Raw genomic sequence first — 483,854 nt, forward strand, 5'->3', positions numbered from 1 at the left:
CTCCCATAAGCCGGTCTCAGGGTTCAAGGACCACAGCTTCATCTTCTGCAGGTGCTCCGGCATCCTGATCTGCCCTGCGTCGATCCGCACCTCCACCGGGCCCGTCTGCAGCACCTCGTTGGACTCCCCTTCCCGAAAGTCCACCGCAAACATGCCGTAGGTCCGCAGCGGGACGATTTCCCCCTCGGCGTTGGCGAAACTGAGGTCACTGGAGGCGGCACCAGCTGTTGCGATGTCCCTTGGGTCCAGGAAGGTGACGCTGGCTTTGACAGTCCCCTTGAAGACCTCCCCAGAGGCGCGGAGGAAGGCGCCGGCGGGAATGACCAGCTCCGCAATGGGCTCCTGGCCGCTCACCTCCCCCAGCGGGATGGTGTTGGTCCGGCTGGCGTCCAAGGCCACCGGCTCCTTCCTCCGCATCATCTTGACGTCCTGGTAGACGGCACCGCCCCGGCCGTTGAAGGGCAGGACTTTGACGGTGTCCACGAGCCTCTGCTGCCGGTCCACGAAACGGGCCACCAGCCGCTGCGTCTCCGGCGGCACCTCGATGGTGAAGGAGCCCTTGTAGCCGGTGAAGCCGATCTTCTTCTTGCCCAGGAAGATCTGGCCGAAGCGCAGCGGCTCCCCGGTGTCGGCTGCCGTCACGCGGCCCTGCACCAGGACGCGGGGCCGGGCGCAGGGCCCGCAGCCGCACTTGGCCACCACCTTGACGGGCAGGAGGTAGCCGGAGCACCGGATCTCCCGCATCTCCATGCGCCGGACGCCGCAGCAGCGCCGGGCGCCCTCCTTGCACCGCGGCTCCTCGGCCGGGCTGCCGGCGCACCGCGTCGGGGGGCAGTGGCCCACGTCGTAGTACTGGGAGCCCACGGCGTCCCGGCGGCACTCGCCGGGCAGCTTGATGAGGTTCGGCTCGGGCTCGGCCTTGCAGCTCTGCTGCCCCGGGGCTGGCGGCGACGGTGGGAGACGCGGCGTCAGGAGGGAGCATCCTCACCACGTGCAGCACCGTGCGCCCAGCCCAACCCGCCGCTCACGCACCCGTCCCTCTCCCCAAGGCAAGGTGCAGTGACCCCGGCCGCCTTGCAGAGCCCCCCGCTCTCGCCTGCCCGCCGCCGCGCCGGCCCCGCTCACCCAGCACGGTGAGCTGCGCCGCGGCGGAGCGGATGGCGCCCGCCTCGTTGCTGGCCTTGCAGTGGTAGGTGCCGGCCTGCGCCGGGCCCAGTGCCCGCAGCGCCAGGCGGCTGCTGTACTTGTAGACCTTCCTGTCCAGCAGCGTCCCGTTGTGGTACCTGCGGGATGCCGGGGCTCAGCGGGGGACCCCCGTGCGGCCCCCCGCCCCGCGTCCCGGGGGACCCCGGCACCGAGCCCGCAGGGGCCGAGGCGCCGGCCCCGCGCTCACCAGTGGTACTTGGTGGGCACGGGGGTGCCGGCGGCTTTGCAGCAGAAGGTGGCCCGCTGCCCGGCCAGGCGGACCTTGTCCTCGGGGTGCGTCACCATGTAGGGCTTCTCTGCAAGGGAGGGAGCAGAGGTGCGGCGAGGGGCGGCGGGGGGACGCGCCGTGCCACCACCCGCCACCCCGCCGTGCCCGTGCCGGGGATGCACCCGCCGTCCCCGCGCCGCCGCGCTCACCCAGCCGCTGCAGCACCAGCCGCGCCACCGACAGCCCGGAGCCGTTGGAGACGACGGGCGCCAGCGCCGGGGCGAAGCGCTCCAGGTGGGCGCTGACGTTGGCGGCGGCGCCGGGGCAGAGCCCGGCCGCGTGGAAGCGGCCCCGGGCGTCGCTCCGGGCCAGCAGCGCCGGCGGGCGGCCCTCGAGGAAGACGCGGGCTCCGGGCAGCGCCGCGCCGTCGGCGGAGACCACGGTGCCGCGCAGCACGTGCTCCGGGCAGGCTGCGAGGGGGCAGAGCGGTGAGACGCCGGCGGGCAGCCCGGCAGGGCGGGGGGGGTGCGTGGCCCCCCCCCGGGGATGGGGGCGGCGGGTACCTGGGCAGGGCGAGGGGGGGCATCGCTGCAGCTCGGCGGCGCGGCCTGCGCACGGCGACTTCTTGCCGTTCTTGCAGCTGCGGCGGCGGAGGCGCGTGGCGGCACGGCCGCAGCTGCGGGAACACGGCCCCCAGGCGCCCCACTCGGCCCACGCCGCCTCCCGGGGCGCCGCGGCCCCCCGAGCCCGCCCGGCATGGCGGGGGGCCGCGGGGGGCCGGCTGGGCTGGGGGCAGGGGCCGGCGTCGCACGGCCGCCGCTCCACGGCTTTGCCCTTGCACTTGAGCTCCTTGAGCGCGGCGGGGAGCTGGGAGCTGCTGCAGCGGCGCCGGCGGCTCTGGGTGCCGCGGCCGCCGCAGGCGCTCCGCGAGCAGGGGCTCCACGCGGACCAGTGCGACCAGTAGACGTGCTCTGGGGAGGGCAGGGGCCGTCGCTGCCGGGGTGGGTCACGGGCTCCCGGTGCTTCCCGGCGCCCCGGGGCTCTCCGGAGAGCCGCTCCGGAGCCGCCGCGGGGCCGGGGCGGGAGGCGGCGGGGCCGGGCACTCACCCAGCGGGCAGAGGAAGCGGATGTGGTAGTTGGAGCAGGTCTTGCCCGGCGGCTGCTCCTTGTTGACGCAGCGGAAGCCCTTTTTGGGGCTGACGTGCACGATCTCGCCCACCTCCTCGGGCAGCTCCCACTCGGTGGTGCGGGCCTGGACGGCCACGGGCCGCTCGCACACCCGCCCGCGGTAGTAGAAGCGGATGGCCTCCAGGCTCTCGTAGTCCCCGTCCCCGTCGGGGTGGTCGATGTTGAACCAGGACGTCCACTCGGCACCGCCGCCTGGGACGGAGCCGGCCGTGAGCGGGACCCGGGCGCATCCCGAGCCCGGGCTCTGCCCCGCGGCGGTGGCCGTACCTGCCGTGGCCAGGTCGAGGTCGGCTACATCGGCGGCCGCTTTCCAGGGCTTGCCCGGGGCGCTGCTCTTGGCCGGCTCCGAGTCATTCTCCAGGGACTCTGGCGGGGGAGCGGAGGGCGAGAGCGTCTGTCACCGGCCCCCGCGGTCCCGTCAGCGCCCGGCCGCTGCCGTGCTGAGCTGCTGCAAAGAGCATCGCCGGCCCCGAACCGGGAGCCCCCGGCGCAGGGAATCCGGGGCTCTCGCGGGCGTCACAGAGGCGCGTGGCTGGCCGAGGAGAGCGGAGGATGCCGAATCTCCGCGGCACAGCGGGGTCGGCTCCCGGGCGAATGGGGCCGGAGTGAGCAGCAGCAAGCGCTCGTGCTGCAGAGCCGGTGCCAGCGCCACGTTTGCAGGCTGCGCGCCTGGAAACGCCGCCTGCGAGTGCCCGGCCGCCGCCGGGAAAGGGCAAGAAGACAGCTCGGTATGGGAGCAGAGCCGCGGCGCCGACCCCCAGCTCCCGAGCCGGGAAGCGGCAGGACATTGGGCTGGAAAAATCACAGCCCGGGGGGTCGAGGGTGCTGCAGGGTTTGCCACGACGGGGATCTCGGGGCGCAGAGCGGGGAGCATCTCCTTGGAAAAACCACCGTGCCGGGACGTGCGGCGGGAGATGCCCCGGGGCTGCCGGCATGTGAACCCTCCCCTGCAGCGGCCGCGCCAGCCCCGGGGCGCCCGCGGGAAGCAGCCGCTCGCTCCCGCCGTCCCATGCCGCGGCAGCGGGTCCCTGCTCGGGGCGGCCGAGCAGCCCTGCGCCTCCCAACCGCATCCTCCAAAAAATGCACCTTGCGCAGGGGCCGGGCTCCGGCCGCCGTCGCGGTCCCGGCGAACATCTGGCCGGGGAGCGGGGCCGCGGGGGGAGGATTCCCCCGGCGAGCGGCGAGGCGGGAGCCCGGCGCCGCCGCCGCCGACCCCGTAAATCAGCCTTACCTGGGGCGGCGGCGCAGCGGACGGCGGCGAGAGCCAGGAGGGCCAGCGTCGGCCGGAGCATGGCTGCCGTCGGGGCTGCGCGCGCGACTGCGAGCCCGCCGGCCCCGCGCGGCTATATAGGAGGCCTTTCCCGCTCGCGCCAGGAGACGGCAGAAATCGGATCCTGGCACGCGGGGCTCGGCCGGGGCTGGCGCCGTGACAGGCGGGAAGAGGGAAGGAGCCCTCCCCGCGAGCCGGCCGCGCGCTGCCACTCGCCGCTCCAGCCCGGGAAACTTGAGGGTTTGTTTTGCAAAGCTGCTAAAATTGGATGCGCTGGGGAATGCGGCTGGGAGGGAAGGGAAAAAGCCCTTCCTCTGAGCTCATGCGGTCGAGGCCGGCAGCGCCGGGCCAGCGGGTCGGGGTGCCAGCGCTGCCCTGGCCCCGGTGCCGCCGGGCAAGGCCGGGCTGCCGGTGCCGCACGGGGCCGGTGGGCGCCCGGGCCGTGACCGGGGCCGCGTGTGCGCCGAGCTGGGGGGCTGAGGCCGTGCAGGGCTCGTTGCACCCATGGACCGGCCGCCCCCACGTGCATGAGGTGCTGCCACGAGGGGAGGGACGGGGGCACCCGGCATCGCCCAGCCGGGGCGGCAGCAAGCGATGGGGGCAGGCAGCCTCTCCCGCGGCACGGCCGACGCAACCCCCCCCCCGCCCCAGCGGCAGGACGGCCCCGGCCGCGGGGCTTGGCAGAGCCGCCACCAATTGCTGGGATACCAGGGAAATTAAACGCCGGGGGCCACCGGCCTCCGCGTCCCAGCCTGTCACGCAGGGGAGGCACGGGGGGGGTCAGGGGGGCTGCGGCACTGGCCGAGGATGCCCTGGGCCGGCTGAGCCCAAAATCCCGCCCCGCGGCCCCCCGGCCCCCCGGAGCGCTTTTCCGGGTGGGAATCCTGCGGCGGCGCCGAGGGCTCCTGTTTGCTCTTCCCGGCGGGACGTGTGGACACACCGGGGGGGGGGGGGGGGAAGGTGATGGCAATTCCAGGCCTGGCCACCAGACACCCGGGTGTTTTCAAATTACATCATGTCTCATTTCGGGGAGTTTGTTATTTATTGTGAATGCCCTGAATGCATCCTCAGAGCCGCTGCCGGGCCGGGGGGGATCCCTGGGGGCCACATCCTGCCCGGGGGGGGGGGCACGCACACGCGGGGCACGTCCAGGCTGACGGTGGGGACGCGGCCACGTGCCGGGGTGCCGAGGACACCGATGCGGGGCTCCCCCGGCTCCCTCGACTCCCGCGCCGTGGATGAGCTGCACCTGCACGGGGGGGGCACCGAGCCCTGCCGCCCCCCCACGGACGCGGCCACCGTTAAATCGGTAGCGCCCGGGTGCAATTGTGCAGCAGATCTTGCAAGAAGAAAGAAAAACACCCAGAGCCGGGGCGGGGGGGGGGGCGGTGGCATTGCAGGCGGCGGGTTTGCAGCCCTCTCCCCCCGCGGCGGGGCCGAGCCCGGCGCACGGGGAGGGTGCAGGCACGGGGCGCGGGGAGCCGGCCAGCGCGGCGGTTCGAGGTCACATTCCTCCGAGGGAGGCCAAGGTTTCCAACAACAACAGAGCCGGTGGCGGTGGCTGGGCGAGCGCAGCCGCCGGCAGGATTTCGTGGCATCCCCGGGCTCCCGGCAGAGCCTGGAGGGAAGCGAAGCCCCGCCGTAACCTGCCCGGCGGCGGCGGCGGCCCCAGCTCACCTCTGCGAACGGGCAGCGGTAGGAGACGGGGCTCAAAGCCCAGCGCTGCGGGGAGCGTGGACGGGCCGCTGAGCCTGGTGCCTGCCCCGGAGGAGGAGGAGGAGGAGGACAGGGAGGAAGATACCTAGGAAGGTGTGCAGGTGCCACGTGCACGCCAGCCCGATGGCCCCGAGCTGCGCCGGGCCGCGCACCACCAGCACCACGGGCTGCTCCCGTGGGATCGGGCGCCCGCGGAGGGGCCTCCGTAGGCCCATGGATGGATTTTTCCCGGTTCTTGGAGCCCGGCTCCATCCGAGCACCGCGAGAGCCACCAGCGCCGGCTGTGTGCCGCCTCCGGCACGCGCGGGACAAAACCTCCTTGCGGCTCCTGGGAACGTCCCGGGCAGGGATAGGGGCACCCGGGAAGGGAGGATGCCGGGAGACCCTGCCTGATGCCCAAGCCGGGGTGCAAGGGTGCTCTCCCACACGGCACCCGGGGCACCCGCGGGATCGGCGCTGCTGGAGGAGGATGCTCGGCCCCACGGGAGGAGGATGCTCGGCCCCACGGGAGGAGGACGCTCGCCCTGCTGGGTGCTCCTGGGGCACTGGGGTATCCGGGTGCCCCGAGGATGGTGGAGGGGAGAGGCCAGTGGCCGCGGGATCTGCCGAGGCTCCAACACCGGAACGCTTCTCCGCCTCAGGCGAACCCTGCGCCCTGGAGAAGGGGAGGGCAGAGAGCGGCCCAGACGCCTCGAACGGAAAAGCTGAGCCAGGCCGGCGCTCGCGGCCCTCCCGGAGCACAAAGCTGCCTTGATGCCTGCGCCTCTGCTCGCTGCCCCGCTCCCCATCCTCCTCCTCGCGCCAGCAGGAGCCTTTGGGGCTCCGGGCAGTGGGAGCAGGGCCGGGACCCCCCCGGCCACCCCGGGCTCCCTCCTCCCCGCACGGACGCCAGCTGGGGCCGCGGGCAGCAGCCTCCCGTGGGGCAGCCTCGCTCTGCGGGCCCAGCCTCCGACCGGCCGTGCCCACGTCAGCCGGGGAAAGCATGAAAGGTGCCTGAGGAATGCAAAAACCAACAAGGAGAGGAACAGGCCTGGGGAAAGGCTGGCACGTCCCCGGCATCGCCTTCCCAGCGCCTGGCCGAACCGGCCCCGGCGCTGCCCTCGCCTCGGTGCCCGCGGATCTCCATCGGCTGCTGCCCCCCAACCCGCGATCCTCCGGCAGCTCCCCCCGATGACCTCCGCCTCCGCTCCGCCGCCGCGAGGAGCACCCGCCGGCCGCCTCCCCGGCCCAGCCAGCGCCGGGCACCCGGGGCCAGCAGGGTCAGGGCCAGGCGAGCACACGGCTGGCAGCCTCGGGACGTGCACGACCAGAGCGCTCGGGGCTGGGGACGTATGCGGCCGGCAGCCGCAGGGCTTGCAGCACGTGTGGCCGGCGGTTCGGGGCTCGGGGCGCGCGCGGCCAGCAGCGGTGCACCGTGGGGTCGCGGCAGCGGTTCGTGCGAGGCACGGCGCTGGCAGGGGAGCCGCGCTCGCAGGGAGCGGGGCGTTACATAAAGCCGAACAATGCCGCGGTTGTTCATCCGCCGCCGCGTCCAGAAGCTGGCAGCGACGGGGAGCTTCGGAATTGGACAATAATTGCTCACATCTGTTGGCTCACCTGCGCCGCGGATGGGAACAGCGTGTGCCATTTCCAGCGCGCTGCCGCGCGGGTTGTTGTTGGAGGCACGGTGAAATCCAAGGCCTGGGAGACGCTGCTGTGCCGGGCTCCCCGGAGGGGGCCCCGCGGTGAGGAGCCCCCGCCCGCGGAGCAGCCGGGCTCCCGGCCTCCCTCCCGGCGAGGTGCCTGAGCCGACTCACGCAGGCGTTAGGGGGGGCGCCACTTGGCCCCCCATAGATCCCATAGAACCCCCCATAGATCCCACAGACCCCCCATCCCCAGGCTGTCCTGCCAGGCCCTATGGCCCCCCCGTTCCCTGGCCAGCCTGCAGACCCTATAGACCCCCCCATCTCCTGGCTGTCCTGCAGACCCTATAAACCCTGTCGCCCCCCCCCGGGCTGTTCCGCAGACCCCCCGGCCCAGCCCCAGCCCCGTTCCCAATCCTTTGGTGCCCTCTAGTGAGTCCCGGCCCGGCCCCACGGCAGGGACCTGCGGGCAAAGGGGGTGAGGAGGCCGGGGGGTGCCCCACCGCCGCCCCCCGACCACGATCCCAGGGGAGCCGAGGAGCAAATGTCTCCCTAACCCTGTCCTGTCCCATCCCGTCCCGTCCCGTCCCACAGATGCTGCTGGAGGTAACGCGGGGGACGCGGTCCCCAGGCAGGGAGGTTCCCCAGCGCAGCTGTGTCGTTGGTCACCCAACAAATGGCGCGTTTCAGCTCTGACAGGAGTTACCTACAATTTCCCTTAATTGCTGCTGGTGAGAACCCGGCCCCCCTCCCTGGGGCCGCTCCGCTCCCGGGTCCTCTGCCGGGAGACGTCCCTGCTGCAGCCGCGGGGACCCGGGATGCAGCTGCCCTGGCAACGGCAGCTACTCGGGTACCAGCCCCCTCTGCCCCCGCAGTGCCACGGGGGGAGCAGCTGGTCCTGGGGACATGTGTGGGGGCAGCTGGGGGGCCGGGGGACACCATGGCTCAATCCAGAGTGGCATCACTGGAGGCTGAAGCCAGGCCTGATGGGGGTGGTGGACTAGCTGGGGGTGCTGCCCCCCACCTGGGAGCCCCCCAGCACCCTCCCCTGTGGCCCCCCCAGCATCACCCCCCCAGCATCCCCGCTGGGATCAGCCATCCCTGCTCAGGGCCCGGCCGGCAGGGACCAGAGTGAGCCGGGGGGGGGGGGGGACAGGCTGGGGGTCCAGGCTGTGCCAGGGCTCAAAACTGCCCCAGCAGCCCGGGGAGCTCCTGCTTGCAGAGCCCCTTCCCTGCTGGGGAAAGCCCAGGACGGGCTCAGGGACAGCCCAGGTGCAGGCGCATGGTGATGGGCACACAGCAGCAGCCCCCTACCCTGCTCCCCGTGCTCCCAGTTCCCCCCCTCCACAGCTCCCAGTGCCCCCGGGGGCCAGACCAGACTCACCTGAGGTAGCAGGGCAGCATCGACCAGGCGGTGATGCCGAGGCCCCGCGTGGGGCTTGGAGGGCAGAGCCTGGAGCGGGGGGGGAGAGCTGAGCTCCCCCGCAGTCACCCCAAAGCACCCGGGTGCTTGCGGCAGATGGAGCTCGGCCCAGCTCAGCCCTGAGCCAACAGCGAGGGCCCCAGCGAGGCAACCGCCCGCCTGCCCCCCGTGGAGCCCTGGGGGACAAGGGACAGGGCACCGAGGTCCCCCGCGGCAGAGCACCGAGCTCTGCTCCACCCCGGGAGCTCTCCCTGCCCCGGTCCTGCGTTTGGGACAGCACAAACAGGGACAGGAGCAGCGACACGTCTCCCAGAGGATTGAGAGAGCTCTTCAGGAACACGGGACATCTCGTATCGGCGCGGTTTTAATAGCAGACGCCCAAACACAGTCAGCAACGAACGCATCCGACAGACACCACCCCCCGCGCGGCGTCTGGGGAAACCAAAGCCCACGAAGAGCCGGGCTCCGCCGGGCTTCAGACGTAGTACTGCAAGCCAAACTTCTCGTTGTCCAGCTCGCTGGTGGGCCGCAGGTAGTAGAGCTCATCCAGCGTCGGGGGCACCCAGCGGTCGGTGTGAAACACGGACTCTCCGACCTGCAGAGCGGGAGCTGCCGAACGCGCTGCACCAACGCTGCGGTTTCCTCCGCAGGCCGCGAGCCCCCCCGTTCCCCGCTCCGAGCGGCAGAAGCGCCGTCGCCCCATGCTAGTGCGGCCCCGCGCCACTGCTTGGTTTGGCCTCCCCGACTCTCGTTACTGCCCGATTAACCCGGCAAGGCCCCAGGTCCTGCGAGACGTCTCCAAGCACAGACGTCCTGAGCTTGCAGAGGAAGCACAAGACGGACCAAAACCCACGCAAGCGGCTTTGGGGAACCTGCTCTGGCCCTTTTCATGGAGCCGCTGCAAGTTACGAACCTGCCACCCAGGAACGTCCTTCATGATTTTAGCTTCCTCGTCCAGGTTCTGCCGCAGCAGTCGCAGGGTCCTGTAACGGAGGGAAAGGTTGTCCCCGACGGCGAGGCCGCGGCACGCCACGCGGGGAGCTGAGCCTCCCCCAGGCCTCGGCCTTGAGGCCTGTTCTGCAGGGCCCACGCAACAGCCCCAGGCTGGGGAAGGCAGCGCCGCTTCCCACCCAGCGACCGACGGCGAGACCCGCACTGGGAGCCCGCGGCAAGCCCAGCTCCCCCACCAGCGGGAACGCTCGGCTTCGCACAGGCGACAAACGCAGACCCACAGGGGCGAACAGCCCACCCAAGAGCGCGGAGACGTCGGGAAGGGCTCGGGATCGTCCCATGGCCTCCTCGCCCGCTCCAGCGGGGCGGCGCAGCCCCCCGGGCCAGGATCAGCCCCCTAGGAGAGCCCCGGCCGGCGCCCGCGCGGCAGACCAAGCCCAGAGACCCCGCCGGCATCACCCCCCGCCGCCCCCGGCACCTGCGGTCCGACTCCGCCTGCAGCAGCGGCATCAGGGCGATCCGAGCCTCCAGGTCCTCGATGAGCAGCCGCCTGCAGCGGGACACGGCAGGGTCAGAGCGGCCACCACCGCCTCCCCGCGGGGACGGGGCTGGGAGGGGGACGAAGCACCCCGGAGGGGGGCCGAGGGGTCCCAGGGAGGGGGAAACCAGGGAGAGGAGCCGGGGGGAGGCGGGCAGGGCCCCGGGGAGGGGAGCGCGAGCTCCCGGGGGCGGAGAGGAGCCGGGGGGGGAGTCAGGGCCGCCGGGGGGGTGTGTGTGGGGCCCCCGGGCTGGTTCCCGAGCCACCTGCGCTCCCGGTTCCACTTGATGATGGTGTAGTAGCCCAGCAGGAGGCTGCCGATGCCCAGCGCGAAGAGGCTGTAACCTGCGGAGAGCGGCGGCTGCAGCGGCGGCTCCAGGGGCCCCGGCGTCCGAGGGGCCCCGGCGTCCGAGCCCCCCCCATCCAAACCCGCCAGGACCCGGCCCACACCCCCACCCCAGCGCCGCGGGACGCGGCTCCCCCGCGCCCGGCCCGCCCCGGCCGCCGGCCCCGCACCTGAGAGGCCGCGGCGCGGCAGGTGCCGCTTGTAGTCGACGGGCCCGTACCCGCCCGGCGGCGGCATGTCCTGCTTCACCTTCGGCGCCGCCATCTTGCCGCCGCCTCCTCCTCCTCCCCGCGCGCGCCGCTTACGTCACATCCGCCGGCGCGCTCACATGGACGCGCTCAGCGTGGCCACGTGACCCCTCCCCGCCGGTCTTAAAGCGGCGACGCCTCGCGGAGCCAGGAGGTGGGGCCCGCCCTGTTAACGGCGGGCGCCCGGTGCCCGGAGCCCGCGGGAGGCGGCCGCGAGGGCTCGCGGTGAGCCCGGACCCTGCACCCGGGCGCGCCCGGTACCGCGGACCCTGCAAGACCCTCGCCCGTGCAGGCCCGGTGCCTGTGCACGGCCAGTACCGGTGCGTGCATGCAGCCTGCACGCCCGGTAACGGGTGCACGCATCCTGCGGGCAGCCAGCACCGGGCACCGACCCTGCATGCTGCCCGTGCAAGGCTGGAGCCGGTGCACGAATCCTGCATGCAGCCCCCGTGCACGCCCAGCCCTGGTGCACGCACCGCGCACCCGGTACCGGTGCACACGGGCACCGACCCTGCACGCTGCCCGGTACCGGTGCAGCGCGGGCCCGCACCGGGTGCTCCCTCGGTACCGGTGCACGCACCCCGGGCACCCTCGGTGCTGGTGCACAGAGCCTGCACGCTGCTGCGTGTCCCCGGACGCCTGGGCCCGCTGCCAGGCCCGGTGCTGCGGCACGGCGCGTGCGGGCAAGGGGCACGTGAAACCCCCACAACGGGCCGACGTGAAAGCACGCGAAGCCGGGGCTTCCCGCCTCCCCCGGCGGCTCGACGCCTCCACCAGCCCGGCCCAGCGCCGGCAGCCGCCGGGGCCCCAGCGTCCCCCCTCGCTCACGGGGCCTCGGTGCGGGACCGGCACCCCCGCCGCGCGGGCGGGATCGGCGCCGCGTGCTCGAGGGGGCGGCGGATCTAGGTCGCTCCCAGCTTAGCTGTAATCGGGGTCTCTAATCCCTCGGCTGCCCGGACGCAGCTCTGCGGATGGCCGTGGCTGCCGGGGCCTCCGCAGGCAGGGAGCCACCACGGGAACGGCCGCGGCCGCGGGCGCATGGCGATGCGCTGGTGTCTGCCCCGGGAAACGCCAGCGGCGAGAGCCGGCCCTGCCAACAGCGGGTCCCTGCTTTCCAAATGCCTCTGATTTGCCCCAAAACGCAGCTTCTCCTTCTGCCGCAGCGGCACCGGAGCCCGGCGAGCACGGGCAGAGCCTCCTGCGAGCGCAGCCCTCGCGCACAGCCGCAGCCCGCGTCTCGGGAAGCTCCTTGGCCCGTTGCATAAAAACATTGGGGGAAAATAAAGCCTTGCCCCGCTCCCCGGCTGTCAGGCGCTTTGACGCTTCGATTGCAGCAGGAACGAACGCGTTTAATGAGGTTCCCATCTACCACCTGAGCCCCGAAGCCTGATTTGCTGCTTTCTAGGTCCGTCCAATCCCTTTTTTCCCCTAGAAACTTTGGAAATCCCGTGGAGCAGCCGCGTGCAGCCGTTGGGGAGCACGGGCGAGGCGGGTTCCCGCAGCTTACAGACCGGCTTCGCCGCTGGTAAAGCAGTGCGTCAGACACAACACTCGTATAAATATTTAGGTAGAAGTTGTTACTTTGGATTTGTTTTTTCCTGCCTTTAGTGAAATCCTTCCTGAGGAAAGAGGCCGGGGGAAGGGCCTGGGCAGGCGGACGGGATCTGCGCGGCCCCTGGGACCGCTCAGCCCCTTGCTGCCCCCAAATCCCCACTTTCGGCACAGACCCCAGCGAGGTGGCCTTGTCCCTTCGGGGTGACCACCACCAGCGAGAGTGTCTGACATGTTGGTGCTTTCCTACTTTTAAGCCCAACTTAAAAGCAAGGCTGTATTACTGCAAGAAGGGAGCAGAAGCAGAAGCTGGTTTGTTCCCAGCAGCAGCTGTTTCACAGACCCCGGAGCCCCCGGCAGCAGGGCCGCGCTGCGGGTCCGGGACCCGCGTCGGCCTCACGCCCCCGGGCAGGGGGGCAGCCACCCCCCCGAGCATCTCCTCTCTGCCCGGCACTTTACAGCCGACGGGAATCTTGGATGGCTCAAAACACATCAGCCGCCTCTTTTCTGCGTCACATCCAAAGCCCGGAGAGGAGACTGGGGAAATGGCACAAAAAACGGCTTTTTAAGCTCCTGCTTGTATTTAGAAGGTGATGTGCTTCTTTCCTAGCGCACCCCGGGAGGTGTCGCGGTGAAGAGCAGCAGCTCCCAGAGTATCTTAGAGCCAAGTTTCACCGTCTCCTACTGTATCGATCACAGTTTAAGGTCTGGGGATTTTTCCCCTCCGGGCTGAGGACGAGGCAGCGGGACGCAGAGCACCGCGGAGCAGCTCCCCCTCTCTCAGCACCGCGGAGGGACGGAGGCAGCGGCAGCGCGGGAATTGAGCCGGTCGCAGCCCCTGCGGGACCGCGGACCCCCCGCAGCCGCCAGCACGGCGAGGTGCCGCCCGGCGCAGCTGATGCAATCCCGCCCCGGCGTTACGCGGCGGCCGCAGCGCGCCGGAGCTTTGGGACCGAGCCAAGCGTCTGCGAGGTGGAAACGAACGCCGAAGCCTCTGTGTCTCCGAACAGGAGCCGGTGGCGGCCCTCGCTTCGGAGGGGAAGGGGAGATGTCCCGCATCAGCGCCTGGGCGAGGAGGAGAGACCGCGCTGGGATCTCAGACCGCTTGGCCGAGCGGTCGAACAGTCGGGTTCACACGCAGAGGAAGCCTCTCTCGGGTCTCGCGGGGAGGAAACAAGTCGCCCTGGGGAGGGAGAAGGAAGGTACAACAAGGATTGAGTCTGCCACACGCAGGTTATCCCGACACAGCAACCCCCAAATAGAGACTGAGCAAACCCCTACAAAAGTTTACCGGCTAAAAATAAAAATAAAATTATTCTTTTTAAATTATTTATTTAAAATATTAAAAATAAAGCTGGGTGCAGGCAGTATTTCCCAAGTTATCAGGACGAACGACTCAAGGCTTCGCGGCTCCCCATCAGCGCTCCGAAGGCGCCGTCCGCTCATAAGTGACGGGGCCGGGGCCCAGCCGGCGCCTGCTCTGCCGTCGCACGGGGGCTGCAAGGAGATGGTCCCCCCCCGCCGCCCCTGCGACGGCCGCCGGAGCCGCTCGGCCTCGGGGGCTGCCGGGGCTGCCCGTGCCGTGGCCGTGGCCCTGCAATTTCCACCGGCTGAATTTCGTAACCCAGGGGAGCCACATCCCCGCGGCCCACGAATTCCCACGAATTCGGCGTTTTGCAGGGTGGATTGCAGTGGACTTAACCCTTCGGCGCCAGCGGTTTGTGAATGAGCACACACAGCACCACATAATCACCTCGCCGGCTTTCAAATTGCTAACCTGCCCGGTACAGGACCTTTACAGACAATCTCTGGTGGGAAACTGGTCCAGCTGCCCCCTGAGCATGCCAGGTTTTGATATTACAGCCTTCTGCCGCTTTAATCCACATTAGCTTGATGTTTCTTGCACCAAAATAGCCTAGCAGTAAGAGCCTGCGCTTCAGCAGTTTTGCATAGAGACTTCCTCCGTGAGAACCTTTCCTAGCACGGCGGTTAAAGAGCTTTGGAAAAAACCAAGTAGCTTGGATTAAACTGGTTCCTTAACTCGTATATTCAGAAATCTGGAGATTTCCCTGTTCTAGAAGGTCAGAAGCAACTTGTAAAAGACCCAAAAGCCCAAACCCCAGACAAACACCACCACCCACAGAGCTGAACGTCTCGGCCACCTGTGAACACGAAGGAGGGTTCGGGTCAGACACGGCCCAGCACGGTCCATCGGAGAGCTCTTCTCGGAATAGGATCTTCCTAGGAAGATGTGCACGTTGTGGGGGCCGCACACAGCTGATTTCTGCAGCAGTGACCTCTTTCTCGCTAGAGCTTTGCCACCGCAGACTTTCAGCATGACTCGCACGATGCTCCCATCTCGTCAGCTCTCGCAGTCCCGAAATGCGGTGTTACGACGCCAAAACAAGTTATTCCTGCTTTTACTGAGAACAAAACGCTTTCCTTCGGTGATTCCCAGCATCTGCACCACGATGGCTAGCAAGAGCTTTGTCAAACAGCAAACGTCGCTTCTTGAAATGACGTCTTCCTATTTCGCGTAAGGCGATTGCTAAGTTTGCATCAGAGGGCTGCGGTTCAGCCAGACTCCTCCGTTGCTATGCTGTATAAGCGCATAGCTCTTACCGGGCTCCAAGACATCTGCGATGGAAATGACAACCAAAACATTGCGGGCGGGAGGAGACTGGGATGTCTGATCGGAGGCAGAGGCTTTCCAGCACTAACGTTGCCCAGACTGTGCTGTGCGGGAAGGGTTTGATGCTGCCTTGTGCACACACAGCGAGTCGCGAAGGCTGCGGGAGCAGCAAAGCCAAGCTTGGCGGCTCTGCAGAAGGGCCCAGCGGCTCAGCCTAAGTCCAACGTGCACCCGACAGGCCACTGCGACCAACAGTCAGTATTAAAAATAAAAAATGCCCCAGACTCGATCCACCGGATGAATGAAGCCCAAGTTGTCCATTATATAGACAGGGGAAAGACCAAAAACGCACATGTGCATACAGCAAGCTGAACTGCCAAGGCTGAACTGAGAATTTTTTTTTCTCTTTCTCAAATTGGTCTTAATTACAGAGCAGGAGCAGAGTCTCATCCCTCTTTCCAATCATCTCGCCTTCCAAACAAGCGACCCTGGCACACGTGTCCTTTCGGGAGAAGCTGCAGGGCTCGCAGAGCTGGCGCGGGGCAGAGCTGTGTGGATGAGCGGGTGAGACCGTGGCCGCTTACCGCGGGGCATTTCCGCACCCGGTGCTCCCTTAGGAGCTCGGGCGGATCAGAGATCCTGCAAAACCACCCCCCTCCTGCTCCCAACCTACTGCCCAGTGCCGGTGATCCAGAATCAGGGCCAAAAACCTCCCGGGAACATTCTCCCCTTCCCCTCGAGAGGCCAGCGATCCCCTGGCTTCCTCCACAGGTTGGCTGATTTGTCCTGGAGTATATTTAAATAAACATACTTCCCCCGCTTGCTAACACAAAACAGCAATTCCAGGATAAACGAGGTCCACCGGAGATGCATTTGTGTCTCATTTCTAAAATTGCAAACTTTGTGGGGGAAGCACACGTGCCTCTCACACCCAGAGACTGTATCTGCAAGGGAGTTTAATCAATTTGGGGCTTTTAATTTAAGCTCTTAAAATTCCACCTAGATTTTAATCTCCTCCCCTTCCTTGCATCCCCATTCTCCTGTCATCAGCGCTGGTCGGAGGGGAGAAGTTGCACACACACTCCCCGCCCGCGAGGAAAGGCACAAATCACGACCTCGGGGTTCCTACCCAGAGAGCTTTTGAATAACGAAGCATCACTGACATACGAAGACTTCTACAAAATAAGTATTTCAAGACAGGAACCCTTTCCACACGCTGGCTTTGCCATGAGATGCCGACTGTCGCGACCAGACTGGCGGGGTGACGTGGTTTAGGTCTGAGGTCTGCAGCCACCGCCGCGCACAGCCAGAGACGCACGGCCGCTCCGCCAGGAACAGCCACCGAGCACGGAGAAGCTGCAGCCGCGTCTCCTGCCTGGCAGAAGGAAATCTTCCGAGATTTCCCCGAAGCATCCACATACTTGAAATGAGAGACAGACGCCACAGTTTGTCCATTTGTTTATTGTCATTCAAATACTAAAAATCCCTCACAATACAATATACAGTTACCGATTTCCGATTCTTCCGCCATGGAAACTGACTATCAGGTTTTAGTGGGAATTTTTTTTTTAATTTTTGTTTTATTATCAAAGATTTAGAGTCACAATAAATACGAGTGACAAAAACATACCCTGCGCTGGCGTAACGTTACTCTGTTACACTTCTGTTAGATGATTATAAATTTTTTTCTTTTTTTAAAAAAAGCACAATGCAAGTTATTTCGCTAAATGCAATATACAGCGTAACTCTGCCTTAAGCAGACAAACACTACTGCGGTTCCTTGAGGTCTTTTTGCATTATATATATAGATATATATATAAAAATATAGATTTATATATATATCTATATATATTTATATATTTATTATTAAAAAATGCCTTCTGTGCCCCCTCCTTCCAAAAGGAGAAAGTGACAAATGAGCCGAATAGGGTTTCCGATGAGACCTGTCAAAGCCTCCTCTGCTCTACCAGGTTCTACAGCCTAAGTCCCCCAGTTTCAATTCTTAACTGTACTTTGGTAAAATTGTTTTCTTAGTAAGCAAAAACGTGGTAACTACGTCTGATAAGTCAGAGGTAAATGAATGGTTCCTAAAACAACAATAAAAATATCTATAGAAAAAAAAAACCCCAAACTATCTTGAATTTAAGATTAACCAAAAGTCTTCCTCAATATTACAGCTGGAATGCCATTTACAGGAATCCCTAGAATACAAAAATTAGCAAAGTCACACTTTACATGAACTGGAAAAGCTGTCAAAGTTGACTGCACTATAAAAATAAAAGGTTCAACCAGGCCACTTTTTCATGTTTCTGAGCAGAGAACTGTAATCCAGCCCATGCTCAAAAATCAAACAGACAATAAATTAGGTTATAAAAAAATAAAATTAAAAAACCACACAGCTCCCAAATTGCAACACTGGTTCAAATGAAAATCAGGGGTTTATTTCACAAGTTGCTAAAATCTAAGTACAATAGTCATTTTCATTATTACTGTATTATAAAATCTTGTAGTTGCAACGTCTCAAAGAAAGGTTATATGGCTTGCAAGAACCAACGCTGCTCTAACCCTCTCCCCAGGAGAGGGGGAAGCAAGCAGCCTCTGAGCAACGTCAAACCAGCTCATGCAGCAGTTTGCAGCAAAGCAGTGGAGGGTCGGGGAAAGGGGACGTGGGGCATGTCGCAGTATATTCCACCTGAAGGATACCAATTTACAGGTCACACTGTCAAGCAGCACGTTCAGTCTCTTGCTCTGAGGGAGCTTTAAGGAAAATGGTCTTTTCCAGGAGAGGGCGGATGATGTTACTTCCTTCGAGGCCCAAGCGAGTGCGTCCGCAGTCTGCACTGTCCTGGACAGCTCGGCAGCAGCAACTAGTAGCCCTTGAGGTGGCAGGAATCCCAAACATGACAGTAGTACAAATAAACCAAAGATTTGTTCTTGAGAGTGTGTCTAGAACTCCCCTCCTCCACAATTCCCAAACAATTTAACCTTTAGGCCATAACGTCACTATCTGAGGACTCAATCTAATTGAGCTTTTCTGTTTGTTGTTGTTCATTGTTGGTGGTTTTGTGTTTTTTTGTTTTTTTGTTTTTTGCAAAAAGGGGAACATATGAATGGGGAAGAGAAGATTTGGAAAGACTGTAGCAAGTGTTTTAACAACTATTCTAAACCTAACATATGATACTTTAACTAGCCCAGTAAAACACTACTCAACTGAATACGCAGTTTTGACTATAAAGGAAGAAGCAATTCTTCTGGCTTTTAACACATGTATACCACTTAAGTCTTTTCCTGGTGCATTTATCTAAAACTTTGCAGAAACGCATATGCAATAAATATATACTCTAAGTTACCTGCAGCACTCCAAGAAGCATAGATTAAAAACAATGTCAAAACTGTTTTGGGCCCCGACAGCATAATATCCACATAATATTTTACGTTCCTTTACAAAGCCTCCGAAACAATTCTGCCCCAAAACATTTGGATTATATTTGTGGGGTTTTATTATGTATTGAATGAAAACGATTCCAGGCTAGCGTGGCTGAGGGAGCAAACTTTTTAAGAGTATGCGCAAACTCATTTTTATTTACACTTCTGGATCTTAAAATAAGTCTCCCCATCCACCGAGCTGAAATTCAAATTTACATGCTGCTGTACTGAACTAGCAGTTTCCAAAAAGGTTTTGACATAGCTTTTAAAACAGGTGATTTTAATACTTCTGCCCCTCCTTCCAGTCCCCTCTTTCCAGCATCAGCTGAAGCCAAAGCTACTCCAGTACTGGAAGGAAATTGTTAAATTGCCCAGGTTTCCCATAAAAGGAGTTTGAATTTTAATTGAGAAGTTAGGGTTTTTTTTTGTTTTTAAACAAATGCACTTTTCCCAGATCATTTAATAGTACTAGACATTTGTATCAGTGATGCGATAATGCAGGCATTTGTCAGAAGAGAGAAAAAAAAAAACAAAAAAACTCTACACATTTAAGGAACTGAAACACTTTCATAATATTTTTCAAAGTGCAAAAATAAAATGCACTCAACTTCTCTCTCCACATCTCCCAGTCCAAAATATCTTGGAATGAAAAGAAAAATTAAAAACTCAAACTAATTCCTCTCATCCCCATTTAGCTCTTAATATACATTTGTAAAACAAACAAAAAACAGTCAGATTGAAATTCTAGGGCTTTATACAGCAACAAATACCATTTTGTAAAACTAGGTTTTCTATGCTACTGAACAGTTTTCAAGAGTCTCTAAATACTGAAATTCACACAACAGAACAGGGGCTAAAACGAATGTGAGTTTTCTTTTTCACTATGCAATAGTTAGATCGTAAGAGGGACAACCCTATACAGTAGTTGGTTTAAAGTGAGATCTAACTGCAACTGCTAAGAAAATAGATTCAGCATAGACTGAATAGTAACCCCTCCCCCCCTTTTCTTTTATATATAGATATATAGATATATATATATTTTTTTGCAAATAATTCTTATCAGCACTACTTCTAGTACTGATATGCAACCTAAGTAGTAAGGCATGTATTTCTGCCACTTGAATTCAACTTTAATTTGGGAGAAGCACAGGGAAGAAGGAGAGAAGATGATGATAAGAAAAACTGGACCTGATGAATTTGAATTCAATCTGTGGAATCCCCAAAATATATTAAAACCACACAGAAACCTGTCCTTAAAGCAGGGTTACCTAAAGCTCTATCAAAAATGAAATACTGAAGTGATGGGACAGAGGAGCATGCTTGGTGCGCTTGGAAGAACGGAATTTTAGAGGGATCAAGGTAGGCAGTCCTGCCCGAAACATGCCCAACACGTGCTGGTAGGGCCATCGCACCACTAAAGCACGGAGCGTGAAAGACTGCTTCTCAGTGGATAACGGCAGAGGAAAGGACCTGTTACCTGACTGCGGCCTCCCAGTCCTCTGCTCCCTCCACTCACCCTTTCTGATTGCGTGCAGCTTCTGGAATTCCTAGTTTTTGAATAAAATTTCTCAAAACAACAAAAAAACTCAAAAGAAGATCAAAAACAGTTTCACTTTTAAGTCTCTGGGAACATATGAAAGGCCCAACTGCTCTTCGCTGAATTAGAAAGACTGAACAAAGGTGTTTGTCTATTCAGTAAATTAGATTTTAGACTACCAAAAGTTCAAAGTCTATTCAAAACAGAATCCAACAAAAGTGAGAGACTCCTGCACTGGTTCCCACCTACCAGACAAGTTTTGGTGGCAGCCAGTCCCTTAGAAAAACATACTCAACTGGAATTTGAGTGTGCACTTATTTATCATTAGCTCATCATCAGACGATTTTGAAACATTATAATCTGTAGACTGCCTTCCTGGTTTGAGGAGGGGCAGGGAAGAAAAGCAAACACGAATTCGGCTCACTAAATGCATCTGCAATATCAGGCTGAAATTCCTCTTTCCTTGAACTGACATCCATGCTTGATTGCGAATGAACACCATGTTCTTGGTGAATGGGTAGTTATTAATAAAGAAACCGAAGGCAGAGAGTCATTAGTCCTCCTTTTGTGCTGGTGACAAAAAAAATCCAAACTAAATACATAAAGCCAAAAAAATAAGAATTCTTCCCCTTCCCTGACAGCCTTCATCATCAGTCAATCACAAGAATCTGATAACCAAATGAGCTCAAGTCTTTCCCACCCACGTGGTGTCATTTTCTCATAGCAGGGACAGCAGCACTCGATGGGATGAGGAGTGGTCTTCTTGCATCCTATGAAGCCTGGGGCATATCCAGCTGGGATTAAAGCAGATTCCACTGTAATGTGGTATAAAAAGGATGGCAGAAACAGGTTAAGTCTTCCTCTTGGGCATTCCTCTGCATTATTTCCACGTGGCAGACTGTGGGATGGACCGTGGGGGAATCATATCCAGGAGATATTCACGCTGGCGGTCTACTGCTGAAGACGACTTGTGCACAGCTAAACTAGGATTAACAAAAGGTAAAGCCCCACCTGATAAAATATAAAAGAGAGAGGAGAACAAGCATCACAATACAGTAAAAGCATTAGGGAAAAAAAAAAAACAGTGGAAAAACCCTGCTACATCTGCATTTTACCCACACGAAAATGGATGCTTTTGACATCTAAGCAAGCATTGGACCCTACTGGTCACATAAGGTCAGACACCTTCAGAAACGGAAAGCTTCCAAAATCATCTGAACAAACAGTAGCAAGACTTTGTATGAGGAATTAGATTTGAGCAACTCTCTGCAACAAAATTATGTTTAAATGCTAGATTAACCTCAAGAAAAGAAATACCCACTCAATACTGGGCAAGAAAGGACATCACAAAAGAGCTAGCTGCTACAGTGTTTCCTTCCTAGGCATTCTGATTATCACTTAAGGAAACAAAATTACTCTTCCCAAGTCAGATCTTTATAGCCAAAACCAAAGTAAAATTAGAAATTAAAATTCCAGTTTGTATCAGAGCAACAGCTTAGTTAGCAGTCCAAATCATGAGGAATTCTAGGAGTACGTACTGTAGCTTTACCTAAAGCAACAAGATCTATTGTATGTTGCTTACAGCAAAGAGCAAACAACAATCAAAATTAGACAACTGAATTAAATTCCCATAATTAACTGACAAACTCCTGCAGTGCAGTACTGACTGTGCATACAGAGTCCGTGCTGAACAGTTTGGTATCACATTAAATCTATACGTAACAGTGTAAAGCAGCACTGTTTTTATATGGTAGCATTTGATCACTTCTGATGAGCATAAACTACACCAAGAGCAAGTGCAAAGAACCACACTAAGAGCAAAGCCTTGGTATCGTCAGGTCTTCATGCAGGAAGTGTCAAAGAGAAGCATTCTTACCCAAAGAACTATGATTGTTGGACAGAGTGCAGCTAGTAAGTACAAAGAAAAGAAACTTTAGAGAAAAATCTACCTGTATTGATGGGAGTCTTCTTCCAGGTGGCAGCGCTGCCCTTGCTGACAGGTCTCTCAGCATGCTTACCTGGCCTACTCCCAAGTGCTGCTGCAGACGATGCATTCTGCAACTTGGGTGACTGGCTAAATGCATGCAACACTCCTCGTGGAGCTCCAGGAGGACCTCGAGACATCTGGCTAGCAGTCTGGCAAGACAGCAAAGAGTAAGCCAGGCACAGCAGTTTTTTCCTCTTTTAGGTACAATAGCTCTGACCAATTGCTACTGCATTCCTCTCTCTCCTTCCCTCCCTCCCTCTCTCTCTCTGTAGATCTGGAATGGACTATTAGTCTCAGGGCTAACAATTTCAAGTGATCTCTACATCTAAATAAGAATCAGCTTTGTACTTCTGATTCCCCATTCTTACAGATGCTTTCAATCAACTGCAAAGCAGCAAGCGTGCTGTGTAAGCATCTCCATACACAGACAACACTTCTCCCCTGTCATCATCAGCACACCTTGATTATTTCAACTCAAAGCAGCACTTAAGCAGTTTCCATCTTCCTCCAATTCAAACATGGTTTTACAAAGTGAAAAAGATCCAGTCTCTGCCATGGATATTACCGATTACTTTGAAACTTCACAAAAACTGTTAGTTGTTCCTGGCTCAAGTCAGATTTTTTTCTGTATTAGGTAAATCTATTCTTGGGTATTTGCACTGGAGCAAAATTTCCCATTTAGTACATCCTAAAAAAATTCAGGAACACACTTTGTGAGATACGAGCTAAAAACCCTAGATAATTACAATGACCCTGCAGGAAGGACATCACCAACTTCCGCTCTTCAGGTACAGAGAAGGTAGTTTAGGTATCATCACGATATGACGGAACAACATTTTAAACAGCACAGTTTTAAGCTTAAACTCAAGCACACACTGTGGAGCTCAAACAGAACAAGAAGTTCATGCCGCTGCTTCACATCTGCACGCCAAACACCACAGTGCCCATGCTGCATGCCTGGAAGACCAGGCGCTGTGGGACCTTTGCCCCATCATCACCGAGATGTGGCTTCCTACAGCCAGATCCTTACCTGCTTGAGCGAGTGGTGCTGCACTATAGGCTCCGACTTGCTCTGTACAGGAGACGCAGTCTGTTGCAGTATCCTTTGCTCAATCTCCTGTTCTTGCTGCAGTGCTTTTACAAAAGCAGCCTTCAGTCGGTTAGTGTGCTCAGCTTTCAAGGCCTTTTTCTGATTTGATGTCATACAGGTTTCACACATAATGGTTCCATTCTTCTCCTCCCTCCAGCGGCAGGTGAAGTCAGTCTTACACTGTGCACACATGTAGGGCTCGCGAGATGATACAGCAACTGAAACTTTACCTGAAGAACACAATCACATTAGCTCAGCTCCACCTGCAGATTCTATGAAATGAAAGTGAAAGCTATCTCCTCCTAACGTGTGGGAACAGGGAATTCTACACGTTTGCTCCATCTACGTAAACTAGGCTAGATTTGGATTTTTCCTTTGTTTGGAGGCAATTTCTCTAGGATATCTATCTCATTCCTGCCTGTGAACATCTTGGTAAGCAATCTGCTGAAAATATATCATTGGAGAATTCTGCGTTGATGGACAAACAAGTGGATGATAGGAAGTCAACGGCCCTAGGGAAAACTGGATGCATTTTAGAGAAATCTTTATAATTAATGTCTAGCATACAAGAAATCAGACCATTGTGAAATTTTAGAATTATGCAGTAAAATAAAGCAATTTGAAAACTGTCAGAGAAAGTGAATCTGAGATTAGACAGACTATGAAAATTTAATCATGCAAGGTCTGAAACTGCTTGCTGCCTGTTATTTAACTAGGGTCTAAATGGGAAAGGTTCTCTCTTCACCTACGAGGAAGATTTTTAATGCTGTCTCACCTTGAGTCTCCAGCAAATTCTGCACAACTTCTTCCAATCCAACTAAGTAAATAAACTCATTATTAGCTGCACTTGGCAGGAAGTTCATCTCTGGTGCAGGTGGCTTCGGAGGAGGGATCTCCAGCAGCGTTTTCTCCAGCTGCTTCCGCAAGGCAAGCTTGGCAGCAGCTTGCCGGCTGGCTGGCGAGTCGTTGGAGTTCACGATAGAAGCAGCGCTGGTAGTAGTAGCATTAGCCTGAGCTGACGTCACAGTTGTACCTTTTATTGAAGTTGGTGAAGCCTTGAAGGAAATGTGACACATCTTGGTCAGTGACAAGCGCCAGATTGTTCAGCCCTTTTGAAATACATGCTCCTTTCTACTGAGACAGTCAAAAGGAAGGGCAACCAGTGTTTGATGTAATAGTGTATGTGTGCACGCAACGAAGACCATCTCCCGCTAAATCTTATTTTACGCGGGCTACCAAACAGATCGCAATACATATCTAAGCTTAGATATTGCAATATTGCATCTTCTATTACAAATAATATGTTATCTAATCCTTTTATCCTTTTTCTAAGTAACTCCATTTTCCTTTCTGATCATTTTTAGATATTGGAAATTTGTGGGGGGGGGGGGGGGAAGAGTACTTTTCCTTATGACTTTGGCAAAGTCATGACTTATAATTATAAAACAAAAACCTGTGCTTCTTTTATCTATACTACTTGCATGCCAATATCAGTAATAGATGTTAAGTTGCTGCTTCAGTATCCTTTGGTGCTTCAAAATAGGAGTGCTAATCCATTTTGAGTTCTGTTTACTAGAGCACTCATTTTATTTATGCTTCTTAAAGAAGAGGAGAGAATATTCTAAAGGACAGTTTCATAATGAAATACCAAATGGGAAAACTCAGGCCCAACATTCAGATCACTAAAATGTATACTTCTTCCCAATTATCTGTATTTTGTTTTTCATTTCTGTACACAGAAGGTGAATATAAACACAGAAGCGGCTTGCATAGGAAGAAGGAGCAGGATAACTGCAGTAATAAGCAACCACGTCACTTAGAGGACAGCAGGCAACACCAGTTAGATACAGTAACCAGACAAGCGGTAATTGCAGCTGCTCACCTGTATTCTCGAGAGTAACGTTATGCCTGGCGCAAAGCTCTGGAACTCACCTGTGGGATATTGACAAGCAGGCTGGTGTTGGGGACATTGGCGACACGGATCAGACCCTGTTGTATAATTCTCTGCCCCTGAATTTGCACGCTGGGGACCGATGCCCGGGGTGCCAGCAGCAGCGGAGGCGGCCCTGTGCTGGAGTGCTGTCGGATGTTGTGGATTTGCTGGGAAGACACAGAAATGGGCTGATGTGATGGTTCCATGAAGGATGGGGAGGATTAGATAGTGAGAAATAAGTGGTGGAAGCCAAATGGGATGACATGATACAATGGAAATGAGGCAAGGCAGGGAACGCAAAAAAGCGTGATGATTAACATTCTTGTCAAAACGTGGTATTTTTCCCTTTCCCTCTGTCAAAATGAAACTAGAAGAACGTAACATCAAAAGAGATGCTTGTGTCTGAGGCTATCATATCAAGGCCAAAACAGTTGCACCAAAAATCTAGTTTTCAAGTCTAACCTCTTTCAGTAGCACAGTCGTTAAGCCTGCTTCATTTTAAAGGCATTAGAAAAGCTATTTCACAGAATGAGCAGGTTTTCTCAATCATCGTAACAAAGAAAATGAAACACCAAATGCTATACCTTCTTCCTTAGTGCTGGCTATGCAACATATAAAAGTAGACCTTTTTACTGAAAAATAAATCCTCATTTAACAAGAAAACATTTTTTTTTCCTGGTATCTCTCAGAAGTCTTAACTCTGGAAGAACATATCAAATTGAATACTGTGTCCCTACTCCTTTAGTGACACCACTATTTTCTCTCGTAGGTGATAACAACCTCACAAATCAGCACCTTCAGATTTCCAACTCACTATCTCATTTCAGCAGCTCTTTTTCAATCTGAAGACAGACACAATGAGGGAAAAAAGTGAATTTTAGCATTTTAAAAGGTGAAATTGATAAGACAGGAAGAATAACAAGGAAAAAAGTGAAAGAACAATGAGTTTCATTTCCTCTGCTGCTGCTTTCCTAAACAGCAGGTAAAGCTGGAAGCCTGTAAAGTACCTTTCATAAAAAAGACAATTTTTTTTTGGTGCAGCTAAAGGAAGAATCATATCCCGTATCATCACAAAGTTTTCTCGTGGTTCACTGGAAGCGTTATGGAGCAGCAGAATGTATAAGCATGAACTGGAATGACGTGGGAACTTTGAGCAGCAATATATCTAGCCCTATTAAAATCCTGCAAGAACTACACAGAATCCTTCTGGACAAGAAGGATGACTAAAAAAAAACAGAGTAGATCTACCACGAGGCAAATACTTACCTGTGCACCTCTGACAAGAGGTGGCATTACTATCTGTGTGTTTTGCTGAGTTCCTAACTTTGAAGAAGTCTGCTGCCCACCACGGACCAATGGAGGAGGAATAACAGTGCCTGGTATACGTGTAGAAGAGGTCTGCAAAACAGAAGATAATTCACTTGTTCTTTTTTATTCTGGCATATTTATATGCATGCTTTCTTCTGTCGGTTAGTGTGCTGCTAAAGCGGTATCTGAAATCTTAGGTAGCAATACAGACATACGTAAGGATGGGATAGCAGTCTGGCTACATGCTCAGAGGTTGTTCTCTCACATCCTGCAGGGAATTCAAAAGGTAAAAAGCAGTTCTGAGTAACATTTTCAACCAAAAAAATCCATGAAATTCAATAGCTCCAGAACTGCTGTACTGCAAACACTGAAGAGGTGAGCCATAACTGGAGTGAGAGAGAATGGGGCACATGAAAGCAGCCCCAGGAATATTCATCTGCTTTTTGTCTCTCCTCTCTGGCTGATGTGATGAATGCAATATCTATTTTGAGCCAATGGAAGTCAGGATCAAAAAGATCCAGGAGAAGACTGGGCCAGGCTGGCTTGGGTTCAAAGACAAGTTCATTTTTTCTGGGAGTAAGAGAACAGGGAATTACAACATGCTGCCTTCAAGGAGAACCATGGGCCAGACAGAAGCTGGAGATGCAGGAACCTGGGAAGGTGAGAGGACTGGACACACGCATGTATGTGGGAAGGAAAGAAGCGTGGAAAGGGGACAAGCTTAAAGAAAAAAAAAAAAAGAGAGAGATAAGAAAAGGAGTCAGGCTAAAGACATTTGAAAAACTGCTGTCCATGCTTTCTGGGCTGCAGCCTATTAAATTCTCAAAGTTCCTCATAACGTTACAAAAGGTGATACGGTTTCATGCACTTACATTCCAGCAGACTGCTAATGCTATGCGATCTAGTTTGAGAAGCGCTGCTCAAGGGCACTAAACCCCTCCGTCCTATTAACATGGATTTGCACATCTTGCCACTTCCCTCACTCAAGCCCAAACTGACCATCATCCATGAATTGAGACTTCTAAAAATACCAAAGATCCTACTTTCACTACTTATCATATGTATGCACACACGTGCATATTTAGTCAGGGGAGAAGTTTTATCCACTTCTGTTATGCCTTTTAACTCTTACACACAGGAATTAATGCAGTTTTTACAGTCAAGCAAAAAGCAGATGGAGATTAGGTTAATTTGCCCAAACACTGCAAATTAGACAGAATAACCAGGACTCTGGATTCTTAGCTCCCAGCTCTCTGCCCTGACCACTGCCACGTACAACCAAAGTTTCACTGCCTATTTGCTGAAGACTTAACCTATGGTCCAGTTCCTCTGAAAGTGCTGTCTTTAGCGAAGGCAACTCGCCTCAAGGAAGAGATTAAACTGAGTGAGAACATCCAGCTGCAACTTTGATTTTTCTGTTGTTGCTGAAAGACCAACATTTTCAAATGAAGTGTTGGCATTTCTCAAGTGAAAAAGTTTTGAGCTGAATCAACTTTGAAGTTTGTTTGAAATGAGCCCAAGGTAAATAATCAAAAAAGTTTTAAACCCCAAAGTGAAAAAAAAATATTATAGCTCAAAAGGAAGATTAGGTGGACAGGTGTCAATTTGTTTTGTGGTTTTTTTCCAACCCCCAAAGCTTTCCAGTATTTCATTTAATTTAGTCTAAACTAATACCTTTCCTACTATCAATTGCAAGTCAACTCAAGAAAAAAAAATCCTACAATTCTCTCAGCTCTTGCAGTTAATCATGCTGAGGGTAGAGTTAAGCATCTTGAGGGTACAACAATAGGTTGCCACAGTATTTTTATGTCGAAACTCCACAACATCCTTGTTGGCCAAGGTCCTTGGTACTAGTATCCTACATGCATTTATCAGCAGAACGGATTAGGCCCTTCAGGATGATCAGCCACTGAACAATAAGCTTATGAGAGTTACCTGTGGGTGACATCTTACTTCCATCTCCCACCCCATCAGTTCTTAAAAAGCTTATAGTGGGGTTTGTGGGAGTTAGCATTGGATCCGTTAAAAATAAAAATTAAAAAATTAAATAAAGAGAAAAAAAAAAGTTTCCACCTGGATCCACGTTATTTATGTGGAAGAACTGTCTTTCCTGTTACTCTGTCTTCTCTAGTGCCCAGCCTAAGCCTGGCAGCCTAGCCCACCCCACTGACCTGGAGGGACGGCTTGCCCGCAGGAACACTCTGCGTTCCCCGCACCAAGGGCGGAGGGGTGGCCACAGCACTCCCAGAGGAACCAGCAGGCTGGAAGAGGAAAAACCAGAAAGAAAGCAGACGAGTGTAAGGGTGTAAGCAGAATTACAGAAGCTAAGGGAATAAAAGCGTTTACCTCCTTGCGCCTTAGTAAGAGATTCTTCAAAGACTGCGGTTTTCCCCCACCCCCATCCCTTTCTTCCTCCAAGCATCTATACATGCGTATTTAAATGAAGAAGTTATTAGGCAAGTATAGATAAGATTATACTAAAAAAATAAAAGCACCTATACACCAAAAGCACAGCAAAGTAGAAATTCATTTTAATAGTCCCAGCTTATAGCCTAATTCAGTCTTATCCATCATTCCTACTGGTCGCAACTAGCTAAATTCAAGTGTAATATAAAGTGAACAATATTTAAGGAAAAGATTTCAGATATTAAAAAGTTTAGAATATGCCTTTTCACCCTAATTAATTCAAACATCGAAAGTTCACTCGCTCAGTATGCAGCGATGAACTGTGAGGCAGGTACTTGCACTGCTTTTAATTCCATCTACTGAAACATGCGAAAGTCCAGAAGAAAGACACCAATAAAACCACCAGAACCAAGAGGTACTAATATCCATCTGCAGAGGGAAGCACACTTAAATCTATACCTTGCCCCCCATCACAAAATCCATCAAGTCAGCAACACACACTGTAAAATAAAATAGTTGCCATTGTTACAGACACTTGAAATTTATCCTAGTCTTGGCAGCAGTGCGTGGGGTGCTCACACCCTCTCCTGCTCCCAACCACCTCTGCTCTTTTCCTACCACCCTCCACCTCTACCCTTTGCGCCAGCATGAACAGCACAAGTAGAGAGCCAGATCAGACAACTAATCTGACAGAAAGGTCATCTTTCTTGCTGGGTTAGTTTCTGAGAGATCAGTTCTCTCCCCAGCACTGTGTGTGATGGGGGAGGGAGAAGGGAATTCAGGGTGGGAGGGCTGGACCATTCCTTCCAGAGGCTGCCTTGATTTCTGACTGATTAAAGCGTACATCCAACCACAGACTTACTTCACCTGGTAAGACGTGGAATCCAGATCTGGAGTTCTGCCACGCACTTTAAAGAATACAGTGATCAACTGCCAGGTCCCAGTGGTTAGGATTCAAATGCTTTAATAAATGTGCTGACAGGTAAAGTTATTTGCAAGAATCTCCTCCATATGTGTTTTAGTACTCTCTATGCTGCATTAAGGACTGCATGGAGTGTTTAATACTTTGAAGTATATCACATTCATAAATGCAGCTAAGTTTCAATAAAAAGGCGTTCGGCTTTTGGATATGGTTGATAGGATAACTGTCTTGTCATTTGGTCCTGACAAAACAAAACCAAAAAAACCCAGGAAGAATCCCTCAAAAGTGAATCATTAACAGGATAAGACCCCACAAACTTCACAAAGATTTTATGAAAAGTGAGATGTGTTTTATCTGGAAGCTATGATATACTCTGTAGGTTGGTTATGGCAACTGCCATCGCTGTTCTCCTTTTTTTCCCCATTCCAAAAGATAAGATGATAAATATCTGTAGGAAAATAAATACCTTCTGAGTAGTGGTCTCCTTCTGGATTTGACTTTGCCGTAACTTTTTCAATAAAACAAGCTTCGCTTCTTCTAACCGTAACTCTTCTTTTAGTTGTTTAATCATTCTCTCACGCTCCTCTGGACTACTTTTCTGCAGGGCCAGTTAAGGCAGTAAAGGGTGGGAAAAAGGGAGGGGGGAGAGGCAAAAAAAATAGATACCATACAAGTTATGACAAGAACTTACAGCAGTGTAATTGTCATGTATGTCTTAATATCACTGATACGCCTGCAATATGTGGGCATAAAAACTAAGTACAAAGAAAGAACTCAAAGGTAAAAGAGACTTTCAAGATTTCTTCACTAGTAAAGTAAGAGTAAAAAGTAGTCTCAGACAACAAATCTGCATTGGGCCACGCTGCATAAGGAGTACTGCATCCATAATATAAACTTCACTAAAAAGGCAATTCTGGAAAAGGTGCACTTTAGAAACATGCAAAAATTAAGAACGTAGGAGCTTAAAAATAAAAAATAAAAAATAAATGCATTGGTCTTTAGTACAGCTTCAAGATTCCCCGCTTGCAAATCAATCTTTATGAAGCCATATATCCACCTGGCACTGCTCGCAGATATTCCTGCGGGAACAACTGGTATGTCTTCTTATCTCTAGATGGCACAATCTAAAGTTGTATCATGCCACGCAGACTCACCATGAGTGCCTCTGTGTTGGTCTCTTTTAATGCTATTTTTGTTAAACCATTCATTCTAGGGCTAGAAGGTTCATTGTCCGATAACACTATAACATCCGGGGAGGGTACTCTCTTTTCTCTCTTTATTTCACTGTAAATCAGAAGAAAAAACAGAGAGAATGAGTTAATAAACAAACAGACAAACTACTTCACACTGCATTGGAAATACTGTTATTTACAAACTCCTGATAGATTAATCTTGAATCTCTTAAATGCTGCACATTTGACATGAATGAAGTTGGTCAATGTTCACTTTTGTTGTGAATATTAAGCTTACAATTACAAAAGCATGTCATTAGTCAAGATGCAGCTACAATAAATAGGAATGGTGATTCTCTCAGATTAGAAGCTTTTGCATCAGCTGCTCCACTTCACAGCGGCAGGCACGATCTTCTGGCAGCAGCAGCTTTGCTTGTAGCGGGGGAAGCCCACCCACTCATCTGTATTCCACTTATTGCTGCTTCTCCTTATGTGCTCAAAGCCGAAAAGCTACTCCCAGTCTCTTTTTCTTTTCCTAATGGAAATGTTTGTAAGTTGTGACCTTCTCCCACACAAGTTATTTATCAGAATCTTAAGGAAACACAAGCAATTCACGTGTGCTACACTTACCTAACTTTAAGTGCTTAATGACATAATCTTCTTTCTACACCAACACTAACATTCTTTTCTTTTCTGTTACTTACCAGTAGAAACCCATTACAGCCTCAACACACAGACACATCTGTGAAATTTTACTGAAAACTGCTGAAACACTTCCAGATGGATATTGATTTTGACCTTTTATTTGGCTTTAATGCTTAGTGTCTTGAGAGATGGCTGCATCTTGCACATGATTTCTGGACAGTGAATCACCTCTCAAGTCCTTTGTGCATGATTATCATACCAGAACGATATTTTGAACTACACGAACCAGCAGGGACAGAGACAACGTGATGTGACAGACTACAGCACCATTCTTTCTGCTGGACAGTTTTGCTGGACATTTGGTAGCTGTCCTTCTGGCTTCAGACGTTCAGCACAGGTCAGCTTCTGAGAAAATTATGAATGGAAGCTGAAGTGAAGAGAAGATGATCCTCAAGCCTTTGATGCTAAGACTTGGGATTTCAAACTACAGAGCGTAAGTATTTCAGAACAAGGTTGGTGGCACATGAGAACCAAGAGACTTAACAGGTATTTTACAGAAACAGGACAGCATGGCCTTCTGCGCTGCCCGGGAAACAGTAAAAGGGCCTGTTAAATATTCAACACCCAGAAATTAGAGGAGAATATATTGCATATAATTACTTTTCCTTGCAACCCAAAAACAGAAGTAACAAAGTTAATAGCGAGAAACTTTTAAATGAAAAAAAAACTTTCAGCAGGTTATACATTAGATTAAATTCTTAAAAAAATTCCTACAAGCAAGATTCAGCAGATATGTAACCATGTATTAGCACTCATATAGAAAAGAAAGGAATGAGCTAATGCATAACTAAGAGTGTCTTATATTATTCATGAAGGGGAGATGTGGCATGTGTTTTATTTTTAAATATCAGGCAATTGCTTCTTAACTCTAGAAACTGTTTTTTAATCTGAGACCCCATGTTTATTAAGAATGCAATAATAAGAAAGTTAGAGAGAGATTGTCTTTTTTACTGATGCAAACAACAGTCACGCTGAGTAACATCACTGAAAAGCTGCGAACCCTGATAAACCTTGCAAAACATACACTTTCAGTAAAACTCATGCCAGGTCAATCAGTATTCTGGATACTGCAAAAACAGTACTAGATATTGCAGCAATTAGCTTTTTTAGTACCATTCCCCTGCTAGTGAAAAATAAAGGAAAAGGTAGAGAAGTGTCCTCTAGAGGGCACAATGAGCCAGTAAACTCGAGTCATTTAAACTCTAAAGAGGTTTCAAAAATAACAGTGGCACAGGTGAAATCTTTCAAGCTTTTACTCCATCTGAATGCACCAAACTGGCCCAAGTAGTTCTCAACAGAGGCCTAACTGGGTCGGACCAAGCTCCAGCTAACTTGGTATTCTCTTCCTGACAGCAGCCAGCAGCAGGGGTTCAGGGGAAGCGTTCAGGTATCGAGCTGGTCACTTCTGAATCCCTTTCAGACAACAGCTGGAGGTTCTCAAGATGAAGGACTGAGATACAACCAGAGTAACTTCACTTGCCTTTCTTCCTCCCACTTTTGTTGAAAAGTGAGTTACATCACCTGAACACCTGAGAATCACGTAACTGCGGGGATTTGAGCAGACAGCGCTTGGAACCCAAAGCAACGCATTTCTGAAATACAAAGGATCTTTTCATCAGCTCCACCCTTCAAATAGCTTCTGCAGGGAGTAAAACTGCAAAGAGCTATGGAGTCGATACACCATAACTGGATTATATCCACAAATACAATGCTAGCTGGTACTATGAAGACTTTATTCAGCTGCAGACTACGAGGCTAAACGATGCAATTTGGAAATTCTCTGTGCCCACCCCACAAAGCCACAAGCTGCAGCCACGAGGCCCTGTAAAACAACAGCAGTCGCTACATCCTCCGTGTCTGCAGTTGTGTAAGAGGCTGGTGAAATTCTGGAGATGCTAACCGGGCCTCTACAAATTCGCTGCGGGAGCGCATCAGCCAGCTCTTGCAACGAGCCCCGGCTCCGGGACGGCTGAAGCCGCAGGAGCTGCCCCAGGGCTCGGCTGCGCTGCCCTGCGGCCACGGGACCATCCTGCCCCGGCCTCGCCGCGAGGGCCCGACCCGGCTGCTCCTTCCAAACTTTGCAGGGGCGGGAGACAGCGGCCGCCTGGGAGAACCAGGGGTTTTTAGACTGCTAGCGGAGGCGAGCAGCAGCAGTCGCGCTCTCCGGCAGCGGAGGCCGGGGAGGGGGTGCCGGGTGGCCCCCAGCACCACGCTCGCTTCCTCTGGGCTCCCCAGCCCGGCGCCGGGTCACGTGGCACGCCGCTCACGTGACCCGCCACGGCGAAAACCATGGCAACGGCCAGTCCCAGCCGGTGGTGCCCGGCCTTCATTTTGTGAGGTGAGGTCAGGCTCAGGTGCCGCGAGAAAATGGAGCGGGCCGGGCCCGGGGGGCCGCCGCTGCCCTGGGGCCGCCGCCCGCCTCGAGCGCCCCGGGCCCGGGCCCGCGCCAAGGGGCCGCTGGGCGCTTGTCCAAAACCGCCGAGAAACGGCACCGAAAGCCACGAGAGCCGCTGCTTTGCTGCGGGGATTCCTCCGCAGCTCTCGCATCTGTTTCCTTTTTTTTTTTGGCTAAAGGAGGAAGGCGACCTTGAAAGAAGACACTTGGCGACTCTCAGCCTCTGCCTCCTGCTTTTTCAAGATACTACAAGGAGGGGAGAAAAAAAAATCCGTACAGCTTAATCGTGGACTAGTCAAACAACGTATGCAGGCAGAGTGATGAAACACCTGGAGCAAAGTGTAATCAGCAAGGGCTTGTGTTCACCGGCGATTTGGATGCTGCATCTTTGGGAGGGGAAGAAAATCTGAGGACAAGATTAAGGCAGCACAAGGAGCACCCACCAGAGCCCCCGAGCTGCTGAGGAAACCTGGGACTTCAGGGTTGAAGACCCAGGCTGAGCAGGCAGACGCCGCAGGAAAGCCCCCGCTCCCGCTCTCCAGGCGCTTCTGCCGGCCCCGGCCCCCGAGCGCTTCCAAGGCGTCCGTCCCGCGGGCGCCCGAACGAACCCGAAAGCGGGGGACCACGCCGCAGGCCTGCCCCACGCGAGCAGCATTCGGAGGCCTCCCGGGACCCATCCCGTTTCTGTTTTCCAAGATACATTACACTGTTCCTGACAGTTACATTGTAAAGTGCTGGTGTAATAGAAGTTGCACTAGAAACCACTTCAATCAGAGTTTTTATATAAATTTATATAATACATGCATGTACAAGACTATCGCTCTCAAACTTTTCTACAAAGCACAAAATGCAGCTAAGAGTGGAGCGCGTCTGCTTGGACTCTCCAAGTTCTCCCACCAAATCCATGAAACCATCGCTATTTACCCACACCCTGACAGAAACACAGACAAGCTGCTCACGTTTCACAGCTTACCACGTAGCCTACCACCTTTTCCATAAAAGCATTAAGCAGTCAAACCTGTGTTTAGGTCCATCTACCACCTACACCAAGGAGTGATTTGAGTCTGTTGACATGGGACCTCACAGGGAAAATCCTTCCTGCAGCAGGGGAGATTGCTTTAAAAATAAATAAATAACAACACGTATTGACCACAGCAACAAAGCCAATTCACCCTCAATACCCCGCAGCATGACCCACTGCACAGCAGCTGCGGCGGCGGCATAAGACTGAGCTACAGAAACATTGACTAGATCTCTGCAAGAGTATTCCTTCAAAAAGCAGCTTGCTATATTCTTTTGTCACCCTGTGTGTAAAGCAAGAAATTTAAAACAGATGTTTCAAAATAAGGCAGACAATGGAAGTATCATCATTTTCAGAAAAACACTGCCACCAGCAGTTAACAATTTGGGATAGCTGCCCTGATGCTACGACCTTTGTCCCCTGAAGCCATCAGGCATATCCTTTAGCTAAATAAAGACATAGTTTTATTACGCGCCCTTCAGCTTTTGTAAGTGTTACTGTCTCAATCACTTGGACTCGATGCTAGAGGACGAAAGCAGAGTTGCTACCTAGCTACATACGTATTTAAGCATTCATGACAGTAAAATACAATTTAACAGAGACCTTGAAGAAAGAATCCAACGCAGACCTCCTAAGTCACTAAGGACCCTCAGAAAAAGTTCATGCTTCCTCTAAGACCCTATTTAAAACCTTAGAGCACAGAACAGATGTATCATGCTATTTGGTAATCTTCCCTGGTATCTTGGGGCATCCTCACTCCTCTAGCAATTTAGAGCAGAACAACTATTCCAAGGAAACCTCCAAAGCAAAAAAAAGAGCCCCCATTCTCCCATAAGGACACTATACATTATTTTTTGATTTGAAGGAAAGAGGGTCATCCAGTTCAAGAGACCTCAGGTGGCTGAACCCATCCTTGGAGGTTTGCGTCCATTTAGCTGGGACAGCAGATGACTAATTAAACTTTTGTCTTGAGGATGATGCATCTGAGGCCTAAGTATCTCGGGATGGACTCAGCTGTTGTAACAGATTCACCATCCTATGAGGTGGAAGTCTAGATGAAGTATGAATAAGAAAGCTACAGACTTGCACTAAAAAGAAAAAAAAAAAAAAAAGGTGAGAAAATCCAGGAACTACTGGCTCTGGTAGAAAGTTTCATTTCAGAGGACATCCCATACTGCCCAGCTGACAGCATCAGAGATACTTAGCGACATTAGCAGAAGAACTCGAGTATTTCAACAAGCAGCCTTTCCATCCCTTTGTGCCAATCCTGAAACATGACCCCAAAATAAGCTTCCTTTTACAGACCAGATCTTCTCCATGCTCTAAAATGCCCTTAAGATCAGTGATGCTCATTTGATGAAAGCTACAAAACAATTCCACGTTTCGGTACAAGATGCCCACAGAGCCTCATCTTGTGACATCCCAACACATGCTGTCTGTCCATCCACAGGTAACTGAAGGAAGCACCACGACAGTCATTCACACTAAAGCTTAATCTACATAAACAAATAAGGAAGAGTTTTCCTTCAGACCATTCAACAGTCTCTTGCATACTGTCATCCAAAAACTTTTGACAAGGAAAGAGGACAAACGAGGGAAGAAAAAGCAACGGTGGGGTGGATTTTCTGGAGATGTTTTATCTACATGAATCAAAGAAGTTGTGATGGATCTAGAGACTGTGTTTGTGATGGATCTAGGGACTGTGGTATGACACTGAAGCAAACCAGAGTCCTTTCCTTTCCTGTCCTTCCTCTGCACCTAACGGAAGGAGATTTTATTAAGCCATATCTGCGTTTACAATAAAATATCAGAACTCCCCAAGAAACTTTGGCATCAAGTTTGCCATAACATCCCTTAACAGAACACACACCATGAGGTATTAGATAAAACATACATAAGCTGAAAAGGAGATCTAAAACATGGGGCTGTACCATATTCCCAGTTTCATTCATGGGTGAGGAAGATCCTATTGCTCTTCCCTGGCACTGAGGGAATGCCGATCACAGGTAATTCCAGTAAACTGGAGAGTTTGGTTAGCCAGAGACTGCACCATGATGTATTTAAGAACATGTTAGAATTCCAGAGTTCAAATCCATCCACTTATAAAGTTTTAAATATGATTTTTCCAGAGTAAAAAAAAAAAAAAAAGCATCCTCAGAATCCCTCAAAGCACCAAAATTTAGCATCCAGACCCTAACAAGAAAATTCAGAGCACAGCCACTAGCCAATGTTTAATACAAATTGTTTTGAAATTGTAAGGAAGTTATTTTTAATTGCATCGTACAATGAAAGGACAACATGATTACTCTGAGCTTCCACAGCAATGCAACATTCCCCAAGCACACAAATCATAACCAGCCAAGACTAAAATTAAAGGGAAAAAAAGAGTTCAGATTATTTGTCTGAAAGCCCTGACTGTAAGGACAGCCTACAAATTCTCCACTCATCTTTCCTGGCCAGTTTTCATTTAAGCAAACAAGCAGTGGCTTAAGTCAAACCAGCTCACATATAATTTCAAGAAGCAGGAGCTTAAAGCCGTGGGTATAGTTCACATGTGCATGTAGCAGACAGGAGACAATAGATGGGTGCAAGCATTCTTTGTGGAAAACAAACCAAATATATGCAGACTTTCTGACTTATCATACTTCTATTTTTAACTGGAAGAATGAATATTCTACAAGAAAATCCAGACTCTGTAGCTTAATGTGAGAAGAACGCATAATCCATAGACTGGCCTGGGGTGAGTTATTGCTATTATTGTTGTTTTTAAATAAGATCCCACCTGATACAAAATCTTAGGAATCATTTCTGTTAACCAACCAACCTTAAATTGTTTTAGATCAAGCTACAATTGACATAGATAAGGTAGTTTATGTGATAACTTACTACTCTTGGCAAGGAGAGAAAATACAGGAATAATAGCAAGATGTTCAACTGCTTAACAAGTTCTCAGTTCACTTTATGGGGGACACGTTCAGCCTAAGACTGTTAACAATATAGAGCAAAAACTGGGGACAGCTATATAACAACACTGTGCAAACTGTGGATACCCAAAGCTAACAGTCCAAACAGCCTCACATCCACCTTAACAGAAGCACTGCTCACAGCTGTCAGGTAGCAATAGTCAACTTTTATACTTAAATTTTATTAAAAATATCACCATTACTATTGTCATCAAGGCCTGTGTGCTACAACAAAACCATTTTGTTATTCACACTCCCTTTTCTTGCATCACTGAGAAGTCTTGGTTTTTAATACTATAAAATGAAGTTTTAATCATTAAGACAGCCCAGTGCAACAAGCAAGTGCAACACAGCTACCCACAGGGTCAGCTAGCACCCTTCTCTGCAACCCCTTCCACCCCCCCCCCCCCCACTAAATTATAAACAAGGTTTTCCTAGAATTGGGATAACCTCACACTGCCCCTGAAGGATCCTGACACTTGAGCTCCAGAACAGGGGACAATTTGTCCTCACAGGCAAGTTAGGAGACAGCAGCTCCTGTTCAGATAATCATTTATATCATTGCGACCAGACATCATTTGTGGTCTCTACCAAAACTTACTGCTAGGCTCTTGAGTTCTGGTGTACTCACAGTATCACATACACCACTAGTTTGTCTGATTCAGGAAATACTATAAAAAAAGAATCTTAAAAAATTGTCAGAACACATATTATATGCCTACAAGAGATGAGGAGAGCTGAATCTGAAGTGCAATAAATGCAATGCGATAGAGAAGGTAGCACAATCCAAGAAAGGCTTCATCAGAAGCATCACCCTCAGACTGGTATTACATTTGCCCAGCGTTGAGCCCCTACCTTTAAAGGCAAGGAAAGAGAAAAGGTGAGCTAAAGAACAGAAGAAAGAAAACAGAACTTGAGAGAGTTAGAAGATGGCAGGATTCAACCAAGTTTTGCCAGATGTTCTTCCTTCTAGCATCCATACTGATGTAAAACAGTATATTCACAAGCAAGATGATTTATATTACACTCTTCCACCATTCCACTACAAGCGATGCATGTTCTTATCAAGAGAGGACTCCCCCCTCCTTCCTCCCATCCCTCCTCGGCAGTAGCTCCAGTATAATTGCACACCAGTGTAGCTAGTTCCGAGTGTTGCAAAAATGCCATGTAGAGGAGCAAGACTTTAGTTTGGCCTCGTGTGACCTCTCCAAGACTTCTACCACTACAGGCTTTCTTCTGTTTCTTCTGGCATCAGAAAATGCGCTCAAACCAAATACTATTTTTAACTTTAATTTGAAGGTCTAGAAAAAGAATTGAAAGAAACTTTTCTCTGGTAAGTTTAATACAGAGATATTGCCAAGTTCATATTTCAAATCTTCAAAATTCAACTGATTTCAAAGAGATTATCCATTCGACCAGCTTTATGTCAGCTAAACTGTGATTATTGCTGGGCTCCCTTTTCCAAGGAAAATATTATGTTTCCAGTTCCAAAAAGCATTAAGGAAGTTTAAAAGCCAAAACACCATACATCACTAAGCATGAATTTATCCAACCAAGAAGTTTGTAGCAATTCAGGCACTTTAAGCAACAGATCTTTTTCATCTCTTCAGAAAATCAGTTCAACTGCTTTAAAGACACAGTCTTATGAAAGCTGCAAGCCAAATTCCTCTAAAGATCAAAGGTTTGGAAAGGTAAGTCCCACACTTGAAAAGGAAAATAAATCCTTATGAAATTAAGATTCTCCTTCCTTACAATGCCAACTTTATTCTTATATATGCAAGAGATCAGATTCATTCAGAGACAAGTTTCTTCTGTATCACTGGCATCTTGGGAGTCAGATTTCCTGCGCTTGGAGATGTTTGCATCTTAAGGTCGGGAAGCAGCGCGGTGCCACAGTTATGCTCCAGGAATGGAGCCACACACTGAAAAACCAGTGGCATCCTCAGCAAGCGGGAGCAGAGCCCCGGAGCCTGGGAATCGGCCTCGTTACTTCCAGAAATGGGCAGAATTACTCAGGTTTGTTCTTTGTCATTTGAGAAGACCCACAATTCAATTCCTCAATATTAAGAGCTTTATACACATATACACTATTAAAGGTGTTCCAACTTATAAACAGTAAACAAAGAGAGGATCCAAAGCCTCATGAAATTCTTAATTAAATTTAGTTTGGTTAACTTCAGCGGACATGGGATCAGACTGCCTCTTACACAAGAAGATTTTTTGTGTAGGGAAACATTCTTCTCCCCTCTTGTAGAAACTAAATACAACAATATCCTATTACCACCTGAAATAAGAACACTGTACAGACAGAGGATGTTCTCTCTTCTAATCTAAATAGATGTTTTTGCTCCAGATGCTTTCCGGGAAGTTGAGTATATATCCTTTTGTTCATCATCGCATTTGTGTATCTTACAATACAACAACAGAGAAGAAACACTTGCACACATTGCAAGAATATTATAAATGTACCCTTATGAATTCCCAAAGAGAATATGCATGCAGGGGCAGGAACTGTAACAAGAATGTTAGACTACAGTAGTCTAATTTATTAGATTTCTGGTATGATTTTTTTTTTTTTAAGATATTCTTCAAAAAAAGGAGTATGCATACCTGTGTTAATTAGCAAGCAGTGATTATGCCAAAAGACACCTTAAGAGATTTACTTGCAGCCATGCAACTCTGACATGGAAGTCAACCTCCTGTTACCCCAATTAACTAATTCTGTATAAGACAGATAAGTACATCTTAAATATCTCCTTGAGCAACTTCTTTAATTGCCCCTTTGGCAGAAGGTTTATGAAGAAAGCTGAAAACTATCACCTTCCCTCAATCAAATTGATGGAAAACGTCTTGTTTTACACGTATTGAAGCAATAGTTGGATAAAGTAATATGGCTCTTGCAGTCTTAAATTATTTTTTAAAAAGAGCAATGGAAAAGTTTAGAGATTAATTGCCATTAAACAGCAATAATCCCTACACAGTTGATAAGAAAACTCACATTTTCAGCTTTACACCTCCAATCTGTACTTTTGTAATACTTTGCATTCAAGCAAATATAGATTTACTGCTTTGAGAACTTTAACTCAAACTACGTAACCCATTTTGGACAGAAAGGCAAGTCTCAGATCTTATGTATTACTCTAACATCAGTTGGTGTCAAAACCAGGAATAAACCAGACTTCTAGACTTTGTTCAATACTGCAACCACTAGAGCTTAGTGCACTGTAAATTAGAAGTTAAGACCTTGAAGAGTCAACATCACGTTGACAAGTTTTTTTTTTTTAATCTTGGTACAGATAGAATCTGGGTTAGAAATATGGAGGAAGATCTGGAATCTGGCTTTTAAATGACACTCTTATCTGTAAACCAGAAGGACCCGATTCACTTGTGTATTTCAAATAAAAGTCAAAGGAAAAGCCTTACATTTTTGTAGAAATAAGATTTTCCCAAACTGATCACCAATTTTGAGTGTTCATGCTTCCAGATGTCAAAATTCAGAGATCTTAAGGAGGCTTGACTTTCAAAGAGGTAGGAAGAGCTTGTCTTATAAAAGTTGGACTTATTTATACACACTGCTCTGTCAGGTGTTAGATGATCATAACCTGTTATTTTTCTTATATGAAGCCTCAAATTTTTTTAAAGTCTTCCTAAAGCGCATCCACTTTGTAACTACGTTTTTCTGTTCAAGACCATATTTCTTTACTCAACTGCTCATCACAGCTGCTACTGCTGCCAAAGCTTGTGAGAAGAAAAATGAGTAACAAAGTTATAGAGAGCAAGTTGTTGAATGTCAAACAAAGAGCCAAAGCTGCAACATACACCTAAACTTTTAATTCTACTTTTAAGATGCAGAGAACTTATTTCTAGTGCCACTTCACCGCATTTACTGTGCGGGTATCCCAAACATTATAATGCAACTGCAGTATCTAGGTTCTAACTCACCTTTTTGAGGTACTCATGTCCACAGGTTCATCGCCCGTCTGAACCTCCACTTTAATGGTTGCTTTCACTTCTCCACCTTTTAATAATCCTTGCACTTTTCCAGCTCCAGGATCTGTTTTTATCTTCATGTCGCCTTCAGCATTTATATCTGTTCCTAATAGTCCTTTCTCCATTTTTATTTTTTTACTGTCCACATCGTTATGCGTTATCTCACGTTCTAACGCTCGTTTCTGACTTCGTGTCCTGCATGCTTCCTCTGTCATTGTGAGGCTCTGGAGAAAGAGGAGACACAAATGAGTTAAGAGCATTGAAAAAAGTAAGTTGGACAAAACACCTTAATTTCAAAACAGGGCAAAGTACAGCGGTTACTGCACAAGAAGCTCAGAAAGAGCAGTAACAGTTTTGCCAGTACGCTCACTTACCCTGTCTCCAAAATACATCTCAGCCTGAAGTTATTAAGCACCGAGCATCCACTGTACCTACGCTTTTCATGTTAGGCAAAAAACAAACAACAAAAAAGCAAAACAAACCAAAAACACACACATGCACACAAACCCCACTAAGTAAAACCAGAAGCACGAAGAAAACCTGTATTAGAGTACAGGAGAACATACAAACCCACACGATTAAAAAGTTTGGCTCTTTACCAAAAAGCAGGAAGAATGTATGTATTTGTCTCACATGCAAATAAAAGTAATTACAAAATCCTAGATCAGAATCTCTCTGGGAGTTCTGCCATGTATTTCCTAGGACTGTGCTGATTGCAAGTTTCAGAAATCAGACGTTACGGGGGAAAGGACCACCACACCCTGCGTGAAGAGACTCTTCCACATTTCTTTACAGCCTGCCACTAGACATTAAGGCACTGCCATTGTAATATCCAAGTTGATACTTTCTTCCCTCCTAATGAATGAGCCAGGCTTTTCCAGGGCTGCACAGGAAGTGCTCAACTCCTGGGGGATCACGGTTAACTCCCTGCGTGCCAGCGGCGCGCAAAGTTTGGCTGCCGGCGCGCCGGGCCGTCGCCGCTGCCCTCCTCTACCTGCGGACACGGACACGCACCGGAGCGGGAGCTGAGTCAGGCTTTGATCCCATGACATCACTGGGCTCCACATGACCCTTCCCAGGATGCAGCCTGCGAGACAAAGCACTTTCCAGAAACCAGTCTGAGCCGGCTGCCGGCAACCCGGCGCGGGGTTAACCCTGCCGCCACGCCAGCCGCCGCCGGGCCGGGCCGGGCCAGCGCAGCCCCGCAGGGAGCAGCACCCGGGGAGCAGCGCCCGGGGAGCAGCCGGGGTGCTCGGACCACGCGCTTCCCCCCACTTGGGGGGGGCAACATCACCCCCCCCAAAAAGTTTCTCCCATCCCACATTCCCCCCCCCTTTTTACATAAAGGGGTGTCGAGAGCAAGGCCAACGCACAGGAGTTGGACGAAGTCTTGGGAACGTTTTTAGCGGCGCGAGGCTAACGTAATTACGCAGCGTCGTTAACCTCCGCTTCGCCCTCCCCGCCCCCCGCCGCGAACGGCGTCGCACGCACAGGACGCGGAGCCGCGGCGTGGACAGCGGGAGCCTGGCGCAGGCGGGAGCGGGCTCCCCGCACCGGCGCTGGGGGAGCGCTTCGGGAGAAGTCGCAGTCGATGCACCGAGTGCCTCCGCTCAGCTGATGTGCATTACAGCGTGACCACGCGTGAACTTCACGTAATGAGAAAAAGGTGTGCTCTGCAGAAGGGCGAAGTTAATTTGGGTATTTATGAGAGGGAGCAAACAGCGCACAACCCAGGCCAGGCGCCAGGAGCGCCGAGGCTCCGGCAGCCTCCCTCGGCGGACACGCAGCGGCCTCCGCGAAGCCCCGCGCAGCCTCAGCGTGCTCGGAAACACAGAGCGCTTCGCTGCGAAACCTGCCTCACTTCGAGCATCTCCGCTGACAGCGAGGCAGCACAACAACCGCTTCTCCCTGAATAAGCGATCGGACAAGCTGGCCAGCAGTCACAAGCCTTATTACTATTAACTCGACGCAAATCAGTCTGAAGCCAGGACCGAAACAAAGGCCTGCCCAGCATGCTACTGCTCTGCTCACTGATACGGAGATTTGGCATTAATCACGGTGGCTTTCCTGGTCAGGGCTGGGAAGCAAGCCTGCTTGTTTGGTAGGCAACTTGCATAAAAAGCAAACAAACAAAAATCCCCACCTGATTCGGGCTCCTTTTCAGCATCTTCATATCCTCCAACCCAGCAGAGAGGAGAAGCAACAACTCCCCGAGTCAGCGCTGATCGCATGGCAACGGCGGCCTGTGGCCACTGCACTTCAAAAACTTAGGCTCCAAGTTTTGCGAACATTTACTAGACGCTTTCTTTTTTCCCTGGTTTTGTTTGGGATAGGGAAAGAGCTGTATTCTGAGCTATACCCAGGTTATTTTGTAATGCATCCTACAGAGCGGCCAGGAGGTCCTGGAGCTGTGCACACTCCTGCTCAATCTTTCTAACACACAGCAACATCACAAGCCACAGAGATAATCTGCATCTTGTACCTGCAGTATGTTTTATTTAAAAATTAATATGGAGTCAAAATCCTACTAGTAATGTAAAAGCAGTTAATGAATAAAGATCTGAACACTTTAACAGGCATCTCTGTTTCCTAACTAACCCGACAGCTAATCTCAGAAAATGATGGAGAGGCAGATGTTAAGCACTACACTCAGACCTCTTCCAGGGGCAAACCCTTCTTGTGCAACTCCTTACAAAGGTCAGACTAAACAGATTAACAGCCCTTGTGAAAACGCAAGATGTACCTCTCAATAAAACCCTTCACCATTACGTATTCTGCTGGACAGCAAGAGCCTAAGAGCAAACAGCTTTTTTGATAATCAAACCTCGCAGCTTCTACTTGCCTGGAAAGGAACCTGCTTAGGTTCCTTCATCTCTAGGTTTAGACCACTGAGCCGACACAAGGCCACGAATCTGAAGTTCTGCATCACCTATGAGCAGCTAATAAACTTTAAATCCTTCTATTTTTACAGCACTATCTTGCACCCTGCAATTCCTTCACCAAGTAGAAGCAGCCGTTTGTTCTTGTAATGTCACGATCGCTCTCTTATCAGATACTGACAACTTAAACTTTTACTTGGAAACAGCTTCACCTTCCTTGTGCATTCAGTACTCGCGCAGTCAAAAGGTGACACCTCACAAGGTCAGTTTTCTTTCCAGTAATAATGCTGCTGCTATGACAACTTTTTGCGGACTAAAATTCAATCCAAGTTTTTGTTAACAATTTGCAGTATTTTGCCACAACAATGCAGTCTGGAAAGCGTGTGGGGACAGCAACTGCTAGATAGAAGACCATTATTTGTAGCACAAGTGAAACAGTACGTTCTCAAGATCTATGTTACCAGAAAGACCTTGGGACTAGATTGTGCTAAGATTTTACAGCTAAACCTCAAGATTATCGCAAGTGCAGGCTCAAGGTTTATATATACACTAATACAGAGATCTGGTTGCACAGTTCTCCTGCCACCACAATGTTAAGTCGTATTTATTATAGATGAGCCTTAAATGACGCCCCGTAGAATAGCTGTTTTAACTCTTTCAGGAAATAGTACTGGAAAACAATTTGTTAACATGCCTGCATATACAGAGCAGCCTAAAAGAAAATTTAATGCAGTATAATAGTATGGAGGGAAAGGGAGGAGAAGATGGACAAAATAAGTAGGATTTCTTAAAAGACTACTCTGCCTCTTTTCAGGAAAAGAGATGAAAACTGGTAACATCAGAAATTTTTATGGGAATGGCGAGTTACTGGGCCCCATCTCCTACAAGCCGGAGTGCATCATGAAGCAGATGCACAGTTCAGACAAGTCCCCGCAGGGTCTGCTTCACTTAGTGTTACCCACAGTGGGCTACAGAACACATCCCAAACCAGCTCAAACTCCAGACCTGTAGGAAAAGACTAAACCCCAAAGCTTCCCAAACATGCCATGGGAAGACAGGAGGAGGAGGGCACCTGCAGCGTCCAGCACCAGCAGTGACAGTGTCTCTATTTATGGAGCTTCTAGAAGGAAGTGAGCTGCTGTTTGCACAACCGGAGGGGAAAAAAGGAACCCCAAACTGACCTGGGAAGAAAATTCCCTCCTGATGGCAAACCCTGCAATTTGCTTAGCCCTCAGCATGTGAGGAGAACGTGCCAGACAGTCACACGAGACTACCACCACTGTTAAATAGCACCTTACCGGTACATTGTGATCCGTCCCTAGTGCTCACAAAGACTCCTCCCTCCACGGGCAACCACACTAATAATCCCTGAAGCAGAGCAGTGCTTATACTTGGATTTCACAGGTAAAAGAAAAAGGGAATGTGTCCATATGCTCAAAGCCTGGATTCTCTACTATGCTTGAATGCCTGTTGGATGTATTGAGATCACACATCTTCAACCATTTGATTCCACTAGACGAGAATAAATCATCTGGATGTTTCAAAATACCTAGGTTAGGTATTCATCAGATAACTTCAAAAAAGTGTTATGTTATCCTTATGTTATTTCCCAAACCCTCACTACTTCTCCTCAAACATTTATAACCCAAAGCACAGACTCTGGACAAACGTTAGTGACAACAGAAACTGATCAACGTGAACAGCAAATGGGTTTGCTTCAACACACTCTGCACAATACCTTTTGTTTTACAGATGGAAGAGAAAGTAAGGATTACACAGTAAATTTTAAATTTTATGGAAGGTTCTGCTTTTTATTACGAGGAATGACATAGCTCAGGGTGAAGTGCCTGGGATCCAAATGGCCAATATCCTGTTTAAAGTGCTATCACTGTAACAGATTAACTACTATGATCAATTCAAAAGGGAGTTTAGTATATGATATAAAACGCAGTAAACTGCTTGGACTGCAGGCCACAGGGTTATGCTATCACTCAGCTACTTTAAAGTCTTGTCAAAAATCACCCAGACTGATTCACTGCCCTTTAAGTATATGGACAACAAAAGAAAACCCAAAATCTTCTGAGAGTTCATAACCTATTTATGCTACCCTGTTAAGTATTACGGACACCTATGATTTCACCTATATGCTTTCCATTTGGAAAAGCGTCAAAGGAGATCTCTTGCTGTCTTCCAAACGTGCCTTTGCAAACCCCTCCTCCCTCAAAAGAGCAGAGCAGCGAGAACAAAAAGACAAACCTGGTTTGACTCAGCCAGTGTCTTTTCCAACATGGACGTGTATGACAGACTGCTGTCACATACTGCCCAGGACGCCTCCCACTTGCAAAGATGGCAAAGGATTGGGAGATCCTGGAACAATTATCTGCTTGCTTTCTTTTGCCACTGTAGGGAAAAGTTACAGAACAGGAAAAATTCAGTAAGTTCCAGTTTAAGACTTGGGAATTTAATTACTTTCTGATGATTTTCCAGATGTGTAGTCCAGGCTGGAATAAACCAGAACAACTGCAGGAGTCACATCTGGCTTACCTACTACTATCTGTTCAGAGCACACAACCTGGTAACTGCGGCAGCACCGAAATGTCCTCGGAATACCACTGAACACACATAGAAAACACGGACACAGTACACGAAGACAAAAACACAGTTAAAAAAAGAGTACGTTTTGCTTGCAATTTGTAACGAGCACTTCCACTTTTCCTTACATCACACATTCAAAATAGTTCACATCACCGCCTCTCTCCTCTCCCATTTATGAATTATGGCTTCTTTACACAAACTGCAAGTGATTCCAGCACAGAAAAGGAGTTAGGTATACTTGTCTAGGGCAACTTAGTAGCTTCAAACAAAATGGATTAGAGTTAAAATTATACTCCGACTCTGCTAGAATCCACTAACATTGCTGGTGAGCACTAGCAGCAGATACTGGTTCAGTACAGACCATCTGCAGAAGGTTTTGAATCCAACTACAGCCGCACACTAAACAATCCAGCAACATCCTATTTGCTTTTTTTGGTAGCCAAAAACAGAGATCAACACCACACTTCCCCAGCCTAATCTGGAAAGTTTTACAGTGAAAGGGAAAAAAAAAAAAAAAAAAGGGAGGGGGAAAGCAAGTTTATGGAGGAGATGTGGAGGTTAAGACATGTTCAAGTTAATGCCTCACAGTGAAAAGTATTAATAGACCACTTCAGATATTTTCTAAGTGCAATTGATCGAAATTAACCCACTGACTTCGGACAGTCAGACCACGTGCAGAGTACCCAGCTACCCCGGACCCGCCGCACACCCCCTGCGCACACCCCCTCCCCACGGTGCCTAGGAATTCGCCTCTCTTAGCAGGATGTAAGAAGTTGCAATGACAAGACATGGTTTCAACCCAGCCTAATTTTTTGTTCTGCCCCAAGTATCTTTCTCTTTTCATATGCTCGTTGTTACGTAAGCCAGAAGTGAGATGTGCTGGAAAAGGTCACATTAAAGTTTTATATATAAACATGTGTGTGTGTGTGTACAGTGCACACACATGTGTGTGTACATATTAATATGCGCATACACACAGAGTTCCTGTCCTTGCCATGCAGATTTTTAGGAGAAACTTTGTCTTTCTAAAGTAAGAACTGGCTCTTCTTTAAAGAATAAATTAACCCAACTGTAGTAGGATAAGAACACTGGTTATTTTGTGGGTTGAAAAAAATCCCACAACTGAATTCAACTGGACAACCAAAAATCCATCCCTTCTGCTATTAATGCTGTGAGGAGAATGACAGCAGCCAGAGGTCGGTTGATTAGTTTTCTACGTTAGCCATCATTTCCATACCATGAGACTTAAATAGGAAGAATTAAAATGCTGAAGTTTTCCTTCAATTGAAATGACAAGGACAGAATAATTGCTTAGCAGCCAATTTGCTGCTTTCACCAAAAATCCCTGGGAAAGCAGTCCCCAGCAGGCAGGAGGCACTTCCCAGCCCTGGGTGGCTGAGAGGCACCGCAGCCCACGAAGGGTTAAGCCCTGCCATTTTGGTGCCATTCACTGATATGTCCATTAAGGGTGTTACATAACAAAATGGCAGACCTTAACCCTTCCCGTGCCGCACTCCCACGGTGCTGAGCTGGATGTGATCACACCAGCCCCGCCAGGAAACCACAGCACCTTCTGGGCTGTGGATTTCTTGTTGTTTTTGTCTTTTCCCCCTTAGGCTCTGAGGGAAGAACAAGGCATCTTGTTTAGGATTGCTAAATACTTGCAATTAAAAGCAGAAAGAGCCCACAAAAGTTTCATCTTTGTCATCTATGATACATATTTAAAGACAGCAGGGGAGAAAGTTCTCTGCTAGTGAGGTGCCAGCAGTGAGCACACTTGCAGGCAGCACATGCACGATCCACCAGCAGATCTCAGCAGAAAAACGTTACAGGGATAGCAGCCCAATGAATTTCTAAAGGAAAACACTGAAAATTTGGGGTCTCAGAGTAGCCATCTGCCCTAAAAACAGCTGCAGTAGCCCCACTCCTATTCCTATTGCTTAGCTTTTGATGCAAGGACCTCCAGCCACCCGTTCTATACCTTGGTCTGCATCTTGTAGAAGCTGCTTTTATTTTCATCTGAGCGACCAGGCAACAGGAGGCAGCCTTAATATAAACACTGTGCCCACAACGCAACTGCTCGCAGTCGGTAGTGCGGGAGGAAGCAATTCAGCCTCAGCTCGCCTAAATATTTACGAAAATTAGCAGACAAACAGTTGTAGAAGCATCTTCAAGTCAAGTTCAGAACACCGCGGACGTCAAGTTCTGTATTTGGACAGAAACGAGACTTTGCTAGCCGAAGTCCCACTGCCTTAAGGGAGTCACCAGGCTGCTCCCTCCACGATGCTGGTATGCACTCCTCTCAAAAACCACTAGTATGACAAAGACAGTTCAGCTCCATTTACTAAAGCAGCCTATGGTCTCACCGCTGTAAAAGCAGCCTGCGTGTCAAGAAAAGAACTCACAGTTCTTAACAGAAAACTGTGTGCCACACAGATTATATTTAACCTGTAGCTGTGCAAATGCAAAGCAGCTATTAACTGCAAAAGCCAATCTACAAATTTTCTGTAATTTTGTAATAACTTCAAAAGTGTTCAATGTCACAGTGATCTTAGAGTAAGAATTATTAAGAAGTAATTTAGGAAAAAAAGACTTGCACAAAAATAACAGGTTTTTCTCCTAAACATCTTTTACTAGTGTTGCTATTCTCTCATCAGCATATCCAGCCTCAAATTTCAAAACAAAACAAAACCCACTTCCCAGTTCTGCCACGATGACACAGATTCCTCAGTTTGCCCTGCAAAGTGACACCAGTTTTTTCATGTTCTGCAATAGTGATTCATAACTACAGTTTTCAGGAATGAACTAGGCTGTTCGCCGTCATCCCTGAGCCGGCCAGGGGAATCCCACCAACCTCACATACAAGGCAGCTAAAGAAGAATAACGAAGTCAAAATTATTTTATTTAAAAAAAAAAAGCAACCTTTTAATAAGGTCACCATCTTTACACTTATTTAAGCTAAACTCTTCATCATGTAGTAGCTCACAGCAAAGGGACTTTTTCGAGAGAAGTGAGAAAAGAGACCAGCCCTAATCAGACGCGTATGGCCTGACTTCAGCCCAGCAATAAGGATTGTGGCCCTTCCTAAGGTATGGATTCTCTAGTCACATCAGCCCTCTGAGAGATCAACTAGTGATTAAAACCTGTTTATCCAGTGTTTATTTTGACTCAAAAATAAAACCTTTCACTTATAAATCACTATAATTTTATTTAAACTTTTATTTGATGTGGGCAGATTTAAATATTAAATAACAGCACTGCAGACTGCGATCAAATCCTTCCCCCCTCCTCCCAGTAAATGTATGCTTCTTCTTAGAAAAGGGATCTAGGTTGGTTCATTTATTTTAATGCAAGAACAGCAAAATTAACATCTTTAGATACTCAGTCACAACAACAATCAGCTTTTCTAGCACCACATGCTGTGTATATTATAATACCGGCGATCCCTTGTTTTTGTGTTTTACAAAGCATAAGAGAAGGCAGGCTTTCTGCGCACACCGGCTACCTGAACTGGGTTAGCATCACTTCCCTACAAGAAGTACCATACTTAGGATTCATGTTCACACGCATATATATTCTTTACAGCCTTGGAAAGTTCATTGAGGGTAGTAGTGTCAGTAGATACAAAGTACAAGGTACCCAAAGAAAGAGTCTGAACAACCAAGCAATTTTCTTGTTTATCAACTAACATTCTAATTCTCGTAAAAACTTTTAAGATTGTATTAATTCTAAGGTCCACTTCTTTGGGTTTGAAGAGGTGTACGTAGAGGGTACTACTTACAGCCACTAAGTGAGGAATTTGTTTGACCTGAATTCTCCCCCAAGTTTTATAGATCTATTTTTGTCTAGAAACTACTGGGCAGGAAGTCTGCTAATGACTTATGTCTGGGCTTTGTATTACCAAAAAAATCACGGAGATTCCTCAGTGTAGAATATCAGTTAAATGCCAGTTTCAATTATGGCCCATAAGAGCAGCATTTGGATAAAAAATGAATTGGAAAGATAAGATAGTATTTATACACATCCCTACAACTTCACAGAGCTATATTTTCCCAAGTATTTTATGGTGATAACTCACTGAACAAGAAAGCAGATCAAGAAACTTCCATGAGTGTGTTCAAGACATCTAAGTGTGAAAGTGATACAACTCACTGTTATTCTCATTCCTTCATCTCTGACTGATTTCATTAACGAGGCTGGTTTTTTTTACAGTTCCATTTAATCTTTTGGTCTCATGAAAGACGGCAAAAGTCACTGCACATTTAACCTTTGGAATTTGCATCTCCAAAGACCATTCTTCCCCTCCAAACTCCAAAGCACCACTTTGCACAGACTTGGGAACGTATGCAAGAAATAGTCATACCAAAAAAAGCAGCAGTGCTTAAGGCTTGCACCACAACATTAGTTCTAAAGTTGACTCTGGTAAATCACAGTAAATCAAATTTGTAAATTTATGAGCAGACACATCAACATTTACACCAGAAAAATGGAGATTGAAAGACAAGACCAGAAATCCTTAAACTAAATCACCTGAGCCTTGGCAACACATATTTTGCGGAACAATTGTTGGATAAACCCTTAAACTCCTATAACATGCTTCATTTGATACTACAGTGAGGTAGGCAAGTATCACTACACACAGAATAACTGATCATGACTGTTTTCCACTGCATTACTTGTAGCTGCACCACTATATCATTGTCAGAGCTAAAAAAGTATCTGCAGAAATTTCATTTTCATTCACAATTTTTCTTTTGGGGGTTGTACAAATGATCAAAATCTATAGAATTCTCAAGGGAAGAATTTTTGTGCACTTGCTTTGTACTTCTCATCTTATTCAAGACTGAAAATATTGTGCAGCTGTTGCAAATGCCTGGTTAAAAGGAAGTGAAACTTCTCTGTTTGTCCATTTGTAAGCTAGGGAGATTTACCTACTTTGGAGTGTTGATTAACTGCTAAGTGAAAGGCGACTTTTGATTAAGACACAGGAAGTGAATCCAGATCTGAGTTCAACCTCTGAGCTCTGCTACAGACCTTCCTCATCGTCCTGCACAAGACGGGAGCAGAGGTGCGAAAACAACAAGATGATTCCACCTCTCCTACCCACCTCCCCATTTTTTATTAACAAATCTGTGATGGGGTTGAAAATATCTATGCCACATTAGAGGTTACTACGTCAGACACACTTATCCATTAAGAGCTCCCTACCTGTCAGTGAAGTTCATGGGTTCCAAGTGGAATCCTGTCCAGTCCTGGCCGCCGAAAGTGATTGCAACTGAGATCCTGAGGGGAAAGACAAGTAGTTCAGTACACTTTGGTTAGACTACAAGCAAGATTGATGATAGCCCCAAAACCAGAAAATGAGACTAAATGCATTGGATTTTTTTTTCTTTCTGAAAAATATTATTCAAGTAATCATTCAATTTTCACTTTTGCAAGCTTGCAAGAAAAGTAGCAGTGTTACCCATTGCCAACTTGTATCTGAGTGGAGAGAGAGCAATCAAACACTGTAAGAATGTCAATGTTGGGGAATAAATCCACACTAACTGCTCTGATATGGGAATTCTTGACATCTTCATCTGAAAAATGCTCACGCACGGTACAGTAATCCTTAAACTTAGCTACTGTTTGAAAGATCACAAGACCACTTCCTATTATTTGGAAAGGAATTACAGATTAGGCCTGTGTTCAAATGCTTTCAGATAAAAAAACAAAAGCAAACACAAGAATATTTGAAAGTTACTGTATTTCTTACTCCATGTTGCTTATTTTTTGCATCTTACATTAACATTCTAGGAAGAAACCAATTGCTTGTGGATGAACCATGGTTTGATCCAAATACTTGCTGGAACTAATATTCCGATTTCTAACTGATCGTTTCCCTTGAGGTAGAAGGGACCCAACACCTGCGTTTCTCATTATAATGGCTAGTACCACGGGAGCTTGCTCTGCCCAAGTCTTGGAACAGCCACTCTCCAACCTCCCCGTTTTACTTAGCTGGACAAGAGCAGTATCGGGTCATACGGGCACGTAGGAGAGCACTAATTGAAGACATCTTTAGAAACAAACTTGGTCACTCCTCCCCAAATTGATTGTAACACTAGCTAAAAAGGCATGCTGTTTTAAAGACAAACACTAATAAAAGTAAGTGTCTTGCTTCATAAAGGTTTTCAGCTGCTTTCAGCTTTTCCTGTGCCCAGCAAACCAGCAGACCCACTGCAGTAGCATTTTAATAGCCGAGACAAGTTAGTGAGATGCAGCAAACAAGGCAGGATTTGTCCAGTAAGCTAAACTCGGGCAGTTTAGTCTGCGAGGGCCTAATGACATGAAACTGTTAACGGCAGAAAAGACCTGTAGCTTGAACAATTTCTTGAGGACAAAAATCAAATTAAGAAGCCTTTGTACGCAGCTATATCGCTCAAGGTCTTTCTTGTTGCCCCATGAGACAGTCTGTTCTTAGGCTGCTTTCCTCGCTACCGCTTCTGTGCAACACATGTGCTCCAGCAAATCTTAGTTTTCACTACGTAGCATCACATAGCTAACAGGCTCACACTGAGAAGTTACTATATGAACGTAACCTAGACCTTAATACCTATTTCATCAGTAACAATAACGCTCAGAGATGCAAATGCAGAGAGCTGGCTTTGGGACCGGCACCGCAGCCACGTGCCTGCTCACACACTCACTTCAGCTGCTCCGTGACAGCTTCGTGTTTTCACTTAAAGGCCATCAGAGCAAGTGTTAAAGCCAACCTGAAAATACTGGCTAGAAACGGCTGCAGGTTTTGGTGGGATACCACCACCCTCCACGCTCCACAACATGGATGAAATTAATTGTCCCCGTGTTACTGGTCACATCTGAGACCACACCAGAGTTCAGTGGAAGTTTCCATGAAGTCACAGATAAAGCCGGGGGGGAAGGGGGGGGGATGGATGACTTCTTAGGGAAGTTTTTTTCCAATAGCAGAGCATATAAAAGCAGATAAACACACGAGCGTGCTCTTTGAGAATGGCTCACTTCTGCTGCAGTTAAAGGGCTCACGTTAGCAGGGCTTGACTCAGGCCGGGAGAAAATACACGGAGATGAAGACAATATCAGTTATCTCTAAATTAACAGAAAACAAAACAGGAAGATTCTTTGGTTTTATTGTTCTGTCACAGGATCCCACTCCTTTCTGCTTGTTATTTTGAAGGGAAAGGAGGAGGTGGGTAAGGGCAGGATGCAGAAGAAAAGTCCGTAATAAAGAGCACGGATTCCAGAACAACTTCTGTTTGCCCACACTTGTTTTTGCTTTACAGAAATTATTTTGTAATCCTGCACATACAACATTTGAGACTCAAACACTCCTTTTTCCTCTCTTTGAAAACACTGAGGGAAGAACCTGAACCTGCCCGTGAGTGTTCACCGGTCAGTTAGAAAACACAGTAAGAATCAGCTACTTTTGCCATACTACTGAATCGGCAATTACCTGCGTCAGCAGCACAAACTTGGTCAGACTCCTCCCCCCGCTTATCACACAGCCCGCTTTTATATAGCACAAAGTGAACGCCAAGATAACCATAATTTTAGCTGCAAGTCTTCCACGGCGCTGTGCACGCGGACACGAAGCTGGTATCAGCGTTTGGGGCAGACTCACCAACGCCGGGCTGGAGGTGGAGCGCAGTAATTGATGCACGCTGGCTGCCAAGGCAGCTCCTTGGAAGCTTGGCCTCTTATTTCTGCTAAGCCACCAAGAATTCTGAGTCATTTCCCTCCTCGAAAAGTTTCAGAACTATTTTCTTTTGTCCAGAAGGCAGGACAACTGCTCAGCAGCACCGAGTCCTCCTCTCCGAGGACGGGGAAAGGCTGCTGAGGTACCGCGCTTCTCCTAACGCGTCCCGCCGGCGGGTCGGACTGTCAGCCTATCGACCAAATCAACTCCAGCGAGCTCGGAGGTCATCTTGCTCCAAAAGCTGCAAGACTGTGCCCGGTACATCCCGTCTGTTTGGCTATTTTAAGTAATCTAAAAGGTTCCGACAGGTTAAACAAATTGCTACAAAAGTGCAGATATAGGAACTTAACAAATGGATATGCAACTGCGTTCTGGGCCCCGATTAGCCATCCAGAGGGTAGGCCTTACTAATTATAGCTCATCCTATTAGTCCAATGCCTTTCTAATTAGAAGCCAATTGTAAACCATTGCTACTGCTACTTCAAGGCCTTCACAAGGATTCACAGAGCTGCAAAAGTGACAGAAAACAAGACACCTAGAGATACTGCAGCGTTCCCACACTGCTTCTCAAGACACAACCAAACGTTTCTTTACCATTAAAAGACTACGAAAAGTAATGCACATAACATACGAGGGACCAGATTATTAACAAGAACTGCTACACAACCTTATTAATTGGTAGTTACAACACTATTGCAATGAGCAGGAAGCCACAAGTTGTAACACGGCAGGAAAAAAATGAATTATTCTGCCTCGTGCAAAGGCATTGCTGAATTGCCCTAGTAAAAGTAGCAGTCGGGGGGGGAGGATCATGGAGGCACCGGCTCTGCGCTGGATCCCACCGCACCGTGGGCGGCCGCCCCTGGTCCCTGCACGAAACCCATTCGGTTTTCCCTTGGGGATGAACACGAGGTAGCTCTCCAGCTCCGAGGCAGCCTGCGTTTTTTGAAGCCTGCCCCGATAGACAGAATATAGTTATTCAAACTGGCTCAGCAGCAACTTCACGGCAGAATTTTTCAGGCTTTTGAACAAGCTCAGCACAAGTAAAATCATTCCTTCCAATTTGCTGTGAACATGGCAAGTCTAAGCTCCTGAATCATGTTGCTGAGGTTCTAGCCAGCCTCCATTTTTAATGAACTGTAGCATTAAACTCCCATAGTGCTAGTGTCATGGGACTAAAATAGTTTTCATCTTGCAAGGACACTAGAACAGCAGTTTAACCGCTTCACTGCTGCGAGATGTTCACTGCGAGGGACTCGGGCCATGTCCACGGCGCTGACCCACATTCGGCGTGTGGAAGTTTCCACTCCAGTCCAACAGACTGCTGGCAGCGAGCTGTCCGGGGAGGCAACACGCACCGCGGGGCGAGATCCAGGTCTGGCCCTCGCACAGGTTCCCTCTGCGGTCCTGAGCAAGACGCTAAGCTCACGCTGTGGCTCGGCTTTCTCCTGAGCAAGACGCTAAGCTCACGCTGTGGCTCGGCTTTCTCCTGCTCCCACATCTGCGAGACGGGAAGTTCATTTTCCCAGCAAACATCGCTGAGGAAAAGCGGTTCGAAGGCTTGTAATCCTTAAGCATCTATTCAAGGAACCTCATACGAAGAGGCAGGCAACTAAACAGTTAAAACTCGGAAGTGAAACTCTAAACAGCAGCTAGTAGGTTTTAACACTACTTCTATTAGAAAAAGAGTCACTACAGAAGAATATGAGCGGAGGGCTTGACAAGCAGGCTGTGCTCCTCAGCGCGCTTTGGTTTGACGCTGCTTCAGCCAGGAGCACCGCAGGCAGGCCGAGCGGCAGCCCGCGCGATCCAGGCACGGCTCTGCTTGCGGATCCCCTATCAGCTCCTCGGCAGTTCGAGAAAATTAAGCCTTTAGTTACTATTTTTAAAGTTAGCCTTCCAATTTAAATAATGCAATACTCTTTCGATTTCAGATGATAACCTCCTGCCCGCCTCTCCCCAAACCTCCGAAAGACGGCAGGTAAATCGCACTCACGCAGCCCCGCAAACGTTTCACTGCTAAACCAGCAAGTAAAGAGGGGGCAGGTGGCAGTGCCGCAGTACTCACCGTTCAGTTAAACCCAACTCACTGCTTTGGAATTGCTTTCAAAGCTTTAACATTTCATTTAAAAGGAATCTTGGTTCTCGTTCTGAGAAATCAAATTTTTAAAATAAGCAAAACATTCAAGAAATTCAACAGGCATTGGATGGAACATTATCTTTTTCTAACTCACCAGATCTCACTGGCGGAACAGAAATCAGATCTGTTTTTTTGAGCGCCTACTTTGTCACTTAATGAAGTTTCACAACCATTATATAGAAAAAAAAATCATAGATCAGAACACTAGGGACTGCATTTTTAGGAACATTACTGAAACCTATCAACACTATCTAAAAAAAAAATTATGATCCAGTAAAAATAAATAAATAAAAAAGATTTTACATGCAAAACAACAAATTGTATTTTAAAAATATAATATTTTCAGAATGCAACAGGCTATGGATTCTGCAAGTTTCCTGGCATGGCAACTGTGACACAGGTACCACAGTTTGGGATTAGTGCTGTACATACCTCCTCAAACAACTAAGATAAGAAGAAAACTTCTGTACTTTTTGGAAAGCTGAGTGAATTGGTCAGCAGAAAAAGGAGTCACATTTCAATTTAAATATTGACACATGAGGGGCTAGCTTCTGACACGCTTGCTCAGGCCTTACTTCCACGAACATTTCTGAATACAGGAGTGAAATGTGCAAAATGCATCAAACTGGCTTTTCAAGCACATGCAATATATCAAAATATCACTTGAAAACATTTTTCTATGCTCCAAAAATACAGATCCTCCCCCGTTAAGGGAATAGTAGGAAGTGTCATTAGAGGGAAGCGACAGAGACGGTGCATGCATTCATACAGCGTAAGTGATCATCGTGGCATGGAAGGGCACTCCTCTAGCTTTTTATGAATGTCCTGACCCATTTTGCACCTGACATACGTTGGTACAGCAAATATTCAAAAAATTGCTTTCTAACTTCTTCCACGTGCCCAAAGACTCAGGCTCAAAGCATCCGAAGCATCCTGCATCCGCAGGATCCCGTTTTGGCCGCTCCACAGCGAGCTGCCCCACCTTGCAGCTTTAGGAAGGGAAAAGCTCCTTGCAGATGCACGTTAATACTGCTGCTACCGGTTTATCGTACACAAGTCAGATTCCAAATAAACCCTTTTACAAATTAAGAGTCTCACCGCTGACTCCAGAATCCTCCCACCGGGGAGGACACACACCTCCCCCTCCAAGGCATCCACAGTATTTACACTCACAACCCTCAGATCAGCGGCTGCATTTGCCGGGCTAGAAAACCAATAGTAACCCTTTATTTAAGCCAACCCATAGTAGGGGGATGATATGCTTTGCCAGTAGGCCAGGGAATCATTTGAGACAACAGCAGAAATTCAGATATAGCAAGATTATTTACTGGCAACAGCTGTTCTTCAGGCATGTCACCTCAGCACATTCATTCTTTGGAGAACGCTTATTTTCCAGCATTTACTCTCTATTGGATGCCAAGTGACAAGGGCTGCCAAATCATGTGGAAACGCACACAGGCCTTCGAGGAGAAACGCTGTCTTTGCTTTGGAGCTGGGAGAGAGTATAGTCTACTATCGACCACCTACACTACCCGTAAAGCGCTCCATACGGATCTCTGACTTACCGAGCTGGAGTTCAGCTCCGGTCCGCCCTCTCAAATCCTACTCCTCGCATGCTCCAGCACACGAAAATGAAGTCACAGAATATGTTTTCTCCACAAAATCCAAGCTGAGCCTTTTAAAATCACTGCTATAATCTAATCTGTTGAAATCAAAACATTATTGTTTTGAGACCAAAGTGCAAATGCATTTTGATTTCTCCCATTTGTAGTCTGGAGTATCTCAGCGGTAATTACATTATCAGACTCCTTCCTCCCTCTCCAAACAAGCAACCGCTTGAATCAATCTACCTAGCTTTTACTGAGATTAGCCAGGATTCAGTCAAGTGGGGATACCTGAAAGATTCAGAGATAGAGGTTCCAGGAGCGCAGTTGCAGGGGGACAGGATGGGATGGACATTAACTGGAAGGGTTTTCTTCCAGGAGGATTGCTACTCAAGACCTTGCAGATCTGGCTTTCTGTAACCAGAGCCTGGAACACCCAATTACTACCGTCCTGGTCAGCCGCTTACGAAGCTGAAGCATACACAGCAAATGCAACAGAGTTTACAGATGCTACATGGAAAAATGCAACACTGACTAACGCTGCGTGGAGTCCCAAGTCAGCACAAAAGGGAATGCACTTCTTTGCAGGTTGATTCAGAAGATCAGGCAGGCTCAAAATACCCAGATCACGATTTGGTTGGCTACTCATGAATAGAAACACCCATGATTGTCTAGGGTTGCACCACTACAGGCTCTGGCAGGGGCAAGCATGCAGCTTGCTTTTCACTCGTAGTACAATATATGTCTTGAAATGGGAGGGAAACAGGGGACACCCCAAGCCTATGAAAGAGCAATCCCCCCAAAAGTCCAGAGGAAACTGCTCTACAACACTTAAGTTTCATAAAATGAAGAAAAATGTTATGAAATGAGTAACAAAAGCTGATATTTTTAGACAAAGTTAACCTCAACACAACTCTCTTTGGGTAAACCAATTTTGTTTGAACTATTCAGCTAATTTACTCTGGCTTTGACAGGTGTATTCCCTGGTATAGAAGCAGCTAAGCAATTTTATGTTCTCACTCAAAGGAACAAAGAGGTATGATGAAGAATTAGGAAAGTCCTTGACTAAAGGAAGTACGGACTTGTGTACTAGCAAGAAAACATTTGCATCATTAATTTTACAATTAGAATTTCAAATAGTGATACAGTTACAGAAGTATCTCTTTTCATTATTATTTTAAGCAAATAAGAGAATAGGAAGTCAGAGAAATGAAGAAACTACTGAGTAAGCTGCACTGGATCTTCAAAAGAGCCAGGTCTAAGTCCAAACAGTTTTATACATCTGTTTCACATCTATCCAAATGAATCTTCATAATTACTGTATGGGTAGACTTGACTCATTAAATCAAAATCTTAGCAGGAGGCTGACTTGCAGTAACAACAACACCACCCTGCATGTTAGAGACAATAACTAAGCAGCAGACGTGAACAAAATAGTGTCTATTTTAAGAAGAGGAACTACAGTATCTACTGTTAAGCGAAAGGAGAGAACACCAAGAACTAAAAATAGATTTAAGATTTTTGGTTTGGAGGTTCTTTTTTTGTACAAAGCACAGTTCAGTTATTCAGTGTTCATGGACAGCTATATTGATCCTCACCCAGGGCCATGTTCTACTGGGCGTGCACGAACGGGTCCTATCAGCAAAGGACGCACTATGTAGGCCAGCGTTGACACTGCTTTCGTGACTTCTGACACCGCAGAACAGACAAGTTCCACCTCCCGTTCAAGGTGACTGGACCCGTCCAACTATTCTCGACGCCGAGTAGTTGCAGTGAGCTGGTGTTAACGAGAGAATAATCTCAACAGCCTAACAGTGCAGGTCTCTATAGATAATTGCATAAACATGTTTTTCAAGAACATGAATTACTATCTTCTATTTTCAGAAGTATTTAATAATTTTGAGAGAAGAGGTAGGAGGTAGCATTAGGAAATGCATTTGCAGAACTGTTTGGCCGAGTATTAAACATGGGAAGAGAGCTGTGTGCAAGTTTATCACCTCTTTCACAGGGCGCCCAACAAGTCCAAGGCAAAGAAACGGAAAGCTCTGTATCTCCCCTAAGGAGAGATGTAGGCTAAAATGAGTGGCAGCATCCCAAGCAAGGGTGGGGGGAAGAAAAGCCGGTGGTAAATTGTTATTTCTAGCTCTGGTGGAAAAATACATCTTCCTTTCATCAAGTACGATGTGCCTTTGTATTTGTCATGGTTTTGGGGGGCTTCCTCTCACCTCCTCCAGCAAGGCGCACGGCTGCAGCGAGCCTCTGCCCGCGTTCTGCAGGTAGCTTGTGCCTACGCAGTGCCAGTGACTTTAACTGGGCGACCTGGTATCAACCAAAACATGTAACGTTTTGCCTTCTTTCTCCATTTAACAGAAGAAGTGTTTGATTCCTTCTGGATAATTTGGTTTGTGCCCACCTGGCTTCAGCATCAGGTACTTGAAACATAAGATTTTTTTTTTTTAATTGAAGATACCCTCTTGCACTAATGACACGTTCTTAATCTCAGCTGTAGGAGTACATTAACAACCCATAAGCTAATAACTTTGCAGTAGCAATTTTAGTTTCCCCAACTATATTATTTAAAAACATAACTGAGGGTGTGTTTAGAGACTGACACTGCTCAGAAATCCAAATAAGGGAATGAAATGGCAGCTTGGCAGGGACCCAGCAGCCACACCTATTTACAGGGGAAGCCGAGCACAGCCACCATCATTACTTCAGAGGCCTCAGAACACAAAACTTGATCTAGACGCACAGTGCATCCCCCCACCCGAGATCAAAAGGGAGTACTACACACCGAACATCGCAAGCCACACTTGCACGTAACCATTTCTGTATTAAAAACAAGGGAGGCTGCAGGTCAAGATGTTTAGCCCTTGGTCCTGCAGTCAGGAGGCAAAAGAAAACAAAGGTGTCATTGTCACCCATGGGATCGGGTGCGGATTTCGTCTTGAGCAAGCCTAACCACTGGTAACAAACCTGCAAGGGTCCCTTGACCCAGAACAAGCAGAAAGTAAACAGATTTAGAAGATGAGTAACATAAAAATGTAAGTAACTGAGCATCTGAATTTCATGTAAAACAACATCTAACTTCCACAAAAAGGTAGGAGTATCCTGGGTAGAAAGCAGCCAGAGGTGTCACCACATCTTGGGGAGGAGATATTCTCATGAAGTTTGTATAGTTAGAAGTCCTAAGGGTTCGTTAACACGTGCACTATTAAACTGAGTCTTATTCAATTACTTCCATGGTCTTCCCCATCACAGTTCTCGGGCACCTCACAGAAATATATCCTTCTGCAAGCTCACCAGTCAGTACTGTAACCGATAGGATTCGCACGCTTCTGTTCTCTTCTGTCAACTAAAGCCCTGGCTGCTTGTTGAGCCATTATCTTCAGGTTTAAAAAACAATTTTTGGTCCAACAAAAGAAATTAATACATCCCTCTATGGATAGCTTTGCTAAAGGAAAGAGAAAAAGCAGAAGAATCCGAAATGCCTTCAGCACTTACTAATGGAACAAAGACTACATGCAACAAGTTTGGAAGTGAACCGTGCCTCCCGGACGCCAGCTTTCCCATTGCGCAGAGGAACCCGCGATCAGTCTCGCAATATCCATTTGGAGATGTCAAGCAAGACGTTTACCTCCTTCAGAATCTGCCAAAGCCTCCAGCTTTTCCAGCCACAAAGCACTTTACACGTTCACGTGTGCTATATAGCAGACCATCCCCAAAGACACTGTGCTTTCCGCCTGTTATTCTAAGTTGCTGATTAATATGGTTTCTTTCTTGACTATTCATCAGCTTTCCCACAAAGGGTATTTGCAAAATACAATACGACCTGTTGATAAAACAATCAAGAAGCTTCTCTTGGTGATCTTCCTGCCTGACCTTTTTAAAGCATACCTGCCATCTGCACACAGATCAGTCACAGCCCCGTGCACAAGCAACCTTCCATGATTGCAAGACACACGAATTTAGTGTCATCCTTAATGATAAGTGCTACCTACTGTCTTGGAGCATAAACTTAATGAAAATGAGAACCTGGATTATTCTAGAGCTAAGCTACTTGAAGTTATGCCAGGATTATTCTTCAAGTTTATTCAGTACGTCACCTATCTTCCCTTTCGGAAAAAGCTACACCGTATAAGCCAATGAAGACTCTTTGCAGTATCATCTATTTTCAAGAATAGGTACAGAAAAGCTGTTATGAATGTCATCTTTTTCTCCACATCTATAGAAGTAAATCTGAATTTAAAAAAGGCTTAAGACATAAATCTATGTCACATTCATAGAGTTAATGAAGGCACTGAAGGTGCACTTTTTCCTGTTGCAGGTATGGCCCACAGAACATCCTCAACTGTTCACAAGTGCAGCCCATGTTCAAGCAGCAGCCTGAGGGAACCTTTCCTGTACGCCCTCCACATATAGGAGACAAACAAAGGCAAGAGGTTTTACTATCAAGCACCTAAAATACCACGTTCTTCCAACACTTACGAGATTTTGTCATCTGAAACAACCAGACGCTTGCTTTTAAAGAGTATATCTATTGCAGTCTGTATCTGTAAGGATTTTTTTTAAAAAAAAAGCAGAAAGCAAAATTGAAAGTCCATACTCAACAGAATCCTACAGAGCGTCACACGTCTGCCATTGGCAGATAGGCGATTATCGTACAGTGAAAAACAGAAAATTGTAGATATTGTATATGAAACTGCATGTGGTTCACATTTGTACATACTGTAACATTAGAGACACACACAATCGCGGTACCTAACTTTTCTGAAGACAGGATTTTCTAAGATCCTATTAAATATGAATGCTTTCGGTTTACTTCCTCTAATTCTTGCAAGCATCTCAAAGCTCGCAATCACATGGCTAGAGCAGCAAATGAACGTACTGGTCATTACTAACAGACTACAGCAAGGAAGTTGTTCCTACTTACAGCACTATGTAAATAAGTATTAGCATGAAACCTAATGATGCAACTTTCTGACTAGTTTTAATATCTGGAAAGTCTTCAATATTTGTAGCATAAATCAAACTAAGAAAAACTCACTACTGATGATCTTCAGCAATCCTTCCCCTCCAAAGCAGTCACAAGAGCGACTGCTGTGCCGCAGTTCGGACTCCCTGTGCTCAGCGGCGTTCCGTAACGTTGCTGGGCATGGTCTGTTCCAACAACATTCTGGGCATTTCCAATACCGCTTTAAGGAAAGCTGCTGCTATTGACCGTTTTCAGCCGCAGGGTAACTGCCTAGCGCGCCTGGGATGTCATTTAAGCAGCTAACATTCACGAGAATCTCTGTATCTAGACTGAGTTAGGAAAGGATAAACAAGTTAACCAAACATCCCTCGATTAGAAGTGTTTTACTGGATTAAAAAAAATGGTTTTCTGGAATGCCAACTTGTATGGTCCGACAGGTACTAAACCCACCTATCTGCACCCCAAAGGGAACAAGAGAGATCACACCCCAATCAATTTCCATACTAACTGAAAACATGATCAAAGCTTCCTTTTTTTCTACTGAAAGATACGAAATAGCCCTTTATTCTTTCCACTCCAGCAACTGACATTCTCACCTACAGAGCCCTCATCTTAAACCTCTTGTTTATTTTGGATATTTAACAGAGCAGGGGAAAAGTAGGCTGCCTAGAGATAGCTCACTCTTACTTACATAACCTCTCACTGCCTTCTTCATCTGCTCTCCCACTCAAGCTCAACTTGAAAACAAAACAAAAATCAGAACCTTTTCATTTGAGGTGCCACCTACCATCCTGAGAAGTTGTCATTACCCACTTTCGCGGCTAATTTACTTTGAGTAACAAAATTTACTGTTAAGGAATTAGTAAATATGACAAGAGACAGTTGAACCTTTTTCTGGGAGGTAAGGTAGAATATGTATTTCGATACCCCCTGCTAGAGTTATCCACATTATTTCTACAGTTAAACACTGATGACTGATTTTCACCTGAGGGGTTCCAAAAAAGAAGAATATACAGCCTTACTTGTTACTGGATATCTCAAACATTTCTTCAGGTATCTGATTTGACTTTTTAAATATCCATTTATATTCAGCTGAAAATACTGGAAGTGGGGGGGGAGGGGGAGGAACAGTGTTTACTTCATATCAGGGCTTATCTCCTGCCTTGTGGGAGTGCTCTTTTATAGGCCTCGGGTTTTTGTTCCCATTCCTCCGGCTCCCATTCACACTGCTGGAGCCAGAGCAACAAAAAGCACATATCGTCATGGATGACTGGAAGCGCCAGGGACCGCTGCCCCGCACAGGCCGTGGCGACACTGAATCCGCAAGCGCGCGGCTACCAGGACCAAGCCGAATGAGGCCGGGTACAAGCCTGAATTCATCTTGGTTCAAGTTTACACAGGAATAAACCCAAATCAGAAGGCGATGCATAAGGCACTAAAACCGAAAGATCTCCATCCAGATGCCCCATGCATCGCCTTCTGATTTGGCCGGTTACACACTGATGCCTCTCACTCTACAGCAGAGTTCACTACAGGGCACAGTAAATTAGCAAGAAAACTGTATTCAAGTTATTACTCACTTCATAATTGTCAAAGGAATTGGAGACCAACCCCTCTTCCAAACACGGCAGAAGTAAAGCCTTTCAGGTAGAGCTTTTTTTAATGCAAAATCATCCGGAATGTCAAACTTGCAGTTTCACTAAAGAGACAAGTTCCAAAATCCTGCCCCCAAAGTACCTTACCTGGAAGGGCACCCGGAAACAGTGACAAGAACTCCTTCACTTCTGGGAAAGACAGCTAGTTTTGTTTGTCTTTTGGGCAAGAAAAAGGGGAAAGCAAAGAGAGAGAGGGGGAAAGGAAACGGAGGTAGTGGAATGAATACAGTCTGAAATGCTTAGCTCACTCACAGGAATAAAAAAGTCACAAACCTAATTTAGCAAGAAGGAATACAAACAGGACAGACTGAGATGAACTCAGAGATGTGTGCTTTAAATGCTTCTTTGATACCAAATTGAGATTGGCTTACTTGAATCCCACAGAGTATTTCAAGACTCTCAACGTTTTTTAGGCGCAGAATTACCCCATACATGTTGCTTAACGCGAGCATCACCTGACCAAGCGTCAGGAGAACTCCACATCGGCAAGCGACACCTGCCAGGTCCAGATCAGGGTGTCCGTGTGTTTCGTACGCAAAACAGGAGCCGAAGGGAGGGGCTGGCAAGCAACCCTGCGCTCGAGGGCTAGCGCAGAAACCCAGCACTCCACCAGCCGGCCGGGAAGTTGCGTCACGCTTCCGAAGGCCTCTCTGGATCTTTTTTTTTTTTCAGAAAGGACATTGGTGGGAGGAGAAACAGCCTCCTGAAATTGTGACTTCTTAAAAATAAAGCACAAAATAAACACACTTGATCACAAGCTTCCTGAAGTCTTGGTTAAAACCATACTACAGATTCATACCCTCAACCTGCCAGCTAGAAGAGACCATCTATCCCCACCAATCGATTGGACAGTAATTCCCTGGAGCTCAAAAATTCATCTGACTAAAGGACATCAACTACCAAGACGTGACGTCTTGAATTAATGAATGTAAGAGACAGACCTGGTCTAGGGATATGCAAAACTCAGTGTTAAGCATGGGATACTCCTAACCCATATTTGTCTGGCCTTCAGTGTGTGACTGGCTGTTACAGCTTACTGTGCTGGATCTTTTAAGTATCTGTGTTTCCTAATATAACAAACTAGCCATTACAGTCAGTGAGGTAAATCCACTGATCTTCTCCTCTACCAGCAGCTCTCGTTTGGAAAGTGACACGAGCAGAGGTTAAGCCATTTCACAGTTATAAGCTAAGGAAGACCATAATTAAAATAAGACTAAAGGGAATTGGTACAAGCCACATTTTGTGTGCTTCCTTTGTAACACACGATTATAGTCATTTTGCAGATGGGGTAACCCATGCACGGAGAGGTTTCAGTGACTTATCCAAGGCAATATAAACTTGTCCTTCAGGAAAAGCAAAGGGAGAAAGCGAGAAGGAGTTGCCCTGGCACACAGGACATTCGCTGGTCCGGAGCAGCACGCTTTTCAAGACGCAATAACAGGAAGGAATAGCCTCGAACCCAGCTACCATACCGCCAAGCTGCACTAGACCTAAAAGCACCAGTTTTACACAGATGCGCTGCCAACCAGAACCATCCTGAGCTCAGGCTGCAATGCTGAAGTGCTTGTGTACCAATGCCCTTTTCTTTCCTCTCTGTCTTTATTATTGGTAGGATTTGAACAGTTACACATAGTAAGGTTTTCCATTTTCTGCCTTATTTCAACATGCTGATACAACACCAACTAACGTTTTTGCTGAAGAGTCAATGCATCAGAAGTTAGATAGAGGTGGACATGGTTTTCTTGTTAAACCTTGGTTTTGTCCCACATATATACACTAAGCCTTTGTATCACAAGCAGACTAACCACATTTCCTTTTCTCAACGGACCTCCTCATCACTCGTGAAAAGAACAAGCTGTGCCCGTGAAGTGAGAGTCATGATGCTGCTCTCCTGCCTCTTTTGCTCTAGAAATCGAGAGAGGAGCAAGCGTTGCGGCACAGTGGACAGCAGGCTGGGAGCCTCCAAGGCAGTAAGAGGTGGCCTGTCACCGAGACACACAAAAGCTTCGTGGGAGAAGTGCTTTTGGCCCGTCTCAGCCACAGTCTCCTGAGTGATGCTGAACAAGTCACACGGGTGTGTGTGCACACACGCACACACACACGTGTCTGTAAGGAAACACCAGCTGTTTACTGGGTGCTCTGCTGAAGACTCCCAAAGACCTGACTCACCAAGAAGTCAAATACCAAAAAATGCAATTAAAGGCAATGAGAGCTAGAAATGCCGGCACCTGTAGCAGTCTATGCGGTCTGGAAGAGGGTGGGGGGAAGGAGGAGGAGAAATGCTGAACAACAAAAAGCCAACATAGGAAACTGCATATTAATAAACATTAACCTTTGTTCTGCCCCTGTCCTATAATGCTTCCTTCGGGCAATTCACTCTCAGTTTCCCCACCTGAAAATGGACATATGATTCATCTCACAACAAAGTTCACTAGCGCACACAGGGCATCCAGACTAAATAGCACCAAGTGGCTAGAAAGTATCAAAAATAAATTAATAAGTTCATAAATTCCAGGTGCTGGGTTGTGCATTAGAAATAAAACAGGAATTACTAACTGAATGAGGGTCAAAATGTTCGACAGCTGTCCTATCCCCATGCAAAGTGATGCCACAGAAAGAGAGAAGCAAGGGGAGGGGGAAGAAGGGGAGAAGTGCCTTAAAAAAAAAACCTCAAAGGATCTGAAGGGAGTCTTTAAACCAATCAATCATAATATGAATGCATAAATAAGCAGAATTAAGATGACCTATATATAAAATGCCAAACCCTAGTTTATAAGTTTTAACAGCTCGAATTTAAAGCAAGCAACATGTGTAGTAGCGGGCAAGCAGGGACAGCCCGATCGAGCAATCAAGAACAGGCTTTCAAAGAAGAATATGCTTGAATGGCAGTCCTGGTATTTTCTGGTCCACCAAGGGTATGTTCTTCTCCCAGTGCGTATTTTCTATAGTGATGGGCGAAGCGCAAGGAGTGCTCATCTATCATTTCTTTCAATCAAGAAGATGTGCTAACTACATTACACTTCACATACTGGTCTACAGACAGTATTCTGTAATACCTCAAACATGAACAGCGTTACACAAAAGCAAATGTTACTTTCCCAAGTCTAAAAATAAGTCTACCATATTTTCAGATACCACAGTCTCCAGGAACATTTGGAGAGAAAGGAGGAAAAAAAACAAAAAAAAGAAAACGTTGATCATTCTACATTACTTAGATTATTACTGAAAAGGAAATAAATGAGAAGTCAGCAAGTGCCTATACCTGGGCTCTGTAATTGCTGGTCATTCTATGAAGAGGGATAAAACCCCATAGCAGCAAGCTAAAGAAACAGCTCATGAGCGCTCTTCATTTTTCTTTTACTTTGTAATGAAAGCTCAGCATACATACTTTAGTTCAAAAGGGAAATGCACAGGCTAAAGGTTTTCTTTCTAACTTTTTTGTTCGGCGAACTACATGGCTGGTATCTATACTCGAGAACAAAAACCGCTACCTGCACAGGTAGATTAGCACACACGTGAACTCTGTAAGAACACACAACTTTCTGCCTCCAAATTACATGAATCTGTGAAACATGAGCAAAAGCACATAACTATTCTCCCCTCAAAGCACTGCAGTAAGAAACAGCAAGCATCAAAGGTAACTTAAGCCTGAGAAAGCGCTTATAGTTTGTATGTGCATAAGTATTAATAAAAACAAACAAAGCTCTGATGCCCAAAGATTTGAATTCTTAAATTCATAATAACCTTTTGCAACTACTATCAGTGAATAGTATCTACGTATCACATCTAGAAGTTTGTGATTCAAAACATGAGTGAAAACATTCTGAATTTATATTCCACAAAAGAGCATTTTCCACTCAGGACTTATACCCAAAATAAGTGCTCTTCTGTCCAAGCAGAAATCCTGAACTTTGCTGACCATCACAGCCACCTTGTCAGCCCTGTCCTTCCAAATTTCCCATACGGGATACCATGACTTTTGGTTGCTTGGCAACTGGCCAGGGACTTCACAACATGGATTCCATTTCAAGAGGTACAGCTAAAAACCTAAGATGATCTCAAATGTGGCCTCGTCACACCTGGATGAATTTTAAGCTTTATTTTAAAAATGCTTTCAGTGCTATCCAGATGTGCAGAGTTGACTTTCTTTAATTTTACCCAAGCATCTTTGCCATATTCCCCTTCTCCTCCTAAAAAGGGGCATAGCACCGTTACTGCTGTCGGACAAGAAGAATGCTTACAGCCTATACGAATCAGTAGGGCTAACGAAGAGCACACCCAGAAATAGAAGTGTAAGACCATAAGACAGTAAGCCAGCAGTTCCTTCCACAATTACAGCTCCTTTGACAGCAAAGGGATAATTCCTGTTCAAATCTTAGTCCATACAGAGAGATCTCTAGAAGGAGCAAATGTTACATACACATGTAGTCTGTCTGAAAAAGCAGTCCAAATCCATCATCGTGCCTTACCTAAGTCTCAGAAACATTATATGACATATTAGGACTATCTGAATTTAAACCAACAATTTTCAACAGCTCCGTATATGACTGCTGGCCTGTAATTACTACAAGAAGGTTGTAATGCAGCTCCACTAAGCTACAGCATTAGCATACTGGCCCAGCACGGTACGCCAGCACTGTTGCATCACCACCGATTGATGTAACCTCGTGAGAGGACTGTGCAACATTGCTGGGAATGGTATTAGCTGCTCTCCCGTGCTTCCGCCTCCAAGGAAGGAGGAATATTTCCAGCTGCCTCCATCCCCCTTCACCGGCAGTTACCAAGTGATCACAGAGATACAACTCTTTCCTGCAATGAAACTCAGCAAGGTGGTTAGGTTTTTACTTCAGACGCAGAACATGGTCCTTCACACCGACACGCAGTTCCACCAGGGCACACTACTGCAATACGTTCACTCTTTTTCCAAGAAAGAGTGAGAAAAAGATCAGTCTATTGCTTACCCGCAGATAAAAGCTAACCCTCATATACGTTACAACCTGAATACCGCAGGCCAAGCCGTGCAGTCCTCCCAATTTTCAAAACCTAGGAAAAAATAGAAAAAGAAGAAAAAGCAATTCCCAGTCCTGAAACTTATTTTGTGATCCTGTTTGAGACACTTAACCTTAGAGCCTTGCTGCCTCCAGGATATAACACCCCCTTTTTGTTTTACGCTTCACCATGCAGACACACAGGACGCTGTGCAAACAGCGAGTAATGAAGCGTGATGTGCAGGAATACTCAGTTCCGTAAGTGTCACAGCCTGCAAGCGCTGCGAGGAGGCACCCGGGTTTAAACGCCGCCTTCTCGCCCACGAGCGGGTTTTCTCGGCGAGCTCGCGGCGCAGTCCCCGCGCACAGCGCGGAGCTCGCGGGCCGCTCTGCATCCGCGCGGTCCCACACCAGCAGGTGTCACTGCGATCTCGCTGCCCGGGGATCCCAGCAGGTACCTTCCCACGGGCCGGTGGGACAGACCGCTCCTCGACAGAGCCAGCTCCGGGGACCTCGCCCGGGTGGCACCGCAGCACCGGGCGGCCACCGCACAACTCACGTGCGCAGAGAAACAGCACCCTTCATCACTTCCACGTGTTCTTTTATTCCTCACTTGCTTCGTTAATCTCCTGCTTCTGGTCCTCTACCATCTGGTCCTCTTCTCTAACTGCATGTCTCACGCTCCTGCTTCTTCCTACCCACTTGAAACTCTGGTCAATAGTTCGTCTAGAAAGAAAGAGGCTCGCATCCTCCTCTCTTGCTGATGTATGGCAGCTTCCAACCTACTGGCACGTCACTTATTCCCAAAGGCCCCTCTTCTTTTTCTCACTTCCTGTGCAACAGCCTCTAGCAGGCAGCGCTGCCACCTCTGCTGACTTCCAGCCGCGCTTACAGACAGGCGAGCAAGGGAGAAACCTGAAAGCCGGACACCTGTAAGAGAAGCTGGAAGTGAGAATGAGTGCCACGTCTGCCAGCCGGTCCCCTGCGCCGGTCAGGACTGCGCTCATCGCCTGAGGAACCCCCGGCCTGGGGAACAGGAGTTTACTGTACAAAGTACAAAAATGGAAGAGCGGGGGGTAGCTAGAAGAAGACAAGTGAAAGCAAAACCTAAGACACAGAGAGTCCAAAAGAGGAAAAAAAGCAAGCAGATGTTCTAGAGAAGCAAGTATGCGCATTCGAACTTACGTGCCTGCCCTGCTTGGCTGTTCAAAACAAATAAGGAATGCCGAGTAGTTTTAAGTCGCTGCCTCAGTTTCTCCACAAATAATGCAGGAACAGTAATCCTCGGACGCTCAGGAGTTTAACACACGTATGCACTTGGAGAGCGTAACTTCTCGCGGACTGCCACAAACACGGCTCGGCTTCGCCCAGCCCCAGAGCCCTTCCCGCACGCTTGCACGCGCAAGGAGCGTGCAAACATGGAGAGCTCGGGCACAGCGCAGGGAGACGCCGGGAGGGCGCGGGGCTGAGCCCCGGCCGAGGCCGGCTCGGCGATAATCCCACCGCACGCGCAGAACCGGGAGGGGGGCGGCAGCCGCGCGTCCCCCCGCGGGCAGCCCCGGGGGCGGGCGGGGGGGCAGCGCCGGGGCGCCCCGAGCCGCGGGGAGGCCGGCGGGACTCTTATTGTGACACGGGCCCGGCCTGGCCGCCAGCCGGGCCGGTGCCACGGCGGGGGCTGCCGCGGCGGCCGCTCACCCCCCGGCGCGGGGCCCGGGCAGCGCCGAGCCGGGGCGCTCCCACCCCACGCCCTCGCCCCGAGCCGGCCCCGGGAGCGACGGTGGCGGAGGAGGAGGAGGAGGAGGAAGAGGAAGGAGGCACGGCGCAAAGCCCGTAACAACTTTCCGAAACGAACGCGTCGCAGGCTCCCTTCCCCGCGCGGAACAAAAGCCGGCAGCAATTCACCTCCGAGCGAGACCTGCCTCCCCCCGGCCCCACGCGCCTCCGGGCTCGCTCCGTACCGGGAAAACTTTTCCTTTACGGCGGAGGATGGAGCCGGGAGACGCGGCTCCCCGGCGCCCCTCTCCTGCCCCCCGCCGCACGCAGCGGCGCAAAACTCCTTCCCCCGCGGGGATTAATAAATAAATCAGCCTCAAGGCTGAAGCCCGGCGCGATTCCAGCGGCCGGACAGCGGGACTTTGCACTTTTCCCAGGTTAGCAAGGGCTGCCCTGGCTCGCCGCACGCTCGGGGGCATTCCCGGAACTTCCCGCGGAGCGGAGGCGCATCCCCGGCGGCTTCCTCTTACAAATAACCCGCACCTCCTCCTCCTCCTCCTCCTCCCTCCCCCAAGACAATAAGCCCCGACGAGAACTTTTAGTCTGCGAACTTACCCCGCGGGGCACCTCCCCGCCGGCCCCCGCGCATCCGGGCGCCCCCGCCGCCGCCCCGCCGCCCCCGCGCCGCTCGGCCCCGCTCCCGCGCCGCCGGGATCCCGGCTCCGCCGCTCCGCCGCGGCGCCCCGTGCCCGATAATGCGCTCCGCACACATGGAGTCGCGGCGTCACTCGCGGAGCATGCGCGCCGCGGCGCCAGGCGCAGGGCGGCCCGGGTTGCGCCGCAGCCGCGGCGGGGGGACACGGGCGGCGGCAGCGGAGCCGCGGGGCCGCCGCTTCCGGGCGCCGGGGGGGGGGGGGGGGCGGGAGCGGCGCCTCGGGGCAGCGCCGGCCGCGGGGGGCGCCGCGCGCCCCGGGGCCACGTGGAGGCGCCGCCGCCGCCGCGGTGCCCGGCAGCCCCCGCGCCCCGGTGTTGTCGCGGCGCGGCGGGGCCTCGGGCGGCGCTGCGGCCCGGCGGCACCGAGGGCCGCCGCCGACACGGCTTGTTCTCGGGTCGCCTTATCTTTTTCCTTCCCGAGCGCCTGCAGGCCCCGAGGAAGGAAACGGGTACGGCGCGCTCTGCTCTCCCCGCCGCTTCCCCGGCTCCGCGGCGGAGGGGACCGGGCGCACAGCCGCGCCGCGGCCGCCGAAGCGGCTCCCGAGACGGGTCTCGCGGCCTGGACGAGCGTCCAGCGCCACCACGGCTCAGAGGCCTTGCCGGCTCGGTGACGGGGGCAGGAGGACCCAGCCGCACCTCATTTCTCAGCTCCGTCTCGGAGGCAGTAAGGGGTCCGACAGAGGTGGTCGGAGCTCGCTAGAGCCGCACGGCGCGGCGTCCTACAGCCCGAGCTCAGCAACGGGCGAGCAGATACGGGACCGAGACACTGCACTGTGCAAGCCCGCCGCACCGAAAACCGCCGGTTCTGGACAAGAAGAACTACGTTTCCCGCAGACTGCTTCCTGAAAGTTATCACCACTGGGAAATGCACTCACAGGCATCTCCAAACACCTACCTACATATTTGTTTTATATATAGGCTTTATGCATATTTACGTACCTATAGAAGATTTAGAAGAGATAGGTTGTTACACTGTAAGCAGCCAACGCTAGAAATAGCTATTTTCTTCTACCTAAGAAGCTGAACATAGCTTATACTGCTGCTATCTACAATTAACAGTGGGTTAGCAAGTAGCAGAAAGCAGCCTGCAAGTGCCCTCGAGTATTCAGGAAGAAACCTTAGTCGTGGCGGACACGATGAGCGTGACTCGGGACACGCTGATCACATACAAAGAGCACTGAGCAGTGCGCCGGCATACTGGGATTCCCACTGCCGTCCCCGCGCTAAAGGTATAGCTATAGGTATTTCTGTGGGACGTGGAAGCGAAGCAGTGTTTATGGATTACTGCTATTTTCTCCCTGTCGTCTTTAACAGAAATTCTTTAGAAGGGCTTTCTCAGACTCTGCTCCCCAGATCACAAGTCTAGCAGGTGAATTACTGTAGATCAAGTTAGTAACAGAAGAAATTCCAAACTGTTTTTATTACTGGTCCCTTTAACACACTAACGTAGCTTTGGTTTGGTACTCCAACCAAGTGCCATTCTTCCCATGTCCTTCATCAGGGACAGCTCACGGGAGGACACTTCTCCCCCTGTATTCCTCTGGGCTGCTAAGTATCCTGACCAGGCTGCAATCATGTAAGTCTACACGTGGGCTGCGGTGTCCGAATGACCAGGTCAACCTTTACAAAGTTACCAAATTATCAAAGTGACGTTGATTCATCTAGCTTTTCCATGAATATTTTTTCTGTAACAGGCAAATGCCAATGAGCGCGTCTTCTGTAGCCCTTAAGATCCCCGGTTTTCCACTCTTCTAGAGAAACATTATTTTTCAGATGCGGTCTACTGGCTCCTAAGACACCAGTCTGATTACATCTTATTCACTAAATCAAGTAAGTTAGTTTCAAGCTGAGTAATTTTCACTAGGCTTATATACCGAGCTTTAGGGTCCTCCTTTCCCTCTAAAAGGATGAAGCTTCTGGCTCTGCAGTCATATTTCTGACACATTTTCCAAAATCTAGTTCAAGCATGAATTTAAAAATGGGAGGGATGTCATGGGAAGTTAGGAAAGAAAGTTACCCCAAAAGCAATATTCTGCCAGACTTAGTGTGTGAATGTTCCCTGCCAACACATTTCCCAATGTGAAATTCATCGAAAGCGATTTAGAAGTAGAATGATTAGGAGTGTTTTTTCAGAATTCTGACGAATTAATTTTGAGGATGAAAGTTAATTTACAGGTCCTGTGAAAAGATGGGGACCCTGCTCTGCCTCTGTGGGTTATATCCACTTTTTTCTATCCAACTTTCAAACACAAAGGATCTCACTCTCACAACAGCATCTCCCTTGTCTGCAGCATTTTTTTGTCACCCAGTTAGCACAACATCCAGAATCTTGCCTTCCCCCCCCCTCCTCCTTTTTTAAACATAAAAAATGGACAATCACCTTTCAAAAGGCTGTAGGTGCCTTCTCAAAGACATGCAGAGAGAGGAGATGGATGGCATGAGAAAGGGAAGCCACACCATAAGAAACGGAGCTATCTTGTGCTCTGCCGCCACAGCTGTGGGACCAAGCGGAGAACTCCTCAGAATCCGTCCTGTCGGGGACCCCGCTACAGCTGTACCTTCCCGCTTTTCACAAGACTAACAAGGACATTTTTTCCCATTGCAAACCAAGATGCCTCATGTTCTATTTTCTGGGAGATGTTGTAGTTTACTTTGAGCAAAAATTATTTTCAAATCAAACAGTAGAGCCCTAATTCATAGCTGGCTTTCCTTAATCCGTAGCTGTTCTATGTCTATTAAAAGTAAACTTAGAATACCAAACCAATCATCTGTCAGAAAGCTAGAGAGTTTTTGCTGGAACAGTCCTTCAAACATGATGCGTAGAAATATTACTACAGGCTGAAGAGAATTCCTTTTATTTTCTTCCACCAGCATACTCAAAACAGCAAAGTAAGTGATTATTTAGTAAATAACTTGGAATAAGTGAGTGCAGTTTAAGACGGGCTGCTGAACCGGAGTGAAGAGATTATAAAGACTGGCTTCTCTTTGGGGGCAAAGTTCGAATTTTAGCTACTAGACGTCGCTGGGGGAAGGTAAGGGTGCAGCATCTGAAGGGATTGCTAATTATGAAGTCACCTTGAAGGTGTATTAGTATTATAATTGCTTAACAAAGTCACAGGCTGATGTTTTTTCAATGACAAATCAAGTGTGGCAAATTGGTGGCTCTACCAGCAAGAGAGACACTGATACCAGAGTTGTGTATTCCTGGAAATACATGTGTAAGGTGAAGTAACTTATTTGCAACACATTTATGTAAACTGCTGAAATGAAACTAGCCCTAAGCTGCTTCCAGGAGGAAAGTTCTAGGGAGTCACAACAGATTAAGGGGGAGGGGAGCTAATTAAATTACTCTACCTGTATGTATCAGGCTGCAAAAGTTGTTAAGATTTTAGGAGGAATTCTGTAAATACGTATCTTGTTTTCAGAAAAAATAAAGCTGGAACTACTTAACTCCAAACAATGCAAACCAGACATCTGAAACAGTAGTTAAAAAAGGGTATCTTACTCCTATTTTAAATAGATTGTATATATGTCTTTTCTAGATAAAGAGTGTTACTGAAATGTTATTAAAACAGTCCCTTTTCCTATTTAAAACAACACTTAAAACCTTCACAGTCAAGTGTGAGTGTAACTGTAATTTGAATGTATTCCTTTGGGGGGATATATAACTTTTAAATAGTGGGCAATATGCAGCATTATCTTATAATTTTATTAAAATAGTAGACGACATTATATTTTGGTGTTGTGCCTAATTATCTATTTGCTGAACTGAGAGAAATGGGATTTCTGTAAAAATTGCAAGAATTCCTTCAATTACACCACCATCTTTGCCTCTATCAAAGCTGTTTATATGGACATTTAAAAAATGTGTGTATTAACTTTTCATGCTGGAAGCCCTGCTGCCTTGCTCGTAGAACAGTAAGCAGTAGTGATCTCAGTCAGGATGGGGAGAGACCACCTCCTGTATCACTCACGTGTTTTATTCGATGGTATTTATCTTTGTCAGTACTGAACCAAGAATCAACATAAATTACCAGCTTAATTTTTAAGGATTTGAAGCTGAAATGTATAATATGAAGCTCACGTTCTAGTCAGGCTTCAGCTTGGCTCTAAATGTTACAGCTTCTTGTCAAGAAATACCACTTTATTTAAAATCATTGCTCTTTGCTGTTAAAGTATCAAAATAGTTTGGTATATAGCAGCTGTGAATTGAAACTACTGACACATGGCTTTTTAACGTACAAAATAGCAAAAATATTTTGAAAATATTCTTGCTTTTGCCTAAGCCAAGCCAGGAGAGGAATGCAAGGGCCTTGGGTTATTTCCACAGGAGGATGCTTCGAGAGGAGTGATGCTATTGAAGTAGCTTTGGTTCTATTTACTATCACATATTCTAGACGTTTTTGAGCTACATATTATCTAATTATATGAAACAGCCACCTTTAAGTAGTGAAATAAAATGGATTTCCTTTTTTATAGTCATAGCAATTTAGAGATATCTGGCATGGGCCTACACACCACAAATTGTGTGAAAAACAGTCCTAAAGCAGGAATAGCACTAGTGTCTAATTTGTGTGCTAAACTCTTATACAGTATGTCCAGCATCACTTGTCAATAAAATCAAGAACCTAAGAAATATCTTTGTATATCAAGCTTTATAGATCACGCTCTTGACACTGTTTCAAGAACAAGGTATTTTAGAGTAAACGAAACATCAGCTTCTATCTCAGAACCTTACGGATTTTCTGTAAACCTTAGCTAAACACTATTTTGCATACTCAAATATATGTATAGCTTGCCATCTAAAGTAAATATTACATTTTAATTAAAACCCAATAGTTCAAAATTAGAGAAGCCATTTATGTAAGCAAACAGCTATACTTTTGCAAATCTTTTCCTTGTTATGAATCGGATGATGTATAGTAAAGCAATAACAGAAAAATATTACCTCACCACTTCTCACCTGGGCCTTGATTAAACGCACTCAATTAAGTATAAAACGGCGCACCGAGTGTGCGGTCAAATGGGAGAAGGAAATCTGAAATTCAGACTCAGTCTAAGTTGGCGAGTCCTGGGTGTGTCACTAAGGTGACACTGCTTTGCGGAGGGCATCAGCTGCGCTACGTTAATGACACTCCCTTGTGCGTTGGTGCACGGATTGGCAATAGGTGGGTGGATCCAGAGGGAAGCTTTATCTGTCAGCCTTTCCAGCCCGGCCAGTGCAACAGAGCAGCCACAGAGCTTGTTTGTTTATACGACTCTGTTCAGCTCTTATAAAGATGCCGGTAAGAATCCAACATAGCAAATCGCCTTGAATACTTACTTGAGCATGATTTTCATTTACGAAAGTGGCATATACCCAGAAAGTAGCATAAGTATTAGTTCTGATCATCAAAACTAATGTTATATAACCTAATTCTACTTCAAAGCTGAACACCTAATCAAGAACGCAAAATCTTGCTGGAGCCACAAAGTTCTACTGTTAAGTTGTTCCTCCAAAGGTATGTCCCTCACTCCAAATGTGAAGTCCATAGATGATACTGATCAAATATTTCCTGTATATTTTAATAGTACACTATTTACACTCTTCATACCTCCAAATATAATATACACCAGGCAGCCAATCTTGTCATAACAATAGCAGAATTTCATATTGGGATGTGAGAAAAAAAAAGATGCACAACTCAGACAAAATTCACAAATGTCACTAAAGGAAGAATGAAAAATGAGATTAAGCCTCTTCTCAACTTCAAGGTCTTGCTGCATATCAGAATGCAGTTCAAAGAAAAACATGAAGTAAAACTCAAGCCAGATGAATGCACCTTTCTTAGACTTGGTCAGCTTCCTACAACTAGCAACACATGCAAGAAGCATGGGAACATGCTAATATTGGCATACAGAACAGGCTGAACAAGTTCTTTAAACCCAATAGCCAATATATATTTTAGTAAAGGTAGAGAACACCGCTCTAAAGATGTTTGATGGTCTAGAGGATCAAGAAATCAGTATAGCTACTTCTTAATGTTGCCTCGGATCTGCTTCAGTGTCTGCTATGCTCACCTGACTCCACCATTCAGAAGACAAATTAAGCACTACTGCTTAGTGTTTGTTGACTGGGAGTCTGACACTAGAAAAGAGAGACTGCAAGTCTTTTTTTTTTAAAAAAAAAAAGCAAACCAAAACACCCTGTAATGAACTTAAAAGTTTTTTTTTTTATCTTTTATATTGCTGGTTAGAATTCTGAAATTAATCTTTAAACAGTTAAAGGAAAAAAAAGGATAAAACTGTAAGCATGTTGCAACAGCATCAGAAATCGTAACAATACAATTTTAAGATGGCTTATGCTAAGAATGAAAGGAATTCGATAGACTTGAGATCAAGAGACCTTCCATTACTTATTTTCTCATGAAACTATATTCAGGCTATAAACTGCAGTGCAAGTTGCAACTTCCACAAGCTGCTCAAGACATAATTTCTGATAAGTAGTTTAGGAATATGATGAGATAGTAAACAGGTGCATTTTGACAAGAAGAATCTGAGACACTTCAAAGTCAATATATAATCTGTACCACTGCGTCTATTTGCCCTTCTCCCATCCAAAGAGAGTAACACTTAAATGTCAAATGTTTTCTGCAGCAAAGCAGGACGTGACACTGGAAACAGTCAAAATTCCATAATCTACGCAGTGAGGTGAATGACCCTAAACAGAAATGAAAATTAATCTTTCTGGAACTGAAGAAATTAAAGATCAGTAACGTACGGCTTTTGAGGAAAGGAGGAAAACAGTAGCTATATACGCAAATATTGCTTTGCCCAAGATGGTGTCTTCAGTGCGGTATTATCTAACCTTCTAATAAGAGCTTTTATGAGTGGAGGAGGATACAGCTTTGCACCAATTCAACAAGCGCTTCATGGACTATCGATTTTACTCTGAAGTGGGAGAGAACAAAGTTCACATAGCATTGCTTTTATATTTAAAGATCTGCCAAAGAACATCTCAACCTCCTGAAAACTGGTCCACCACGGACTTTCTCAGATCACTTAAGTGAGCCTTGTGATCTGCAACTTTGGACACAAACATTATGCCTGCAAACAGTGAGTCAGACCATTACTTTGAGGGAATGGCTGTAAACAAGCACCTCTTGCTTGTTTACTGATCATTGTCATGTGGCTCATCAGTACTTGACCCTCATTAAAAGAAGAATGAACTACTGGCAGAAAGCTCTGAAGAGTTCCCATGTAATTTGACTTTCTGTAAATTCTAACTAGTAGAGTCCTACCAGAAGCAGGACCCCCAAATCAGTGGTTGCAAACTTATAGCAATGAGGGCTAAAATAGATCTTAGCCTCTCTTCCTGCTAATTGTATCGGTCGTTGAATATTCACAAGTTTCATCTCAACCTGCCAGCTTATTTTTAACTGTCTCATGTGCAGCCTGTAAATGCTGTACATGAATGGAAAACCACAGGCCCCCGAGACGACCCTTATTATTTCATCATTTTTTGCACAGGAGTGATATGGCTTGCTGAGTGTCCATGAGTCTCTTCTCTAGCAGGGAAGCCTTTTTCAGGATAGAATATGGAATATTCTGAATTTGAAGGAATCTGCATACAAGAAACCTTCCAACCAGAAATTGCTTGCTGTGCATCAGCTGGACTGCTAAGCATTTAAGACTCTTTTTTAATGAAAAGTCAAAGTTCTGCCACAGTCAAAATATACAATCAGATGATTTTGTTATTTTTATCTGCTGATTTCCTTTCATCTTACACAAACACTGCATTTTGCCTCATCTAACTGGTAAGCTCTTCAGCGTGGGGGGCAGTCTCTGAATGCAACAGGACCTCCGTGCTATTAAACTGCAAGTAATTTTAAGTATGAATTGCTTCCATTCTGAGCACAATAATGAATACTTCCAGTTGCATATAATTTGCTCACTCCTTATTCAAAAATATTTAAATTAATAATTCACACTAGTCTCCACATACATATACTCTGGAACCCTGAACAGTGAAGGCAGAAGAAAAGAGTATTGAAGTACGCACTGTTAATAGGAGTAGTCTTAGAATAAAAACATATATGACATTTCCTCCAGCTTGGATAACATTTGGTCCTTGGGCTTTGGTCTTTACTGCCCTCCAAGTAATACATAACGGGGGAAATATAAAATAGGATCTCAAGGACTCGAAGTTTTTACCAGTTCTGGAACAGAACTGACCAAACTTTGTATTCTCAAAGGTCTGGTCACAGAGCTGGTCACTGGTTACCCCATTTTCTAGAAAACCAACTCTTATCCTTGAGGGATCAGTTAGGCTGATTAGTATATTTTGGGCTGAAATGGATCATTTTTCAAGAAGATTAAGCAGCTGAGCTGAAAGTTTTACAGTATTGTAGATCCATTAATTAGAACTTTTCTCTCCATGCCTCTGACACATAGGAGATGTTCCCGCACAGGGCTATGGTGGTGCTTTTAGGAACAGTACCAAAGATATTCCTGACTTGATAGATTATGAAAGCCAGACTGTGCTACTCAGTCGAGTTGTGAAGTTTCGGGATATCAAACTTAAACCCGAAATGGTTCAAACTTATTTTCAAGTTGGATGAGCATTTGTCTGCCAAAGTGTCTTGGAAAAGCAGGACATGGTTGTCACTAACTCCAGCTTGCCACTGCTAATAATACTTCGTTATTAATCAGATTGGAATAACCCCCTCCCCCCCCCCCCCCCCCCCGTCACTGTTTACCGATCAGCAAGCTGGCCACAGAAAAGCCTGTTTTGGGAAAGAACTGTTTTTACGATTCATATCCCACAAACTAAGAATTTTAGAATATCTAGGGAATCCCTTTCTCATGAGGTAAATGTGCTTGTAGTTACAGCATAAAGAACTCCACCTAAATTCCACAAAACGTATTTGAGTAATTCTCCGTAATTCATTCTCTCAATCCAGCATCAGACTAGATTCCTAATAGAGATTAATACAAGCACAATCAGATATTTGTCCACATGGGTGCCGTGACATCTACAGCTGTTTAACAGCCAGGCTCTCTCTAAAGATCCTTTAGGAAGAGGTACTGGGAAATAAAGAGTTGATAGAAAGTATTCTGAATTTATTAAAAGTTTTGGCTACGCAAGACCAGTGATACAGCAGATTTGATGAAAATGGATGTGAGAGCCTCCAAAACAAATTACTCTTACTTTAGATTTCTTTAAATACACAGACAGGCAAATGATTCATGCTCTCTTTGTTGTAAAACCCATACTGTGTACGAACAGTAAAGCTGGTTGTATATAAAATCATAACTGAATTAGCTTCAGTCTTAACAACTTTAAAACAAAAACAAACAGAAAATAAAGCCCTTACCACAAAGAATGGAAGTACTGGTTGGTTACAGGCAAAAGTATCAGGCAGGGTGGTCATTATTAGAGGTTAAGGTTCACACTGTGATTAACCAGAGCATATTAATCCCCAGAACCAATACAGTCTTGGAGCAAGCTAGGCAGAGAACTGAAATCAAATCTAGAAATCTAGCAACAGATAAGAGATAAACCTAGTACAATTCTGCTTTAAAAGTGACTAAAATAAAAGTTAGATAAAGAGCAAAAAGTAGGAATTTGGAGCAAAAAATTCAGAATACCGTCTCTTTAATAAAGCCGAGTATTTTCATTAATGTTGTGAAAGGGACTGCTCAGCATTTCAACTGCTACTGGTTTCTCAAGGTATCTGTCCAGAGATCAACACAGCATTGTAACTTCATCCAAAGACAGTTGTGCCCTTTTTGTTACAAAATTCTCTCCTTGATTATAATTGACTTTATTAAAATTTTTATCATGTCAAAGCCAAACAAGCAAGTTATCTGTATGTCTCAAACCATTTTCTTTTAACCTTTCATAGGCGAATGGGAGTTTGACAGTTCAACATGGTTTCAGTTTGCTATAACTTGCATTGTTAATTTTTTAAAGATGAATACTCCAAGTCCTTTGCTACTTATAACTCTCAAAGAGTTGACTGGAAAAGTATTTTCAGTGCATTTTTGAGATGTCAGCAGAGCCTTATAAGTATGTTACAGACAATGATGGACAGATTGATGTAAAGCCAAAGGTCTAAGACAGCATAACTAGGTTTTATTGATCTAAACAAAGTTGACTGGATAAGACAGATTGTTATTGAAGTATGTTGCATATGGAAAACCTCTGTATTTTTAGGAGGATTATCTGAGTCTTACACTCTGTTTAACGTAGGCATTTACTAACACCATTCTATCTGGTAATAGGACACATACTATCAGCATATAAAAAATGCCAGTTCTTAAGTTCTAAGAAGTCGCTTCCTCCCTCTCCCCCCCAACAGAATTGTATTAGGTCAGTTCCTTAACCTGCTTTCCTTCTGAAAAGCAAGGATTATAAATAAGACTCATTTCTAAATTTAGGATGGATGGGATCAGTCATTACTGATCTTATTTTTTTAGGCAGATTTCAAAGGAAAGGCATTCATAAAGCCACTACTACTTCCAGTGCTTGCTTAAAGTTTACAGAAGCTCTAAACCAGAAACCTCAGTGCACTTGTTTGCTTTAGTCGCTGTGATTACCTTCACAGAAATTAACACACAGCTTGTATTGGAAGAGCTAGATTCATTTTTTCCATCTTCCAAAATAATCTTAAATGTGTTCTCAACAATGAAGCCAAGTACTTCTACTGAAGAAAGATAGTGTCTGTGTGTGTGGGGGGGGGATCACTCACAGCCATCAGATAATACTACCGATTACATGCAATTCCCAGTGCATTGCCAAGAGATGGCTCTCAGAAAAAAACATCGCATCTACTATTTCACCAAAACCTGAAGTACCCTTTGTTTTCCTCTGAAGAGGAGGCTTGTCCTCCACCACGCGCTTACCAAGCCTTGCACTGAATCTGCGTGGTGCAGAAGTACATATGACCAAGTGGGAGAAGAGGGAGAACAACAGAATCATATTCCACAATTTCAGTGCTCGAATGAATAATCATATACTTGTTTAATAACTCCAAAAAAGGACAGCCCAATTCTTATCATCAGAGTCTCTAGAGATTTAACATCCTTGGCATTGTATCCTAAAAGGAAGGAAATTTCTCACTTCCCTAGCTATTTCAGTTATATAAATCAATTGTTGAAGGATAGTTTAACTGGTCTACGTATAGGAACCAAGGCAACTATATTTGGGCTCAGCTGATATTTGGAGATGCTTATTTATAAATTAAAAATAAAATGGTTTATAATTTATCTGTAATTACATGCATGTACTTTCAAAAGAATTGTGAAATCTATTAGCTAGAAAAAAACCTACTTGATTTTATACTGGCTCTCATGATGCCAAGTCTGTTATGTACTAGTAATAACAGGCTAAACGAAGAAAATGTAATTAACCATGAAGCTATTTGACTGGAGTCCTTTTGACCCAAAGCCTAAAACGTGATCACCAAATACCTACAGCCCTGTCATTTTCTCCAACCTACTTGAATGTCATATCAGTTGGATAAGTGGGTTCAGTTTCATATAAATTACAGAATTTATAAGAGATTATAAATAAGGACTCATGCTGTGTGCTGTAAAAAGAACAATAAAAAGATGGAAAAATCCTGAAAATACACCTGGTAGCTCCATTAGCATAAAGCCACTGGTTTACCGTGTCAGGTAACCAAAAAGCAAATACTGTAGATACCATTCCAATATTTCAGCTTGTCAGTAAGACCCCAGTTATTCACTTAGAGCAAAGAACAGATCTGCTGTAAGCAAGAGAGTTCTAAAGGATGAACTGATGCCACAGCTGACATAACATACCTGTTTAAAATGAAACAATAATAAAGACAGACTAGATCACGCATGGCAATAGCACTTCCGTGTATCTATTTCTAGGGAAATGGTATGTTCCACAAGAACTTGTTTCACAAGTAATATTCATGTGCTTATTTTGCTAATCTGGAAACCTATTTGACTAAAATTAACGAGTCAAGTGAAAAGGCAGGAAGCATTCAGCCGAACAACAGTAATTTTTATCTTTCCATGGTGACTTTTAAGCTTTCTCCTGCAGCTTTACTGAAGAACCCAAGAATAGTACTTTCTCCTCTGATTATGATGGGCTCATGGATTTAGTTGATGTTATTTATTTTACTTTATTATTAATTACATTTATTATCCAATTCTGAAAGTAAGCATATGGCAGCACTATCTACAGCCAACGGAAAGGTAAGACCTTTGGCATCTGAAGATATGCTCAGCTGCTCTTCTACGGTCAACCCACCTTTACCTACATAGTACAACAGCTCAAGTGCTTTCAGTTTTCAAACCTGGGTAAGAAGCAGCACCGATAAGGTTTTCAAAAAACTGCATGCTATCTTGCTCTGAAGAACAGGGAATTAGTCAGCAAAGGGGTATGCTTACAATGTGTCTTCTCTCATTGTTCTTTGGCTGCAGTATTCATTGATATTTTTGGTTGCACACCAAAACTGTGAAACTAGATACTCTGAGTCAGCCCAGAAACGTTGATGAGACTGAATCCTAGTGTTCTGTAAGGAACGGAGAACACTATCAGCAAGCCAGCCTAGGTAAATATTTTTCATACATCTTCATGAATAACTTTTTTTTCCTCAAATTTTCTCTCACCTTTCTTGTACTACCCAACAATGCCATACAGAGATATTTCAAAGTGGCAGTAGCCCATTGATGCTGCTCAGGTCCTCAAGTAGAAATGCCTTGTCAAAAGATGCGAGTGAAACAGGACATTTATTCACTGTTCACGACCATACTGGCCCTAGCAGCCAAAAGCTCTGAATTCTGATTCTACAGCGTTGTGCCACTACTAGAAATGTTTAAGGATTGGCTCCCCTATTCCCTCGGTTGCTGCTTAAAACACACGTGACCCATTGAGTAAGTCTCCACTATTACTTTTAAATTCCCTATCTGCCTTCGGAAAATTGTGACAACACACAAGCCAGTTTATCACTCAGATTATCATTCTATGGTTGTGCCTCTTATGTACGATCCTTGAAACATTCAGTCTGTCACGTTGGGAACTGGATTATTAACTTGGGATGAAAGCTAACTCACATTCTTCAAGAGGTTTCAAATGCAAGGGAACCACGTTTGTACACTGATTTAAAACAAAATTTTGTTTTGTTAGAGGTAGTCCCCAACTCATTGTTTACAGACAAGTTTCTTCATGCAAGACCCTCTAAAATTGCCCATGGCAACAAGAAATTAAGATGTTCAAAATGAAGCCAACCAGGAGACACAAAACAGCCTGCAGCATTCTGCTTCCTTCATCTAGTAGCCCACTGGACAGCAGAGTACAGGGACCACTGGTACACAAGTAATTTCAGTTACATTTGTGTGATACCATAATCTCTTTTACCTTTTGGAAGATTTACTTATTTACTGTTTGGACAGCATGTGTATTCAGTTTGGTTAAGAAGTGTCCTTAAACTCTTGAAAAAAATCTGAAAAAAACAAGTCATCTGTAGCAGTCATACTGAGATTAGAAGAAAAGCTGAAGTTTACCTAAAGTTTAAAAGAAGGCTGCCCACTAGAAAGATCATGTTTTCTTTCTTAAAACTTTGTGCTTAGTATACAGTCATGAAAAACATTCAAGTATTTCACACAATTTTCCCTGCATTTAGTAGTATTCACTAATCCAACTAAATATTTGTATCACCAATTTCTAAGTTGCTCTATAATTATTTTCAAGGGACTTTTTCAATTTAAGGCAAAGAGAAGAATCCCCATCTTTTTCCTCGCCTATACTTTTTAGTTGTTTGGAACGTCCTGCTAAAATGCTTCGAAGAATCAAAATTTCTAAAGTTAGTTACTTCTAAATACTTAAATGGACAATATTCTTTTACCTATAGCAACTGCCACAGCACATGTGGCTCATACATACACTCCTTTTTTCTCTCTAGCTTTTGACCACGCTTATCACAAAGACAGAAAAAAAGAAAAAGCGGGAAAAAGATAGAAAATTAATAATGAATTAGATTTTTAAAAAGCCATCTATATACATTCTGTGAAACATGGCAGATAGCTGGGGGTGAGGAGAAGGTGGTAGACCACAGACAGGATATAACTTTATTTTGAATAGAGCTTGTCTTGCGTACAAACTAAATCCCCCCCCCAAAGTAGTACAGAGATAAACACTGCCAGAAAAAGAAAGTAATTGAGTTATAGAGGCAAAAACAAGGGTGATGTTTTCACGTTAGGGAAAATGAGCCTAGCTCTCAATCTTCGCACACATAACCTCTAGCGTGTCTACAGACACGGGTGTAAGTGCTCATCTTTGGCACCAGCCCCACAGAACACCTCCATCTTGGGCCCTGTCGTGAATTCAACCCATCTGGCCCTCTCCAGCGAGCAACCAGTTTTTTGTTCCTGCTCAGCAGGTCCCCTCCGAGCGTGGCCTCACCCTGCCTGCACCCACCCTTTCTTCCCGGGGCGCCTCCTCCACGGAGGACCCTCGCTCCGGGCGCCCCACCACAGAACTTTGTCCATTCCTGAAGTGCCACTCGCGCGGCGGACGTCTGCCGCACGCACCGCCGCAGCTTGTCAGGAGTCCCGGCACCTTCCTTCACCGCACAACCGCCCTCCGCTGCCCGCAGCCCCTCTCCCCGCGCCCCCCAGCTCCGCGCCCGCAGGGCCCCCCGGGCCGGCGGGGCCCGGGCGCCCCAAGTTCCCTCCCTGTTGCCCCCTCTCCCGCATCTGGGCTCCCTCCCTCCCTCCCCTCCCCTCCCCCACCGCCCCTCCCCCGCCCTCCCAAGTCTCTGGGACTAATAACCGGGCTTTGCTGACATGCTCCGGTGGCTGTGCCTGTCGGGCAGCTCCCAGGATGCACTCTCGCTCCTCCCTGGCACCCCCTCGGCCTTGCCCACCCTCTCCTGCTACTTCCCCCCCCCCCCGTTTTTTTCTTTTTTCTTTTTTTTGGAGCGCCCCTCCCAGGCCCGCTCTGCCCTCCGGGCCTGCCCCTCCCCCGCCATGCCCGCCCCCCCCCCCCCGCCGCCCTCGGGGCGCCCGCAGCCTGGCCCCCGAGGGCGCCCGCGCCTCGCCGCCCCCCTCCGCGTCCCCGCGGACCCCCCCCCGGCCACACAGCGCCCCGCTCCCCTGCGCCCCGCTTCCCTCCCCCCCCGGCTCCTCCCCGCTCCCCCCCCCGACCTCCTTCCTCGGCTCCTCGCTCACCCCCTTTTCCTCAGCCCCGGCGCCCCCTTGCCCTCGCCCCCCTCGGGGCGCTGCCCCCCCTCCCCGGGCGCCCCCGCCCCGCTCCCCACGGGCTGCTGGGGGTGGCGGTGTCACTCACTCTCCTCAGCCCCCTCAGAGCCGCCTCCTCCTCCTCAGCGGGGCCCGGGCCGGACTGGGGCCGTGGGGGGAGGGGAGGCGGCTCCCTCAGGTGGCCACTGACAGGAGGAGGGAGGGAGGGAGGGAGGAGGGGGCTGCGCGCGCAGGGAGACCCGCCTCGCGCCGGGCTCCCTCCCTCTCTCCCTCCCCCCCCCCCGCGCGCCGCGCCGCCCCGCGCCGCGCGCCGCCGGCGGCGCGGGACTCCCAGGGTGGCGCGCGCGCCACCAACCGTCACCTCCTCGGGACGCTTTTCCCGCCCACCCCGGTTGCTAGGCAGATTTTGACAAACTCGCGTCTCCACCCGCCTCGCTCCGCCTCCCGATCGGCCTTTTTTTTTTTTTTTTTTTTGAAACGAGGTTTTGACTCCGGCGGCAACCAATGAAAACCTAGGGTTACCGAGCCCGCCAGCCAATGGGAGCCGAAACCAGCCTTTGGCCCGCCCCCGAGCTAAGCCCTAAGGAGAAAGGGGCGGTGCCTCGCTTTGACGGACGGGCGGGCAGACCAGTAAAAACCACGGAGTGCGCGGTGGGTGGGGGAACGGAAGCCAATGCGCGCCGCAGGCGCACAGGAAAGGGGCGGGGCCAGCGACCGGGTGGCCGCGCGGGGCTCGGCGGTGCTGCCCGCCCCCGCCGCCCGCGACCCGGGCACCGCGGCGGGGAGGGGGCGGCCGCCGCCCGGCGCCGCGCCGAGGCCGCCTGAGGTGACGCGCGGCCGCGGGGAGGGGCCGCGGCCCTTATCCGCCTGCGCAGGCCGCCCTGGGGCCCCCGACAGGGGCCGGCGGGGGAGGGGGGGTCGCTTCCCCCGGCCGTGAGGGGAGGCCCGACCCCCCCCCCCCCCCAGCAGCCGGCGGGGCGGGGCGGGGCGGGGCGGGAGCGGGCGGCCCCGGGGCGGGCGGGGGGGGGGGGGGCGCAGGCGTGGGCGGTCGCGGCAGGCCCCGGCAGGCCGGCGGGGGCCGCGCCGTCCGCGGGGGCCGTGACTCATCGCCGCTTCCTCCTCCGATGTAGGCCAGGGGTGCTCCGACATTTCCCTGCCACCGGCCACACCTCCGGCGGGGCCGCGATACCATCTCCTGCGAGGCGGGCGGGGGGGGCGGAGGGGGGCTGTTAACCCTTCACCGCTCGCAGAGCCTGTGTGGGGCCCTGGCCACCGCCGCAGGTAAGAGGACCCCGGGGTCCACCCGAGCCGGCCCGCAGGGAGGACACGGGAACGGACGATTTAATAAATTACCTTCCTTCAGCCCCCGCGACAGCTGGAACAACGGCCTTCGGACAAGAAAAAACATCTTCTGAGCGACCGGCTTGCGACCCACCTTCGGTGTCCACGACCCGCGTCTCAGGACTGCTTATTCAGTGTTTTCAGACACCTGCCTTTGAGCTTGTTCTTTTTAGAAAATTACTTAGGTGAGGACAAGTTTATAGAAGTAAAGTGACAAGAACAGCACTTTATTTTTAATGCTCATACCAGTCTTTCGTCAGTTAATTTACACATACAACTGACGTGGCTCGTTACAGGATTAGATGCGTCTTTATATCAGGTTATTTGGGTGTTTGTTTCAAATGAGGAGAAATGAGATAATGCTTAAATTATTTTCATTCATAATCTTCACATTTAATAAGCATAAATCAGTATCCTTCCCATTTTACTGAGGCAGGGCAATAAAAGCAGAAGGCATCTAACAGGCTTTCGGAAGATGAGTAGCAGAACCAGAACTGGAATCCAGGTCTCATCGCTTCCCATCCAGAGAGCACTTGCTCCAGGACAGAACAGTGCCCCTGGAGTGCGTTCTGCCTACGATCAGGAAAAGTCCAATGCATCCAACTTTTTCCTAGGTATTTTCCACTCCAGATTAAACACTTTTTTTTCCCCCCAATACAGTTTTAAAGTACCTTCCTCCCCCCTTTGTACAAACCAGTTTTAGCTACAACTGATCAAGGGTTAATAGCATAATTCACTTATAACTAGTTATTATTCTGGTTAATGCACTAAGCATGAAAAGCCAATGGCTTCACCTCAGGCCACTCGAAACTTTGTGGTTAACTACTAAGGATGAGAGATCCTTCTGAAGCGATGCTTTAATCCACATGGTAGCACACACAAACGTGTGCATTTTGGCTTTGAACTTACTTCACTGTGTTACTAGAAGAGTTTCAAAGCAGATTTAGCATAAGATACATTTTATTACCTAGCAGTTAGGTAAATTTATCTCCAGATCTTTGTAAAGAATTTTTTCCTTGTCCTAGTTTATCAGAATTTTGCCAAAGTGATAGTAAGAAGTAGCAGTTCCAATGGTTCTAGCAAACTTTGGAAGACCTGCTGTCCGTTTTACTCTGGAAGCATGCTAAGGGGTTAAGTGTAATAAGCTAAACTATGGCAAAAATACTTAACTGATAAAGAGAACTTCCAGTAGCCTGTGTGTGCAGCTGGCTGGTATCTTACAAAGCTAGCTATGTCATGTCACAAACCTCTATACAGTCAGAAACAAAGTGTGCACTAAGGTGAAAAATCAGGTGGACATTTCAATCAGGAAATTCTGGTTCTTGTTCCAAGGCAGGAGCCCTCAGCCACGGCACAGAAATGCCAACTGCAGGCACATCGGTGGCCAAATCCGGCTCCACGCGTGTCCCCCCACCCCCACCCCCCGCAGGTAGCCTCAATGCTTTTCATGCACCGACTTGCACGTGTCGCCCGTGGCTTCCTGCCCTTCTGTCCCAAGGCCAGGAGTGCCTTAAACAACTTTTAACACAGGTCTGGGCGATGGGGTAAGTCCCTGTTGCCACATAAAATATATCCCTAAGTAGGCAGCATTACCTGCAGATTAACTAAAGGAATTAGTATTCTACAAACTGCTAGAAGTAAAATTAAACTTTATTTAAAAATTCTTCTAATATAGAAAACGAGAGGAAACAAAGGCAACAAACTAATGCCCACGTTTCCATCTCATTACATGAGTTACTGTATTTACAGCTTCAGAAAGGAGCACTGGCAGAAGGTACACGTCCTGCTACTTATGGAGAACTACAAACAACAATACATTGTACAAACCTGACATAACATTTAAGGTTCATTGCAGGAAACAATTAAATACACTTGCTAAGACAGACAGCAGAAGAGCACAGACAGGTGTTAATTCATCCTGACTTCACCAAGTGTTCTGTACAGCCCAAACTACCGATTTGATTTCCTTCTCACTCAAGAATTCTCATAACTGTGGCAAGAACTGCCATACATTATGTTAACAGGTTCGTTTAGCATGATTTGGAGATGTCAGCAAGCTGCAAGGTAAAATGTGACATTACTGAACCATTTCTATCATAACTTTACTTTCTGGAGAGTTTGGAGAAACTGAATAAAATCAAAGCAGTGAAACAACATGGAATATATTGTGCTGAACTCCATGTGTCTATAGGCAGCATAACAACTTAAGGCCCTAATATTTTGTCAGTGTTAATTTTTGCTCGTGGCTTCACAGTGAGTGCACATATGGAATGACAGGGGATGAAGGTTTTCTTTTAACTCCCCTGCCCCAAAATTGAGCTAGATTTCCTGTGGATGTGGGCCTTTCTGATGTTCATACTGTAGGAAATGAAATACAACAGGCAAACACTGTTCTTCAGACTGTGTTCTCTATACATACATAAGTTTTTACACTATCTACAAAACAGTGATTAGATGCTTCTGTTTAAGTTCTTGCTACTCATTTAAAAATACTAGAGGAAAAAACTGTACAGTTTTCTAAATTACATCTTTAGAAGAATAATTTTTTTAGAAGTTCATAAAAGACTTCATGTTTGTTTCTATAGAGAATTAAGTGATAGGACAAGGAAGATTAGAAATATGTTGTTCAAATCAAGTTAGACAGACCAAGCACTTAACAGAACATTATTTGTAAACGGTAAACTTCTAGTTTTCTTTTCAACTTTACATACGCATTTGAAAATTAGGAAGAACTTCAGTTATGAGGTCCTTGTTTTAATCTCTGCTACATACAAAAGATATTGAAAAGCAAAAACTATTAAATAATTTAATATACAAGTGTAGTTAAAAAGCACTGTACATTGTAACAAATGTACATTGAATTTTAGAGATAGAAAATCACCAAGTTATTTTCAAATTTACATGATCTGTGAAATTCTGTAATGGCAAGAGGACGCGGGAAGCAGAACAGAGTTCTGAACTGCACAGGGCTGTGGGATAGTTAATGCCTCAACTCAACAACTGCAACCGAGTGCCATCTACACAGAAGGAAAAAAACCCTCCAGGTGAAGCTGGCTTGTTACAGAAACTGGGAATCCCCAGGTTGTTCTTCGCGATTTTACAAGTTCAGCCACCATATTTAGCGAGTGGTTCCTATTAAGAACCTGAGAGCACTTACATCAGAAGCAAGCAGGCAGCCTTTCCCTTAAGTACTTCCTTCCCTCCCGAGAACAGACTGGCGAGGGATCTGAACTACAAAGCAGCCGAGTTCGCACAGAAGTATTGACAGCGAGAGGCCAGCAACTTGCCACAGCAAACCATTTTCCTGTAACACACAGTCTTAACTCCGCAAGTCCCTGAGCTGAAAGAAAAGGTCAGGGAGATGCACCCACCTGAACGAGCACTAGTAAACATCTTGCTTGCTGCAAAATGTTTTTCTTAAACTAAGCCCAAAAAAACACAGCTCTCTAGATTTTTTTTTAAACATTGCCTTATAGAAGCAGCACTTTTTGGCTAACATTTAAATGAATTTATTATAGTTGCCATGGACATTTGAACACTTAAATAGACTCAGATTGGACAAAGACAAAAAAAGTGCTTGGATTATCAGAATAGGACTCCAGCAAATTTTGAAGTACATTCGTACTATCTTTTTCAGTTACTAGACATTCCCCAGCTGCTCCCACTAAAAGCTTAAGAGCACCATCAAGAAAATGGCCATTATATTTAGATGCTTAAGAACAGGAACTGAATTCTTGCAACTACTCAGTGACTTACTGAGGGTCTTCAAGGAAAGGGAAGAGCCAAACAGAAATAGTTTCCCACGCCAAAGTGAGGTTGGTGGGTGCTCAAAAGGGAAAGGGAGAACTTAAAAATAACCCATGTGGTATCAGCATTCCTAAGGGGGGGATTTACCTGATCATTCCTGATCAAAATCCAAGCAAGCAACAGCTGTTTAGACAACAAAATTGTTCTCTCTCTAATGGGCAGATGCCTGCAGCACAATGCAGCGGTCTCAGAGAGCAGCAGCGGAACGAGCATGAAGCGACCCTCTCTTGGCTGCAGGCAAGAGTGGCAGTACGCTGCCACCAAGGCTGCTGGCGTGGAGACGGGCTCCCGCCCCGCGCTGCGAGCCCGGCAGCTTCCACGGGAAGGCCGCAGCACGCCGACCACCAGTTCTGCAATCCAAAGAAACAAGCTGTCCAGGGTACAAGAGCCGTATTCAGGACAGATCGTAAGAGCCAGGTGGCACACGAGAAACACTTTATCTCAAAGAATGACACTGGCAAGTGATACAGAACAGTTTCCATCTGCACGAGTCTGTCAGAAGCATGGATTCTCCCTATATTTGATATATCAAAATACCCTGCCAGCTAACAGACCTCACAGATTTCTTTCCTATTCTTGGAGTTCCTTAAGGAACACACGGGACCTTAAACTGTATTGGTGTTTGTGTCTTGCAAACTCAGTAATAAAACTCTCTCCTTATACCAATGCTGAGGCCATGTTTTCCCTGTTGGAGATTCAACAAGGCTTAAAATTCACATGGCTTCTGCAAGAATAAGTTTCTGAGAACAAGAGCTAAATAAGCATTTCATGTTCAGTAGAGGAAGCATAAAATCCTATTTTGGTACTTGGACAAGTACTTGTCTCTAATATCATTCAACGGTCCAAACTGAGGGGTTTGGATTATAAAAAGCAAGTGTCTATGTGACCTATTGCTAGACAGGGACAAGATTTTGAGAAAGAATGGCCATTAAAGACAGATTTCACAGTATTCCTTCTAGAATAAATTCTAAAGGCTTGAGGGGTCAAATATTTCCTCTTAAATATTCTCTTCCTCTCTCTCAAAAAAGAAGCAATTACAGAAAGCCCTACTTCATCTAGCAGATTCCTTTTCCCTCCCCCTTTTAAGTTGGGAGATAAATATGCAGAGCTACCAACAGAGAAAAACAGCTTTATTTGACCCCATGAACCTCGCAAGCTTTACATCACACTACAACGGACTGGCACAAATCCTTGCTATAAAGCTGCTGATACTTCAAGGAATTAGCAATTCCCATACTGTTTTCTGTAAAACAAACTTGGGCCATGTCTCTCCTGTTTTGAGACAGCTGCAGAGGCACAGACAAATGCAGTGAGACTTCACAGCTGGAGAGTTCAAAAAACTGAGATAAAACAAGAAAACTAACATAGAAAGTTTGAAAACTTAAGATTTTGCCAAATGCAAGACTATGGCTTAATTTTTATCATAAGCCTCTCACTCATATCAGATCTGGGTTGTAATGACACAGTTTAACACTCACTTGAATAATCTGTAAAAATCAGTAAGGCACAGACGCTGCCTTGCCTTGGTGAGGCTGCAGTGAAGATGCAAAACGCGGTTTCCCGCTTGCTTGGACTAGATGGGAGGACAAGGAATTTCCTCCTCGGGTACACATCACCACGTAGTAGCAGGGATGGAGAGAGCTGTGGTTCTGCCTTACCCTGTCGGGGACTGGGCATCAATGCAGGGAGGTAGAGGGAAGACCCACACAGGGATGAAGTGGTGGCTCACATTACCACAGATTCATGGGCCTGGGTGAATCCAGGGCATGGAATCTGCTCCTCTAACAACAGCGCGAGTCTGCTCCGCTCAGCCTGGAGGCAACCCAGAAGAACCGAACACGTTCCCATGCCTGCAAATACCCCACCTGTCCAAACTCAAATCTCACTGATCTCGTTGTTTCCCTCATTGCGAGGCTACAAACAGCACTGGCAATGACTTACGGACAATGAGAAGGAAAGAATATTACCTCAGAAAACAAATTTTGAATTTTTTGGGCACCCTACGATCAATCATGATTTAATCCAATTGTTCCCAGGAGTGGAAGGGCACAGAAAATATTAAAAATGGCATGCATCATACTTCAGCAAAGGTTTAAATACTAGAGTACAACTAGTATGCCAAAGTCCTCTTAATTTTCTGTGACAATTTTTAAAAAGCAGTTATCTAACCAATTTAAGGAACAAGTGTCCTTTGGACTAAACCTTAATTCTCAATAAGAGGAAAGCAGATTAAAACCAGAAGGTATATACACACTAGCTGTATATTCACACACATTATGTAAAAGCAGCTTAAAATGCCCTTCTCACTTTGCAAGTCTATGAAATGTACGTTTTCTTTATGCAATCTGTTTCCTACAAGGCCCTCGCTAGAAGAGGAATATGCTGGCTTTTCTTTGAAGAAAAGATTTTGCATGGATTTTTCTCTTTTTTGGCTTTTTTTTCTTTTTTTTAAAACACACTGTCCTGATAGTTATTCTGTTTCACAGGAGACTGGCCAGGCTGGTGGTGGGTCCATTCTGTGCCTGGAACTGTACAGGAGGTGGTCCATCTGTCCACTGAAAGATAACAAACAACATGAAAATCCTACAGCCACTACCTGGGGAGGGGAGGAATCGCAGCAAGGCCAGAGGAAGGAGCTCACCATACAGATATTTACTACACTGAGATAATTAAAGATTTCACCATGGGAAGTTGAGTATCAGGTCTGACTTTGTTTTACATGCCTGCAGTTCACATCCCTTGAAGAGTATTTCGCTCAAGCTGCAGCTACTCCACATGCCCATCATTCCAAACCTAGCTGACTAGTCTGCTGAATCCAGGATGAATAGTAATCAAGTGAAAACATTTCCTGTTCTTACAGGTAAAAGTTTGCTTCCCCAAACAAGGGAAATGATGACTTGCACAAATGATGTTATGAAAGACAGGGTCAAAATTTAGATGAGCATTTTTGAACCCATTATAAACTAGAGCTATAGTGTTTCACATAGGAAGTATAGCCTCTGGTCCTCAACCATTTTACTACTAAAATATTTTCCTTTTACATTTGTCAAAAGTCTTCTGAAATTGGCAGATTTAATATTTGTTTCTTAAGCCTCTTCCCCCACCCTCATTTTTAACTTAGTTTGCGTAAGGCAGCAATGGAAAGTAAGAGAGCGGCTCAGGTCTCTGACTGATGCCTGCCCGCGGACTCATTTAGAGACAGGTGCCTGGCTGCAGGCACCTCTCAACACACGCCACATCTCAAACATTTTTCATTCTCACAAGTTTCTCAAGATCGCTTTGCAAGCAAAGCAAACTAGCAGCTTCTTCCTTTTGGCCTCCGCTCACCCTCCCACCCCTTTCTTTCCTCCAAAGGAAAATGTTTTGAAAAGGACATTAAGTTCCTCACACCTCAAATTCACACATCGTAACATTTGGACATTATCTCAGGCTAAATAGCAAATTATCTTAAACCTTTGCTCCGAATTCCAGCTTAGGAGAGCATTCTATATTTTTAGAATATCAGAAATGTTTCTGACATCAATATTTGAGGTCCTAAGAATACTGTACCTTAAGGCAATGGCTATACAGGTGTAAAATGGGATTTTAACTGGAAATTCAGAGGCATACAAAAAGATTTATATGTAAACAGAGGAAAACTTAAAACCTATTTTTAGCAGCATTCCCCAGATCAAGGTGGACTGCATGACCTAACCATGAAAATTAAACCCAAATACCTAGAAAGTTTCTTACTTTCAAAAGCAACAGTTATCACCTAAATGAACTGGCTACTTGCTACAAAAACCATTAAAAAAATAAACTCTGGAGTACCAAGAAAAGAAAGCAGGTTTAAGAAACAAAGACCTTACTCACCAAATAACCTTTATAAAAGTTAACTAATTAATTGAGTCACACTTCCTTTTCCTGTTATCAGTCCAGTTTAAATACTAGGAAGTAGACTGAATTTTGGCAACTCACTGAGAAGTGTGCTTGGCAGATGAAAGTAATAGTAAAGGAAAGCAAAGCACACTATTTTGCCTCAAAAATGCTGCATAACTGCAGGACGAAGACTGCTTACCGTGATTAGGTTGTGTTCTGGAAGACTGCATGCTTCAATGTGGTCTTGAAGGAGCTGTTGTGAGAAGTTCTGATGCATCTGTGCCGCTTCGTGTGCATCCATAGCATTTCCACAGGCTTTGTTCAGATCTGAAAGATGAGAACATCGTCTGCTCATAAGGAAACACTATATTGGTTTTTAACTGACTGGCTAGTTTACCTGAAGAGACAGTTTCACTGTATATTTGGTGACACAACCACTTAAACAGCCAAGACGCCAAAGTCACCTCACTTTGGAAGAATCAACCTCCTTAAAAAAATAAGGGGCACGTGGAGAACCTAAGCTCTTCCCTTTTCCAATACAAGCAGTGCATGCTGCAGGACTTGTTATTTCAGCTTCCGACCACTAAAACCAGTCGTTCCGAAAGGAGGCGGCCAGCTCCGCTCCGGGAAGAGCCCCGCGCGCTTCAGGCTTTGGTTTCCAGCACCATCTAGCGGGACAGGAAAGACTGGCGGATTCCTCACCGCCGCTCCACGGTTTGGCACGAGGGTTTCCAGGGGTCAAGCAACACTTTTGTCGCGAGTCCTCGCTTTTGTGGGGCTTCAGAAACCTGCCGCTTCACATAAGCTGAATGCTGGTCCTCGTGTTTTGTTTTCTGAGAGATTTACTCACAAGGTATTAGCTCAATCAGTGATAAGACTGGTAACTAATTAAGCATCACAATTTCAGCTAAAAATTCTCAGCAGCAGCGTGGTAGGGGCTGAGACACTGCACCTTCTGTCGATGGGTGGATGTTTGCACAGCTGCCCCAGCGCCTTGGCTCCTGCCAGTCCTGTGCTTTCCTCGCAAGAAACTTCAGAAAGAGGCTGCTGATGCCAAACCACCATCACAGGCACTTTCTTTTTGCATCATCCTAAGTTTGTCTCCCTTAAGATCAAGATCCAGCTTCTGCCTTGGATGCCCACCATCCTGTGCAGCATACGCACAACCTATTCCGTCACTCCAGGTGAAGCATCTTTTCTTCAAGAGTAAGTAGTTCTATACAGAAAGCTCTTGAATCCAGAGCAGAATGGAAACCAGCACCTCTCGCTGTTAGTGGGCCACTGGATACTGAACAGAAGATGGTATTTCATCTACAACAGATTCATCGCTGTCTGCTACCAGCACATATTGTTTGTGAACTACCAGGTCGAAATGAATGAGAAGAGTATTTCAATTGCCTGGAAGCAGTTTTGTTGCAAAGGCAGCAGCAAAGCAGAACATAAGCCTGGCCCACAGTGCTCAATGAATAGCACAGTGCTTATAGTAAACATGACAATTTAATATAAATTGAAGCTGCGGGGTAAGTTCTTGGAAAAAGGGTAGAGTTACAGCTTTATTTTCTAGTGAAAGCAAATCAATTGCAGCATTAATGTTGACTGTCTGCCAAGCAGCTAGTCAATATTTGAACAAAGCATCCAGGGGCCTATGCAAGTCAGATTAAACAATATTTATGTATGATGTGATATAATAGTTGTCTTGTTATTTATTAAAGCTCATACACAGAAGCAAAGCTTAAGTGAAACTTAATCAAATGTTTACTACAACAGGAATCGCAGTCAAAGCAAAGCAGAGCAATAGCAGAATAGATGCTGCACGCGTGTGAAGCCTTTCCAAGCAGTGACCAGCTGAGCCCCGTGTTTCCCAACCTGTCTTCCAGCCAGGGCAAGGGGAACGCGACTGCCACCCCAGCACCAGCCACACGGGGATGCTGGAGCTCTGCACGGCGCTCCCCACCCAAGGCGCTTTACAGCCTGCTCGAACAAGTGGCTACAGTAGCTGACAGGGATGCTAGAGATGCAGCCAAAACGGGATGCTGACAGGATTGAAGATCAATAAATGCAAAGAACCGTCTTGCACATCTATTGGTATTTTGTAAATCCATGGATTCTTTTGTTTTGTCTTCTTGGTGAGTACTACCATTGACAAACATCCCCCACCCAGTTCCCACCTATTATGAACAGGCTCTTTGCTGCTTGCTTTAAATACAACACCTTTTCCTAACTTACCTCTCAACAGAGCTGAAGACCACAGCTGCACAGACATATCTGGTATCTTGCTTGCAAGCTGCATGGCTGGTACTACCATATTATTACTTTCCTGGTGAAGAGCAGATATCAAGATGAGATGGATATTTTCTTTTTCCTTTGTGATTATATATTATATATAGGAAATGTGATATTTGTGAACTTAAGTTTGTCTACTTAAATTGGAATTGCTGACATGTTCTAGCTAACAAGGGGAAGTGTTTAAAAGGACAATAACACAAACATAATCCAAAGCTGTCTGGAATTCTGCTATGTCCTAGGAATTAGGGTGTCTATGTTGTGCAAGATCATAGAAATATTTCATGCATATTGGTATATGGTGAGAATTTAAAAGAGCTTGTATACACAATTCCTTCCAAAGCAATCCAGTTGAATGATGTTATTTCTCCTTTATTCTGCTCCTTTTTTCAAGTGATTTCAGGCATTATAGAAATACACACTTCTAGAATAGACTCCGAATACTACAACTTTGTTAGTGTTACTAAATGTGGAAACTGTAACAAGAGAATTATGCAAGTCAGTGAGTTACCAGCTTTCAGTGGGATATCAATAAACAAGCATTCTTAAATAAAATTAACTTAACAAAACCTCCTCATTTTCTTTGGCAAATGACAAATCAAACATTTACAGTAGTAATACCAGAGACAGTAAAGGCTTACCCTGTGATTCCCTAATACATAGAATATATGACCCAGGAGTACAAGAGAACATGCTGTTAATCGATTCAAGTCTTCTGCATTTGACATTTTCAGTGTCTCTCGCAAAAATCGTCTACCAAAACAGAACAAAAATAGTGTCCTTTTAAAAAAATCTACTGTCCTTCCAATATGTAAGAAACGTTATTTATAACAGAAACAATCCAGTCAGCAAATATTAGGACTCAGGAATAAATATATCCTGTAGGTGACCTTAAACAAAACACTTCATTCCCATATCTCAGCTTTCTTGTAACTAAAATGACTATGATACAGATCCCTCCTTTGAGGGAGGGATTCTCCTCCTTTTGTTTCAGATGTACCACTGGAAAACACTGCACGAATATTACTATTTATGTTCAAAACTGTAAAGAGATTTAAAACGAACAGTTGCATGGTATTTGCCCTAAGTAAAACAGCAGACTGACTAAATCTATATGGAGAAGATCTGGGAGGTTTGAAAACAAGGCCTTTGGGTTTCCTTTTTTATTTTAAAAAGCTTGATTTATTCTCTCCTTTCTTCTCCCACCTTCCAAGTGCACTGATTTATACTCACTTTGCCTCATTGTATCTTCCTTGAAAGAAGGAGAACAGACCTCGGATGTAGAAAGCTGCTGCTCGAAGACAGTGAGAGCTATGGACGGACAAAGCAATGCATTTAAATCTATGCATTGTACAGTGATATAATGGATTACAGACAGACAGATTTCTAGGAATTTGCCTAGCAATCAAATCCCCAAACAAAACATTTTATTTAATGCATGGTCAGAACTTCTTCCTTGAAAAGAAGTTATTTGTTTTGTTTTCTGTTCTTTTAAAAAAGCATGCTACAAATCCAGTGTTACCATCACCAATGCAACATCGGCATGTAGAAAGTTTCTGGAACTCTCACCTCACAGGAAAATTATGGTCTGGATTTATCCTTTCCAATAAGCTGTAAAGCTATGAAGTGGGGGGGAAAAACATAAATCAGTGTTTCTCACATATATAAGCTTACAGTACTGATAGCAAGTGTTTTTACAGGAAATGCACATAAAATCAAAATGGTGCAGCTCACTACAAACACTAAGTTTACTTGCACTGGTTAGATCATAGCACAAACATTCCAACATTAGGAGTTATTTCCATTTAGCCCTAAAAAAAAAAAGTTTTATACAAAAATACTTCCTTTGACATTAAAAAGTTACTATAAAATGTTAATATTTCTGCAGAAAGCTTTTCACTAGTCAGTCAGCTGCAGTGTTCAGGACCCAAATGTCATACCAGAAATCAACTAAGCAAAAAATGATTAACTTTGCCATCAATTTACAGCCTATTCACAAAGAATTTGCAAGCACATCTCTAAAAAGTTACTATAGAAGTATCAGACATGTCATATAAAGAATGCACACAACTCTATTTTTGTATTAACATTTGCTTCAAATGAACTGCTGAATAAAAAATGAGCACACAATTGCATATATCTATTCCTGGATAAACATTTAGTTACATCTTGCTAAATTCTAATGTAATCTAATAAAACTCTAAATAGATGGTAACTGAAGTGAACAGGTTAACTGAATAAGTCAAGATGACAGAGTTAATGACACACTGCATTAAGAATTCGGTTTTCATACCCATTGTTGTAGAAAATTCTCTGTATAATCCAGAATACTCTACTCTGGTGGTTTTCAGCTAAGCCAACTGATACTACTGGCATCTTCAATGTTATTTGACACTAACGTGATTAACAAGCTAGCTGGCTGGCCAGACAAGACACCACTATTGCAAAATTGCACAAAAAAGAATCATCCAAGCACTGCAGTCTGCTTCTTTCTAAAAAAGTTCTGACTTTTAAAGCTACAGACAGAAACCAGCAAGCAGCTTACCTCTTGATGCCGGTTGCCTTCCCTGATGTACACACTGGCTAAGTTTGTCACAATAAATGCCCACAGTTCTTGGTGTGTAGTGAGCTAAAATAAACAATATACCAAAAGCACAGAATAAATATTTTTGCATCTAACCCTGAATTGGTTCACCCTATCTTTTTCCTCTAATATAGGACAAATGGAAAAAAAATCACAGATCTGGTGTGATATGAGCTATTAACAGATCCCCAACTAGAACCATCTTCAGTGTAGAGAAAACCGAAATGATACAAGCCATTTGCTCTGATTCCTTTTACTTAACATTGAGGGCTACACAAACACCCATATAGAAAGTGGCAACATTAGGGCAGTTTGGGTGTTTATAAGAGTCCTCTTCCTGAATCTGCATTTCCACTTCCCAAAAAAGCTCTGTGGTGATCTATTCAGGTCAGTACATCAGACAACATTCCTGACTTCTCAGCGTGTATAAATACCTGGAGGGAGGGTGTAAAGAAGATGGAGTCAGACTCTTCTCTGTAGTGCCCAGTGAAAGGACAAGAGGCAATGGGCATAAATTGAAATGCAGAAAATCCCATTTAAACATTAGAAAAAGCTTTTTTACTTATGTTCACCCTTTACTAATGATCACCCTTATCTAAGGATGATCAAATGCTGGAACAGGTTGTCCAGGCAGGTTGTGGAGTCTCCATCCTTGGAAATATTCAAAATCCGACTGGACACAGTCCTGAGCAAACTGCTCTAGCTACCCCTTTGAGCGGTGGGGCTGAACTAGATGGTCTCCAAGGTCCCCTCCAACCTCAACCATTCTGTGACTGCGACTCAAAAAATTATTTGGAGGTAGCTCACACAGCACTTGCAGCAAGTCCATTTCCACACTGAACAGCCAGAGTAAATAGCTTAGGAATCAAATCTTACCCTCAATGCTGTAGTAAACTGTGCTTCTGCATTGTCCATGCAATTAACAGAAATGCAGTAGAGTCCCTGTAGAAGACAAGATAATTTTAAAGTTTAATGTTTTAGTACAACTATAGCAAGCCTAGAATGCAAGGAAGAAAGGCATCCAGATAAACAGATATCTTAGAACATTAGTAGAAAAAAAAAAAGTTAACCAACAAGTCCTATTTTGTTTGGTTGTGGGAAAAACAAAAAAGTTTTATACAAACAGCTTCAAAATAGTATACTCAAGTAAAGGCCAATTGCTTGAAAAAAATAACTTAACTACTTATAACATCCAAATATCAATGCTAAATAAAATAAAATAAAATCTTCCCCTTCCCCACTTCCCACATTATATTGTCTCGAACATGCACAGTCTAAGTTGCGTGCATTTTTCTTACATATTAGTTACTACTATGCTAGAGGCTTTTTTTAAAAGGAGATTTAAGTATTTAACAGTTAATGCTAGGTGCTAGTCCCCATAGGATAAGCAAGCATTGAACTAGACCCCATTGCTCAGCAGGAAATCAGCTTGAGATCTGCATCATGATGTTCTCATTAGTTACTGGCAATTGTTCAGTATGAATCTTAGGTATAGCTCTCCAAAGAGTCACAGTTTACTACTAATCATATACACTTACTAATAGAGTGTGCAGTTGGGCAGCATGATTAGAAAACAGTCTGGGAGACTGCTGGCAGAGCTGACAGACTTGTGAAATCTGTTAGAAAAAAAATATTTCGTTTAAAATACTTTTTCTTCATTTTATTTAATGCCCTATATCCTTCTACATGCATCATAGCAGTCACTCAAAACGTTTCAATGATTGGTTCAAAAATTCATTAAGTTATGCTTCTTGGGTAAGACCAGAGGCTATCCTTGCCTCAGGCTGAGGCACACACACTGCTCCACACATACTTTCCCAGACAGACACACATGCTCAGCTATCTGCTTTGTAGCAGTTCCACCATACGGTGGCACCACCTGCAAACAAAGTCACAGATCTCTTCAAAAACACTCCAAATCCGAGCTGGCATGAAATAGAAAAACCGGAATCAAAATCTTCCAAAGGACTTTGGGTATTTGTTTGTAAAGAGTATTACAAGCCATAACCAATGACAGGCTAATTTTTCCTTCGAGAACATTGATGAGAAGGTTTAAAACAATACAGCAATTCTAAAGTACATCCTATAAATAAAGGGCAGGCAAACAGGAACTAAAAGATGACTGGGAGGACGGAACATTAGAGAATGCTGTCCCCCTTCTTTCTTCCCCCAAATTAAATAAGGCTGCACAAAGCTGGAAGGCTTTGGGAGTAGGGACATAAAAGAAGGGAACTGCAAAAATGGAGAAATAATTGGATGAGATAGGAACACTAAGAGGAAGTAAAAGAAAGGGGAAGAGCTAAGGGCCACTCCCTGTCATGAATGTGAGGGACAGGGAGAAGACACCAGTGTCAGAACATGAAGCAGGATCAGGAAGAAGGTGTTAGCTTTAGCTGCTGATGAATTACTGCTGACTCCATGAGCAGATCTGGTGTTCTCAAATGAAACATGGGAGGAAGCTAATTCCACGGCTTCAGAACTGCAGCATCCTGAGCACCGTATTGGTTAGTAGTTTAGCACTGCTGGAATTATCATCTGAGCCCCAGTATCTTCCTCACACATGCAATTCCCGTATTTTAGAAGTTATTTTCACACATATTCATGAACAGGGAGATTATCAAAACACTTACCTCTTGCAACGCTGTGGCTTTGTGTCCTGTGACAAGCCGACACATGATAATATGTTCCAACAAAATAACTTGGAAAGATGACAAGATAGGACTGCAGTCCAACACTGAAGAGGGGAAACAAAGGTAATTCAAGAAGTAAAGTTAAGACGACATCAACCTCCTAACCAGACAGCTTTTACTGTACCTAGCTAGCTTCTTGAACTGCAGGTGGTTCAGCACAAGAACTCCTGCGTAGAAATTTAGTGATGTCTTTTGCTGAATTATCTGGTGTCAAAAGAGTCAGCAAACTGCCCAGCTCCTTCTCCATATGCCATGGGAAGGATGGCACAGGTTTTAAAAGAACTGATTCCCAAACTAAGAGTTTGAGTCTGAGCACCAGTGGAGGAAGAACTCTTTGGAAACACGCTTGTTTTAGAGAAGCAGACACTTGGATAACCAAATACATGGAAAGTCAGATACACGGCAAGAAAATGCATGCATTTACTGCCTAATTTACGAAGTTACAAAAATAAACCCCCTACATCTCCATTTCTGGATTCAAAATTAAAACAACAATCTAGTTTTAAAACAGAGCAAAATTCTTAGCTACAGCAGAAATAGGCTACAGACAAGGCTTTCTTTTTTTTCCTCTTTTCCTTTACATCAGCACCACGTAATGGAATCTTGCAGCATCAGCTAAACTGTAATCCTTATCCTTACTTTTTAGCTTCTCTAGCTGCATGAGTGCTTTGTCTGTGTACTTCTGAGCCTTCTCCAGGTACCCTGCTTGCATGGAATGCATCACTGTCACCTGCCGGAGCACAAGGAAAGATTACAAAAAATTATCTTTGCAAAAAGGCAAGTTTTGGGAGTCCACACAGCTCCTCAATTAGCAGCTTTTTAAACTGAATTTTGACATTAATTAGGAGCATAACCATATTCAAGATACAGGGCAACTAGTTTCAGAAATGTAAAGTCAGAATTGTTCCTCTTTTGGTAAAAATAAGCCAACATTGCTCTAATTTATAAGAGTTGATTTGACTCTATTTGGCTTAGATATTAATAGGGTAACATTCCAGTTTCCAGGCTTCTTGCACAGTTTCTTCAAACACCGATACCATTGAAAGCGATAGTCTCACAGATGCCACGGTAGCATTAAGTTATCTGTGTAAGCGTAACATAAAGCAGCATATGGTCTGCAGAATTGCCATCACTGCTGGTAATAAGCAATTTTTAACCAATTCCTCATTGATTAGCAGTACACAAGTAAAACAAAAGTGCTCACCAGGTATACAAGTACACACATGTGTTCCTTGGGCAGCCAGTGAAAGAGATCAGCAGGGTTGCTGGGTAGAATTTCATCATCGTGCAGAGTGGATATGGTCTGAATACACTGCTGAAGCTGTTTTAGACATGGCTTCACGCTTTTCACCTGTGAAAGATGATTCACAGACATAACTACTGTATCCCCGACGGCAAATGGCTGAACATTTATTTAGCTCAGCAAACATGCCAGACAACACACAATCCCCACATTCAAGAACTTAGTTAATACATAAATCACTACACTAGCATCACAAAACAGCGACCACTAAGCCTGTTACAGGATTAACAACAATCGAACCTTAATATTTGCAAATATGGCCAATGAACACTCAAAACAGTTTTCAAAGTCATACAGAGAGCCTGTTGTCTCCACAGGAATCGCGTGCAAAGGAAGAGTGGCTGCCGTAATTATGTGTGTACCAAACTAAGCCTTTGCTTGGGGAAGAAGAAATGAATGCCCTATTGTAGCATGTTTTCATTTCTCACTCCCCATTTTGTTTGTGATTAAAATCACAGAGAAATTAAGTTCACTAATAAAAGGCAAGGCTTAGCAAAAGAAAATCCCCAGAAATTACCTTGGTGTAATAATTAGCTACTTTCAAGGCAGTAATCTTTAACCAGTTCTCACGACATGGGAACCACGAAGAGGCACAACTCTCACGTACCTGCCCAGCATCCAGGTAATGCGTCACCTGTAGAACTAAAAAGAATACGCGTAACGACTCTTTCTGGATGGGGTTTCCTTGCCAGTTTTCAACTATCTGCCCACAGAGGGTAAGGAGAGGGTGCACTTCCTGCAGCTTCCGTTCCATTAGAAGAAGCTATAATTTAAAATAAAAATTCATTATATTTTGTGCTAAAGAAACAATTTTAACACTTGGAGAACCACAGTAGAACCCCAGGTAAGTTGATCTATTATTTAAATAAAAATGGACTTAAAGGCACTAATTTGAAAGAGCATCAGGCTTTTGACATGACCGATTTTTCATCCTTAAGTAAAAAGGCTCCAATGACAATTTGCAGTTATCCTTCTTCCTTCCAGAAACCACGTTTGTCATAATTAATAAAGGAAATAAGCCTATGTTCACAAGAATTTCGCATAGCAAAGGAATTCTGCTGTCTTCTGGCTTATTTCATATGTATTTTAATACTGTGCTTGCTTACATGAACAAAGCAGAGCTTATAAAGCATAGATAAGCATGCAAAAAAACTTAAACAAATAACCTACGATTGGGCTGGTTATATTCTATTGCTCTGTAACCTGTTTTATACTAGTTAAGCAAGTAAATATTTTATTAGAAAAGTATATCCAACTTACCATCCCTTTGCTTAGCAGAAACAGTGCCCTGAAATAAAACAAAACTGTGTCATATACACACACAAAGTTACCCAAAACCATGACTGTACACAAAACCCCTGAGGAAAAATGCGTGCCATTCTCCATTTCAAAGGCATTAGTCAAAACAGATTAAGGAACCTGTCACAGAAAGCAAATTTAAAAGCTAGATGGAACAGTCCAATCATTGTGCCAGGAATTAAAATCTGAGCCTCAGGTTTGTATCTAAGATTTGGACAATATCAATTACTATAGTTTCTAAGGCCAAAGCCAGGCTATCAGGAAAACTTTTGCTGATCAAGAGAGTAAACAAAGCTTAGTTTGGCAAAAAAAGGACTCTGGAGAGTCTTAATGAACATTACTGAGTTTAACAGAAAAATGGAAAAGCTGTGTATAGGAGAAATGCTCAGATCTATGAGCAGACTCAGAAACAGTGGTCTGCCTGCAAAGCCCATGTAGCAATCACAGGCCATATCTCTAAATAAAATTAGAACAAACCAAAATATTTTCTGTGGGAGGGAGAAAAAAGTATAGGGAACTTACCTGGTGTATTCTGACCCCACCACCCGAGCATATTCTGCTCCAACTCCTAGAAGGTCACATGCAGATACTAAGTCTTTTTCAAGCGTATGTAGTTGCTGAAAGAAAAAAAGGGCCATAATAGGTTGGCATTTTCTTAGCAAACTTGCTTAACAGTTGTTTTTTTTTTATTTAATTACTCCTGTGCTTTGCATGAGATACAAGTATCCAACTGAAACATGTAAAAATGTATCATCTGAACTTAGACCCATTTTCCAGGAACATTTGGCATTCTAAAAAAAAGCCTTTAACCTTTCAAAGAAAATATCTCAACCCAGACTCATATCATACAGAGTTGTTGTAATTCATTTAGAGCATGTGCAGATCAGACCCAAAACAGCTCAAATTCAACCATGGGCGTTTACAGGATAGAGCCTGTTCTCTAGCAGAAACACCAGAGAAAGCCTGCAGGATACAATGTCACAGGAAAAGGATGACGCAACCTCCAGACCACCTCTCAACCCCCCCAGCCTCCCAACTTTTTGTACCTTTTCCAAACTCAAGTAGAAAGCCAAACAAGTGCAGACCATACAGTGCGGCTGTGAGAAATATAGGCCCCTCTGCTCAAGCAAAAGCCAAAAAGGAAATACCACACAGAAAAGAAATCAGCAAAAAATGTCAAGCTTTGAGGAAGGACCTATTCAGAGGCACTGAGAAAAAAAAACGTTTAAGCTTCTTGTGAGTACTCAGGCATTAACTCGTTGCAGAGCAAACATTTGTCCTTTAATCGATAGGAAAGTAAGGCTCTCCACATTTCAGCATTCCTAAACTATACAAAGGAGCTCAGCAATTCCTTTTCAAGGAGGTTAGCCAGCTTGTTTAATCTCATCAGGAAGGGAGAGGAAGACAAGTACAGGCGACCATTAAGACAATCTTCAAAGATAAAATTGCTTGCCAGCTATCTCTCTGATGGAAAGTACTTCTACAGAGCAATTAACTCCCTGAACTCCTGTGTCAAACAGCTTAAGGCTCCTTAGGAACCTTCCCTGTCTTCTACAAAAGCAGCAGAGAAATGGCATAACCTGAAAAAACAGGGAACAGTTTATCAGCAATAATCTGCTCCTCCTACTGATCAGTCAGTTTTCTGGATATGGTCTCCATCCTAACAATTTGGATCACTCAGGAAAAGTAGCACTTTAAGAACACTCTAGCAATATATCAATATTTCACAACGTGAATTCTTCTTCTTTTGCTTCTCCATTAATACCAGTAATTGCAAGAGACATCCAAGCTCTTTTTCCTTCAAAGTAGCACAAAAGCAATCACTTTTAAAGAACTATACAGACATTTTCCCAGACAGTGTTACAGTAATATGACTATCAGCATAAGTTACTTACTGCAAGTTGAAAAAGTAGTCTACAGTGCCAGTACGGAGTCTGCTGTGAGATCTGAATGGCTTTGCGTAACAGAGGCTTTGCTGTATCCACTGAATTCTGAAACAGAAACACACATCCTGCTCAACATAAAAAACAGGCTTCCAGGAACTTTCATCACAAAGAATAATAACATTTAAACAAGATGTATTCTGTGCTGATCCCCATTTAAAGTCCGATAGGCAAAAAAAAACTTAAAACAAGAAAAATAACAAAAACAAATATTTAATATGCAGAACCATACACCTACAATTGACTCAAAGTTTGCTTAAAAGTATTAGCTGATCGACTCCTTTGTTCGCTACTCTCTCACATACAGGAAAAAAATGCATACTAGAAAAGGCAAACATTTGTTTTATAGAAAGCAAAGATCAATTAAAGCTTTTCTAGAGAAAAAAAACAGAAATAACCAAGGAATGCAACAAAAGCCTCAGAAAGTCTTTCTATCCCCCCCCCCCCCCCCCCCCGCTTCCCTAAATTAGCCTGTCAAAGACTAATTAGCCTAACAAGGGCTAAAGAAATACTCTGGCCAAGTAAACCTCCTCTGCCATGGGATACCAACATTGAAAGTGCAGCGAGTGGCAACTGCAGTAACGAAAAAGTAAGTCTTTCAGGCTTACATTGTAGCACTCTATAGTTACATTGCATCCGACCTCTAAAAATTTGGTAAATCCTACCGTTAATAGCTACATATTACTCTAAGATCAAAGCCGCTAAGATTGCAAGCAGCCCTTCAGCCCCAAGATCGGATGGCCCACGACTGACAATTTCTGGCCTCGCCGCAGCGCACTCACCTCCTGACAATACAGTTCGGACAGAAGGCTCGCTGCCTCAAACTTAACATCTTCAAACTGGGGAATCTAGCAGCAGAGTTAAGCAAATATTAAGCACCAGCTGCAACATAGCAACACTCCAACATACCCAAAATCCTTACTAAGGAAACAAGCACTCAGAAAGTAACCCACAACCACGGAAGCAAATTAGAAATGCCGGCCAAATCCCCAACCCCAGGGCCAGACTGATATTTGCAGAGGTGTTTTGTATCGGCGCCCGCACTGCGGAAGCGAGCCGGCCGCGCAGCGACGCTCTCCTTCCAGGCGGCCGGGAAAAGGATACTTGCTGGGATATCAACCACTGCAAGAGAAGACAGCGGGTTAGTGTGGGCGCAGCACAGGCCGGCCCTGCTGACAGGGCCCCCAGCCCCCCGCGGCGAGCCCCGCGCGGGCCCGCGGCCGCTCACCGCCTTCTCCAGGTGCCCGCGGGCCTGGTCGCCGTTGCGGGTGTGGTGGTAGAGGACGGAGCCGAGCTGGAGGTGGGTGCGGGCCTCCATGCGGGCCGGGGGCTTGCGGGGCAGCACGGCCTGCAGGCAGTGCACGCACAGCCGCACCTTGGGCGGGCTCGACGTGCGGAAGTGCTCGGCCAGGCCCAGCAGCGCCAGGTACCACGACTCGCCCCCGGCCGCGCCGCCGCCGCCGCCGCCCGACCCCGACCCCGGGCCGGGCCCTGCGCCGCCGCCGCCACCGCCTCCTCCGGCGCCGCCGCCGCCGCCGCCGCCCCCCCCGTCGCCCCTGCCGCCGCCGCCCGCCTCCCCGGAGCCCGCCGCGCCGCCCGCCGCCTGCTGCGGCTGCTGCTGAGGCGGCGGCTGCTGCTGAGGGGCCGCGCCGGCCGCCGAGCCCGCGGCGCCCGCCGCCACCGCCGCCATCTCAGGGCCGCCGCGACAACACGGGCGAGGGGGGGAAGGGGGCGGGGCGCCGCGCGAGGGCGGCCGGGATATGGAGTCCGCCGCGCCGCCGCCCGCGCGGGGGCGCCTGGGAGATGGAGTCCTCCCGCGAGACGTGGGGCGGGCGTCCCCGCGCGACGCTCGCGCAGGGGCTGACGGGAAATGCTGTCCCACCCTCCTCCCCAGCAACGCGAGACCTCCACGCGCGGGGCCTCATGGGAGTTGTAGTCCCCACTCCGCAGGCTGTGTGAGGGGCCGGCGGGGGAGGGTGATGGGGGAAAGCGCTCAGGGAGCGGGTTCTACCCCCTTCCCAGCCTCTTTTTCCCCGGAGACAGCGCAGGGGAGGCGGAGAGAGCCTTCGGACTACAGCTCCCAGAAGCCTTTGCGGCACGGCTCTTCCGCACCTCCCCGCCCGCGGAGCCGCGGTGCACTGTGGGACGGGAGCTCCAAAATGGACAACCACAGAGATGCTCCAGGTATGGCCGCCCCGGGGGCGCCGCTCGGCCCCTGCCCCGCCGTGCCCGGCCCTCCCCGGCCTGCGCGGTCCCCGCCTGCGGAGGGGGGAGGCGGCGTGCCGCGCCCGCCCGGCGTGGGGGTGGCAGCGGGGCCCGACCCCCCCGAGGCGGCCGCCACTAGCAGCCCGGGCCGGGGGAGCCCGGGGGGCCCCGGGGCAGCGCGACGGCGCCGTGCGAGAGCCGCGTCCGCCCGGGGCGGCCTCCGGCGCTGATTTTGCTAATCCCGTCCTTTCTCTGCAGGGAAGGCCAGCAGGTGGTTTGGGGTCGCGCAGCCTAAATCGGCAAAGACGAACGCGAACATCCTTCTTCAAGAAGAGCTGATAGCGCAGAAAAAGAGGGAGATCGAGGCTAGGCTGGAGCAGCAGGCAAGGCAGAACTACCTGAGCATACAGCAGCTGCCTCTGTTTGGAGAGTACGTGCGAGTAATGGCACTTTTGGGTTTGAGCTTAACTGGCAGAAAACATGTCAGATGAAAGTGGATAGGCAAGTTTTACACAGCTCTTGCACTTAGAGGCAAACGCTGAGAAGGCTGAAACTAATAATTGAATAATTACGTGTCAGATTTGGCAACACTGGGGTACTTGTAGTTTAATCGATCTACCTAGACTTGTAGTTTCTCAGATATTAGTGAGAACAGCTGTGTGCAAACGAGGATCATATTTTTAGCACAGTACTGTTACGTTTTCCTCCTGCTTCCTATTTGTTATCTGTCTTATAACCATTGTCATTGTAGAAGCTCCTAAGGGCTAGCACAGGTTAAAAGGATTAGCTCTGGTTAAATGCTTACCTAGAATTCTCAGAAGCATCACAGCACAAGTAGAAATCCTGTTCAGTGTGGTAGCAAACAAGCCAGATGGAGAGCATGGGTAAATGTGATAAGCAGCAAGCTGAATGATTCTTGTGCTTTCAAAAAGCTAGATGTATTTTCAGCATTAAATGAGAGAGATTAGTAATCACTCGTGTTTATCTTCTTTTCTGTCCAAGATAAGTGCATATGAGGGGACTGGGGAAGATGTCGAGTACCATCACCTGCTTTTCTTTTTCTGTTTAGAGATGAAGGTACTGAAAATGAAGCCTCTGTTTCCAACAAGTTTGTTAATGATGGCAGTTTCCTCCAGCAGTTTCTCAAGCTGCAGAAGGAAAAGTCAAGTACTGGTAGGTCAACTTCTGAGCAACAGGAGGCCTTCTTCTCTTGATGATACTGGCCTTGTATGAGCTGCTTCCATGTATGTTGGCATTAGGAACTTAGCTGTGAGCTGTTACTAGTATGAGTAAATTCTAAAACAGTGATGATCCCATTTAAATTTGGATTGAAATCTTTCTTCAAGATGGTATGTGCTAGGGAGGTTCGCACTTTTGCCATCAATAGGTGCTATAAAGAGAAGCATCTCTTTTCTAGCCTGAATTTCACCTTGGAAAAATCACCATAAATTTCACTTAGTTACACAGCTTTTACCAGTCAGTGTCGTTAACTTACTCTTAAAATAGCTGCCTATTGCAGCTGTATTACTGCGTGTTGTTATTTGTAACCTTCTGAGATGAAAACAGGAAGGATGCACAGGAATTATTTTCCCCTCCTTTTTTTCTAAGAACCTCCCCCAAGTTCTACTAATAACTCGGCAAACACTTCTGCATCAAACGTTGGGAAGAAACCTTTGCTGTTTGGGAAGCGCCCTGGTCAGGTCCTGAACAGCATGCTGCACCAAGCGAAGAACTACTCCCATTCCAAACAGACCCCGGTCGTTAACCGCCTCAGTGTGTTTCAGTCACCAGATGAAGATGAGGAGGAGGATTATGAGCAGTGGTTGGAAATTAAAGGTAAATGACATCTTGTGCTATGCTGTTTATACAGGTTCACTTACCCTGGTGATAGGGGTTCACTGTGGGAACAGGGTTCCCTCAATGCTTTCTCATTAGCAGTTGATTTGGGGAGGAGGGGGGGAAAGGGAAGGGAACGGAGGAGTGTCTCGTGCCCTGGATTGGTGTTCCTAGCGCATTTCCTATGTGCAGAGTTATGCATCGTGAAGTATAAATGACACCATTAATGCTAGTGGACTCCTCCACAGCCAGCTTCAGCAGAAAAAGCTAAGGGCTGAGTGGACTATGAGGCGAGAGCTCCCTGCCAGATGTTAGGTGTTATTCATCCAGCCTGTGCCCAGTATGGGAGATGGGTCACTCGCTGTAGTTAGGCCAAGCCTATTTTGTGTGTAGGGGATTCCAAGGGGGGGGGGGAATGCCTCTGAGCTGTCAAGACAAGCACTTCACCAGTGAGTGATCCCTGAAAGCAATGAGAGAGAAGGAATGTATTCTGCTGTTAAAGGAGCCTGATTGCTTGCTAATTGTAGGAATTCTGCCTCCCCCTCCTTCCCTGCAATTGAAATCTATTCTGACTAGTGAACAGTTGTCTTTAAAAAGCTATTTGTCTATGTATGTATAAAATCCCTATATTTGAAGTGGAATTTTAATTTTTAAATGATAGAAAATGAAATATCCCCACTTGGGAGTGGCCATGTAGAAAAATATGTATATGTATGTACACAGTCACACGAAGGCATGAAATAATGACCAGGTAAAATCAAAGTTCTTATCTATTTCCAAAGTTTTATTGGAAAATCTCACCTTAGAGGTCCTGGCTGCTTTAAAAGGGATAGAAAAGCAACGAAGAATATTGCAGCATTTAGATAACCGAGTTTCTTTGAATATGATAGACTAGGGAGACAGAAAGCACATTTGCTTCATGATCTAAATTTTCTTGTATGTGTCTTAATCAGGTATAAAATTAGATTGGAGTTGCTAAATAAGTCATACTAAGCCTTGTGTCGTAGTTCATTTCATCATATCTTTTTTAAAAAGTCTAGCTATTTCTGATGGGAATTTATAAAAGCATAATCTTAGCAAGTCTGAACGTAAGTGTGAAACACATTGCAATATAGCCTATGGCTGCAGAGAACGAAGACAGACTGTGGGTCCTTAATTTACAGGTCCTGGGTTCAAACTTAGTCTGGGTTGGTGTGGACAGCTCTGCTCCTGTGTGCTCTTTGTTCAGCACCTTATCCAAAACATTGTTGTCTAGGCAAACGTCTGTTTAGTTTCCGTTGAATGTGTGCTACATCAGATCTGCAGTCGTGATCAGTGTTAGTGGGTTCCTTTCTTGGCACAGAAAGCAAAGTGCAGTTTCCTGGAGACTGAGCTCTCCTCTCATCTCTGGGATTCGCTCCAAGTGAGAGCTGAGCCATGGGCAGGTGTCAGGAGGAAGAACTGTATGCTCCAGCTACACCAGCTGTCTCTGGTGTCTGGATACAGAATGATGTCTTAGGACCTGGAATCTGTAATTTTTCATGAGTAATGTGGCTATTAAAAAACAGTCCAAATTCCTGTTCCCACCTCCTCATGTGTTTTGTGTGGAGTAAAATTGTCAGAAGCAAACTGCGTGGCAAATTGGAGTTTTGGTGATCCAAATCTTAGGCTTTTCCATGTGGGGAAAAACCTAGTCAGACCCCTTAGTTTCTAGAAGGGGAGTGCAGAGACTGATGGTAACCGAGGAATTGTAATTTGTACAGCTGTGTAAGATTGGATCCCCCATTTCATCCTCTTTCTTCCCATTCCCGTTCTACTTTTGTCTGCCTCTGTGGTTCGTAGAAGTAATGTACCTGTTGCCTGTTTGGTGTGTGAGTTGAACCCCAGTACTGACAGCCTGCTTAAAGTTTTACCCCCAGAGGATGCGGAGACCCGACAAGTGGTGGAAAAGCTGGCTAGGTTCGTGGCTGAAGGGGGACCAGAATTAGAGAAGGTCGCTATGGAAGATTACAAGGATAACCCTGCTTTTTCGTAAGTGTGGAATAACTCTTGTCTTCCAAAGCAGCACGCTGCCTCTTTGTAGGAGAAAAATATCAGCCTTGTATATGCACATCTCATGGATGTTTTTGGTTTATCCTTCACTGGATTTGAGATCTGTTGTGAATACTTGTCTTAAAGTTGGGGAAACTGAGACAAAGTGGTACTGTGATGTTGCTGAGGATACAGATCAGTTAGTAGGATTAGGAGTAAACTTGGAGATCTGGCTGTGTATACAGCATCATCTAGCATTTGATACTGGACTGGATCTCCAGACTGTGTTCTCTCCTCTGCCATTGATGTGCTGCATGGCTGTGGACATGCAATTCTCTCTTATATGGGAAGGAGAGACAGATATATATATTTTTTTTCCTCAGTCAAGTGGCACAAACATTTGGATATGAGACCTTAGATTAGAGCTAAGTGCATTTATATCTGCTAAAGATCTTATAATTTGAAGTGCATTCTGAGTAATTTATCTTCTATTTAGTCTTTTGAGCTATTTACATCCCAGAGTATCAATGTTTGTGTATAGCTGTTGCTGATGCATATTTTCTGCCCTTTTTCCTTCATTTCCCCCAACCCCTGCCCTTAGGTTTTTACATGATAAGAACAGCAGAGAATTCCTTTACTACAGAAAGAAAGTGGCAGAGATAAGAAAAGAGAATCAAAGTTCTCAGGCATCCTCTTCTGAGAAAGGTAATTAAGACTGGGGTCTGGAGAATAGTCTATGAATTACAGAAACTACCTATGCCTTCTTCACTGTCCCTGTAACTGCTTGTTAGATCTGTTTTGGAAACAGTCAAGGTGGATATTTGGCTGTCAGTCTACTACCTGTAAATAAAATTTCAAAAAGTCACAAGTGGAAGGAGATAGTGACACTATGGCATCAAACTCTTGTGCCAAAATGATTATTTTCCATGCCCACAGCATACTATGTCATACTCTATATACAGGCTCATGAAAGAGGTTTCTCTGGTGTTCTTCAAAATCCTTAACAAAGTGAACTAAAAGGAAAATGATTCTCCGTTGTCTGTGTTCTGGAAAATATGTTTCAGTCCTGAAAGTACATTGAGTAAAAGTGCTTTTTCTCAGATGTTCTTATTTGATTCATTATCAATGAAAACGGTTTCTTTGAAAAATCCCCATTTCTGCTGCCATTTCCCTATCCGAAGCTTTTATCTTCTGTTTGGGACGTAAATCCTTGCAAATAGGGGGCTGTGGCTTCAGGTGGAGAAACAGCAGAAGTGGATGATTTGCCAGCAAATAGGTATTGTGGGCGCAGAACCTGGTTAACTGTGTTAGGAGACAGAAGGTGTTTCGTGGGTGAGGTGTGGTCTGTGGGCCAGGCGTTGTCACTTCTAGCCCGGCCTCTGCTATAGGCCTGTTGCGTGGCCCTAGCAAAAGACTTAGCCTCTCCGTGTCAGATTCCTTTTCTGTGAAAAGGAGCATTAATGCAATTTAGCTGTCATGCTGATAAGTTAACAGCGCAAACAAATCATGATTTAATAGACTGTAGGCTGAAAGAGCTTGTTACCAATATCAACTAACTGTTACAGCAGTTTGGAAGCTAAGCAGTATTATCCATACTTTACAGGTGTGGAATATTGAAGCAAGGAAAGGTTATGACTTGTCCATGGCTTATAATCATGTCTTCTGCCTCCTGGTCCTGTGCCAGGACACTGGAGTACTGGCACTGGTACTGTCCAGGTAGCAAATGTCATATAAGGCTGTCTTGGCTAAATAACGTATTTGCCTGGCTCCTTATAAACATCAAATATGCTTGAAATATTAATGATCTGAGCCTTCTCTGTGCCTTTGGACTAAGGCTGCAGTAACCACCTCTTCCAGGTGAGGATTGGGACTATTCCATGGAGAGTTTCTTCTGTCTTACAACCCTCCCCTAAAATGGCGAGGAGATGCATAGTGACAGTAGGTACAAGTGGGATTACTGTGCATTATTAGTTTGCCACTTTTTGTAGGGCCTTCCCATTTTGCCTCTGTTAACTTCAGTGGCAAATGCTTTAAACTAGAGATGATTGAAAGTACTGAGGTGTAATGCTATGGAAAACAGCCTAACACAGGAGGAAGAAACAGACTTCCTCTGCAGTAGAGAGAAACAAATGTCCATCCTTGAAGACAAAAGCTGGTTTGTTTGTTAATCTGCTCTCGTCTAGCTCCTGGCATAGAGGAAATTGATGTGTGAATGGGCACTCCTCTGATTACAAAGTTGTTTTACCACTTTATGCAATATCATGTTCTTATGATTATAAACTCTTTGACTGTTTATGTGTAATATTTCTAAAAAATAAACTCGACCTTTTGCCCTTATTCTGCTCTTGGGGTTCTTAGAACAGATAGGCTTTGACTGTTGCTTGTGTGAGTTGGGCCCAGTACTGACAGCCTGCTTAAAGTTTCACCCCCAGAGGATGAAGAGACAAAGAACTTTGCTGAGAAACTGGCCAGGTTCATAGCAGACGGGGGTCCTGAGGTGGAAGCTATTGCCTTGCAGAACAACCGAGAGAACCATGCTTTCAGGTAAGGAAGAAACCTGCAGCTGAGTGTATTGTGAGAGGGAGGAAGGGAGGGCAGAGAGCTTGGCTGGGCCTTTTATTTTCCTTTTTAAAAAAAAAAATAAAAGCAAACTTGTGGTAAGTCTGAAGTTATAAGTGACAGTGCAATTATAGCACTGATACTCTTGTATTTCCAAGCTGTTTCTGAAATAGCTTTGAAAACATTAATTAAGCTTCACAGTTTGAACCAAGGCACAAGGATAGGAAGCTATTTGCCCAGAGCCACAAAGAGAATCAGTGTCAAAGCTAGGAAGAGAACAAAGAAATCCGTAGTTAACCCTGCTTGAACTAACTTGTAAGCATATGCAGTGTGTGTTTGTAGCTCAGTTCTTTTGGATTATGTTCCGTGCTTGTCCAACTCTCGCCATTGTTACTTTCTCCTACAGCTGTTTGCATGCTACGTTTTTATGCTGCTTCTCACATAAAAGGTTCTTCCTGATCTTGTTACCCTTTCTTCGCCATCCTGCTATAGGCCTTCCTTTTTATTTTCAAAGAATGAATACATGTTTACTTAAACTTGTACTAGAAATCATGAAACTGGAGGCCTGTCCTGTGATCAGCTGATCAGTTTGTTACCTATGCATTACCTCTTCCTCTACTTCTTTTCATCTGTTTTTGTCTATTCGTTTTTGCTGTCTTAAGCCCAAGTCCTGCCTGAAAGTCTGTATGAGCTCAGAACAGGTTCAGGGGCTTTCTTCCATGTATCTGTTTAGCATCCAACTATGTTGTTGTTCGTTATTCATAGCAGACGCTGGTTTGTGCCAGGAATGTTGTTCACTCCACAGAACAACCGCTTTTGCAAAGCGGTAGAGCTGCCATTCTGTTTGCTCTTTACTGCAAGATGCTCCTTTTGGCTAGTCAAGCCCAAAGCGTCGTGAAAGGGTGGTGGTTTTTAAAACGGGCTGTCTGGTGTTTCTCCTCCAATGACAGCTTTCCCTAAAATTAATTTGCAATTTCCTTCTCTCCCCACCTCCTTTCTGTTGCAATGTACTAGTATAATTCTTACCTTTATACTGTTCCCTGCAGCTGATTTTTGCTGTGGGCCCCCAGCCACCACTCATTCTCACTGCCGCTGTCTGATTAATTCCCTGGGTTGCTCTTTACCCGGCATCTTCACTAACCTGCAGGTAGCACTCCTTCACCGTTAGGTCCCCCTTTGGAAAAATCTTTCTCAGCCTATCAGATGTGAATTGTTCTCTTTAGTGTTCACTGACAGCTGTTTAATGTCTCCCTTTGGTCTCATGCATGTTTCATTTTTCTGCCCTTACAAACAATTTGGTGCGTTCTCTGGGAGTGAAGTGAGACTCAGTAAGCTTTATTTTTTTGCTGAAATGTTGGCATTTTATTGGCTGCCTTCTGACCTCTGGGGCAGAGCCCTTGTGTTGTGAATAATATTAGACAGACGTGCCAATATCTGAGCTGTTTTGTTATTTATTTTCCTTTAAAAAATGATTTCCTTAAAACCGGCCTGGTGGTCCCACCTGAGCACAGTCAAGTTAAACACCACCTCCTCTGTTCGGATTTCATCAGGCTCTCCTTCGGGAGTGTCCAGTCTTGCCCTGTGTTCAGTCTTGAAGCAATTTACCAGTGCAATTAATCAAATTGAGGGGCACAAGACAACATTTAGTGAATTTTAAAATGCATCAGAGGTGTGTTTGTGTTTGCCTGTGTGTTGTGTGGGATCAGAGCAGCAATAGATGTAACAGGCAAGAGGCCTTTTCCATTTTCCTTGGGAGAGTGTCTGCTCTCACAGAATAGATTGTAGCAAGTATTAAACTGATCTTTCTAAAAAGGGAAGATTGTAGAGAAGTTATGAAGAGACAAAGTTTCTGCTTAAAGTATTTAAATCGGAGGGGGGAGCCCCCCAAAATAACACATTTGTAACAAACGTGAGTGTATTTATTTTATGTAGCTGCTAGACTGGGGGCCGCTCATGTTCTTCCCACAGAGACTAAGGAGTTTTATTTCAACGAAAAGGTCAGAGATGCTTATTTCTGGAAGGGGTAGCAACTGAAACAGTGTTTTTTGTGTATGAGGCATCAGGAGGAATCATGGCAAAATTAAACAGGCTGCTAGTGTCTCGGCTTCTAGGTTGAGTAGAGGGTGGAAGCAGTTTCTTTAGGCAGTGGTTTGGCATTTCCATTGGTAAGACTTGAACAGGGGGGTTGTTTCTGTTTTTCTTCTGTGAACTGGAAGCTGATGTGTTGTGGAGCCCTTGCAGTCTTTCCAAACGTTCTGGAAGGCAAGTGTATTTTGTGGGTGGATCCTGCGTTTCTACAGATGTAACATGATCCTTTTTAGTACCATGTGTTTATTTGGCACCATAAATAGTTGTGGTTCACTTATGAATGGGAAATGTGCTTCCTGATCCCAGTGGCTTGCAGTCTACTTTGTGCAAGCACGCGGAGTCCTGCATTGCACAGACGTATACACAGGATGGTGCTGGAGAGCAAGGAAGTGTGTGGGAAGGCTGGTTTTGCAAGCACAAGTTGTAGGAAAGGGAAGCCTTGACCAATCTGTGGTATAGGTCAACCCCTGGAGATGACTTGCATACAAAACCTTTTTCTCTTTTTTTATTAGGTTTTTATATGAGCCAAACAGCAAAGGCTACAAGTATTACCGGCAGAAGCTGGAGGAGTTCCGTAAGGCCAAAACCAGCTCCACATGTGCCCCCTTGCATGTAGAATCTAGTCTGAAAAGGAAGACCGTTCCAGAGGCCTCACCGTCACCGTCATGCTTATCGTCCTTGCCACCGTCCTTGCCCTCACCCTTGCCCTCACCGTCACCATCATCCTCTTTGACTCCATCTGATCAGACAGCTACAACTACTGCTACAACAACAACAGCAGCAGCAGCAGCAACCACAGCCACAGCTACTGCCACTGCAACAGCTACTGCCACAGGCACTACTAAAAAGAAGCGGAAGAGCAGGTGGGGGCCGGAGGAAGACAAGGTTGAACTGCCTCTCCCACAGCTTGTCCAGCATCAGTTGGATTCTTCTCCTTCCCCGCTTTCAGGTTAGTAGGTCTGTATATTGTGTTGATTAGCTATTTTTCTTTGGGAGTGTGTTCTGCCTCGGCCCAGCTGGCTGTGTAAACAGGAAACCCAAGAAGTCTATCTCCCGTTGTAATCTCCTCAGTCACCAGCCCCCTGTCTTTAAGCCCGGTCTAGTAGCTAACTCTCCCTCTGTGGAAACCCCGATAAACTACTTTATCTTGCTGACACCAGGGACTGGATCTTATCATTCTTCAGCTATCTCTAAAACCCTGCTGGGCTATAGCTCATTACAGCCTCAGCCTGTATGCTATTTAGGGCTATTTCACTTCAGGAAGAGAGACTGTCAGAAAACAAATATCAAAGGCTGACTGTGCTTATTCCCCATGGTAGATTAAAATCCCTGGGCCACGCTTCCATCTTTATTTTTACTGATCAGAATGCTGAATAGGAATAGCTGTTTCCCAGGTGCTGGGGGACACAAGTATAACTTCCAGATCAAATTTACTCCCATTTCAGTTCATTTGATTACGGTCAGGGTTCACAGTGCTCATTCACTCTTGAGGCTGATGCCCCTATTACTTCACCTGCCAAGTTCATCCAGAGTGTTCAGCTCAATTTGAGTATCGGAAGATTTTTCTATTTCTATCGGAAATTTTTCTATTCTAGGTGTTTCTAGTTGAGGTTGAACTCTTGTGGCCCATCAGTGCATGTGCAGATAGGTAATTAGGTAGACAGAGATGCATACAAAAAACTAAGTCATTCAGTGACAACAGATGAGTGCAGATATTTAAGCGGGCATATTTGAATCCTTTGCCCAATTAGTGTGGTATGGGGAAAGGATGTGAAAGGGAGAAAGAACAGGCACAAGATACGGTAGTTGGTGTTGGCAAGCTGAGAGAATTAATGGTATGAGGCTAGAGTCGCAGGAAAAGTAATAAATACCTGTCTCAGTAAGGACTTCTTTCAAAAAGCAATAGCAGAACAGACGAAGTGGGATGAGTAATATAAAACAAGGTATAATTTTCTGAGCTGCAGGGTGAGATCACAGATAATTCTCAATATGTGGTCGGCCTGTAGAATTCCTTGCTCCGAGTCAGCAGGTCTTTAGCTCTGGTTGGATTGTAGAGGAGATAATTGCTCAAATGTTGATAGCTTTGTTAAGCTTGGATAAGATGCAGGGTTGCCTGTATATGCTGTGGTGTCTGATTGCTGCAGAGGTCGGGAAGGAAGGACTCTGTCTCCTCATGCAGCACTTCAAATGTAGATGAAGAGAAGTGTCTATGTAATTTTGATGCTCTATTTACTGATTGCACCCCTATATGGAAGTCTTGTCCATACATCTCGCTTGTATGTACAAGACAGGGTGCCAACCTGGATGCCCCATTCATTTGACCCTGAACTGCTGCTCCTAGTAAGCTAGAAATTGGATGCAAAGGTCTTCCCTCATTTTGTACATCTAGAGGGTTTTTTGGTTTTTTTTTCCCCCCTTCCCTGCTTGCAGACAGTGATGAAGCTTAGATGCTGAAGCTGGGCAGACACTATTAAAACAAATATAGAATTTCATCTTAATGCCTCCTGCGGCAGTGGGGGGTTGCAAGGCTATCCATGTGCTCATTGCAGTATGCTTCCTGCTGAAATCTCCCCTGGCTCTTCCTTTTAGCCTCCCCTTAATTAGACAGGGACATGCTAGCAGTGTTCATGCTCACTTTCTACAGGGCTTTGTGTCAAGTAGAAGAAAAGGACAGCAAACAATTTGCCAGGCATAACAGATCAACTATTAATGTGCTGTTAATACTCTGCAGGGAGAAGGTTTCTTTTATTGGTTCAGATCAACTAATCCCTTTCTAGAATTAACATCTTTAACCTGACAGGTGAACAGAATACCAAATTACACCCCTGGTCCTGTGGAAGGTTAGAGTTGCACGTTGTGCTTTGGTTCCTAAATATTCATATCTTATCCCTGTATTCTTAGCAATTTTGGGGGGTTTAGGGGAGGACTGTTCTCATTCTTTTCCTGTCTACTCATAGTAATAAATCGGTATCATACAGAGGAGAAAGTGTAGCCCTTTCGGACATAAACAAGACTCTTCTTAAATTTATTGAGGTTGTCTGAAAAGCTGAATAGAACAGGGATATTGTGATTAGTGAACTCTGGGGACTAATGGAAAATTAAGAGATATCATTAGAATATTCTGAAACCTAATACTGGGTTGGGTTGGGTCTGATTTATTTTGATTGAATATGATCTTCAGACTATAAAGCAAAAAATCAGACTCTTCTGTACTGTAATTTCTCCTGTTGTCCTTAAAGGACATTCGCTCCTGTTGTAAGAAGCTCCTCTTTGGGCATGTGGGTAAGGGATAAACCTTCAGATAGTCTTCTGCCAATGCTGCAGATAGACTGCACCATTAACCCTGTAAGCAAAACTGATGTCATTCAAGAAAAAATATATATTGCAAAAAAAGCTCTTTTTCCCAGGCCTGCTGAACACGAGACTGAGAAGCAAATGCTTATCTTTTGCATAGTGTTTGCCTGGTGCTACCCTGTTGTAATGAACTTAAATCTTATTATCCATTTTTATGTAAATACATTGACTGGTCTTATTTGTGAATAGACTTTTCTAACTCCAGATGTGGCTCGAGGTGGAGTTTTGCTCTTTCCGTCAACTTTTCCTGGATGTATTATTGTACGTTTGGCCAGGACTACAAAATGCCCCCCCCAGAGCTAAATTTCTACAGCAACTGTTCCAACATTATCTCATCATAAAGTCTGCAGGTACCATACCAGTCAGACAACCCAGATGTAGTTTTAGCGCAAGGAGGAGCAGTGGCGTATATTTTCTGGGATGTAAAAGATGATGCCACAGCTTTACCTTTCTCCTTTAAGGTTGTTATATATGCTGGCAAGCCACCAGCTAGTGGGGCCTCTTGAGCCATGCCTGGCTCTTAGCCTGAGTGTTTATGCAATTCAGAACTAAGCCAAAGAGCTGCTGACCTCTGTGAAGGGCAGAGAGTCTTCCTCAGTGCATTCAAAGAAAGCTTTCCCATGCCCTGAGAAAGGAGGTGAATCTGTGACTAGGGCTGGTGCTCGAGTGCCCCAGTCCCGCGTAGCTTTTGGGGCAAGATTATTTGCTGCAAGTTTTACACGGAATGGCTCTAGCGTATTCATTAAAACTGTCTCCAAGTCTCACTGCTGTCTGTGAGAGAGAAATCAGTCTTTTTATCAATAATGGATAGATTTATTTTTCTATTTGCTGTTACTTCCTGGGAGCTGAAGTGTGTTTCCTAGCACCGGGCCTAGTGTAACACTGCTCATTGCTTCCCTTCTCTCAGGAAACCTCTTGCAGTGTTTTACATAACTCTTCCTGCAGAGCTGACTCCTGGCGCTGGTGTGAATGTGCTGAGGCTCTAGCTGTGTGAGGGAGGGATGATGCACTGTTTTATGTTCTCCTTGGGAGGCTGGAGTTTAAGGAAGCCACTCTCCAATCATGACATGCTTGGCCAAAAGCATACTGGAAAGGAGGGGAGATATGAGCGCTCAGATCAATTGCCCTGAGGGAGAGTAAGACGAAGGGAGAAGACAACCCCTGGGGTCTAATTAGCATGCTGCGTAGACATTTGGTGTCATGAACAATGATCCTATTATTATTGGGCTTCATAATTAATAGATGATGAATAATTAATGAAGCATCATTTAGCCATAGTCTGGACTTGCATTCAAACTGAGGCTTTTGCAGTCATTAGGAAGCAATCCTTTTCTTTGTATTGAAAAATGCAACACACTTTAAAGTGCGGTTGTGTGTCTTCTTTTAATCCTTTAAATATTTAACTGTTGGGATGCTGACCCTGAGGTGCTTTAGAGGGGAACTGCCATCCTGCTAGATATATATGAAACAGGTTTGCAAGGCATTCTTCATGGCAACAGCTCCAGCAATGTTTCTATTGCTCTTTTTCATGGTGTACCAATTAAAATTAGGCTTTTTGTTGTTTTCTTTTTTTAATTTGACCCCTGAATGCAAAGTGCTATCATTTTAAACCAGCAGGTTCCCTGCCCAGGTAATCTTAATATCTAATTTCAGGCCTTATCTGGTACAGCAGCAAAATCATTCCAAAGCAGGAGCTTCCAAATGGGCCTCTGCAGAAAAAGGAGGATACAGCAATGGGATTCTCAAGCTGGGACTTAGAATTTTCCCACTTTGAAAGTAGGGGTCAACATCCCTGGCAATGTTGTTCTTTCTTAAGCCTGTAGACTAGAAACTAAAATCTCCTTCGGGAATGAAAACTTCCAAAGCAGCATAATGCTCATGTCTTTATTCTAATGTGGTCATTTGCTTTTCATTTTGAATGAAGTTGCTGTTTATATAGTAATCAGCATACACTTACGTGCGCAGATTGGACAATATGCTGACAGGCTCAGATAAGCTTCTGACTCAATTCTGAATAATTAAGTATCACTCTTTGCAATGACTGGGGTCCATAAAGAAGCCTCGTGAGGAGAATTAAGATGAAAGGAGAAATGATTTTTAAAGCATGGATGGTGTAGCAGATTGTCCTGCAGCCTGACCTCGAAGGACGTGAGATAGAAGTTGTGAGTCCACTAACAGCATATGAGCAGAATCTTGGACCAGAATGAGGGAATGCTCTGAGCTAGCTGGCAGGGGAATTGAGCCCTACTGGCTCTCCTGCTCCTGTGATTCCCTAAATTTTACCAAGTCACTATTTTTCAGTTAAATGTCTTAATGCTGGACCTATGAAATGAGTGTGAAACTTCATGAGGGGATCTTGAGATACTGTTTCTCTGGTGTCAACAGCTGTCTCAGATTTTTGAAAATCTTTTAATATGTGCTTATTTCAGTTCAGGACCTCAAGGGTCTTGGTTATGAAAAAGGGAAACCAGTTGGTTTAGTGGGTGTGACGGAGCTCTCTGAAGCCCAGAAGAAGCAGCTGAAGGAGCAGCAGGAGGTAATGTCCTGAAGTGATTTCCAAGTTTGTTTGTATAGTAGCATATTACAGGGCAGCGTGGCTGAGTTAGATGGGAAAATAGAGGTGGAGATACCAAAGAAATTTTCCCAGTGGCCCAACAAATCTCTAGGATTTGTGCTGAATGCCTAAGAATCATGTGATGCTGCAGTCAGCAGAAATATCTTACAGGACTTTGGGGGATATGAATTAAGCCAGCCAATTGCTGTCCTACCAAACTAAAACCTAAAATCTATAAGGTGTGTTGTCACATCTGCAGCTGGTTATGTTTTGCTTTAGAAGTGGGGAGAAGGTGGGTGGATACATGCAAGCTTTGGTGGAAAGAGAGCAGAACTGGCTTTTGCTGGGATGTGAGGGCAGTTTTAAGCTATGTAGGCTAAACGATGGTCAGATGGCAGCTGTCCTCAGCGCTAATCTCGGGATGCCTCTCTCAGAGGAACCGGTGCATCATGCTCCTGTTTGATCTGAGAAGAGAGCTGGCTGGATCAAGCAGCAGCACTGCCTGCAGGGATTTGTGGTTGTCGTACCTGCAAAACAGATACAGGTTAAGGCAGGTGTGGGCTGTACTGGAGAACTCTACAGGCCTCTGTGGCAGACCCTGCTGCCTATAGACTGGCTCTCTTATTGAGTGGGCTGTTGCTTCTTTTCCCTTAGATGCAGCAGATGTATGATATGATCATGAAACACAAGCGAGCCATGCAGGAGATGCAGATGATGTGGGAAAAGGCAATTCAGCAGCACCAGCATGGCTATGACAGCGATGAAGAGGTGGACAGTGAGCTGGGGACGTGGGAGCATCAGCTTCGACGCATGGAGATGGACAAGACGCGAGGTGTGTGGAGACCTGCCATGCAAACGTCTCACTTGCTCTGCTGTTGTACAAAGGCCTCCGGAGGGAGGCATCTGAGATCATGTTGTCACGGTGGGAGTTACAGGGTCACCTTTTCATTGGTCTATGCCTTGGTTTCCCTGCTTGTAAGTGGAGATAATATCCATCCGTTCCTGTGAGGCTTTAAGCCTCACAGAGCCCTCTGAAATTTCAAGTCGAAGAACGTTGCAGTATTGCTGTTTTCTCTCCTTCATGTCTTGGGCAGAGTGGGCTGAGCAGCTGACCCAGATGGGCAGAGGGAAACATTTCATCGGAGACTTTCTTCCACCTGATGAGCTGGAGAAATTCATGGAGACGTTCAAGGCATTAAAGGTGAAATAGCAGAGATTTCTTAGGGCACAGAGGCAGTGCTTCAGACTCGTCCAGTAGCAATGAGGGAAAGACCTCAAGCGTGTTCAGCCCCTTCCACAGTAGTTAGTCACCTTGGAGCTTTGAGCTACTTCTGGATGTTTTGACAGTGGGAGCTCTGTTACCTCTTCTGTAGGAAGTAAAGGGTTAGTTTTCTGCTCTCTGCAGAGAAACAGTTGTAGCAAATTAGAGAGCAGACTATTGGGACAGGATTTTGAAATTGTAGACAAACCTCTCAGACTACCTGCCATGTGTCTGCTGTTGTGGTTTAGGATAAGTGGTTGTTGCTGCCAAGCAAGGGAAATTTGAATTTTTATCCAGACAGTTGCAGTTAAGTATAAAGCCTACAAAAAGCTTATGCAAAGCTCTTCATACCTGCCAGCTCTTCCTAAACTGTAGAATTTCTTGATGCTGGCATCCCTGATAATGTTTTCTTGTAACCAGCATGGGGTCCAAGGTTCCCTGGAGATCTTGGTTTAAATAAGAACTGTGTCTGAAGCTTGAGCAACTTTAAATTCAGGAGCTGAATATTTCTTAGCTTAATCTCATGGTAGCATTCCCTGCTTCTTGCAGATTACGTTACAGGGCTCGTGTGGCTGTGCAGTGCCTTATCACTTACCTGTTTTCTTCTCTATGGTGGTGCAGAAATGGAATCCCAAGAAATCGTGCTAGTTATTAACTCTGCCAGAACCTTCCAGCCACCTCCAGTAGCTGAAGCTGACTTTTTTTTCCCCTTCTCTGACCCACAGAGATACATGTGTATATACATATACAAATTAATCAACATTACCTTTTGTCTCTGTGCAGGAAGGCCGTGAGCCAGATTATTCTGAATATAAAGAGTTCAAACTGACCGTGGAAAACATAGGTTATCAAATGCTGATGAAAATGGGCTGGAAGGAAGGCGAGGGACTTGGCTCAGATGGACAGGGGATTAAAAATCCAGTCAGCAAGTAAGTAGAGATCTTCCACTATTGATCTGTTCCTTTGCTCTTAGGCCAATAATTGATGCTCCTTGGAAAGAACTGAAATGAATGTGACTGCAGTTCATCACTTGAACAGAATATAGAATATTTTCAGTAAAGGAGAAAAATAATCTCTCTTTTTTGTTCCCTCCCCCTACTCCCCAAAAGAACCGGGTTTGTTACTTTACTCCAGGCAGGTATGATCGGAGCCAAGAGTATTTTAGTTCTACTTTCAATTTGCATAGTATATTCTTCTGAGAGGTGCCTTCTGTGCCTCACTTCCCCCATTTGTAAAATGAAGATGATACTTGTCTGCACCTCACACAGGGAATGTAAGCACTAAGTTGTGTCTTTAAAATGATAGATTTATTTAAATATTGAAGAACATGCCTTTTGCAGCTGGAGTGCTCTTAATGCCTGCTCATTAGTTCCTGGTATACTGTGTATGTAAAGGCATTTACTGGTATATGATATTGCGAGACCCCTGTTTGAAAGATATTTTACCCCATATCCAAGAGCTCTGAGTGTGATCATGCAACTCTTTCGACATCACCCTGTTATACAGAAGTTTTCTCATTTGATCACACTTTGTATATAATAAAACTTTAGGTACAGGAGTTCTATAAAAATTGATTAGCATTTTCTTAGATGGATCATCTGTTGGTAGCATATGCTGAACTTCAAAACCAAATATTGGTGGTAGGATATACTCTGAATTGTTTTTAGCGTTAGATCCTTTTATATATAATACCCTGTATTGTGCAGTAAACAAACAACTATCTCTACAGAGCACTTCTCTTCCTCTTTCTCAGGAAGATTTCTCTGGTGATGTGCTTATTCGCTCAAATGTGACCTGTGATAAAAGATTGCTGTGATCAAAAAAAGTGAGGCTTGCAAACAGGAGAAGGAAGGCAGTTCCTGCCCATCACAGGATTGAGGAAGGGTTGTGGTTTGCTAGGCTCTGCCGTCTCTAAAGAGTTGATAGGAAGGTGCCGAGTGCGCACAGAAACGAGATGTTTCCACTTCCAGACTCTTCTGGAGTGAAGGCATGGGAAGAGGCGCTTTGTTTAAAGTTCTGTCTACCTCCAATCAGCGAGATACAAATCAGTGCGTTTGGCTGCCAAAGGTTAATCCACCAGGCAGAACGTGGTTCAGCAGGGAGGCTTCCAAAGCCTAGGCTGTGTTCCTGTACCAGAGCTAAAAGATTAAGCAAATATATGTTGACACTACTGCTTCCATCTAACAATGGCGAGTATCATTGATTCAGAAGGGCCAGGTAGAAACGTGGCAACTGCAATAAGCCGCTTGCTGTTAGCTGTCTCTGCCGATGCAGTGCTCTCCATGTGACGACGATGCCCCGTGCTCCCCAGTTCTTGTTCTCTAAGCTCGAATACAGAAGGCAGCAAGTATTTCTGGTGAGCGGGAAGCTGATCTGTCGCATTTGTTTACCATGGAGGCTTTGTTCCCCCTTTTCCAACAGGGGAACTACTGCTGTGGATGGAGCTGGTTTCGGCATTGATCGTCCAGCCGAGCTAACCAAGGAGGATGATGAGTATGAGGCATTCCGTAAAAGAATGATGCTGGCCTACCGGTTCCGACCAAATCCACTGGTATGATGGTCCCTAAACCAGGCTAAATTCATTAATGCTTTTGTGCCTATAAGGGGTGGGAGTGTTTCTTAGCGCTTAGCCAAGAAAGCAAATGCTCTGAAAGTTTCTCTTTAATTCTGTGTTCATGTTGAATCAAATCTTCATTACCAAAACATCCTTGGATGCTCAGTTTTCCTTGCTGTTTCTTTTTTTTTTTTTTACTGAAGTTTGTGCTTTTAGTTTGATCTGGTACTTGCCAAGTATAAACGCTGCCCATAAAGGAAGCTGATGGGTTGTCCTTGAATCCTAGCATGGTTTATTTTGAATAACTGTTTTCCTGATTGCAAAAGGTTTGCAAGTTTGCAGTAGCCTATGTTATATTCGGCATGCTAGCAGGCCTAGAAAGCTACATTTGTAATTTTTGACAGGAAATCTCAGGTTTCACTGTCAGAAATGTTGCATTTCAGTGGTGTTCTCAGATAGTTATTAAGCTGAAATGCTCATTGTTCTGTGAAGATAGCAATTTTGATTATTTTCTCTTGTTATTCCCCCACAGAACAATCCACGGCGACCTTACTACTGATAGCATTTTTGGGACACCGTATTTTCAAAACAGTTGTAATTTTACTGTGAAATGTTATGAAATTGCATTATCATTCTCTTATTTACTAATATTGTAAAACTTGCTGAAGTCACAGTACCATCTTTCACCCAGAAGAAAGGCCTGCGAGCCCACTCACTGCACACTTGAGTGTCATGACAACCGTGTCGTAACGAGGCCTGGATGGTATTCAGAAAAGAGAAAAGAGCAGGTGACAATGAAGATTTTTATTCGGTGCCCTGCTGAGTGGAAGGGTAGCACCAAAGATACCAATAGAAATAGTTCAGGGACTCCGTTCATTTATAGCTCAGTGCCATGTTACTTATCAAGGAATGCATTTTTTTGCATAATGGTGGATCCATCTGTTGTTCAGATATGCAGCTTCTGCTGCCCTGGCTTTGTTTTTTATTGCAAATATAACGAGGGACTGTCTCCAGCCTGACTTTTGGGGCTATCGTTTAGTCTTTATTCCTTGAAGAACTGGGTTCTGATGCTGTCGTGAAGTCAGAAGTCTCGAGTCTGACCTCCAGCCGACATTGCAAAACCAGTGCCTAGTTGTTATACCTCTGCCCTGGGGAAGTCGAGGCGCGGATCAGCGCGTGGAGCGTGGCTGCAAGGACCGAGGTGCACAGGGGAAGCTCATTCAGCCTCGGGGCACCGGCCTCTTGCTTTCTTGAACACTAAGTTCACCCACAGCTTCCTGGCAAAATGAGAGACTTGCTAACGCTTTCTGTGGATGCAGGTGATGAAGAACCAGGCCTTCGAACACAGTCTATCAAAGGCAATTTGAACTATGTTGTCGTATTAAACACCTCTCCAAATACAAATTTTCTTCATTCAGTCTGTAAATAAAATAAAATTCATTTGTTCCTTAATTTTTTAATCACTGAATCATTGGAAAATGTGATCTTGCCATAGGATTCATAGGCCAGGAGACTGCTCTAGTTCTCTTTCCTTCCCAATGTCTTGGAGAAAACAAAGTCCTTTTTTTTTTTTTTTTCTTTTTTTTCTTAACATTTGTTTTTCCTCAGTTCACATACCAAAATCTTGCCACTTAGCATGTGTTTCTCTTTTGTGAGCTTTTCTTAACAACGTAGAGTAAATGGCTTGGCTTTCAATAAAAATGTTCAAAACAGTAAATTCAGTAGGGGGTCATTTGGGGAAAATCGTAATGTGTAAGCACCTTGCAAAGGTGGAGCTCAGCTGGCCTGGGGGAATACGAGGTACTGCGGTGCAGCGCACGCACTCAGGACAGCTCGTACATGGGGGTACTGCGTGGGCTGTGGCTAGTCAGTGCGTGGGGGATAATCATAAAATATGGGGAAATAAAGACAGGAAACCTAGCAGGACTTCAGTATGGTCAAGCTTCCTGCTGAATTAAGGTCACTTATGGCGCTTTCCTGGTAAGGTAGGAAAGTTGGTTTCTGCCTGGAGTGGATCGTGCTGCTCTGCTCTCGGCTCCGGTTTGCCTTGCAGGTTACTCGGCTGAAACAAAGTGGAGCTACTTAGCTGCTTTTCCTTGAATTACCAGTGACTGAAGGACTCCAGGGCTAAAGCTGAGCTGTTCGTTCCACCCAACGCGGTTTTGCCAAGGTAGGGCTCGCAGGCAAGGCTGCTGGAGAGCAGGAGGCGTTTGCAGAATCACTTTTTATTCCAAGCATGTGTAGTAATACATCCTATCGGAGCAGGCAGTGACCTGGCCGCAGCACAGCCCAAAAGATGGTAAGTGCTACTGGGCAGGTTTTCTGTTATTACCGGTTGGGTCTTTAAGGGTAAATCTGATAGTACGGCGATTGCCATGTACTTGGTTGGTGTCATGTTGGCGAAAGTTGTTTTATTCCTTTGTCTCGACACAGTGGCCTGAGCCCCTTCTGTTTCGATAACGTGTGCGGACCATGTGCATCAATATGTGCTTTTCTGTACTGTTTTTGCTATGAGGTCACTGTAAATAATGCGATATTCTGCATACCCTGCCGCTAGCCGAGGGAGCCGGAGGTCAGCCCTGCGGAAACTTGGCAAGCCACCTGCAACGAGCCGCCTTCTTTCCTTCATCATCTACAAAGCAGGGATTTAGTCTTCAGAAACCGTATCAAACAACGGGCCGCTGCAGCATGCCCAGAAGGTCCCCGAATTTGGACTGTTTTGGATCAAAGAGCAAATGCCAGGTTCCTGGCGCCCGCCGTGAGCGCAGCTTGCCAGCTGCCCGGCGTGGTGAGCGCAGCGGTGCCGGAGCACGAGCGTCCTTGCTGACCGCCGCTGCGGGGAGAGCGCGGGAAGCGCCGGCTGGGGAGAGGTGCAGGGTTGGGGACTGTTTGTTTTGAGCGGCTGTTGCAAGAGCAGGAAACGTTCCTCACTCGGGTGTAGTGGCAGGGTGTTTCTGCACAGGGTGTTTCTGCAGGACTCATCTATCCGCCTCTGCTTTAATGCAGCAGTGCTGCAGCCAGGACTGAAACCCTCTTGCTGCAGAAGCTGTGCAGGGGGAGAGCACCCGACCCGGAGCGCTCATTAACAGAACAGAAGCCGCCGCGGGGGGACGCTGAGGGTGGGCGTTTCGGAAGATTTGAGGGTTATTGCTTCAAATCAGCCCGCGTCACCCTGTTTCATCCCTTTGCTGGATGGGTTTGGTGCCGCGTCTCACGCCAGCCGGCTCCCTGGGCGAGCAGGGCTGCGTTTCTCAGCCCCAGCCGCGCTGTCAGCCCGCGTCGCTGAGCCCCGGAGACCAGACGCCCTTGGTCCGCGTCGCTGAGCCCCGGAGACCGGACGCCCCTGGTCCCGACGCGCTCCCTCCTTCTCTTGGGGCCGCGGCAGCGTTGCCCAGCGGCAGGAGAGCTGCCGGCCGCGCGGGGCAGAGGCGGGCGCGAAGCTCCGGGGCGGTTAGCGTGCTGACGCGGCGCGCGGGGTGAGCTCGGCCTTACTCCCGCACGGAGGAATGACGAACCAGCCCGGGGCAAAGTGCAGGGCTGCCGAGTGTCCGCGGACTCTGAAGCAACAGGGCAAAAGAGTGCCACAGTGGCTCGTTTGCGGAGGCTTTGTGAGTGGGGTGAAAGGTTGAGCAGCGGCGTTTTGGGTCTGCTGCGCACAGCTTCGCTTCTGCAGAGGTTTTGAGCGAGTGCCCAGCGCTTTACCGCTGAGCCAGGTCTTTCCCCGGCCGGCACGGGGGTAAACGTTTCTGTCGGAGGAGAGTTCAGGTGGAGGAGGTCAGGCTAAGGCCGGGTTCCCCGCTGGACGTGGAGCCCTTGAACCTCCTGCTCTCTGCCCAGCTCAGTCCTTTATTAAAGGCAGGGATGAAGCGTTGCCTTCCACCAGCTTCCTCCCTTCTCTGCTCCTCTTACTGCTCCGGAGTGTTGGGGCCTCCTGGCTCTTTCAGGCACTTAAAATTTCCGGAGGGAGCTGGGGGGGGGCAGTCCCCATGCACTCAGAGCCTCTGGAGGGGTTTTATCCTTCCCCCCCCAGCAGCTACTGCTGTTTCTCAAGGCAGCGCTTGGTGCATCCGCCGGCTCGGTCCCGTGCAGCGGGGACGCTGTGTGCAGCAACATGCTGCCCGTTTCTGCACGTAACTGTGGGCACGAGGGTGGCCCGTGGGGGGGCTCGGCCGGCCCTTCCCACCCCGGGGCCTGCAGGACCCCCAGCTCCAGCCTCCCCGGGGCTGGGGACCGGGGCTGGGGACCGGGGCGGCTCCGGCACTTTAAGGCGCTGCCTGTTTGCTCGGCTGCGGGGCCGAAGTCCGCCGGCTCCAGCGGCAGCGGCAGCGGCGGCAGCTCCGGGCTCCGGGCATGCAGCTCCCCGCCGTGCCGGGCGCCCTCGCCCTCGCCCTGCTCGCCTTCCCCGTGGCCTTCGGCATGAACGGCGTGGCCACCCTGGCCGAGTGAGTGCGGGCGCGGGACGGGACGGGATGGCACGGGACGGGACAGGACGGGACACGGTGCTCGGTCCGGCCTGGCTTCGCGGGAGCGCTTTGGTCCGGGGCCGGGCAGCGGGTCCCGCCGGGAGCAGTCCCACCGGCTCCGCGGGAAGGGGCAGCGCTGGGGCCGGCGGGGGCCCGGCGGAGGCGGTGGGGTCCGGTGCAGCGGGGCGCTGGGAGCAGGGCTGGGTGGTGATCCGGGGACGTCTGCCCCGGCCGGCTGCTCCGGGCCAGGACAACGCAGACGGGGTTCGTGGCTGCATTTGCAACTTCTAAATCCTGCTATCGCTGAGCAATCGTGCGCCGGGGCTGCCTGGGCTCGCTGCACAACACGGAGCTGAAGGGGGCTTGTGACAGCCCCAGCTTTCCGGGGATGAAGGCGCTCGGCACCTCCCTGATTTACCAGCATCCTCTCCAGCCGGCTGGCACCAGCGTGGCTCCCGGGGCGGAGACAGGGAGCCCCGGCACCGTCCCGGCCCTGGCTGTGCCTCCCCGGGGCACCGGGCTGGGCCCCGTCTCCAGGCTCCCGAGCGATGCCCAGCTCCTGCCGGGAGCTTGGCCGGCTGACGTGGAGCCTTCCTGCCCCTCTGCGCGGCCCCTCATCCTCGCCGCCACCACGTACTGCTGCTGCTTTCGGTTTTGCGGCCCTGCAAAACCTTGCTGCTGCCCGACGAGGCCGCAGCGCAGCGCGCGAGGGTTTGGTACCCGGCCGGCCGCCCCGCCGGTGCGTGATGCACCAGATGGGCACGGCTGTGGTCGGCTTGCTGTCAGCTCGCGGGGCCTAACACCACCCTCAGCTACTACTTTTATTTCTCGTACGCGTAGCAGCACACGTTGTTTGGCTGCTCCCGTCGTCGTCTTAGTCCGGCTCTCCAGAACACACCGGCTCTGGGCTTTTCCCTTATGTCCTTTCGGCATCCCTTCTGTTCCTCGTATCCTTTAATTTCTGCCAGGCACCCTTATCCTCTTTTTTCCCATTTGTTACGTATTCCTTTTTATAGCTAACTTCTGCCGTTGCTTTACCGCCGGAGCGGGGAGGCATTTTCGCCAAGCTTTTCCTCTGCCTCGATTGCAGAATCAGCGCTTTTTTGATTGCCCGATTAGCTTTGCTTAGAGAACTCCTGATTTTCCTTCCCGTCTTCCCGTCGAGTCCCTTCCTCCAGCCCATGCTGCTCAGCCCGTCCCCTGCCTCCCCCGTCCCCGCGCGGCCGCGGCTCCCTTCCAGCCCCGCCACCGATGCACAACGCAACGCGGAGCCCTCCGCTCGCCCGGTGCCACACGAAAATCATCCGTAACATGTCACCCGAATCGGAGCCTCCCCTGCCCCGGCCGCGGGGGAACCTGCCGGTCCCGAACGCGGCCCCAGACGCTGCTCCGGGCTCCACCTCTCCCGGGTGCCCGGGGCCGGGCCGTGCCCCGCGGGATTTTAAACCATCTCATACGAACGGGGGCATCTGACGGCCCCGGCTCGTGTTCAGCACCCAACAGCGAGCGCTGTGTTTGCATTCTGAATTAATCATTCTTGGAGTAATTAGTCATGGCAATTAATTATACAGTAGTAATAATGCACTTCTACTGTGGCAGTTCAGGATTTGATTGATTTTTTGTGTATATATGATCTCTCTTCTGTTTCTGAGTGCTCGGGGCGAGCTGCCGGGGTGAGGACGGGTCTCAGCCCCATCCTGCCCCACGTGCTGGGTCCCGCACGGCCCCGGCCCGGGCGACTCGCCCCGGCCCCGGGAAAGCAACCGGTGCACGAGGCAAACACGGGCCGGGAGGTTTTGCAGCCCCCGAAGCAAGGCGTGAACCGTCCTCAGACTTTAATTCTGGGGCAAAAAGGACGGTTTGCACCTCTGCTCCGTGTCTGCGCACGGGTCGGTGGTGCACGGAGGACCTCTTGGGCTGGTAATGACGTCCTTCTCCGGGATAAGCCGTTAACACCGGTGTCTTTAGTCAGCCGTGACTTTACCTTTTTTTTTTTTTGGTAACAGGGTTAAAGGCTTGAGTGAAAAATACCTTAGTGTTTCCAGCTTTATAGGCTGAGAAGCAGAAGTATTAGCTAGACCAGACCTGCCGCTATTACAACTAATGCAATTGCTTCTTGGAGGAGCAGCAGCCAGCTCGGGATAGATTTCCCCGCAACTTATTCACACTCTCAGGACGAATTTGCAGTATCTATCTGCTCATTACAGATTCGCTTTATAATCGGTTTAGACGGTCTCTTATAATAGTGCATCAGTTAATAGCCATCTGCATTCAAGTGGGGTTGGCAGCTCTGCTCCTCGGAAGGGAGATGAAAATCTTAATGATTCCAACTAAAAATACGTCTCGGATGAGGCCGCGGCTTGCGACACCTGCCCGGATCAGCGCCTCGGCGCTCTGCCCGCCGCAGCGACGGCCCGGCCGGCCGGCGGGGCTGGGCACGGGGGTCTGCACGGCGGGGGGGGCTCTGCAAAGCGGTTCCCTCCCAGGTGCAGCAGCTCGTGGCCGTTTCGCCTCTGCTCCCCCTCGCCTGGGCTCATCGCGGGGGGGTGGGCACAGAGGGACCCCGGAGCAGGCGAAACGGGCGTCGCGGGGCTCCATCCCCTCCCGGGGGGTTCAGCCCGTCCCGCCCCTCCTGCAGCAGCCCAGGGGCGCTGGTGCTGACGGTGACGCTGGTGCTCGTGGGCCTCTTCTGCATCGTCTACTTCATGAGCGGAGGCAGCCACTTCCAGGACCCCCTTTTCTGCGGTGAGTCCGCCCCGGGCGCCCGGCTCCCTCTGGGACATCTGGGCGTCCCCCCCCCCCCGGGGACACGGGACCGGCTGGGGGCTGAGCGGCTCCCCGGCGCTCTCGGCCCGCAGTGTTCGTGGTGTTCGCCTTCACCTCCGCCGTCGACCTGGTCATCTCGCTGGAGGAGGACGGCTACGTCTCGGGCTTCGTGGAGCTCTACGTGTGGGAGGTACCGTCCCCGCGGCCCCCGGCTCCCGCAGCATCACCCCAGCCGCTGCCCCCGGCCGCGGTCCTGCGGGGCGGCGGTGGGGGAGGCGCTGGGCCCCCGGCAGCCCCGCGACTCGGTGCCTCCCCGGCGGGCAGGGCGAGCCGTACCTGCGCACGGCGCACGGCATCATGATCTGCTACTGGGATGGCGTCGTCCACCACGGCCTCTACCTCGCCATGATCGCCGCCATGAGCCGCCGGTGAGGGCCGCTGCCCCCTCCCCGCGTCCCCGGGGCCGCAGCATCCCCGCGGGGCCGGCGCTGGGAGCGGGGTGGGCCGGAGGGGGCACGGGGGGAGCTGGGAGGGGAGGGCAGGGTGGCGCGGGGTCCGATCGCCGCCGCCTCTGCAGGAAGAGCTACCGGAACCTGGGTCTCTTCTGGCTGGGCTCCCTGATGATGAGCATCGTCGTCTTCCTCCTCGGCAACCTGATAGGTACGGGGACGCGGGGGGGCTGCTGCCAGCGCGCGGGGGGCTCTGCTCCGGCAGCCGCCCCGGCAGGGGAGCTCGAGCCTCTGCGGAGCCCCCCAGCCTGCCCAAGCCCCCCAGCCCGGCCGGAGCTCCCGGAGCTCCCGGTCCTTTCCCAGCCGGCCGCGCCGTGGGCAGGGGAAGGCGGGAGGCCAGCGGGTCCGTGCCCGGGCGCTGCGCGGGGCGGGGGGCAGTGCCCTGCCTCGGGGGCAGCCCGTGGGGCCCGTCCCGGCGCTGGCTGCCCTCGGCGCCCAGCCCGCGCTCCTCCTGCTCCGCAGGGAAGTACAGCTCCGACGTCGGCCCGGCGCTCCTGCTCCAGGCGCCCTACGTGCTGCTGCCCGTCTGGGCCGGGGAGAGGCTCCTCCGGCAGCCCAGGGCCCTGCCGAGCCTCGCCGCCGACGCGGTGAGGGGGCCACGGGACGGGGTGGGACGGGACGGGATGGGACAGGAGCATCGTGCCGGAGCAGCTGGGGGGCCGCGGCAGTCGCCCCGGTGGCACCGGCCGCGGGAACCGCAGCCAACGCCGCCTTCCCCGGCCCCCAGGTCGCCGAGGAGCAGCGCAAGGGGCTGCACCGGCGGCCCCAGGACCTGGCTCTCGTCCTCTTCTTGATCCTGGCCGCGGCGTTCACCTTCTTCCGAGGGCTGGTGAGCACGGGGGCCGGCGCGGGGGGCCGGCGGGGGCCCGGGGGCCGTGGCGGGCGCCGGCGGCTCAGCACGGCGCGTCGTCCCACGGCATCGCCGCGCTGCCCGCAGGTGGTTCTGGACTGTCCGGCCGAGTCATGCTTCGAGTACAGCTACCAGCACGAGCCCTACCTGCGCGACCCCGTCGCCTACCCCAAGGTGCAGGTGAGCGCGGCGCCGGGGCTGCCCCACGGCGAGGGGAAGGGCTGCCCCACGGAGCCCCACAGCGATGGAGCCCAGCTGCAGGCTCAGGGTGCTCATCCCCGGGCTGGCGGCGGGTGATGCTGGGCCCCGTCCCGGCAGGACCCCCTTCCCCAGCCCCACGGTCCGAGCGGCCCCTTCCCCGGCCGCCCCGCTGCGGTGGGGGCCCGGTGGGGCCCGGCGTGACCCGCTGCCCCCCAGATGCTGGTGTACCTCTTCTACGCCCTGCCCTTCCTCTGCCTCTGCGTCTACGGGCTGCTGCAGCCCGGCTGCGCCTGGATGCTCGACGGGAGCCTGGTGTTCGCCGGCGCCGTGGCCCAGGTGAGGCGGCGGGGGGGACCGGGGGGGCCGCGGCGGGACCGTGCCCAGCCTCGCCGCAGCCTCCACGGCGGGGTCCCGGGCGGCACGATGCAGGGGACCCCGCACGCTCCCGCTCCCCATCCCGGCTGCGTCCCCATGGCAACGGCCGGAGCCTCCTAATTACTTTTTCCTCGGTGGATCTTAGCGGAGCCGGGATTAGCAGCACGGAAATAGGCCGGCGCCAGCGGCCCGCGCGGCTCGAGCTGGGACGCGGGGCGGGGGGGGGCCCCGGCGAGCCGGGCGCGTGTCACGAGCTGCCGCGTGCTCTGCAGGCGCAGTTCGCCCACGTGGGCTCCTCGCTGCACGCCCGCACCCCCTTCCCCTACCAGACCCCCGAGGACGGCTGCTGGCGCTTCCTCCTCGCCAACGGCCTCTACGCGCTGGGCCCCCAGCTGCTGGCCCTCCGCTGCCTCCGCCGGCCCCAGTTCTTCGCCCCCGCCGCCCCCCCCGGCCTGCACCAGGGCAAAAAGCAGCAGTGACCGGGCCGGCCCGGCGCCGGGGGACCCGGGGGGGGCACCGAGGACACCGCCGCATCCCGCCCGCGCCGGGGGTCCCGCGATGCTGCACGGACCTGAGGACCAGGGACCTCGGGGGGGGGGGGGGACAACGACACACTGTTTACAGAATAAATGACTTGAGGGGTGGCTTTTTAACCCCCGCGGGCCTGCGCTGCTGCTGCGGCCGCTGCCCCGCTGCCCCCTCCCGCCGCCCCCCGCCCGCGGCCGCCCTTGCCCTGCCCTTGGCACTGCCGCTCGCTCGCTCGGGGCCTGGGGCAGCATCGCCCCGCTGCACGGGGGGGGCGAGGGCAGCATCGTCCCTGGTGCGTGGGGGGGCCAGCAAGTGGATGGGGGGGCGAGTGAGTGCATAGGGGGGCAAACATGTGCCTGGGGGGCAAACGAGTGCCTAGGGGTGCACGCGTGTGCAGGGGGGTGAGTGTGTGCACAGGGGTGCACGGGGGTGCGGGGGGGCCACGCCGAGGGGCGCACGCGTGGGTGCATGCACAGACGTGTGCGTGCACGGTGGCAGTGGCGCGGGGGGGGCACACGCGTGTCCCGGCCGTGCAGAGGGGCTGGTCCATGCACCCCCGCCCCCCCGTCCCCCCCCCCCGCCCCCCCGAGCATCCTTGTCGGGGGGGCGGCGCACGAGTTTGTGGTTCATCCCGCAAAGCCCCGGCGGGCGGGCGGGGGGGGCCGGTGGGGGGGCCGGGGCCGGTGCGGGCCGGTGACCTTGGCGAGCCGGCGGCCCTGCGCAGCGCCGGAGCCGGGGCCGGGCCGCGCTGCCGGTGCCGCCCCCTGCGCGGAGCCGCCGCGGAAGCACCGGCACCGGCACCGGCACCTGCAGCGGCACCGGCAGCGGCAGCGGCCGCGCGGGACACGGTGAGTGCGCGGCTGCGGCGGAGCCCGCGGGGGTCGGGCCGGGCCCCGGGCCGGGGGCTGCTCCCGTCCCCCCCCCCCCCCCCCCCCCCGCCGGCGTCCCGCAGCCCCGGGGCGGCCGCCGCAGTGCCCCGCACTGCAACACTGCACCGGCCCCGCCGCGCCGGCACCCGGGGGGCGGCCCCGGGCCGCAGCCGGGCACCGGGCCCCCCCGGCGGGGCAGCGCGGCCCCCCCATCCCCGAGCGGGCACCGGGACCCCCGGGGGGGCAGCCTGACCCCTTTGCCTCTAACCTGGCACCGGGACCCCGGGGGGGGCAGCCCGGCCCCCCCCCACCCCCCAGCCGGGCACTGGCGCTGCGGTGCCCTGGGCTCTCCTCCCCTGAGCCCCCCCTGCGCTCGGGGGGGGGGCATTGCCGGGGGGGGCTCCGGGCCCGGATCTGGGGCACCTCGGAGGACGCGGGGCCCGGAGCGCTGCTGGGCCGCGCACGGTGGGGGCTCGCAGCCCCCCGGGGTCCCGGGGGGGGGGTCTGGTACACGTTTCCCAGCAGGGCAGGGGGGTGCAGCCGGGGGGGTGGCCGACGCGGGGGGGCCCGGGCAGCCGCAGCCCGCCCCAGCGCCAGCGGCTCAGCTTCCAGCTGTGCGGCGCTGACACCGTAACAGCAGATCCCGCCGGGAGCTCGGGCCATGAAATATTCATCCGGCTGTAACCGAGCGGGTGAAGCCGAGTTCAGCGGCGCGGCCCTGCGGGGCCGGCTGTGCCGCGGTGCCGGGCCGGGCCCCCAGCCCCCGAACCCCCCCAGCCCCCCGCCGCGGCATCCCGGGGTGGCCGGCGCAGCACTTCTCCCCTGCAGCAGCGCAACGCGCTCCCGAAATCACGCTGGGGCCGGTTCCATCCCCGGCTCCCGGTGCAGTCTGCTCCGATCCGTGCGCGTAGCGGGGTGCACGGCCGCGCAGCAGCGGGAGACGGCGGGTCCCTCCCGGCGGCCTCGGCGGCTCCCGGCCGCGTGCCATCGCCCTCGTGTGCCATCGCCATCGCCATCGCCATCGCCGTCGCCGGCCTCACCCGGGGCTCCTCTTCCTCCCGCAGATGCGGCCCTGGGCCGGCGGCACCGCCGCGCTGCTCGTCCTCGCCGGCGTCCTCTCCTCCGCGGCGCTGCCCGGCGCCGGGGGACGCAAGAAGGTGGTGCACGTCCTGGGTGAGTGGGGGGCCGCGCCGGGAGCCCCCCGGCCGCGTCCGAGGGGGAACCCCCCCTCCATGCACGTTTTCCCCGCTGCATTTTGAGCAGCTCTCGCGGGCGTGCAGCCCCCCCGGCCCCGCCGTTTGCAGCCGCCCGGCCGCGCGGGAGGGGGGCAGAGCCGGGCTCCGCGGCGGGACGGGGGCCCTGACCGCCGGGTCCCTTGCAGAAGGTGACAGCGGCGCCGTGGTGGTGCAGACGGCCCCGGGCAAGGTGGTGACGCACCGCGGCGGCACCATCATCCTGCCCTGCCGCTACCACTACGACGTGGCGGCCCACGACCCCGACGAGATCCGCCTCAAGTGGACCAAGGTGACGGAGCCCATGGCCTTCGAGGACGTCTTCGTGGCGCTGGGGGCGGCGCGGCGGGCCTTCGGCAGCTACCGCGGGCGCACGGCCCTGCAGGAGGACGGCTTCGGCGACGCCTCGCTCGTCATCCGCAACGTCACCCTGCAGGACTACGGCCGCTACGAGTGCGAGGTCACCGACGAGCTCGAGGACGACACCGGCATGGTCAAGCTGGACCTCGAAGGTAGCGGCGCGGGGGCGGCGGCGGCCCCGAGCGCGGTGCGGCCCCGCGCTCCGCCGGCGGTTTCTCCCGGCGTGTGCCGTGTTTTATTGCATCTGTTATTGGCTTTTATTGTTGCTCCAGGTTTACGTGCTGGCAGCTAATAAACGCTGGAGATAGATAGCGGCGCGGCCTCGTAAAGCACCGGGGGGGCGCGGCGGCAGCGTGGCCCAGCCGAACGCCGGCGTCCCCGTCCCGGGGAGCGGGACCCCCCCGCGGTGCTGCCCGCCGGGCGGAGGGGCAAAGCGCTGGCAGGGAGCGGCTGTGCCCGGGCTGCCGCGCGGCGTGGCCGGTGCCTGCTCCCGGGGACGCCGGTGCCACCGCTGCGCCCCGTCTCGCGGTGCATGGGGGGGGGTTGCAGAGCACCCACCCCTGCAGCTGGGGGACCCTGGGCCCCCCGAGCCGAACCCCCACGAACCCCCGTGGCTTTGCAGTGCCCCATCCGCGGGAGCTCCCGGGCTGGCACCGCTGCAGCGAGCCGGCGCCCCGGGCACAGCCGGGGGGGGGCCGTGCCGCCCCCCCCAGCGCCGCTGTCCCTCCTCGCAGGGGTGATCTTCCCCTACCACCCGCGCCTGGGCCGCTACACGCTCAACTTCCGCGAGGCGCAGCAGGCGTGCCGGGAGCAGGACGGCATCCTGGCCTCGCACGACCAGCTGCACCAGGCCTGGCTGGAGGGGCTGGACTGGTGCAACGCCGGCTGGCTGCAGGACGGCTCCGTGCAGTACCCCATCTCCCGGCCGCGGGAGCAGTGCGGCCGCAAGGACACCCCCGTGGGCGTGCGCAACTACGGCTACCGGCACAAGGACAGCGAGCACTACGACGCCTTCTGCTTCACCTCCAACCTCAACGGTACCGGCGGGGCGGGCGCCTCGGCCGGGGGGGGACGGGGAACCGCAGCAGCGCACGGGTGATGGATGAGGCCGGGGCCGGGCGAGACAGGGCTGAGCCGGGAGGGCTCTCCCGCTGCGTAAATCCCTGCCGGCTGGCGGGGCGGCGCGGGGGGGCTCTGCGGAGGTTTGCTTAACGGTGGCAGGCAGGATAAATAGCGGGCGCAGTCGCCGCGGGGAGCCATCGCCGGCTGCCGCCTCGCAGCCCCTATAAATCTGCCTGTGCCGAGGCGGCGGTTCCCGGGAGCGCGGTGCCCGTGTCGCCGGCCGTGCCGCCTCCGGCCCCTTCCCGCGGCTCCCGGCTGGGATCCCGGACCCCCGCAGCGAGGCGGCCGGGCTCGGCCATGCCGGGGTGATGCCGGGGTGATGCTGGGGTGATACCGGGGCTCATGGAGGCTCAGCAATGCTGGGGTGATGCCAGGGCTCAGCAATGCCAGGGCAATGCCAGGGCGATGCTGGGGCAATGCTGGGGCTCGGCAGTGCCAGGGCAATGCCAGGGCGATGCTGGGGCTCAGCGATGCTGGGGCAATGCCGGGGCAATGTCAGGGCTCAGCCATGCCAGGGCAATGCCAGGGCAATGCCGGGGCGACGCTGGGGCTCGTGGCGGCCAGGCGATGCTGGGGCGATGCCGGGATGAGGCCGGGGCTGGCGGCCGGGTGATGCCGGAGCTCGCGGCCGGGCGCTGAGGCCCCGCTCTGCCCCCAGGCAAGGTGTACTTCCTCAAGACCTTCCGCAAGCTGAGCTACGCCGAGGCGGTGCAGGCCTGCAAGGACAACGGGGCGGCCGTGGCCAAGGTGGGCCAGCTCTACGCCGCCTGGAAGATCCAGCTGCTGGACCGCTGCGAGGCCGGCTGGGTGGAGGACGGCAGCATCCGCTACCCCATCGTCAACCCGCGGGCCCGCTGCGGCGGCCGCGAGCCCGGCGTGCGCAACCTCGGCTTCCCGGACAAGAAGTACAAGCTCTTCGGCGTCTACTGCTTCAAGAAGGCCGGCGAGGCCGCCCCGGCGCGGGCGCCGAGCCCGGGGCACCCCAACCGCGTGTGAGGCGGCCCCGGGCCCCCGGCACCGGCTGCAGAGCGTCGCCCGCGCGGCCCCGAGCTGGAGGAGCCGCCGGCGCGGCGTGCGCCGTGGAGAAGGACGGGTGCTGCCGGGGGAAACTGAGGCACGGCGCAGAAGCAGCGCATCCCCGCCCCGCGCCGCTGCAGCTGCTGCTCTGTAAATCAGCGCGTTGCATGCGCCAACGGCCCTGCCGGAGCAGGGCTGAGCCCCGCCGCCGGGCCCCCCCTCCGCGGGCTTTCGCCGGCCCCCCCGTCCCGCCGGGGCGAGGGGCCCGCTCGGCTTCGGCTTAGCGCGGGAGCAGCCGCGGGGGCCGGGAGCCGCTGCTGGGCACCGGCTCCGGGTCGTTCACAGCGCTATGGAGCTGCTCCTCGATGCAATAAAAGCTTCGGCAGCTTTTGGGACCCGCGCCAGGCTCGCAGCGCATCTCCTTCGGCCGTCGCCCACCGCAGTGGGGGGCCCGTTCCCGCGTTCCCCCCCCCCAGACCCCCCCACACACCGTGGAAGCACCATGCTGGGCCCGACAACTGTTAAAAAAATTTATTAAAATGTCCAGCAGTACAGAAACGCGGAGAGTCGGGGTGGCAGGGCGGAGGGGGCCGGGGGGGGACACGGCAGTCACGTCGCAAACAGCAGAGGTGGGGAAGCGCCACACACACACACGCCACCTCCGAGGGGACCGACAACGAAGGGGAAGGGGGGGAAACCCACCCCGAAACCGCCCGGGCGGCTCGTGCCCACCTGCCGCGGGGCCGGGAGCCGGGAGGCCGGTGCAGCCCAGCTCCGGGAAAGGCCCCGGGAAGCACCGGGGAGCGCGGGAACCGGGGGGCCGGGGCACCGCGCGGGGCTGCGAGAGGCGCCGGGGGGGTGTTAAAAACCCAGAGCTGCCCTCGGCGGTGGCCGGCGCGGCACGGCGGGGACGGGGGGGCCGAGGCCGGGGGGGGGTCCCGCCGCCTGCCGCGGCCCCTTGGGGCTGGGGGCGGCCGCGGGCTGAGCGTGGGGCATGCAGGAGGGCCGGGGAGGGGCGCAGCCGCCCCCCGCTCCTATGGCCGACGGGGCCGGGCGTCCTAGGAGCTAAAGCGGGGGGTATAAAAGAGGGGTGGGGAGGGGACGGGGCGGGGGGGGGCGCCGCCGCGGCGGGGGGGCCCTTGTGCTTGCCGGCGGCCGGGCTCTAGAAGTAGTGGCCTTCCCGCATCCAGTCCAGGCGGAGGTGCCGGCGGCGTTTCCGCCGCTCCTTGCGGGGCGGGTGGTGGTGGTGCTGGTGGTGGGGGTGGCTGTGGCGGTGGCGGCGGTGGCGCCGGGCCCGGTGCGACCGCCTGGCTAACGGAGGCAAGGGGGGGGGGCGGGCGGGGTGGTGAGGGGGGGCCCGCCGCCCCCAGCCCCCCCCCGATCCCAGGGGACCCCCCCCCCCCCAAGGCATCCGCGGCCCCCGCTCACGTTTTGTGCAGAGGATTTGGGGCCGGTCCCACTCGCCGTCGCTGCGGCACTTGATGGTGGGCAGGCGCCGCTGGGCGAAGCCCTCCTGGCACTGGTAGCGCACGCTGGCGTCGACGCTGTACCGCTCCCTCCTCCTGCCCACGGCGACGGCGTTGGCCACCGCGGGCGGGGGCCCGCACAGCACTGCGGGGACGAGCGCGCTCAGCCCCCGCCGCGCCCGGCCCCCTCGGCCGCAGCCCCCCCCCCCTCCGCCGACGGCTTCGCGCCGAGGTGTTCGCCGAGGATTTGCATATTTAATTAATGGCCTTATCGGGACAAATGTATCACTGCACGTGGCCGGCGGGAGGGGGAGGCGTGCTCCTCTGGCTCGGCACGAACAGCTGGAGGTTAATATAACTTTCAAGATAAGGAATGAGAACTTAATAGTTTTAATAGTGGCAAATTAAGCAAATTAAACTGGAGAGGGAAGAATTAAGCTGTGGGGGAAAAAAAATGGAGATTAAGGGAAGCTGTTTGAGTTTCCCTTGTCAAAGGGCTGCGAGGGCAGCGGAGGGGAAAGGTTTCCCGAGGACGAGGAGGCGCCAGGAGCCGCGGGGAGGGATGCTGGGGACGGGGACGGGGATGGTACCCGGGGAGGGATGCCGGGGCCACGGGATGGGGATGGTACCCAGGCGGGATGCAGGGGATGGGGACGAGGATGGTACCCAGGCGGGATGCTGGGATTGCAGGATGGGGATGGTACCCAGGCGGGATGCTGGGATTGCGGGATGGGGATGGTACCCAGACGGGATGCCGGGATTGTGGGATGGTACCCAGGCGGGATGCTGGGATTGCAGGATGGGGATGGTACCCAGACGGGATGCTGGGATTGTGGGATGGGGATGGTACCCAGGCGGGATGCTGGGATTGCGGGATGGGGATGGTACCCAGGCGGGATGCCGGGATTGTGGGATGGTACCCAGGCGGGATGCTGCGGCCATGGGACGGGGATGGTACGCGGGGAGGGATGCCGGGGCCAGGCGGTACCTGTGCCTTTTTTGCAGATGTAGGGCAGGTTGTAGTTGCAGGGCACGTCGTTCCACTTGCCGATCTCATGGGACACCAGCACCACGCAGTCCTCGCCGCCCGCAAAGAAGTTGTCGGGCTGGTTCTCCCGCCAGTTCTCGTATTGCTGGGGGGGGACGGCAGAGGGTGAGCACCCCAGCGCCCCGCGTCCCCCGCCTCCGCCCCCGCCACGGCCGGCCTCACCAAGCCGGTGTTGTCCGTCCACTGGAAGTCCTGCTCCACGATCCTGTCGTTGAGCCCGATCCAGGTGTTCTCATGCCCAAAGCCTGCGGGGAAACACGAGAGGCTCCGAGAGACGCCTGCATCTCTCGCGGCACGAGCGCAAAGAGCACCCGGAGGTGCCGGAAAGGCACCCGAACGAGGGGCCCGCAACCCCCCCCCCCGTACTGTTGATGAAGCCGTGCTCCTCGTGGGAGTGGATGCTGGTCAAGTGGCCGGCGCGGCGGCGGCAGTCGCGCTCGGCGTCCTCCCAGGAGCGCCGGTGGGCGAAGTAGCGGTAGCAGTGGCCCTGGAACTTGTGCCAGTTGCGGTCGCAGCCCTCCGTGTCTGCCGGGAGACGGGGCCGCCGGTGGGACGGGGTCCCCGTGCCGCGCAGGAGGGCGCCGGGACGCCCGGCTCCTCTCCCCACGGCGGGATGCTTTCGCCGGCACGGGGACGCGGGCAGATGGGGGGGGTCCCGGCCCGGCGCCCACCTCTCTCGCAGCGGCTGCCGCCGTAGCTGGGCAGGCAGAGGCAGACGAAGGCGTCGACCTCGTCGATGCAGGTGCCCCCGTTCTGGCAGGGGCTCGAGAGGCAGTCGTCGATGTCTGCGGGGAGACGCCGGAGCTGCGGCCGTGCCGGGGCGGCGCAGCGAGCCCGCTCGGGCACGGCACCGCGGGGCACGGCCCGGGGACGCCCCGCGGCAGGGACTCACCGATCTCGCAGTTCTCGCCGGTGAAGCCCGGGGCGCAGCTGCAGCCGCAGACGGTGCCGTTGGCCCGGCCGGTCCCGCCGTGCAGGCAGGGGTTGGTCTCGCAGGGCTCGGCCGGAGCTGCGGGGCAGGAGCCGCCGCCGTGAGCCGCCGCCGGGGCCGTGCGCCGCCACCACCGCCGCACGCATGGCCCCGGCTCCGCTCCCAGCGCTGACACCAATTTCGGCAGCTCCGCTCGCAGCCGCCTCAAACCGCTGCGTATTAACGGTGTTGACTTTTCTGCCTCTCAACGCATTTGTTGCCTTTTTCCCAGACACTCAAAGGCTCCGTATGCTAAACACCCGCTGCCAGGAGCTGCCTCTCTAGCTATTATTATTAGCAACTGCAAATATTAAATATTTAAGAGGAAGGTTTTGCACCGCTTCAACAGCACGGTTCGCTTTGGGAAACCTGGGATGCGCTCCGTGGCCAAGGACCACCGTGAGCCAGCAGGTCTGGATAAAACGCAGAAGCCCCTAAAGCTCTGCCTTTGGGCTGAATCCAGCTGCCTGCACGTGCTGGGGCGGGATGGCACGCGGTGGGCAGGGTCCCTGTCCCGTCCCGTCCCCGTCCCCGTCCCCGCGCGGGGCGGCCGCACTCACCGGGCAGGCTGCCGTTGCTCTCGCCCAGCCAGGCTGCCGGCTGCTCCGGCGAGGGCTCCTCTCCGCTGCCGCTGCCGGCCTCCATCAGCGGGGAGCCCCGCGGCGCCGTGGCCGTGGCGGGCTCCGGGAGCGGCCCCGTGCCCGGCCCCCCGCGCTGCCCCCCGGGCTGGGGGGCGGTGGGTGCCGCGGCCGGGCGGCTGCCGGTGGGGGCCGGGGCCGCGGGGGGCTCGTCCCACCTCGCCCCCTCCCCGGGGCTGGCGGCGGGGGGCCGCGTGGCTGCCGGCTCCGGCGTGGCCGTGGGCTGGGGGCTGCCGCGGTCAGCGCCCCACGGGGCAGCGGGCACCGAGCCGGCGGTGGCATCGCCCAGCCCTGCCCGGGGGGCCGCGGGGCGCTCGGTGCTGGACCACGGGACCGGGGTGCTGCCAGTCACCCCGAGCGGCTCCCGGCGGGGGGGCGCAGGCGAGGATGTGTCCCACGCTGGGGGGGAACCGGCCTCAGCCCCCGCTCGGCTCGGCCCCCACGGAGCCCCCGGGGCGGCCGCCGCTGTGGGCGGTCCGGCAGAGGGGACGGGTGGGACGGGCACCGCTTTCCGCTGCCTCTCCAGTGAGCCGGCGTCCCGGGACTGCGGGGCCGGCGGCGTCCCGGGGCCCTCGGCCAGCAGCGGCACCAGGGACGGCACGGAGCCACCGTGCTCCTGGCCCGGGGCGTCCCCGGAGAAGTCCTCGGCGGCGGTGGTGGCAGCGGGTGGCCGGGGGGCATCTCCGCGGGCGCCAGAGGCAGATGGGGATGGGGACGGCGGAGGGGACGGGGACAGCGGAGGGGATGGGGACGGCGCGGGCACCCCGGGGTCCCGGGGGGCCACCCGGGGGCTCCAGCGCGGTGAATCCCTGCGGGCGGGCGGCTGCGGCGAGGGGGGCACCGGGGCTGTCACCGTCGCCATGGGGCCCCGGCGTCCGGGTCCCGTCGGCTCTGCAAGAGAGGGCGCAGCCCGTCGGGGCCGGCTCCGCGCGGGGACGTCCCGGGGGCACCGCGGCACCACTTACCCCTGCGGTGCTGCTCCACCGCGTTGGAGAGCGGCCGGGGGCCGTCGCCGCGGGGGCTCCCGGCGTGGGCCAGGCTCTGCTCCTCCGCGGTGTCGCCAGCGGCCTCCTGCGCCCGCGGGGCCACCGCGGGGGCCGGGGGGACCGTGCCCGTGCCCGGGGCGTCCCCGGCCCCCGCGGGCTCCCGGCCCTGGCGCTGCAGCTGGAAGTGGCGCCCGTTCAGCCCGGCCGAGCTGCTCCTCGCCGGGGCGCCGGTGGCCTCTGCGGTGCTGGTGGCCTCTGCGGTGCTGGTGGCCTCCAAGGCACTGGTGGCCTCCGCGGCTCCAGTGGCCTCTGCGGTGCCGGTGGCCTCCGTGGTGCCAGTGGCCTCCGCGGCGCTGTCCACCCACTCGGGGCGCGGGGAGCCCACCGGCCCCTGCTCCACCGCGTCGAGGGCCTCGTCCTCGCGGGGCCAGGCCGGGGGGGCCACGCTGGTGGCCACCCGCAGCGGCTCGTCCTCGCCCGGCGCCGGGCTGCCCGGCTGCGGGGGGGGCTCCCCGGACGCCCCCGGCTCCTCCGCCCGCTCCAGCAGCACGTTGCCCATCGCATCGGGCTCCTCCGCCGCCGTCGGCCCCGCGGCCGGGTGTGCTGCGGCGAGACCGTGGCACCGTGGCACCGTGGCCATGGCGCTGCGGGGATGCCCCGGGGCCCCCCACAGCCAGCACAGCCACCCCCCCTTTGCAAAGCGGTGGGTTTTTGCATGCGGCGATCAGCGCCGTGCACCCTCCCGGCGCGGTGCCCCCCGCTCATCGCAGTAATCCCCAGGGAAAGGTCCCCGCGCGGTGCTTTCCCACGGTGGCACCAGCGCCAGGACCGGGGTGGGGGTCCCCGCCGGGGCCCCCGCTGCCCGTGCAGCGGAGCATCCCCTCTCCCGCGGCGGTTACCTCTGTAGCAATAGGCGTCGTACTTGGCGGCGGGCCGGGGGAAGCCGGTGCGGTTGGGGAACTGGTAGAGGGTGCGCACGCCGGGCGCCTCGCCGCCGCACTTGCGCCGCGGCAAGCGGATGGGGTAGCGCACGCTGCCGTCGGCCAGCCAGCCCGGGTCGCAGCGGTCCAGGCCGGCCCGCCACGCCAGGTGCAGCTGGCCCGCGGTGGCCAACGCCGCGCCGCGGCTGCGGCAGTGCCGCCGGGCCCCCTGCCACGTGAGCCGCCCCGGCGCCGCGGCGTGGAACACCGTCCCTGCGGGGCAGAGCGGGGCCGTCGGCGGGGTGGCAGAGCCCATCGGCGGCCCCCGCCGGGGCGCGGGGACGGGGGGACCGCGGTCGTCACCGCCCCCGCCGCCGCTTGCCTTGCAGCTCGCTGGCGTAGCAGTAGACGTCGTACAGCTCGCCGGGCTCCCGCTGCCCGTAGCTGCGCACGCCGGGGAGGCTGTCGCGGTCGCCGTAGCAGCCGGGCCGGGACTGCGTGATGGGGTACCTGGGGGACCGGCACGGCGGCGCTCAGCTCCCGCGGCCGCGCCATGCCGCACCGTGCCGCCCGGGCCGCGCCGGTGCCGCGCGCTCACCGCACGGTGCGGTCGGCCAGCCAGCCGGCGTCGCAGTTGTCGTAGCCGTCCTCGAAGGCGGCCTGCAGGTGCCGGGGCGAGGCGATGACGGCCGAGTTGTCCAGGCAGGCGCGGCGGGCGGCGGCGAAGGTCAGCGCGTAGCGCTCGCCGCCGGGGCGGTAGTGGAAGACGACGCCTGGGCGGGGAGCGGGGGGCACGGCTTGCACGGGGGGCACGGCTTGCACGGGGGGCTTGCATGGGGGGCTTGCATGGGGGGCTTGCATGGGGGGCTTGGCTTTCATGGGGGGCACAGCTTGCACAGGGGACATGGGGGGCTTGCATGGGGGGCATGGCTTTCATGGGGGGCTTGCACAGGGTGCATGGTTGGCATGGGGGGCTTGCAGGGGGGCATGGCTTGCAAGGAGTGCATGGGGTGCACGGGGTGCACGGCTTGCACGGGGGGCTTGCACGGGGTGAATGGCTTTCATGGGTTGCACGGGGGGCTTGCATGGGGAACGTGGCTCACACAGGGGCTTGCAAGGAGTGCAGGGGTTGCACAGGGGACTCGCACGCACCCCCAGCTTGCACGGGCCCCCCGCGGCAGTGCCACCCCGCAGCGGCGCGGCGCCCGTCCCCGCTCACCCGTCACCTCCAGGGGCAGCAGGTCCTGCTCATCGTCGATGCCGGCCACCACCTCGCAGCGGTAGAGCCCGGCGTCGCTGGCCCGCGCGGCGCTCAGCAGCAGCGTGGCGTTGTAGCGGTCGCGGGGGTAGCCGGGCAGCGACGCCCGGCCCTCGTAGGCCTTCACCACCTTCACCGCGTTGTCCCTGGCCACCAGCACGGGCACGTCCTCCCGCCGGCCGCCGGCCGAGCGCACCTTGCTCCATTTGACGCGGGGCGGCTCGGGGGGGGCGCTGGGCCCCCGGGCGGCGGGGGGCTGCAGCAGGAAGAGGCAGGGCAGGGCCACGGGCTCCCCCAGCCCCGCGCGTGCCGCCCGGTGCTGCACCTTGCGGATGCGGACCGCCTTCCCGCCGTCCTGCGAGCCTGCGGCAGAGGCGCCCAGATGCCAGGGGGACGGGCAGGCGGCGAGGGGCCGCGGAGCTCCTCGGGGCACCGCGGGGCGGGGAGGATCCGGCTCCGCACCGGGCTCCCCCAACCCCCCCGGGCAGGAGCAGGAAGCGGGACCCGGTGCCGGCGATTTGGTGGCACCGAACGTGTCACGCGTTTCAGCGTTATTTATCGCGGCCGACAGCTCGTTTGCTGCCGCTCGCCGTTATGGCTAATTAGCCCCAGCTCCGCAGCGCCGGCGGCTGCGGTGCCCCGGGCTCCTCGGCCGCCAGCTGCGGCCCCGGAGCCCCCCCGGGGGCTGCGAAGGGCCGGGAGGAGCCCCCAGCGCGGGGCTGCCGCGGAGGGGCCGTGTGGCAGCTGCGGGGGGGGTCCCAGGCTGGGGCGGCTGTGGGGGGGTCCCGGCCCGCGGCAGCACTTACCCAGCACGGCGGGGAGCAGCGAGAGCCCGAGCAGGAGCCAGCAGCCGGCATCCCCCATCCCATGGACCATCCTCGGCCTGCAACGAGAGCGGGGCGCTGCGGCCGGCACTCCCCCGAGCCCCGTTCGCTCGGCGGCCGCCCGTAAATCAGCCCCGGCAGCCCCGAGGCCCCGTGATGGGCTCGCGCCCCGCGCTGCCCCCTCCCTGCTGCGCCGCTTCCCAGCCCTTGATCCCTCGCTTTGTCTCTTGTGCTTTTATGGGACAAAAATAGGAAGAAAGAGGGGAACGGCGAGGAGAGGAGCAACCCGGGAGCTCGGCACTAGAAACGGCCCTTTCGGGGGGGGGGCAAACGCGGCCTCTGTTTTCTCTCCTCTAAGGCAGAAGGTGCTGGAGCCACCGCTGGCTCCCCCTTCCCCCTCGCTCCGGCTCTGCGGCACTTCCCGCATCCCAGAACTGCTGCAAAGGGAGGATGAAGAGGCGGCCGGGTGCCCCGGCGCGAGCTCAGGGAGGGTCCCGGGCCGGCAGCCGCGGGAGAGCCGGGGCCGGGGATGGGGATGGGGCCTCGTGCCGAGGACACGGGGCCCCCGGCTGCCGCTTCCCGGCCGGGGCGGAGAGCGCGGCAGCGGGAGGATCTGGGGGCCCCGGGCGCCGCGTGGGGCCCAGCACCGCGCTCGCGCATCTCCTGGGGCAGCGCTCAAAGTCACCCACGTTTCCCTTTTTTTTTTTCCCTTTTCACCCACGTTTTCCCTTTTCGCATCTCCCAGCGCTTTCCCCTCGCAGCTTTCAGGCGATTCTTTTGCTTCTGAAGTGCAAACGAGGCGTTTCCCGCGTGGGAGGCGGCGGTGGACGGACGGAGCAGCGCGGACGGATGGACGGAGCAGCGCGGACGGCTCCCGCTGCCACGCCGTGCCGGGCCGCCCCGATGCCTCCCCGGCGCCGCGAGACCTTCGTCTTCGCCATCCTCCTCCTCCAGGGCCCGGCACACGGCCCGACACCCTCCCGGCTGCCCCTTGGGGCTGCTCCCGCGCCGGCGGCCCCATCCCGGTGCCGGGCCACATCGGGGGGCCGGAGACCCCCACGCGCCGCCGCGGCTGGCGCGAGCGCTCGGCTCGGCCCTGCGCTGTTTACCCAGCGCCGCGGAGGGCCCCGCGCCGAGCACACGCCGGCCAGCGCCGCTGGGTAAACAGTCGATATTGTATTTAAATGTTAAACACCAAAGTTGCTCTTTGGATCCGTAAGCGGCTCCGGAGCGGCGGCCGGGCGCCGGGCGGGTGGTGCACGGAGGGGTGTCGGGCCGGGGGGGGCCGGGGGGGCTGCGGAGCCGCCCGGCTCCTGCTGCGCGGCCGCTCGCCTTCCCTGACATCAGCATTTCTGCAGGTTTTGCTTTCGCAGCAGGAAGGCGCAGCGAGGGGGGGGGGGGGGGGGCGTCTCCCACCCCGATGGGCCCCGCTCCAGGCCCCGAGACAGAAACGGCCCCGCGGCGCGCTGCTCCCGCCGGCCGCCCCCGAAGCCGGCCCGCCCGCGAGCCTGGCCAGTGCCAGCCGCCCGCCGCCCGGAAAAGTTTATCCCAAGGTCAGGGGGAAGCGGCACGGCTGCCTCCATCCCTGAGGATCGCTGGCGGTCCCTGCACCTGCCCGGCCCCCCACCAGCACGATTTTGTCCCGTATCGGCATCCCTCGCTCGAGGGCCTGTGCGGATGTGGCCGGGAGCCGAGCGGCATCCCTGCGTCGCGGCCACCTTCCTGGCGGAGCTCGGCTCTGGCTCCGCTAACCCGGCCGGCCTGGAGCTGAGCCGGCTTCGAGCGGCAGCTGCCCGGCGCCAGGCACGCGGCCTCTCTCCGCCAGCCCTCGGGGCCGAGGTACCAGTTTCTGTGCCAGAGCATCCCATGCCGGAGCATCCCGCGCCGGAGCATCCCACACAGGTCCCCATGCTGGAGCATCCCGCGCCAGTCCCCGCGCCGGAGCATCCTGCGCTGGAGCATCCCGCACAGGTCCCCATGCCGGAGCATCCCGCGCCAGTCCCCGTGCCAGAGCATCCCGCGCCAGAGCATCCCGCGCCAGAGCATCCCGCGCCTGTCCCCGCGCCGGAGCATCCCGCGCCCCGGCCGCAGGGAAGCCGGAGCAATGCCGAGCCGGAGCGATTCGAACCAGCGCTGGTGCAAAGCCGCCCCCCCCCAGCCAGGGTGAACATTTTCACATCTGTCACTAGCTGTCACACCATGAATAATTCATCGGCCTCATGAATATGCAAAGCCGGGGCCGGTGATTAGCTTCAGATGAAACATAGCTTAATGCCTCCCCGGCCGCCGGGACGACCCCGGGAGTTTGGGGGCCGTTTCCCCCGCGGCGGCTGGGCGCCCCTGCCCCGGCCCCCCCCAGCCCTGGCGCTGCGGCCTGTGACCTTTGCTGTCCCCACGGGTCACTCCGGTCCCCAGCGCAGGACACGCGCAGCAGCACGGGGCATCTCGGAGCCCGGCCACCCGGGGTCGGGCCCCCCCACGGGGACCCCCCCGGGGCCGATCCTGCCTAGGCGGGTGGTCCAGAGCCCCCCCGCCCCACGCCGCGGCCCAACACGCCCCGCCAGCATCCCCGGCACCCACCTCCGCGGCGGCGCCTCGGCCGGCCCGGGACGGGCGCGGGGGGCGGCACGGCCCCCCCGGGGGCCCGCGGGGCTGCGGCGGCGGCGGCGGGAGCCGGCAGCGCGGGGCTGCCTCCGCGTCGCCTCCTCTCTGCCCACAACAAAGGAATTCTGCGAGCGAGCGGCTGCCGTCACCGTCACCGCTCGCAGGCGGCGTGACGCTTCCCGCGCCCCCCAGCCGCCGGCATAAATTAGCACCTCGGGAAGCTGCGATCCTGCCCAATATGGGCCCTTCGCCGGGTGCGATTTTTATTAGGCAGACAGTCTGCAGCCTTTATTTTAGAATCCTCTCTTTTTTGCCTTTTTTTTTTTTTTTTTGCCTTTTTTTTCCTCGCTCTGTCTCTCCGGGGAGGCTGGGAGAGCGGTGCGGGAGGCACAGGGGCACCGCGCGGGCCCTGCTCCGGGCTGCCGGCTCGCTCGGCCCCTGGGAGGGTGGATCGCGCCGGCAAACACCGGTGAACGGCGCGCGGTGCCGGCTGCGGCCCGCGGGAGCAGGCCTGGCACAGAGCCGCGCGGCGCCCGGCCCTCCGGCACGTTTTCCGCCGGGAAATGCTCGCGCCAACTTTGCCAAGCCACCGGGCCGGCACCTGGGGGGCCCGGGGAGCCCCCGGCTCCGTCCATCCGTCCCGGCCTCGCCGCGCTCAGCATCCCCACGCCGGGGACGCGGGCCGGGACTTGTCCCGCCCGGGGGGCTGAGCCCCCACGGCCCCCGCCGCCGCGCCAGCCCGGCTGCTCCCGGCGCTGCCGCCCACCGCCCCGGCCCAGGCTGCGAAACTTGCCGGCTTCCTCCCGCCAGGGCAACGCGATCCCGCCGGCACCGCCGGGAACCGGGCAGTGGCACCGGGAAGGGGCAGAGGGAGGCGGAAAGCCGCGGCGGGGACACGGCCACCAGCCCCCCGGTGCCTCCCACCCCCAGCACCCCCAGCCCCTGCTGCCCCCCAGCCCCAGCACTGGTGCCCCCCCAGTCCCAGTGACCCCCAGCCCTAACAACGCCGCCCCCCCCGGTGTCCCCCAGGCCCTGTCCTGTGTCCCCAAGGCCTGGCGTCCCCCAGCTCCAGCCCTGGCAGCCCCGAGCCCCAGCCCCGCTCCCCGGTCCCCCCCCCCAGCGCCCGGGCCCCAGCCGCAGCCCCGGCGCCCCCCGCCCGGCAGCCCCCACGTCCCCGATGTCCCCCGGCCCCGCATCCCCCCGCTCCCGCCGGAGCGCTGCCGCCCCCTCCCCGAGCGCTGCCACCGCCCGGCCCGGCCCGGCCCCACCGGCACCGGCACCGGCACCGGCACCGGCACCGGCACCGCAGCGGGGGCGCGGCGGGGGCGCGGCGCGGCGGGGCGGGGCGGGCGCAGCCGGGGCCGGTGCCGGTGCCGGTGCCGCTGCACGTACCTGGGGCCGGGCTCAGAGCGCGCAGAGGGTCATCGCCGCCGCCGGAGCCGCGCACCGAGCGCCCCGCCGGCACCGGCGGCTTCAGAGCGGGGCGCGGAGCTGGGGGGAGCGGGGAGGGGGGGGGCGGCGGGCCGGGCCCCCCCGAGGGGCCGAGCCGGGCCGGGCCGGGCCGGGGCAATCGCGGCTGGGGCAGCGCGGCCCCCCCGCCGCCGCCCGCCCGCACCTGCCCGCACCGGCGGCGAACGCGCGCCCGCTCCGCGCCCCGCCGCGCTGCCCGGCGCAGGGCGAGGGGCGGCCGCGCATGCGCCGCCCCCCCGAGCCGCCGCCGCCTCCCCCCGAACCGGGGCCGCCCCCCTCCCCCGGGGCCGCGCCTCCCCCCCCCCCCGCCGCCGCGCACCGGCTGGGGCCCTGCACGGTGCTTCGGGGGGTCCCAAAAAGGGGGGGGGGTCTTCCAGCCCCCCGCCCCCACCGTGCACCACGGTCCCCGCGTCCCGGTCCGGAGCCGGCTCTGGGCGTGCTGGGGGGGGGGCAAGGTGCTGGGGGGGGCCAAGGAAAGGGAAAACACCCGCACAGAGCATCCCTCCTGCATCCCTGCCCCGGCTCCCGCCCGGCTGCAACTGTGGTTCCGGGGGGGGCAAAAAGTGGGGCATTTTCCGGTGTTTGTCCCTTGCTCCCCCCCCCGAATCAGCGCCCGAGACATTTCCAACAGCAGAAATCAGCTTCCAGGGCGGGGGGGCGGCTGGTGCCCCCTCCCCGGGCCGTGCTGCTGCAGGGCTGCAGCTGTGACCAGCAGCCCCGCGGACACGTCGGGCCCCGGCAGGGTTTTCGGGCGGGGGGTACATCCAGCATCTCCCACCCTTGGGAAGCGGGGGAGGATGCCGCGGGGGGGGTCAAGGCCCGAGCCGGCCCCACGGAAGGGCTGGGAGCCGGCGGGAGCGGCGATGCCGGAGCAGCGATGCTGGGGGCGGCGATGCCGGAGCGGTACCCGCCGTGGGGGACGCGGTGCCGGGCCGGGCGCGGGACCCCGCCGATGCTGCCGGCCGCGGTGGAGGATGCCCGCCCATCTCCGGTGCCTTGGCAGCGGCCGGCGACGGGCCGCGGCGGCGATGTCGCCCCTTTCCCCCCTATAGGATGGGCCCGCGGAAACCCGAGAGAAAAGTTCTCATTTCCTATTCTATTGTACGGGACGCTGCCGCCCCGGCGCCGCTTCCTGCCTTTTGTGCGGCGCTGCCAAGGCCGGCGCTGCGCCCGCACAGAGCCCCTCTGTTCCCCTCCTCTGCGCCGCTGCAGCTGGCCTCCCCCAGAGGTGCCCAGGCGCGGGAGAGGGGCCCAGGCGTCCTGCCCCAGCCGCTTCCCGGCCCCTCGCGCTGCTCGCCGTCCCGCTCGGCCGTGGGCTCAGGTGCGAGCACGGGGCGAGGATGCTCGCGGCCGCTCCACCCCGGCAGCGTGGGCCGAGGCCACGGCAAGTCCCCGGTCTGACGCCGGGCCCCAGCGCTTGTCCCCACAGCCCCTGCTTCGACCCGTTTCCCTCCTCTTTATTTCCCTAAGCTTCGGCTGAAAAGCCGGCGGCGCTGATCCGGGGCCTGATCCGCACGGCGGATCGGACACAAGCGGGGGATGAGGTTAGGGGATCCGCCAGCCCGGCTCCTTCCCGCTGCCCGGGCGTCGCGGCATTCCCGCTGCCGGCAGCCCCGGCCCCGCGGGGAGAGCGGCGGCGGCGGCACCGCGGCTGATCTGCTCCCGGCTGTTTGTCTTGCTGCGCAGTGAGTTATCGGCGCTCTCCTCTCGAGTGCAGATAAATGTCATAACAGACACCAGGCAGCGGCTTATGGATGAGGATTTAATAGCGGCCTCCCCCCGCCCCGCGGGTCCCCGCGCCGGCAGCTGCTCCGCGGCCGGCGAGCAGGCGGCAGCCGGGAGCCACGGCGGGATGCGGGTGGGTGCCGGCTCCATCGCTGCCCCCGGCCCGCCCGTGTCCCCTTTGCACCCGGGGATGGGACAGGAGCACCCATCCCCGTCCCCATCCCCGTCCCCGTGCCCGGGGCGCCGGGAGCTTGGCGACTTCCCTCCCGGTTTTGCCGGGGCAGCAGGGCTGATGCCTCCTTTTGCGTCCCCGCCGCAGCTTTCCGGTGAAATCCCGCAGCAGCGTTGCCGTGACGACCCTCCCTCCCGTTTTCCACCCCCTTTTCCCTTTGTTGTGCCAGGGCCGAGCGGCCGGGGTGGTCCCGGGGGCTGGCGGGGGCGCAGGGTGGGCACCGGGGTCTGCTGCGGCACGGGGAGGCCTGGCAGCGCCGGGGCGGAGGCCGCGCGGCCCCGGGGAGGCCCACGAGGGCGGCTGCGGGTCCCGGGCCCTGCAGCCGGGAGCCACACGTGACACGAGTTTGGCAGGTCTCTGCCGGTTCCCCCCCCCCTGCAGAAGGCCACGAGCGGGGGTGACGCCGTGGGGTCCCGCTCCGAGCTGCCGCGTGCCCCGGTGGGGGGAGCCGGGGGGGCCGCGGTGCCGAGCGGCGGCAGGCGGCGGAGGCGGAGGCGGCGTGGGGACCCCGTCCCGTGCCCCGCGGCCGCGCTTGTTATTCCGCTCAGGTCTCCCGCCGGCTAATGAAGCCGGCTCCGGGAGAGCTGCCGCATTCATCCGGGGCCCGGCTCCGTAATGAGGCCTCTGCTCCCGCAGCTGGGGCCGGCGCTCGGGGCGCTGGTGGGGGGGGGCCCCGCGGTGGGACAGATGGACGGACGGACGGACGGAGCCACGGCCGCCGGACGGGGACGAGCCGGGCAGCCGGTGCCCGGCGTTGCCGCTTGCGGGTGCCGGAGCTCCCGTGCCCTCGAGCTGCTTCTGCTTCATCGCTCCCTGTTCACGCCCTGGTGATCTGCAGGGTCCGTCCGTCCGTCCGTCCGTCCTGCGTCCGCGGGGCCGAGGGGAGCCCGCGGGGCACCGCGGCGGTTGGCATGTCCCCCGTCTGCGATGGCCCTGGGGGCAGCGGTGCCCGGCCCCCCCCCCCGGGCACAGCTTCCTCCAAACCCGCCGGCAGCACGAATTGATTTTATTTTCTGTTTCCATGGCAACTGCCTCCCTCCCTTCCCCCTTCCGCTTCCCGGCAGCCGGACCGGCTCCCTCGCCCTCCGCCGGGACCCTGCCACCTCCGCGGGGACCCGGGGCGCAGCGCGGTCCCTTCCCGCCAGCGGGTCCCCAGGGAGCGACGGCACCGGCTCAGCGCCCTCGGCAGCAGGGTCAGAGCTGCCGGGAAGGTCAAGGTGATGCCGCAGCCTGATCCCAGGAATCCCGCCGCAGCCCGGTCCCAGGAATCCTACCATAGCCCATTCCCAGGAATCCCACCGCAGCCCGGTCCTGGGAATCCCACTGCAGCCCATTCCCAGGAATCCCGCTGCAGCCCTTTCCCAGGAATCCCACTGCAGCCCATTCCCGGGAATCCCGCCGCAGCCCTTTCCCAGGAATCCCACCGCAGCCCATTCCTGGGAATCCCGCCGCAGCCCTTTCCCAGGAATCCTACCGCAGCCCATTCCTGGGAATCCCGCTGCAGCCCGGTCCTGGCCATGCAGCTCTGCCCCACAGCTGGGCGCAGCCCCGCTCCCGGCACCGGGCACGCTGCCCTCGCAGCCCGGCCTCTGCCACCCCGCTACGAGGAGACGCCGCTTTGCGCCCTTAACGACACGCTCGTAATAAGATAATTATAATGATCTCCTTTCATCTGTCGCTTTCCACAGGGAGGAATCGGCCCCTGCGCTGCCCAGCTCCTTCCCAGTATGACGAGCTGCTGGGAGCCGCTGCATTTGGCGCGGAGCAGAGGGACGAGGCAGGGCCCGTGCCGGGGAGCGGGGCCGCGGTGCCGAGCCACATCCCATGGTGCTCCCGCGGGAAGCGGGAAGCGGCCGCTGCAAGGGCTCAGCTGCGCGGAGCATCCCGGCGGCCGGCGGGTGCAGGGGGAGCCACGCGGGCAGCTCCCGTGCAGGCCCCCGCCAGACATGGCTTTCCTCGGGAGCACGGCAGGGAGAGGAGCCCCGCGCGGGCTGAGGAAGACGTGGAGGCCGAAGAGCGCTGTGCCAGGGCCGGAGCGGCCTTTTGCACCAGCACGGCAGCATCGGGGCGTGGGGGGCCCAAATTGCTGCAGCCGCCCTCGCCGGGCTGCGGCCTGGGAGGAGACGGGGCGGCGGGAGCCGGAGGAGCCGCGGTCGCGGCGGCGGTGGGCAATGCCCCGGCGGCCCCGCGGCACCAGCGACAGCCCTGCCCCGAGGAGCCCAGCGACAACCGAGGCTCCTGCGGTTTTGACCCAATTTCCAAGGCAAAGTGTCGCTGCGTGCGTGCACGTGCGTGTGTGTCATTGCACACGCCGTGTGTCACTGCGTGCATGCACGTGCATGTCATCGTGTGCATGCACCGTGTGCAGCTGTGTGTTGCTCCGTGCATGCACCTGTGTGTCCCTGCGTGCACACAGGGCTGTGTCACCGTGTGTTTGCACGTGCAGTGTGTGTCACCGCGTGCGCGCCGTGGCCGCGTGTGCGTGCACAGCCCCAGCCGGGGGTCCACGGCCCGGACCCCGAGGCCGGCGGGGGTGCGAGCCCTGCAGCCCACGGGCAGCCGCCGCCGGAGCCGCGCTGCGAGGGGGAGGCGAAGGCTGTGCGGCCTCGGCTGGCTTGATTTCTGCTCTCGCCCGAGCGCGGGCAGCGCGGCGCGGCCGGCGTGACTCACGCAGGCAGGCGAGGGCGGGGAGGCGTGCGGCGCTGCACACCGTGCCGGCCGGCCTCCGGGTCGGCTTCTGCCGCCCCCCCAGGGAGGCAGTGGGCGGGGGGGCCGGAGACGCGGGACCAGGGCAGAGCTGCCGCGCGGAGCACGGGGGGGGCACGTCCCCAAAAGCACAGGGACCGCGGGCAAGCACAAAGGCACCAGCTGCCCAGGAAGGCTCATTTTAAGCAGCCGCTGCGTGCACACGGGTGTGTACCCCTCCTTGCACAGCTGCTCAGCCCCCCCGCCACCCGTTCCCCCCCCCCGGGGAGCTGCGGCACCCAGCACAGCACGGCGCAGTAGCCGGGCTGCCCAAGCGCTGCCCGGGTTCGCCTGGGCCCCGCGGCCGCGCTGCCTCTGCCGAGAAGCGGCGGCACAAAGGCAGCGCTGGGGAAGCAGAGGTTTCTTGGACTTTCTCGCGCTTTGTGCTGGTGCCTTGCACCAGGGCAGGTGTGCAGGGACGCCCAGATGTGCAGGGATGCCCAGATGTGCAGGGATGCTCGTGTGTCCAGGGACGCCCAGATGTGCAGGGATGCCCAGATGTGCGGGGATGCTCGTGTGTCCAGGGATGCCCAGATGTGCAGGGATGCCCAGGTGTGCGGGGATGCTCGTGTGTCCAGGGATGCCCAGGTGTGCAGGGGTGCTCGTGTGTCCAGGGACGCCCAGATGTGCAGGGACGCCCAGATGTGCGGTGCCCCGGCACATGCAGGCCGTGGGCGGCCGGGCTGCGCACACCCCCGCACGGTGCCCCGCGCCGGGCGAGCCGCGCTCCGCCAGCGCCATCTGGAGCGTCGCTGCGGGAGGGCGCCGGGCCGAACCGGGTCCGGTTCGGGGGCACCGAGCCGGCGCTGCCCCCCCCGCGCTGCCCGCGGCTGCGCTCGGGCCGCGGCGCGGAGCTCAGGGCCGCCCCCCCGGGGCGGGAGCGGGAACAGGGCGCTCCCGGACGCCTGGGCCCCTGGAGCGGGGGGGGCGGGGCGCTGTGCGGGGAGGGCGTTCCCGGACGCCTGGGCCCCGAGGAAGCAGTTCCGCCGCTTCCTGCGCGCTGCCGGGTGGTGAGTGCGCGGCGGCGGCGGCGGCTCCGGTCCGAAGCCGCGGGGATGGGCGCGGGCCGGGGCCGGGATCGCGGGGGCGGCCGCCGGGTGCCCCGACCCCACCTGGGTGCCCCCAGCCCTGCCCGGGTCTCCCCGTCCTGCCCAGGTGCCCTAATCCTTCCCGGATTCCCTAGCCCTGCCCAGGTGCTCCCAGCCCTACCTAGGCGAGCCCACCCTGCCCGGGTGTCCTAACCCCATCCCGGTGTCCCCAGCCCTGCCCAGGTGCCCCAACCCCACCTGCGTCCCCAGCCCAGGCCCCCCCCACGCTCCGTGGCCCGGTCCCCGACCCGCGTCTCTCCGCAGGCAGCGGGGTCGCGCGCAGCGATGCCCGAGGTGCCCTTGATCTGCGCCGACACTGCCACACGGTGAGTCGAGGGGACCGTGTCACCCACGCGGGTCCCTCCTGGGCGCCACGCGCTGCCCCCGGTGCCCCCGGCCCCCTGCGTCGCTGGCCCCGGGATGTGACGCGTGGCCTCGCAGGGTGAGCTCCGTGCTCAACCGGGACGTGAAGCAGTTCGGGAAGAAGCACATGTTCGACGCGAACGAGGAGACGTGCTGGAACTCGGACCAGGTCGGGGGACGAGGACGGGGGGGGCCGGAGGGCGCCCTGTGCCCGCGCGCGGGCCGGGATGTGCCGAGGGGGCTCCGGGCTCCCAGCCCGGCGGGGACCGGGGGACTGAGCCCTGGTGCCGTTCCTGCCTTTAGGGCCCGTCCCAGTGGGTCACCCTGGATTTCCCCCGCACCGTCAAGGTCTCGCGGCTCCACATCCAGTTCCAGGGGGGATTCTCCAGCCGGCTGTGCACGCTGGAAGGTGAGGAGCTGCCTGGGGACGGGCGGCGCCTTCCCCTCCTCTTACCCACACCGGGATCCTGCAGCTTTTCATTGCGGAGCCTGGAGGTATTTGGGAACTGTTCCCAAAGCGCTGGAGGGGCTGAGGCTGGAGCAGAGGGGGGTGAATGGGGAGGCCCTGTGGTCCTCCAGGACCCTCGTTTGCAGGCTGGAAAACGCCTTGCCAGCTGCCCATCCCGATCCGTTAGCTATCAAACCCGCTACAATGCCTGCGGGTTTCCGCAGGCCCAAATTCAGGATGCGGGAGCCGGGCCAGACAAGGGGGCTGCGCCCTGGGTTGGACCCAGCAGGTCCCTGTGTCAGGACGGGGCACTTTGCTCCCGCGTTGCACCCGAAAGCCTGGTGAGGGGAGGCGGGAGGCAGGGAAGTGGGTGCCGGCGCCGCTCGCACCCGGCTCCCTGCACGGGGGGTTCGTTGGGGCGGCTGAGACGCAGCAGCCGGGCCCCAGCGTGGCCGGCAGAGGCTCCCCCGCCACGCGGCTGCCTCCACCTTTGCCCTCCGCAGGCTGCAGGACGGGCGAAGAACTGGTGAAAATATCCGATGTGTACCCCGAGGACAGCAATGCCCTGCAGATATCCTTTGGCTTGCCGCGGGCTGGGACGGGTGGCTTGGCGGGGGGGGTTCAAAGCCACCCGCAGCCGCGGAGGGACGGGGGCTGGCGTCTGAGCCGCGGTTTAGAGGCCCTCGCTACAGCTAAAGCAGCTCAGTGGGGCAGGAGCGAATCTGGGAGCGGCGGCATGCCGTGTGCGAGCCCTGCGGGCTCGGAGCGGGTCTCCCGCGTGCCGCTGCATCCCTCTGCCCGTTTCCTCCTTGACGCGCTCCGCACAGCTTCCAGGTGGAAGAGACGGTGCTGGATAAGCTGAAAATCACCTTTGAGAACAGCACTGACTTCTTTGGGAGGCTGGTCGTGTACCACCTCGGGGTGCTGGGGCAGCGGCTCTAGGGCGGCGGCGAGGCACCGTGGGCTGGGTCGCTCCCCGGCCGCCGGGGCCCCCGCAGAGCCCGTCACCAGGGGCTCTGCCCTGCGCGGGGACGTGGGGCGGTGAGCCCTGCCGGGGGGACATGCTGGCCCCACGTGTGCCCCAAGGTGCTGGCGGAGGGGGACCCTGCTGCCCCGCGGGATGGCCAGCTGTGACAGAGGGAGGCCAGTGCACAAAGCCACGTGCCTGGACTCGCAAGCCAGCCTGGGGCCTCTGCTACAGGACAGAGCCCGTATGAGCGGCTGAATAAATGGTTGTGGCCTCCTGCACCCTCCTGACTGCTCCTTGGGTGAGTGGCATCCCTGGACGGGTGAGCTCTAGGCTCTGGGCTCAGTTCTGCTGCTTCACGATGCAATCACGTGGCTGGAGCAGAGAAGAGGAGGAGAAACTGCCTCCCGCTGCGTGCTGCGGGGCTCTGCCTGTCTCTCGCCTACTCTAATAACCCCCCAAATCCCCTCCCGGAGCAGCTGCTCGCCAGCTTGGCAGGGCTCGGCCGTGGGTTGCAGCGTGCCGGCCGCGCGGCCTGGGCCGTGCTTTGTTCGTGGCTGGCAGGGCGATGCTTCCCGCCGGTGCTTGCTGGGTTTTGCTCCTGCCTACGGATATTTCCCCGGCTCACTAGCAGCGCGGCGTGCAGGGAGGGCTTGGCAAGTTCACAGGCATTAAGATGGAGCCTCGCTCTTCAAAGAGAGCTCCAGAGAGGAGCAGCAGGGCACCGGGAAGGCCCAGCCCTTGAAGAGCTCGGTTGGCCCAGTTCCCCTTGCGGTTCCCTAGTAGCTGGTGCTGGGATCAGGGACCGGCTGCTGTGGCCAGCGGGTGGGATGCTGCCAAGGCAACAGACAGGGTTTCACACAGCTGCTTCAGAGTTTACTTCCAAAAATGCAATACCTGAATACCTGCGCGCACAAAGCAACGGAGCCTGGACAGAGCAGAAATGCAGCTGCCCCAAGGAACTCGTGCCTCCGGGTGCGAGGCGCTGCGGCCGTGCCGCCCTCCGGGAGAGGCGTCAATCCGCCCAGGGCAGGCGGTTCCCTGCCTCCTCCACATGCTCCTTGCTAGAAGCATCACTCCTCTGCCCATTTTGGGACCGCTGGGTCAGGCCGCTGTCCTCGTAGAGGAGAGCCTTCGCATCGGCCAAGAGAAGCGCTGGCGTCGCAGCGATGCAGCGCAAACCGCGTCACTCCAGCTCCTTGTTCTGAAATAGCTTGAGGATGTGATTTTCAATAACCTGTTGGACTAAGGCAGGGAAGAGAAGGGAGAGAAATGAAACCCAGGGAAGCCAAGCCTTAAAGAAGCCAACATCGCCACGGGTAGGACATCCCCTGGTTGGTCACCATTTTGCTCCTGTTTTCCAGTGGAAGGTAGGGAAACTGCTTTCTCCAGGGGCCTGTCGCCAGCTCCCCTGCCCCAGCCCCCTCTGCAGCACACCTCTGGTTTGGGAGGGGGAGCAGGACCCACACTGATTTCTCTGGCTCAGCTTCTCTGGGTGGCAGAGCAGGGAGCTGTGGCAGAAGGTCAGGGAAAGCCCCAGGCAGAGCTGGGAGCTGGGAATTGCCTGGAGCCTTTTCCAGGGAGGGAAAACCGGGCTCTTTGCCATGCACGCAGCGGACACTTGCCTTTCTTGTGTCCCAGGGCCACAGCCAGATCCATGGGGGTGTAGCCAGAATCTGCCTCCGTTGTCAGGTCGGCGCCACGAGCTGCAAGCAGGCAGTGGAGATCAGGGCTCCGCTGCCGATGTGACGTCCCCTCCGGGGCAGGCACGGGGCAAGAGGACCCCCGAAAGGGGCCGGTGCCCCATGACGTCCCCAGCTGCTCAGTTTCTCCCCCCGGGTGTGTTGCGCTCTCTCCGCCCGAGGCGGTTACCCACAAGCAGCAATTTGAGGCCAAGGACTAAGCGTGGATCTTCCCCGTTACCTAGGAGGGCCTCGACACACTTCACGTGGTTGCCGCGCACGGCGTAGAGCAGAGGGGTGCCGCCGTTCTGCAGGGAAAGGGAAGGCGCCGTCAGCGCTGGCTTCGCGGGGCTGCGCTCACCCAGCCCTCGAATTCGCAGGGCGAGCACGTGGGAGCCACGTATCGATCGAGCTTGGCTCGGCTCAGCCAGCCCTCTCCGCTGTCCTGCCCCGTTTCTCCCAGGGTGGTAGGTCCCAGAGCTGCTTGCTCCCCTTTCCCCCCCCTCCCGGCTCCAGGCTGGGTGTTTTCTTGCAGAGTGGCTCTGTGCACGTTTTATCCCCTGATTCTCTGTATGTAATACAATAACTCTGTATTATTTTAAGGACAACCTGAATTTATGAGCACGGTTTCCTTGCGGCTGGTAAAATCACCAGCATGAGCAACTGAGGAAACCATTTAAAATTATTATCCAGATTAATTTCTTTAAACAACCATGTGAGTGTGCAAATGAGCACAGCAAGCCTGGGCAGCAGCAGCTAGGAGAGAGGCACTGCTCAGAGCAGGAGGCAGAGCAGCAGCAATCTGGACTCGCTGCTGTTTTTTAAAATGAGCTCTGCGGAGCCCCGTGCTGGGCTTGGTGTCACTCCCAGGGCTGGCGCGGTCCCCGTGGCAGCCTGGGCCCAGCGGCACTCACCCAGTCGTAGATGTTGATGTCCACGTTCCTCTCCAGCAGCATGATGACGATGTCCGTGTAGCCGCCCATGCTGGCCAGGGACAGGGCGCTCTCCCGCTCCTTCGCCAGCGCGTGGGGGTCAGCGCCCTGGGGACAGCACAGTGAATTAAGTCCGATGGTTCCTGTCACTGAGCCCTCTTCCCCCTCACTAGTAACAGCGTTAGCAGCCCTGTCTAGTTAGAGGCTTGTACAATGGCCTGGGTCTCTTTGTTGCTGATTTATCTAGAAAAACTACCCAGCCCTCTGAGCCCTGCTAGCCATGGACCTCTCCTGGCCTTCGTTATATCCTTTATCAATGCATCACCTTGCCTATTTTGGCTTCTACTTGTCTCTCTGGTGATGAATTGCAGTCTTGCTGCTAACACAGCAATGAAGCCAGTGTTTGGGCAGCGCTTACGTGGCGTGAGCACTCGCTGATCCACGGACACGTGGACGGGTGTGGGACTGAGCTTTGGGAAGCATCTGGATCCAGGATGGGGGGGGGGGGGATCTGGTTCCTGCCCAGCCCTGGGACAGCCCCCGGCTGCCAGCCCGGCACTCAAGGACGATGCAGCAGTGAGTACATTAACTGCGACAGCACCTCAGCAAGCACATTTGCTGGCGGATTACAGGGCCCAAGTGATAAGCCTGATCTCAAATTACCAAAAAGCAGATATTTAATTACAAACAGTTATTGCTAGCTATGAGATAAGGCTCGTTCATGCTCCTGAATTAGCCCACAGCCCGATGGGGAGTTGCGTCCGACAGCAACCGTCTGAGCCATTAGCTCTGCAAATGTGTCTTCCTGTTCAGTGCCACGGGAAGAGGTCGGCTGAGATGGCGCCAGGACGTTACTGGACTTCTCGGGCAGGAGCTGGGGGCTGGGAGGTCTCCTCTGACCCCGATGCCGCGCTAGCGCGTGCCCTTACCCATTCCAGCAGGTGACGGACCGTTTCGATCTCTCCGAAGGCAGCAGCCCAGATCAGCGGGGTGAAGCCTCTCTCGTCAGGTTTATTTACGAAGTTCTCGCCTGCACAAACACAGGCAAAGCATCTTATGTGGGTAGGACAAAGCCCCCTTGCTCCCTGTCTCCCAGTAAACCCAGCAAAAACTGTAAAACTAAACCAAGGGTTTATCAAAGGCTGCGTTACGACCTGGCAGGACTCTACGTGATCTGGGGTGGAAACCCAACCCATTGCTACTCCCCCACATCCCCTTTTGCTGCAGCAGAGAGCGGCTGTGCACGGTGGCCGCCTGCACGGGGAGACTAACACCGGGGAAAGTCTAGGCAAGGCCGAAGGAGACGCGTACCTTTCCGAAGATGCTCCTTCAGCTGGCTGAGCTCACCTTGGGCAGCCAACTGGTGAATGGACAGCGCTGGGGGATGGAAGGAGTCAAACCATCAGGACAAAGTGTTTCCCCAGCCCAGCACCCTGTCTGCGGGCAGCCCCCCTGCTCCATCCTGCCACGGTCGGACCTTTCCTGCGCCCGGCAGGACTCAGGGCACCTGCGAGTCCCTCCAAGTCTGGGGCAGAGGTAAATGCAGCCCCCAAAAAGCCCAGTGGGTAACTAGCACCCCCCCACCATTCATTGGTGGGACCAGCCACCCATGGCGAGAGACCGTCCCGTGGGTGCTGCAAAACGCCAGGGCGTCAGGAGACAATGAGGCTCCCACCCCGCTCTCCCGCGGCCGCTTCCACCGCATCCCTGCGCAGCCCCCAATACTCACTGTCCAGCGTGGCAGGAAGGGCCGAGACCTCGTTGCCCCGCTGCCGGTTCGTCAGCGTGTTCGAGTGCCGCAGGGGGAAGCCTGTCCCAGAGAGAGGGAAAGTCAGAGCGCGTCTCCTTGCTACGCAGGTAGGAAGGAAACTATCTTGAGGCTGAGAGCTTCAAAAGTGGCCAATGGCCCCTGTCAGCCTAATGCACCTTATCTGGAGCTGTTTCCTCCTGTCCCTAGCAAAAATTGAGCCCTCTAAAAACGGGATTGTTCCCTTGCAAGCAAAGAGGCTGGAGAGCCAGGTTTGACCAGTGGGCAGGGAACAACAGCTGAACAGGGAGGATAAAACACAGCCTGAACGGCTGCCTGTGGAGGGGCCTGGCAGGAGGCATGGGTCTTGCATTAGTGGCATGATCACACGTGACAGCGTACTGCAGGGCACAGGCTGGGACGTGCTGAGGTTCCTCCTTGTTTTTCCTACCCTTAAAGAGCTCCACTTGGAAATCTCGATGTGTTTCCAAAAAGAATGTTACAGTTTAGTCCAGAAAGCACATGAAAAGCGTTTGTAATCCACAGTTCCACTGCGCGGAGCTGCAGCGACCTCTCACTGCTGACACGAGTCAGCAGCAAGGTCTGGATCTGGACTCGGCCTTGCCACCTTACCGCAGGGACCGGCAGCAGCGAAAGGCTTTTTTTCCAGCCGCCTTGGTGGGACACAAGACCCCTTTCCGGGCGGGCGAGCTCTCCCATGCCAGCCTCGCCCCTGGGCCGCCCCAGAGCCTCGGGCTCCCCAACACTCACTGTCGAGGGCCGCGGCCGCGCTGCTCCTCTGCCCGTCTGTCGAGGCGGCCGTGGGCTTCGGGAGGGCAACTGCTCCACCTGCAAAACAAGGCTGGCGGTTAGGGGCTGGGGGCACCGGCGGGGGGAGAGGCAACGGACCAAACCTCGGGGGAGCCAGACCCCCCCCCCCCGCCCCGGTCTCCGGGGCACCCCGGGCTTTTCACCCGCCGGTTTCCAGAGGCGGCAGCTCGGTGCCTCCCCCCTCGCCTGCCGCCCCGTCTCCCCCTGCACTCACCCTCGGCGCGGCCCGAGCCCCCCGGGGGGGCGCCGCCGTCCCCGGTGCCCCCCGTGTCCCCGGTGCCCCCGGTGCCGGGCAGCTCCTCGGGAGACGCTTTTCCCTCCGCGCCGCCTCCTGCCGCTCCCGGGAGCCCCCCGGTGTCCCCGCCGACGGCGGGGGCCCGCCGGAGCCGAGCGGCCGCTGCTTCCCCTTCCATGGGGCGGCTGCTGCACGGAAAACGCGTTAGAAACGGGGCAGAAACGGCGACATCGCCGGGCCGGGCCGGGCCCCGGGGCAGGCCGCGACACCCCCCCCGCTCCCCGGCGCGGGGCCTGGGCTCACCCCAGCGCCCTCCGCAGCCGCCGGGCCCCAGCACTTCCCCTTCCTCCGGCCTCCAGCCCCGCTAGGGCCGCGGGGGCGGGCAGCGGGGACCGGCCGGGGGAGGCCGCCCCGGGGGAGGCCGCTCCGTCCCAGCCCGGCGCGGGCCGCGGCCCAGCGGGGTCCTGGGGGCGCCCCGGGCCCCCCCGCGGCGGGGCCGCGCGGCGGAACGGCGGGGCCGGGCGGCGGTTTCTGGCCGGGGCGGTTTGGAGCGGGGGCCGCGCGGGGCGGTGAGGGGCTGCGAGGGGCGGGGCCGCGCGGTGGTTTCCGGCCGGGGCTGTTTGCAGCGGGCGCCGGCGGAAGCGGAAGTAGCGGCGGCGGGGCGGGCGGCCGGTGGCGGCGGCGGGATGGAGGAGCCCGAGATGCAGCTGAAGGTGAAGAAAGGTGAGCGCGGGCCCGGCGCCGCCGAGGCGAGTCGCGACAGGGCTGTGCGGGCCGTGACGGGGCAGGGCGGGTCCCTGCTGTGATAGGGAGAGTCGCGACAGGGCGCTGCGGGCCGTGACAGAGCTAGTCGCAACAGAGCAGGGCACGACAGGGAGCTGCAGCGACAGGCCGAGTCGCGACAGGGCTCTGCGGGCCGCACAGGGCGAGTCATCACAGGACAGGACGCTGTAGTGGCAGGGCTAGTCGCGACAGGGCTCCGCGGGTCGTGACGCGACCGGGCTAGTCGCAACAGGGCTCTGCGGCTTGTGACACGGCAGGACAATGCAGTGACAGCACCATGCACAACAGGACCCTGCAGGTCGCGACAGGCTGAGGCACGAGCGGGTGTTGTGGTGCCAGCGCGAGGCAGGGTGCGAAAGGCTGCTGCAGGTCGTGATAGGGGGCAGCAGGCCGCAATATGGCCGGTCCCCATGGGGCCACCAGGCTGGGGCTGTCCGTGCGGTGGCTGACTGTCACCGTTGTGGGTGCTTCCCTTTCACGTGTGGTCTCACACGCTAGACAGCAAAGGAGCATGTTCCCCTCTGCCGGGTAACCAGGTATGTGGCTTCCTCCTCCCCGGCTCCCTTCTTTGCCTGCCCAGCCGCAGGATTCGCTCCTACTGCAGGAGCTCGCATCTGGAAGGGAGATGGACGTCGGCTGTATTGGCCCTTTTGGGAATGTGAGCTTGGCAGGTGGATATAATTATTCTCCTAGAGTTTTGCATTTAGTCACATTTGCATTCAGAAGGGGTGGCGTGTCTGCCAGCATAACAAAACTGTGGTATCTGAACAGTTGTCACTGAAACAAAAGCTCTGGGAGAAGAAGAGAATCGTTTTCCTTAAAATAGAAAGCTACGCAGAAGCCAGAAGGTGTTCCACTTCGGTGCGATGAAAATACCCCCCAGTTTTGTTGTGATTAAAGGAAACCCACACCCACTATAAAAATGAAATGGTCTTTGCATCTCTCTTAGTCGTTAGGCGTTACGAGCCCTGAGTGTGTGTCTTGCAAACACAGAGAAAGAGAGATCAAAGCTGCAGTGTAAAACTCGGCCTGTGAAGGCTGTGCCGAAACGCAGAGCTCCGGTGTTGCCCTCCGGAGGGTGTCAGGCGGACTGGCCCAGCGCAGCGTACGGTGTAAACGGGAGGGAGGCCGGAGCGAGGCAGGCTTGGAGGGTGCAGAGAGGGAAAGCGGCGTCCTCAGGGCGAGGCGGCTGGTTCGCAGCGGGTCCCGGACAGCACCCCGCTGCTCAGCCCTGCTGCGTGGCCGCCCCATCTCTTCGGTGACGCTGTCACCTGGGGGAGGTTCCTGAGGGGAGCAGCAGAACGAGCCCCCCACGGGGCGCAGCTGGGACGCAGAGAGCGAGAGGCTCTGGGCCGGGCTGAACCCCAAAGGCCGGTACCTAGACAGGGAGCCTCCGAACCGGCGCTCTGGGAGGTGTCGGGGCTGCTGGCAGCCCTCAGCCGGACGGGGCAGCTGTGCGTCGTGGGGACGGGGGCCAACCTCCCCCATCGGAGCGCGGTGGGGCTCGTCCCATCTCCTGGCCACCTCTAGATTGGTCAGGAAGGGCCCAACGATGGGCCAAGTGCAGGCGGTCCATGAGACCAGCACAACCAGAGCTTCCGTGGGACTGTTGGGATCAGTGACAGCCCGGGGTGGTTTGTCTCCGGCTGTTGCTGAGCTCATTGCTGGTTGCACATCCCATCACGGGGAGGCTGGAATGCAAACTGCCTGTTTGACAGGATTTTCCTTTCATGCTAACAGACTAGTTATCCAAAATATTTGGGGCTTTGTTTTGGTCTCTCCTCTTTTTCTCCGGCATGTTGTAGCTTTTGAAACTTTGGGCCTTCTGTCACAAAAGCCCTGCAGGGCATTGAAGCGGCTGTGGCGTGGGAGGTGTGCGGCAGGCGGTCTCTGAACCTTTCCAGCTCAGACACCTACGGCAGGTTTCGCAGACTGCATGGGGGCGGCACCAGCGCTTCAAGGGAGCCACTGCAATCCCGTGTTTCTCCCCACTTCCTGTAACTCGGTTGTTTCTCTCGTTGCAGTTACGGACAAGTTCACAGAGAGCATGTACGTCCTGGCCAACGAGCCGTCCGTGGCACTGTACCGGCTGCAGGAGCACGTGAGGAGATCGCTCCCAGAGCTCGCACAGCACAAGGTGAGTCCCGCCTCGGCTGCGTTTGAGAGCTGGACGCAGGCTGCTTTCCTGAGCTGGCCGTTGTGCCTGTTTTGCCCGTCTCCGGGCGGGGGATTGATCGCCCATCGGGGCACGGGCGCTGCGGGCAGGAAAGCGAGGTGTGCTGTGGGGCCCGCGGTCCGCCTGAGCTGCAGGAATGAGGTGACTCTGCAAGTTCACCTGCAGCCCCGAGAAAAGAATCGGAGAGTCCGACTGCCCTCTGGGCTCCCGCCGCTGGACTTGAGCACAGAGACAAAGAGAAATCAGTAGTGTCTTGTGTGGGGGAAGGAGGGAGATGTTAAATCTTATTACCCTTAGCTACACTGTGAGGTTTTTATTTCCTACATAAAACAAGGAGGAGGATGAGACAGGGAGTGTGAAGAAACAAGTAAAAAGAGCCCACAAGAGGCAAAGCAGGATAATGAATTGCATCTCGCAGCTGTGTTCCTGCTTTCCTCCAGAGCACAGAGCACAGGCACTTTAATGCCAGCCTTGTTGTCCTTCTCCCTTTCCTGCCAGTCATGATTCATTAGGAGTGATGTCTCATGAATAGATTACTGCTTCATGTCTATGCTAATGCACTGTCAGGCCCCATTTTTCACCTTTGCTTTACAGCCCTAGTTTCCAAATTAACCTGGATTGTGACACTTTATTATTCAATTATTTATTAACATTTTATATACGTGTCTGTGTGCAGTGGTAGGTGTATAGAGATGTATGTGTATGTATAGCACGTGCTGATATGATTGCATCACTGGGATATGGGAGGTTTGTGATATTATTCCAGAGCTGTCACTTGCTTTGATTTAATCAGAATAGTCCCAATTTCAGGGAATGTGTCCAGGACAAAAGGAAATTGAGCAAATTGTATGACAAGTCATGCAGAGGGAAGAGATCAGTTTCCATCGTGGAAGAGTGTGTAGCGGGGAAGGGGGCGAGGGGCAGCACAGAAGCGCTGATGGAAACAACAGCTCAGTGGATGCACCGGACACGGAGCGTATTGCTAGGCGGTGGGCGTGTGCTGGGCAGGAGCTCTCAAAATCTCTGATTCCCTCCTTTCTCCTGCTAGGCAGGCTCGTCTTCCCAGTTATTTGCAGTGCTTTGTGACCTCTCTGAGTCAGCTAAGTTCGTTTCCTGGCTGCTGCCATCCCAGAGAATCATCCTTTTTTAGCCAAAATTGCTGCTGTTTTTTGCTTTCTTCCTGTGAGAAAGGAGGTCACGTCTTCCTGTGGATTCCCGCAGCAAGTGCAAGGGCCCTATCTGTCCCTGTGTGACTGCAGCCGTCACGAGCATCAGATGCCATCGGTCCTGGCCTTCCTGTTCAAGCCCGTACCTGCTGCTGTTTAAGTCTGTTTCTTTTTGCCCAGACCGTGGGCACCTTCAGCTGCTTAAACAGTTTTCTGGTTCCTGCTTGTTTGTTTAATGGTGCACTGATGTGGCAAGAGCTGGGAGAAAATGAAAAGAAAACTACTTGTTGCAGCTGAAACAGCAGATCCAGAGCTGCTGCTAGTGACTTTTCTCCCAGCTTCATCAGCTCTAAAGCTCAGTTCTTCCAAGGCTGCAGGATCGTGTTTGGGAGCGTGCTCTCCTCCCTGCCAGGCTCCGGTCATAACCGTGAGGGTTAAACTTCTCTCAGCTAGGTGGGCGTCCTGAGTGCGCTGCCAGGCTGCTGATAACCCGACCACAAGCCCCCGTTATCTCTGTTGTCCTTGATCCCGCTCTCATTCTATCAGTTTCACGCGTTGCTGTTTGCGATGAACAGGCTGGGCCTGTCAAGCTCTTGCGCCCAGGCAGCCAAACCCCCAGGAGAGGGATGCGCTCGGGGCCCTGACAAGGCCATCGTCACTGCACAGTGTTCAGTTACATGGGGATGGACATTTTGGGTTGCTCTGCCAGAGCCCGTCGGCTTTGTGGCAAGACACTGGAACAGGAGGGTGTCAGCAGGGCTGTGCACCATGAAAGTGCTGTCAGGTTTTATCTAGATCAGAACAAAGGCATTAAACAGAGGTGGTTTTAATTCTTCAGAACGGAAAAGAAGAAACAGGAACGTTCTGTGTGGATCCATTCTCATGTAATTTAGTCCCAAGATGAAGGTGATGTATAAAAGGAAACAAGATTTATTGATGGTTTCCAGCTTTCCTTGGCCCATGCAGCAGGCTGGCAGAGTTCTACTAAGACGCAATCTTTGAAATTCCCAAAGGGCTTAAACCTAGGAAAAACTGGGAGGGAGGGGGAGAAAAAGTTTATGCAAGGAGAAGGTCATCTCTGTGCCCTTACAGCAAGCAACTTTCTTCAATTTGATTAAAAATAATCTTAATACCTTCTTCACCATCTCGAACTCTCCAGGCAGATTTACCACCTCACTGATAAGATACAGCACGATGCAAGGCCCTGGCTGCCTCCATGTGTCTTAGCAGCGCTGCTAAGCCCTGCTCCTGCTCTGCACGGAGCCGCCTTTTTGTATTTCCTCTGATCTTTGGAGAACTTATATCTCCCCATTAATTTACTGCCGAGCAACAGTAATACATCATTAGTGCTATTGTGTATTAATAGCTGGCTTTAGCTCTTAAATGGCATCCAAGGACATGTCCTGGGAATTTGAAGAAAGGACATCATGAAAAGATTAAGAAGTCAGGAGCTCTAGGGAAAGACTTTTGTTCCTAATTAAGGGCATGAAAATCCCAGGAAGTGGTGGAAGTGCTGGGAATGGCCATCACTGGCTCTGACACAGGGCAATGATTAAAATCCACCGGTGTTCAACTCCAGGGCCAAAGGAAAACCACTCTTGTACCAGACTGGCTTTATCATCTCCACCACTTTTTCACAGGAACTTTGCGGTCATTTGCCTCCAGCTTTCCAGCTCTGCCTCCGTGCCCTGATCCTGTGCTGGGTCGCAAGCTGCCGATCAGTGCTTCGAACTGTCCAGAGACTGCCTTGCTGGAGGAAATGGGGTGGATAATTCATTAGCAGGGATCTCCTTCCTTCGTGGGTCAAATCCTTCTTTCACCACAGCAGTAGGACAGTGCTGCACTGGTGACACGTGTGACTGAGTGTGATGCCGGGCCCCTAAAGATCACCAGAGATCTGTGGCACATCTGGGAGAGAACAGGGTGAGAAGCTGCAGGAAGATCCCTGCTTCTTTTGCAGCTCCCTCCAGTAGCAAAGTGTGTTCTCAGCAACCGACGTGGTCCTGTGAAACGTGGTTGGACTTTGAGATGAGTGTGGACCTGGAGGCCAGTGTGTGGGGATGAGAGTGCTGGACCCTCTGCTGCAGAGAGCTGCCAGACAGCTGCATGCAAAGACTTGTTTCTTTTGTAGTTTAAAGCTATGTGGTCAAGTGTCCCGATGCAGGACAGGCTTTGAACAGAAGGGATTTTGGATGCAGTCCAAGCTCCTACCCGACCTCCTTCAGTCACAAAAAGAGGCCCTTGGATTTCCTCTGGCCTGTAACTAGAGTCGGCAAAATAGACTTGAGAATTAGCTCCCATGAGAACGTATTTTAAAGAGTGCCTGAACTACTTGAGGACTCTCTCAAAAGTTATCTATTGAGCTACGCCTCTGAGTTCAGCTGCGTTTTCATTGTGATTTGTGCATTCGTTTGGTTTTCCCTTTCCGTGGAGCTGCCGTGTATGGTTATCTCCCATGCCAGAATTGGCTGCATGTAGTTCTGCTAGAGTCTCTGTGAAGTTTACAGGGCTCCTTCTAATCCCTTGAAAGGAGAGGCACTCTGGATGCTCTCATTAAATGCTGACTCTTACTTGGGATCGGACAGCCAGAGTTTCAGAGCAGACTGGAGGACGGGGAAGCCTGTGGCTGTGAAAATGTGTATGAGGGACCTTCCAGTGCTGTGAAAGAAGCTGTTCTACCTGGTTTTGCATGTGAGACTGAGGACTGGACTCGCCAGGAGCTGCGTTAGTTCTGATCGGCCGCCTTGCCAGGCCCGACGCGCCAGGCGAGCTGAATGCTTTGAAATTTCCAGCCGGTTCGTTACACTCAGTTTAGCTGCTGGTTGCTAGGAGCCTGTCGGGCCTTCGCTCTCGGCTGGCTCATGGGCACATTCACAACCAAGGGGAATTTTGCTGGAGCATCCAAGGCGTTGGCCAGAGCAGTAGCGCTTCCAGAAATAAACACAATGAATGTTTCTTTTAAATCCTAGTGCGCGGCACTCAGAGTCCGGAGCATGTCACAAGCTGTCAGGTGGGAGACAGAGTCCAAACGCAATTTCCAGTGAAAAGCAGCCGCAGCCCTTGTTTGGGCAGGGCCGGCAGAGCGTATCTCGAGGGCCATGCCGCTGAAGACGGCGTCTGTCTGGTGAGCACCTAAAAACGCCTTGTTCTCATTGCCTGTTCTGTGGTCTGCTTTCAGTCTGACATGCAGAGCTGGGAGGAGCAAAGCCAAGGAGCCATCTACACCGTGGAGTACGCCTGCAGGTACAGAGACCCTTCCAAGGGGGAGGGTTGTGCTCGCGGGCACAGGCTTTGCAAGTGTGGTGGAAGCACAGCGGAGGCCGTCCGTGCTTCCCCGCTGCTTTGCCTGGTGTTGGCCGGGGAGAGAGCGTGGTCGGCGTGCAAGTGTGTCAGTCTGAGGCGGTTCTCTCCGAACTGTTACTGTGAAACTTGGCTGCTTCACTCCGGTTAGCATGCCAGCTCTGTGCTGCTTCTGTGTGCGGCGCAGACCTGCCAATCTCCTGCAGTAAATCAACCCACTAGCTAGTGTCTGAAGATGTAAACACCGTATAAAGCTGAGGCTTCTTATTAACAGTACCCTCATGTCGGGGTGTGTGTGTACGCTAAAAGTGATGCCCATGAAAGCATTAACCAGTCCTCCTTCTCCCTCCCTCCCTCCCCCTCTCTGTTTCAGTGCCATAAAGAACATGACTGACAGCAGCGTGTATTTCAAGAGCATTGACAGTCTGCTCAAACACGCCATAGCCATGAAGGACCAGCTGAATTCTGTGCAGGGCCGCAGGTAGCGAGGGATGCGTGACGCTGACTTTCCGTTACTGCTCTACCTGTTTATCTGAGTGACCGTTCTGGCTGACGGAGGCTTTGGTGGTGTAACACAGCCCAGTACAAATAAGCCAAGCAGCTATCTCAGTAGTGCAGTTCATACTTATTTAAAGAATATGCTGCTTGCCTTCCAGCGACTCTCTGGTTTTGTTTACCTTGGGAAGCAAATAATCTTGTTTACAAAAGGATAACTGCAAAATAATTTATTTCCTTGTTTAAAAAGGGATGTTTGTTTTTGTAATACATTAGATGTTTGCCGTGTCATTTGGAGTGTGGTGATGCCACTGAGATGGAGCAGGACAGGCTGCATTTGGTGCTGTTCTGTCGTGTATGTGGCTCTCTGTGGGGAGAGTCCCAGAAAGATCTGGAGAGAGAAGTGGTGCTGACAGATGTAGCAGAAAGATGATGCATTTTCATATGTCTGCAGTTGAGCTACAGCTACTAAAACATCTTCTAGCAGATGGTCTGAGTCTAGTGTATTTGTCTCTCCTGAGAGCTTTCCTGGTACTGGAGCCTGACTGTGTGGGAGTGAGAAACTTCGAAATGCCCGTGCTCCCTGCTAACAGTTTTGAATGTCCATCCCTGAAAAAGCACCACAGCAAACAGGGTGCCTCCGTCTCTGCAGAATGACTCTGTTTTAGACATTCATGGTAGAGGTTCCATATTTTCCGAATCCCTCGTGTGGCAGGGTCACACTCGGTTCAGCCCAGCAGGGAATTCCTGTTGTGTTTGCGTGCGGTGTGGCTGTGAAGACTGCTGTCTCGACACCCCGGAGGCCGGCGTATGCTGCTTTGCAGTCTGCACGCCCGTGGCTGTCCATAAGCTGCGCTTGTCTAAGCTGCTCTCGTGCTGCAAGCAGTGAGGTTTTATTTGAGGGAGCCCCTGGTTCTTCACGTTACCACGGCTGCTGGTGTCCTTCCTGCCTGCCGGACGTGACTGTCTCTTTCTTTTTACAGTGCTGTTGCCCAACAAGCCAAGACTCCTCCAGCCAGTTCCTGATTTCAGCCAAGACTGGCCATGCTCTGCCTTGTCCTCAGCCCAGCTCCACGTTCTCCGACCGCCTGGAGGAGGGAGAAACCTGCTCAATCTGTGAAACTGCACAGATGCCTCTGCCTGCCTCTCCGTTTCCGATGCCAAGGTGCTGTACCTGAGCAGGCAAATCCTGCTGCTGAGGTCAGGCCTGCCTTTGGGGATGTTTCAGGGAGCAGTTGTGTCCCTCTCTAGAGCACTTTGCAAAAGGGAGATGAGATTGTTCTGCATTTGTCCTGCCCTCTTCTTTTTTTCATGGCAGACTGCTATGAGGCATTTTTCTGTCTACCTCTTGGTTACAGAAACATCTCAGAAAAACTAGGTCTTGCTTTCAGTATTTTGTTGAGGACTATGTAAAAAGACTTGAAGTAGGCACACTTCAGCCTTGTTCAGGAGGCATTCTGCAAGGAGAGTTTTTCATGTGTTTGCCAGAGAGTTGCTGAGTTTGGTTTTAGTGAGAACAATAATAAAAAGAAAAAACAAGAAAGTCCCGTCTAAAGCTTTCCCCTCTCGCTCGCTCGGGCTGGGGGGGTCTTGGAGCCTGCTGCCTGTGTGTGTTTCAAAGGGCCGGGAGTGAAACAAAGACATGCAGATTTAGAGCTTTTCAAGAGAAAAAGAAATTGTCCTGCTCTTCAAAAAAAAAGATTGGACTTTCTTCATCCCCTGTCAAACAGTGGGGAGCAGAGCCGTACACATAGCTTTGGAGATCACTTTAAAAGGGATGTAACTTCCATGTTAACCTTCCCTTGGAGCCAACAGCTCTGCTCTGCTGAAGAATTTAATAAGGATGCATTTTCCTTGGGCTGTGGAGGAAAATGGAGAGAAGACCTCCATTTGCTCCCTGAAATGCTTTACTGATTGCCGAATGACCAGAAACTGTTGCCTGACTGGGGTTGTGAGTCACCAGTGAAATGTCACATCAGAGCAGGGCTGCAGAAGGAGTTAACCCTGCTCGTGTTTCACAAAGCAAGCGCTGCCTTTAGCACTTGCGCTTTCTGGCAGGAGGAGCTGGGGGCTCAGGACAGGTGATCAAGCACTCTGTGGTTTCAGGGGAGGTTGCATCTTCTCAGTAAGGAAGTGAAGAACATCAGGCCATGGCTGCACGGGCTCGTCCTCCACGGCTCTGCCCACTCTCCGAGCTCAGTGGGCAGGTTAATGTAGCCAGGCTGGGGAGAGAACCAAAGTCTTCCTCCACGCGGGAGGGCGGAGGGTGGAAAAGCAGCCACCCGCCCCGTCTGATGAGGCTCCTCGACATGTGCGTTCTGACGTGACCTATGTTAAGCTCTAAATAGAAATGCAGATCTTGGCCCTGCTGCCTACAGCTGCCCTGCGATGAGCAGGGCAAAATGGTCCCGCTTTCACTCACACCAGAGTTGAATCCTTCCCCGAGGCTCCGGGTTTCCGTGACAGTACGTTCCTCATCTCCTGGGTGACGCCGTGCCAGGGCTTGCCCTGTGCCTGCAGCAGGCCGGACTCGGCCGACAGCGTCCTGTGCGTTCGGGGCAGGTTGTAGCTCTCCTTCTCGGAGTGAGGCCCGGGGCTCCCCGAGGAGGTCAGGTTGCTGCTGGCCGCAGAGTCCATCTGGGATTTGCGCTCCAGGAAAGGTGGGAAGGAAAATTCCCGGTGGATCTCGGGCCGGGGCCGGGATGCAGCCACGTTCTTGTTGTTCGGATCGCTGGCGGAGGCTTCGCCACGTTGGGCAGAGTCGTTCTCGTAGAGGGTGTGAGAGACCTGGGAGCGGCTGCGACGCGAGGCTTGGGAGGCCCGTACCAGGGCGTGCGTCACCGTGATCAGCAGCACGACGACGCCAGAAGAGAGAATACAGGCGCTGGCGATGCCAGCTTCGAGTTCGAACAGCAGCAGCATGTAGATGGCGAGAGCTGGAAGGAAGGGAGAGTGTAATATAGCTTGGGAAACCTGAAGGACTGAAGTGATGCATCTGTCCTGCAAAATTCAGGCCAGAGAAGTTGTCTAGCAAGGGCTGGTTGTGGGAAACAGAAAGCGGAGATGTCCTCTGCTCTGGGACCGTTCTCAGCGCGAAGGCTTGTGCTGGGGTGTGCTTGTGCCTGGAGCTCCCTCCCCACAGCCCACAGGAAGTTCACAGCAATGAAGCCTATTTCTAGACCACCTCGCGGGTTTGCTTTGCTCCCCCGACCTTTGCAAATGCTGCCTGCTACCAGGGCCCTCTGCCCTTCGCTGACCTCGGGGACGGGGTCTGCCTGCTTCGGGGCCGGCAGGCTCGCGCCTTGCACCCCACAGCAGAGCGAGGGGCTTTGCACTGCTGCGGTGAGTTGGTGAAAACCATTTGTAGAACAAACTCGACCGTAAGTAGAAACTCGGCAGCGAGCGTGGGACGTGTGTCCCGGGGTGACAGCGCTGTCCCTGCTGGGCCAAGCTCGGGCTGGGCTGGGCTGGGCTGGGCTGGGCTGGCGGAAGCGGCACTTGCCTGTTAGGTAGACGGAGACCCCGCAGCAGAACAAGCCGATGGCGGCGTGGCGAACTGTCCGGCTGTCCAGGAGGAACCAGTCCGCTCTGCAAAACAGGTGAGAGAAGCGCTTTGCTGGCCGGCTCTGGTGGGTGAGACACCTCGAGGTGGTCTCCTGGCCTCAGCACACGGATGCGTGTGATGCCTGGTCCCTGCTGAGGAACCAGAACTCTTCAGCCCTGCATCGCTAAGGGGTTCACGAGCCCGCGGACCTCTGCTGACCTGGATCCCCCGGCTGCTGGTTTGCACACCCCTGGGACGCTCAACTTTCTGTCCCACTCCGGAGTAGAAGACTTTAAGATCACTTGAATTTTGAAACCTTTCCTGCCTGGTTCTAGCTCTGTTTTGGAAACCAGATGCTGGGGAGAGGGAGGGATGGCTCAGGGCTTTTCGCAGGTGATTATCGCAGGCACTGAAGAGCAAGCAAGGAACAAAACAGGCACATCAAGTCCTCTCCGCTTTTAAGAAAAGAATGGAAGTAAAGTGCTGGTGCGCTGGACTAAGCAAGGCCCAGTTGTCTTTTCAGCGTTGGGATTGGATTTCTTTGCTCAGCTCGGATTCCAGGCCTTTTGTTCGGGTGTGGTTTGGTGTTTGAATTGTGCATAAAACGCCTCAAAAGGCCGGTCCCTTCCAGCGGGGCCTCGTCTCCTCACAGCACCGCGGTGCTGACCCCGTGCCCGGCCCGCGATGCCGCGCTCTTCCTGCGGGCACGGTGTCGGCGCGGAGGCCAAGAAGCGCCGGTGGCTCTGCTCGTCCGGCTGCTCGAGCACGTTCCCACCTTCCGAGCCGAGCTGGCCAGGCGAACCTCCGGGCTCTGGAGGCCGTTGCCACCAAAGGCCACTGCGGGCTGCGGACAAGCAGCCTGAGAGATGCTGGCGGGACTGCGATGGTGGGAAGCTGCGAACTGTCCCTGGAAAGGTGCCAGGGAGGAAGGTGGAAGTGGAGGGGTTGGAAACAGCTGCCCGGGCAGCAGCACGGACAGTCCCCGGGCAGGACCGGCCCTCGCGTTGCTGCTCTGCAGCGGTGGCTCTCTCCAGCCCCGGGATGAATTAAACGACCCCAGGACGCCCGTCCCTGCCTGCCCCCGGCCCCCATCCCCTCCTGCCAGGCTCGTCGAAGCTGCCCGCGCGGGGACCCTGCCGCCGGCAGCCGTTAACAGGCCCTGGCCCCGCTCCCGTCCCTCGCTGGCTGGCGGCGAAGAGCAGCCACTTTGTTTTAGTAATTACCTGAGCTGGTGGGGGGAAGCGGGGAGGAGAAGGACTTTGTTCGGCGCTGGCTTGCGCCGCAGAGCGCAGTGCTGAGGAGCAGGGCAGTAATTCGGTGTGACAGGCCCAACGTGGGAAAGGTCCCGGGGACGTGAGCGGGTCCCTAATGACACGGGTGCCCGGTGGGGCCGCGCGGGGACGGCGGCGAGGCGCTGGGCAGCCCCCCATCCCTCCGCGCCGCAGGGCTGTAGCACATGTATCCCGCCGGCTCCTCCTGCCAAGCGCAGCCTGCAAGCGAAGTTTCCCATCTTCCAAGAACCTGCGCTTTTCCTGCCGAACGCGAGGGCAGCCCTCAGGTCGCAGCTGGGGAAACTGAGGCACGGCGCGAGCGCGATGCTGGGGCGGGAAGCCAAGCCTGCTGCAGCCTCTCGCTCTGCAGGGCCGCACGGAAAAAACATCTCAAATCAGATCCCTTGGGAACGCTGCTCCCGCCCGGCGAGAGGCGCTTGCGGGGCTTCGCTGACCCGCGAGTCCTTGAGCGCGTCGCCGCTCGCCGAAGCGCGGCCCGTCCCGCGGCGGCACGCGGAGCTCGGGCTCCACGCGTGTGACCCGGCATTCGGCTGCCTAATTAGTTGCTCGTCCTGCTCCGTGCTTGGGGATTTCAAAGATGAACTTCGCAACCTTACAAATGACCGTTTTACAGCCCAAATCGATACCAGCTCTAGGACAAGCTTACAGCTGATTGGGAATTTTCTGCTATCGTGGTCTTCCAGCAGAAGCTCGGCTCCCATAAAAAGCAAAATTTAGTACAGGAATTTGGGGGTTTTCAAAAATATTTTGCTCTCCTTTGTTAATGAGCACACTAAGCACCGTCTTCGCTTGGAAGATGCTGAGATGAGACATTTCTCATTTGCTGGAGTGCCTCCAGATGTTGTATCCATACGGAGCATTATGCATTAGAGGTTTTGTCTGATTAGGGGCAAAACCAAGTGCTGAAACACTGTAATTTCCTCTAAATGAGCTCTGACTTGCTGAAGTCAGAGTGGTCCCAAAATGGTCCCATGGGGGCCATCACGAGTTACATCGCGGGACCTCCACGTACAGACCCGTTTCCCCACTTAAATCCATTCCTTTGCAAGTCGCTTTTCTCCTAACGCAGGTGAGGAGCCGGCGCGGGGCCCGGGTGGCCCCGGCAGAGGAGCCACCAGCCCGGTCCGGGGCTCGGCAGAGGAAGGATGGAGGGATGGCGTCAGAAACATTTTTGCAAGTGTAAATGTGCTCGTAATGATTAAGTCAACACATGTCTCACGGTTAATGATTTCAGGCCTACAGTCGTTTTGTGCTGCACGAGTCGCCTTTGCAACCGCCCCGGCAGCGACCCGAGGCGCCCGGCTTGCCCGCTGCCAAGGGAGAGGGCTGGGACGGGAGAGGGCTCGCACAGGAGAGGGCTGGGATGGGAGAGGGCTCGCACGGCTCCTGGGTGCCGCGACGCCTCGCCGGGGTCTTCTCGTGCTTCCAGGGAGCTCACTAGCAAGGGGCCCTGCCACGGCGAGTGTCCCCTCGAGGCCGGGACCTCTGCAGCAGGAGCGTGCGTGGGGCTGGCGGGGCCGTGCGTGACCCCACGGCGGGGACAGCACCCTGCGGGGGGGTGCGGCACCCTGTGACACCCTGCGCCCCGGTCCTCAACCCCCTGCGCCCCTCCAGGCCCTTCTGCGCCCCTCCGGGCCCCGACACCCTCCCTCCCCGCAGCCCCCCCGAGAGCCCCGGGCGTCCGCAGCTCCCCGCGACCCCTCGGATGCTCCCTGCACCCCCCGGTGCCCCAGAGCACCCCGCACCCCCGGCCCCCCCCGGCCCCCGGTGCCGCCCAGCCGCGGGAGCCCGCCGCCCCCCCCCGCGCCGCCCCCGGCTCTCACCGCTCGGGCCCGGGCTGCCCCCGGCACAGCTCGGTGCTGAAGTAGCCGTGGAGGAGGCAGAGCAGGAGGCAGCTCACGTTGAGCACCAGGCAGAGCGCGGCCAGCACGGCCGAGACCGGCAGCAGCACGGCGGCGGCCGGCGGCGGCAGCGCCCCGCTCCCGGGACCGGGGCCGGTACCGGGGCCGGCCCGGCCCGCCGGCAGCTGGAAGATGAGGCTGGAGGCGAGCAGGGCCATGGCGGCGGCCAGCGTGCCGAAGAGCAGCAGCACCGTGAGGGCCCGCTGCGGGTAACGGCCGGGCATGGCGGGGCCGCACCGGGCACCGGGGGCACCGGGGGCACCGGGGCACCGCGCCGGGCGCCTCTCTCGGTGCGCCCCGCGGCCGGGCCGGGACCGGGGCCGGGAGACTCGCTCCGGGCGGCGAAAGTTGCTGCCGCTCGGCGGGCGCTTCCCTCCGGGCCCCGCAGCCCGGCCGGGGCGGGCCGGTCCTGCCCCCGGGACCGGTCCTGCCTCCCGGTCCTGCCTCCCCGGGACCGGTCCTGCCTCCCGGGACCGTCCTGCCTCCCGGTCCTGCCCCCCGGGACCGGTCCTGCCTCCCGGGACCGTCCTGCCTCCCGGTCCTGCCTCCCGGGACCGGTCCTGCCCCCCGGGACCGGTCCTGCCTCCCGGTCCTGCCTCCCCGGGACCAGTCCTGCCCCCGTGGGCCGGTCCTCCCTCCCGGTCCAGCCCCTCGCCGCGGGGGGCTGGAGCCGAGCAGCCCCCCCCAGCCCGGTTCCCCCTCCGGGACGCCGGGGCCGGGGGTTTCACCTGCCCCGACGGGGTCCCCCGGCCCTGGAGCCTCTCTGCGGCGCTGCCGGGGCTGCAGGGAAGCAGCAGGGCTGGGGGGGCTCCAGGGAGCCCCCGGGCGCTGGGGGGGCAGCGTGGCTGCTCGGGGGCCGCGCGGGTGGGCAGGAGGGTACGTGGCTGCGCCCAGCAGCGCGTCCCACCAGCTCCCCTGTGCTCGCAGCCGCGGCCCGCGGCTCTTTCCGGCCCGCTCCGCTTCCCTCGGGCCGTCGCCCCGTCCCTGCGCTTTTCCCACGCTGCCGCCGCCAGCCCAGGCTTCCCGCTCGGTGGGAAAGTGCCGGAGTTGGCCGGGAGCTGGGATCGGCCCCGCTAGCGCAATCCCGCGCCGGGCTTGACGTTTCTGCCCGGGTAGAGACGGCCGCGACGGGGCACAGGGGACCCTCGGGGCCGGGCCAGGGCCGCTGCGATGGCCGAATCCGGCTTCCCCTGGGAGAGGGGCCTTCAGCCTCTCCCTGTGCCCCGGCCCCCCGCCCTCCCCCGGGAATCCTGGCTGCAGCCTGGGAAACAGCCGGTGACTCCCCTGCCGTCCCGGGAAGGCCACCGCGCCCGGGAGCAGCGGGGAAACTGAGGCACGGGGCTGGGCCGGAGCCCGGCGGACTCTCGCCCACTCGGACACCCGCTCTGCAAGGGGAAGAGCTCCAGCCCTCCAGCTCCGGAGCGGCGATTCCCCCCGCGTGGGAGCTGCGGGGGCCTCGGGGCTGGCCCTTCCCGCACACATCCGGGCCGCGAGCCAGGGCCGGGCAGCCGGGGCCGGGGGCAACGCCGCCTCCCCCAGCCTGCGACCGCCGGGGCTGCGGCCGTGCCAAGCCCCGGGCTGGGATCTGGCCCGGTGACCCCTGAGCCTGGCGGAGCAGCGCTGCCCTGCTGCCACCCCGTCCCCTCCCGTCCCCTCCCGTCCCGTCCCGCGTGGGTGGCCCCGCTGGCACCCTCCATCCAGCCGGAGCGAAGCCGGACGCAGGCTATTTTGGAAGCCGGCGTGTTGCCCTTGGCCGGCGGCTCCGGCTTGGCTCCCGCTCGTTTCCAGCCCCGCTCACGTTTTTTTTGGCTGGGGGGGGATTTTCAGCCCCCGTCGCTGGCACTTGGCCCGCGGTGACAGCCCCGGCGCTGGCATCTCCTCCGTGGGCCGAGCCGCGGGCCGGGCCGGCAGGGAGGGGTCCGGCGGGTCCGGCCGGCAGCGGAGGGGCTTCGCGTGCCGCCGCGGCTGCCCGAGGCCCTGGGCCTGTGCGCGCGGCTCCGGGTCCCCAAACCCCGGGGATTCGGGACGGGACCCGGCCGGGCGTCCCAGAGCACCCGCTGCCCGGGGAGCCCCGCTCGCAGGGTGCTGCGCTGCGGATGCTGCCGCACCTTCCCCTCTGCCTCCTGCCTCCTCCTCAGGATCAATTAAGATTATGAGCAGGACTAATTAACAGCCTGCTAATTGCACTCCGAAGCCCTCTATAAATCATGAGATTTCGAGGTGGCTCTAGGGAAGGTGCCGTGTCCTTTCCGCCAGCGCAGCCTGCGAGGGAAGCCGCATCCCCGGCATCCCGCTCCATCCTCACCCCCGACTCCGTTCCCCGGCACGGCCGGGGGGGCCGGACCAGCACCTGGGCGACCCGGCAGGGCAGGCTGGAGCCCCCCGCTCCGCCGCCGCCCCGAGGGTCCCGGGGGGCCGGGGGGGAGCCGAGCAGCCCCTCCGCCGGCCCTTGGCAGCTGCCGCCCCGCTCACGCAACGCGAGCCCGGCGCTTGCATCAGGTGCCCGGCGCGGCGGTAAACACGTGCGCGCCCCGCGGGAGCCCCCGCTGCCAGCGCCGCCGGGGGGGAGCCCCGCTCGGCCGCCCCCGGCCCCCGGCACGCGGGCGGGGGCCACGCGCTCTGCCCGGCGCCCGGACCCCCAGCCCTCGCCCCGAGCGGGCCCTGGGGCTGCAGCGGGTCCCTGCCGCGTGCCCGGGGCAGGCGCTTCCCGCCGGCTCCCTCTGTTCGAGGTTTCAGGGCAGCGCCGGGGGGGTCGGGGTGCGGGAGGGAAGGAGCCCCCGGCCCAGCGGAGGGCTCGGGGGGGCCCAGACGTCTCCGCGGGGTCAATCACGCCGTTTGCACAAGTAAAAGATAAAAGAAGGAAAGAGCGAGTGAATTAGCCGTCCCCTTTGGGAGCTGCACGTCAGCCCCGCGGCCGGGCTCGCCGGTGGGTGCGCAGGGAGCCGGCGGTGCCGGGGAGCAGGAGACCCCCCCCAAAATGCAGGGGTGGGTCCGGGGTGCTGTGGTGCAGACTCAAGGCCCAGACCCCCTCCCCGCAGCCTGGGCCTGGGCCCCCCGATGAGGGCACCGACCCTGGGCCCTGGCCCCCCCCAGACCTCACCCCCAGCCCAGGCTGCAGCTCCCCAGCCTGCCCCCCCCGACCCCCCACCCCTGACCCCAGTCCCCCTCAGCCCTCACTCCCACCCCTGCCTGCAGCCCCCCAGGCTAGGCCCCCACATGCCACCCCCATCTCAGCCCCCCAAGTCCCCCAGTTCTCGTCCACATTTCAGGCTGTAGCCCCCCCATGGACCCCCAAACCTCCCCCCCAGCCCAGACCCCCCCAGGCCCCCCAAATCTGCCCCCCAGCTGCCCCCAGCCCCCCAAATCTGTCCCCCAGCCGCCCCCAGCCCCTCAAGCCTCCCCCCTGCCCAGACTCCCCAAATCCGCCCCCAGCCCCCCAATTCGGCCCCCCCAAACCTCCCCCCAGCGCAGCCCCCCCAGCCCCCCGCACACCTCACTCCGCCCCCTTCCCGGAGGGGGCGGGGCTATGCAAACCAGCCCCGCGGCGGCCGCCAATGGCGAGCCAGCCCGGCAGCGCTATGCAAATCTCTCCCGGCGGCGGGCGGGGCTATGCAAATGCAGCCGGCGCGGCTGGGGCAGGCGGTGGCGACGGGCAGCTCCCGGGACTTGCACCGGGACCGGGACCAGGATCGGGACCAGGATCGGGACCAGGACCAGGACCCGACCCCGACCCCGACCCGACCGGGGCCGGGCCGGCTCCGCTGCAGCGCCGGACACCCGCGGCCGTGCCGGCGGGGACTTGCCAAGGAGGAAGAGCCGGTGTCCAGGTGTGCGTCCCGCACGGGGAGGGGGGTCTCCGGTGCACCGGGGGGTCCCGGGCGCACCGGGGCGCGGAGCTGCCCCAGCCCCGGAGAGGGGGGACCGGGCACGGCCTCCGGGACCGGCCCATGCGCCAGCAGCTTGCCCCGGGGCGGCAGCGTCCTGCGGGTGCCGTCGGGCCGCGCTCCGCCGCGGGGTGCCGGTGGGTGCCGGTACCGGCGGGGTCCGGGCCGCTCCGGCCCGACGGAGCCCCTCACCCGCGGCCAGCGGCCCCGCATGCGGCCGGCGCGGCCGCGCCGTCGGGGCGCAGGGCTGGGGGAGCGGTGCCGGCGCGGCCCGGTGCGGCCCGGCCCGGTGCGGCGCGGCGCGGCCCGGCGGGGGTGCCGGTGCGGCGGGGCCGGCGCCCGGCGGCTGCCCGGGGCCCGGCGAGGCCCTGTCCCCGCGCCCCGCCGTCTCGGGATGGCGCGCTATAAAAAGCCTGTGGTTTGTGCTGTGCTCGGGGCGGTTATTTTTACTCGTGTCTGCGCAGAGAGGAACGCCTGAGTTTAACCCAAAAGTGCAGCCTGCCAGGCGGCCGCGGGGCCCCGGCCCGGCCTCGGCCTCCCCCCGCTTCCCCGCCGCACCGGGCCCCCCCAGGCCTCCGGGCGCGGGGCCGAGCCCTCCCGCCGCCGGGGGAAACTGAGGCACGGGGCAGCGGGGCTGCCTGCGCGGCGGCACGTCAGGCCCCGGCTCCGCGGCGCAGGGCCCTCGCAGCATGTCCCAGTGCGGGTGCCCCAGTGTCACAGCGCGATGCCGCGCCGCGGGCTGGCAGGCCGCACCGTGGCCCAGCACCCCCGGAAAACGCCCAGGACGGTGGTTATTGACTGGGTTTGGTGTGATTTCCACCCGCCGCAGAGGACGCGTCCAGCAGACGCTGACACGCTTGCTGGGAGCACTGAAACCGTCACCCAGCGCGGCTGTGTCCCCTCCCGACTTTCCCAGGTGTCCCCTCCTCGCCCCTTCCCCTCCGCCGCCCCGCTGAGCTCGGCAGGACCCGGTGCCCAATCTCCCGCTCGCTCTGCTGGGCCGTTGCACTTGTCCAGGGTTTATAGCAGGCGCCGAGCCGCCGAGACCCGGCGCGGTGCCCGGCTGCTCCCGAGCGGGACCCGACCCCGCCGCGGCTCTTCCTTCCCAGCGCGTGACGTTCCCAAGCTGTCCCAGTGCGGGGAGGCTCGCTGCGTTGCACGGCCCTCCGGGGAGAGGGCGGCGGATCCGCCGCCGGATCCTCCTGCCCGCTGCGACCGATTGCCAGCGAGTGCCTGTCCCCAGGGCTTCACGCTTTTAATGAGGGACAGTTTCCCAGAGCTGCTGGTTCGGGAGACGGGTTTTACGGTGATGGATTCAGCTTGCGGCAGGCAGGTGAGAACCGCGCGGGCACCGGAGCCGCCGCCGTGGGACGGGGAGCCGGGGCGACCCAGGAGCTGGGTCCGGCTGCCTGGCTGCCGGCGGGACAACGCACGCGGCTCCCGCGCAAGGAGAGCGGGAATTGAAGCAGAGCGGGATCGAAGCCGTCACGGAGCAGGGATCGCTGTGCCGGCAGGACGGGCAGCAGCGGCGGGCGCGTGGGCCGAGGGCTGGAGCGCGGCGGAGAGGCCGAGTTGCGTTTGGGCCTGATTTACACCCGGAAGGCGGCGGTGGCGGTGGAATTACTGTATTTGAGACCCTTGAGTTTCCCTCCTCTTCGCAAGACTAATTACGGCATTCTCAGGAAGAGCCCTGCGTGGGTTTGCAACCCGTGCAGCCCAAACGCCACGCCGATGGGCTGAGGCCAGCGGGCACAGCTCAGGGCTGCCCCGGCAGCAAACATGCACCATTTCCCAAAGTGCAGCCGGCTCTAGCGCGGGCCAGCGCAGCGCGGGCAGGAGCAGCCCCTTCCCCACGCCGGCCGCCGGGTCCCCGTGGGCCGCGAGCGCTGGACGGAGCATCACGGCTGGCAGGGCTCGCGCGCGCACCGGCCTTTCCAAGCGAAGGGGAAAAGCTGTCTCGCTTTGCGGGTCCGCGAGCAGCCGTCCTCCTTCCGCACAGTCATTTGGGAACCGAAAAGCCTCCGCCCATGGCGGCAGTTTCGCCAGCAGCGCCCTGGGCAGCGGCGGTGCCTGCAGGGGAAGGGACTTTCGCTCTGCATCACCCGCGCGGGGCCAGGGCCAGGGCCGGGGCCGGGGCCGGGGCCGGCCGGGCTGCCGGCTGCCTCCCTCCCCGCTTCCCGGCGGCTCCTCCCGGCTTTCCCGCTCGCCTGCCCTCCGGTTTATACTGGGCGCTTGTTTAAACAAGCTATAAAAAGCAGCCGGGCCCGCCGAGCCCCCGCAGCAGCGCTGGCGAACGTGGCCTTTCCCCCGCGCCGGCCTCGGGACGCTGTTCGCGCCGTGCGGCTCCCCGGGAGCGCCGGGCCGGGGGGCACCGGACGCCGACGGCGGGCACTTGCCGGCCCCTCGCTTCGCCGCCCCTTCTCCCCAGGCGTCCTCGGCTGTCCGGTTTCACGTTTGCAGCAAAATCTCAGTTGCTTGGCAAAAAATGATGGACTTTTTCCCCGTTTTGCCCCCAAATGCCCCGGGGGGGGGGGGGGAAGCGGAGGTGGGGAGATGCAGCGAGCTCCGGGGGAGGCTGTGCCCAGCCTTGGCAAGGAGCAGTGGCTGTTTCAGTGCGAGCACGTGGGGAGGGCGAGGACGGCACGAGTCCAGCTCCGAGCGCCCGGCCGCGCTGGCAGGGCGGGGGGGAACTGCCCTTCCCATCCTCCTTTCCCCCCGGAGACGAGCGGGAAGCAGGCAGCCCCTTTCCCCGGCGGCCCGGGACCCGGCTCAGACACTGCACGTGGATTTAGGGTGAATTTCTCAAATTCATCGACTCCAGCTGCGTTTCTGGGGCCGCTCAGCACCCGACGGGGCTGCACGGCCCTGGCAGCCGGTGCTGCCGCGTCCCTGGCACCCGGCACGCCGGATCTGCCGCCGGTCCCTGCTGCCGCCCAGGGCTGTGCCGCAGCGCTCGGGAAAACACGCCGCTCCGGCGCGGCCGACGCAGCGACAGCTCGTAAAGCCGCCGCGCGCCGGGGTGGAAACGCGGCCGGTGCGTGCGAGAGCGCAGCGAGCCCGGGCTAAAGATACGCGCGCGTGGGAGGGCGCGAGGCCGCGGGCGCCAGGCACCGCAGGGCCGAGCGTTGCCTCCCTCGGACGCGGCGCGGGGGGGACAAGCCGGCTTCCACCCGGGCCTGACGCGGGCAGGAGCCCTCGAAGCTGCCTCGGAGGCTCTGCTTGTGCCGGCACGGGGGTTTGCCGGGCTCGTGCACGGTGACGGTGCCGTCGCGTCCCCCCGGCAGGGGATGGGGCTTGGTCGGCGAGGCCTCGCCGCGGGCTGCAGTAATCGCCTGCAGCCGTAATGCTGCTTATCGCCTTATTGCACGGGCGAAGCAATTAAAATCTAGAGTGAAACCCTCCCCCTTCCCTCCCAGACCTTTAATACCTGGCAGGGAAGCCCCCGCGCTGCAACCGCCTTGGCCGGGGTCCCGGGAGCCCCCGGGGGCCTCGGCACCGCCGCGGCCGGGCAGAGCCCTGGCGAACACCCGCCGTGCGGGGCGACGCGGGGGCCGGGGCCGGGCGATGCCCCAGGGACCGGAGCCGCCCCGCTCGCCGGCGCGGTAACGAGCTGCTCGGGGAGGCGGCTGACGAAACGGCCCCGCGGGTTGCAGGAGGCCGCGGCGGCGGGCGGCCGCTCCAGCCCGGCACGTGGGGCCGGGGCCCATCCTGGCAGCGCCGCTCTGCCGCTTCCCCTTCTCTCCTTCGCGCCTCCCTCCTCCGGCCGCTATTCCGGGCCGGGAGCGGGGGCAGCTCACCCGGGTGCCGTTGGCGTGCAGCGTGCGGGGCCGCGCGGCAGCGTCTCGCCTGCAAGGGCCAAACCGGCCTCGAGCCAGGGCCTTTCCGGGGGAAAAACTCCCTTTTCCACACCTGGAAGGAAAGAGCGTGGGATGGGGCAGGGGGGCGAGTCCAGAGCCCCTGCGGCCGGGGGCACCTACCTGCGCCAGCCCCGGCCGCGCGCCCCCGCCGCAGGTGTCCGCGCCGAGCCAGCGGGAACGGTTGGGAAAACCTCCGGGTTTTCCCGGGGGAATAGCTGGCTCTTCCGGCCATGCCGTGCCGTGCCGGGCCGCCCGGCCGTACCTTCGCGCCCTGCGTGGGCCCGGGCCGGGGGTGGCAGCAGGGCCGTGGGAACCGCAGCACAATTTCCTTCCATAAATTAAAATTAGTTTTGATCCGCTAAATATAGCAGCGGAGCAAGACGGTAAATGGCAGCACGCTCGAGAGAGGGGAGCGGGCTGTGCCGGGGCCCGTGGGGCGGCGGGGGGCCACGAGCCGGCTGCGGGGCGGTGCCGATGCCCGCGGGTAGTGGGGGCACCCAGGACCGCATCCGTCCCCGCATCGGCCGGGACGGTGATGGAGGGGGGTCCGGGGAGCGGGAGGAGCAGTGGCAGGTGGCAGCGGGGGGGGACAGGGGTCCGCGGCCCCCCGCCCGGCCGCCCCCGGCTCACGTGGCCCGAGGAGGTGGGTGGTTTCGCTTTGCCGTCGTCTCGTGGAGCCACTTCCTGGCCCGCGAACGCCGGAGGGCAAATTTAGCCTATTCGTGATACCAAAAAAAAAAAAAAAAAAGTATTAAAAAAATACCCTCGAGCCTAAAAACGCCCCCTTTGTTTCAGGGAGACCCCTCCCTGCCGCCAGCCCGGCCTCCATATAACCGGCCTCCCCGTCGGGCAGAGCCGGCGGTGGAAATCGGCAGCACGAGCGCGGGGCGGCCTCGGCACAGCCCCGCGCCTTCGCACCGCGCCGCGGGCCGCCGGCATCGGCCGGGTGCCGGGCACCGGGGGTCCTGCCTGTGCCGGGGGTCCTGCCCGTGCCGGGGCCGCTGCCCGCCGAGCTCAGAGGGGCTGCGGGGGCCGCTGGGGTGGTGCAGCCGCTCAGCGGAGCCCAGGGGATTTTTTCCCCCGCCCTCCGCAACAGAATTTCCCAATCTTTTCTTTTTTCTTTTTTTGGGTCGCTTTTCGACCAACCTGCGCTGAAAAGCTGGGAAATGCCACTGAAAGCGAAACTTCCTCCGAAAACTTATTTTTCAGCCCAGCTTATTTTTGGCCGCCGGCTGCCGCCTGCGGAGGGCTGAGGAGGCACGTGCCGACGGCGGAGGGCAGGTCTCCGCGGGCGCTCGGCGGCTCCTCGCTCCCTCGCAGCCCCCCCGGCGCGCACGGGCGGCAGAGATGGGCCGGAAAAAAATACAGATCAGCCGGATCCTGGATCAGCGGAACCGGCAGGTGAGAGCCGCGGCGCGGCGGGCGCGGGGAGCCGGCCGGCGGTGCTGCCGGGGCCGCGGGAGAGGCCGTGGAAGAGGCGCAGCAGCTTTTCCCGCGCCTTGCCGGAGAGCCGCCGCCAGGCCTGAGGCCACGGGCGATGGGCTCCCTCGGTGGTGGCTCCCGGCGTTGGGGGGGGGGGGTGCCCGGTCGGTGGCCCCAGGGCAGCGCCGAGTCCCCCCCCCGCGCTGCAGGTGACCTTCACCAAGCGGAAGTTCGGGCTGATGAAGAAGGCGTACGAGCTGAGCGTGCTGTGCGACTGCGAGATCGCCCTCATCATCTTCAACAGCACCAACCGCCTCTTCCAGTACGCCAGCACCGACATGGACAAGGTGCTGCTCAAGTACACCGAGTACAGCGAGCCGCACGAGAGCCGCACCAACTCCGACATCCTCGAGGTAGCCGGGGCGGCGCGGCGGGCGGCGCGGGGCCGGGGGGGCGCGGGGGCCCCGCTCAGCGCCCCGCCGCCCCGCAGACGCTCAAGCGCAAGGGGCTGGGGCTGGAGGGCCCCGAGCTGGAGCTGGACGAGGCGCCCGACGCCGGGGACAGGACGCGGCGGCCGAGCGAGGGCGTGGACCTGACGGTGGTGCGGCCCCGCTTCTACGTGAGTCGGGGGGGCGGAGGGGCCCCCACCGCGACCCGGCCGTGCCGGCGGCTCCCCGGCCCTGACGCCGGCCCCCCGCTTCGCCCCGCAGCCCCCGGCGCCGCTGCCGGGCCACGAAGCAGCCTACGGCGGCTCCCCGCCGGACGGGGCCCTCGGCGGCTCCCCGCAGAGCCACGGCCGCCCGCCCGCCTTCAAGCCGGCCGTGCCGAAGCCCGGGCAGCCGTCGGGACGCTCGCCGGGGCCGCTGCCGCCAGGTAGGATTGCAGCCGCCGCTGGCATCGCCGGCTCGCCGCCCGCCGTGCCTCAGTTTCCCCGCGCGGGGAAGGGTTTGGGGGTCTTTGCCAGCCGGGTGCGGCACGCCGGGGCTCGTTGGCAGCCCCCACGCCTGCACCGCATCCCGTGTCCCGCGCGGGTTTTCCCCGGCCGCGGCATGCAAAGCTGGGCCGCCGGCGGCTGCCGGGGACTTGCCGGGCCCGGGGCCGGCGCGTGGGCGAGGGCAGGTAGCGCCGGCGGCAGCTGCGGCACCGCCAGCCCCGGCCGCCCTCCAGCTGCTTCCCGCGCGGTGCTGAGTCACGGCCACCGCCGCGCGCCCGGGGGGCCCCGAGCACCCCGAGCCCCCGCTGCCCTCGGGGCCGGGCGACCGCGCTGCCCGGGGGGGCCTTGGCATCGCCCCCCGCCCGGCCCAGCCGCCCCGGTGCCACCCGGTGCAAAAGCGGCTGGAAAAAGTGACGCCGGGGCTTGACCAGCGGAAACCCCCGGGGCCGCAGGGGGGGTTTGCAGCCGCCCCCCGTGGAGGCGGCGGCGGGGGCTGGCGGCGGGGGCCCGGCCGGGGCGGGGGGGTCGCATGCTGCTCGCCCCGGGCCCGGCGGGTTTGCAGGCGCAGCGGTGCCGTGTCCAGCCCCGCGACGCCCGGGCATGGCCGCGGGGGCCGGACCCCCCCCCCCCCCCGCATCCGCCTCTCGCCCTGCAGGTCTCGGCTACCCCCTCTTCTCTCCCGGCAACCTCGGCCGAGCCCTGGCCACCAAGACGCCGCCCCCCCTTTACCTGGGGGCCGAAGGGCGTCGCGGCGAAGCCCAGGGCAGCCTGGCGAGCGGCCGGAGCGGTGCCAGCGCCGCGGTGAGTCCCCCGGGGGGGCCCGGTGCCCGCAGGATGCCCACGGCCGCGGGAGCCGGGCGGGCGGCCGCAGTGCTTCCCCCAGCCCCTGCCTGGCTGCACCCCCGGGGCTTCCCAAATCCCCCGTCCCCACGCGGGCATCCCCCCCCCCCCCCGGCCGTGCTCCCGCGAGGATCCCCACCACTCCCGTCTTGCTGCATCGCCCCCAGCGCCCCGGCTCTGCTGGGGGGGCACGGGAACGCCGCGGGGGGGGGACCCCCCAGGCCGTCCCCGTCAGGTCCGGAGCATCGCCGTGTCCCCGCAGCGGCCGCTCTACCCCGGCCTGCAGACGCTGAGCCCCGTGCTCGCCCCGGGCAGCGCGACCCACGGCCTCGCCGGCTTCCCCTTCCTCGCCTCGGCCCAAGCAGGTGAGCGCTGCCCCCCCCGGCCCCGGCCCCCCCCCCCCCGGCCCGGCTCCTGCTCACTCTCGGCCTCCTGCTCGGCAGAGTTCGGGGCTGGCGAGGCCCCGGCCCCCCCCGGCTTCCTGCAGCCCGGCACCGCGGCGGCCTGGCAGCACCCGCGGGACGTGGCGGCACTGGGGTAAGGACCGGCGGGGACAGGGACGGGGACGGGGACGGCCGCGGGCGGGGGGACGGGGTGGGGGTCGGAGCTGCTGCCCCCGCGGGACCACGGTCCCAGCGCTGGGACCCCGCTGCCCCTGGGAATCCTCCCACCCGCCGGGTCCCAGCCCGGCCGCTGCCGCCGGAGCCTATTTAAAGCCGGGTTTGCCCCCGGGAGCTGCCCCCACCTCCGCGCGCCGGCGCACGGCAGGCTCCCAGCGGCCGTGCCAGCGTGGGGGTGGGAGCCGCCTGGGAAGCGGGTGCCCCCCGGGCTGGGAGCCTCACAGCCCCCCCCGGGTCCCGGGCTCCGGGCTGGAGCAGGGCGGGAGCGAGGAGCTGGTACAGGAGGTGAGTTTGGCGGGTCTCAGCCCCGCTCGGGAGGAGCGGCGGCACGAGGTCCCGCCTGTCCCCACCCCGGGCTCCTCCGCGAGGGATGCTGCACGGGGGGGGGGCCCAGCCTCACCCCCTCTCCCGTCTCTCCCCAGGGTCGGCGGCAGGATCGTCGCCGCCGAAGAGCCGGCCCCGGCCCCCAGCAGCCCCCCGCAGCCGCAAGCCATCAGCATCAAGTCGGAGCGGGTCTCCCCGGGGCTCAGCTGCCCCGCGGGGCCCCCCCAGCCCCCCCTGGGCGGCCTGTCCTCCCTGGGCGAAGCCCCCCGCGGCCCCGGCGACCTCCAGCCGCGGGAGGACTACGCCAAGGGCTACGCCTACGCGCTGGGCCCGGCGCGGCTGCTGGCGGAGGAGCAGCGGGCCGGGGGCCCCGGGCGCCGGGCGCAGGCGGCGGACGCCTGGCAGAGATAGCGAGGCCGCGGCGCCCGGCTGCCTGCACGTACCGGGGCGGGGGGGGGCAGCCCCCCGCTTTCCCCGCGGCCGCGTCCCCGGGAAGCCCCCGCACACGCCGCCCGTCCCCCCCCCCCCGCCCTTCGCAGCGCTTCCCCGCCGGTGGCACGCGGTCCCCTGCGTCCCGCCGTCCCCGGGACGTGGCCGGGAGATGCCGCGGGGTGGCAGCAGGGCTGAGCGCCAGCGTCGCGCCGCAGCCGGCCTCCCCCTGCGCGGGTGGTGGGCGGGGGGCTGCCTGCGGCCCCCAGCCCCGCGCGGGAGGGCAGAGGGTCTGCGCCCGCCCCGCCACGCCGTGCCGCGCCGCCCGCCCGGGGACTCTTTTTCTATTTATTATGTTCTCACCAATAAAGCCGTGGGGGTGTCCGGGCGCGTGGCGTGAGCTGCTTGGGGGGGCCGCGCTGGGCAGCCCCCTCCGTGTCCGGAGGCTCGGGATTGAAACGTGGGAGGAGACTGATCCTGGGGAGAGGTCGTGCGGTTTGGCAGAGCCCGGAGAGGGAGGCGGACGCGCAGCCTGGACTGGGGCTGCCCCCTTGCTCGCGAGGCGCCACGACGGCACGGTGATGGGTGCTGCCTCGAGGGGCTCCTCGCCCGGGGGGGGGCCGTGCAGCGGCCACTGAGGAGGGGGGAACCGGGTCACCCCGAGGCCTGGGGGCACCGGGGGGCTGCGGGCACAGCCTCAAGGCCGCTGGGTCCCCGGCTGAGGAGGGAGGCCCGGGCGATGGAGGCCCAGGCCACCCATGGGTGACTGCGGCCCAGGCCCTCGCCGGGCAGCGGGGACGGGTCCCACCCGGCTGGCAGCCCCCATCCCGGGCCGTTCGCTGCCGGAGGGGCCCCGGGCCGCCCAGGGCGGCTCTGCAGCTGGGAGCGGGTGTCTGAGCGCGAAGAGGCCCGGAGACACGCGGGAGAGCGTGGGGGCCGGGGCTGGAGACGCCGACTGAATAGCAACGGCTGCGTGATTTATGGTTTGCATTATCGCGTGGTTCATTTGAATATATGCTAATCAGGCTTCTCTCCTCGTCTTGTTGGTAAGATTTAGATTTGCTATGGCAACCCGCCGGCATGGAGTGAGCGCCAGGAAATGTCGGGGCGAGGTGAGCCCCGGGGAGGGGCCGGGGCTGCTGGGGAGCCTCCGCGTCCCACAGCGGGGACCCGGAGCGTCCGCGGGATGTGGCGGGAGACCGGGAGCAGACCGGAGCCACGCGTCACCCCGGCTCCCTGCAGGTCCAGCAACGCCCTGCTGTGACAGTCCTGGCTGCAAACCCCGTGGGACGGTGTGGGGGGGTCCCCGGGCCTGCTCTGGCCTTGCATCAAGGTGGCCGCACGTCCCTGCCCGCCTCCCACCCCCGGCACGGCGCTGACCTGCTGGCAGGACCCGCCACCGAGCACCACCAAGAGCTGCAGCGAGGGGCCTCCGGCTCCGCGCAGCCCTGGATCGCTCCAGATTGAGGGGACAGGGCTCGGGACAGTGCTGGGACAAGACGGGGTGCCCGAGTCCGCTCCATGTCCCCCACCCATCCGTGCTGCAGGGCCCTGGCGTCACCTCGCTCCACGGTGGCATGTCCCCACCTCCGTCGCTGCCTGCCCCGCGGCCCGGCGTGCCCCTTCCCCGCTGGCCGGCGAGCTGTGCCGGTGCAGCCCCGTTACCTGCGGGGGCGGGGGGGGGGGGGGCTGCGGCCGCACCCTCCTCGGTGCCGGATCCTTCCCGGGCGCCTCCGCAGCGCTGGCAGGGAGAGGACGCGCCGTCGGGGCTCCGGGCGGACATCGCGATCCCGTCGCTCCCTCGCTGGGGGAATGAGGATGGGCCTAGTCTGGGGGGGGGGGGGGGGGGACCGTCCCCTCCCCGGATCCCAGGGCGAGCTGTGCCGCATCCCAGCCAGCCGGGCTCTGGGAAAGGCGCCGTGGGCTGATGCTCCCGTCCCTGGGGGTGGTGGCACTGCCGGGGACGCCCCGGGAGGGGACGGCGCAGGGTCCGGGGCCAGGCGGCCCTGCCCCCCCCCGGCCCCCCCATCGCCGTGCTCCGCACCGGGCGCTGCGCGTCCCCGCGGTGGGGCCGCTCCGGAGCGCCCAGCTCCGGCCCGACGGGGAGGACCGGGCCCCTCCCGGTGCCGCGGCCGCTCCCGGCTCCAGGGTTTTGCGGAGTCGTTTAACGATCCCTCGTGCGGGGCGGGCGCCGAGCCGGGGCGGGGGCTCCCGGGCCCTCTCCCCCCCCCCCCCCCCCCCCACGAACACCCACTTTGCTGTTTTGCAAAAGCACTGAAATATTCATGGCACAGCGCGGCGTGCGCCTCTAAATGCATTTTTGATCAAAACGTTATCGGGAAGCCAAAAACCGCCGCCCCCCCCGCCGGGAGGGCCCGGGCCGCCCTGTGCTCGGTACCGCGGGGCTGGAGGGGCCGGTGAGCGAGGCGCTTCACCGGGACCAGGCCCGGGGGCCTCGGGAGCCGGCGGGGGGGTGATGGGCGGCCGGACACGGGGCAGCCGCCCCGCCGGGCCCGTGCGAAGCCCCGGTTAGACGGGGCGGGAGGCGGGAGAACGGGACAGGGCGACCCGCCGGCCCCCAGCCCCGCCGGGAGAAATATTCGTTGAGGGGGAAATGCATAAGCGCGGCTCATTGCGGGGAGCACGGAGCCCGGCAAAGCCCCCCCGCAGCGCCGGGCCCCGCGGCGGCAGAGCCGGGGAGGCCGCTTCGCCCGCACCGGGGCCGTCGGGCCGGGGAGGGAGCAGCGCCCCGGGCTCGCTGCCGGCTCCGCAGCGGCTGGAGCGGCGGGGCCGGGGGCGGGGGGGGGGGGGAGCACCCCCACGGCCCCGGGCTCCCTGGTGTCGTTAGCTGCAGCGGGGCCCCCGACGCTTGCGGGTCGCGTCCCCCGCGCCTCCCCGCTCCGCAGCCTGGCCGACCCCCGCGCCGCTCCCCGGCTCCTTTGCGGCAGGGCTTCCCCCCCCGCCCCCGCTGCCCCGCTCCCCAGGCCGGATTTCGGGAGCCGACCCCCCCTCCCGCCCCCCGCCTCGGCTCTGCGCCGCGTCCCGTTTGCGGACACCGATTTTCAAAGCGCTACGAAAATCGCGGTGCGCCGGAGGGAGCGATCGCCCTCTGCTCCCGGCCCCTCCGCAGCGGAGAGGCACTGACAGCACAGGGCTTTGCGGTGCTTCTATTATTATTATTATTATTATTATTATTATTATTATTAATAATAATTACGAAATAGCCAATTTCTGCTGAATTTCCATGAATAGAGGAAAAATCCGGCCCGGGCTCGGGAGCCGGCCCCGGGAACCGCTCCTGGCCCGGCTCTCCCGGTGCGCCGGGGTGGACCGGGCGCGGCGGAGCCTCTTCCCGGCGCTGCCGGCGGCCTCCCGCCGCGGGGGGGTGAAGGCAGCAGGAGCACCGAGCGCCCGGCTCCGCTCCGGATCCGGCCCCGGGGGTGCCCGAGCCCTGGGGGACCCGCAGTGCTCGGGGCCCGGCGGATCCGGATCCGGCCCCCCCGCCTGCCTCCCGCTGCCCTTGCGGGGCTGCACCCGGCGGGGTCACCGGGATTTTTTTTTTTAATATATATATATAAAATCCCCGTTATTTTTAGCTCTTGCTGCCGGAGTCGCCCCCGCCTCCCGCGCCCCCCAGCCCCGTGCATCACCACAAGCGCAGGGCTAACCTATCCCGCTCCCGACGTGAGGACGTCATGCCTTACGTAGCAAAATATGGAGAAAGCGAGGAAAAAAAAAAAAAAAAAAAGGGCGCATTTTCCCTCCTCTCTCGCATCTCCATTTCCAAAAGGGACAAAATGGATGTGTGGTGGGCAGCACCGCCGCCCCGAGGGGCCCGGCCCGGTCCCCCCGGGGGAGCCGCACGTTGCAGCCCCGGGCAGACGTGTCCGCTTCCCCCAGCCCCCGCCCCCGACGGCGCCGGTCCCCCAGCCCGGCGGCTCTCGGCGCACGCTGCCGCTAAGTCATTAAGGATGCAGCTGTGCGGAGGGAGGTAAATACCCCCCACCCCCCTCCCCGCCTCCGCTCCCCTCTCCCTGCCCCGCTGCGAACTCCCCGCCCAGGGCACCGGCGCTCCTCGCCGGGGCGGCCGGGCTGCGCGGGCACCGGCAGCCGCCCCCTCCCCGGGCGCCCCCCCTCCCGCCCCGGTCCTCCCGAGTTGGAGGAAGTCCGCGAGGGGGGACCGCGAGCCTCCCCCCACCTGGGCCCTTCGGCGGGGGGGGGGGTTGTTTTATTTTATTTTTTATTTTTTTCCGGATTAAAGGCTGCGCTCCGGCCGGCCCGGTGCGAGTGGCGGGGTGGGGGCGAGGAGGGGCCCGAGGCGTGGAAAGCTGCCCTCCCTCCGGCTCCCGCAGCGCCGGGAACAATGGCCACGGGCTCCGTGGGGACAATGCCCGGCGGGGCCCAGCTGCTTGGGTTGCAGGACACGTCCACCACCGCCTCGGCCACCCCGGGCCCCGGCCCCCGCTGCCCGGCCCGGGGACCCCGCTCCCCGGGGGCTGTGGGAAAACGCGTGGCGGCAGGGGGGAGGCACCAAACTTGGGCGAAGTCCCGTCCCCCCCCCGACCCGGCTCCGTCCCCTCCTGCCCCGCGGAAAGTCCCCGCTTCGGGGGGGGATAAAACCCCCGGGCCCGGGCGGCTCTGCCGGGCTGGGCTCGGCGGCCTCCCGCCCCGCTCCGCCACCGGCCCTGCCCGGCCCGGGGCTCCCACTGGGGCTCAACAGGTCGGTGCCGGGGCCGCGCAGCCCGGTGCGTCCCGGTGCCCCCGGGCCGCTTTATATCTCCCCCCCCCCCTTTTTTTTTTTCCCCCTGCTTTCCCCTCTCTCCCGCCCCAAGTGCTTCACCCCCCCCCCCGGCTCTTACCAGCCCCCCTTCCCCAGCCCTCTTCATTATTTCTGTTATCGTAAGGCAGCCTCCATGCCCAAACGTTGGCATCTGTAAGACAAACAGTGCGCGATTGTTCGGGAGCCTGGGAAAGCGCGGGCGGCTGTGTGCGCAGGGGCTGCCGCCGGCCCCTCGCCGCGGGCACTTCTGCTCGCTCAGACGCGATTGTTATGGAAATCGCCTCCCGCATGCTGTTGAACTTGATGTTGACTCCTTTTCTTTGGGGCTACATGTCTTCCCGGCCACTTGTTTGTGGGAAAATTTTCTCCGGGGCTGCAGTGTGAAATTAATTAATCAGGGCCTCTAGATGGCAATGGGACACAAAAGGGGAGAGCCGGGGGAAACGCTGGCAAACTCACAAAAGCGACCGCGGTTTATAGCGCGGGTGCCCGGGCGGGCGGCCCTGCCCGGCGCCGCGGCCGGAGGTAAGGGGCTCCCGAGGCGCCGAGCCGGCTTCCAGCGCCGCTTCTGCCGGGCCGGTATTTCCCTTCATTTCGGGGGGGAAGGGGCAGGAGCCCGGAGGCGAGGGGAGCCGGGGCTGCGCGGGGCCGGGGGGGGGTCGCCGGCTCGGTGTTTTGCGTGCGCGGCTTTTCCAGCCCGCTCCGCTGCTCGCGTAGGTGCCGTCCGTGCTCCGAGGCTGCAGTCCCAGCCGCGGAAATCTGGGGCATTTTCCCGGTCACAAAGGGGCTGATTTGGGTGCAGAGAAAAAAAGAAAGAAAAGAAAATATTTTTTTCCCCTAAAGAAGTCGCGCGGGTCGTTCCTGCGCCGAAGCTCCTGCTCTGCCGGGCGGGCGCGGCGGGGCTTCCGCGCCGCTGTCACCGAGCGGGGAAATATCCGCGGCGCGGCGAGGACCGCGCTTGGCCCCCGCTCCGGCCGGGGCGGGTTTGCCGTTGCTTTGCAGCCCCCCCGCTCGGTGCTGGCTGCGGGAAGGGCTGTGCCTGCCCCCGACGGGCTTGGGAGCGGCATGCCAGGCGGAGAAATAGAAAATCAGATTTTCTTTTTAAGCGTCTTCCAGGGCAGGATATTATTGCTTTTAGAGAGCTCGGTCTTTGCGACGCGTGTGTAGGGATTAGCAAGAATATTTCTGCAGGGGAACAGGCCAAAAATAAAAACCTCAAACACCCTCCCAGTCTTTGTTGCCACAGCATCTTCGGGTGACAGCAACTGCAGAAATGAAACAAATCCGAGCGTCCGTTAAATCTTCAGTTTTCGTACACATCGATATTTCCAATCCGGCAGCAATTCGGGCAAATTTGGCTCGCGGTTCGAGCCCCCTTTTCCTCGGGATCTAGCCCCCCCTTCCCGCTGCTCTCTCAATCCGCCGGTGCTGATTGAATTGATCTGCGAAGCGATGTGCAGGGAACGAGTCGTTTTATCTTAAATGCAAATAATTCCCGGCGACAATATTGGAATCAACCCGGAAAAATGGGGAGGGGGAAAAAAAAGGAAAAGAAAAAGAAAGGGAAAAAATTAGAGAAATCTCTCCTGGAAAAAGCGTGCCGAAAATCCGCTTCCGAAGGGTGCGCGGCCGGGCGGGGAGCCCCCGGGGAGGCGGCGGCTGCCCGGCTCGCTCGGGGGCCGCGGCCGCGGCAGCTCCGGTTCCCGGTTCCCGGTTGCCGGGGCGCGGGGGCGGGCGGACGCCCGGAGCGGCGGCGGGAGGGCGGCTCGGTGCCGGGCCCCGGCTGCCCACCGCCCCGGGAGCCGGGCGAGAGCGGGGAGCCCGGTCGCCCCGGGGGCTGCAGGCCCCGCGCTCGCGTCCCCCCCCCCAAGGCGCACACACACAACCCCCCCGGGATGTGGGGCTGCCCCTGCGCCGGGACTGCCGGGGCCGCCTCCATTTCCCCGCCGCGTCCCCCGTTTGCCCTCTGGGAAGGGCCGCGGCCCGGCTCTGCCCTCTCGGCTGCGCGGGGGCTGCTTTGGGGGGCGGCCGCGCTGCCCGGTGCGGGGAGGCGGCTGCGGCCCGGATCGCCGGGGGGGCGGCTGCGACCCTTCCCCGGGCGCCGCCCGCCCCCTCCAGCGCTGCCGGCCCGGCCGCCAAAGTTGCGCCAAGTTGGCGCGGCTGCCGTCGCGGGGGCTGGCTCGCGTTACACCGCTTCCCTCTCCTTCCCCGCAGGTGAGCTCGGGCGAGGAGCGCTTCCGAGGGAGCCGCCGCTCCGACGAGCAGGTAACGGCGGAATTTTATTTCTCGTATCCAGCGCGGCCCCGAGACGCGCCCGGGGCCGCTTCCCGGCGCGGTTGCTGGCGGCGGCGGGGAAGGACGCGGCGCGGCCGCGGTGCAGGCGCCGGGCTGCGAGACCTGCCGGCGGCTGCGGCTTCTGGCGGCAGCGGGAGCGGTGGGAAGTTGCGGGGCGGGCGGAGAGCCGCGCTGGCAGCTCCCCCCCGGAGCCCCGGAGCCCCCGGAGCCCCCGGAGCCCCGCGGCGCGACGGGCCAGGGGTGGCGGCCCGGGCGGCGCGGGCGCTGCGGCGGGGAGCGGCGGCGGGGAGCGGCGGCGGCCGGGGCACCCCCGGGAGCCCCCCGCCCGGCACCCGGGGCCCCGAGCCCGGGCGGCGGCTCCCGGCGCTGCCGCCCCCGCCGAGGCGGCCGGCGGCTCCTGCGGCGAGCGCGGTGCTCGCACCGGAGCCCAACATGGCTGCTGTAGTGAAGGTATTTGATTCACACGAGGGTGAAGGCGAGGGAAGGAGCGGGGGAGCGAGGCGCCGGGGCCGGAGCGGGGCCTCCGAGCGAGGGACGGAGGCGGGCGACGGCTCGGGTAAGTGCCGGGGAGCAGGGGGGCCGGGCGGGCCCCGCGAGGCCCCCGCCGCGGACACGCGTGGGGCGGCCTGCCCTTCCGTGCCAGCACCGCCGAGCCTCCCCCCGCCGCCGCCGCCGCCGCCGCGGGGCTCCGGGGGCTCGGGGAGCCGTTTGCCGAGGGCAGCGGGGCTGGGCTGCCGCCGGCTGCCGGCGCCGAGGCGGCGGGGGACCCGGCGGGGCCGAACCGGGCCGCAGCGGCCCGCCCGGGCCCTGCGCGGCGGCTCCCGGGGCCGGCGAGCGGGGAAGGAGCGAGGCCAGCGCGGACGCTGCGCCCAGGCGCTGCACGGGGACCCTTCGAGCGGGTCCCCAGGGCGCTGCCGGGCCGCGGGGCCGCTCCGCGGGTCCCCTTGGTTCCCCCGGCGCGTCTCTCGGGCGAAGGCCGTTGCGGGGGTTTGCCGTTGCGGGGGGCACCGCGCCGTGCCCGCCTGGCGAAGGAGCCTGTCGCAAAGGAAACCCGGCGGGACGGCGAGAGGCCGCGGGAGGCGGCGGCCCCCCCGGGCCCGCCCGGCCTCGCCGCCGCCGGGCAGTGTGGACGGGAGAGCGGCCGAGGGGGGGGTCCCGGCCGCCGCCCCGTCCTTTCGCCCCGTCTCCCGGGGCCGGACACCGCCGCGTCCCCCGCCGCTCCCAGCGGGGACCTTTCGGAGCCCGGCGTTGACCGCGGAGGCGGCGGCAGCGGCGCGGGGTGTCCGCGGGCACAGGCCGTGCCCGACCCCGGGGCACCGCTCGGCGGCAGCGGCTCTGCGGGGGGGGCGTGTGGGGGGGACATTCGTGGGGGGATAATCTGCTAATTGGATAAACCGCTGCCTCGACACCAAAACCTCCGCGTTCCCAACTGTTTGCCCCGTCGGCCTACACCTGGGCGACAGGAATCGCAATAATGTTAATACTAATAATGATAATAATAATGATAATAATGATGGTAGTGATTGCTGGCGGCTTGCAGAGGGCCCCGGGGGGGGGGGGGGGGGCACAGGCGCGGCCGGGCCGGGGCGCCCGTCGGGTCGGGCCGGGCCGGGCCGGGCCGGGGCGCGGCGGCCGCTGGCGGTTCAGCACCACGGAGAGCGCCGGGTCCGGCCGGGCGGCGGCTCGTCCCGCCCCCCCGGGGGTCCCCGCTGCCCCCCGGGGTCTCCGGTTGGCACCTCCGGTCGCAGCGCCCTGCATGACCCCCCCCCCTTTAAACGTTATATCCGTATTTATAAAGGCGGGTGGGGGCCGGGACGGCTCCGTGCCCGGTTGCCTCTCTCGTCCCTCCCCGAAACACCGAGCGCCGTAACCGGTAACCGGGCGCCGCCGCCCGCAGCGACCGCCCCAGCGCTGCCCCAGCCGTCTGGGGTCGCCGGGGGAGGGGGGGGCCGGCAGGCCGGGCGGGTGCCCGCAGCCAGGGTGACGGTCTGCCCCGGGTCCCGAGGCCGGGGGAGCCCGGGGGCCGCGGCAGGAAGCTCCCCCGACCCCGGGTAGGGGGATGAGCCCGGGGAAGGCGGAGGCCGGAGCGGGGACCGGCGGCTGTCGGTGTCGGTGAGGGCGGCCGGGGCCGGCGCGGTGCCCGGGCCGCTTGTTGGTTTCGTTTTCCGTAGACCCAAAACGCGGCCGGGGTTTCTGCGGAGCGAGGTGCGACCCGGCGGTCACCGGGGGGGGGGTCCCCGCCGTCAGCTGGCCCGGCGGGGCCGGGGAGGGCGCAGAGCTGCGGGGCCGGGGGGACGCGGGAGGCTGGGGAGAGCCGAATTGTATTGCAGTGTGTGTGTGTGCGTGTGTGTGTGTGTGTGTGTGCACCAGTGTGTGTGTGCACGGTGCGTGTGCAGCGCTGGGCGTGCACCAGCATGTGTGTGTGCACCAGTGTGCACGCCCAGCACGTGCACACGCGTGTGTGTGCGTGTACCCCGCTGTGAGGGGGCTCCAGGACGAGCACACGAGCGTGCACACGCGTGTGTGTGTGTGTGTGTGTGTGCGTGTGTCCCTGGGCACCGCAGCGCGTGTGCGCACGGCCGTTGCGTTGTCACCCCGCACCGTTTCCAGCGCACGGCGTTTCGGGGTGCCGGGGAGAGGCCGTTCCCCGCCCCCCGGCACGTCCCCAGGCCGGTGCCCCCGGGGCTGCGCCGCCGCACCGGGAGAGGCGAGCGGGTCGCGGAGCGCCGGGCCGCGGCGGCCGCACGGGGGGGACGTGGAGCCGGGAGCCTCGCCGCTGCGGCCCGGCCCGGCCCCCGGCCCCCGGCCCCCTCCGAGCCCCCGGCCCCCGCCGAGCCCCTGGCCCCCGCCGAGCCCCGGGCGTCCCTCCTCGACCGGAGGGCAGAGACGAGGCCGGGCCGTCGGGGGACCCCGCGCCCTCCGGCCCCGGCCCCGCTGCTCTCCGAGGGGAGGGTCGTGCCCGGTTTTACTAATGAGCTGGTGCAAATTTTCCCTTTTGCAAACGGAGCCCGTGAGCGGGGGGGGCTCGGCAACCGGGCAGCCTCGACGGGAGGGTCCGGCCGCCCCCGGCCCACCTCCCCCTTCCCCCCCGCCCCAGCCGGGCCGCCCTTCCCCGCCTCAAGCCCGTCGGGCTGAAGCCCCAACCCCCCCGGCGGAGACCCGGGGGGGCGGCTCCGCCACAGCCCTGCCCGCCGGGGTTAGCCCCGGAGCGCCGCCGCCTCCCCGACGGGGCGGGCCGGCTGCGGCGGGGCGGGGGGGCAGCGGGGCCGGCGAGCCGCGAGGCTCCGGCCCTGGGAAAGGGGCCGCGGCCGGGGCGGCCCCCGGGGGCGGCGGCGGCGGCCGTGGCGAATGGCGCTGCCCGGGGGGGGGGGGGGTGACCCCTGCCCCGGCCCCGCCGCCGGGCCCGGGCCGTCCCAGCGCCGCGGCTGGGGCTTTGTCCGCCCCGGCCCTGCCCCCGCCCGCCCCGCCCGCCCTCCGCCGCCGGCTCTGCCCAACTTTAGCGGCGGGTCGCGGCGGCGCCGGGAGCGGGGCCGGGAGCGGGGCCGGGGGCTCCCTCCGCCGCCCCGGCCCAGCCCCTCCCCGCGGCGGGCGCGGAAGGACGCGGCGACCCGGAGCCCGCGGCGACGCGGGCAGCACCGGAGCGAGCAGGTACCGCCGCCCCGGGCCCCCCCCCCCCGCCCCTCCCCGCTCCCCCCCCCCCGGGGGCGCCGCTCTGCCCCGCGCACGGCCGGAGCCCCCCCGGCCCGGCGAGCTGCCCCCGAGCCCGGGACGGTCCCCGTGGTGCGGGGGCCCCTTCGAGCGGCCGCTGCCAGGGCGGGAGGCGGCGGGGGCCCCGATCCCCCGGGGTGCGGGTCCCCCCCCGGCTATAGGGGTCCCTGCCGGGGGCACGGGTTTCCCTGCGTATCGGTGTCCCCCCCTCGGGGGTGCGGGTCCCCCCGGGTTAGGGGGTCCCCGAGATGATGCAGGGTCGGGGTCCCCCCTGGGTTTAGGGCCCCCCCCCGCTGCCCCCCGGGGTGCGGGGCTGGAGCCGGCGAGCAGGGCCCGGCTCGGCTCTCGGGGCTCCGCGGAGCGGGGCTGCGGGAGGAAGGCGAGGAAGAGGAGGGCAGAGCGGAGGCGCCTCGGAAACCCCGCGGGGCCCTTTCCGCCGAGCCCTTCCCTTCGTCAGCGGGTCTCATGAGTCAGCGTTTCCGTGCCAGTAAATTACAGTAATTACCAAAGTGGGAGCAGGGTCCGGGGGTGACGGTGGGGCTGGGAGGGAGGCAGGTGGCCGGGCCGCAGCGCGGCTCCCGCGGAGCATCCTGCCCCCGGAGCATCCCGCCCCGGCGCTCGGGCCCGCGTGCCGGCGTCGGAAAGAGCGGCTGCCGGCTCTCCCCGAAAACGCTGGGGCTTCTTGATTATCGCCGAAAGGCGGCCGGCGCTGGGTTTGCGCCGGGCGAACGCGGCGAGGACGGTGCCTGGGCGCGGGGTGGCCGCGGCCCTGTTTTAAGGACCCCTTTTGGGCTGGTTTTTCTCTTTGGTTATCTAGCTGTATGAGTGTATGTGATATCATAAAGCTAGAGAACCGAATGTAAAAACCGGCTCGCTATTCTCCGGGACTTCCCACCATCAGGGAGCTCTGCCCTGCCGGCGGGGAGGGGGCCTCGGCGGCCACCGGCCTCCCGAAATTGCCGGCCGCTGTGCAGCGGAGGTGCGTGCACCTTTGCGGAGGGAGAGCGGCCGAAAGCGCAACGCGCCGCGTCTGTCGAGTGGAAATTTCAGTGGGGTTTTGTCTTTAATCATTTTTATTGAGGCCCAGAGCTAGTGTCTGTGCTTAGGTGATTATTTCTATTCAAAGCCGGGCTTCCTCAGGCTAGCTACAAACCCAGCACCTTTTATTTTATTTTTTTTTTTATTTTTCTGCTGTGGTTTTAATTTTCGCGTTGACAATTAAGCGTGGCTCTACCGGCTGCGCTAGGGATAAATAAAACGAGGCCGGCTTAAAAATAACCCCCAGAAACACCGTTTATAACGAAGTAGAAGGAAAGTTGCTTAAATATATTACCACATGCAAATTATAATTTAGCGCAAACCCATTTCTGGGGCTGGTTTATCTGCTGGGGAGAGGAATAAATCGCCGTTGCCGGTCGGTTGTTCCGCATCTGCAGAGCTGTCGCAGCATTGTTCTCGGGAGAGGCGGATTTGGGAGCCTGGCTCCGGCGGCGCCGTCCTTCCCCGCTCCCGGCCCCGGTCCGCCCGCTCCCCTGCACGGCGGGCGCTGCGCTTCGTCCCGCTTCGCCCTCGCAGCCGCCGGGTCCTTGCCCGGCTCCCCGGCCGCCTCCTCCGGCCCCGGCGGAGCCGAGCGCTGGCTGGCTGTTTCTGGCGGATGGCGATATTCACCCGTGTGTTTTGGGGTGAGGTTTTTCGGGAGCGGTGAGGGGGCCGGCTCTGAGCGAGGCCGCGCTGGAGCCCCCGGCCCTGCCGGCAGCCGGGAAGGGGGGAGGCTCTGCCGAGTCCCGCGGCCCCCGGCGCCGTGCTGGATGGGCCTGCCGGGCCCGGCACGTGCTTAAATCATTTGACGATGGGGCCCCGACCGAGCAGAAACGTGGATCCCTCTCCCAGGGGAGGCAGGCGGGGGGCAAGGGGCTCGGCACCCTCCCTCGCGCTCCGCAGCCCTTGCAGGGCGGTTGCACCCAGGCGCTTTTGCTCTCCCCGTTCGCCGCTCGGTTGTTTGATGCATCTATTTCCGAGCTGGTTTGTTGCCAAGCGGAGAGCAGGCAAAAAGCAGCCGCTCCAGACGTGAGCCGGAGGAGCAGCCCGGCCCGACCCGGCGCCCCGCGCGCCCTCCCTGCCCCGCGCGTCCTGCCCGAGCCGAGCTCGGCGTGCGGCTGCTCCTCCCATCGCAACCGGCCGCCGGGGCTCGCCGAGCCGGAGGAGCGCGGTGCATCTGGGGCCGGGAGAGGAAGGGCTGCACCTTCCTCACGCGCTGCGGTGCCTTGGTCCCTTCAGGCAGCGAGCGGCAGATCCCGCGTCCCGGGAGCCCGGAGCCCCGGCACCGATCCTGCACCCGGGCTGGACGTCGCGCTGCGCAGGCAGGACTCGCACCCGGCGCGTCGCGGCGGCGTCCAGCTTTCTGGCTTCCTCCTGAAACACGGATGTCTGGGGACGACCACCGGCTCCGTCGGTGCTGGAGGCTCCCCGTGTCCGGGAGCTGCTTCTCCCCTCGCCACCCCCATTAACGAGCCCCCGAGGTGGGGTGAGAGCCTGCGCTGCCGAGCCCCGTGCCGCAGAGCCCTTCGTCCGGCACCAACGCGGGCCGGCGGCGAGCCGTGCCATCAGCCGCGCGAATCGGCCCCTGCCAAGGCCGCGGATGCCTCCGGCGGGACGAGCCCGGCGGGCGCGCGGGAGAGGGGTGCTGCGCCTGGCCCCGCAGGCAAAGCCTCCGCTGGAGCTCCCGGTTTCTTTATCTATCGCCACGGGTCAGGCTGGGAGCTTCGGAGAGAGGAAAACCTTCCCCTGCTGCCTCAGCTGCCCTGAGCCTCTCCAAGGGGCTCTGTGTTGAGGGGTTCCCGTGCCGAAGCCTCTCCTGTCCCTCGGGAAGTCTCAGCCTTGGTAAATCCTGCAGCCCCGGGTGCCGGGCGAGCCGGCCCGCGGCCTCGGCGAGGGCTGGGGCACGACTTGCCGTGGCCTCGGCGGTGGAAGCTGCTCTAGTGCAGGAGCAGCGTTTTGTCCCCGGGCTCTTCCGACCCTCCCGGGAAGCTGGGGAAGGACGGGGGACGCGGGCAGCATCCGCGCCATCGGCTCCGGTGACGCCTTGCAGGAGCAACAAAACATGGGTGCAGGTAGCCGGTGCCAGGGACCAAACCCTGCCCTCTGCTCGGGGTCCCGGACCAAGGGTCCATCCTGAAATTAAAAAAATAACCCCGCGGTCCCGACGCCCCGGCTTCCAGGAGAGGGAGACCTGGGGCAGGGCTCGGGGGCTGCCGCGCTCAGGGAGCTTTCGCTTCCCTCCCGACTGCTCGTAAACCATTCAGGAAGAATTTCTTAAAATAGGTTCCACTTTAAGGACTTATCTTCTGAATGCCATTAATTTTCTGGGGTTCGTTAAAAGCAAACTTGGTATCATAGCAACTGAATCTATTCCAGGAACCCGGCCAATTGGGAAGCGCGTGTGAGCAACCCAAGGCGAGAGAAGGGAGCCGGTCAGGTTTATTCCTGGGCTTGTGCTTCTGCAAGTGAAGTTTTAATTTCCAGTGTTTTATTCCTTTCAGAACATTTTATAATTTCTCCCGGCGAATGTGCAGGGCGAGGGGAATAGCCGCGATGGCAAATATTTGCAAAATCTCCGTCGTTTCTCGTGTTCCCGCGCTGGGATGGAGGCAGCTGGAGATGGCCGCGGCGGCGCGGGGCTCATCCCGCGTCCCGGCCCGGCAGCCCCGGCTGGGATTGGGGTCTGGGAGCAAAGAGGACGTTAATCCCCGTCTCATTTCCCCGCTCTGCCGAAAGAAACAGTCATTATTTTCCTTTTAATCCCAGCTCTTGCCTCTTTTCCATTAGGCCTTAAGCCGCAATCTCGGTCCCGGGGGATGTCAGGCTGAGGATAATCCCGGGCCCTGCCGGCTCGCCGGGCGCCCGTCCCGGCCGGTTTGGGGGCAGCGGGAGGCTCCTCCCGGCCCCGGCCGTCATCCCCGCATCCCCCGGCGCCGGCGGGAGCGGGAAGGGCCGCGCGAGCCGCTGGGCCGAGCATCCCGGCACCGGCACACCGAGCCGGCAGCCGGCAACGCCGGGGCCACCGCCCTGCCCCGAAACCCCGGCTCGGCTTTCCGGAGCAGCCGGAGACAGGAGCAGCCAGCAGCAGTCCCGGCAGCGGGGGCCGGGCGGGATCCTTTCCCACGCGGGATCCTTTCCCACGCGGGATCCTTTCCCGCGCGGCCTCTTCCCGCCGTGCTCCCTGCCGGATCCCGGCGCTGCTCCCCCTCCTGCTCGCCAGCCGGAGAGTGAAAAACTAGGTGATTTTCCGACTCGGCTTTGTGCTTGATAGCAGGGAGAAGAAAAACTCATTTATGATAAAAAGTATCACTTAAATAGACAGGAAGGGTAAAAGCCCGGGACACAAACATATCCCTGAGCCAGAGAAAATGGAAAACACTGATGTGTTCAACTTCAGGCCATTTAAAAACAGCCGCTGAAGAGGCAGCAGTAAATAACAATTCCTTCCAATCAGGCAGGTGTCAGCGCCGCCGCCAAGCCCCCGCTTACCCCCAGCCGGCCGGGGGTGCCCGGCCTCCTCCTCGGCTGCGGATTTTATGGATGTCGGGCTGAAGGCGCCTGCTCGGATAAATCGGCCGCTGGAGGCGGCGGGAGCGCGACGAGCATCGCTCAGCCGTCCTCCGTCACCGGGGACGCTGGGGACCCGGCAGGGGCGCCCGGACGCCTGGGCCCCTCGCCCAGCCCCGCTGGCCGCGCGGTCCCGGAGCAGCGGCCAAGGGCAGCGGCGTCCCGACGGCCGGGGCTCGGCCCCGCTCGGGCTCTCTGTGACGGTGCGCGAGGCTGCCGGCCCGATGCAGCGCCCCGAAGCCGCCTTTATTTTATTTTATTTTTTCATGGAGAAATTATTATTTACAGTTTAATATCTTCATGTTTCTATGGAAACTCCATGGCTGCGCTGGGCGGAGAAGCCGGAACCGGCTGGGGAAATGGCAGTATCTGGCAGCGAGGGAGGCGGCGAGCGGAGCGGGGGGCACACCTGGCACGGGCGGCGCTGGCGACGCTTTTCCCTTCCCCACGGCCCCGAAATCCCCCCGACGCGGACGCCCTGCACGGGAAACTCCCCGGGGCGTCGGCGGTGGGCGAATTGGGGCAGGGGCATACGGGCGCGTAGGGGCTCAGTTGGCTTCAAAGACGTGTTGGGTCTCTCCGCTCCCAGCCCCGCCGTCTGTCCGTCCGTCCGTCCGTCCGCCAACACCAGCCCTCCCTCCGCCCAAAATAGCAGGCTATTAGCTTAAAAAAAATCCCAGGCTCCTCCAAAAATACTAACTGCGGCTTTCCCTGCATTTGCCTTCCGGTTTTTGAGCCTTTGGGGGATGACGGGTTTTTTTACACCCTTCTCCAAGCATGAGAAGCATATTTATATATTTTTAATGACAGGCAGGCTCCGGTGCTGCTCCGGGGCTCGGCGGGGTACGGCGGGGCTCGCGGCCAAGCCGGCGGGGCTGCGCGTGCGGCTGCGAGGAGGAGGAGGCCGGGCACTGCTTCACTCCACGGCCCCGTCGCTCCGCTCAGAGCCGGAGCACCGACGGCCTCTGCCTGAAATCTGGGAAACCAGCAAGGGCTGCTCCGAGCAAGGCTGCTTCTTGCGCTCTATAAATCCTGGATTTCTACTGCATCGGAGGCAATTTGCTGGAAACGCACGGGTTCGATGTTAGGGGAAAGGGGAGACATGGGGGGGCAGGAACTGGGGTTTGGCCTCGCCGGGGGAGCGGAGCAGGAAGGGGCCGCGGCCGCTGCGGGTGTCCCATCGCCCTGGCAGAGCCCTTCGCAGCGCCAGCCGCTCGGCGGGGGCCTGGGGGGGGGAATCCTGGGGAGCCGCGGCGTGCAAACCTACGAACGGCCATGCACACATGCATGCACGCACACACACGCATGCACACGCGTGCACACGCATGCACACGCCTGCACACGCATGCACACGCGTGCAGACGCAGGCTCGCGCTCGGCCTGCCCGCGGCGTCCTCGGTGCCCGCGGCCGGGAGCGGGGCCGGCTGCTCCGGGAGACAGCGAGCTCCCGGCATTTCAATGGAAACCAGGCGGGAACAATGCGGTGTGTTTTTCAGGGCCTGTGAAAGGGGGGTTTCGCGGCGGCGCTGAAAGGGCGCCGGGGGAGGAGGGGAGCCCGCAGCCCCTCCATTAGCTCAGTGCAGCCGCGAGAACAGCTGTGAAAAGCGCCCGGGCCTTTTTCCCACGCCCAGAGGAGCGGAGCGAGGGAAGGAGCCCTCCCAGCGAGGTCACAGCCCGGCGCTAATATATACACAGGCTGTGCCCCCGTCCGCGGCACCCCGGAGCAGGTTTGCTTAAGGCGCGCACACTGTCACGGATTTCGCGCCCCGCCGGCCCAGCCGGCCCCATCGGGGGCCCAGCACCCCCCCCCCCCCCGCACCCCGATCCCGTTCGTGCGTGTGAACCGGCCTGATTTACACCCGGCTCCTTATGGGGCCAAATCAAACCTCTGCTGCAGAGCTGCAGTTTGCAGAGCACCGGCCCGTGTCCCCCCCGGCAGGACGAGGTGGCTCGAGGCCCTGCAAGCTGCCAAGACGGGACCGTTGCAAGTGGGGAAACCGAGGCACGGAGCGGGGACGCGCTGGAAGGGGCGTCCCGGGCGAGCCGCTGCAGGGCTGAGGGGCTGCTCCTCTCCCCGCTCCCGGCCCTTCCTGAGCCGCAGTCTCTCGGAGCCGAGGTTTCCGGCTGGAAAACCCGCCCCGAGCGGCCCCACGTGCCGCTGGCCCCGCAGCCGGGACAGGCGTCTGCCCAGGGCCAGGCAGCGGATCAATCAGGCGGTGTTTATCCCCCTGCCCGGGCTCGGTGTGCGAGCTCATTTCGGCGCGTTCTGCCTTAAATTACAGCCTAATAAACCAAGACCCTCTTAGCGATGCAAGCGAGCGGGAGCAGTTCGCTCAAGGAAGGCAAGTTGCTGCCACAGCACCCAGGATGAGCACCCCAAAGCTGCTGCCGGCCCTCGGTGCATCCATCCCATCCCATCCCATCCCATCCCATCCCATCCCATCCCATTTCCTTATTCCCATTATTTTGCCCCCTGGCCCTCCCCGCCATCGTGTTTGGACCCGTTTTACCCCCGCCGTCTCCTCCTGCCGCCCCGACGGGCGGTGGCAGCCCATTCGAAATGCATGGGCTCCCTTCCCGCGCGCCCCGCTCCTTTTGAACCAGAAGGATTTTCTCAGAGGCGAAGTTCAAATGTGCGGCCGTTATTTATTTATCACCCCGCGATGTATTATTCATTTATTTAAAAATGTATGGCAGCTGGGAGCCCCGTGTTTAATCACCCCTCGGCCGGCCGGGCCAGGTGGGGACGGCCCCTCGCGCCCGACTTGGCACCGACGGCACCAAAATTCACCCCCGCGGCCGGGGGGGGAGCGGGGGGGTGGGCGGCGGAGGGGCCACTGGGGCGAAGGACCACGAAGCAGCACGAGGGCTTAAGGATGCTCTCGGTCCCCGCGGCCCGGTGCTAAACCATGTCCCCCTCGTGCCACCCCCCTTCCTCACTGGGACAGCAGCTAATTGAGACGGATTCGCCCCCGGCCGAGCTGCCCCTTCCTGGGGGAGGGGGCTGCTGCCATCCCCGCACCCCCAACCCCCCCGGGGCTGTTACCTGCCCCAGGGCACCGGTACGCGCAGGGCCCGGGGTCACCAAGCCCCAGCACCGCCGGCTCGCGCGGGACGGGCACCGCTGTCCCCAACCGTCCCGCCTGCCGGGCCCGGGACGCTGGCGCTCGACGACACCCCAACGCTGCGGCCGCCGCTCCCGCCGCGTCTCGCCCGGCCCGTCTCCCCCGGCAGACAAACACGCTCTTCCTCCCAAACACGGTCCCGGCGCACAAAGCGGCTCCATTATCCGATGGGATAGGGAAAGGAGGGGTGGGGGGGGCCGGCGGGGCCGACAATGGGGGCGAGCGGTGCCCGGGCCGCCGCTATTGTGCGCGGGCAGGAAGGGCCAGGACCCGCGGCACGGCCCCCCCCGAGGTGCTTCGTGCCCCGGCCCCCCGGCTCCGTGGGCGTCCCGGCCTCCCCCCGGCTCCCCCCGGCCCGGCCTCTCCGTGCGGGCGCCCGACGGATGCCGGGACCGGGGAGGCTGCGGCGCTGGCGGCGACGGTGCTGCAAAGCCCCCGTGTCCCAAACCGCGTTGCAACCCCCCCGCCACGGTATTTTAGGAGGATAAAGGCGGCTGAAGGGTGAGGCGCGAGGCTGCCCCGCGGCTGGCACGCTGCAAAGCTTTGCCTCGTTTTCCCTGCTTTTTTGCCCCCGGTTCCCCAGCTGCAGAACGGGCCGCGGGAGCCGCCGGCGGTGCCACCTCCGTGGGGCGGCCGCAGTCGGCAGCCTCTGCCCGAGCCCGGCGAGCGGGACCGAGGGCCCCGGCCCCACGCGGGCACGGCAGTGGGTCAAGACGGGGCCCACGGCGGCCCTCGGGGCTCGCTCCTGCCGTCGGCTCAGGGGGATGAGCCAGGGATGGGGCTGCTCCCGCACACGAGCATCCTGCGCCGCGGGAAACCCACGCTCCGAATAGCAGAGGCGGATCGGTGACTGCCCAAAACAGCCATTTCCAAACAGGTTTTCCTCCTCTAAGCTACGTTCTGGGAAATAAAGGGCTGTTTTCGCCCCACACCTCCTGCTCACCGCGGTTTTCCCCCACCCCGCCTGGCCGCGGCGCGTTCAGGGCCGTGCACCCGCAGACCGCGCGGTGCGACGGGGGCGAGAGGCTGCGCGGTGCTGGGTACGGGGGCTCCGGGCATCGCGTGCCGGCGGGCGGCACCCGGGCTCTCCGGATCCGAGGGCAGCCGGCGCCTTTCCCGCGGGTCCGTGGGGCGGCAGCGACGTGGCCCCTCTTTCCAGGCTCGCTCTCGTTTTCCTTGTGCAAAAAGCACCTAAAAAAGCGCCGTTTCGAGTTCCTATGGAAACACAGCAACCGTCCGGCCCAGCACCCCACGCCCTGCTCCATTTCCCCCTTCGCAGCCTATTGCTCCGTAACCACCTGATTTTATTTCTTCTTCAGTCTTTTGCAGAGGGGAAGCCCCCACCCAGCTCCGATCCTGGCGTTCGGCTGCCGCCGCGGCCCGGGAAGCGGGATGGCGGGACGTCGGCACGCGCGGCCCTTCGGCACGGGGGGAGACGAGAGCCCGGAGCAGAGCCGTGGCCCCGCACCGCCAGCACGCCGGCATCGCCCGCCGCGGCCGCAGGGGTAAGCTGGGGCGCGGGGCCCCGGGACGATGGCTCCCACCATCGCCCCGCGCCGAGATGCCGCGGCCCCGAAACGGCGCTGAGCATGAGACGCCGTCTGCCAGGCCGGTCCCACGCCCGGCCTGGCCTTTCTATGCAAAAGCAGAATTAATTAGATTTGAATATGGTAATTCAGCCATTCCCCCCCCCACACCCCCCCAGCCGGTGCTGTGAGGTTGGCTCTTTTCTTCGGGCTTTCTTCTCGCCCGCGCCCCCGCCGCCCCCCCGGCACCGCCGCTGCATCCCAACGCAGCGCCCCGGCGCAGGGCTCCCTCGCTTCCCGTGGCCCCGCAGCCCCCACGGCCGGGGATGCGGCGAGCCCTGCTTGGTGGCACGTGGCTGCGCTGGGAAATCCATTAATCCCCCCCAAAACTCGGGCTGCGCTTTGAACCTCCACCGCGTTTCCCGGCAGCTTCCCTGCCGTCCTGCCACCCCGCGCTGCGAGCGCTGAGGCTGCGCTCACGCTGGCCGGGTTATGGCCACAGAGACCGGGAAATTCCTATAAACTGGGATCTGAGCTGGAAAAAGTATATATATTCCCTGGAATATCCATATACATATACACACACATGTCTATACACACATATACATATATACATATATTTTCTTTTCAGTAACCTCACAGAGCAACAGAAAGCAACGTGAGATACCTGCGGGAGCCGAAACACCCCCCGGGACTGTCTGAAGAGGCTGCTGAAAGCGCGGCTGAGTTTCTGCTAAGACACTTGCAATAGGGTCGCTTTAAGGTACAATTTTTAATTGCATGGGCAGCTGCTTTCCATCTTAAACAGGAAAACCCTGGATTTTATTTATTTTTTACATACATATACATACATACATACATACATATATGTACATAGATATATATGTACATACATACAGATATATATATACACACACACATATATATAAATATATATATAGTGTTTGCGCAGGGAGCGGGAAGCCCCAGTGCGGAGGAGCCAGGCCCCAGCCCCTGCTCTCCCCCCGGGGCTCCGGTGCCCGCGAAAGGCCTCGGTGGTTTAATGCAAGCTGGCACCTGCGCCGAGGGGGGGGCCGCCCCCCGGGCGAGCGCCGGAGCTGACCTACATAGCCGGGCCCCCGCCGCTGCCGCCCGCCCCCGGCAGCCGGGGCTGGTGCGCGGCGCGACAAGGAGCCCCGGTGGGAATTTGCAGCCTCCCTCCGTGCAGCCTCCCTCCCTGCAACCTCCCTCCCTGCAACCTCCCTCCCTGCAACCTCCCTCTTAATTTTCTCCCCTCAGATACAGTTAAGGGCAATTGCAACTCCAAATCGGCCGCGCGGATCCAGCACGGCCCCGGCACAGGCGGCCACGGAGCCACACGGCGCCTTCCAGCTCCGGCATCGAACGGCCCCAAAGGAGGTTTTTCTGCGCGGGTTTGCTCCCAAACGCAGCATCCCGGGGCGTTTCTGCCCCTCGTCTCCCGCTCGGATTAACTGGAAGCACCGAAGCAGCACGAAGCCGCCGTCGGCGCTGGCGGATCCCCCAGACTCCCGGCGTTATCGGAGGATCGCACCGAAGCCGCAGACGGACCCGTTCATCCCCGGCCCGGGCAGACCTGCTCCCTGCGGCGCTTCCCAACAGGCTCCACCAGGTCCAGAGAAGCCGCCGTGAAATGCAGCTTCTGCGGGGATTTCGGGCAGCCGAAGACGTGTTTTTCCACTAGAGAAGCAGCTGGTGCCAGGCCTGGGGCTGGAGCAGCCGTTTTGGGGGCGTTTGGTGGATTTTTCGCCCCCTCGAGAAGGAAGCGAGCCACCGTGCCGGGCTCCGGGTTGCTTCGTGTCTAATTCACGCCGGAGGTATCCCTGGATCCACGAGCCCCGCGAGCTCGTGCTCTTGCCCGGTCGGGAATGGCTTCGGACTCCGCTGGGCGCCGGGCGCTGCAGGGATCTCGCCGCACGGCGCAGGCCAGGCCAGGCCTCCCCCTTCGACACCTGCTCACGCGGTGGGCAACGCTCGCGACGGAGCTTGGATCCAGCCCGGTGCCGCCCCGGAGCCGCCTCTTCTCCCTCCCTGTTTCAGCTCCCCGGTCGCTCCCTTTCCGAACGAGGACGTTCCCAGCTCAAAGCGCCGGCGCCGGCTTTCCCGGGACTCGCGGGGCTCCGGGCAGCCCCCGGCCGAGGGCAGCCAGGCCAGGCCGCATCCACGGCGGCTCCGGCAGAACGAGCTTAAAAGACTCTTTGCCAGCGCGTCGCTGAGGAGCTGGTGGTTCAATTGCTGGGGGAGTTTGGCCTCAGACAGACATGAAATAAAATAAATCAGCACCGTCTTCCCCTCCGCCTTTCCCCTCCATGTCGGTTTGGGGGCAGACTGCCATCGCCAGCGCCGGGAAAAGCAAAGAGAAATCCTGCATTTATTTGTCGCTGCTTTGAAAATGCGTGTTTTTTTAGGGACAGAAAGCTCGGAGCGCTGCAGGCGGCACCGGGAGCTGGCGCGGGCAGGTCACTGCGGGGCGCAAGGCAGAGCCACCGCTCCGGACCCGGCAGGAGCGACTCTCCGGGCAGTAAATTCCCGAATCCCCTGGATTTGCAGGCAGGCTGGGGCCAGCGCGGCTCCTCGCCTGAGCCGGGAGCAGAGCATCCCGCGGGGCCCGTGCGGGAGCCCTCCCAGCCGGACCCCGGCCCCGCTCCCACCAGCCTCAGCCCGCCCAGGGCTCCGGTGCTGCGGAATCGCCCACGGTCCCGGTTTTCCACCCCGGAGCGGGCTGAAGACCCCGACGCCTGCGCTGCTGCGGGCCCGGCAGAGCCGTTTGGGGGTTTGCGGGTGCGTGGAGCCGTGTGAGCTGCCGCTGACACCTGTGTGCAGCCGACGGACCCGGTTCCACCCGACGAGCCGCTTCGGGTGCCCCGGAAAGCAAAATAAAGGGAAAAGCGGCTGAAAGCAGCTGCTCTCCGCAGCTCCGCTCGGCGACTTCGGAAATCACCGGCTGCTGAGACCGGGGGTTGCAGGTGCTGGTGCCGGGAGCCGAGTTCGTCCCTGCGGCCCCGCTGAGCACCGAGGAAACGCGCCGAGCGGGTCCGACCCGGGGCTGAGTGGTGCCGGGGATGTCTGAGCGGATAAGGGAGGAGAAACGGGAAAAAACAGCCCAGAAACGACCCGCGGGGCGGGAGCGGGAAGCCGCGGCACTGAGCACCCCGGGCTGCACCCGCACCGCTGCCGGGCTGGGGCAACATCCGTCCCCGGGAGATGCGTTTAGGTGGGTTCCCTGGAGCTGCTCCCAGCTGCTCTGCGTGAGCCTGGTGCTGGAGGAGGGACACGGCCGAGCCGCGGGGAGGAGGGGGAACCCCGGGCGGAAAGCCGGGATTAGGCGAGGGATGTTCCCACCGAGGGCAGCGGGTGGGAGCGGCAGCCCCGTGCAGCCGCAGCTCGTGCGCTGCGTTCGGCTGCAGGTCCCGTGGGATCTGCCAGCCGCATCCCGCGGATGGGGAGCCGGGAGCCCCAGGCAGCCGCTCCACAGGGCTCAGCTCCGGGTGAGGATTTTCCGGAGAAGCCAAGGGAAAGCGGCGTCCTGCCGGCCATGGCGGGAGCCGAGCACGCCGGGGCCCCGTGAGCCCGACGCCCGGCCATCCCGTTCCCCCCCAGGCGCTGCTTCTCCTGCCCCCTCATCCCCTGGCCCTCTTTCTCCCGAGGTTTTCCAGGGAATCGCCAGCATGTGCTGACCCCAAATTCCCATCCGCGCACTTCCAGAGGTGCCCAAACCCCCCCGTGCCTGGCGGATAAATGGCCCCAGCCGAGCAGGGTCCGGCGAGATCGGCAGCCCCCGGCCGGGGCCGCACCAGTTTCTCTGCTCGGCAGCGGCATCGAGCCGAATGCAGCCGGATCCAGCGTCTCTCCCGCGGGAACGGTGGCGCGGCCGGAGCCGGCACGGGAGGCCGGAGCAGCAGCACAGCGCGGCAGCCCTGGCGTTTAAATAAAGTGTGGAGCTTCCCTCCTGCAAAGTGTGATGAGCACGAAACTCCGAGTCTGCCGAGACGTTTGGGGTGTCCCGGGTCCCCCCCGAACCCCAGGGACCCGCAGAGCTTCTTCGGGCTGCTTTGCGGCGGGGGCTGCTCCGGCGGGAGCGGGGCAGTTTGTTATGCTAACCGAGGGGGGCTGCATTCAGGGGACATGTCGGAGAGGTCTGAAGAGCAAGGAGTTCACAGGCCCTCTCCCTTTGTCATGCTAAAAGTGCAACGCAGAAAATATATACAGGCAGCTGCTCAATGGGCTGTGAAATACGAGCGATGGCTCCGGCGGCCCCGGGTGATGCAACGCGGCCGCACAATGCCGGGCGCAGCCCCGCCGCCTTTGTGCAAGTCGGGGACGCTCCGCCGGGGGGGACCGGGCCCTGGCTGCCGGGGGGGGACCGGGCCCTGGCTGCCGGGGGGGGGACCGGGCCGCCAGGTGCAGGCAATGCGGCCGCGAGGGCCCGGCAGCCCGTCCGCATGCCGCCAGCTCGGCCGGGCCTCGGCACGCTGCATCGCTGCACCAGGCACTGCCGGGCTGCAGCCCGTTGCCGCAGCTCCCTTTGCTGATGCTAATTCAGGAAAAGGAGCGGGGGGGTGGTGTAAAATCCGCCCTCAAAGGGGCTTTTGTGCCCCCGGGGAGGCAGCCGGGCTCAGGGTGCTCCCAGCATCCGTCTTTTGTCTTTTTCTCCTTTTTTTTTTGTCTCGCGGGAGCTGAAACCGGCCGCCGGCGCGGGCTGAGCGGCTCCCCAGGCCCTGGCGCTCGTCCCCAGGTGCTCGGCCGCCCTTTCGTGCTGGCCACGGAAATGGGGCTGGGGGCACCCGCCTGCCACGAGGCCCCGGCGGAGGCAGCAGCGGGATCGGGGTGTCCTGGCTGCCACCCACTGCCTTCGCCAAAACCTCAGCTCCCTCCCCAAAAGGCTGCCAGCAGCGTGGGCAGCGCCCGGCCCGAAGCAGCCCCCGAGCGTGGGGGCATCCGCCGCAGCCCTGCGTATGTCCCGTCGCGGCATCACCCAAATCGCCCGCATCCCACTGCCCTTGGGCCGGCGGAGATGGGAATCCTCCGGGACCCGGGATCTGGCGGCCGGGGCCAGTGGGCGCGCAGGACCGGGGCATTCGGAGGCACCGGGCGGATTTGGGCCCCGTCCGGAGGAGCGAGAGGCTGCGGCGCTGGGCGAGGTCCGGCCTGTGCTGGGGCGAAGCAGGGCTCAGCCCTCGCCCCCCGCCCGGGAGGACGGCGGTGCCCGGAGCCCGGCGGGTGCCCCGGGAGGAGGCACCGGGCCGGGGTCACGGCATCCCGGGGTGCCACCGTGACCCCCGACCCCGGGGCATCCCGGCCCGCCGGGGCGCGGGCGGAAGCGACATCTAGCGGGAAGCATCCCGTTGCCAGGGAGCGACATCCATGGCAACGCCTCCGGGCTGGACCGGACGGGGGAGGCTGGCAGCACCCGGGACCCCCCGGGACCCCCGGCGGGGGCTTTTCTGCACTGTTGAGCGGGGGCTGCCCTTTCCCTGGAGCCCGAAGCCCCTAAAAGCAGGTGTTTTGCTAAATCCCAGCCCCCAGGCAGCCCCAGCAGCGGGCAGGGAGAGGACCCAGGCATCCGGGCCCAGGATGCCCCCAGTCGCCGCTCCGGTCCCTCCCGGTCTGCACGAAACCCCCTTCCCCGCTGCCGCCCGCACGAGCCGCTTCAGGCAGATCCTATGTGTATATAAAAATGTATGGCTGTGTCTATGCATATATATACATGCTGCTGTTTAGGGTTGTCCCCACGTGCCCCGCAATGGACGCGTGTCCCCCCCAGCGGCACGGTAAGGCCGCGCCGGCCTGGCGGCGCCCACGGGGCTCGAACCGGCGACCCCGGGGCCGCGGGGGGACTACAGCTCCCAGGGGGCAGCGCGCGCGGAACCAGGGGGCCGCCGGCCGGCCCGCCCCCCTTCCCGATTCCGCTTCTCCATTGGTTATGTAGTTGTCAATCACTCGCAGAGCGGCGGCGGATTGGCCAGCGGTGGGGGCGCTCGGGCGGGCGGTGGCGGGCAGGCCTCCTGCGGCCGCCTTTGCGCTGACCCCGGCATGGTGAGCGCGGGCGCCGAGGCCGGGGCTGCCGGGGCCGGGGTGTCCCCGGGGGGGTGCATGCCCAGGCTGTCCCCGGGGGGTGCATGCTTAGGGGTGCATGCCCGGGGGGGCAAGCCCAGGCTGTCCCCGGGGGGGTGCATTGCAAGGGGCTGTCCCCGGGGGGGGTGCATGCCCGGGGGGGGTGCATGCCCAGGCTGTCCCCGGGGGGGTGCATTGCAAGGGGATGTCCCGGGGGGGGTGCATGCTTAGGGGTGCATTGCAAGGGGCTGTCCCGGGGGGGGTGCATGCTTAGGGGTGCATGCCCAGGCTGTCCCCGGGGGGGTGCATGCCCGGGGGGGTGCATTGCAAGGGGCTGTCCCCGGGGGGGGTGCATGCTTGGGGGTGCATGCCCGAGAGTGCAAGCCCAGGCTGTCCTCGGGGCGGGGGGGGTGCATTGCAAGGGGCTGTCCCGGGGGGGTGCATGCTTAGGGGTGCATGCCCAGGCTGTCCCCGGGGGGATGCATTGCAAGGGGCTGTCCCCGGAGGGGGTGCAAGCCCGGGGGTTGCTGCCTGGGCTGTGCCGGTGCAGGAGCGGGGGGAGGCCGGGCAGCCCCGGTGGAGGCAGGTGTCTCGCTAGCCGGGGGGGCTGCGGGAGGCCGGGGGCCCCCGGGCTGCCCCTGAGGGTGCCGCCGGCGCAGGCGGTGATGGGGGTGCAGGTGGTGGTGAGCCTGCTGGCAGCGAGCGTCATGCAGAAGATGGCCCCGCACTGCTCCTTCGCGCGCTGGCTGCTCTGCAACGGCAGGTACGCGGCCCCCCGGCCCCCTCCTGGCCCCCCCCTCCGGCCCCCGCCCTCCCCGCCGGCCCCTTCCTCGCAGCCCGCCGGGGCCCGGGGGAGCGCCGGCCCCGCTGCCGCTGCCGTCTTCCCCGCAGCCTGCGCCGCTACAAGCACCCATCGGACGAGGAGCTCTGCGCCCTGGCCGGCAAGCAGCGGCCCAGGACCAGGCGCGACAGGTCGGCTCCCACCCGCGCCGGGGCGCGTTGGCGGGGGGGACGAGCCAGCCCCCCCCCGGCCGCCCTGAGCCGCGCCGCTCTTGCAGGAGGGCCAACGGCGCGGCCGACGACAAGCCGCTCTCGGTGCCCCGCGACATCGCCCTGCGCCTCGACACCAGCCCCATCACCGCCGTGGATGCTCTCGGTGACTCCCGCGGCGCCGCGGCTCCGGCAGCCCTTCCCGGCGCTGGCATCGCCCACGCGGCCCGGGCTCCGGCCCGGAGCGGCACCGGGGCCCCCATGACACCCCGCTGTGCCACCCCAGTGCTGCGCTATTTCCTGGAGTACCAGTGGTTCGTGGACTTCGCCCTCTACGCCGCCGCCGTGTACGTCTTCACCGAAGGCTACTACTGCCTGGCCGACCCCCAGAAGGAGACCAACCTCGGGGTGCTCTGGTGCCTACTGACCGTCGTCTTCTCCGTGTATCCTTCTGCCGGCGGGGGCGGCGGGGTGTCCCCGTCCCGGTGATGCCTGGCGTCCCTGTGCCAAGGCGCCCAAGCCCGCCGGGGCGTCCCGCTGCCACTGCTTTCCTTGACGCCCGCAGCAAGGTCTTCTTCACCGTGATGCGCCACTACTTCCGCTCCGAGGAGGGCGGCGAGCGCTCCGTCTGCCTCACCTTCGCCTTCTTCTTCCTCCTCCTCGCCATGGTGGCCCTGGTGGTCCGCGAGGACTACCTGGAGTTCGGCCTCGAGCCCGGTGGGTGCCGGGGGGTGCTGGCAGGGACGGGAGCCCCGCGGACACCCCAGCTCACGGCAGCTCGCTCCCCGCAGGGCTGGCCAGCGTCAGCAGCAGCCTGGAGAGCGCCCTGAAGCCGCGGGGATGGGACTGGACGTAAGCCGGGGCCGGGCGGGCGCCTGGGGGGGTTGCAAGAGCCGGGGCCGGGCAGCGGCGCGGCGCCCGCGGCCGGGTCCCCCCGCTGCGCGCTCTCCCCGCAGGCTCCCCCTCGCCAAGCTGGCCTTCAAGCTGGGGCTCGTGGCCCTCTGCTCCTTCCTGGGCGCCTGCCTGACCTTCCCGGGGCTGCGCCTGGCCCAGACGCACCTGGACGCGCTCCGGATGGCCGCCGACCAGCCCCTGGCCCAGTTGGGTGACGCCGGCGGCTCGGGGGGGCGGGCGGGGGGGCGGGGAGGGGGCCGGGAGCCCCTTCGCCGCGCCGGGGGGACGGGGCCGCGGCGCGCGGCTCGCCGACGGCTGCCGTCGCAGGGTGCTGCTGCACGCGAGCTTCCTGGCGCCCGTGGCGGTGGTGGCGATGTGGATCAAGCCCATCGGCCGGGACTTGGTGCTCCGCGCGCCCCTGGGCAAGCAGACGGTGCAGATGTAAGCGGTGCCGCGCGGGCGGCGGGTCGGGGGAAACCGAGGGGAAACCGAGGCACGGGGCTGGGCGGTGGGCGTGCCCCGGCTGCTCTGCCGCAGCCCCCTCGGCTCTCCCCGCTCCCGGCGTCTGGGAGCTCGCCGGACCCCCGCCCACCGCCCCGTCCTCTCGCAGCATGTCCGACTCCGCCTACAACACCGCGCGCCTCTGGACCGTCGTGGGCCTCTGCCTGCTGCGCCTGGCCGTCACCCGCCGTCACCTCCAGGCCTACCTGGGCCTGGCCGAGCGCTGGGTGGAGCAGATGCGGCGGGAGGCCGGGCGCATCCCCGTCCTGGAGATCCAGCGCAAGGTGCGGGCACGGCCCGGGCGGGAGCCGGCCGGTCCGGCCGCCGGCGCCGGCTGATCCGCGCTGCCCGTCTGCCTGCAGATCACGCGGATTTACTGCTACGTGGCCGTGGTCAGCCTGCAGTACCTGGGGCCCGTCATCCTCACGCTGCACTGCACGCTGCTCCTCAAAACCCTGGGTAAGGCGCCGGCGGCGGCGGGACGCTCGGGGCGGGGTGAGACGGGGCCGGCGCGAGCCCTGCGAAGCCGCGCACGGGCAGCCGGCGTCCTCGAGGCACGGCTTGCAGACCTTCCCGCGGGCCCTGGCGCGTGTAATGAGCGTGGCAGGACTCAGCGCACGGGGCTGGGGCTGCAGCCCAGCGCCGATGCCCCGCCATGCTCCAGCCCGCGCCCTCCATCCCGCAGGGAACCACTCGTGGGGGCTGTACCCGGAGCCCTCGGCCGTCCCCGCGGCAGCGCCGGCGGCAGCCCCGCGGCACCAGGCCGGCGAGGACGTGCGGGCCGCCGTGGAGCAGATCACCGGGGCGCTGGGCGGCATCTTCACGCCCCTCTTCCTCCGCGGGCTCTTCGCCTTCCTCACCTGGTGGGTGGCCGCCTGCCAGGTCGTCACCAGCCTCTTCGGCCTCTACTTCCACCGGTACCTGGCGGCCTCGTGACGGCGCAGCTGGGAGCGGCCCCGCTCTGCCCGCGTGCCCGGGGCTGCGGGGCGCCTGCTCCAGCGCCATCCCGCACGGAGCCCCTCCGGCTGCGCGGTCCCGGAGAGCCGCCCCGGCCAAGGGCGCGAGCGTGTCCGGCCCCGGCACCGCTGCTGGGAGGCTCCTGCGGGCGCTCGCCTTTCCTCGGGGACGCGGAGCAGGGATGCGGAGCGGGGACGCGGAGCAGGGATGCGGAGCAGGGATGCTCTGCTGGCGTCTGCCTGCCCGGCTGAGGACGCGTGTGCGGGTGCAGGGTCGGAGCCCCGGAGGTTGTTCTGCTGCTGCGTGTGAAGCCTCAGCCCTGCGGCTGGGGGCTGTTTTAGGAATAAATAAGCGACTGCCAGTCCGTTTGCCCGCTGCTGTGTTTGCACGTTGCTGCCCTGACGCCCTGCTGCAGCTCGGGATGATCCCGTGTCGCAGGGACCCGGGACGAGGACAAACGCTTGCAGGGACGATGCCACCCAGCCCCTTGGTGCCCAGCACCGGAGGAAGAGCCCCCCCTGTCCGCCCCCTCGCAGCGGGGCTCGGCCCGGCCCTGGCCCTTTCCCTGCCCGGGGCTCAGGGTGGATAAAGCAGTGGGTGCTGGTGCAGCTGCGTGAAACGGGATGAGCCGGTCGGGGCTGCTCGGAGAAAGGGAGAGGGGCGCTGATCCTGGTTGAGGGCCTTGTAGTGGTCTTAATTCCCCCACGCCAGGGGCAGGGATGGGGCGGCAGCCGTGCGCCCCACGGTAACGGGGCTGATGCAGCCAGCCGCCTCCGGCTGGGTCCTCAGCCCCCCCAGTAACCCTGGTAGCAGCCCCTTGGCAAAACATTGGGGGGAATTTCCCCATTGGCAAGAAATTCCCCTTTTGGAGGAACCAATAAATGGGCGCAGAGCAAGGAGGGTGCCAGCTCCGGCAGCACCCTCGCCCAGGGCTGGGTGCAAGGGGAGATGCCCCAGGGCGAGGGTGCAGAGGGACTTGCTCCAGCCTGCACTGCCCCATTAGGAGCCGGTCCCACTGCGCTGATGGCTCATTTATCCGATTTTCCCGGAGCGCGTGCGGGAAGGGGCCGGGGCCCAGCGCCCGGGGAGGCGGCTGCAGCAGGCGGCGGTTGCTAGGGCCGGGGCTGGCCGCACTCAGACATGCAGACGGTTCCTCCCCGGGGATCTGCCCAGACATGACCCTCTCAGGCGGGGACAATGACAGATAGACTAGCCGAGAGCGGCAGACACATCCACAGGCGCTGGAGTTGGGCGACATCAAATGAAAGGAGAGATTCCCCCATCTTCCTCTCCCCAGAATTATTTTACCCTTCGTTTCTTCACTTTATGTTGAATATGGGCTTTACTCCACCAAGGACCTCCAGCAGAGAGGGGAGCAGCTGGGACCAAGGGGCTGTTTTGTGCTGCACAGGCTGGATTCAGGCTCCATGGGTGCCAGGAGCCCCTGCGGTGCCCCAGCCTCTGCCCTGCGTCACCCACCTCCGATGCTGCTGCACCGCTCAGCGAGAAACCCGGCCTGGGGAAGAGGCTTTGGCTGTAGCAGCGGCTCCTGGAGGTCTCCCTTCGTGCTCCGGCAGGGAGCAAGGCGGCGATTCCTGCCTTCCCACCTCATTTGGATCCCAAACGAGATCCCTGTGCTGTCCCTCCTGCCGGCCCCAGGCCACGCTGCGGAGCCCAAACCAACCCAGGTGGGTGAAGGTGCCCCAAACTCCACCGTGCACGGGGCGCTCCAACGCCGGAGGCAGCCCTGGCTGGCAGGCAGCGGGCAGGTTGCTGGAAGGGCCGTATCTGCCCTTGCTGCTGAAACCTCCCTACCCTGCAAGGAGCATAAAACGGCAGAGCACTGCAGTGTCACATCTGTGCTGGACCTGAAATACAGCCGAAGGCACTGCAAGCCCCGAGGGCAGAGCAGGGCTGAAGCGCAGCCAGGACCCCCAACTTCTGGGGAGCCGCTGGGCCATGCCTGAGCCGACAGTGCCACCTGCTGCCATTGCGCGCCGGGGACAGGGACAGCAGCGGCCTCCCTGGGGACAACCCCAGGCTTTGAACCAGCTGCAGAGCTCCTTCCCTTCTCCCCACTTCCACGCACTGACGCGGACGCTGCGGAGGGAGCTCCGCGCGCAAGGGACCGCGTGGCTCAGCGCCGCGGAGGACGAGCTTGGCAGAGCCTCGCGGCGCAGATGAAATCCTGGTCCCTTGCTTGCTGCCAAAGGGAGGAAGGCAGCAGCTTTAATCCGCAGATAAATCCACCCAGATGCGCCAGGCCCCTCTCTCTTACGAGCAAAGTATAACAGGAGACACCCTCGGAGAGCCTGCAAAGTCAATTAAATTTTTTATTAAATATACATCCTCTCTTGGCACAAATCTTAAAATATATAAACATTATATAACAAAGTGTCTTCACTGCAATAAAATAGAACTCCAGATCCAAGAAAAGCAGTCAAAACTGACACGCACACATACACGCACACATCGATGGTGAGGACACATCTCGACAAAAGGCATTTAACAGTGTTTGTGCTAATATATGCATAGACCACACAGGCAGCGACCGGTGCTGGGAATCCCCGCACCACATGGCATGGAAGAGGGAAACAGGGGTAGCGGGAGGAATCAGCCCCTGCAATGGAAAGGCTGTTTTGTAGGAAGGCCACCTCCTTTTCTGGGTCCATACCATCCACGTAGCTCCCTGCAGAGCTGAGGTACCCAGCAGACGTCGCAGAAATGGCACGGAAACAATCACACCCGTTTCCGCTCCTACTGCCCACCCACGACTGGCCCCAGTCTCGCTTGCGGTTGCCACAGTGCTTCTGCTGAAAGTTTCCTTTTACACCTCACCTGTGTTTAAGTTAAAGACACCATGGGATGAAGATGGCAGCGCCCAAGTCCTTTGAGGGCGAAGGCTATAAGGAGAAGTTTATGGAAGTACCATCATTTTTCCACAGAAACTATGAAACTCTGCTTTTGAAGAGCAACCATGGAGTACCAACACATATTCCAGCCTACACCACACTGGCCATCCCATGGCTCTCAGTGACTTCATGCCTCAGGAGGCCATGACTCCTCTCCTGATCTTCCCACCATGGTCCTGCCAGCACCAACCAGCCTGCGCCTTGGTGGCCCTGTGCTCCTGGGGAAGAAGCAGAGGTCAGCACAGGGCACGCAGCGCAAAGCGGTTTGAGAGAAGCCGGCTCGGGTGCCGCTTCTCCTGTTCCGTAACCTACCCTCAGTGTCATCCAGAAGGACCAGCTCCCCCAGAGTTATCCACCAGTAAGTACCACTTTCACAGAGCACAGTGGGCATCGCACGGAGGTACCAAAAGAAGGAGAGCACAAGAAGCAGCAGCATCTCACAACGTGCGGAGAAGGGAAGGTGCTAGACTGGACAAGTCATTCGAGAACCTTTCAAAAAATCTTTTGCTCCAGCACCTAGTGCCTTTAACTTGTTGCCCCCAAACACAAACATCCTTGCCTTTGAGTAGGAAGCCTAGGCGGGCTGTTTCAGGAGCAGCTATCAAAGCTGCACTCTTGTCAGTTTGGATGCATTTCATTGGACCTGATTTTCTTGAAGTGCTAGTGCAGGACTAAAGGTGCAGAAGCAGGGAAGGAGAGTAGACAACAAAGAAGCACAGGTTAATGTTTGGCTGCTAATGCAGTAAAGAACAACGAGACACACGACTTCAAAATAAAAGCAAGAAATTTGAGAAGAATAATATGAAAAATTGGGGAGTTTAGGATAGTTAAAAAAAAATCTAAAGAAAAGATCTAGAGAAGATTCCTGCTAGACTTGCCTTCTTTCTTAGAGCTAAAGGCCATTGACCAAGAAGGTCAGTACACAGGCACCCTCCTTTTCCAATCAGCGTGCCCAAAACTCCTCAGGCACTAATTCCAGGCAGCAGAGAGATGTGGGACACGTCTCAATTCATGCAAGGATTAAAAGAAGGGAAGAGAACACTCTGTTTCTCCTCTTCTACATTCAAATCAGAGGGAAAAAGAAAGCTATTTAAAACACTCCAAAACAAAGACGCACAGTTACTCTAAACTTTTGCCCAAGAAACGAGAGCACCAAAATCATTGCAGACTGAATTCAGATCCGTCTCTGAACAAGCACTCAGTCTGCAAAGTCTGGAAAAACATGTTTGGCTAAAATTTCACTGAAGTACAAATCAGGTGCAGCTGCTAATTAAGGAACAACTTCTCTGGAGCCAATGCTCCCAAGTCTGCCGTGCTTCAAGTCTCCTTTCTCAGCCCCCCCCCACGCTCTGGCTGCGAAGTGGGTGATGCCAGAAGGCTCTCCCCAGGGTCACCCAGCAGAAGCTGCATCCTCCACAGGCTTCACATTCGTTTAATGCATTAACTGCAATCCGGACACGGAGGAAGGTACTCTGTGCAGATCTGCCCTCCCAGTCAGTCCCAGACAAAAACCTAGTCATCCAGTGTAAATCCTTGCTCAGTCAGGACCCAGGAGGAATCAAGCCACCTCCGTTGCCACAGGGGTTCGGTGATGCTCAACAAAAGACAAGGTCTGTTGCGTCTGCCTCTGAGCTGACCTACCCCACTGCAGAACAAAAGAGCCCCCTCTAACCGAGGTGCCACAGTTCGGCTTCATCTCGTGTTCACACAGTACCCACCGGCTCCTTGGAAAGGACTGCTCCTTGCACTGGCAGCCTCCAAGCAGAGAGAGAACCTGGAATGGATTGCACAGTCGGACACGCATACGCGCACGTACACACGGAGTCAACTGCTGACGCTCCCAGCTGTTGTCTGTACCTCACTTCTGTGGTAAGACGCAACTGTCTTAACATCTCCTCACTGGGCCAGACGTGATAAAGACAAGAGCAGAAGTAATTGGCTTCTCCATTGGAGAAAAAAAAAATCGTCGCTCTTGCAAAGGACTAAAAAATTCACCCATATGAAAAGAACAGCTGATAATCCTCCATTAGCAATGGGAGCAAAAAGTTTACAGAATTCGTGGCTATCATCTATACAGACTTAAAAAAGACAACACCTAACATTTCTTTAACTACAAGGTAAATCAGTGATTGCAGTCAAGTTTCACAACGGAAATAATCATTTGTGGGCTTCGAGGCAGAAATTACTGAGGTTAATACCCTGCCCATCCACAACCATTAAAGTATAATTGATCCCATGTGTTCTGGGAACGACATGCATGCTAATACTTCAGTATGCTGGCTCTCCACCATGTCCGCAAAATGGAAGTGTAGGTGCTTAATTCCTAGGGAAATATTTGGCATTAGAAGCAAGTTATGCTCCAAAGAACAAGTGCAAAGACAAAAGAAAGGAGAAAGCTATTTCTACCAATTGTGCAATTACCTTCATTCCCATTAATAAAGTCATGATACAAGGCTCAAACTACAATGGCTAAAGTATATACACCAGAGAAGGACAGCTTTTAAATCCTACCTTATTTTTCTTTTACATGTCACCTCCCTTCTGTACGGATTCTGTCAGCTGGGATTTTAATCTTGGCTTGTGGAATCTGATCCTTGAGAAGTCTAAAGTTTGTTCTGACCTCTCTTGCCCTCTAAATTTAATATAGGAATGGAAACATAAAAGAAACCCCCCCTCAAATCTCCATTTCCCTAAAATTTATTGACTTAAAATAGAAATGCTGAAAGGTTACCATTCATTTGCAGATTGCAACTGGAGATGATTGGCACTATATATTATTTCAGAAGAGTCAATACTGGCTGCGGAGCTTGTTCTCCTGAGGACATTGTTGGTCCAGAGGAACTCTAACAATAAAAGCAAGTGGTCTTAGGTGTGGACTAATGTACACGGGTGATACAACCTACACAGCAGGCACCAAAAGACAATGTTGTTTGGAAGCACGGCCAGCAGCTTTAGTCAACCGCTATGCTGCATTCATCAGACATGAACAGCCTTTCAAGATAGATTAAGTCTGCATCACGTGTGCATCTTTGAGTTGTTCGTTCTCGCATTGTGGATAAAGCAGCAACAATAATACTGAAGGAAGTAATTGCTTAAAATTGAAATACATAACACCTCCTCTTCTAGTCTAGGGCATCATCACTACAAACTGACAAGTCCCTCAGAAAATGCTGCCTTTAAGACCATGACAACAATGAAGGGTTCAGATGGCCCGAAAGCACTACTGCAGTTTGAGTCAACCCAGTTTGTGAGCCCAGGCCCAGCCCCTCGTCAGCGACACTGACAACAGACATGAGAGTTTGATTTACAAAACTGCTCAGAACTTTCCTCCCCTGCTGTCTACAGTCTTTGGTAATCTCAGAGGGACACTGCAAACAAGGGACATTTTATGCAACTCAACTCAGAAATGAAAAGAACATTTGAAAAAGGGCAGCATTTCCAACCAGAGCTCACAATCAACTTTCAGAGTAAAAGAAGTGACCTGGACCTGTCAAATCCTGCTATGTCCTGTTTCAAGGAGACCAATGCTTACAGGTCAGAGGAATGTGGAATTCCCTGTGCAGATTAACTGGAATATTGCACTTGGCAGACTGCCTCCAGCTAACACATGTGCAGTAACTAAGAACTGTCTACTAAGAGCAGCAGTCGCTTTCCAGATCCAGGGGCCCATTTGAACAGCACCGAGTCTTCTCTTTCATCATCCACCACTCTGTCTGCCCAGAGAGACCAGGTGAGGAGCCAGAAGCAGCACGTGTTTGTTTGAGAGGCTCCACTCCTGGTATCAAAGAGCAAAGCAGAAGGATGAGACAGCTACTCTAGAGGACACAGCTCTGCAGAACTGTAAGAAGAATTTCAGTTAGGAAAAGGTTAGTTTCAGGTCAAGGTTTCCAAACAACTCAGAGGCTCGTTAAAAAGGAAAAACCCAACAACAACAACAAAAGAAAAAAAACAAGAAAGGTAAGTTCTCAGCTGCAGGAGAGCATGTACAAAGTGAGGGAACGCTAGCATTGCTCTTTGTACACATATGCTGTACTTCTCCCCAGCAAGGGCTGTGGGGATTAAGCTACTACCTTTCAATGTTAGTGCTGTGCTGTAATTTACGGAGAAGGATCTGCATCAGGTCAAAGGTTGTAAAGCTTATTCCCACTGCAATCGGCCCTTTGACCCAGTTCATGCTGAGTCCTTTGTACAAGCCACGGATTAGTCCTTCTTCTCTTATAATCTCCTGCATGGTGAGAAGGATGGAGCTGTACGTGTGTCCCATAACCCCCGCCGTCTGCATTCGTCGGCGAACCACGTCCAGGGGGTAAGAAGCCGACTGGCCAATCAAGCCTGCGCAGGCACCAAACAAAAGCCGCTCCGGAGGGGATGGCTGAGATTTCCCACTGTGATCTGGGAAAGAGAAAGCGGCAGAGTAGAGAAAGCTTCTCGTAACAAACACATGATTAAGGTCGAGTGGGCTGAGAGCCAAAGAGAGGACCGAGTGCCAGAACTCCTGAGATTTTGTTTCCAACTCAGTTGTTAGCTGACCAGCAAGTCCTTCCACATCAAGGCATCCCTCTGCAAGACTGAGATGCTGCTCTTCTGCAGCTTACCTCCTTCAAAGTCTGGAACTGGAGAGAGGGAGGCACAAGGCATCCTCCACAAGCACTGAGCTTAGCAGCTGGCTTCAAGGCCAGGAAAAGGTCTTGTATCACAGAGTGCAAACATCTCAAATTGGCCAAAAGCCTACACCATGTCACTAGAAAACGAAGAAAACAAAGTTGCCTTTACCTGCATGTAGTTTCTTCAGCGTCTCGTAGGTGAAGAAACTAAGCCCAGCATATGGAATCACTCCAAGGATGGTTGGTGTAAACCCTCTGTACAATGTCTTCAATCCTTCCTCCCGGGATATTCGGATGAAGACATGAACGATATTGCTGTACCTAGCACGTGGACACAGGAAAACAAAACTTGGGCTGGTTAGTGGCTGCACACACTGGTAACACTTGCAACAGGACTCTGGAGGATCAGCAATTAATTTGTCTCTGAGCACATCAAACAGCTCAGAAGGAATTTAAGCCTGTCTGCAAATGGAGAAGCCATTCACCAGCTCTCCTACAGTCCTATCACACCATGCTATCCTGTCTGCTAGAGCTCTCCCAGAGGGTGCTGTGCCAGCTGGCCTCCTAGCAAGCAAACACAGAAGTTTTACTAGTGAGGTCTTTCAGTATCGATCTCCTGCCAGTCCCGGCACTAACCAGGGCTCTGGTCATTTAGTCAGTGCTCAGACCCAAGCTGTAAAAGGTTTATTACGCCAAAGGCTCCGAGCAAGAAGTGACCCAGAAAATGGCAATAAAGTCATCTGACCTTAAAAGAAAGCTCTGCATTTGTTTGTGGTGCTTGTACTTGCTTTTGTTAGGCACTTACATCTCCTTCGGCGTGACAGCCATTCGAGCTCGAACCATATCCAAGGGGTAGGTTAACATGGCAGCCGTTGTGCCTGCCAGAGAGCCAGCAATGAATCGAGGAAAGGGTGTCAGCGCTCTAAAGTAAGGTGAGAGAAGAGATCAAACAGATCACCTGGAGATGGAAATACTACTTGGCTTCTGAGCATGGCTCTACTCTATCAGCTACTGAATCCCTTCCCTGCCTGTGCACTGAAGAGAGCTGGGTGGGTGGGTAGGGGGAAGGTGGGGTGGAAACGGTTGTGGTTTGCCACAACTATTCAAGTCAGAGGCTTAGAGAAAATCTCTGTGGAGGACAACTAGCCTGACTGGGGTGTCTCAGACACTACGTGCCCGAGAGCAAGAGGCTCAGGCCACACGCACAGAGGATAGAGGCTCAGATATCAGCGCAAGGCTGGATCTTGTTGCTTCTCCTGCAAAGAAAAGCTCTTTGTTTTGCCTGCCCACTCTCAGCACAGGGAAGCGCTAACTCACTGTCTAGGCCACTTCTTGCTCACGCCTCCAGAAGATAGGGTCTTCTCACAAAGATTTCCCCTGGCCAAGACTGGAAGCTCATCCCATCGCTTAGCCCCTCACACACCCTGTTCTGGAAAGCCACCACAAGAGGGGCCTGCACAGCTCTCTGCCAACTGAGCTTCCAACTCAGCAGAAAGCCTGCACGACGCAAAGAGACGTGCTCCCTCCCTACAGTCTAGAGTCCCACAAACTGCTCCATCCTCCTCTGCTGTCACAAGGACCAAAGCCATGCTGCGTCTTACTTTCCCTGGAAGCCGTAGTAACTCCCCAGGAGCTGCTTGTACTCTTCGTGCGCGCAGAACTGAATGGCAGCATAAGGGATCACACGGACCATGGTGGCCGAGTTCCCTCGCCAGAGACTCCAGAAGCCTTCATTGAGGTAGGTGCGATAAATCAGCCTGTAGGCTTCCTGCAGGCAACGGATCAGAGGTCAGACAGGCAGATCATGATAAGAGGGAGTAAAAACAATAGAGGGGGGGAAAGGTGACCCAATAGCTTAACCTCTCCCAATCCTCCTTCCCACCCTACCCACAGCAAGCTGGGATCAGATGCTTACGCTCACACCCCTGACTCCAGAATAAGAGAACTAAAATCACTTCTTTGGGGAGACTGAATCAGATACATTAGAGCAAAAAAGAACCAGTCAGGAAGACAGTTTTACATTCAAGACAGCATCTTCATTTTCTCTCTGAGGGCAAGGCACAGAGCTGGACTGCTGTTTACAAAAACCACTTCTCAACCCAAATTAATCTTCTTAGTATAAGACAGAAACATTTGGATTATGCATATTAGCACAGCACACATGGAGCATCCACAAGCACATGCAGCAAAACATTCAGCAAGCCACGTTAGCAATCCGCTCCCAAACTCAGATTTCCTGTAAACTTTGCAACAGTTCCAATAGCGGTGGAGGAAAGAAAGCAGCCGCTGGGGAAGGCGGCCTAGCAAAATGGCCCAGAGCGATGCCACAGCGACATTTACTGTCCATGCCACAGGTGGAACCTGGAGCGTGAGTGAGGACTGAGGCTCCTCTGTGCGAGGCGCTGGACAAACATGTGAGGAAGAAAAAGCACTGTCCTAAGGAGCATTATAAACAGCACTGCGTCCAGTCTTCCTCTCTATGCGCTTTCACTCTGAGTGCAGCCAACAAAACCCAAGCGAGAAAGTTCAATACAAACAGAGGATGCTTTTAGTACTATTACTACCATTAATCAAACATGTCAAGTCAACAGGAGACAGACACATCGCCTCACCTTGGCAGAAAATCTTTTCGAAGACACTAAAAAGAAAAAGTGAGCATTAGGTCTTGCAATACATTTAGATAGATCAAAGAAACCATACAGGCATTGTTATCTAAGGAATAAAAATAGAAGCAAAAGAATTAATGCAAGAAAAAAATAGAGCTTCTTTATAACAAACAAAGATTTTACCATAGATAGGAGTTTCCAAACTCTCTTTAGCAGATGAGAACTTCATTTCTCTATCTATTGCTATGAAAATGCTCAATCTCTGTCACACTTCTTGCTCTGAAGCACTAAAAAAAAGCTGATTTTAGTAGAGCACCTCCACGCACTGGTTCCAGGCTAATGCCAGAATCCAGCAAAGAGCAGAGGCTCCATGCAAGGATGGTTTCATCCTAACAAAACTCAGATGAGCACTCAGTCTTTCTCCTTGCATCCAACCAAATTGACAGCATCTCTTTAACTATGTAATACACACAGCACTTGGAAGCAAGATTTATTTGGCACACAGCAACTGCGTTTTGTAACATTCCTATTGCAGGAAGGAAACCCAGACTAGAACCGAATGGCAACACTAATGAAACATGGTTCCAATTAAGTGTCTATTGCACTTTCTTTCAAATTCCTTTGAGACTTGTAACCTCTCAAGTGTATCAATCACATGCAAATACATTTTTCACCACACGGCTCCTTTATGCAATCCAACACTTTTTTTCCTCTCTCCTTTTCTTTTTTTTTTTTTTTTTTTTCCCTACTAACAGCGCCTCAATAACCAATTGCAGCTAGCTCTGCAAAGGAAAAGAACTCTTTTCCCTTCTCCCACAGGAAACTTCTTCAGGCTCTCACTCAGGAACAACCTCCCTCGCTTGTACAACCCAAGGAAGCTGTCCCTCCTCACAAACAGGGAAGCCACCCTAGAGTAAAAACTTTTAGGAGAGCGAGAGAGTAGGAAACCCAGTAGATACCAAGACACTAGTCAGAACAGGCAATTTTTAATCATATCCTTTGCAGTGTATTTAACATGCCAAACCAAACAGGATTTTTTATACAGTCTAGGCCTGTACAAATTAACGGCGATTTATACGGACAGCTGTTGACTCACCCCAATTCTGCAGTTTCCATCTCACCTCTGATCCTGACATTTCCAACCTTAGATGAACTACACTGTTTGTTCGGGTGAGAAAGCACAGCACGTACTCACTGCTGCCCGAGCATCTGTTCACAGCCTGCAACTCCAGCCTGCGGCCACCCCCGGCCTGAGCTCCCGATGGCTTGAACTCCCTGATCTCCCCATTACGCAAAGGATGAAAATCATGTCACATGAAAGTCAACTTAAAATTAAATCTCATCCAGGGATTAGATTAAACCTACCCAATTCATTTAATCTGGAATGTCAACCACATTTAAATTCGTGGCCTTGCCAAATGTCTACTGTATTAACAGCCTGCACTCTTCCCTTTGGGACACTTAATGCAACTGACAGCTCTCGCACTGAAACAAGAGAACTGAACTGAGCCCACGTTGGGGCTGAATCCCAAACCCGGTTAAATGCATGAGGATTTTCTATTCAAATCAGCTGAATTTCATTTCCAGTTATACACTTCTAGTTTATGGGTTCCAGAAAGGATTTTGTAATACAAAGCTAGGTATGCCAGCTTCAGTGTCTCTTGCAGCAGTTTTCATAATTAACTTCAATTCTAAACCAAAACAATTTAGCTCAAATACAATGCAGCTCTTACTAGAAAAGCCTGTGTACATTTGAGCAAGCACATCCTGGCATCCAGTCTGTAGCAAGAATGAACTCAAACACCTTAATTCCCTCCTTTCAGTTTCACATCTCCTTACATTCCTCCTCTAAAGAAAAAGGAAATTGCACAGCTTTTCTCTCCTTGCCAGTTTGCTTCCCCAAACTGAACAGACACAGAAATCCAAAGTGTTATCATTCACCTCCTTAAGTGTAGCCTTTACAATGTCTTTTTATTGTACACTCCAAAACACCCCCTGATGTCAGAGAACGCACGTGGCCAGCCAGCACGCACGAGCCACGATCATCTGTCTCTAAGCAGTCAAACGTGCAGCTGCATTACAGCGAAACAGCAAAGCACTTGCTGACTACCATGGGAGCTGAATCCAATAGTACCGGCCAACTACACAGCTGATTGACACCTGCAGTAATCCTACCAAGAATCAAACAATAGGTTTTTAGGCTCAATTCATTGTGGTAACATCACTATTCTGTCTGCATCATGCCAGGTCTCTGCACGTTGGAGGAGGGCAGAGCACTGAGAACGGGCTGGGTGAACAGATTAGAGAAGCTGTTTGGATTCTGCTAACAATAAAGTAGGGCTACTTTGCGAAAGCCAGCAGGACTTACCTTGAAACATGATTTTCGTCCTATCCAGTGGAGCTACTGCTGTTTTAGCAACAGCACCGGCCAGTGCACCAGACATCAGAGAATTGAGTACTTTCTTTTTCTCCTGTGTTCCCTGGAACAAAGCATCGTTCAATGTGACACAGTCAGCCCTAACCAAAAATTGTAATGTTTTACCTTTGCTGCAACATTTATCCTAGTCGAAGGGCTGGGTCAGCCAAACCCAGGTGTGGGCACCCACACTGTGCTGCAGCCGAAGTTACACTTGCGAACAGAGCTCCGCAGCAAACTGATCACCTGCTCACTTTTCTCGGGGTACAGTGCAATATCTCAGTGCTGCATTATTCTGAGTTGTTTTGTCATGTTTTCTGCAATAACTTCTCTGTCCTTCACAGCCCTGTGTAGAAACATTCTCTATCTGCCAACATAGCAGGTTAATGTGCTTCGGGCTCTTTCCCGGTGCTCTGCTGCTGTCCATCAAATAGCGCCAAGGCACAACTCTACTGAAAAACTATGTTTCAGCTGGCTTTTCTACAACACTCACACCAACAGCAGCAGAAAGTAGCCTAAACAGCCTAAGAAAATGCCAGTATCACTATTTGTGATCTAAACCATCTACAAAATGGAGTTTCCAGCACTGGAGAGAGAGAAAGGTGCAGAAAAATACTTGCAAGGGGACTCTGAAAACACCTTGAGGGATTATTAGTATATAAATGCTGAAAAACAAATAACAAAGTAACAACGTTACAGCCCACATTAAAATGAAACCTAAATGTTAGCCCATACCATCGCCAGCCAGATAAGCAAAACTACGCTCAGAGCATACACAGAGGTAAGAAACAACGTGTACACACAGGAGATTTGGACTACACCCCAAAAAAGCCTTCTGAACACTCGGCTAAAGAGTTGCCTCCTCCCTCTTCTGAGGGAACAACAATATGCTCTAGGGATCTTGCTTCAGCTTCCCTTCGACATACGTGAAACAGCAACTGGCTGTTTTCAGATGCTCAGTTTCTTTGACAAAATCCTTTCACGAAAGAATTCAGACAGCTAAAAATCAATGCCAGCATTTTGGAAATGTCAACATTCCCTCCAAAATGGCAAATTCCAAGCACAGTAAATTACAGGTCAGGTCACAAAGAACAAAGATTACACTTGTCTGCCAAGATACAAAGTTCCAAAGTCAGCCACCTCTTCCATGCACTGTTTCTTCCCTATTAACATTTCTAAAAGTTATCTCCCTATCTCCTCTTGATTTAGGCATGTGCAGAAGGTAAATTTCTTTCTTGCCCTCCTAGTTAACATGTGAGCCTTATTTCTATGCTGTCCCCAAGATCCTAAGAATAAAACAAGACAGGTTTCCCACTACAATAAATGGAATGGAAGTGTTTTTGTTATTGACATTCCTGCCACAGCTCATATTTATAAACCAGCTATCTTGTTGTAACACACAGGCAGAAAGCAAGTAAAAATCTTGAAATCTAACACCATGAAGGTTATGAACTGAAAGACAAGTCAAGACAAGGCCTAAGAATGTTAACTGTTGATATGCTTTGTGTTTCCATGGAGAAGACAAGGGAGTTAACACCTTTCTTTTCTCAGGCTGTTTCACAGCTAAAAAGTTTTTTTGTTTGTTTGTTTTTTTAAAGGAAAACTTTGTTCAGTTCAATTTTCCCTTCCAGTCTTTGGTGCTAAATGTAAGGGCAGCTATGCACCAGGGTTCAGGCAGCACTGTCTGAATTTCAGCTTGAGTTTTGGCTTTGAAGCAGTTTCATCTGAGCAGAGATCCTGACCTAAGCCAGAGCAAGGTTCAGTGTCACTTTCTCTTCCAGTGTTTCTAAGAGGGAGCAGAGAAACCAAGACTTCTGACTATTCCCAGCTCTGCCACTAAAGACATAACAAGACATAACCTTGAACAAGGAACACAGCCCTGCCTGCCCGTCTGATGTGAGCTATGCCCGACCTCTTCCCGGAGAGCCCAGACTGCTCAGCAAGCCTCAGAGGCAGCAACGGCTACACAGCACACGGTTTGCACGTACACGGCAGCTCGTTCAGGCCTCCACAGCTCAAATCCCATTTAGATGCTTCTTTGGCAGAGCAGTCACCCAGCTCCCCTCTCAAGCCCTCTGCATACCCCAAGCCACCTCCCGCTCTTACCTCTGACGGAAGATGAGTCGATATAATTGGCTCCACATCCTGCCGCTTGAAATCCACTTGACCTTCTCTCACACCATTACCCATACCAGTTGCACTTACAAGTGGGCAGAAGGGTCACGGCTCCTAAATTGAAAACGAGAGCAGAGTAAGAGTTAGTGTCAAAAGCATCAAATACCCAGATCATAAAAAGCTTGTACAGGAGGGAAGAGAGACTTACTCCAGAGGCCATTTCAACAGCAAACCCCCTATCCCAAGCACCCAGTTGAAGAGCATTTCCAGAATCCTAATGCTATTTCTTCCCTTTGGGGTACAGGTTTGGGGGGAGGGGAAAGGAGGGGTGCTTTGGTGCTATCTAAAATTTGTGTCACTGATCATCACCATTCTTTCCTACCCCCGAGGAACTCAGCTGCAAGGTGTATCAGCCCTGGCAGGGAGACTGAAAAGCAGTCCATTGCATCTCTCCCTAGCATGTACTTCCATTGCAGACGTGACACTTAAACACCCAGGCTCGTGGGGACAATATCAAAACATGCATAATTTCCAAGACTGAAGCATCAGATTCTGCCCTGTCCTCTTCCATCACTTACAGCGAGGATCCCAGTTGCTACTCAGTCTGACTGCGCAGCATTTAGATATGGGAGAAGACATGCAGAAATTTAAAACCCAGGCATGGAAAATGGAAAAAATAGTCACAGCAGTATCTCCAGAAAGCATTGCATAAGCAATCGGAGGCTATTTTAGGAAACAGAGAGATCCAATGCCTCACACGTGCCATAAAGGCTATTTTGATGATGCTGGCAATTTGACTAAAAGCAGCACATCATTGACTCCAGAACTCCATTTCTCCACAGTTGCAACGCACATGTGCTCGTAGCTAGTGAATCAGCACAGTTTGCACAGATGTTTCTTGCTGCGATATATGCTCTCATTTGCCTCATGAACGGAAAGGTCAGTCTAACCTTAGCTACAGAGTATAAGTGCAGAGATAATACTTAAATAGCAGCTATTACTTTGGCATCTAACTTTCTAACATTTCTGCTTTTATGATTTGAGTTTTCCATCCTCTAATATCCAAAAATGAAAGAGCTAAAGTTTGAGAAACTTGATTGAGCACAAAAAGGAAGCCTCCCCAAGCAAGTAGATTGTTTTGAACCTATTCACAAATGGGGTATAACTATAAAGATCAGTTTTCTAAGCAACAAGACTGCTCAAGTAGTCAAAGTTTCCCATTTCATTAGCTTCCTTTCAAGGCAGGTGATATTAGGAAATTTGAATTCCTGAACTGCTCTCCAGTTCTGCCACAGCCTTCCTGCATGTCCTCGAGCAAGTTGCTTCATCTCTGCCTCCATCTGATGCCTAGAAAACCTGCGGCACAACAGCTTGCTTACTTGGAAAGCACTTCTTAAGACTTTTTTTTTTTTCTTTTTAACAATCTCTAGATGTTACATGCTTGTCAGCACCTTTCATACTTGCTGACCTGTTTTTTTTTCCACAACGCTCTCATAAATTAGTGCCAGACTTCACTTTCAAAACCCCTTGGTTGCAGCAGAGATATTAACGCAAAGCCAGAGACAGTTCAGCTTTGTCTGTATTCGTGCATGACCAATTTGTGATGATGAAGCTATGCATGACCCACGCGCTCACTTCGAGGGAGGACAAACACGCCCGGGTATCTTTAATGCCAGACATCGCTATTGCTAGAGCTCTGGGAAGACACATATCAACGTGTTTACAACTCCTACGGGTGTTTTCGAAAAGAGAAGCTCTCAGGATGTTACTCAGAGGGTAATAACTCAAAATTGTAATGAAAGACAACATTTGAGAGTCCAAAGCATAACCTGAACAGCAAACAGTACCACTGTTTGCACTTACAAAGTTTTATAGTGGGAGTTTGGTCAGATTGGACCACACAAACTAAAATTCTCCTGAGGAACAAGACGGAAGACAATTCATAACACTACAGAGCAGAGCACTTCATTATATTGTTCTGAAGAACACAGTCTGTTCATCATTTCTAAATACTATCTGCAGTCATTTCCTTTCCTTCTCATCTCACATACCTGAAAAATTTATCATTAAAAAAAAAAAAAACTTTAAGCAAAAGCACAAAGAAATCAGAGGAAGAAATATTATCCCTAGCTATCTCAATTAAAGAAATGTAGGTCACAATATCAGATTTATCTCTGCTGAAAATAAAACCACAAAAATAGAAGTCATGCTGAAGAGCTTAGGAATGCAACACACAACTTGGCTTTAAAACATGATTTTGAAACATGATTGAGAAAAAGATGACTAAAATGAAACAAGTCTGGAAATTCTAAATACTAAAATGATGTTATTAAGCCTGGACTCATTTTAGAATATGCACACGCCTAAAGATGATACCCACTTACTCAACAATATTCTCTTTGATCCTGTTCAGAGATGTTCTTTTTAGTGCCCCGATTTTAACGCCCTGATCTTGCAAACACCTGTCTCTGTATGCTTAATTTTGTACATTAAAACTGCCCACATGCTCTACATAAATGCAGGCCTGAACTTGCAGAGGCTTAAATGTAAAAGCAGCATTTAGTATTTTTATTCACATTTCCTCTCTGCAAAGCAATGCAGCTATATTTTAGTTTGGAGCTGTGTTGAATCCTTACTTAGCTGAATCACTGACTTCTGGCTGCTATGACCAGTGATGCACACGGGAGCCACAGAGAATAAAGTTTTGCTTGAAAGATTCAGTGTGAATTTGTAGGGCCTGGCCATTAGAAACCAAGCATTACTTTGCATATACATCAATCTGATTTGTTCATGAAGTCACCCACAGAAACCCAACACGGAGCAGCTTGACATTTTTTAAAATCCTCGTATTTTGCACAGCCTCGTACACAGTCATCACTTACGTTTAAGAAGCCACAGTAAACAGGAAAACAAAATAGACAGCTGCAAATTAGATATACTCCTTATAACACATTTCTGTGTTACTTAAATTGTAGCTACACGAGTCCTTGCCACACATCTGGATCCAGACGCCTCAGGACTATATGCCATACAGCTGTAGAGTAAAACACTCCCCATCTAGGAGAATACATAAACAGAAAGCAAAACTTCTGATCAAAACGGGTTCAAAAGTTAAGCGAGTTTAATGAGTAACACACTGCGCTTTTACAACAAAATTCCTGGTAGCTGATTGAAAGTACAAAGTACTTATTCCAGCAACCAGTCTCAACCCTGTCAAAAACCACTGCCTGCAATGCTGTCATGCTAATTCGGAGTCTTGTGATTTAAGCTTATTTACCAAACTGCGAAACAGGGCAGCTCAAGCCCTCCCTTCTGGCAGTGGCGTCTTAGACAAACTCAGAGGAGCTTAGCTGCGGCGATCTCTCTTGTGATGGTCCTTCAAGCCCCAGGATTCCTTCGAGGTATCCTGCCCACTGCCCATGCTCTAGTAATTGCAGAAACAAGCTCCCTTCCCCGCGTACCTCTGGATGCGCAGGATACGCTCTGCACATTAAGAACTAGAGCACTGTTAGTCTTTCCCGTCCATTCTCCCAGCTCTCTCTAGCGGCGCTTAATGAATACCTGAACAAGTTCAATCAAGCTGTCAAATTGACTCTCTGACAAGTTAGACGCTCTGCTTTTCTTGGCGGTGATTTTGATTAAAAGGACAGCTGAGACAGAATCAAGTTATTCAGATGATAAAAGCGAGCTACTAGGAAGAATGTCGTGCAGGCAGGTACCAGTTCATTGCCCAAAGGCAGCGGAGGAGAAGACATTCAGAGAAAAAGCTCTAGCTCTCCAAGCCTGTTGCAAACCCAATCATGATGCAATTCTGGCCATTTGATCATATTTTAAATTACACAGTCTTAATATAATTAGTTTCTCAGCCAAAGAACCAATGAGTTTCAAAGACTGACATCACAACTAAGGAATGAGGCCAAATTCTCTGGTTACAGTGTTTAAAATCACACTGCTAAAGTGAAGGTTTGCAGATTATTATACATTCACTATTTAACAAATTTTGCAATTAAACCTTATTTAAAAGGTGAACTTCACATCATTAAGACACAACCTCCACGAAATCCCTCCTGCATGCCTTTGGCCAAGCAGCAACATTTGTTCCCACTGCAGACCAAGGCTCCAACTTCCAGGAACGGCAGGCGAGAGGGAAGCAGTAGAGCTGGTTTGCTCCCAGTCATATTTGCACAAAACGCGCAGCGGATCGGGGAGGAACACACACTGCCCGTCCACTCCACCACTTCAAACATCATAACCACTCCCAAGCTGCCAACGGCCTTGGCAGAGCTCGCACTACCTGTTCTCAGCAAAACACCTAACCTACAAAAACAGACCCAGTCGTGACAGTTTCCACATTACTACCGAGCCGGAAAACAGCAGCAGCCTGGGCATCCAGCCCGGAGACCAACTTGCAATATGTCATTACTGAAAAACATGTTTGCCTGATATTCCCTAGTAGAATTTAGACCTGTCACAAAACACTAAGATTTCAGAAAGAACATCACCTATCCAGCAAGGACAGGACAGATACTGCAAAGCAAACAGTCAGCACCGTCAGCTATCAGAAAACAGCTGCCATTGGCGTTCAAAGAAATATTTGCCTTCTCCTTGGACAGCCCTGGTAGGAATTATAAAGTAGTTTATAGCCTTGGATGTGGGAGAGTCATGACAGGCAGGTAATGGCAAAACCACACAGCTTCAGCAGGCAAGAGCTGCTATGACTTTATGCCACATGGAATGCACCATTTTTGTGAGACAGGCAGAAGAAACGAAGCCCTGCTACCTGCTTCTCTTTAATCACCACCAGAAATGAGGATGCTTAACTGCTCCCGAGGTGACAAGACAAGGAATATGCAGCAGCTTACATCGTTTTCATTCAATAATTGGGAGTTGTGAGTAGGAAGCTTCGGTGATGAAGGAAGATTGCTGCAGCCCTGGCAGCAATTTCCTTCCACTAAAATGTGAACTGTAAAATAGTATTAGTATTTCTATAGCAAGCATATCCACATGACTTTCAACCTGGAGCCCTTCACAAGTTTACCAGGACAGAGTGCAACGGCCACCCCAGAAACAGCGCTACAAAAAGCACGGACTGAACAATGACACACAAAACAATAGAGAGATGCTGCATTAAACCAAAGCTGCAGATGCATTCAAGATGAGGGGCTTACTGAATGAAGACAGTATATTTAGATTTTCACTTGCTTATACTTTCCAAAGATCTAATAATTCTAGTACGAGTAGCAAGATTTCTGTTTTGCCTCTCATAGGTAGACGTTTAAATATCTGTTACAAATAGCGTCCCAGATTATAACCTTCTCAAGAAGGAAAGCGCAGATTACTGTGGACTGTATAGCTCTGTCGCAATTAAGGGCTTGCAGGCACTACTTTGATGAAGTCGTAGTTCACCTTTGGGGCAGAATTTCAATTTCGTACACATAAAGTTACTTGTGTAACTCCATTCATATACACCAGCTTCCCTCATTACTCAATAGCTACCTAGTTCCTGTTTGTTCTTTTTTTAAATGCATTGTTAACAGCACTAATGAAAGCATATAATTAAATTAGGAAAAAAGAAAACTGAAAGAGTTCCCACTGAAATTTTCACACGTTTTCCCAGGGAGACTGAAGTTAAACAGTACCCAGGGAAGTCACTCAATTACGTTCCCTTCAACTGTTAAACTGAGCAATTGAGCCTGACAGAGAAAGAGATTTGGTAAGAGCTGAGATTACTGCAGCCTTAAATTCACCCTTGGAGCAAAAGCATCATAGAAAATCACAGAAAAAAGGGCTGAAATCAGACTCAGAGCAGGGGGATGAACTACATAACTAGATGGCCCCTTGAGGTCTGTCCCTGCCTTCCAGTTTGATTAAGCCATTAAAAAACAAAAAGCAGATATGCCCTGCAGACTCAGCTCTCTTCAGTCACACTCATCTTTCAGTTACATACAAATTTCATCCCAAAACATTAGCTATGAATAGTCCACAGCACTTCTTCCTTCTAAAGGTCTGCACAGAAGCTGTTAGCATAATTCTAAAGAATCATTGACAGCTTAATTAAAAGATTCACTAAATGACGCTATCTGGAAGAGTTTAATTCTTTACATGCTTTCTTAGCTCTGAAGCACAAGATAAATATTCCTCCCGCCTCACTCAGCCAAACACAAACTCAGGCCTGCCAGTAAAACTGAGGATAAAGATACAAATTCTTTGCATGGTTTTAGATTATCTGACTTGAATTAAGCCAGTTGCTGAGGACTGAGAAATGGTTATATCTAAAAGCCCTGCTAACGAAGCCAGCAGTATTATTCAGAGGAGCCCAGGAGAGCTGTATTTTGAACTAAGCTTGGAATGCATGAGCCACAGACCAGAGGAAATCTTGGCAAGAAAAAACAGTGCTTCATTCTTTAGTTTCTGAAAGAAGAGTGCTGCTGGGAGCACCACAACAATGCTTTCCACAGGCAAAAACTGAAGACCGGTTCTTAACTGCAAGACAGATAAAGTTATCTGAGAGGGAGTGGAACAGTTAAACAAGAGGACAGAGTTACAGAGTCCCTCCGCCAAAGCCGCTCAGCTCGGCAGCCCACGATCACCTCCCTCCAGGAGGGGAAGGCAGAAAAATTAAGCGTCTCCCCAGCTTGAATCCGTCCCTCAACAGTTATTTCTCCCAGAGGTGCAGACACAAGGAAATGACAGTTAGTAAAATATAACATATATAATATAAATCTCTCAATCAGCAAGCCTCATGTAGGCCCACGCGAATACAAGCTTTCCTACCAGTAGATTTTAAGCCTATTCACCTTTATGTCACCCTAGGCATACAGGAGGTCCCTGAGTAGTAGAAGGGCCCAGCACAGATGGAATATTTTAACTCAAACTGAGATTATTCGGAATACACACAACTCTTCGTCAATACCTGTGCAATTCTTGCCAGGAACTATTTCAACACAGTCGCAGATTACAAGCGCTAATCTAGAAAAACAGCGTTTTAAAATGCGTCAGGCATGAAAAAAAAAGGATAAACATTAACTAAAGTCTTCCATCATTGAAGAGGACAATCTACAAGTGTCCCAAGTAGGTGCCACTGCCTAACAACCCCACTTTTCTGCATTGCATACGTGGAATATTTTAAATGCTAGAGCATGAGTTAGTCACCTCCTATCTGTTGTACTCACTGCACCTAAATTGTACAAATGCTTAATGCAAAAGTTAAGCATCCATTCTGCTTGGCCAGAGCATTGCAGACACCCCTCACAGCAACTCAGGCCTAGCAGAACTAAAGCGTGACACAGACACACCTTCATTATTCATCGCTATGTACAGCAGCAAGGACTTGCGGATTAAAAGCATGACAAGAGACCGAAGAGCTCCTGAATTCTCACCCTAACTCCAGCACTGATGTATGTTGTGACCTTGAGTAAGTTGTTTGCATTTCAGTTCACCCTTCCACACAACAGGAAGAAATTACCTCCCTTCCTAAGGCAGCTACCAAGAATATCTATATATCATTGTGAAAATGGAAAACAGCACTGCATGTTAGGTATTAGCACCAGTCTCACTTAAGAAAGGTACAAACCTAAGTGCATCTTAGTACAATTAGCAGAAAAGTTATTAGAAAAAAATATTTCTGGTTCCTGAGCTTTTTTTCTTACAGTAAACCTGTCTGACCTGTACCAAGCCCATCTGCTTCAACAGCTAACCCCGCACTCAGGGCTGCATTGGTGCTCACCTTACACTGGTATGTAACTCACATTATTGGTGCTCACCTTACATTTCCTGTAACCTCATCACAGTAAGGTCAACACACCAAATACGCCTGAAACATCCATCTTCACTTGAGACTGCCTAAGTCACGGTACTAACTACAGCTGCAAGCCAAGCAAAAACAGATTATCGTAGCTTCTGACTCACGCTGCTATGCTATCAGGAGAGCTGTAAAGCTAAGTTTCCTCTGCCCGAGGCGATCACTGGGGCTGGAGAGTTCCCGCTGAAACACAACACCAAGGACAGTCGGGTCCTCCCCTCCAGAGCGGCTCGCCCCAAGACCAGCATGCAGAGGTCCTAATTTTGATTTGCTGGGGGAAAGGGAAAAAGTGTCAAGTATCCACAGCTCCAGTGGGATGTGAAGATGCTTGGAGTCGCCCAGAATCTAGCCCTGATATTTTGGACACCCAGTCATACGATTATTTTTACATACATTCACTCACAGGTTGTTAGCGTGATTATACCAACCCTCTGGCACCCTTATTATGCAGGCTCTTTCCCCTCAGCTGTTTTGCAACACCCACAGACATCTCTTCTGTTCCTTTACACATACACCCTTCTCCCAAACTAGAGCCATTTAAAAAACAGAATGTTTTCAAAACACTCTGAATTCATCAAACCACACACAAAAAAAAAAAAAAACCCTCAAGGGCACACAACCTCCAGAAAAAGCCCTGCTGTTAAAGTTAATGGGACCATGAAGCATAAGGACGCGACAAAAAGAGTCCAAGTGACGGTGGACTCCAAACCTCACGCTACGCAGTGAGCCAAATTAACAGCCAACAGGAAAAAGATAGTCAACAAACACATCTTTAACTCCTCCAGACTTCACGGGAGAGCAGTTTTAAGGTCAACAGAGTAACTGCTACACGTTGGGTATGGCGAGTTACACATTCCTGTGCAGCAGAAAGGGGGGAATAGCATCTATTAACACTATACCATCACTTCCAACATTTCCCATGTCGTTTTGTCTCCAAATTTAAAGCCAATCTGAGATGCTTCCTCTGTCTCCATATTTTAAGCCAAAGCCGGGAAGGTCACCCCTGCTCAGTAACTTTTTGCTTACAGTGGGCTAAGATAAAAAGAGACATTCAGACATCAGTATTTAACATCTTGCAAGCCCCCGAGGACCCACCCCTCGGCAGAGGGACGCGAGCTCACGTCGTTTGCAGGTTCACGTCAGCTTAAAACAAAACTCAGAGCACGCGTTAAGCGCACACGTGGGGAGACGCGCTCCCCAGAACACGGCTCTGGGAACACACTTCGAAGGGAAGGGGAGGCCACGCTTGACACGCGCGCTGCCCCGGAGCAGCGGGGCTGGCTGGTAAGGAGGGGACAGGCAGTGGGGCAGGCAGGGCATGGGGGGAAGCCGGGCGAGCAGCCCACGAACAGGCAGGCAGGGGGTGGGCAGGCGGGCTGCCAGGGACAGGCGGGGGGGCAGTGGGGCAGGCCGTGGGGCGGACAGGTTGCCCGGGGGCAGGGGAGCGGGCAGTGGGGCAGGCAGGACAGACGGGGGGCAGGCAGGCTGCCCGGGGCGGGCAGGGGGCAGGCCGGGGGGCAGCAGGCCGTGCGGTGCGGGCTCCGCAGGCAGCACGGAGCCCCGGGGCGCGGCGCCCCCCCCCCCTCCGCGGGATCGCGCGCGGGACGCGGCCGCAGCCTCCCGCTCGGCACCGGCGCTGCGGAAGCAGCGGCGCCGCCTCCCTCTGCCCCCCCCCCCGCCCCGCCCCGGGCCGCGCGCCGCGGCGAGGATTGAGGGGAAAAAGGGAGGCGAATCGGTGAAAACGGCGGTGACCCCGCGGGAGGCCGCGGCAATGTCACCCGGCCCCGCGCGCCGCCGCCCGCGCAGCGCAGGAGAGGGGGCCCGGCGCGGCCCGCCGCCGCCTACAGCCCTGTCAGCGCCCCCCGGGCGGCGGCCGCACTCACCGGCTCCCTCCGCGCTCGGCGCCGCCTCAGCCGCCGTCTCCCCCGGCCGCCAGGCCTCCCCCGCCGCCCCCGCCGGGGGCGGGGCCCGCGCCGCCGCCCGGCCAATCGCCGAGGCGGCGGCCGGGGGCGGAGGCGGCGCTGGGCGCGCGGAGTGGCTGCGCGGCCGCAGATGGGCGGCGGCGGCGGCCAATCGGCGCGCGGAGGGGGCGGGGCGAGGAGGGGGCCCGCGGGAGGGGCGCGCGCGGCGGCGGCGGCGGCGGCGGGGCGCGCAGAGCCCGCGCAGGAAGCGCGCAGGCCCCCTGCGCGCGGCCCCGCTCCGGCCCGGGCGCCGCCGCCTCCCCCGGCTGCCGCGCCGGGCCCCGCCGTCCCCCGGGGCAGCGTGCAGCGCCCGGCGCACGTGTCCCGCGTGGCAGCGTGCCGCGCCCGGCCTGCAGCCGCGGCCCCGTGGGGCTTTGGCAGGTGACGCCAGGCCTGTCCCCTGCTCCGGGGCCCTGCAAGGGCACCGCCACGCGCGAGCAGACCTGGCCGCGATGCCGAGCTGCGAAACGGGGGTTTTCCCCATGCTCTCAATGGCATTGGCAGCTGGGGAAACAGAGCTCGTACGTGAGCGCAGCAGCGCTTTCCCTTTGGCATCCACCTTGGATGATTCTGGTTGCTTCGGCCTGAAAACAGAATAAATCCTGATGGGAGGAAAGACGGGAAGAAAAAGCTTCCCCTTCCCCAGTCCCCTGCGCCTGAAAGGAGCTTCGGCCAGACTCACTCAGCAGAGCCCTCAGACCCCACGCTGACGAGAAAATCCCTTTCACTGAACCCCTGCAGCTTCCAGGAACCAAGTTATCACCCAGCCTCATACCTGCTCTGCCCTGTGAGCTTCCTTCTCGTTATGGGTTGAGTCATGTCTATAATCCCTGCTCAGCTGGGTGAGAGACCTGGAGGAGGTCCTCCAGCGTGAAACCACAGCCTCCCCTCCGCTCTTACTGAAGGGCGTATTTCTTTTCTGTAGTAGAATGAAGTAGACATTGTTTCGGAAGTAATTGGTCTGCTGAAACAATTTGTCCTAAGTAGGAAAGGAAAGTTGGTTGGGCAGCCTGTATTCTCCTGGGGGAAGGATCCTGGACACTCGAGCACTTGTAACACATGGGGGAAAAAAATATCAATGCACCAGCCATCCTTCCAGCCGCACAGGACCCCATGACTGACACGAAAAACAAGGAAGACTGTAGCTGCCAGGAGAAGCACAGCACTATGCCAACACTTGTTTAAAGCAGAAGGAAAAGCAATGCAAGCTTTCCTGTCCTTGTGGGGAAAACCCGCTTTCAATTCCCTCACAGCACCATGTTCAGCGTTGGTGCTCCTTCTCTCCCCTCCCAGAACCGCTGGTGGGGCAAAGCCAGAAAGAGCCGGGCTGCATCAAACGCACCCCAGGGCGATCAGGCTCTCTCCGACACAGGGCACTCACGGCACTTGGTAACTCAGGGCCTCTCCATCAGCTTTTCTCAGCTGCTCTGCCACAAACAAGCAGGGCACTTCACGGGAAGATCTCAGCTACGAGGTCAGGGCAGCGCACAAACATACCAAGCTTTTTACACAACAAGAACAGAGAAGGAGACTTAGGCAGCCTCTGCTCATATAAACACTGCTTGTGGGATTAGCAAGCATGCCTTTGAAGAACACATTTACCTTTTTTATCTGCCAGGAGATAACGTGGGGCTGCAGCAGCATTTACTTACAAACTCAGCAGCAAGACATTTTTTACCACCTTTCTTTTCCTGTCTCGAAAAGGCTCCATAAAGAGCTGACTGTGCTTAAACTTTTTTATGTTTTATAGGGTCAACATTTCTACAGAAACTATCACATTAGAAAAATACTGATTAAAGCAAAAAGTAAGTAACAGTGCAGGAGGAAGACTGTATCAGCACCCAGAGCAGAGCTGGTAACAACACAGCACAGCAAGAATTAGGAAACACAGGCACACAGATGCCTTTTGCTTAGGCTCCAGAAGCTTTCTGGATGTTCTGCCTCTCCTGTTTTGCTTCCAAATCTGTACTTGCCCTCAGTCCATGAGATGCACAGCCGCTTCATTACAATTAGCAGCAGCGCTCTTGGCTTCAGGGGAGTGCTGCCCTACCAAGAGCCCCCCAGAGCTAGCTTCCCCTTTGGTGGTACTCACTGTGAGTTTGTCCCTGTTTTCAAAATTACCATCTTCACTACCAGGCCCTGACTTGCTCATCTCACCGCAGAGGAACATAACCTTTCCTCCTGGAAGCAAATGGTAACATAATAAGGTATGCTGATTTGGGCCTTACTATTTGAATTCCTTACTTCACATTTTTTTAAAATGTTATGTTTACTGAAAATCCAACACAAATAAGCAACACAGAATATGGTCAGTAGTAAAACAGCAGTAAAATAATAGTTAGTATAAGAACAGTAAAATAGGCAGAACACATTCACTAACCATGGGATCCCTCCTCATCCATCCCATTACCAGATCAGGCTACTAGCCTCCATTGCAGGGAGCAGAACAAACCAGAACCAGCTGCCATAGTATGTACCAAATTCCTATTAATAAGATCCACTTTTGCTCTTACTGTATAGAAAAGAGCACATGGGAACAGCCCTGTTCTGTAAATGAGTAACATACAAAACAACAGGGGAGAACAGATCATCTTCAGGCATTAGATGATTCAGGGAATGATTACTTTATAGAGTTGATTTCCAGCCTGTGAACGCATAAAGCCATTTCAGCTGTTATTTGCCATTAAAAAAAGGTTCATTGCAGCCTCACAAGCCAGGCATTTGCATCAGATATTCCAGCTCAGTTGTAATTGCAAATCAATCCATGCCACTTTGTTTCCCCCCCCTTAGACTTCATGTACACAGATGCCTTGTAGCTCCAGTGCTCAACGGACTGATGATTTACTGAGCTAGGCTTCCCTTCTGACCTGTCCACAGCTCTCGGAGCTCCACTTTACAGCCAAGATCTCTCAGTGCAGCTTTGGCCACATCATCGCAGTCCTTGTGTGTTGCACGAGCTTCTGTTATTAGGTTCTCAGCTCCCATCTCTAAGATGGGCTGAGAAAAGTCCCGACTCCGAGAGACTAGGTTGCGGATCAGCATGCAAGCCTGCTTCTGAGGAGAGAGGTAAATGAGAGAGATTAGCATCTTCTGTAGGAAGGGTATAGGGAGTCCTGCATACCCATAAAAGATCTTCCAATTCTTACAGGTCTAGTGGACTCTTAGGAAGACGCTGCAGCTACCTTCCCAACATACTCATAACCTTCTGATATTTGTCAGTAAAGGACAAAATCCCTATGAGGCAATGAACACCCCCAGCACTAATCCTGAATAAATAATCAAGAGCTCTGAGGCAAATACCTGTACAGCCACTTCTTTTGGGTGTGCTTTCATAGCCTGAAGAGCTGCCAAAGCCCCTCCGCCTTCCATGATGACATTACAGTTCTCAGGTTTGCGTAAAGCCAACATGCACAAGGCTGCACAACCTTGCTCGCAGATCTGCAGAACAAAGAGGAAGAGGGACTCACCAGCTGAAAATGTTGCATTATGGGAAAAGTCTTTGGGCTTTGGTTTCCTACTATTTTTTAAGTTTTTTCCACTGAAACTTCCTGCTTCTCTGGCATGTAAATCAAGTCCCATATTGTCAATTACCTCAGATAGAAAATAATTTCAGCAGTGGCTGAAATCTGACCTGCAGCCCCAAAGGGGTAAATGACTATCCCATATCCATTCAATTCAGGGACAAGAAACAACGTAATACGGTAAGGTGGGTATATCTTTACGTTTACACAACTACTTGCCAAAGCATGCACTTAACCACTCTACAAGTGGATATTAAAGGTTTAACACATTGTTCAGGTTAGGAAAAGAATGTTAAATGCAATCATTAACAACTACGCTTAGATGACTATACTTAGTATGTATCTGCTCTTAGCATAGACTGCTTTATCACAAGTCAAAGCAATACTGTGGGTTGTTGCCCCACAGAAGAAAACACTGCTACATTATGAGCCCCAAAACTGATCTCCACTCTCAGCATCAGTGGGACATCATTAACCAATTTGCTGCATACCTGAGGGTTGGCAAGGTGATGGCTTATAGCCAGCACAATGAGGTCCGTTCCCCCAGCATTAACTATGGCATCTTTCACGTCATCATTACCTGCAACTGCTCGGATGGCGCTCAGCACCTGCTTCACCACGTCCTGTGTTCATCAAGAAAAAATAGCTTAGACGGCAGGAGAAAATGTTTCACAAACTTTTGAAAAGCAACCAGAACAGATCCCAGCAACTCCACTCAAACAGTTCTAACTCCCAGCTATGAAGAGCAACGCTATTCTCAGTCACTCACATCTCGGGCACAGTTTCTTGCTTGAAAGAATAATAAGGAACCTTCTTTGGACTGAAAGGGGTTTTCAAAGAAGCTTAAAGATCAAACACCAAGCCACTGGGACTCAACTATCTAAATCCTCTTGGACCTCTTCTAGCCAGGGCTGTGGGAAACCAGAAGCTCAACTTTTCTGGGAGCAATGAGAGTTCTGCTCATGGACTAGAGAGGACAGAGGAAGTAACCATGAGTAAGGGGGTTAGAATTACTGCATTCTTAGCTTATACAGAACGAGGTTACATGTGCTCTGTCAATCAGGCTGTAAAGAGGCAGGAAAATGTATCAGTGGTTGGGTTTCAACCCTAACTGCACCTAAAATTATTCATAAAGTCTAAGGCTTATTCACAGCCAGGAAAAAGCACGCTCTGTTGCGTCACCTCCACACCCAAGTACACTTTATTTCACTCACTGGATGGTCAATGCAGTCAGCGAGGAGAGACACCATAAAATGCAAGCCCCCAAGGTCCACAATATCTTGACAGAATTCATTTCTGACAGAAAGGCGAGAGAGAGTGGCACACAGTTCACTGAGAACACTGGCGTTATCTGTGAAAGCTGCGGAGGAGAGATGATGAATGGAGTAAGTACAAGCAAGGAGGGGTGCTAGCAGAATCAAGGTGTTTTACTGTGTTTCATTAAATATATATATATATCAAGCAGGAAAGAGTGAATTTCACTTTGCATATTAAAACACATCACCACGGATGACACCTTGTGTGCTCCATATCTCAGCTGAGACAAAATGTCTTTTCTTGGGCTCACAGAGGTCTTTTATAGTACGAATGCAGCACCCTGGCAGGGATAATGGGTGTGTAAGCCTGCACTGGGCTGTAAAACACTCGCTAGACAGACTGACAAATAGCTCTGACAACTGTCACCTTGGTACTGTTGATAGCCTCTGGAGCAATCGTATTTTTCTCTTTCAGGGCATATTTTATCAAACAAATTAAATGCCATTTTAGCAGCATATTTCAAAATCACCTCTGAGGAGCTTCAATTACTACAAAGCAGTTTTGAGATATGATAGCAAAGATGATTTGAAATCAGAATCAACAGTCATGGGGTTAACTTTACCTTTTGCAGCTTCAATGAGGACCCTCAACCCATCATTCTCCAACACAATCATTTTGGCATGATCGTGAGCGTGACCAAAGGGCACCCGGATGTCATCATCGAACGTCATGATCCTGAGCGCCGAGGCGGCCGTTCGAACGACATCGGCACTGTCTCCGTGCTGCACTATAGCTCCAGTGAGAAGCGGCAGAACCCCGCCTTTCACGAGGTCCTGACGATTCTGCTCGTGCTTCAGACAGGCGTGTCGAATGCATCGGATCGCAGCTAGCATCATTTCAGCATCCTCTGCGTATTCTTTCAGAGTTTGTAGCAGTAGATCCTGGCCAGCAGAGTCAAGTAGGTCTGGCTGCCCATCCAGGATGGCAGACAGAGCATAAAAAACTTTCAGCATTAAATTTCTGTCTCCGGAAGCCATCTGGAAGGCAGGGAATACCACAGAATAGGCACCATGCTGCCCAGCCAGGTAGCGGAAAGCCAGCTGTTCTTTGCATTGCTCAGTGAAGAGCACTAGCTGCTCGGCCATCTCAGTGAGATCGGAGTCAGCAACAGATCTCCTGAGGGAATCTAAAGTCTGAAGAAGAGAACAAGAGTTACTTTTCCATCTGAACTGAGGAGGAACAAGAGCAGTTCTTTACAGTCAGTCATATTTGTTTGCTTACAGTAATTTTCTCCTTTTAAATTTAAAACAAATTTGGCAAAACTAAGAAGCAATTGTCCCAAAGAGCAGCATTTTGTCTTTATGCACAGAACAATTGGAGTAATGTGAGTTTCTCTGTACTTCTGCCATCGATGTCATTCCAGAGTGAGAGGATCTTCAATTGGGTACAAGGAGGAAATTTAGTCTGCTCTGCAAGTCCCATTCAGTTCTTGGCCTCTCTGCCTGAACTGACTGTGAAACACCTACTCTAGTGATCATTTTTGTGCTGTATGTCCATCTGACCATTAGTAAGTGAACTGGCTTGCACTAATATGTTCCACAAACAGCAACAGCATGCACCAGTAGTTTTATATTCTTGCTGGTGAGGGACTGCATTGAATCTTCCCATCTATCTGCAGAAGGCTAGCTAACCCCATTTAGGTTACTTTTATCTCTTTCATTAAAGTTCTTGTGTTGTTTGACTTTATCTGGCCACAACAGAATCTGCTTGTAAGTACAAAAGAGAGTCCCTGCACTTCCTTGTCAGGAAATACTGATATTTTATACTTACACAGATACTTCAACTAGCAAATGCAACTAGCTCTTTGAACACTTATATTATTCCTAGTTTGCAAGCAGGTGGGATTAACCATTTGTTCAAGAGCTCACACGGAAATTGGGCAGGAGCAGAAGCCATGTCTTGAGACGCTTACTCTATTATTTAAACTATGAGACAACACTGATCCCTGGAAAGCAACAGAAATTGCTCCTACCAGCAAAATCTCATGTTTTTGCTTTTGGCCATTTTCAGAGGCAGGCTGCCGCACAGCTTTCACAATATTACTTAGATCAACACCTAAGAAGCAAAAATTAAAACAAGATTAGTAGAGATATAGGATCTGAATAAAATTTGTTACGGTAAAACACAGTAAATAAAGAAAAGCATGGATCAGTGCATCATGAAACTGAAAGGTTGACAAAGTTCTGGCTATCTAGCATCAATTCTAGCTAAATGTCAGTTGGGAAAAAGAGAGTTCAATTTTATTCTCTGAATTGAAGCTTGCAGTTTCAGTTAAAGGAGTGTTTCAGTCATAACTACTCCATAAAACCAGGTTAGTATTAATAGCATCTATGTTCCACATCACAAAGGCTTCATTTCAGTCCTGGATGGCCAATCTTTGCATGAATACTCTCTTACATTTTGTGATACCTTCACCCTGTAAGAACCTGAAACAGCAAAAATAGATGAATTTACAGTACCTTGGGCTTCAAATTGCTGCACAGCTTCTCTCACAGCCTCTTCTGGATCCATTTCGAATTCCGTAATATTTTCTTGCACTGCATCATCAAACGTTTCCTGGGCAATCTGCCTGGATCCCATTTTATCGAAGTAGTGTAATGGGACCAACTGGTTTCCTGTCCTGTCATTAGGGAAGCCCAAAATTAGTTTTAGTGCAAAGACTTCTGAAGACTCGGCGGAGCAGAGACAAAGAAATCAACTCGCTCTTTGTCAGCATGAAAGCGCCGAACTCGAAAAACTCGAAACCAAAAATACAGCTCCAAAGGGATGATTTTTTTTGTTGTTTTAATCAGTAAAGGCTGCGGCGGGCAGCCTGCCCGGACACACCGGGCCCCCAGGCCCCGCCGTTACCCCCTCCCCCACGGCCCGGTTCGGCCCCGCGCTCCCCTCAGCGCACCCAGCTCCCCAGGAGCCTTTCGGTGAGCGCGGGCCCGGCAGCGAGGGGCGCCGGGGGAGCTCCCGGGGGCGCAGCGGGCCCCGGCGCCCCCCTCTACCCACCTCGGCCCGCAGCGCCGCGCCCCGACGGGCTCCTCCCGGCTGACAAAGAGCAGCGCGCTGAGGAGACTGACCCTGCCGGGCCGCCGTACGCAGACGGCGGGCACACCGGCTCCCCTCGGCGGGCTCAGCCCTCCCAGTGCGCATGCGCTAACTCCCCCCCTTCGTGGGAAACACTGGCGGGGGCAGAAAGCACCCGGCGCCCCCAGCGCGCATGCGCCAAGGGCCGTTTAAAAGGCGCCCAGGCCAGACCCACGCGGTTGGGGTGCCTTTTGCGCAGGCGCAGTGCGGCCGGCGGAGGCGGGCCGGGGGCCCCCCGCAGGAACGGGGGGCTGCAGGCCGTTCCCGCCTAATCCCCTCCCGATCCAGCGCGGCGGCATCGTTGTTTCCCCCCCGCCCCCCGGCGTGAACTCCTCTCCCTGAGAGCCGCCCGCCTCGGGCGAGGGGGGAGAGGGGCGGCCGCGCGTGCGCCTCGGTGGCGCCGATAGCGCGCAGGCGCGGTGGTGGGGGCGGGGGGAGCGTCCCGCGGGGGCTGCTGGGAGATTCCCGTGTGGCGGGGAGGCGGCGGGGCCGGGGCGGGGGCGCCGCCTCGGTGCGGCAGGGCAGGGCCGCTCCCGGCGGGGCGGGGCGGGCCGCGCCGCGGGGCGGGGGCGGGCCCGGGCCTGGCCCCCCCTTTCCCCCCCAGCGGGGGGGCCTGCGCGGGCCGGCGGTCGCCCGGTGAGAGGCGGGAGGCGCCAACGGCTTCCCCCACGCGCCGCGCCTCCCCTCAGGCTGCGCCGCTCGGCGTCCGGGGGAGGGACCGGCCCAAGCGGCGGCGGCGGGAGCCCGCCCGGTGCCGGTGTCTCCCCGCCTGCGTGCCCGGGTCAGGGGCGGCTTTGTGCTGTTTTGCCACAGAGTAAAAATGGCCTCTCGGCGGATCACACGGGAGACGTTTGATGCTGTAGTGCAGGACAAAGTTAAAAGGTACCGGATGGAGCGCGGCGATGCCATGGAAGACGCCATCCATCCCTTCAAAGGTAACGGAAACCTCGGCGCGACGCGCCCCGGGTTGTAACAGCCGCTGTGGCAACACTCGTCTCGGTCACCTAAAGGAGCACCTGCACCGATATTTTTGCGCTTCTTTTCCTATTTAAGAGGCGAACCGCCCAGTGTGACAGCCGCTGTTCCAACGTGGAGTGCGAATTCCAAGGAAAAACTGAATTCCGAACAATGGAATTCTGTTCAGGCCGCCTCTGAGAGCAGGTCCGGTTTCAGGGAGGTCTCTGGAGACGGCGTCGCAAGGCAAAATCCTCTCGATATCTGAGCAGTTACATGTAGGAGTGCATTCGGGGCCTTTGGGTCTCTCTGCTTCATGTTATTTTTAGAGAAAGAAAAAGCTAAAAGCAAGAGATTAATCCAGTGAATGTGTACAGTACCTGATCTGCACATTCTTCTATCTTCCAAATTTTATATTCAGAATGTCTGGAGTAATTATACAGATTGCATTCGTAGCAAGTTAGGTGTTTTAGAATAAGATCTTTTATGTTTCCTTAAAGTTTTCTAAGCTCCAAAGGAACCATTTGATTTAAATACTTTAGTCTGTTCATGTATCCTTTATTTTCTGAATTCAGCTATTGGAATTAGGGAATGAGAGAGAGATTCTTGGCTATTTTGCAGGAATTTCTAATGTTTCTGTCTTTAATGTTGTAGAGGCAGTTTCCTTCAAAAACCGACTTGTTCTTTAAATCTCCGTGAACTCAGTGTATCAGTTTGTACAAAATATGGTCTTCTGGTCAGTTGTGCAATTCTGATGTTCAGTATGGAAACAAAACATGCATGTTTTCAGTATTTTTATATCTGAGAAGCCTGATTAGATCTTTGTCTGTTTGTTTCTAAGATGCCTTATGAACATGATATTTGAATCTTCCTAGGTTGAGAAAGTAGTGAGCAAGGGGGAAAAGGGGATTGTAGCAGGACTTGTGTTTCTGCTTTAACTATATCTGAAAAGATTTCAATAAATCTTTGTCATACGTGTCTAGGCATTTTTAATCATTGGTTGATTTTGGTTTTTATGAATTATTCAAAACATATAAGAAAGTAAATAGGAATATCCTAAAGTTAGATATGGATGTTATACTTCAAAGTTTTGGAGTGTTGACTGTTCAAGTGTCCAAATGTGCTTGTGAAATTTTTTACTACTACTTGCAGTGCAAGACATGTATTCAGGTCTTTATCATTGCAGCTCATTCACGGCCAGTCCCAAGACCAAGATACGAAGACAGTTTTCACGATGAGGGAAGATATACTCATGACGACATCCAACACCATCCACATGATGACTGGAGTGAAGACCCTAGAGATGAGTATCCAGGACCTTCTTATAGATCTAACAGCCCTCTCATAAGGAAAGATAACTACTACCATGAACAGTATGGCCGTCCAGCGTCTCGTGACCGGGAGTATGGGCACCCAGCTTCTCATGACAGGGAATTTGGCCGTCCAGCATCTCGCGACCGGGAGTATGGGCGCCCGGCTTCTCATGACAGGGAGTATGGGCGCCCAGCATCTCGCAACCGGGAGTATGGGCGCCCGGTTTCTCACGACCGGGAATATGGGCGCCCAGTTTCTCATGAGCAGGAGTATGGAGACCTGGCTTCTCATGAGCAGGACTATGGCCATCCTGACCCCTGGGAGTCCACCGGACCACATGAAACTGACTTTAGTTCTTCAGATATTTTAGGTGATTTTAGATCACCAGGACTCATGGAGGATGAATACAGTAACATGGAAAGTCAGGAGTATGATATGGACTTTGGAATTCAATCTGACGGTGAGTTCAGGCCCCCGGTACGGAGGGGCAACATCGGCAGGGGAAGAGCTCTGCGAGGAAAACGTATCGCAAGGGGCGCTACCAAAACTAAAGTATTCAAAGGAGATATCAAAACTCCCCTAAAAAAATGGAACACTAAAAAGCTGCAACCGGAGCCCGAACAGAAGCCAGCTATGCAATCTGATCAAATGCCAGAGACTGCTGAACGTCCTAACCAGAGGCCGGTGACCGTCCAGCGCCCTAATCAAAAGCTGCCTCCACGATCTAATCAGAGACCAACTATAACAACTCAGAGACCTATCCTCAGGCTTCCAAAGCCTGCGCATGTTTTCAGAAATCTCAGTTTTGACCTTGTGGACAAATCTGACATTTTTTCAACATTTGGAATAGAAATCATAAAATGGGCCGGATTTCATGCAATAAAAAATGATGCAGAATTTTCCCGGCTCTTTGGAGCTCTCTTTGAGCTAGAGACAGAAACCTGTGCGAAAATGCTTGCTTCATTCAAATGCTCGCTAAAGCCAGAACACAGAGATTACTGTTTCTTTACTATCAAGAGTTTACAACATGCTGCTCTGAAAACTCCCAAAGTGGACAATGAGTTTTTAAATATGCTATTGGACAAGGGTGCTGTGAAAACAAAGAACTGCTTCTTTGAAATAATAAAACCTTTTGATAAATACATAATGAGGCTCCAAGACCGTCTACTAAAAGGTGTTACACCTCTGCTCATGGCCTGTAATGCCTACGAATTAAGCATTAAGACAAGTGGTTTCAGTAATCCCAGAGAAATGGCAAATGCTTTTGAGACCACTGTTTCTCTTTGTCGTAAGTCTTTAGCACTTCTGGGTCAGACCTTTGCATTAGCATCTGTTTTCAGGCAAGAGAAAATACTTGAAGCTGTAGGGCTCCAGGAAATGGCTCCCGCACCAACATTATTCCCAAATTTTGATGATTCAACATTGTTTGGAAGAGAGTACATAGAAAATTTGAAGGCTTGGTTGGAGAAAAGTGGATATCCAATTCAGATGAAAAAAGCTGAACCGGAGTCCACAGTACAGCTTAAAAAACCCTCTCCTGACACAAAAATTAAGAGTAAGTGAAATGCTGTAAGATACTTTTCCAGTATGTAGTTTCTTTACTTTTCATTAGGATTTTACCTCAGATGTTCATGGTTTTCATTAGGTCAGGAATTCCTAATGCTGGGAATTCCATGTAAATCCCTGGCAGTGGTGCAGCATGTAATACTATCTGTCACAGCAGTAGCTTTCAGCCCTATGCCAGGCTATGCAGATGAGAGCATGTCTCCTTCTTCCCCTCCACAGCATGTACTTATACTTCAAATTTGGGATTTTCACCTTGTGCCCTTGGCTGCTTCAGCTGTCCTACCATCCAATGTCACAGCCTCGAGCTAGGGAGCCCAGGATCCCATCTGCACGTCATAGCCCACCAACTAATTGGCCAGTTGGCCAAGTTACAGAATAAGTATTTCCAAATAAGCAGAGTTATGAGATGTTACCACTACCACTTTTACCAGGTGCAGGCATATTTCTTCAAAGTTGTTTATATACTACTATCTTTAGGAATAGTACCTTCTTTACTGTATTAGGCCATCTAGTTCATCCCCTCTAAAGTATGCTTATTCATTACTATAGTCATCTGTTTCTTCCTCTTTGGACTTCAGCTACTTCAGCAGTGAGGTTTTACAGCACTGACACTGTGTTACTAATAGTTTGCAACTTACCCTTTCCAAGCAGTGTTCAAATATATTTACTTTGCACAAAATCCTTTTGGTGCTATAAGTAATTGCCATTTAAAAGATGACTTATTTTGCCCAGTATGGCAAAGGATAAGTTTCTTAAACCATGGTGCTTCTCATAATGAACTGTTCTAGATCTAAGGTGAGTTGAGAAAACAATCAAAGTTTCTGAGGTTTCCTTAACTTATTCTAATATTAAGTGCAGCCTTTTTTGTGTTGCTATGTCAAAAATTGTAAATGTCAATATGTCAAAAGAATAGAAAGAGGATATATTGATACCCTGTTGATGAGAATAATGAAATGATTCTGTTTTATTTCTTCTTACAGTCCCGCAGCGAGCTGATCGGAAAGTTGTAGAGACAATTGAAAAGCTAGTGAATAGCATTGTTTCAGGAACCTTGTCTGCCAAAGAGAGAAACGCTCAAAAGAACTGTCCTGAATATTGGTAGGCGTGTTTGTGCAATTAGAACAGTATGTCATAATACTGCTTTGCTCTGCTCCACTGAAGATGCTTAGAATTTTAGTATCGGGTGTAAGATCAAAGCCTATGATATATTTCACCTGACTATATGAAATTGTTTCCAAAGCTAATTAATTATACTTCCTAATATTCCTGGAAATTGTCCTGGTGCTTTTGTTTTGTCTAGTAGACCACATTCCTTTTGATCCATCAATAATGACTGTAAGTCAATCCAAATACAAGAAGTTAAAAGCAATCTACATTTACAAGGTGAAGATATTAAGCAAATGTAATTAACATATGTATGTGTATGTGTATATATATATATACATTTATTTATTTATATATATATATATATATAAAAATAAATAAATGTAACAGACTTGCAGGTCTAGTGTTCTACAAATAATACTGGAAAAAGAAAGCTGAGACGCTCCAAGTGTAATGATCTTTTAATATGACAGCATGTCTCTGTGTGCAAATGTAGCATAGCTGATTAATTACTAGCCAGATAATTTATGTCAAAACCCTCTGTCATTTGCTTGCTTGACATAATTTTCTTTACTTACTGCTTTAGAAATGGAGTTGCTTTTTATTCTGAGGGAAAACCTATGCAGGTGATTGTTAGTGCAGTAACCTGAGTATACCCCTCAAAAATGATCAGTTGTTACTGAGTTTCTGATCTGAGAATTTGAGATTAGTTGTACTTTTGGCTTAGGCTTTCATTTTATTTATATCATTTTTACTTAGGTTCTTGTCTGAAGAAGATAGTCTAGAATACAAATATTACAGACTGAAGTTATCAGAGATGCAAAGGCGGACATCATCCGGCAAGGAAGCGGGTGGTGAGGGCAGAACACTAGAAGAATCTGCAACAGAATCAGTAAGGGCCATGTTGTATGCCAGGAAAGTAGCAAGTATTAAGAGAAGACTATTTAAAAGAAAAAGGCTTGGAGTTATCGCACAACGTGGAATTCGAGGAAGGAAGGTGAGGAGGGCAACAATAGGGACGCAGACTGTGCTGTCAGCGGGAACAATGCTGAAACACCAAGACAAGCACATCCAAGGTTCAGTCCAGTCAAAGCCTTCTGTATCAGAAACCAACGTGGCCGAAAAGAATTGTTCTTTGGATACAACCGGCTCCTCACAATGTGCCACCAGTCCGGAAGTCTCTCTGCCAGCAGAAGAAGGGGCAGATTCTGAAGATTTATTGGCACCACCTGAACTTTTCCCACCATTGTCCTCTCAGTTTCCTGATGGTAAGTGAAGATGCAGGATTTGACTTTAAAATGATACTTGAAAAAAGTTAAGATTCCATAGAATGTTCTACTGGAAATTCTAATCTTTATTTATTTTGCTAAAGTAGATAGAGTTCTTAACTGTATTGACATTCCAGTGCTGTCGGCTTTGCATGAACATTCTGTTTCTTGCAGTGGATGCTAAAACAATGGAAACTGCTGAGAAGCTGGCTAAGTTTGTTGCTCAGGTAGGACCAGAAATTGAGCAGTTCAGCATAGACAACAGTGCAGATAACCCGGATCTTTGGTGAGTAACCTACACATTCATCTATGCAAAACTGGCCAATAAGAAAAATAAAAATACATCTAAACAATTATTAAAGAGATATTTCCTTTTATTATTTGTTTTAGCACTGTCTATCTTGTGGTCACTTAGAGATGTATGTTTTTATTTAATATGTTTGGGAACATGGGATTTTGAGCACTACTCCCTGTTGTCCCACTCAGCACCTCCATTAATAGTCAATATCTGAAATATCTAAGAAGAAAGATAAACATTTCTCCCAAATGCACATATGTACTGAAATACATTTTTTTCTCTTCTATCCTCAGTCATCATCTTGTGTCCTGAAACAGTGCTCCGACAAAGTATTTTCCAATCTTGTTAATTTTTTCTTTTAAATGAGGCTTTAAATACAATGCTCCTGAGTGCTCTCGTGTGAATTAGCAGAAGTTTTTTCACTTTTAGTGGTACAGTGCAAACAGAAGTGGAGTTCTGCTGCCTCTTCTGTCTTCTTCAGAATCAATAAACCTCTTTCCAAATAGACCCCTTGACTGAAATTTGGAAGACATGAGTAATCTTCTGGGGTTGGCTGTTTGTCTGCTGGGTGATCTTGATCTAGCATCTTGTCTTTGTCTTAGTCTCCCCATCTATATAATAACCATGTTGATATCTTTTTCCAAAACAGTTTGAGAACTGCTGATGAATGTTGCTCTGTAAGATTTTCAGGAGAATGATTGCTGGTTTTAGTACATGTTGTAAGGGAATCCTACAGTGCTTCAAAACACTACTACAATGGCCCTTCAAAAATGAATGAGAGATTTATTTGTAGTATCTTGCTTCATGCTAGCTAAAGAAAATCTTTTTAACATTATTTTCACGGTAATTTTTGCCCAGGTTTCTACAGGATCGGAATAGTTCTGCTTTCAAATTTTACCGAATGAAAGTCTATGAGTTATGTCCATCTATTAACTTCAGTGCTGTGTCAGAAGCAACTGATGCTGGGGAAGGTACTAAACCTGAAGAGAGAAATCTGGATATTTCAGAAGAGGAGGAGGAAGAGGATGAAGACGAAGAGGAAGAAGATAATGAGGAGGAAGCTGAGTTTGAAGAGGATATCTCCCGACCTTTGGAAGAAATGGAAATGGAGCAAGCAGAGGAGGGAGAAGAGGAGGACTTCTCAGCAGGTAGAAGTGAGGAGAACCTAGCTGAAGAGATGAGTTCCAAAACAGGAGAAGAAATTTCAACAGGTGAAATGCAGCTAGCCACATCATCTGATGGTACTATACCAAATCTGTCAACACAGGCATCTGCTCCTGTTCCTGGTACCCTGTTTCCTCGCAAACGAATCAGCAGCAAGTCACTGAAAGTTGGTATGATTCCTGCCTCTAAAAGGATATGCCTCATAGAAGAACCAAAAGGTGAATGTTGTTTGAAAGATACTCTGTACATATCAACAGGAAAGTCCTGCGTTTCTCTGTATTTTGTAGTGTGTTGCTGATTGTTATTGGCTGAAAGAATTGCATCTCTTTTAATGCAAAAACGAATATGCTGTTCATTTAAAATGTTCATTCAGTTGACACAGGAAAATCTCGTTAATGGGTAACAGTTTTTGTATTCTAGTGCAATAGCAAAGTTTTTGCTTCTAGTTTGAGATAACCTCTGTCAAACATCATTCCTAAAAAATCTCTATGTAAATGTTATCCTTTTTCTGCTGCTTAAAAAAAAGTAGCAGTAGTTTTTGGGTCATTTATTTCATCAGTGTATGGCAGGCTGAAATTCTGAATATATTTAGATCAAAAAGCTGTAATCCAGAGCTACTTTGGATTCACCCATTAAATTTTGTCAATATGGCAAGAGAGGTTTTTTTTGTTATGATATTTTAAGACTTGAGAGACAAGTACTTAAAACTTACTACTGCATGTGCTCTGCAGCTACCTTAACAAGTGTCTTTTATCTGCATAATGATGTTTACTGATAAATTTTGTTGTTCATGTTATGAAAATAATGTACAATAACCTCATTTAAGTCCAGTCTGAATTTTCTATCACGAGCATTAAAGAAGCTCATGGAAATGAAAGATATGAAGTTCTTACAGAGTGTCATGCACCAGTGTATTGCTGACATATGTCCAAAAGTAAATAGAATGCTGCATGTACATTTTTTTAAAGGGAAGGATGGTACTAATTCCCTTTTTTGCCATTAAGAGAAAAGCATCTTACTCTTTTTTTCATTCTGATCTTTCTTGATGGCACTGGTTTTAGACTAAGGCACTGAGTTAGAGTCCCACTTGAGTATGTATTTTTGGAGTTCTGTATTAACATTGGTTGTCTTTACAGCCGAATTTTGTCTTTGATTTGACTTGCAGTTCATGAACCTGTCAGAATCGCTTATGATAGGCCTCGTGGTTGCCCAGTTACAAAGAAGAAGAAGGTAAAGAACTCTTCTGGTTTGCTATTGCATTCTGAGAATCAACTGTCTTTAAAAGAGACAGCCTCTGTAAATGAGTCATTGTCTTAAAATCAATTAAAACCTGAAGAGCTTGATCCTGGAAAAGACTGGACTAAATCTGAGGGGAGCCATGGCTCCTGTTGTCTCTTACTATCTGTGTCAAAATTAAAAACATCTTAAGTTAGAGCCTTACTGAACAGCTGTGTGTTAGACTTGTCTTCTCTTAACAAAACAAAACAAAAAACCAGCAAAGCTACGTTTATCACTAAGCAGTGAAAACCATATGGCACGGGGTAAGGTACCATTTGAACTATTTTTTCTTTCTTACCTGTGGTAAGATCTCTTGATGGACGAACTGGGCTTTTTTTATTTTTTATTTTTTAGAAAAGAAATCAGTGAATTGTTGTCTGGCAAAATGTTACAGTTTTCCAAAATTGGTGAAAAGCTATTTGACCACTTCTGTATTGGTAATAGGGAGTCAGTCATTGTGTCATTCAGTGTTTGTTATAAAAAGCATAACTACCTTTTAAAATATAAAAGAGTACTCTTTTTTAGAGTGTACTCTAATGATGTAATTAAACAACCTGAGAAGTTGAAATGCATATATTAATACTCTTTAAACTGTTTAAACTGCTGAGCAGATGTTTATTCTTTGATAGACTTTTCCTGTGTGGATAGAGAAATGCTGCTTAAAAGATATTTCTGTATATCCAGAAATTTAAACACAGTTAATTTACTTTCTTTTTTTAATGAGGAATTTAAATACATGGTCTCTCTCTCTCTCTAACAAAAAAGCCCACCCTTGTTTCTCTGTTTTTTTTTCTCTCCACAGAAACCTAAAGATTTAGAATTTTCACACAAGAAACTGACAAACAAAAATGTGGGTTTCCAGATGCTTCAGAAGATGGGCTGGCAAGAAGGACATGGCCTTGGTACACGAGGAAAAGGAATCAGAGAGCCTGTAAAAGTGTATGTAATGGGAACAAACTGCAGAAATTTGACAGCTGTGGAAAAGGCTGGGATTCTAGCAGTAACTATGGGTATCTAACCCACCTGGATATGGCCAGTTCAGGGTTTTGTTTTCTCTTTATCTATGGCCTCAGTAAAGTTGAGCATGCAGACTGCACACGTTTCCTGGCTAAACTGGGCAAAGAAGGTGGTCTAGAAGGTGGCTGTCCAATTTGACATGCGAAGGCTGCAGTGTGAAGGCTGCAGTGTACGGATGCTTTCTAAAGGTATATAGGTGTCCCCCTCCTTCAGGATATTTGATGGGGAGCAGTTGGGTTTTTTAACACATAGTATTACCCTGGGGATCTCCTTGCTACGATGACAGGTACAGAATAGTATATAAACAGACTTTAGGAATATCATACACAGTACTACTAAGTTTAGGCAGCAAAATCATTTTCACTGTAAATATGTGACTCATTCCACTGCATACTGAAAGAGGTAAGTGCATCTACCAGAAGGTAAGTGTGCTTTTTTTCTTTAGAACATACTTTATTTTTGAATCTCAGCTTTGTCTTTTAAAGTTGTTGTGTCCAGTGTCCACTGCTGCCTGCATGGAGAATGGATATTATGTCCTTCAACTCCCTGACAGAATAATGAGGCAGAAACAATTTATTTCTCTTTGAACCCATATGACAAGCTCTCTAGTCCACACAAGTAGTTTGTGGGTTAACTGTCTACTTTCTCCATGGTTTTCTATTTTCTCTTCATGCCTTGGACAGTACTGGTCATTTTAGTCTGGTAAAAACAACTTTTAGTTGTTTACCTTCTTTTTTTTCTTTCCCTTAGAGCACCTTGTGGTCCAGTAGCCATCACTATAGTTTCTGTTCGTCTTTCTTCAGCAGCAAACGTACAATGAGAATGTTACCTTGCCTATAGCTCTCCTTTGTTTGCCAGTGTTGGAATCTTGGTTCTTAATCCCAAAACACTTGCTGAGACCAAAGATTATAAGTAACTTTTTTGGTTACAAGTCTCACTTGTCTCACAGCATGAGTCTCACTGCACAGCTAATAATAAGCTATTTGCTTGTATCTGGTCTGACAGTTAGCCCACCATATTCTAAGTTTATGGCCTTCCCTAAGAACTGCATTTTTAATATGTGAAAATACACTTTTTCCAACTCAAGCCCATTGCTGTGTCATTCTTGTAAAGATAGCTGCAAAGAGCAGTGACTCTTAAAAAAAAACTTGTTGACCTTTTCTGTAATGTAGCGAGAGTTACTTAGATAACTCTGTATCATTGACTGCTTTCACAGTTTGCACTTCTCTTTACTTTCCTGTTAAAGTCATTCTTTGGGCAATACTTTGAGATGATCTCAGTGAGGATGAAACCGGTGCAACTTAACATTTTGCTTTCTCTTGTTAGTTGCTTTGATGCAGTGCAGTCTTTTTCACTTAGTAATCTGCAGTCTCCACTCTTTCTTCCCCTTTTAAAATGACCAGCTCTTCTATTGATGACTTGTTTACAAGTCCCCAAGTTGTTTAATCTTCTCTGAGGAAAGGGGCTGGATTAATAATTGGAGACGCTCCAATATTAGAGTAGAACATCTTTTGATCATTATCATACAGCACTGGTCTCTAGAACTGATAGAGTCAGTTGTTATACAGTGATACCTGAGGTCCTTTTTTATTAAGAAAGCTTAAGGCTTGTCTTTGAAAGGCTGAGAGAGCAAGTCATATTTGGAGGTTTGAGGAGATTTTTACTTTATTTTACTGTAAAAAGATATATGGGGTACATGGTGTCTCTTGATGGAAATTATGGCTCCAGAAAATTCTCAGTGGAGTTTTCTGTTGGTCGTGTTTTGCTCTTTTCTGTCCTAGGAACTTAACTGTCACAACTATGGGTCTGACCAATTCTACAGCTGAAGAGAGCTTTTTTTTAAAACACACACACACACACACACACACACACACACACACACACACACACACACAGACACAGACACAGACACACACACACACACACACACACACACACACACACACACACACACACACACGCACGCTTGAAGGAAGAACATTTTTATGGGATAGATCCTCTTGAGTAATTATGTGATGTCTTTGATTAGTACTTTTATTCTGAAAGTAACCTAGAAGGGGAGCTATAGTGTAAGTATCAAAAAATCTGTTCTTCCTATTTGTAAGTATTAAGCACCCATTGTATAATGGAAACAGCAAATGAAAAGTCTCTCCTTCAAATAGTTCATACTCTAAAAGACGGAGAACAAAGGACAGCAATTGGAGGTCTAAATAGGTGATTTAACAAGCTGTATATGTAAAATGTTTGCTATTTTTGGAATCTGGATTTTTCTTTGAGCAGATCTTTAGTGCAGAGAGCATATAACTCCATCTGGGGACAACAGGCATGCATTAAACTGAGGAAACCACAAGATCCTTCAGGTGGCTTTACTTCTAAGTGTACTCCAAAATGAGATTTAACTTGATCGTACAGCTGCCAAGGCAGACTCTAATACCATACACAAGAAAAATCAGCATACAGGATTTCTACTGTGGAATGCAAAGTCGAATTTGTCTTTTAAGAGTCTGTGAATATTCTTTTAGACCTGTACTGGGATCTACTTGGTTTAAGTGGATGTGTCATTACAGAAATTGGTAAGAACCATTTCTATCTATACTACTTAAGGTTCTCCGATTTTACCCTGATGGCACAGCAATCCCAATTTCAGTACACTGGGCAATCTGATTTTTTTTCTTTCTTCACATAGTGAAATTTTTAATAGATAATAGTAATGTAACTGGCCTGGAGGATAAAACTTACATGGGGCATCATTCTTATGGCAGAGGTTTCGTTAATCTTAGCTGTATAAAGTGTATGTTCTACGCACGTAACCTGCAGAAAGAGAGATGGCTTTTAATATTTGGTATCTCAGCATTCTTGTGGAACATCATTTCCCGTCTCCTTCCAGAATAAAAAGTTGTTTTGATTTTGCTGAAGCCGATCTGGTTCTATTGGCATATTGGATGAAGAGAGATGAGTTAATGACTCACTTTTTTGGGAGGGCAGGAGCTGCAGGTTTTTTCCATTGTGTAGGTCCTGCAAGAGCTGAGCTTGCTAGAAAATTGAAGTAAGCAGCATTATGTTCCTTTGCTAAAGACTTCATCTTTTATCCAGACTTATGTGGTGTTTCCTGCTCATTCCTCAAAGTCTCTGTCTTAATCATTTTTAAGATGAAGAAACATGGCAATTTTTGCCATCCTTTCAACAGAGGATTCTGCCTACCATGAATAAAGTGGTTACTACAAGAGTTCATGTAAGAATTTGATCTGTTAGGTGACTATATCTTCACTCCTCCCTTACTATCGCTGGAGCATTTTCTTCTAGTGGATATTTGCATGTGTGATGGGAGGTGGGAATTGTTTTACAGTTGATATGGTATGCCAGGGACCAAGCCTCTGCTCTCCTTCCCCCCCAAAGTAAACAGAATTATGTTCCACTCAAATTGTGCCTATGTTGGAAGCTGTTACTTAGATCTCTTCTGCACGTTGTCAAATGTAACAGAAACAGAGTGTTCTAACTATTCATTTTACTCCCTAGGGGTGCTACCTCTGCAGGGGAGGGCTTGGGTGTTGCAGGGGAAGAAAATAAAGAAGATGCATTTGATGTTTTCCGTCAAAGAATGATACAAATGTACAGGCAGAAAAGAGCAAGTAAATAGGTATGTGCAATGGACAAGTCTGGTTTATGAATTCCTGCAAACAGTAAAATACCAGCGTTTTTTAAGTCTTCCTTTACCAAGAAAATATTACTGTTTCCATGAGTATATCTGGCTTCTTTCTTTTCATGAAAATCCAGACCTACTTTGAACTTCTCAGTTACCCCCAAATCTTACTTTCTAGGTTTGACATAAGAGACTCGCTCGCTAGAAAGTGCACGGATATGCAAAGGCTGCTGTGTGAAAGATCTTCAGCAGAGTATGCCAGTATGAAGAACGCTTTGTTCTATAGTATTGGACTTGAATACTGATGTATGAAAACATTTTCCAAGATAAAAGTTAGTCTTGTATTTAATTGTGCAAGCTAACAACTTGGATGTCATCTTCTGAGGAAGAAACAACTGATTTGTTCTCGGAAGTGCCTGTTTACCTCTCTCTTTGGCCAAGTTTGCCTGTTACATGATGAGATGGCTTTCTCCAAACAGAATAAGCAACACTAAAAATGTGACTATCCTGCTTCGGCTCTGTTCCTTTCTGAAGCCAAGAACCTTCTCAAATTCAGATCTTACTGCAAGGCAGTTCATTTTTTTATTTTACTAAATTTTGGTGATGGGCTAATCTTTTGATCTACTTCTGGAGTCTGTGGAAAGCAGAGTCCTTTCCTCCATACAGCAATTTTAAGAACAGTCTCTACCTGCATGCTTATTTTATATAGGATTCTCTGCTTTCAGTGTAGGATGGATAACGGTTCATCCAAGTTTGAGAACACTAAACTCTTGCTTGAAAACCTCAGCTGCTAAGGTTTTTCATTGTAACGAACAAGCAGTACACATTTTAAGTGTACTTTTTGTTTTTACACAAATTTGCAGCTCTTGTTCAACAAATTCTTGATTAATTTCTTTCCTTCTCAAAGAAGTTTAAGCCATGAACAGATGTAATTCATGTGTCTGCAGAAAATACCGAAGAAAATATTTGGAAGTCAGATGTTCAGAAGTCATCTGGAGTGGATTATCAGTTGTCATTTCTGTTTCTATTAAATATTTGCTTTGCAGAAGTTCTTTTATTGAATAAATCCCAAGAAATAAGACAAAAAGCTTGTAAATTTAAGGGATTATTCTAGAATTTACTGAAAGAAGATTGGATTAATCTACTCTGCTTCAATAAAAAAAAGCATTACCTAACTTCCTGGTGAAGCAGTTCTGAAGAAATGAAAGATTTAGCAGTGTTACTACAGATAAATGTTCAAGGTCTGATCATTCATCTTTTTCAGACTTGCATATCAATAAGGGATCTGACTGGATTACTGAAAGCGACAATTTAATATCCCACTTTTTAGCATACTCCTTCTCTATCATTACCTTTCTAAAACTAGTCAAAAGTCTTCACTTGAACGTTATAGTAATACTTCACTGAAGTTCTCTTTAAAGAGAGTTTATCTTGAGCTGACGCATGTTTTGCTTACTAGGAGTGAGTGCTGTCTTGCTGATGTTTTCATCCTGCACCATGCTTCTTGTAAAGCAAAGAGCTTGTGGTATACAACTAATAGCACCCCACAGTAATGTGGCAACATCTCAAGTTCCTAACTGACAATACGCAAGAAAATGTGTTCAGTTATCAACTTGCCTGTGCCTGCTGTTTAAAGGACAAGACAATATTCTCTCTCCGTTAAAAACCTAGCTGGTTGAAAGGGAGTGTCTTATTTTCATTCTGTAGCAACAAACTTTTTCTTGCCTGTAACCAGTTTTAGTTTGTGAATGCAAGATTTTTCTTTGCTGTATGGGTCTGTGAAACCAAAAGCTACAATATGTTACAGTATAATTTTCTGATCACTCAGTTTTAGTTGCTTTGGAGCATATGATCACTAAATAAAACTATAATGGCAGGTATGGAAAAATGTCATGCTGATAGTTCTGTTTTTTCGTGAACATATATGTCTTCACCTTTACATTACAAGAAGTTGAAGCATCAAGACCATAAATACAGAAATGTTTCTCGAGGTTTATCTGGTTATCACACTCGATTAAAGACATTTGATAGTCCAGAGATTTCTCATAGGCTTTGCTTGGAGATATCTTAAATCCATGAACATTTTGGACCACAGGCTACTTTTAAGATCATCTATTACAGTACTTGGCAGTGTATGCTTACCTGTTGAATTCCTGTTAATTCCTATTTGGATGTGCTCTCCACTGCCCCTCTTTCCTTTCCTGTGCCTGTTTAGCAGTTACACAGTGTAAAACTTAAGTCTTTCAAAAAGGAGATCAGTCACAGTCTGTTTCAGAATGATACTCTGGAACCAATACTGTTGGCCCCAGAGTTATTTCTCAGACCCACTCATAAGAATTTAGCTTTTCTTTTAGTTTCATTGATGAAGCTGACAGTGTTGCTGTTCAGTTTTTTTTACTTCCCTGCAAGCTTCCAGTTCACCTCTTCTTCTACATTTGCGTTTGGGAAGCATTCTTGATTGTATGCTACAGTATTTGCAGAAAGGCACAAGGCAAACTTGTTTCACACTACATTGAAATCCGCTTTCTCAGACCCTGATCAGCATTCTGCGCTGTTCTGGTTTAACCTGAGATTGTTAAGCATAGTACCATTTGGGGTGCATTTGCTAAACGCCCCCAATCTGGGAAAATTGTTGGTATCCAGATTGGAAAAATGGTACCTTCCTTTCTGATTGCAATTCAATTCAGAGTATAATGCTGTCTTGAAAATAAAGATGAACATTGGGAAAATCTTAACCTGCTACCCTGGATGACTGTAGTATGGTCTATCTTTCTTGTGCCAAACTTTAATTTTGGACAAGATAGCAGCAGAGCAGCACTGGTGCAGAGATTCCAGTGTTGCTCTCGAGTGGGTTACCATTTGCCACTTTTATCTTGTTTTACCAAGAGATGACCTTACACTCCTTTTGCAAAAGGAATTTCCTTTTATTTTGACCTGCTTTTGCAGGCAGCTCTGATTTGAAAATTTAAATACATGTACATGTGAAACATTTGTTATGCAGATACATTGCCTTGTTTAAAGTTTACTAGCTTCTTTTCTGTTATTTTAGTTCCAGGCTCTCTTCCATGAAGACTGCAAGCTTCAGTGAACATTTTAACTAACTTCAGTGGTGTGTCTACTGTCTTTTGGTTGTTTTTTTGCCATTAATCTTGTAGAGCAATTTGCTAGTTTCTGTTCCGTGCGAATTGGCAGTAGTGCTAAGCTAGTAACAATTAGATGCTTATGTTATTGGATAACTGACATTTCTTTTTAGTGTAAGTAAACATGTTAGCATTGTTAATCTTTTAATATCTGCAATAAATGTAGAACTAAACAATTTCTGGTTTAAATGTTTTGCTTGTGAATTTGGCCCTTTGTGAGAGATATGCATCATTTTGGCACTAACAAGTGGAATTGAGATTATGCAGTGTTATTTTAGTATGAAACAGGATTTTATAGTGTGTGAGGGAAGTAAGGTCCCTCTGTTTCTGTGCTGCTAAATGGTTTCTGTAAAGAATACCCATTAAATCACTTTTTTGTTACTTTTTCATGGGTTCCAGTGCATGAAACCCACGCGCAACAGTGTTATGTGCGACATGAATGCCAAAACCATTGTTCTCCAGTCAAAATGCAAGAGTTTTGCCCTTTACTCGTGTCTGAGGAATGAGTTGTCTCTTTGATTTTCCCAGTGCCCTGAGTTTAAGACAGCAAAGCTTTCTCTTTACATATATGTGTGGTTTACTGTTGCCTTTAAATTCAAATTTTTTTTAAGAAAGTATGTGAGGGGGAAAATTGCAACAAACTGAAATTTAACACGTCTACAGCAGCCTTCTGAGAGGTAAAGTGAGAGTGTTCATTTGCTAAAGATTCAAGCCAGGTCTCATGTCCCTTCCTTTTATACTGACAGCTATAGCAAGCATTACTGAGACAAGTTCAAGCCCTAGCTGTACCTTTTTTTCCCCCCCCCCCCCTCCTTTTCCTTAAAAAACGTGCTAAATGTTAAGGACCTGGTTCTAGAAGAAAGGAAGTTTTCCCTCAGGGGAGAGAAATGAGGCAATCCCCAATTTGGGGGAGTTGCCCTAATGGAGTAAAGAATTACAGTCATAGTATTTTTACATTGGAGTAATTGTGTCGGACTAATACAGATGTTTTCATTCTCTTGCTTTCAAAGATTGTTGTTGTTGTAATACCAATGACATTTTCCTATTTATTGTTTTTTTATAAAACACTACAGCATCCTTAGTGTGAACACTTAATCTGTGCTGAGATATTATTTCTCAAAATCGATGTACAGTATTTTTTTCTATTGATACTTCATTCTATACATCTTCTGGTTTTGTGCCCAAAGAAAGTCTGGACTCTTAAATTCAAATACTGATACTTTGGATTCTTTTCTGTCCTATAAGTAGGTATACTTTATAATTCAAAATGAATTTCTGGAAGTCCTGTACCATCTTTCATTCTGCATATCTCGCGACTGAGTGGCCAATCACAACCAGACTGTACATTTGAGCAATAACAAACACCTAAATGAGAACATGCTCAAAGAACAATAGGGTACTTCGGAAATAAATAGTTTTTGTGAACTGTGTTGAGTAGGTAACTTGCTGAATTGCAGCAAGTGTGGAAAATGTTTGCATTATCTGTGGGCAATAAAGTTACTGCTGTTTAAGAAAGTGCTAGCACGCAGTGTGTTCTCTTCAGCTTTTTGTGCCTAATTCTTGTCGTTAGAAGTTCTGCTGATTTCCCTGAAAATTCCTTCCTAGGCAAGACCTTGTTCTGAGGGGCCAATATTAGTTAAAGGGAAGTAGTATTTCAATACTTTGTCACTGGGTAACGAAGTAGTAGTAAAGCACAAAATACAATGCAAGAAAGTCTTATTTTGAAACAGCTCTTTGGCTGAAGTTAATTATAGCGTATTTAATTTGTGGGGTTAACAAAAGTTCCTGTCTTTGAACAGTTTAGGACCTCTTTTAGAAACCGGAACAATTTTTGGATGGGAAATAAGATTTTTGGAAAAAAAATCTGTAATGTGAGGCTATTAGGAGGTCACACACCACTAAGATGAAAAACCAATCTGTAAGTCTGGCTTTATTTGATACCTTACTAATTACTTGCATGTATTATTTAATTATTTTAACGGAACAGTAGAGTCAGTTCTGTTAAATTCGGAGTTGTTGCATACGCTACGCACAGAAATATCCATATTTTATTTTACTGTTCAATCCCAGTATTCAAACGTAAGTCACTACGAGGATGCAGTTTTGTTCTCATCCATATTTCCTGACAAAAATGGATATAAACACCAAAGAAGGTAAATTGACACTGAGAGAGAAAGGAAATGTTTCTGCCAAACCGGCAGTCACTCCCATGCGCTGGTTCTACCGCGCTGGATCTCCCAAAAGGCCAAGTATCAGTAACGGCAGCGGGGAGACGCGCTCTATTGCTAAGCACGGAGACTGGTTTTGTTCTCTCACAATTTCTTCTTAGGCTTCAATATAGCAACTAGTGTAGGGCAGCTGGCGCGTCTGCCCCAGTGCCTTAGAGATTATACTAAATAAGTAGTAAAAGGAAAAAAAAAAAAAAAGCCCTTTTAACCCCGCGGCGCGCAGGCCGGCTCCGTTTCCCGCGCGGCGCCTCAGGGGCTCGGCGGGGCCGCGCGCCCGGCACGCGCGCAGTTGTGCTGGCGGCAGGGCGCCGCCGGCGGGAAACGCGAGGCTGCGCCGCGTTGCACGGCGCCGCGTTGCATCGCGCAGCGCTCCATCGCGCTGCAGGGCCCGCGTGCGCCGCCGGGAGGCGCCACGTGCCCGCGGGCGGCGGCGGTCGCGTGACCCGCGGCGCCAACGGTCGCGCCTCAGGTGATGTGGGGCTGAGGGGACGCTGCCATCTTAGGGGCGCGCGGGCGCAGGGGGCAGCGGGGCGGGTGTCTTGCCGAGGGCGCCTCGGTGTTGGTGGCTTCAGCCTCTTGCCCTGAGGGGTGATGGGGTTCGGCGGGGTGATGGTGGGCCGGGCGTAGCTGAGGGATCCTGGAGCCACGGGCGCCCTTAAGCCTCCCGCCCCTCAGGCCTGACGCGCTGCGCCACAAGCGTGGTGCCTAAGTGCCACCCCCGGGGAAGGGGCTAGGGCAGAACCTGCGGTGGGAGTCCAGGGTCACGAGTAAGGTTTCTCCAGCTGAAGCAAAAGACTTGATGGGGAAGGTGAGCTGCTAACACCTGGTGTCCCTTAGTGCCAGGACTCGCAGTCCCAGGTGCTGTAAGCAAAGCTGACTGCAGAAAAATGTGAGATGAGACTTTGGGAAAAGTCTCTTTCTGTGTCCTGCGAGACCTGTGTTGGCGGGCTGCGGAAGCGTCTTAGTGCGCGTGCTTCAGGATATGGGCCAGATCTGTCTATGGAGAATCCCACCCTGGGTTACAGTGCAGGGGCCAACAAGTTATTTAATAGCTTTCTGAAGTTTCTAACCTGATTTATTAATTTAAAAATACTTTAACCCAAACAATATCTTAGTTGGCTTAGGCTAATGCAAAGTTTCTTTTGCTGACAGCATTTGCCTAAAGATGAAAGTGCATAAAGAGCACAGATTCCTGTCTTTATAAAAGCAGATCTGGAATCTTACTTTGTGGTTTTGGTAATTGCAGATTATAACCACCTAGCTTTAATTTTGCTTAATTTTCTAGTATTGCCTTTAAGGCATATTCATTTAGACAGACTGCCAAGATTTCAGGCATAAGAGTACCTAATTCTAATTAAATTAATAAAATACAAATTCTTTCTTCCTAACGTGGTTGATATATGTATGTATGTATGTGTACATATACATATACGTATAAACCGGTGAATTGCTGTAGCGAAGAAAGAAATCTTAGCTATGATTTCTCTTAGATACTTATAATAGCTGACTGCTGCAAATGTTCTTACTAGTTCTGCCTCTTAAAATAATATTTAGATACCGTGCAGAAAATCTGAAACATCTCAGGTTGCAGATGAGAATCTCAGACTTGGTGTAAAGTTAAGAAATAAATACCTTAAAGGAAAAAATAATTAGATAATGTTAATTCACCTTTGTTGTGATGAGGTATTAAAAAACATGAATAAGAGAAGATGCATAAGCAATTGTTTGCTGGTATTAGCCTGGAATTGCCATCAGAGTAGGATCTAATTCCGAATAGCAGCAATATAGGTAATATCTACAAAATCTTGTAAAAGGGCGCGGTTGTCCATCTCATAAAAATGAAGGTAACCAAATACTACATTGAACTTAAACTGCTTTTAATTTTAGGATGTCTGGAAGTAGTTATTGGAAAGGAAAATGTAAGAGGTTGCTTTGATTTCACAAGTTTCAGAAAATGTTTGAAGACTACAGATATCTACTTTGGAGGTCTTTAGCAGGACTTTCTCAAGAACCATGAAGAAATTGCTGACTGTAATATTTAACATCAAGGAACTCAGACTGGAAAGAACTTATTTCTAGTCAAATCTCTGAAAATGGGTAGCACTGCTGTTGTCATTTATCTTGCTTTGCAATTAATGCAAGAGACAGAAGCATCTGTTATGAACTGCATTCCCAGAAAAACAGTAAAATACCAAAGTAAGTGAAAAATAGTAATTTAATCAACTCAAAGGAACATAGTACAGGGTTGGGGCTTTATTTTTTTAGGTTCGGGAAAGAATGCTATGGACTGTTTCACCTCAGTGACAGCACATGCACATGTCCAAATTCCAGTGAGGAATGCCTGAACATTAATTCTTGTAGCTGGAGGTTCTGGCATATAGCTAATAGTGATACTATGCTGTTTATTTTCCTGTATTAAAGTAGGAAAAGACTATCCATGCATCTATCCAAATATTTTCGTATTATTTAGAAAATGTTCAGGAAATGTGTATAAACTTTACCTTTGTTTTGTTACTATTTGTTTTCAATCTGGAATTTTGATTATATAATAGTGAGATTCTAGTGATAAACATTTTTTGAATAATTTATTCTCTATGTTTATAGCTGGAAATATAAAAACTTTTATGAAACAAGGATTATCCAATGTTTCCACTCTCACTGTGAATGAAGAAACTGATATGTTATTTGTTGGAGGCAGAGATGCTGTATTTGCTCTTGACTTGAATAATATTTCTAGAGAAATAGCCAGGGTAAGTTAAACATCTTATTTCATGCCTGATTTATGAAAATATCTTGCCTGTGGTTTTATGTGTTTGAGATCACCTAATGATCTGATTTTAAATATATCAAAGTATTATCATTTCAAGACTTGTAACTTTATTACAATATCATTTTTTGAAGTAAGGCAAAGCATCTCTTCAGGGTATTATTATGCCGTATATGTTACAGAGATACATAGAAATGCTAATTTTCCCCTAATAGATTCAAAGTTAGGTTTATTTTGTTTTTATTTTTGCACATAATTTTTGTGCAAAAAATTGCAGCATGCCAACTTTGTTGTATTTTTGGCTTAAAGGAATACTGGTTTGCTACACAGGAAAGACAGCTGGAATGTATTCGTAGAGGAAAGGACAAGGTAGGCAAAAACCTTTGTATCCCCCTCTAAGTTGTTAACTAGGACAGAAAATAGCTAGAGTATCAAGCTTTTTTAGTAAAAGAAGTAAAAGCAGTTTGGTTTGAATCTTACAGGTTTGTTTGCTTGCTGCTAAGACACCAGAAAATTTTCAAATGCAAGCCACCTAAGCTGTGTAAACTTGCTGTCCTTTTATTTTTCTGTTTTAGATAAGATGCCAGAACTACATCCTGTTCCTTCATAAGATAAATGACTCTAGCTTATATGTTTGTGGAACCAACGCTTATCACCCAGCTTGTGATCATATGGTAAGTATATTTGAGTACATTTTACTGAAGGTGTTTGAATAGTATGGCAGATCTTTAAGCACCTTTCTAAAAATATTCCTTTTAAAAAACTTGAAACTTTCATAATTCTTTTATAAAAGCATGAAAGACCAGGAAAGTGTATATCAAACTTACTTCTTTTTGCACCAAATTCACAGTTCTGTGTTAACTCAGTTCTGTGATCATCTCCTTTAAAGGTGTTTGCTGATCATTTCATTTTAGCACATGGGAGGCCTTGGTTTTCACCCTATTAAAATGCTTGCTTACCATAGGTTATCCATAGGACAAACATAAGTTTGCAAGGAAAAGCTGAAGACAGCAGAGGAAAATGTCCATTTGAACCGACTCTGAAGTATGCTTCTGTTTTTGTAGGTATGTTTGGACTGACATGCAAGCTGAAAGTTTTCCTCATCTAAGCTTAGTTTTTGGCTACTGTTACCCTGATTCTATTTTTGCATTAAATGTCAAGCCCAGTTTGTCTCTAACGGCTATTTCTTTGCTTTTTAAAAATAAGTACTTTATGCTTTATTTCCTTCAAAACTTTACAGATGGTGCATTTTATTCGGCAACTTCAAATAATTTTTTGGGAACAGAACCTATAATACTTCGCAGTATGAGGAACCCTGTAAGAACAGAATTTAAAACATCTTGGCTAAATGGTAAGAAGTTGTTACACGTATTTCAGTCTCTTCATCTTCTATTGGTGTGCGAGTTATCCGTAGAGCGTAATAGTGTATGTTATGTATTGATTTTGCAATGTCCAGAAAGTGTGAGCTTTTAAACTGAGGACAACTTTTTAAATAAATTTGTCACTAAGAACTACAGTGATGAAACAAACCACAGTCTCTTCCCATTTGTGAAAGCACAGTTGCTTTCTTAATTTTTGATAGATTCTAACTCATAAATATTTTCCAGCCCTTTCCCTGTCCACAACTCCACAAAAAGGGTGAATTAGATACTTTGTTTTAAAACAGTGTCCGGCATTTATGGATTTTCATAAATAAACTTAACATGTTTTGTATATTCATGTATTTCAGAACCAAGCTTTGTCAATATGGAGATAGTACAGGAAAGTGAATCTAATCCAAATGGAGATGATGATAAAATTTATGTGTTCTTCACTGAAACAGCTGTTGAATTTGAATTCTATGACAAGCTTCTGGTGTCCAGAATTGCCCGTATCTGCAAGGTTAATATTTGTAGTATAAAGATTGTGTTTAGTGTGTTTCAAATGAAGTTTCATAGCTGAATGATTAACAGTGGTATCTACGCTGTCTCACCAATTGAAATTGTCATACACCCTTTATTTCTAAACCAGCATCTTCCTTTTTCTCCTAGAACAGAACCAACTGTTCAGATTGCATATAACATTTAAACCTTTTTTCTTTGGCTTTGACCCTAGATTTCTATTGAAGGACGAACTATATTTTTCCTTACAGCAATACTATCAGGTGAAAATTACATCTGTTTCTTTATACATTCCACAGTGATGGTATTATTCCTTCATTTAGGGTGATCTTGGTGGAAAACGCATATTGCAAAGAAGATGGACATCATTTTTAAAATCCCGACTTTCCTGTTCCATTCCAGAATTACATTTCCATTTCAATATTATCCAGGACATCTTTTTGCTTAGGAGGACAGACTGGCAAGACAGCATTTTTTATGGAATTTTTTCCCAACAATGGTGAGATAAAGGACTACATCTGCTACTTGAGTTTGTAATGAATTGAGTAAAGGGTTCTCACTTCAGTATTAATGGCCTGATAACTCAGAATAAGGGGTTAACAGCTACCCTGTATGTTTTAATGGACCACATTTGTTTTCCTTGCAGCTTGATCCAAATGAGCAAATATTATCATTTTCTGAAACAAAATCTTGCTTGGTTCCTGGGCCTAAGCCTTCAATTAAAGACTAACCAAAAGTTCTTCTGAAGCCAAGTATTTAGAGTTAATGTTTTCTCCGTTCAGATGGTGGAACAATTAGAACTAATTACATATAAAATTACGTAATTACTTACAGAAAGCCCTAGATTCTTCTGGTCTTTATTGCACTAAAGGAAGTAGCTGGCATTTCAAGGTGCAGAATTAGTCTTCTGTTCCAAAAGCAGTATCTGTCATGGCCTACTTGTCTAGTGATATGTTCTGTAAAAATAAAAACAGAACTCCAGTCTACTTCCTTTCATATTTGACTGTTAACTAGCTTTTTCTCAGTGCTCTGACAAATGAAGAGAAACCAGACTGAGCGTACTGAAACTTTATATGTCAAAAATTACCAGTGACAAAGTAACTATGAGTACATAATTTTCATATTTTATAATAAGCACCAGAATTCTCAGAATGCAGCTCAGTCAGTATTATTTACCTGACAGTTTATACCCACTGGAGCATATGCAACAGTTTTATTTCTGGTTATGGCAGGTTGGGTTCAATGTGTGCTAAAATAAGAAATTGCAAATGTACATTTTAAAGACCACAACATTTATTCCTTTAGGTATGGTAGAGAGACTCAGACTTTGTGTATATCACTTCATATTCCCTGGTAGAACTAGAAAGAGGTTGGTGTCTGAACCATACACTCCTAAAAGTTTACCTAAACTTTTGATTGTCATTTTGAAAAACATTAAAATTGGAGGCAAAGTGGAAAAGTATTGCGTTTTCCAACAAGATGATTTAGAAAGATTAAAGGGGGATTAATGGTGTATTTCTGAAGTGTGGAGGGGAAACCTGTCTGTTTAAAAGAGATGGTTAAAAGGACCTCATCATCTCAGCCATTTCAGTTTATGTGAGGACTGTTACTTGATTTTTAAGAAAAACATATTTAATACCATTTTGTAGAAATGTCTCTGCTTTATTCCTTTCTTAATGAATCATGAAAACTGCCAGAGGGAAATATTTTTAGTATTAGATATCTTTTTACTAATCCTCAAAAAGATACAGCAGTGCACAATGTGGAGAGCTGGTTGTTGTACTGCGTTGCTTTCTATTTAAAAGCCAGTGTAACTTGCTTTTTTTTCTTCTTCAAAGGGGAAGATTGGACATATCAGCTGTTTGTGCATACAGTATGAAAAATATTCAAGAAGTCTTCTCCAAAGGAAACTACAAAGGACCAGTAACTGTGGAACATTCCCATGTTAAATGGGTGGTATACAGGGGAGAAGTGCCAGTCCCACGTCCTGGTGCTGTAAATATGAATTTACTTGTTCTAATTAAAGAACAGTCTCTGGTTTTTCTTTTTTGGTATCAAATTATCAGTTCATATTTTGCCAATAGAAATATAGCGTTTTTAATCAGCAAAGACATACCTGTCTTCTTATCCCATTATAGGTGTATATGGAGGTTCCTAGAAAAGCTATTTTGCTTACAATTCTGCTCCGCAAAGAATGTGGGGTTATGCTTAGAGTGTGAGGAAAATAATTATTCTTCTCTTGTGAAGATAAGTAGAAATAGCTGCATGTTTAGAACAGAATACAGCATTTTTTTTATACCTGGGTGAAATGTAAAAGCAATTGTAATCATGTTCATTATGTTTTGTTTCTAGTGCATTGATAATTTTGCCCGGAGTATGGGATATAACACTTCTTCCGACTTGCCTGACAAAGTTTTGCAGTTTGTTAGAGATCACCCTCTAATGGATAATTCTGTAAATCCAATTGGTAATAGGCCAGTGCTACTGAAAAGAGGCTCAAACTATACCAAGATTGTAGTAGACAGAGTCACTGGCCTTGATAAACAAACATATGATGTTATGTTTCTAGGAACAGGTAAGTGCTTTTATTTTAGGAAAAAATATTACACATTTTTATGGATTTTCTTCCAAAATTTTTTTCTGAGACTTCTGAAAAGTAAAAATATTTGTTAACTTTATCTAAAGTTTTGCATTCAGAAGCTGCCCTGATAGTTTAATATTTTCTTCCGAATTAGATTAAATGTGTTTGATTTGTTGGACATTAAAAGGCTCTCATTAGAAACTTTCCATTTCAAAGGAGACTCAACATAATGACATTTGCAAATTCAGGGATTTTGGGGGGTCTTTTTTCCCTGAGAAAAAACATTGCCTCCCTCTTATTGAAATAAAATTAAAAATTGTTTTGAAGAGTTTCAGAAATTCCTTATCCCCAAGAATGGCTTGTGAATCTCTATCTAATTTTGACATGAATTTTAAAGCTAAAATGTTATGCAGTGTTTAAACAAATTTCTCCTTAAAAATACATTTTGTGTAGCTGATGGATATTTGCATAAAGCTTTCAATTGGAATGGGGAAATGTTCATTGTGGAAGAGCTACAGCTGTTTCTGTCTCCTGAGCCTGTACAATCGCTCCAGCTGTCTTCTAAAAAGGTAGAACTTCTGTCCCTACATATGCAAAGTGACTACTGTAATAGTTTGCCTCAGGCGTTCCTCTTCTGTGTTGTAAATGTCTCATAATTCTACTTCTGTTGTGTTTATTAATAACAAAAGCACAATACCTCTTTTTATCTGTAGATTTTTTTGTGTATCAAAATACAACTAAAACAAGCCTTTATGTTACTTTGAAAAAAAAAAAGGGAAGGAACTCTGTCATTTTGCATGTTATGCAAAGTTGCTTTTTTCTATCATCTATTTTTATATCATCATCTATTCTTACAAGATTTTTAGTTTACAGGGTTTTTTTTAGTAAATACCAGAAATTCCGACAATCCATATTAGAAAATAACAGTTTTAAAATCCCATGCACCATTATAAAATAAGAACTCCCTCCTTCATTTCCAGGGAATGCTCTATGTAGGCTCTCAGTCCCGAGTGGTACAGCTTCCAGTTTCTGAATGCCACCAGTATAAATACTGCTTGGATTGCGTCTTGGCACGGGATCCTTACTGCGCATGGTCTCAGTCTTCTAATGAATGTGTTCTACTGGCAAATCAAACTGGTGATATGAAGTAAGTAAAGAGGTGGTTGTTTTAGCTGCACACATGATGTGAGATTGCTTTATAAGTGCACTCTTACTGTCTGCAACACAAAACTAGGATGATCCCTAGGAATGGTATTGTACAAGCTGGAACGCTTTTTGTCTGTTTTTTTAATCTGTTTTTTTCCCCCCCTCAGGAATTTAATTCAGAGTGTTAAATATGGAGATGCTTCCAGCTGTCTTAGTGTAGGTATGTGAATATTTGTTTTTAAAAAAATTACACAATTTAAAGTGCTTTTTTCAATTTGTGGTCACTGGAATTCTTGTGACAGAAAACCACACAATTAAAAATGTGCTGATTGTTACTTTTGAACTAAGAAAGACCAAAAAAAAATCACCCATGCTGCACTGATACTGCATTATATTCCTAATCCCCTCAGTCTTGATGTCAGAATGCTCTTGTTCGGATTGAAACTATTGCTCTCAAGGGAAGCATAAATGTGACCCATTTGAGGTTGTTAGTGTCTCCCCAACCCCCACTTTGCAGAAATCACGTGTCACATCAGCCATCCTATTAAATCTGTCACTGCTTTAGGATACTGTTCTGCAGATACACAACAAATACTATTCAAAAGTAAATTTAAAAAGAAGGCTATATGTTAGCAGCCATTTAAGTTGACTTTTTATTATTTTAATGGGATTGGGAAATTAATTTCTTTTAATGTAGAGTAACAGGTGTGATACGGTGTTATTATTTAGTGATTTTGTAATGAGTGGCAAGATACATTACTTTCTTCAATGACGCAAGATGTTTCTGTTGCCTTCACTTGCATCTTTTTAAAGTCAGCGTTGTCTTTAGTCTTGTATATTTTAGACTGCACTAAAAATGATAACGTAATTAGTGGGACAGTTAGGGAACACTTAGCTGAAATAAGCATAGTACAGTTAGATCTAAACATCAAAGCGTTTCTTTGAAGATACGTCATTTACCAATGTAAATGTTTAGGCATACAGAGCTGAATTTGTTTATGGGTGGCTGCATATACAAGTGAGGCAAAACCAGATTTTAATCTGGAAGTCTTCAATTTCTAGTTCCATATTCATTCTGTTAGTTGCTGGTGGGAGTAAAGCCAGCAAGGTGCACTCTCTGCCCTTATATCCCACTGAGAAGTGGTCAGACCTGTTAGTAATGGGATTTCTTTGTCTTTGTCTTTACCCCTTACCTGCTCATTACCCATTGTCAGACTGGTGACTTGAATTTGATGTTTATGTATGTGGTTTTGTAAGTTAAACTAAACCGTCACTGTTCTTAATTAAGAAATAATCTTCATAATTTCAGAAAATAGTGTGAGAAAATGTCTCTTTACCCTTGGAAATAATGTTCATCTCAGATGTGTTCCTCTGTCAAATCTGGCAAGCGTAGTGTGGAAGTTTAATGGGAGCAGACTTCAGGCTGAGGACACTAAATACCTCCTCTATGATGGAGGAATAGTAATATTTAATGTGACGATGGATGAGGCTGGATTCTATGATTGTCTCTCAATAGAGAAAACCAAAGGGAAAGAATTCCTTATCACTGTGGCCAGTTATGCCCTTTATGCCCAACAAAAGACAGACAATGCAAATGTTAATGCCACAACAAATGCACTTAATGAAACAGCAGCTGTGAGTTTTAAGTCTTCAGTACCAACTTCTTTACTGAAGGAGGCAGCCAAACAGAAATCCATGGACAGCCAGAAAGAGAAGCTTGTTTTAAAACTTTTGGGAGCTGGTTTTGCTCTTCTTTTTTCTCTCTTGTTGGTTTGGAACTTCTACAAGGGCCATTTATCTCTACCTTGGAAGAGTAGAGAAACCAGCTCGAGAACAGCCAATGCAGATTGCTTGGGAAATCCAGGATTGGCCACAGAGGGATCAGGCTGCGTAAGGAAAAGTTCGGCCACACGAGCAAACGTGTCTTCTGTTAATGAATCAATACCACTTGTGAGCTTTTCCTCAGAAAGGAAGTGCAGCCCCAATGCACAGCACAGTGCAAGTTTTACAGGGAGCTCCGGGAGCTTGCAGCTCGCAGAGTTGTTTGGTTGAGGATAGCATGTTTCCTATTAAGGAATGTGGAATGTAAATTTGGGTAGGAGTCAGAAGCTCAGAATTCAAGATGACAAGCTGCATTGTACATTATATAAATGTGTTTCCAGTTACTACTTTTAAAAACAAAATTCCTTGTTTGGGTACCTTTTTTGACATGATAGAACTATAAAAATAAATTTATTTCTAAAATTGACACTGATCCACTTTTTTGTAATGTCGGGGTTGCCCAATTACAGAAATTAATACTTCAGAAACTAATAATGCTTAGCATTTAGTGCTTTCACCTTCAGACTTTCCGCTTAATCCATGAATAGCAACTAATTAAATTTCCCAGTGTCCCAGGAGGTTGATTTTATCCTCATTTTACATATGAGGTTAAATGACTTGTCACTGACCATAGTGAGTACGGGTGGCAGATCTGATGCTTTGTTAGAAGTTCCTGAGTCATCTCTGTATATTTTATCTTCTTCTGTTGTCTCCTCCTTTCCCTTTATTAAGCTTTCAAAACACTTTACATACATTTATTTTTCTAATGCATTTTTATAAACTTTATGATACATCTTCTGTCCAAAGACCATCATGTATCAGTTTATGTACTGCATAGTTGATCTAAATTTATTTCTGAGGTGTGAAAATTCAAACACTGTAGCTGCTTTTACAAAAGGCCGTTGAACATTAAGAATTTTGTCTGAAACACTTTTTTTAATACGTGTTTTCTTGTTTGGAAAATAACTTGGGTTCTCTGTCAGTGAAATCCCTGAACAAAAGGCTATGCTGCCTCACTCTGTCTCTTGCCAGACATGCATAGAGTACAAGGTACAAGGTGTCTTCTAGATGCAGCTCATTTTTTTTTCTCTGGTTCTCATGTAGCCATGGAAGGAGAAATCTGCTTGGAAGTGGATTCTCCTATGTGGAAGCCTATACCAACCATAGCAAGACACCTCCTTTCAAGTTAAACTGAGAAGAATTCTTAGAAACTAAGATTATATGTATAATATGAATATCTGGATAGGAAAAAAAGGACAGCTAAGTAGATACAGTGTTTTTTTCCCGTATGACATGAACAGGATAAGCATTTTTACAATGAAGCGAAGTGACAGTCTCTTTTTGGATGTATTCATTCTCCCTGGATCAGACTATCCTTCAGCTTTGCTTTGTAACAACGGTTTCTTGGGTATTTTGGTCAAATACCGGAGAAGGTGAGGCCAGCTGTTGAACTTTTAAGAAACAGATTCACGGATGTCTGTGTCTGCCTGTTTTCCTGATACCGATCAAGACACTCATGTTTGCACTTTTCATGGAAGGATATAAAGGTGAGAATAATGTCAGCCTTTCTAGCAAGATGAAGTAATAGGCAGAAAGTGTGGGCAAGAGAATTACATATGAAAAATGGACATTTGAAAGTTAGAAGAATGGATGGCAGCTGGCAAACCATTTTGCCAGGGCCCGTCTGGCTGTATTTCAATGATTTTATCAGTGCGATGTGAAAACAAGATCTGAGGTGCATATCTTGACTCAGTTTGAAAGGGATTCTACTTCCTTATGAGGTTCCTTTACCTTTATTCCTTCTCCCTCTATGGAAAGACTTATGTGGAGATTAATGATGCAGACTGGATAGTGGTATGTAACTAATAACATAGGAAGTGATCAAAATTTCTGTTCTTATCTTTGGGGACACTGATCGTCTCTCCTCAGAGGGCGGGAATGTAGAATGGAATACAAAACCCATTTCAGAAAATCCTCACAAGGCTACAAGCATTTGGTTTTAGTTCAGTTCCTGCTGATCTAATTACCCTAATTTAAATGTGTAAAATAATTAGCTTTTAAGAAGAGTTGTAGATAACTTACCATTAACAGGTCGATATGAAAGATACTGTGCCCTACTTTCAGAAGTGTCTTCAGTGCCATTTATTTTAGTCCTTTTGTCATTGATTGCCATGTTGCACATAGGAAGGACAGAGAATATGGGGCAAAAAGAGTGCTGGTACTGAACTCTGATAAGAATATTGCTGAATTACGAATGCTACTCCCACCTTTTCTTGTAAAATTACTAGTACGTAGCTTACTATTTTGGTGCAAGCCACAGCAATATCCTGAACTTATTAATGCATGAAGAAATTAATGTGCAGTACTGGCTGGGATTAAGAAAACCTCTCTTGGGGAAATTTCCTATTAAAGTAAGTGTCCTAGTAAGTAAAGGGTATAAAGGGGACCAGGATTGTCCAATAGCAGCATAACTCGCTACCACTGGCAGTCTGCTTGTGGGAGGCTTGGTAATAGAACAGTGCAATATTCTGCAGTGAAACTGAGGCACAGGGAGAGTTCAGTGAGAAGCATTAATGTTGGATCAGGATTTGAATGTGTTGGTAGAGCTGTCTGCAAGGAAATGTGGAAATAGTTTCCTGTCAACGCCAAGCTTCAGGTTCATTACTAAGCATGTTTGTACGGCGAGCTCGCCTAGCTATTACCTGCTCTAAAAACTCTGCCTGTGCTCACACACTTGTCCACAGCTCGAGTTCTGACATGATTTAAAGCCCAGAATAATTACAGTCAATAGAATCGATTCCCTCTGCTCAGTATAGGTGATAATGACCAATTTTGATTTTTGTCACAAACACATTAAAATATATGGTGTTCACACGTAGGCCCCATCCTTGTCTTTGCTGTGCTTGGAAACACCAGGGTTGACACACGTTGTGTTTCGTCTACAGAAGAAAGCAAGCAATGCCAGGAGCAGCTGCTATGTGTAAAATCTCTACTGAGAACCTGTTATATATAATGTTGAAAAGGAACAGATGTTAAAAAATCCACTCCTGCTCTGGCTTTCATTAGGCTGGGGCACTGGTGCAGCATCTCTACCTTCATGATTAAAAATGCATCTTATTTCTAGACTGACCTGTTCAGCTTCTGCTTCCAGCCCTCAGAGCTTGTTTTACCTGTGCTGGCTAAACTGAAGAGCACTCTTGCATCAAATTTCTACCAGGAAGTTTTCTATAGCTGTGATCAAGTCACACCGTATCCTTTTGTTTGATGAACAGATGAAGCAGTTTTGGTTCTTTCAGGGTACAGCATGTTTTGTTCATTCTCATGGCTCTTCTGTGAGCCCTCTGCACTTCTTCAGCACCCTTGAGCTGTGGGCACTAGACCTGGGCAGAGGTTCCCCCCGTGGAGCAGAGGCAACAGCTCTTCCCTCCAGCTCAGTGCAGGGTTATCGCAGCTGAGAACTGCATTAGCTCCTCTGGCTGCAGCAGCACCCTGTGACTGGCTGATTGCTGGCTATCCACTCTTCAGCATCCCTGCTTCCCAGGGTATTTCCCCCTTTCATAAAGACGTATTAGTGGCTTATGTTAATTTTCCGCTTGTATAAATGACTTCATAAAAGACAGAACAACAAAGAAAAATCTATTTTTGAGTATGTCTAGACTAAGATAAAAGAACACGACTTTTCTTTTTCTTTTTTTAATGGATAGCCAGCACATTTTAAACCCCCACTGTAGCGCTCTAATTAAGCACGTCGTAATTCATCCGGCCGCGGGCTTGTGGCGGGGCGGCGCGGGCGCGGGCGCGGGCGCGGCTCTGCCCGGCAGGTGGCGCCGCCGAGCCGGCTCCGGGCATAAAGTCGGGAGAAGGAGCGGAGAAATGTGACCGAGATGGGGCAGTTGGCGGAGGGAGGAAGCGGATAGGGGAAAAAAATAGAACAAAGAAATCGCGGCGGAGGAGACGAGCGGCAGAGGTGGCTGCACTTCTTCGGCTGCGGGGGGAAACTTGCGGGGCTGCTGGAGCAGCAGCGAGCAAGCGGCTTTGTCTGCAAGGGTTTGCAAAAGCACCACCTAGTCCTGCCGCTCCCCTCCCATGCTGAGGGGAAGACGGGATCCTGGGAGCCAGAAAGAAGGGGGAACTGCCGGGGACTGCGACGCCGCGGCGGCCGGGGGTGTGCCGAAGTTGCCTGCGGAGCGCCCCGGGCTGGTGCCGGGAGCGGGCGCCCGCATCCCGGGGGGGTCCGGGCGGCCCCTGCCCTCGCTGCCCCGCAAGCTCGGGGATTACTGGGCGTTTCGACAACAGCAAAACTAGCAGATTTCAAAGTGAAATTCCGGAGGAAATTTAAAGAGCATCCGGATCCGGAGAAAGACAGAGAAAGAAAGAGGAAGGGAGAAATAAATCAAAACGTGGAGAGAATCTAAGGCAGCCGAAAGAAAGGACGGGAGAGAAAGAAGCTGACACCCAGGCAAAGATGGGGTGAGACTGGCAGTTTATTATTCTTGCATTGCTTTTATTATTCATGGCAGCTGTGCTATTTCTAATGTAACTGCTAAAGAAATGAAGGTTTTAAAATGCATTTTTTCCCTTTTGCAAGCTTGAAAGTTTAGACCTGCCTTTTATTTTAGGGGTTAGAAAGTAGATAATTGCAACTCGCTGCAACTTCTTTAAATAAACTCGCGTGTAAGGGAAGCCTCCGGTGATCCATATGTTGTATTAAATCTAAACTGGAGGGGGTGGGGGGATTGGAGCTGCGCTGCATTTGCAAACTTTCCCAGAAGTTAGAAATTACAGATTTTGTTTGGCTGCTGTGACTTTGGCATACAGTTGAATGGATTCTGTTTGCATTTCTACATGGATAAATAGCTGATTGAAAATCCCTGGTGATTACATTTATGATCCCCTCAGATTTTCCGAGGGTGAAATATGCTGCATGGATATGGCAGTGGATTTTTGGAATGGAAATAGGAGCTTAGCCTGGTATTTAATTTATGCCCTAGTTATAAGCCTCAATCATGTAATTTTAAGGACCTGACATGTCGTTGTGAGTTTCTTGTGCAATAAACTCTTCCTGGGTGTTTGAAAGTACAGTGGATCTGTAGGAAGCCTGTCTGATCAACTCCCTCCAAGCATTTGGGTTTGACATTATAAGAGAAATAAGTAAAATTCCTAGTGGCTTGTTTTCCTCTTGCTAGCTTTCCTCATGGACTACCTAGATGATTGAAATGATTGAACAGTAAAACACAGATTTAAGAGGCAGAAAAGGCAGAGGCAAAAAAATCAAAATGAAACCAGTGTGAATCTGACATAGATCCTTTGAAGTTGGCAGAGTGTGTGCTGATCCAGGTTACATCAGCAAGTGTCCCTATTTTCCTGTAACTTTCCAGGGATCTGCAAAGTTACTGTAAAACTTTTAGAATTGCCAGGAAGGGTGTAGCAAGCAGATAGGTTGGGACTAGCACTTTATTTTTCTGGGTTATGGGATGAAGCCTCTTGGACCTGCCATGGTTACACCCAGAAACTAAGTGACTTCTTCCAAGGGCTGCCGGTTCCCATGAAAAATGTTGAGACAGTGTCATCATCTCAGTCTGCTTAGATTTTGCTATATAATTACAGTGCTGTAGTAGTAAGACTACTGTTAAGCCAGAGGTGACATTTCCACCCCAAATTCCCTATTTTCACTTAAAACTCCTGAGTTAGTGTCTTTTTGCTTGTACATTGATCGCACAGGAATATTGAGTAGCTTTTAGCAGCGTTTAGATTCCTCTGAGTGCAAAAGAGATTAAGAGAGCATCACCTCTTACATCACTTTCTGACAGCTGATTTTAGTTAACTTATTTTTAAAGCAGGGACTCTGGTCTTCATTCCTCCATATTAGATTTCTTTGTAACATCATGTTCTGGTTTTCATGGATAAACTGTCCCTGGACTCTTTTGTAACCACTGCATTGTAGGTATTAATGCATTAGCACCTCTTCTTTGAAGAGCCTAGTTGTAAATAACACTTGATCCTGACAGAAGGGAATTTAGTTATGTCCTAGCTGAGTCTTCGGTAAGGCATTTGTTTGCGTTTCAGATGAACATCTCTGACTTTCTGCCAATGGTATTGTCAAATATAAGCATTGGTAGATGTAACTTGCTTCTAATTTGTGTAGTATAGAGTTTACTCACTTGTCACATATATCAAACAATGAATTTGCCCACTCTTGTCCATATTGCCATCCTGCTGACCTCTGCTAAACAGGCAATTTGAACTGGCCTTGGCAAAGGGGCTGTGGGATGTGCTTTTGGAGCTCTGGCAAGGGCAGGTCTAAAATAGCAGCAGATCCAGACCTGAGTGAGTTGTTCTGGTAAAGCTGAGCAGGCATCCATGCCTAGAAGCACCAAGGATGCTGTGGTTCGTAAAGAAGATGCACAAGCAGACTGTGTTGGGCACAGGAGAGTCATGGAGGGTTTTGCAACGCATATATATCTCCACTTCTCTGGTTCAAATTATTACCGGTAGTATTTTCTGGAATATATAAAGAATTAGATGCAGTCTGACTTTGCTATTTTTTAACTTTAAGTGCTTTCCAGCCTTCCAGCAATGGCCTGTGTGTGTCAGAGAAAGAGCTGCTGAAGCTTAGCAGAAGTAACAGTTGTCCCAGAAAGTGAATGAGCAGATCATGTCATAGACACCCAGTAGCAGGGTATTCAGCAGCTGAGATACTCTGTAGATGGAGACAGGTTTCCAACAGAAAAATTGTCTCTCCGCTGTGTTATGCCTTTAAACGCCCTTGATCCCCTTTCTCTGTGCCTGACCTTGCATGCTTGCTGCTGTTCCCTACGCTGATCCGACAGGAGCGTTTTCAGCCAGGATATCTATGCTGCCCTTTATCTGCAGAGAGGCCAGGAGGCAGCTGCTTTTCATTCCTGTGCTAAGCCCTGCTGGGTAATCCCTTGGGAGTGGGGGAGGCAAGGGGAAAGCAGCCCAGGGCCAGCTTCCCTTGCTGGAGCTGCCCTGCTCCACCTTCCCTTTGTGGCTGCGGGGTAGAAGTCTGGCCTCCTTCAATCCCATCTGGACACTAGCAGCATCCATGCATTTTCCCCAAGGTGACATTGTGCAGCGTGGAATGAAAGCAAAGCTGCAGCTAAGAGGGCTTGAAAACCTGCCTGGTGGTAAGGACAAGGGGCTGTGAATCGGCCCTCCCAAACTTTGTTCCCAAAGCAGTGAGGTTGTGCAGTTTGGTGTCTAACAATCAGCGTCCTGGGGGCCAGTGCCCAAATTCTAGGCAGGCGATATCAAAGCACACCCTCTGCACTCGCTTGCAATGCAGCAGTAGTTTCCAAGGGCTCTGGAGGGAGTTGCACCCAGTCCCCGACTAAGACGAAGGGTTAGACTTTGGGGAGAGATGTAATGGGAAAGAGATGAGGTTTGACTCTCAGTCCCGTTAACCCACCCTTCCTCCCCAAACAGCCCTGACATACCGTCAGCAGCAATTCAGGCTGCTCAGGGAAGATAAAAGGAAACAAAGACAGACAGCAGTGGGGGAGGAGAAGAGGGAAGGATTAGTTCTCATGCCCTCTCTGTGCTTCAGTTCTGCCTCTTGAAATACTGGACTCTGTCTGTCTGGAACACTTCTCCCCCGAAAAAGCGTTTTATCCAGAGCAGTGCTGCTTGGTAGGTTTCTCACACACGAGGGCTCCGCCTGGGTGATCCGAGAGGAGGAAGAGCCCAGTCCCTGACGCAGCCAGCACGGCCTCCCAGCTGACTCAGCGTGGCGGTGGGCCGAGCTCCAGAGCTGAGCCACATATCTTCCGTGCTCGCCTGCTCTCGCATACCCCTTTCTGCTCTGCTCAAGCTGCTCTGTGGACACCCGTGCAGGAAACTAGACCCTGCAGGGAGAAGGAACTTTCGGAAAGATTGCAGTGTCAATCGAGAAGTTCCCACCACAGCAGCTAGGAAATCCTTGCCATGCTAAACTGATACTATGACTGGCAACGGGCCTTTATCAGAAGGGGACCTGTGCTTTTGGGGCTCGTTCATTGTGGCTGCTAGTTGAGCCCGGTCACGGGGCACACTGCAGAAATATGTGCTCTGAAGGTATTCTGCTGCTCAGAGGAAATGTACCACCGAAATCATCTGCAGGGCCCTCCCACCCCCAAGCCCTTCCCTGCTCTCGTGGCTGAGTACTACTGTGCTCATGGTTCATGGAAAGAGATGATTCTGCTGGTGTGGTCCTTTGGGGCTTACAAGGCTTTTTTGTTTGGTTTTTAGATGAAGGGGGATCATAGGCTGCCTAGATCTAGAGCAAGGTATTTAAAATGATTACCCTGTCTGCATCCAAGTGCAGAGAGGCTCCTTTCTCTGACAAGTAAATGAATATCCCTGCAAAGAGAAGCCGCAGTGAGAGAGAGGAGGTGCAGGCTGGAGAACAGCACAAGAACTTCCTAGGGATGCCCTTGGCTGAACCCCATCCAGGAGCGCCAAGGCAAAAGCAGTTAACGAGAACTGAGCTCAGCCTCGCCAGCATGTTCCAGCTACTGTCTCAGTGGCTGAAAAGGCTTTATTCCTAAACCCCAGAGCTATTCATTCAATATTTGTGTTCCTGAAGTGCTTCAAGGGAGAAAACTTAGGCTGAGACTCGCCCACCAAATTTGTCTCTTAAAAATCTATAGGTAACAATTGCGTCTAGGATTAAATCCCTATCTTTTGTCACATGCCTCACTTTGGAATTGATAACAGGACAGAAACACTAGCATCTGTTTGGAGAACAGCAGCTCTGAAAGCTTTCTTCTCCAGAACAAAAATATCAAAGATTCTTCTCTCTGGTCTTACAGCGAAGAGGGCAGATGAGCAGGATGTGATAAGTAATTCAGTTAACCAGATAGGCAAGTCACAGGCAGGAAGATAGGTTAGTGGGGCCCGAGTTAATGAGGATGCAAAATAAAAGGATCTCAAAGTGGGAAAAATCCTCCAGATTGCACAAAGAATAGGAGAAAAACAAGGACAAAGCGTAAGCTAAATGCAGCTGTGCAGTAGAAAAGAAACCACTCCCCACACCCTCTGTGGAACCTACCCAGCAAAGATATCACTGGATGCAATAAAAGATCTAGAGCAAACAATAAAAACCTGATTTCTTCTTCTCCCTCTTTTCCCTTTGAAAAGGTCTGGCAGGGGGGCTGCATTTTAGCAGTTGCCCTTAGGTTTAGGAACCTGCTGAAGAGAGTGAGCCTGTAACTGTCAAACAGGGTTTTCCTAAAGAGGTGCAATTTGCGTTGGAAATACCCAGAGAAAGTAGAAGCAATAAAACATAATTTTCTCTAAGGAGGCCACGCAGTGTAAAGACCCCAATAGGCATCTGAGATTGGGGTTGGGGGGAGGGAGGGAGAGAGAGAACAGAGAAAATGTGGTGAAAAACACTGGAGCTGCCATGGTGCTATAGAAATTCAGACGTAGAGATAAATGTCTTGCTGAACAGCTCTTTCAAAGGCTGTCTCTTCATCTAACCTGGGTTATTCCTTAAAATGGGAAAATGTTTCTTCATAGGATTTTACATCATTATCTTGTGGCAGGAGGATGGTGGTTAGAGTGGAGAATATGTCCCGTTCCCAGCTCTGTCAGTGACTCCTGTGGCTTGAACCAAAAATCTCTTTGCCTTTTTACTTCTGTTCTGCTGTTAGACTCATCTGCAGGTTTAAGAGTGTTTCTCTGGTGAGGACTGGAGAATGAATTCTGTGAAATCCTCCATTAATGGCATCTCTAGCAAAGGGATTAAAGGCGGCTTGCTGTAAGACAGGTATGTGTGCAAATGCTCTGTGCAGAGGTGCAAGATGGGCCGCGAGGCAGGGCTGGCCGGCTGAGCTGCCAGCAGCTCAGTGTCAGCAGCTCCGTTTCAGCTGGGACATTGCGTTATTGCAACGCGGCGGGCCTGGGTTGCTGTGATGCCCGTGTGTATACGTGCGTTGCAGGTGCAGCGAGGGACAGTCAGGGGACAGCCAACCCCTCTTGGAGGTGACTTGTCTCCCTTTGTGTTGCGAGTGAAATTCTCCAGGGCGTTCTCGGATTATTTTAGATCCCACTTATGGGAAGGCCTGCAGGAAGGCCTGTACAGAGGAGGGCAGAGCCCGCATCCAGGCAGGACCCTCAAGGACAGTCCATACATCCAGTGGCATATGTGTTCAGATTATCACAGAATAGAGGGGCCAGCACTGGTTTTTTATCTTCCCCAGACTTTGCTTCGTTTTGTGCCCACTGTCCTCCCTGCTAGGTAAATGCGGCACTGGGCGCCAGGGACTGAACCGATGCCATCTGTACCTCCTTGGCATCGGACAGTGCTTGCAGGGTTTGCTTCTCCGGCAGGGTCTTGGCGGTGTGTCCTGAGGGGGCCCTCATCCAGTTAGCGAAATGGGTTCCTTTGGCCTGTTCAGTCCTTTGCGACTCTGCAGACATCATAAATTAAGAGGACAAATAATGATTTGCTGTCCTGGAAATTGTGAAATAAGCAGCTATTCATTAAGAAATCAATTTGGATGCTGTAGTGATGGGAATAATACAAGAACCAAGGTGGAAATGAGACCAGCATGCAGTTTTACATGTTGTTTTGATGACCACTGAGTCAGAGACTCCAGTCAGTGACCAAATCAGAAATGATTGATCCATATTCCATATTCATGTGCCCTCCCCAAACACCCAGTCACCTTTTTCCAGTTTCTCTTTTTGAGGAGAATCACCAGAGTGACATCTTGTTGCAAGAGCAATCAGTAGGGTCTTTACTCAGACAGCATTCTGGAGCAAGGTGCTTTTTTAATTGTGGAAAACCCATTAGGAATAGCTAGGTTAGTTAGATCGCCTCTTCATTTTGTTTTTAGCTTTTCAGTTTTGCCTAGTAGCTGGAAGTCTGCTGCTGAATGTTACAGAACATTCATCGGGGCAGGTCATTTTTAAGCTATCAGTGGGACGTGGAACAGCTAAATTTTGCCCTTCCCCCTTGGGCTGGGAACAAATGCTAGCAGAGACAAGACCTGGATCCTTTCCAGTTGCCATCAGGCACTTGCTGATCATGTCTGTATTTAAGCCAGATCTTTGTCCTTTCACTCATTTGCTTCGTTTTTCTTAATTATCTGCGAAGGACAGCCCTGGGGGGATGTAAGTGGTTTTATTTACACATGCCCTTTTCACTGCTATGTCTGTATTGTTACAGGGACTCCCAGCTGGGAGCAGGAAAAGAAGTGTCAGCATTTAGGGATGTGTGGAGTATCCAGCATATGCACTTAAAACACAGAGGAAAAAAGGGCTATAGAGGGAGAGAGAACATGACAGTTTGAATCCTAGGCACTTGTGAGACTATTTTTAAATGCTTTGTAGTGTTTTTGGAAGCAAGAGGTCAGTGGCTTGGCCAGAAGCAAGCTGAACACAGACAAGTGCTCTTTAGACATTACTCCACTCAGGCATCTCAGATCTGGCCTTCAGCACCTGTGCTTTTCCTGAACTTCTCTCTGCATGTACGCCAGACCCGGCAGCCCTGCCTGCACCCACACCTTGCTGTTCCACTCAGCTGTGCTGAACCGTGCCGGACTGTGCTGTGGTTCTTCGCTGCTGAAGAACCGTAGAAAGGCTGAGGTAGAGCCGTTGTCATTTGTGCCTCGTTGGACATGTGCGCCCAGATTTGCAGACTTCATGGGCTCTGTCCCCAGGAACTCCCCAGAGCTCACATCCCATATTCTTACATCAATGTATTCTCAGTTCCTACTTCTTGCTTTTATTCTCTGTCTTTCAGTTCACACCACTACCTTCTCTTTCTTTCTGTTTTTGTTGTGCTCCACCATGTAGACCCTAGGAGAGCTTTTGTTGGCTAGGGGTTTGCTTTAACCTTGTCAGACAAGTAAGTGAGTGCTGAACAGCAGGTTACCAGGCTAGGCAGAATCCTCTACAATGAATTTCTTATACTAGCAGGATACATTCTGTATCATTTGCTGGATTTAAAAAGCAGATCTTTTCCCCCTACTTCCTGATGCACTTCAAAAGGAGCCTGAACACCTCTGTGCTGTTCTCAAGCAGAGCACAAAGTTTTCCTTGAGCATTACCTATAGAGCTTAAGCAACTGCTTCCTAGAAAGCATTGTGCGCATGCTGGCACTATGCTCAGGTAGTTACGAGAAGGAAAAAAATGTGCTAGCTTCATAAAGCTATCTCTAGGCTCCATTATTAGGGACGTGCAAGTTGCCAGCAGCTATTCCCATTTGCAGTGATGAAAGGGAAGACACGAAAGATAATTTCAGGAGATGCTGCATGTTTTGCTCCCCTCAGAAGTATGTGAGTGCAGGAATTCCCTCCTTGGCACCAGGCAGGCAGGTGAAGTTGCAGACATGCCCTGCTGCTGTTGCTGCCGGTTTGCTTTCTGTTGGAAGCAAAGCACATCTGGCGTAACTGGCAGCAGGCCTATTTGGAGAGTTTGAGATTTGTACCTTTGTAACTGGAATGGATAGACCGCTCTGAGGCAGCATGTAGTTGCTCCAAGGAAGACCAAAAAGCATCAGCAACATACGAGGTGCGTCAAGGCAGCAGTGATTGCATAAAGGCATTAAAAGTAGAGCACCCTTCCCCGTGAACACCATCAGTGGTGTGTATTTCAGCACAGCTGAGGGCAGGGAGACAGCGTGCATGCCCAGGGCTGCATGTTGGCTGCAGAAGCAGTCAGTTCAGCCTGATACGAGTGGAAAAAGTGTATGCCAATCCATGTAAAGATGGGCTATTCTCCAGTGTGACAGGCTTTCCAGTGGCATTTTATTTTCCATTCCTGGTGTTTGGAAGGAAAGTAGTGCTGGCTTTTGTGGTTACTGACAATGTAATTACAAGACAGGAGGCATCCTGATGGCCCCCCTGAGCCTCTCCTGCCTTGGAGTGATCTTTGAAGACTGTGGGCAGTTACAGGTGCTAAAAGACACTCAAAGCTGACCTGCTTGGAGGCAGCCCTGGCAGAGGGGCTGGGGAATCTGGGCTCCGTGCCCCTTCTAAAGGCATCCTTCAGAGTACGAGTTCACTATCTTACCCCTTTTTTGCCTTTTCTTTTTGAGACATGCAGAGTCTCAAGTGCAGATGATAAGGGGCAGAGCAGGGTGGGGACCATTTACTGGAGAGACTAATTTACAAAGCAAATGAGTAGCATAGCTGTCTCAAATGTCACGGGGAGACAGCACAGGGCAGCAGCAGGGGTTCCTCGTTGCTGGGGTCTGGGATCGCGCCTGGCTCCATGCAGCGCGGGGCAGGTTGTGCACGCAGCGGGCGAATTCCCAGGTGCTGCTGCAGCACCATCCCTGCGGGCAGGGAAGGGTTATCTCTGGGAATGTCGGAGACCGCCCTGTTGGGGCACGTGGCAGGGGACAGTCTGACACAGTACTCGATCTGAAACCCGCTGCGGTCAGCAGGATGCCTTCCATTGACTCTGGGTGCAGATCTCACTGGTGAATAGTGAGCACAAGAATAACTGCTGTGCGTTTGAGGGGTTCTCTCTGAGGAGGGTTTTCCATCACAGTGTCACTGCAGCCAGCGTCATGTGCGCATTACTGGAAACACTGGAGCCTTCCAGTCTCCACTGTGGCCCTCTCCCAGCAGCCGGCTCCTGCTGCCAAAGGGATTTACTCCAGTTACACAGCTCACCCAATTGTCTCCCATGACAGGGAAGAAAGCTTATTCAGTGATGAGAAATCATTACAAATTACAAGCTTTGAGAGTTTGGGACAAATGAACCCCCTAAACGCTGCCTGCTTGAACACTCTGTCTGTTCTCTATGTGATAAATAACAGCTGACTTTTCCATCGCTAGGAAATGAATCACTGTGGAGGCAAAACCAAAAAGGAGACTCAGTCCAGCTAGGAGACCTGAGAAGGAAGCTGCTGGAGGAGAGACGTGTACTAACTCCGCTGGCCTGTAGTCTGTCTTACCCTTACTAACAAATGTCAACAACTAGGTAATGTCCTTCCTTTGTTCTGTCTGACCCTAGCCCAGGGCTTGGGGATTAAGGGGCAGAAATGTCAGTTTTCTGAACTCTGTGGATGCTGTGCCTCAAAGGATGAGGTAGGGTTCAAGCCATGAGCCATGTAAAATAGAGTATCTGTTAGCAGAGCCCAGAGAATGAGTCTCATTCCAAAAGCATGCTATGGCTGGATAAAACCAGCCAGAGAGGATGCGGAGAAGGAGTTGGTCTAGACCTGCTTGCAGTCTGCCTCTGAACAAGAGATCTGAGTCGAGGATTGTAACCTGGGAACAAGGCTGGTAACTGGAAGGTAGAAGGGAGGATTTTTTTGCATTCCCAAGCTTTGGTGATGAGTTCAGAAAGCACCAGGTACAGTCATCTTCAGGTGGAGGGGAAGGTTTGTTCATTGCAGCTATGAGGCCTTGAAATGGAGCAGGAATACAAATTTTTGGATTTCAGGGACTTGCACGTAGCAGAATTGTGACTGTGTCTGCAGCTGTTGTGCTTGGGGAGGGGGTACGGGATGTTTCCGATCACATCAGATTCCACCAAGTGTAGGTAAAGAATGCGACAGTGGCCAGTGCCAGGGGTTTTAAAGCAAAGTCAAATAAAGACCCCCAAGCCCTGATGCACCTGGACTGTAGTGTCATGGAAACATTCCTTCCTGCCTCCTGAAATGCTCAAGTTACATCCTGATGCCTGAGACTCGATTCCTTAGCTCAGCTCATGTATTACTGGTTACAAAATCCAGGCAGTGCTTGGTTCAGTGCTCTCTTGCAGCAGCTGCACATTGTGTGGTGAAGTGTTTCCTTTAATTCATTCTCAAGTGACCTGCTTTTAAATCAGAGATGTGGCCTCTTACTGCAGGATGCGCTTCCCAAGCATGAGTCAAGGAAGGAAGAGCTGTGTTGAGGGGAAGGCACTTTTTGTGCTCATATCCCAAACGCATCCTACGTCCACCCGCTCTCTTGGAGCTCCGCTCACAGATCTCCTGGGAAGTACAGCTAACACAGCAGCCCGAGAATCATGTAACAGGCAAAGTCACCACGAGCTCCCTGCTAAGGTGCATGGGGATAGCAAAAGAAAGCTTCAAATCAGGCTAAAAATAATGTAACCACAAATCACTAGCATAACTCTGTCACTCCAGCTATGTTGTGCCAGACTGTCCGATATGCCCCAAACGTGAGATTGTGGCATCCTATTTGCACGTCTGCCTGTGAGTTGCATGTCCATCCTTGGGCGTATGTGCATAAAAGACCTCACGGCAGTAGCCAGGTACTGCTAGCATGATCAGGCTGTGGTGTCTGGGAGTATCTGAAGACTGCAGAGGAGGAGAGAGAAGTTCTAGAGGAAAGCGAGAACCTCTACCTGTAGTTCAACAGCCTTGGTGGCTTTGTTACCGTAGCAAGGGTATTTTCATAGGCCAAGGTCACTAGCGTACAGGGAAAGCTGCTGCCATTATGCTGCCTGGGTTGTGGGCAAATAGGAGGCATAAACAGGCATGAGGCTTTTACTTAGAAATAGCATCAGCCAGTGGTTCCCAGTGGTTTTAGAAGAGTGCCAAGGATGTGACGTGCTCCCTGGGAGAGCACAGAGAAAGCCCAAGATCTCAGAAACTGAGCTCACAGGACTGATGGAAGATACTGGTGCTAATAAGGAGGGACACTAGATGATACCAGCCCAGATAGTGGACAGTTGCTGCTCCCTGTGCAGAGGCTCAGTGAACTGCTGCTGATTGAGACATGCTGGGTCCATGGGCAGTGCGGTGCTTAGCACCTAGCGTCTTGGATCTCTGGAGAGGAGGCGAATAGCAGAAGTGCCTCCAGCAGTGCAGAATGCAGCACAAGTGCAAGGAAGTGGTGCGCTTCCCTTGTCGCTCAGCTTCCCCTTTGTCCTGACAGCTCTGTTCTTTTCCGTTGCAGGGAGCAGCCAATCTTCAGCACCAGGGCCCATGTTTTCCAGATCGACCCTGCCACCAAACGGAACTGGATCCCTGCCAGCAAACACGCCTTGACTGTCTCCTATTTCTACGATGCCACACGCAATGTGTACCGGATCATCAGCGTGGGGGGCACCAAGGTAGGGGGCTTTTGCTGGCAGTATCACACAGCTTAACAGCAAGCTTCTCTCCAGCCAAAGTCTGTTCTGGAATTGATGCTTTCTGTGTCAGGTTGATCAGTTTTCCGCATGGGGCACTCCAGCATCTTCACCGCAGGGAATGAGAGGTAAAAGAGTGCCTCCACGCTCAAGTGTATTTAGTGTTAGACAGTAGACTTCATGCTTGTGAAAAGCATGTCCTACGGTCTAATGCCCTCTCTCCCCCTCTTTGCATGCAATTGTGCATGCAAAGCACAATTTCTTTCTGAGAGCCTTGGTCCTGCGCGAAAACCAACCCCCATAGATATAATGAAATTACAAAAAGACAGAGGTTGAGGGCCTCTCAGAGGTAATCAGTTCAGTCATGTCTACAAAGCAAGATTAACTCTCCCTAAACTGTTCTTGATAGAAGTTTTCCTGATTTTTTTTTTCCGGAAGACCTCCAATGGCAGAGATTCAGCAGTTTTCCCAGGCAATTTGCTTTGGTTCTATCCTAACCAACAGAGCTTGTTTCATAATAGCTAGCTCTGAGTGCTGTTTAAGCCCTTTCCTTTTTTTCATACTTACCATGAAAATGGAGAACATCAGAAAGTTGTTCAGTCCCCAGAGATGCTCTGTCTCTTATCTTTTCTCCCAGCAATGGAGGCTGACTGAAGCTGACTATACTTTTTGCAGGAGACAGCAAAACTGAGATTTTTTCATGTCACACAGCCAGACTAGAAAGACTTTTGGTCACCACAGGCCTGAACAACTTAAAAGCCTGGGCTCCTACCCCCAGTTCCTAGAGCACACAGCACACGGTGATTGCAGTGGTCAGAGCGCTCCTGAGACATCCCACACCGTCACCCTGGGCAACAGGACAGAGGTTCCTCTGACTGTCATTCTTCCCTCTCTCTACAGGCGATCATCAATAGCACTATCACCCCCAACATGACCTTCACAAAGACATCCCAGAAATTTGGACAGTGGGCAGACAGCCGAGCCAACACAGTTTATGGTTTGGGCTTTGCTTCAGAGCAACATCTCTCCCAGGTAATGCTGTAGGTGTTGGCAGAACTTTGATCCCAGCGGGGGGAATGCCTCAGAATGCCTCAGAAGGAGGTATCGGCCTCAGGAGAAAAGACCTCAGGATTCTGGTGTAATGCTGTTCACACTGTGCTAAAATCTAATGCAAAATGCAAAGATGCTAGAAAAAGCTTTAAAATAATATTTGCAAAGTGTTTTGAACATCACAAATTGAATTAGGACTTAGGACCCAACGTCTAAATCACTTTCAAAAATATTGTTCCCGCTGAATATGCGATCACTGCTTAGCTAATTCCTCAGCCCTGACTGCCAGAATCATGGGTAGGGATGGAAAGGGGAAATATCCTGGATTTTATTGTTAACTGCGTAGAAAGTAAAAAACGTGTTGAATGAAGTAGCAAAGTGAGGAAAGATAGCCTGGACATCAATTCTAGCTTGTTCTGCATTTCAGTTTAGCAGCAGAGTGACTTTACCACTCCCCTCTAGTTTGCAGAGAAATTCCAGGAAGTGAAAGAAGCAGCCCGTTTGGCAAGGGAGAAGTCCCAGGATAAAACCGAGCTGACCAATCCTGCCCTGAATATCACATCTCATCAGGTAACGCTTGAAAACGGGTGTGGGAAAAGCACATTGCAGAGAGGCGGCTGTTGGGGAAAATGGTGGCTGTGCTGATCTCCTCAGGTAGCTTGTGTGTGCCTCTCCTTTTCATTCACCCTGAGGGCTTTCTTGCCACGCTGAGGTTGGAGATTCACATTTTGATGACACCTATGGCCCTGAGGTCACTCTACTGAGGCAGATGAAGTGGATTAATTAATTACTGCTTAAATAGAGCTCCTGGGAAGGTTTATACCCCTCCTTCTTTGCCAGTTAAGGTGTCAAAACAACTTGATGTCTGATAAGGCCATGCTGAAGGAGTCGTTTTGCTCTTCAGAACTATTCGTTCTCCCTGGGCTCAGTGTGATGATAATGGGCGAGCAGCATATGGGAGTGCAGATCACCTGGATGAAGAGTGTTGGAACGAAAACATGTGGCTTTTGCAACCATTTTGTTCCCTTGCTGGGTGTGTGTGTGGGTGTCCCTCCCAAGTGTCTCTGACAGGTGAAGGTGCTGGCTCTGGGGGTCCATGGAAAGACCAAGTGATTTCTTAGAGCTGGTGACCAGGGAATCCTGGCCAAACTTTTCCATTTCCATCTTATTTTTACTGTGGAAGAGAAGCAGATGTGCTATGACAGCAGAAATCACTCTGCCCCCTTTGCAACTCTCCACTAACGTAGAACTGCAAGCATGACAGCCAGTCATTCAATTTTCTGTTCCCCAGGAGACCAAGGCAGAAAGCTTATGCTCATCACAGGTCATTCTCACGTGTATTGCACTTGCAGTTGTCACCTGTCTCCCTGTATGGCCAAACCAACTCCAGCAGCAGTAGGCTGCAGGGGAGGGGATATGCTGCAGGGAACTTGACCCCTCTTTTTCTCATGGTGAGGCAATTCAGAGGTGACAGTAAAGTTGCACTCCCAAATGATGCACTCCAGAGGTGACTGTATGTTTCCCTGCGCTCCAGGCAGTAGGAGAGGAGCTGTAGGATGGAGGACACGGCATTCTCTGAGTTGAGTACAGATGGAGTGGCAGCAGAGGAGGAGGAGGGAGTGCGAACAGTACCTTGGCCTGCAGGGAAAAGAGGGGGAGGTGGAGGCAGTGGCTCTGCAGAGACTGGAAGTGCTATGTGGGGTGTAAAAAAGGGGAGAATCTGCCTAGCTTGTGGCTGCCACAGACTCTCTCTGCCCTGTCCTAATGAGTGGCAAATGAAGGCAGGAGTAGAGTAGAACATGAATAGCAGAGCCAAACTTTTAGGCAAAAGACTGTTTGGTCAGCAACTGTTGCCCAAGACAGTGACTCACAGTTGGCTGCAGCCATGAGAGTTCCCCTGGCCTGAGAGATGGAGGCTCGGAGTTGAGACACTCCTTCTTATCCTGTTTACACCAGGCAAAATGCATCAGGAGTCAGAGCAGGACTCATCCATCTCCTCCCTGTGCTGCTATGGCAGCTTGCAGCAGAAGCGATAAGGTGGTTGGAAGTGAAGGTTAAATACAGATCAGGGAAATAGCCTCAGACTCTTCATTCTTCTTACCTGATTCAGCAGCGCTAAAACTGCTGCAACGTGAATGCATACTCACTTTCCCATTCGGCGTGTCCCGTCTCTGAGCTCACACACAGGTATGCAGGGCCCCAGCGTGCAGCCGTCTGGCAGCCAGCACACTGACACACAGCAACACACGTCCTCTGCCCCGCGGGCATGCGCGCCTTGCCCTGTAATTCCTGCGTCCCCCAGCCTGCACATGCGTCAGCCCATGTACCCACTGCTAGCCAGCACACACACGTACTCCTTTTTCGCTGTCCCGTGGCTGATTTTCAGTCTTTACGTTACTAGAGCTACGCATTTGAGTCTCATCCTTGAATAATTGATTGTGTTGCTGTTTGCCAGTGAGGAAAGAGCAGATCTGTCTCCTGTAATTAAATCAAGTCTCCCTGATTTTCTGCCTCTCTGCTAGTTTATTTAGGTTTCTGACTTTCAGAGCTGTGGAAATCCCCGGAGAGCAGCTGTCCCCTCATTCTCTTGTAGGCCAGTCGTCATCCCTTTTAGCATCTCCATCGCAGAGTACGTCAGTGGGGATGATATAGGCAACAAAACAATGTGGAGCACCTTTAACTGTCATCAGTTTCAGCTGAAGTTGCAGGGATCACACATCAGAACAGGAAAGTTCTGCCCCTTCCCTGCCTCAGTTTCTCCATCTGTAAAAAGAGGCTCGTAGGTGGGGCAGAGCTGTGTTTTGAAGGTCTCAGCTCTTGATCACTCTCTGGAAGGTTTCCTGAAGCTGGTGTTCAGTACATCTCATGGCCCCGTCTGGCTCTATTTATAGATGTCAGCCGACTCCGAAGGCAGGTGGCTGTCCTTACCGCTGGCATTTGAGGGCTACCTATCAACTCCAGCAGGCTCACCAGCCACCTGGTCTCACTTTAGTATCCCTGAGGCTCAGTGCTCAGGGTGTCTTTTTATAGCTGTTTGCCCTGGCTGTGCCAAGTCTTTTCCCTGCTGTGAGAGATGAGAGAGGAGGTTGTGAAGGCAGGGCCTTTTGGAGGGCTTGGAGAATGTGAAGTCCACTGTGGTGTTTCTATATTCATGTCTGCTCCCCTGTTGGTTCCTTCCAGCCTGTGAGCCTGAATTGTATGTCTCTGCTAGCTCTGATGTACGCAGGAGCATGGAGCCATAGAGAAGGGGCATGCTTTGGTGCAGGGACTATGAGTCTCTTCTCCCGTACCTTTGGAAAGTGGGTGCTGCAGTCATCTGAGCAATAGCAGCATTCCCCTCCTTTGAGCCTGGTGTCTTAGTTCAAGGTACAGAAGCTGGACTCACAGCTGAACCCAGGCAGCCTGTCAGGTCTGTTCTTAGAGTTTAAGTCTTTCCACTGCGCTGAGAAACAGCAAGAAAATCCTGTTATGGAGCTCAGCAAAACCCTGAACGCCTGAAACAGCCAGCTTGAGCAGCTTGGTGTGTTGTGCCCAGCCACACGGCTCAGATTACAGGCTGTAACATCACTGGCATTCTTCAAGGGGAAGTTGAGGGCCAGAGAGTTCACCACCTCAAATAAGGAGGGAGGAATAGCTGCCCTGTGCAAGCTGTGAGCCCACCTGCTCAGGGTGTCTGTCCGCTGGGATAGCGGCCCCAGCATGGCATGGAGACAGGGAAAGGGAGGACGTGGCAGCAGAGCAGGGCAGCTGCTGAAAGGGAGAAGCTGAGCAGGACACACACTAGCTTATCTGAGAGGAATCCCCTCTGCTGTGCTCTAGTCCTTCCTAGTGTGCTGGGACAGATGCTGGGATGTCCGTTGCTCCTTCCACACTGCTGTGCAGCCAGCAACAAGGCAGCCTCCCTGAACAGAGAAGGAGCTCTGTCCACGCAGCCTCTGAAATCGTGATTACACCATGACTGGTGCTGATGAGCTGTATGTGAGGCTCTTTGCTACCCCTCGTCATGTTGAGCACAGCACTGCCTAGAAGCTAGGGATCAAAAGCCAGAATTGCTCACAAGAGTGCAGCGGCTGAGAAGTAGCCCTGGGGCAGCTTAATGACCCAGCGTGTGAATGAGTCTGCAGAGAGCTTGCGGCCATGTGTCTTCGTCCTTACTGCTGTACGATAACCACCTCTTCCTTCTCTCCCAGGTACTTCCCAGCCCCATCATCAGCTCCAATGGACCAGGGGAAGACAAGCTATTCCGAAGCCAAAGTGCCGATGTTGAGATAACAACAGAGAAGGAGCGTCTGAAGAAGATGCTTTCGGAAGGGTGAGGCTGCCTTGGGTGCTCTCTGCTCCTGGCTCCTAAACTGGCTATTCCAGAAGAATTTGCAGAATGTCTTTGTCATCCCAATGCCCACAGAGTCCCTGAATGACAGTATGGTCACAGCCCAAATGCACGTGACCCATTGTTTCTTCTTCGGATAGCCAAGTAATGTCCCAGGTCCTCCACCATACCCATTTTCCCTCTTCTCCAAGAGAAGGTTTTTCCAGCTTGGAGGTGAAATACGTTGCTCAGGCAGTACGGGAAAGAGAATGCTTTGTGCCTGCAGCAGTGATGGGTTGATGCCAGCTATCTGCAGATCAGTAGTCTGTGATACCAGAAGATGTTCACACTTCTCCAGCTGGCCTAAGACTGCATTTGTGTTAATTCCCCTGATGATTCCAGCAAAGTCTCTGCTACTTCTGGTCTTTGTCTATTAAAAAGACTCCAGGCTGGATTCTGCCCTGTAGCTCCCATTGAGCTCCCAGCTAAACACGTAGAATATATTTAAATTAAAAGCAAGTGTCCTTTGCTACCTTCTCCTAACTGTGAGGTAGTAGTGGTTTTATTCAAAGCAAACTCAGATCTAACAAGGGTTTAAAAATGGATTCACAGTCCCACATTGCAAAGCCCCTTTCTAGTAGCTGTGTCTCTCCCCAGCCATTAAACTCACAGTCTGATTTCTGCAGTTTCAAGCAAGACGCATGGTCTCCAAGTGAAATATTATCTGGGGATAGAGGAAAGAGATGCAAATTCAGGGCTGGAATGTGCATTTAATTTTGGGAAGCAAAATCAAAGCCAAATTGAAAGCAATGCAGGAGCAGGGAGCTGTTCAGTGCCTCCAAGAGCGTGATTCACTGCATGTTTGCACTGGAGGGAAGAAACCTTCATGCTGAGACTCTCTTGTACTCCCCTGCACACTCCCCTGTTCTCTCACACAGTTCGGTGAGTGAGGTCCAGTGGGAAGCTGAGTTCTTCAGCCTCCAGGACAACAACAACAAGCTCGTGGCTGCTCTTCATGAAGCCAATGCCAATGTGGACCAGTGGAAGAAGCAGCTGGCGGCATATCAGGAGGAGACGGAAACGCTGCGGCAGCGGGTGAGATGGGGAGGGCCCCTGTAGACCTGGTCAGAGGAAACCTGTCCCAGGGACAGGTGATGCCCTTGGCCCTGTGCTCCCCTCGGTTTCCACAGGTGTCAGCAGGAGACAGGCTGCAGATCTGGGATGCTACATGAACCAGGCAGGGAGAACATGTCAAAGAATAAGGCCACATAAGCAGGGAGCCCTCACAAGAGCTCCTGTTCTCTGCAAAGCAAGCTGTGGGAGCATTGAGTCCCCCTGGATAAAGGGAGGAAGCCAGAGCAGAAAACCAGAGAAGATAGGCTTCCCTCTTAGATTTTCTCGGAGTGGTTCCCAGCTGCCAGCAATGTGCTCCCCTGGAGCTGGGCATCAGGGCAGTCCTTTGACTGCTGACAGGCAGGATGAAAATTGCTCTATCTGCTATAATTAGCTTGGATCCAAGCTGCAAAATCATGAAACCCGGGTAGCACAGTACAAACAACCCCTTGTTTGGTTGGAATAATAGGATCTTTTGACCTATGTAATGTCAGAGAGGTCACAGATCAACTGAGGAGGCCTGTGTGCACATCTGGGCAGAGGAGTGACAGTCACATGGTCAGGCTCATTGGGAGGGAAGAACTGCAAAGCGTTTGGGAAAAGGTTTTGGGACCTTTGGGGTTTGGCTGGGAAGGGACTCTAGAGCCCTAGTGAAGGAGGCATAAAGCTATTTCACTTCTAGATCACTCATTCAAAAGACAGCAGGGATTTATAGCAATTAACAGCTGTTTCCGCTTGATGGCTGTTGTGTGGCCAGTCTGTGCAGCAAACAGCCATCCCCCAGGATTCACTGTGCCCACTGCTAATTCTCAGTGCTGAAGTCAGGCAGTAAAAGAGCTGCACAGAACAAATTTTCTCCTCTGCAGCAGAATGCCATCCTAGGTATAGCAGAAACCTTGATTATGCATATGTAGAGGTGGGAGGGGGCTGGCTGGGACAAGCTGCCCTTTCCCTGCCATTGCTTTGGGAATATTCAACTGTTTGGTGGCTGCTCTCGCAGCCAGGAGATATGAGTGAGGCTCTCATGAGCCTCAGGCAAAGGGCCACTGCTGGGGACCTTGCAGAATCACAGAAGACGTTAGAACTCAAGGAAATATCCAGATTTTTGTCCCTATACCGTAGCGTTTTGGGAAAAGAGCTGGTTCATGAAGGGCTGATTCTGGCTGTGACTCTGCAAGCCTGACAGCTCACAACCACTGCTACACAAACCTCAGCACAGGCCCAGTCTGGCCAGCATGGCCCCACCGGCCCTGCTCGTAGGAAAGTGTCACACTGGGGTTCAAGCCCCATTTATGCAAGAGAGCCCCTCACTGAAGCTGCACTCGTAAAGCTCAGTGCAGACCTCATGAGAGCTCAGGGCCCTGCGATAGCTGCTGCAGACCATCTGATGAGCCTTTAAAAATGAATCCTCTCCATGAATAATTTAAGCCACTGGGCTGCATTTTTCAGAAATGGGGAGAATGCCTGGGCAAACCCTTCCCCCCAGCTTTGCTGTGGTAGAGCTGCAGTAACTCCCTTGCCCTCAGCAGTCTCTGCCCAGAGGTGTAAATGGAGCTGGATCTGGCCATCGCTATGGATTGTAGGCTCGTGTGCTTGATGTCAGTGAGACAGACTGTTGGAAGTGTGAGACTGCAGGAGAAGGCAGAGATAGAATCTCTAGCCAGATTTCTGCTTCAATGTGTTTCTGTGTGTGATTTGCACAGAGAGGAAGGAGGGAATTTTTGCCCAACAGCCACAGGGTGGGAGCTGCTACCCTGTTGTGAGCCCAGCTGTGTTTGCAACAAAGCCAAAATGCAACAGAGAATGATGGTCAGTGATGTGGCATCAGGACATTCCTGTATCTCTGAGCACACCTTCCCCACTCCTGCTTCCATGTAGGTAGCAGAACTGGAGTCACAGGGGGCTCACGATTCCTCCAGTGAGAACAACAAAGAAGATCTGAGCCAGACCCTGGAGGAGCTGGAACTGCTGATCAAGACAAAAGATGAGGTAATACCCCCACAAAGCAGAGCAAGGCACAAAGCAGGGTTAACTGTGAATCACCAACACCCAGTCTGTCATCACAGCTTGTCTGAGCTCAGCGCACACCTTGCGCTGTTCCACATGCTGCCTGTGCGAGCCGGGGAGCCCTGCAAGCCAGCACAGCCCACTCAGTGGTCTCCCTCCCCAGAGAGGCAAAGCTGAGTGAGTGCTGGGAGTTTCCCATGCAAAGGGCGTTGAGCAGAGAGTCTCAGCCACTGCACAAATGGCAGGGCTGTGCCTTGCCCCTTCCCCTCACAGCCGTCTGCAGCTGCAGTTAGTGTAGTAATTGCCTCTCGCTTTCACTGCATTTAAATGAATGATTTAAAGCACAGTTTTAATTACAGAGGCTGTGAAGGAGGGGAGATACGGAGAGAATCTCTCTGATTTGCACATCAGCAGGCTCTCTGATGACTGTGTATCAGCAGGGTGGGTGGACAGAGCCTTAGAGCTGGAGTGAGACTGCAAGGATTGAGGTATGCAGGTGTTTGGAGGTTCTTCGCTCCTTGGAGAGAAGAGATCTCTCCTGTCACCCCAGACCTACCTAGGCTAGAGGAAAAGCCCAGGGACCAAGATGGGTAGAGGCTTTCACTCAAGAACTGACCCGGAGAGCCTGGGATTTGTTCTCAAGCAGAATGCAGAGGCCATTGAGCCTTGCTGGTGCTCAGCTGGTCATCTTGATCAGAGGGAGGCTTAGAGGGAGGCAGCAAGTACAACAGAAGTGGAAGGTCAGAAAGGAGGGTATTAAGGAAGACAAATTTTGGAGCTGGATGTGATTATGTGAACCTTGGAGTGAGGGAGAGGGCCTTGGGTGAGATATGTGGTGGGAACAGGCCCTGCTGTGACAGGGGTGGATTTGGCATCATGCTCTTTCTCCTTGTGTTTTAGGAAATTCAGATGCTGAAGAGCCAGAAGTGCAGCCGATGGGAAGCAGAGGGTGAGCGTGAGGAAACACTGCAGAAGCTGCAGGTAAGGATGGCAGATCTGGGACACCTCTGTGCTCGGAGTAGAGAGATCTGTCCCCGTTTCTCGTTTAAACCAAAGAGTGATTTTCACAGAGCTGCCATGCCTGTCTCTGCCTCTGGATGATGGGGACTAGCCTTGCCTATGTCTCTAACTTCCTCCACCCTCCCTGTATCGCTCAGAGATTCAGCGTGGGACACAATCAGCAGGCGACAGCAAACCCAGCCTGCAAGCACTCTCTGCTAGTGCTCACTGCAGCCCCCGACATGGGGCTGGAGCTGGGACGGAGGTGTCCTGTGACCTCCATCCCTCTGAGGTGCCTGTTCAGCTCCCTGGATGGCCAGGGATGGCTGGGGGGGCACAGAGACTTGCCAGCCACCCCGTGGGGAGCAGAACTGTGACTCGCTCTGGCTGGCAGAGAAGGGCAGGCAGGAGAAGTGCAAGCTGCTCTGTACCTCAGGGCAAGGACACAGATGGAAGTGAGGTCTGTTGTGCGGTCTCCGGGGGCACTGCCTGCCCGTGCCTACCTCCACCCACTGAGCAAGGGGATCTGCTGCAGGCTCAGCTCAGCACACAGGCACTGGTTTTTGTGGCAGGATAATATCTCCAAATGTTAAATGGCATCAGAACTGGAGATGATGGGCATGTGGGGAGATAAACATTTATAGCACCTGTGTGAGCTGTGGGCAGATGCCTGGATCTGGGGCATGTGTGCTCACATGCATGTGCACGCTGGGGTGCTGTGCTTCCAGATAGGGAGGACCCACGGTGAGAGAACCGGTGCAGACCAGGGGTGGCTGGGCGTGGGTGGCCTGGCACTGAGACAGCGGCAGAGCTGTTTGGTGGAGATAAGTGTAGTTGTCCATGAACAGCACGTGTCAATGCTGCGGTGCCAGGACAGCTGCCTCACTGCGTTTGCATCCTTTGGCAGGAGCTGGAGACACGCAACGCAGAGCTGGAGCGCCGCCTTCACCTGGCTGAGCAGACGCTGGCCGAGACCCTGGCTGAGAGGGAGAAGATGCAGAGCGAGGTCACCAAGGTGGCAGAGATAATGGATGTGAAGATTTTCGAGCTCAGCGAGATCCGTCAGGGACTAGCCAAGCTGGCAGAGAGCAACTGAGAAGCAGCACTCACGGAGCAGACACCTCCGAGAGGAGGGGAGCCCGAGCTGGGACTGGTCACTGACAGCAATTATAGTCACAGAACAGCCTCAAGGCCTGTTCGGGCAGGATACACCAACATACCAGCAGCTGCCTGGACAGCACGGAGACCAGCCGCAGCCACTTACTGCCCACTGAACACCCAGACGGAGGGCAGAGAGGACCTGAGCTCCTGAATCCTCCGCAAGGAGCATCTACAAATCACAGCCAGGCCTCTCTGGTCCCTGCCATCGCTGTGGCATGGCCCAGAGACAGCAGGCTGTCCCTGTGCTGCTCAGCAGCTTGTCTGTCCCAGCCTCCCTGTTGCCACACTGCATCTCCAATGTTTTTACAGTTCTTTTCTAGGGAAGGGGCTGAGCAGCCTTCGCGTTTTTTCAGTAGTTTTTTAGGGAACCACTTGCCTTTTGCAAAATATGCTGCCTCTGTTTCCCTACCTCGGGAGGGAGGAGAGGTGCCAGCGCACCAAGGACAACAGTTGCTCCTTTTTCTTCTTCCCCAGCCCTAACTATATCATGTCTTTCTAACAGGATCCAGTAACGCTGGTCACTGTCAGGAGCTTCCAGATGTAGCAGAAGTCCCCACTGCAGACAAGGGTGCTTGCCTGCCCGTGTGTCCTTTCCCATGTTCAATTACATCCTCCAGAGGAAAAGGAACTGCAGGTTTTAAAGCTCTTTTTAGTTTAACACAGTGGGTTTTTATGACTTCTTAAAACTGCTTTAAGCTGAGAGCACAGGCCTGGTTGGGATAGGGGCATCTGAGAAATGGGACACCCCCAAGGGGATGGCCAACCAATTGCTAGATTGGTATCTCTCCCAGCCTCTAAGGACTGCAGATAATTGGAATTAAATGGAGCAAATCGCAGTTGCTCTTGGGGTTCTTTTTCTTTTTTTCTTTTTTTTTAATTGGGAAACAGCCCACAGAGATGTCTTGCTCTGTGTCATTCTGAGCCATATTCCTTGTGAAGGGTACAGGTCCCAGCTTGCCACGCTTGGCTGGATTAAACAAGAACATGAGGTGTTTGGAGTATGCTGGGACCAGTGCCCATTGGGCACTGTGGGAAGTTTGTGGGTTATCATAGATGTTGTCTAGTAATAGGAATTGAGCAGGGCCTGAGGGAGGCACTGCGGAAACCTGGAAAGCCATGTCTCCCCAAGGTGCCCTCCAAGCCTCTGTAGTTACCTAGGAGCATGCTTAGCCCTGTGCCGAATGACGAAGCAGTGTCTGTGTAGAAGTAGTTAGTAACCTTACAGGAGTGTTGCTGAATTTGGATTTTTTTATTGTTTTTTGCTCTCTTTGCCACTATAGGTTAGGCAAAGATAGCAGTAATCCTGGGAACGTTTCACAGGTCTGCAGAAATCGTAGCACTTAGCAAACATGGGATGCCAAATACTGCCTTCTCCGCACCCAGCCGAACCTTGGCAAACCTGGGTGAAGGCAGTACAGCTCCTCAGGGCCTGCCTCTCCTTTCGCTCACCTGGTGACCAGGAGAGAAACCCCCTGCTCCCACACACCGCCTGCAAGTCAGGGCAGAAATAGGTCTGGCACCTTGGAAATTTGCTGGAGCAGAGAACTGCTGGTAACTGCGCACTGAATTGTATCTAGGCAAAGCCCTTCCCTCTCCCGGGGGTGATGAGGAAACACGGAGATTTCCAGACCTGCGTAGCCAGGGAGGGGCTTTTCTGTTTGGGGATTTGGTTGTTTTGGGGGTTGTTTTTTTTTTCTTTCTTTCTTTTTTTTTTTTTTTTGCATGAACTATTCCCATGACTGTATGGGGCTGGAGCTACTGTAGTAATATTTGTCGCAAGGTATTTAAGAGGGGAAGGAAGTAAGCTGGGTGGCAGAAATTTCTAGGGACTTGTTTACTACCCCATGTCAGTGCTCACGTTTTATCCCTACAGGAGCAGCCTTGTTTGAAATAGAGATCAGCTCCAAGAAAGGTGTGTTTGGTCTGGCTCTCTGTCACTGTAATATTGGGGGAGGCAGGTGGGATTTCAGGGTGTGGGAGAACGGAAGTTAAGCCAGTTTCGTATGCTCTGACTACCACTGCCCTCTCGCACTTCTCTTCGGTGCCTGCAACCCACAAAGAGGAGCTGGATATGGAGTCCCAAATTCGGGCAGTGACCATTTCACAGCCCTGCTGAGGCTCCACGTCCCTGGCCAGCGCCGGTGTTGTATTGCTCATCGATCGGGGCTGGCCGGACCACTGTGTGCTGCGCCTGGTGAGTCAGCTCGCCGGAGGGAGGCCGCGCTCAGGCCGTTCCCAAGGAGCGAGAGGGAAGCTCTGAGTCAAGCTGCTGCACATCCCGGCAGGACTCCCTCTGAGTGGGAGAGCCGCAGACACGAGCTGTGGCACGGCGCTCAGCTGAAGCAGCAGCTCTGCCAGCTCCACGGAGCAATGTGCTGCCTGCCGTTCTCCCCAGGATCTGCTCCGAGCTGGGTCAGACAGCGGTGTGCGATGAGACCCAGCTCTTGTGCAGCATTTTATACCTTAGCACAGCCTGGAGTCAGCAGAGAATTCCACCAGACCTGCAACAAAGACAACAGGCCCACTGACAGTTTAGGTTCAGTGAGTGCAAGAGGGCTGAAAAGTCATGCAACAAGTTATAAATTTAAGGAATCTGCAGTTAATCTTCCACTGGCTTAACTGACTTCCTGCAGGAAGCTCTCCTTGCTTCACACTGAGCTCGACCTCTTCGTGTCAAGCTAAGAGTCAGCCAGGGCCATACTCTTTGTTTAAAAATGCCATGGAAAAAGCTCACAACGCTATGAAAAAGTTCTAGACCGCTACTTACCCTCATACATCACACAAAGCCAAAGCCAGGGTGAGATTTCACGCAGCCACACAGTGCCTATGGAAGCTGTCCTAGCCTCACAGATCTCTCCTCTTGTCATTACGGTGTGGAAAATCCAGTTGAGAGCACTGCTGCACTCAAACTGCAGCTAGCGTGTCCGGGCACTGAGCAGAATGGGGTGCTACGCGTTGGTCAGAACAGGGATCCTGGAATAGTGCCTCCCCTAGAGACTCAGCAGTCCAACGTTTGGCGTCCTGAGGAGCTACCCCTCCACCCCCAAAGAAGCATTTTTTGTGTCTAGCGGAGCATTGCACTCAGTCATGTTATTAACCATCCATAAGTGCAAGTTCCTCCATTCAGCTCTGGTGAAATCAACACTTCTGCAGTAGGAACAAACACAGCCCATTCACTAAACTTTCTGAACAGACTGTTCATCGCAAACAGACTGTTTCCTCTGTCTGCCTCCGGAAACTTCCCTGCTGGAGCTGCCTAGCTGTCCTCTCCCGGGTAGGACGCTGGCGGCCGTTTCCCTGTGCAGAGTGTGCCTCGAGGCCAGGAGTACTTCGCACGCACTTGCTGTGCCTTGGTCCGTCAGCTAGTCACGATCCTGGCTGTGCTCCTTTGCTCGTCCATTGTCAGGCACCAAGGAGAACTGAGGCCATTTTCCTTCACACTCTTCTTCCCCACGGGTACTAGTTGCAATTCTCTTCCTTGCCAGGAGAATCTAAATAGTGGCTTTTTGATGAGATCTGCCCTGTGCCCAGCATTTGTTAAAAGTCTTTTATTGAGGCATTGCAGGGCAGTGTGATGGATAGTCCTGGGAGGCACTTTCTGTTGCAATCCTCCCCTCTTCTAAACTAATGAAAACCCATTCATCACCAGCTATTTCCACAAATGCCCTAAATCTGCAGTTAGCAGCGAGACAACGTCATTTAGACTGGTATAGCAGCAAAGCACTAATTCTGTCTGCCCCGCTCTAGTGAGCATTTAAAAAGGTCTTTGACTGTATTTAAGAACAGCGGCACTCTAACACATCACCACCATGCACTTTCTCATGCTTTCCCTGTTTATGCTTTTCTTGCTTTAAAAGAGAAGAATCCTGTGTTACAAAAGCCATCACTGAATGGCAAAGCTGCAGTTTTATGTTTGCTTCTGTCTCACAATAACAATTACTGTCAGCAACTAAATAATAGTGGTTTCCTTGCTGGAGGAGAAATGCTACTGATTGCAGGTACCTTGAGAGACCTAATTCTTTTGGCAAATGAGGGTCTTAATTATTCATGGGCAGAACATTAATAAAGAGAACATGAGGGGAAATGGTTCACATGTGAGATGAGGATGAACAAACAAACAAACAAACAAACAAGCAAGCTTGCAAGTTCCCCCTCTGTGCACAAGGTTCTGAATAGCAGTGATAAGTTCTGATCGTCCGTTCTGAATCCAGATCCGAGATGAAGCCCTTCTGACCAGCTCAGCAAGAGGAAATGAAGCTTTGCTATTACAGGACGTGCCAATAATAGAGCCTCAGAAAAAGGATGTGTCTAATGCAAACTCCACCTGGCAGATGCCAACAGGCCTCCCAGGCTGAACAGGAATGTCAATCCAATCCCGACCTAGAGCAGGCCTGGCAGTGAGAGTGCTAGACTACTACCAGCTCTGCCACTGACTTACTCTGCAGCATCCCACACCTCTCTGGGCTTTGATTCCTCTTCCTCCAGAGGCAGATAGTAAACTAGATAATTACCCTCCCTGAAGGGCTGTGGGACTTAAATTACTAGCATCTATAGGGTGCCTGGAGAGCCAAGAGAAGAAAAGAGTAGTGCAGGCCAGACTGGTTAATACACTAAGTCCATGAGCAATTTTAAACAAAAGGTAAAATCTTACTCTTCCCAAAATGCCTCTGCAGAGCCCCCTGGCAATGACCGTTGTGTTGTTAGGCAGCCTCACAGCAAAGTGACTTAACGTATTGACTTTGATATCTGCATTTTTGTGAGAATACATGGTTCTGGCTGAAGCAAGTCCTTGATGGAGTGAAAGCAACTAGGCGCTTTGTGTTAAGTAGCCAAAGGTTCAAACTTCAGGGAATTTGTAATTAAATGGCACCAATAATGGAAAATAGGTGACCTAACCCTTTTGAGCTCCCTGCATCTGGGCTGAGGAGATCAGCTGCTCTGTTACTCAGAGGATAGGTTATTTTTAGTTCAGAAATGGTCTGTTTACACTTCACAGCACAGGCAAGCGTACTCTGTAACACCTTCCAATACACACATGCACACACTGGAAGATGATTTCTGTATGCACCAGAGAAGGCAATTAAATGTGTATTTTGGAAAGTGTCCATAAACACATAATAAAGCCCCAAACTCCAATGAGGTTCACAATCTCCTTTCCCAGAGTAATTTATAATTACTATTGTTATTAGATTGCGGTGTGTAAAGGCAGTTTCTGCTCCGAGGGAAAAGAGTGTGAGCTACAGCAGTACCCATCTCTGCACAAGATCCTACCTCCTCCATCAGCTTCCCTCCACCCTACCAAAAAAGCAGCAGCTGGAATAAGGCTGGAAATGAGAAACTTGTGGTAAGAGCAAGCAACGCTCCAGACACAAGAGACGCGGCAGCTCCAGCAACAGGTAATCTAAAGGAGCAACACTTGCATGCCCCAGTCAGCTCACAGTTGCAGCACGGTTCACAGCCACTCAGCTCCCCAGGGACTGCTGACTCCAAGCCTGGGAAGTGAGAATCAAAGGTACCAAATTCATTTTCCTCAGATGCCACTGTCAATTGTCAATTCCAGCTGTAGGAAGTTTCCATGTGGAGGGGGTCAGGGCATTGGCATCATCTCTATGCCCAAAGCACGCAGGGGAAGGCTCTGCAGTCTGCAGAACCAGCTGTTGCGGGGGAATATGTCCCCTTTGCAGGTCCCTGGGACTTCACAGGCTGCCACAAATGGGAATTGTCACCCCTTTCTCAAGTACTCCATCCTGTCGTCCACATGCACATGACACTGTGCTCCAGAGAGAACAGGGCAGCCTCTCTGCTTTACCACTAGCTGCTCATCCTGTTATTAGCTTATTTTTCCCAAGGGCTGGTAGAACAAGGGAGAGACGTTGCTGTATCTAGGCTATGCCTTCTGTTCCCATTAATACTGGGCTAACAGGGTTTCAAATCCCAGCAGGCAACAGACAGAAAAAGGCATGTGGGAGAAACATAATTTTACTCCAAACTTACTGGTTGGAGAGATTAATGCCCTGACAGTGGTACGGACAGATGAAAGCAATGACCAAATACAGAGACTGGTGGCATCAGTGCCATATCTCTTGTGCTCTCAGCGTGGGAGCAGCATGGTCTGTGATGTTTGTGCTCAGGGTTGCAAGAATGATGCTGCGAAGTGCTTTGTGCTATAACAGGAGAGTAGTTAAGCTCAGGTCTTGGCATGTAGAAAGGGAGGAATTGGATAGGACTAGCCTATGGTTTGTTTTACTAGTGTGAGAATCAAACACAGGAGCTCCAGTCTCCACTCACCTGACACTTGCACAAAGCTGCTTGACTCAGTGAGCAGAACTGGAGAGATGAGGATGAGCTGCTACAGCAGGTTAGTGCTGCACTCATTGCTTCTCTTTGCGAGGCCAAGGCAGAGTCTCCTGCTCCTCAGCAACTGCTTTCCCTCCCAGAGGTGACAGGAATCAAGAGCAAGTCACGTAGGGGTGTGTTCCCAGGAGAGAGCTGCTGCAGGGAGTGAGAGACAGGTATGAATATAACAGACCCAGCAGGCAGGTTTTTTTAGCACGAAAGAAAAAAAAAATCCCCAGTATTTCTTCTCTCTGTCCCCTTTTGGGGTCCTGACACTGGCGGGGAGGAGATGGAGATGGGGCGGCAGGGTGTACAGCATCAACCACATCATACCCAGAGTAAAGACACACATGTCCAGACAGCTGTAGTCAAGCCATTAATGAGGGTGTGCCACAGACAAGGAGTTTAATTAATCAGCAAAAAACCGGCAGGGAAGAGGTTTAAGGTGCAGCAGGGAAAGTGGAGGTTCAACAAAGGAACTGCAAGGAACTGAGAAGAGAGCCCTGGAATGGAGAGGAAGCCAAAACTATGATGGAGCATTGCAGGGATGCAGGATCAGTCCTGCCCTGCTGCAGACATGGGCTAACACCATTAACAGAGGCACTAGTTGATCCTACAAGTGAAGGAAAAACACTGAGTCCTGGAGCCCTAACTCAGGAGGATCCTGCCAGCAGCAGTGTCCATCTGGGGTCTGCCTGCTGCGGGGGTAAGGCTCAGGCCCAGGGCAGTCCTGTCCCCCCACTGTCTCCCTGCTTTCTCAAATGGGACCTTTAATATCCAGCTGCCCAGCCAAGAGGCCCCGTGCTGTATTTCCTCCTGAACAAGGACGAGAGCCACTAGCGAGGGCGTCCAGAGCACACGAGCTGCCCTCTACCGGCTAACCAGGCAGCAGGGACCCCCAGGACTGCAAGCAAGCTGCCCCAGGAGAAGGGCTCAGAGGGAAAAAGGCTGTTCCCAGCAGGAAATCTTCTTAAGCAGATTTTTAAGGCTTTCAGAATAGCTGAGCTGGTGTTTACAAAGAGCATCCAAAGGTAAAGCAGCAGCTGACACAGTGCTGGCTGTACTAGCAAGGCATCAGGACGGCATGGAGAACTCACGTGGAAGTACAACTGTGTTAGATACGTACAGAGCTGGTGCCCGTGCACCAATTGCAGCCCCTGTGAAGGCACAGCACAGGTCAGACCAATGCAAGGGCAGCAAATCCTGGCTGGTGCAGGAGTAGGAACGCCTGGGCTGACCCTAGCAGCGTCAGGCTAATGCTACATCCGGATAGCAGATTGGGAGAGAGCTTGTATCTACTGCTCTGGCAGGTTCCTGGCCAGAGGGGGTATTTTGAGTGGGGAGCCAAAAATGGCTGCATCTACAGCCAGCAGCAGCAAAGCTGGAATACGGGCTCCAATGCAGCTCTGCTGTCTCAGCAGAGATAAATCAAGAGCCCAACCCAGAGCTTATTATCCTAGACTGTTTCATTGCAGCTGCCTTCTCCTTGCCACGGAGATCAGGGGCTTTCCTGGCTGGTGCAGTATCCAGCCTGTATGAAGGAGTGCCAGCTCCTGAAGGTGACTGCTGCATTATCGAACCTGATCCACACTTCCGAGTTTCCTTGCTCTGCAGAACTGCCACTGTTGAGGATTTATCAGATGGATATCTCACCAAGGAGGATCCTAACCCTGCAATTTAGAGGAGACAGCATCTCCCTTTCCCCAGCAAAACTTCTGGGAAGCAGTCCCCAAAGATGTGTCCATTCCTCCCCAAGGGGGGCAGCGATGAGGGCACTGCTCCAGCAACAAGCAAATACTTCCTAAAACACGCACAGAAACAGCCAGTCTTGGTGTATGGCTACAGGCTAATCAGGGTGAAGGCCGGACAGAACTGCCATGCAAGGTGGGAGTCAGAGGACATGTGCTTGTGCAAACCCCACAGAGCAAGCAGGGCTGGGCGATGGTTTCACACCCAGAGGCAACAGGAGGATCAGGAGGGTTGGCACAGGTGGCCGGTGCCTGGCAGGACTGTCCCCTCGCACACAACCTGGCACGGCCCCCTCGGCAGCGGCACACAGCTGGGTGAGAGAGGAGGCAGCAGCGGAGATGCTGAATTGGAAGGGGTTTCCATAGCAACCCAGCCAGGGAAACCCTCCCAGAGCCCGGGAGGGGGGTCTGAAGAAGGGAGAACGGAGCGCGCAGAGCATGGGGAAGGCACACGGCGAGTAGCGGTGCAGCGGGGCGAGAGGGAACAGGTATGGCTCAGACACATACGCTCGGACACAGCGGGGCATAAAAAGGGATCGGTTCTCAGACCTACTGTTACGCAGCACTAACAGAGAAGTGCGTGAACACCTGCCTGGGGGATTGGCAGGCAAATCCACACAGTCTGCACGCAGAGGAGGAGGGCTTTGAGACCGAGGCACAGATTTGGGAACCTGGGTGCTCCTGGATTTTGCCAGCAAGCCTGTGATGAGAAACAAGTCCTTATATTCATAGGGGAATCCCAAAAGTTTGTGATAATGCTTGGAAACCCCAGGATGGAACATCCTATTGGGAGGACAGTACTGACAGCACATACAGAAATGTCACTGGATGCCCTTTGGTCCTGGGCAAGATGTAAATTCCTAATCTGGGAATGAAAGACACCTTTCTATGTCTCAAATAACACAGCAACCTCATTTCCTACTTGGCCACTCCCAAGACCGATTATCTGACGCAGGAACAGCTTGTCAAGACTACAGAGAGCTCTTGCTTCCAGCACGTGTCCTACCCTCACAGAGGAGGCTGCTCAGGAAAGACAAGGGGTGTATTAAAAGGAATTTCGAATAAAGTTTCAAGACAAGAGCCTTGATCAAACTCTACACATGTCACATTGTGCTAGAAGGAGATAAACAGAGAACCCCCCACCAGGCTGAAGCAGAGACTTCAGACAGCAGGTTAAGAAGTGTTTGCGAGAGGGGGGGGAAAAAACTGCCACTTAAAGGCAGTACCAACACCCTCCTCAGAAAGGCAAGAGCTGCCTGTCCCAGGGAGGATGTCTCTTTACTGCAGCTAACAGTCTTGCTCCACAAATTAGCATGCACATGGCTGTATGAGCATTTAGTATTCAGATAGCATCCATCTGGTACAAACCTATTTGCTGCTGCTGCAGCAGCTGCCACCAGTGACAGTGAGCTGTGCTACAAGGCAGGCTATTGAGTGTTTTTCCTTCCAGAGGGCACCCAAGGGGACAAAGCGAGAAACATGGTGCAGGCATCTCCTAAACCCCAAACTGTATCACACCCATCTCCTCCCACACCTGCCACCAGGTAGCCAAAAAGACAGGCACTGTCTTAGTGCTGAGCTCCTGCATGGCCTGAATGCACTGTGAGGCCCTGCTATTCATGGCTGCAGGAAGATCTTCCTTAAGGGAAGCATTGGCTTTCCTTTTTGAGACCTCCCTGTGCACAGACCATGCTTTGAGGCAGGCAAAGGCACTGCAGGGACCACATGCTCCCAGGAAAGGAGGTGGGCTCGGGTTGGATGAAAAGACTGACAAAAGCTTTCCGTGGCAGATAGACAGCACCAGGATATAGAACACCCACAACAATCCTTGTCCAGCTGATTTCCTGAAACAAAACTGAAGGTTTCCCATTTTATCTCTAAGCTGTTTCCCCACACAAGGTACTGTTCCACTCCCCTGAGAACCCATGATAATTCCTCCACGTTAGCAGGTGTTAGAGAAGGTCAAACATCCTGTCATCTGTTGCAATAAGTATTTATTTGGGGCCTGACCACAGAAACTATTCTTGCAAACCAGAGAACAGAAGTAACAGTTCCTCAAACATTAAAGAAGGCACTGATGACCAAACCTGACATCAAAACAGAGCTGGCCAAACCCTGTGGCCTGAGCCTGCTCTGGGATTTGAGGCTCAGTGGGGAAGCACTTTTACGCCAGATGATTCTCAGAAGAGCTCAGCACCCTCTGGCCAGCCTCCTGTTCCAAATATACATGATGCAAATCTGTGCTGGCAGGCCCAGAAACCTACAGAGCAGATGCAAACAGAAACCACTCTGGTTACTCTTGGATGGTACGAGAAACAGGGGAGCCCCACCTCATGGACTTTCCACCTTCTGCACCAGAAAATGTCTTTGAACTGACTGACCACTTGGGAAAGCAAGATCAGATCTAGAGTTCCCAGCAGCCCATAAGGCCCTGAGGGAACCATGACTCTGCTACCCACACTGATCAGCAGTGCTGGAGTCCAAACTGAGGCAGATAATCACAGGCGAAGGTGCCACATGAATGCATAAAGCAGCATTATCACAGGAAGCCCCCCCAGTCCAGCCTCCCCATGCGTTCCAGGAAATTTTCCTCTCAGAAAACCCTGGGCTAGGCCGCAGAGCTGAGCTCATCTTGTCACAGTATTTTTAGACTCTGGCTCAGGGGAGAATCTGTTGATATAAACAAGAGTGGCAAGCACCAGCCCTTGCAAGGGAAAGAGCAATGACTGAATGAAGGAAACGAGAGAGAATCCTTCTCTTCACATCAACAATTCAGGTCTGGATCTCCTTTCCCTGGGGAAGGAATGTGCTTTTGAAGGACATTCTTCCAGGAGATGGATCTAGCCTTTCAGGATGGACTCAAGCAAGCAGCATTGTTCAAGAAGGAAAAGTAACAGGGATGGTTTTTCAGAGGATCCCATCCTCCCTCACCCACTTCCCCTGTACTCTCAACAGTGATTCATCAGAATTAAAATCATTAGGTCCCAGTATCCCCAAAGCAGGAGCAACGTCAGGATGGTCAGAGCCAACCAGCAGGGCCCCCAAGCTCCCTATGAGGAGGCCAAAGAATGTTGTTTCTCTTCCTTAGCATGCAGTCTGTTCTGCCGCTCTATCCTCTTCTGCAGTTTCTTCTTCAGCTGCAGTTGCTTTTTCTCCTCCAGTGTTTGCTGGATCTTCTCACGGAATTGCTTGTTTTTCTTCTTGATCTTGGCCAGTTCTGCCTTCCTTTTTGCCTCCAGATCTGGATCCTGCAATGACGAATGCCAGGATATTAGTCACATGCATAGGGACAGTGCCAGCCCCTTGCCTTTGCCAGACGCCCACCCTGCTCCCTAGCCCATAACCAAGTAGGCTGTAGAAGTCAGACACTAATCTAATCCAATCATTTTTTCCATACCAGTCACTCATTGAGAAAAGCTTCACCACCAAAAGGGCGGACAAACTTCAGCAGTGAAGAAAGAACTGTTATTCCTTTTCCAAGTCAATGGTGTTATACCAGCTACTGATCAAAGTAGTTTATATAGCAGCAACTCTCACCTTCCCTTCAAGGATCATTTGCTTCCGCTTGTTTATTTCTTTCTTTTCATCAAAATCCATCCCCTCCAGTTTCTGTCAAAGCAAAAACACAGCAGGGCAATCAGTAATCAAGCACCAAGTCTGACACAGAAAAGCAGCACTGCTCCAAGGAGTCAGCAGAGCCTCCTTAGTTTTCACACACCCCTTTGGTAGCCTGCGGCCCTTCTCCCCAAAGTACCAGCCTCCAGCCCCAACACTCAGCAGCACAGAAATGCTGCAGAAATGTGCAATAATAGATCAAACCCTACGCTAGGGAAGATATTAAAACAAACAAACAAAGAACCCACCCACACATAGGTACAAGTGTTTCCATTAGAAAAAGGTACACAAACTCTTACCTATGTGCTCAAGAAAAAAAGCTGCATATCCGGAGGCACACGTTAGACTGTGACAAATCTCCTGGTTACACCCAGCTACCCAAGATTTCCAGCCCCCTGAACAAAGGGGCTTTTGCTTCCACACTTACTATTTCGCACTCCCTCCTGGTGATGTACACCTGGGTCAGGATGTCAAGCACAAAGCGCTCCTCCACAGAGAACTCCTGCAGCTTCAGTTCTAAATCAGGGCAAGGCATTTATAGAACATGGATCGTTACAAAATACAGCAGCAGATTCTCAACTAGTGAAAATCAGTATAGTTTCGCTAATTGTCAGTGGAACTGTTGTCACTTGCTTTGATGGCTACGACTTCCGCAGTCCTACAACACAGGATTAAATCCTCCCCTCTGCCCGCAGTTCTCCATAGCACAAGATGTTGCATTTATTAGGTCTATTTCCAAAAAGAGATGAAATCTGAATCTGCACAAAGCATCCCATTCTTTCTGTACACCTCAGCATACACAGCACTGAGTCAGGAAGGAAGGAAAGAAGGAGCTGGCTGCTCTAAGAAAAATGTCACAGAGCAAGCTCCACAGACTGTTTCTCCTCCACTAGAAACAGCAGGAAGACAAACATGCTTGTGTCTGGCACACACAACGGCAAACTCAAAGCTGACAGATTCAAGTGCTCCTGCTCTTTTCCAAGCCTTGGCCACACAATCAGGGAATAGAGACCATTTTTATGCCAGTATTCCAGATCACACGTCCTGACCTGTGAAATTAGAGCTGCAAGTACCACCAATACAGAGGAGCATGTATCATCCCACATTTTAGCAACATTCATGCTCTCCACTTACTGATTTCATCCTCGATAGCATGTACCAGATGGATGTCGTACTGCGTCACCATCGTAATAGCTATTCCGTGCCGACCTGGAGGATGAAAACACAGTAATACATGAATCTTGACAAGCAGAGGAAGATGAAGCCTAATTCATGCCAGATTCCATCCATCCCCATGAATCAGCCTGGCACATTACGGTGACAGGTGCTCTGAAGAAGAACCTTTATTTGCTCTACAAAAGTCAATTAACTATTGGTGCAGATCAGACACAGCTCAAGGTGAACTGTCAATGCAATCTTAGGGCAGGATGCTGAGCCAGTGATCTGAGCAGATCTGATGCTGACTGAAAAGACTGCACTGCAGCTGCTGCGAAGCCTCCTCACAGCCACGCCGGGCACAGCCCTAGCACTGGGATCCCAGTTCCAGCCAGCTGCAGCCCTGCCTTGCAGCAAACGGCACACGGTTTTCCCTGCTCACCCGCGCGGGCTGTCCGGCCAACCCGGTGAATGTAGATTTTTGGCAAGCCTGGAGTATTGTGGTTGATGACAACTTGTACTGCAGGAATGTCCAAACCTCTGGAATGCAGTAAAGCAGAAAAGAAGTTGAAAAACACCATTTGAGTACTCTGCTCTCCCCAAGAGCCCAATATTCCCATGAATATTGCCTTTATTAGCTCAGGCTTATTCTAGGAAAAACCCTCTCCTCACACTACTCTCCAACAGCCACAAAATGGGATGGCCTGCCATGCACATCATCCTGACCAACTGCCTGCTGTTCCCTCCTAGACCCAGAGGACAAGCTAAGCCTCACAGAAATCATTCCTCTGCTACAACATATGCACATGCTCCTGCTGCAGCAAAACAAGGTAGAATCAGCGCTACTTTATATACAAATGAGCTCCAAAATACAGCCTAAAAATATTCCATAATCAAAGGGAACAACCCTATCCTACCCAAGGGAGATTAGAGGGAATTTAAAACTCCTCTCTTGCTAAACCCACTCTAACCTCCACAGCAATTCTGGTGCTAAAAAGCATGCTTAAGGCCTTTGGCAACAGCGACAGCATTTTCCATTACCTGGCAGCAACATCAGTGGCAATGAGAATCCTAAAGATGCTGGACTTGAACTTTGCTAAAGCTGCAAATCGCTGCCGCTGTAAAGGGAAAGCCTGGATTAGAGACGCTGCGATCCTCAGGAGCTGCGTGCCCTGGACAGACGTCTGGCTCGGGGACGCAGCTATAAGCATCTCTCCCCAGACCTGCCCTGTCACTCACCTGTTTCATCATGGAATGCAGAGCTACAGAAGGAAAGTTGAACTTCCTAAGCATCATGTTCAAGACTTGGCAGTCCCTTAAGGCAAAAATACATTTCCTTGTTATGTTCAAAAGTAGATGGATCAGAACAGAGGCTGGAGTTCCTCTAGAACCCCTCACAGTACAATTACCACAATGCAGTTAGTTACCGAAGCACTCTGACGGAGGTAAGGAACAGGACACCCACTCCACCTCAGCACCCACTCACCCCCAGGAGAGTGGCTGGATCCCCACATGTACCCAGGGGAATGTCACCAGCACCACACTTAACCCCCAGGAGCTAAAATCCTAAAGAAAGAGAACAGTATGGAAGAGCAAACAGTACTAATTTCCCCATCCCTTTTCCAGTATCCACCAGCAGGAGCAAGGGAAGATCAAGGGAGGTAATGCAGCTTGACCCTCTGGAGTGTCACATTTCTAGACAGTCCTTCACCACCCGACTGCCAAAAAGAAAAGGTGTCATCTGCCAAATTTTAGCATAGACTAAGGAAGCAACCACCATCCCAGCCTAACAAATAATAAACCTGAATTAGAAATGCAAAGGCACATCTACAGCAAGAGCAATCACAAAGAGCAACTTGACTCACTTGCAGGTTTTGGTAAAGACAATAATAGACCAGTCTTCATGCTCATCCTGAAAGGTCTGGATTAAATGGACGAGGTACGCGTCCTTGACTGTCTCTGGCACAAGCAAGTAGCGCTGGTCCAATTCATCCACTGTCCGCACCCTGTAGGGAGGGGAAGACAAGGCACCAAAAAAGCACAGGTTTCACAAGCGAAGATGGAACGTGAAAGTGATAAAAAAAAAAAAAAACACAGTTAGGAGACAAGATAACAGAGAGGAAGTGTGATCCCACATGCAGTAGAGCAGGTGAAGACTTACTCTGAGTCAGAAGCCTCCCAGAAGAAAGGCTGGTTCGTGGCAAGACTCTTCAGCTCATTCAGAGTATCGGTCAGCGTGGCACTGAAAAGCAACGTCTGCCTGCGCGCTGGAACAGCCTCTAGAATCACCTCCAGGTCCTTGGTGAAGTCGGTACATTCCTGCTCCAGTAGCCGGTCAGCCTCATCCAAAACCTAGGCATAGCCAAAGAGAAACAAACAGTAGATTGTCTGCGCTCACACCTTTGGAGCTAGGAGCCTCAAAAGCAGAAATAAAACCGAAAAATTGCCCTACCAAGAACTTTAGCTTTTTAAGGCTGAAAGTGTTGGAACTGCGGAGGTGATCTGCCAACCTGCCAGGCGTAGCAATGACAACGTGGGGTTTACGGGAGAGCTCCAGTGCCTGGGCCACCATGTCTGAAACAAGAGCCACAGAGGCAGGTTACGGGCAGCTGAATACGGACCCTAAATAGTGTTTGGTCTGTAAGGTTGGAAAATACGACACTCCTTATTTCTGCCACCCTCACACAGCCTCGGGCACAGGATAACAACTTCACGGCAAGAAACAAACACACCATGTGGAAAGAAAAACATCTTCCAAACATCAGATTTCCAGTGACCCAGGAAAACAAAACTATTGCTTAGGGTTTAAAATACTTACTGTCCTTATGTCCTTTTATAGTTCCTTGCTATAAGAACAGACGCTCACATTTATGGAAACACTCCCACTTTAGAGATAAATCGCACAGGCCTCTACCCACATGGACAAAAAGACAGCAAAACCCTCTAATGCCGATCACCTACCCCATCCAGCCGCTGCAGGGAACAGGCAGCCAAAAGAGAAACTGTGACGCCCTGCAGAGAGTTTTGCCCCCGGTTTTCACCCATTGTTTTGTTCTTTACCAGGCCGGCCGGTGCCGGAGATGGAGGGGAGCAGCAGGGGCCCCAGCCTCGGGGCAGGGCCACTCACCCAGGCCGCCCACCACGACGCAGTCCTTCAGGCCGAGGGGCTTCCCCAGGACACGGAACTGCTCGGCGATCTGGTAGGCCAGCTCCCTGCCGGGGGAGAGAGAGCTCAGGCGGGGCCGGGCGCCGCGGCGGGGCCCTCCCAGGCGGGCCGGGGCTCCCCGGCCCCCCCCCCCGCACCTCGTGGGCGTCAGCACCAGGCAGAAGATGCCGTAGGGGTCCTCGGAGAGCGCCTGCAGCACGGGCAGCACGAAGGCCGCCGTCTTCCCGCTGCCCGTCTTGGCGCAGCCCAGGCAGTCGCGACCTGCGAGGGAGGCAGAGGCACGCGGGCCGTTACCGGCCGCCAGCAGCCGTTACCGGCCGCCGGGGGCGGGGGGGAGAGCGGCGGCGGCAGCCGCACTCACCCTGCAGCACGGGCGGGATGCAGGCGGCCTGCACGGGCGTGGGCCGGCTCAGCCCCACCTGCCGCGCCTGCTCCACCAGCCACGGCGCCAGCCCCAGCTCCCGGAACGCCGCCATGGCCGCGGCGGTCCCCCACTTCCGGCCGCGTGCTCTGCGTCACCGCCCTGTCCGGCTTCCCCATTGGCTGCTTTCTCTCGGCACCCACTTCCGGCGCCTGCGTAAGTGTCGTCGCCTCTTGGCGCGCCTATTGGCTGTGGGCGGGGAGCGGCGTAGCGACCCCGGCTCCCGGCAGCGCTCGGGGCCCAGCTGCTTCCGGAGACGTGTCTGAGGGGAGGGAAATGGCGGCCGGGGCGGGCGCGGGCCCCGCCGGCCAGGGCGGCGACGCGGATGAGCTCTTCGACGTGAAGAACAACTTCTACATCGGCGCCTACCAGGCCGCCATCAACGAGGCGCAGCGGGTCAAGGTAGGGGCGGCCTGGAAGCGGGCCCCGGCGCCGGCTGTCCTCCCCGGCACCTCTCCCCGGGGCCGGCCTACCCTCAGCCGCCCTGCCGGTTCCTCCAGGCCCGAGCTCGGAGCTCCCCGGAGCCCCCCGCCTCGCCTCCGGCTGTCTGCGGTGCCGCTCGCGTGAGGCCGGTGGCGCAGGGGAGCCCCCGGGCACCGGGAATGGGGGTGTGGAGGGGGCCTGGTCCCACGGCGCAGCCTGGTGGGGCTGCGCTGCTCTGGGCTCGGGTTACGGCTGTGTGGGTTGCTGAGAAATGCCTTTCCTGTCGTCCCTTCAGCCGTCTAATCCGGAGAAGGAGGTGGAGAGGGATGTTTTCTTATTCCGAGCCTACATCGCCCAGGTGAGCTTTGAAGCACTGCATATGCAGCAGCCTAGCCTGGCTGACAGCTGGAATCGGGAACTTGTGAATCTGAGTCTTAAAAATTCAGTGTCCTGCAGTTTGCGTTAGCTTCTCATTCAGTGTTGGAACACAACGCCCTCACTAATAGTAGTGCAGTTATGAGCATGATGTGTTGTATCTAGGGTCAGTGTGACCTGAAAAGACCTCTTTGAGATGCGCTTCTTTAAAGAAAGCATATGGGGGAAATAGTGCTTTATAGGGTTATGAAATCTGGCTGTGTTTTGTGGAGTGTAATGGGAGACATAAAATAGGATATATATATTTTTTGATTCTAAGGTTTTGCAGAACAAACTGTTCCTGCCTGCGTTCTTAAAATGAATACGTTCTAGATTCTTCTTTGTCTTTAATAGAGAAAATACGGTGTTGTCCTGGATGAAATTAAAGCCAGTGCTAGTCCTGAGCTCCAAGCAGTAAGGATGTTTGCTGAATATCTTTCAAATGAGGGTCAAAGGTAAGTCTGATAATAAGTTATAATAGTCAAACTCTATTTGTCTGATAATAAGTTATAATACTCAAAGGTTATCTGTCAGGCAATATGTTTCCATGTGGAAGGTTTTTAGTAGAAGCGTGATCTGTGCCTGTGCTGTCTGCTGTCTGTGGTTCTGCAGTGAATCTCAAAAAGGTAGAATTTTAGGGGGTAGAATCTTTTTGCACTGTTTAGCAATGAAACATTCTCAAATTCTTATTATTGCTCTTCACAGGGATGCAATTGTTGCTGATTTGGACAAAAAAATGGCAAAAAGTGTTGATATAGCCAACACTACTTTCTTGTTGATGGCTGCTTCCATCTATTTCCATGACAAAAATCCTGATGCTGCTTTGCGCACCCTGCATCAAGGGGAAAGCTTGGAATGGTAAGTGTAACTTGATATGGCATCGTCAAGGTGTGTGTTAGCAAAGTCTCTGTTGTCCAAGGAGAGCTGCTGTAGAAATGGCAGAGGTCTGCCTTGTCTCTAAAAAGCTTTGAAACAATTAATAAACTCTTTTGAGGATTGCTTTCTAAGTAATAAGTGACTTGGTGCTTGTCCTGCAATATAAAGTATATTGTTCCCTTGTGAAACTGAAGAGTCTGATTTATTGAACAGGGCGTGTTCATGGTTGCTGAAATGAGCATTATGGCATTGCAGCAACAGAATACTTGGCAGCTAGGAGCGAGCTTTCCTGTTCTGAGTCCCAGTGATCATTCTCCCTGCTTTATTGGTTTTCTGCTGCAGGGAGACTTGTCCCTAGTGACTGCTAATATGTCTGTCTGCTACGCAGCAGGTTCCCAAGCAAAGTGTAGGGAGCAGTAAAGCACACAGTTGTGAAAATCAGTTTGCCTTTGTTCCTTGCAGCATGGCAATGATGATACAGATTCTTCTGAAGCTCGACAGGCTTGATCTAGCCCGGTAAGTTTGCCCCTTATATGTGCCCCTTTGTTTCTGAACAGGGTTCTTGCAGTGGGTTTAAAAATTTTTTTTAAGTCCTTGGTAAGAGAATTTTGATCACCTAGCAGTGCTTTAACATTTGCAATGAGCAGAAGAAGCTGTGCGTGGGTATGGGTGCACTGTGCAAGATTCTTGTTCTTCATGATGCAAGAGCTTTGGAGACAATATAGCTGGATACGGCTAAAGGAAGAAATGATCTTCTAGGCTTAATCTCACCTCTGCTAGATTGTGGTTTGAATTTCCAGTCCTGGGTTATTGGCTTCCTAAAAGGAAGTTAAACAGGGAGGGAGCACTCTTCCCCAGACTGTTTCAGCAAAATATAAAAGCTTTGTGCTACATTACCAGGTTGCTGTGGCTGTTGTGCTATAGGGGCAGAAGAGTTGACAGAGGAAACTGCAGCCTTTTGTTTGTATCTGAAAGAACTCTAGGGGATGCATTGTCTTTCTGTTACCTGGCTCCTGCTTTTGCTTTTGCAGCAAAGAACTTAAGAAGATGCAGGAGCAAGATGAAGATGCGACTCTTACTCAGCTGGCTACTGCCTGGGTGAACCTAGCCATAGTGAGTATCTTAGAGAGGGTTCCCTAGTGTACAGCGTCTTGAGGAAGCATTGTCTAAAAGCACAGCACTGGCACAAGACTCCCTGTCATGTTCCTGATTGCTCTTTTCATATCGTGCTTTCAGAAAAGCATGCGGTGGGGATGGGGGGATGGTTTGGTTTGATTTGGTTTTGGAGGAGGGGGTAGAAATTCTTGATACTTTTTCTTTTTTTCTTTTTCCTCTCTGTTACCATGGAAATGTATTTTTCCTTCAAGTACCCAGAGAGTATTTGTAGCTGACTTTTCGGGCTGCCTGGCTGTTTTGACTGTTGGCCTTTTCATGTGTGCTACTTAGCCTTTAACTCACATAGGGAAGAGCTAAACCACAGTTAAATAACTCATAACATCATAATGTAAAATTGAAAGCTGCTGTGTGACTGGCACCCAGGCCTTGCAATTAAACTCCAGACAAAAATGTAATTCTGTGCTTGCAGCAGACTGTCTTTAGGCATATTTGTGATCCTAGGAATAACAGGACAGCCCTAGCTAAACTCAGTTTCAGTGAAATGAGCTTGATAGAACCAGCTGCCATAGCTCCTTGCTTGCTAAGAAAAGGAAACCAGAGCTGAGGGCAAAGATGTCTGGCACTTTTAATCTCTTATGCTTCAGCTTCCCTCCCATCCAAGGAAACTTGTCTCTGCACAGCTAGAAACTTGCCTTTCACCTTGTTAACGCCGAGCCTTTTGGTGCTCACCCCTGGTTGGCAAGAAGTTTTTATACATATTTTTATATATATATTTATATATATAAAAACCTAAGCATTAGAAATGGACACCCAAAAACATGTGCTTTCTGGCAGTCCAGATATCAGGTGTTTAGAAGTAAGTATTCTCACAAAAATTCAGTAAAGACTGAAGCATGCATACAATAGCAGTTTCACAGTAGGTTAAGACTCTTTTTAAGTGCTCACTTGGCATTGTTGTGAAATCTCTCACGCATAGTTCTTGCTTTGCAATAGTGTATGGCTATATTTTTCTTAAGATCTGACCTTTCACTAAGGACCTCACGTTAATTCTAATCTGTTGAAGCTGCTGCATGTAGAACCTTTCTGAAGTTGGAACTTTCTGTAAAGCCAGGTGTCCATACCTTCATTTAGTTATGAAATCTGATTTCGTAATGCCTTATTACTTCAAGCATCTGAAGTGGTTCTTTTGAAGTTTTTTTTAATGGAAGCCTGAATCTTCTGATCATTTAAGTGGTTCTTAATGTTTACTATTTTGTATTTCTTTCATCCACAGTCTTAGAGTGATCTACTGTGATAAGGTGATCCCATGAATGCCAGCACCTGTTAGTGTTGGTTCAAGAGTATACGGCCTTCTTAGCATTGTGTGGTGAAACTGTAGCTAATTTGTCTCATCTCTCTGCAGGGTGGTGAGAAATTGCAAGATGCCTATTACATCTTCCAAGAGATGGCAGACAAATGCTCCTCCACCCTCCTCTTACTTAATGGGCAAGCAGCCTGCTACATGGCTCAGGGCAAGTGGGATGATGCAGAGGGGGTACTTCAAGAGGCACTAGACAAGGTATTTTCTGTTTTGCAGGCAGATTAGCTTGAATTCAAACACCTTTCATAGGCACATGGAGCAAAATAGTAAGGACTTTCACCATTTTGCTTCATGAAAGCATTGTTAAGGGTCGTGACTGTTAATACCTGCCTTTTCTTCTGCTTTGCCTTCTCCAATAAAGTGAGTCATGAATTTGGCGGTTAAGATTGCCTTCCACTTGCAACACTGTGCAAGCTGTTACAGCTAATCACAGTAGGCATAAGTCAGATGAATCAGGTGATTATTTTTGTTTTCAGGACAGCGGCCATCCTGAGACCCTGATTAACTTTGTTGTCCTGTCACAGCACTTGGGCAAACCACCAGAGGTGAGGCTTATTTTACTGTATTCAGCAAGCAGAGTATGATGAATCTGTTCCTACTGTGGAGGGCAGGCTGTATATTCCTAGTGCACTTGGTAGCTTTGCTTAGCTTTTGAGATCTTATGTGTTCTCATCAGGACTAGTATTAACAATTCTTTTTTTTCATGTGTTTTCAATATTCAGTAAAGTGTTTATGGAATTACAGTTGTTGTATACTAGAGAGGAAAGCCTGGGTGGAAAATTAGCTCCCGAGTTCTGGGCCTGATTTTTGCTGTTATCTTTGACCTATTTAAGGTCTATTTTGAAGTGTGGAGTCTCCACAGGTCTTACTGTTTTTACTTGGGACTATTAGCATTCAGGATTAGATTAGCATTAAGAAAATTAGATCTTTACTCCTGAAAATAGATTCACTGAAGTGTCTTGTTTTAAACTGTTGGCTTTTCCTCATCTTAATATTTACATTTATCTATCTCATCCCTTCAGGTAACAAATCGCTACTTGTCACAGTTGAAAGATGCACATAAAAATCATCCATTCATAAAGGAGTATCAGGCAAAGGTACTAGTCACTTTCTAATATAAAAACAGATCTATCATGGTCTCTTACTGGTGTCTGATGGAGCAAGTGGATTCTTAAGTAAACGTGATTACAGTTCTGAGTGGGGCAAGTCCATGTTCTTTCTCTGATGTCACAAGAGATACTGGGAAATATTAGCCAGATGTGAAACAAAGGAGTGGTGTACCTGAACCTAGTGACATCTTGAAATAATAGCTCTGTTATATGGGTTCTTGGTCTGGGTCAGAAGTCTGTTACCATCAGATACACTTAAATAGGACGGACGTCCTTCTAAAAGAATTTTGGGAGGAAACAGGAGGGTAAGGATAATTGGGGAGGGAAAATTAAACAAATGGAAAAAACTGAGAACAACTTGATACAGGCAGTCTTACTTAGAATTCTTTATGCCTTAATGAGGTGTGATCGTGTTCTCTTCCACTCAGTGGTAGTGCAGGTCTGATTAAATTTACAGTTCAAGTTTTGTTCATTTTGCTTTTGTTTTTGGTTTGGAGGAGAATGATTTTGACTGGCTAGTCATGCAGTATGCCCCCAGCGCATGAGGAGAAGGGAAGGAGGCTGCGGATCTGCTCTACGGTACCTTGGGAACTGGGGGTGATGCGCAAAGCCTCTTTGGCAACATGGAAAAAATTCCCTCTGCAAGTCGGTCTGGCTTATCTCAGCATGGTGGGGTCTTGCAATGCAGGGAGCCAATGCTGATCTTGTATATAACTTGTAGCCACTGGAATTTGGGAGCTGAAAAGCCTATGTTCTGACTTAGTTGAGTCCTGAACTCTGTTTAAAATACAGTGCGGATCAACAGTATGCAACACTGTACCTTAAACATTCCTAATAAAGCCTTTTCTGGATCTGTGTGGCCCTTAATTTGCACTCTGGAATTCAAGTAATTCCTTTCTGACTGAGCTCTGTCATATGTACTGAGGATATACTTGTGGGAAGAAATTTGGAGGTTAGTTTTAAGCATCTGCCTTCAGTACATGGGTGAATCCTGAGTTACGGCTGTTGTTTCAGTCTGACCTGTGACTCTTCCATTAACTTCAGCACCCTCTGTAGAAAGGATTCATGACTGTAGGGGGATACTGCTGGCAAGAGGGAAAGCTTCCCAAAAATGGGATCAGCCATGATCTTAAGGTGGTAAAATCCAGTAGTTGTTTTCCTGTTTCCAGGACATGATTAGCTCTTCCCTTAACAAAGTACATCCTGCAATACATGTGAAAGTGCACTTGCCCCCAGGCACTTGCGAGAAGTGTAACAGTTGCTGAACCTGCCATGTCCGGGAACATATGTGATATGACATCATGTAAATGTATTTTTCTGTAATCTTTGACTTCTGTACAGCATTTCAGACAACTGGCTATGTTGAGCAATTGCGTTGTATCAGAAATGCAAAGAGCAGATGTCCCAGTGGAACCCTTAGTTGAGACCTTCTGAACTCTAATATTAATCTTTTGAATTGTGTTTGGGGAGGCGGAGAAGAAGGGTTTATACTACACTGTAAATGTGTCTAACTGGCGTTTCCTTTGTGCCCACCTCGGCTGTGATGGCTCTGAAAGGGCTCATTGTCTCTTTCCTTGGCTTGTTTAGCAAGCAGCTATTTTCAATGAGGGGTTATTCATGGTCCAGTCTTGAATGAATGTTTCCTTTGTGGAGCTGTCTGAGGGAGATGTGAAAGGGGCTTGTGTTTTCAGTGCAGCCATTACCCACTTGATGGGCCATGATAAATTGACTTAAAAATGTAAACAATAAAAGCAAGTGCCATAGTAGGAGCCAGGGCTGTCAATGTGAAAATAGGGGAACATGTTGTTCAGACCTCCAAGAGGAATGAGTTTGTGTTTTCTCACTGATGTCCCAGACCAATTAGAGAAGATCCAGAGGACTTGAAGGCAAAATGGCTCTCCCCAAAGCAGCTGTGATCAGAGCAATGACTTTTAGGTGGCATAAAGCTCATTTATATTTTCTCTCTCTATCAAGCTGGTTCAAGTTACAATTCTGTAGATGCATTTTCTATTCATTAGTGCCTATGTTTTTTCTTTCTCTTTTTTTTCCTGTCTCTACTGATCTCAGAGCTGCAATTCAGCTGATAGTTTGAGGTCATTGGGGCACAACTGAACTCCATTTGCCCCTCCATGGTCAAAGCTGAATACTGCTGCTACTCCAGTGCCTTTGGTCTGAGGTTCTTGTTGTGCCCTAGCATAAGAAAACTTTACGTTTCAGTATTTCGGGATCTTCATCTTATGCTACGCCTAGCAGAGGAAATGTCTGTATTTGTGTTCTGACTACCTGTATGTGACTATGGATGTATTGCTTTTAACTTGAAAAATACACATAATGAGGTTTGAACTCTTTCATGAAGTGGCAGCTGGCTGGAGTGCAGGCTGCCTGCCTTTTGGAGGGGGTAAAGTCTTCTCAGCTGGGGTTACCACCTTCTAAAGTGTGGGCTTGCCTTTCCTCAGGTGTGTCTCCTTGTCCTAGAGCCCTCTGTCACTTATTTGGAACAGGTGCAAAGGTTTAGCTAGGGGGTAAAAGCAAAACACCTGATTTTTTTTTTTTTTTTTTTTTTTTTTTCCCCCACTGAAATGCCTTGTTGGTCCTTGTATAAGCAAGGAGTGAATCTTCCTGCTTTGCTGAGATCTATGGAAAAAAGAAAGATCTGGAGGAGGTTTTTTCTGTTTGCATATCGAACCCAAAAGGTAAAGGGTGAATGTGTGGCGATGGGTTTGGGGTGTGTTCAAGCCTCCCTGCTGGACAGTGGTGCCAGAGCTCTGTGGGTAACCTGGAGCCCTCACGGCCGCTCAAGGGCTGTGCCTTGGCAGGTGCCGCTGTTTTCCACTGTTTTATCATTAATTGTCTTCGTTTGATAGTTAAAAATCTAGTTTTTGTCTCCGGTTATTGCTACTGGAGCGATTCCAGGCTATTGTCCTGGCTCCGAGTAATTGCATTGTTTCTTGTTAAGAAACTCCTGCGTAACTTCATTTAACGAGCGTCTTTTCGCTGATTAACTGGCGCCTAATTAGCTGATGCTGCTCCGGGCGCCCTGCCTTCGCCGCAGGGCCGGCCGCCCTTCTGCACCGCGGCTCCGGCAGCCGCCAGCCCGCCGCCGCCTCCCCCCCGCCCGCCCCCGGGGCCGAGCCGGGCGCTGGGGGGCGGCTCCTCGGGCCCGGTAACGGCGGGGGGTGGCGCGTCGCCGGCGCCCGCCCCGCCCGGAGCCTGCGCGCTGCCGGTGGCCGCGGCGGCCGGCGGGGCCATGGGCGGGCGGCGGTGAGCGCGCCGCGGCGGGGAGCGCCATGCCCGGGCCGGCGGCCGAGCCCATGCCGGGCTACGGGCAGCTGCTGCGGCGCGGCTACGGCAGCGTGGCGGCGGCCGTGCGCGGCTGCGGCGACTGCGGCTGGGAGCTGTCGCGGCGGACGTGGGCCGAGAACGCGCACCTGGGCTGGGGCGAGGTGCTGCTCTGCGGGCTCTGCGCCCTGGGCTGGACCGCGCTGCGCCGCGCCGCCGCCCGCCGCCTCTTTCGGGTCAGTCCGGGGGGCCGCGGGGCGGGAGGGCTCGGGCTCGGGCTCGGCCTCCTCCGCGGGCGGGGGGCTGGATGCCGGTAGGGCCCGTTGCACGGCGGGGCTCGGCCTCCTCCATCCGGGGCTGCGGGCTGGGAGGTCTCGTCGCACGGGAGATGTCATCCCCGTTCCCCCGGGGCTGCAGCCCGGCAGGGCCGGGGGTCCCGTTGCACGGGACGTCTTGACCCCTTTTCCCTGGAGCTGCAGGCTGGGAGGTCCCGCTGCACGGCAGAGCTCGCCCCCTCCCCCGGGGCCGCATCCCGGGCGGTTTTGGGGGTTATTTCTTGCACAGGGCCGGGCTGCACCGGCTGTGCGCGGGGGAGGGAGAGGGCCGCGTTTCTGCGTGTCGTCTGCAGTTTGCACGGAAAATGTCCTTTGCCGCTTTCCCTTCGCCGGTGCGGGGAGAGCTGCTGTGCCGCAGTGCCGGGCTGACCTTCCTCAGGGCGCGGGGATGCGGGGACGCTAGCATCCCCTGCTCGCAGCCCCCGAAAGGGTTTGCTGGCCGTTGGTCCCCTCCCTGTCAGACCGCTGTCTTGTAAGGGACAGGACGAGCAGGACTTTCCTGATAGCGAAGAACAGCTTTAATTTCTTGCAGTGAAAAGCATTTGTAACAAAATGAGACCTTCCTTTTCTTCCTGATGGCTCAGTCCTGGCAGAGGGGGTTTCTCCCACGCTGCCTTCCCAGAGAGGTGCTGTAGACTTGCTGTGCGATTTACCTGGGCCTTGATAGGACTTGGAAGCCAGAAGCCGTGGAGGTGCTGTGTTTTGGGTCAGGTGGCAGTCCTCTCTCTCAGAGGCGCAGAGACCACCTTTCCCTCCCACCCACCCAGGAGTGCAGCGGCCCGTGGCCCTGAGCAGCTCCGGGAGCGTGTGTGGTTCTCTGCGGCTACGTGGGACAAGCCTTGTTCCCTGGAGAAACTGCTCCCTTCGGAGACTGTTTCACAGATTGAAAAAAGCTACCAGGAGTTTCCTTGTCGCAGCTGTAGTAATTAAGCTCTCAGAAATTGCCGCTTTCCTTTCTCTGCCCTGTCGGCTGCCGAGGCCTGGCTGTAACGTGGCTCTGCCTTTGCTGTTCAGAATCGTCCTTGCTCATCCGGGAACGTGAGGGGGTGCTTGTCCTCTGCAAGGGTCCAGTCCAAGGCCTCGGGGTCATTTGGAGCTGCTAAAATGGCACACGGGCAGGGCTTCAGCTGTTGGGCAACGTGCAGCACCTGCAAATTCTGGGTGCTGTAACAAGCTGGGGGTAATTTCCTTTGTGCTCCAGTTTCTCCTTGTGTGAGGCATGGCTCACCTGTACAGCGCCTGGTGATCAGAGGGTGAAAAAAGCTCTCTGGAGTGCTGCGGAGTCTGCTCAGCGCCCTTGGAGGATGCCTGGCGACTTCTTCTAACCCTGAAGTATAATTTCCTTGGAGAAATGGGTCACAATTGTAATTGCAGAAGAATGAGGAGAGTCGATCGGAGCTGGTTCTTGTGGTAAACCTGAGCGTGCTGTAGTGATGAGATGCTGAGTGGCTGCGATAGCATCAGTTTCCACCCAGCAGATAGATGGAGGAGTAGCAGCAGGGAGAGGAGGCTACTTTTTTTTTCTTTAGCATCTGAAATTTTCTGTTTATTCTTCTGGACTTGCCATGGGAAGAGCTGGAGGTTGTGGCTTTCCCCTAAAAGCTCTAGTGTTTTTTAAAAAATCAATTGTTATTGCATGACTCCTGTGCAGGTAGGAGAAGAGTGAGTCATTCAGCAGCAGAGTAAAAGGTTTCATCACTCAGGGAGGAGGAAAGTATAAAGAAAAACCTCTTGTTTAACCTGGTAAAAAATTTCTCCCACGCTCAGGACCCTTTGCTTCCCAGTGTGGATTCAAAGAGGGTCCTTCCTCATTTTGAATCCTTAATGTTCTCTGCAAGAACTGAAGCACTCATGCTTGTAAAATGAATTCATTCAGTGTCCTGAGAATGCCACCTTCCTGCATGTTAGTTATAAATAATAGATCTTGCTGCTTGGATTGTAATTCTGTGTCTGAAGAGGAAGTGACTCTTACCACAAGGCCTTGAAGCTTGGAGCATGAAGTGCACCTTGCTTAGCTCTGACTGGGACCGCTTCTCTGTGAAACAAGTGCCTTAAAGCAAAATACCTCTTCCTGTATTACCCGAATCGTCCCGTTTTTTTCAGAGGGAGTGAGAGGTTGTTCACTCTTTTTCTGGGACCACTGCAGCAACATTTATCCTGCAACATCTTTGTCACAAATTGCCTCACATTTAGTTAGAAGAAGTGGTAGAGATTGTACCTGTAGTGGGAGGTGTTTGGCCAGGATTCGAAACTTTTACCTGTTATAAGTGCTGGGTTTGTATCTGTGCATTAGACATAGCTTTTCCAGTGATACAAAGATAATTTGGGGCCTGTTGCCTCTTTTTCATAGACTGCTCACTTGGTATGAACAGAGAAAGGAATTGTTTCTGCATAGGAAACAATTGGTGCCGCCCACCTTCCCAAGTGAAGAAGGCCAAGCCAGGTCTAGGCAGGCGTTCCCTTCTTTCTAAGCCTGCTCCTAGGTCTGCGTGCCCCTGTCCTGCCGTGGTTAGTGTCTGCGCTCCGTTGGTCTCTGAAAGCCGCTGCCCTTGGTGTTTTCCCCGTGCACAGAGCAGCGGCAGCCGGACTCTGAGGAGTTTGATTACAAAGCAGCAACGTGAGCATCTTTGAGCTCTGCGTTAGTTAAACATCCGGGAGGGCGGCTGAAGCTAGAATTGCCTAGGCCAAGCACAGCTGGAACAGGACCAGGCATCTCTCCTTGGGAAAGAGTGGGTGAAGTGCCTGGAGCTCAGCAGGCTGTGAACTCGAACAGATGAAACGGAGAGCACACCTGGACTCACGCGCAGAGATGGTCCGGAGTAGCTGTGGCAAGCCGAGGCAGGCACCTCGCAGCCCTCAGCTGCCCTGAGCCATCTTTGCTGTGCAGCTGGGAGTTAAAGTCCTCATGTCGGATAGTTTTGCCTCTGAACGTGATGGTGATACCACCTCTGTCAGATACCACCTCTGTCCTTCATGGCTGTCTGGCTTTTCTCTGCAGCTGGTAAGTGTTTTCCATTGTTGGCCCATACACTAGCCAGCTTGCTGTTAGTGGTGTTGAAATTTGTAGGACATTGCAGTGTTCTCTGCAAGGAAAAATGCTGTGTAAACTGGAGTATGTGCTCTGGAAAGCAGGGTTTCTAGGAAGGTGATCGGGATAGCCCCAGGAAACATGTCGAAGCTGGAAGGTCATGGTCTCTGCTACCCCTTTCAGTGACTCACTTCAGTTTTCTCTGCCCTTGGTAATGCCAAGACTTATTTTTCCAAGTTCCAGAATCAGATGTGTGCCTTGGGGGTAATTATCAGTGTGTGGGAACGCCGTCCCCAAAACCCACCGCCATGAGACCCGACACAACCTCCGCCGCTTCTGCTGAGAGCGAAGGACACTTGCTGTGGCCAAGGGTGGGGGAAGGCTCGAACGCGCCGCCATCTGCCCAGCTCGCCCGGCTGTGCTCTGCCCAGGGCTCGAAGCACAAACCCTGAAAACTCGAGGGGAGAAAGCCACAACAATGGGCCCTTTCTTCACCCAGGGAATGCAACTGTGTTGCTGCATCTCGGAGCGGGGGCTGCTTTCCCTGTGCCTTGTGTCAGCATTCAGGCATGAGAAGGTTATTCAGCCCCCGCAGCACCCTCTTGGCAGCTGCGTCTGGCCTCCAGAGTGTCTTCTATAGGGGTAAATCTTACTCTTCTCAGAGACATCAAGGAAGAAAAAATGTCTGTTGGTTTGTTGCAAGTGTCGTAATGTCTTTTTCTGTATGTTTATCTAGAAATTGTTACCCAGAGCCTAGCACAGATTCCCAGTGTCTTTGCAGTACAGGTAGGGAAACTGAGGCACCGAGCGGCTCTGCGTCTGGGGTGGGGATGGAGCCATGAGAGCGATGGAGTTCTCCATGGCGTGCTCAGTTCATCCCTCCCTCGTGCTGGGGGACAGCTGCTGTCCCTGGGCCCGCAGGCCCCAGGAGGCTCCTTTCTTTGGGTGTGGAGGAAGGTGACGCTTTACCGGGTCTTTCCTCCGGCAGCTCCGTACCCTGCCCAGCGCGGCAGGCGGTGGCAGCAGGTCTGGGAGCGGCATCCAGGCTGGACGCGGAGGGACGGAGAGGCACCATCTCAGCTCTGCGAAGGTGCAGACCAGGTCGTGGGGAAGCTGCGCCGCTGCCGTGGAAGGGGCAGTGGCCGGCCAGGTCTTGAGTTAGAGCTCTGCTTGCTCATCCCTGTCATCTGCGCCGAGGAAAAGCTGATGTAGAGCTGCCAGTTCCTTGGGCTGCGGATGCGACGTGCCAGCCGTTCCTTTGTGTTCCTCTGGGGAACTCTCTGTGCCCAGAAGCCAGGCGCAGCACGGCTGGGATTTGGCTGGTCCCGAGGCTGGGGAGGTGGCCGAAGGGACGGGGGACAGTCTGTGGGATACAATTCCTCTGTAACAAGCCTCAATTCATAACCGTCACAACTGGCCTGCCAGGTTGCTGGAAGGACTTGTGCTCTGCTGCTTCAGCCGGCTGTGGATTTAAGGGGACAGGCTGCTTTCCTCTAGTGCTGCAGGCTGTAAAAAGGGAGCGAGCGTGTTTGCTTTTTGCTAAGAGTATTTTTCTGACACTTCAGCAGAGCTGTGGGCAGCGATGGTTTCCATTTGGTTTCTCTTTCCAATTTCAAGCTGCTCTTGCGGTGCGCTCTCGCCCGCTGCTTTGCTCTTTCCCTCCCCCAGCCCCGCGAGTCGTGCACGGCGGTGCGTGGGAACGGTTGCGATCCTCAGACCCCGCTTCCAGTGAATTTTAAAGGTGAATCAGAAGATGTCTGTTAACAATCAGGTGGGGGAAAGGGGAAGAGGGAGAAAGAGCCAGTGGCCCTTTAAGTGAAGCCCCATTACATCACTTGCCAGGAGCCTTGGGCTCTTTCAGCCGGAGCCAGATCCGCTGTTCCCGAGCAGCACCCATCACCCTTAGCAACAGGCATCTCTGCACCGTTGCCGTGGGAACAGCAGCTGGGTAGCGGGAGGACATCCTCTGTCACACGCATCTCCCGCTGTGGGGGAGAGGGAGGACAGGGACGCAGCTTCTGCGAGGTGTGGGCTGGTTTCTCCCCTTGCTCTGGTCTTTGTCAGGGTGGGTGTCTGCCTCGGCGGCTGGCGCTTCCCTGCGCGGGCGGCCCCAGGGTGACCTGGGGACAGCCGTTCCTCCCCAGGCTCCTGCGTGGGTCAGCTTTCTGGGAGATGCTGTTCCTCTCCCAGCCCGTCACGCTGTGGGGACTGCTCCCGTGCCAGCTCTCGTTTCTGCACTGTGCTCAGAGTACGGTCCGAGATGCCCCGTGGCTGTTCAGTGGAGGAGGGCTCTGGCCAGGGCCTGTCACTACCTATATATGCAGAGAGGGCTGAAATCTCTGGGATCATTAGTTGCTACAACCCTCCCTGGGTTTTGCTTTCACTCCAGGCTGAGCTGCTGCCATGCCAGCAGCGGGCTGTTCATCACCAGGCCACGACTGTGGCTCGTGGCAATTTGCTGCACCGCTGCAGTCTCTGCCGAGGGTCAGTAAAACACGCGTCGTCTCAGTAATGCTCGCCTGCCCCACGGGTGACGGTCCCCATCATCAGCTCTGCCTGCCTGGGGTAGAAACATGGTGTCCTTCTCCTTCTATAGCCAGGGAACTGAGGCACAGAGGAGTGACAAATGACTTGGTTGGTGACATGCACTTAGGCTGAGCTTGGTATCCTAAATCCAGCCCCGACCGAAGGGCACAAGGCTGGTGTGGGGTTGGGAAGTCACCTCTCGGTGGTCCTGGGGCTCTCCAGCTTGTTCTCGTGGTAGTGTGGTGAGCTGTTCCCATATCTGAGCTGCTTCTGTGCTCCACTTTATGGAGGCACGAATAATTCATGCCTCCCGGGCTGGGGACTTTCTGCCTCTGCATTATTTATTCACCTTTAGAGCTTCCTCCTCTTTTTCCTGCCATGGCTTCTGTTGGAACAAGCCTTGCCAGCAGCATGTTCCCAGTCTGGACGAGGACTGCCATGCTCTGAATGCAAGATGTATTGGGGGGAGGCCAGAGCTGAGCCTTTTTAGCTGGAGGGGCCTTAGACGACTTGGCAGGGCTTTGTAGGGCTGGTGCTTCCAGGCCCGAGCACTGCTGGGCAGTTCAGAGCTCAGAACAAAGCACTTTTAGACAGGGACAAGGCTGGGAGTGGAGCCCTTTGCAGATCTAACACAGAGAGGGGCTAAAAGCCAGGCCAGCCACAGCCCTGGGACAGCTGGGGCCTTAATATAGCCTTTGAGCATCGAGGAGCCAAGCGCTGCCTCTGGAAAGTGCTGACCTGAGGCAGGGTATGGTTACTTTACAGGCATTTTGTTTTCATCTCCAGCTTATCTGGTCTCTCTCTAGTGAGCTCTCAGCCCCGGGCCTTGGGGCGTTATCTGTGTTTCAGGCAGTGACGGTTCGCTCCGGACCTTGAGCCACACTCCCGTGTGTTGACTGCTCCCCCGCAGCCGCAGCCCGGGGTTGCAGAGGTTGCCCGGGCCGCCAGGCCGATAGAGCTCTGTCACTCTCGTGATGGGAAGCAGAAGAGCTGCCTGGTGTTGCTCAGCTGCCAGCGGAGGGAGAGCGCCAGAGCCCGGAGCCCCAGCTGAGCTAAGGACCTGCACTGGCTGCAGCGTCGTTCTTCCTTCGGACGCTTCGTGGTCTGACGTGAAGGAGAGCCTTGGCTGCTCCATTTTACTCCTAGGGAGCTGGTGCTGTTTAACGCTGGGGCTTTGCTTTCACTAGGACTTCTAAGGTGTCCCTGGCCTTGGTGACCCGTCTTTCTTGCTGTTGCACAGCATGAGTGTTGGAAGAGCTACGTGTTATTCATCACCCTCGGGAGCGTGGGGAACTCAGAGTGAGAAAGTTTTGTTCTTAGTATGAGCAATCTGCAGAACTGCTCATCCCCCCTTTCCTCGCTTCGGCCGTGCTCGAGGAGGCTTTGCCTCTTTTCTCTGTGAGTCTCGACCGCTGGGAGATGCTCTGCAAACCGCAGGAGGGGAAACCCAGCAGTGTTTCAGCGCTGGTCAGCCAAAAGAGCTGTGTGAGATCAGGTTCTTGGACCCAGTGCCCCAGCCTTTCCCTCCCTGTTACCTGCAAAGCTGGCTGGCCTGCCTCCAGCGCTGGCTGCCCATTGCAGAGGAGTCTCGTGACATGCTGGTTAGTAGAGCAGCAGAAGCCACGTCTAGGACTCTGCAAAGCCTTTGCTTCATCAGTTGAAAGGCCCTTTTCTCGGAGCTGGCAGTGCCGCAAAGCGTACATGCAGGATGGTCGTGTTACAGCTCCCTCCTCTGGGTTTCCTAGTGCAGATAGGACTTGGTCTTAATTTATTTGATATTGACTCTGTCCTGCCAAAGCCAGCTGTGGTCAGCTCCGCGCCTGGAGCGAGGGCGATGGAGTGGTGCCCAGGTTGTGGGACGCATGGCATAGGCTTATGCCTTCCTCGCAAGGCTCTGCTTTCGCAGTTTTCCATCACGGCCAAGGCCGAGTGGGCAGGATCTGTAGCCTTGCGTTTTGCCCTGCTTCAGGCTCCCTCTAGAGTCTCTTCTTCCTCCCAACTCATGCTGCAAAGAAGGCCAGGAAAACTTATTTCATGTCCCTGTTTTTGCCCTTTTTTGATATGGAGGGGAGATGGGTAGTTATAAAAAGAGGGAAAACATCAAACCCGCCTTTCCAGCTGCAGTTGCCACACAAGTTTCAGGACTGTCCATATCATTTTGCTGAGGAGCTCTATGGTCTGTACTGTGAGTTTGTGCCCGGTCTGGCAGCGTACCCTGTGCTCGAGTCCCTCGGAGGTCCTTTCTCACGGCGAACGCTGCCCTGGGCTCCCCAGAACCTGTCCTGCGCTGTGTGTGATGGTGCTTCTCCCTTCTCCTTGCAGCCCTTGGCGGAGTGGTGTAACCTGCAGCCCAAAGATGCTGCCAAGATGCCCGAGAGCGCCTGGAAGCTGCTTTTCTACACGTTATCCTGGTCATATGGCATCTACCTACTCTTCTTCACTGACTACACCTTCTTCTATGACCCACCATCCGTCTTTTACGGTACGGTAAGAACGAGGGAGAAGCGGGCTTGGGTTAGGATGCCCAGGTTCATATAACCTCTGAGCCGAAAAAGGGAACCGGAGTTGGGATGGGAGCACCAGACCGCCTGTTCTGTGATGCTGTGGTCAGGAAAGGGCACAACATCTCCGTGCGTTTCGTTGCAGAGACAGTGTCGCCTAGTGGTTGGTACAGGCAGGGGCCGGGATGTCTGGCGTCTGCCTGTAGCTGTGGGGCGAACGGGACGGAGTAGTGAGCGTAAGGGAGACTGGAAGCCCAGGCTTCCTTCATAGATCTAGGAGGGGAGCAGGTCTAATGCCAAGGGCAGGGCTTGGGCGCCGGGACTCCTGGGTTCTCTTTCAGCCTTTGCCTCCTTTCTGTCTGTGAGGTGCTGAGTGGGAGCTGGAGCACGAGCACAGCTGAGCTCTGAGGGCGCCTTGGAGCAGCTCTGGCTGCTGCTTGCCCTGTGCTGCTTGTGCTCCCGTGCCTCCGATGCTGAAGGAGGCCCTGTGCGCATGGCTCCGGGTTCACCGGGGGCTCTTTGTCCCACCCCAGACTGGAAGAAGGGCATGGATGTGCCCACGGACATCGCCATCGCCTACCTGTTGCAATGCAGCTTCTACGGACACTCCATCTATGCCACCGCCTACATGGACACGTGGCGCAAGGACTCGGTTGTCATGCTTCTCCATCACGTGGTCACACTGACCCTCATAGCCTTCTCCTATGCTTTCAGGTGAGGACCTGCCTGTGACACGGCCCCTCTGCACTGTGCCAGTCCCAGACGTGGGCAGACGTGCCGCAAAGGCCGCAGCCTTTCCATGCCCACGTCCACTCGTGCTCGTTTGTCAGAACTCCTGCTGGGTTGGTGTGGCTTCTCCCCTGCCTAGGACTAGTCCCGACTCAGTGCTATCGCTGCAATCGCAGCGCTCGTGAGCTTTTGCGGTGTCAGACCCACCCCGCAGCACACTGCCACGCTGCGCTGTGCCAGGCCTATCTGTCTGGGTTATGCACGGAGTCTGTTCCTGATGCGATGGGCCGTGTGCCCCGGGTGCCAACACTGACCCCCTGTCCCACACACCTCCCTCCCTGGTCCCCTTTCCCCTGCAGGTACCACAACGTGGGCATCCTCGTGCTCTTCCTGCATGATGTCAATGATGTGCAGCTGGAATTCACTAAGCTCAATGTCTACTTCAAGCACCGGGGGGGAGTTTATCACCGGCTCAATGACGTCATCTCCAACATTGGCTGCCTCACCTTTGGTGTCAGCTGGTGAGTTTGTCCTCCTGCCTGGCCCTGATCCCGCTTCCAGCCATCCCTGCCAGCTTTTGCAGTTCCCCTGGTGCCCCGGGGTATGGCTTGCTGGGTTTGTGTGCATGGGAACAAGCTGTTTCTATAAACTGTTTGGGAAGAGGTTCCTGCAGAGCCTGACCCCATGCTGGGCTTGGAATCCTTCTGTAGTCACTTTGCCGTCTGTCACCACAGAAGTGCCTGTGAAATCTCGCTTGCAGCATGACAAATGACCCCGGGAGAGGAGGGGCTGTTTCCATTTTCCCACTCATTTGGTTTTAACAGTAAGAAGCGTTTTTGCGAGAAGGAAACAGGACACGGTTCTGTCCCAGATTCCAGCTTTGCCGTCCCTCTTGGGGCAGGGCAGGAGAGACAGATGAAGAACAGAGATGAGTAACTCACAGGTTGTCACTCCTGATGTATCCCTTTGTCTCCTCCTTTCCTCTCTGCAGCCTGCTCTGGAAAGCAGGGGTGGCAGCAAGAACCACGGCTTTGAGGGGGAGGAGAGCAGGGAAGGCTTTTCATGATAGACGAGGGATGCGGAGGGCAAAGAAGGCCTTCTAGCTATGTTGCTCTCCTGTCCCCCCTCCAGTTGAGACAATCTCTGCATTGTTAACCTCTCTCTCTACCCTGAGAAGCCCTTTCTCTGTCCTGCCTCTGGTGCCAAGTCTTTTCTGCCCATTGGTAATAGTATTCTCCCTTCATTAGCTACCCGATCACAGAGTCTGGACAAAGTCCTGTCTAGAACCGGGCCTTTAAACCCAAGCCAGATGCCAAGAGCAGGGACTGCCAGATGCAGGGGGAGCTGGCACAGGTTGCCTGGAGACGCGAGGTTGAGCTCAGGGAAGCCAGGCTTGTCCCATGCCTCCCCAGGGATCCCCGTGGGCCATTAAACCCACTGTGCTCCCTCTGCCCTGGCAGGTTCTGGTTCCGCCTCTACTGGTTCCCCCTCAAGGTGCTCTACGCCACCTGCCACTCCAGCCTCCAGTCGGTCCCTAACATCCCCTTCTACTTCTTCTTCAATGCTCTACTCTTCATCCTCACTCTGATGAACATCTACTGGTTTCTGGTGAGTGCAGAGGTGCTCAGCAGCACCTACACTAACTTCTGCCCTGCTCAGCTGCCCCTGCCTGGTGTCCTGGGGACAGCCGGGGACACCGTGCCAGGATGGGGAGGTCTGGGAGGCCTGGGGGTGAGCTGGGGGGAGGAGGGAAACCAGCGTCAGTGCCTCTGTGCTGGAATTCAGACTGTCTCGCGCCCGGGGGATCCACGAGGAGGGAGCGATAACAGCGGTCGGGAACGCCATCCCCGGGGGGATTCCTTGGCAGTCGGGGCAGGCTGGAACCTGATAAGGGCGTAAATGCTCTGGCATCCCCCGAAGCTCTGGGAAGAAGGGTGAGAAGGGTGGACTTGCAAGGTTCACACCAACAAGCTCGACTCTGGGCAGAGCTGGGTGGCATCTGAGTTCATCATCCTGCAGAGAGGAAATCGGCTAAGGGCAGTTGCAGCAGTTTGTGCTGTTTGGTCTCCGTCTGGCTCAGCCCAGCCCTGGCTGCGTGCTTGGCCCTGTCCCTCTGTCCCACCTTTCACCCCAAGTCTTGTAGCCACCTCTGCCTCGAGTTGAAGCAGGGATGTTTTGCTGAAAAGAAAAGCTGCTGCTCTAGGAAAAAGATTTGAGGATAAGGAGTCTCCGAGGGGCTAAGAGGGAACCCTTCCTCCTGGTAGATAGATGTGGAATAGCCTTTATCCTGCTAGAGGCCCTGCCTTGCACCCCTGCCGCTTGCGGGGATGGACATATCTTGTCTGTGCTGCCTTCCGCTGCTGCGGGTTGTCAGCCACATCCCGGGCAGGAGGTGACACCTCTTTGCACCCGTGGGTGCCAAAGATTGGCAGTCCATAAGGGAGCTGCTCTTCCTGGTGTTGAGGACAGCAAAGAAAGGCCCTGATTAGCAAACGGGAGCGAGCAGGTTAGGTGGAACGGCTCTGGGCCTGGAGGGTTGTGACCGATTTTCCTCTCCCTCCGCAGTACATCGTCCTGTTTGTGGCCAAGGTGCTGATGGGGCAGATGCAAGAGGTGAACGATGTGCGCGAGTACGATGTGGAGGACAGCAGGAAAACCACAATGGCCAAGAAGAAAGAGGGTGAACTCCAGCTGCCCAACGCTCTGAAAGAAGGGTGCGTGGGGAGCAGAGGAAGCGTGTACAGCACCCATGGGCTGGGGGAAGGGGTGCTGCCAGACCACCTGGGGCCCTTGAGCAGCTGTCAAAGGGCCCAACACTGGGCTGGAAAAGACAAGAGCAGGAGCCTTTGACACAGGGTGTGAACAATTGTTGCAGGAATCAGGAAAAACTTTGCATCTCTCCCTCCTTAAGCATTCTGGTGTGTCCGTCCGTCTTTATATCCCATGAACCTGTAACCATCCCTTCCCCTGCTCGTGGTACAGAGCATTGCTGGAGGCTGTTCTCTCTGAGCAGCATCTGTGTTCATGTGATGGGCACAAAGTCTGGCGAGATGCTGGATCCCACAGGCAGGTGTGGCTGGCTGGGGACCAGGCTCGAATTGTCTTCATGAACCTGTCAGGGCAGATCTGACTTCCGTAGTGATTTGTGGAAGTAACGAAGGGAGAGTCAGTGCAGAGACCAAGGCTCATTTTCTGCTGTGCTCTCTTTCACAGGATGCACCTGAAGAACGGACTTGTAAAAGACAAGCGGTTATAAGGGAAGCGTGGTTGCTGCAGCCTGGGCAGCCTGGCTGGATCTGGGGACTGACCCAGGACCCTACACTCAAACCCAGCAGATGAAAGGCACAAGGAGAACATGCCCCTGATACCCCTTCACCCCCCGCCTGGAGCCGGGGAAGAGATGCCACTGACAGTAACGGGCCCCTCCTGGGTTTCGCCTGATGCTGATGTGCTTTCTGTAACCGGTCGGTGCTGGTTCAGCTGGGAGGCTGGTGGCTTTGCTAACATGGTCCAGGTAGGATTTGGAGCTGGCTTTGGGTCCCCTGGCGTTTCCTCTGCCACCCCGTCCCTCAGCTGTTCTCAGTCCCTTTGTGATATCCTCCATCTTTGCTGGATTTCCCCACGGACCCTCTCTGGGCAGTCCTGGAGGGTCCTTCGACCCACCTTCAAATTGGGGAGGGAAATGTCCTTTTCTCCGTTGGCAACACCATCCCAGGCAAGGGGAGCCCAAAGCCAGCTCTGCTCTCACTGCTAAGCTGGGACTAAAGGAGATGTGATGCAGTTCACCTCTGAGCCTCGCAGCTCAGGAGGGGTCACTGATACGGAGCTACCCACATACATGTGGAGGCCGCAGTGCGCAGCACAATTCCCGTGTGCAGGTCCCTGCCTGGAAAACCAGCCCTGGAGCGTTACTCCAGCCTCTTGCCCTCCAGGATGAGGGCTGGGACATTAATTTGCATAAAATGCTTCTGTAAGTCTTTGAAAAGCCAGTCCGAGGGACAAATCCTGCAGGCCCCCCTGATGAGGGGACTCCAGACTCTCGCTCAGCAATTTCTCCTTGCTAAAGTAACGAACAAAGAGTCTCCGCTGCATTGGTTGGTTTTCCAGGCAGCGCCAGCCCTGAGCCTTGCAAGGGCCCTGAGGCTGGGCCGGACTGTGTGCTGCTTGGCTGGGAAGCCCTGCGGATTTTACAGCCCCTCAGACTGAGCTCGCCCCACTGCTGTCCTCTTGCAGGGCTGGTACCCACAGCTCCGCGTGCTCCCTGGGAAGCGGAGCTCCCTCCCAAGCAGAGACAATAGGCTATGAGGGGTGTTCAGGGCATTAATTCCAAGCATCAGAGGGTGGTTAATTGTTTTTCTGTTTGGTCTCTCATGTTGATTTGACTCTGGGCCCATTACGTGAGCCACAGGGAAAGTTTCTTGGTAAACAAAAATCAAAGTGTCACTTTGGCTGATGGAAACGGTCCCAAACTGTGACAGGATCTGTCACCTTCTTGCTCGTAACCCCATAGCAGGGTTTCAGGATACCTGTAATGTTCGGCTATCTCAGTGCTTTGGTTTCTTGACTCTCAGGATGGATTTGCAGGCGTGAGGGGCAATGAAGGAAGTCGATGTCCCCAGGGCTCTTCCTGCTCGGTCTCGCAGAGCAGAGGCAGCGGTGGTGCCAAGCTGGGGTAACGGTGGTAGCCGGCCAGCACGGGCGTGGGTGAACTGAATTTCCCGTTACCGGCTTGCCCAGGCTGGGTAACTCGTGGTCAGCAGTGCGTGTGTACGCGTGCGTGTGCGACAGCAGACGTGCTGCCTTCAGGTTTCCTGCGATGGCCAGAAAGGGACTGTGCAAACCGGGGCTTGTTCCGACTCCTCTGCCGGAGCGGCTGGGCCGGGGACCCTGCGCGGGGGTTTGGGTGCCGATCGCTTTCTGTGCAGCCGGGGCCGGCCCCGGGGCCATGTGTCTGTGGACAGGATGGTGTGTGAGGGAGCGAGCCGAAGAGGAGAGCTTGGAGAGTTGAAGTGCTGGAAGTCGACAGCGTTTAGAGAGGAGTGTCAGTCGCTGGGACGCAAATAGCAGGTTTGAGAAAGCTGATCTGGGGGGAGGCAGCGAGACCCTGATCAAAGTGACTGCCTGTGGATCTGTCTCAGTGGGACGTGCGCAAGGTCCACCCTTCTCCCTTGGGCACTGGGACCAGAGCTCAGCTTGCTGGCAGCTCTGGGTGGAGAAGGAGAACAATCTTCTTCCCGTCAACTGGAACTTTGTTGGACCTTGATGGTGCAGAGATGAGGGAGAGACTGTGAGAGCTCTGGGGGAGGAGGGGGACCTGCCCTCCAACACGCACACGGCAGCCTCAAAGGGTTAACAGGCCCCAGGAGGCTGGAGGGGCTGTTCACACCCTCTGCCCAATCCTGGGAATCCCTCTGTGCTAATTGAGCACTAACCAGATCAAAGGCTCCAATCAGGCAATCAACACCCCCCTGGCCCCGTCTTCAGTCCGCTCCAGAGCTGGTCCCCAGCGCAGCTCTGCTCTTTGTCTGCCGGGAAGGAAAGCTGAGCAATGTGGCCTCTCTCTGTACATGCCGGCTTCCGCGCTGGCCTTGCCTGGGCTCTCCTTGGTGTGATTCTGGGGATGGATTTAAGTTTGCAGGAAAGTTTACTGTTAAAATCCCTGGGTCTGAGCACCAAACCCAGCCCAAAAACCCCCGTTCCTGTGCCGTCTGTGCTCTGGCGGATCTTCCAGAACAGAAAGACATCTCCTTCTACAAACAAAGGCCTGGAGGATGCTTGTAGGGTGGAGGAGTTTAATGTCCCCGGAAACATCATCCGTGTCTTCGCTGACCAAGGTACAGAAATGCCATGATTCAGGTCCTGCTTTTGGAGGCCCCTCTGCTCTCTGGGCTGGGAGCTGTTGCTCCGGTCCTTCCTTTCCTGTCTGTGGGGTGTAGGTAGGGGAGAGGCTGGGGGATGACAGGGCAGTGGCCAGAATCGGTCCCGAAGAGAAGTGGCTGCTGTGTTAACTCCGGTCCCTTGGGATGCTGTAGGTGCTTATTTCCAGTTTAGAAATGGGTGAGTAGGGAGCGCAGAGGGGTGCGGAGCTGCGCAAGGCACCTGGCAGCTGGGAGTCACCTAAGGCAGTTCAGAGGTGCTGGTTTAAGCCTAGGGCACTGGCTTGGTTGCTGTCGGGCTCGCAGTGGCGGAGCGGTGGCTCCTCGCCGGGGCAGTGGTAACGCGGCTGCTCCATCCGCTGGGACTGGGTGGGTGCGGTGAGGAGAACTGGGGTCTCCCGTGCACCCGGCTTTGGATGGGGCCGGGGGCTGCTCAGCCGTGTCCCCCAGTCCTTTTTGTCCTCGTGCCTCTGGCTGACCGTGCGGCGTATCTGGCCCTTTCAGCCTGGGGCATCTCTGAGCCGTTCCCGGTTACGTGGGAGCTGTTTGGTCAGTGTCCTCTGCATCCTCAGACACTGCTGAGCTCGCCTCACTTGTGATTCAAGGTTTCCAATGGAAATCTAGGTCTGGCTTAAAAGGGCTGCTTACCTGTTGCTTCAGTTTGCTGCTATTTGCCCTTCTTCCCCCCATCCCAAATTGCAGGCGCCCGCAACACCCCCCCTGTCCTGGGGGGGAGATACGTACGACTGGGGAAAAATCATGCGCCAAGGCGTGGAGTAGTTTCTGGAGGGGTGTTCTGCCCTGTCCGCGAGGCCGCGGTCGCAGCAGCGAGAGGCAAAGCTCAGCTCGTGCTACTTTGGCATTACTGCTATTACTCGGAGGGCTGTGCCATTAGGGCGATAGTCCACGCTGCAACGCTGTCATCTTGGTCCAACGGCTGCAGGGGCGTTTGGATGCCCAGCTCTGTTCCGTCCCCTCTTCCTCTTGCTGTGCAGCCAAGAGCTTGAGTTGGAGCCCTGGGAGGTTGATCCCGCTCAGCGTAACGGGGTTCAACCACCACCACCTCTATTTTTCCTTCTTTGTCAGGCCACTTCGTTCATAACAGGCAGCCCCAGGCGTTGCTGTGCCTGCAGAAGCGTCTGTACTTTAACCTCTCCGTGCTGGAGGAGGGCGAGCACCTGACGATGGCTCAGCTAGAGATCAAATTCAGCCACAACTCCTACCACGCCTCCGGCCAGGGCCGGGTCTTTGAGCTGAGGCTGTACCAGACCTCGCAGATGTCCCTGCGGGGGATGCCCTCCCGCGAGTCCAGCCGGACGCTGCTGGTGGAGCAGTCCTTCGCCCAGCTGCACAAGTCTCTCCTCTTCAACCTGAGTGGGGTGGCGAAGGACTGGCGAACTTACAGCAAGAACCTGGGCTTGATCTTGGAGATCTCGGTGGATGGCGGAGACGGTGCATCGGCGACCGGGGGGCTGCAGAGCCTCTGTGCCAGCATCGACTCCTTCCTGGATACCTCTCTGCTGGTGGTGACCCTCAGTCAGCAGCAGTGCAGGGCATCCAGGAGGAGGAGGAGGAGCGCGGACTCCCCCCCTGTCACGCCCAGCAACCTCTGCAAGCCCAGGCGCCTCTACATCAGCTTCAGCGACGTGGGCTGGGAGAACTGGATCATCGCCCCCCAGGGCTACATGGCTAATTACTGCCTGGGAGAGTGTCCCTTCCCGCTGACCGCTGAGCTCAACAGCACCAACCACGCCATCCTCCAAACCATGGTGCACTCGCTGGACCCCCAGGGCACCCCCCAGCCCTGCTGCGTCCCCGTCAGGCTCTCCCCCATCTCCATCCTCTACTACGATAACAACGACAACGTGGTGCTGAGGCACTACGAGGACATGGTGGTGGACGAGTGTGGCTGCAGATAGTGGAGGGGCCGGGGGGGGGGGGGTGTATGTGTGCGCTGGGGCCTGTGCGAAACACTGCTGAATGAGTGACAGAATAAACCCAGATGTGTTGAATCCCCTCCGTGCTGGTGTTTAGGGACTTTGCTGCTGGTGCAGCGGGGGCCAAGCCCCCCCCGGACTGCGCTGAGGGATCGTTAGCGGGTTTGGACTTGTGGGTCAATAGGACCTGGGTGCTTGGTCCCCCAGGAAGCCGAGTGCCAGGGCCAGCTGGGGCGCAGGGATTATGATCAAGTCTGACGCTGGCCGTCTGCTCGGCGCAGGCGCCGGCAGCACCGGCTTGTGAATCCCGGCCCCCTCGTGCCAGGCCAGAGCCCAGCGAGGCTGCGGGTGCCCTGCCGCGATGCCCGCGGGGAGCAAGGCACCCGCCGCTGAAGAGCAGCGGCTCGGCTTGGGTTGCGGCTCGGCTTTTTGGCTAATGCTGTTGCTTTCCCAGGGTGTAAAAGAAGAAATTACTTTTTTTTGGTGAAGCAATGCTGGGTGTTGTTCCTTGCTGCCCAGGCGCCCGTGCGGGAGAGCGGGGAGGAAGCGCCGCAGCAGCTCGGCCCCACCGCGAGAAGAGGTATGTTGTCGCCGCAGGAGCTGCTTCCCGGCGGCCCCGCAGTGACTGAATCCCTTCTTACAGCGCAGGCAGCCGGCGTGCGAGCGGTGGTGGCTTTCGCTCTGGCAGCTCCAGCTTGAGCTATTTTTAGTGTGCGTTGGCTGATTTGGGGGCACAGCAGCATAGGCAGTTCGGCGCTGCCTTTAGCATCAGCCGTATCGCTTCTGTCCAACCCGACGTTACCTGTTGGGGTTTGGGCTGAAAAAAAAAAGCAGCCCAGGTCCACAGGGCAGTGGGGCTTGGCGTGCGCCTGAAGCAGAGGCCGTGCTGCGTAGCGGAGGTGGCCCGAGGGCTGTGTAAGCTAGTCCGTGGCATCTATTCCCCTCCTGGACTGCTGTGAGCCGCAGTAGTTAATTTACCTCATTAGCGCCGCGATGAGCCCAGGTCCGTGGTCGAGCCGCTGCCAGCCCGGGGCTCACCCAGCCGCAGCACTGGGCTGCCCGACCTCGCCGCTGCCTGTGCGTCCAGCAGTTGTAGCCTCCACACAGCAGTGTTACGGCCCTGTTAATTCAGGCACCACGTTAATGTGGTTGTGCAGCTTGGGGGGGGGGGGGTTGTTAGGTATTTTTTTTCTGTTGATCTTGTTTGTTGGTTTTTGGGGTATATATGTATATATATATATTTTTTTTTTTAGACTTGAGGTCAAACCTGCCGTTATTGGCTGTGGTCCCTAGTCCATTGCAGTAGTGTGGACACGCTCTTAACCAAGTCTGTTTAATGCTGTTAACAAAAGATAGCAGAACAGTATTGTTTGAGATGTGCTAACGAGCTTTGTATCATCTCTTTTGAGCAACTGTGATCACTGACCGAGGAGTTGCCTCTTTTCTTCCACCTTTAAGTATGTGAGCTGTGAAGTCATTTATGGCAGCTAGATTTAAGGCCTGGGCAAAGCTACTAAGCCATTCCTCCTGTCCTGGGCTGCAGCTTTGGGGGGCTGGGGAGGAGGGAGGGCAGGAGGAGAAACAAGAACTCTGAATTAGACTTGAAGCTTTTTTGTTTTGTTCTTTAATGCAAGTCTGAAAAAGTAGTGTGGATTTTCTTTGTTGTAGCTATGGTGTAATGTCTTAAATGTTTGAGTAACACGCTTAGGCCTTTTCCTCAAGGGGATGCACTAAAGGTTTAACCACTTCTTAGTTTGCAGAGGCAGCATCTTCCTGCCCCTCCCTGATAGTGTTTTTTGCTAACATGCTGCAAATGTGTAGCAGGTGACCAAGATGGAGTAGCTTGATTACCTAAGTTTTGAAGCATACTAATGTTTTCAGGTCTAAATGTGTTTCTTGACTCTGGCATGGATGAGCAGGGAGCTCTGGGGAAGGTTAGCCCTGCGCTATTCTAACAGCTGAACAAGAGCTAGGTTGGAATCGATTTCAAACACTTAATGCTAAGGACTTGGAGGAGGACTTCACTGCAGGAGTTAGTAAGAGCCATTTCTTTCAAATTTAAGATGGACAGCATTAAAAAAAAAACCCTTAGGTATTTTTTGAACCTATGCTGTGGCAGGCTAAGGGACTGACAGGCTCAGCGGGTAAGGAAGACTCCTTACCTGGTTCTCCAAGACAGAGGGTGACTGTCCCATCCGCTGCCCTGTCCAAGCAGCACGTGACCAAGTGGGTTATCGCACACAGGGAAAGAGTTCAGGCGACAACAGCAACTAGAAATTGAGACACTTTCTGACCAGCTGTAATGAGCTTGTATCAAATCAAAACTCTGTGCTTGTATCAAGTCAAAACTACGTGCAGCTTTACGACTACTGCCAACACTTTGACTGCTGCCTGAGCACACTGGATAGTGCCAAAACCAGACCCAAACATCCAAGCTGTATTTTCAGCAAAAGCTGAGCCATTCTCGAAGGACTGTTCAGGCCAAACAGGGGGGTCTCAGGTTCAGCTACCCAAGCCAGTCAGCCACTGCTGAACAGGAGTAAAGGCGATTTTTAGTTTCCCAGAGCATGAGAAGCAAGAGGCAGGCGAGCTTCCACGCTGGACTGCTCACCTTTAGCAAAGCACTCCATCATCCCTGCAGCTCCCCCCAGCAGTGCACAGGCCCAGAATATTCCCATTTGAACTAATTCCCACAGCATCCATGTAACTGGTCAAGAGCCAGAGGAGGGAACATGGGTAGGGCAGTTAACAGACTTGCCACAGTTCATTTGCTTATCCATGTATGCTATGCACACACCACACTTTTGTACTAGTATGTGTTTAAAAAAAGTAATAAACTTGAAGTTTATACAATCAGACTAAGTTTTAATGAATGTTTCATGGTTTCATCATTGAAAGTTAGGGGCCACCTTGAATGCAAGAGCTGTTTATTAATATTTTATTGATGACAAACAGGTTTAAAACAAACTGAGACAAAATCAAAAAAGCGTGCTAGCACTGATGTCTGGATTTATAAAACTCAGAGTAACTGCTACAAAGGAAAAAAAACAGCACAAAGCAGAGGCAAGCATTCCAATCAGTGAAATAAAGGGGGTGGGGGGAGAGGAGGGGGTTACATTACTCAATGGATTGCATTGCACAAGGGGTTACAGCTTAAACCTATCTCAAAACTATGCAACTACGCAGCCTAACCAGAAGGAAAAAAAAAAATTAAAAAGCCCTTCGGCAATGTTAATAAATAAAACAGTCCATCTTACAAGGAAGGAAGGTGGCCTGTGTCTCCATTCTTTCACATTTTAGAAGTCTAAACTCTGGAGGCTTTTTATGAAACAAGAATGGTTTTCATTTCTGGAAAGTTTAGTTTATTTTGCAGTTCTTGAACTATGTTCACTGCAGGACTGAAAAAAATTTGAACACCTGTTCCATTTTATGTGCACACTACTCACGGTTCGTGGGTATGCTACACCGGATCTGTACTGGGGGAGAGACACTCTTGAAAAACTACAGCAAATACAGGTTATGAAAGCGGGTCAACAATCCACAGAAAGGACAGTAATGAAAGGGTTTTCCCCCCCAGTTACAAAAAGTGGGGTTTACATCATTTTAAGTACATTCATATGAGAGGTATTTTGAGTTCCCCCCAAAAAAAGACTAGAAACACTTGGAGCCCTTTGAGTATAAAGCTAACTTAATTCAAACTTTAAAAACACCTAGGTTAGTAATTCACACTCTACTGATCTTAGCCAATTAGGAGGTAGAGGTTAGTCTAATTTAGGGGTCTGATAAAAATGGGTCTGTAGGAATTTAAATTCTCTGCGCTGTTTCTAAAAAGGTTTAGACACAAATAAAATGCTCCCAGTGTTCCCATATGACTTATTTAAGACATGGGTACAACTTAGAAATTGGATGGCTTCTTTTATGTGCTGTTTTCAGTTTTGACTTCCAGCTATTTCTCAAGCCAGCATTGATGGCACAGCCGTGTCCACTACCTGAAAAATAGGCTCCGGGTTCGTTTTTAAACACCTGAATCTTTCAGCTATCTGCATTAATCACTGAAGAAGCCACACAAAAGCCTAACCCATTATCTCTAATTATACCCATCTATCAGAGGCCACCTTCCAACAACTGCCTGCTTTTTCCATTTTTCCAACCTGCTTCAATAACATTGTAGAGTCTTTACTTCAAAACCAATATAATCCCCAGTTTCCACTACTTCTTCCCCAGATCTGTGGGAGTGAATAAAGCAGGCCTATTAGCATCTTTTCCTCCAGGGCCGAAGGGCACAGGAACCCATCCCCTTTTAAGCGCACAGTTCATCTTACAGAAAGGCTTGTTTTTCACAGAGTAGAGTCCAGACAGTAGCCAATTAAAGCATACAGAAAACACTTTGAAACCCTCCTCCTGCTCGAGCGCGCAGGCTCCTTTCACTCTAACTGCTATCCAATGTAGGAAGAAGAGGCTGATTGCTGCAACTTTAAATCACACTGAAAGTTCTCAAGGTTGGTGCTCTAATTTAGTTTTGTTTTAAACTTTTTTTAAGCTTCTCAGAACAAGGATCTCCCAGGTCCACCACTAAGAATTCAGAGACAAACTTCTAAAAATTCAGTGCTCCTTTGAAAGAATCTCTTTAAAACCACCTTGTCACAAAGACCCATTCAGAATGTGGGCGACACGATGACACTAGGATTTCAGAGCCAGTGCTGGACAACAAAACCTGCATCTCAGAGTTGAGCATCAGCTATGACCTGCTGGATTTCTGCTTGGCTTGCTGTCACTTAGTCAGGAACTCTCTCTCAGATACTCTGTTTCTAAAATGTAAACAGTTACTGCTAAAATATAGTACCCCTTTAAAACGAGAACAACTCTGAGATGAGGGTTTTCCTCTCCCCGTCTGCTCTGAAAAGTAATGCCCTGCTCGCAAAGAGAAGTATGGAATGAAGTGAAACCTGCTTAAGGCCCTTCTCTCGAGCTTGTTTGACTGGGGGAGCAGGGACTCAGCTGACCACTCATTTCAGGGTGAGTTGCCTGCCCAGTGAGGCGCCAGCCAGTCCTTCGGTGCTCTCTCTCCTCTCCGGTCAGTCTCCTTGTCTCAGTGAGCTAGCAGTGGGCTCTCTCGCGCGCGCTCCTTTCTCTCTCTCCTCTCCGTTGGTTGGTTTCTTTCTCCTGTTGCTCTCACACAGTGGTGCTTCAGTTTTAGCAGTGGAAAACAGGTATCCATTTTATTTTATTTTTTTTATTACCCAGAATAAAATGCTGATGAACTAAGCTCCACACAAGCTTAGCTCTTCTTCCTCAACCTGAAAGCAAGAAAGCAAAACATTTGCATTATGGGTGCCCTGTTGTGACAAATACTGTTTTTATGAACTTAAATCAGGGAGTAAGCAGCAGAGGACTGAACCTCAGGTGCCTTACACTCTAATACTGTGACAGTCCCGTCACTCCGCCATGTTGATATGCACGTTCACCCTGGTAAGTAGAGTCCTGTGACAGCGCCACATCGATCTGAGATTTAAACTCATCACCAAGGTAACTGTCCTGCAAATGAGAGCATTTGTTAAGCTTCCAACTAGTAATCAAGCTCAAGTGCTCCCTTACAGAGCAGAAAGTACTACATGGCTGCCAAAGTCAAGGATAAAATCTGAGAGAAGCTTTTAAATCTACCTTTTTGCTGCGGAATGTCTACAAATCAAACCGCAATCCATAAATATTTTTAATACTTTTCTTTTTTAATAAACTTTTTGCAACAAGTAGCTGTTGAAGCAGCAAGCAGTTAAAAAACAACAGTTCAAAAAAGCAGTCTGTAGATTAAATTCTGCTTACCTGTGATAATTCTGGTTGGGAGAGCCCAGGCTGACTCATCTGTGATGGCTGACTCATGGAGATATACCCTTGAGTCAGTGGACCCTGGGAGAAAGGCTGGGACACCACATCTTGGCTTGCTTGACTATTTGGAAGGTTTGACTGACTAGTTCCAGGAATCGCAAAACGATTTTTCTGACGCCCACCACGACCAGTCTTTCCTTTTGGTGCCCCACGTCCTGGAAAAGCGTTTATCCCAACCATCAGAGACAACTTTTACACACACGACGTAGTGCAGGAATTAACTGCTCCTATAAAGACTTGACCAGTGGCTAGCAAGAGGCAACACTTTGTATGTATTCAAAGTAGCAAGTGCAGAGAAATCAAAAGGCAGAGCTGCCAAGGTAGACAGGGCAAAGGAACGCTCTCACTGGAGGCTACGGTACTGCTGCATTTGCATTCAACACAACGAAGACTTGCTACTCAAGTACATCATCATCTAACCTCATCAAGACAGCTCTAAGAGCAGCAAAAGCAATTCTCCCATTTGGGACTTAAAATGAAGCTTCTGCCCTGCTCCAATGTTGCCCCACGTACCTGCAGCCGGTCCGTTAGCCTGGCCAAAGTATCCCGGCGGGGGCATCGGTGGCATCACAAGGTTGAAAGGGATAGGAATGTTCATAGCAGTGACGTGGCTGGGGCCAGCGCTAATCATCCCGATCTGGTCATGGGTTTGGAAGTACATGTTGGACGGGCGCCCTAGGGAGGGGAGGAAAGAAGCCACACAGTTATTTCAGGCATCCTGAAAATTTAAAAACTAACTCATATTCCTCCTCCTAACAGTAATGGGGGGACTTGTGAGCAGGGGGAAAAAAAAAAAAAAAAAAAAAAGAATCAGAAACTGGGAACTGAAAGGTCAAGCCTCCTGCTGCCAGGAACCACTGATACTTCTAGTTCACTATTTATCCTGCACTTCAAAATTTCAGAGACACCTGTTTATCACACATTTGCCTTTTATATACTGTACCTTCCATTCAAGACTATTAAAATGCTTACATGTGCACACAAGTCCCTCATCTTGTACTTGCTTTGCAGACATTATAGAAGCCTTTGCAGTCAAATTTAATTAGATAGAGAGCAAAATCCCTCAGTTCTTAAGTTCTTCATTTTTTGGTAGTAACTCTTAAAAAACATTTAAGAATTTGAAGTCTGCAAGATACCACCCCGCCCCCCAAGGACTAACTGAAAAGTCTATAAAGATGTTGACTTTGATAGCTGCTTCTACCTTGACTGCTCCGGTCATAGACAGATCCTGGAATAATAGCCTCACGTGCATCATACATGGCGGTTGTCATAAAACGGGCACCCTGAAAGCATTACAGGAAGTTAGACAAAGCCTTTGCACAGAAATTTGCACTGCAACTCCAATGTAAGTTTTTTTGGATAAGACTATAGTCAAGCTCTGCAGATGATAATGCCTATTTTACAAGCACCAAGGAAAACAAACTAGTTCTAATACATGGAAAATATCCCACTATATCACTGACAACTAGGAAAAAAAGAAACCTTATGATTTTACAGACAACCCATCTCAAACTGAAATATTTGATGAATTTTCAGTCTATTTTGAGGTTCTGATGATGGCTTTCCCTTGCTCTACTTCTATAGTTGTCCTTTGGTGATGGCTGACAAGCTGTTTTATGGCTACTTATCCCCCTCTGCCAAATATTAAAGGACTAAATACAATTTTCAACATGGAAGTTTTAAAGTATAATAATGCTATTATTTGCTCATGTCTAACGAGCTTGCTATTTTCACACAAAACAATGATTTGATGTTTTATTCACCTCAGATTACCTCCTATATAAACTTTTTTACTTACTGCAAAATAAGTACAGAAAAGGCTTTTCTAGAAGTGCTCAACTTAGAAACAGCTGAGGAAGCAACTTACTTGGTCACAGTCCAACAGCTAAGCAACAAAAATGGAAAGATATGGGTGTGTGAGGGTATGCGGTTAAGTGCATACTCCATCCATTTATAACTGATTATCTAACCCCAAATCGCTTCATACCACAAACATCTGAGAGACAGGAAACTTCAACTTACTGGATTGATGGTATTGACAAGTTTCCGGGGCTTGCTGAATTGCATAAGGCTTTCCCGGAGGTTATTCAGTGGTCCCTCCACTAGAACCTTCTGCTCCTTGTAATAGTTCAGCAGGTGATTCCAAAGTGGCTGCTTAGACAGTGCTTTTGGGTTCCCAACAATAATTACTCCATACCTGTAGAACAGAAAATAACCAGAGAAACTAAAGTCAATTTTGACTAAAAATAAGTAGTGTTACATATTAATGTCAGAACAGCCCGAGTCAACAAGATATTTTGCAATAAATCAAGGCACCCTAAGAAGCCCATGACGCTGGTGTGGGAGACCCTGATGCAACGGTTATGCTTACAAGAAAAAATTTTTGTAGTATGACAAAACGCTTGAAAGGAGGAGATTGCTGCAGTCAGTTTCTCAGTGGTCTCACACTCTCTTTTGACATGTCTGGCAAGCCTACAGCGTACTCAACCAGCATTAGAATGGTTTAAAAGCTTAATTCTTAAAGACAAAACCTTGCAGGAACCAAGGAAATCCAACGTAATTTTGACTTCACACTACCCTTCTCAGTAATTAAATCTATTTAAAAAAAAAAACAGTGGTAAAGATGGCTGCAGTTGTAAAGATAAGAGAGTTAGAGAAGCAGATGAACAGAAGAGTTCATCCACCCTGCAAACACGGGAGGGACATGCCTGCTTCTACAGACTACTGACGCCAAACGGTAACACTGATTAATCTTAGATTGCTCTTGTAAATTGAAGGACATGTGGAAATCGTTCAAGGGCCCTTTAAGCAGGAAGGGGTGGTGGGGAAGGAAAGCAAGCATATCATGCACAAAACAGATCTTTCATCAGCCAGACTGCATTAATACTTTAACAGATCAGATTATGTCTCCAATATACATACAAAATACTCTTAATTTTACTTTACCTTGCTCTTGTAAGAGCCACATTAAGACGCCTGGGGTCATTCAGAAATCCTATTCCTTGGTGTTCGTTGGCCCTTACACAAGAAAGGATAATAAAGTCCTTCTCTCGTCCCTGGAAGGCATCCACACTCGCAATTTCCACTTCCTGAAATGAAGGAAAATCTGGTACATCACGGAAGCACAGTGCAAAACAGTTGCGTTACCAACAGGTATTACAAAACACTTTGGCTGCACAGTAACAGAACCCATCATTTAACAAAAATGTTATTTTTGTCATGTTGAATGATTTGATAATTCCACTGGTCACTAAATAGTTTCCCTAAGGGAGAACAGACAGTCTCAGTTTAGGACAAATTACTTTTATATTCACTGCTTTATGGCTCTCATATTTCCCCCAAACTGACATTTGTACCAGAGAAAGCATCCTTTTTCTAGGTACGTTGCCAAAATAACTTCTGACTATTCCGAAACCTTGTAGTAAGACAGCTCCAAATTAGCACTGCTGCTCCCAGCTGAGAAACCCGAATCAGAAGGACAGATCATTCCTGGCAGAAGCAAAAGTTATTTCCTCCGAGTCTTCCTTCAGTGAAAACACCAAGTTTTCAATATTGCAAAAGAGACTATATTAAACATACAACTCTCTTGTTTGTAGCAACAAATTTTAGTGTTTGGCAGAGGAGGCTAGCTGATGGGAAGACATACTCCTAAGCAAATAAATTATATCAGCAGCAGAATTTATGGAGCTTGGTTTCCTGCATGTCTCCTGGCTGGATGCTTTTATCAAAGACAAAAGCTCTGACTGAAGCTTTTCCGTAACTGAAGCTTTAATGACCTCTCTCCTTTCTGTGCCTAACAGGGAGGGCTCACTGAAGCCTTCTTTCAATGGAGGCCTTAACCGTATTTTTTCCCTTATCTTGTCAACTGCTCTCCTGAAACTTACTGGCATTTGACACCTCTGAAACCCTCTCCCTTGGTCAATTTTAACCAAAATCAACTAAAGCACACAGAAATTAGCAGAGAAGCATAAACACACACTGATGTCTAAGAAGCCAGACTAAAATGAACACACTGTGAAATTTCACAATATCTGAATTTTCTAGCTTCTTTGCATCCAAGTGTTCTCTTAAGTCTGTGCAGTTACTCCATACCTGGTAGAGTTTCGTATGCAAGGAACCACTGAATTGCATGTACTGCACCAGATAGGATCGTTGACCCTCATAAGGAGTGATAATGCCAATCTGATCTGGTTTGGCACCAGCTTTCAATAACTTTGTAGTTATCTTCTCCACGTTGGCTGCTTCCGTCCTACGAAAAGAGATTTGTTTATCTAAGGAGAATTAAGGGACTCAATCTAACATACCTTTGGCAAATTACTGGGTCTAAAAAATTTGAACACGTGCTGTGCTAGCCTTTTGTCAGAAAGCCTCTTCAAGAAAAAGTATAATTTTATACTGCATTGCTTGGCCATTCCCATTAATTTGGCTTAGGCTTTGTAGAAACATTCATCAATATTACCTTGTCGCTCAGGTTGCGCTTGCATATTCTCAGCTAGAGAAATATAGGCAAAAGCTAGCACCTCGAAAGGTCTTATAATGGCAGAAATTTCTTCTTATATGTACACCCATTTTCTCAGAGCTAGACAACCAAACTTCCTGGACTAGCAAAGCTCATTGTGGCCGTCTTTCTAAAATGGAACCTCTCAGTATAGTTGAGCGTACAAGTGCACTTCGAGTGAGACCATTAAAAATATCCCAGCCTGCTGTGCAAACAGATCCTTCAATTGCTTTATCTTAAAGTTTTAAATATAGAATGTTTTTAAGCCAATCTCCCTGTCAGCCAACTATCGTGCCATTTGTTTGTGCACAATCTGGCTTGCTGCATTCAGCAGTCTTGCACATGCTGTTCATGAAACAGACAGATTAAAAATACCACAGCAGCTATTTTTCGCAAGCTGGTCTGGTTTTTTTTCCAGGCACAGGAACAAATGCATGCAACCCAGAAGGAGTAAAATGTTTTAAACATACTCTTTGAAAAAGGTTTCAGAATGTGAGGAAAAAAGGATGGAAGAGAAGGAATTGAAATTCACATTCTTTCTTCTCTTCTCTCCCACTTTTTCACCCCAAAACTCCAGAATATAGAATATCGGAATTGGGGCTTTGAAACAGGAGTTGATCGGCACTTCCCGTAGCAACCGCAGTCAGTTTACCAGTTGGCCCAGATTCATCCCACTTATATTAGGCACTTAATTGCCCTATGTTCCTTATACAATCAGGAAAGGAAAACATGCACCTCCAGAGAACAATTCAAAACAACTTAAGATCTGAACTGCTCCCACTAGGGATGCTTTTTTCCTCTTCATTTGCTGTAAAAGCAGCCTAGGGCAAATCATCTCCTAAAGGCAGCTTGGTTAGCCAGCATCCGTCCTATCTAGCAGTGCTATCACTGATAACAGCTTTTATTAAAAAAAGCACAAAAGCAATTTCAATTGTAGCTGTTAAAAGGAAACAGCATTTTATTAGTTTAGAAAGCGTGCTGCAGAATAGAAGAATAAATTGCACTGAAGAACTGTATCCCCTCATACAACACCTTTGACATCTGCGGGCTAGCTGGTTTTAAGTACAAGTACCCCCTTCATGGAAACAGAAATTAACCTTTGTCTAAAACACAAGTCTTTATTTAGGTGTCAGCCCTTTGCTGACATGGCATGGTATCACAAATTACAATGAAGAAAAAAATATATGGATTTAGTTGCAGAGATTCTGTGGGGTAGAGAAATGCTTAGATATTTGGTTTGCAGCAGGAATGGTATATTCCACTCCCCCTCAACTTCCTTAATTGTGACTTTCCCTCCTAGGGATGTTCCAGAATCATTAACAGATTGATCTTTGAATCTCCCTTATATTTGAGATATACTGGGATGAAGTATTTCTAAATAAGGCTATACCTCAGTACTGAATTTTGTTTACCTGTTCAAGTAAGAGGTGCCTGAACTGGCAATTTCTTCCTGTCCTTGCGTAACGTAGAAAAACATTGGCTTATCTGGCTGTGGCCATTGGAAATCAAATCCTTTTTTCACACGGTCCGCTGAAGAACACAAAGTAAAAAAAAATTAGCACTGCTTTACTGGAAAGAATATTCCACACTTTCACATCAAAGTATCTTAAAGATTCAAGAAAACCGTAAGTGCAGTGCAATTCTCTTTTTAAGGGAATTATTTTTTAAAAAATCTAGATTAAATATTCTTCCTATAATCCTTAACAAATAGCAGAGAAGGCAATTTGTAGGTTTACCTGCAGTAACACCGTTCTGGAGTGAACCCTCATAGAAGATATTGGATGGAAAAGCACTCAGTGCAGGATGCATGCGATACTGCACTTGAAGGCGAATCGGACGGATCCCCAGCACCACAAGCCTCTCAAAGAGGGACTGAGACAGGCCAGCCTTTGCAGCTTTTTTACACATCACAACAGGACCAAGCTGACAGTGGTCACCTACAAGAATGAGCTGTGGAAAAGGAAAATTCACCATTGATGACAATGTAAAGATCTAATTTGTATGTTCTGAAGTCTGCCCAATAACTGGAAGTGATAGCAATATCCTAATATAAAATATATTTGGAATTAATTGGTTTGTCTTGTTATAAGCCTTAGGTTAGATCTGAAGCTTATTAAGTGAGTTAACTGTCCAGTTGTATTACTAATCATTTTAGTATAAAATTTTATTCAGTCTTCAGTTTGTTCCGGCAGGGCCAACAAGTTCTAGGTGAAGAATACACCAAGGAAACAGAAAACTAATATGACTAACACAACATGAAGTCATTTAGATCTGTGTTATGAGAAGGTCTTCCACAAAGAAAAGGATTTTGCATTCCTACATGCCTATACTGTGAGAAGTACTTCGTACTGCTACTTCACCTATTTATAAACTTAGTTTTCTCTAATGAAATCCAATGGCTCCTACCTGTTTTGCTCCCAGGACAACTGGCACCATACACTCCGGCTCAGTAGCCTGTGTGCTTTCATCAATCAGAATGGAGCGGAACTGCATTTTTGCAAGTCTTGGATCACCAGCTCCCACACATGTACAACAGATCACATCTGCATTCTGAGACAGAAATACAACTGAAATCAATCAAGCAGAATATCAACAGATAATACTTCTATATGGAAAAGTATTTACTACTGTTTCAGAAATTCCCCCCCGCCCCAAGTTAAACTGTACTCTGAACTTCACCAGCAAATTACAACTAAGCCTCAGGTGAAGAGAGGCAACTGTTTAAGGTACTAGAACCAACAGAATTTTACCATAAGTAATTCACGCTCAGCTGTTCGTTTCAGTGCACGGTAACGTTTCTCATCAGCAGATGACAGTTCTCCAGTTTCATCTTTAAGCTGCTGCAGTTTCTGAAGCTCTGGCATGCTACAAAACAAAGAAATTTGCTTCACAGCCCCATTAACAACTTCTTTGTATTACAATGTAAAACATCAGATTTTTATCTGACTTTTTTATTGTGCCACTTCTTTGGAAGCAGTACATTCCACTTCACAGGGGAAACCTTTATATATTGCCACAGAAACTAAGAACTCATCTGAAAAGCTGAAAGTGACATGTACATACGGAAGCAAAAAAATTATCACATCAAGCAAACTCTCTTTGCTGCTGTTACACAGTTAATTACTGCCTCTATCACAGGATCCAAGCTTTTTTTTATTGTTCGCCCTCCCTCTCCACCTCTCCAACCATTTCGTACCTATCCATGTTTCTGATCTGGTTGTGCAATGCCAGGAAGGATACAGGAGAGTCAATTGCCTCACGACTTTTAGCACACAGACGAACCACTTTCAGTCCAGTTTGATGAATCTTCTCAGTCAACTGATCTACAGCTATGTTACTTGGAGCACAGACTAACACAGGCCTTAAAGATTGAAAAAAGTGACAAGATAAGTCTCAATGAGTTATAAATAGCCTTTTCTCTGAAAGATTTGCAACAAAACCAGGACTGCATTAGCATACGTGTCCCCAAAATAAGTTACTGAAGAATGTTTTCTGAAATAAGCACGAGTCTCTCCAGAATAGTATACTTCTAGAGAATCTTTTCAGTTCAACGTGTCAAATTATTTTAATGTTCAAACGTAAGTCAATTCTCTGACCATTAATAAAGTAACTTTAATATATTAAAAAAAATTAGAGAGGAGTTCTTACCCATTGCCCTGTCTAGCCAGATGATAGACAATTGTGGCCGACGTCACTGTTTTTCCTGTACCAGGGGGACCCTGAATAAGACTCAGAGGACGCTGCAAGACAGTCTTCACAGCATAAACCTGATGAAAAAAGAAGTTTATTTCACGTGTAAGTAGCTACAAAGTTGTTCAAACTCTATTCATAAATCCCTTATCATATTCTTTGCCTGCAGTAAAAATGGGATAGGATTACCTGAGAATGGTTGAGATCGGGAAGTCCTTGTGCTGTAAAGCGCTTTGGCAACTGGCATTTAATAATTACATCTTCTACCTCATGGCCTAACAGCTTGTGATAGATGTACCCAGACACTGAAGTCTCATCCACAGCAAACGTTTTTAAAGCACTCTGCATTCTGAAATGAGGGAAGGATAGAAAAATCAGTATGAGTTAAAACATAAGCCCAAAGTGTCCAGCACAAAGGTTAACCAGACATCATGCACGTTAAGCTTAAAAATAAATTTAAAAACAAAAACCAAAAAAAGAAAACCAAACAAAAAACACCCCGCAGCATCCTTTAAATCAGCACCTTGGGGAAGGAGGACTTTTTGCGACTCAGAGCATGTACTAGCAGAATTGACAGACTAGAATTAGAATCCAAGAACACAAATCTTGTTCCCCCTGCCATATGCATGCTATGAAGTGTTATAAGCAGAAAATCTGTAGAGTAACCAGCCTTTGACAGAATTTACAATAGTAATTTTAGATGCAAGACTTGAAGAAAAGTTGCAAATAACATTTCTTTCAGAATAAGAAAAAAATTCTTATCTTACAAAATGCAGTACAGACATGTCTGAAGCCTACTGACCCCACAGCTGATTCACTTACCTTCAAATTTCAGTAAGTTAAAATGATTCAAAGCTCAGTAGGGTAACTAAGAAAAGACAGCACTTCACGACTGAGCAAGGTTTAGCAAGCTGCTGAACTGTAAAATATTTTCTCTTCTTACATTTGAAACGTAACCAAATATCGGGTAAGTCTTCCCCCCTTCAGTTTACATATTACCTTGATATATTTGGAATAAGCCTTAAATGTGCCTTCAAAATGAAAAATATTGGCAGTTTAGTAGTATTGAGATCAATTCAAGTTCTAATAAAAGTTCGGTCCGTTACTCTATGAAGCAGAGGTCATGTGCTTGTATACCTGATACCTGCAGACTGCAGCTCCACATGTAGGGCCCTGCAATCCTGCTCTTTCTGATTGTGAGCATTATGAAACAATATATCCTGTCCGACAATTCTTGTTCAAAAATTCCCACTGAAGTTAATGAAAAAATATGCATCAACTGTACCAATTATCTGCCAAGTTCTGAACTGCTTTCCCAGTACCTGTCAAATGAAGTAGACTTCCATACAAAATCCACTTGGAAGTTATGAGTAACTTCCACAGGTGCTCCAACGCTGCTTCTTAGCTCGATGGCTATCTCATCACCATAATCTGTAGAACCTCGTTAAGTAGTAATCTACAGCAAACATTTGAATTTTATTTTTCCCTATATCAATTTACTTAGCAGCTCCCTGTTTGACAGAAGTTTAAATGGTTTCAAAATTACTTTTGTACATTTTTACAAGACTTCAGTCTTCCATTAAGTGCTTAAGGCCCCCACTGTCAAGAGTACAGAAATGCTTTGTAACTTTTAATAATCTTCATAGGGAAGATTTAAATTAGTGTTCACCCATTTTACAGACAGGGAACTTTTAGAAGGGGACTTTCCAGTCACATGTATTTTGCTTACAGTACTGGAAGTAGTAATAAGCAGAGCTAGGAGAAATCTGTTTCTTCTGAAGTACTATCGGCTATCCCACCTGAAATTCAAACTGATAAAACTACTTAATTCACAATGTCACTACCTGTGATCTATATAACTTCTTTCTTAAAGGCTTAAGTAAAGGATACTATCAGGAACTTTGATAACGTGACCGATTCCCTTCCATAAAGGGGCCAGGTCTCCCTTATATCTCAAGCAGATCTCATCTCCTTGCATAAGACGCATATCTACAAAGGAAGAAAAAAGCTCTCAGAAAATCCACCAATGAACAACCATTCCCCAACGCAAAAACCCTACAGAACTATTTCATATCCCAGGCCAGATCACCACAGTTCTTTAAACACTGAGGTTCATTCCTCATTCACCAAACAGACAAAACATACAGCTAAGCTATCATTACCTGAATCAGTCTTCGGCAAAGTGAAATAAGCAATTCTTTTCTTGTTCAAGCCCAAGTCCCATCTGACTGTGATGTTATCTTGGGTCTAAAGATAAAGAAAAGGCATCTATTATATTTGCAAAGAACTGTTTACTATCACAATTCTCCTCCTCACAGTCCTTTTTCTTTTTTCTCTCCAAAACAGTGGAAAACTACAAAACTCCCATTTCAACATCACACGACAGCTAAATATCTGTATTTATCCTTAAGGACTGAGTCCACATCATCTGCAGAAGATGATTCTATTTGACTAATACAAAGTTATGTGGTTAATGAGCACCAAACTCCTATCCACCACCTGTTTTGTTCTTTTTATTTTAAGCATTCATCAAGTACTTATATGCCCCCATAAAATACAAGTTTGACTGGAAGCTTATTTGCTGAATCCAAAAGCAACAGAAACATAACTGGGGATTATGATAACAACCTAATAATAGGTGGCCAAGTAACAGCTCTAACATGGAACATGGTTCTGGAGAAGAAAAACATTGAACACCTAAAAGTTCTTAAGTGTCTCAAAAATGTTATTTAAAACCTTGTTTTGAGGATTTTCCTTTCATCTCCCCGCTATCAGACATCACTGTTGCTACTGTAATGTAGTAGTACTGCAATAAAGACATTTATTTCACTTGAGCCTTGTTTCTATTCTGTTAAACATGACAAGGCATTTCATATCAGAGACCTGGTCAGAAATCCCCTCAAGCAGGCATATTTCAAGAATACTACCTGAGACTCCTTGAGTTTCTTGTCATAGTCTGCCTCAAGCTTGACTAGAGGACCAAATATATTTTGGTACTGATAGGCATCTTCATATCTAAGTAGGACATGCTGCGGTTCTTCATCAACACCAGGCTTTTCTAAATCCTCAAGGGTTGCAGATGGATTTTCCTAGAATTTAAAGCATAAGTGTTTTGTTTCAAAGTTATAAGAACAGAAGTAACAAACTCTCACTGTGCAACAGAAGCAATAAACCCCATGAAAGAAATTTTGTATTCCATTAGAGACTTTTTTTGAAGAAATAAATGTAAAACTGCTGTTTCTTATTTCAGACTTAAGATCCAGTTGAGGGGGGATTTGACTTTTCTTTTTAAGCCAGACATTGACAGTATGCAGAGGTTCACATATCACTGCCACAAAAAGAGTTACACAAGGTGTAATTCTAACCTGTTACAACAATACTAAGACATTATGTCATGCTCACTCACATCCAGTTGGGTTTGCTCTGCATTAAAAGCTGTACAGAAAAAGTTCTTAAAAAGCAATAACTGAAAACCAAGTGTGGACTTAGAGTTCCTTACTCACTCAGTCATCATTTCAAGCAGAACAGACTAAAGGACTGTTAATATGGGGAAGGAAGATTGTTTCTGCAAACTGCCTGACAGTGCAGCTTTGACAGAGCTCAAGAATCTAGGGATGCAGCTTTCCTGCTTAAATGAATGGTCTCCTGAATTCTCTGCTAAATTCCTGGTTGCTAAAACAATCCTGTCCCTCCTTCACAAAAAAAACACAAAATTAACACTTGGTTAAACCTCATTCATATTTAAAGAGAAGCTCATACCTTCCAAAGTTCTTCCAGTTTGTTAATCTGTTGAGCTGTAATCTGACGTGCTCTCAGCTGTTCCTGTTCAGATGGAATCTTTACCAGCCATGAAAGGAAACAGCGGTCTTGGATAAGAGGCTGCCACTGTGAACTGTCCCAGTTAATATCCTTTAAACTGCTCTGACTGGCACATGGTTGCCTGCACAACCAAGATATTGAAAAAAATTATTAAATTAGACAAGTGTAAGAATAAGCTTACTGTGTGAAGTACATAAGATCATGTTTACCATGCTTTTCAACGATGCAAACACCTCAGTTAAAAAAAGGAAGAAATCCACACTGTAGACTGCTTTGCCAATTCAATTATTAGTTCCTCTATTTGCTATTTCAACACAAGGGAGGCTGGGTATCATGAGTAATATTTCATAGGTATTTCTAGAACTAAAAACTTCAGCACCTAAGATACTTAATAGCACACTCACCTTTAAAAGTGGTTATGGTCCATTAAGACTATGCACACACACAATATATCAGAGTACACTCAGGACTACTTCCCATCTGTTGTTTAAACAAATAGGAGAACTCATTCTGTAGAAAAGCACCTTCTACTGTCAAATACATGGTAAATGATAGCACTGAATAAAAATACAATTATAAAATCATGACTTCTGCTACATCCTGTCAGAGATCAATTACCAATTTACTCTCATCTTCAAATAATTCTGAGCTAACAAAAGAAACTTACTATTCTGTAACAGCATCTGACACTACTCCAGCAGGGATCTAGAATCATTTCCTAAACTGACTGGTTTCTTCCAAATCTGAAAACCACAGCAGTTTAACCGTGCATGTCGGGGGGGGGGGGGGGGGGGAATACCTTTATTCCATTAAGAACAGTTTCATTTGTAAGAGATCCTTTCTATACTACTAAGACATTTGTACAGCATAACAGAACATTTTTTTATTGCATTATCTACTTGTATACAACTCAGTCTGTACCACCACCCAAAGAGAGAATGGTAGCAAATTAGAACATAAAATATATTTCAGTACAAAATGAAAGCAGGAGTTGCCCGTTAGAAATAAGATTATGCAATGGACTTGATACAAATGTGCCAATAAAGGCATTCTCTCACCTGCACAGCAAAACAACCACAGAGTCTGCCTTCGCTGGAATAAAGCCCAGGAGAAACACATTACGACATCCACAGTTATAACATTCCAAGACAGTCTCTCCCAGAGGCCCATCTTTGTGGAGAGTAACCTCTTTGCACTTTGCTCTCACCAGATGATTAACAATGTGGCTGAAACCAGAGAGGATATACATTTATATGAAGTTAATACTCAAGTCAGATTTAACCCCAATTTAAGACAATATAGCAGTTAACATTAAAGATAAAAGCAGAACCTACTAGCACTATGGCAGACATTGGTAAAATCTTGCTGTTTTCATCTAGGCAAGGATGACTGCTAGCACAGTCTCTACATTTTCTCAAAGCATGAACGCTCTAGGGCGACTGTTAAAGTTATATTACTGATAATTGAAAGAAATCCCACAAAGTACCACGTCAAGAATACCAGTTGTGAATATCTGCTTTGCAAGCACACAGAAGCAGCAAGCTCACCCCAAAACGTGATTCAAGCTCTACTGAGATCAAGGCGTATGTTGGTAATAGCGGAAAGGTGGCTGGAGTGACATTTAGGTCACTAGACTTCAGTTATCACCAAAAGAAAGGTAAGTCACACCAAATATGCCACTTCAAAATGAGTGTACTCTAGAGCAAGGTTCCAACATTGTCATTTCCACCATTGATCATTTACCTGCCAGATGTATTTCCACGCCCATTACAGAACCATTTTTTGCTGGTGTTGCAGTAAACCACACAAGCTGGGTCATGGATACCACAGTAGCTAGGATTGAGAAAGAAGAAAACAGGAAGAGATTGGGTGACTACTTATAGCAAAATTCAAATACAAAATTTAAAGCATCCGGTAGTGTACAAAAATAAGGGGAAATTAAAAATTAGGGGACCTGAGCGTTGGTGAAAGTATCAGTTTAACTTGTAGGTTGAGTGGATTTATTTAACTTCTGTTTTGAGTTATAAATACTTTAACACTTCCCACCATCACCATCCTGAGCTTGGCTTTGCCTAGTATTCCTCTAGGGAGGTCAAAGATTTATTGGAAGTGGAAGCTATAAGTGTATGCAACAGCTCACCAGAGGGCACTATTTTCCTGCCAGGATGTAGATGTCTCCAAGGAAGTTATTCTCAAATTCCAGAAATCGTGTAAGCTTATACTTTTCACTCACACAAACTCCCTATTAAAATTACAGTTCAGAAACTTGTGCTCTTGCCCTCTGGAAATATTAAGCTGGGGGTAAAATACTGGATCCTACCTGCAAGCATGCACAGGAAGGTCCTTTGTATAATAGGTATCTTCCTCATCTTCTTCAAAATTCAGCTCTGCCAGAAGCTGACTGGTTTTAGCTACATTATCATCCACAGCTCCATTCTGTAGAATGCCATCAGGTCCATTAACCTGAAACACAAAGTCAGTGTTTAAGTTAAAAAATCAAAATACAGTCCAAATCATAAAGCTGAGGTCAGTAATCCCCACCCCTCAAAACAAACTCGTGTGTAAGAGCTGAAATACATAGCAGTTATACAATTAACACTTGTTTCATTCACTCCTGTTTAATTACTAGACTATTTAAACACTGACTGATGAGTAGGAAAAAAGTTATTAATGCAGGCAATTGCTTTTCTGCAGAATACACTTCTCCCTAGTCTTACATAACAAAGAAATTCCATTCAAACAGTTCTAGCAGTATCAAACATTGTTTTTTCATCCCTCCTGTTTTACCATAGGAATTGACTTGAAAACAGAATCTTTACTGTATAGGACTTCCCTCATCTATTTTTGCTGTTCTTTATCTACCAAATCATTTTTTTTCCAGGATATCAGAAGCATACCTTCATGATACAGGGACAAAGAGCAGGTTAACAAGAAACTTATTCTCATATAAGCCTGGTTAAAAACAAAGTGGTATAGGAAATAACAGAAGCTGTTTCTCAGCAGAGTATTTTTCAAAGCTTTCCACATGTGTCTAAAACATACCTGCATAATACATCAAGTATGACCATTACTATGTAATATTTTTTCAAATTTGTTTAACTATGATTTCCATTAAAAAGGCCTCACTATAAACCCAAGAAAACTGCAAAATCATCAAAACTAGTTATTACATCTTACAAGTTCTCAGAGTAATGTTTCAGAGATCCAGAACAGCATACCATATATAAAGCAAGTGTGCAAGGAAGCTGCTGCTCTTTTGACTAATGATACACTAACTGCCAGGACGACAAAGTTCTGCAACGTTTGGTGCTGTGTCAGCAAGTTTACACATACGGTCTCAGTCATGTTAAAAATATATATTGTTCCTTGCATGCTCCTTTTCAGCATAAGGGAAAAGTGTAAAGCAAGCATGTACCATAAAACTATACAGTTTCAGAGATATATAGAATTCAACTTTTTAAATACAGTGCTCTTACAACCAGGAAGAAGCATCAAAAGAAGTGTGAATTTCACATATCAGATTTTAGTGTGGCTAAAGCAGCCATTGCCCCTTGGCAGTTAGAGGTGTTCTAATTTAACTCCACCATTGTGTGTTACATCTCCATATACTGACAGCTTAGGGAAGCTTCAGCAAGTTAACATGCCGCTGTCACAGAAAAAACTCAAGATGGCTTGAGTTCTGGCTTGCCCTCCCCCCCCCCCCCCCCCCAAAAAAAAAAAAAAAAAAAAAAAAAGAAAAAGACTTTGTTCAGAGACACTTGATTCCTTGCCTTGTTTGGCAAGAGCTCACTAAGACCTAAGAAGAGACAGGTATACTGTTTAAATCCACATTATCCTCAAGTAGAAGAGATGAGAAAGAAAACACCACAGTGATTGCACAATAACCTTCATGAAATTTTATGAAAACATCCATTTAAAATTACAAGTCTCTGAGCTTATTTCAATATACTTTTGTTGGTCACTATCAGAGAAGTTCCTTCAGAAAATCCTTGAGCTACCTACAATGGCAGACCCAAGGCCAAGGCAGAAGAGACATTATTTCCAGGATGCATATTAAGGGACAACTTTTGTTTGAGTATTAAATGTCTTGGCATAGTGTCCTTAGCATTTTTGAGCTATAATCCAATAAGCGAACCAAAACATGCATATCTCTGAGAGCCTCACTCAGATTCCACACAAACTAGTTTCATTTTTGGACATTAAAACCTAACACACGAGTTAAATTCAGAAAGTTTATGATGCTTCACATTTGCCTTCAGCAGCAGAGGACTGGACTCAATGATACAAACTTTATTACTTTTAAAAAGGCATGAAATGTGTTTGTGAAACATGCAGTCTAAACGGTATGACTTTTTATTGCTATCTCCTCCAAGGACTGGCTTTTAATAAGAAGAATCAACCAAGGGGTACCCTCAGCATAGAAAATGCAAAAGAAACCAAGGGAGAAAGAAAAACAAAAAAGAAACTGCAGTAGCATATATAACATTAGAATGATGAACCCAAATCTGATCAGCTCACTGCATAATAGCATCGTAGCAGATGTTGGAAGATAAATATCTATTTTAAACAAAGTGCCACTTCACAAAATATGAAGACAGTTTATTAACTGGTCATGGAATATGTGGGATACTGAAGCTTTAAGTTGATTTGAAAGTATGAACACTGGGCATCCATAGGTGCATCTTCTATTTTGTATTTTGGAATACGTGTGTAATATATTATTACACACATCATTTGACAAATTGATTAAATTTTGGATGATCACAGGAAGCTTGAATTGCCAAGTAGGTTATTACTTGCAACAGAATTGTACAGCCCTTTTAAAAAAAAAATACAGAAAAACAAGAAGCCACAACAACTGCAAGCTGTGTAGGACTTCTGCACCAGGTGACTGCATCAGTTACACCCTGGAGAGCGCCTGCCCTTTCAGAGCGTTAGGCAGCGGTGATGTCACCTGTTACTATGAGACTCCAGCAGCCTAGTACTAGGCCTTGGCAGGCACACAACGAGGAAGTGACTCAACCATTGTTCTAAAACTTACTGTGATGTTAGTCTATGTGCATATTATTAAAAATCCGGCACCATAAACTGTTTTATAAGGAGATGGGGGGGGCTTCTCTATTTTAAAAGCGTTGACTGAAGCTTCTAACAAAGCGAGTTTAACAGCTACGTCAAGCAATCTGAAAACTTAGATGCTCTCAAACTATCACAAAGGCATTGGTCCCTCTGTTGCTCATTTTCAGCCCTTAAAATATAGGCCAAAAGACAACAATCAAGGTCCACAGAACCACGTTACAGAACAATAATACCCCATTTCAGTAAATTAGATTAAATAATTTACATATTCATTCCCCTACTGACCATACAAGTGAGCTCCCACGTCAGCAGCAACAAAATATTAAGGAAGGACCATCTCAATTTCTCATGGCACTTCTAGCTAACATACCCAGCCGACATCCATAGCTGATCCATAACGGAATGTAACTATTTATTTCTGCCACTTGAAATGTGCCTCTTTAAAGTAGAGCTACATTAAGTGGATATAACTAAATACACAATTTGCTAGAAGAGGACTCTTGTTAGACTGTAGTCCAATCAATCGTGGCAACACATTGCAACACTGGACAGTAAGCACAGGACACCTAGTCACTCTGTCCTAATTCAGGTAAATTTTCTCATACTTTAGCTCAACCATTTGTTGTTTGCAATATTCTAGACATTAAAGCTACAGAATATTTACTGTACCCTACTATCATCTATTATTTGTTCTCCTTTTCAAAATACGGAAGTGTGTATTACTGAGAATATCCACCCTTACAAAACCTCCAAAGCAGTGAAGTATAAGCTGCATTTCCAGATGGGGACCAGAGCAACAAAGAGTAAGTCATTCTGCTACGACAAAAAGTCTCTGGTAGAACTGGAAATTAAATCGAGTCCCCAGCCTAGACCAAAATCTAATCGCTGACCCATCCTCCTTCAATCACTCACTCAAACAGCTTAGCACACATTAAGACAAGGTGCCTTGTCCATCACAGACTCAGGAACACGTGATTGCTTCCTATCATCATAACTAAGTCCTTGCCTAGAAGGGACAAGAAATAAATAAGAAATCAGAATTTATCTTAAAAGCACTAAAATTGAACATATGAATTGGTTTGACTAAATATGCTACATGTAAACAACGAAAATACTGTTTTCTAACCAGAAACAGTAGAATTGCTTCTGCACTGTTACCTTCTCACTACCTTTCGTCAGTTACACACTAATCTATTGCAACAACATCCTCTTAAACTATTAGTTATATATATGTAGGGGAAGAAAGCCCGAATAGAGTGGCTAAATCAATCACATTTTCTTAAGAAATTTGGTGTTCTTTCTTGCTCGACTCATCTTTTTAAAGATCAGGACACCAAGAAGATATCAGAATATGGAACAGCAGGGCAAAAATGACATGCCTCCAATGTTTATCAGCTTTGAATAAAGATTATACGTTTAATTAGCTTTAGTTATAATTACAGTAACAAAAATTAACTGAGGAAAAATGAATGTGATCAATTTTTAGGCCTTAGAAGTTACATTTTTAGCATCTTCCCTGTCAAAAGGCATGACAAGTTTACATATTCATTCAAAGTAACAAAGTATTCCACAGAATCTTTAAAAATACATAATTTCTGATCTCATCACAGATGAGACTGTTGAAATGTACAAGCCTAAACAGATCAAGGGATTTGGTTTTTGGCAGTTACTGTTATAACAGGTCCATTCCCCTCTTCCTAAAATGCAATTTCTGGCATCCAGTTGACCATCAGGAAGGTTTTACAAAAAGCACCTTAAAGGTATTCAGTAGAATAAAAAATAGAAAATAAAAATAAAACAAACCTTCAACCCTTCCCCCTTGCCAGGATAGTTACAGACTTCATACCTGAATGAGCTCTCTGTATTTTTTTTTTTTTTTTTTTAATTCAAAAGCTTTTCAAACATGTTTAGACAAAAAAAGACAAATTAATCCTTTAGTCTGGTCTTTTAGCATAAGCTTATTTGGGGGTTGGGTTTTTTGTTCTTCTGGCTCAAAGTTGTCTGCCATGAGTTCTGGAAAGATCACAACCCATTAAAGCTTAAAAACTAAGATTTTATTAAAGCCACCTTTTTAACCAATTAATGTATATGCTGACTGTATACAGACACATAGATTTTATTAATATTTAATAATTTAGATGCCTGAATGCTCTAATAGACAAAAGGTTTACCTTGCCAAATCCAAATTCAAGTTACTAATGAATACAAAAGACAACGAACAGTCCTTGGGGTCACATCTCTAATTCCACCTTTGGCTACGGACATAAGCATGCTAACCTGGAGCAGGTCACACCATAGCAGCTACACTCAGGGTGTGCATCTGAAAGCACGAGAAAGTCACTCAGCTCATCCTGGGATACATCTGCTATGGCTAGAATAGGATAATACCACTTTTAGCCTTGCACTGCACACCTGTAGATTTTCAATACCTGGACTGCTCGGCCTGTTTTAAGTTTGCTCACTTAAGTTTTCACAGCTATATCATTCATGGAACCCAATACATCATCAGTCTCTGCAAGTAAGAACTTTTCAGCATTAAGAGCTTTTATCTACAGCATTTCAACTCATCTTTAAACTCATATTTTAAAACATGGAGAGTTTACAATTATTTCATTGTTAACAACTATGTAAGTGTTTATCTAGATGTAATAAAACTTATCAGTACAGCCCAGTTTCACTTTTTTTTTTTTTTTTTTTTTAAATATGAAGCAGTTTCTCTCTTTTTTTTTTTTTTTTGTTACACACACAGCCAAGGTGCAACACAGAGACAGGCAGCATTTTATTTTATAACACTTCTTGGCATGTGAGTATATAACCCCAGTTCCCTTTTTGCTTTCACTTCTGTAAGGCCACTACTGTCAAATAATACTTGCTTATCTACCAACCATCAAACTGTATATAAAAAAAGGTACCTATTTTTAAGCTATCAGGAAACAGACCTCTGAACTCCAGTGTAAGGCCATATTGCTTGTCACTCCCATACCAACCCAAAACAAACCAGCTTAGCAACCGTGCAGTAGGAAAGGTGGCAAAGAGTAATGATAAAAACAGTTTTTTAAAAAGTAAAAAGCATCTATTGAGTTTAGTCAGAGAAAGGAATAAATTAAAGGGAGCAACAGTGAATTTCTATCCAACTTTGGATAACCAAGTAGTTATATTTGTTTTAAAGATGGGAGATAAACTGCAATCACATCCTGAAGCATCTTATTTCTTACTTCAGCATCGCTCCGAAAAGCGGCATGCCTGTCACCATCCAACCGAGAGGGCTGCTGGCTTCACCAACAACCGAGCGGCCGCAAGTTTCTCTCCTCGGCGCGCTCTCCCTCTGCTCCCAGGGCAAAGAAAAGCGCACGGGCTTCAGGCCCCCCTCCCCGCTGCCGGCTCGGGGAGGGCGGCCGGCGCCGGGCCGCGGCGGGCCGGCAGCGGGCGGCCCCGCTCCGGAGCCTCCTCAGCGCGGGGCAGCACCACGCGGCTTCCACTTTCCCGTGAGCCGCGGCCCGGCGGAGCGCCCGGCCCCGCCGCCCGCCCAGGGCTTCCCCTCGGCGGCCCCACGGCCGGGCCCGCCCGCCCCTTCCGGACCCCCCCCCCCCCCCCCCGCCGCTTCCCCGGCGGCGGAGACGCCCTGGCCCCCCCCTCCAACCCCCCGCCGCCGCGGGCTCACCTGTGCTTCGATGGGTCCCGGCGGCCCCTGCCCCGCTCCGGGGGGCCCTTGGCCCTGCCCCGGCCCCGCCTGCCCGGGCCCGGGCGGGGTTTGGGTCTGGCTGGGGAGGGTGAAGTCGGTGAACTCGAACTCGGAGCCCTGTGTGTCGGCGCCGAGCAGCTCGGCCTCCTCGGTGTCCAGGAAGGTGAGGGTCTGCGAGCTGGGGCCGTACGCCTCCACGCTCATGGCGGCGGCGGCGTCGAGCAGCGGCGCTTCCCCGCCCCCACCCGAGCCCGAGCCGGCCGGGCCTCACCTCAGGGAGCCCGGGCGCCGCGCTACGCGAGCGGCAGGATCCGCCGCGCGCACCAGGCCGCGAGCCGGCCACCAACGAACCCGCCGCCGCCCCGCTCGGGCGGCCGAGCCAACGGCGGAGGGGGGGCGGGCGGGAGGGACGCGGCCGAGGGGGCGGGCGGACCCGCCACGGAACCGAGCCCCGAGGCGCTGGGAGCGGAACCGTCCGGCCGCCGCCGCGCGCCAGGCCAGGAGCGGTGACGCGCAGCGCACGGAGGGACGACGACGCCAGCACGCCCCGTACGCGTGGGAGGGGTGACGTAGCACGCACACACCTGGGGAGGGCAGGCGCGGGGGGCGGGGCTCGCGCGGAAGGCGCGAAGGGGCTCGCGCCGCGCCGCGCGGGGGGAGGCGCCGCGAGCCACCTGGCGGGCGGGGGGCGCTGCCGCCGCTCCCCCCACCCGCCTCCGGCCTGCGGCCGCGCCTGGGGGGCGGGGCTTGCTCCCTGAGTGACGGCTCTGCCGGCCAATGGGCCCTCGAGCTGCGGAGGAAGGGCGGGCTGTGGCGGCGGCGGCGGGCTGTAGCGGCGGTTGGTCCCCGTGGTGGCAGTTGGTCCCTGTGGTGGCAGTTGGTCCCTGCGGTGGCGGTTGGGCCCTGCGGTGGCGACGGGTCTCTGTGTGCGGGGGGTGGTTATGGGCCCTTGTGGAGGCGACGCGGGGGGCTGTGGTGGTGGTGGGTCCCCGTGGTTGCGGGAGCCCCCGGGGAGGCAGCAGCCTCGGGTGGAGGGGCCGCGGTGGTGCCAGGCCCCTGTGGGGGGGGTCGGGGGGAGTTGTGGCGACGTTTGCCCCTGTGGAGGCAGCGCGGGGTCCTTCACCCGTTGGTCCCTGCCGCGAGCCTGGCACTGCCAGCGCTGTCTCTGCATCCTCCTTGCCTCACGTCCCCCATTTGAAATGGGCACGTTGGGTCGCACGGGGAGTGGGTAGGAGAGTTACGTGGGGGGCTTTAGATCTGTTTTGAGACAGACATCATCGTTAAGAAGGCTTTGCTATTTTAATAATATCTGCTCTAGCTGTAATACCTATTATACTCATAATAGTCGCAATTTAACAGTGTAAAAATAGTCAGAAAGCTGAGCAGCTGCTGCAGGGTGGGGGTAATGGAGTGGGCCATGGAAATTCCCCCAGGTCAAGGAAGGGGAATGACTGGACTCTGCAGAGAAGGCGGGTATCACATGTTGCTACCCATAAATAAAGAGAAAATCTGGGTGCCCTCATTTCAACATCCTTTTATTAGAAGAAACCATCTTATTTTAAGATAACCTCTGTGTTATGAAAAACATTGACATGAAAAGCTAGATATTCAATCCCTTTTCCCCACTAAAGACTTCATTTGACAACTGTAAGATGCAAATATGTACTATCTTTTCATAAATAACTTTAATTTTGTTCTTGCCGTTGGTGTAGGATAAAGCCTGGAACCAAAAGAATATGTGGTACCACATTTGCAGCTGTTAAGCAGAAGATTGAAACGCACCCGTTGTCCTGGGAGTATTGTGCACCAAACTGGGGAAAAATGCAAGTAGAGAGAATACAGGAGTTACCAATTTCGCACACCAACCATCTGAATTCCTCTTTAGCTTTAAGCCTCCATGAAAAAGTGGACTACACCAATAACTTACTATAAAAGTATCCTAATTCAAGATTCAGATTAAACTAGGTTAATCAAACAAACCACTAAAACCAAAAGGCAGAATGAAAAATTGATTCTGGAATTACGACTGCCACATCAGCTGCTATTTTGCATGGTGACATCAAGATAAGTCATACATAATTTCACCAGTCTTACAGGACAGTCTGAATGTTCAGGCTCTTTTGATTCCTGAAAGTGAAATACAACTAAATTAAGAACCACCTATAATCTCATTGGAAAGCATGCAGGGGATGAACCAAATAGATATTTCCACAAAGCAAACTGGAAATTAACTATTTTGTAATTCAGGGAAAAGTATAACTGTGAGAAAATAATAAAATCTACTTTAGGATGAAAACAGAATTGAAGAAAAAATTTGTAAAATCAGGTAGGCCATTTGCTATAGACACTTGTTTATTAATAAACAGAACATACTTCAACTTTTGGCTGGTTTACAGAATCCTCAAAAGTTTTGGACACTGATCGAAGTTTTGAAGTGTTGCTAATGGTTGCCTGTATTTATTTCCCTTGTCCTCTGCATAATATGGAAAATAAGAATGTTTTCAAACAGACGTTAGATGGAAAACCTACAGAAAACTGCAGGTCCTGTGCTCGTAGTGTCATCAGAAGCTGAATTCGGTTTGCGGTATGGCAGCACCAGCGACTGGGCTGTGTCCTCTCAGAACCGCGCTGCTGTCTAAGGTGCTGAACTTGGAGGGCTGCAGAGAGGTTCTGTGGCTCCCCCACCCCCCAGGAGGGGCAGTTTCCCTCTCACCCAGGTAAAAAGTAAAACCACAGTGAGGTGGAGGTGAAAAGCCTATAGTTCACTCTGATATGTTTTGACAAGGGCAAGCTAGATTAAACTGGGAATTACTTGCGGCCATTGGGCTCCTGGTTAATGTGTTTATGCCAATATAGAGGCATGACTTCTGAAGAGGGTACATCCGTATCTCAAGGCATAATTGTTTAATCATAGTTCACTGCATGCTAGAAACTCTGTGGGCTACTCTGGTGTATTTTGAGATAAAACATGTATGCAGGCTACACTACAAAGCTTCCTGGACAATATTTGTTTCTTTGAGCTGTGTTTTATCTACTGTTCTTGTAAAAGTTTTATCTTTTAAATGCGGGCTCATGCAGAGGGATGGCCACTCTGAGTCATTGGTCTTTACTGCTGTGTGCCCAATATGAAATCTAAAAAGGTAACACTTTGGAAAATGAGAACACAATCTCTGTGAAAATTTTGGTGTTTTGCCATTTTTATGCATGGAGAGAAGCTAGAGTTTGCAGGACATACTTAGTCATAAGAAACTGTCCAAGACAACAGATACGGATGAATTTAAAGAGGATGCTTTTTGCTTGCTTCCATGAGCAAGAAAGTTTAAGCTGTTTATCTTGAAGAAGTGATAATAAAGGTTCCTCTTGATTGTAAGTGTAGAAATGATGTGTACTGCAGTTCAGCTGTTCATAGAAATAATTCAATCCTGTCTCAGAATAATTAGCTGTGCTGAAGGATTTTCCTTGAAACTCATTTCAAATCCAAGACACATTAGCGCTGGGATTTGCTAACATCCTCCATTAAGGACTGCACAAGAGAAGAGTGAAAAAAAGCTGTTATAAAAAAGAATGAACTGATTGGTCTCTGAAAACTCCAAGCCTTGGAGATAGTGTTAGGAAGTGTCATGATGACGTGAAGGGTTTAGAGCCAATCAAATTGCGTGTGAAAAATCTTTGCAGAGCTGCTGCTTTAAAGGACAGGGTTGCCTAAAAAAATCAAGTATTCTTATCCTAGGGTAAAACATCTCAGGTTAGCAGACAATAAGTATAAAGCACATTTTTGTGTTATCTGATATCTTGCAAGTGGAGATCACATGTTCTTGACAAAGAATTCATAAGAAATGCTCACACATTGCATATCTGTATGCAATAAGTACTGTGATTTTGCAGTACATTAACATATTATAGAACTAATGTAATCAGTAAATTTATTATGCATATTTAATCACTTTACCTTTTTAGTTTTGTCACTTCACATCTGCATTTTAGCATCTATTTATTTTTTCTTTTTGGTTTAATAACTCTCCTGTAACTCTCATCGGTTTAAAAGTTCTTCTCTCTCTGTTTTTCCTTTTGTTTGCCTCTCTCCTAAAACAAATCTTCAAGTGAAAATCCCTTGGAGTTTTACCTAGCCTGACTGCTAGAAAATGGAAGAGCAGAGCTTATTTGTTTTAAAAAACCTATTTCCTTGTCAGAGTATACTGAGAAATTTTCAGTATCAAAGAATCTTGAAAGGGAAAATCTCTTAATGAAAAAAACAGCAAAAAGGTGGCAACAAAGCAAAAATTTTTGAAGGCTGTAAACTAGCCATTCCATTGCAGATGTTACACTTCTGCTCAGTCACCACAAGAGGGACACAGAAGGAAAGCTAACATAGCATTGGAAAAAAATCAAAAGAACAGCTTTATGCAGATTCATAGCAACATATATTTTCTGTTTGTTTGGAAGGATCTTCTGGGATCACAACATTTCGATAGCTTCCTTCATCCCAAATAATCTCTAAAAAGCTTCAGGGACTTTATAAAATGTGATAATAAGTATTAATAGCTAAAATGGATCTTTTCCCAGAACTTCATAATCTTTCCTGACCTTTTTCCTACTGGAATGTCTGTAGTAGTGTCGAGACAAGGAGTGGTTGGGCTGGCTGTATTTTTGTTCCATCAGTAGCTATTGGACCAACAAATATTGGAGCATTTAATAGGCACTGGACAAGAAGATTATGGAGCTATTTTTGTTTATTTGTATTTGATTTTCAGGAACTAATGGCTGATGATGCAAATATCATAAGAACAGATCTCATATAAATGCCTCCATGAATAAGAGGACTGTAAAAAAACCCGAAGTAGACGTTGAAAGGTTTATTGGACTCCTGTGGAATTAAAAAGCACAATCCTAATACGCACTAGATTGAAGGTAACACAGCATACGTGTTTAAGCACATGCAGTCTATGAATCCCAAATGTCAATAAAGCTTTATTTCCAGCCATGGTGAGACAAAGGCATCTGTAGCTGGGCATGCTGCTTTGTTTATGGGATCTGTACAGAGCCAATGATATATAAAGAAGAGTTCTGGGAGAAAGTGTTGCTTTCAGTAAGATGGAACTAAAGATTTTTTTTTTATTATTGTAACTTTACAGAGTTCAGTCCTTAATGTTTATGTTTCTGTGAGTGTTTTACTGTATCATTAAAAGACCTCTGTCAAGTGGCATTAGACTGAATGGTCATTTTTAGAAAGCCCTTTAATGCATGGAATGTTTTCATGAACTAAAAACACATCAGAGAAATATTATTGTGCAAATGTAAAAATTTCTCTAAGGTGTCAGAAATATGGGTGCAACAGTAAATGCAACTCAGCTTTGATTTCAGAAGTACCAGTAACGTAGCACAGAAAATTCACAGAGATAGGCCATCACTCATTATTAGGGGAATCTCAACTCTTTCATTCTTCAGCAAATTGCGTAATATTTCTGTCTTTCAATTGATTTACCTGCAGGTTCAGTTGCAGTGTGGCTTTAAAAAGTGTTCCCGAAGCCAGTCATGGATAAGTGGCTTAAAACAATGAAGGAGAAGGAAGAGAAGATCTTGAATTTCTTTTCAGTGATCTTGACTGGTTCTGCGTATAATACTGGAATGTGAAGGTACTCAGATATTAAGGTGATGAATGCCATAAAAAGATATAACTATAGCCGTACATGAAAGCCACTAAATGAAGCTAGTCATAAACTCAGTGCTACAAACCAATTTTCTTTTACTGTCTAAGCTAAGGGGATACTAAAAAGTAATAAACTGTTAAAAAGTAATTTCATATTAAAATATGAATTAAAAATATTTTGTTTCAGTATAGAATTTGAAATCCCCCCCCCAAATATAGTTAAATCCTTCATAGCTCTCACTCCTTGAAAATAGCTAAATGAGTATGAATGTCAGAAGACTGTGTTCATCCTAAACAGTGCCACATTAGTTCTTTGAATTCAGATTCTGTGTTAATGTAAGGGCAAAAACTTCTTAAGAACAGAACTTCTGGCTTTGTGCACAGTTTTTGTTAGCAAAAATACTAGATGAAGTGAGCTACTTCTCTATAACTCACCATAGGATTCATATTGGTAGCAAAAAGACATTTTTAAAATCCAAGAAAAAATTGCTGGAGTTGATGGATATATTCAAGAGGATACTTGAGAGTAACTGTTGCTTATTAAGACTTTCTTTTGTAGGAGTTCTGGAGGGATCAGACTTGTTAAAAATACTGTGTTTGTAAAGGGGCATCAACAGTTCTTTAAACAGGATTTCTTCAAAACAGCTGTTGTTTTATCTCAGCTTAAAAACAAATTTTGAAGCTCTTGATTGACTACAAAGACTGTACATCTTTATTTGTTTTAATTTCTGGCAGTTATCCTCGGCAGATGGAGAAACAGTGAGGTTATTTTGGTATAATGTAAAATCCAGTACTTCACGAACGGTTTTGATGTGTGTTTGAATTTTGTGGACTGGTGTGTCTCCTTCTGTTTTAGTGGGGAAAATGTAAGAGTGGTGAATTTTTAGGTTATCTCTGGTGTCTCATTTAAGTTTATAAATACTTTGAGTTTTAGCAACATGATTTCCAATGCAGTAACAACTTTCTTCCTTCTCAAAGCTCTACTGCCTTACAGATAGGTTTATTTAACTTTGGGGAACATAACTTGCACAGGGTTAAATGTGAGGCTATTTTTTGTAAATAGTATCTTAAAAGAACAAATTGTTTGAAAAGCAGTATTTTTTTGAGACCCAACTTGTCTTTTTCTTTGCTAGTTGTTTAAGTGAATAACATGGCTCCCTTCTCAACATATGTTCCAAGTGAATCCTTCCTCCTGCTGTGGGAGAAGTCTGTTAATTTGGCACTTGTCTTAGAAATGAAATAATGTAAGCAATCCAGTTATTAGCTGTGTTGCCTTCTGGGTTTTGCTGGTAGGTATCTAAAATTTTCTGAAGGTTATATATGTAAGAACATGTGTTAAACCATATAATGCGGCTATATGACTTAGTCGTTCAGATTCCTGTTGGACTAGACACATGCACCCAAGATAGTCCTTGTCCTGAAGTACCAACCATTTAATTTCCGGTCGCCAGCTCACAAGAATTATTTTCTCTGGCTTTTTCACAGACATGTCAGTTCCTTTTGATGTGAAATACAAAATCTACCAACTAGTCCTTGTCTTCCCATTGTATATATTCAAGGTTCAGAAAACACTAAATGTAAGATCTTCCATACTATAGTAAACGCTACAGGTAGGTAGGACTAATAATATTAGCAATTGTTTTTCCTCTCTCTCTTGCCTGAGAAAACGCAGATCTAGAATTGAGGGAGAGCAAATGTATTAGGTGACGCAGTAGCTTTGCCAGCATGGAAGCCTTCCCATTAGAAACCCTGTATTTCTGATGTCTTGGGGTGAGTGCAGGGCAAGAAGAGATTGGGTGCCTAAACCAGAGTGGTTTCAGGTTGGAGAGGTTTACTTGAAGTGGAAAGAATGTTTCCCTTGCAGAATGTTGTGGATTTGAGGAGGAACCAAGCCAGTACTGAACACAGGTCGTGAATGGTTACAGTGTAGCTGTGTAATGCCTTCCCAGTAATCATGAGTTCCTTGGGAATGTACCCAGGCCACTGGTGGAATTTCATCAAACGGAGCATATGAAAAGATCAAGAGGACAGCAGGGTCCCAGATTTTAACAGATTTTGAGATTCATAGTGTGTCAGCAGCTGCTACAAGTGTTATAATGGAAGTGCAGTCTGCTTTAATTCCTGCAAGGCCCGTGGCAAACCTATGAACCCGTTATGAAGTCTGGACACTGTGCAGCTGGGGCTGTGTATACTAAAAAGTGAATTATTGGGCTTGATTTATGATCAGACAAAAGTTTTCAAACTGCTTCTCCGTTCTGGTCTAGAAATCCCTGAGCCTTATGTCATACGGAAGAAACCAGAACACAGAATCCTTTTATGCAGTTGTTAGCAAATGTTATCAAGAAAATGAAATGTTGTTGAACTAGATCCTATGGCCTTGATTTCAGCTATAGTATGAAGGCAGAGTAAAGGTGCCATGGGAAACTTTCTGGCAAGTAAGTGGTGTGCCAGTCTTGGGCAAGATATTAACATTAGGCCACCTTCCTGGCAGCAGAGTAGTGAATGACTCTACTGGAAGAGATGATTGCAAAAAGGATCTGAAGAAGGTCTGCAGAACAATAATTCTAAATAGCACTTTAGTAATGATGTCATTTAAACAAAAAGAGTAATATTAAACATTGAGCAATGGACTTCTTTGGATCAAGAGCAACACAAGGCCACTAGCCAAGACGCAGAAGACATTCTACATCAGGAGAAGTTGCAGAGAGTAATAAAAGCTTGTGAAAAGTCCAAAGTATACAAGGTCAAGGATGAAAAACCGTATTAGAACAATTCTGAGGAGTGGCAGGGGAAATAAGCCATTATTTTCTATCAGTCTGAGGGCTTACTAGAAAACGGAGGGGAGGAAGATTATAATTCTGGTCAAATAGTGCATTCACTTATGATCAGTCCATGTGTCTTGAAGTCAGAAGCCAAATCTTGGGCTAGCTGGAACACTGGAACAACATGGATGGTTGCTGTGATCTCAGGCTGTTACTGAACTGTTCGCTCGGGGCTTAAATCAAAACCACTTGATAACCCTGCATCCACCCCCTCAGTCCTGTGGAAGCAGAAATGCTGAAGCAAAACATGGGGCATTATCCTTGTGGACTTGATAACCTGATGACCATCAGGAATCATCAAGAATATCATTTAAAAACTGTACTATTGTAGGTCTTTTTCATTATAGTATGACCCAGTTATGGAGCTACAAGTGGTCTGAATTGATGGATTACTCTCAGGCTGGGGGGGAGGGTGTCTGGCGATTAACCCTTTACTAGCAAGTACATATTGTTTTAAAGAAATTCTCACTGAATCCAGCTATGAATAGCTGAAGGCCTGATTGGCTTTGCAGGAGGCTGCACATGCCTCACTCCTTTTTCCTTTATATACCGTTCTTTCCATGTTCCACTAGAGGCCACCACAAACCTCATCTTAAAGAAAAAAAAAAAAAAAAAAAAGAGGGGGCACCTGCAGTACTAAATGGCCAAAGCTCCTGTTTCATAGGGAGATTTAGAAGTCGAACTTGGATCTCCCTAGAACAACGTTTCTTCCCGCTATGTGAGGAGTAACTCCCAGATGTGACTTGAAGCCAGCAAATGATCTCAGGCAGTGAGATCAGATTTTGCTGAGTATACAGGGTTAGACATGTTCATTACTCTTTCCAGAAGATCTCCTATCCAAGCCATGCACTGATATTTGATTTCCTTGGGAAATGTAGGCCTTCGCTCTAAGCTTTGCTGCATTCATATATAGAGACCCTCACTGTTTCAACATTGTCTCCTGCTTTACCAGTAGAAAGTTGCTTTTGTGGTTGCTATTTATTCACCTGAGGCGTGGGGTTCCTGGAATTGTGTGCACTTTCCTGGAAGAAGTGTTGAAGGGTGTAATGGCTTGTGCAGAGAGCATTCAAACACTGAAAAGATGTCAAGGAGAGGCAAGGCAGCTGGAGTTTAGGGAGAGCTCTCAGATTCCACTCTCATGATAGGTATTTCTCTGGCCGTTATTGTCTCAGGAACTCAATGTCGCTTACACCCAAAGTGTTTTGGCTTGAGTAAAGGTTAATGGAAGAAACTGACTGCTGTGCTAGCCAAAAGCAATTGGCCTTTGTTGAAGGAAGCATTGCAAAAATACAGAGGACCAAACTTCTAGTTTCCATGTGGAATTAAAATCAGAGTAATTCTGTGACGGTTGCAACTGGTCAGAATATGTGTCCTTGCGATCTTTGGATGGGAAGAGCAGTTTAAATGAAACAAGGACTTACTCTGAATCTTTACCCAGTCCATGACACTGAAAAATTTTGTGAAAAAGATTAGTTTTGCTTTTGTGGCTGTTTCTTCAGCTTTGGGTGGGGCCAGGAAAAGGAATTGCCAGAAATCTCCAGAGCCAGTTCATTCCTCTGAGATTTCTGGTCTGATATTTTCTTGAAAACTCAAGAGGTTTGGATCAGCCTCCAGACTCCATCTTTCTGGAGAACTTCCCACCACTTGTGAGCCTGTGTACATGCATGCCAATTTTCCATTTCTCTAGGGGGGAAAAAAAACCCATAGTCTGGATGATGTTGAATTTTCCTCCGAGTTTATAAATGATGTGCAAAGAAGCACAGATTTCAAATAAGGACATAATCTGTAATGTCTCAAAGGTTATGAAAATAAAATGTGCATGTGAAAAGAGATGTGCGATAAGATAAACTGACAGTATATTGTGCCAGGAAAAGCATGCATTTAGTAGCCAGTAGCTTCTTTGTTTCCACAGTCAGTGAAACAAGCAGTTGGTGGAACAAACAGTTTCACAAATGAAACTGCTTTAATATTAACAGGCCTTCTGAACTGATTCTTTTGACTTCTACCTGTTAATAACTTTCTGTTGGTCTGGGCTAGGTAGCACAGGCGTACCCCTCAGCATGGAGAAAGCTGCAACTCGGATAGCATTTTTGAGCGTTACCTGTCTGCTTTGAGGCCTCAGTGGGGGCCTTTTGCAGGAGAACAGCTGAGTATTTAATGTTGTTATCTAACCAAATGTGAATGAGTGCTCAGCTGCCTAGGTCTGTGCTCTCATTTCTGTTTGGAACCTCGTCTTTATATCAGATGAGATCTCTCTTTTGAGGGAGACAAAGTGCTCCTGCTTCTGAGGACGATAACTGTCCTTCCCCACCTCCAGAGCGTGGGCCTGTGAACATTTTTGTCTATTCTTTCCTATGACAGCTGCAATTATCTTTGACAGGATGCCTATGGAATGCCTCAGGCAAATACTGGAAGGGGGACAGCAGTGTGGAGGATATACTGTGATATAATGAGTTCTGTCTTGAAGGCACTGGGTTTATCATTCTCTGCTCATCCTTGAGTGGATGTCCTTTTGTGGTCAAGATTTTGGGGACAAGCAATGAAGGCCTGAAAAAGAGTTTCCAGGAAGGAAACACATTCTCATTTGCTCAAAATCTAACGAAAGCCACTGAGGAGTTGAAGTGGGGTATGAGCTTAAAATTTGGAGAGACAATGTTCTGCTCTACCGCCATCGTAAGAGGAAGAATGGTTTTTGTGGAATATTAAGGCTCTGCTAAAATAATAAACCTTTTTTTGATATTCAAGATTCTCATTTTACATATGGATAATAAGACAACTTTAGAGTACAGCCTTGACAACCTGTCAGCGCTTCATGTATGCCTCCATTCTTTGTGCCCTCCATGAATCTCCTAGTCATCTTGATTTCATAGCAACTGAAGAAAGCACCTACACCAGAAGAATTTTCATCGTAATTCCTGAAGGCTTTTTTCCCCCGCTTCCCTTGCATGAGAAAAAGTCATATTTCTGTATGCAAGTATTAAACTACTCATATTAAAACTGGATTTAAGTCTGTGGTGTCTTCCTCAAGTATGAAGTATTGCATCTAGTGATCAGCTTCTTTTTCCTCTTTCCCTCTCTCATCCAGTGTTTTGAAGAACTGAATTTGGAGAAAGCAATGGTTAGACTTCTGACCTATCTCTTTCAGCATCCCCTCAGCCAGTGATGATGTGAAGGAGATTAAGTTAATTCAATGTGATCTGTCCTTTCTTCTTTGTACAAGATAATTCTCATTTTCAGCACTGAAAAAGTGTACATCTCTTGCAACAGCTGACTGCAGTTTATACTTTTACAGAGACCTCAGCAGTGGTCTGTTGATCACCGGTGTCCTGAAAAGACCCAATTGCTTGGTGCTGGTTTTGCTTATTTCCAGCTGTTAAATCATAGTAGATATCTTCCTTCTGTTTTATGGTGGGGTTATTTTTAATGTAAGCAGTAGAGCTAATTGATATGGAGAGGTTATGTGAAAATGAGCAAATGGGAAGAAAAAATGGCTCCTGTTACAGTCAGTGAGAGTGGAAGTGTTAGGAGAACTATCGTTAATCTTGAATCAACACTTATTAAAAAGCTACAGCTTTTTGCTGCATGTGTCCAGGAGGCCTGAACTGCTTTGCTTAATATAGCTTCTGGCATGGAAAATTTCTTGATGTTCCCTTGAGATGTCCACAGAAAGGACAGCGTTGTGGTCTGTGTGAACATAGTTAATGGAACTACTGGTCCAACATGTTGGAAAAGGTAACTTACCACTTCATACTTCTGAGGTAGAATAAACTGTGAAATTCAGATTTTCTCTGTGGGTCTTTGGGATCTGACCATAGAAAGCACAGTGTTGTCTCCTGTGAATGGATGCTAACCATTCCTTGGCTGTCTCCATAAAAAGGGAGGTTTTCTCTGGAGTCCCAAGCCAAAATGTTTCCTTCTTTCTGCTGTTCTGCATTCTGTTATGTATTTGGCAGTGCTCTCTGTCCCAAAGGTGTCTATGTTCTGCTGGTATTAGGTATGAATAGATTGTCAGGTTCTTTGGGATCTTCCTTGCTGAAAGGCACTATGGAAACTTGATTTTTTTTGAAGTTGCATGGCAAAGGACTAATGGCATGTGCCAGCTTGCGGCTGGAAGGCAGTAATTTGAGGACAGCCAATACTGGTCTGTGTAATACTTGTATATATGGTACAGAAATAGTATAATTTATACACAGTATGTGCATTTATGTATAGCTACTGAACTAATCATGTGTAGACAGTTCCTGCAACGTATCAGAGTAGATATCCAGGGTCCCTCAAGTTCAGTATCCTGCCTATGAAGGGGTCAATACCAGATGTTTCTGCTGAGTTAATAAGTTTTGGTAAATGATCAAAAGCAAGTCAGTGCTCCCTAAGAGAGGTCCCTAGACCATTAAAAAGTGTACGTGCTGTCTGCCCACCTACATGTGTGATCTCAGAGCCCTGAGCACTTCCAGTCCCTTCTGTAATGAGACAATTCCTGTTTACACTGTTGCTGAAGACCCCTAGATTACACAATAGGAAGGTTTGACCACAGGGATGGATTATATACATCATTTAGGGGAAAAGAAAAGCCAGCCTATTTAGAACAGCTTTTGTTTTTAAGCTTTGCCATCCCTGAGAGTTTTGGGAAGTGACTTAGTACATACTGAGCAATGAGTGAAAGCAATCAGTAAAACTGTGTTATTGTCATTATGACTCTGGGAGATGTCTTTTAGTAGCAAAAAACCAAAAAGGAGACCACGGCCAAAGCAGTTTTACTGAAAAAAACCTGCATACTCCAAGCATTAATGATACTCCCAACAATAATTCCCAGCGAGACATGATGGCTTAACCATAGCATCAGTTTGCATCTCACTTGGTCAAAACAGCCTTCGGTCGTCTCCTTTTTTTCCAGTACAATTCAGTTAATTATTCCCAGTTCCCTCAATGAGTCTGAGCTCCCGCTGGCTCCTGAAGCAATAGTAGCTCATTGTTGCAAATGAGTTTAATCCAGTGTTAGAAGTCTTTATTGTCCCTAATAGAAAATGGCATGAATAGTAAAGGAAAAAATGTGAGATGTTTCCTGTAAGGCCCTTAACAACCCTCCTGGGTGTATGATTACAACATATGCTGGGGAATAGTTTTGAGCAGGGTGGCGGTGGGGAGTAGGAGCTCTGGCAGTATTTTACACCCCCATCTGTAAGCCTCATTACAGTGAGAGGAAGGGAAGGATGGGAGACAGCTCTTCTTGATCCGAAAATGCCACTGCTTTTCCTCCCCTTGGGCTTCTGATTTGTCTTAGTTTGTCTTTGGCAGCTTAAATGAGAGGCAAAGCAAAACTAAATGAGGGCTGATATGAAATTTTGGGGCTTATAAAATCTCTTTGATTGGCCTCCTGCCCTCCATTTTGTAAAGAGTGTTTTAGTTCCAGGTGTCTTAGTTTTCTTCAGACAGGATTACGTTGACACCATGTCTGAGGCATTTTGGAAAGTGTAGAATTATCAGTGTGAGACCCAGAAGTGCAGAACATTTGACAGTGATGTGATCTTTCCACAGACAACAAAGAAATTACAGTATCAAAATCCATCAAGCCACGGCAAAGTATTAGAATGTATTTTAAAGAAAGCAAAACATCCAGGGTGATCTTTTGTTTATCTTCAAATATATCAGATTTTCGTTCTGGGCAGAGAGAAACTCCAGGGCTCCAGAGAATAATCAGGGAGGAAATCCACTCCTTGCTTCCTTCTTGTGGTAGGTATGCTGTAAGGAGTGTGCTGAATCTGGTGCAGCTGAGAGAGGTTCCACATTAAACAAGTCAGCCCTGAGTGCACTAGTAGTCATTAATTGTCCTGGCCAGCCTCACCTGGGTCCTCTACTCCACATCCTCTGCCCTTTAGTTTGGCGCTACAGGTGGACTCAGGCCTAGGCCTAGGCCTTTAATCCTGGCCTGAGTTACTTGTAGTGTACATGTATGCTGCTCTGTCTCTGGTCTCATCTCCTGTTGTTCTTGACTATGTTCCCTGGATGGACCCTGGACCTGATTTGCCACCTCTCTTTTTCTGGATGGAACCTGTTATTGGTCCCCTGCTCTCTGCTCAAGTACTGTGTGGGACTGTGCCCTGGTGAGTGAGGCCACTGCCCTGCTATATTTTGGTCTCTCTTGGTTTCTGGCTTCTCTTCCCCTCATGGAGTAGCCCTGCTCTTGCTGTTCCATGACAAAATACAGGAGTTAGGATGTAGGTCTTTCTCTTTCATGCACTCAGTAGTGTTCTGGGCTTCAGTAGCCACTCTAGGTTAGCCTCCTTCTTGCTTTCTGCTGCCCTTTGTGTCCTTGAAGTTCAGTATCATGTCTCTGATGAAACTGAATGGTTGTTTTTGGTGCTATTCACTTATGCAGTTTTTTATTTGTTGAAGGACTAGTTGTTTGATATTTTTTCCTCTTGCAAAAGTAGAACTTTTCTTGTTGATGCTCCTCAAAGTTTCTACATTGTTGTGTGTCATTCTCTCAGCTGATGAGGGCAGAATATGCCACTTCCAGGAAGGTCAGAAAATTACAATGGTAATGAGGCTGCCCAGACAATATGTAGTATCACTTACTTTGATGGGTGTGTGTTTTATTTATTTTTGGTATCTTTATATGCTAATGTTTGTAAATGAAAAATTCTCTTGCCCGTTGCCTTCAGAGAAGAAAGCTGGTTTAGTAATTGTAGTGCTGGCATGGGCCTTGGGCATCCAGGTTTAATTCACTTCCATGTTGTGACCTAGCACAAGCTGCTTAACTTCTGAGTGATTCTGTTTCATGTCTGTAAAGCAGTGTTCTTCCTCAGAAGAGTACTGTGGCAATAAAAAGTTGTTGGGTGATTCAGCTTTCTCGTGGTTGCTACAAATTGGTTATCTTGGTGGAGGTCTCATTAGAGAGATGAAGAAAAAAAAAAGCCTGTGGGACTGCAATTGCTTCCAATTAATGCTGGTAGCTTCCTAGGTCAGGTCCAGAGGCATAGTGAATCTGTCCTGATACAGAAGATGACACACTTGAAAATTTTCAGTCTAGCACCTTCCTCTTCTCTTGCCCCTACCTCAGCATTCACTGAGTAAAAGGAAAAGAAAGAGGCAGTTCTAATAGTATTGGAGGAATAAGCAGGAAAGTTGACGCTTTTGGAACTCTAACCTTACTTTGAGGATGGTGCTACTTTCTGTGCTGTAAAGCAATAGTTTGCTCACAAGAGACTTCCATGTCACAACGCGCCAACTGCTGCGATGCTGTGGTTGTGGCCCAGCGTTATGTCATTCTGCCAGTTGCCACAGTGAGTTGTGTGACTCTCTAACTCGCGTAAATGGCTTTACTGATATTAGTCAAATTCCATTAATTGATAGAAAACAACAAGAAAAATGAATGATGGAGTTAACATAGTGCACAATGAAGCCACAGGCACTCACTATGTCTTGCAGGATTGATTCTCTGTCCTCACAGTTTGCCATTGGTTAAATGGAAGAAATATTGAAAGTGCTTATAATAGATCTTCAGTGACCTTGTATCTTGCTTTTCTGAGGAAATTAAAGCTGGAGACGTGAACCAGACGGTGGCAAGCTGTAACTCTTCAAACATGTAACAAAGCACAGCCTTTCTGGAGTATTGCATCTTGCAATAAATGAGGCATACTGGGCGGGGAGGGGTTGTTCTTACCTGTCCACTGATGGGGTTTGTATATAATACTCATTTTGCTCTAGCTGTTTATGTCAAATAATGAATTTGCCTTCCATAAAGCATCAGTGCTACTGTTTAAAAACTGTACCTAAACTTTGTTACCTCAGGACTGCAAATAGTTCTAAGTACAGATCATTTAGGAATCCTGTTTGTTGAGACTGTGTTTTAGCAACGGATGAAATAAGGATTTGTGCATAATCAAGCTGTAAAATCATGATTTTCAAACTGGTTTGAAAATAGTAAGTTTTTTTTGTTTTGTTTTGGCCAGAAGCACCTACTAGAAAGGTAGGACAAAACTGAAGAGTCTGTTGGGCATCAAACTTCTCACTGTCCAGTCCTTTTCACAATGGATATCTAGGAATTTGCAAATATTTGAATAAAAAAACTGAGCTGTAAAATTCTGATGTGTTAGGCTTCTTACTGATCGACTAGTTGCTAATGAGTGAAATACAAACGAGTATTGCATAAATATGTCAGGTCAGTTCAACTTCACTTGTAATAGTGCAGTTCAGTAGAATAGGTGATGTGTCTTCTGTGCCATTGATAGCTTATGTATGGTGACAATTGACTAAAATCATGACCGATTATGATTTAGTTCAGACTTGGACTTTTCTTCCTATTAAAACTGACTAATAGTTGATAATCTGTAATGACTATGGTGACTTTCCATCTCTGCTTTTCTATACTGGATGTATAAAACTTGGAGCCTACATACACTACTAGACTTTTCTACAGAAACAGGGAATTGAAATGCGAGTCTTCAAATGTACGGTTCTTCAAAGAAGGAACTAATCTGTTCTCTGTCCCTGGTGCATAAGGAAAGCAAGGGGCTTAAACTGTGTCCCTGGGAAATATTTTTTTAACAGTAGGAATGTAAAGCATTGATTGGAAGGTCGCTTGGGTGCCTGTGGAGTCTCCATCAGGGGAGGCATTTAAGAACAAGGTAGAGAAACCTTTCTAAAGAATGGCATAAGTGCTATTGGTCCTGTATTGGGAAGAAATGAAAAAAAAGTCTTTTGAAGTTCCTTCCAGTCATCTTTTACATGACTTGTTCTCTTATGGCCATAAGTGTGTAAGAAACACTGTAAAACACTCGGCATACTATTTCAGAGGGTGTAGGTGTTTTTCACTTATTTTTAGAATTTGACCTTACAAGATTGAAAAATAACTTTTTCCTTCTGACTTTTGTCCTTCGCTTGGCAAACATTAGTTAAAAACACAGAGATGGAAAATATTTAAACTTTAAACTAGTATGAGCTTTCTTTTTTGTTGTTTGTTTGTGTGCTAGTTTCACTTGTGATGTCAACTCCAGTCAGGGAAAAAGGTGTAACTAACCTGGCACTGTGCAGAGTTCAAAAATATTGTTACAATGAAGCCTAAATAAACACTAGCTACTGCTCACTCTTTTTTGTATCACTAATCCTTAAAAAAAGTGGTATTAACAAATCTGTAAGAGGTTTTCCAACATCAGATAATAACAAGTTCAAGATACACTAGCTTCTTTTTAATTTGTCCTTTTTAAACAGACGCAGGCCCCCCAAAATAGCCAAACTCTGAACACTTTCTGATCTGCTACTGTGTGTTTAAGCTGTGTTAGAACAGTGATTTACAGAGATTTCTAGCCCTCAGATCTGAATATAGAAAGATGTAGAAGGATTCCAAGGAAAATAAGGGTAGGAATGACCTCACCCTGTGGAGACACCGTGTCTTGCTCAACTCCAGAAAGCTGTAGAATCTAGCTGCATTTTTCTTTGTACAGTTATTTTGCTACCATCAATAAGTAGAAGTGATTCCAGAAACTATTGCAGACCAAAGAGAAATGGCCTTGGGTTTCTGGAAAAAGAGCATGAAGACATATGAGAACTGCCTTCATAGGCAGAAGACTTATATATTCAAATACTTATAATTGGTGTAATTCAGATTTAATATGCTTTGCTTCATTTTGCTTAGATTAAGTGAGCAATAAGAAGCATTATTCTGTCACTGTGCTGTCCCATATTAATTCTTGCTGAGGGTTATGAATGTTTTTCAGCAGCAGACAGTCCTGACTTGACTGAGGCTTGAACTTGCAGCTTCTCAGTACATGCTCATAGACTTCCTCTTTTGCTGTAACACATCAGCTAACAGCAGAGTTACTTTTAAGTGACATGTTCCTCATGAGAGACATTTCAATAACTCTCCAGCCTCTGCTAATAGCTTCATTATTAGTGACTCTTTTGGAGAGGAGAACAGAGAGGATGATGTACTCGCAGATTGTCCACATTGAAGAAGTTTTCTTTTCTCTTCCCTGTGAAGAGATCCAGGATTAGTGGTGATAGCCCTGAATGTTTTAACTGCTTCCATGACTTGCAGCTTCAGAAGAGAGGTTACCCTTTTTCCTTTAGTCCTTTGCAATGACTCCAGAATTGGGAATTTTCTTCGCTTTATGTCAATTATTCAGGTTTTTTTTCAGTGAGAGTGAAAGATGATGATCTATTATGGTTTTGCTAAGTTAATTTGAGTGTTAAATAATGGACATATTTGGGTGTTAGAATTTAATATTATAATATGGCCTGCAATACTGGGCAGCTGAGTGTGTTCAGAAAAATGCTGAACTCCATGCAGAGAAATCAGGACTCCTCCTTATATTTTCCCCCAGTTCTTCCTACATTCAAGTTCCTTGCTTCTTTGCTGATTGGGGGGTCACATTATTTTACTAGCCAGTTTCACATGGTGTCACAAATAGTTGTTTCCAGTTAGACCAGTATCTCTTCTCAAAAACTTGTATTCCTTTTATGACCTCCGAGAACTTACAAACACAGAAGTACTTAGTTAGCTACAACTGCTAAGCAGGTCCAGCAAATCAATCTACTTCCTGTGCTTTCTCTTACTTAAATTTTTAAGTGTGGTGCTTCTCATCCTCTCTTGTCTGGGTTTGGCTGTAAGGTATAGAGGGACTTAAGTGGACCTGAGTGCAGCATGGCTTTTGAGCACCATATCAAGGGCATTTGGGGTTTTGTTTGTTTAGTATCATGACATGAAAACAAAAAACATTGAGTAATATTTCACTTAGCAAAAAACACCATTACTCCTCTAGCATGTTTTATTTGCCTTATATTGAATGGTTTTGAATTTTTCTTTTTGTAACCCTGAAATTTTGGTAGTCTCATCAATCTATATGGATATCCACACTAAGCAAATCTGATGTAAATTGTTACCAAGGTGACCTCACAGTTGACCCTTGTACAGTCCTCATTCCACATGAGTGTAGCTCTTTCTTTCTGGAGTTTTATGACTTCTCTCCACTTGAAACAAACAGGGTTTTTCTGTACAGTTGGCAAGGGTCTTCTTTTAATGACCCATTAGGCTTCTGTTGAAATAATGTGCTTTCCTCCTAAAATTCTCCACAACCGTAGCAGGTACTAATGGGCTCCCTTGCTAGCCATGCGGCAGAGAGGTCCTGGACTAAGCGGTCTGCAAAGTCCCAATGCCTCTCTTGCTTATGACAACAGCATCTTCAAACATAAGGTAGAGAGGCATCAGCTACCACTGTTTGAGGTGAAAGTGCATCTCTCATTCCTTCCCCATTTGTTGCTATAAAGTAAAAATTGTAAATAATATTTCCCAGAGCATCACTGGGAGAAACAATATTGTCATATCTTTAATAATAAGTTGGCATGGTTTTGATTGGTCAGAAAGGACCCAGAAATGCTAAGAACTGGGAAACTCAGTTGTTCTGAGTTCCAGCTAAACCACTTATATTTACCACAAGTAACAAACACGCAAAGCTGATTTTTTTTTTTTATCTTTGGGTTTGCAACAAGAAGTCACTCACTGTGGGTGACATGGGATGACATGTTCTTAACAAGCAGAATCATATGAATGCCACCTAGCTAACATGAGCAAATTAACTTTATTTTTAGTACAAACTTGCTCTGGTGCAAGAAAATGTAAAAATCTGTCTGTTGCAGCATTCCCATAATATAAAACTAATATTTGGTGGCTTGCTTTGGGGGACATGCTTGCATGCTCACCAGTGTATACAAGACTGCACAGTTACCCTCAAACTGTGCGTGGCCACAGGGATGAGAAGTCTTTTCCTGAACACGGGAGGTCTCTGAAGTCAGAACTAGGAAAAAAGTTCATGTAAATATCCAAGGATCCGGCTGCTATAACAGTTTAGAGACTGAGCTACTGTTTTCTGGGGCTCTCCTGTTTGTGGTGTCCCCAAGGATATTGTATGATCATCGTGCTGGCACATTTCACAATTCAACAGTGAGAATATGTGATCAAGAATTTCACTGCTCTTTCTTTCCTCAGACTAACCTTTTTACAGGTTGCAGTTATACTTGCAATTTCTTTGATGTAGTAGCTTAAGACTCTTGTATGGACAGGTTTTCTTTGGCTGCTCTAAGTGGATTTCTCAATCCACTGTGTGTCTTCCGATGGAAAGTGCTGGATTGAGACTCATTCCTTCACAGACGAGAAAGAGCAAAGTGTACCTTTATGCTGTCACCGCTACGCTGCATCCTGCCCCTAGAAACCCCTGGGTGTGTGTGTGGGGGGGTAATAAGAACATCACCCTCTAAGGGCTAGTACACTTGGCTGATCCATTTCTGAAATAAGATGTGATAGCTCCTCTCTGGAGTTAGAAGATGATTCAGTAATTCTATCCCTGAGCATGAGTGGTAAAACTGTCTTTTGGGAGTTCAAAGAGGCTTTTCTGAAACTCCAGTGAAGTCCAGATGTCCCATAGCTTTTGTGAGCAGTTTTAGAAGGAAAAGACTGTGAGGGATAGGGCTATGAATCATCTGTCTATCCTATGTCTATGAAGAAGAAAAAAACTTCTGATTCCAAAAGAATCCATTTAATTCTGGAATTTTCTGACCTATTTTGGTGCAAGCTGGTCTAAAAAAAAAAATTAAACTACTCCTGATGACTTTCTCATATTGTTTACTTTTGTAACGTTCTCTGTGGACTAGCAGCCAGAAATGACGTCCACCCCTCATCCAGCATCACAGAATAAGAACTTCAGAGGAAGGAATGCAACTTCATAAATAGCAAACCACAGACACTAATGGGGAGCAGAAGCAAACCTGCAGGTTAAAAATTCATTGCAAGAGAAGCCTGTACATCCAGACTGCTTGTAGATTCAAAGATGACTTCAACTCTAGCCTTAGTTTTTCTCCTTTGCCTCTCTTGTCCTTTTTCATCAAGTCAACAGAGAAGAGCAAGTAAGTAATTTTAATTATCTATGCTTTCTGGACTGCTGTGTAAATTCTGTTTTGCACAAGGGAAATGAAGATTATGATAGTGCTTAAACTGCATCTGCTGAAGCCTGGAAATGATGCTTTCAGATTTGTAGTTTCATAGGAAACTTTAAGCTGAACTGCGTAAATGTGCAGTCTAAGACTACTCCACCCCACCCCCCCCAACACTGTGGGGTTTTTTTTGTTTGTTTTTTGTTTTTTAATGGGGAAAAAAATATTGTAAGGCAAATGGAAATTTTGTTTCTCTGGCAGGTCATTACAGAATGCAACTTTATGTTAATCTGCATTTTGCATGTGATTAAGTTAGATACCCAGCAGATACCGAGTGTCCTATGGCAGGATCCTTGGCTATTCTCTCTACTTGTGTACATACAGCTTAGGGAAACCCTGACTTCTAGGAACTTATCCCTTCTAGGTTCACTGTAATAGTTCTCCTTTTCTGAACAGCCCGTTAGGGGGATTGTTCAAATCCCGGAGGACCTGTGAGATCAGCTCAGGCTCAGACTTGAAAGACCACGCAGCAGGTGTGTGTGCATGTGTGTGTGCATAGAGAATGAGCCCAAGGAGAAGGATGCATAGTAACGTCTGCAAATGCATAGATTTCCTTTGGAAATTGTTCCTGTGTGGTTGACCCATTTTTGTGAATTTGAATATTTAAAAAGATCCAAATCCTTTGTTTTTAAAATACATCTTGTTCCTAGGGTTGGAAAATTCTCCTCGGTATAACAGAAGCTGCCTGAAGCCTTCATGCAGAGCTTATTCAAAATCTCTGTTTGAAGTTAGAAATCGTGTGGATGCTCCTCATTTGAAATAAAAAGAAAAGTCACTTCATTCATTATTTTTGTCTTAGAATGGCACATTTGTTCCCAAACCAAAATATATTGGAGAGGTTACAAATATTCACCAAGTCATCTTGGTTCTGTGCAGGGAAGATCCAGCAGGCTTTCAGGCTCATTTGTCATGTGAGAAAGCCTAAATTGCTGTACCAAGTCAGTAGTATGGGCTGACATCCTGCCTCTGGCCCTAGCAAATTCCACGTGCTCAGAGGAAGTAGACCCCTAACCCCAACTAATGTTCCGCTGAACAATTATGCAGTACTGTTTGCAGAAGATACTGCCATGACTCTCTTTATAAAGGTTTGCTTAAGCTGTAGTGAAGGTGTGACTTCTGTTAACGTTAGCTGAATCAACGCTAGCTTTAAAATAGCTAGAAGGAGTACTGATAGCAAAATAGACGTGATGGTATGGATTTCAGTGTGAGATAATCGTTTACCTAGATTCTTGGATTATATTTGCCCTATGCAGAGTTCTGCTGCCAATGATATGCTGTTATCAGTGAGTCTGAAGTTAATTCTGATGTAGATATGTGAGCTCCAGCCATATCTTTGCTGTTTAAATTATCCTAAGATATCAACAGGATCAGCCGATCTAGAAAAACTTAGAGAAATGAGGTTGTATTTTCTCATTTCATGTCAGATTGGAGAATATCAGAGTTGAACTTTCTGTCCTGTTCCATCCGTCTTGTTTTGTTTTTAAACTGTTCAGGTTTTCTTAAAACTTGCATGCCTCTAGAAACTAGTGAGCTATATTCATTTACTCTTCTTGAGCAAAGCTGAAGATTATAGACTAGACTTTCAGCATGTCTCAGAGGACTAGGTAGCTCTAGAATCTGGAGGATAGGAGTGAAAAGTCCTGTTAATCTGCCCTAGATGACCTCTTAAGATGACTTGTATCCTCTGTTCAACACAGTTTAAACAGGCTTTTGCAATGTTGCACTGATAAGCAGATGCATCCCAAAGCCGCTGCAAGGCAATTTGAAGTTGCCACTACCCAAAAAGAACCCATCTTCATACAACAAGAAAAAAGCCTGCTATATCTTATTTGAAACCAGGGTAGGCAATGGCTGGTGTGCCATTCCTTTTTCACATTCAGCATGCTTGGGGTAGACTCAGCAAAAAGCTTCACTTTAGTAGCTTCCACAGCACTGAATTATTAATTTGCTGCTTTTGGCAGAAAAGCCTTCCTATGTGTGAACTGCTCAGAGCATGCCAGATTAACAGCTACCACAGCTGCCAGACTGCCAGGCCAGTTTGTTTGCTGAGGGGTAACTGTTACCTACCTGAATGACAGGCATGGCAGATTATCATGGACTGTCCTGCCCAGAGCAAATTCTAGCCTATGTGCAAGACTTTGTTGCTTCCAGCAAATTTCTAGTTAGGAACTGGGAGGGACTGGTAGGTGTGAAGGATTCCTTATCTCTGATACTAAACTGAGGTTGTCAATATCAGTTGGTTTGTGCTGCTAATGGCTCTTCTGTGTGGGTGTTTTTTGTTGTCCCCCCACCCCCACCCAACCAATGTGTTTTTAGTAGGTGGTGATGTTGGCCCTGAAATGCTGGAAGAGATGAGAGAAACTAACCGTGTGCTGATGGAAGTTCGAGACTTGTTGAAACAGCAGGTAAGTGAGTAAGGGACCTAATTCCTTGCTGCACCAGAGAGATCACCGAGCCCTCTGCCTCATGTGCTGAGCTGTGGAATAGAAAGGCCTCTCGCTTTAGGTGAAATGATTCTATTGCTCTGAAGATCAGGATCGCAAGATTGCCTTGCAATCAGATCTGTAATTCTGGGATAAAGTAGATTCATCTGAATGCAAATTTTGTTGCTTGGAAGCATGTCTGCTGAAAAACAGCGTAAGTGGAGAACGAACTCTTTTAACAACAACAAAAAAATGTGCATACAGTAGGCATATGTTTAATTGGAAAAAAAAGTCATTTTTTCCTTGGGTTTGTGGGCTCATGAAATCAGTAGAGAGAGGCCAAACATGGAAGGTGGAGGAGACCTTTCAGCCATCTATTAGGGTCCTGGAAAGGGAAGTCATATGGAGTCTAAACAAGCTCTGTATTCACTCTTCTCTCTCTTTGCTTTAATCCTAAACCTGTCTGGCTCCAGGATTTTATAAGGGAATTTGGAACTTCTTGGGTGCTTAGATCTTTTCCCATTTTAATGAGGAGATGGTGGTTTGTCTGGTCAACTCTTTTTTTAAGTATAGAAAAAGGTTCCATTCTTCCTTTATCCACTCTGGGAGCTGAGGGCAGCAGCCTCTGCCTGCCAGATAATTGGAATGGCAGACAGGTCTCTGTGCCAGTGCAAACTGGGCGGCCTCTAATCTGCAAAAACATCTGTTGCATTGAGTTACTCTCACATTTCAGGCTGCTGCATAAATACCCAGTGTTTACTAGGAATCAGGTCAGACATGGTTCCTGGCAGCCTGGAGCAATGATTTCCAGTGTTCCCTTCCAGCTTAGCATTGCTTCTCCATACAGGTTTTATATTTGTTCTTTCTCTTGCCACCTTTTTTTTTTTTTTTTTTTTTTTTTTTTTTTTTTTGTCCATGGCCTTTTTCTCAACAGTGCTTTCAAGAAAAGTCTTACTCAGAGGAGAAACTTGCCTATATCACTGGAGAGCCAAGGTGGCAGTTCATAATTTGTTAATATATGCAAAGATGTTCTAAAACTTAGTTTTCCTTGAATCAGCATTTTGGGATGTTGGCTATAAGGATGGCAAAAGGAGTAATAATAAAAGGCCAGGTCTATTCTCCTGACCCACAGGCTGAATGATTCTTGGCACAGAGGAATTACTGATACCTATCAGCAACACTCCAAATGCTCCCCTTTGCTCTCTAACCCCCCTATCACCACCACCATGGGAGATATTCTGAGGATTTTGGTTAGATCTCTCTCTCCATTAACTAGTAAAAATGCATGACCCCAGGCCATGTTGGAGGGAAGAAAGAATCTAACTTGGAATGAAAGCTTGCTGTTGTACCTGGACCTGGTAGAGAGACATGAGCAGATGTTTTTACCTGAGCACAAAGTGAAATGATTTAATGGTGGAAACATGAAGTCCACAGGGTGTGGAAGAGTGGTCTTGTAATTGCTCTTGAGCATCAGTTGTAAATAGCCAGCAAGGCTTTTGCAGGAAAGATGCCTGCTAGGATTGTTATCTGAGATGTCAGAGAAACATAAATGTTAGCTTGTGGTTGACATGCTTCTTAGAGCCTGTCCCGTATTTCTTTCTTCACCAAAGGAACAGCATCTCTTCACTGCTGATGCTACAGATTATCTGTTCACTGAAGCAGGCTTGAAGGAACAGTAGCCTTGAGGAGGTCAGAGGAAGTCTGGAGAGACGAGCCTTTGAATAGTTTCTAGATGGCTTCATGGCAAGGGAATTAGGGCCAAAGAATGGCATAAGCCAGGTCAGACATGATTGATTATGTCTGCAGAAATAGCACATGGGAATCTCCTCCTGACTTTACCTGTGCAGTACTTGGGCTACAGATGAAGTAGACTTCTCTAGGGCTGCTAGTTCAGCATCTTCTAGAGTATAAGACCCAAATAAAATAGATTCCTCATTCTTTATGGCACTTGTTTTCTATGTTTTTAAATCCAGTGTTTCCTGCATCTGTCATAGAATAATATTACCTAGTTAGCCTGTAGGAACACTGCAGCAGGAGTGACTTACAGCAGGAGGACAAGCCACTCCAGCTTCCAGAAAGTCTGCAACACAGACTTTGTGGTAAAAGTTAATTTGCTTGTAAGTAGCTGTGCAGTTCCAGAGAGACAGCCTTTTTTTTTTTTTTTTTTTTTTTTCTCTCGCGGTGGGGCTATTGGTTTGCGTGGGAGTAAAACTCAGCCTTTAGCTAAGTGGTGTTTCTTGTTTTCTTCTAGATTAAGGAGATAACATTCCTGAAGAATACAGTCATGGAGTGTGATGCCTGTGGTGAGTTACTGAGCTGAAATGCCCAGTGTCCAGCTGCATCCTCCAACTGCTTCATACATTTATGTCCAAACAAGTAGTAAATGCCACCTGTGACTGTCTGCCCGAAGGCACTGGCTTGTTTCACCATTGTCCTGAGTGTCATAGGGTAATATTCAAGGTTAATGGTGCTTCCTCACCCCCCACCTCCAAGACATTTTGCACACATGGACCAGTATTCCCTGCTGTCCTCATGGCTCAATGGCAGATGAAGTTGTTATCCCTTTGAGTGTGGGGTGCAGGAATAGCCTTAGAAAGCTTACATTTCCTTCCAGCAAATCCCCGGCATTTGTTTACTTCCACTCTCTCCAAAATGAGTTTTGTTAGTGGTTCTCTGACATGTCACACTGCACTTCTCAGGGCAGTTGCTGCATTCTGGGTCCAAAACCTGCCCAGCCATGTGTCTCCTAAAAACCCAGCTTATGGCCCATGTTCGAATTGCCCAGGAATGCATGCTGGGTGTCTTGTGGTATACAGTTGGCTATCCTTGAGCTGCAAATGGAAGAGAACATCACTCCCAAGAGGCATCGCTCTGCTATTCCTTCCATCCTAATGCTGTCACCACCCAAGCAAAGAGCTTGTTTACAGAGGATTCAGGAAGCAAGGCCATAAAACTTTCCTGTATAAATCTTGCTCTCCATTAAAAATCTTGCTCCCCATTAAATGATTTTTCTGGACTGAAACTTACTTCCATTTTATCTGGCTTTCAGAAAGCATGGTTCTTGGAGATGCGCTGTTATTTGCTGGTACACTCAAAGGGCAGAGCAATAACTGTTTCCACATTTGGAGACTTCTGCTGGAAAAAAGATTAGCCAAAGCCTCTGGGATCTGCAGCATAGAAATGCATTCACCCACAGCGATTGTTTAAATAAGTTGCTCATAAAACTGTCTCGAACTTTCTCTCTGTCACTTGATCTCTGCCTTCCCTGCTTGCTGTTCTGCTCTGTGTACGTTGTTCTTCTGCACTCCTCGCTGTACAAAGCTTCTTTTAGTCATGCATTGAACAGTGTGACTTGCATCAATTGTGTTGTTCTCTCATTATTTCCTGAAGGAGAACCATGAAGAGAGTAGGCCTTCTTCTTGGTGAAGGTGGTGGTGATAGTAGGGTGTTGGGTTTTTTTTGTTTTTTTTTTTTTGTTTGTTTGTTTTTGCTTTAGATTTTTTAAGGTTTAGGCTTTTAAGCTGGAGAAAGCACGATCAGAAAGTGTACTTGCCACTTGGAGTAGTGGGTGTGGAAGACTTGTGACAATTCTAGTTTCTGGAGAAGTTTATTCACAGTCTTGAGCTGGCCTTCAGTGGAGTTCTTTGTCCCACACAGATTCATTTTTCAAGTTGTTTTGTGCTGTGGGAGTTTAGTTCCTGACCATATTTTTGACTCTGGGGCCCTTAGGTTCTTTGTGGATGTTTTGAAATCGGGTCATGAGCATAAAGACGAAAACCGTGCATTTGGCCTAAAATTCTAAGAGAAGTTGGTTGGTATGCAGTGGGGGGATGGACTTCATGTGTTCACAGTGCTTCCAAGTAGGAACGCTGCAGCATTTTGAGTGGGTTGAAATTTCCTATGCATCACATTATTTAATGCTTGGGTGTATCATATTGCTGTATTCTAGCCTAGAAGTGATGAATGTGTTAATAACACATTGATTTCTCATCTGCCAGGATGAAGCGAAGTTTTCTAGCCCACTGGAGATAACAGGTAGCACGTTATACATAACGCTGTTCCATGAAAACCTTATGAGTCAGACATTGAGTGCACTTCTGCTACAGACCAAGCTGACCTGTCTAAGATGTCTGTCTTCTGCAGTGGAGACTGACTGACAGTCCTCCACAGTGTCTACTAGTCTTAAGTTTGTGCTGTCTGGTTTCTGCTTCAGCCAGTCTGAGCCCATGCTGCCAGTGGAGTGTAGCTGTGAAGGAACCAGGGAGAGAACTGATCTCTGTGAAACTCCAAAAACAAGGACATTACACCAACAAAGACGGTGGCATGACTAGGGTTTTGGCCTGGGAGTTAAAGCTTCTGGAGTGGTTGGGTTTTTTGTTTGTCTTCTCTGACTCAGAAATCTGTCAGGCTGCTGCTTTTGGCTTCATTTTTCTCCATTTATGAAATAGAGCCACAACTGCTCAACCCTCAGAAGAACTGCAAGGAAGCATCCCGTGTGTGAAACGTGCTGAGATCTTCTAGCTGAGATGATGGGACCACCTGATGATAGACTCTGGCAGTGACAGTTCTTAATGTTGCTGTTGTCCTCTAGGCATGCACACCGAGGCAACGGGCCCTGTCATCACCCTAACACAGTTCAACAGATGCGTCCCAAACCCCTGCTTCCCTGGAGTTGCCTGCACTGAGACCGGCACTGGCTTCCGCTGTGGACCCTGTCCTCCAGGTTATTCAGGCAACGGATCCCAGTGCACAGATATCAATGAGGTAACAACCAAGTAGGCCAGGTCAGAAGCTACAAAATTGGCTCACTTTTCTTGGAGTGCTGTGGGTTTGTCGTGTGGTTGATGCAAGCACTGCAATTCCCGTAGCAGTTCAACAGAAACATCATTTCACTGGAAGGAAGTCTGAATCTCACCTTGCCTCCAGCTCTGTTCTGTGGTGTCTTTAAATCTAATCTAGCTAGATATTTCTTCCAAAAAGATACAGGGCTTCAAACAAAATAAACCCTTTGGTCTGTACTGCACGAGAAGGTGAGTTTGGAAGACCAAAACAGTCCCTTCTGCTCTTACAATCTATTGAGCTAATGGCTGATGAGTTGTTAGAGATGAGATTTATGATGTGTGGAACAGAATCAAATGTTACACAAATACAGATGCATCTATACAGTAAATACTACCATGCTGTTTAGATTGCTTCACTTGTACCTTTAAATCAAACTTTGCTAGGCAGGTATTGGGGAAGGGTGTGTCTTTTGGTTTTGTTTGTTTAGTTGTTGTTTTTCCCCTCTTTCTTTTTTAGAAAGCAAAATGTGGTTTTCTATCAAGTTTGCTCTCTGCATGGGTAAAGCTTTACTCGGCTGTTAGTTTTGCATGTCTGTGAGATTACTTAGTTGTGTGTTTCTCAAACCATAGTCTTACGCTACTTGGCTAGTCCACCAACCCACTTTGTGTCTTGAAAAGCCACATCACCTCTATAGTGTTTCAGTTTAAAAACCCAGTGAAGCTAAAGGATCCATGAGAGATTGACTGCATTAATGTAATGCTTCTCCCAGAACAGAGCACAAGAATCCAGTGAAAATAACGTTTGCACAACCTCTTTCTTTTTTTACAGTGCAATGCAAACCCCTGCTTCCCGAAGGTCCATTGCACTAACACTGCCCCCGGCTTCCGCTGTGATCCCTGCCCTCCGGGCTTCACTGGGCAAATGGTTGAAGGGGTCGGACTAGCTTATGCAAGGGCCAACAAACAGGTAAGGCCCAGAAACTCTTTTGTTTCCTTCAGAAACCATTAACTCTTTTTCCTCTAGAATTGTAATCCAAGGGTCTTGGAGCCCTCAAAGATATGGGAGGGAGATATGTGACTGCATCATGTTAATGGGAAGGCTGTGATGCAGTTGGAAAGGAAAGACTTGCCAAGAATGTCCTAGCCCATCAGCAGCAAAGCAATTTTCACTCTAAGACCTTCTCTCCACTGAATTTAGGCTGGTCAGTGTCAAGTCTTGACACCTTCATCTATGGCTACAAAGACAGCCTGGGGATCCCTTATATTAGGACACAGAAGAGTTGATGCAGCTATTGGATACACACACACACACACTCACTCTAAACATATAGATAGATATATTTAAAAAATCGTCTCAGTGTGGTCTATAAGAATATATTGAAAAAAGGAAGAACAGCATGTGGCTTCTGTTATTTAGTGAATCGTAGGACTGGTCATAGGACACAGTCTTTGACCTTCTTCCTCCACTGACTCTCTTTTATCTTTCAACAGTAAGGAGATACTCTGACAGCTCAGCTCAGAGCTAAGCTATTTTGCCAGGCTAAAATCACTGGTGACTCTATAGAGGATGAAAAACTTGCCTGGGGTGAGGAGTATTGCTGGTATCCTTGACTTAAGGAAACCTTTGAGCTGTGGGTCCCAGTAAGGTGTGTTGGGGGCTTTATACCTGCAGCTAATAATGCCCTAATTCTATATCCTGACAGGATATCTACTTAAGAATGAAGTTAATGTCTATTTTGTTCTTCCTGGACAGGTTTGCACTGACATCAATGAATGTGAGACAGGTGCTGCCAGAAATTGTGTCCCAAACTCCATCTGCATCAATACACGGGTAAATATTACTGGAAAACCTTGTGTTGGTCTCTTTCCTGCAGGTTCTGGGAAATGCTTCTCTCTGTTAGCTGTGGCAGTTCAGCTGCTGAGGACAGGTTACAGCAAAGGCTTGCTGAAGCTCATGTTATAATCAATTCCTTACTGCTCTTTTTCGCAGGGATCCTACAAGTGTGGAGCTTGTAAACCTGGCTTTGTTGGGGATCAAATCACAGGGTGCAAGAGCCAGACAGCAAAACGCTGCCCTAATGGTGAAATTAGTCCATGCCATGAGAAAGCACAGTGCATCGTGGAGCGTGATGGGTCCATCTCCTGCGTGGTAAGGCCCAAACATCCCTGCACTTGGGGTCTGCTCACTTCTTTCCCCTGCCTTGTGCTTGCTCTCCAGGGTCTGTCACTGCCCTCTCCTGGAGATCATGCCTCCCCACTGACACCTGAGCTATGGCAATACCCCTTTCAGTGCTCTCTCTAGAGAAGTGGACTGCTCCTGGAGCAGCAGGTTATCTCTGCTCTGCACCTCAGAGGCGCTGGCTTTTTATCTGGAGCATGACAAACTTGGCAGTCACAGAGCAGTGCACAGCAGCTGAGAAGGGGGAAGTACCGTTCAGCATCCTGCTGGAGCCAAAAGGTTTTGCTGCTGCATCTGTCCTTATAAGCTCAGGAGCAAGCAGAGACCTTGTATCTGAGCTACTTAAAATACTATTTACAGCATAATTGTCAGTTACGGACAATATTTTTCCAGCAGTGTTGTGTACCTGGATTTGCAATGCTCTGTGCTGTAATCATGTAGGACTTCAAGATTTGGAGGCCAACGCCTGTCAGAGGACTTATCAGGAGCCTCACTTTGTTTATCTGCTATCTTGCAGTGCCTTGTGGGGTGGGCAGGGAACGGCTACATCTGTGGGAAGGATACGGACATTGATGGAGTCCCTGATGAAAAGCTACGCTGCTCTGACAAAAAATGCCGCAAGGTAAGATGCGTTTGTCTTTGAGACTTGGTTCTGATTTGAGGGCATGCCTTTACCCTTCCTTTGGTGCTGGTTAGAACCTGCCCCATCCTCAGAACAGCTTTAGAATATGCACAATTTGCCAGCAGGCCCTGCCACTTGACTGTTGCTTTTCTTTCAGGATAACTGCGTGACTGTCCCCAACTCTGGCCAGGAGGATGCAGACAGGGATGGAATTGGAGATGCTTGTGATGACGATGCTGATGGAGACGGGATATTAAATGCTGAGGTTTGAATTCAAAGACTTACCCTGACATACCCAAGCGGGGAGCTTGCGCTGAACCTGAATAAGAGGCTACTTAAGAGGCCTAGTTATAAATATGCCATGAGACACACTGTTCTGTGTTGTGCTCTTCGAGATCCTCACTGCCCACAGGCAGGAGAGAACTTAATGGGACTGAAGGGAATCTGGAAGTCATGTTCCCCTGAGGGATGGGAACCCTCTCACTTCATCAAGCTCTGGTTTGAGATATTTATAGGTACTACTGGTATTCACTGACGAGACAGTGATTAGGCTAAACAGAGGAAACCAAGACTGGCTGCAGATGCACTGCTGGGCTGCTCGGAGCAGCTGGTGACATACCTCATAATCTTCCTCTTTCATGCCTCCATAGCGTGCCCAGTGCCAAACACTTCAATTCAGACAGTGCCTCTCTCCTGCAGGATAACTGTGTGTACACACGCAATACAGACCAACGTAATGCAGACAAAGATAGCTTTGGCGATGCCTGTGACAACTGTCGCCTTGTGAAGAACGATGATCAACGGGACATCGATGGTGACGGAAAGGGAGATGAGTGTGATGATGACATAGATGGTGACGGTAAGAGCAGCTGGAGAACCTCCTCCAAGAGGTGCACCTGTACTGATACAAGAACCAGAAAGCTATTTGGATCCAGCTATGGATCCTAATGGCAGGCAATCAGCTTAAGCTCTGCAAGAACAGAACCAGTTTCTGATAGGATGAAGCACAGCTCAGTTGTTGGACACCAAGATCAGCAGTCAAATCAGCATCCTTCACAGTGCAGCTCTTGCAGGGTTTAAAGGTCTATCATGCACTATTTTCAGGCTACTGCTAACAATTTTTGTTAGCATGCTTATTGTGCACATTCAGAAATCAGTGCTATGGTATCCTTCGGAAACAAACATGTACCAGACAAATAGATTTCAACCCAGACAAGGACACTACTTTGTGCTGCAATTTAAACTTGTGAAAAAGTACAGGGGTAATCCAGGTTGTTAGAAGCTACTGGCTCAAGGCAGTATGCGTCAGGGCTGCATTCGGGGGGGGGGAACTGGCTGGCTTCAGAGACAGTCTGTGTGCTGGTGACGCTTTATTTACACAAAGCCCGTGTTCCAAAGCCAGAAATCACAACTGCTGCTGGCCTGACACATACATATTTATTTACAGATTATTTCCAGTGCATCTAGTGCTGTTTGGATCTTGCTGCTTCCTGCCAAGTAGCTCCCTGCTGGCATGATTTGTTGGTGTAGTAGGTATACGCAGAAAAGCGGGAAGTGAAGTCATACAGGTTGCTGATTAGATTGTTCCTGTCTGTCTCAGGCCTTGAAAAGACACTGTCTAAATCTTCCATATAAAACAGCCAAAGTTAACCTTGACTTATTTTATAATTATATAGATGTCTGCTTTAGAGGAAAAAGAATCTGTTATGGTTTTGGGAACCGCAGACAGCTTCATTTTCATCCTTTTGGTCTCTCACTCCTGCATGGTGCCAATTTGGAGCAACATTCCTCAGTTCCTTAGCTTTCTCTAAGGAATGCAGCTAGGGTCATTTCCTCCCAGGTCCATTTTCAATAGTGTGCTTAGACACCATAATGGTGCAGTTTGAAGTATGTTTTAAGTTAAGTTGCTGCTGATCTCTTCCTCCCCCAATAGTTGCTAGGATGTAACTTAAATGAATACAAGTATGTAAAATATACATTAAAATTGAAACGTGTTTTACTGCATGAGTTGAATGCAGAACACATCTATTGAACAATGAACAAACAGTAAGGCTGTCCTAGGTGGTTTTTTTGTTTTGTTTTGTTTTTGCAGTCTTTTACATCCAGAAGTGATCTTGCTGCATGCATTCTAATAGCACTGCTGACTTGATGGGTCATTTTTGTGTGTTTTACAGGAATCAAAAACCCAACAGACAACTGTAAAAGAGTCCCTAATCCTGATCAAAAAGATGGTGATGGAGATGGAGTAGGAGATGTGTGTGATAGCTGCCCAACAGTCAGTAACCCAGACCAAGTAAGTATGCACTTCCAATTTTGCAGTCTTACCATTTCATTTCTCTTGCTGAAGACAGCGCTCACATCTACCTAAGGTCTGCATACTTGGTATCTTGCCAAAATTGCCACTTGCAAATTTTAGCTACCATCCTGTAATACTGAAGTACAGCACCTAGAAATCAAAAGTCTTAGTGTGCAGAGGAACATGATAAAGAGGAAGCTTTGCATTTTGGATGTATCACTTCCTACCCTGTGCATTGGTGTTTATTGCTGCTTCAGTTCATCAGAGCAACTTGCAAATACTGCATAAGGAACTCTCCCACTATTGTGAGCTCCATTTTTTGATCAAAATAACTGCAGCACTGAGACTAACCACTTGTCTTGGTTCTCCTTTATTCTTAATTCTCCAATTTACCTACAGCAAGTTTAAATGATTATTGCTTTATTTTGCTAGAAAGATACTGATCATGATCTAGTGGGAGATGTCTGTGACACCAACCAGGACAGGTGAGAGCTTCCTGAAAAAACTATACTTAGGTTGCATGAAATCTTGGGGATGGGGGGGGAGGCATGCTTTGGTAACGCCACAGTAAGTAGGCTTGGCCTGAGCCTGTGTCTTTATCAGACAGGGGAGGGGGAAATTTTTTTCAGACCTCAAAGAAACTTGCCAGCAGTGGCATGGGCCGAGGGCTAGAGAAGGTAAGCTTGCTGACAGCAGGCTTGCTTTTTGCTACCTGCCTCAAACTTGTTCATAGACTACAGATAGAATATTTCTGGTCTATTGTATGTGTAACTCTAATAGCTTAAGACTTAATAAGGCTAAAATCACCAACTTTCCCTGTTCTTGCAGAGGATTCTGCTTCCTAGAAAGGGGTTACATGCTTGCTTTAAAAGCACATGTCAACTTCTAATTTTTACTTGTGTAATGCATTTTTTTTTTCTCCACCAGTGATGGGGATGGCCACCAAGATACCCGGGATAACTGCCCATCAGTGCCCAACAGCTCCCAGCTGGACTCAGACAATGACGGGCTAGGAGATGAATGTGATGATGATGATGATAATGACGGGATTCCAGATGAGAAACCTCCAGGCCCTGACAACTGTCGGCTTGTCCCTAACCCTGGCCAAGAAGACTCAGACAGTAAGGGGAATGGGTGCCTGTTAGCTCTGCATGGGATTCTTCTACTCCTGGAGGCAAATGAATATCAGCTTGACCTCCAAAGATAGGCAGGAAGTTAAATCTCCTCAGTGCTGACTTGAGATAGTCCTAGGACGCTTTCAGGTCTCCAGTAACCCTGGCATCAGGTTAAGATTTGAGAAAAGTTCTCTTCCAGAAGTAGCTATGGTTTAAGGTGTTTCTTCTAGTCACAGCATCTCTGCAAGCAGGAGGAAAGGGTCAGGGTTTCTTCACAGCTGACCCACAGGAAAAGAAAGCAGGCAGCAGTGTTGCCCACATGCTCTGAACACCTCCTAACCTTGCATTCACATAGTCACCTGAAACTGTGATAGCCAAAAGCTAGCTGAGTAAAACTCAGATGCAAAGGATAGGGGGGAATTAATGAAAGCTTGTCACTTCTTTCCTTCTAACATGCTTTCTCAGGTGATGGTGTGGGAAACCTTTGTGAAGAGGATTTTGACAGGGACATGGTGATTGACAGAATTGATGTATGCCCAGAGAATGCAGAAGTGACACTAACAGACTTCAGGGCTTTCCAGACAGTTGTATTGGACCCTGAGGGTGATGCACAGATTGACCCCAACTGGATTGTCCTCAACCAGGTAGGAGACTGCTTCAGAATTGGCTAGTGAGTCAGGTGGTGACAAGTCTGTACCAAACTGGATGCAGTTTTCATTAAGTCATCACAGTCTTAGTGCTACTGTATAACAATGTCCTAATCCTATAGCTCCACCTCTGTGTATCTCTCCCCTGACTGTTTAACAGGAGTGTAAAGTCAATATGTTTGCAGTATATACTAAGTCAACACTCATCTTTCACAGGGCATGGAAATTGTTCAAACCATGAATAGCGATCCTGGCCTGGCTGTAGGTGAGGCCCTTATTTTTATTCTGTTGGAATATTATGGCTCATTAATTGGGCATCTTTCTTCTCAGTGCAGCTTTTAAAAGTATTTCAGATGCTACTTAATGATTTCATCTGCTTGCCCCCTTTTGTAGGGGAAATATTTTCTGTATAGTAAGCGGAGTCCTCAAATTTGCTTAGCACAGTCCACCTCCCCTCTCTGATTCTGGAGAGAAAGAGATCTACATTTTACCTCAGAATATAGAATATTTGTTTCCCTACCGCCTAAAGGTTATACGGCCTTCAATGGAGTGGACTTCGAGGGCACGTTCCATGTGAACACAGCCACGGATGATGATTATGCTGGCTTCATATTTGGCTACCAGGACAGTTCCAGCTTTTATGTAGTCATGTGGAAGCAGATGGAACAAACCTACTGGCAGGCAAACCCCTTCCGAGCAGTAGCAGAGCCTGGAATTCAACTGAAGGTAAGGAAACTAGAGGAAAAGAAGTCAGTAATGGATTTTTGCCTTTTTCCCAGCTCTGCTGATCAAGCCTTTATTCACACAATTTACCAGTCTTTTCTCTGCATTAGGCAGTGAAGTCTAAAACGGGCCCAGGTGAATATCTCCGCAACTCTCTCTGGCACACTGGAGACACTACGGACCAGGTCAAACTGCTGTGGAAAGACCCTCGCAATTCTGGCTGGAAGGACAAGACTTCTTATCGCTGGTTCCTGCAACATCGGCCTCAGGTTGGATACATCAGGTAAGGGCTTTACAATTTCCTCTCTGTGGCTGACTGGAAGTTTAATACACAGTGTTGTGGTAAAGAGGAGGGAGAGTATCTGTTTTTTACAGAAAAGAAAGAAACTGGTAGAAACTGGTTCCTTGATCTTATGCTCATGTTCTATACATATCTGTTCTCTTCCAGAGCTCGCTTCTATGAAGGCCCTGAAGTAGTAGCAGACACTGGAGTTGTCCTTGATACAACTATGCGAGGAGGACGTCTAGGAGTCTTCTGCTTCTCACAAGAGAACATTATTTGGTCGAACCTGCGTTATCGCTGCAATGGTGAGTTAGCTTTGAAGGCCAAGTTCAGAAATTTTTGCGCTTTTGTTTTCTTGGTTAGCATACATACAACTGTAGCAGGATATCGTGCAGTAGCTCTTCTATTTTTCCAATTCCACTTCTAATTTATATTTGCTTTAATCTCATCCTCCTCAGATACTATTCCAGAAGATTATGAAACATTTAGAGTGCAGCAAGACCAACCTCTGGCTTAAGTGTCTGTCCAAAAACACTTGCTTTAAAAAAAAGTGCTCGGCTGCCCCACTATTGCCTCTGGTATACTGTATAAAGAACTGTAAGTAATGTACCACTGCACTCTGCACAGCACCAAGTGTCACTGCATTATCTGGCATCTTTTCTACAGCAGCAACTTTCTTTAAATGCTATGAAAACATAGTGGAATTGCAGAGGTGTAGACATCAAGTGTAAATAGAAGCCTATGCTGCTGTAAACACTAGTTCTCTACACTACATGGAAAAAGATGTGCTGAGGAGCTACCAGCAGTAGCTGGAATTGTTGAAGCAAGTTTAGCATGGATGTTTCCCAGGAATCTTTCCCCTCCTCAGAGGCTCTCAAGTGTGAACATTACTCTTTTCAAGACCAAATTCAGCACTGGTCTGAAAAGCACACTGTGAGAGCAGCCTATGGCCAAGTTGCTCACAAAACATAAAAACGCACTTTAAGGGGAGTATCTTTGTTCTGGAATGTTGGATAATAAATACTCTAATACACTTCTCCTTGGTGCCATGCATGTTGCTCTTTCCTCTTCCAAAATGCTTCTGGTATGAATATGTAACAAAGAAGTTTTCGTAAGCTGAAAGCAGTAGTACTTCTACAGCGTCCTCAGCTGAATTAATAACTTTTGTTAGTGTAAATGCATAGGATCTTTCATTCAAGAAACTCCTTCTGCTACTACCCGCTTCTTCCAGATAGTGGCAGCTAGTTTCAGAATGATAAATGAGGGCTTTATGCTAGGTTTGTCTTATGACACCGTGCCAGGAGTCCAAAAAACTGACAGGTAAGGAACTGGGGAAACTGAAGTTATTAATATCACAGTTGCTCACTTGAGCTGAATCTGCAGATGTACCACAAGGGCTTCTGTAGCCAGTAACCTGGACTACTGCCCTATCTTTTCCAGATAAACAGAAAGTTAGAAACATTCTAGTTTGCCTAAAGAGAAAGTAAATGATGCTTCAGGAAAGCAGTTCATGCTCACTGTACTGAAACTTTCTAATGAAACATGAGCAAGGCAGTTCCTACTGAATACTTAGCAGTGCTGTTTTGCAAGTTTCATTCCAGAGTGAGGCTCTATGTTAAATCCTGTACACTGACAGGGGAGGTGCTGTGTCTTAAATGTTACCAAATAAGTAATGTGTGAACAGAACTTTTCTTCTTTTCCCAGAAAGCTGGCTTACAACTAAAGCTCTGTTTTAACCAAGCACAAATCTCTACAGCTATTTGCCTTTGAATTTCACATTCTAGAGGCAACAGCATAAGCAAAGATCTGCAAAAGAACACTAGTTTTGCTAACTGGCTCCTTTAGAGAGTGTTAGCTTGCTGATCACAGCACTTGGAGCATCTTCAGTTACCATTCTAGACTACCATGAAAAAAGCCATTAAGCTGATCTTTCCTCGACAGGAAGAAATGCAGATGAGTCAGTCCAAATCAAAGCACAAAACCTCCTCTACAAAATGGCTTTATAGACTAAAGGGACATTACACTGCTTCTAAGAAACTGATTCAAACTTCAGCATGCCCAGAGCTGTGTTACCAAGCTGAAAGCAGAAATGAGCTACTTTCCAGCGTAACTGGCATGCATGCACTCAATTTACAGCAGAGCAATTTAGTTACACTTGATAAAAATATTGAACTAAAATGACAGCTTTCTACCCAGCACACCTGCCTCTTAGATTAAAACACAGATGACTGTTTCCCACAGACAAGTATAAAAGGGTAAGAGAAAAGGATTAATTCCCTTCAAAAGCCATGAGAGCGCTGGTTATCCTGCCCCAGCTAAAGATAAGCACTGTCTTATTAACCTAAATCTTTTCTCATCACTAGCTCTACTTACCTCTCTTTTGATGAGCAACCTAAAGCAGGATTTACTGCAGTTAAAGTTACACCCAGCTGTTAAAGGATGCACAGATGACGGTCTAATCAGGCAAGTCTGAACACTTACATGCTCATTTTCTCTTTCGGAAGTCCAACAATTCAAAGGTAGAAAGAAATGCTGCTTACCCGAGAATGCTCTAAAATTATACAGCAGTCCAAAAATGTGACTGAACCTCTGATTTAAGAAAAGTAGTCTCATTCCACTGACATCAAACTTAATGTAAGCTATTGCCAGCTGTAGTCCCATTTGAGACTTAATACAATACTTTGCATCTTTTAGATCAGTCTACAGTTTCCTCTTAAAGAAGATGGAGTTCAACCTTCATAGCTGTAAGAAGCCAGCTTAACCAAAATAATTTGATTTTGATGTTTCCTTATAAACACAAGCACTGAAACCACTTTAATATTTCAACACTGAAAACCTTCAGTCAAAAAAAAAAACGAACAACAAACAAAACTAAGTAAGAAAAAGCTAAGCAGCCAGAGACAAAAACAGTTGAACTTTTATTACATTTCATTTACAAATAATGCAAAGATACAAAGACAAAAGCCTTCACACAAAAAAGAAAAGATTGAAAAGAATGTACATTTAATTGAGCTGCTTTTTCACATCATTTCTCAGATTGCAAACACTTAAAGCCAACTTCAGTTTTCCACTTTACCTATAGAAAAGCACAATAAATAAGTTTTATGTCGCAGGGACAATTTTTCCAGAGTTCCTGTGCCACCAAAGCTGTAGCTGAATATAGGATTGCATATATCAGTGAAATAATCCACAAATTATTTTAATAGAAAAAGTTTAGCTTGTAAAGAAAGAACAGTATATTATACTGTCTCTGAAAATGCATAAATCTGACATTTTTTTCCCCAAGCTCAATGAACTACATAAAGTTGTTTTTTTAGCTGCCAGTCTATGAGAGAAGCTGCCCAAAGCAGCTGTATTTAATTTTATTAAAATCAAGCTTTCCCTTCACACATATTAATTCATTTTACTTCCACTTCTGAAAGGAATCCTTCCACAGATTTTGGGGGGGAGGGGGTTGTCTCTTAAGGTAAGAAGAAAAAGTCTAAAAGTACTAGTTCCTCCCAAAATAAAACCTCCGTATCCACTGTCTTATTAGTTAGTAGCTGACTGAAATAAAATATTTTATTTATGCTGTATAATGCTGACTGAAGATTGGTGGATGTGTATAGAATACACGTAGTTGTCTTCTGACTGTGTAAATGCTCATGCCATGAATAGTCAGGATCGAGTAAGTAAAGATTTGTTTAAGGAAGCCCTATCCCCCCCCCAACAACATTTTGCCCCATAAATATTATCATATTACTTTTATAGTCATCATCTACTCTGCAAGAACAAACATTTTGCCTATTTTTTAATGTCTTAGAAATTCCAAAATTGAGCCGAGCTTAATCTTTTCCTTTCAAATAGAGGCTTGTAACATTATACATAAGCAAAGATCCTTGATAACTGCTTCCTTTTCTTTCCTGACAAATAGCCAGAGCAGATTTTGTTTAATAAAAAATTGCCCTTTGTATGGTATAATTCAACTCAATTTCTGTAAGTTTAAGCCTGTAAAATTTCTGAAAGAAATACTGCCACTCCACTATTACAGTTGCAGAAACTAGTTCTTAAATTAGGTTTATAAATGGAGACCTTTTACTCCTTTTCTGCTAAACCACAGTATAAAAAAATTGGATTGAATAATCCATAGGACATGTACAAATGAACTTTACATTTCACTGTACAAATACAGCAGTTCAAAAGGCAGAGTAAGATACAGCATTCTGAAAGCACGTGTCCCTAATGAGAACCAACAGCATGTACAGCACTTTTTTAGTATATCACTTACTTTGTACTTTGCTTTTTAAATGATACTAGATTAGACTGCCTTCACATCCAAAAACCCCTGCCCTACTTTCACAGATTTAGCCAAGATTCATTACAAATATAAACCTCTTACCACCAGCTGAAGCCTTAGCCAAGATTCCCTTAGCCATTACTCAATTATGACAATTTAAGCTTATTCAGGGAAGAACTTTTATTGCACATTTAAGGAAAGAACTGAAGGATGGATGAATCTGCACAGGTCTCAGACTAATCTTTAAAATCAAGGTTTAGCAAAATTTGAATGTGGTAGAGAGTAACATTCTCAGGAGCAGAACATAAATGTTCCTGTAACTCTGCATCTTCCTATTTAAAAAAAAATCTCAACTGCAATTAAAAAATGTTCAGCTTACGTGCAGAAAAGGCTGCCTTTCAATAGATTTAAAAGCTTTATCTGTATGAGGTTGTAACTACATGCAATACAAAAAAATTCATAGGAACCAGAGCTTAGTCAGGCAAGTTTATATTTGATGTACAGTATGTGTTGTCACACAGCTGTTGCACTAGAGAGTATTTTATAGAATAGTAGCCTCAAAGCAACATGCTACAGATCAATACCCTCCTTTCCTTTCCTTGCACCACAATGAATCATCTCCCAAAGGAAGTGGTAAAAACTCAGTCTTTCGTGACATTTAAAATACAATTGGAAACCATAAAGCAGTGAACAGTTCTGCTCTTGCAAAAGAGTGTCAGGCCCTGAGAACATTTGGCCCTATACAAATCACAAAAATGAGCTATGAGTTGACTCAGTTTAGGACAAGAAGTCTCAGGAGGTCTTTATGCTCTCTGAATCTGAGGCTTGTATTTCTTCAGAGAAGTACCAACTATTTTGGTTTTGTCACATTTTCAGATACATTTTTGAGAGCTGAGTGGCATAGTATCCTTCTTTGTTCATTAAGTGTGTTAATATATGGCTCAAACACAGCTCCCAGTTGAAGAACATAAATTTCCAAGAACAAGAGCAGGAAGGGAGATTTTGTGACAAATTCTGCAATCTTTTGGTTCACATGCTGAGAGCTGTCTGTTGCAATCCAAGTTCTGTTTGTCCTAATTTATTTATTGAAGGATTCTCTAAGGTAGGATGCCTACTGAAGGATGCCTAAGGTACACTGGAAGGTGAAATCTTGATAACAAGATGTGAGTTGTTTAAAAAAAAAAAAAAAAGTAAAAACAGTCTCTTAGGGTTTTGAAAACATTTAACAGAAGAGTAGATAGAATACCTTAAGACAGCAATTGTCATTTCACTCATCTGCCAGCATGTTAGACACCCACTTGTTTCTAACACAGCAAGGCCCACTTCATTCTGACTCATCTGCCACACAAAACTAAGAAAAATACTATAAAACAAAAACTTGATCCAACAACACATTAAAATATTGCAAAAACCAACAATTACAAGAGCAACAAAAGCCACACTAACATGAACATGCCTGTTAATTGAAAGCCAATGTATGTCTAGGCTGCAATCACAGCACTTGGCACAGACACGTGGACACACACGCTAGCCTGCTCACTCAGACACCCTCTACTGAGCTAGCTCCGCTACGAGACCCCGGTTAACTTCTTGTCCTGAGACGTGTACATCACCAGCACCTATTCTCAAGTTCCCTGTATTAACCCAGAGTAAGTTCCCTTGCTGAGAGCTTTCTGCCAGTTACCAGCATTGAAACTAGTTCAAAGGTAGCTCAAGTCTTCTGACTACGCTGCCTCCACTGCTACAACCACAAGTAAAATGTAAGTCAAGCTCAGCTTTACGCTGTAATACAGAAAAGCCACTGTCATTAGCACCAAAGGGATAGAAAAGTACTGCTCAGTTTTTAAATTCACTCATTTTAGGTGGGTAAGCAGGCACGGACGTGTACATATACGAAGCTCTTCCAAAAAGACAGTACCTGGACAAGCTTAAAGACGAGGCAAAAGCAAAATCCAAAGCAAAGCCTTGCAGTGCCCTGGCTCCCAAGCCGCTGATGCACAGAACTGCCCAGATTCCAGCCTCTCATCCCAGCTCAGCACCAGGCTCCCAGGTGAGCTCCTGCAGTGGGAAATGCACTAAGAGCAAAGGTTCATATGTTTCCAGCCATTAACTCAAAGCAAAGGAGCTAGCTTACTCACAGCGGAGTTTTAAATAATAAAAGCGTGCATCTTGGCAACACCCTGCTTAAGGGGAATCAGTGACTGGAAGCTGAAACATCTTCGCACACCTGCTGGTTCCAAAGTCTGCACAGCAGATTTCGCAGGTAGGAAGCAGATTCCCAGGTGAGTGCAGAGTGGGAAGCGTAAGTACTCACAATGCTTCCCGAGGACTTAGGCTAACATGCCAATATGCCTGGCTCAGCTGCCTGCTCCTGATTTACCATCAGGCAGTGTGGGAGAAACACTTTTATTGAAAAGGACGAATCCCTACACCAGCTCAGAAAAAAAAAAGTCCCTTCTGCACATGGATAAAATTGTTAATTAACAGTGAAACTATTTGAAATAGATAATTAACCCAATAGCTGATTTTCCCAATCAGTCTATACTTCAACCTACTGCTCAAATTGTTATTTTTAGTTAACAGCTCAATAAAAAAAGCACAGAACTAAGGACAAAGAAAAGGTCAACATGTCCATGGTCCAGTACAAACTGGTTTAATATGTGCCCTCTGCAATAACAGATCCCAGTTTCCTAACAGCTGAAGAGATTAGGACAGCAGAAAACTGTGATTTATCCCTAAATACAGTGCATTCCCATGCACAGCTCCTGCAAATACTATGATTAATTTTTCGGCTGATACTTTTATCAGTTTTGCCTCCATTAAGCCGCTACACTGAACACATTAACAGCCATCAAGAGGACATATTATTTGCAAATTTAAAAAGGTAACAGAAATACCTGGAAGTTATATAGGCTGAAGGCAGGCAAAATTAAGGAGTAAAAAAGTCTAAACTGTCATCTCCATTTCCATCCTATCATCATGCTGTGAGAAAATGTCTGAAAGTACTGACATTGCTCAGAGTCTAGTGTCTCATGTATGTGACGGTGATGGCAGAAATACGGCAAGCACCATAGTTAGGAAAATAGAGATACTGTAGTGACAGTTTCCTAATAGATTCGTGAGGTGTTTGCTTTTGTTCCAAGTACTAAAGTTCTGCAAATGACACATCAGCTTTTGCACACTCTTAGCAGTACTACAGGGAAACAGCTTCAGGGTTTACTTGTATTCTCCAGAATTCACCCTTCCTTTCAACAAGAGGACATCGTCTCTGTGGTTGTTAAAAGCCTTTATGAAGTTCAAAGGTGCATTGAAAGCGGGCAGCTCTGCGGGTGCTGCCTAACCTGCTGCGTGATCACACCGAAGCCCTTCAGAAACAGTGACGAGGGACTGGACAAACTCAGAGTAACGAGTTACTGAGCTAATACTGATAACTTGCCAAGTAGGTCTAACAAGCATATCATAATAGCAGGTGGCTGGATATTGGTTAAGAACTATTAGCATTTTTCCCCTTTATCTTAAACCACATAAGTTTCTCCCCTGAATTATGTTCTGTTAAAGCTGAACCACTTACTAGATTAAACACAATCAACAAAATAGGACCTTCATACACACCAGAAAACATGAAGATTAGATCACTGTGACTCTCTAGCAAGCAGAAAATATACATCAGAAAATTCAACACATATCATTTACTTTATTCTCCTGTAGCTACTTAATAGCAAAATTTAAGTAAAAAGAGCCAAGTTAAACAAACAAAAATGTTATTTAGGCATTTCCCTGCCTACTATTTAGTTACGAGACATTACATGCAACCTCGAAGAAGCAACAGTTTAAGCTGGTTACCAGGAGACAGTCAGGGTCGGGACACGAGCAGTAAATAGCAAGTGCACAGTACCACCCTCCAAAGGAATCGGTGCCAGGCACCCTCTCGCTTTGGTCACCCTTCTCCAGCTCTCGCCTGCAAGGGGGGGATTTACAAAAGCAGAGATGCCAAGGAGCCACCGAGCTCCTCCACATTTGCACGGCTCCCTGAAAGCTTTCCCCCTCTCTACGTCCAGAGAGAGCAGTTAACATCTTGTTCTAATATTCTTAGTAAAGAATATTTGGGGGCAAGGGGGTGGTAAACCCTCTCTAGTTTGCACCAGGGTCCTTTGCAGCAGAAGGTCGCCCCATTTCCTCAGGACTCGCACTAGGTGCCTCGTCAAGGGGGACAGCAAACGGCACCGCTGGAGGTGGCACAGCGCGGGCAGGCGGCCGCGGCAGCCGGGAGAGCCAGCGCCACGGCCCGATCTTCACCAGCACCCAGCTGAGCGACACAAACCTGAAAGCCCTCTATTCCTCCCCACTGAAATAAGGTAACTAACGGACCCAAGGTCAGAGTAGCCCAACTTCTCCACGACACCGAGACTTGCATTTGGTCCAACACGATAAAACTGCTCAGTCCTCTGCTTCTCTGTGCTAAACGCGCTCGGCTGCAGAATCTGTGCAGACCGAGCTGTGAAGTGTTTACGCAGAGAACAGCACTGAGCCAGAAAACTTCACTGCGGTCACACAGAGAAAATACCAGGAACGGGGGAAGGCTGAAGTTCAGAGAGAAATTAAAACAAATTTCCCCCAAACACCCAGGAAATTACAGAACTGACAACTATTAAAGCAGAATTCACGCAAATGCCACTGTCCTACTGCGATGGTCCGAACCTGGCCCTCAAAGCAAAGTACATCTTTGCGATGCTATTCCGAGACAAAATACCACGAACAGCACAGCAGAGCAGATTCTGCGTGTTTGAAACCCAAGGACAGAAGCAGCTAAACGCAGCTGCCATACGTCTGCTCTAAAACACGGACCGCAGAAGAGAAGTCAGGCTGTCGTACGCAGCCAGAAGCATCGCGCTGGGACGTTGCCTGGTGGCGGCTGCAGCTCGCGGGCCCTGGCGAATACGCTGCGTCCCGATCCGGACGCGGGCGCGGGCACCCCTTCTCCCCCCGTCTGGTACCGTTACCTGTAACCTTCAGAAACCCACAGCGCACACACACGCTCCGTATTTCAAAGGTAGAAAACTTGCAACGAATAAAGAACGACGGTTTTCTACAAAGCACCTGGGTGCTGCCAGCTCTCTGCAGCATCGGGGCACGCGAGAACGCGTTTCTCCTGCTTGTCCAAATGAAGACGGCTATTTCTTTAGTTTCTTAAAAGAAGGGGAAAATATTGAGCAGGTGTATTTGAAAGGGTTAGACAAGGCTCTTAAAACTCATTACATCATCACAGACACAGAATTGTCATGTAAAACTCAAATCACTTTTCAGACCAGCACTCAGGCTATGTGTAGTTAATATGTTACACAGCTGCATTTTCTTTCTTACAAATTTTCTACGGTACGTATTTGCTTTCTTTTTATGCTTTCCACTATGCACTTTTCTGCAGCTGCCTCTGTGGCAGCCACAAGTCATTTTACTGAAGAAAACAGTAAACATATTTTACCCCTTTAGGCCTTTATTTTGATAAAATTGGTCAAGCCCACATAAGGCAATATACACCACAGTTAAAACCGCCCCCCACCCCCCACAAAATAATAAAATAAATAACACAAATGAATATAGTACTTAATGTAGTGTTTTGTTTTGCAGTATAGAAATTCCACACAATGATTCTGTTTAAAAAGGTAAAAATGATTTATAATACACAGTTATAATGTCATCATGGTGCCCGCATAGAAAACTGACATGCAATCCATGCCTACACTGCGCAGTATAAATAATATGCAACTAAAAATACAAAGAACAGGAACACTACAAATTTTTTTTGCTTTTTTGTTTTTTAAAAAGAACATACACATATAACAAACGCTACCTGCGCTTTCACATTGCCATCACAGTGACAGGGGGTCCATTTTCAGAGGAATAAACACTTTTCTCCCGCAAGCACAGCATACGTTTTGACCTACTGTATGATGAGGGGGCTTTACTCTTCCTTACTGTACAGAGAGGGTTTCCAAGGCGAGTACCATGCTCATAAGGGGCAGATCTCAAGTCTCAATTATCGTTTCTACGGAAAACAGAGCTTTTAAAAACAAGCACAGTTAAGATCTTATTTTTGAGAGAAGTTTAAAGGATTCTTTAAGTTATCAGATGCTGCTTTTATGCAAACTCAGAGGGGCAGTTCTTCCTCTTAATTGAAAGTTCTTCAGTAAGCATTTTTGTTGCATGCATTTGCACCAGGAATCTCAGGCACACTTTTTTTTGCAATTAATTTAAATTTAATTGAATTTAAAAAACAGTAGTAAAATGTACAAATAATTAATAACTTCTTTAATTAATTTGAAGCCTCTTTCTGGAAACCTTTTCCCCTCTTAAAAAAAAGGAAAAAATAAATCAAAGGTTCTCTGTACAGGAAAGGTTTTGCACAGTTAAAGATCGCCGGCAAAGTGTTCACTGACATGCAAAAGCAGTAGTGAGCTCGACAGCTTCGATGCCGCCCGCGGTCAGTCGTGCATGCAGCAGAGAGAATGACCTCAACTCGGCCTGTGCAGATTCATTTGAGAGAGAATGCAGACTACTATGTACAATGAAAAGAGCCTCCCCCCTCCCACCCACTTACGCTGCAATAAACAGCAGAAGTCTGTTTTTCTTTATAACATCACAGTATTTTATACATTGAAAGTTTATTCCTATTATTTCCCCAATATATTGGCAAATGCAACAGTCTAGCTTGGGAACTTTTTTTAATATATATAAAAACACATGTTGTAGGGAGAGGGTGGGATTCACTCAGCAGGTATATTGGGACAGTAACCCTTTGAGACACCAGACAGCTTCAAAAGTACTTAACTGAAAAAGGTACCAAGAATACTTCTTTTTTGCCAAGTGATGTTTTTTTCTTTCACTCTTCAGTCTCATCCATCCCGGCATTCCAAGGGCCAACCGCTCCCAACAGCTCTCACCCTTATACGCAGAGTGTAAAATGCAAACAGTACTAATACCTTTTAAAATAAAATAAAATAATTTGTTCTGAAATTACTGGGATCCCCTCCGTGTTTACATTTGACAACTTAATAGATTGTTTCTGCTTTAAAATTAGCCGTATGCATTTAAAAAAAAATTAAGGGGAGAGGAGGAGAAAAATCCCTTTTGCTGGAGTACAGCTCATACATGATGCTGTCAAGAAACTGGCCTTCTGGGAAGCAAAGTGCAGGAACTGTTGAAGTAACTGCTCCGATTCTCAAAGGGTTAATAATAAAAGCAGCCAGCCTGCCCGCTACCGGGGCTTAAGAGATGAAGCACATTCTTTCAAACACAGCCATCATCTGCTTCCCGTGGTGACCTCGGCTTACTCCTTCCCACTCCCCGAGCACCCTTCTCCACTTGCCCCGCAAGAAAGGAACAAAAACTGTTATTTCTCTCAACTAGATGGTCCCTAAATTTGACAGTTGCATCCAGACGTGTTGTTTTTAAATTAAGGCCATTTTAAATGTCTACTTACAAGTCTAATAAACAAGATCTCTTATATACACATGTAGTTTAAAAAAAATTAGAAGGTAGCATTTAGCAACAGCTCCCTGTAAAAGTCTCCAGTTAGGAATCTGATTTCCTACTTGGATGCTTCATTCTGAAGTGACTCTGGTTTTAAAAAAATAGATCACAAACAAGAATTTACATGCATAAGAGTCATTGGAACAAGAGAGCAATATAGACAAATCCCATCAAGGAACTAACAGTACTGTCAAAGAGACTATGCGAACCGCAAAAAGCATATTCAACTCACACTGTACCTTTGGCTGTTTCAAAGCAAAGGACTCCAAGTCACTTGTGCCCAAATTAGTCTTGTTCTTTTAGGGTATCCTCCTGTTTGAAGCTACCTTTTTTTTTTCTTAAATTGAAAAAGCATTAGCAATCTGAAATAAGCAGACATCGGGAGTACATGTAATAGTGGGCTGAAATCCTGACAAACATTTTCAACGAAGATGCAGGATAATCTCGCAATTGTAAGGGCAGGAACAAAAGGAAAAGACAAACACAAGCTAAGAGATCAAAAGAAAAACGGGAACATTTTTAGTGCAAATGGTCAACTAATGGCACAAATGTGAGCAAACGCGCACCCAAGTTATATAAATCCCAACAATGATTCTGCTCAGCAGTGTCTGCATGAATCTCAGGACAGCGTCCCACAGATTTCTGGAAGCACACAGAAACCTAGTATAACTCATTAAGAGCAGTCCACTTCCTCCGCGGACCTGCATATTGCTTGCTGAAAACAGCAAGAAGATCCTTCTTGGGGGGAATGGGGTGGGGAGGGCGGGGAGAAGTGCTGGGGATTTTTTGCTTAAAAGTCATATGACAGCTGAGAAAGAACTGACACAGTCTTAGATAAAACGCAAGTGCAGATGATGCAGACCCCGTCAAAAGAGAGCAGATGGGGAAATACCATGCCGGGGGGGGGAAACAACAAAACACAACTCGTCTTGAAATAAAAACTAAAATGGCTCTTTTATTCGAGATAATAGTTAACAAAAATATATTTCGATGTTCAACCCCTACTGCATGGAAATGCCTTCCTCTAGCAGGTATTCATTCACCTTACATTCAGGGTATTATGCATAATGTGACTTTTATTTTGTTAATAAAACCCAAAATAACATTAATTTGTAACTTCTGCATAATAGAAGGGTCGTTTACTTATAGCTGCTATTACTGTGCAGATTATAGTGTAATGAATACAACATTTTAACAGTGCCCCTGGCAATTACTGTAAGTGCATTGGGGTCTTGATAAATCTTTAAACACATTTTTTCAAATCTGATAGAGTCCCAAGTGTCAGAGATCTGGGAATCAGTATAAATTTCAGCCATGACATTTAAGTGAAACCACCAAATTCAGATTCAATGGTTTCTTTTTTTTTTTTTAATTTGCCATTGATAAAGTGTCATTCATCATCCTGTTACGCTGCAGCACAGAATATTAACAAGGACTAACAGAAATAGTCTATTATAAATTTAACAGAATCTCAACCTGTTCAAGGATACAGTACTATTTCACTGTAGAGCAAGCTATTTTTTCCCCAGGGTGAAAGAAGGAATATCTAAGTTCCTGCCACCCTATTTTGACTATATAAAAGGAAAACATTTAGACTTGCCTTAGGCTTCCTCACTTCCGCTCAACACCTGTTTAAAATTCCAGTTAGTTAAAAATACCTATATATATAATATATATAATATATTTCTGGAATAAAAACACAAAAAGATGTACTGTACAAGTATTATGTAGAGTGCTTCAATTGGCTGTATGTAGTTTAGCTACTTGTCTAATATCCAAATACTTAAATAAAAAAAAAGATCATAAATAATGGTAACAGAATAAGTAATGATAAGAATAAAAAATAAAAAATAATCATGATTTGAGCCAGGCATTGCTATACAAATGCCCTTCCTGTTGCCCAGGAATCTCTCACAAAGTAAAATTAGAAATGTGCTCTGCAAGTTAGTCTCCTATATTCTTTTAGCTGCTTTAAAATGTTCTGATCCTTCCTCCACACTAATCAAGTAATGAATTATAGTACTTTTTTGTGTGCTCAGAAATGCTATATATATATATGTATACATATATATAAATATATATATTACATATATATATTAAAAAAAGCTTTGAAAATAGTGTTTACAGTTGCCTTTTTTCTTTTTTTGGTTTTTTTTTTTTTTGAATAGCTGGCTACGAAAGGCTGTTGGGCTGCCAGGCTGCTTTTCTGCTTTGCCAAGTACACGAGTTTGCTCAGGGCATGAGAACAGGCAGTGGGTGCAGGACAACAGTCAAGGAAACAAACCTGAAAACAAACATGGCATATCAATAAAGGAAGAAGCATCTTACTCTACAAAGCAGCTGTCACAAAGCAGTCAGAGTCAAAATTGCAAAAGCTCCCCCAGCCCGTTCCAGAGGGCGGCAACGCAGAGGTCTGCTCTCGAGTCGGCGGGGGAAGAGGGGGTCAGGAGCCAGAGCTGCCCCCCGCCCCCCGCCTCGAGGAGACGGCTGCTTCCTTCAACAGCAGCCAGCGACAGCCAACGGTCTGGCGCGCTGGAGAATCTCTTTACTCCACCCTTGGCTCTGAACCTTCCTCGCCTGCCCCAAAACACCCCCTTCTAGTGCAAAGGAGAAAACTGGCAACTTAACGCTGGAACTTTGGTGGGGGGAGAGGGGGGGCTCTGGAGAGGAGAAGGCTGATGGAAACTCCTTACTCATTAAGGGCAATGAGTGGATAAGGGGTAAAATACGGCGCAACAGGGAGTAGGGGTCTGCAGCGCTGCAAGCTTAGAACGACAAGCTTTACTCATGGTACATGTTGTACAGGACAGAGCTACTGCGCTCAGTAACTCCTGTTCTGCCAGGACTGACCCATTGGACTCTCTAGTTCGGCTGGGCTCCAGGACTGAGCGCCGTCCCCAAGCTCCCGGTGTCCACACTTCACAGCCGGTCCATCCTGAACGTGTCCTCTGTGGCAGGGTCAGTGAGGACCATATCTGGGTCATTCAGCATGTGCAGTCCATCCAAGGTTAAAGGGTCAATTTTTAGTTCATCCAGAGGGAACTGGGAATCCGTGTCAAAGCTGACATCTCCCACTCCTGCCAAAGAGCTGGTCAGTTCTTTTGATAAGCTGGGAGGAGATTCGCCTGTCACTGGAGCGAAGAGGAAGAAAGAGGTATTGGTAGGCCTTAGCAAACACTGACAGGCAGAATATTTATCTAAAGTGATAAAACAGCCTGCAAAAATTCTGGAATAGTTGTCTGAGCTAAGACTGAAGTTCCGACGAGAAAAATCTATTCTTACGTCCAGCTGGATGAACTACAGATTTGTCAGAGATCTCAAAATCATAATAATGACATAATACAAAGGAAAATCATATACATATATTTTGGCCTGCAAACTGGTGCCACTCCAGTCTCTTCTCTCCCGTAAGTTCAGGAACAATAACCCTAATTTACATGATTCTAATCAGCAAAAGTCATAGGCTGAAATATGGATTGAACTACTTTTCTCAGTGCCCTGAGCAAAGATTGTTTCCAAATGTCCAGCCGCGACCAGATTTGCTACCATATGTGACACTAAGAAACCCTTGCTGGCAAGCCTGAACAGAGGAGCGAAGTTCAGCTTTGATGGCCTCTCTCACACTGCGACAGAGGATGCGGTAAATTCGGAGGCAGAGAAAGTCTGCGAGACAGTTAGTGCTGCTGCCGCATGTTCTACCTGTTTGCTGTGATTAAGCGACAGCCCCCAGGCTCCAAGGCACTCAGGAAATCATGCCCGAACAGTAACATGAACATTTACTCAAGGCAAAACAAAACATCCTTTTCCTTTTTTTGGCTCATTGCTAGTGTTACACCACAAAGACTAAATCCAAGAGCAGGAAGGTTTTAGCTGCCTGTGAAGTCTGTGACTTTCTTACCTGTAAGAATAATGTTGGGGATGTTTCCATGGCTGGAGTAATTCAGCTGCTGCGAGTCCTGCAAGCTGCCGTGACTCCCCGTGAGTCCCATCATGGCTGCCTGGGAGTAGTTGAGGGTGGAGCACGGGCTGTACAGGCTGTTGGAACTAATGGCGTTTTCTATCATATTAAACTGTTCAAGCTGAAGACCAAGGTACAAGGAATTATTACTTCTAATCATCAGGAAATACAGCAAAACAACTTACAAACCTCAAGTGCGGGAAACGACATTGAAAAAGACAGGCAAACAAATTCATCTTTAGGTTTTGTTGATCAAAATATGGTCTATTTTCTGCTTAACTTTCCAGAATAGTTCACTGCCAAATTAGAGTGCAAGAGAATGAGGGAAAGGTGGATGCCAGAACAAAACTGTTGCTTTCAATATCATAAGAACGAAAGAAAAGATAGCTTTAAAACAAAGTGGGAAAAAAAAAAAAAACACAATTCATGCTACTAAACCAGGTATCTGCCCCTAAAGCGTTATCTCTCAGAAGCCATCTCGTTTTTTTCTGCTACAAGAGCATATTTAACAGTCGAAGGAACAAATGCGCTGGCTGGCCAAACGAGCGAAGGCATGGGTCTGCTCCTCACTTTTTGGTACGATGTACGAGCTGTTTGCCAATTTCAGAAGTACATATTTGTTACCACCTACGAGTGAAACCTTCCCAAATGGAACAACTGTCAGAAATGGTTTTGTTACTTTCATTATTTTTAATCCAATAGACTTGGCAGAACACCTTTAAAAACCTCTCCTATAATGGCTAAGAGGGAGGAAGAGGAAGAGAGGAAAAAAAAGAAGAAATAGGAGTACCTGAGTACTTCAAACTAAAAATATGAACAAAATGTGATCCCACATAAAAGAATCAGAAGTTGAATTATACTATTTTAAGCTGAAAGTGGCCGAAATATAGCTGAAAATTGGAGATGAATTTGCTCACCTGATGGGATAGGGCATTAGCCTGCCTAGCTGTCATCTGCTGATCATAATAGGAGTCACCAAATACACTCCCCAGAATGGAAGAATGCTGAAAACAAAACAGAGTCTTTATGGTGCGAGAGTCTCACAAACAGACGTACCCACGGCGTGCAAGTGTCTCGCACCTCCAACCGATCCATCTCAAATTTAGTTAGAAGTGCCCTTTATTGTTAACAACGACTAACCACCAAGTTCATAAAACATTCAGTATTGCCCTCCAAAACATGAATCCTTATATAGTACGCTGCCTTTCATTAAGCACAAAAAACAGTCAGGAACACCCAACAAACTTCCTCACGGAGGACACACAACATGTAAAACTTCTGATTATGAATGCAGACAAGTGTGCTAGGTGACACGAGAAATACAGATCACTCCGCAGCTTCGGCTCTTTTTTTGGTGAGCTTTTTGGTGAAAGACGAGCCCCACGCAGCGTTTAACCGCACGTTAGGACAACATGCAGCGCAAAGCTTGTCCCCAGCACGCGGGCAGCGGCTAGCTCACCCTCTGCAGCCCAGGGTTCACGTAACAGCCAGCTTAACTAACAACAACATGCTACAATAAAACTGACATTATAAAGTCATTTCACTTCAGCTGCAGATCAGAAACGTTAACGAGAAAGCCTGGTAAAGCAGGTTATCAGCGGCTCGAAGGCAAGACTCTCGGGAGGAATCCCACAGCCCTCCTAATGGCACTGCCCCTCTAGCCCAACAAGCTTTTTTTGGTTATTCTCCATCATTCATCAGTTATTCTGGAAGGTGGCCAAGAATTTGAGGCCAGATACAAGAGAAACCACGTATGTAAAACTATAAAAAACAAATTCTGAAATGCCAGCTGAAAAAAAAAAAATCTACTGACAAAGAGAGCCTCCATAAAAGCCAGTGTCCATAAAAGACAATTTGCATGGAAAGTTTGCATCAGTCTTGGGGGGGGAAAAATGTAAATACCCTGCACAGCATTTTCCAGCTGTTTTGTCTACACATTAAAAGACTAAAGCTAAAAATTTTCTCCTTAGAAAGCCAAGCAGCATATGAAATTTAGCAACAGCCCAGCAAATGCAAGAACAGAATTACATCAACCGCCACGATTAAAAGCACTGAACACAGTCAAGGATCAAGATACTCCAAAACAGGGGATGACGTCCACAGCAGCGGACACAAAAATCATCTCGGCAAACAACATCAAATCTCATTTTAATCATTCTCCTCCTACATCACTAGTGTATCCTGATGTAGCTCACTCGCAAGTAGCATGCAAGGAAGAGGACAGAAGTCTTGTGTACAAAACTAAACTGCCAGCACCCTCTCTAAGGGAAGACTACCAGGAAGAAAACAGTAATGTATTCTTTTCAAAGCAAACAAAAACCTTCCCACCTTCAGGCAGAGGCTTCAGCTATCACATTAAATGGACACTTTAGGACAAATGGGGCATCAGGTGAGGAGTTCATAGTCCAAAAGCTGGACTCCCTGGGGGAAGGTCGCCGAAAGCTCAACACGTGCTGCAGGCGCTACCGGGCTCCTCGCTGAGCGGATCCTACCTGATCCGAGAACCGCTCTGAGCATCGCTGCAAAGCGTTTGCCACCGCCTGCACGCGAGGGCGCGGGGACAGTGCGAACGCGCCTTGAGAAGACAGATTTACTGCAGAGCAGCGCTGCTGGAGAACGTCAGAACACTTAAAACAAGCCTTAAGTACCTCCACGGCTGCACTTTGAAGTATGACACTGGCAGAGTCAGAAAGAGCGGACACCAGCCTGCAAACCGTGTCAGGGAAGAGAGCCTGCGCCCAGAACAGGATTTTAGGGATTGGGGGAGAGATTTCCTTCACTGGCTTCACTTTGCTGTGCATTTATGAACTGTCATACTTATGACCACGGAATAATAATTATATCCCTGCAGTTTAACACCCTACTCAATGACCTCCTGAGAAGAAGGTAAATGGAAAATTCTTGTAACTGGAACTGGTCTTCCAATATATCATCCGGTATTCAAAATTACTGTGGCTGTCCTATCCCTAGCAGGAGATAAAGCTATGAGGAAGTAATCAAACATTACGAGCAAGACCTACATGGTATCTGATGAGAAAAAAGCAAAGCACTACTGCAAACTTATATTTCAAAAAATAAAACACATTTTTTCTTCTTTAAACCACTGACATCTTACTTGCTGCACAGTTACACTTTGATCTACATATTTAATAGCTATTTGAACTCCACATTATTCAACCTGTTACTTATGCCACTTAAAAAAAACGGAGACAGACCACAGAGCTAGCTCAAGCAAGCAGACTAGGACTAGCCAGCTTAACTCTATCTTGGCAAAATTGTCCCTATCTTAAGTGGCAGGCATGGTCTCCAAGCTGCATGATGTTTTATAACACTTTTTAACGAAAAATTTGCACTTGAGGATGTCACATACTCACTGTGAAGCTAAGCCGGTTTAGACCAGCATTGGAAACACCATTGCCATTCAAGAGCTCCAAACAGAACCAAGGCCATTTTTTTCCTTTAATTTGTGCCATTTCGTTTTTACAGGAGCTTTTCCAAAGCAGGGCACAAATTAAAACTTTTGTATTCCACTAAGCATTGTTCCCATCCTAAAAAGTTGGGTAACATGAAAAATAATGAACAGTAGGCCAAAATCTATTTGTGCAAGTCTGTGTTAATAACTCTTAACGAAATGCAGAGGCCTCTGCATTTTTTCCTCTGTTCTAAAGTATAGCAGCTATTACAGTTGTAAGCACTGAAGCTCCCAAAGGAGATCAACTGGAAACGTCATTACTTCAACACTTCGGAGTCCTAGGATAATTTATCAACAACTCTGTGGAAAAACATCTTGCTAACACCATCGCCTACAAAATGCTAGATGAGGTCTGTTTTGTCAACAGTACATCTTCTTGGGTTAATGATGTGGTGACTGGAAGGAAAAAAAACCCAAACCACAAAACCCCTGGCTTAAATTATTAGTCTGAAAATACATACCATATTATCCAGTATCCAGCCATTCTACTAGAAAAGCAATTTGCTATCTAATTGGAACAGTAGGCCAGGTGTTAGAGGAGAAAAGCAAAGTAGTAATAAACAAGCCACTGTCAATGAAAAGCCATGCAAACACAAAGCTGAGAACTACAAGCAGAGCTTTTCAATTCATGTTTGAACAGGAAGACCTTCATGTAACAGAAACAAACATCTAAAACACAAGAGCAAATAGATTTGGAGATGTGGAAAGATGAGAAGTAACTTCTGGTGAATGAACCATACGTGATAAAAATCAAACCACAGATTCTATTTTTAGAATGTGTCGTTCATATCATATTGATACGCTGCAAAACGATTTAACCTAAAATTAATCAGAGGAACAGGAGCAAATGGAAGACGCCTACCCAGTCACACCTACTGTATTCCACTCCTGTCAGCCAGTGCCAGACTGTTCCCGAACAGGCATATTCTGTTGTTGTAACCAATCTGCCTTTGCTCTTGGCAGATTATTCTGTTGGCTAATGGATCTTGCTATTTGGACGCTGCCCCTATCATCATAACCCAGATTTTTCTTCCGATCTGTTTTTTTCTTCCCCCATTGCTTCTCTCCACGCTTAGTATTTACAGTCTTAAAAAGGTCCATCACCACAGATAACTCTCACCACTACTAACTACCTTTTGGCTCACTGATGGAGGCAGGAAAGCTGTACTATTTTTAATTTAACAAAAAAAAAAGAACTATTTCCTGGTGCTTCCATTTGGCTTTTGTTTAAAGTTTCTTTTCAAAAATGGTACACATTCTACTAGTTCTGTAAACTAAAACCCAGCATTAGCTTACTTATAAAACTTCTCTGAAGTATTTGATAATGGTTTTCCATATTTGGAGATATTTAAGAAGCCAATAATAAGGTATGTAATATAACTAACCCCCTTCCTTTCACCCATGAGTTACAGTGTCACGCCTGAAAATAACAAAACCTAAGCAAGAGTCTAGAGGATAAAACAGGCCTAACAGGAAAAATTACAGCCAGCTCTGCACTCCACCGGAGAGTGCCTGCTGCACTCCAGTACTCTGGACTGACCAGTGGCACCAAGCCTGCGGACAAAATCAAGAAAGAGTTATTGAGAAGTCAAGGGGGAAAGAAAATCAAAACAAAATCAGATGTGCTGCCCAAATGACAACTGGACCTGAGAACTCGCAGCAGGCCTGGCAACAGCTTTGCTCTACATGGCAGCCTAGAGAAATAAGTTTGCTTGTTTTCTTTGAGCCACACACAGAACACAGCAGAACTGGCAGAAGCAGGCAGAAGAAAGAAGTTAAGAAGCAATTAAGCAAGGGTTAAAAAAATCCAGACAGTCCTGACACTCGGATCTATTACTGAGCTTACCAGCGACCTGTCTCTGGCTAATGGCAGGGAGAGACGAAGCTTCTGCTTTGGAACCATGAAGGGGCAGCACTTATTTAGATAGGATCCTCCTTACAGCCTTCAACACCAAATGATGAAACAGAAAATGTATTTTCAGACTCTGTTGTGATGCTCCATAAGAATTTCCTGCACCTTGTTACTACAGGTGGCATTTAGAAAAAGGGTAGCCATATGGATCTATTCTAGCAACATTAGATTTTTGTACTGAAAATGCATTGAGCTCCCTTACATTAGGTGTAGCCCCAAAGATCACCTTGCTGTTTAACTGTCTTGCAACTGGCGGATAAGAATTCCCCTTCATAGGTTTACATACACATCAAATTTGACTTGTACATAGGACATGAATTTATGAATTAATATATACACAGGAAGAAAAAACAGCTAGCATGCAAGAAAGCATGTTTTCTAACCCATTACTTTCAAGCCATAAGATACAGTTGCTAATTCTAAGAGCATTTGCTGCACTGTTTTCTTTCAAAGTGCATGTTCCCATGTAAAAAAGCTCCTGCTTTAAAGGCACTGGGTCATACAAGTGGCGTTTACCACAACAGGAAGATATCCTACTGCAGGAGGCACTCAGCAAGTTTCCACCTCTCTGTCCCCTACCCTCCCAACCTCATCTGTCAACCCCTAAGCGATGCTGCTATCGAAAGGGATCTACCCAGAGGTTTTGTCCACGGTACTCCCAAAAGAAGTAAGTGGATTTTAATAGTGTTCATATAGTAGCTTTGGATCAATACGAAAGGCAATTCACCAGCTATTGAAAAAACTCTGGATCTGAATGAAACTGCAAACAAGATGAGACATCAGTAATGCATGAGGCACATACAATTACAGTGAGACAACTATGGGTCAGTAATGGAGAGACTCAACTAAAAACAAACACGAGAAGCAAGGCCTGTGGAAGCACAGAGTCCCTTACTTGAGGGGAGCTGCCAGGAGAGAAGCCTTGATTGGAGACAGGAGAGGTGGGAGACTGGTTGGCTGGGGATCCAGCATTACTGCGGTACTGCTGGAGTGAAGCCTACAGAACAACACAGAATTAAAGACCATGGGATTGATGGAAGGTTGGAAAATTATACACTTCTGGTGTACAGCTTGAGGAAGCTGGGAGAAATCATTATCTTCAGCAATTCTTGGATATATATGAAGACACTAATACTGTGAACAATGCCGCAAAAAGGGAAAGAGTTAAGATATCACTGTGGCATGGTCTCATGTCTGACTGAACATCTAAGAGCTGTCATACAAGGAAAATTATCAAAATCTTTTTTTCCCCACTGTTTTCAGTTGTGTTCAATTAGAAAAAAAAATCCGTTCAGCCAAGAATTTAAGGAAAAGCAGTCTCCAAATCCGCGAATAACTCAAAAGTAATGTCATTTACCTTAAATTCAACTGCCATACCCACACATTCTTCAATTCTGTACAGCTTGCTTAGGAAATCCTTATTATATTACTCTCCCTAGTCTTAAATAGCCTGGGTGTATTATCTAGACTCAAGTGTATAACCATGAAGACTTAAACATTTATCGAAGTTGCATTTCATCCCAGTACATGAAACAGATGTTGTCTGAGAATTCACACTGTCCTGCAGGTTTATATTAGCTACATTAACACTGTTCTCAGTTTTCCTGAGAATAGATTTTCAAAGATTTTCCTTTGTTTTTTGGCAAAGAACCCCAGATATGAATAAATCAATAATCTTGCTGGCATCTGAATAGAATGCCACCCTGATTACTAATGTAAATACTAAGTAGAGCTCTTTCTGTCTGTTATATTGCCTTTAGAAATTAACAGAAGATTGAGGAAAACCTGCAATCCAATGCTTTCTGGCACTGAATTCTGTGGATGTCAAGAAAACAATTCTTCCCAAGTTTTACTATGCATTACTACTACTGCCCTTTAAACAGACATCCAAACTACAGCAAAATGAATTTCAATATAGCTTTAAAAAAAAAAACTGTAAAAATTGTCAGTGAGACTGTACCACAGCTCAAATGGCTTTTTGAAAAATTAAATTTTAAATTCAAGTTTACTTATAAACAATTTCAGTTGCTTTAACAGATAAGCAGAGGACCCTGAAAGTTCAGGTCACAAAGAAGTTTAGGATGAGGAAAGCAACACAGAAAGCAAAGAATGAAAATCAGAATAATCTGTATTGGTAACTATTAGAATCAAAACATTCAGACACATTTGAATGGGTCAAATATCCTTTCCACTGCTAGATTTGTCCTTCCTCTTTCCCTTCTAATCATGAAAGGGAAGCAGCTTCTTTCAAGAAGCATAAACTTAAAATCTCAATCCCAAATGAAATTCATGATCAAATGCTAGATTCAATAGAGAATTAATCCTCTCATTACCAAACCAGTTACTGTCACTACAACGCTGCCAGGAAGACACAACAGGTCAGACAACCAGGATCCTTTAGAGCTAAGCAAAACGCCCAGAGAATGAGCCATGAACTTCCTCCCTGGCTACCCTGTTATCCTATCCTGCTCTGCATTTTGGATTTTCATATGTAGAGAAAGACAGAACAATTCACAACAGACCACACTAAAACAAGCAAGAAAAAAAAAATCTATCCGTAAATCATCACAATATGTATTACACTCCATTCCTTAGGGGGATCTGAAAGCAGGCACCACAAATCCAGTTTTTGAGGATAATAATGTATGCTACAAAATTCCTTAAAACGGAAGTGTTCTAAATATAGAAAGTATATCCTGTGTCTGATTTTCTCCAGCTTTTCAAAAATGCTTGTTAGCAGGTTTACCAAAGTTCTGTTAACTCCTTATCTTGAGTCTATAGCACCCTATGCATAACATACAATGTGTTGGGAGTGCATTATATTTAACACCCTGAAAATGCATGTATGCGACAGCAGCAGCAAGGTATGAAAAAAAAGCTGACATCCAAGATATAAACCTAATCAAACATATGGGGTTATAGGGGGCACAGTTTGAAACTATGGCCACCCTAAGAGCATACTAAAACCAAATTTTATCTTTAAAACATGTAAAGATTGATTCAATCAAACCCATTCTAAGTCTACTGCAGACTCTCCCTAAAAGTATTACAAGGGCTGTCCAGTTTGACGCTACACTGTACGCCACCACATTTTCTGAACAAAGACTCTATCATCTTCAGCTGCGCCAGAGCTTACCGAGTTGATATCTATTCCCATTGACGGCTGGCTCTGGCTACCCGGAGGTGACTGTGGGATGGTAGAAGGTACCGTGACGGAGAGCGGGGGAAGTTGTGTTCCTCGCTGTAAACCAGAGGTCTGCATTAAAGGAGTATTCTGAGGCAGGGTGCTTGCCACCTGGGTCTGCTGCTGTTGCTGTGAAGTTGTCTGGGTAAAAAATGGATATGGGGGAAGCTGCTGCTCGAGAGACAATGCATCCATAGCCACGGCCTTAAAAAGAAGAAACAAAATTATGCATGCTGGCAGATAATTCCCCTTAATTTTCAGGCATCTAAAAGTTTCATATCAAGTAAACAGGACTCAGCAATTCTGAAAGTTATCCAGTCTTGCATTTAAAAAATATAAACATTTTTTCAAGTAAATAAACAAAATGCATTTAAAAATATGTTTAAACAGTCAAGAACATGTTTCAAGGGACTTAGGATCACCTTCAGTGTACTATAAACAAACACTGTCTAAAAGCCCAGCTGAATGTCTGGATCAGGAATTGACAACCCAGTCAGTCATGAAGTCATACATATGAAAACAACTTCAACACTTCACTGAGCTTCTCTCATGAGTTAGAGAAATGTCTTCCAAATTTCGAGACTAACTTTCGAGACAGGGCGCCCCAAAGAAAAAAGTGTCTTAGTGACATTTGCCAAGGTTCTACAACAGTGAAAGCAAAATACATGTCCTCTACAAACCTATTTCTTTCTGTCCTTTAAAAAAATAAAGACAGACACTGAATTAATGAACATGTTTAAAGAAGAAAGTTATACAGCAAGAAAGATGAAGTTACAGCTAGGTTCTCCATAGGCAGAGGGAAACAAAATCAACCATGGTCTAAAATTTTCCTTCTCCAAGTGAGTTCCTACCTGAGTAATTGGTGACAAAGGGGAAAGCGTAGGAGACATTTGCTGTGACTGTGGTCGTCTTGAGTCTGCACTCAATGAGAGAGGACTGACAGCTGGCTGACGGTGCTGCTGGGACGGGGCTGGCGTTGTTGTCATTCCTGTCAGTAAGGAACAAACCAGCTTAGATGAGAACAGAGTAATGGATTATTGATACCTGTATAGAGGTAATTATATAAACTATGAAAAATGAATGACTGAAGTCTACAAACACTTAAGGCAAAGTGCTGAATGTGCCTACGCCAATTAGGCTGAAGCTCTTTAGCTAGCTTGCAATTCATTTTGTCAGCCTGGAGACCACCAGTATGAGAGGACAATCCCTGTAGCTATCATGGACCAAAACCAGTCATGGTTGTTCAGGTTTGTGCACAGATACGGACTTGGAATTGAAATACGCAGATCAGCTTCCAAACTACTGAGCTTCCTCAGTGGTTCGTGGAAACGTATTTGCGACTGTGCAGAGGAAGAGCATGAAGAGCAAAAAGTGGGTCTGCAGTATGAGCCATTCAAAAATGGAAAATCAGAACTTCATCTTCAGGTAATATCTGCATAGATCAAACTAAAGCTTCTCTAAGCAAGTGGAAACGTCACTTAAAGTCAACCAGTACTAATAATGCCCTCAGGAATGATGTATTCTCTCATATTGAGAAGATTCTCAACTCTCATATTTTATATTCTCTGCCTTTAAGGCCCTAAACCATAGGTATACTTCCTGTACACCCTTTGGGTTGCACACGGCCAAAGAACCCAGAAGAATCCAGTTCTGTTTTGTTTCTAAGAGTTCAAACTTCAGGAAGGAGACAACAGATCATGTAACAAGACTAATCAAGGGGCACCTGCAACATCAAAAAAGAAAAAAAAAAAACCCAAACCCAAACATCTTTTTAATGCTACATGAGGAAGAAAACTGGTTACACAGGAAATACTCCATTTTTGATAGCATACCAATGCACAGAAAGGCAGGAAATATCCTTCACACTCTAAAGAGCTGTGATCTAGCACAAACGATCTTTAAGATTAACAAGGGAATTCAGGCGGGAGAGCTCATGTAAGCACTTAAAATCTGTATTTATGACAGCTCAACTAAAGAGCAATTCTTGGAGCCATTCTAAAATATGTCTCTACTAGTTTCCACTATCATATGTCCCAGAATAGATAAAACCACAGACACAGAGCCCACAACACCTGAAAAAGCATCTCCTTAAGCTACCTGGCAGTTAAGCGTCGTGAAGCCTTTGGGAGCTGTAAAGGTTCTATTCCAAAGTGAAACAGGAAGATAAGTATTACCCAGGAAATAAGTAAAAAAGACCAAAGAGAGAGACAGCCTAGGACCCTTCTGAGAGCAAGAGAAGTTTCTGATAAGATGGAGCTCATGTTTGGGGACCCAACAGAATCATCCAATACGAGTTCATCAGCAGAAGATGCTCCAGCGCAGTAAAATTTCTTGGAGCAGACAACTAAAGCATTGTCATTTTGTTTAAATTCAAAACAAAGTCCAGAAGTTTTGAAATCTGCCATAAAATATTTCCTATTTTCTCCTTCACCCTAGAGAACTGAGAGACCCTGGAAAGTGGTTTCAGGACAATCCAGCTAGTGAGCTGTCCTTCTAGAGCTGCCAGAAAAGAGGAATTCACAGGAGCCTGGGAGCTCCTAGGCACTTGGCAACTGTTCAAGGCTTCCAGGCAGGCTGCCAGGGAGCCAGGAAGTCCAGGCTGCCAAGGAGCCAGCAGGCAAACTGGCTAAAATTGAGCAGATTATGAAGACTGCCTGGTTTCCCCTAGAATGTTTTCAAAATCAACACTGTCTCACGGAACATGTCAGTGAACCAACAAACTCAAATGCACAAACACGTACTCTACTTTTTTGGCAATTCTTTGAAACCTGACAGGTGCTTTTCCCCACCTTTTCTTGGGGCTGCTGAGGGCATGTCTGTACAATGCACAAAGCTCCTGCAAAAGATTCAAAAGCATTTACGTTTTCTGCTAAAGAATTAGAAGATAAAGTAATGAAAGGAAGGTTTGGGAAGATCAGGGGGGAAAAAACAAATGTGGACTATGCCATTGATTGAACTATGGAATAGTCTCCAAAGAGAAGCAGCAAAATCATCAACGAATATCTTTCATTTGTAATTTCTAAGATTCTTTGATAGATCAGGAAATGTCTTCAGAGCAATTATATACTTACTGGCTTGGTTTTATAACATTTACTTTGCTAAATATGGGTAGTGCAAAAACTTTAGCAACCAAATCTGGCCTAACTCCATGAAGATAATTTGTTTCTTTTTAAACATACACTAGCTGTCTTAACACAGACTTGCTAAGGTCTACCTGTATGCAGGTCCATCTCCAGAAGCGTCTATGTAAAGTGACAGAGAGGTAGCCTGCTTTGAAACCAGAAAATTTGTTAAAAGATGCTGCAAGTTTTTGATTTACTCAGCACTAAAATGGGTAAGCCACATTCTTCCTTCATTCGTAAGCATCACTGCTTAGTTGTAACACTACATTAACCTGATTAGAATTATTTCCTTTCGTCAATATGTGAGAGGATTTTTAAGTGGGTAAGGAAGTCCTGCATACGCTTGCATTGTTGGATACAATGCCTCATTTCTATTTTATGTGGTTGTCATTAACCAAAAATTCCAACCCTCTTCACCGCTATTCTCTAATATGACCCAGAGAAATTATTACAAAACTAACAATCCCCAGTTTAGGGCATTGGCCTATAAAGTTAACTAGTCCCAAAATTATAATATTCATACTGATCAAATGACAAACTGACAGCATGGCAAATATGTATTTTTTTAAAATTATCAGTATTGCAGCAAAGTTCAAAAGCCCCAACACTCAGGCTCCCCATGCTGAACACCTCAACAGCACTTGACAAGAACTTGCAACAAAAACTACACTGCATAAAGCTAAGAAGGCAACAATTTCTACCCAAAGGCACAACAGCGAAAGTTTTTAGATCTTAAGGTGTGCAGTTACTATTATTTCCCAAAGTCCTATTATATTATGTAGTCTGAAGTATTCATGACGTTTTCAAAAATTAACCAGTGAAGTTTACGAGAGCTTTACACCAATACACCTCGTTAAAGGTTTATATTATTTTGATTGACCAAAAGACAAACTTGGTGATCCGACTGAAAGAATCCTCAAACTGAAAAGATATCCTAAAGGAATGAACGCAAAAGACCTAGTTAAGATATTTCCACAATGCAAGTGCTGTGTGGTTAGGATCAAGTACAATGAATTACAAGGGAGGCAGAAGTTGGATGCTGGGTCTGTCCTGTAAAGACTTATCCAAAAGAAAAAAGGAAAAAAAAGGTTTTGGCCACCCAGAACGTAAGAAAAATGAAAGACAATCTGTGAGTCATATAACTTATTATAGCTTTCTCATTCTTCATACAGAAACAGCTGAATAAACTTGTTTAAACAGAAAGGTCAATCAACAGTAAGGTACAAATCACCTGTTAGACGAAACAGCAATATTCAGCAATGCAACTTCCGTAATTTAAGACAAGTGACATATTACGGACAACCTGTAAATATCTCTCAGAGTTATAGTCTTACCCTGATTGGCAGTGCTGATGCCCAAGTGAGTCAGATTGGCAGCAAGATTTCCGGTACTATTGGAGCTACTCAGGGCTGGGAATGTGGATTCCTCAGGATCTAATGGTGTTGGGAGAGGGGAAGGGAAATGGATGTTTGTCAGGTCTGGCAGGGAGCCGCCCGTGTTATGTGTAGCAGGAATCAGCGTTGTAGTGTTTTCTTGGTCAGCTGATGGAAAGATGCTAAATAGGGGAGGGAGGAAAAAAAGACACAAAGTCAGTTATAAATTTTAGCCTTGATTAGATCCTTTTAAAAACATTTTTAAAAGGGAGGTTGCCATATATAAAATATTATATTGTATTTTTGATAAACCAGTTTAGAGACATAATAGTCAACAGGACTCAGAGTCATTCAGGTTTGTCCTGTTGCTATTACAGGGTTATACAGTCCAAGAGCTTTTCAGAAAATGCAAAGGTAAGAGGGCTTTCAAGGTACAACATACTTTCTTAAAGATCTTAACGCAGCTTAAGGCAGCTCAAAACTTACTTGATTCCTGGAACTTCACATGATTTAGGTCTTGAAGACCCTGTCTAAAAGAGAGAAAAGATATTTTAAAGGCAAGGATATTGTTAGAAATTGATGTTTAGGATAAATTTTAATCAGTAAGTTTATTTAATTTAATACATTTGTATAGAAGAGTTCTATGAAGCTCTTCAGAAGAGATGTATCATCATTGCTGCTTTAGGCATGCACGCGTAACATTAGACCAGAAAGACAGTTTATGTGCAAGTGATTTGTGGCTAAATATAGCATTTAATCTCTAATCCTGGCAAGTAGTTTGTTTTGGTTAGCAATATTTAGAACATTTGTTTACCTAAACGGGTTTAGAAAATACATCTCTACACTTCCAAATATGAAATTTCTACCTTTTTAGTGTCCCATCCTTGCTTAGAGAGGGTTTTGTCTGCCTCAGAGGTGGTTTCCTCCATTCCTGGGACAGTCAATAATAAAACTAAAAAAAAAAAAAAAGCATGAAAGAAATCATGTCATAATACTAAGCTTATCAAAAAGACATTTTCAGTTTAGGTATGTAGCTGTTACAAATACCTTAAGTAATTCCTATTATCAAATCCATATTTATGCAATTCTGTTTAAGATGATTTCTATTCAATGTTATACTGTTCTAGAAGTGTTATATGGAATACATAACACAACAACTGCAATGCAGTGCACACGTATTTGATTGTTGTGTGTTCACCTATCACTCGGTGGGCGTTTAAGGATTAAATTTCTCTACACAGATTTAGGAGCTTTTAAAACATTTCTTGAACTGACAGCAGAAACAAGGGCCAGCAGAGGGCACCAAAATTGTTAGTGCCTGAGGGCTGTGCTTCAAAAAGCACTGTTTGCAAGCCTTGCCTCTGAGAGTATACTCACTAATGACCTGAATCCCAAAAAACTAGATGAAATCTTGCTGTTGTGTGATATTCTATCTTAATTGCGTCCAGTTACTTTTGTTGCTTGACACTGTTTATGCAAGAGGCTAGCTCATGAAGGCTAATTTACAAAATAGAAATTCTGAAAACTACTCCCAACAAGGAGCTCTCTAGTCAGCAAGACCAAGATAATTTGACTTTCCTTCCAGGCTTAAGTGTGTGTCCACTACAAGATTTAAATTCTGTCACAGTAGTCAATATTTCCAGTTAAGGAAGTGCATATGAACAATCACAGGTAAATATGAAGAATCTCAAGGTCAATTTTGGGACAGATTTACATTTTTGCATCTCAAAACATTGGTCTCAGACGGAAAGTCAGGTATACGTCAGACGAGGTTACCAGAAATAAAATTCAGCAGTCCTAAGTATTGCAATGCAAAATTGATTTCCAGAATTTAATTTCTGCTAGTTAATATTTAATGAAGCTGCCAATGTGAAACTTGTCCTAAGTCATTAGAATAAAGCTGACAAATTAATATCAATATCTGAAAGAAACATCTATTATAGCAATTTTCTCCATTAGAGTTACTGATATTATTGAGCGCCTGGAGCACTAATTAATACCTAAAACTATATGAGCCATACACAGGGAAAGGAAACCTCACTATTGCACACAGTATCCAGCTGTTACCTGCTAACAGCTGTTCATGAAATGAAGGTGAAATGACAGTGTCTCTACACTTGCCTAGAAGCTACTACACACTGGAAACCTCCAGAAGCCCTGAAGGAAACTCACCAGGATCCCACCAAGCTCAGATTACTTTTTCCCACTGGGCAAGGCCTTAGAACGACAGGATACGGCATACAGGATATGTTCTGCCTTAGCTTTATATAAACTTTTCTGGATTGGAGTATCCAGAAGAGAAAATGAGGTCCTTTGTCCCAATTCCTGTGTAACTGAATCTAGAAAGTTTTATGCATACTTGTGCATATAGAAAGAGACAAGTATCGATACATGTACATATAATCTAAATAGAATTCTTTGAATGCTACAAGTATTTTCACTGGTTTTGTCTGTTTTTCACTGGTTTTGTCTGTTTACCTCTTTTCTGCTGCATGTCTTGTGACCCTCCCGAAAATGATTCTTGTTGAGTTGGAGTCATAGTGCTCTGGTGCAGGGCTGAATCAGAATTCGTCCTGAGAGGAAGACAAAAGCATGTTTTTATTGTCAGTTTCTCTAAGTTAAAGAATGTTTAACCTCAGACAAAGGTAATCAACTTAGGAAAAACTGCATTTACTCTGCATTAAACAAATAAAAACAAAATTATCTATGGTATACACCAGGCACAGTTTCTTTATGAAACAATCAACTCGCAGAACAAGTTAGCTCAAGTTTGAAGAGTAATTGTTTCAATAATGGCACTTAGAGAAACACAGGATAAATTGTTTGCCATAGTCAGAAAATCATTTAATATGTTTTAGGATTGTACATGACCAAATAATGCAACTTTGAAGTCAAAAGCTGTTTATATATACTTCTCTGGTTTTACTAGTCTTTAAGAAAAAGCATCCCTGTTTTATAGGGAGGGAAAATGACTGGTTCAGGGATGCACATATGTTGTGGAGCCAGGAACCACAGGTGTTTCCATAGCCAACAGCTCTCACATGATGAATTGTCCTTAAACCTGTGATTGTTGGCCATCACTTCGGCAACTCACTGCCAGCTTCTGTACAGTGAGAAAAATGCAAGTCTTTTACAACTCAACAGTTCTGGGGTATGCCTTAGAACACGTCTGGCAAGATTTACCTTCACAAAGATCACATTAGCTGACACACCTTAAGTTTAAAAGCCGGTCATCTAAAAGAATAAGCATAATAAAAGAAAAAAAATCAAGTTCTAAATTCAGTAAGTCATGGCAATTCAGATGACCAACTGCTATGGGGAACATTAAAGGCCTTTTTTGCGCATGAAGAGGTTATCATAGCATCAGAAAACGCAGACCAAATACTAATGCACATGCAATTTTGCTACTAACCTTCTCCAGCTTGTATCTGATGGAGGTGACAGATACACAGTGCCATATGGACAACTGTCTACGTGATTCAATTAGTTAAGGGGAAGAACATCACTTTCTCACTTAAGTAACCAGCCTATTTGAAATCTTTTCCTAAGAAATAATTCAAATTACCCTGCCAGAGCCACTAAGCTCAAAAGAGAAAGGCAAAGCAGATTCCCTATGGAGAGCATACTGATTTTAACAGGACATTCAAACCAAAATACACATGCTTTACAGCTGATGTAGAATGAAGGAGTACTGTTTAAAACATCAAGCCTGACAATATAGAGACAAGCTTTTGACTCCTACACCAAAAGAAGCCACCTTAAGACATAATGACTCCTCACAACTTCTCAGTCTTGGTTTTTGGCCATTTCCCAGGTTGGCTTTCCTGATATCATATTTCTGAAGGTAAGCAGCCCTCAAAGAGATCGTATAACACCACATTTATCTGGCTAGTAGTAATGTCTGAGCAACAAGATGACCATCCTCCTTTCCAGTTTCTGAGCATCTAACTCTTTCCTCTTGAGAAGCTGTCATCTCTCCACTCTCCCACTTGCACATTCCCTTTAGCCCCATCAACCCAGTCTTCCTGTGGAACACATTTTAAGCCAGTCAGCAATAAGAAGCTAATTCATTTTCACAAATGGCAGGAAGAATAGTGCTCGGCAGATGCTAAGCTGATGAATCAAGCTGTAATAAAATACACAATGAACTGCAAAGAATTCCACTTTGGATTTACTCAGTTCTGAAGGGAAACTCAGTTTTCACCAGTACTGCCTTATGTGTTTCATCAAAGGATCTCGATCCCTCTCAGCTTCGTGTGTCATTATCTCCACTTAGAGCTGAAGAAACCAACACAGAGAAAGGTAACTGCTTACTTTACAGAGTAGTAGATATTTATAGACTGGATCACAGTTCAGAAAAAGTAGATGACATTAACTGTACAGAGATGGGAAGCATCTCTGACAGGTGAGGATGGGAGGAGGGAGCAAACTGCAAAAACTGAAAACTGTAATGTTGTTGAAACGGTAGGTTTCTATTGACACCTCATAAACCAAAGGATATTTGTCTTCCATGTTTATCCACGGAGAGAGGACGTCGATGCGGAGAGCCAAGACGATTTCTGTCACGATATACTCTGTCCACCAGACCGTGATGCCGAGTTGTTCTGCTTGTATCCAATCCAGACGACTGAAAAGGAGTCTAAGAGAGATGCATAAAGTTCTAAGCAGAAAAATATATGCATGAGCTGTCTGCCCAGAAGTTATTAATACTGTATGCATGGTTGTGTTATTTTAAGAAATAAAACCCAAAAAAGACATGGACAAACTACAACATGTATATTTTTCCATCACTAACATTTTCGCTATAGCCATGGAAAGTAATTACCAAGGCTATCTCTTCCAGACAGAGATTAGAGACAAGGGGAGGCAGACTATGCTAGATCTGCCCTCTCGTAAATCAGTACTGCTCTCCAGCCTTCATATCTCTGAAACGCCAGAACTGATGGTGACAAGGAGCCTACTGACAACTGCTGTTTACATTCCCTCGGTGTAGCATGCAGCATGCATCCAGAAGGAACATGCCGACAACCAGAGCTTGAACTACAAGGGCAGGAGATGCGGGAAGAAGATGCACAGTGATCCTAACATTCATCTGAAGCTTTTAAGAAACACTCCACTCTCTCTCGAGACTTTCTTTCGCCCCTCCTCTCAGCATAATTATTCTAAGGGGACACTGACAGAATAAAGAAAAAGAAGGAAAGAAAAAAGAAAAAAGAAAAGCAGTTTCCTTCCTCCGTCTAGAAAAAGTTACAGCATTCAATATTTTTGTAACCGGTGTTTATTTCACTAGGTTGCACAGTGAACCCAGATGGGTCAATTCCACGCCCGGAATCTTATTGGCACCTATATCCTAAGAGTGTTTAACTTGTCAGCAACTGACTTCAGAGAATCTGAGGACAACATAGAAAAGATAAGGAAGATAAATTTCCACTTTAAGCTGGAAAACTTCTGCTATATTTTTGAAGGCCCATCTCAGTGTAGAGCTGGGGGGGGGGGGGGAAAAGGTCAGCCTCTCCTCGTACTTCAAAAGCAATACATGGGCATCTAGGGAAAAAAGCTAAACACTCTTCCATTCCTTGCCAACATGAGCAGCTTTGCTGAGTCCCTCAACACCATCTGTTTGGAAATCCAAAATTTGCTCTTCCATTCAGGTGATGCATGTGGCAAATGCACTGTCCTGTCTGCCAAGCCATGAAACCATCTGGCTTCCACACTGATCTTTTAAAAAATGCCCAGTTAGGCTGTTTAAGTGACAATTTCTAAAAACTTTTACATTTAAATGTTCTATCTGTAATAACTTTTTTAAAGCATCTTTCTAATATTTTTAATTCCATTCTATTTAGCAAATATTGGCGTCTCCCTCTATGCATACACAACCTGCGTTAATACAACAGATGCGAAGTGGCTGTGTTGTTTATTGTCTTGCTTAAGGACCAACACTGGCTATGCAGCAGGACACTGCTTAAGTCAATGTGTAACCAGGAAAGGATCGCAGTAACTTTTGGCTATACTCCCCCCACCAAGATGATGGTGTTCTGCTTCAGCTCCTTAATAAGTACGACTCTTGTATGAAGATTTAGAAACCTCAAATCATAGCGTCTTGAATTTAAGTTGTCTAAATTAAGACATGTTGGTTTAACCTCTGCTGCAAATACTAAGCAACGATCTAGTTCTTCCTAACTGGTACCATTCAGAACTGAAAAATATTCATAATTCCAAAACACCAAAAAATGGCTCAAACTCTTCTTTGTGCTCTTATTACACCAACTCTATCCCAAACGGCAGCAATATTTCCAAATTAATACATGTGTGCTCAGAAGATCAACAGGAGAAGCAATTTCCTATGTCAGTGGTCTCAACCACAATGTTACTAAAAAAGTTTCTGAAGCATACGGAACACAGACCTCACCTGCAATTTAAAAACAAGCCAATACAAATGAGCATACAGACATAAAGCTGAATGTAAAGACTGTTCTTTCTGAAGTTTTCAAGGAGTTTTATGGCATAACTTCCATTTTTAAAAAATCACATCCAAATTAGATTTTTGTTGTAACAGTGGAAAAAGTAAACGTGGACCATGCCCCACTCACAAATAGAGGGCTACAGTTTATGATCAAATAAACGTGCTAGCAAGGAACTTTTGGGTAAGGCAGTTCTTTGCCTTTCCAGGAACAAAGATCCCAAGTGAATCCCCAACTTGCTTAGGCAAATCACAAAAGAAGGCAAACACCTGAGAAAATGGGCATCGCCTCCAAAAATTCTTCTGGCTTCTCTCAGCAGCCATTACATGAAACTTAATCTGGACCAAAGACCAGGCAGCTCACCTTCATTAAAATCCCCATCCCTGGAGGGCACGTGATACTTAGCTATACTGCAAAACTGCAATAAAAATGAACAGATCTGAGTGTCAATTGTATTTGGACAGTGAAGCAGTACAACTGCTTCGCTCCCCTGAAACAGACTCGGAGATTTGAGACCAGAACCCTACCAAAAACTCCACAAGACGCGGAAAAATTGCTAAATACTTACAGACAGGAAGGAAAAAGCTCAGTGCTTTAAAGCAGCAGTGTCCCTTTACGATTTATGAAGACTGATTTATGAATAAAAACAAGCAAGGTAGATGAGGGGGAAAGTGAAGGAGTGGTACCTAAGAGTAGCTTACATTTCAGTGCCCCTGAGTGACAAGCAGCATTTTGGTAATCATTCTTCCTCTCCCCATGGAGTTTAACATGCAGGCTAAGTGCACATGCTCAGAGATTGCTTAAATCACAGGCCAAGACAGTGCCAAATAAACCACCGTCTGCATCAAATTAACCCCCCATAAACCATAAGTAATCACAGGACAGACCACAGCAAGTCCAGAGAGTCTGTACAGGAATTATTATGCATGTTCCAAACTGGGATGCATGGCAAAACCTGTATTTATATGACAGACCGTAACTCCTTTGGAGCTGTAACGGTGAATCAAATAAATACTGTGCATACCAAAAAAAGTGTAACATGTGCTAAAATACGTATCTACCTGGGCAAACAGTACACCAGTCCTAAATACGTATTTGCACAAACCTAAATGTTTGTTTACCAAAGAGACAGGAACTGCTCCAAAGGCTTCTGCCAAAGCTCCGTTGTGCTGTAAATGCAAAGAACCAAGATGCTCAGATCACTAACCCTCTCACTAAAGACAACCACACAGGCATCACCTGATCAACACATTGCACAAATAGCTTTGATAATTGAATCATACTTTAGCTTAAAATTGAGAAAACTGGAAACCATTCACACCTGATACAAACAAGTACATATTTTTATTTTGTTGCTTGTCACCATTTATTATCTGTAACAGTATCACTTTTTTTGGGGGGGGGGGGGGATTTGGATTTGTTTTTGAAAGAACATATAAAAACCTGGAGTTTAAGGATCAACTTGTTTCCATATCCTCCTCTATTCATCCATAAATTTTTTGAGTACTCACTTTCAAGCACCACATTAGTTTCAGAACTAAAAAGATTCTATCTAATAACTGTCAGTAATGGCCATCGAGCACAGAAGTACTCAAATACTATTGCCTAAAAAGAACAGTAATCATTAACCTCTTTAACAGGAAACTAATGACAAAATCTGTGGATCCTGAAAAGATAAGATGCCTGTGGACTAAAGTTAAAGACTTCATAACATCATAAACCTCTGCATTGTACTCCCTAAAGACAACCAGATTAAAATAACTCTTCGCCTCTCCTCTTGCCCAAAATTCAAGCTCTTGAGAACTTTCAGAAATTCATCTGCCTGTGTGTGTGTCAAAATGCACAGTTAGAATTTGTCATCAGTAGTTTCTCTGTATTTATTAAGCCAGCCTTCATCTGAAAAACCACAATCTACAAAATTTCATTCTTACCACATCCTTGCAAGACAAACTCTAATTGTTACGACTCTAAAACATGGAAGACTGATACAGAAATTTTAATTACTCTGAGCACCCCTAATCACCTAACTATAGAAATCAGGAGTGTCAAAATCATCGGTCACCTAACCCTATCCACTACACCTCATCTCCTGTCTAAACATGCTTACCAACAGCAAAACTGGCACATAAAACACTAATTTTCTGTTCATGATTGGGGGGGGGGGAAATCAAAAACAAAAAACAACCACACACCCACATTTTCCTTTAAGCCAGGCCAAAGAAAAGAAGCTATTCTTAAACCAATTTGTGCTCCATTCCCCCTTCCCTTCTCCTCCTAAAACCCATGCACGGAGCACACTGCCATGGGTTAGCCTCTTCAAGACTCGCACCTACCAACACTTTCTACACCACCTCGCACTATTTACTTCCACTTTTGCTTCGAATCTACAGCGTTCGTTACAGAAGAGTCCATTACGAACCTGATACTGAACACAAGCAGTACCATGAATAATCACTGACAAAGGAATTTCTCTGCCTCTGCCTCTGCTTGACCCAAAAGCATCACGATCAAGGACAGGAGAACCAGCACTCGGCACTGCAGGAACATGCACGCGTGCCGTACAGAACAGTGCTCCCTTCCAAAAGGGCGAGACTTTTCAGAACATTTAGGGTGGCCTGCTGCGGCTGCGGTCCTACGGTCTGAGCCTGCCGCTATTTCACAGTCTCCTGGGAGGAAAAAACAACATGCAGACACAGCATTAATCAAGAAAAGGAAAGAAAGAAAAAAAAAGTCTATAATCAAACTCACCTGGAAAGGCAGATCCATGGCACTGTTTCCAATCTGATTCACATTTGGCAGTGACCCTCCATAGTACTGGCCACGACTCTGTCCCAGTTGCAAATATTGGGTTTTCTGCAGCTGTAACTAAAAGAAAAGAAGGGGGAAATTGTAAGAGCAACTCTTCCCACCCCCGACTGTTTTAACCAGCTCAATTCTACACAATGTCACTTATCGCTGAGAATGGATGCCATCTATAAACAGCACAAATTTAACTTCTGTGAGTGGATGTCAATCTTCTCTACAAAACATGCTTGGCAAGCTGCCACACTTAGTCTTGTGTGATAGTGTAGAGCGATGAAAAAAAAAATCAACTTTAGAGTCGGTAATCATATTCAACCTTAAACAAGTAACTATGTGAAGTCAGTCTGATGATGACTGTTAGTATCAAAATTAGCTAGCTGTTTGTGTGTCTGATTTTTTTATATATATACACACACACACATATATATAAGTCATCTTAATTTACAGAATATTGTTTAACCGAACTTCCACATTTTTTGGCAATCTAGACTACAGAGATGTTGTATCAAGCTGTAGCCTTCCACCATTAGGCAGGTGCTCTTGTTTCTTGCACCAGAAAAAGCCCTTTAGAAAGGACAGATACAGGTTTTAAAAAAAAAAAAAAAGAAGAAGAAGAGTTCCTTACTGCAACAGGCGTACATGAGAACAAATGTGACAAGGGGCAAAGTTTTGATAAACACTGGATATCTGACTCTCCAGTCCCGAATGACACCTGGCTACTAAAATATTTTGTCATGCCTTCCTGTAGTTGTATAGATTTTTGGTGTACAAAAAAGCATGCAAGAGAGAAAGTTAATTCTTTTCCACTTGAATTTCAACTTACTTTCATTGCCAACTCTCTCAGAAGACTGTGGTGTCTCAGCAGCTCACTAGTAAGAGCGAGGATGTTTGAAGTTTAAAGGTAGTGACATTACTTTTTTTTTTTTTTTAATGTAGTAGTATCAATATTTAAAATTATTTCTGGTTAAATTCTGTAACGCTCCCCCTCAACACACCCAGATTTAATGCTACGTTGGTACCAAAGCCCTGTTTTACACTGATAAAGCAGAGCCTGGAATCATTTGAATACAACAGTCTTGCTCAGGGAGCTGCATCTTCCAAGGACTCAAGGAACTACAATTAAACTAGCGAAGAAACACGCTTACATAAGTTCCCTCTCCGCCCACTCTGGAGGAGTAGTTATTTTATAATGTATGTTGTTCCTCACTAGATGTCAACTGGCTGTTTTTGCACTCTGAAATGCAAGAACATTCCTAGATTGGTAGCAAAGAATTGTTTAAAGACTAAATGTTCAGATCTTGGACTAGGTGCAGGTTGGTTGCTAAGGTACTGTAGTGTGTACATCAACAAATCTGTTGTAGTTTCATTCAAACAGATCTTAAAGCCTTTGCTTCCGAATGCCAGAATTGTGAAGAACAAAGTTTGGAAAAATAATAGAAAATGTGGCATCCACAAAAGTGGATGTTTATGTGGTTTGCTTTCTTCGCACTTTCTCAAAGCAAAGGAAACGGCAGGATGGAAACACGCTGCCCTACCCTTTCGGCTTTACCACAAAAGCTGAGGTTGAGCGAAGATGTTTATAGCAAAGCAGAGAAACAGTTGCCACTTTCAACGTGGAAAAATGTTATCTAAGCAGAGACCATCAATAAACTAGTAATATCACAACCACGGATGCTAAGCAGAGTTGACAGTGAAGATATTCACCACATCACACATCGATAACACCAAGACTGAGAGAGAAAAAGGGACCAGTCTGCTTGTATTATGCCTCACACTTTTAGTGTATATATTAGAATATTCCTAAATAGAGTAAGGAAAAAAAGAGCTCTCCCCAAGAAAGAGGTGCATGCATTCTTATAACTTTGAAATTATCACTAGGAAAACAACTCAAATATCCTTTAATGACAGAACTTCTCCTAGAAGCCACTGCTTTCCAAATACACAGTTAACCAAAATCTACTGCTTTATCTGAGGGACTGAATGAATCCCAAAGTCATCAGACAGTTCTTAGAGATCAAACTTCTCCATGGAACAGCCACTCTCAAAAGCCTCAACGACGACGCATGCAGAATATCAATTAAAGTGGTTGATGGTTTTTCTTTAATAAAAAGACATATAAATCCCCTCAGATCAAAGACGTGTAAAATACTCATAGTGTGCAATATCAAGAGGTTCAAAAAGACCCCATCTAAAAAGCAAGAGAGGCGCCTATCCCCCCCCCTTTTTTTGCAGTCTTTTGACATGCAATTACAACACAGCGAAGCAATACATGAGTTTAGAGAAACACTCTGCACTGGTATCACTTCATGAGTCACACCCCCTCTAAATCATTGCCGCAGAGCACTAAAAGCACAATATCAGAACTAGCTGTGCTTTTTGTCTGGCCTGTACATATGTTTTTGTTGTTAATGGAAAAAAAAGGAAAAGGCTTGCTTGGGATTCGTGCCAAGCACTGGAGTAACCGTTCCAACAGGTGTTGGTAACCTTTAAAGAACTGGGGGGCAGGGGGAAGTGTTCACTTTATGTTTTTTATTAATGATTTGGTTTTCCCCAGTAAATACCACGAAGTATAATGTAATGTTGAGGTCATGACCACCTGCCCTTCCACTGCAGCGAAATGTGGAAACGAGGAAACACAAGAGACCGAGAAGTAAAGCAGCTCTCCAAACGAGCTCGTTAAATGCCTTTGGTACATCATTGATTTTACTAGCGCTACCGTCACTAAACACTTTTGGAACGCCGTGCCAAAAATAAAAAAATTGATTGCTTGTTATTGCTCTTATATATCATCCCATCAGCACGTATATCTGCATTCATTCTTCTCCTCGGCCTCCCGCCTCTCGACAGCAAGGGCCCCCGGCACCGCGGCTCACGGGAGCCGCCGGCAAGAGCCCCCCCGAAGCCCACTGCAGCGGCCACCTCCGCGGGCCGAGCTCGCCTCTCCAGCTCCTCACCCGGTAAGGAAGCATTTCCCAAGACTGAAACGTTAGCCCGTCCCGTCATTCCAGCAGGGGAATCGGCTCGAGCCTTTGAAAAGACAGAATCAGCAAAAAACCTGCAAATTTCACAGTTACGCTTCAGGATAGCTCAGGAGTTTAGCGCCTTAATGAGGGGGCTTCTTCCCCCGCGGAAGCAGCGTCGAAGATGCAAACAGACCTTGGCTGCAAGCAGAATGAACACTTCCTCCTTTTCCCCCAAAATATCTCATGACGTGAATTCAATAAACCAAATAAGCTGATCACCTTCACTCAAAAAAGCTACTTTCGCTTTTCTTTGGAATAGTTTTGGGGGTTAAGTTTGAAGAGGGAATTGCTGGGTTTTATCTTAAACAAACAAAATTTTTCTTAATAGAAAAATTCAGACTATTCTCACATTCTTCACAATTCACACGGCAACTCTAGCTTTAGGCTCAATTCGCGGCAGTTTGCTTCCTATATGAATTTAGATAGTGAAGTAAGATGATGGATTACTTAGTGTTCACCAGATTCATTAAGTTCTTGAACTACAAGAACGTGTAGTTCAAGAACTTAATGAACCTACATTACAGCTTTTCCGTTTTTTATTATGTGTCCAAGATAACGGCTGCTTGACAGTTGAAAACATTGCTAAATATTCCAGTTCTTTCCTGAGAAAGCTTCTGGTAAGGAAAAAGCTTTTGCTTGTTAAACCATTTCTTTCTTCTTGGCAGTCCTGTTGAGGAGGAATGTTTCTCAAACAATCCTAACTGATCCATGATTTCCCTTCCTCCAGCACTTCTCTCCTGCTACTTACAAGAAATGCAGATTTTAACTTAAAAAAAAAATCAATTTAGAACTATTTAATCATTAAAACCAAGTACTCTTGCATAAGCAGTTTGTTGTTGTTGCTGGGTTTTTTTAGCACAACTGTAATGAAAGGCACAGTACTGGTTTGCCAGATCTGAAGTTATATTAAAACCAATAAATAATTCCAGCAAAGGTACAGGAGCAATAATCTGTGAGGCTGCAGCATTATCTTTACAGAGAAAAAGAATCATTACTTATCCGTGCAGTAATTAGGAATTTGCAAGCAACTACATTCTTAACTAACACTGGAGCGAAATTATGTGATCCTGCTCAGGACGTACACAACTTCAGTAAGAAATCAAAAATGTTAGATTTAACCCAATTACTGACTTGCTCTAATCACTAACAATGCCATATTCTTCCATATATTTGTTTTTAATCTGAACCCATTTATATGAACTACCTCAATGTTTCCATTTAAATTGGGTTAAAGTTTCTGGCTGTACAGCTGTGTTTGTAGGGAAAGATTCAAGTTATATAATAAAAAAAGGAGAGAGAAACATATTCCTAAAAGCATATCCAGTTTTCCTGCACACTTTCTAGAGTGTCCAAAACATGCACATGCGAATCAAAGGAAGCATTTATTAAAACTCAACACTTGAACTTCTCTAAATTCTTCCAAAAAAAGTCTAGACAAATTATAAATTTGTGGACAGAACTCAATTGTAATCAAATGGCAAATTTTACACAGAAATTAAGTGAATCAAAATCCATTATAACTGTTTCTTCAAAAATGCCCTCTATATGTATAAAGATTTGATTCCCATGAGCATAATAAAAGGGTGGAGTATCCTTTTGATAAAAAACTGAGCTATCTGATGAATACAGGAAGCAAGATTTCATGATAACTGCTCTTTTGCTGGTTTGCAGTTTCCATACCAAGCTTTCTTATAAATTCGAGTTTTTCCACTTTAGAAAGCTTTCTCTTTAGCCTGTTGAGGCTAGTATGCAGCAAACTGAGGGCAGATTAAAATTAGAAATGTAACATTAAAGCTTTAAATTGGAAGTTAATTTCTGTTTAAAGGATTAACTGCAAGTTTAAGGACTGAATTACGGGTAAATCCTGTTGTTTAAATCAGTTCAAAGTTTCCCAGTTGGATACGCTGAAAGTTTTCAGGAATGCTTTCTCCCGAAGCAACCGGAGAGAGACAGGAACTGCCACAGAAGATAACTTACAGTTGCTTGGGAGTTTTTAAATTGGCTGGGATTGATCTGGCATCCCCATTAATATGTCACTGCTGTGTTCTGATCACTCATTTTTGTTAGTCATCTCAGCAGAACAGCCAAAAACAGAGAGCAGAGACCAAGCACCCGCTTATCTGCAGAGCTGGACTTTTCAAGAGGGAGAAGTTTTCCAGGTCCAGTCGCGTGCTCCGCCGCCTCTGTGAGCGAGCAGAAGGCAGGGAGACTCCAAAACTACTAATCTGGCTTCTTTCTCCAGCATGAAATTAAACACTAAATTAAACAAACCCACAAGGCAAGTCAGTTCCTCAAAATCCCAATGGAAGGAGTTTCTTCAAAGGGAGATTTCTTCCCATTCACAATCCTCATGTTGATAAGAAAAGCATATACAGTCTTAAAAAGAAAGATAAGTTAACATCAATTTAATGATTCACAGTTATTGCGTTTAGACTCAGTGGCAATATAGCCAGTAGCTAAAAATCACCTAATTAGCCATCTAACTATTACATTTAACTTCTTTACTTTTGCGCCTATGCTACTGAAAACTACCCAACAATTAACTAACCGCTCTGACCAACAAAAGTTTGGTTTCTCCTTCCCCCCAAAAAGACCCTTTTAAAATATTTTAACCCTGATAAAATTCTGAAATTCATATAACAACTTTTAAAACTCTGCACTTGCTTTCCAATTAATTTCTAAAAGTAACATATATCCAAATAACTGCTCATTTACTAAAACAGCCCACCATGAAAGTTTTCCAGAATGCATTTAATTAAATGAAGCTGGATTCACAAATCAGAGAGCACCCTGGTAAGCCAAAAAAAGGAAGAAAATTTAAATCTGTCAGCCACAGCTTCATAAATTACAGCAGACATTCAGCTGTCAGTCCATCTCTATATCAACACACCCAGATGGAATCTCATTAAAGCCAAGAGCTTAAAATTAATATCAATAATGGGAAGAAATAGAAAGTTATTAGCAGCAAGAAGTTTTGAAAGCAACTGCAGATGTAGTTTTATAATACAGCTAAGGAGAACATGCCGTGGAGAACACGGTCCCTGTGCTCCGACTGCCCTGCCTGCCCCGAGAAGCTGTATAACCTTGCTCCTCTCCTTGCATCTGGATTCATCTGGTCGAAGAAGCTGAACTAGCACAAGAGCTTTGTGACATTTGCTCACCCCACAACCAGAGCAGCTTTTCCTAGCAGACGAGAAACAGGAGCACACAGCTAGAGCCAAGAAAAGGACCGCTTCTTCAGCATTTAGCTGCTACACTGGCTCAGCTGTACTGTATAATTCCACATTATACTTCAGGATTGCCTACTGAAGAAAGCCGATGTCTGAAGAAACCTCATCTTCGCTCCTGCGGAAGCTAGAAGGTCCGAGAAGAATGAGTCAAAAGAACAAGGAGAGAAGAGGGCTTCACGGTCACGGCAGCCAGGCGTTTCTATCTTCCTTCTGCCACCAAAGCTCCTCCATGCTCTGTGTGAGTGTACAAAGCACTTCCAAAAACACAAGACTCATTGTTGTCTAGTTTTTCCCCCTGCAGTATCAAGTGTATCAAACTGGACATTCAAAAATCATTTTTTTTTATTTTAAAGCCTGCATCTTAACCATTCTTCTATAAAATGGGAATCATCACACCAGAATAGTACAAAGTTGTTCTTGAGCTATTCAGATTCTTCAATAAAGTAAGCAACAGAGACCTTCCTTGTGGCTTCGTTATCCTGTCACCAGACCAAAGTTTGCCTGGTGCACTCTAAGGCCTGGAGCCATACACTGAACAACGTGGACAAAGCAAGATACGTGATTATCTATTTGGTGCTGAAAGACGCAGGGGTCCCAGCCTCACGAGCGGAGGGGGGAATACATGACAGATTAATTAAAAGACTAGCAAACTGTTCATGCACAAGGGGATGGATTAAGATCGGAAAGACTTTTGGAAAGCTTGACTTTTTAATCTACATAATGCTCTTATAGTTTGAGTGCAACTGATAAGTTAACGCTGCCCATTTTTACAGTGCTATCACGTTTTTGAAAATTTACTGCAAATAATTAAAAGATTTTCATATTTAGATGTTGCAGAACAAAATCCACCTACACATTATTTAATAGTTGAATAGGTGGCTAAGGAAAAGACAGACATCTATGTGCGATTTTAACCCTTTAGTTTCATTTTCCAAGTAATTAAAAATTAGATGATGAATTTTAGTAACATCAATACTTTCCCTTTCACCAGAGCTTACACCCACAGAAGTGGGTATATTGGAGGAGTTTCTCTTCAGTCCAAAATATGTCCTGATGGACATGAAAAATGAACCATATGATGTAAAAATATTCTGTTTAGATTGCATTTCAGAGCATCTAATGCTATGTTGCCTAATGTCAAGAAAAAAGTGCAGCATTAGGAAAAGAGACTTCATGTTCTTTGACATAAGACACTGATTCTCTAGAAAATGGCTTAACCACTGAGCTAGACAAAAAAAAAATTATAAATACATGGAAGTATACAGTTTGCTATCAGCCCCTTAAAGCTAATCCATGATGCAGATATAGAAAGGGAACTCTGAAAAATATTGTTTTCTAAAAAAAAAAAAGAAAAAAGAAAAATCAGAACACCTTTAAATATTCCCACTGCAGAGCCAGTGACACTGTTCGAGTATTTCTGAATAATCAGCCATTCCTGACAACAACGAAAAGCGAGTGCACACACGCGTGCGCACAGTAACACTAGCATAGAAAAAGTGCAACTAGCTCCCTCACAGCTCCTCCGGCTAACGGAGACAGACTGCACAGATCAATTTACCAAAGAAAAAGAAAAGCAAATCCCTTGCATTTCTCACTCATTTGTGCTGTCACAATCAGGAAGAAAGTCCATCAAGCCAGGTTTTTAAAGTAACTTATTTCCTGCAGTTTAAAGTACTGATCCAACAGCAGCGCTGGCTCCAACTGCACAGCTGCTCCTCCAGGAAGCCTGGTAAAGGAAATGAAGCCTGAAGTTTAGAGGAAAGGTATAATCTGCAGTGATAGCAGCTGCTCTGTCTGGGTCACTTGGGATTTAAAATATTCCATCACCAGCTTTATAGCAAAATGTTTTGCAATGGTTTTTCTTGAGTTTTAGTATGTTTTCATTTTCATAAAAGCAAAGACTTTAACACCAGCTAGCAGCACGCAAGTGCGGACAAGTAGAGTGAAAGTTTCCCTTGTTGCCTCTGCCAATCATACTTGGCCTTATAATGCTATTAGTATCCTAGTGCAATAGATATTACAGAGAAAAATACTACCAAGCCAAAACAGGAAGCCAAATGTCTACTACAAACTAAGTGAAAATTACCACGAAAAAATCCAGACATACAGTATGAACTGGATTTGAACCCCTGCTTTTAGAACTGCTGCATCACTGTTTACTCTTCCATCACCCTAACTGCCATTTAAGCCACTTTCAAGTATCTGTTCCATTAACACATAGACATGTCAGGACGCACAGAAAAAACCTACCATTCAGCCCATGCATATCCAGTAAGAATACAAATTAAAAGGAAAAAAAACCGACTTGTTATTTTGGGGAAAGAAACCTGCTGGAATTTAGCAGACACAAAACAGCAACGACTTTGTTTTTGCCACGCTGAAACGCTTCCCAGCGAACCCTTCGCTGGCAATAGCCAGACGGAGCCAGAGCTCCCAAACGCTAGCCCAGCACCGCACCCTATTACCAGCGGATGCTACCAAACACACCACTGCCCAAGAATCAATACTTTCCCAATGCATTAAAACACTCCAGTTCTCTCAAAAACTTTAGAAACTAACGACAAAACGCAAGGTCATGTATCCGGGGACCAGCACCAGGCTACAGCCTGCGAGCTGCCCGGCTCGGATGAACGGCGTACGAGGGTCTGCAGGCGCAGCAAGGGGGAACTGAATCCTCCCCGTTTCGGCAGCCGAGATCCCTCACATCAGTTCACTCCTCCTCATGGAGCCAAAACTCTTGCTCTCCCCAGAGGCCATGGAAAAAACAGACTGGAGAGGAGAAGGCGGCCTTTTTACCATTAGAATAACAAAATCCTCTAGATGGAGGAAGAGGGACAACAAACTACCTAGACGTAAGATTTTATAAACCTGATTAAGCTTAAAGATTACCTGCCGCAGTACATACGCCCAGACTTTATGAACAGGGAACCATTTACTGTCTTACGTTTTCTAGGAGCAGTCACTAAACAAACACACTACAATTTCAGCCGCTTACCACCAACCATGACGACTCAAAGGGTGTGTGTCTCCTCCAGCTCCTACCTGAGTCCCCTGCAGCCCAACAAAAACCTCTACAAGATTGAGGCAGTGCTGAATGAGTCCGCTTTGAAAAGTGGAAATGAGATGATGGAACAAGTTCTTATTTCTAATATCTATGATAACGCTAGCCATCCGAGGCAAGTATTCACTTCCATTTGTCTGGGGGACTATTTAAAACCATTTAGTTTTTGCAGCCACTAAGTTCATAAAACAAAGAACTGCAAAGGGAAGGAGTGGCTTTCTCTGCTTCAAGAGGCCTGTGCATTAGTTACGCTGTCCTAAGATTTTTCTCTTCGAAAAGCCATCCTGGTCACTTGGCCGATTCGTGTTGCGAAGAGCACAGAACAGGAGAAAAAGCAAATCTGCAAATTCGTCAGACATAGCCCTAGCCCAGACAGCTGAACTGAGCTTAGTGGCAAAAGGTCACAACTACAAACTAACTTAAAATAAACTTCTCACAACTGCTAACTGTAATATTGCTTTGCTATAATCATTATAGTCCAGTAAATAAATTTCATTCATAAAAGCTGAGATACGCATTGATCAGCAACGCTTAAACAGGAATCATTTGGGTCGCTGCCAACTAGCCATCACCGCGCTCTTCACATTCCAAGAGAGCCGCTCATTTCTCACGAGTTCACGATGTTTTCTTCACCTTCCTGTTGGAGAGATTATTTAAGACCCAAATCACTTAACTGGATTGTTTTGTCCTGTTATGAGTCATCTACAAATTCCATAGCACCATTCGATTCTCCTTCATGTGCTGAAACCGAATTCCCAGATTGTCGCAGCTACAGAATTGTGAGTGCGAAACAGGGTTATCGAAATCATGGTGTCTTCTGGAATTCATACACAAGTCAAAAGAGCTCACTTCCTAACATACAATCATTATTTTTATATCACCATGAGTTTGCTTTGCTCTCCAGACAAAAATCCTTTTTCTTTTGAATCCAAGCTGGATGAACCAGAGTGTTTAACATTTGTACAGAAAAAGTGAGAGAAGGATGGTAGTGTTTAAACATAGGAAAAAAATTGCAAGTCCTGTTTGGTATCAGTTGGACTTAGAACTATGGCACTTCTTTACACTTCAGGCATATTTAACTTTCTCCAGAAAATCAACTAACATGAACTATTTGATGCATTGGGTTATGAGGGCCAAGAATCAGCAAGATCCTACCTTGCAGAATTTGTAGATAAAATAAAAATATAAAATACAATTTAATACACAAACTCTTATTCTGTGTTTAAAAACACTCTGCTATTTCTGGTGAACAAAAGTTTACAGTTTAAATTTTAACAGTCACAACTGAGTAGCAAGTAAAAACAGGATACAGCACAACTAGAGACTTAAAATAGTGACTATTCTTCGGAGTTCTGCTCTATCACTGGGCGTAGAGCCAAGCTAAGCTACAATATGAACCAAACCTGATTTGCACTGTTTTCTAAAACAAACCAGATCCCGTGTCAGTTCTGCAAGTGCCACCCTTCTTTTCTGAAAGGGTTTCAAAATAAACTGAAGCATGTACGTTACTGATAATTAAATATCACACTCCACAGAGATCTCATACTTCAGGTTCATTGATTATTTGATACTACAACGAATTTTTTGCTTTCCTGATATATTTAAATCTAGCACTACACTTTCAAAACCTTAAGTATTTTATTGATTATTATTAGCTAACAATGTACTTTTAAAGAAAATACTCATTCTGGGTAGGCCGACATGTCAGTTTGCTGGTTGATGGACAACATTTCAGAGAACGATACAGAATGAAGTGTCCAGCCAAAAAAACGCTCCTAGATCGTGCCCATTTCTCCTATTGAAGTGCTTCAGAAAAGATGAAATAAAAGCAGAGATGCCCTCATTAAGCAGGATAAAAATAGCTTTTATGTTCCATTTTTTATTTTTAGCCAAAGAATGAAAATTCAGTTATGTAACCCTACAAGTTTCATAAATTAAGACAAACGGGGCACATTTACACTCTCTGAAGTTTATCAGTGACCAGGAACACCTACCCATACATTCAGAGGTAGCCACAAGCACACCTAGTAAAATCAAAACCTACTGTTACGGAGTAAATGTGATTTAGCTGCTGCAGAGTATCACGTTGGATCGCACACAGAGAAAGCCATTTAGTGGTGACCTTCAGTCGGTGATACAACGATAACACTTCAATCCCCCCAAACACCATGGCCTTTGCAGCACATTCTTCCCTTCCGTGATTCCTCAAATTGCTCCTACTGTTGCTCAACCTTAAGTCTTCATATTACAGCTCAAGAAGCTGTTTATAGCTCTGGGATGAGGCATCAGACAATACTGTAGGTATTAAAAAAATCTCTGTCATTAGAGTCAGAATTCTTAGAATGCAAAAAGCTCATACGATATAATCATTTCACTGCACAAGTGAAGAAATCTAATTATAATGAGAAGGTCAATAAGATATTTGAATCTGAGTAGGCTGGTGAAAACTTGGGCAATACTGAAGATATTTTTACTCTTCCCTCACTAGTGGAGGAATGCTACAGAGGCAAGGCAGGGCGGGAGGGGGAGAGGAGGAGGTTTGCATTACACTAGATTATAATCTCCTGGAGTTGTGATGAGAAGATTTCAACAAGGACAATCACTGTCCATTGAATATATGAACAGTAAAAACAAAAACCTGATAACACCACTCCAGTAATTAATGGCTGTTCCACTCCAGTAATTAATACCATGAATACAGTCTACAAAAGACTTTGCAAGGAAGGAAAGACAAGGTGAAAAGTCAATATATTAAGCAAGCATAGTCTTCCCTTGTGGCACTGAGGGTTCCCCCCCCCCCCCATCCAGCTTACAGCAGATGCAGAACCACCAGCTGAAGGACCCCAGATCTAGAAAGGAAGACTCTTCTGTAGAGCCTAACACTACTGCAAGAGGCTGCTTCTAACACAACGTGACTAAAGAAATATCAACGTAGAGTAAGTTGTGTCACAAATAACCAATCCACTTTCTGAGCTGTGAAACATAATCATCTGCCTGAAAATACTTATCTTTTGGAAAAACAACTCTAATTCCCTTCGCTTTGAATCCTTGAGTGTTCAAGGAAAACAACTCTACCACTAATAGTAACTTACTTGTACACTGGGTATCCAAATTAAAGGAAAAAATTCATCTAATATCACTGCAGTTTGCCATTAATATATCTTGTTACTATGTACTGATAAGTAATGACACTAAAAAGATAAGTCCAGCAGGGAGATCACAGAGGGTATTTTCCTAGTCATCACGAAAGGAACAGAACTAAAAGGCAAGAAAGAAAAATACAAATTTTGAGAAAATTTGCCTATAAAATACAGACATCTATACAAGGATCGTCAAGTGCTGTAAAAATGTATTCATGTGCAGGTGAGGAAGGTCACATTGCAAATAACCCCGTCCAAAAAACTGGAAAATATCTTCACAATTCACACACACACAGACCAATAACATGCCAAACTTACTAAAGACACATTTCCCCAGTAACAAAGCAAGTAAAAAATACAGGTGAGGACAGCTTAAAATCGAAATGCATCATTTTATTGTCCTCTACTTCATTATTTAAGACCATGTTTGTGAGTGGGTGGTGGTGTTTTTTTATTGCAAAGGATTGCTCTGGTACATGCAAAAGAATTTTCAGTTCCTAGGAAGTAATTTACAAAACAAGATTATCAACATGCAGCTACAACTTTATAATTTATAAAGTAACAATGAGATCATACAAAAATATCTTTGGTTGACAAATACGCTCTTTTGCAATGCTCATTTGGCTCAATAAGTGTCACTGGAGATCCTGACAAAAATCATCTTCCTGGGTATCATTTACACAGTACTAACTATGCTATGCAAACCATTTAAAACAAATCAAAACAACATTTTAAATATTAACTCCCACGCACTATCAGATGCACAGATCTCAGCTAATGAGTTAACAGATACTTACAGTGTGGCTACCACCTCGAGTTTACACCAAAAGCCTTTGGGACAGCATTTGTTTATTGAAATGCAAGCAGTTTAGTCCAAAAGAAAACAAGGGAAGCTGCGCTCAGGTCACAACTGCTTGCTGTCACAAGGCGAACACTGCTGCAAGCTTATGTTCACAAAAAAATCCACCAGATTTTGACAGTTTGTTTCTTTTCACCCACTTACTCCAATCCTGTCAGCTCCATACGTTCCTGACTGCAGAGCAACAGCTACCCCAGCACATTTACAGAAGCGCAGGCGTAAAATTCCAGCCATCACAACCACAAATGTTATTTGAAATACAAAAAGCCTCTTTTCTTTATTTTTTAAGAGACAGTATCACATCTGCTGAAAAGTGCACTGAAGTATACTTGCGCTTCAGATTGTACATTAGGCACAGAAATATCGATGGCAGCATGGAACATGCCATTATACGCTGATCGATACTGCCAGGAGAGTGACCAAACTGCTACAGTTCAGCACAGGAAAACATTCCTCTGCAATTAGAGATAAATAATAGTAAGCTAAGACAAATATTTAGCCCTTATGACATTTTGTTTAAATTTCCATTGATCACTTCTGAGAAAATGGTCTACTTTTGGCTGAATTAATATTGTATTAATACTACAGGGGAAGTATCTAGAAGTACTCGATAATTTCTTGCAGTACAACTTTCATGTTTAGCAGAGCAGGAAACTGCTCAGGCTGAAGCTCACCTCAAAGCAAAGCCCCAGCCCCATCCGTCCCGTTTCCACGCGGGACAACCCGCCGCAGAGCCCTGCCCTGACACCAGGGCCGGGACGGTGCAGGGTTGGGTGGCTGCTGCCCGCGCCCAACGCCAAGCTTGCGCTAGCTAAAACGGACGGCACGTAAGCGCCAAGAAAACGTCTGGTGCACGTTTCCTTTTTGCCTTGTGAACAAAACAAAATGCAGCGTGCAAGACTAAAAAGAAAAATTAAGAAGTCTTGTGATTGAGAAATAACTACATTTGAAAATGGTTTTCAACACTGTCTTCTCACACAGTCATATTATGGACTTTTCGGGGAGGGGCTGTTTGGTTTTGGGGGGTTGGCTTTTGGTTTTTTGCACCTAGGCCACACAAGTACTACAATCAGTTTTCAACGCAACATATTCCTGAAAAATCCTCTAAGGAACCGTTCCTGTCATATGGTTTTGTAGTCTACTCCCACAGTCCTTTGTTTATGCAGATAGCTCTTATTTATGCATGCCAGTCTACCGATGCCAATACATAATTCACATCAACACAGGGTAAACTCCTGCTCACTGAATTTTCTGTCATGTTTGTAACTTCTATAGCAGGTTTGTAACTCGTATATTTCTCAATCAAAGTCATCAAAAAACATAATTTAATTTGCAAATACAAGGATGAAAAGAATCAGCTCCCAAACCTAAAACTTTTCAGGATATTAACTATAAGCAAAGCTAATTTCCGCAAATGTAGCTTTGCGGCTCAGTAATTCACTTCAAAAACCCCTCTCCAGCAGCTGGAAGAGCTGACTGCATGTAACCGAGAACCTATTCTCTTACAAAACGTGCAACGTTTACACATACACTGCTACAAATATTCTCCACCACTGAACCTACAGAAAACTTTGAAATGCAGCACACTGAATCAAGTTCCACCTTATTCTTATGAATCACAAATAATATGTTGAGATATATCAAAGCTGTACAATTTAGTTTCTTGTGCCCAAGGATCATAAATTTGTTAGATCACAGAAGAAGTTGGCCACTGCACACAAAGTCCTTCTCTCACAGCAAAAGCAAGCAGCGGTAATGCATGGCTACGATGGAATAATGAAAAAAGTCATTGTCGCCTCAAAATTAAAAAGAAAAAAAAAAGAAGAAATATTACACTGCTAAATAAAGCATGCACATTCTCCAGCATGGCATATCAGAAGTGGACTGGTGCTGTTTACCTTGGACAGCTCAGGCAGGTTAAGGAAAGCAGAGGGCTGCACAAGAACAGAGCTTCTTTGTGCCCTTGTGGGTAGTTCATCTTTACATTTCACTGTCTGATTTACAATAATTCTTTCAAAGAATTAATGACACAGCACCATTATTCCAGTACATTCAGTTCAATTACTTGCCTTAAGTCCATGTGGATCAAAAGAACAAATATGCCCGCAGCCAGCGGCACAGACGCTGCGATGTGGATAACATCTTTGCCTGCATGGAAGCCAACCAACTCCAGAAGGGCGGCAGAGGAGGACAGAGTCAATCCACAAAGAGCCAACTACAGGGTCAAGGCTTGGTTCTGCGTCCTGCTTCACCAGGTTATTTAGAGGAAGATTACGGGTGAAACCTAAGCGACCTATTCTTAGCCTGAAAATGTGCAAATACAGGGTCCAAACCCTGTATTCAGGAAAGAAACAAAACAAAAAACCACTGTATAGAGCTAAAGTCAAAATTAGTATTTCCATTTTGGAGAAACTCACAATACTACTGACTTGAACAAAACTACTTCCAGTTGAAAGCATTAACCTCCATGCTTGCAGAGCCTAGTCCCAATTTTGATGCATTTCTTTAATATCTTTCAGGCATACAAAAATACGATTACCTACTCAGGAATTTTTTTAAATCAAATTATTTAATAAAATTCTGAATACATTAGGAATTATTGCGACACTGTATCATTAGTATTCATCATTTTTAAAAGTACAGATTAGCATTCCTGATTTAACTAAGCTTTTAAATACTGTTTTGCATAGTATCTACATCTAACTATATGATCTGTGAATGTACAAAGAGACATTCTGATGTTTTCTGCAGCAGGTCGGAACAAATAAAGAAGCGGAGCAATTGTTTCACACATAAGTACCAGTTCTGATACACACAGATGTGCGCCTCTGCGTGCGTACACGTATAAATACCTGTATATAATACACACATGAGTACAAACTATGAATTTTTTTACTTGATTTTCATTTAATTTCACTTCAGTCAAACGGCTATATATGGATAGCTATGCTTTTACAGTATATTCCATTTAATCTTGAAAAAATTAAACTAAAACTGGATCTTCATATTAAAAACACTCAGGTTTAAAATATGAACGCTGATTTTTTACTTAACACAGATTTCAATAAACTGAAAAAGCAACACAGGCGTACACAACTTTTGACAACACCTAAAAAATGCAGGCAAACACTGTCAGGTAGCATCACGTGGATTGGCATGGCATTGAATTATGTACTTTGGAACACAGATAACAAATTTTGTGTCACGGAGGAATATACCTTATTATCAGAGGTCCTCTTACAAGAAGTGCAGTTATGAGTAGCAAGGCTCACTGAAACACCTTCCACAAGTTGCCTGCGTGGGGGCTTTGGGTACATGAAAAGGCTACACAAGTAGTGCTGGAATTTTGCAGAATATTTCCAAACATTACCATTAACCTGACTTGTTTCCTTCCCCCTCTACACTCCAGTATCACCAAGAGCAGCACAGCTCTCCAGCCAGGCTGGAGGTGGGGGGTAACTGGGGCTCAGGTGTTTCAGGGTCAGGGGCTTCGGGGAAGGGGGGGAAAGGTCCTTCTCTCAGGTAACACTGCAAAGTCCATAAGAGGGAGCTCAAACACAGCTCCGGCTCAAATCCCTCAAAACCAAGTGACTTTAACAAGATACAAAAAAAAAAAAACCTGGAATCCTGAGAACATTTCCAACCGGATAAGAATCACCTTTAAAATGCAGATCACAAGTTGTGCCCAAATTTTCTTTAAAACTTTGAATTTTCCAGCATTTGGAGAGCCATATGTGGTTACTCATCACTATTTGTGTTATTCTGTATGTTACTGTTTTGTTAAATACAATTTTAAAGGGCAGCTACCGCCCGGCATAAGCAAATACATGCAAAGTAGCAAGCATCGCTGGGCCCTGCTACAGCAGAAACTGAGAGCAGGCCCTTGTAAACAACCACCCTTGAAACACAGAAACCAGCACAAGAAAATGTTCTAGAAGTACATGCCTTAAATAACAAAGGAAGGGAGCAGGCCCATAAGCACGATACAGGAGTCGATGTCACATAGAAAAAAAATCCTCCTCTTTTCACCGACTTTGTTACTACGGGACTCACAGAAATCGCTGGATTATTAACGCAAAGGTCCCGCTTGCAAGACAATTAGCCAGATGCAGTGCTTCTATCAGCCACCCACCCCCAAGACTCTTCCCAAGCTCTGTGTCTCCCAGAAAACCTAAAATGCATTCTTGAATTTGCCTGCTAAAAGAGGGGACTTTGTCACTCAGGAGAATAGGGGAACACCTTTGAAACCAAAGTGATTTAACTTTCAAGGGAAATATTCTTCTATGCGTATGGTGAGGGCAATAGAGAAAGAAGGAGTTAATATCATGCTCTGCACTGGGCAAGAAAGATGTATCATAACCCGAAAATATCAGATGGACTCAACAGTATAAATAGGTGGAAGACTACCAAGTCAGAAAGAAAGCTCAGAAACAACATGTGTATGCACAAGAAATGGTAGTACAGTAGTTCTCTGCTGCTGCTATGACCAGTAACTAACAATAAAACAGAGAAGATGGTAAACACTGCAAAAAGACAATTACTAATAATGAAAAGGCAACAGAAATTTTGGGCTGCTTCCACAAACTGAGTAACGCATTTTCAAACTGACAGCAAAGTGTTGGTTGCCAAATGAAAATGAGAACAAAGTTGCGCTTAACCCCTTTTTGCTTTTATACTGCATTTTGAACACAGATGAAATCATGGAATTTAGAAGAAAAAGTCTACAAAGGAGACATTTTATTCAGCTGTTTGGTCAGTATTTCCATCACTTCAGTACCCAGAATCCTCTGACAACTTATTCATCTTGGGTCCTTTTTATTTTCAGGAACCTGGAATTGAGAGAGTTTTATCTGCCAAACTTAGATTAGGAACACTCACATTTGGGAGAACCTGAGTTAGGATTTTGACTTATGAACCTCCGTACCTTGAAGAAGGTGAATGCTAAGCAGTAAGAGTTAATTAAAGGGCAATCTGCAATTGCAGATTTCAAGAACTCTCTGCCTCAGGAATACCCAACTCTTGAGTGGTATCCAAGGACTGATCACCAAAAGGCTAAAAAGGTGAGGTACTGAGCTACACGCTACACAAGTGAAACAGGTCCAAGAAACAAGGAGAGACCAGCAACTGCAGACGTTCACTAAGTTGTCCTCACCGTGCTCTGAACTGCAACAGCAACTACACGCAGCATCCTCTGTGAAATGCCAACAAATAGTTCAGCACGAACAAAGCTTCAACCCTACACCTCACCAAGCCGCAGCTGACAGAAGTAGCATGCCTTTGTTTTGTTTCTGACCAGCAGCAGCATGAATTCAAATCAAATATTTACCCTATTCTGACAGAGGAATAAAAGGAAACATTTTACTGCAAATTCAACTGTTCTCTTGTTCCCATTCCTGCTAGCATGCAACCACAAACAAGCTTGTAAATTTTCTTTAAACAGTTAAAAGAGAAACAAAAATGTTGACACAAGCAGGTGAAACAAGAACCATAGAGAGAAGCTCTGACATGTAGATCTAAACCAGAAAACGCATCTGATGATCGGGAAAACACACTCATTACCCCGTTAATTTCTAATGATGTGGTTCGCAGAGACATTGTAAGCCAAGAAAGATTTGGAAGCGCAGCAATCTGCGCCGGTGACAACTGGAGGAGAACAGGAACGGCATCAGCGACACCAAGTCCAGCAGCTCCCTCAGCGTCTCCGCGCACCGTGGGCGCTTTCTCCGCACCCGCGCGCCCCGAGGGGGGACGGCGTGGGTCCACCTGCAAGCAGCGTGGGGCAGGGACCTCAGCTCCGTGGGGCAGGGACCTCGGCCCCGCGCTGCACCGGCGGGGCAGGGGATGCTCTGCGCGGCGCCAGGGAAAGCGGCCCTGACGTGGGCGGGAGGGAGGCTGGGACCCCCCCCCCACCACCCCCCAAAATCTGGGTCTGCCACGGGGGAGAGGAGCCCCCCAGCACCACACGCTGCCTTGGGGCAGCAGGCCCTGACCCGGCCTTCTCCCGGGGGAGAAATGAGGGACCCCCCCGTGACCCTGCCTCGGGAAAGAGGACCCCCCCGAAACCGCGTCCTGCCCGGGGGAGCAGGGATACACCCCCTCCTCAAAAACCAGGGCCTGCCCCGGGGAGCAGAACCCCCCCATAACCGGGGCCTGCCCCGAGGGAGCAGAACCCCCCCTCAGGAACCGGGGCCTGCCTGGGAGACAGGACCCCCCCCCCCGAAACCAGGGCCTGCCCCGGGGGAGCCGGGACCCCCCAGAACCGGGCCTGCCGCGGGGCACCGGAGAGGGAAGCTGCCCCCTCCGCCCCCCCGGCCGGGCCTGCCCGGGCGGCGGCAGGCGCCGCTCTGCGGAGGATGCCGCGGCCCCGGCCGCCCCCCCGCCGCCCCCGGAGCGGAGCGGGCCGGGCCCGGCGGCGTCGGCGAGGCGGTGGGGGCGGGCGCGGAGGGCGCCAACTGCCCCCGCCAGGGGGCGCTGCCCGGCCGCCCCGCCGCCGCGCGGCGCCGCTGCCCCCGGGCCGAGGGGCGCCGCGGGGGGCGCCGCCCCTCCCCCGCCCGCCTCCGCCGGGGGCGCGCCGGGCGGCGGCGGGGGCGCGCCGGGCGGCGGCGCTCGCTCACCCGGTGGGCGCGGGTCAGGCTCAGGTCCTTCATGACCTCCTCGAAGGCCGCCGTCTCCTCCGCCTGCTTCTGGTTGTGCAGCGCGATCTTCTCGCTGAATTTCCGCGGGTTGTTCGAGGCCGCCATCTTCCCCCGTCCGCATCCCCCTCCCCGCGCCGGAGGGGGCGAGGCGCATGCGCCGGGCGGGGAGGCCGGGCGGGCGGGGGTGCCCAGGGCGCCTGCGCGCCGGGGGCGCGGGGCGGGAGGGGGTGGCGAGGAGGCGGCGGGGCGCATGCGCGAGGCCGGCGGCGGCGCGGGCGAGAGGAGGCGGCCGCAGGTGGGGGGGCGAGGGATGCGCGGGGCGCATGCGCAGGAGAGGGGCTTCCCCCGTGGACGTGCGTGGGGAGCGGCGCGCGCATGCGCCGTGCGCGCCGGCCGTCCTGAGGTGGTGCCTCAGCGCGGCGCCCCGCCGCCGGTCCCGGCTGCCCCCGCACCCCGCGGCCGCCTTCGTCCCCTCGTTTTCCTGAAACTCCCCGTATTCGTGAGCGCTCCCGCCGCGCCCGTGGCGGCTGCCCTTTCTGTAACGCAGGGAGCGAGGCTGGTGGCGGAGCCGGCTGAAAAAGGTGGTGCTAGAAGTGTTTTTCTGGGGAAATGCGGGTGTGTGCCCCCGCCGAGCACCCCCACCCTGAAGCGGGGGGTAAATCTGAAGTCCCCACCAACAAAAAAAAGTATAGTTCTCAGCCAGAAAGTTAAAAACCTCCGCTTTACCCGTTTCCTCCTATTTTTCCTGTCTGCTGAGAGGCCAGTGGTTTATTTCAGAGGGCTTTTTTTCCCCTTCAGAAAATGGAGCCAGGAGAATTTTCTGAACAAGCGCGCTGTTGTCTGCTGCTCGCACAGACCAGGCCCCTGCCGAGGCGCTGAGGGGACACCGGCCCCGGTTCACTGCCTTGCGGTGCCCGGACCGAGCCGTGCGCGCAGCAGGGAAAGCAAGCGAGAGGAAAACAATTAATTAGCAAGACTTTCAAGATAAGCAGCAGTTCCTGCTCTCTGATTGCTGCCTCTTCACACAAGAGAAGATACGTGAAGCTGTAAGAAAAGCGATGTATGTACAGCAGAAATTCAGCACCAAGATAGCAAGTGAACGGATTTTCAGCAAAGGTTTGGGAATCGAGAAAGGCTCCCGTTTTCCTGGGACGTTTTGGTACGATGTGCAGTGAACTAGAAGATGCTACCGCAGTGCTGTTGTAAAGACAGAGTAAAACGTTGCATTCCTCCCGTGCAAGCACATTTTCACTGCCGAAAGTGCTCCAGGCGTGTGCAGCTCCTCTGCTTGCACCTGCATCTGCCCTCTCCTGTGCTACTCGGCACGCGTGACTCTCCAGGATGTGGATCCAGGCCCCAGAGCCTTGAATTCCCACCCCGAGCAGTCAGGACCTTGGACGACACAGCCAGCAACGCGTGGGTCGCAGTGTATCTGGCGAAAGGACAGGGCGACGGGCAGCGGTGACCTGCCAGGATGCGAGCGGGCAGTTCCAAGGAGTGCAGGCGTTTCAAAACACAAGCTTAGGCTGCTAAGCCACCGATTCCAGCTGTGTTCACATCAGATTGGTGCAAAGCACCGTGATATGCAAGCCACATGCATTAGACACTAATAAATCCTGACAATATTGTTTCCCAACACCCACGCACTGGCCTTTACACTTTCTTTTTTTATGAAGCAACAGAGGTAAAGTGGGCGCTCTTCTTTTTCAGTGCATGACTCTGCCCCTGAACAGTGCTTACTCCAGTAACCAAATCCTTTAATGGTTGAACTGTCAGAGCAAAGAAATTAGACTCTGCTCTCGCTTCTACTACTGATCACCTCCGTGGCCTTGTTTTAGTCAGTTTACCAGGCATTTATAAGCATTTCCTGCCCACATAAAAGTAAGATAAGAGATTATAATTATCCACCACTGCAAGGCTGTTGGAGATGGATAGATGAAACTCATCTCAGCACCAACTGTCAGGATTAGCATTAGCAACAAAGTCACATCCTACCCTAAATTCTAGTTGCCAACTTGCACGTAAAGTGTTTATAATGTGATAAGAGATGCCATCACAAAACAGAGCTGAGACCCGAAAGATCATGTAGGCCACCCCTTGCAGGATCAGCCGTACCTGTGTCACTCCTGACAGACGTTACTCTAACCTGTTCTTGCTTTGCTGACCAGGGATACGCAATCAGTGCACACATTCAGCTAAAGACTCACTAGCTGTGTACATGAACAGCATTTGACCTGCAAAACTGGTCTGTCATGCTAAAAGCATGTAAGTCTTAAGATTTAACACCAAGATACCTACTAACTACATTGCTTTTTGCTTGACAAGTGGGAAGATAAATAATTTGTTAAGTTATCCTGGATTTAATACTGTAGGTGATAATATCAAACATACTGTGGATCCAGCTGTCAGTCTGCCTTTTTTACCACCAAAAGATTAAGTGCCTAAGATGAGACTTGATAAATTCTCCTCTCCTGCATCTCTGGAGATTGAACAGAGAGTGAAATCTCCCCTCCGACGGCTACTCCTGTTCGTGGTTCACAGGGAAGGAATGCAGATGGCCAGCAAGGGAGGGGGGTTACAACTTCCTCCCCTTAGAAGACTCCCTTTTCTTATTGTTTTGCCTTTATTGCTTTATCAGATTAAATTCCAGTGTGCAACCTGGATCCCGCTTCTGTTCTTAAATTCTTCGATTTTAAAACAATCTGCTTAATAAACTTCTCTTTAATACAACGTTCATGTTGGCTGATCCGCTTCTGGAATTTCTCACCCACTCACAGCTCTGCATTTTGGGGTGTGGGTGGATCTGAATGGCTGCTGAGTGCATGACCTAGCAGACAATATAAATCTTGACTGCATTAAGGCATTGGCAAGGAGACATTTTAGATTGGTGCCAGGTTTCCTTCTTCCTCCACCAAAGGAGATATGCCATGCATTTGACAAAATGATGAGCTCATACCGTAAGTATTATTTATGTCTCCTCCTGTTTTCACCTTGAGCACATATGGGGCCATGTGAGAACAACTTGATCTCGCTAGAAAGCTGTGATGGGATCCCCTGAGACAGCAGCTCTATCTCCCTCCGCCTTCCAGACATGTGTTATGAAAAAGTTCCTCTTAACGGAGAATCAGAGCTTTGTTCTGAAGCAAACAAAGAGTCATTGGAGGACCGGGGTGTTGTGTTCACATCTGCTTTTGTTGCAAACAAATCCTTACCGAGCAACCTGCAGCTTCCTAGTGCAGATGCGCGGAGAGCAAGCGGGCTGCAGGGAGGAGGGTTTGTTTACTTCTCCCGTGTTTGTTGTGTTTGTTATCCTTTGGAATTGCTCTGGCAGATGAGATCCGGCTATGTCCCTAGTCTCCCTTAGAGGCTTCAGGGGAAGGCGTGAGGTTGGACCACTTAGGCAACAGCAAACAACATGAGATTGTGCCTTGACCAACAAATAAGCTGCCACCTTTTGCTCACAGACAGGAAGATTTTATCTCTTACCCGTCCTACTTAACGTTCCCATCGATGTTCCCATTAGCCTCAGAAAAGAGTATTTTGTGAAGGCTGCAGAGGCCTTAGCTTCCATTGTATTTTGTAGCTGAGCTCCAGATTGTGCTTTCTGTGGGAAAAATCTTCTTTTTTCAGTTGGAATTTGTGACCATGTCCTTAATTTTAGATATCCTTATTTCCTGTGGGCAGATAAAAACACCCAAACTGCCCTCTCCACACCATTCACCACGTCTGTGGTCTCTCACCTTCCTCAGCAGACCAAGCTAACCAACTTGCAACCCTACAGAACTCCTGGTTCTGCTCTTTCGGGGAGGTCAGGGAGGGGGGAGAAAACAGGGAAAAAAACTGTATTCCCCAGATCATGCCACTGTCATCTTTCCAACTTAGTTTCTTTCCCATTCCCCATAAATGCCAAAATTATAGAGAGAAAGCAAACACGGACTCCTAAAAGAAAGTATTCTAATTTCTGCAAGCCTTATCTGCTGGCGCTCTGTAAAGCTTTGGCAACCACACAAAGGATTCTGTTACGGTTATTTTTCCCAGAATCGAGGCTTGGATTCATGCCACACTGAAGCAAGACGTACTCCCACGATGCCAAGGTGATGCGGTGAGCTGGTGAAGCGGCAGCCACTTATCTTTCCAAAGATACTGCTTCAACGGTAGGCAAAAAGCGTTACATGCGGGTATATTCAGCCTGCACTGAAGAGTGAGGCACCAGTAAGAATCATGCACTTTATTGAAACAAACAGGAAACCGGGAAATACTTCTTACCGCTAAGAGATTATACCATTGCAAATCAAACTGTAGCTCACACACCAAAGCATATCAGAAAGCAAAATGTTTCCTTCCATAGTCTTCTGTCAAATCGAAGTTCAGAAAATTTGATGACATTCAATCATATAAAGTAGCAGAAAATACTTTGTGTGTAAAACTTGCGGCTCAGCTTCAGATACATGTGCTAAAAGGGTCATAAGTAACAGATTTAAAACCCAAAGTTTTTTGCAGAAGTTTCCTGAGCACTCATTTATTATAAAATAGCTACAGGCCAGGCAACAATTACCGTGTGAAACTCCCCAAGGAGCAGTCTGTGTCCTGCCGGCTCCTGCTTTATTTCAAGCAGGAATACAAAGCAGCAGACACACAGGCTTTCCACTTGCTCCAGCCTCCACTAGCACGCTCCACAAAACCAGCTACCTGCCCACTTCCCTGGTTTACGGCCCGGCGCTAAACCAACCACAGCTATTTCCATTCATAAACATCTGCCTGAGGACAGATGTTTACCTACAGATTAAAGGCTGAAGTTGTGTCTGCATTTTTTATGCTGAAGTTATTAAAAAAAGGGGGGGGAGGTGAAGGAGAATTCAGTAACTTTTTGCAGGTACCGGTAATTTTTGCATAAAAATTACGGCAGAGCATTGCAGAAAGCGGTTTCTCCGCAGGAGACCAGGCAGCTGCACAGTGGTCCCATTCTAGGGGCGCCTGCGACCGAGCTGCTCTCCTTGCCCCGTGCACACCCCTTCCCTTGGCACACCAGCGAGCGAGGTACGCAAAGGGAGCACAGGCTACATCGACGTGGGGACGGTTTCACCAGGACAGGACTGCTGGTGTGCCGCACCAGCAAAGCACTTCTGTGGATGCAGCCATACTTGCCAAATTGTTTAGTGTAAGTAAAAGCGCCGCCTTTCCCCTCCCTCTTCCTGCCACCAAAGCAAAACAAGCCGCATTGAAAGACCTGTCTATCAGAGCAGTTCTATGGGGGAAAAACGAATTTTTGGCAGTCAGGGGAGAGACACCCTTCCCCACCCGGAGTTATCCTGCAAGGTTTAGTGCAGATCTGGTCGCTGACTGTAGCCATTTTAGACTGCAATTCAGCAAAGCACATCAATTCACAGCGACTTCGAACACACGGTTATTATTATTATTATTAGTTGAGGAAAATGCCTAGGCATACGTTTAACAGCAAACCGTACAGTGGACTGAAATACCACTCTGGGCGCCCTGCAGGACAGGGTGCCTTGCACTCGTGTGCGTGCTTTGCAGATGAAGGATCTGTACCTTGAGAAAAGTGCATTTCTAAGAAACTCATTTCAGGCTCCTTTGATATCAGCAGCTCATTCACTCGAACGCTAGTCGCTGCTCTGCAAAATCCTCAAAAGGAACATAACAACCTGTTTTTCACTGTGCAAATGACAGGTTCCCAACTGCAAGCTGTAAGCCTTCAGCTGAAAAGCTGCCCAACATCTGGCCGTTCTTTTCTGGTCCTCTACAAAGTGCCGTTCATGCCTTGATGCTACAACAGGCGGACACATTTCTACGTCGATACTCTCAACAAACGTGGGAAAGATAGGGTCCCTCCCTTCCTCCCTGTACCCCCAGCATAACTAAAACCAACCGCTGCAGCCCAAAAAAGCACACACCTGGCTTTCTGAAAGGCTCAGATATCAAAAAGAAGCCCTCAAACGTGGTGCAGCCCTCGAGAAAGTAGAGACGGGCTGTTGCAACCGGCACAGGACAACGGCCCCAGCCCGCACAGCTGATGAGCAGACAACACAGAGCTCATCTCCACTCACCCAGCGCTAAACCTGACCCCCCCCCATGGTATACACCTTCAGCCGCTTCCGAAGATACAGCAAGCTCACGCTTTTGTCATAAGAAAGGTGAGAACCCCAACACATGCAAAATTAAGGGACAGACACGCTACCTGTGCCACAGGACAAATTTCTCTCTTCCAAACCTCAGTGAAATTCATGTGCTCCTTCTAAACCCAGTTGTAAACCACTATCCTTAAGGCACTAATACCAAATGCGAGTGTTGATGCTGCCACAGAGCACGTCTGCACCCATAAGGAGGATCACATGTTCAAACAAGACCCCAGGCCACAGTGAGGAAAAAAAAGAGGATGCGTTTAAAGCAAGTAATTGCAAACTTTGTAGGGAGACACAGATTAGCAGCCTGATTAGAAACATCAGATAACCATGTGTAAAATGCTTTTTAGTACATTTTCAAAGCAATGTGACAGGAAGATATAGATCAAACCCAACTCAGCTAAAAGGATAAATTCTGCTCTAGGTACTCCAGCATTAATCTAGTGCAACTCCAGTGACTTCAAAGGAATTACTCCAGATATAAAGCAGTGTAGCCAGAAGCAGACTGGCTGGTGGCCTGCATAAACAAGAGAAGAAAAAAAAGAGATTTTTTCATTTTTTTAAGAAGCCATATAAAACACTTTTAGCTAATTACGTGACGGGGCCTGGGTGTGAAATAGCAACTGCAAAGCCTCAGGGACCAAGCCAAGCACCCTTGATTTGCTCTCTGCAGCTTATAAAACCTTCCTAAAAACTCTTGCCATAGCAGCTTTTCTATTTTCCATTGCAAATTGCACACACTACTCTAACGCAAGCCTCCCCCTGCCATTGCTCTGTACTAAATCTTTAGCTTTTGTCTTACAATCTGAGGCTAATTTCAGGTTGCGCAGCTAAAGCAGCAGCTGCCTGGGAGCTGCCTCCCCCCGGCAGAAAGCCCAGGCAGGGTCCCCATCCCTGCACGGAGCACTCAGTGCTGGAGCAGCTGAAATCAGGACTGCCCCATAAATAAACTTTTAAAACTTCTCCGTGAAACTCCTGACAGTTGAAATATTCAACTCAAAAGCACCAGCCTTGCATT

At 49.8% G+C, this 483,854-nt stretch overlaps 25 protein-coding genes and 4 long non-coding RNA genes across 71 annotated transcripts in view; 16 read left to right on the forward strand and 13 right to left on the reverse strand.

Moving 5' to 3' along the window:
• The window catches only part of CILP2 (cartilage intermediate layer protein 2), a 5,735-nt gene extending 1,564 nt beyond the window's left edge, over positions 1–4,171 (reverse strand). The window contains exons 1-8 of the mRNA XM_064497511.1: positions 3,834–4,171; positions 2,870–2,968; positions 2,522–2,794; positions 1,978–2,385; positions 1,624–1,884; positions 1,394–1,502; positions 1,126–1,283; positions 1–941 (exon numbers count right to left, since the gene is read on the reverse strand). The exon at positions 1–941 is cut by the window's left edge and continues 1,564 nt beyond it. Coding sequence (XP_064353581.1) covers positions 1–941; positions 1,126–1,283; positions 1,394–1,502; positions 1,624–1,884; positions 1,978–2,385; positions 2,522–2,794; positions 2,870–2,968; positions 3,834–3,894 — 2,310 coding nt within the window. The 5' untranslated portion in view covers positions 3,895–4,171. The remainder of the gene's footprint in view (positions 942–1,125; positions 1,284–1,393; positions 1,503–1,623; positions 1,885–1,977; positions 2,386–2,521; positions 2,795–2,869; positions 2,969–3,833) is intronic.
• A 4,808-nt stretch (positions 4,172–8,979) lies between these two features.
• NDUFA13 (NADH:ubiquinone oxidoreductase subunit A13) lies at positions 8,980–10,794 on the reverse strand. The gene is made up of 5 exons (XM_064497507.1): positions 10,639–10,794; positions 10,389–10,467; positions 10,063–10,134; positions 9,547–9,616; positions 8,980–9,228 (listed from the first exon to the last, which is right to left on the reverse strand). Exons 1-5 carry the CDS (start codon positions 10,730–10,732, stop codon positions 9,109–9,111), a joined length of 435 nt encoding a protein of 144 aa, XP_064353577.1. The 5' UTR covers positions 10,733–10,794; the 3' UTR covers positions 8,980–9,108.
• Positions 10,795–16,344: 5,550 nt separating this feature from the next.
• On the reverse strand, positions 16,345–88,152 carry GATAD2A (GATA zinc finger domain containing 2A). Of its 19 annotated transcripts, none has more exons than XM_064497466.1 (13): positions 88,036–88,152; positions 52,437–52,511; positions 46,890–47,033; positions 41,707–41,978; positions 30,663–30,792; positions 29,975–30,106; positions 28,352–28,441; positions 26,139–26,270; positions 24,872–25,039; positions 23,715–23,994; positions 22,880–23,169; positions 21,812–21,998; positions 16,345–20,873 (listed from the first exon to the last, which is right to left on the reverse strand). In XM_064497466.1, the coding sequence occupies exons 3-13, from the start codon at positions 46,920–46,922 to the stop codon at positions 20,743–20,745; spliced, it is 1,845 nt and encodes a 614-aa protein (XP_064353536.1). In that variant the 5' UTR covers positions 46,923–47,033; positions 52,437–52,511; positions 88,036–88,152; the 3' UTR covers positions 16,345–20,742. The 19 variants fall into 19 exon arrangements, with proteins under 19 accessions (XP_064353536.1, XP_064353542.1, XP_064353530.1 ...); XM_064497472.1 differs by having other exon boundaries at positions 21,881–21,998; positions 24,872–25,060; XM_064497460.1 differs by having other exon boundaries at positions 24,872–25,060.
• A 491-nt stretch (positions 88,153–88,643) lies between these two features.
• LOC112993207 (uncharacterized) lies at positions 88,644–91,449 on the forward strand. The gene is made up of 3 exons (XR_010385107.1): positions 88,644–88,773; positions 89,078–89,228; positions 89,311–91,449. It is a non-coding gene; the product is annotated as an uncharacterized LOC112993207 (long non-coding RNA).
• MAU2 (MAU2 sister chromatid cohesion factor) lies at positions 90,921–110,793 on the reverse strand. The gene is made up of 19 exons (XM_026116620.2): positions 110,284–110,793; positions 110,160–110,177; positions 109,838–109,903; positions 109,008–109,103; positions 107,635–107,729; positions 107,074–107,101; positions 106,421–106,576; positions 105,715–105,861; positions 105,150–105,240; positions 104,451–104,554; positions 103,359–103,436; positions 102,697–102,762; positions 101,782–101,865; positions 100,806–100,855; positions 100,470–100,547; positions 99,878–99,989; positions 99,180–99,270; positions 97,153–97,280; positions 90,921–95,650 (listed from the first exon to the last, which is right to left on the reverse strand). The coding sequence occupies exons 1-19, from the start codon at positions 110,743–110,745 to the stop codon at positions 95,576–95,578; spliced, it is 2,025 nt and encodes a 674-aa protein (XP_025972405.2). The 5' UTR covers positions 110,746–110,793; the 3' UTR covers positions 90,921–95,575.
• A 334-nt stretch (positions 110,794–111,127) lies between these two features.
• On the forward strand, positions 111,128–130,928 carry SUGP1 (SURP and G-patch domain containing 1). The gene is made up of 14 exons (XM_064497459.1): positions 111,128–111,239; positions 111,519–111,690; positions 112,330–112,433; positions 112,869–113,096; positions 114,983–115,106; positions 115,708–115,811; positions 117,527–117,650; positions 120,266–120,702; positions 125,537–125,643; positions 126,316–126,493; positions 126,756–126,862; positions 127,706–127,851; positions 129,344–129,473; positions 130,009–130,928. Exons 1-14 carry the CDS (start codon positions 111,215–111,217, stop codon positions 130,033–130,035), a joined length of 2,013 nt encoding a protein of 670 aa, XP_064353529.1. The 5' UTR covers positions 111,128–111,214; the 3' UTR covers positions 130,036–130,928.
• Positions 130,929–133,781: 2,853 nt separating this feature from the next.
• Positions 133,782–144,162, forward strand: HAPLN4 (hyaluronan and proteoglycan link protein 4). Its single transcript, XM_064497458.1, has 13 exons — positions 133,782–133,918; positions 136,578–136,684; positions 136,798–136,895; positions 137,030–137,133; positions 137,283–137,365; positions 137,677–137,801; positions 137,942–138,043; positions 138,152–138,244; positions 138,482–138,601; positions 141,102–141,210; positions 141,419–141,781; positions 142,364–142,666; positions 143,410–144,162. The coding sequence occupies exons 1-13, from the start codon at positions 133,827–133,829 to the stop codon at positions 143,745–143,747; spliced, it is 2,037 nt and encodes a 678-aa protein (XP_064353528.1). The 5' UTR covers positions 133,782–133,826; the 3' UTR covers positions 143,748–144,162.
• A 122-nt stretch (positions 144,163–144,284) lies between these two features.
• NCAN (neurocan) lies at positions 144,285–156,005 on the reverse strand. Of its 3 annotated transcripts, none has more exons than XM_064497448.1 (15): positions 155,875–156,004; positions 151,861–151,937; positions 151,016–151,417; positions 150,395–150,569; positions 150,179–150,306; positions 149,776–150,069; positions 148,856–149,479; positions 147,813–148,781; positions 147,175–147,291; positions 146,954–147,067; positions 146,649–146,807; positions 146,445–146,527; positions 146,223–146,367; positions 145,197–145,379; positions 144,285–145,075 (listed from the first exon to the last, which is right to left on the reverse strand). In XM_064497448.1, the coding sequence occupies exons 2-15, from the start codon at positions 151,928–151,930 to the stop codon at positions 144,834–144,836; spliced, it is 3,705 nt and encodes a 1,234-aa protein (XP_064353518.1). In that variant the 5' UTR covers positions 151,931–151,937; positions 155,875–156,004; the 3' UTR covers positions 144,285–144,833. The 3 variants fall into 3 exon arrangements, with proteins under 3 accessions (XP_064353518.1, XP_064353519.1, XP_064353520.1); XM_064497449.1 differs by having other exon boundaries at positions 144,285–145,079; XM_064497450.1 differs by lacking the exons at positions 144,285–145,075; positions 145,197–145,379 and adding an exon at positions 145,594–145,672 and having other exon boundaries at positions 155,875–156,005.
• Positions 156,006–161,580: 5,575 nt separating this feature from the next.
• NR2C2AP (nuclear receptor 2C2 associated protein) lies at positions 161,581–163,801 on the forward strand. 3 transcript variants are annotated; one of them, XM_026116626.2, is made up of 6 exons: positions 161,581–161,664; positions 162,007–162,068; positions 162,184–162,274; positions 162,409–162,514; positions 163,057–163,124; positions 163,379–163,801. In XM_026116626.2, exons 2-6 carry the CDS (start codon positions 162,028–162,030, stop codon positions 163,493–163,495), a joined length of 423 nt encoding a protein of 140 aa, XP_025972411.2. In that variant the 5' UTR covers positions 161,581–161,664; positions 162,007–162,027; the 3' UTR covers positions 163,496–163,801. The 3 variants fall into 3 exon arrangements, with proteins under 3 accessions (XP_025972411.2, XP_064353578.1, XP_064353579.1); XM_064497508.1 differs by having other exon boundaries at positions 161,595–161,809; XM_064497509.1 differs by having other exon boundaries at positions 161,595–161,693.
• Positions 163,802–164,374: 573 nt separating this feature from the next.
• On the reverse strand, positions 164,375–169,472 carry RFXANK (regulatory factor X associated ankyrin containing protein). 4 transcript variants are annotated; one of them, XM_064497495.1, is made up of 11 exons: positions 169,251–169,472; positions 168,927–169,132; positions 168,653–168,730; positions 167,864–167,944; positions 167,446–167,511; positions 167,064–167,164; positions 166,117–166,242; positions 165,444–165,510; positions 165,146–165,226; positions 164,864–165,011; positions 164,375–164,765 (listed from the first exon to the last, which is right to left on the reverse strand). In XM_064497495.1, exons 2-11 carry the CDS (start codon positions 169,123–169,125, stop codon positions 164,750–164,752), a joined length of 963 nt encoding a protein of 320 aa, XP_064353565.1. In that variant the 5' UTR covers positions 169,126–169,132; positions 169,251–169,472; the 3' UTR covers positions 164,375–164,749. The 4 variants fall into 4 exon arrangements, with proteins under 4 accessions (XP_064353565.1, XP_064353564.1, XP_025972410.2 ...); XM_064497494.1 differs by having other exon boundaries at positions 168,927–169,135; XM_026116625.2 differs by lacking the exon at positions 164,864–165,011 and having other exon boundaries at positions 168,927–169,472.
• Positions 169,473–169,537: 65 nt separating this feature from the next.
• BORCS8 (BLOC-1 related complex subunit 8) lies at positions 169,538–178,410 on the forward strand. The gene is made up of 5 exons (XM_026116623.2): positions 169,538–169,670; positions 171,755–171,867; positions 176,251–176,315; positions 176,746–176,853; positions 177,851–178,410. Exons 1-5 carry the CDS (start codon positions 169,634–169,636, stop codon positions 177,891–177,893), a joined length of 366 nt encoding a protein of 121 aa, XP_025972408.1. The 5' UTR covers positions 169,538–169,633; the 3' UTR covers positions 177,894–178,410.
• On the reverse strand, positions 177,083–184,067 carry TMEM221 (transmembrane protein 221). The gene is made up of 3 exons (XM_064497497.1): positions 183,527–184,067; positions 180,370–180,455; positions 177,083–179,803 (listed from the first exon to the last, which is right to left on the reverse strand). Exons 1-3 carry the CDS (start codon positions 183,826–183,828, stop codon positions 179,286–179,288), a joined length of 906 nt encoding a protein of 301 aa, XP_064353567.1. The 5' UTR covers positions 183,829–184,067; the 3' UTR covers positions 177,083–179,285.
• A 3,154-nt stretch (positions 184,068–187,221) lies between these two features.
• On the forward strand, positions 187,222–195,090 carry MEF2B (myocyte enhancer factor 2B). 2 transcript variants are annotated; one of them, XM_064497498.1, is made up of 8 exons: positions 187,222–187,431; positions 192,555–192,746; positions 192,977–193,180; positions 193,258–193,386; positions 193,478–193,640; positions 194,357–194,502; positions 194,804–194,906; positions 194,985–195,090. In XM_064497498.1, the coding sequence occupies exons 2-8, from the start codon at positions 192,693–192,695 to the stop codon at positions 195,080–195,082; spliced, it is 897 nt and encodes a 298-aa protein (XP_064353568.1). In that variant the 5' UTR covers positions 187,222–187,431; positions 192,555–192,692; the 3' UTR covers positions 195,083–195,090. The 2 variants fall into 2 exon arrangements, with proteins under 2 accessions (XP_064353568.1, XP_064353569.1); XM_064497499.1 differs by lacking the exon at positions 187,222–187,431 and having other exon boundaries at positions 192,464–192,746.
• Positions 195,091–202,884: 7,794 nt separating this feature from the next.
• Positions 202,885–218,920, forward strand: LOC135323626 (uncharacterized). The gene is made up of 4 exons (XR_010385106.1): positions 202,885–202,959; positions 215,747–215,932; positions 216,585–216,716; positions 217,232–218,920. It is a non-coding gene; the product is annotated as an uncharacterized LOC135323626 (long non-coding RNA).
• Positions 218,921–221,926: 3,006 nt separating this feature from the next.
• On the forward strand, positions 221,927–225,728 carry TMEM161A (transmembrane protein 161A). Its single transcript, XM_064497485.1, has 12 exons — positions 221,927–222,007; positions 222,685–222,788; positions 222,917–222,997; positions 223,084–223,181; positions 223,302–223,458; positions 223,581–223,732; positions 223,807–223,867; positions 223,972–224,115; positions 224,237–224,350; positions 224,520–224,694; positions 224,773–224,869; positions 225,096–225,728. Exons 1-12 carry the CDS (start codon positions 222,005–222,007, stop codon positions 225,344–225,346), a joined length of 1,437 nt encoding a protein of 478 aa, XP_064353555.1. The 5' UTR covers positions 221,927–222,004; the 3' UTR covers positions 225,347–225,728.
• Positions 225,729–227,682: 1,954 nt separating this feature from the next.
• On the reverse strand, positions 227,683–252,247 carry SLC25A42 (solute carrier family 25 member 42). 4 transcript variants are annotated; one of them, XM_064497492.1, is made up of 8 exons: positions 251,875–252,247; positions 240,012–240,134; positions 237,858–237,969; positions 235,496–235,521; positions 234,485–234,651; positions 233,689–233,805; positions 233,053–233,204; positions 227,683–232,671 (listed from the first exon to the last, which is right to left on the reverse strand). In XM_064497492.1, exons 2-8 carry the CDS (start codon positions 240,093–240,095, stop codon positions 232,346–232,348), a joined length of 984 nt encoding a protein of 327 aa, XP_064353562.1. In that variant the 5' UTR covers positions 240,096–240,134; positions 251,875–252,247; the 3' UTR covers positions 227,683–232,345. The 4 variants fall into 4 exon arrangements, with proteins under 4 accessions (XP_064353562.1, XP_064353561.1, XP_025971093.1 ...); XM_064497491.1 differs by lacking the exon at positions 251,875–252,247 and adding an exon at positions 249,705–249,803; XM_026115308.2 differs by lacking the exon at positions 251,875–252,247 and adding an exon at positions 242,903–243,083.
• A 143-nt stretch (positions 252,248–252,390) lies between these two features.
• On the reverse strand, positions 252,391–257,938 carry ARMC6 (armadillo repeat containing 6). Its single transcript, XM_026115307.2, has 8 exons — positions 257,618–257,938; positions 257,080–257,240; positions 256,593–256,675; positions 255,183–255,753; positions 254,518–254,663; positions 253,795–253,926; positions 253,083–253,220; positions 252,391–252,836 (listed from the first exon to the last, which is right to left on the reverse strand). Exons 2-8 carry the CDS (start codon positions 257,198–257,200, stop codon positions 252,624–252,626), a joined length of 1,404 nt encoding a protein of 467 aa, XP_025971092.2. The 5' UTR covers positions 257,201–257,240; positions 257,618–257,938; the 3' UTR covers positions 252,391–252,623.
• Positions 257,939–258,103: 165 nt separating this feature from the next.
• On the forward strand, positions 258,104–275,953 carry SUGP2 (SURP and G-patch domain containing 2). Of its 4 annotated transcripts, none has more exons than XM_026115300.2 (10): positions 258,104–258,630; positions 259,836–261,518; positions 262,510–262,627; positions 263,393–263,901; positions 264,076–264,187; positions 265,058–265,581; positions 266,529–266,593; positions 267,444–267,580; positions 271,175–271,295; positions 274,348–275,953. In XM_026115300.2, the coding sequence occupies exons 1-9, from the start codon at positions 258,516–258,518 to the stop codon at positions 271,293–271,295; spliced, it is 3,384 nt and encodes a 1,127-aa protein (XP_025971085.2). In that variant the 5' UTR covers positions 258,104–258,515; the 3' UTR covers positions 274,348–275,953. The 4 variants fall into 4 exon arrangements, with proteins under 4 accessions (XP_025971085.2, XP_025971084.2, XP_025971083.2 ...); XM_026115299.2 differs by lacking the exon at positions 274,348–275,953 and adding an exon at positions 271,477–271,686; XM_026115298.2 differs by lacking the exon at positions 271,175–271,295 and having other exon boundaries at positions 271,477–275,953.
• A 107-nt stretch (positions 275,954–276,060) lies between these two features.
• Positions 276,061–287,288, forward strand: LOC112992315 (semaphorin-4E). Of its 2 annotated transcripts, XM_064497456.1 has the most exons (15): positions 276,061–276,356; positions 278,554–278,862; positions 279,271–279,416; positions 279,743–279,802; positions 280,009–280,107; positions 280,398–280,497; positions 280,674–280,784; positions 281,163–281,314; positions 281,637–281,812; positions 283,152–283,308; positions 283,666–283,888; positions 284,348–284,463; positions 284,875–285,041; positions 285,208–285,260; positions 286,350–287,288. In XM_064497456.1, exons 2-15 carry the CDS (start codon positions 278,760–278,762, stop codon positions 287,090–287,092), a joined length of 2,406 nt encoding a protein of 801 aa, XP_064353526.1. In that variant the 5' UTR covers positions 276,061–276,356; positions 278,554–278,759; the 3' UTR covers positions 287,093–287,288. The 2 variants fall into 2 exon arrangements, with proteins under 2 accessions (XP_064353526.1, XP_025971087.1); XM_026115302.2 differs by lacking the exon at positions 276,061–276,356 and having other exon boundaries at positions 277,174–278,862.
• Positions 287,289–290,676: 3,388 nt separating this feature from the next.
• On the forward strand, positions 290,677–315,452 carry HOMER3 (homer scaffold protein 3). 2 transcript variants are annotated; one of them, XM_026115303.2, is made up of 10 exons: positions 290,677–291,331; positions 300,655–300,799; positions 302,728–302,884; positions 303,803–303,934; positions 304,415–304,522; positions 308,143–308,264; positions 309,200–309,356; positions 311,253–311,363; positions 312,282–312,362; positions 313,288–315,452. In XM_026115303.2, exons 2-10 carry the CDS (start codon positions 300,786–300,788, stop codon positions 313,474–313,476), a joined length of 1,071 nt encoding a protein of 356 aa, XP_025971088.1. In that variant the 5' UTR covers positions 290,677–291,331; positions 300,655–300,785; the 3' UTR covers positions 313,477–315,452. The 2 variants fall into 2 exon arrangements, with proteins under 2 accessions (XP_025971088.1, XP_025971089.1); XM_026115304.2 differs by lacking the exon at positions 300,655–300,799 and having other exon boundaries at positions 290,678–291,331.
• Positions 315,242–316,787, reverse strand: LOC135323627 (uncharacterized). Its single transcript, XR_010385108.1, has 2 exons — positions 316,309–316,787; positions 315,242–316,042 (listed from the first exon to the last, which is right to left on the reverse strand). It is a non-coding gene; the product is annotated as an uncharacterized LOC135323627 (long non-coding RNA).
• A 6,815-nt stretch (positions 316,788–323,602) lies between these two features.
• Positions 323,603–330,105, reverse strand: DDX49 (DEAD-box helicase 49). The gene is made up of 13 exons (XM_026115306.2): positions 329,923–330,105; positions 329,699–329,822; positions 329,523–329,608; positions 328,848–328,969; positions 328,557–328,747; positions 328,261–328,401; positions 327,635–327,710; positions 327,437–327,513; positions 326,838–326,935; positions 326,375–326,449; positions 325,668–325,756; positions 325,163–325,234; positions 323,603–324,873 (listed from the first exon to the last, which is right to left on the reverse strand). The coding sequence occupies exons 1-13, from the start codon at positions 330,035–330,037 to the stop codon at positions 324,676–324,678; spliced, it is 1,464 nt and encodes a 487-aa protein (XP_025971091.2). The 5' UTR covers positions 330,038–330,105; the 3' UTR covers positions 323,603–324,675.
• Positions 330,106–330,188: 83 nt separating this feature from the next.
• On the forward strand, positions 330,189–336,131 carry COPE (COPI coat complex subunit epsilon). Its single transcript, XM_026115314.2, has 10 exons — positions 330,189–330,384; positions 330,701–330,763; positions 331,174–331,274; positions 331,525–331,677; positions 332,158–332,211; positions 332,727–332,808; positions 334,214–334,369; positions 334,648–334,716; positions 335,194–335,268; positions 335,778–336,131. The coding sequence occupies exons 1-10, from the start codon at positions 330,259–330,261 to the stop codon at positions 335,823–335,825; spliced, it is 927 nt and encodes a 308-aa protein (XP_025971099.1). The 5' UTR covers positions 330,189–330,258; the 3' UTR covers positions 335,826–336,131.
• A 2,335-nt stretch (positions 336,132–338,466) lies between these two features.
• On the forward strand, positions 338,467–352,018 carry CERS1 (ceramide synthase 1). Its single transcript, XM_064497298.1, has 7 exons — positions 338,467–338,795; positions 346,771–346,930; positions 347,483–347,663; positions 348,038–348,199; positions 349,139–349,286; positions 350,244–350,392; positions 350,892–352,018. Exons 1-7 carry the CDS (start codon positions 338,568–338,570, stop codon positions 350,932–350,934), a joined length of 1,071 nt encoding a protein of 356 aa, XP_064353368.1. The 5' UTR covers positions 338,467–338,567; the 3' UTR covers positions 350,935–352,018.
• Positions 352,019–353,226: 1,208 nt separating this feature from the next.
• GDF1 (growth differentiation factor 1) lies at positions 353,227–358,349 on the forward strand. The gene is made up of 2 exons (XM_026115310.2): positions 353,227–353,512; positions 354,641–358,349. Exons 1-2 carry the CDS (start codon positions 353,227–353,229, stop codon positions 355,471–355,473), a joined length of 1,119 nt encoding a protein of 372 aa, XP_025971095.1. The 3' UTR covers positions 355,474–358,349.
• Positions 358,350–358,401: 52 nt separating this feature from the next.
• Positions 358,402–382,709, reverse strand: UPF1 (UPF1 RNA helicase and ATPase). 2 transcript variants are annotated; one of them, XM_064497288.1, is made up of 24 exons: positions 382,119–382,709; positions 375,702–375,844; positions 375,125–375,214; positions 374,440–374,607; positions 373,322–373,502; positions 372,490–372,651; positions 371,725–371,809; positions 371,453–371,551; positions 370,885–371,002; positions 369,752–369,911; positions 369,521–369,639; positions 369,069–369,233; positions 368,623–368,737; positions 368,279–368,422; positions 367,609–367,822; positions 367,285–367,402; positions 365,467–365,623; positions 364,321–364,463; positions 363,397–363,571; positions 362,576–362,657; positions 361,888–362,049; positions 361,312–361,529; positions 360,904–361,026; positions 358,402–360,788 (listed from the first exon to the last, which is right to left on the reverse strand). In XM_064497288.1, exons 1-23 carry the CDS (start codon positions 382,341–382,343, stop codon positions 360,907–360,909), a joined length of 3,363 nt encoding a protein of 1,120 aa, XP_064353358.1. In that variant the 5' UTR covers positions 382,344–382,709; the 3' UTR covers positions 358,402–360,788; positions 360,904–360,906. The 2 variants fall into 2 exon arrangements, with proteins under 2 accessions (XP_064353358.1, XP_064353359.1); XM_064497289.1 differs by having other exon boundaries at positions 370,885–370,993; positions 382,119–382,708.
• COMP (cartilage oligomeric matrix protein) lies at positions 382,169–419,697 on the forward strand. 6 transcript variants are annotated; one of them, XM_064497291.1, is made up of 23 exons: positions 382,169–382,302; positions 383,852–384,856; positions 386,891–387,047; positions 387,628–387,772; positions 403,254–403,505; positions 405,909–405,997; positions 408,267–408,318; positions 410,607–410,779; positions 411,626–411,763; positions 412,550–412,627; positions 412,787–412,945; positions 413,493–413,597; positions 413,755–413,862; positions 414,297–414,456; positions 415,772–415,890; positions 416,326–416,378; positions 416,821–417,014; positions 417,474–417,652; positions 417,872–417,920; positions 418,185–418,381; positions 418,489–418,661; positions 418,827–418,966; positions 419,120–419,697. In XM_064497291.1, exons 5-23 carry the CDS (start codon positions 403,430–403,432, stop codon positions 419,176–419,178), a joined length of 2,301 nt encoding a protein of 766 aa, XP_064353361.1. In that variant the 5' UTR covers positions 382,169–382,302; positions 383,852–384,856; positions 386,891–387,047; positions 387,628–387,772; positions 403,254–403,429; the 3' UTR covers positions 419,179–419,697. The 6 variants fall into 6 exon arrangements, with proteins under 6 accessions (XP_064353361.1, XP_064353362.1, XP_064353364.1 ...); XM_064497292.1 differs by having other exon boundaries at positions 383,852–384,465; XM_064497294.1 differs by having other exon boundaries at positions 383,852–387,047; positions 405,912–405,997.
• Positions 419,698–421,556: 1,859 nt separating this feature from the next.
• Positions 421,557–476,901, reverse strand: CRTC1 (CREB regulated transcription coactivator 1). 3 transcript variants are annotated; one of them, XM_064497295.1, is made up of 15 exons: positions 476,676–476,901; positions 456,695–456,811; positions 455,068–455,115; positions 451,987–452,124; positions 450,898–450,959; positions 449,964–450,058; positions 448,352–448,437; positions 447,972–448,015; positions 447,447–447,667; positions 443,842–443,978; positions 442,943–443,194; positions 440,702–440,803; positions 435,340–435,426; positions 434,363–434,543; positions 421,557–433,595 (listed from the first exon to the last, which is right to left on the reverse strand). In XM_064497295.1, exons 1-15 carry the CDS (start codon positions 476,799–476,801, stop codon positions 433,384–433,386), a joined length of 1,908 nt encoding a protein of 635 aa, XP_064353365.1. In that variant the 5' UTR covers positions 476,802–476,901; the 3' UTR covers positions 421,557–433,383. The 3 variants fall into 3 exon arrangements, with proteins under 3 accessions (XP_064353365.1, XP_064353366.1, XP_064353367.1); XM_064497296.1 differs by lacking the exon at positions 455,068–455,115; XM_064497297.1 differs by lacking the exon at positions 440,702–440,803.
• A 2,692-nt stretch (positions 476,902–479,593) lies between these two features.
• LOC135323633 (uncharacterized) lies at positions 479,594–481,906 on the forward strand. The gene is made up of 3 exons (XR_010385115.1): positions 479,594–479,653; positions 480,735–480,850; positions 481,631–481,906. It is a non-coding gene; the product is annotated as an uncharacterized LOC135323633 (long non-coding RNA).
• Positions 481,907–483,854: the final 1,948 nt, after the last annotated feature.

This window comes from Dromaius novaehollandiae, chromosome 25 (assembly GCF_036370855.1).
Source record: "Dromaius novaehollandiae isolate bDroNov1 chromosome 25, bDroNov1.hap1, whole genome shotgun sequence".
NCBI lineage: Eukaryota > Metazoa > Chordata > Aves > Casuariiformes > Dromaiidae > Dromaius > Dromaius novaehollandiae.

Coding starts and splice junctions, on each gene's coding strand:
- NDUFA13 (XM_064497507.1), bottom strand. CDS start 10,732: ATGGCGGCGCCGAAGGTGAAGCAGGACATGCCGCCGCCGGGCGGGTAC. Junction 10,468..10,638: donor GCCGCGCCGCGGCCTCTCAG/GTGCGGGGCCGG, acceptor CGCTCTCCGCAG/GTTACAGCCTCTTCGCGCTG. Junction 9,617..10,062: donor CAGGCGGAGTCGGACCGCAG/GTGCCGGGGGCG, acceptor CCTCCGTTACAG/GACCCTGCGACTGCTGCGGC.
- GATAD2A (XM_064497460.1), bottom strand. CDS start 46,922: ATGTTGGAAAAGACACTGGCTGAGTCAAACCAG. Junction 30,793..41,706: donor GACATGAGTACCTCAAAAAG/GTGAGTTAGAAC, acceptor TCTGATTTACAG/TGAAATAAAGAGAGAAAAGA. Junction 30,107..30,662: donor CCAACACAGAGGCACTCATG/GTGAGTCTGCGT, acceptor CTGGCCCTGCAG/AAAAGTAGTCCAGAGGAGCG.
- MAU2 (XM_026116620.2), bottom strand. CDS start 110,745: ATGGCGGCGGTGGCGGCGGGCGCCGCGGGCTCGGCGGCCGGCGCGGCC. Junction 107,102..107,634: donor GTGGGGTCAGAATACACCAG/GTAAGTTCCCTA, acceptor GTTTTATTTCAG/GGCACTGTTTCTGCTAAGCA. Junction 102,763..103,358: donor CCCAACTGCACACTCTATTA/GTAAGTGTATAT, acceptor TGTCTTCTACAG/GGACTCTACTGCATTTCTGT.
- SUGP1 (XM_064497459.1), top strand. CDS start 111,215: ATGGACAACCACAGAGATGCTCCAG. Junction 112,434..112,868: donor GAAGGAAAAGTCAAGTACTG/GTAGGTCAACTT, acceptor TTTTTTTCTAAG/AACCTCCCCCAAGTTCTACT. Junction 126,494..126,755: donor GGAGATGGACAAGACGCGAG/GTGTGTGGAGAC, acceptor TGTCTTGGGCAG/AGTGGGCTGAGCAGCTGACC.
- HAPLN4 (XM_064497458.1), top strand. CDS start 133,827: ATGCAGCTCCCCGCCGTGCCGGGCGCCCTCGCCCTCGCCCTGCTCGCC. Junction 137,802..137,941: donor CGAGCCTCGCCGCCGACGCG/GTGAGGGGGCCA, acceptor CCCGGCCCCCAG/GTCGCCGAGGAGCAGCGCAA. Junction 141,211..141,418: donor GAAGGTGGTGCACGTCCTGG/GTGAGTGGGGGG, acceptor GGTCCCTTGCAG/AAGGTGACAGCGGCGCCGTG.
- NCAN (XM_064497448.1), bottom strand. CDS start 151,930: ATGGTCCATGGGATGGGGGATGCCGGCTGCTGGCTCCTGCTCGGGCTC. Junction 150,070..150,178: donor CTACGCCAGCGAGCTGCAAG/GCAAGCGGCGGC, acceptor TCTGCCCCGCAG/GGACGGTGTTCCACGCCGCG. Junction 146,808..146,953: donor CGGCAGCCGCTGCGAGAGAG/GTGGGCGCCGGG, acceptor GTCTCCCGGCAG/ACACGGAGGGCTGCGACCGC.
- NR2C2AP (XM_026116626.2), top strand. CDS start 162,028: ATGCCCGAGGTGCCCTTGATCTGCGCCGACACTGCCACACG. Junction 162,275..162,408: donor CGTGCTGGAACTCGGACCAG/GTCGGGGGACGA, acceptor TCCTGCCTTTAG/GGCCCGTCCCAGTGGGTCAC. Junction 162,515..163,056: donor CCGGCTGTGCACGCTGGAAG/GTGAGGAGCTGC, acceptor TGCCCTCCGCAG/GCTGCAGGACGGGCGAAGAA.
- RFXANK (XM_064497495.1), bottom strand. CDS start 169,125: ATGGAAGGGGAAGCAGCGGCCGCTCGGCTCCGGCGGGCCCCCGCCGTC. Junction 167,945..168,652: donor CGCGGCCGCGGCCCTCGACA/GTGAGTGTTGGG, acceptor TCTCTGGGACAG/GCTTCCCCCTGCGGCACTCG. Junction 167,512..167,863: donor CCTTCCTGCCACGCTGGACA/GTGAGTATTGGG, acceptor TCCATCCCCCAG/CGCTGTCCATTCACCAGTTG.
- BORCS8 (XM_026116623.2), top strand. CDS start 169,634: ATGGAGGAGCCCGAGATGCAGCTGAAGGTGAAGAAAG. Junction 171,868..176,250: donor CAGAGCTCGCACAGCACAAG/GTGAGTCCCGCC, acceptor GTCTGCTTTCAG/TCTGACATGCAGAGCTGGGA. Junction 176,854..177,850: donor AATTCTGTGCAGGGCCGCAG/GTAGCGAGGGAT, acceptor TTCTTTTTACAG/TGCTGTTGCCCAACAAGCCA.
- TMEM221 (XM_064497497.1), bottom strand. CDS start 183,828: ATGCCCGGCCGTTACCCGCAGCGGGCCCTCACGGTGCTGCTGCTCTTC. Junction 180,456..183,526: donor GGGCAGCCCGGGCCCGAGCG/GTGAGAGCCGGG, acceptor CCTGTTTTGCAG/AGCGGACTGGTTCCTCCTGG. Junction 179,804..180,369: donor GGTCTCCGTCTACCTAACAG/GCAAGTGCCGCT, acceptor CCTTCCTTCCAG/CTCTCGCCATCTACATGCTG.
- MEF2B (XM_064497498.1), top strand. CDS start 192,693: ATGGGCCGGAAAAAAATACAGATCAGCCGGATCCTGGATCAGCGGAAC. Junction 194,503..194,803: donor GGAGCGGTGCCAGCGCCGCG/GTGAGTCCCCCG, acceptor GTGTCCCCGCAG/CGGCCGCTCTACCCCGGCCT. Junction 194,907..194,984: donor CCTCGCCTCGGCCCAAGCAG/GTGAGCGCTGCC, acceptor CCTGCTCGGCAG/AGTTCGGGGCTGGCGAGGCC.
- TMEM161A (XM_064497485.1), top strand. Junction 222,789..222,916: donor TGGCTGCTCTGCAACGGCAG/GTACGCGGCCCC, acceptor TCTTCCCCGCAG/CCTGCGCCGCTACAAGCACC. Junction 224,695..224,772: donor TCCTGGAGATCCAGCGCAAG/GTGCGGGCACGG, acceptor GTCTGCCTGCAG/ATCACGCGGATTTACTGCTA.
- SLC25A42 (XM_064497492.1), bottom strand. CDS start 240,095: ATGGGTAATGGTGTGAGAGAAGGTCAAGTGGATTTCAAGCGGCAGGAT. Junction 235,522..237,857: donor GACGAAAATCATGTTTCAAG/GTAAGTCCTGCT, acceptor TTTTCTTTTTAG/TGTCTTCGAAAAGATTTTCT. Junction 232,672..233,052: donor GCTGAAGAAACTACATGCAG/GTAAAGGCAACT, acceptor TCTCTTTCCCAG/ATCACAGTGGGAAATCTCAG.
- ARMC6 (XM_026115307.2), bottom strand. CDS start 257,200: ATGGGATCCAGGCAGATTGCCCAGGAAACGTTTGATGATGCAGTGCAA. Junction 253,927..254,517: donor CTGACTGCATTGACCATCCA/GTGAGTGAAATA, acceptor TGATGAACACAG/GACGTGGTGAAGCAGGTGCT. Junction 253,221..253,794: donor ATCACCTTGCCAACCCTCAG/GTATGCAGCAAA, acceptor TTTGTTCTGCAG/ATCTGCGAGCAAGGTTGTGC.
- SUGP2 (XM_026115298.2), top strand. CDS start 258,516: ATGGCCTCTCGGCGGATCACACGGGAGACGTTTGATGCTGTAGTGCAG. Junction 264,188..265,057: donor GCAGATAACCCGGATCTTTG/GTGAGTAACCTA, acceptor ATTTTTGCCCAG/GTTTCTACAGGATCGGAATA. Junction 267,581..271,476: donor ATCAGAGAGCCTGTAAAAGT/GTATGTAATGGG, acceptor CTTACTTTCTAG/GTTTGACATAAGAGACTCGC.
- LOC112992315 (XM_064497456.1), top strand. CDS start 278,760: ATGGGTAGCACTGCTGTTGTCATTTATCTTGCTTTGCAATTAATGCAA. Junction 279,803..280,008: donor TTCGTAGAGGAAAGGACAAG/GTAGGCAAAAAC, acceptor TTTCTGTTTTAG/ATAAGATGCCAGAACTACAT. Junction 284,464..284,874: donor TCCAGCTGTCTTCTAAAAAG/GTAGAACTTCTG, acceptor CTTCATTTCCAG/GGAATGCTCTATGTAGGCTC.
- HOMER3 (XM_026115303.2), top strand. Junction 303,935..304,414: donor CAGAGCAACATCTCTCCCAG/GTAATGCTGTAG, acceptor ACTCCCCTCTAG/TTTGCAGAGAAATTCCAGGA. Junction 309,357..311,252: donor CGGAAACGCTGCGGCAGCGG/GTGAGATGGGGA, acceptor GCTTCCATGTAG/GTAGCAGAACTGGAGTCACA.
- DDX49 (XM_026115306.2), bottom strand. CDS start 330,037: ATGGCGGCGTTCCGGGAGCTGGGGCTGGCGCCGTGGCTGGTGGAGCAG. Junction 327,711..328,260: donor GTCTTTACCAAAACCTGCAA/GTGAGTCAAGTT, acceptor TTTTGCCTTAAG/GGACTGCCAAGTCTTGAACA. Junction 325,757..326,374: donor TGCTATCGAGGATGAAATCA/GTAAGTGGAGAG, acceptor GCCCTGATTTAG/AACTGAAGCTGCAGGAGTTC.
- COPE (XM_026115314.2), top strand. CDS start 330,259: ATGGCGGCCGGGGCGGGCGCGGGCCCCGCCGGCCAGGGCGGCGACGCG. Junction 334,370..334,647: donor TTCAAGAGGCACTAGACAAG/GTATTTTCTGTT, acceptor TTTTGTTTTCAG/GACAGCGGCCATCCTGAGAC. Junction 335,269..335,777: donor TAAAGGAGTATCAGGCAAAG/GTACTAGTCACT, acceptor TTTGGTTTGGAG/GAGAATGATTTTGACTGGCT.
- CERS1 (XM_064497298.1), top strand. CDS start 338,568: ATGCCCGGGCCGGCGGCCGAGCCCATGCCGGGCTACGGGCAGCTGCTG. Junction 338,796..346,770: donor CCGCCCGCCGCCTCTTTCGG/GTCAGTCCGGGG, acceptor TTCTCCTTGCAG/CCCTTGGCGGAGTGGTGTAA. Junction 350,393..350,891: donor CCCAACGCTCTGAAAGAAGG/GTGCGTGGGGAG, acceptor TCTCTTTCACAG/GATGCACCTGAAGAACGGAC.
- GDF1 (XM_026115310.2), top strand. CDS start 353,227: ATGTGGCCTCTCTCTGTACATGCCGGCTTCCGCGCTGGCCTTGCCTGG. Junction 353,513..354,640: donor CCGTGTCTTCGCTGACCAAG/GTACAGAAATGC, acceptor CTTCTTTGTCAG/GCCACTTCGTTCATAACAGG.
- UPF1 (XM_064497288.1), bottom strand. CDS start 382,343: ATGAGCGTGGAGGCGTACGGCCCCAGCTCGCAGACCCTCACCTTCCTG. Junction 375,845..382,118: donor CGGGACCCATCGAAGCACAG/GTGAGCCCGCGG, acceptor TTTGTGTTTCAG/GTTAATGGACCTGATGGCAT. Junction 373,503..374,439: donor GTGGTTGTTTTGCTGTGCAG/GTGAGAGAATGC, acceptor TTGGTTGTGCAG/GCAACCATGTGCCAGTCAGA.
- COMP (XM_064497290.1), top strand. CDS start 403,430: ATGACTTCAACTCTAGCCTTAGTTTTTCTCCTTTGCCTCTCTTGTCCT. Junction 403,506..405,908: donor AAGTCAACAGAGAAGAGCAA/GTAAGTAATTTT, acceptor ATGTGTTTTTAG/TAGGTGGTGATGTTGGCCCT. Junction 408,319..410,606: donor CATGGAGTGTGATGCCTGTG/GTGAGTTACTGA, acceptor GTTGTCCTCTAG/GCATGCACACCGAGGCAACG.
- CRTC1 (XM_064497295.1), bottom strand. CDS start 476,801: ATGGCGGCCTCGAACAACCCGCGGAAATTCAGCGAGAAGATCGCGCTG. Junction 450,059..450,897: donor TCAGATACAAGCTGGAGAAG/GTTAGTAGCAAA, acceptor TCTTCCTCTCAG/GACGAATTCTGATTCAGCCC. Junction 448,016..448,351: donor AAGGATGGGACACTAAAAAG/GTAGAAATTTCA, acceptor TCTCTCTTTTAG/ACAGGGTCTTCAAGACCTAA.